Source organism: Crinia signifera, chromosome 6, assembly GCF_055691185.1.
Source record: "Crinia signifera chromosome 6, ASM5569118v1, whole genome shotgun sequence".
Lineage (NCBI taxonomy): Eukaryota > Metazoa > Chordata > Amphibia > Anura > Myobatrachidae > Crinia > Crinia signifera.
In genome coordinates, this window is record NC_139222.1 from 115,831,284 (window position 1) to 116,379,733 (window position 548,450).

Consider the following 548,450-nt stretch of genomic DNA (forward strand, 5'->3'; position numbering starts at 1 on the left):
AAATTGGCATAAATATATACTTTTTCTTGGTGATTTTTACAAAATCTATTGTTTTGGAGGATTTAGTATCACTCCTTATCCCTCTGGTGATTCTATGGTTCTCATCAGACTGGAGGAATGACACTGCTCTAGTCTTATTGGCAATTATATCCTTTAAAGGAAACCTTATCTTGTATAACCCAAACTCAAGAATTCAATATTGGGGTTACTTATAAAAAAATACCCTCTCCACGTTTTGGATTTCTAATATAAATATAAGTAAACCTTTTTTCGATGGAAGATACGTTTTTGTTCCCCTGATGAAGTCATTATTGATGAAATGCGTTGGGTTTTTGCTATGTACCCTTGATTGAGGATCAACTTTTATATTCTGTACCAACATCCGAAGAAACAAATAAATACGCCCTTTGGAAGAACAACGTCTTTGTTTACTTCACTGAAAATTGTGGACTTTCTTACTTGAATTTTATTGTTTAAATTATATATTATAGGTGCCATACCACTATTGGGTTGTGTATATATATATATATATATATATATATATATGTACTTATGATTTCTTGTTTACTTAAAGGCACATGTCACTTTGTTCAGTTTTTTTCAGTTTTTTCCTGTAACCATGGTAACCGGCACGACATGATGAAGTCATCAGTGGGCGCGTCTGTTCAGGCTGGCTAACCCGTGGGTGTTTCACGTGTGATCTGGTGGGGTTATAAGGTATGTTCATTTATCACTATTGTTGTTCCTGATGAAGATGTGACTTTAATACATCGAAAACGTTTGGACATTTACCTGCGTTGTGTTATCCTTTCTATTTGCTGAGTGCCGCCGTGCACTACCTACTATTTACTGACCCAGTTGGGTTATTTTGGAAGGCACCAGCAGACACCTATCCATTTACCAGGTGTGCTGCCTACTAGCATATATATATATATATATATATATATATATATATATATATATATATATATATATATATATATATATATATATAGCAATGTAGGGTACAATACTCCAATGAGGGCACTCACCACAGTCTCAAGATGACTTGTTTCAATAAGGGTACTTTACCACTTTGTACAGCATGTAGTCTATGTTTCGGCCACCAGGTGGCCTTTCTCAGGACAAGACATCAATAGGCATCCACACAGTTCCAGAGTCAGAATACCCTTATTAAACAAGTCATTTTGAGACTGTGGTGAGTGCCCTCATTGGAGTATCGTACCCTACATTGTGGCACCTTAGGGGAGTACCCCAATAAAGGAACACGGAAGGTCTTGAGTGCGGAGTCCACTATATATATATATATATATATATATATATATATATATATATATGTCAGATCTTTATATATATATATTTATTTATTTATTTATCCAGTGGCATAACTATAAATTTTGCTCCCCCTGCCAAAAAGTTTGTGGTGCCCCCCCCCCCTCCAGGCTCCTCTCCAGCATGTTTCCCCAGCGTGTGACGTGATGACGTCACACACATAACGGAGAAGCTGAAGCAGGGTAGAGGAAGAGAGACCAGCAGACACTGATGCTTCCCTTGGCTCCAACACATCCCAGGCCGCCCTAGCACGCCCATCCGCCTACCATCCTGTACACAGTAGCCAATAGTCGGCTCTATGTATAGTCAATTGAATCAGTGGGGGAATTTATCATCTCTGCCATGGCCCCACCTGCGCTGCGGCTGACTCGCCTCCAATGCTCAGTCAGTGGGCAGCGGCAGGCAGCAGCATGTCAGTGCGTCGAGCGGGTGCCGGCGCCCACACAGACCCTGCTGCTGCTTGCTCCCCCAAGCAGCTGCTGGGGCTGCCTTACAGTAGTTACGCCATAGGGCGCCGAGTAACACTATTGTGGGTATATTGGGATTGGTGAGCCCCACTAGTAGGGGGCCTAGTGTTACTGCCTTTGGATATCACACCTAGCGCGGCCTGAGAAATTTTGTTGGTTATATATATATATATATATATATATATATATATATATATATATATATATATGAATCTAGAGAACACGGGAAGCTGCCGATTACTGAACTGAAGTGCATATATATATATATATATATTTTTTTTTTTTTTTTCATACTATACACAAAATGCGTATAAAATATATTTCAAGGTCATGCAGTTGAAGCATTCTTTAACTTAAAACAACCTGAAAGCTGCTTAATCAAAGTAGTAATGCCCCTCAGGTGCTGAAAGGGAGGGGGTTGTTCTAGACTAGAAAGACATGTTTTTAACTTACTAGCCTCTGTAATATAGTGCTGACAATACAGATTGTTCTGAGTTGTGTGTCAAATATAGACTATTATTACTAGAGATGAGAGGGTTTGGATTGAGGGAATCCGAGCACACCTGAACACCACCAATCCGAGCCCACTCCCCAGCCTGTTCGGGAATTCCTGACCAGGATCGGAGCGTGTGTTTCCAGAGCTCGTGAGATCCCGCTGTTGGATCTTGCATGATCTGAACCCTATAAAGTGGCAGGCGGGCGGTTGCCATCTTCACTCCGGTCTTAGGGGTTATTCTGTTTGGTACGGTGAAACGTACGTACGGTCTGTCACACCGTGCGTTTTCCGTACGCTCACGGTGAGCGTAAGTCCGCCCACAGAACAGCCGCACACGGACGGTCAAAAACACGACAATGGAGAGTGGCGTTCACTTGAGAGTATGCCACCGTGCAAGGACAGATCTCCCTCTTAGCCACCGATACCTGGCGTACATCAGAGCGTACGCCACAGTGCACGGACGGATCTCGTCCGTTTTCCCACCGATACCTTCCGTATATATCTGAGCGTACGCCACATGCAAACATGTTTTAATATTGTTCAAAATAAGACTTTAGAGTGTGATAGGCAGATGTTGGGATCCTTTGTTAAAAATATGTGATTGCAATAATGTTCTTGGTGGCATCTTACATACAGAGTGTGCTACATAAAGTTCATAGCAGATATGAAAGTGCATAATGTATGTTCTTGGGGAAATAAATACAGATTGCGTGCAAAATAGTGGCCATGGCCTTAGGACATTGCTCCACCATTGCAAGTAGAAATTGAGTCCAAAAACATCCTTGTTGCTCTTAGACGTGGTTTATGTGTCTTTTTCATAATAAAAAACTGGTATGTTTGTGTTACAGTGAAAAAGTTGACACATGTCGACTCCTGTGAATTGAGTGTCCTGCTTTTTAAAGTAGAAAAAAACACTTTCTGAATGGGATTAGATGATTATAAAATAACTACCTGGACATATTTAACCAGGTATTAGAATGAATATTAGCTAAAATTAAACCAACCTTTACATGTTGAGAAGTGTAGAAAGATATGCTTCCAATGTGTTTGAGGGCTGTGTGTGGCTTGCAGGTAGTGAAATAATGGTTTTCACTTAATAGCCTGCAGCATTGCTTATTACAATCAGGTGTATGTGTTTGACTAGTAATCAGCATTAATTAGCAGACCCAGGCGTCCGCTCTCATGCGGTATCTCTAGGGGTGGTCTGGAGCACTCTTTGGCATCCGCCTGTTTTTGGGCCAAAATGCACGGTGCATTCGCCGATCGAGGCGGTTGTGGCACCATGCATTTTGTGTGCACACCCCCGTGTACGCCCATGTTTACGCCCAGTTTTCCTCATTATTCCGGCCGCTCCCATAAAAACGCCCACATGCCGCCCACAATGACCGTGACAGTTTTTTTCACACGGAGAGACCCGTCCGTGAGCGGTGTGAGGTCGCCGCACATGCGCATTGTGAAAGTTACAATGCGAATTTCGCAGCCTTGCAAGTCAATCAGAATAAGGCCCTAAGTCCAGTGGCACTGACATTAAGTTCCAGTGGTACAGCCGACAGCTGTATAACTTGTGACAGTACAGTGTACACTGTATTAAAAAAAATAAAGATGTGTTTTTCTGATTTTTTTTCTGTCGCTGCTGTGTGTGTGTGTGTAAGGGTACACTACTCTCCTGTGCAGCCTGCATAATATTTTTCAAATAAAGGGGTTATTTTATTATTAATCCTTTTAATTTTTTCTGTTACCGGTACTTCCGTGTGTATAATGCTGCTTTCAGACCGCATAACTGGCTTTGACCCTGTATTTGGAAACGTTTCCAAAAACGGGTCTGCCAGATAAAACCCCTTTCACACCGCAGCACTTAAACGGTATATTACCGTTTAAGTGCCGATTTTTTGACACTGGCAGACCCGTTTTTGGAAACTTTCCAAATACAGGGTCAAAGCCAGTGCAGCCTTCAGCCCTCCCCTCCGTGCAGCTCCCCCCCCCCCCTCGCGTGTCGACCGAGAGCATGTCGACGCCCCCCGCGCATGTCGACGCCCCCCGCGCATGTCGACGCCCCCCGCGCGTGTCGACGCCCCCCCACCCCGCGTGTCGGCGCCCCCCCCCCCCGTGTCGACTTACCCCGTGCCGGTACCTCCGTTGTGGACTGCAGCTCAGTATGCTCGGAAAGCACTTATGAAAAAAGTGTCTTCCAGAAAATGGCTGCCCCATAGGAAACCCTGTTTAAAAAAACTGTCTTCCGTATGGGGGGCAGCCATTTTCTGAAAGACACTTTTTTCATAAGTGCTTTCCGAGCATACTGAGCTGCAGTGCCGGGAACCACAACGGAGATACCGGCACGGGGTAAGTCGACACGGGGGGGGCGCCGACACGCGCGGGGGGGTCGACACGCGGGGGGCGTCGACACGCGCGCGGGGGGTGTCGACACGCGCGGGGGGGGGCTCCAGTGCTGTGAATACTTAATGAGCGCTCATTAAGTATTCACTGTGCTAAATTTAGGACCCAGCTCATTGGCTGGGTCCTAAATACCGTTTCTGAGCCGATTTTTGCGCTAAAATACCGGTTCAGAAACGGGTAGGACCCTGCATTTTAACCGGTTAGAAAAAACGGCATTTTCTAACCGGTTAAGTGGGACTGGACCTTTCAGACCGCACACATTACCGTTTTAAAACGGTAAAAAAACGGCAATTTACCGTTTTAAAAGTGCGGTCTGAAAGGGGCATAAGGGTAAACTACTCTCCTTTGCAGGCCACATAATATTGTTCAAATAAAGGGGTTATTAATAATCCCTTTAATTGTTTCTGTCCCTGCCGTGTGTGTGGTTTAGGGGTACACTACACTCCTGTGCCACCAGCATAATATTTTTCAAAGTAGAAGACAAGAGAGGTTTTGTTGGTCGCACAAGACACAATTGGGTGGACCCCCTAGAGTAGGTTATTGTATTTCAGTATACTGAATAACTTTTATGGGGGTGTGCTACCATTAGACATATGGGATTTGCAGAATCAAAAAGAAGAAAAGAAATGTCCTTTGTAGGTGCACCAGAAAGGGGAATAAAACTTAACCTTTATTATTTATTTATCTAAGAACTGCGAGATAAAATTTAAACATGTAACAACAAACAAGGGTGGGGTTCACACAATTTTAAAACCAAGGTGGTGGGCAGATGTTGCAGGAGCTTTATTCAAATGATTTGTGTTTCAAGAACAGTGTGTTCCCGGTCTGTACAGAAGAAAAAGTCTGTTCTGACAGGCCAGGGTACTTTTATGAGAGCGGGTTACATGAAAACCTCTTTAATATTAGGCTCTCATTGACGCTTGCTCATATAATAAATGAGTGGACCTATAGCCTGGGGGTGGCATTGGATACGGATCAGCACACACTGCAATAATTGGACAGTGTGTGTGTAACAGATCACTGTTAACTCCAATAAAGGAGGATCCTTTGAACGCTGCAACCCCCTTAGGATTAGTGTGCTGGGACGGTGCAGCTTGCCCACAACCGTCTGGTATAGGTTGCCTTTAGTGCATGGGTACACTATCAAGCGTGGAAACACTCTGTAATTTGATAGTGCAGACTCCCAGTGGCAGAAATTGTATCGCTGCACCGCCTAAGTATCTGGTAGCACAAGTCCAGTGGAGCCGCCTCCAATTGGACTGACACACTCAAACGTGAGCGCCTTAAAAAAGGCTGTAGCGTCAGTTCACTGTCTAAGTACAGAATCAAAATACATCAATATGAAAAATAATAAAGACTACAAACATCTGCCCACGCACCGCTAGATGTTTGTAGTCTTTATTATTATTTTTAATATTGATGTATTTTGATTCTGTACTTAGACAGTGAACTGACGCTACAGCCTTTTTCGCCTAACTTGCTGGAAAACACAAAGTTGCTGAAGTTCGTTTGGAAGCTCAGAGCAGATCTCAGTGCTGCCCAAATCATCCATTGCTCCTTGGCTATATGTATTTAAATACCCATCAACCAATAATGTAAAATCAGCTAACATGGCATCCAACATTGCTAGGCGCAGAACCAAGAGGTGTAAGACTTCCAGAACTAATACTTTCAGCAAATGTGGAGATATTGGATGATCAAGCCATATATTGGGGTTATCCTTTATTAAAGTTTGCTTGTAAGTCAGGAATGAAACTTGTGAAGACGGCATGTTGTGATGTCTAGTCAAACATTCCTTAACCCCTTCCCGACAATTGACGTACATTTACGTCATGGTCGGGAAGTACTTCCCGACACATGGCGTAAATGTACGTCATGGCATTTAACTGTCACCGCGTCTATAGACGCGGTGACAGTTTCAACATGTCTGCTGTCCCTGACAGCAGACATGTCCGTGCATGCCCAGGGGGGGCTGCGATGCCGCCCCCCCGTCGGCGATCGCTGTGATTGGCTGTTCAGTGTGAACAGCCAATTACAGCGTTTTCTGTGTCACCGGCGAATAACGTTCGCCGGTGACACGCGATCGGAGGTGATTGGTGCTGTAAAGTACAGCACCAATCACCGCGGGGTGTAAGGGTGACACTGGTGTCACCCCACCTCACCCCGCCCGCCCCCAAAGGCCGTGATTGGTCCGTCGGACCGACGGACCAATCACAGCCATGGAGGGGGGTTTAAACTAACGGTGACTGCACTGCAGACGCCATTCCGGTCTGGAATTGCGTGCAGTGCGGTCACCGTGCCAATCTGCCGCGATATACTGACCAGAACCTTGCAAAATACTTACCTGATCCTTGCAAATATCTTGGCTGCTTCATCTGTGCTTGTAGTGTGCTGGATGCTTCCTGGATCCTGTTACTTGTGACTTCCTGTGAACTTGTGCTGCTGCAGTGTAATAGCGTTAGTTAGATAGAGAGAGATAGAGAGAGATAGTGTCAGATAGTGTCAGAGAGTGCTGTATTTTGTGCTGCTGCAGTGTGATATAGGCCCTTATTCTGAATCGTGCGGTACGGCCCGCGTGCGGCCGTACCGCCGATGTTTTCAGTCTGCACATGCGCAGAGGTCAATCTGCGCATGTGCAGCCCAATTCGCCGCAGACGTAGTTCGTCCGCCGCAAAGGGGGCGTATAGGGGCGTGAGGGGCTTCATACCCTCATTTCCCTATGCATACGCCCCGCGTTTCATGGGCGTTCCCATGCAAACGCGGGGCGTATGCATGCTAATGAGGGTATGACGCCAGTGATGGGGGCGGGAAGCTGACGTCGCCGGATGTCAGCTCTCAGCCCCCATACAAGCTATCACACGGACGATTGTCCGTGTGGTCTCAGCTTGCGGGACCTGGTGGGGCGTGCGGCCCTGCCTTCGATGGTCGCCGACCATCGAATGCAGGGGGCAGCTCCCACCATGGTGGAGGCGTACGCCCCACCATTTTCTTGCGGATCGCCAGCCGTCCGTGTACGGACGGCCGTGGCGATCCGTATCGTGGGCGGGGATTGGTTTGTGCGGCCGGAGCACCGTGTGCGGCTCCGGCCGCACAGATCTGAATAAGGGCCATAGTTATAGAGAGAGAGATAGAGAGAGATAGAGAGAGATAGAGAGAGATAGAGAGAGATAGAGAGAGATAGAGAGAGAGAGATAGAGAGGCCTAGTGACAGAGAGTGCTATATTTTGTGCTGCTGCAGTGTGATAGTTATAGATAGATAGAGAGAGATAGAGAGAGATAGAGAGAGATAGAGATAGTGACAGATTGTGCTATATATTTTTTATATAACTGACTGCTGCCCCCCCTTTTGTGCTGATCAGTATAAATTAACTGATCAGCAACTTTTTGGGGGCGCAGGGTATTTTTATATATATATATACCTGTCACTGCTGCTGCTGCAGTGTCATAGAGTGTTAGATAGTGAGAGATAGAGAGATAGAGAGAGATAGCGACAGAGAGTGATAGAGAGTGCTACATTTTGTGTCTGCTGCCCCCGCCTTTTGTGCTGATCACTATATCTGAGGTGATCAGCAACTTTTTAGGGGTGCAGAGGGTTTTTTTTTTTTTTATATATATATACCTGCCAGTTGCACTGTCAGTTGCACCTGCTGCCCCTCACTGGTAATCAGTGTCGCATCACTGATCACCTTTTTTTTTTTTTGTGTGTGCTGTGGGGTCTTTTTTTAATTTTTTTTTTTACACACACTGTGATTTTGTGGGTGTCCTGTGGCCGCTGTGCGCGGATCAGTGACGTACATCACTGATCATCTTTTTCGGCACAGGGTTGATCTATTTTTTTTTTTTTTTTTGATCAAATTCCTGTTGCCTTTCAGCGCTGTTCAGTGACGGACGTTACTGACCAACATCTGTGCTCAATTTTTGGCGCAGGACTTTTTTTTTTTTTTTAACCCCTTCAATTTTTTTTTTTAACCCCTTCAATTTTTTTTTTTTTTTAACCCCTCCATTTTTTTTTTTTGTATAAAGTATTTTTTTTTTCTGCACACTACATACACACTACACACTACATACCCCCCGGGTTGAAATAAAGTTTGTACCCCCCCCTACACTATACACGTGTTGAAACATTTCACTACCAGTAACACAAAAATAAAAATGGCATCCCAAATGTCATCCCAAATGTCATCCCAGTCATCCAGAAGAATGTATTCAGCGGAGGAGGCATATGCCCTGCTTGCTTCTGACTCTGACACAGCCAGTGATGCAAGCGGGGAATTTGAAGGATTCGCCTTAAGCTCCTCTTCCTCCTCTGGTGATGAGGGACCCCCTCAAAGACGCCCCCGTAGAGCAGCTGAGACCCCCCCCCCAATAATTGATCTCGTATGGACCCCACCACCAGACAATTTTGAGCCCCAGGTTCCTGAGTTTTTGGCCATGCCAGGAATCCAATTTGATTCCACAGGTCTCAGAGAAATTGACTTTTTCAAATTATTTTTCTCTGATGATTTTATAAATTTAATGGTGGACCAAACTAATTTATATGCCCAGCAGTTTATTGCTCAAAACCCCACGTCATCATTTGCTAGGTGGACCCCTGTAGATGCAGTAGAGATGATGACGTTTTGGGGTCTGGTGTTTCATATGGGCATAGTAAAAAAGCCAGAAATTAGGCAATATTGGAGTACAGATGTTCTGTACAGCACCCCATTTTACCGTATGGCCATGCCCCGGGCTCGATTTGAGACGATCCTTAAATTTTTGCATTACAACGATAATGCACAGTGCCCACCCAGAGATGATCCCACCTTTGACCGGCTATTCAAAGTCAGGCCGGTCATTGATCATTTCAGTGCCAAATTTGAAGAGATGTACATCCCAGATAAATTCATTTGCATAGACGAGTCCCTTATACATTTTAAAGGAAGGGTTAAATTCCGCCAGTACCTTCCCAGTAAGAGGGCAAGGTATGGCATAAAAATGTATAAGTTGTGTGAAAGCACCTCAGGGTACACCCACAGGTTTAGGGTATATGAAGGGAAGGATTCAAGAATTGAACCGCCAGAATGCCCCCCCTCCCTCGTAGGTGTTAGTGGAAAAATTGTCTGGGATTTAGTGCACCCCTTCCTGGATAAAGGTTATCACCTCTATGTGGATAACTTTTACACCAGCATCCCCCTGTTTAAGGCCCTTGGTTCAAGAGGTACAGCAGCTTGCTGTACTGTGCGCAAGAACCAAAGAGGCCTCCCAAAAACGCACATTGCCCAAGTAATGAGAAGGGGTGAAAGCAGGGGAATATGCACCGAAAATATGTTGTTGGTCAAATATAAGGACAAGAGGGATGTCCTTATACTGACAACAATTCACGGAGACAGTACCACCTCCGTCCCTGTACGAGGTACCAGTACCCACACCTCAAAACCTAATTGTATCCTGGATTACAATAGGTACATGGGCGGAGTGGATCTTTCAGATCAGGTACTGAAGCCGTACAGTGCCCTGCGGAAAACAAAAATCTGGTACAAGAAGCTGGCCGTGTATATCATCCAGATGGCACTGTATAACGCTTACGTGCTATTCCGTTCTACCGGCCAGAGGGGGACATTTATGCACTTTCAAGAGGAAGTCATAAAGGGCCTAATATTTGGGAACCAGCAGGCTGAGGGCCCCAGTACTTCTAGTACTGGCCCCCGTATTGTACCAGGGCAGCATTTTCCTGATGAAATCCCCTCCACTGGAAAAAAGGGCAGGACACAAAAAAGGTGCAAAGTTTGCTATAAAAAGGGAATAAGAAAGCAAACTATTTTCCAGTGTGACACTTGCCCCGACAAACCCGGCCTATGTATAAAGGAGTGTTTTAAAATATACCACACATCTATGGATTATTAGGTTCATAATTTCACCGTGCTTCGGGGGTCTTGCTAATGCCACATACCACCCACCATTCATTCCACCATAATCTGAGCCGCAAAATCCAAAAATCACTCCTTCCCTTCTGAGTCCTGCCATGCACCCAACTGGTATTTTTTGGTCACATGTGAGGCATTGCCGTACTCGGGAGAAATTGGGGCACAGATTTTGGGGTGCTTTTTCTCCTTCATACCTTCTGAAAATGAAAAATTTTGAGCCAGAACTGCATTTTTGTGTAAAAAAATGTAATTTTTCATTTTCACTGCCCACTTGTATCAAAATTGGTGAAACCCCTGGGGGTTTGAAATGTACACTATACCCCTAGATGAATTCCCTGAGGGGTGTAGTTTGCAAAATGGGGTCACTTGTGGGGGGGTTCCACTGTATTGGTGCTTTGGGGGTCTTGCTAATGCGACATAGCACCCACCATCATTCCACCAGAATTTGTGCTGCAAAATCCAAATATCACTCCTTCCCTTCTGAGTCCTGCAACTTTTTGGTCACACATGAGGCATTGCCGTACTCGGGAGAAATTGGGGCACAGATTTTGGGGTGCTTTTTCTCCTTCATACCTTCTGAAAATGAAAAAATTTGAGCCAGAACTGCATTTTTGTGTAAAAAAATGTAATTTTTCATTTTCACTGCCCACTTGTATCAAAATTGGTGAAACCCCTGGGGGTTTGAAATGTACACTATACCCCTAGATGAATTCCCTGAGGGGTGTAGTTTGCAAAATGGGGTCACTTGTGGGGAGGTTCCACTGTATTGGTGCTTTGGGGGTCTTGCTAATGCGACATAGCACCCACCATCTTTCCACCAGAATTTGTGCTGCAAAATCCAAATATCACTCCTTCCCTTCTGAGTCCTGCAACTTTTTGGTCACACATGAGGCATTGCCGTACTCGGGAGAAATTGGGGCACAGATTTTGGGGTGCTTTTTCTCCTTCATACCTTCTGAAAATGAAAAATTTTGAGCCAGAACTGCATTTTTGTGTAAAAAAATGTAATTTTTCATTTTCACTGCCCACTTGTATCAAAATTGGTGAAACCCCTGGGGGTTTGAAATGTACACTATACCCCTAGATGAATTCCCTGAGGGGTGTAGTTTGCAAAATGGGGTCACTTGTGGGGGGGTTCCACTGTATTGGTGCAACATAGCACCCACCATTCATTCCACCAGAATCTGTGCTGCAAAATCCAAAAATCACTCCTTCCCTTCTGAGTCCTGCCATGCACCCAACTGGTATTTTTTGGTCACATGTGAGGCATTGCCGTACTCGGGAGAAATTGGGGCACAGATTTTGGGGTGCTTTTTCTCCTTCATACCTTCTGAAAATGAAAAATTTTGAGCCAGAACTGCATTTTTGTGTAAAAAAATGTAATTTTTCATTTTCACTGCCCACTTGTATCAAAATTGGTGAAACCCCTGGGGGTTTGAAATGTACACTATACCCCTAGATGAATTCCCTGAGGGGTGTAGTTTGCAAAATGGGGTCACTTGTGGGGGGGTTTCACTGTATTGGTGCAACATAGCACCCACCATTCATTCCACCAGAATCTGTGCTGCAAAATCCAAAAATCACTCCTTCCCTTCTGAGTCCTGCCATGCACCCAACTGGTATTTTTTGGTCACATGTGAGGCATTGCCGTACTCGGGAGAAATTGGGGCACAGATTTTGGGGTGCTTTTTCTCCTTCATACCTTCTGAAAATGAAAAATTTTGAGCCAGAACTGCATTTTTGTGTAAAAAAATGTAATTTTTCATTTTCACTGCCCACTTGTATCAAAATTGGTGAAACCCCTGGGGGTTTGAAATGTACACTATACCCCTAGATGAATTCCCTGAGGGGTGTAGTTTGCAAAATGGGGTCACTTGTGGGGGGGTTCCACTGTATTGGTGCTTTGGGGGTCTTGCTAATGCGACATAGCACCCACCAAAATTCCAACAGAATCTGAGCTGCAAAATCCAAAAATCACTCCTTCCCTTCTGAGTCCTGCCATGCACCCAACTGGTATTTTTTGGTCACATGTGAGGCATTGCCGTACTCGGGAGAAATTGGGGCACAGATTTTGGGGTGCTTTTTCTCCTTCATACCTTCTGAAAATGAAAAATTTTGAGCCAGAACTGCATTTTTGTGTAAAAAATGTAATTTTTCATTTTCACTGCCCACTTGTATCAAAATTGGTGAAACCCCTGGGGGTTTGAAATGTACACTATACCCCTAGATGAATTCCCTGAGGGGTGTAGTTTGCAAAATGGGGTCACTTGTGGGGGGATTCCACTGTATTGGTGCTTGGGGGGTCTTGCTAATGCGACATAGCACCCACCAAAATTCCACCAGAATCTGAGCCGCAAAATCCAAAAATCACTCCTTCCGTTCTGAGTCCTGCCATGCACCCAACTGGTATTTTTTGGTCACATGTGAGGCATTGCCGTACTCGGGAGAAATTGGGGCACAGATTTTGGGGTGCTTTTTCTCCTTCATACCTTCTGAAAATGAAAAATTTTGAGCCAGAACTGCATTTTTGTGTACAAAAATGTAATTTTTCATTTTCACTGCCCACTTGTATCAAAATTGGTGAAACCCCTGGGGGTTTGAAATGTACACTATACCCCTAGATGAATTCCCTGAGGGGTGTAGTTTGCAAAATGGGGTCACTTGTGGGGGGGGTTCCACTGTATTGGTGCTTTGGGGGTCTTGCTAATGCGACATAGCACCCACCAAAATTCCACCAGAATCTGAGCTGCAAAATCCAAAAATCACTCCTTCCCTTCTGAGTCCTGCCATGCACCCAACTGGTATTTTTTGGTCACATGTGAGGCATTGCCGTACTCGGGAGAAATTGGGGCACAGATTTTGGGGTGCTTTTTCTCCTTCATACCTTCTGAAAATGAAAAATTTTGAGCCAGAACTGCATTTTTGTGTAAAAAATGTAATTTTTCATTTTCACTGCCCACTTGTATCAAAATTGGTGAAACCCCTGGGGGTTTGAAATGTACACTATACCCCTAGATGAATTCCCTGAGGGGTGTAGTTTGCAAAATGGGGTCACTTGTGGGGGGGTTCCACTGTATTGGTGCTTGGGGGGTCTTGCTAATGCGACATAGCACACACCAAAATTCCACCAGAATCTGAGCCGCAAAATCCAAAAATCACTCCTTCCGTTCTGAGTCCTGCCATGCACCCAACTGGTATTTTTTGGTCACATGTGAGGCATTGCCGTACTCGGGAGAAATTGGGGCACATATTTTGGGGTGCTTTTTCTCCTTCATACCTTCTGAAAATGAAAAATTTTGAGCCAGAACTGCATTTTTGTGTAAAAAAATGTAATTTTTCATTTTCACTGCCCACTTGTATCAAAATTGGTGAAACCCCTGGGGGTTTGAAATGTACACTATACCCCTAGATGAATTCCCTGAGGGGTGTACTTTGCAAAATGGGGTGACTTGTGGGGGGGTTCCACTGTATTGGTGCAACATAGCACCCACCATTCATTCCACCAGAATCTGTGCTGCAAAATCCAAAAATCACTCCTTCCCTTCTGAGTCCTGCCATGCACCCAACTGGTATTTTTTGGTCACATGTGAGGCATTGCCGTACTCGGGAGAAATTGGGGCACAGATTTTGGGGTGCTTTGTCTCCTTCATACCTTCTGAAAATGACAAATTTGGAGCCAGAACTGCATTTTTGTGTAAAAAAATGTAATTTTTCATTTTCACTGCCCACTTGTATCAAAATTGGTGAAACCCCTGGGGGTTTGAAATGTACACTATACCCCTAGATGAATTCCCTGAGGGGTGTAGTTTGCAAAATGGGGTCACTTGTGGGGGGGTTCCTAACTTTTAGCATCTTATGGTGCCTAGAAACCTACATGGTGCCTAAAAAATAATCTCATAAAAAGGAGGCTCCAAAATCAAGTAGGTGCTCCTTCTATTATGAAGCCTGTGGTTTGGTCACCGTGCACACTAGGGCCACATATAGGATATTTATGAAAACAAAAGAATTGGGGGAATCAATTTTCAGTCACATTTCTCTAGTAAAATGTACTGTGTTCCTTAGAAAAATGTATTAAAATTGCAAATCTGCAAAAAAAAAGAAATTTTGAAATTTCACCTACACTTTGTTTTAATTCCTGTGAAACACCTAAAGGGTTAACAAACTTCAAAAATGCTGTTTTGAATACTGTGAGGGGTGCAGTTTTTGAAATGGCATCATTTATGGGGGTGTCTCACATACAAGTCCCTCAAAGTCACATCAGAACTGAACTGGTCCCTAAAAAAATCAGTGTTTGAAATTTTCTTGAAAATTTGAGAATTTGCTATTCATATTGTAAGCCTCCTAGTGTCCCAAAAAATTAAAAGGAAGTTGAAATAATGATGTCAACATAAAGTAGACATATGGTCTTTGTTAGTTATTAACTATTTTGAGTGGTATGATTATTTGTCTCACAAGCAGAAAATTTAACATTTTGCAAATTGCTAAATTTTCCATTTTTTTACGACATTTTGGTATTTTTCACAAAAAAACACAGACTGCATCGACCCAAATTTACCACTACCTTGAAGTACAATGTGTCACGAAAAAACAATCTCAAAATCACTGGGATAAGTAAAAGCAAAAAAAAGTTATCCCCACTTAAGTGAGACATGTCAGATTTGAAAAAAAGGGCTCTGTCAGGAACGCAAAAACTGGCTCTGTCAGGAAGGGGTTAAGTGAACACGTATGATTAGGAAGGAAGCCGCCGGTTTCCATGAAGAACAGGTATACATCTCCTACCTGTGTATCAAAGATATTGCTAAGAAGCACCCCATATTGGTGGGACAAGACATCCCCCAGCCAGCGACAATCATGGACCACCTTCAGAATGCTTTTGCCTTCAAGCACCATTTGTAACCCGTTTCTAATAACTCCAGGCCCCAAGAGAAGGACATTAAAAAAGATAAACACATCTTTTCATAGCCACCTACAGCCAGTACAACTTTCCATGGCGACACAATTTCAGTCCCACTGCACCTAATCTCAGGAGCAACTGCAAACAACCGCACCCTCCTAAAGACATTTATCACAAATCCCCAAGGAGAGTCAAATGGTGTTGGTGGTTGCGATGCCGGACCTTCCCATCATGCCAGACCTTCACATGACTATGGTGGACAAATACTTTGGTGACAGCATCCAAGTAGACATGTCAGACAGTCCTTACCTGTACTGGAAGGGAAAAAAAGGCAGTTTGGAAGCCCCATGTAAAAACTGGCTCTATTTTACCTGAGTTGTCCACCCTCCAGTGTGTACTCCGAACAGGGCCGGACTGGCCATCTGGCACTTCTGGCAAATGCCAGAAGGGCCGATGGCCTTGTGGGACGATTTTTTACAGCTAGATTTCTGTTGGGACGGAGCTTACCCGGGGTGGAGCTTACCCAATCTGATGGACAGCAGGGGCAGACGCTGCAGCAGATGACGTGGCTGCAAGAAGAAGGAAGTGTCCACAGGGGAGGAGACCGGAAGAGGTGAAGTGCACGTACGGTGAGGGAGAAGCAGCCCAGCACGTGAGCGGTGGCACGGAGGAGACGGAGACTGCGGGGATCAAGTGCGGCACCTGTGAAGCAGCAGTGAGCGGCGGCAAAGAGTAGCCGGCAGCATCACCACACCAGCGGCGGCTGGCGGCACTGAATGCGGCAATGCCAACCCGCACCCACACTAGTGCATCCTGCAGGAGGCGGGACCGAGGCCAAGAGACCCCAGCGATACCCGGACGGAGAAAGGGACCAGCCTGAGCGGGGAGCCAGAACTGGCTGGAGCCAGCAGCTGCCACAGGTACTCGGGGCCAAGGACGCTGCACTGACACATGCCAGCTGCCCTACATCAGCGGCCATTTGACCTTTACCCCCATCCTCAGGCCACCTAAGCAGTTAAGGCTACTGAACTGCCAGCTGCCCTACACCAGCAGTCATTTGACCTTCACCCCCATCCCCAGATTACATAAGCAGATAAGACCTGTGCGCCTGAGCGCCATTTTGGGTATTACGGTGTGTAGTATAATGTGTAATACCATGCCCCTTTGAGATGCCACGCCTTCTTTTCATTAGGCCACACCCATGTTGATGCACCGCAGATGGGCCTGTGTGCTCAAAATGCCAGGGCCGATTTTTGGTCCCAGTCCGGCCCTGACTCCGAACCTGGTCAGTGAGCGACGTAGAAGGTTGCTTCCACAAAATGTGGAGAAAATGATGTTCATCAAAATGAATGATCAATTCTTGAACGAAGACCAGCAATTGCCTCCAGAGACTACAGAGGGATCTGTGATTGTGGAGTCAAGCGGGGTGGAATTGATAATCTGTGAGGATGAGGAAGTACTTACTTAAGTGGGTGAGGAGAGAAAGGGATTGGGAGACCCGCACCATAAATTTAATGGTAATAGTTTATATTGTTTTGTGGGTGGAAAAACTTTCAGCCTGCCAGGAGTTTTATACAAATACAATTCCTGACCTGCTAGGGTGCAGCCCCCTGATTTAATATTAACACACTTGAAACAAAGAGAAAGAAAAGAAATCAGTTTGGACGGGACGCACTCCTCACCCACAATGTCTGTTTTTGACTCTTTATAAAAACATACCTACAATTAGGTGTATACTTTATTGGTGTATATTTACACATTGACCTAACCGGTCATCATTTATTTTCGAGGTTCTCAATTTTATTAATTGTATGCAACCTTTATATATATGTTCCCTTTGCAAGGGATAATAAGTAGCGAAATTATTAAAAACAAAGTAAAGATATAGAAGAAGAAAGGGTTTAATAAAGATTTAAAAGTATCTCTGTAATCTGTTTGTTGCTGTATTTAGTTTGCTTAGTTTGTTGCAAATGTATCCAAATCTGTATTTACTTTATAATAAAGTGAATTTCCAAGTCTGCTGTGTTTCTTGTTTAGATTCGATTTTTACATTCCTCCTTTGACCCTTTAGTTATCCAATGAATATTACATTTTTTTGACATAAAGGGTCAAAGGAGGAATGTAAAAATCGAATCTAAACAAGAAACACAGCAGACTTGGAAATTCACTTTATTATAAAGTAAATACAGATTTGGATACATTTGCAACAAACTAAGCAAACTCAATACAGCAACAAACAGATCACGGAGATACTTTTAAATCTTTATTAAACCCTTTCTTCTTCTATATCTTTACTTTGTTTTTAATAATTTCGCTACTTATTATCCCTTGCAAAGGGAACATATATATAAAGGTTGCATACAATTAATAAAATTGAGAACCTCGAAAATAAATGATGACCGGTTAGGTCAATGTGTAAATATACACCAATAAAGTATACACCTAATTGTAGGTATGTTTTTATAAAGAGTCAAAAACAGACATTGTGGGTGAGGAGTGCGTCCCGTCCAAACTGATTTATTTTCTTTCTCTTTGTTTCAAGTGTGTTAAGTGGGTGAGGAATCAGAGGATGAGGACGACATCTTGCCTCTATAGAGCCAGTTTGAGCAGGGAGAGGTGACTTGCTTCTTTGTTTGTGGGGGCCCACACAGACCAATAATTTCAGCCACAGTCGTGTGGCAGACCCTGTCGCTGAAATGATTGGTTTATTAAAGTGTGCATGTCCTAATTAGCGCAACATATGGGTGAATGGGAGGGCCCAAGGACAATTCCATCTTGAACCTCTTTTTTATTATTTCATTATGTGTTTTTTGAGGCCTCATTTTTCAAACTGCCATCTGTGATGATTCACGTGTTTGTGCCCCATATTAGCATAGTTATCCAGCTACCTCGGTGCAATCTTTTGCCCTAAAAACTATATTGTGAGGTGTTCAGAATGGACTGGAAATTAGGAGCAAAAAAAAAAAAAACAATAAAAAATTTTTTTTGCGATTTTAGTGATTTTTTGGGTTTTTTTGGCAAAAAAAATACAGATCCAAAACCCGAAACACTAAAACACTGCCCGAGATAGACCCAAAACGCGTTTCACGAAATACGAAAGGTGCCCGGTGCACTTCCCTAATTATTACTACTTTATAGTTTGGTTTTGCGTGTGATAAAACCATTTGGATGCAGTAGCCTACTGATATTCACAAAGTTTCAGCCATTAATATATTTTGACTGTAAAGTATCATCTGTGACACTGTAAATTTTGCCAATCACCTACCACCATGAGACATACAGATGACCAGCAATGGGGACACTAACACATCAAACTACTGACATAAAACCCTCAAATAACAAAGAAAGACAAAGAAAACAACAAAATATTGGTGACCTACTGTACGAGGCATGAATACATAACAAAAAAAAAATTATATATATATATATATATATATATATACACACACACCATATATACTCGAGTATAAGCCTACTTTTTCAGAACATTTTTTATGCTGAAAAAGCCCCCCTCGGCTTATACTCGAGTGAGGGTCCCGCTTGAGTCAATAAGTTTTCCCAGGTTTTTTGTTGTAAAATTAGGTGCCTCGGCTTATATTCGGGTCGACTTATACTCGAGTATATACGGTATATATATATATATATATATATATGACAAAGTTGGATTGAGAGTCCTGGGGGGACCCCCAAAGAAACAGGCGGCACTCGATTGGCTGGATATGTAGAATCCAATTTTTATGTGCAAGTTTCAAACAAATACAAGCATATTGCCAACATTTCAAAGCCGGTGCGGCTTTATCATCAGGGCTTGTGCAGAGAGAAAGTGCATATAGTGCACAAGCCCTGATGATAAAGCCGCACCGGCTTTGAAACGTTGGCAATATGCTTGTATTTGTTTGAAACTTGCACATAAAAATTGGATTCTACATATCCAGCCAATCGAGTGCCACCTGTTTCTTTGGGGGTCCCCCCAGGACTCTCAATCCAACTCTGTCATTTATATGTTATCCACCTTGGCGCATTCCCCAGTAAAGAGAGTGCCAGTCAACCTATATATATATATATATATATATATATATATATATATATATATATATAGACTGCTTTGTGCCGGGCACACCACCAAAAGGAGGTTGCTTGTCGGGTGCCTTCGTCAATGGTGCATGTAGATGGGAGAAGGACGCAGCACTCCAGACGGATTCTTCAAACAGCAAACAATTTTATTGTGCTCAGCAACGTTTCAATACAAATGTGTATTATCTTCAGGCTCTGAAGATAATACACATTTGTATTGAAACGTTGCTGAGCACAATAAAATTGTTTGCTGTTTGAAGAATCCGTCTGGAGTGCTGCGTCCTTCTCCCGTCTATATATATATATATATATATATGGTACTTATGTAGTATCTGGGCTGCCGATTTTGTGATTGTATGCCTTACCTTAAGGCATACAATCAGATGCGATGCGATTCGATGCGATGCGATTCGATGCGATTTTGCATAGGATTCAATGTTAAGAAGGTCCTGTTCATTTCCCCACTATCCAAGTGGGCATAGAGTTGATTTTATATAGCGTGGCGAGCGCAGCGAGCCACCGAGCCCGAAGCGTGGCGAGCGAAGCGAGCCCCGCGAGGGGACGCATATTTCTTAAAAAGTATTCTCAGACCATTTTAACATTGAATCCTATGGAAAAATCTTGACCATCGCATCGCATACGATTTGGTCGCATGCGATGCGATACGATGCGATCCGATCCGATTTCTAAATCGGAAGCCCAGATACTACATAAGTACCATATATATATATATATATATATATATATATATATACAGTATATATATAAAATGTCCAGTATGGAGCGGCACTTCCTCAACTGCATCAAACAAATGGTGGTGCCATCCAATGAACCCACAGGGGACCAATACATCCGACAGACGGCGGCACTCAGCAATAGAAACGGACACAGAATAGCAGCTTTTGCCAACGTTTCGAACCTCTTTTATTGGGTTCTTCCTCAGGACACAAAGACAGTTACACAATGAAAAACATTTATACATACCCCCAAGTGCTCCCCTTCAATCAGATGCTGCGTTTCACGCGGCAAAAACGCCGGCGCCATGACGTCAGCAACGTGGACGCTCCTAATGCGCGTCATCACGGCGTGGTCACTATGCACGGCGACTGCCCGAGGCAGCTGTTGTTAGGAGGCCGTCACCTAGCAACCTCCAAATCAGCCCGGCCACATCCCAGCGTCATCACTCGGAAGCTAGAGACGCCAATATAGCGCGTCATAGCAACGCGATAAACGCTCGGTCTGTAAGCCGGAAAAAACCTGGGGTTGCCACAGCGACGGTTATAAACAAAAGTCACATACTATCGCTGTAGCAATAGAGAATACAATAAATATCTCAAGGCTGCCCCTGAAACTGAATGCATATATCTTAGCACACGTGAATAATGCACCAGCAGTGTAAATAATAAACAAAAAATACATACAGATTACATGAGTGAACAAAAAATACAACATAAACCATAAGAATAATACCAAGAACCAAAAGAGAATAAATGAAAAAATATAAAAATACAAGGATAAAAAGAGAGATAGAGTAGATGCAGTTCTACATCCTAATATGGGCCCTTATTCTGATCGGTGCGGCCGGATCCGAATATGCGGCCAGGACCGTGCGTGCGAAACCCCGCCTTCCATACGGATCGCCAACTCCGTCCGTACGCGGTAAGAAGCTGTCCGAACGGACCGCACGTGTATTTTTCACGGAATACGCCTCCTCCATCTCAGGGAACTTCCCCCAACATTCGATGGTCGCAGACCATCGAATGCAGGACCGAGTGCTCCACCAGCTCCCGCAACTTCAGACCACACGGACATTTCTCCGTGCAAAAGCAGGGATCTGGGCGGGCAGCTGACATCCGGCGATGTCATATGTCCGCCCCCTACACGTGCGTCACGGCCACATTACCATACGTACGCCCAGCGTTTGCATGGGAACGCCCATGAAACGCAGGGCGTATGCATATGGTAATGAGCCCAAATAGCCCTTCACGCCCCTCTCCACCCCCTGTTCGGAGTGTTCTCATTTCATGCGGGATTTGGCCGTACGCCCCGCTCGCACATGCACAGAGACGCCTCTGCACATGCGCAGTCACAAAACATCGGCGGGACGAACGCACGCGGATATTACCGCACCAACCAGAATAAGGGCCATAGTCAAAACATGATATTATAAATGGAGAGCTGAAGACAGCCTTTACCTGGAAAACATTAATCTTATAAATAGAACCTGAAATAATCCGTTCACAAAAAACAATGCAAACCCTTGCTTTCATTAAGCCCTTTGGGGGACAAAGTGCCGAGCCGGTGTATCCACCGAGCTTCGCACTGCAAAAGTTTTTTTGCTCGGTTACCACCACGCATTGAAGCAGGTATATGATCAATGATCGTATACCGCATCATGGGGATGGTATGTCGTGCCTCCAAGAAGTGCCTCGCCACTGGCTGGTCACTAGAACCTTTTTCCAGGGCGAGCTTGATGGAGGAACGATGCCCAGCCATGCATTCACGCAGGGTGCATTGAGTTTTGCCAATATAATGTAAAGAGCAAGGACACATAATCATGTACACTATGTATTTAGTCGTGCAAGTGACACGATGTTTAATCTGCATTCTGGCACCACTAGAAGGGTGGCTGAAAGTGTCTCCAACTATGAGGGCCCTACAGGTTGCACAACCCAAACATTTAAAACAACCCGGCTTAGCGGACAGAAATTGTTCACTGCCAGCCTGTTTCAGCCTGGAAATGTCGGTCTTCATGACCATATCACGCACACTCCTGCCACGAGTGTAGCATGGCATGATCAAGGTATCAGACAGACCCAAGGCTGGATCCATCTGTACCAGTGGCCACAATCTTTTGGTGGTAGTATTTACAATAGAGCTGGCTGAATTAAAATGATTTACCCAAGGTAACCTTTTCTTATTAGTAGATCGATGTTGGTATTCAAGTAATGATTGTCTGGACCTAGACATGGCTTTGCACTTCGCTTCAGACAATACTTTGTGTGAATAACCCCTCAACTCGAATTTAGAAAACATCTGGTCAATATGTTCCAGTGCCGTCTCGTCTGTACTGCAAATACGTCTAGCCCGCAAGAATTGCGAGTACGGCAAACTGAATTTCATGGATGTTGGATGGCAGCTAGTGGCGTGTAGGACCGTGTTCCTATCAGTGGGCTTGGTATAGACCGAAGTCTCAATCACGCCATCATTGATGGTCAATGCCACGTCCAGAAAGCTGACACTAGCCACATCAGCATTTTTGTCACTATGGGGGCATGGCCAGCAGTGGGTGAGCTGCTGGCTATGCCCCCAGCTCCTCTGTCTCTCTAAATAGACACTGTGCGCATGTGCATAGCATTTATTCTCCGCTGCTCTGCTGGCAGGAAAGGGGGACTCCCAACTGTCCACCACACCGTGGGACACTACCATCCCCGGGCGGGGCGGTCCCAAGGAAATCGTGACAGTTGAGAGGTATGGTTACTTGACTTACTGACATATCATCTTATGGATATGTACCAGTCTGGCCGGTGATACTCGCTAAGCAGAGGATGCAGTGCGGGCAGAAGAGGCGCTCTCCCTGTTCTGCATCCCCTGCTGTCCACGGTGGCTGTTGCTGTGCCGGTGCCGTTGAGAGGGGGGGGCGGTACTTTTTACCCGGGCCCAGTTCTGAAGTAGAGGCCCCCTTCCCCGCTGCAGAGATCCGACAGAGGGAGTAGAGAGAACAGGCTGTCGCAGCAGAACAGCCTCTCTCCCCCTCTCAGCAAACACTACTTTGTGCCGTGTGCTGAGTGGGGGAGAGAGGCAGCTGCAGCAGCAACCTGTCCTCCGGCACACAGTCTGCACCCCTTGCAAATGTATTTTATTTTTAAGATTTTTTTACAGGGGAGTTCATTTCTGATTAATTCAATGAGTTCATTTCTGATTAATTCAATGTTATCTTTATTGAAAAAAATAGTGCTTTTCTTTCAAAAATAAGGAAATTAGTGACCCCAAACTTTTGAACGGTAGTGTAGCTCTGCCCCTCCAATCATAACTCCGATGCTTTTTCAGAACTGGTTGCACCTACGGCACGGCATGTCCTGCAATACTATGATTAAAAGTAGGAAGGTATGATTAATGCAGTAGCTGTGCAAATAGCAAAAGGAACAGTTCTGCAATCAATTTCAGGATAAACATCAGGATATTGCTGGCAAAACCTTAAATTCAAAGATGACTGCAAAGCTCCATCTTCTGGTTGAAATGGGAAATGTTGGTAACTGATGGAAATTCTCACAAAGCCATCCGTACATCCAGCAGGACATGAGCAAATGTTTGACAATGCTTTAGTCTGAACAAATATGAAAATTCAACCAATATGTTAAGTAAAGTCCACTGCATTAATAAATACAAATACTCTATATTCACTTTGTATGCTAAAATTGACGAGGTATTAAGACCCATACATACTAGAATTAAAAAACCCTGATCATGTACTGAATCTTGGTCAGGGTTGCCGACTTGCACAAGATCCTCTCCGGGAGAAGCCCGGAGAGGAATCTTTCATTACGAGTTCGGGGGTGGGGCTTAACGGTGACGTCATTAAGCCCCGCCCCCATTACGGCAAGTAGCCGAAATATCTGATCTCCATGGAGGGGGGGGGGCTAAAATGACACGATTGTGCCATTTTAGCTCCGTCCCCTCCTCTGAGACCCTCGGATTGCGGCATTTAAATGCCGCGATCGGGGGGGGGCTCAGTGGGGGTCCCCCTGATTCTGGGAGGGTTGTCCACCCTTCCGGGGACCGGGAGGGGGGACCCGATTTTCGGGAGACTACCGCAAATTCCGGGAGGGTCGGCAACCCTGATCTTGGTGTGGTACTGGATGGCGGCTTGACACTTAAACATCAGATATAAGCCACAATCAAATCCTCATTCTTTCATCTGAGGAACATAACCAGAATCAAACACTTATTCCCCCTGAAGATCTGCCAAAAGTCATACATACATTTGTAGCATCTTGTTTGGTTTATTATAATGCCCTCTACCTTGGTCTCCCAGCAAAAGAACTGCACCAATTACAGCTGGTACAAAACACAGCTGCCAGTCTGTTTACTAACCAACCACATTCTAGCCACATTACTCCCATTCTCTACTCCCTTCACTGGCTGCCCATAAAATGGCAAATCATTTTCAAGATCAACTTACTGAGTTTCAAAGCCCTACATGACCATGGCCCAAGGTACCTGAAGCAGCTTCTGATTCCATGCTGTCCCACCCGATTACTGCGATCTGTAGATGAAGGACTTTTAGCAGTTCCTAGGATCTCCCGTAATTCATCTGGGGGTCGAGCTTTTAGCCATGCAGCTCCGACTTTATGGAACTCACTTTCCTACACAGTTCGAGGGGGGGGGGGGGGGGGGCATGAGGAGTTAGTTGAAAGCCATTGATATTGCATCAGTGTCAGACTCCCCCACCTAGCAGGATAAGTAGTCATCACACTCTCTTTATTTTAAACATAATATACATAGCATGCATACATACAGTGGCATAAGTTCACCCCAGTTGCCCTGAGGCAAGATAAATATTGCTGCCCCCCCATGTGTGTGAGTATGTATGTGTGTTATGTATGTTATGTTTAAAATAAAGAGAGTGTAATGTCTATGGTCCTACTAGGAGGGGAAGTCAGCTACAGAAGCGATATTGAAGGCTTTCAATGAACTGATTTAAATTTGCTGGGGAGGAGAGGTGCCCCCTTGGGAGCAGGAGCCCGGCAGCAGATTACTCCATTACCTCCCAGAGTTACGCCTCTGCATACATACATACATACATACATACATACATACATACATACATACATGCATACATATATTTATATAAGGTGGTGTGTTGTATTATCTGCCAGCTTGGACAAACTTACGCCACTGCTACTATGGGCATTACACCTCCTTTATTTTTCAGCGTGCACTTTCGGCACCCGTTGTCTCTTTGTAAAGTATGGGAGGGTGAAAATGTATCATGTCCAAGGGGGTGCCGAACACCCTAGCGCTGGAACCGAAGCCCCATACATTACACTCTATACAACTTTTTAAAAGATATCTCGGTACTTCCTCAACTTACGCTTACGCTACGGAATGTACGTAACGTGCAGCGAGCCGCAAGGGTTATTTTCAGGGTCCACACCACCCTCCTGTGTCCACACCACCATCTATTATCTTTAGTAAAGTTGTGGTGAGCAAAGAAAGCCACCATCCACGCACCCAAAGCGTGGCGAGCCCACCAGTGGACAATCGTGATTCAAGTAGCGGCTAAAGTAACAGTACCAATATCTCTACTTTCACATAAATAAAATATTATTTTTTCATTTATATCCTACATACTGTACAACAAATAATAATCTAGCATGATAACCGGTGGCCGTCCGAGTGTGTTCTTATATGGCCAATATTATATGGTAAAAAGACGTCTAAAGCTTTTCTTAAGTACTAAAGGGACACAATTTAAATGTTATATATCTTATCTATCTAAAATGTCTTTTTTTCTCGATTGTGTATGTCCTGTAATGAATTCATCTCGGCATTAATGTACAGAAGGAAAGTAGCAATTGCCGAGGCTTCTTCCATCACTCAGTACTAGAAACCGAGCAGGGAGAGGGCGGGGCAGTGGCCTGGGCACGTGACGGCCGTTGCTGTGTTGCTAGGTGACGGCAGACGCTGTTAGTAACATTTGGGACAACACTCACCTGTGCTGCACGTCCGCTGCTGCTGTGATGGCGGAGGAGGCGGCTGAGGACCAGGCCCCACGCAGCTCTTTCGTTACCTACATGGCCGAGGGGGAGCAGCTCTACCAGCGGGGGGAGTACAGTAAATCCAAGGAGAGCTTCAGCAATGTGAGAAAGGGCATAGTGCAAGCAGGAGGCGCAGGTTAGGAGAAGGCCCAGGCTCTTGTGGAACTGTAAGTTCCAGCATACCTATGCGATGGTTGCTTCCAGTCACACAACAGCTGCATATACATTGGATGAGATAGTCCTGATATCCTGTGTTATGAGTATAAGATGTATATTGGGGTCTTGCTCTATAGCAGAGATTACTAGTGCAATCCTAAAGCAGCAGGTATATGGGTACTGTATTTTGCTGGTGCAACTGGTGCATGCTTAATCATTTCTATGTGTGGTAGGGTGGGTATCTTTAAAAGAACAGAAAATGTCAAAACCATATTGTACTTTTTGTGGTTGTTAGAAAACATGTTGCAGTAACATTAGCATATACAGCAGCTGGATTTAAAAGGGACTATTACATTCAACAGGTACAGTATGTAATGGGCTCAGAGTTCAGTGAGATTGCTACATTTAAAACAGCATTCAATTAAAAGTCTGGTCTTATAGCAGAGTGTTGCTTTGACTAGCAGCAATCTTGAAATCCTGGAATGCATTGAAATCTCATTGAGGGTTATTCTGGTTCACTCCTGGCAAATTCCTTCTTAAATGGACAAAACCATGTGCACTGCAGGTAGGGCAGATGTAAAATGTGCAGAGAGAATTAGATTTGAGCGAGTTATTTTGTTTCTGAAAATACTGACTGCTTTATTTTTACACTGCAATATAGATCTCCCTTTGAAGTAAATCCCCACCCAAATCTAACTCTCTCTTCACAAGTAACATCTACCCCCACATGGTTTTGTCCATTTGAGAAGGAATTTGCCAGAAGGAGTGAAGCAAAATAACCCCCATTGTCTTTAAATGTCTAATAAAAGGAAACCATTCCTTTAATAAGCACCATACTGTATACTATGTTTTAGCCGATTATCTTGAAGTCCCAGACATGTAAATATGAATTGGAAGTAAACTCCCCCTAAAAAAGACTACTTTGGTCCTAATTATTTTCCCTTTTAATTTCATTTGTATGAACTTAACCTGCAATAGAAATTCATCTTAAAAATGGAATTTAAACACCAGTGGGTAAGCAGCTTTAGATATTGTAGTAATGTATGTATGGCTATCAGACGTTCTCCAGCTGTATTTCCAATTTCTTCACTTAGGATCCTCAATAGTTTGGGATTCGTTTTTAAAAAGAATAGCCAAAAAATCAAGATGGTATCGGGATTCACAGATTGCTCAAAACTGAGCCTATGTTCACTCTTTTGATCTACAATTAACATATTATCTATAATGGCATAGCTGGGCAGTCGTGTGCATATAGAATTACATGAATAATGCATTTAATTAATCTCTCTCCTACTTCAAAGGCTCTTGATTTACAACCAACAGAGAAACACTGCTTAGTAGCACGATCCAAATGTTTCTTAAAACTCGGAGACCCAGTATCAGCACTGAGCGATGCAGAGGCTTCTCTACAGGAAGATAAAGACTTCTTCAGGGTAACTTTCCAAATTCTTTTAATTTGATTTACCATGTTGTCAAAGTAGTTTCTTCTTTTAGTAATCTAATTCACAGCTTCTGTGCCTTTTGTCTAAAATCAAGGTTGATATTCAATACACTGTGGTAATTTACCTAATGGATAATAGATTTGGCCTGGGCTTTCCTATTAGCCCTGATACATTGCACATATCAAGAACTATGCTTCAGGTGCCACATATTATGCCATAAGCTTCCATCAGAACCATGATAACACATGGAATCGGGAATTTGTATCCAGGATCCCGTGTGTCAATGTACAATGATGGGACACTTTTCTCCCGGAACAGTCGGTTATATGTTGTGGATCTTAAAGACCGTGATATGCAGTCAACCCAGTGCTTGGGAGGTGCCAGGTCCTCTCAGTGAGGCAGATTTGATAGCTGCCTCCCCTTGTGTTTTTTCCCCCCTCAGTATTATTGGTCACAATGCGTTCCTCCCAGTCAATGCCCAGGTGCACACATTTCCAGTACATTTCTGATACCTTGTGTCTCCCATTCCCATCTGCTCCAGTGTGTGTACACATAGAGGGGAATTCAGTTAGCTTAAACCCCGTTGCTAATTGAAGCACTGAACCGATTCAATTAACAGGGTTTGCCCCGCTTTGCAGAGTTTCCAGAGGTGGACTGAACACAGCAAGGAAAAATAAGCATAAAAGCAGTCATTCATAAGTTAACGCGTCTCTAGGTTTCCAAGCGTGAATCCTGATTTATTAATGTGCAAGAGAAGGGGTTTTAAATGTAAAAGGCTTTTCGCTGCAAATTAATTGCAGGGTAATTGAATACACCCCCACAGTGAAACACATGCGCCATATTTAAAAAAAAAAATGATTTCGACTTTAGGCATGTCAATCTTTTGTCTGTGTCGTTCTAAGGCCTGTTGACCAAATGTATGTCGGCCTTAATAGTGTCAACCTAACAACCGAATACCCTTTCAAATAATTGAACTCCTCTTTCCTACTCACAGGGTCTTTACCAGAAAGCAGAAGCACTCTATGCCATGGGAGACTTTGAATTTGCCCTTGTATATTACCATAGAGGGTACAAGCTACGTCCTGAACTCCAGATGTTTCGCTTGGGTATACAGAAGGCCCAGGAAGCCATAGAAAATTCAGTTGGAAGTGAGTATAGCTGTCTTGTACTTTTTTAAATATATTTTTGCCTGTTACAATAAGGCTGCCTTTAAGCACTAGCACAGCCAGGGCCGCCAGCAAGGGGGACTGCTAGAACTGGACCGCATCTGGTGGAACTTTTGATGGTACATTCAGTGCATTGCACTAGGGCCACCTCATGCCTCTGCCTGTCATTAGCCATGGTAAATATACCGCCCTAATTTTCTTTTAATATATCCTTAAATAATGACTGGTACTTATGTAGTAGCCAGGCACCCAATTTGCATACGTACGCTTACTTAGGGAAATTGCATCGCATGTGCCTTTTTATGGGCGATGAGATTTTCCTATGTAATTTATTCACTGCATTGCATCGCACCTCCCGCAAAATCGCATGCGATCACATGCGATTTTATAGGGTGCGATGCCATTACATTACATATACACTTCTATGAGATACAATGAGGTTTGAGGCACCCCCCCCCCCCCCCCACTATCCACGCCAACCTGAACTGTGGCGAGTGGCAGCGGAACGCATCCTCCAACCTTTTCATACCCCTACTATCCACGTCGGCGTGGAGTTGATTTTATATAGTGTGGCGAGCCCGAAGCGTGGCGAGCGCACGCGGATTCCTTTTTACATGTATTCCGCGTCCCCTCGCGGGGCTCGCTGCACTCGCCACGCTTCGGGCTTGGTGGCTCGCTGTGCTTGCCACACTATATAGCATCAACTCCACGCCGACGTGGTTAGTGGGGTATGAAAAGGTCGGGGGGGCTCTCTGTGCTCGCCACACTTCGGGGAGGGGTGCTTCAAACCTCATTGTATGTCATACGAGTGTATATGTAATGTAATGGCATCGCACCCTATACGCATGCGATTTTGTGGAACGTGCGATGCGATTCCCCGGGGCCAAGAGAGCAGTGAAAAAATTACATAGGAAAATCGCATCGCACGGCCCATAAATAGGCCCATGCGATGCAATGCGATTTTCTTACGCTGAATAGCCCACTAAGCAAATTGCTTAGTGGGCGCCCGGCTACTACATAAGTACCTAATGACTGAGGTTGGATATTGCTTGTACTTTCATATATTTATTTCAAAGGGAATCTAATTGTTTGTGTGTGAATATAACAGTCTGTTTATTTTCCTAATGTAGCTCCAACTTCCGTGAAACTAGAACACAAAGAGGGAATGGAGTTTCTCAGCAAACAAGAAGAGGTGATTGATACATAAGGGAACTTGGATCATTTTTTGGGTATTACCCTTTTTTGCGACCACATGCACAGAGATGGTTGCTTGGAAAATTTGCCTCTGGGCCTGCTAAGCAGAAAATACTGAATTCTTGTCTCTGCACCACTTTACGTGTATATGAAAATTACTATGGGAAACACATAATTCAAGATGGCTAAATTAGAGACTGCATGAAAAATAGCTGCAGATAGCCAAAATAATCCCATAAAATGCTACAGTTATATAAATGGGAAAGGTTAAGTAAGGAAACTATTGGCCCACTAAAAAATAAGCAGGGTACCCTGGTAATAGAAGGAAAAGCGAAAGCAAAATTATTAAATAAATTTTTTGCTTCGGTATTTACAAGGGAAGAATCTTCAGAGGATCTCCCACCGATTAAATACTCAGCTCTTGATTGCTCCCAGACTGTGGCCCTTATTCAGATCTGATGGCAGTACAAATTTGTTCTCAAACTGGGCAACACCATGTGCACTGCAGGTGGGGCAGATGTAACATGTGCAGAGAGAGTTAGATTTTTGTGAGTTATTTTGTTTCTGTGCAGGGTTGAGTTATTGTTTCTGTGTACACTGGCTGCATTATTTTTACATTGCAGGTTAGATTTCAGTTTCAACACACCCCACACAAATGTAACTCTCTCTGCACATGTTACATCTGCCCCACCTGTAATGCACATGGCTTTGCCCATTTTGAGAACAAATTTGTACTGTGATCAGATCTGAATAAGGGCCTGTACGTTTGAGTGAGGAAATAGTCAAAAATAGATTACAGAACCTAAATAGTAATAAATCTCCTGGACCGGATGAAATACACCCTAGGATACTAAAATAATTGAGTTCTGTCATAGCACTACAAATATATCTGATATTTGATAAATCAGTAAACTCAGGGAAGGTACCAAGTGACTTGAGCATAGCTAACGTAGTACCAATATGGGTAACAAAAGGTAGCAAAACTAACCTTGATAATTAAAGACCAGTCAGCCTTACATCCATTGTGTGGAAAATATTAGAAAGAATAATAAGAGATAGTATCCAAAATTTCTTAGAACAGGAAAAGGTGATAAGTAAGGAGCAGCATGGGTTCATAAAAAATAGATCATGTAAGTCTAATTTAATTAGTTTCTATGAGGAAGGCAGTAGGGGACTTAGGGAAATCTGTTGATGTAATACTGTACTTCTTGATTTCCCTAAGGATTTTGACACAGTGCCTCATAAAAGGTTATTAGTAAAACTAGGTAACTTAGGGTTAGGAGATAAAATTTGTAAAAACTGGTTGCAAAATTGGGGACAGAGAGTGGAGGTAAATGGCATACATTCCAGCTGGGGTAAGGTCCAAATTGGGGTCTAATAAGGTTCAATATTGGGACCCACCTTGTTTGATTATTCATTAATGATATAGGTAGCGGCATAGTGAGTAAGATTGCAATATTTGTGGACAAGACAAAATTGAGTACGGAAATTAACTCAGGAGAGGATGTGGATACGCTACAAAGTGACTTAATTAAACTGTAAAGGTGGGCAGAAAGGTGGAAAATGCGGCTTAACATTGATAAATGTAAAGTAATTCACTATGGAAGCAAAAATGAATGAGGTACTTATAGGCTAAATGGAGTTATTATATGGAATTCTGCTGTATAAAAAGACTTGGGGGGTCATCATAGACGAAATATTGGGTAATAGTGCACACTGCTCAAGTGCAGCAGCTAAAGCAAACGGGACACTGGCATGCATTAAAAGGAATGGATTTAAGGGACACAAAAATGACCGACACATGTTTTTTGAGTTTTCACATGTTTTATTCAACATTTACTAGATTTATTATCGACTTGTACATTTATTGTGAAAACGTAATAGTCTGTGGTGAGCAAAAGCGTGCCAGCGAGGGTGTACATTTGTACTGAAGGCATAAAAAAGACAAGTATGGCCCCCAAAAAAACATGTTTTACCATTTGTATCTGTTGACCTTTTGTAATGCATGTCAACAATATGAAGGTCTACCTAGACATTGCCATTCTATTAATCCCTACTCTTAGAAATTACCTGTCATTTTTTGTTTTGCTAATTACCTTTGCAATGCAGTAAACCACTTCAATTGAACTCCTTATGTTGGACACAGAGCAAGAAAGCGAAACAAACAATACCAGCAAAGTCATCCAAAAAAGCCCCCAAACAGCAGAAAAAGGCAGACCCATCAAAAAGTCAGAAGACTGCACGCCAGCTGTTGGGAGAGATCTACAATGACATGGAGTATCTGGAGAGCCTGTTAAAGGATGAAGGTATAGCACCCATTGTAAGAAAGCTGTGTATTGCTATATTTGTATAATATAAATGAAACTATTTACAGTGCCTATGAAGTGCATTGGAATGAATGCAGACCATGCACTCCACTCCGGACCTCTTTAAGAGATGGATCAGGTTGCACAGCAGCTGCGTCTTTAGACGAAAATATGCGAAAGCAGCAGGAGGCACCCTGAGTAATTAGATACCTCCTGCATGCTTGTGTGATCCGCTGCTGTGACTGAAGTTGTGGCATTTGATCACTTGTGTGAACATTGACCATCCGAATAATCCTCAGGTTGCACATGATGGCAGGGCTGTTAACTCTACTGGGGCCAGGATATCTACATCAGAAGACGCAGCCAGGACCTGGCCTTGCCGATCCCAGAATGTTCCTGTTAAACATTAACATTGACTGCAGAGATTTAGGCTTTTGGAGAAGATCACAGGAAAACCTTTAGTTGTCTAGGACCCCCCTTTGGCTGCCTGTGGTAGAAGATGCTGATTACTGGAGCCTCAGCTGCTTCACTGATTCTGCTATCTCAGTCATTACTCTGTTACGGGCAGCATTTTGCGTCTTTAAAGTTGTGGCCCACGAATCACAGAATTTTATGGCATGGGGCGGGCCAAATTATGTCAGCCTTGTCCCCGCCCCTCCTGACGTGTTGCCTCTCTGGAAGTGAAAATAAAAGTAGGCAAGTATGGTGTCAGGACAAAGGATCCTAGCTCTGTAGTGTTTCTGAATACCTAAAGAGACTTCACTTCACCGTTGTTTCACTTCACCACCGTATCTGTGTTTTTTTTTATTGTTATAAATTGGATTTACGTGTGGGACTTCTATCATTATATATTGTATCTTTTTCTTTCTTTTTCTGCAACATAAGCTTTAAAGTGTTTGACTTAAACCAAAATTAAGATTTTTTTAATTTTGGTGTTCTGTGATTTCAAACCCAGGCCCCTTAGGAAGCATTACCATTTTGTTAAATACTGTATTAATAAACTGTGTGCAGGTGAGAGTCATAGCTCACCCTGGGGTACTCTGGCTGGTGGCAGTAACCGCGTTGAAATTACTGCATGTGCTGAGGTATTAAGTAAAGATGTCACAGGCAGTGATTCACAGATTGGTGCATTGGCAAAAAAAAACGACATCCGTGTGGTTGGGAATACATTTTGTAAATACCACTGAGGCAGAAACATATGTGAAACATCATCTATGTCACAGGTCTTCAACCTGTGGCCCTCCAGATGTTGTGGAACTACATGTCCCAGCATGCCCTGACAGTTTTGGCATGCTCTTATACGAAAAAATGTGGCAATGCATGTTGGAACATGTAGTCTCACAACATCTGGGGGCCATAGGTTGAAGACCCATGATCTATGTAATGTAATATGTAGATCAGTGGTGTAACTACAAAATTTCCACTAAACCCCCCCCCCCCACACACACATACACACACACACCTGCTGCGTCTGTAACCAGGACTCTCAGATCTACTTGTCTGCAGTCCCGCCCAGTGCTCCTCCTGCTAATGAAAACTGTCTGCTGTAAGGGGCAGCCATTTTGTGGGGGAGATTTTTCATTTGCAGAAGGCAGGAGGAACGCCAGGACCGCAGACCAGTAGATCTGTGGGCAAGTGGAGACGAAAGGTAGATTCCAGCAGGCGGCAGCAGCAATAGCCCCCGCAGAGCCCCGGCGCCCACACTTTCTCTGTGCCTCCCCACCACCGTGGGGTTTGTGGGACTATTGTTACGCCACTGATGTAGATGCTATTCTAATATCTGTTAAAAATTAAATGCAAGACTAAATTATGTGCTAGACCGGTGGTTCCCAAACCTTTTTGAATCACAGCACCCTAGAGCATCCAAGAATATGATTTCAAATTCGAGCTACTTCTCACCATTTGTTTGGTTGGATGTACACACAAGTTGATGTGCACATCACTAGCGAGGTCATCTGGATTTAGTGTGCATCAAGACTGACCACAGAAGCATGCATATTGCGAATACACACTGACACTGAGCAATGTCAGCAAATCAGCCCTGTATCACTCCAGTGATCTAAGTACAAGCTTAAGAGACAATGGGGCAGATGTCGCGCCGCTATAATACTTCCTGCTTCGCCTCATTAGCGAGGCGAAGCAGGAGGGGAGACCTACAAGATGTATTAGCGCTCCCCCGCTTCGGCGGACAAGATGTTATCTCCCCCCTCAGCGATGTCCCCTCCTGGAGAGAGCACATCAGTTTACACGGATGTGCTGACTCCTGTCCCCCGGCTGGCTGCCCAGACCTAACAGTAGGGACAACGCTGTCCCTGCTGTTTAGATAGGGCTTCGCCAGCCTGCTGCTCGAGAAGCCAAAAGCAGCAGCGGGTGGAACGGTCAGCGATGCGGACTGTTCATACATTCGGCCTGCTATCATTTAGATAGCAGCTCCGATATGGACAGGGTCATACATGGGGGAGAAGCAGTATAGTGCACATAACATGCGTTGATACCCCTTCTCCCCCATAACGACCCTTCATACATCTGCCCCAATGATCCCTAGGTAACACCTTTCTTGTTTTGTATTTTCCCATATTATATGTTTATGTGAGTCTATGTGTAAAGTAGCGATGCCCTGAAGTGGTCCAGCCAGACAAGCCCAAGAGGGCCCCGCACCCAGACAATTACCCCAAGAAAACTGACTGCTGTAAAGTATTAGGACTTACTTGAAATTATGCCTTGATCACAGTTGTGCAGTCATTGCTAGTCCCTGCGTAGAAACATTTGAGGGTGGTGGTTGAGGGGTGCTAATCTAGGGAGAAGCAATATCAGGCTTCAGGTGTGTAAGAATACACAATATAGACTATATAGGAAGAGGGGGGCCCTAGACTGCTCACCCTGTAATGAGAGGTGCTACCTTGCTGAGATTTTTAGTTATATGCAGAAGAAGAGGGGGTTTGCAGGTGCACTTCAAGAACAGTCTCAGTGTTGAGATACAAACCAGACTGTTGTAGAAACACCACAGCAAAGAGTGACACACCAGGCAGTAAGGAGGAACTGCAAGGATTTTTCAAGGAGTAGGGTGCTAGAATGAAGACTATCATATATAGTGTATATATGATAGTATGAGTTACACTAAGTAGACACAACGGACTTTCAGGTGTATCTCCTGATCTTTTATATGGTAGTAACAGCTTGATTCTATCGCCATGTAAACAGGTCTGGTAAAAGGAAACACTCATAGCGGGTTAAAGCTACAGGACCTTATCATCAGTGCCATCACCTACCTGGACACCCGTACTGAATTCTGGAGACAGCAGAAGCCTATCTATGCCCGGGAGAGGGATCGCAAAATTATGCAGCAGAAATGGAACCGGGAGCGCAGCAAACTTTCTGATCCCAATCAAAAACTCCTTAAGAGCATGGAAGAGATTGATCTGTGTATGTACATGTATTTAGCCTGAGGAAGAGAGAGGCTTGTATTTATATATGATATGTATTTATCATTGGACAGGGAACATGCTGACTTATTCTCCATGGAGTACACAAGTACTGGACAGCTCTATTTTACCACTGCAAATCAAAGGTCAGCTAGGATTTCCCTTTACTTATCCCCATCTAAATCTGACTACACATTGTTACATTTACCTCCCTCCTTGTAGCTCAACATTGTTATGCCAAAATGCAAAATTCCACCTTCCCTCTGAATTTAGTAGGGCATAGGTATGACTTGCACCCAGTGTACGCAATTCTGCAATTGTCACCTTTCTTAGGCTACTGTATTTGTCATCCACGGAGGATACAACTGATCACAAATCTAGTACATAATTAGGGTATATGACCAGTAATAAATTACATGTTTTACAGTGTGACTGTCTGCTTCATCATCAGAATAGGGGCCAGGTGCACTAAGCTTCAGAAGTGATTAACAGCCAGCCAATCAGCTCCTACCTGCCATGTCACATATTGTGTTTGAAAAATGTCAGGAAGGATTCTGATTGGCTGGTTGTTTCTCACTCTCCATTTTATCACTTTTAAAGTTTAGTGCATTTGGCCCCTCGTGATGATTTTAGATGGAAGCTTTATGATAACATGCTATAAGAAAACCGCTATACTGCTTTGGAAATATATGCCTTTTTGCAGAGTTTTCTTGTGTACTATTTGGCTGTTGTGAAGTGGGGCTGTACCTAAATGTCTGACGAGGAAGGGGTGGCTTCTCTGTACACCATGGCTTAGTGATTCATGTTTGCTTTTTAATATTCCTGCTCCCAGTACTTTCTAAGGGGAATGCACAGGGGAGTTATCGAAAGGCCAAACAAGTACTGAAGAACATCCAAAGCTCAAACATGCCAAATAAGCAGGAGATTATGTGTAACCTGTACAGCTGCATAGGGAATGCTCAGATGGACATGGGACAGATGGAGGAGGCTCTACAAAGTCACAGAATGGACCTCAAAATTGCAAATGAAAAGTATGTTGATTAATATTACTATCAGAAACACAATTCTCTAGTTACATGTTACTGCTAGTCTTATGGGGCCTACACATGTAGCGATTAAGGGGTATTTTTGAAGCGATCTCACATCTCACTAGATTGCTTAGTAAATGCCCCTGCATTGTTCCGTCTGTAGGGGGATAGCGATAGCAATGCACGTCCACGCGCATCGCTATTGCCTCAGCGATTTAATATCCAGCACACTGGATAAATCTAGTTAATCGCCGGGATCAGGGCCAGTGTTCTCATGGAGAACACTGGCCCTGACCGATCTCCGAGTGATCTAGCATCGCTCAGAACGCTCATCGTTACGTGTGTAGGCCCCATTAGTCTACTCTATAGAATGTTTTGAATTTTTTATATGTGGTATAAAATGCTACTATGTTAATTTAATCTGAATCAGTTGTGGACTTTCCAGTGAGTCTGGTGTGATAATAATAATATCCTACAATTAAATGTTTTGTTTGTTTTTTAAAGTGACTTAACTGATGCAAAATCGAGAGCACTGGATAATATAGGGCGAGTCTACGCACGCATTGGGAAGTTTAAGGAAGCCGTAGCAGTGTAAGTATTGGCAGAATACAGTTGCAATTCTGGAAAGTGGATTTAAACAAGACATGTATTTGTTATTTAATGCTTCACATGTACCAAAAAAAAAGATGTACATGGGTGTGCTACAATTAAACAGAATGGGCATGAAACATTTACAGTGATAAATAGAGATCTAGTGGCAATGTCCATATGGGCCATGATGTCGTAGATGTCTCCATCTCATGATAATTACGCTATTATAACAGTTTATTCCAAAATAGGTATATAAAATTACTCAATAACTACTGCCTTTGCTTGTTTCAAGATAAGCCAAGGGCACCATGATCCATCAATGGAAGGAAACCATCAAACACAAAGGGATCTAAGGCAAGGGTGTATAGGAAAGTGAGAACAGTGACATATTTGTTTAGTCCAGGGATGGGGAACCTTTGGCCCTCCAGCTGTTGCTGAACTACACATCCCAGCATGCACTGCTACCGTTTTTCTTTGTGGCCATGCTAAAACTTTTGTAAAGCATTTTGGGATGTGTAGTTCAACAACAGCTGGAGTGCCGAAGGTTCCCCACCCCTGGTTTAGTCGATTGTTTCCCGAACGCTGTCCTAAAGACACCCTAACCGTATAGGTGCCATGGAAGGACTCCAGAGAGTTCATTAAAGAAAAAAATGGAAGTCCTCTGTAAGGACGGAGGAATCTTATGGATCCCTAACTGTAAAAGTGCTTTCCTGTTCACCACTGCCAGAAATGGGTGATATTTTTTTGTCTTGCCTGGGTCCCCTATATAACCCATCATTTGTTACTGTAATGAATCAGAGGTTATCAGGCAGTCAGTAGATACAAGCTGGCAGGTACTAGGTGCCTAATACCTGGTGTAGAAGATCTTACACAACTATCCAGGTGCAAACTAAGGTAAAGTTCATGGTTAAGATCACTTGCCTTAACAATTATTATTATTTAAACTTTTATATATCTATACGGTTGTAGATGGGAAGAGAAGATCTCTTTGGCCACATCAAACCTTGAGAAGACCTGGCTGTTCCATGAAATTGGGAGATGCTACTTGGAGCTAGAATTGTTCAAAGAAGCCAGAGACTACGGGGTTAAATCTCAGCAGGAGGCAGAAGAAGCCGGGGATGTGGAATGGCAGCTCAATGCTAGTGTCCTTCTGGCACAGGCACAAGGTCATTACTTTCCCACTATTTAGAAAGCGTACATATCTTTAATATTAACAAACTTGTAGGGGTAAATTCAGCAAAGCTTCTAAAAAGGAAAAGGGGATGTTACCCATAGCAACCAATCAGATTCTGTCTATCATTTCTCTATTACATCCTAGAAATCAACAGAATCTGATTGGCTGTTATCGGCAACATCGCCATTTTTTAGTTTCTAGAACCTGCAATATAAAGTGAAGGAAAAGCCTTGCCCTTGAGTGTCAAAGAGGACTTACTGGAGGTGATTCAGTTGTTTATTGCGCTCGATCTTCCATAGGAGTATATGATCACCATGGCATCGCACTACCTGGCTCTCCGTAGTTCATCATCACAAAATCAACCAAAATGACATGTAAATCTATAGTACACTAAATAAACATGCTGCACGCCTGTGTGGGTATATAGGTATGGTATATCAGTCAAAGATGGTTGAACATATTGCTACTCTATATGAATTCACAGTGGCCGCGCTAAACAAACCAGGGAGAACTACCATTATTAGTGTTCATTCTAGCACCCTACTTCTTTCAAAACCTGTGCAGTTCCTCCTCCGTGCCTGGTGTTTTGCTCTCTGTTGTGGTGCTTCTAGCACGGTGTGGTCTGTATTTCAGCACTGATATGCAGACCATATCTGTGCTAGAAGCACCATATCAGATAGCGACACCCCAGGCAGGGATGGTTTTGAAAGATGCAGCGGTTGGAATGAAAACTAGTTTGGAGATGTTCTTATATGGAATTGATCCTTTTGTTTTTCAGTGAAACTAAAAGATTATGAATCTGCTATTCTAAACTTTGAGAAAGCATTAGAAAGGGCAAGAATGGTAAACAACAATGAAGCAGAGGAAGCCATCATTACTGTGAGTAGATTTGATCACAATAATTACCTAGTTCACCAAACTGCTGGTGCCTTATGGAAAGGACGAGCTTGAATGAGTAGTCACTCCACATAGAGATTGGTATTGGGAACCAGGCAAATGTATGACTTGTATTTTTAGAAGTATGAAAAGTTGGATACATTTCCTTGTTCATAGATTGTCCTATAGCAAGATGTGAGATGACCATGTGATACCCTGAGGCAGGTGCATGCCACTGTCCATTAGCACCACAGCTGATCACAATATATCATGCAGTGATCCATCATGTTTCCATAGTATTGTGACAAATATGTATGATTATGAATGGGAAACATCTGAAGCGTGACTTCACCCAACACTTGCCTGTGGGTCCCTGTGATGATCAACTTCATGCTCATTCTGCAGTCACCGCCTGGACAGACACCCTGCTGAATTGTATGCAAACTCGGGTTTGAACAGCTGCCTTCTTAGAAGGGAATTTACTAAAATGGGAGTTCTATTTCACATGGGATGTTGCTATGGGAGACAAGTCACATACTATCTATTATCTTCTAGAAGGTGCTAAATAAATAATAAGTAGATTCGGATGTTTTGCCCATAGCAACATCCCATGTGAAAAAGAACTCCAATCTTAGTAAGTTTCCCTCTTAGTATATGTTGTTCTATCTCTTATCCTTGCTGTTTGTTTTACCATACTCCACCCCACTTACTACATATGTCTCATCAGGAGTGTCACTTACCCCATTGACAATTGGTGCAGTTTTGAAAAATGTATATGTAAAAAAGGGGTGTGGTTTCCTGTGAGGGATGTGACTTTGGCTTCATGCCCCGACCCCCATTTATCTGCACTATGGGGGTCCCAGAGATACAGTCTGCCCTCAAAAACCAGTCTGTCTGCACTTCCTGGCTCCGATACTGTGACAGGAGCTGGGTGCTGTACGTAATGTTACAGTGTAGAACCTGCTTCCTATTCCTGAGCAGGAGCTAGAGTAGGACATCAGAGACAGCCTGCACTTTGGACCCAATCCCTGTTCCTTTTCTACTAAAGCCTTCTCCTACTTTTTCTACCCCCTCAAATTATCCCTCTTCTCTAAAATCCCCCATTCTCACAAACTCCTTCCTTGACTTTGTCTCCCTAACTCCCTCCCTATTCTCCCTCCTTCCCTTTTACTTCCAAGCTTCTTGGGCATGTTGTTTCACCTTATTTATCTTCACTTTTGTTAACAAATTTCATTCTGGATTTCTTTATCTTTCTTTGGAAACAGCAGTTCCGTATTTAAAAAAATTGATCCCTGACCCATCCATCTTCTCCCTTACAAATTCTCCATAACATCAGCTTATGTTACCCTGTCCTTCCTAATTTACCTACCCCCAAATTGCTCCTTTTTCTGTATCTACTCCTGTCTCATCTTTTCCCCTTTTTCTCGTCCCTCTACTCATCTTCCTCTCTACGTCTTTGGTGATTTTGTCCGCTTCCTTTGCACTGCCACGTCTAGAATTTTACACGTACTGCTCCTGACACATAGAACACATTCCCATATATCCAAGGGTGCCTATATATAGATGACCTCTTCATTCAAGCTGATCATCCTCCTCATTACTTTTTGATTTTTCTATCATATGTACTCCCCACTTAGTTCTGCTCTATATGTGCCTACCCCTTCTCTAGGCTATAAGCTCACTGGAGCAATGCCCTCCTTGTGTTTTCCTCGCTAGCACTGTCTCACTGTTCCTCAAACACCTAGCTAAGTAAAAGCTGGTTCCAATAAAGAACAAGGTCACATGTGACCTTCTTATCACTGAAGTTCTGCCTTGTCAGTAGCTGGATCTGCAATTTGGTTGTGTTCATACTATGTCAGTTTGTTGTTGTTTGGTCATCTATAGGTTTGTACTCTCAAATTATTTATTATTCGACAATGTCTGTACATTGCTGTGCTCTGCTCACCCCTGATGTACGATGTTGTAGATCATTTGTGGTACCTTAGAAAACGACATTTATCTGCATCACATGCTGTTTCATTTTTTACCTTGATCTATAGGCCCTTGAAGATGCAAAAAGAGGATCTGAAGAACAGGTTAAATCAGACCATAGTGAAAGTGAAGATAACACAGCAGGTAGGATTCCAAATACACCATTCAGCTATATCTGCTGCTTTACGTTTAAAATGTACCTGTATTTGTTTGTAAGTCTAATGTGTAGAGGGATATCTGGTGCAGTGTAGTATACGTAGCCATGTATTGCCAAGTATAGATATTTACTGCTCTCACTGGTTCCCCCGCCCCACCAGTGCAGTGCCTGGTTCTACTGAATGATGATGTCCGGTGCTTTACTGAATTAGAATGTATCACTCTGATCTACCACACATTATTATGGGCCAAACTTTATTCATGTGCTCTTTGTTTTTCAGAAGGACATGTATGGAGTGGAGATGAGAGTCATGAGAGACACAGCCCCGATATCTCTGCGTGACATCATGTCTGCAGGGTGATAATTCATTTATTAAATGTGAAGGTTGCCATTACACATTGTCCTGAAAAGACTTTGCAGTAATTTTCTTATTAGTAAATAATGTGTAAATAAAATGTTTCCAGCTGTTTTTATTATTATTATTATTATTATTATTATTATTATGTTATTATTATGTTATTATTATTATTATTATTATTATTTTAATACATTTTATTTTTTTATATGATTTTTGAACATCTAATGAAGGCTGCTAATGTATATAATAGGGATATTCAACTAATAGCAAAAATGCAGCAGGGCATCCTGTGTGTAGTTCCTCAGCAGCTGGGAGATGGCAATTGTCCATGTGTGTGTGTGTGTGTGTGTGTGTGTGTGTGTGTGTGTGTGTGTGTGTGTTTTACTGAACATACAGTCAAAAATGAGGGCACTCGCCAATCCAGTAGAGAATAAGGTAACAAATGTCCAATAAATAAAAAATAAAAAAAAATTAGGCTTATCTGTCCACAGGGGCGGATCCAGGATAAAATGACAGGGGGGGCACCATGATAAAAGAGGGTTTAGGTGGGGGAGGGGCGGTGTTAGTGGTGCCAGTGTACATGCTAAGAGAGCGGCAGAGAGAGGATGGGAATGTGATTAAAAATAGGCCCTGGCATTTAAAGTACGCAGGCCCACCATGGCGAAAAAAAGTGAAGGATGTAGTTGTGCGCGCGCCGAAGGCGCGCTCCGGAAAAGGGTGTGTGGCCACTCAACAGGGGGCGTGTCCTTGAGTGTAGTGTACAACACCATATACAACTTCTACACATTATGCAACAAAATACTAGACCCCATTATACTTGCCCCTTACACATGATGCCAAATGGAATGAGCCAAAATTCACATAATGCCACAGAGATTAAGCCAAAATTCACAATACGCTTCATAATCAGGGACATTGTCCACCAAAGGCGTGCACTAAACATTTACACCATAATGTCCAATACACGTTAAGTTACACGCCATTATGTCCATTATGTATTATGCCAAACACCATAATGCCTATTAAAAATTATGCTACATAAGTGCTGCTTATCTACATGCTCATTACCAAGGGTTCCATGCTCATTGCCAGAGTTCCATGCTCATTGCCATATGGGATTACATGCTCATTGCCAAGGGGGAAAACATGCTCGCGGTAAATGGGGGACAGGCTCCGCCAGGCAGAAGTGATAGCCACTGACAGTGGCAGAGCCTGGCTGTATTCAGAGCACTGCAGGTCCCAGCTATTTGAAATAATACCCCTTTCACACCAGAAAATGCCTTTACACCAGCCTAGTCCCTGCATTTTCTGGTGTGAGAGGGAGAGAAACCCCCCCCCCTTTAACCAGTTTTCTCATTTAACCGGCTATATCTTCGGAACCAACTGACCCATTTACATGAGACAAGTATCATATTGAAGAACTTTTGAGTGGGCTTTGAATGATTTTGGTCCAGTGAAACTGGAACGTTTGGTTCCAGAGTAATCTGCCCTCAAAGAACATGAACAGCCATGAAATTACATTTCAAAAATAAAAAAATCGGTTTACACGCAATATCTCTGGAACAGATTGACCGATATGGACCAGACTGGTATCATATTGAAGGCCCAGCGATTTGAAATTGAATGAGATCAACCACAAGCTTCTGTGATGCCAGAAGGGGAACTGGCAGCCCTCGGAACCAGGTGGGGGTCAGAATTGAAGGGTCCCATATTATCCTATGGGGAAAAAACGTTACAGCTTTGCCAGGCGATATCTCCGGTTCCCGGGGGGCTAGAGACACGGGGCTGGGCTCGTTGGAAAGCCCTGGTCCTCAGCTACAAAATAAATGACAGGGGGGGCACGTGCCCAGGTGCCCCCCCCCCTGAATCCGCCACTGTCTGTCCATAAGGAAGCCGTAAGTTGTTAAACAATGATTTATGTCTCAGGTTGGAGACTTTATCAAGGGAATGTTAATAGAGGGACAGTGGAACATATTTATACCTAACTATTGATTAGAATGGAGACCAGATGTGGCCCTAAAAGACCGGAAATGCCACATTTACTGTATATAATTAAGAAATCACTTAGTGATTATGCCCTGTATCTACCTATTTAGTGAATGTTTTTAAAAATAAATAACAGCAGGAACTTGACCTTAACAGGACTCTCGCTATAAATGATTGGAATTACATAGCGAATTTATGCTTTAAAATTTCTAAATGTATTTCCCACTCTGAGATGCATTTCAAACTTTGTAAACGTGCCTATTTCACGCCTGACAGATTACATAAAATATGGCCTACATCATCATTGCCTATTACACATTATACCACACACAGTAATGTCCATTATACATTATGCCACACATGATGATGCCCCTTACACAATATGCAGCACACTGTAATACCCATTACACATTATGCCGCACACCATAATACCCATATGACATAATGACACACATTATGCTACACATAATGCCCCAAGTACTCCTGCACATGCCCACAGTGGTATCGCTGCTTATATAAAATGCCCACAGTTGCCGACAGTAGTAGCACTGTTTATACATAATGGCCACACCAATTGCCGAAAGTAGTAGCACTGCTGATACATAAGCCCACACCAGTTGGTGACAGTAGTAGCGCTGCTTATACATGATTCCCACAGTAACTGACGGTAGTAGCGATGCCTTATACGTATGCCCACACCAGTTGCTGACATTAATAGCGTTGTCTATACATACAGTATTCCCACACCAGTTGCCGACAGTAATAGTGTTGCCGATACATATGCCCACTCCAGTTGCCAACGTCAGTAGCGCTGCCTAAACATATGCCCACACCAGTTGCCAAAGGCAGTAGCGCTGCCTGTACATATGCTCACACCTGTTGCTGACAGTAGTAGTGCTGCCTTTACATATGCCCACACCAGTTGATAATGGTAGTAGCGCTGCCTATACATATGCACATACCAGTTGCCAATGCAAGTAGCGCTGCCTGTACATATGCCCACACCAGTTGCCGATACAAGTAGCGCAGCCTATACATATGCCCACAACAGTTGCTGACAGTAATAGCGCTGCCTATACATACGCCCACACAAGTTGCTGACAGTAGTGCTGCCAATACATATGCCCACACCAGTTGCCGAAGGCAGTAGCACTGCCTGTACATATTCCCACACCAGTTGTCAACGGCGGTAGTGCTGCCTGTACATATGCCCACACCAGTTACCGACAGTAGTAGCGCTGCCTCGTCTGCTTTCTTTTTCATCAGTCAAGCTCTGCCCTTCTGTTCTGTGTAGCCACACCCGCACCACAACCTTTCCGTCCCTGCCGATGACCAGGTGATTTAAAGAGCCTGAGGGAGCTCTGTGCTGTCGGTGCTGCTGCCTGTCATGTATGTATGACAGGCGCAGCAGCAGCCGGCCCGGCAGCCACAGACGACAGCAGGGGATGCAAGGCTGGGACAGCGCCTCTCCTGCCCGGCGCCTACCTGCCTTGCATCCTCTGCTGAGCGGGTAGCACCGGCCCTGTTTGGATGCCTTGATATGTACCACTATTTGTTAACTTCCACCTTGATTGTTTTGCTTGACCAATGTTATATACATTTTTTGTATTTTGCAGCCTTATGCTGCCAACACATGGTTCAAAAAAAGCATGAGATATGCTAAAGCAGCGCGCGCTTTGAACTAGATGCGATGCAATCTAGTCCAAAAAGTACATGCTGCATATACTTTTTGTACCTTGCGATATGATGTATGCTGGAGCACGCATCCCAAGGTAAAATAGCACTGTGTGTGTGGGCACCTTTTACAATAAATTATTTTGAAAAAAAAAAATTAATAACAGCAGTGGACCGCATGCGACATGCATATCGTCACTTCCGACCTGTGGTAGAATGCAGGTGAAGTTTGTCATATAACTTCCGCCCTCTTCATAGTCAATAGCGGAGTGTCTATAGCGGATGGCGCATCACTTTCATATTTATTAAGGGATTTGGATATATTTTTGTTGATAAAGTACACATCCACCAGAGGGTGCCAGAGACACACTCAAAAACCAATAGACCTTCTATTAATGCAGTGACATAGGTAACATGTTCAGTGCTCAATTGCTTGTCAACTTCTATACAAAACTCCTTGCAATGCCCAGGTCAACGCATATGCAAATCTGACTAGATCCCTATCAAAGGGCATAAATGTAAATATATAGAATCCAAAAGACTGGCACTCAGGTCTTGTAGGTGGATGCCCCAGAGTACTGGCTCCGGTGCCCTCTGGCAAGAGGGGATGAGGCCTCAGCAGTATTAGAACAGGGAATAAGCGGCACTCGGAGACTTCAAGGATGGTGAAATAAAGAGGATATTTAATCCATGTGCAAAGAAAACGTTTCGGAGCTCGGGGGCCCTGTCGTCAGTTCAGGGAAAGCACATATATATATGATGCGCATAGGCGTGCGCACGGGGGGTTTCTGGAGGTGCACAGGCACCTCCTAATGACGCCACCGCCGCCTCCTTCCCCTTTGAGTGCTGGCCGGATCCTGCCTGCCACCCCCTCCGCCCAGCAGCTGCAAATGTTCCTCCAGCAGCATGAGCGCCTTCCCCCTCTGCCTGGCAACTTTAGCTCCGTCCGACCGTCCCTCCTCCGCCCAGCACCTCCATCCCCCAGCCACCCGGCAATGGCAGCTTCCCCTCACCGTCCGTCAGCGGGAGCTCTGCCCGCCCGGCGCCTCTTTCTCTCCCCTGCCCGGCTCCCCCCCCTGTCAGCGGTAGCCACAGTTTCACCCTGAGGGGGTGTCCATTTATGTTTCCTTGGTGGCTGCTCCTCTATGCAGCCACTGGGTGGGGGGTCCAGCCATGCTGATCATTCAGCTCTTATAGGCAGCAGGACAGACACTGGGCAGCTGCTGCTTGGTCCCCACACCCTGCGGCAGTGGAAGCTAGGTCTCCCCTCCCTCCGCAAGTTCCAGGCAGCTCCTGTGATAGCTTTATGGGGCCATTATATGTGTGGCAGTATGGGGCATTATATGTGTGGCAATACGGGGCATTATGCATGTGGCACTACAGAGGGCATTATGCATGTGGCACTACAGGGGCATTATGTGTGTGGCACTACAGGGGCATTATGTGTGTGGCACTATTGGGGAACTGTGTGTGGCACTAAAGGGTCAGCATTATCTGTGTGGCACTACAGGGGCATTATGTGTGTGGCACTATGGGTGGCAGTGTGTATGTGGCACTATTGGGGAATTGTGTGTGGCACTAAAGAGTCAGCACTATGTGTGTGGCTCTACAGGGGGCATTATGCGTGTGACACTATGGTTGGCATTGTGAATGTAACACTATGGGGGGGGGGGCATTATGTATATAGAATTAAGGGGGGCATTATATGTAGGCAACACGCATGTAATCCCCCAGACAATGAGAATGGGCATTATGGTGTGTGACATAATGTGTAATGAGCAATATGGTGTGTGGTATAATATGTATACACCATATACGTGTGGTATAATGTGTAATAGGTATTTTGGTGTGTGGCATAATGTGCAATGGACAATACAGCATGTGGCATAATGTGTAATAGGCAATTCGGTGTGAGGCGTAATATGTAATTGGCATTACAGTGTGTGGCGTAATTGGCATTACAGTGTGGGCCATAATAGGTAATTGGCATTACGGTGTGTAGCCTAATATGTAATTGGCATTACGGTGTGAGGTGTAATGGGCATCACAATGTGAGGCGCAACGTGTAATGGGCATTACTGTGTGTGGCATAACGTGTTTGGGCATTAGAGCATGTGGTATACTATGTAATGGTTGTGTGACGAGTAATAGGCCTTACAGTGTACATTATTGGTGCATGCCTTCGGTGCGCACTGTCCCTAATTTACAAAAATTTGTCACGCCCTGGCGTAATGGGCATTACGGTGTGTGGTATTATGTGTGATGGGCATTACTGTGTGTAGTATTATGTGTGATGGGCATTATGGTGTGTGGCATTATGTGGAATAGGCATTGTGTGTGACGGGCATTATGTGTAATTGCCATTACAGTGTGTGGCATTATGCGTAATGAGCATTACAGTTTATATTTTTGCAGTGTGCCTGTGGCGCGCACTGTACCTGTACCTGATATGTGTAGGGGGGAATGATTCATTCTGGAGTGCATATACATAAATAAGTCACCTTCTATTTAGTTTTCATTTATGCCAAATAGGCGGTGATGGACACGCCCCTCCAATGGTGCACCTCCTAAGAAAATGGGCTGCGCACGCCTATGATGATGTGGTCAATATGCCGGCACTTTGTGAGAGAAATAGTGTGCCGAGCGTAGCCCCCCCCCCTTGTCGGGATTCCGGCACCGGTATTTTGACTGCCGGGATTCCGACCGACGGCATATCATACCGGACATATATATATATATATATATATATATATACATATATATATATATATATACACAAACAGTTGTAGAAGGCACTCTGGAGATTTTACAATCCTGCACGGCGGCAGTCAATGATGCAACAAAAGTCAGAAAACACTGGTCAAGTGTGTCAACGTTTTGGGCATTCACCCTTTATCAAGACATAACAGAATAAACAGAACATACTAACATAACCATCACCAGCACGGCACCCGGCAAACAGCAGATGACGTCATCCTGACTGGTGTGTCGGGGAATTCGTGGTCACCGGGGGGCGTGTCCAATGTAACCAGTGTGCGGGTAACCAGGGAAACGCACGGCGCCGTGTAATGTGCTCCTGTCAAAACAGTGTGCGCTCTGGCTGCGAGTGATACATGGAAAGAGAACGGAGCCTGAGGGGGGTCCGCCTAATGACTCACTGATGATGTTTGCTGCGGAGGCTGGGGGATGCAAAGCAAAACATAATTAAACAGAGGCATGACTCTAACATCCAAATCATATAGACCGTGATACTAACCAACGGAGAGACAGGTTACCCCAAGTGAGCTGTGTGTGAAAGCAGACGGAGTGTGGTGCGGGCAAACAGTGACAGAACATGGTGTGAAATAAACATAAAGTAAATAAGTGGAAATGTGTGTGTGGAAACTATTGTGCCCTTGGGAAGAGTGAATGCAAGGTGGAGAAAGGGACCCTGACCTTCTTTCTCCACCTTGCATTCACGCTTCCCAAGGGCTCAATAGTTTCCACACACACGGGACTTATATAGAGATCCGGTCTTGCGAGAATCCGACATGGGATGATGACGTTTCAGCATAGTTTTGGACTCTGAAAATGTCCTCGTATCCGGCCTCGGATCAGCTCATCTCTACACAGAACAAATAAATGTAAGATCTTGCAGCCATTTTCACTTTACTAGGATGCGGGTGGGAGAAGGGAGGTCCATCAACTCGTCTGGGGTACTACCTGAGCAATTAGGAGTTTCCCTGACCTTTCTCTAAATTAAAGCAAGTATGCTTGATGTTTGTAATAGAAGCCAATTGGAGCAACTTTCCCCCGCCCCCATTAAAGAAAAAGAACGCTGCTAGTACATTGATGCAATGAATGCCTGTGGTTGTGCTCACTCCATTGCAGCCTTTTCTCCACATGTCCCCTTGTGTTATCCAATTGTCCCCAGTGTCTAACTGACATTCTCTCTCCACAGCAACATGTTCACTACTGAACATCACTGCCCCACATGCCCCCTATATGCTAGTTCATTGTACATACTACATTAATGCACTACATTTCCCATTTATATGCTACACTACTTCACTGAACTACATCCCTTTATACACTGCACTACATGACTACACTGCATAGCCCCCCCCCCCCCATTATGCTGCACTACATCAGCAGGATTAATGTGTGTGTATGTGTGTGTGGGGGGGGGGGGGGCGGGGTGGGTCGCAGTTGGTATGTACTCTGGACCCCTACTAGGTCCACCCTATGTCTTAATCTTTTTGCAGTCCAAATTGTTTCCAATTCAAACAGTCTGGTTTAAATGTTTCAATTAATTGTCTTTTTTTTTTTCATTAGAAAGGGTCTGCATTGAATGTTGAATGATGTTGATGTTCTTATTTTAAAGTGGCTCACCATTGGATTTTCTTCATTAGAGTTAACACAAGTAACTGGTCATTCTGCAATGGGATCCTTCATGGGTGGCAGTCCAGCAGTATTTTTGTTTTCTAAAGACTTGTGGATGCTACATGGATCAAAGAGGACATGACCTCTTCAGTTTGTTAGTAATACATTTATGAAAGATATGTAGTGTATAGACCCCATGGTGACATACATCAGCTAATAGGACAACACTGGAAACACAGCAGATCAACTCCAGTACTGTAAACTGTAAACACTCAACCACCGGGTACCTGTCAGCAGTTCTATTTTTCAGCAGGAACCAGCAGGAACTCAGTTCCTGAACCTCTAATTAAATATTAGTAGGGAGAAGAAAAAAAGACCTTTTCTACAGCAAAAATGTTCATCCCTTAATACAGTGGTTGCCAACCTTTTTTCTTTCCCATACCCCTTGATTAGACTTTTAGAGTACTTCCTCCTCTCAATTTGAAATATCCACAGTAGTTACAAGTGGAGTGGAAGTGAGTGGTATGCGATACTATGCGTGTCCTTATATTAAGTAGTGTGTGGTCAGGAATCAGGTCCCTCTGTGTCAGGCCGCTGGCTGTGTTCTGTCTCTGAGGTTCCTGCTAACGCCGCTAGGATTAATGCCGCTGCTTCCTCCACCCGTGTCATTGCTTGGTAGATGATCGCTGATGTCTGAGGGCAGCACGGGTAGCTCGGGTAGCTCCCATTGAATTGATGGTCAGGCAAAAACGCGACAAGACGCTGATGACGCTGCAGATGGAAACGGAAGTGACACAACATGGTTAATTTCCATGGTAAAAGGAGACTTCTTCTGCCATCAGGAGACATTTTCCACTTCTTCCGCCATTACCAATATCATTTACAGGTACCCCCAACTGGTCTTTAGTGTACCCCCAGGGGTAAAAATACCCCAGGTTGGGAACCACTGCCTTAATGGTACTTACTCATCTTTGCGGCCACCAATATGCTAGTTACGTTAGCCATTATTCTGAAACTTTCACAACACCATCCTGTGTCCACGCCACCATCCTGAGTCTACGCCATCACCTATTACCTTTAGTAAAGCTGTGGCAAGCGAAGCGAGCCCGAAGCGTGGCGTGCAAAGCAAACCCGAAGCGTGGCGAGCAAAGTGAGAACGTGAGGGAATGATTACACTATGGGGACTATGTAAAAACCGGACCCGGACTACAAACCGGACCGCCAGACAGGACATCAAAATCTGCAGTCCGGAGCTTGTAGGGTCTGGTCCGGGGGGTGTCTTGCCCGGGGGAATCCCTGTGATAGTTATCACCAGGGACATGGGGGAGGGGAGATTACAGCCTCCCCGTGTGGTCCGGACCGTCCGGTTTTTGCTACATGCCCGGACCATACAGGGAGGCTTTATTCTACCCCTCCTCCTCTACCTGGTGACAGGTGTCACAGGCAGCCCCCCGGACAGGACATCCCCGGACAGGACACCCCCCGGACCGGACGCTACAAGCTCCAAAATGCAGACTTTGATGTCTGGTCCGGCGGTCCGGGGGTTTTTGTCCTGGTCCGGTTTTCACCCATACCCTACACTATGTAAGTTCCGTAGAGTAAGCGGTGGCTGAAACGATGAGGAAGTACCCCCTAAATAGACTAGAATTCTATCCAGCTATTTGCTTTTTAAGAATCAGAAAGAGCTGTCAGTAACGATATACACTGTGCAATCCTATATATGATGCACTGGTGTCTTGTCTGTCATCTGTGTGTAAAGCTACTATAAAGCTACCATTGTGTAACCGGTACAATACAGTAATACAAGCGACATGGTATTAGAGAGAAGGTGGCAGAGAGATGAGGCTGGTATAGTGGAAGGGAAGGCTGGGGCGGGGCTGAGGGTATGCTGGGGGCGTGTCCGAGGGAGGGGCAGCAGCATCAACACAAATGTGTTCCCGGGCCTGCACCATCCCGCAGCGTCTGCACTCTATTGTGTCACACTCTCTCTTCCCATCGCTCCAGCTCTACTACAGTCAAGGCGCCCGCCTCTCTTACAAGGTAAGAGCTCCCTGGAGCGGAAAGACCATCTTACCCTGTGCATGCATCGCTGTCAGCCTGCAGCTGCTGCCCAGCCTATAGGGCACTGCTACAGGCAGAGATAGGAAGTGGTGAGAGGCAGCAGCCGTGTTCTGCTGTCTGTGTGTTTAGCGGAGGTGACAGGTGGGTCCCAATGCCTGTGGATTAGGGTGGGCAGATACACGTGTGTTGGAGTGTGTATTTGGGAGCAGTGAGAGGTGTGTGTGTGTGTGTGTGTTGTACACGTCTTGATGTATATGTAATTAGAGGAGGCAACAGGTAATTGAACTGTGGTACATAGATTCAGCTTTACAGCTAAACGATGGTAGAACGTGTGTGTCAGGAAGAGCTGATAATACCTTTCTGGTTTGACAATGTGATGAGGTGACAGTAACCTGTCTGATGACAGGTGGGTGTCCTGATGTCTGTATATAAGGACGGAGGAGGTGACCGGTATGTGTCCTAGGAGCAGATGTGCCAAGCCTTGGAGAGCTATAAAGTTGAGATAAACTATTAGCCATCCATCTCTTAACTTATGTTTCCAACACAGCCTGTAACATGGCAGTAACTTTATCACTCTCCAATTCTTACAACAGATCTCCCTTAATGCGTATAAGGAAGAGGTGCGTGTGTGTGTGTATGTATGTATGTATGTATGTATATATATATTTTTTAATAACTTTTTGTTAGTAGTTTTGTTTTCCCTTTACAATAATTTAGTAAAATTACTCTACTCTACAGAAAACATTGTCAGGGTGCAATTACAATTTTTGGAAAAATCTTGTGATGGACTCTGGTTCCTTGCTCCATGGTGGAAGGCAAAATGTTAATTTTCCTGACAATAGTCTGCTTGTTGCTGAGTGTAGATGTCAGTGGGAAGCAGTGAATGGTATTGACTGTTATGGTCTCACCAGTTACTCTTTTGTTTTGTCGTTTAGGGAGGGGGCACTAGTTGGGTCACCAGACTGAACAATGGACACATTTGCAAACAAAACTGAGTACATTCCTCTGTTTGAAAGTGTACAAAACTTAATGAACTGTGTACACAAAGTGTAACATGCAATCATTCCCTTATATACTATCTTAATTTATATATTTTGGGGGGGGGGGGGGGGGGGGAATAACATTTATGTATTTCAATAAATGTTGATTATATTTTTGAGTGGAATAAACAACTTTACCATATTTGCTCTTTTGATTAGAGACTTGCTTAGATAGGACTCCTCACAAGATAAGTTTCTAAAGTTTATGGGGTCAATCCTATTACCTGTGAAGGGGACAAGTTGCCGTCGCTGCAGTGTGTCACCACTGGCGCTGCAAATTGCCTCCCTTGCTGCCTGATCTCATCCTGGACTTACAGATTGTATGCCCGCCCTATGAGGCGGTCAATAAAAATCAGTGAGTATGCCTGCACCCAGCGTCACTTACTTGCACAATGATGAACTCTCTGGTAATTGGATTCACCATTAAATGTAATTAAGTGGCATTTAATTAATAACAACTCATCTCTTGGATTTTTTAGGTTGGATCGATTCCCAACAGATCCAAGGCAGATACAGTCAAGACTTTACATCACAAGATGTCATCACAAGCCTCAAAGGATCACCAGGAGGGTCAGAAGCCACCACTGTTAGTAGATGACCACACTGTGGCTACTGTTAGAGAATCTAGAATCTTAGTTCTCTTGAGGGGTCTTCCCGGCAGTGGAAAATCTACCCTAGCAAAAGATATTGAAAATAAATATAAGGAATCCTCTCATCTTATTTCTGCTGACCAGCATAATATCAAGCCAGCGGTGAGGAGCTCTGGTGGAGATTACGGTCAACTGGATGATGAGCTAACAAATTGCTTAAACAGACGTGAGGCCAGTCTGGTCATCCTTGATGATACTCACCATGATCGCGAAAGGCTTGATAAATTGTTTGATTTGGCCAATGATTACCTATTCACTGTAGTTGTCTTAGAACCAAAGACACCATGGAAATTGGACTGTGCACAACTGAAAGATCGGAACCACTGGAAGTTATCTCTCGAGGAGCTTAAGAACCTGAGACCTACACTGGAGAAGGACCTCCTTCCTCTGTACTTTGGATGGTTCTTGGCAAAGCGAGATGAGGATTCCCTAAGAAAGACCAGCCATGATTTTCTGGAGCAGCTACAAAACCTAAAGGCTTTTAAGAAGCGTTTACAAGCATGTAGGTGTTACCCATGGTTTGGTTGTTAGGTTATGTTGTGATTAATGAAATCTATTCAAAATAACCATTTTGTCCATATGTAACAGGAGATTATATCTCTGATTATTTTTAAAACACACAAGGGGAGATGTTTTACAGAGGGAAACGTCCCAACAAATCAGATTGTCTAGCACAGCCTGTAAATAGTAGCTAGAAGCTGATTGGTAATTTCTCTTTAATGCTTAATACTGTGCTACCTCCCACAGTTAGAGGCTGGAGCATACAACTTAAATATGCATTCTAGTTTGAGTTAACAACTTTAAAAACTAATCTGTTGTGTATATATATATATATATATATATTCTGGAGTCGCTACCGATGTAGCCACTCCCATCATAGCTCCGATGCAGGCTCGCATGCATGTTCTAGTTACACCAGCTAATGCCCACACCGCAATGGAGCCACTGTGAGTGGCTACATCTGTACCTCTTTTGTAACCACATATTCCAAATATCTCATAAGTGGCAACTGTTGTTTAAATCTTTTACTGCCATTATATAGTTTGGTCATTTAACCCTTTGAGTGCCAGCATCTCTGTGAGAAATACACAAAATATCCACAAAAAATGCCAGCATCGCTCACATTTGTTATATAAATTCATATAAAAAAGTGTACATTTCCTTTATAAAGGTAAACATAATGAAGAATATAAATGTTCGCTTGCCAATTTTCACACCTATTTTGACATTCCCTTGGCACTCAAAGGGTTAATAAAAAGCATTTTTTTTTTTGGTGTAAATGTAGTTTTTTTCAAAGATACAGCTCTTGACAGATATTAACCCATGTCTTTTGTTTTTAGGATATTTGGAACATATAAGCAAAATATTTGTAGAAAAATTCTGATCTCTGAATTATTATTTTGACATGTTCTGTTATTTTAAAATTACTGTTTTATATGGTCACTATCGATACAACCACTGATATTACACTGAAGCTTGTGGCAATACCATATAAAAAAAATAGTTTCCACTTTAGATTAAAATGTTATTTTCTTTGCAGGATCCTTTATATCATGGTATATGTTTTGGTATAATTTCTACTCTTTTTTTCAACTAATTTTCATTAATTGCTTAGAATGTTTTTATTTTTTAACCAATTACACACCTAATAACACCCCCCCCCCCCCCCCCCCCCCCCCCCAAAAAAATTCAATAGATAACCATTCACTTTAATTGATTATTGTTAATCTAGTAAACCCATTTCAGTTTGAATTCCATGACCCTGGTAAGAATTTGTACAAGGCAGAGTCCATGTTCCTTTTAATTTCCAGTGCTGGGTGTGCGACAAAGGGTCGACAACCATTAGGCAGACATGCAAAAAGGTCGACATTCAAATAGGTCAACAGTCAAAAGGTCGACATGGGGTTTCTCACTGTTTTTATTACCCGAATGTCGCCATGGACACAGGTTAAAGTGCACCGCTGTGCTCGCCATGCTTCGGGCTATTTTATTCTCCCACCACACCCTAGTGGATGGTAGGGCATGAAATACCGCCTGTCGCAACATGTCTGCTCAAAAAAATATATCCCATGTCGACCTTTTGACTGTCGACCTAATGCTTGTGTCGACACTACGATTGTCAACCTTTATGTTGTCTACCCGTTGTCCGGATACCCCAGTGCTAGTCTTCTACTTTCTGGCACTTGTGTAGTTTCACGACGCCAGCATGGCCACGCGCTACTTTCAGGTCGGCGCTCGCCACACTTTCTAAAATAAACTCCATGCCAACGTGGATAGTTCATACCCCCACTATCCACGTTGGCATGGAGTTGATTTTAGATAGCACAGCGAGCCACCGAGCTCGTAGCGTGGGCGAGCCCCGCAAGGGGACACGGACACACGGCCATGCTGGCGCCATGAAACTACACCAGTACCTACTTTCTTCCTTGGAATAACTTCTTTCAGACCTAAGCTGGGTCGTCTATCCAGATTTCAAGTCCCCTGATGATAAGGGTCATGAACCCAACACTGTAAACCCGGGTAGACCCTTTTAGACATAAGCTGCAAAAAGCCGGGTTTTAGGCTTAGGCCTGTATATACCAAGCAAGGCAAAATGTCATTTTTATTTGTTTTTTTGTATAAATCTGTTGGTGTTTTTTTTTTTTTTTCTTTGTTTGTTTGTGTGACTGTAAGTGTAATTGAACCGTACCTCATATTTGTATTAGTTGTGCTTTCATTTGTTGTTGTTGTTGTTGTGTGTGTGTGTGTGTGTGTGTGTGTGTGTGTGTGTTTTTATTTTTTTTTTCTCAATTTCCTTATGGAACAAAAACAAACATCTAAAGTTAAATATTTTATCCTAGTGTATAATTTTTATTATTTCTCACTCCCTTTCAGTTGGTTGTGAAGACAAACATAAGTTGGATCTCTTGAAGTATTTTACCAAAACTCCCAATATCCTACACTGCACGGCCAAGTTTTGTGATTATGGGAAGGCTGCGGGAGCGGAAGAATATGCACACCAAGAGGTGAGGGGATGTTCCAGATTAAAACAAACAAACCATTCTATAAACTATAAAGGCAATGTGTGACATTACCATACATACAACTAGTTAGTTGATTTGGGTGTGGGTTGTTAGGTCGACAGGCAGCAATGTCAACATGGGCAAGGTCGGCAGTCAAAAGGTCGACATGGTTTGTTTGTTTTACCCGAATGTCGACATGGACACAATGCTTTGGGCACGATGCCTCGCTACGCTCAGCACACTAGTTTATTCTCCCACCACACCCTAGTGGATGGTAGGGCATGAAATACCACCTGTCGGCTCAAAAAACAGTGAAAAATCCCATGTCGGCCTTTTGACTTTTGACCTAGACCCCTGTCGACCTAGTGGTGTCACCCAATGCTTGACAACCTAGTTGCTGTAGACCTAGAGACCGCTGATTTGGCTTAAACTGGGTACACATTTGACCCCGCAAATGATGTGTAATCCTCAGCGATTTCCCTTATACGCCCTGGTACTCCGTGACAAACAATAAAGTGCATACACACTAAACAATGTTTTAAACTATATCATTCAGTGGCCACATTAAGGAGTATAGCTGTCGTTGACAATATAGTAAGGATATTCCTGCATGTACAGACAACAGGGGGTCGTTAATGACCAGTGAGAGCCCACACCGGAAATGATATACTGTGGGCACACACTAGATGATATGATTGAAAATATCGTTAGTGATATCTTTATTGTGCACACCGTTTGTAAAGCTGGGTACACCTTAGATAATTTTACAATCCGTTTTGTAGATTTCTCTTACGTTTGTCCCATCTAGTCTTAAATAATTTAGTAAATCGAGCAATAAAAAGTAAGTACTGCAACGCACCACACAGCTGAATTGATGTATATAATCTTGAGCTATTTAGGTGACTGTGGATGTTTAGGTGCATACACACTGGATGTTTTTGCCCAACGTGTATGCAGAGCGACTACGTAAAAAATCGCTGGGATGAAAACGCACACGCACATTTTCATACTTTTTTCATAGGGGGTGGACGACTTTTCAAAGCAGGACACTATGAAAAGCCGTGGCGGGCAGCCATGATGTGGGAGGGCACATCAACGCTCCTCGCCGAGTCATACACACTTGGTTCAACATCAAAACATCAAAAGTGAGCTGCTTTCAGCTCAAAATCATCCTGTGTGTTTGGGCCTTTAGTATCCCAGATTAAGAAGAAATGAAACTTAATTCACTTTCATTTTCTCCTGCAGTCTAGCTGCAGATAATCATAGTTTCGTACTTTTCAATATTGTAAACAAGGGAGTTAGGACCTCGGTAAAAAGGGTGCGTAGCTTCACGTGAGTGATGCAGTTTGCTATCACTGTGGGGGCATTCCCAGCACTCTGAGCTGCTGTACTTGCCCCCAGTCTCTCTCTGTCTCATGAATTACGTACAGCAAATATTCACCACTGCTGCAAGTAACGGGGCCTCCCAACTGCCCCCCAACTTCCCCCAACAGGGAGATACTGCTGTTGATGGATGGGAATGTCGTACAAAAATCGAGACCGTTGGGGGTTTATTTAGCTCCCTTCTAGCGGATGGGCTGTTCTGAGATGGGGACAAAGCAAAAAAACAACTTTTTCCTTGGACAAAGGAGGTCATTCTGGTTTACTCTCGGGGACCGATGGTGAAGGCCTGCGCATTTGCATGTTCGCTTATACACATGTGCAGGCCTTCTGTGCGGGTGCCCTTGGATAGTCTCCGAGGTGCTCGCAGCGGGGTGGGCCTACAGGAGGTCCCATTCACGGGGCTGATTGGTTGGTACTTTACTGTGGTCAACTTGATCTCTCTCCAAGTCTTACATAGAGGGTCCATAAGGGTTAGCCTGTAGACAGTGCACTCTAACCTATAAATCCCTTGTTAAATTTTGGAATCTATGGGTTTCCCTCAGTGCATGGCAACAGCTCCCACGGTTCCTACAGTGGCTTGTGGGCACTGGGAGTCTTCCGGCGGGGGGGACGAGGACAATATTGCAGCAGCGAGCCTTACCTCAATTACTTGAGACCTCTTTCATCTGCACCTAGAACATTGCACAAAACACACCAAAAAATACTAATTCCCTATAATAGTGTTGTATTTTATGATTCAAAACTCGAATGATAAGATATTGGATCCCTTCTGCTCCTGCGGCAGCTGCATCGCCCATAGGTTTCTATGGGGGATGCATTGCTGCCCGATTGTATCCATATTGGGCAGCATCGGGTCCCAGGGATTCTAACCATGCGCGCACAGATTCCCCAGCACCCGGCTGAGCGTATATCAGGGACGGGCTGTTTTGGACCTATATTCCTGTGATCGGATCACATATTACAATGTGATCCTGGGCGGTAATAACTTGTACAGATTGAATTTTGTATGCAATACTTTTTACATGGGGCCAGGGGCGTAACTACCATAGGTGCAAGGGGTGCAGCTGCTATGGGGCCCAGAGCAGAAGGGGGCCCATCTTTGCTGTCAAACTAATATGTTTTGCATACATTTATCACCATCAGTTGCTATATAGGGGGCCCTTACAAACTTTTGCTATGGGGCCTACGAATATCTAGTTACGCCTCTGCATGGGGCCCTATGACAGACAAGTAAACTGACATTTTTAATAGAAAAAATCCTTCAGCAATGACGGGTAGGTACTGCTAGTATGCGTATAAATTAATTTATTTCACAGTTTCAAATTGCGCAACCATATTAAACAATTTCTATTACATATCAAGTCCTGAGATTGCTCGCAGCACTGAGACCTTGGCCTTTTATTGCAGACATGGTGCTGTGTGTGAAGTATTTATGTTCACATGTGTTTGTTCCCTCAGTCTAAAGCCATATTAGTAGGTTAATTATTTTCCCGTGTGTGGGTTTTGTGCACCAGTTTTAGAGAAGTAGATTGTAAGCTCCAGTGGAGCAAGGACTGGTGTGTCATGTGCTGCCTCCTATGCAAGTCCTGTAAAAATAAAGAATGGTAGTAATTGACAGAATGACTGACTATACAGTGGTTATTCACTGAATGTGTCAATGTGCATCACAGCACCCGATAAGGTATTTGTTTTTATGTATTGCACTGTATTGGTGGAAGCTGATTGGTTAGCAGGGCCGCCAAGAGAAATCCTGGGCCCCGGTACAACAATTTCGTGGGGCCCCCACGGACGGAGCTCCCCGCACACTCTGCGGACCCTTGTTATGCCACTGCTTCCAAGGTGGATACAGGGACAAAAATTTACACCGTAATGCCTATTACACATGTCACACACACACATTACATATTAAACCACACGCCATAATGCTCATTACATGTTATGCCACACACCATAGTGGGCAGTAAACATTATGCCATACACCGTAATACCTATTACATATTTTACCACATGCCATAATGCCCATTACATATTATTCCTCACAACGTAATCGCCGATTATGCCACACACCAATGTCTATTACATATAATACCACACACATTATGCCACATACTGTAAGTTCCGCTTACCTAAATGCTCATTGCTATGGGCTTCATGCTTGATGCCAGGGGTTAACATGCTCTACCAGGGGTTAACATGCTTGTTGCCATGGGATTACATTCTCTGCCTGGAGTTACATGCTCTGCCAGGGGTTAACATTATCTGCCAGAGATTAACAGGCTCTGCCAGGGGTTACATACTCTGCCAGGGGTTACATTCTCTGCCAGGTGTTACATGCTTGTTGCCATGGGTTTACATGCTCTGCCAGGGGTTAACATTCTCTGTCAGAGTTTAACATGCTCTCTGCCATGGGATTAATCTGCACTGCCATTGGTTGCATGCTCTGCCAGGGGTTAACATGCTTGTTGCCCTGGATTTTCATGTCCTGCCATGTGTTACATGCTTTCCAGGGGTTATAGTACATGCTCTGCCAGGAGTTACATGCTGACTTCCATTGAGTTGCTGGATCTCAGCCCCAGCAGCATGCAGGGAGGCAGCAGACACAGAGCAACCAGCCACCCACCTTCCACGTTGGAACACAGTGACCAGGACATGGTTGGGGAACCAGGTCTGGGACTGCTGGGCTGGAGACATGGCACTGGCACCTGCTGCTGCTGCTGGCAGCTGGGATGGGAATGTGGGGAGTGGGGCGGGCTGGATTCTGCAGAGTGGGTGGTACTCCCGAGGGAGGTGGCCTCTCTCTGTGCCGGCACACAGGGACTACCTACCCTAAGTGTCCTCCTGACGCCGAGCCATGGTAAGCTCCAAGTCACATGGATGGCTTTCAGCAGGCCCTGTAGTCGGAGAGCAGAAGGACCTCTGTGATGCTTCTGCCCCCACGTCCGCCCACATCCGCACTCCCAATGCCGATGATGAAAAGCTGACTCTGGCACACTTAGACCCAGTGCACTCGCCGCCAAATTTTAAAAAAAATCTGTGTCCAGACCGGGGCCCCCTTACAGATCCGGGCCCGGGTAAATTGTACCTGCTCCCCCCCTCTCTCGGCACCCCTGTTGGTTAGGACGTGTTTAAAGCAGGGCTGGGCAACGCCGGCCCTCCAGATGTTGATGAACTACACATCCCAGCATGCCTTGCATCAGTTTCAGCATGGCCACATAGCAAAACTAATGCTAAGCATCCTGGGATGTGTAGTTCATTAACATCTGGAGGACCGGTGCTGCCCAGCCCTGTGTTAAAGTATTTATTGCGATGTGTGTCTCCTATGTAGTGTCTGGCTAACTCTTTTAGTGTTTCTTTTCTCTAGGCTGTAAAGAAGTCCTATGCAAAAGGTTACACACTCCATATCACAGCCCTATTTGTCACCCCGAAGACAGCAGGAGCACAAGTAGAACTCACAGAAGACCAGCTTCTACTATGGCCTGCAGATGCTGAGAAAGAAGTGATGCCTAAGGATACCTTTCCCCGGGGAAGCCGTGCCCATATCACTCTGGGTACTGCTGCTGAAGTGCAGGATGTTCAAACTGGCATTGACCTTCTGGAGTTTATAAAATTGCAGCAGAGTGGGAAAGAGGGGGAGCATGGGGGAGACTTTACCGGCGCAGTCGGTGGCAAAGTCTCTTACTATGATAATGGTATGTGGATGCTTAACCTGACCAGAAAGATTGAGGTGAAATCCATCTTTTCAGGGTACTATGGTAAACCAGGAGTCAGCGTCCCGTTACGGGGTGGCAAAAAGGGCCTTTTACATAACTGTCAAATTGTGTAACAAAGTAAGCACTAAAAATAAAATGATTTGGTCCAGACAGCTTTTAAACAAACAACTTTTGCACTGTAACTTTTCCAAGTGCCACTTAATGTTTAATATTTTGTAGTAATTTATAAGCTAATACTGTGAAAATGAAGGTACAGCACTGTATGATGAGATAAGGGTATCATATAAAGGGGCTTTCATACTTATTGCTGCCTTCCACAGTATTACATTTGTTATAGTCTGTAATAAGTAGCTCTGTATAGGCTATATAATTAGTGTTCTTTTTCCCAAATCAGAGCAACAGTGTACTCCTATGTGCACTTTAAATAAAGATATATTAATTTTGATTTGTAAAACTGATGGCAGCGTCCATAATATTACACCAACTCCAATGTATCTTTTCTGAATAATAAGTGACCATACGGCAGTTCTCTGACCTTTTATCTATGCAATTATTTACAGACAACATATGTCCTGCTTATTCTACTTTATGGTCCATAAAATAAAATGGTTCTAGTTCTAGGAAGGTATGGGATTATTTTAAGGATTAAAAATAACCTAAATGCGTGTAAGGTCAATATAAAAATGTATTTGAATTCAGGTTATTCTAAATGGAAAATATGTAAAAAGAGACCAAACATCTGCGTTAATTCCCTTTTCTCCTGCGCATACAGAGCTCTACTCTTCGAATTTACAATGACACACTTGCAGCCCATCTGAATTGTGTTCCCCTAAATAAGGATTTATTTCCCCCTTAAAATCTCTGTCATTTGATTCTTCAGTTGCATGTAACAAATATTTTTCATTACCAAGCAACGTGGCCCACAAAGATGGGTGTGGGTTATTAGGTAGACCATTATTGGTTGACGGTGAAGAGGTCGACAGAGGAAAAAGTGAAGTTTTTAGTGTCTGTTGACATCTGCGACGTGCACCCCAAATTAGTGTAATGCATACCCTTACTTGGCACATTTTACCGTTCCCACTGTAGTCCTCGTGGATTGTAAATTATGAACAAATCATGAATCCATTACAAAAATTGTAAAAAGTTCATGTCATCGTTTTCACATGTAGAAATATTACTTGTGTAGACACTTTATCAATGTCAACAATGGGCATGTCGACCTTTTGACCACACTGCCTTTTTTGCCTGTTGATAAATTGTGGTCAGCCTATTGAATTTCGACCGAACAACCTGAACCACACAAAGATAAAAAAAAAAATGTCTATGTTATATATTTTTTTATTTTCTATTAATGTTATTTAGGGATGGTCAGGAATGCAGTTACATTTAAAATAGTTTTTTTTAACATATAAATTGACAAGGCACACATTTAACAATGTAAAATTGCTTGTAGCTGCCCAGTTTAGATTGGATGGGATGATTGGTGGACAGTGTCTAGGCTGATCGTCAATAAATCTATGCCATATGGGTGACATGGTCAAAAGGTCGACATGGTAAAATAGTTGGCATGTCATTATTCGACATGTGAAAGGTCAACATATTTTATTATTATTATTTTTTTCATGCTTGACCATCGACATGGGCGATAAAGTGGGCAGAGCACAGCGGTACATGTGCTGAAATATTCAAAAGGGCACAAACACAAAATGTTGACTTTCCATGTGTCAACCTTATCCTTGTGTCAACCTTTTGTCTGTATGGATTTTGTGCCTGTTGACCTTTTAGGGTCAACCTAATAACTATCAACCCTATGATCCACACCCATTTAGAATAACTGTCTTTTTATGTACAAAAAGTTTGTCATTTTCTTTTTTAGTGTGTACAATAAGTCACACATAGTACATATAATGATGTAATTGCTAAATGCCTTAATTTAAACCACTTTCATTATATAAACGGGGAACATCTAATGGTCGGCATGCAACCACTTTAAAGGAGGAATTTGAGTCTCGCTATATAAATTAAAAAGAAAATAGTTTCCAACTCCAGCAAAGTTATTGAATTGGGATGTTATGCTTATGAAAGGTAAGAAGAGCACCGCAACTTGTTCCTGTCACCTCTTGCTTAGGCATCAGTGAGCAGAAGCTCTGCCATACAGTATAACTGCGCTTGAAAATCAGACCTGACCCACAACTTGCCACAGTAGGGACAGTGTGTGCATTTCTAGAGGTGAAAATGTCCTCTCTACGTATCTGTAATATTCTGCAAAGTCAATATTCTCTCATTGCTTAATTGGTTTATCCAGACAATTTTTTTTCTTTAAAATTAAATGAGTTGTTCATGGTTTGTGTGATATTGAGACCACCTGTACGTGTGATGTTATTTTCATTGCTGTCACCATAAACGTCCTTGTGTTATTGTCTCTGCAAACACAGACAAGCAGACTGTATTTTGTTGCAAATACACATACACTAGAATATTATGTTGCTTTAACATTATTAGTTTTATTTTATTTACAGGTGTTTAATGAGTATCCATTGTGTGATATTCATTAATCACATGTAATCTACCCACACGAGTGAAAATTTTAATTAATTTGATTCAGTTTAACAAAAGTTGTGTTCATAGGTGAATATTTGACTACTCACTGCTTCTCCTGGGAAATATGAACCCATAAAAACAGACGTAATCATATTTTATACTTAGCCAACCGTAATATCATCCCTTACTTCACCCGGGGCTAATGTAAACAGCAGTCATGTGTCATTGTTCAAATGACAACTTTGGGTGCAACTACTGTATTCACAACCTGTTATAACTGTCTGACCATTGTAAAGCCTTGTATATCCTATGTATCTTGATATTGGTTGTCTCAAGTTCACACTAGGAGTAATGATTGGGATTAGAAGTTGTTGTTGTTATTATTATTGATTAATTACAACAGGTGTTCCTGCTTTCTCTGCATAATCCCACTCCTCTCTATAAGCAAATTTTAATTTAGGTACAATGTATGGTCCGCAAGAGGTGAGGTGATGTACCTGAAATGACAAAATATCTAGTGGCAGAAAACATAGGATTATTATTGGGAACATATTAAGAGACCTTTACCACATGATTGGTTTAGTACGGGTGTCTACTAATCTGTACACACACTGTGTAAATGCAGTACATCAGCTCCTGAATACAGCATATCAGGGGGTGTTATCAAATCTCCGAGAGAGTACCAACCAACCAGCTCACAACAGTCATTTTTCAAACACATCCTGGTTGGCTGGTAATTTCTCTCTCTCTCTCTCTCTCTCTATCCATCCACCTTTTCACTATCCAAGCATTGATAAATCTACCCCACAGAAGATAATCCCTGTGACAGCTAGGTGCAACTACCTGCACTGGAGGTTTAAAGAAAAAACCCATACTTTGTTTTTACCCAGTAATTCTCTAATATTAATATCAATATTTGTTTGGTATAAAGAGATTTTCTTTGTTATACATCATTCATTTTTCACATTTGACTAAGTATGTCATACATTTTCTTTTAAAAACGACATGCAATATTGGCATAACTGCAACCAAAATGTATAGTAAAAATAAAATCCAACTATACATTCCAGACTATGAAATGCTGTGGAGCACTATGATATGTAATGATAACTGGAATAATGTGGTATTCTCTTTTCTTTTTTGGGGTTTCAGTGAACATATTCTTTATAGGAGTATTTTATAGGAGATTCCCTAGCCATACAGTAAAATCACCTGACATTCCCTGGGGCTATTCTTGATATTGCAGGCGAATGGTGGCATGATATACGTACTTCTCATTAGTACATAGTGATATAAAATCTTTTTTTTTTGGGATGGGAACTTTTTTACCGCCTTACTAGTTCAAATATTTCTGGTTTCCACACAGGCTACCATTCTTTTTACCCTTTTAATATATAATGTAGGAAAAGGTATATTTGTACCAACTACCATCTGTTCTTTTCAGTGCAGGGCAAAGTGATCTAGATGTGCCTACATATAACCATTTTGTGGACTGGACTGAAAGGAATGAGAATACAGCTCATCAGTTTAGTAGGAGCTATGAGTCACATGATGCCTCAAAATCATCACAAGTTCTTACTTAAGGGATAGGCTGCTTATACTTAGTGCCTTTTATAAGATCATTGGTTAATTCCTGTCTCATAACTTCTTACTGCTAATTGTACTCAATGCCAAACAAAAACAAGTGAAATGACTAAACATGTCTTAAATATGTTACCAAAATCTTTAATAAAATAAAACAAGTAAACAAGAATGTTGACTATTGTGTCAGGAAAATGTTGTGTGCTGGATGTTTGCAAAAACAGGATGATAGAAACATTACAAATTGACTCAACACTACTTCATCCTCTTGGAGGGATATTCAATTAGGTGTGCCGGACCTATTCAATTAGCAGAGGTTACCTGGTTGGACTGAACTTCACAGGTTCATGGGCAGTTTATGCAGAAACCGGGTTTCTGCATGTTTACCCCGATTTTGGGCGTGGGAAAAAGGCTATATAATTGAATAGTCCTCCGCATTGCAGGAATTTTAGGCGGCCATGTTGATGTGCTAGTATATTGTACACATCCCAAACAATTATGTTTCTAGATACGCATTAGTTGTCAAAGATGTAGCACACACACACACACACACAAAAAAAAGAGCAAGAGTTGACATACTGTAGAACATCAAATATAGACTTACTTTCTTTAGCTTTATGCCAATTTAAATGCATACCAGTGTGCTAGGTATAACCTAAGCGGGGATGAATTGGGTAATTCAGTCTTCAAAAAGGATCTAGGGAGTCCAAATAGACAACAAACTGGGGTGTAATGCTCAATGTAATATAGCAACAAAAAAGGCCAACAAATTTCTTGCATGTATTAAAAGGGGCATGGAAACTAGGGACTCAAAAGTAATTATGCCTCTGTACAAATCATTGGTTAGACCGCACCTTGAATACGCAGTGCAGTTCTGGGCCCGCACTATGAAAAGGACATCATAGAATTAGAAAAAATCCAAAGAAGAGCAACAAAGCTTATTAGGGGAATGGAGAATTTAAGCGACGAGGAAAGATTAAACAATTTGGGACTATTTACACTAGAGAAGAGACGTTTAAGGGGGGTATGCTCAACATTTATAAATATATTAGGGGCAAATATAAGGAACCTAGGATGCGAGGGCACGAGTTTAGATTGGAAGAAAAAAGTTTTGTTCATCTAGAAGAAAAAAATTCTTTACAGTCAGAGCAGTCAAACTTTGGAACTCTCTTCCTGTAGAAGTGGTGTCGGCAGGCACTATAAATAAATTTAAAATAAGGTTGGATAAACATTAATTGGTTAAAAACATCCATGGGTACGAATAAGTAACATAATCTGTCTTTAAAATATCAGAACATACTATACAACAAGGGATAAGCTACTATCAACATAGGTTGAACTAGATGGATGTAAGTCTTTATTCAGCCTCACCTACTATGTAACATATTATATATATATATATATATTATATATATATATATATAAAAAGAAAGTGGGGTTTCAGAGGGCGCTAATATATCACAACAATTTTGATAAAAATGGTATTTATTACAACCTCAGTAAAAATTGTCATAAAAAGCACCTCTTAGAGTGTAATGTTTACACATAAACAATGAAAATAAAACTCTGGTGAGACATTATGAGTCGCAATTGGAACGATGACACTGGTGGTATAGTCAATTCAGAATGGAAGGCCCAACGCGTTTCGTCATATTCATGACTTCATCAGGGGCAGTGAAACAATTGAAACGACTATAATATTCAGAAATAAGTATCAAGTATCCAGAGTGAATTTCGATATAAAAAATGAAATTTCGATGAATAAACGATACTGGGCTCAAATGAGATTCACTCTGGTGGATTCATGCGGTGTACATCTCTTCACAGAACTCCAATATTGTACGGGCTATTTTCTCATTTGAGCCCAGTATCGTTTATTGCTGGAGAAAATCAAAACCCATCGGCTCTTATTGAATAATCGTGCCATCATTCTGGCTAATTGCTGAGAAATTCACTCTGGATACTTGATACTTATTTCTGAATATTATAGTCGTTTCAATTGTTTCACTGCCCCTGATGAAGTCATGAATATGACGAAACGCGTTGGGCCTTCCATTCTGAATTGACTATACCACCAGTGTCATCGTTCCAATTGCGACTCATAATGTCTCACCAGAGTTTTATTTTCATTGTTTATGTGTAAACATTACACCCTAAGAGGTGCTTTTTATGACAATTTTTACTGAGGTTGTAATAAATACCATTTTTATCAAAATTGTTGTGATATATTAGCGCCCTCTGAAACCCCACTTTCTTTTTTAATTTCTATTCCCTGGATCTTACCTAACAGAAGATCCCTCAGAGGTGCTGCTCCATAGTTCTAGAGCGCAGAAAGGGGACCCCCCATATCTTGTGTGTGTGTGTGTGTGTGTATATATATATATATATATATATATATATTGAAGTAGTTTACAAGATATGTCATCAGTCATCTCCAGAACATCCTTGTCTACCTCAAAGACGTAAAAACAGAAAACACCTAAATCACAAAGCATTTATGCAAATATTAGGTTGCTATAAACTTAAATGATAGTTCATGGCCCTGAATCTGGTTGATAATATTAAGAAATAAAAGTATGCAGTTTGCTAAAAGTGAAATGTATGTGCTGTTCTTTACACAAGGATTTGTACAACTTCTAGTCGTGGCCCAGCAGCCTGATAACAGAGAGCTCAGACTGCTGTGAGCAGGAAGTACAGCAGCTTGCACACGTAGGCAGTGCCATCTCTGTAGGAGTGCAAAGGTGTTTCCACTTAGCCACATACAGGATTTCCACCATGTAACCATTAGGCTGAAAACACAAAGTCAGTCAGGCTCATCTGGTCACATTGCACAGAGGAAACATTTAAAAATAACTTAATCATGACTTTCCACTGAAGTATTAAACAAAATCTTCTGGTCAAAAATATCAAATGAGTAGCAGTTATTTCGGTACTTGTGTAGTTTCACGGCGCCGTGCGTCTGAGTCCCCTTGCGGGGCTCGGTGGCTCGCTACGCTCGCCACGCTATTTAAAATCAACTCCATGCCAACATGGATAGTGGAGGTATGAACTATCCATGTTGGCATGGAGTTAAGTTACTTTTTTTAACATAGTTTGTGGTGAGCGTAGAACCCGGAAGTAACACGGCGCCATGCTGGCGCCGTGAAACTACACAAGTACCGTTATTTCTCCTGAACCAGGATCACTATTTTGACCAGAAATGCAACAGATATGTTTAAGTACTACACAAATAATGAGCAAGATAATTGTAAAGGTGCATACACATGGTGAGATTTTGGCTCTGTACGATTTTGACTCCCCAGAGCCCTGAAACCACCTATATTAATCTCTGATTCACTTTAAAATGAAGAGCCTCATAATTAATTGAAAGCGGTCAGCATTATGCTCAACATCTACTTATATAAACAGGCAATATGATCATCAGGGTACTTATGTATTATCTGGGCTCCCATGTTAAATGCACCCCATTTTTTCATACCCCTACTATCCAACTACGCATGGAGTTGATTTTATATAGCGTGGCGAGCGCAGCGAGCCACCGTGCCCGAAGCGTGGGGAGTGCAGCGACCCCGCGAGGGGACGAGGTCTCATAACAAAAACGGGAGCCCAGATATTACATAAGTACCGTCATCAGTATTCTGAGTGAGCTCAGCTCGGCAACAATAGAATATGGGATGCAGTTAGAATCCCGACTGCCGAAATCCCGTCACTTTTTCCCTCTTAGGGTGTCCACGACACCCATAGAGGAAGAATAAATTAGTGTGCCGAGTGTAGCGATGCACCGGGCCTGCAAGGGGGGGGGGGGATGCACGCCCCCCCCCCCCCCGCTTGTCGGGATTTCATACCAATCTCTAGAATATATAGAGGATCAACACTTTACAAACCCCATTGCCTCAGGTGTTTAGAGGCGAGTCACTTAAATGGGGTTCATATTTTTGTGCGTATGTGGGTAGAGGGAGAACGCTGCAGCTTTTTTGGGCCAATCCAGGCAAAGGTGATGATTCCAATCTCTCCACCTGAGGAAACCTCTTTTGCCAGTCAATGGAGAACATGGCAAGACATAGTTTGAGTACCAGGAAGGACAGGCCGCAGGTGGAGAAGAATCATGGAGCTGCCTGAGCAAGGGTGAGGGGGGCGCAGCTCATCAATGACATTAGCACCGCCTGCAGCATCTATTGATGTGGTTGTTAGGGTGGACTTTTCGGTTAGAATTACTGTGCAAAGCCATGGTGGAGGAACTAGCCCCACTTACCATTACAGGTGGAGGAACTCTGTTCCACCCATCTGCCCCAATGTAACCCCTGCTTTATACAATATAAATAATTGTATATTAGAATAAAGGTCTAGCTATAAGAGGGTTTAATTGTGTGTGTGTGTGGTGGGATGAACATCCAAAATTGGTGGCAGCCATCTTGGATATATTTCCCTTTGCGATATATTAGGTGACTCCATACAGCGCTTTCCTTTATGAGTATTTGGCCTTCCTCTCACTATAGCTGCCGGAAGTATCTCCTACCCTACTGTCCTCATGGATCAATATATGGCATCTCCATTAATGGGGAAACAGGTAGTATTCATTCCCTGCTATTACATTCTCCAGTACAATTTGTTTTGGCATCCCTGACACATGCTGGAATTGTTAAAGCTTGCTGCAGGGAAGAGCAAACATATTTTAAAAGGAAAGGAATCTTCTTAGAGGTTACAGGATTCTGAAAGATCCACCAATCACAGGTTATTCCTGTGCGACCTATTTTCTAGATAATCAATTTTTGCCTAGAACTGGTTACTGGACATGTCCAGATCAGCCCTCTGCAGCATGAAAATGATCAGCAATCTAATGTTCATAACCTGCGGCTACATCAGATATAAAACAGAATAGCCTGTTGTAATGGCGTCATAGTTTCTCTACTAGCTTTAACAATTTCAGCAAAATGACAGGGATGCCAAAACCAGTTGTACTGGAGCATATAATATCAGGGAATGATCATCGCCTTATTGCGAATAACCAGTGACTGGTGGATCTTCCAGAAACCTGCATAAACCTCTAAGGCAGTGGTTCCCAAACTGTGTGCCGCGGCTCCCTGGGGTGCCTCGGGACACATGCAGGGGTGCCGCGGGTTGGTGGTCCAGGACCAACTCAAATTATTAATGGTTAATTATTTATGAGCAAAACCAGTGCTGGTGGCTGCCAATCATAGAATGTGTACAAACAGAAGCAAATCCTGCCCTTTACCACATAACTGCCGCTAAGAATCGCATATAAACCCAATCTACTTAATTTTTTTGGGACTTAGGGGTGCCGTGAAAAAAATTCTGATTCTCTAGGGTGCCGTGAATCAAAAAAGATTGGGAACCCCTGCTCTAAGGAGATTCCTTTCCTTAGAAAACAGATTTTTCAGTTTCACTTTCTCTTCAGCAAGGTCACCTCTATCTGCTGTGAACAGTACATATAGTCAGACACACATAAATACACTTACCTGCCAGAGGGATATGGTCACTAGGTCAACATGGGTTAGGTCAACACAGTCATTAGGTTGACATGGGAAAGGCCAACAGTCAAAAGTTTGACATGGGGTTTTTTCATTTATTTGAGCCGATAGGCCGACAGGCGGTATTTCATGCCTTACCATCCACTAGGGCAGTGGTAGTAAACTCCAGTCCTCGAGAGCCACCAAGAGTTCACATTTTCAAGACAACCCAGCTGCTGCACAGGTGCACTCATTACTCACTGACATTTTAAAAGATCCACAGGTGGAGATGATTACTTCACTTGTGATTCTGTGAGGAGCTCTGGAAAACATTAACGGTTGGTAGCTCATGAGGACTGGAGTTGGCTACCCCAGCACTAGGGCATGGTGGGAGAATAAAAGTGTGCTTAGCGTAGCATGGCACCATGCCCAAAGAGTGGCAAGTGCAGCGAGCCATGCGAGGGGACGCGGTGCACCTTTTCAGTGTCCATGTCAACTGTGTCAACATTCGGGCCAAAAAAATAAATGAAAACCCTTCCACCCTTCAACTAGGTCGACCTAGTTGATGTCTATCCAATGATCCATACCCCTGCCACTCCAGAGGCTGTAGATGAGAAGCCCATTTCTGCATGTGAAGCGGCACACAGAAATTATGACTGTACCACGTCTGCTCAATTGTGGAGGGGAGAGCAGCAGATGCTACTCCCACGTACAGAAAGATATTAGCACCTGGAAAGTAGCCTGACACGCAGGTCTGTGCTCTCACTGCAGGGAACCACCATGTGCAACCAGGAAAGATGGCACCGCCCTCCAAGACAGTTGAACCCTCTCGAAGCACAAGAACATACACTATCTCTGGGTCCTGGAGAGCTGTGGGGGTTCCCAGCTGTGCACACCCCTCCCCATTCTAGCTGCCGCACGGCAAGCCGAATAAAGCTCCCAGTCGCCACATGCACTCTCACTGTGCTGCTATAAGTGGCATACAGTGCCTAACTAGTAATAAATCCAAAAACTTACAAATAAAAAAGTAAAAAATGATTCAGCTACAATAAAAAGGACTGCACAGCAGCCCCTAAAAACATGCCCTACTCCATGAGGCACATACAGATGACGAATTCTGGGGTTACAGGAATTTACAGCTCATGTGCCAACTCCTCCTCAAACAGGATTTGGTGCCTAATTGGTCACTAATATTTGTAAAATGATAACGATTAAATCTGTTCAATTCTCCACAGGTGGATCCCATATATCAGGAGGTTCTCAAACTATTCTGCTCTGGGACCCAGTCGGACAATAAAAAGGTATTACAGGACCCCAACAAGTTACCACAGAATGGCTGCCACGTGTGTGTGTGTGTGTGTGTGGGGGGGGGGGGGTCAGAGAGCCGCACATACATGGCAGCATTGTGGATGAACAAAACAGAAGTGACCACTAATGCAATCACTTAATTCATTACACAATTGCAGAGAGGAGTTTCTTTTAGGGCCTGTGTCCTGCATGTGTTTAATATATTGATGCAAATGTTAAAGCTTATACCAGCTGTGAGGGCTTTGGGGATGGCAGGGAGGCAGTGAATGAGAGGGAGAGACAGAAGATTGCAGAAAGAGGCAGTGAGATACTAGGAAGACAGTGATTGACAGGGAAAGGTGGAGGATAGCAGGAAGACTTCCTGATGACTCCTCAGATCTCTAAGCCAGTGGTCCAAAGAGTCTCAAGTAACAGACAATTCAAATGATTTTGGATCACTGACAGATTACAGAAGTCAACAACCTGTCAGCAACATGGAGTGGTGACATCATGCTGAAATGGTGGCAACCCACTTCAGAGTAAGTACCCACAGTTTGAGAACTGCTGCAATATTTGATTTGAGATCGGTTTATCAGCTCAAAACTAAAAGTGATGGGTAGAAAATCTGAGAAGGCACTGGTGTCCCTGCCAGATTGGAAGCATTAATCATTGAATGACTATCGATACCATAAACCTGTGTGTGTGTGTGACCATGGCTGTATCTGCATACAAAATGCTACGCTACATTGTTTTCCTAGAAAATACTAGAACGTTCCTTTTTGTATGCAGATAGAGGCGTGGTTGCACGCAGAATATAGGCATGCCACATATCTGCATGTAAGACTTATTTACATAATGAAGCTAATCGCACACATTTTCTGCAAATAAAAACAAATTGCTAATGGAGTTCCACAGGACCTGTCCGCTTACTCACGCCAGGCATCTCACGCTGTCAGTGGTTCTCAACCTCAGTCCTCAGGACCCCCACACAGTTCATTTTTTCCAGGTCACCTGTGCATTTTTATAATGTGACAGTTGGCAGCAGCCACTGGTGACCTAGAAAACGTGCACTGTGTGGGGGTCCTGAGGACCGAGGTTGAGAACCACTGCGCTAAGTGGTGTATTGAGGCAGGATGTTTAAGGACACATCTGTACATACACAAGTTTTTGTAAACTAAAAACACATAGGCAGAGCGGTGGTTTTATATGGTTTTATTGAAATCCTTCATATTTACAATGGTTACTTTGCATTGAAGGGAACTTTAATGGACAACATTACAAGTTTTTATGGCATCAACTGCATTTACTTGCTTGTTTTTCCTTTCTTTTTGCACTGAATTTTTAATTCGACTTTCCAGATTGTAATCCGCATCTACTACACCACTGCGTCCAATAAATGGCATCTGGATGTACAAGGAATACTGCATGTTTTTTTGTTGTTGTTGCAGCCAATCTAGTTACATGGTTTCATTTATACAGATGACACAAAAAAAAAAAAAAAAAGATCTTAGCCAGATAAAATAGTAAAGAATCCAGTCTGATCATCAATTCTTGCCATGCCCAGTATAAAATGTTCCAACAGGGCAACAAGTCCATTAGACTAAATAGTACAGGAGTTGTGGGAAACCGGTACATAGCAAACCATGTATAGAATTGTTCAACACACACAACATTTGTTTTCCAGTGATCCCACTGCGATCTGCTCGGTTGGGGAGTTGCAATAATTAAAAGTGCTGCTACGTTGTACTGTGTTTCCAGATTTGATGGACTAAGGAGATTAGGCCACATGTGTGTGAGTGCGGATACCTGTCTCCGGGGCATGCATGGTTCTGAAGCGTGAGAGAACGGATCTCTGTCATACAGAAACTTCCAGAGAATTGAGTGTGTTGTTCCAGAAAAGACTTTCAGGGTGCAGGAACAGAATACTGAATTTCCCTTCCATATAAAACACCCCACACAAGTTTATGTCCCAGCAGCAACAAATGTTATAACCAAGATGTGACAGGATCTTACATTTAATTTCATACTTTCCTTCATGCCGTGTTCAGAATTTCCTTTACACATGAGCACACGGAGAGTTATTTGAACCGAAAGGGAGTCGAAATATAAAAAAACAAACAAAAGAAAACACATTCTCTAATAAACAGAGACATAAAGATGCTGTTTAAATAATGTCCTTATTCTGGGTTAAAACACTTGAACAGAGATGGGAGATGAAGAGGGAAGGAGGGGCATAGGATGTCGGGCCAATGGAGCTGCAGGCAGGAGTGTGGGTTTGTTACCCAAATTGGAAGAAAAAATTTCCCGGGCCAGAAGCTGAAAAACAAAAATGTAGTTAGTGCAAACTGTAGAAGCTGTGGCAGACATTCCAACTCCACGTTCAATACACAGAGAACCGTATTTGTTTGTTTTCTTAATTTGCAAGATTTATAAGAACCATTAAACATAGCCAAGGTTTTTTTTTTCTCCACACTACCTTCTGCTTTGTGCAGTCATAACAAAAGATTACACAATATCTCAATAACCCTGCAAAAAACAAATGTATTAGTGCTCAAAAGAAAAATCTTTCTATAATGGATAAAACCATGTTGCATTGCAGATGGGGTTCCTTTAGATTTGGGAGTTATTTTGTTTCTGGCTGCTTTATTTTTACATTTAGATGTCAGTTTGATCACACCCCACCCAAATGTAACTCTCTGCACATGTTACATTTGCCCCACCTGCCCCACCTGCAGTGCACATGGTTTTGCCCATTTAAGATTTTGGTACTTGTTTCCTAGCACGGCCACAAATCTTGGCCATCGGGGGTAATTAGAGTGGCCTGCGACGCGACCGACGCGACGCCCCCGATTTTTCTATTGAAATGCATTGAAAAATCGGGTCGGTCGCGTCGTGTGCACCTAAAAATGCTTAAATGGTCCAGACGCGATGCCCCCGATTTCCCCATAGGGAACAATGTTAAATGCCTCAATTTACCCGCGATGACCACGATTTCCCATAGGAAACAATGTTAAATGGATGAATTTACCCAAATCAGCATAGGAACAATAGTAAATGGGCCAAAAACACCCCTGAACATTGAAATGTCCCCCCAAAAGGAGTTGACGCCACCCCGCCATCAACGTGAACCCGAAGCGTGGCGAGCGGAGCGAGCCCGCGAGGGGCGGCGGTACGCGTCCTCCGATCTTTTCATGCCCTACTATCCACTAGGGCGTGGAGTGAGAATAGAATAGTGTGGCGAGCGCAGCGAGCCACCGAGCCCGAAGCGTGGCGAGCCCCGCGAGGGGACGCGGATACCTTCACAGGGCTTCGCCATGGACACCCGGGAAGCCCGCGAGGGGACGCGTATAACTGTGAAGGTATCCGCGTGCGCTCGCCACGCTTCGGGCTCGGTGGCTCGCTGCGCTCGCCACACTATTCTATTCTCACTCCACGCCCTAGTGGATAGTAGGGCATGAAAAGGTCGGAGGACGCGTACCGCCGCCGCTCGCCACGCTTCGGGTTGACGTTGATGGCGGGGTGGCGTCAACTACTTTTGGGGGGACATTTCAATGTTCAGGGGTGTTTTTGGCCCATTTACTATTGTTCCTATGATAATTTGGCTAAATTGAGCCATTTCACATTGTTTCCTATGGGAAATCGTGGTCATCGCGGGTAAATTGAGGCATTTAACATTGTTCTCTATGGGGAAATCGCGGGCATTTTACCCGATTTTACCCCCGATGACCGCGATTATGATCGTTGTGGCCGTGCTAGGAAACAAGTACCAAGATTTTCTAGTCATACATTTGTTGCTAAATGTATACATGGATGCAAATACTCATGATATGTAATATGACTGCTCGTGAAAGATAGTGTGCAGATAGCGCAGACCTATGCAAAGCCATCCTCAACGCCGCTCATCTGCTGGTATTACAGCAGATGAGCGGCTTTCCTGGCGATTATGCGGGAGTGTGCAGCAGTGCTCATAGCTAAGGCATACACAGCTTTGAGCTGAAAGCTGTTCAAACAGGCTGTTGGGAGCAGCTTTCAGCTTACATGATCTTATATGATCAAAACGAGATATTAGAGGGGGCAATCATCCACCAACATTATCAGTATTGAAAAAAGGAATTTTTCATGCCAATTCATTCACTGGTCTACCTGTATTTTTAGACCCACCGTCATAGGATATTAAAGATTTTATATTACGCATACTTGTTAAGGATGATAACAGATGTGCTGTAAGATCATTGTAGAAATTCTTTGTGATATGCCACTGAGGAAGTCGTAAAGACGATACATGTTGGGTGTTTAAGAACAACTGTACTTAATATGGAATTTGTAATCAACTGACATCTATGAAAATCTGTCATTTTAAATAAGTATATATTAAAATGTACATTATATAAGCTTTGTGCTGGCTTTGAATTGACCATTTTATATTATTCTGTTAATCAGAGTGGCATAATTCAGTTCACATTTGTGCCCTCTAATATCTCGTTTTGATCAGATTACTCTTTTTGCCTGTCACTAACCACAAGAGGTTTAGTGGAGGTGCTGCAATATACAGTGTAACGAAAAAGAAAACTAATAATTGAATTGAATCTCAAAATAATGTCACAATATATTTCACATGAACCTGAAAGCCACTCAATACTACATTTTCAGTAGACTTTGTCCTGCGGATTCGGCAGAGCTGCATTACAGAATAAAGCAAAGGATTTGACTGCAGAAAAGGAAAATGTGGCTCTTCTCATGTAAATGGCTCTAGTGCCGTGTGTGTGTGTGTGAAGCAATGTAATCAGTCCTAACCAGCTCTGCTTGTCACCAGATGTCCCCGTGTTCTATGGCTGCATGATGCTCCTTTCATAGACAAGAACTGCAAGAGCACAGATACAGGCAGAGCACAGCATGTGTATTGTCCATATAATGGTGTCAAGGGATGGGAATCACTGGCTCAAACAGCTGCACATTACATGATGTACAGTGTCTGTATTGCTTCACTAATGTATACTGAATGCCCATACATAACACACAATACTAGCAATTCACAATGAAACAGGAGATACATTTAAAAATGGCTCATTCAAATGATTTCTGTCAGACCTAGCAGTGAGAAAATGGGGGCCACAATAAAATTGGGGCCAATCAGATGCCCATGTGGTTCATTCTCTAAGACGTTTGAATTTAAATTCTGTACATTCACTTTGCATTTTGTCAATTGTTAAATAAAAAAAGAAAAGAACAATTCTACTGTTGTCACAGTACTGTATGCCCCGTTAATATACACAAAACATCACTTTAATGACCCTAGCTAGGCAGCAATTTCGCTCCACTCCCCTGCGTGAAAAATGAAAACTCACTTCTTTGGGGGGGAATGCTGTTTGAAGGCAAAGGGTGGACAGACGAAATATTGATTTGCTTTAGATTTATCTTACGTTCATTTACTTTAAATGTTGTTAATTGATAAAAATAAACTATTAACATTTCTATTTTTGAACGCATTATTAGTGTGTGTATGTATCTCCTTACCAAATATATATTAATCTATGAAATAAGCACATACCAACTCCTTTATAAAAACTACTTAGTCAATTATATCTAACATTTAAGAATAGGTTACCGTATATACTCGAGTATAAGTCGACCCGAATATAAGCCGAGGCACCTTATTTTACAACAAAAAACTGGGGAAACTTTTGACTCAAGTGGGACCCTCACTCGAGTGTAAGCCGAGGGGGGCTTTTTCAGCATTAAAAATGTTCTGAAAAAGTAGGCTTATACTCGAGTATATATGGTATCTCGACAAATAATTTGTCACATGGATAGCGCTTTAGTCCAGCCGATAAGGTTTTTACCCTTTTTGGAATTCACCGTTGATAGAGCTTCAAAATAGTGATCAATGCATTAGACTGAGTAACGCATTTTCAGCACTAACTACTTTTTCTACAGGTCCCACAAGCCCTGTAAGCGGAATCTTTTTTTCAGAACTATACAGAGTACTACCAGTGGGTCCTAAAATCACCTGATTCAGTGAAATCAGATGTGGATTCGCCTACGGCAGCACATCAGCAGCTTTTTAAATGCAACATATTACAGACAATCTGTGGTGAGTAATAATGTCTTTTTTTTTTTTTTTTTTAAAGTGGCTTAATGATCGACCTTTTCAATAAATGTACAGATCAAAACCACTTGTGCGCAATTATTCTCCTGCAAGCTTGAGGTCACTACTGCTGCAGCCGACCAATCAGTTGCCATCGGAAATTTTTGGGGAATTCACAGATATATATATATATATTTTTTTTTTTAAGTCAGTGCATGATGGGAAAAAAACCTCAGGAGTGGAACAATGGAGGTGGCAGCATACTCAAACAATGAGCTGATGCAAATACAAGTATGCCAAAAAAGTAAAGAATTTTTTTGATCCATAAACTTCGGTCATAAAATTTTTTTTTTTTTTTTTTTTTTTTAAAAACACCTCACCTTCGAAGCTGAAACCTCCCGGACTACTGAAGAATGCCTTAAATATATTATTGGCATCAAAATCTGGAGAGAAATTGGAAGAGAATACTATAATTAATAAAGCGTAAAAATTAATATTTTCTAATAAGGAAAGGTTATTGCAATAAGGCTTTTTAGATCAGTCGGTACAAACATCTATATCCCTTTTATAATTATAGCTCAGAGAAATGTAACAACAAAAACAAACTGACTATGTTGGGATCAAAGAGTAAACAAAAACAATGTAAAGCTTTCATGAAGCATAAGCCTCATAATGTCATATATGAAAGCTGGCCAACACTGACCTCCCATGTTCATTCCATCCTCCTCTAAGTCCTGCCCACTATCGTAGCGAGCTTTCTTTTTTGGATCGGACAAGATTGTAAAGGCCTCGCCCACCTCTTTGAATTTCTTTTCCTCCTCTTTCTGAACCTCTGTTGTAGCAGCACTGTGTCTGTCTGAAAGGGAATAAACACAGTGCCAGAGTAAGCAGAAGTGTCCCCTGGTAGGACAAATGTCTGGAAGTTATATAAATACATACATGAATGAAAACACAGTATGGGTGCAACCATGGTTACCTCCCCTAAAGACAGGAGGATAAACGATGGTCTTCATAAGTCAGATGCTTGCCCAACCTTTATAGAGCAACAGCAACTTTGAGAGAGGGATTGCAAATAAGTGTTTAAAAGCAGACATGTCTAAACTATGGTCCTCCAGCTGTTGTGAAACTACAAGTCCCATCATGCCTTGCCACAGTTTTGCTAACAAGGAATGCTGGATTGTGTGGTTTCACAGCAGCTAGAGGGCCGTAGTTTTGACATGCCTGGTTAAAAGTGTCACTCAGCTGTAGTGTTCACAGACAATTCATGTCTACTACAGGAGCAGGCCCCTACTGACCTACTTTAGTGCATGTTTCACATGTGCTATGCACAGTAGCTGTGTCGTTACCTGGATGGTGCATTAATGCTCGTTTCCTGTAAGCTTTCTTGATCTCATCTTCTGATGCGTTCTTGTCCACCCCTAGAATCTTGTAGTAATCTTTCCGTTTGCTCTTCTTTAATTCCAGCTGTGCATTCTTAAGCAACTGCTTGTGTTCTGGTAAGAAAAGGGTGTCCAGTGGGATGCATTATGAAAGCTCCTTTGTATTCCCATACACTATTGTTTACTGACAAATGTGAGGGCTCTCCTTGGTACAGTGGCACGCCATCTGCCATGCCCTCCCTCGCCACATATAATGACACACAAACAAACACTGAGTTATGTATTCGACAAATACTGGGACAGAGCCCAGACCACTAGCTTAGTGAAAATATGCACTTAAAATAGCAGACCCCATGAAAACCAAAGTTTACTTGTAGGTCAGCATGTATGAACAGTTTTTCATTAGCCAAAAACAAAAAGCAGTTTCCCAAGTCATATAAGAAAAAGTAAATTTAGTTGTTTGTAAGTATTTGTAGGTTTCTAAGGAGTCCATAAAATTCAGTAAGCATACACATTGTAACCGGTAATAAAAGGAAATCTTACCTTTTGTGTTTTCTGTCTGATAAACCTTTTCATAATCCCGTACTGCTTCTTCATACTGCTCTGTGTCTGTATAACTGGGAGGAACAGAGTAACAATACTCATGATTTGAAGACCTTGTTTGTGTCTCATGGTTTTATGGAACACCTTACAATATGCTATGCCTGAAATGTAGTGTAGTACTAATCAACATGATCAGCATTCGCATTAGAACACAGTTAGTCAGTCGGTCCTCAGGACCCCACACAGTATATGTTTCAAGTGAAATAATTAGCTCCATCTGTGGATCTTTTAAAATGTGTAATGGTGTATATCGTCAACATCGGAAGGCAAAAAGTACCGTGTGTACACACCATAAGTCAGTAATGAGTGCACCCGTCGGGTGACTTGGAAAACTTGAACTGTATGGGGTCCTGAGGACCAAGTTTGAGAACCACTGCATTAGAAAAATACCACACAAAGTCTACACTAGTCAAGGGGTGGGGTCAATCCAATTATGTGGGAGATGGCTTGTACGACTCAAATTCGCACTGCAAGTTACATCTGCAATCCAATTAAAAAGTTGCATCACCTTTTCAGAGGAAATTAGCTTTTTTTTTGTGTGCACACCCCTAAGGGTAGAAAACATTGGTTTTAAAGTAAAATAAATATCTGGAATTACTTCAGAATCCCTTGGACCCAGAGTCCAAAATCGCACTTTAAAAAAAAAAAAATTTAGCCGTGAATTCGCATATTTAATAAAATGCGAATTTGCAGCAAAAAAGCGCGTTATGGTGCGATTTTTAGTCATGAAAATTTGCGAATTTGAGGAAATGTGCGATTTTGTGTACAAAAATGTACACAAATGCCACCTCCTGAGCATAACCAGCCCCGGGCTCATTGAGCTGGACCTGGTCCCAAAAATAAGGGGGACAAAAAGTGTAGGGGTCCCCCGTATTTCTGAAACCAGCCCGGGGTCCCGTATCCAATCCTGGTTCCAAAAATACAGGGGACAAAAAAAACTGGGGATCCCCGTATTTTGAAACAAACACCGGGCTCCAACAGCCTGCGGTGTCATGCCACACCCGGGGGACACTTTTTGCATAAAGTCCCCCGGCCGTATCATGCTAACAGTGGCTGGTCAGCGCTGGACAGGATACCTCCCTCCCCCCCCCAGGCTTCACCCGTCAAGGTCTGAAGCCTGGGGCTGTCACCTGTGTCCGTGGATACCGGCCTGATATGGTAAAATCACACACAAAAAACCCATTGCTTTTTTACAGGTGAACTACAAGTCCCAGCAGGTCTCCCCCGCATACTGGGACTTAGCGAACACAAGTCCGGGGCATTAATGGGCCCACTGGGACTTTTAGTCCACCTGAAAAAAAGAATGTTCAAAAAAACAGTACAAGTATATTACACACAGACACACCAGGCTCCAGCGCTGACTCAGTCCTCCACTGCAGGCTCACCCCGCACTGACAGCAGGGTGAGCCGGCTTCTCTGTCCCTGCTGACAGCTTCTATAGCGCTGTCACAGCGCTATAGAAGCTGTTAGCGTGGTTGGCTCTACACGTCTCTATGGAGACGCTTTCAGCCAAATCAGGGCATAGCTCCATGATTGGCTGAAAGAGTCTCCATTGGAACCAGGTCTGGCTACGATTTAGGAAGGGGGAACCGCCATTTAAAAAAAAATAAAAAAATTTACTTTTACACATATTTTAACACAGAACCATGCACAGAGTTCTATGATCTGTGCATGGGTCTCAAATTTGCCTGGTCTATTTTTTTTTGTGATTTTTAGTAACTACCAAAAATCTCATCCCATTAATGTGAGTTGTATACTTTATAATGGGAAAACATCTGTCCGATTTCTTCAGTAATAGCACCCTATAAAATGTGCGAATTGCGGGAAAAGTGCGATTGTGCAGTTGTTTTTGTGATTTTATATTTTAAAACTCACAAATTCGGACCCTATTAAATTTCAGCCCAGGTATTCAGAATTGGAAGTTTTCAATCAATTACATGTAATTTTTAGAGAAACTAACAGTAAACCGTCTCTAATTACCACCAAAAAGTTGTTGTTTTTTTCAGGTGCACACCAAATTTTAATTATGTATTTATTTCAATAGAAAATGGCTTTTTTTTATTTGGCCCCAAATTACCACAAAAATATCATTGAGATGAATGTGTTCAGCTAGATGTTCATGATCAATTTAGGGCTATATTCAACTAGGTGGGCCAGTTTTTTGACCTATGGTCCTTATTGGGCTATCCAATTATAAAAAAAAATAGTTTTTGAATGACAATACATAGGATCCAGGATATGTTTATCTTATGTTATTACTGCCCCGAGGGCTGCTTTTGGGGGGGGGGGATTAGACTTTGGGTACCTGAGGCAACTGAAGCATAATACTATATAAACGTAGGAGCAAATTGAATAGTCCCAGCTACAGCAAATTACCGTAGCTAATTGAAAACCCCTAAAATGGAGAATGGAAATAAGTGATTGGCTTGAGGTCTCCTGCTGTGACTTATGTATTTGCACTTACAATTGAACAGCAGAAATGATTGCTTTGCTATTTGTCAGCAGTCATTTAAGTGAGGTCTGTTTTTATTGTTTGCAAAGCAAACATTGCAGAAAGTCAGTGCACAGTGCCATACACACATACTGCAATACAAATATGATAAGGTCTCTTACCATTGTGCCCTCCGTAAGTATGCCTTGATGTACGTTTCATCCAGTTTTACCGCATTTGTACAATCCTCTATGGCCTCATCCAGTTTTTTGAGCTGTGCAAATCAATAATGATATCACATCAATTAACTTATCAGAGAACAAGTGAGTATGAATAATATCTGGGGGGGGGGGGGGGCAACATACTAAAGATGAAATAAGACCTGTGTTTTCTTTGCATAAAAAATGGATAACCGGCCATAACTTCTGTATACAGATTGTACGTACCTTTGCATTGACAGTGCCACGATTACAGTATAATTTGGCATTTGTTTTGATATTGTTGGGGTCTATGCTGAGTGCTTCGGAGTACAGTCTGTAGGCCAGTTCATAATTACACTCTTTAAATGCTTGGTTGCCTTCTTCCTTTTTGGCTTTTAAAGCCTTTGCATTCTGAAAGACAATAACGAGCTGGTTGAGTTGATAATTTGAACACACACACCTGGAAGACTCTTGATAACCTTGTTCCTTAACATCTGCTTTTAAAGCATGTTTGAAACCCCTCATTTTTCAGTTTGTCAGAGGGAGGCAGGAAATAAAGAAAGAAAAAATACTGGAAATTACATAAAAATTGTATATACCTAAACAGTAGTTTAAGATTTAACACAGAAAAACATTGAGACGGAGTCGTATTAGCACAGAATTACAGCAATGGAGTAACACACAGCAGCTACACAATTGCTCTTCAGCAGGTGTACCAGAATTAACAATGAAACCAGATACTTTCTTCCAAACTGGCCGGTATGTAGCGCTTCTTGGACACTTGGGGGGAAATTTACTAAGATGAGAGGGTTTTTTTCACATGGGAAGTTGCTATGGGCAACCAATCAGATACTAGCTATTATGATCTAGAAGGTGCGAAATAAGAAGATTCTGATTGGCTGCCCATAGCAACATCCCATGTGAAATAAAACTCTTAGTAAATTTCCCACCTTAGAATTGCTCTGTCCCGTTGCATTTCAATTTCGGTGCTTCCCAAACTAATGTCTAAATAGTTAGTCACACCAGGTGCTCATCACAAACTATGTCCTACTGAAATGGATTTTGCTCATCTCTAATATTAATATATGTGTATAATATGGCATAATGCAGTAAAGCAGGTAATGTTCTCCCAGCATCTGCCAAACCCAGACTGGCCCACCTGACTGCAGGCCAGAGAAGTGTGTTTTGTCACCCCACAGAAAAAGTCTCCACAGTCCAGTGCTATACACCCCTCCATCAGATGCTTGCCATTGTTCTTGGTGATGTGAGGCTTCTATGCAACTGCTCACACATGGAAACCCATTCCATTAAGCTTCTGCTGCACAGCTTTTCTGCATACATTAATGTCAGTGGAATTTCGGAACTCTTCAGCTATGGAATCAGCAAAGAGTTGGCAACCTTTACGCACCATGTGCCTAAAAAAGTTGTTGACCCCAGCTCGGATTTTATGTGGTCTGCTTTGTGGCCGAGTTGCAGTTGTTTCTAAATGCTTTCACTTTCTAATAAGATCCCTTACAGTTGACTGTGGAATATCCAGCAGTGAAGAAAATTCACCAATCATCACACGTTTGTAAATGAAGACTGCATGGCTAGATGCTTCATTTTATAGACCGTTGGCAATGGGTTTAATTGAAAGACCTGATTTCAATAATAACCGGTGTGGCCAAATACTTTTATCCCTATACTGTATGTTTTACTTATTTTTTTTTACTTTTACAAGCACACAAATAAAAAAAACACACTTATGTAGTTCTAAGCAGATGATCAGAATGTATATTTTCTAATCCTCCAGACTGTATTTATAATAGGTGTTTGTAAAACTTAGTAACTTCCAATAAAACACATACCCTGCAGGCTAAACGAGCTTTCTGGTGATCTGGGAACATTTTTAAGGCCTGCACAAAGAACTGTACAGCTTTCTCGATACAGTCTTCATAATACAGACAGAGTCCACGCACATACAGTGCGTCAGCATTTGTAGAGTCCAACCGTAAGAGGTCACTGAAATGAAAAAAAAAAAAAGATGGAACATACAATTTAAGGTAGACAAGAATTAGAGTGCAGAGGTCATGGAGCTTTAAAATATAACATTTATGGGTCAATCCAATTACTCATGAATGGGCGAAAGAGTTGGCGTTGTATCTGCATGTAACCATTGGCAGCGCAATTCACCTCCCTTGAGGTGCAAGCTCGGACTTGTAGACTTTTGTATGCAGCCCTGTGGGGTGACCGTACGTGAAATGGGACTGTAGGCAGATAGAAATACATTTTTAAATGTATACAGACTTATTTTTAGAATACAATCTGCTTGGGAAGAGGTCTACATGCCAGTCATCATGGTTTTTGTTTTTTCATAGTTTTTGGTTAAGTTTTTATATTTTACAGAAATTAGGTGAAGGAGGCGCAAAGCACCAAGTCCAACCACTCAGTCACAACTAGGGAAGCCAATGCCGGGGAATTATTTCAATCCAGAGATTTGGGATTGAGAAATGCTCAATACTGGGATTGGCTTTCCGATTTGTGACCAAGTGTTTGCCGGGAGCCGGGTGGATGGGCTGTGTGTCCGGGAGCCGGGCAGGATGCAACAGAATGGGGAGGGAGGGATGGGCAGTGCACCAGAATCAAGGCGGGCTGTGCGGCCTGCGCAGCGTGACATCTGACCTCATCATGCTGCACAGAGCCGCACTGTCGGGGATGGGAGAAGCCAGGCAGCATCTGAGCAGGATTGAAATCCCAGAGTTTTGGGGAGCCAAATCCCATTGGCCAATCTAGTCACAACCCAGCCACCAGGAAGCATACACAATACAGTGCATACAGTGGGGGAGCCCTGCATACCCAGGGCTCCCCCACTGTATGCAGTCAGCTGCCCAATCTACAGCTAGGGACAGCCACACATTCAGTTGCCTCCTGCAAGACTCCAAACGTGGGACAGTACATGATCTTACCAGTAAGATATGGAGCAGGCTATACCCTTGCGGAATGTTAGAGCCAGCATCTCTCTGGACGGGATGCAGTTAGTATCCCGGCAATCGGAATCACAACGCTTTGTCTCTCTATGGGTGTCGTTGTGCCGAGTGTAGCGAGGCACCAGGCCCGCAAGGAGGGGGGGGGGGGGGCGATCCACGTCCCCCACTTGTCGGGATTCTGGCTTCGGGATTTTGACCGCCGTGATATCATACCGATCCCGTCTGGACACATTAATAAATGCTGCACATGAGCCGTTGGTTATTTTGGAATGGTTAGTGTGAGGCATCAGTAGAGGCTAGGGTGTAATGGCACAGACAGACATTCGTGGCCGCAGCTGGACAACATTGCACTATGAAGAGGTCCCTAAGGACACTGTGGTGGCCCCTGACCTCAGCAGCCTGAGCATTTATGTTTAATGTGCCCCCAATAACAAACAGCCTCAAATTGCCTCTCTTGTTCTAGACTGGATCAATAAAAAAAAAAAAAAAAAGTGATAAAAAAGAAAAGCTATCCAGTTTAATAAAAAGAAACTTCTCATCGATCAGTACCCTGCCCCCAAAAAATCCTAGAATGACCACTATTTCTTTTTCGTATACCTTAAGCATTGTTACTATTTGGTCATTAAATTCCACTTAAAAAAAGTGACCCATTTGTTGTCTTAACACCATCACAAGCTAAATAGTTTGGTTTTGAAGAGGTTGCATTAATGGAACACTGAAGAATGTTTGGATTATGAGCTAATTTAAGTTTAATTAAAGCTTAGCTGCCATTTTGGAGACATACATGGATGGCATATTTGAGATATTAATTATTTGACCAAACCCACATTTTTATGGTGGGCTCATGGTTCGCAAATACTCTCTTTACCGAGTGTTACCAGCTTTTGAGCACCAGGGACGACTCCATTTTTGTGTAAGGCTGCATCCCCTGGGACACGCTGTGCCCGGATCAGCACATGTGTTATTTATGTGTATTGGGAGCGGAGGGATCTGTGTTTGCCCCTCAGTTGTGATGCGGCAGAAGTGAGAGCATGACTTACAGCTGCGTCACACCAGCCGATCACCACCGACGGGGCAGACTGCAGAAAGCAGGGAGGAGGAGGTGGAGGCCGGCATATGTGCCATGCCGAGGGTAATGGGAGAGGAGGTGACTGGCGTATGTGCCATGTGGGAGGGAGAGGAGGCCATAGAGTTGTAGGTAAGAGGCACTTATGTAGCAGAATATATAATAGGCATTACCGTGTGGTATATGTATTGGGCATTGCTTTGCATAATGAGTAACGGACATTATGGTGTGCGTAATCCTGGCGCAGTATGTCCAAGTGGCTCTAGCTGGTGCAGTGTGTAAAAGTGGCACTATTGTATGGTGTAATGAGAATTGGTACTATTATGTCGCCATGCCCCCTTCCCCGCAAAGCCATGCCCTAAATTTTTGGCGCACAAGATTATGTATTTTCTAGTATATATGCGTATCTTGCTTTGAGTGGGCCAATTAATACTTCCCCCATACCACAACTACTACATTGAGGGGCTCCCAAATCTATGTTTGCTTACAAAAAAAATATATGCTCGGGCCAGCCCTCGGCTCAGGGTATATGCCATGTGGGGGAGAGAAGGCTTCTGTATGTACCATGCTGGGGGGAAGGGGAGGCTTTATTCCATTGGGACCCAGAAAAGATCAGGTAGGACCCCAATTTTTGTAGGCGAGGCATCCCAGGGACCCACTTTTTTAGCAGTTTTCGCAATCACTGGGGTTCAGGTAAATGCTGATAAAAAGCCTATGACTTTTGGTCGCTAAGATGAACTACAGTCAACTGAACAAGTCTAGCTTTCATAAGGAGGCGATCATTCCTTATCGGGTCATTTTATTTTGCCCTACCATGACACGCAGCTGTAAACAATAGAAATACTGTGATGATTGTAATTAAAAGTTAAACTCTACAGCTTTAGGCAACTGGACAAAAACCCACACATGAACTGGCAGTAATAAAAAGTACAATTTATATTTCCTTAAGCACTAATAAAAAAGTATTGACACTACCTGGCAACGGATTGGGCATCTGGGTAGCGGCCAAGTAGCGCCAAACATTCTGCTTTAAGAATTTTGAAGCGGTGACAGGCGGGGGCCAGCTCTAAGGCTCGATCCATGCAAAACACAACCTGCCACAAGACATAACAATAAGCAGACAACCAGGGTGCAGCTAGGCTTTCAAACGGTCTCCCAATAATTCTACTTCTCCATATTTATAATTACGTCAGCAAGTTCTAGACTGCAAAGCAAAACTATTTATACGGTGCTGTAAAATTTCTAGCTATACATGGTTTCAAGTAACCATATTTATCAAAGCTGCCACTATATAAAACAGAAAGAGCACTCTATAAAGAATGGGGTTCCGGGGTTTCTGTGTTCCAGTAGGAGCCCCAGACCAGCGCTATCATTTCAGATTTGCTGTGCACATTATAGCAGATTGGACAGAGATCAACACTTTTCTGGTTACTCATCACCATCCATTCACAGTTGAAGCGAGTGCATTGCTTAATAGCAGCACATCTACATACACCATCTGAAAAGCTGGCTATTTAGAGCTAAAAGCTGCCAAACTACCAACTATGGTGCAATAGTCATTGGAGAGTGACATTTGATTTAGTTTCTGATATAGCACAGCATATTCCGTTGCGCTTTATTAAAAATAATCAAGGCTTAAAAAAACAAACAAAAAAAAACCAAGTTCTGAAGCTCATATTTAGTAAGACCCTGGGTAGTCTATTTACACTGCCAGTGGCATAAATAGCTTATATATTAAAGTGCCATACAAAAAAGGACGAGTGCTACAATATGTTCTATATCAGAGATCAAGATTTCTAAAGCCTATGGTTAGTATTTTTCTCCAAGAAGAAATACTCTAACCTTCCTGAAATCCCGTTTCTCAAAGTCAGCTTCGGCAATCCTCTCATATTCTAGGACAGCGGCTGCGTTCTTTAACTAAAAGGAAATATTAGTTTAATGGGAGCATGGTAATGGCCTCTCATGTATAAAAAAACAAATAGACAAACAAAAGAATTTCGCGAAAGAAATAAAAACAGGATATTTCTTACTCCCTGTTAAATCCATTTATCCAATTACACTGGAATAGACCTTACAGGGGTTAAAGAATGTGTAGTAACTAGGTGATAGCACTTTTTTTAGCAGTGTCAGATCTTCCCCATCTATACCCCTCCACAAGCCAGTTTTATGCCCCCCAATACACAGAGTGATCAACTCTATGCGTTTTGAACTAGATTACATCACATGTAGTTCAAAACGCATTTGATGGGTTAAAGCACTGTGCGTTTTAACTAGATGCAATGCAATCTAGTTCAATAACCCCCTTTTTCAGATGACACCATTTCTCTCTGCCACCATCTTTAGAACAACTGTGGGGGTAGATAAAAACAGAAATCTATATGAATCCTTGATTGATTAGATCCATCGCACAAGCTTACTGGCAGGTTTCTATCCAGACCTCCTGAAAAGCTTGCAGGCATGCTCCCACCCTGGGATCCCCCGGTGAGAAGGAAACCCATCATGCACTGCTTTGGGCTGGACTTAGGGTCCTAATGGGAGGCGGATGCGGTGGCTCTGCCATGTCCTCTGAAGTGCCGAGAAAGGGATGATTCACCTCTGGAGAGCCTTGAATGCACTCTGAATCCTGGAAAGGACCAAAAGGATGGACCAGAAAAGGAACGTCAAAGAGCTGGAGCAGCAGATGGGAAAAATGTGGATTTACCTCCAGTCGCCTGGGATATCCACTTGTCCAATTCTGGCCCCAAAAGTACATTACTTGCAAAGGGTAAAGCCTCCACCGCCTTTTTGGATTCTGCATCTGCCTGCTACTAGCGAAGCCAGAGCCCTACGAGCTGATATAGTCAGTGCAGAGAATCTAGACGCCAGTGTACACACATCTTGAGGATTCCCCTAAATATGCCACGATTCCTGGTTATGTTGTGCTAAGGAAATAATCTCTTCAGCCAGTTTACCGGACTGAAGGCCCTCAGTTATCCGAGATGCCCAAGACTCAATAGCCTTGTTCACCCAACAACCAACCATAGCTAGTCGCTGTGAAACCAGTGAAATAGATTTTAAAGTATTTTCTAACGATCGGTCAGAAACTTCTTTTAAAGCAAGTGGCTTCTGGCACTTGGAGTTCTGTCCTTTTGGATAAACGGGACACAGAAGAATCCACTGAAGGTGGAATCTCAATTTCAAAAGGGTTATGTTGCCAAAAGGCGATGGGGCATCTGAAAATGTTTTATCAGGCCAAATTTAGAATATGATCTGACTCCTAGGTCTGTAAAAACAGCTGCTGATTTTTGCTTCTTTAGCAAAAAACAACTGCTTGGACCTAACTGGTTCTTACTTCTGTGACATTCGGGACCTGACGTAAAGCCATGATTAACACTTCAACACCGAAGGAGTCGATTCCGGCTCCACTGTGAAAACATCCTCATCAGATTCTGATGCATCTGACAGTCTGACATCCAAGCACTGAAGGCAGTACCTTTTCTTAACTAAATGAGAGGCCACTGCAGGGGTAGGTGGTACAGCAGATTTAGACAGACTAGCCACTGGCCTAGACATCACCTGGGACCAGGCCAGTCCAGGGTCAGGTATAGAGGCTGCTGGGCTGGAAGATTCACTCTGTTTACGAGGGGTTTGGTATGTGCCTCGGTCAGTGTAAATCCCGACTGCCGGTGCTCCGTCAGGGGGGCGAGCGCAAAGAAGCCCCTTGCGGGCTCGCTACGCTCGCCACAGGTTTTATTCTCCCTCTATGGGGGTCGTGGACCCTGTCAGAGCACCGGCAGTCGGGATCCCGATGTCGAGATACTGACTGTTGGGATCCCCACTGTCGGTGCGTCAACCGTCACCCGTTTACGAGAGGCTTCCAGCTCTGCAGACAAACTACACATCACCATAGTGAGCCAATATGCCCATGCAGGTGTGTCTCGGCTTAAAAACTGTCTGCATTAGGAGTGTCTCTCCCCCTCCCCCGAGAATAAAAATTGCACAATTCCAATTCGTATCGTAAACTAAGCATATATAAGACATTATGGGGTATATTCAATGCTGCCGGAGAGGGGGTTTGTATGGAGAGGATGGCTTGTTTTGGTGAGGATCGACAAAAACAAGCCAACCTTGCCATCTATCCCCCTAGTCAGCCAATCCCTGTATTTAATGTTCCGGGGAAATCCTCGCCGCCGATACCCTCGGAACAGTGAGGTTCACAGCAAATGCAGCAAGCCTACTGCATTTTGTGGCAAGCCCCACCGTTTTGACAGCCACACTTGGCGTTTCCACCTTGCTGAAAAGAACCAGCAAGATGGAAACAGCGAGTGAAGGGGAAGCCGTTGAATACTCTGATGGCGAGCTATTGAATATACCCCTATGACTGAGCCCAAAGAGTCCATTGGCTCCTTAATTGTACACTATTTTGTCCATCCCTGTTAATTCTATGTAGTGGATCAGAAATAATTCCATGTGATCTTCATACTCAATTTTACACACCACTTCATGGTATCTCTTACCTCCTGCCGCGTAAGCTCGTTATTTGGCTCTAGTTCCATCACCTTTTGGAAACTGCGTGTGGCAGCCATAGCATTTCCCAGAGTCAAGTGACATTTTCCCTCACGTTGATGACCCTAACAGATGTGCAGAACAAGAGAACAGTTTTGAGATTACACACACACACACACACACACAAGAACCCAAAACACCGGCAGCATTCAGACATTTCAAATCTGTTGATTGTAGGATCCTTCACCAGGGGTACAATATTATCCTACAGACAGATCGGAAATGCTGGAATATATGTTCATGTCTATACTGGATATATTAATACGAGTTCTGCCGGCGTTTAGACATTTATTTACCACAAATGAAGCACACTCCCAACGACCAGTGCGGACTAATCCATAATTATTGAGACTTGTTATTTACATGCTACTGAGATTTTATTCTAATGTGAAATTTTATATGTTGTACTTAAATGAAAACATACTACATAATGAAAGGCTTTGGGTCACATTTCTTGGGTGCCTTTGGAATTTGCCTTAATTGGAAAAACAATTGAAGATCTGTGTCGGGAAACCAAAGTAAGAATTGAGAATCTCTCTCTAAAGTGTAGAACGGATCTCTATTTCCACATCTACTCAGGTAATTTATATAGAATTGCCATTTCTTATATTGGTCTGAGTTGGTTTTAATCTATAGAGAACCCTCTGTGTTTATGTACCGTATATACTTGAGTATAAGTCGACCCGAATATAAGCCGAGGCACCTAATTTTACCACAAAAAAACTGGGAAAACTTATTGACCCGAGTATAAGCCTAGGGTGGGAAATGCTACTGGTACATTTCCCTGTATAATAATACCAGGAAACAACAGGCGGCTCCCCCTGCCTAATAGCAGGACACCACAGGCGGCTCCCCCTGCCTAATAACAGGACACCACAGACGGCTCCCCCTGCCTAATAGCAGGACACCACAGGCGGCTCCCCCTGCCTAATAGCAGGACACCACAGGCGGCTCCCCCTGCCTAATAGCAGGACACCACAGGCGGCTCCCCCTGCCTAATAGCAGGACACCACAGGCGGCTCCCCCTGCCTAATTGCAGGACACCACAGGCGGCTCCCCCTGCCTAATAGCAGGACACCACAGGCGGCTCCCCCCTGCCTAATAGCAGGACACCACAGGCGGCTCCCCCTGCCTAATAGCAGGACACCACAGGCGGCTCCCCCTGCCTAATAGCAGGACACCACAGGCGGCTCCCCCTGCCTAATAGCAGGACACCACAGGCTGCTCCCCCCTGCTCCACCACAGGCTGCTCCCCCTGCTCACCCCTGGGACACCACAGGCTGCTCCCCCCGCCTAATAGCAGGACACCACAGGCTGCTCCCCCTGCTCACCCCTGGGACACCACAGGCTGCTCCCCCTGCTCACCCCTGGGACACCACAGGCTGCTCCCCCTGCTCACCCCTGGGACACCACAGGCTGCTCCCCCTGCTCACCCCTGGGACACCACAGGCTGCTCCCCCTGCCTAATAGCAGGACACCACAGGTGGCTCCCCCTGCCTAATAGCAGGACACCACAGGCTGCTCCCCCTGCTCACCCCTGGGACACCACAGGCTGATCCCCCTGCAAGGGACACCACACACGGAGGGGGGAGGGAGCAGCTGCCGCTTACCTCCTCCAGGGGGTTTGGGGTGCGCCACTGACTGTCCCCTTCCACTTCGCTGCCCGGCTCCACTTTGAACAAAGGCGCGGCTACGGCAACATGGCCGCCGGCCCCCTGCACTGAGGACATGTATAGTGCAGGAGGCTGGCGGCCATGTTGCCGTAGCCGTGCCTATGTTCAAAGTGGAGCCGGGCAGCGAATTGGATGACTGGACGCAGAACAGAAGCCACTGACTCGAGTATAAGCCGAGTGGGGGCTTTTTTAGCTAAAAAAAAAAGGCTGAAAAACTCGGCTTATACGGTATATATAATATCTTAGAACTAATGGTAGAAAATGGGCATTGGTGCAGATATACATAAAGCACTATGGGCCTTATTGTAGTTCACTCTTTCCGACAAAATCCTTCTTAGATGGACAAAACCATGTGCACTGCAGGGGGGCAGATGTAAAATGTGCAGAGATAATTAGATTTGGGCAAGTTATTTTATTTCTGTGCAGGGTAAATACTGGCTGCTTTATTTCTACACTGCAATATAGATCTCACTTTGAAGAAAAACCCCACCCAAATCTAACTCTCTCTGCACTTGTTATATCTGCCCCACCTGCAGTGCACATGGTTTTGTCCAGCTAAGAAGGATTTTGTCAGAAAGAGTGAACTAGAATAAGTCCCTATGTGCTCAACCACCACTGAAACCAATGCCATCAATGAGCACACCTGCTGGCAGCTCTAATGCATTTCCATAAAGCTGCATCAGCCAAAAAAAAGTATAAAAAAAATCTCCAGGAACTGTACTTAAGGCAGAAAAAGAGTATATGCTACACAGCAGGGGTGGCCAAACCGGTCCTCAAGATCTACCAACTGTGCATGTTTTCCAGGCAATCTGTGGATCTATAGCAGGAATGAATGCAGCATGTTTGAAAATGTGACTGTTAGTATTGACTACAGCTGTGCACCAGCTAGGTGATCTGGAAAACATGGACCGTTGGTAGATCTCGAGGACCAGTTTGGCCACCTCTGCTATACAGGAATGTAAGACATACCTTCATGAATGCGTCATCGAGGCGCACTGCTTGCTGAGCATCCTCCAGTGCCTCCCGAAACTTCCCTAGCATCATCAAGGTGGCTGATCGGTTTCCATAGTAACTGGCAGTCTTAATGGAACAATCTTGAAGAAAAATAAATAATAATTGTTTGGAAATTAAAAGTTTAATCAAATAACAACTTCTATGCATAAAACAGCTACTCATTGAAGACATTACCAATATTCTTTTACTGGTGGAGTAAAATGGAGGGACTAAACGAACAACCAGTAAGCAAGCACACAGACCCAGCTCTGCACAGAGAAACAGAATATTCTTTTTTTTTTTACCATTTGAAGGCTGGATATAGTCAATACACAAATATATTTAAATATATAATGAATCTTCAACTTCACAACAGTCTCCCTCCTGCAGGAAAATCCCTAATTCAAAGAAGTTTTTTTTTTTTTTTTTTTTTATATAACTTCTGCAGAAGATCATTTTTATAGCTGGAGATAAGCTGGGTACAAACCTGGCTGACCTTCCTACCACACATACCAATTATCCTTCCCGATAGGTCCTGCCTGGGCTTTAGGGCTTTACATCTGGGAAGACATTTAAATATCCTCAGCCAGCTAAGAGGTCAGTCACCGCTAGTTTCTGCAGCCATTGTAAGCCGCCCGTACACACAGCCACATGCGCCAACATATCAGATATTGGCTGTGCTGCACAGCCAAGATGATGTCAGAGCAGACATATTGGATGCACACCCACTGACTAGCTTGCAAAAAATTAGCCTTTCACGCAATATATCTGCCAGTGTGTACCCAGCATTAGATGGGAAAATAGCTACATAATACACCATATGGGAGCAACTTCATACAAAAAACGAGTTGAAAGGAAATTGAGAAATGTTTACCAGATGATGGGAGGGAACATTATTCCACCACAAGAATTATGTAATGGTTATATAAGCCTTTTATACTGTAGTTCTACAGCCAGTCACATTAATGATTGTGGGACGTCAATAAATTTGATCAAGTAATAAAAACCCACCAATGACGTACTCTTACCCTTATATAGTCATACAGTTGGTATACAGAATACTGGGAAAATACTACTATTATTTACATTAATAAAATGTATGGCTGCTAGTAATAGTTTTTTTCTCTTTAACCACATAGCTGACATTACAAGGATCTTCAGACATTAAAAAAGGGACTTAATTATTAACTACTCGATAGTACTAAAGGGAATAAACACTGTAGTTGTGAAATACAGATTTACACTAGTTGCCAGCCCACGAAAATGACAGAGCTCCATGGAACTTGCTCACCTACCTCGGCCGTGTTGAGGTACGTAAGTGCCATCTAGTGGCCGTTCGTGCCCCATAGAGGGGAGGAGCAGTGTAAGGCCTTTATTTTATATATATTCCACCATTGGAAAGTAGGCACCAAAAAGACACAAATATAGAAATAAGCCTATCCAAATGTGAAAGCGAAGAACTAAGCGTGTCCATTAGTACCATGTTTCGCTGCACAAAGTATCTATAAATCCTGCACGGAGCAACAATGGAATTGCTCCAATACATTCCCCTGTTACTAAGGTATAATCAAAAGGCCTAAGGAATTACACTACTAGTTTACGGTTCTTGGGCAATTATTAAACTTTACACTTCTAAGACCTTATTACAAAAGAAAAAGAAAAAAAAAAACACACACAAACACACTTCCTGTAATACAACTGCATCCATCCCTCAATTTCAGTAGCAGTGCTACAACTAACAGGCACGTTGAGCATTTCTCTGCATACGTCAGCTGCTCACAGTCAACAAGGCTGTTTTTAGAGTTGATCCATATGGTCAGGAAGCAGCTGGAAGCAATGACTGGTCTGCTGACGTTACACACCAGTGTTGGCTGATAAAAGGTGGGTAAAGTTTTGTCATGGGTGACTCAGATGAATATTTTGGATACACAAATGCATCCCACAGGACTGCTGGGAAGTAATCCAGTAGTGCTTTAGCGGAAATATATTGACCTTAAAATACAAATGTATAACAGATATTGTATGTCTAACAAAGCCATTGCGTCTAGCTTTCCCGTGTCTAAAAATATAAGGAAATGTCTATGAAAGAATAAAATGCTGACATTGGTTTTAATTACTGAACCAATTTTCTGTTTGCAACTGGAATTCTCTGCTGTAAATATTAAGATGAATGAGGTGATTAAGAGAGACCACAAAAATATAAGTCGATGAATAACGGCAGTGAATGCAATCAGTGTTTCAGTTAATTGCCGCTAATAGAGTATTTTTAATCGAGAATATATGTCAACGATTTTCAGTGACTATCCGCAATTTTTTCCCCACACAGAAATGAGGTTATTAAAAATGAGATGTGGAAGATTACTGCAAATAACATTTTTAGCTCGTCAAACCAGCGATTATCTTCCTGGACCATTGGCAGAATTAACAGCCAATAAACAGATTATTGTAGCCGCTTTATTCACTGCATGTCCAAACCAGAAAAACACTACTGTATGTTTAGCTTACCCATTGTCAACACCAAAAAACTGATGTTGAAAAAAGGCGGACAGGAAAATAAAGTCATACCCGTTTCTTCTACAGAACCATAGTAGGATGGAAATGTGTAAACCAAGCTGTATCAGGCCAACTGACCATTCTGCTGCCATAAGGGTTGGGAGACTGCAGAAATCCAATGTTAGACAATCTCGAAAACGGATGGAATCGGGGACTTACCGCTTAGCAGAACAGGGAATTGCTGTGCAGATATGTGGCTTGCATTATTCTCCACGTGTTCTTAAATATTATTAATTGTGATCAGAACCTTGACATTATTTAAGTTTACACATAGTAGTTGCCTAATGTGGTCAATAACCATTATGTATTGTCTGAAAACATGCACCATGAGAGATAGAATATGGCAGCTCTCTGCCAGTAAAAGATACAATACTAAAACTGAAACAGTGACAAATTCCAGTCTCAGTACTTCAGAAGACACAAATAGATGTCCCAAACAAAAATATATCACAACCTTTCCTGAATCAAAAATATATCACAACCCTTCATGACTCAACCAAAGGGGTTTGTGTGTAGTACCTAAAAACAGCGCATACCATTTGATGTGCAGAGAGATTTACAAAGCATTTGTCTTCCAACTTAATCAAGCTAATCTTAGTGTCTGACATGAAGGAAAAAAAAAACTTGTCCAAGGAACCGACTGTTGGAACCAGTGGTCCTGTTATTCGGCCACTGCAGTTACACTGTCAGATAAGGGGTGGCAGGACTAGAATTCCAGTACTGCACCATTTTAGCGATACGTACCTATGGCCTTTGTATAGTAATTGTAAGCTTCATTGTAGTCCTTCTGGGCATAGAATGCATTTCCCTTCTCCTTGTACATCTCTGCTTCCCTGTAAAGATGGGAAACCAGTTAGTAGTTTCCTATTTAGTACAACATTACTGAAAACTACTGAAAGCTGAACAATAGAAATGATAAGTCAGAATAAGGGTCAGAACATGGAAGAAAATGCTTTTTATGATATAGACACGTTTCAGGGCACATTTTTTTTAGAATATAGAAACTGAATTTAAAAAGGCAGAAAAAACCCACGACCCATCTAGTATGCCCTCAAGTTTAAGGGGTGGTATTCAATCTGGGATACCGACTGTCTGAACATCCAGTCAGTCAGAATCCTAGGTCGTTTTAGCTCCATTCGACAGGAACTCGACAGTCGGAATTCAAAGTCTGAGGATTCAACAATCCACGGCCATTTCCGACAAAACAGATCAGATTAGTATTAAAGTTGGATCTGTTTTGCCGGAAACTGCCTTCAATGCTGTCTGAAACTGCAGCATTAAATAGGAAGGGGACGATATTTTGGCTGGCGGAAATAGCAGCCAAGATTGCTAGTTTGGGTGTTCTGGTATTATGGTTGGTTTAGTCACTAAACTTTAGTGGTTTGAGTTAGGCGATTAGGCAGTTCAGGGGTTTGTGTTAGGAGTTCAGGTATAGGGTAGCATACAAAGTGGTCTGTGTTTGTACAAGATGGACTATGAATGATAGGTCTTGTGCATAAATCGGTGTCCAAAAGAACTTCAATGTGCTCACAAATGTGCTTAAATGTTAAATTACCATGGGATAATTAAACTAATATATTGTTCTTTTTGTAGAGTGCCCTTGCAGGCCTCAGGTTTCTTTTGCTGCGTCACTCACCTATAACAACTGTGCCACAAGATTCTCAGCTCTGTGCCCTGACAGTACTAAATAATTTACCCCCAAATCTAAATCCAGTACTTGTTAAAATGCTTAAATGCCATGTCAATGTGAAAATAATATTTACCATCTATCATTTATAAATTCTGAACAGTAAAAGTAATAGAATGGAGGCTGAGAAACTTTAAGTAAATGTTGCCATTCGGCATAAAGAAAATCCTTTTGGGTGTGGCCATAGTGATTTTGTGGTCATCTGTAATGTGCAGTGCACATTGTTTTGCCCATATTGAGAACAATCAGGTCAGGATGGTGAATGCAGTCCGGAATGTGCATCCTGCTATGCTCCAAGGGCATATACTGGGCAGAGGTCCTCGTGGCAAGTCAATGGAATCCATACGCGTTTCGCTCATCCTGTGGCTCTTCTGCAAAGGCTGTGTCAGCCCCCCATCTACAATATTGAGGACTTATTCATGCATGGGTTTATATGTCTTACATTGACATTTGTCTGCGTATTTTTAAATACTGATTATATAATTATCATGTACACACAGTGTCTGAGCATCTTTACCACCCACCCTGCACGACATATTTTTACTTTTGTAGCCCGTGTAACTCAATATCAAAGGTCTTAAATTTGAAATAGACAGACCTCTAAGGGCCTCATTCAGACCTGTTAGAGCTGCTTTTTAGCAAAATGGAGAAAGCCATGCTGCACTGTAGAGGGGCAGATGTAACATGTGCAGAAAGTTAGATTTGGGTGGGGTGTGATCAAAACTATAACCTAAATTGCAGTGTAAGAACAAAGCAGCCAGTATTTACCCTGCAAAGAAACAAAATAAATCCCAGTGATTGGTAGGTAAGAAACTTCATATTTAGTAATTACCATTTTCACTTGCTCATCCTCTGAACCACATTATATAAAAATCTATAAAGATTCAAGATTAACATTTTAAGTGTTTTAAGAACATTCTTTGCCGTACAGACCTTGTTGTGGGGTCTAATCTCTGTATGTATACCATATATTTGCATTGTTTATTATAATGCTTAAAGTACGCCCCCTCTTTTTGTACCACCCGTAGCCACGTCTCGGATTAAGTCGTTCTGACGAAACTCGTTGAGTTGGTTTTATATAAAAAATTACTTGTCTGAACGAAGCCTACAACTCATTTAAAAAATGGACCAAGAGAACTTTTATATAAAATCAGATAGTTATACCATGTTGATGGACTAACTGTACATACATATCTTATTTCGACAGCAGACCAATTACTTTTTCTGTTCATAATATTGGTAATATGGGAATGATGTGAAAAGTACTGTTTGGGTGCCCAAACAGTCAACTTTTGCACATTTCAGAAGACCACATAAGGCTGCGAGCAGAAAGGAGTCCCACTGTGGTTAATAGTGCCCAAAAGGAGTAACAAATGAATTGCTCAGTAGGGGAAAAACAATTGAAATCTATTTTTTGTGTGCCTTAAAGCGCCCTGACCTAGTTGTGTTTAAGCAAGACCAAGTGTAAAATATGCTACCTTATGTAGCATTCATTGTCAATATATGGGAACAGTAACACAAAGTTTAGGTGAAAGGGGAAGCTTAAGGTGCCCATACACTTCTCTGATTTGGCCTGATTTCACCTGATTCCGACGGAAGGGGCTGAGATCCAATCCGATGCATGGTCCCGTGGGCATCGGATCGGAGGTCGGACGGGCTGCACATGACAAATCGGTGCAAGACATAAGGAACTTATTTACTCAGAACATTACAGCACACATGTTGGTCCTTTTAATAGAAAGCATTATAAATATTAACAGGATTATTATGCACAGTGTAATATCCATGTATATGGCTGTGTATTAGGGCTTATTGTAACTAATTAAAGATAAGCATGTTGTAAACCATATGGCACTACGTATAGCATCAAGTGAAAAGAGGAGGTTTTTAGAAATCTCACAGTATGGATGTTACAGCCAGGCATTATTCATTAAGGAAGCTGAGGTACAATGTAACATGGTGTCTTTCAGGAGGTATCATGTGATCCTGTGCTATCATCCTGAGCGTGCCAACCCTCTGAGAACTCCCACCTCCAACAGGAAGCGTGCAGAGATGGTGCAGTGCAGTAGTGAATGAGCCTGGCTGTCTGCTGCAAATCTGTGCTGTTACCTGAAGCAGGAGACGGGATACCTCCACTCTGCATCAGACATAAATAGCCTTACATGTCCAGCTATCCTTTGTAAGAGAATAATGCCTGTGCCTTTATTACGTTACACAAGCTGGCAGACACAGAGTCATAATACAGAGAGACAGGTCGAAACAGTTAAATCAAACACTGTTCTAGAAAACACACCTTAGTCAGTAACAAATGGGGAAATGAAATAAACTTAAAATGAGTACAACTATACCAGAATGTAAAGAGCAGGAGCTGGTGATGTGTGATATCATGGTGGAATGTATTGTGGACAGTATGGGCCTAATTCTGGATGACTCGGTAAGCTGCAAAGATCACAGCTTACAGAGTGCCCGCCTCATTGTATCCCCTCGCAACCATACGAGGATGTGCGTTATTAACACACATCCTCGCGCATGTGCCCGCACCAGGAGAAATCATTCCATGGTTATCTAAGGAACATGGAATGATTTCTCCTGTGCTCACAAATATAAGTCAGTAGAGACTATGCGCGCGCGCGCGCACACACACACACACACACACACACACACTAAAAAGTAGGACAGAGCATAAGCATTTTAGGGGAGTAATTCCATTTTAGAATTAGGACCACAGAAACGTTCCAAAGAACAGCGGCAAATCCATCTTTCTTGCATTATAGTATATAGCAGTTACAGCTGGATACAGTATGTTGGACACAGCTTGGGTTTCCCAAAGTCTGCTTTCATAGACTAGGTTTTAAGGCACAAGTCTAGATTGTTAAATTAAATTGACTGAGTGCTTGTGCTCAAGTATGGGTATCCTTCAAACCTGGACTGCAATGGTGGTGTTTGGGCAACTCTGCGCCAAAAGGATCTGAGCAATATTTTTTTTTTCTTTTTAGGGGAGTTTTTTTCTCTTTTACAAAATAAAAGATGGACAAAAAAGAAAATGGTCGAGTCTTGCCTCCAAACTTGACCCATACCAAGAGGGACACAAGGCTCCACTTACCTATTAATTTATGATTGCCCCTGACTCACACGAAGCAGGAATGCTGTTTAATCCCAAACAGCAAACCCAAAATAATAAAGTAAACGGCAGAATAATTCTCTGGAGTTCCAGGAGTGTGCATCCTCTCCTGAGGGCACATTTTTTCTAAACTGGCTTGTGGGTGGGGACATAGAGGGGAGGAGCCAGTACACCCTGCTGAAGATTTGATGCCTTTTTCCTGCGGAGGACCCTCTATTCCCATCGTACTGAGACCCCAGTATCCCATATGGATGATAGAGAAATATGGTTAACAATATTGTTCAGTGTTTACCTGTCAACACCACCAGTGTGTACACACCTTTATGGATACAAGATACCACTCCTTCTGTTTCCCATTTTAGCTCATGGGGGTTTATTTATTGTTTGCTAGTATGAAGTGCTATACAGCGGACATGGTTTAGGTAACATTCGGTCGCAGTCTCTTTACTGTGAGAGCCACATTGAAGGCAATAAAAGAAGGTGCAACTAGAAAGAGAAAAAAAAAACCTGACCATTATTTTATTTGCTTTTAAAAATTGGAAATGTCGCCGTACTCTTACTAGTAGTGTAGGAAATATATGCAACGTCTTCCTATAATGTAGGCTATACGGTATATAGAAGGTGTCTATACGGTATATAGAAGGTGTGTCTATTAAATTCCAGGACTGTACAAGTAGTAAATGAATGAAAATGTGTAGGAACGCATCATCATGCGGATGTGATAGCGTAACCAAGAGTACTACAAAGCTGTTTTGCATCGGTTAGTTAAACGACTACACCGTGTGCAATCAAATATGGATAAAGGCAGCTGGCTCCTACTGCACGACAACGCGAGGCCCCACTGTGCTCTCAATGTGAAACGCTTTTTGGCAAAACATGACATCGTAGATTTTTCACCTCCTGACCTTTACTTGTTCCCAAAACTTAAGACTGCTCTGAAAGGGCATTGATTTCAGGACGTAGAGGACAAAGAAAAACGTAACCGCTCAACTTCGAAGCATATCTTCAGGAGGACTACGAAGCGTGATTCCAGAATTTGTACCGCCGTTCACAAAAGTATGTGAGTGCCGGAGGTGATTATTTTGAGGACTATTAAATGTATGTTTGTTTTTTATTATTCATCCCGTTGTATTAGCCCTAGTCCTGGAATTTAACACACCTTGTATAAAATCTGCTGCTGATGTTCAGGCATAATCTAAAGTGGCTTTAAGAAACTCATAGTTAATAGATATAATTTTCACATCTTTGTTGTTGTGTGCATTGAATGTTTTCTTTATGAAATGTGTTCTCATGCACAGACTAACATTCTTTTTATTCATGTAATAACAGGTATATTTACATAAATTATCCCAGTGCCGTTTATTGATTATTTTTTAATTGGGCTGACTACCCTATAGAGCAGCAGAGGTAACTGACTGTTTCTCACATTCGCTTCCTAGTTTTGTTATTGACCTAATAGACATCTGCATGTGTGCTAGCATAAGGGTGGTGGGAAACGGTGGCACACAGTGGTGACTCTGGCATATAATGGGCATTAGGAGGTCTCTGATGCAGTAAAAAATTGGCATGAGGGGGTCTTTGATGCCATATAAAGAGGCTATATAAAGGGGCATTAGGGGGCTCTGGATTGCCAAATATGGGCATGAAGGGACTCCGAGCATGCATAGCAGCATGAAGTGACCATGGGCTGGAAAATAAAGGTGCATGAGGGGGCTCTTATTTGAATAGTAAGAAAATGTGATGACATTTTAAACAAAATAACAGGGTGTGAATGGAAAAGCCTCAAGCATCAAGTTAGACAATCAATAGGACAACATTGAAAAGGTCACTAGGAAATGTCGACATTGACAAAAGGACGACATTAAAATGTTGAACATTAGCTTTTGTGTCCATGTCAACACGGACCCCAAATTAGTGCAGTGCGTACCCTCGCTTCATTCCGCTGGGCACACTTTACCATTCCCAATCACAGTTGAGTCCTGTTGGACCAGATTTTTTGCAGGGAGGGAGGAAGCAGAATCTGGTCACCAGAGCCCGACCACAGTGTCCCCCTTTTGCAGTGTCATCATGTCTATCATGAATATCTGTCACTGGAGGAAATTACATTTTTATTTATGCAGCAATTATGACTAGGTGCCCAATGAAGCAATTAAATTGGTACTTGTGTAATAACTGGGTGCCCGAATTAGAGATAGGGCCGGAAAAAATCGCATCGAATGCAACCAAATCGCATGCGATGCAATGGATGCGATTTTCCATAGGGTTCAATGTTAAAATGGTCCTGTTCATTTCCCCACTATCCAAGTGGGCATAGAGTAGATTTTATATAGCATGGTGAGCGCAGCGAGCCACCGAGCCCGAAGCATGGCGAGCGCAGCAAGCCCCGCGAGGGGACACTGAATACATTTTAAGTAATCCGCGTGCGCTCGCCGCGCTATACAAAATCAACTCTATGCCCACTTGGATAGTGGGGAAATGAACAGGACCATTTTAACATTGAACCCTATGGAAAAATCGCATCTATCGCATCGCATGCGATTTGGTCGCGATGCGATCAACGCGATTTTACAGCAAAATCGCGTGGCATCGCATCTGATTGTATGCCTTAAGTTAAGGCATACAATAAAAGAATCGGGCGTCCAGATATTACACAAGCACCATTAAATTGTTTACGGGGGGACCAATAATTATCGTGCTTGTTGCCTTAAAAACATAGTTTAGCTATACAAAATGGTAAAGCCCCATCTCAAACAGGTGTCTTTCCCATGGCCCTGCAGCCGCACCTCTGCTCTCCAGGACACCGTGCGCTGAGCACCCACCTCTTCTTGCTGCTGTAGGAGCCTGGCTTCCAGCATGCAACTCCTGGCAAAGGGAATGTTACCCCCTGGCAAAGGGCATGTTACCCATAGCAATGAGCATGTAGGTAAGCGGCACTTATGTGACATAATATGTACTAAGCATTACAGTGTGGCTTAATGTGTATGCCGGTGTTTTGTAGAATGTGTTATGGGCATTACGGTGTGTGGCATAACGTGTAACGGCATTATGGCATTTGGAATAAAATGTAATGGGTGTGACATGTGTAATAGGCATTACATCAATTTTTGGCACTGCCCCTATTTTTAGTTTGTCTGGCTCCAACACTTTCATCCTGGCACCTAGATTTAAAAAAAAAAAAATTGTCATGCCCTGTATTACCAATGTCAACCAATCAACCAGCTACCAAATAACTTACCTTATTGCAAAAAACAAAAGAGGAACATTAGTCTTCTCAAAAGACTTCACTATTCAATTGTTTGCCGACTGGGCAAAAGTTCCTTCTGAGGTGGCAAGCAGAAATCTGCAATAAGATGGCTATATGTTCATGCTAACCAGCACTTGGCAAAGGTGTAGCTACTTTACGCATCTAAACCCAGTGCATTTGGACATGAGCAACGTGATATGCAAGTCTTGTTAAAGTGCCAGAATAATTGAATAGGAAAAATTTGGCACCACTTTATTGCGGATGTTGTTAATACAATTTGGAAACAGGAGACCACAAATGACCATAGCAGCTGAAGGGTGAGAGTAAAGTACGAAGCTGAATTATAAGGTGGGCAAGGCCATGTAACAGGAGCCACACATCAATACAGAACAGTTTTTGATGCTAGGTTACCCTTTAAGGGTAAGAGCAGTGAAATGACTGGACCAGAGTAATAAACCCAACAACTCCTGGAACTTAAAGTGCTTGGTATTTAATACTAAGACTCCTTTTACTAGAATGGTCCCTTGGTGTGGCTGGATCTATGTATTGCTGCTGTTCAAATACATAATAAGCAAAGCAAAAATACACCGACTGTCCGGGATTGGTTTTATTATATGAATATCTTATTTAAAAAAAAAAAAAAAAAAAGGTATCCAGACATCAATAGTTGAAAGGGTTACCACTGGCAGCAATTCAATGCTGCTGTATGGGCACGCATACTCAGAGCTGGCGAGCAGAAATTGCGAAAAGTGCCGACATGACGTTATGAACAGCACTTTAGCCGGATTAAGATGTTTTTGTGGCTAAAGCTGGCACTTATGGATCAGCAATAAACAACAGGCACCCAAACAATCGTATACTGCACCATCTAAAGTGATCGGGGGGGGGGGGGGGGTCCTGATTCAATTAGTTGCCAACTGAATCTGCCCCAGAGTGAAACGCTTCAGAGCTGGTTTGGGAGCATGTACCTCCTATATACTTGTCTCTACTGTGTTTTTGCTATGAATGCAATTTTCACCTGCTGTTCTTTTCTCCATATACTTCAAAAGTGGTTGTTATAGGCCAGGGTTTAAGCCAGCTTAGATAGCCAGAGTGATATTTAGACCAATTGCGAAAGATCTTATTGTTTGTTAACACTGTTATGGTATGCACACACGTATCGATTTACTTTCAATTCGATTTGCTTTCGATTTCGCCTACTAAACCCCCTTTCGATTCGGCCTTTGCTTTTACATTCGATCTGCACTTTTGCATTCAATATCGAATTTGACTTACATTCAAGGCACAGTGTACACATTTGAGTAAAGCCCTGTACACACACATCGATTTGCTTTTGATTCGATGTTAGATTCAATTTTCTATTAGATATCGAATTTTATATACATTCATGGTACATTGTACACATTCGATTTACTAGATCGAATTAGATATTTCCTTGGCTGCACAGTAGATTTTTCTGTTCGATTTCTGTTCTAGAGAAAACGGGAGCGCACATCGAATGCATCTCAAAAACCATTTGATTTGATTTTGATTCTAAAAGCAAAATCAAATCGAAAATCTGTCAAAATCTAAGCGTGTGTGCACCCCTTTACAGATTACATATATACAAATAAGCAAAACAAGGACATCCAGTTCAAGACAGTATAGGACAAGTACAGTATACATAACATGCTAATTAAGGCCCATACACACTGGGCGACTGAGCTGAAAGTCGCTCAAAACAGGAGGTTTGTATGGTGTGTGTATGGCCCGGCGATGAGCGCTGCTGCACGCTCCCGCAACATCGCCAGGAAAGCTGTTCATCTGCTGGTTATACCAGCAGATGAGCGGCTTTGCATAGCGCTGAGCTATGCAACGCCGTCCCTGGGCAGGGGGAAAGCCGCTCAGTGTGTATGCACTGAGAGGCTTTCCCCCCAGCGATGATAGCGATCATCGTTGTCCAAACACGCTGGGCATAGTGTTTATGGACCTCAAAGCAAATGCTTCGAAAGCTAGTAGATGTAATTTCACCTGCTGCCAAAAGATAGTGTTTCCAAGCCACGGGGACACTTAAACACACACACATATATATATATATATATATATATATATATATATATATATATATATATACATACATACATACATACGATCTGCACTAGCAGGCATTACTGAGTGAGATAAGAATTAGGGAAGCAGAAAACGAAGGGATTTGAGAAAAGGAAGGGCACACGAGGGAAAAGGGCCTTTTCGTGAGAGTTCCAATTCTAAACGGGATACACACACACACATATATATATATATATATATATATATATATATATATATATATATATATATATATATATATATATATATATATATATATATATACACATACATACACACACACACATTTTCAATAGTTGGGTACAAGAAATAGACAAGGTGAGGAGTGTACTATAATTGTGACAGCTAGATCAAATAAAAATTATTTCAGAAACTATTTTTCTACAGACACCTTTAAATTTTGAATTCTATTCATTTTTGTTTTCACACTTTGGTTAAGAACTAGTGGGGCAGATGGTGAAGAGATAAAGTGGCGATAAAGTAGAAGGTGATAAAGCACCAGACAGGCAGATGGTCAACAAGTATTTTTTTTTTTTTTTTAGGAGTCTAGTTCTGGACACTGTTTAAGTGTACGGCAGCCCCTCACTACACAATGCTTAGGGCACAGTGCCTACCTACACTCGGGCACACTATTCTATTCTCCCTCCATGCCCTAGTGGATGGTAGGGCATGAACTACCGCGAGGGGGGGGTGGGGGAGAGGAAATGAAAAACCCTGTGTCGACCTTCTGCATTGTCAACCTGCTGCCGGTCGACCTTTCTTGTGCCGACTCAACGACCGCATCCGTATAGGACAGTCTTGACAACTTCAGTTTTCAGTGGACGTCTTTCTCTTATTAATGACATTACCAAAATGCTTTCCCGTTCTCTCCTAATATTTTGCATTGATTGTGGCTACGTTCTCAGCACCAATCTATCCCTGCTCTAATCCTTCTGAATGGCACAACAAGAATGATCTCCTCTGGCACGAATCTACAATTCCCAGGACTAGTTCTTAACCTTGAGAATTCAATTGAAACTATTCACAATACAGCAACACTCCCCTATCAAAGATTTTTGGCATACTGTGCCGCATGGCCTTCTAGATCTGCACCTTGCCTTCTCTGAAACCATCCATGCTACTTGCTTGACCAATCTTCAATATCAAGAACTGACTCCTCTGTACAGGATTTTATAGCACCACCTGACACTAGTCCTTCTGCTCACTACTAGCTACCTTCATATTCCTCTAGCACAGGGGTAACCAACCCTGATCCTCGAGAACTATCAAAACATAAACTGGTGGTAGATCTGTAGGACCAGTTTGGCTACCGTAGCTCGAGCACCTATAATGTGAGCATTACCCCCTTGTTGTTAGAGGGTAATGCTGAGACTCAGCATCTCACGTCTGTCCCTCCTCTGACAACCGGGAAGTTTGGTGGGTTGTATATACTGTATAACTTTATATGATAATTATTATTTTCTTTATATAGGGCTGTTTCTCCAATTAGAACTCGGCACTTACCATCATAGGCCCAAGGTTTTGTTTTTTTGTTTTGTTTATAATAATGCTCACAGAATTCAGTATTGTCATTGTCAGCAGAATAAAGATTATCCCCAGTAACAGGACCCCCTGGGCTGACGTGATGACATCGGGACAATATTTAGCAATTACCACAATCATGTCAACCTCAAGCTCTAGGAACAATGTATACCTTTTTTTATTTGCAGACATGGTTGTCAGCATAACAACATAATTATCCCACTCTCATAACAGCCCTGCAGTAATATACCCCTATCATTGCTGCGTAACAGAGGCGAGCATGGCAGGGGGGCAGGAGGGCACAGGGCTGCCAGCAGCCACTGGGAAGTGTCACATCGTGGGTGAGAGGATTCAGTCAGGCCTCATCAGCATAACACACCATCCCCCCTCTCTCTCGCTGGATGACCCCACCACACGTGATCAACCCCAACAGCTGCTGCCGCTGTTCCCCAGAATATACACCACCAATATCCTACATACCTCTCCAACTCATCCGCGCTTCTCTCCGGTTCCACCGGCGCCATCATCACATCGCAGTCCACGGTTGCCGCCATCTTACCACCGGCTTACAAGGGAAGGAGAAAGAGACGCGACTTCCGGGTCCTCCGAGCCATCAGAAGTGCCAGATAATGAATGCAACCCAACAGCTACCATAGAGGCGAGACTCGGCAGGCCGAAAGACGCCCCGGAATTGCACATTCGGCCATCTTGGTAAAGGGCATCGTGCGTCATCCGATTCCGTTAAAGACCGGAAGTTGTGTTGCCATGGTGGTGTTAGTTAGATGGGTGGTTCTCTGGAGTGATGACTCCGGAACATAGCTCAGTAGTTGATGTATGGCTATGACAGCTAACGAGCCGTCTCTCTATTCGCTAAGTGAATTACCATTTGTTAATAATTTTAGAATAATTCTCCGGTATGCTTTCTACCAAATGATGTCAACAAATCTATCACAGGGTTGCCTTTCCTGACCCTCCTCTCCTTCAGGGAGAAAATGCTCTGTTCCTGGATTCCCTGGTAATGTATGATTGCCGGCACCTGTGGTGAGCTAGGTATTGATAAGAAAGTTGTTTCACCACAGGTGATGGCAATCATACATTACCAGGGAAGTCCAGGAACAAAGCATTTTCTCCCTGAAGGAGAGGGTCAGGTAGGCAACCATGATCTATCACTGTGTGCCAACAACTCCATAGCTGGGGTCTCACTACAATTGGGCATACAATACAAATATCTGGCCTGGATGTTTGGAAAGCCAATCTGGCGATGGATGAATAAACATCTGCTCATAATGGGTGGGATTCTCTAATAACCCTGGCCGCACATCACAGGCATTCAAATTCTTAATAATCGCATATGCAGTAACATATGCGATTATTAATACAAAGGCGATGGTCGGCCATTTGCAGCAAGTCCCCCCTCCCTCCCTGAACCCTTACCCGGCTGTGAGGGCTCCGCCTCCTCCTCCCTGCACCCGGAAGCGGTGCAGGAAGGAGGAGGTCACTGGCTGCAGGAGGGGGGTTGGGCGGAGTTTGACACGAAGGGAAGCCCATAGGCTTCCATGGGGTTACGCCATCTAGAACTGGCATAACCCACCGCAGCAAAGTCCCGGTGGTGGGGCTTTGCTGCATATGAGAATGCGGTACAAACCCTGAAAACTGGGTTTTTACAGCATTTTTTTTCGAGCATCTCGCCCAAAGGGTGAGATATACTAAGCCTAGAAAAGTGGAAAAGTATACCAGCTGTGGCGGTGGCATAGACACCACTGCACCCAGATCCCTCAGGCTGAGGTAACTTGTATGTCGCTGGTGGCGGCGTGGGCAAATACATGATCAAAAAGGAGGGGGGGGGGGGGTTTGGGGGTCAGGCTAGCCTCCATATAAAGCAAGTTTGTAGGTTTTCGCAGGGCCCTGACAATTTGCACACACTGGCCCTTATTCAGATCTGATCACAGTACAAATTTGTTCTCAAAATGGGCAAAACCATGTGCAGATGTAACATGTGCAGATAGAGTTACATTTTGGTGGGGTGTGTTGAAACTGAAATCTAAATTGCAGTATAAAAATATGCAGCCAGTAATATACCCTGCACAGAAACAAAATAACTCTCCCTCTACATGTTACATCTGCCCCACCTGCAGTGCACATGGTTTTGCCCATTTTGAGAACAAATTTGTACTGTGATCTGAATAAGGACCACTATGTGCCAAAAGGGAGTTAACGTTCTGAGGACTGGAGGCTTAATTTGTTGCCAAATAAATTCCTTAATCTGGATATAATAAATAAAATAGAGAACATAGGGATTTTTTATTTGAAAATCAGAGCTGGTCTAAGCGGACTAATGGTTCCTCAGTCCAGCTACATATGCATTATCAAAATCACCCTTTTAGTTGGGATAAATGTTTTTACTTCATGGTTTTTTTTTTTTTTGTGTTTAATTAAGAAAAAGAAAAAGAAAAGCATACATGGTATAGACATAATAATAAACAAAAAAACAATAGCATACATGATATAGACATAATAATCAAATAATCAAACAAATAACCTCACTGCCAGTACATTATAGTAATACATGTACTGGCAGGTGGTGGTAAAAGTTTAGTAAGAAATCCCCTTTTCATAAACAAGTGTAGTACATTGAACAATCATACCCATATATAGCCCCATTTTATTCTAAAACGGTGCAGAGCCATTGGAAAGAGTTAATATGTTGTTAACCTCACCACATGTTCTTTAGTAAAGAACATGTGGTGAGGTCAAACATGTTCTTTAGTAAGGGATGGTAGTGTTAATCAATAAGGGATGGCATTCAGACGGTTAGTAATCCGACATCATAATCCCGAATAGAACCTGTGGTGAGCCCGCAAGGATCTTTCTTGCTCTCGCCCCCCTGTCAGAGTACCGGCTTTTGGTATTGTGATGTTGGTATACTGACCGTCGGAATCCCGACTGTCGTCCCGCCATACCACACCCCGTTAGGGATGCATTTCTCACAATTATGAGATTAACTTCCAGGGAGGAATGCAGTTAAAGTCAGCAATTATGCTCTGACATTGCCTTCCTGGATTTCCCCCCTGGAACCATCCCTCTTGTTATATGCCTCTGAAGGCTATACTCTACATATCATCTCTACTTCACCTCCACATTGTGTTCTATCTTTCTTTTGTGTTACTGAAGGTAAGGTCTCCATGCTACTTACACTTCCTTTTCAACCTATACCATCAATCCAATTGTCTCCCATCTCCTCCAAATTCTCTGCACGAATAGTCATCTGTACCTTACTCACTGTTTTATCACAACCTAACTTTTTACTTTATGGCCATCCCTGCCTGCATCTTTCCCCTGTATTCAGCCTAGAATGTTGTGGTGAGACTGTTCCTGCCAATACTGTTGTATTACTAGACTGGCTCTCCATGTCCTCTAGAATTGAAGTCTTCATAGCCCTCACCAACTTCTTAATATATATTCAACCTCATCACAAGATGCCATCCTGTTCTGATCTGCCTCTGACCTACATTTCTCCACCTCTTTAATTGCCACCTTTGACTGTTACGTCTCCCTTGATGGTTCCCAATATGCAGAGCCAGCCCTAGGCATAGGCAAACTAGGCAAATGCCTAGGGCGTTTGGAATGCCTAGGGGCGCCAGAAGCTTCTGCTGATTAAAATGATATGCAGCATGCCTATATTCTGTGTGTGAGTAAGGCTGTATCTGCATATGAATTAGTGTATAAATCACTGTAACATAGAAATCCGTATGCGGGTACAGCCACAGTCGCACACAGTATATATTCATGCCACATATCATTTTAATAATCGGAAGCTTCTTGTGTGTCCTGGTCACATAACAATTCAAATAAGAAGAATTTTCAGCAAAAAAGGCACCTAACGTTAGCAGAACTGGCCAGGAGCTGCATGGCCTATTGAGGCAAGATGTATGAGGAAACACCTGTATCTAAGCAGAGGCAGAGGTTACAGTCTTAGCGGCTGTGCGAGTGCTGTCTGCGGGTGGGTTGGTTGTGCAATAGCATTTAGCATATGTGTAAGGGGCATTATGTGTGTCATCTATAAATGCATTAATAATGTGCGACATATGTGTAACAAGCATTATGTGTCTCATGTGTATAAGGGCATTAATAATGTGCAACATATGTGTAATGGGCATTATGTGTGTCCTGTGTATAAGGGTATTAATAATGTGCAACATATGTGTAAGGGGCATTATGTGTGTTATTATGTGTATGAAGGGCATTAACCCCTTCCTGACAGAGCCAGTTTTTGCGTTCCTGACAGAGCCCTTTTTTTCAAATCTGACATGTCTCACTTAAGTGGGGATAACTTTTTTTTGCTTTTACTTATCCCAGTGATTTTGAGATTGTTTTTTCGTGACACATTGTACTTCAAATTAGTGGTAAATTTGGGTCGATACAGTCTGTGTTTTTTTGTGAAAAATACCAAAATGTCGTGAAAAAATGGAAAATTTAGCAATTTGCAAAATGTTAAATTTTCTGCTTGTGAGACAAATAATCATACCACTCAAAATAGTTAATAACTAACATAGACCATATGTCTACTTTATGTTGACATCATTATTTCAACTTCCTTTTCATTTTTTTGGACACTAGGAGGCTTACAATATGAATAGCAAATTCTCAAATTTTCAAGAAAATTTCAAACACTGATTTTTTTAGGGACCAGTTCAGTTCTGATGTGACTTTGAGGGACTTGTATGTGAGACACCCCCATAAATGATACCATTTCAAAAACTGCACCCCTCACAGTATTCAAAACAGCATTTTGGAAGTTTGTTAACCCTTTAGGTGTTTCACAGGAATTAAAACAAAGTGTAGGTGAAATTTCAAATTTTCATTTTTTTTGCAGATTTGCAATTTTAATACATTTTTCTAAGGAACACAGTACATTTTACTAGAGAAATGTGACTAAAAATTGATTCCCCCAATTCTTTTGTTTTCATAAATATCCTATATGTGGCCCTAGTGTGCACGTTGACCAAACCACAGGCTTCATAATAGAAGGAGCACCTACTTGATTTTGGAGCCTCCTTTTTATGAGATTATTTTTTAGGCACCATGTAGGTTTCTAGGCACCATAAGATGCTAAAAGTTAGGAACCCCCCCACAAGTGACCCCATTTTGCAAACTACACCCCTCAGGGAATTCATCTAGGGGTATAGTGTACATTTCAAACCCCCAGGGGTTTCACCAATTGTGGTACAACTGGGCAGTGAAAATGAAAAATTAAATTTTTTACACAAAAATGCAGTTCTGGCTCAAAATTTTTCATTTTCAGAAGGTATGAAGGAGAAAAAGCACCCCAAAATCTGTGCCCCAATTTCTCCCGAGTACGGCAATGCCTCACATGTGACCAAAAAATACCATTTGGGTGCATGGCAGGACTCAGAAAGGAAGGAGTGATTTTTGGATTTTGCAGCTCAGATTCTGGTGGAATGTTGGTGGGTGCTATGTTGCATTAGCAAGACCCCCCAAGCACCAATACAGTGGAACCCCCCCACAAGTGACCCCATTTTGCAAACTACACCCCTCAGGGAATTCATCTAGGGGTATAGTGTACATTTCAAACCCCCAGGGGTTTCACCAATTTTGATACAACTGGGCAGTGAAAATGAAAAATTACATTTTTTTACACAAAAATGCAGTTCTGGCTCAAAATTTTTCATTTTCACAAGGAATGAAGGAGACAAAGCACCCCAAAATCTATGCCCCAATTTCTCCCGAGTATGGCAATGCCTCATATGTGACCAAAAAATACCAGTTGGGTGCATGGCAGGACTCAGAAGGGAAGGAGTGATTTTTGGTGGTGGAATGTTGGTGGGTGCTATGTCGCATTAGCAAGACCCCCAAAGCACCAATACAGTGGAACCCCCCCACAAGTGACCCCATTTTGCAAACTACACCCCTCAGGGAATTCATCTAGGGGTATAGTGTACATTTCAAACCCCCAGGGGTTTCACCAATTTTGATACAACTGGGCAGTGAAAATGAAAAATTACATTTTTTTACACAAAAATGCAGTTCTGGCTCAAAATTTTTCATTTTCAGAAGGTATGAAGGAGAAAAAGCACCCCAAAATCTGTGCCCCAATTTCTCCCGAGTACGGCAATGCCTCACATGTGACCAAAAAATACCAGTTGGGCGCATGGCAGGACTCAGAAGGGAAGGAGTGATTTGGGGATTTTGCAGCTCAGATTCTGGTGGAATTTTGGTGGGTGCTATGTCGCATTAGCAAGACCCCCCAAGCACCAATACAGTGGAACCCCCCCACAAGTGACCCCATTTAGCAAACTACACCCCTCAGGGAATTCATCTAGGGGTATAGTGTACATTTCAAACCCCCAGGGGTTTCACCAATTTTGATACAACTGGTGAGTGAAAATGAAAAATTACATTTTTTTACACAAAAATGCAGTTCTGGCTCAAAATTTTTCATTTTCAGAAGGTATGAAGGAGAAAAAGCACCCCAAAATCTGTGCCCCAATTTCTCCCGAGTACGGCAATGCCTCACATGTGACCAAAAAATACCATTTGGGTGCATGGCAGGACTCAGAAAGGAAGGAGTGATTTTTGGATTTTGCAGCTCAGATTCTGGTGGAATGTTGGTGGGTGCTATGTTGCATTAGCAAGACCCCCCAAGCACCAATACAGTGGAACCCCCCCACAAGTGACCCCATTTTGCAAACTACACCCCTCAGGGAATTCATCTAGGGGTATAGTGTACATTTCAAACCCCCAGGGGTTTCACCAATTTTGATACAACTGGGCAGTGAAAATGAAAAATTACATTTTTTTACACAAAAATGCAGTTCTGGCTCAAAATTTTTCATTTTCACAAGGAATGAAGGAGACAAAGCACCCCAAAATCTGTGCCCCAATTTCTCCCGAGTATGGCAATGCCTCATATGTGACCAAAAAATACCAGTTGGGTGCATGGCAGGACTCAGAAGGGAAGGAGTGATTTTTGGTGGTGGAATGTTGGTGGGTGCTATGTCGCATTAGCAAGACCCCCAAAGCACCAATACAGTGGAACCCCCCCACAAGTGACCCCATTTTGCAAACTACACCCCTCAGGGAATTCATCTGTGGGTATAGTGTACATTTCAAACCCCCAGGGGTTTCACCAATTTTGATACAACTGGGCAGTGAAAATGAAAAATTACATTTTTTTACACAAAAATGCAGTTCTGGCTCAAAATTTTTCATTTTCAGAAGGTATGAAGGAGAAAAAGCACCCCAAAATCTGTGCCCCAATTTCTCCCGAGTACGGCAATGCCTCACATGTGACCAAAAAATACCAGTTGGGTGCATGGCAGGACTCAGAAGGGAAGGAGTGATTTTTGGATTTTGCAGCTCAGATTCTGGTGGAATTTTGGTGGGTGCTATGTCGCATTAGCAAGACCCCCCAAGCACCAATACAGTGGAACCCCCCCACAAGTGACCCCATTTTGCAAACTACACCCCTCAGGGAATTTATCTAGGGGTATAGTGTACATTTCAAACCCCCAGGGGTTTCACCAATTTTGATACAACTGGTGAGTGAAAATGAAAAATTACATTTTTTACACAAAAATGCAGTTCTGGCTCAAAATTTTTCATTTTCACAAGGAATGAAGGAGACAAAGCACCCCAAAATCTGTGCCCCAATTTCTCCCGAGTACGGCAATGCCTCACATGTGACCAAAAAATACCATTTGGGTGCATGGCAGGACTCAGAAAGGAAGGAGTGATTTTTGGATTTTGCTGCTCAGATTCTGGTGGAATGTTGGTGGGTGCTATGTTGCATTAGCAAGACCCCCCAAGCACCAATACAGTGGAACCCCCCCACAAGTGACCCCATTTTGCAAACTACACCCCTCAGGGAATTCATCTAGGGGTATAGTGTACATTTCAAACCCCCAGGGGTTTCACCAATTTTGATACAACTGGGCAGTGAAAATGAAAAATTACATTTTTTTACACAAAAATGCAGTTCTGGCTCAAAATTTTTCATTTTCACAAGGAATGAAGGAGACAAAGCACCCCAAAATCTGTGCCCCAATTTCTCCCGAGTATGGCAATGCCTCATATGTGACCAAAAAATACCAGTTGGGTGCATGGCAGGACTCAGAAGGGAAGGAGTGATTTTTGGTGGTGGAATGTTGGTGGGTGCTATGTCGCATTAGCAAGACCCCCAAAGCACCAATACAGTGGAAGCCCCCCACAAGTGACCCCATTTTGCAAACTACACCCCTCAGGGAATTCATCTAGGGGTATAGTGTACATTTCAAACCCCCAGGGGTTTCACCAATTTTGATACAACTGGGCAGTGAAAATGAAAAATTACATTTTTTTACACAAAAATGCAGTTCTGGCTCAAAATTTTTCATTTTCAGAAGGTATGAAGGAGAAAAAGCACCCCAAAATCTGTGCCCCAATTTCTCCCGAGTACGGCAATGACTCATGTGTGACCAAAAAGTGTCAGGACTCAGAAGGGAAGGAGTGATATTTGGATTTTGCAGCACAAATTCTGGTGGAATGTTGGTGGGTGCTATGTCGCATTAGCAAGACCCCCCAAGCACCAATACAGTGGAACCCCCCCACAAGTGACCCCATTTTGCAAACTACACCCCTCAGGGAATTCATCTAGGGGTATAGTGTACATTTCAAACCCCCAGGGGTTTCACCAATTTTGATACAACTGGTGAGTGAAAATGAAAAATTACATTTTTTTACACAAAATTGCAGTTCTGGCTCAAAATTTTTCATTTTCAGAAGGTATGAAGGAGAAAAAGCACCCCAAAATCTGTGCCCCAATTTCTCCCGAGTACGGCAATGCCTCATGTGTGACCAAAAAGTGTCAGGACTCAGAAGGGAAGGAGTGATATTTGGATTTTGCAGCACAAATTCTGGTGGAATGTTGGTGGGTGCTATGTCGCATTAGCAAGACCCCCCAAGCACCAATACAGTGGAACCCCCCCACAAGTGACCCCATTTTGCAAACTACACCCCTCAGGGAATTCATCTAGGGGTATAGTGTACATTTCAAACCCCCAGGGGTTTCACCAATTTTGATACAACTGGGCAGTGAAAATGAAAAATTACATTTTTTTACACAAAAATGCAGTTCTGGCTCAAAATTTTTCATTTTCAGAAGGTATGAAGGAGAAAAAGCACCCCAAAATCTGTGCCCCAATTTCTCCCGAGTACGGCAATGCCTCACATGTGACCAAAAAATACCAGTTGGGTGCATGGCAGGACTCAGAAGGGAAGGAGTGATTTTTGGATTTTGCGGCTCAGATTCTGGTGGAATGAATGGTGGGTGCTATGTGGCATTAGCAAGACCCCCGAAGCACGGTGAAATGATGAACCTAAAAATCCATAGATGTGTGGTATATTTTAAAACACTCCTTTATACATAGGCCGAGTTTGTCGGGGCAAGTGTCACACTGGAAAATAGTTTGCTTTCTTATTCCCTTTTTATAGCAAACTTTGCACCTTTTTTGTGTCCTGCCCTTTTTTCCAGTGGAGGGGATTTCATCAGGAAAATGCTGCCCTGGTACAATACGGGGGCCAGTACTAGAAGTACTGGGGCCCTCTGCCTGCTGGTTCCCAAATACTAGGCCCTTTATGACTTCCTCTTGAAAGTGCATAAATGTCCCCCTCTGGCCGGTAGAACGGAATAGCACGTAAGCGTTATACAGTGCCATCTGGATGATATACACGGCCAGCTTCTTGTACCAGATTTTTGTTTTCCGCAGGGCACTGTACGGCTTCAGTACCTGATCTGAAAGATCCACTCCGCCCATGTACCTATTGTAATCCAGGATACAATTAGGTTTGGAGGTGTGGGTACTGGTACCTCGTACAGGGACGGAGGTGGTACTGTCTCCGTGAATTGTTGTCAGTATAAGGACATCCCTCTTGTCCTTATATTTGACCAACAACATATTTTCGGTGCATATTCCCCTGCTTTCACCCCTTCTCATTACTTGGGCAATGTGCGTTTTTGGGAGGCCTCTTTGGTTCTTGCGCACAGTACCGCAAGCTGCTGTACCTCTTGAACCAAGGGCCTTAAACAGGGGGATGCTGGTGTAAAAGTTATCCACATAGAGGTGATAACCTTTATCCAGGAAGGGGTGCACTAAATCCCAGACAATTTTTCCACTAACACCTACGAGGGAGGGGGGGCATTCTGGCGGTTCAATTCTTGAATCCTTCCCTTCATATACCCTAAACCTGTGGGTGTACCCTGAGGTGCTTTCACACAGCTTATACATTTTTATGCCATACCTTGCCCTCTTACTGGGAAGGTACTGGCGGAATTTAACCCTTCCTTTAAAATGTATAAGGGACTCGTCTATGCAAATGAATTTATCTGGGATGTACATCTCTTCAAATTTGGCACTGAAATGATCAATGACCGGCCTGACTTTGAATAGCCGGTCAAAGGTGGGATCATCTCTGGGTGGGCACTGTGCATTATCGTTGTAATGCAAAAATTTAAGGATCGTCTCAAATCGAGCCCGGGGCATGGCCATACGGTAAAATGGGGTGCTGTACAGAACATCTGTACTCCAATATTGCCTAATTTCTGGCTTTTTTACTATGCCCATATGAAACACCAGACCCCAAAACGTCATCATCTCTACTGCATCTACAGGGGTCCACCTAGCAAATGATGACGTGGGGTTTTGAGCAATAAACTGCTGGGCATATAAATTAGTTTGGTCCACAATTAAATTTATAAAATCATCAGAGAAAAATAATTTGAAAAAGTCAATTTCTCTGAGACCTGTGGAATCAAATTGGATTCCTGGCATGGCCAAAAACTCAGGAACCTGGGGCTCAAAATTGTCTGGTGGTGGGGTCCATACGAGATCAATTATTGGGGGGGGGGGTCTCAGCTGCTCTACGGGGGCGTCTTTGAGGGGGTCCCTCATCACTAGAGGAGGAAGATGAGGTTAAGATGAATCCTTCAAATTCCCCGCTTGCCTCACTGGCTGTGTCAGAATCAGAGGCAAGCATGGCATATGCCTCCTCCGCTGAATACATTCTTCTGGATGACTGGGATGACATTTGGGATGACATTTGGGATGCCATTTTTATTTTTGTGTTACTGGTAGTGAAATGTTTCAACACGTGTATAGTGTAGGGGGGGGTACAAACTTTATTTCAACCCGGGGGGTATGTAGTGTGTAGTGTGTATGTAGTGCAGAAAAAAAAAAAAATACTTTATACAGGAATTTGAACCCCAAAAAAAAAAAATTGAAGGGGTTAAAAAAAAAAAAAAAAAAGGTCCTGCGCCAAAAATTGAGCACAGATGTTGGTCAGTAACGTCCGTCACTGAACAGCGCTCAAAGGCAACAGGAATTTGATCAAAAAAAAAAAAAATAGATCAACCCTGTGCCGAAAAAGCTGATCAGTGATGTACGTCACTGATCAGCGCACAGTGGCCACAGGACACCCACAAAATCACAGTGTGTGTAAAAAAAAAATTAAAAAAAGACCCACAGCAGCCTCAAAAAAGGTGATCAGTGATGCAACACTGATTACCAGTGACGGGCAGCAGGTGCACAACCTTTGGTGCAACTGACAGTGCAACTGGCAGCAACCGACAGGTATATATAAAAAAATAAAACCTCTGCGCCCCCAAAAAGTTGCTGATCACCTCAGATATAGTGATCAGCACAAAAGGCGGGGGTAGCAGACACAAAATATACACTCTCTATCACTCTCTGTCACTATCTCTCTCTATCTCTCACTATCTCTCACTATCTATCACTATCTATCACTATCTATCACACTGCAGCAGCAGCACTGACAGTTATATGTATAAAAAAAAAACCTGCACCCCCAAAAAGGGGGGGTAGCAGACACAAAATATACACTCTCTATCACTCTCTGTCACTATCTCTCTCTATCTCTCTATCTCTCACTATCTATCACTATGACACTGCAGCAGCAGCACTGACAGTTATATATATATAAAAAAAAAACCTGCACCCCCAAAAAGGGGGGGTAGCAGACACAAATCTCTCTATCTCTCACTATCTATCACTATCTATCACTATCTCTCACTATCTATCACTATCTATCACTATGACACTGCAGCAGCAGCAGTGACAGTTATTTATATATAAAAAAACCCTGCACCCCCAAAAAGGGGGGGTAGCAGACACAAAATATAGCTCTCTCTGTCACTATCTCTCTATCTCTCTCTATCTCTCTCTCTATCTCTCTATCTCTCTATCACACTGCAGCAGCAGCAGGAAGTCCCAAGAAGTCAGATCCAGGAAGCGTCCAGCACGCTACAAGCAGTGATCAAGTGATCAGGTAAGGTATTTGCAAGGATCAGGTAAGTATTAGCAAGGATCAGGTCAGTATCACGGCAGATAGGCACGGTGACCGCTCTGCACGCTATTCCAGACCGGAATGGCGTCTGCAGCGCAGTCACCGGTAGTTTAAATGTCGCGCCTTGGCTGTGATTGGTCCGTGGGTCCCACGGACCAATCACAGCCTTGGGGGCAGGTGGGGTGAGGGTGGGGTGAGGTGTCATCGTCACCGATGACCCCCTCATGCCCCCTGACGCCCGGCGGTGATTGACACCTGTGTTACCGAGCGTCCAATTCGCTGGTAACACAGGAAAACGCTGTGAATGGCTGTTCACACTGAACAGCCAATCACAGCGATCGCCGACGGGGGGGGCGACATCGCAGCCCCCCCTGGGCATGCAGGGACATGTCTGCTGTCAGGGACAGCAGACATCGTCCCTCTGTCACTGCGTCTCGAGACGCAGTGACAGTTTAAAGTCATGACGTACATTTATGCCATGTGTCGGGAAGTACATCCCGGCCATGACGTAAATGTACGTCAAATGTCGGGAAGGGGTTAATAAAGGTTGGCAAAATGTGTAAGGGGCATTATGTTTATAAGGACATTAATAATGTGTGTCATGTGTGTGGTATTATCAGGGGTGCCGAGAGAAAGGGGTAGGGGGGCCAAAGTCTGATGGAAGGGTCCAGTGGGAGCCCCGGGCCCCCTCCCCTTAAGTGGCAGCTGCAGCTCTTTTCCTCTGCCCAGCGCACACTGCTTTGTGCTTGGTTGCAGTGTGGCCATGGAGGTGCTTAAAATACAATATTTTCTCAGGATTTTTTTCTAAGGGTATAATGTGAATAATGTGAGGAGTAATTTATATAAAGTAAAGTGGTACTACTGTGTGATGTAACATGAATAAGGGACACCATCGCATGATATAATGGGAAAAAAGTTGCACTACTGTGTGGCATAATTTGACTTGGGGGTACTATTGTGTAGCCATGCCCCTTCCCAGCAAGAACACATTGCACTGTTTCTATTTAAAATATTATGGGTAGCAGCACCAAAATGATGACTGCTATGATGAGGGTTGATGGTGCTGGGAAAGGGGAGCAGGGTCAGAGGTGGAACTAGTGACGGTGCAAGGGGGCACCAGACAAAATCTTGCCTAGGGCATCATTTAGGCTAGGGCCGGCTCTGCCAATATGGACTGCATCTAAAAAATATGGGTAAATTTACTAAGCATCAGTTTGGGTTTTTGGGGGATATTCTGCTGGTTTTGCAACGAAACCATTTGCTAAAGGCAGTAATGACAGAAACCAGTCCAAATGACTGACTATGGGGGGGTCGCCATTCCTGGATTCCCACTGTGGGGACATCCCCACAGTCTGAATCCTGGCCATTTACGACAGCTTCCGACAGTACATAGTCAGTCGGTATTCAATGTACCGACCGCCGAGATTCGGAAAGTCTGTAAATTGTCAAAATTGTCGAAAACCGAATTGTCGAAAAACGGACGCTGATTGTTGGAAAATGCCCTTGAATTTAACAATCCGCAGCAGTTTCCGACAAAATAGATTACAGTTTAATAGAAAATAAGTCAGATTTGAAAGCCTTTAATGCTGTAGGTTATGGCAGCATTGAATAGGCGATTGCCGATATTTCCCCCGGAATACATTGACACAGATTGAATTCCCCTAGACATCATTATCATAGGTACCAATGTAGTAGTATTATGTTGTGGAGATGACAATCTGTATCTTCTAGGCGTAATATGAAAATCCAGCACAGAAAATGTTACAGCTCACCAGAAAGCTTTTATTACAAACATAAAATATAACATCGGCTGGATATGTATAATGAACGACATCACAGCGTATGCAGTATCTTGTCCCGCCTGTAGGTGACGCTGTGACATTCCTGTTCTCATGTACTGTCCTCGCTTCCTCAGTGATTGCACCTCCCCGGGCTGGGCAGGAAGAGGAAGGAGGAAGCCTCCGTCTGTAGCACAGGTACCGGGTCGCTGCTGTCAGATATGCGTAGTATTATATTGGTATTATTAATGCTGCTATAGGGTGCGTAAAAGAGGATCTGTTATTGCTGCAGGTCACTGGTAGATGCGGTACACCTTGCTGCTGCTGCAGCCGTGATCTGCTCTGTGGGAATTCTAGGCATAAAGTGACTTTGTTACGCGCTACATTTTTTTTCTTTTGTAATGAACAACTCCATAACAATGCTTTTCTGCATAGTGTATATAGAGTACGCCTCATATGTCATATCGATATCATTATAATTAATTTGTAAGTAAGTAAAATGAAAGTAAAGATGTCCCTTCCTAAATAAATGCCTTGATACATGACTTAGTGGAGTAATAGTTGTAGCTATTGTTGTGGATACATATGGCTTGGAAACCAGCACACTGCTAGTTCCTGCTTCAGGGCATTTGGTGACCCCAGTCACTGTTCTAGTTAGATGTGAAAAGTGACCATGTGTATACTGACTTAAGCTGGGTACACATTGAGTGATTTATATGGGGACTTTCAGTCAAACAACAAATATATTGTAAGCTTGTTGGTGGATGTGTATTTACATCATTCACAGACATATTGCATCAGCCCTGCAGATATAATGCGCATCAGGCTGTGTATGTACACTTGCTGCAGTATCTGTTGGTGACTGACATCTTTGGGCCGACGATTGGTAAGTGGGTGATGCACATAGTCGTCAGATAGGTCCAGGTGTGTACCCAACAGTGTACCAGATGTATTCAGCCTCAAGAAGAGATAACGTGGAAGGAGATAAAGCAGCAGCCAATCAACTCCCAACTGTCATTGTCAAACACAGTTCATTGGCTGGTGCGTTCTCTCCTTTCACTTTATCTCCAGTTTATCTCTTCTCCAGGATTAATACATCTGCCCCCGTGTCTGGTGCAGTGTGCATGTGTAGTGTCAGCTTTCTTTCAAGAGATCTTTCTCAAATGTAAAAGACCCTTCTAACTCACAGAGACAGTGTTTGTGGCTATCATTACCCCTGTGAGCTAACTTTAGGACATAGCGGAGGTTTTGCATGCAAAATGATATATCTGTCATAATGGAAGCACTCCCGCGATTATTATTGCATCTTCTTTTTTTTTCTCAATTTCGATATTTTGTAGAATTTTTCGATTAGAACAATTGTTTTCCTTTTAATACAGTATAATGGCTAATGGTTCTGCTTCTTTGTTATTTTCTACAGCTTTATGTCTATAGGGCTAAAGAGAACAAATCACCCTCAAGCGCAGCTGCTTATATGCTTAAACACCTTCTTTATAAAGGGGTCACCACCCCTCGGTAACAAGGGCCCTTATTCTGCTTGGTGCGGCCGGAGCCGCATATGCGGCTCCGACCGTGCAGGCGAATCCCCGCCTCCCATACGGATCGCCACGGCCGTCCGTACGCGGACATGTGGCGGTCCGCATGAAAATGGCGGGGGATACGCCTCCACCATCTTGGAGCAGCCCCCTGCATTCGATGGTCGCCGACCATCGAAGGCAGGGCCGCACTCTCCACCAGCTCCCGCAACCATAGACCTCACGGACACTTGTCCGTGTGAAAGCATGTATGGGGGCGGGCAGCTGACATCCGGCGATGTCAGATGCCCGCCCCCAACACATGCGTCACAGCCTCATTACCATGCGTACGCCCCGCGTTTGCATGGGAACGCCCATGAAACGCGGGGCGTATGCATAGGGAAATGAGGCTAAGTAGCCCCTCACGCCCCTATCCACCCCCTTTGCGGCGGTAAAAAAAATTGTGCGGCGATTTCGCCTGCACATGCGCAGAGTGCCCACATGCGCAGAGCGAAAACATCGGCGGAACGGCCGCAAGCGGCCGTTACCGCTTAGATCAGAATAAGGGCCAAAGTGATGTGGGTAGGAATAGATGAACACACCAAAGTGCTACCAATGAATAAACATAATCCCAATAACTCCCCTTGTTATTGGTTGTAGTTAGTAGATCAATCTCCAAGGTGTTTTCTGTGGTCAGTGTCAAGCCAGCGTCCTCATAAAGATGGTGGTATGAAAAATAATGGAATATACACAATGGTGTAATACAGGTATGTTTACAACTGCAGTTCACACAACTTTGTACCTCAACTCACGTGAGTTGGGGAATGTTTCTCTATTGATGTAAAGATAACTTTATGGGCACTAATTCACTCATGGACGTGAGTACAGTACGACCATATTAATATATTGGGAGAAAGGGTGAAGGAGCCCCTAGACTGAACCCTAGAATTGTACCTAAAGTTGTGTAAACTGCTGTTGTAGACGTACTACACCTGGGGTAGCCAACCCTAGTCCTCGAGAGCTACCAACAGTGCATGTTTTGCAGGTTTTGTCACAGAATCACAAGTGAGCTAATTAGCTCCATCTGTGTATCTTTTAAAATGTGTCAATGATAAATTAGTGCAGCTGTGCAGCAGCTAGGTTGTCTGGAAAATGTGAACTGTTGGTAGCTCTCGAGGGCTAGGGTTGGCTACCACTGTACTACACCATTGTGTATATTCCCTTCTTTTTCATACCACCATCTCAAAGCTAACTACAACCAATAGCAAGGGAAGTTAATGTGAGATACAGACCAGACTGCTAGACACACCACAGCAGACAACACCCCAGTCAGGAAAAAAGGAACAGTACAGGTGAACTGAAAGGTTCTAGAATGAACACATTGAGACATTGGGGGTATGCAATAAGCCGTGGTAATTTTACAGATGCTAATGGATTCACCAGGGGCTATCCTATTAACGCAAATGCAGCACTTATCCCACAATGCCTGCTGTACTGCTAGCCTGTCTGGCAGCCTAACTTTCCACATCTTTCCTGCCCTGGTGCCTGCCTTTCCCCAACTGATTTGTGCAGACCTGCCGCTCATATCAAAATGTAAATAAGCAGCCCTCAGAGTGGAGATTAACTTGTTATCACAAGAAAACAGGAAATTTTTCTCCTGTAAAAAGGCTCTAATTGGATCGAAAGAAAGTTTTGTTTGTTTTTCAGGAGAAAAATTATAGCGACTAATCGGATATCCCCCAAAAGCTGATGATAGAATGAAGTTGGCTAAAAGAAAGGTGGACCAGAAAAGTTTGATAACCAAACAACCCCAGCCATTTTCAGGCTGTGTACGATTATCATTAAGGTCCTTTCCCTGGCTGACAATGTCCAAACCAATGTTTTACTCATATGTTTTGCAAAATGATTGTGCAGAACATAAGCTCAAACAAGCAGGGCCCGCTTCCCTCATGTGCTTTTTCTTTTCTTACTTGATTCTATATTTAATGGCACCAAATCCTGCATTTTTCTGACCCCGATACTTATTTCAGTGTCGCCTGCTGATGCAGCCATGTTTATGTACCCTGTACTTGTCCTACTGTACTCAACTGTAAGACTAATTTCACGCTGTCTGGGATTGACTGGCACGGCAAACTCCTGTACAGCGTTTTTAAGTGCTGAGATTGTAATGAATACTACAGCCGATCGTGACCTTTCACACAGCCCGGCCCTTGTGTAGCAGCGGGATCTATCCAATGAAAAGGCCTGCTGCCTGGCCATGCTAACATGTTAGTGTGTGTGAGTGTGTGTGTGAAAGAAAGTGTGTGCTGTTTGTAGCTATCCCCTGCCCCCCACCTTGACATTATAGCTAATCCCACCCCCAAATTCACCCAGCACCCAGTCACTGAACAGTGTACAGTAGTGGTGTATTCATATTAGCTATTCCACAACTGTTCCATGCATAAAGCAGTAGGGAGAATTAATTTTAGAAGCATGGCAGAAATAGATTTTGATATTGAGAGGCTTATTAACTTAGTTGACATAGTGAGTTTAATATTTCCACATCATCTTTTCTCAAGTTTAATGGGTGGACCCAATAAACATGTAGTGTTCATTCTATCACCCGCTATCTTTGAAAACCCATGCAGTTCCTCTTCCCTGCCTGGGGTTTCGCTGTCTGCTTTAGTGCTTCTAGCACAGTGTGGTCTGTATATCAGCACTGATATGCAAACCAGACCAGTGCTAGAAACACCACAGCAGACAGCGACACCCCAGGCAGGGAACAGGAACTGCATGGGTTTTCAAAGATAGCGGGTGCTAGCATGAACACTAAACATGGTTATGGTCTGATCTCAACGGTGACAATATAAGAACCATATTGCAATAATATGTTTGTGATCCAGCGGCTTTCCCCGGCGATCGCTGTGCCGGGAAGTCAGCGCCGGGGAGATCAGCGTTGATCTCCCCAGCCCCGTGCTGCTGCTCCCTCCCTCCTCCCATCAAAGTAATAGCAGCAGCGTCTGCTGCTGCTGCGCTCCCCCTCCGCCCCGTAGCAGTGTCTCCTTTTCATCGCTGATGAAAAGGAGACACTGAGCAATATGATTGGTGGGGATATATTGCTAGCAATATATCCCCAGCAATCATATTACCCCGTGTGTTCACAGCATTAAACTGGTTGTATAGACATTCTTCATAGTGCCTGCATCCAATCAAATCTAGAATGAAGCACTACAGTAAAAACAACAACAGGTGTCTGTGGCGCTAGGGAATAATGTAGTGTGTACTGGGCAGTGCAACCTCTGCTGCCACCGTGCTGGAGGGTTGCCAACCTCCACAATTTACCACAAAAAAAACAAGTAGCATGGGGCACTGAAGGGAAACACTAAGATAACTGTTGAAATCAATTACATTTTGTAACATTTATTGGGTACACAAAACACAAATTCAAATGATACTGTGCATGTGCACAATAGTAAATCAGAGTAAGGATGTACATAAAATAAAAACAAAAAAACATAAAGAAAAAATAAAAATAAGGTGATAAACAACAAATTAAATATAGAAAACAAAATAACAGCACTTAAATGTCAGCCTAAAATAGGCACATAACACTGTAAACAAAGATTTAAGATATGACCTGAACTGGCGCACTGCTGCCGGGAGGTCTGTACTTTTCCCTGGTTATCACCCAATAACCCACTAATTCACACAATACACAAACAATGGGAATTTCCAAGTCTCTGGCGCAAAAGATATTACAACTCTTCAAGTGTCTTCACAATTTTCAACGTTTTTTTTCCTCAAAAAAGATAAAGAAAGGAGGAATCAATAATGTTTTTCTAACCACAATGTCAGTATCACAGTATATAAGGAAATTGCATAGATGGGCGTACCCCAACTCACGGTAAGTTGGGTGATGTACAGATACGTAGCGGTTTCTTTATCCTCAAGGTTTTTTTTCTTTCTTCTCCTTTTTCTTTTCTTTTCTGCAATATACCTTCTTTTTTCGGAATTATTCTCCACTCAGTGAGGTGATGTATGAAAAAGATGGGGAGTCCGGGTTAGTATATAAGCCGGAAGAATTGTATAACACCCCGTGTGGTTAGAAGAGGAAATGTGATCGTACCTTACTCACCAGAAAGTGGAGCAAGATACTCCTATAAAGGTATCTTTTCTTAATGTGACTGAATACAGTAAATGGTGCGTACCGCACTTACGTGAAGAACTGGTGAGTATATGCCCGTAGCGTGTTCTTGTCTTGATCCTGATATCGTTGTTGAGACAGGTATTTTTTTCTCCGAAGTGATGTGATTAAAGTGAAGAAGAAAAGGTGTTAGTGTCTCAATAATTATAAATGCCAACTATACCTCTATGAACAGGTAAGTATAAAGTGGATGGGGGGTACTAGAAGCGTACCGTGACTCACACTGTGATGTGTGGGAGAATTCACATAAAGGTATCTTTTTAAAGAGGGAAAGATTTCTCCACCTTTAGTGTTGATATATATCAGTGGGTAGAAGGGATGCGTACCAGAAACTTACACCAGTGTAAGCCTTGAACCACCTATAAAGGTTTCTTTTATTTCTCCCCGGATAGTGATCCGTGTGGAATGGTAAATAACAAAACCAATAGCAATAAGTGGTGCGTACCGCACTTACTGAGGAAATGGTTGGTATATGCCCGTAGCGTGTTCTTGCCCTGGTTCCGATGCTGATGTCGGAACCGATGTTTCTCTCACCGCGGATTTAATTGTGAAAAAAATATATATATAAAGATATAATTAGGGCCAAGAAAATAATAATTTCAAACAATGCCCCTATGGGGGACTGGTGAGTACGGAGTGCCTTTAAGAATTGATGAAGGTACTGATAGCGTACCGTGACTCACACTGTGGTATATCAATAAATTCCCAAAAAGGTATCTTTACACCATCTATAGTGCTCATATAAACCGAAGGATTGAAGATGTGCATACCCAAACTTACACGAGTGTAAGTGATAAACCACCTATAATGGTTTCTTTTGTCCAGAGGAATGATCCATATATAGCGACAGTATCCAAGATAGATGATTTTCTTAGTAAAAAAGTTCTTTATTATACAATAGCAAAAATCAATAAAAATCCTCCATCCCAACAATGGAAGGATATACAAAAGTCAAAATGATCCCAAAACAGTATCCACAATAGAAAAAAAAAATTAAAAAATAGAAAAAAAAAAATTTGAAAAAAATTATGAAGATAAAAATACATACAGTACATCCGAAGTGCATCCAGAAAAAAAGAGAGGTGATGGCTGCTCACTCTCCACAGAACTCGCCGACGCGTTTCGGTGTCAAAGGACACCTTTTTCAAGACCTCAAGGTCTTGAAAAAGGTGTCCTTTGACACCGAAACGCGTCGGCGAGTTCTGTGGAGAGTGAGCAGCCATCACCTCTCTTTTTTTCTGGATGCACTTCGGATGTACTGTATGTATTTTTATCTTCATAATTTATTTCAAATTTTTTTTTTTCTATTTTTTAATTTTTTTTTTCTATTGTGGATACTGTTTTGGGATCATTTTGACTTTTGTATATCCTTCCATTGTTGGGATGGAGGATTTTTATTGATTTTTGCTATTGTATAATAAAGAACTTTTTTACTAAGAAAATCATCTATCTTGGATACTGTCGCTATATATGGATCATCCCTCTGGACAAAAGAAACCATTATAGGTGGTTTATCACTTACACTCGTGTAAGTTTGGGTACGCACATCTTCAATCCTTCGGTTTATATGAGCACTATAGATGGTGTAAAGATACCTTTTTGGGAATTTATTGATATACCACAGTGTGAGTCACGGTACGCTATCAGTACCTTCATCAATTCTTAAAGGCACTCCGTACTCACCAGTCCCCCATAGGGGCATTGTTTGAATTTATTATTTTCTTGGCCCTAATTATATCTTTATATATATATTTTTTTTCACAATTAAATCCGCGGTGAGAGAAACATCGGTTCCGACATCAGCATCGGAACCAGGGCAAGAACACGCTACGGGCATATACCAACCATTTCCTCAGTAAGTGCGGTACGCACCACTTATTGCTATTGGTTTTGTTATTTACCATTCCACACGGATCACTATCCGGGGAGAAATAAAAGAAACCTTTATAGGTGGTTCAAGGCTTACACTGGTGTAAGTTTCTGGTACGCATCCCTTCTACCCACTGATATATATCAACACTAAAGGTGGAGAAATCTTTCCCTCTTTAAAAAGATACCTTTATGTGAATTCTCCCACACATCACAGTGTGAGTCACGGTACGCTTCTAGTACCCCCCATCCACTTTATACTTACCTGTTCATAGAGGTATAGTTGGCATTTATAATTATTGAGACACTAACACCTTTTCTTCTTCACTTTAATCACATCACTTCGGAGAAAAAAATACCTGTCTCAACAACGATATCAGGATCAAGACAAGAACACGCTACGGGCATATACTCACCAGTTCTTCACGTAAGTGCGGTACGCACCATTTACTGTATTCAGTCACATTAAGAAAAGATACCTTTATAGGAGTATCTTGCTCCACTTTCTGGTGAGTAAGGTACGATCACATTTCCTCTTCTAACCACACGGGGTGTTATACAATTCTTCCGGCTTATATACTAACCCGGACTCCCCATCTTTTTCATACATCACCTCACTGAGTGGAGAATAATTCCGAAAAAAGAAGGTATATTGCAGAAAAGAAAAAGGAGAAGAAAGAAAGAAAAAAAACCTTGAGGATAAAGAAACCGCTACGTATCTGTACATCACCCAACTTACCGTGAGTTGGGGTACGCCCATCTATGCAATTTCCTTATATACTGTGATACTGACATTGTGGTTAGAAAAACATTATAGATTCCTCCTTTCTTTATCTTTTTTGAGGAAAAAAAACGTTGAAAATTGTGAAGACACTTGAAGGCACATAACACTGTCCATAAATTATTAGTGCAACTACCCACGTCCGGGTTTTAATATTATGTCCTTATGCACGTATTTAATTCCAGCTAAGGATATCCTTTATGGTGATAAAAGCTCAGATTTTGCTATGATAAGCACATCCAGCATTCAGTAATTATGGACAATGTGCCCGGCAATCTTTAAAGGACAATGTGCCCGGCAATCTTTAACGGACAATGTCAGCAATAAATTGTTTATTACCGGTCCTTGGGCTGAATAGTCACCGCTTCGTGGAGGGTCTTTAAAGTGGACCTTAGCAACCAGAGACGCCACTTGAGTGATGCAATGCGGCTACAGTGTGGGTAACACTGCGCGTAAGTGCTTCTCTCCGGTATTAGCGTGTAGGGGATCTGGCCTCAATAACTCCCGGTGGCGTGGTGTGACAGCACTTGGGGGAACTCTGCCACTGTTCCAGGCGTGCTTTGGTGTAGATATCACACACGGTCACTTTGCGGTGTTAATGAACCGGGTGGCCAGCTTCCAAATCAGACTCCTAGAATGAAGCACTGCCTCATTTTCTTGGAGATTATGGTGACAGACACATGAGGGAATTGCTATACAATCAAAAATCAGGCGCAAACTATAAATTAAAATCAATTGCTATTATGTAAATATTTAGATATTTAAGTGGTAAGATTGCACTTTGTATGCTGCTCCCAACAAAAATCAACAGAATAGAGTAACAATATAATAATATTTAATGAGAGCGCATAATGAAAATTTTTTACATATTTATTAAGGTAAAAATATTAGGTACTTAAAACTGCATATACAGAATTTATACTAAAAAATAGGCATCAATCCCTTATATTAATGAGGTAATGGGGGAAATTTACTAAAGGAAATTTGTAAAAAAATAGGTGTATTTGTATTTAGAAATACACTTATTTTTGACATTTACTATCCCGAAAATACGGCAATTCGTAGTTGTATTGATGTGCTATCAATACGAATACAAATTGCCGTATTTTCGGGATAGTAAATGTCAAAAATAAGTGTATTTCTGGATACAAATACACCTATTTTTTACAAATTTCCTTTAGTAAATTTCCCCCAATATCTCAAGACTAATGTCCCAAGACTGAGAATTTCTCAGTATAGTCTCTTATCGAGTAAGGGATGAAAGATATAAATATCCAGAATTATTAATCTCACCACTCCATACGTTGGGGCATGAATGTTCTTGTAGTTCCACAAGGCTCTGGAGCTTGCCTGGTAATTAAAGTGGTGGCTAGGTTGGAAGTTCCCAAGGGGGAGTCTGCAATCTGCGGTCCTCGGACAGTATAGATGTAAAAGTACGTCACGTAGGAGAAGATGGTATGCCGCCTGCAGTTTGGGAACTCTCAGCATCACGTTTCAGTTACCTGACGGGCGCTGGAAATCACAACTGCCGTGTTGGTATGGTGTTGGCTAGGTTGGATGGGTCCCCCAGGGGGGGGGGAAGCTGCAATCTGCGGTCCTCAACCGGTGCAATAGATGTTGCCTGCGCCAGGAGGAGAATGTCGGCCGCCTGCAGTGGGGAACCCTCAGCACCTCGCGTCAGTTGTTTGGCGGGTGCTGTCAATCCTAACCTGCAATTAAAGTCCTTGTAGGAATGGGTTAACAAAGTTCGGGTTAACCTTGGAGTGGTGGCGTGGATTAGTCTGGATGCCCGGGTAACATATAGCTCATTCCTTGACGCGTTTCTCCGTCATGGGTCTCGGACGGTTTCCTCAGAAGGTGTGTGAGCTAGTATCATCTCTCTGTTTAAAAAGCAACCTTATCCAATAGAGGTGGAGTGTTTCTTAGTATACACCTGTGACTTCATTAACGTTTGATTATGTCTTCAGGTGTGACTTCAGATGTATTGGACCAATTTAGGTCTCTTATTTCTCTAATAGCCATTGTAAATTATTTTCAACATTTCATTGGTATATAGCAAAGTTTTTAGCTAATAGATTTCAATCAATATAGCTACATCTCTACACATTATTTAACAATTTCTAAAAAACTTGGCATCACTGAACGTAGTATTTTTTTATTATTTCTGTTGTAATGGTGTTTCATCAATTAGAAACAAATCAATTCTTATGTAGCCTTATGTTGGCTCAGCGACAGAGAGCCGGACTCACAAAAGGCACACAGACTCCTTCCGTGGTTCGAACACGTCACTGGACATTATTAATTTTTATCTTTAACATTTTAATTTTTGTTTTTATTATTAAGTAATGAATATTGTCTTTTGATTTGTGCAACAAGAAACTATTTGAAGAGACAGCTACCGCTAGACAGACCTCTGTTTTACTGTTCGGACAATATAGAACCAAAAATTCGGTAACATTATTAAGAAGACAAAAATCAATTAATTCGTCGTGCTTCTATGTAGAAGCATACATATATTTTCTACATTGTTATCCATATTATAGGTTTAATTACAACTAAATTTATGTCATTCTTCTTCAATATACGGATATTTGTAGTGTTAATAAAAAAGAAAATAATCAGTATAAAGAGAATACGATAGAATAATACTATTATGAATGTTGATCTAGTTGATAGCAGTACTTAGACTATTAATTTTAATACATTAAATAAAATATAAATACATAGAAGCAAAAATTATATAAAGAATTTTTTTATAAAAATATATTAAAAAGAATATATATATAGTAATACTAATATACATAAATAGGACTAAACATATATATGGCCGACAGTAAACAGATGTTTTGTTTAAAGGTATGACTACGGTCCTCCTAGATGTTATTCATATTCCATTTAATTCAATATTATCATTCAAACCAGCAGGGAATAAGGTTCCCAATGAGAAAATCCAAAAGGCCTCTCTAGTACATAATCTATTGAAACGATCCCCTCCCCTACAAGTGGGTTCAATTTGTTCTATCCCTTGGATCGTAAGGACTCTAGGATTGTTGTCATGTTCTACCTTGACATGTCGTGATAAGGAATGATTATGGGCTCCCCTAATGATGTTTCTCCTATGTTCGAGGAACCTGGTGTTTAGGGTACGGGTGGTACGTCCCACATATTGAACCCCACATTTGCAAGTAATCAAGTAGATCACGTATGTGGAGGTACAGTTGATGTAATTTTTTATTTCATAAGTTTTGCCTGATACCGTAGACAAAATTTTTTTTCTAGAGTTAATATATGTACATGTTATACATTTATGTCTACCACATTGATAACATCCCTTATAGTTCACTTTCTTTTTGGGTTGGTCCTTTTCTGCACTTTCAAAATGACTAGGGGATAAAATGTCCTTAACCCCTTCCTGACAGAGCCAGTTTTTGCGTTCCTGACAGAGCCATTTTTTTCAAATCTGACATGTTTCACTTAAGTGGGGATAACTTTTTTTTGCTTTTACTTATCCCAGTGATTTTGAGATTGTTTTCTCGTGACACATTGTACTTCAAGTTAGTGGTAAATTTGGGTCGATACAGTCTGTGTTTTTTTGTGAAAAATACCAAAATGTCGTGAAAAAATGGAAAATTTTGCAATTTGCAAAATGTCACATTTTCTGCTTGTGAGACAAATAAACATACCACTCAAAATAGTTAATAACTAACAAAGACCATATGTCTACTTTATGTTGCAATCATTATTTCAACCTCCTTTTCATTTTTTTGGACACTAGGAGGCTTCAAATATGAATAGCAAATTCTCAAATTTTCAAGAAAATTTCAAACTCTGATTTTTTTAGGGACCAGGTCAGTTATGATGTGACTTTGAGTGACTTGTATGTGAGACACCCCCATAAATGATGCCATTTCAAAAACTGCACCCCTCACAGTATTCAAAACAGCATTTTGGAAGTTTGTTAACCCTTTAGGTGTTTCACAGGAATTAAAAGAAAGTGTAGGTGAAATTTCAAAATTTCATTTTTTTTGCAGATTTGCAATTTTAATACATTTTTCTAAGGAACACAGTAGATTTTACTAGAGAAATGTGACTAAAAATTGATTCCCCCAATTCTTTGGTTTTCATAAATATCCTATATGTGGCCCTAGTGTGCACGGTGACCAAACCACAGGCTTCATAATAGAAGGAGCACCTACTTGATTTTGGAGCCTCCTTTTTATGAGATTATTTTTTAGGCACAATGTAGGTTTCTAGGCACCATAAGATGCTAAAAGTTAGGTACCCCCCCACAAGTGACCCCATTTTGCAAACTACACCCTTCAGGGAATTCATCTAGGGGTATAGTGTACATTTCAAACCCCCAGGGGTTTCACCAATTGTGGTACAACTGGGCAGTGAAAATGAAAAAAATTAATTTTTCATTTTCACAGCTCAGTTGTATCAAAATTGGTGAAACCCCGGGGGGTTTGAAATGTACACTATACCCATTGATGAATTCCCTGAAGGGTGTAGTTTGCAAAATGGGGTCACTTGTGGGGGGGTTCCACTGTATGGGTGTTTCGGGGGTCATTCAACCAGAATCTGTGCTGCAAAATCCAAAAATCACTCCTTCCCTTCTGAGTCCTGCCATGCACCCAACTGGTATTTTTTGGTCACACATGAGGCATTGCCGTACTCGGGAGAAATTGGGGCACAGATTTTGGGGTGCTTTGTCTCCTTCATTCCTTGTGAAAATGAAAAATTTTGAGCCAGATCTGCATTTTTGTGTAAAAAAATGTAATTTTTTACAGAAAAATGCAGTTCTGGCTCAAAATTTTTTATTTTCACAAGGAATGAAGGAGACAAAGCACCCCAAAATCTGTGCCCCAATTTCTCTCGAGTACGGCAATGCCTCATGTGTGACCAAAAAATACCAGTTGGGTGCATGGCAGGACTCAGAAGGGAAGGAGTGATTTTTGGTGGTGGAATGAATGGTGGGTGCTATGTCGCATTAGCAAGACCCCCGAAGCACCAATACAGTGGAACCCCCCCACAAGTGACCCCATTTTAGTCACCAGCTTTGGGAGGGGGGCTGGCGCTGCGGCTGGCGGGGGGTGGGAGGGGTGCTGGCGCTGCGGCAGCCGGGTGGGTGGGAGGGAGGGGGGCTGCCGGGTGGGAGGGGGGGGGGGGCTGGCGATCGGTGGTAATCGGTGCGGTATATACACACACACACACACACACACACATATATATATATATATATATATATATATATGTGTGTGTGTGTGTGTGTGTGTGTATATATATATATATATATACATATATATACATATATATATATACACACACACATATATATATATATATATATATATATATATATATGTGTGTGTGTATATATATATATATATATTTTTTTTTCAGTGCATATATTTAATTTTTAACTTTTTCTGCAGCTTGATGATGCTGCTGCTGCGGGGGGGAGGGGGGAGGAGGGCAGCGCTGCGTGCGCTCCAGACGCTCCGGGGGAGCCGGGGGAGCTGCTGCTGCTGCCGGGTGAGTGCCCGGCGGGTTCGAGGGGGGGCTGCACATCGGTGGTGATCGGTGCTGTACTTGACAGCACCGATCACCACCGATCCCTGTGTTACCGAGCGGCTTAGCCGCCGGTAACACAGGAAACGCTGTGAATGGCTGTTCAGATTTGAACAGCCAATCACAGCGATCGCCGACCGGGGGGGGCACCCCTGCCCCCCCTGGGCGGCGAGGGGGGATGTCTGCTGTCAGGGACAGCAGACATCACCTAACTGTCACTGCGTCTCTAGACGCAGTGACAGTTAGAAGTCATGACGTACATGTACGTCAAATGTCGGGAAGTACTTCCCGACCATGACGTACATGTACGTCAAATGTCGGGAAGGGGTTAAGTGTTCTATTTCTTTTGAATATGACTCTAGGTTGTTCCTCAAGATGGGGTGCTAGAATATTGTCACACATCAATATCCTATAATTATTCTGAATTATTTGTCTTATTTGGTTGGAGTTACTGTTGAATTTAGATATAAAGAGAGGTGGTTTCTGAGTTTCTGTTTTTAATTTTGTTTTGGTGTTCAGGAGAGTGGATCTTTCTATATTCATTGATTTCATCTCTGCTTTTTCTATAGTCCATTCAGGATATCCCAATTCTCAGAATCTTTCTCCTAGTTCTTCAGTTTGTTTTTTGAAAGAGGTTATTTCGGTACAATTCCTACGTATTCTACAGTATTGATTTGATGGGATATTGTTCAACCATGGTTTGTAGTGGCAACTCTGATAGTTCAGATAGTTGCCACTATCTACTTCTTTTTTAAAAGTTGTAGTAATTATTTTATTGTTTTGTATTTCTATGGTTATATCCAAGAAATTTATACTGTGTGAATCATATGTAGAAGTGAATTTCAAACCAAATGTGTTGTGATTAAGTGATTCAAGAAATTGATCTGCTAATAAAGTGCCACCCCTCCAAACAAAAAATAAATCATCAATGTACCGTCCATAGCACACCAGGTTCGCCCCATATGGGCCGTTCCAGATGTATTCTTCTTCGAAGCGGCCCATATATAAGTTGGCAAAACTGGGGGCGAACCTGGTGCCCATGGCGGTACCAAGTGACTGTAAATAATAACCACCATTAAATGTGAAATAATTGTGTGTCAGGATAAAACGAATGGAGTCCAAAATAAATTGTTTCCTTTTTTCTTGCAAATTTACCACTGTGTCCAGATATGTCTGTACAGCTGTTATTCCTTGTTCGTGAGGTATGTTAGAGTACAATGACTCAACATCACATGTCATTAAGATGTATTCTGGACTCCATTCGATATCCATAATTAAATTCAAAAAATGAGTGGTGTCTTTAATGTGAGAGGGGAGTGCAGTAACTAAATCTTGAAGGTGTGAATCTACAAATGAAGATAAATTAGTGGTAAGTGACCCAATACCTGAAATGATAGGACGACCAGGGGGTGAGGTGATGGACTTGTGTATCTTAGGGAGATGATAATAAGTGGCTATTTTAGGGTATGGAATGAATATATAGTTATATTCTTTCTTGGATATAGCTTCTTCTTTAACAGCTCTATCAAAGAAGATTTTGATTTCCTTACAATATTCAGGTGTTGGATCCCTCCTTAGGGATTGATAAAATTTTGTATTATTTAGCTGACGGTAAGCTTCTGTACAGTAATCTTCTACATTTTGTATTACAATGCCGCCGCCTTTGTCGGCGGCTTTAATTATAATCGATCTATCATTTTTTAATGCTCTTAATGCTATATATTCATTGGGGTGTAAATTGCTTTTATTGCTTTTTTTGGGATGGTTAGAATTTTTTGAATTGGTTTCCTCACAGAGCTGACTGAAATCTTTAAGAGTAAGGGAATAAAATGCCTCAATACATCCTCCTTTAAATTGCATCGGATAAAATTCAGATTTCCTCTGTAATGTTCTCTCTCTATTATAGTTTTCATATTCAAATATTTTCAAGTATTCAGAATTGTTTTCTTTTTCTAATTCTTCTAATAGCCTAATTATGTCCATATCTGTTTGGTCTAATGTGGTCTGTATCTCAATGTCTATTTGATTTTTCTGAAATTTTTGGGTTTTATTGGTAAAATATCTTGTACGGCATAAATCGCGAGTATATCTATTTAATTCTACAAATAAATCAAAAATGTCTGGTTTTTTTGATGGCACAAATTTAAGGCCTTTAGAGATCACAGCCTTCTCTGTTTCGCTTAATGTTCTACTGGACAAATTAAAGACTCCCTTTTCTCTTATTCTCTTCTTAAACTTTTGCTTTGACTTTTTTCTCCCTCCTCTGGATCCCCTATATCTCGTTCTTTCCTTTTTGGGGTATCTTGACTTAAAATTTGATACCGATTCTGGGTTTTCCAGACGGGATATAATCCTCTCTCTAAAAAAGGGCCATTATTTTCTTGTAAGGGAGATTCTTGTGTTCTTTGAATTGAACTTACATAATTAGTGTTTTTAGGTCTTGCTCCCTTGCTGAAATACTCCATCTGTTGAGATGCAGTGTCTCCATTTATATTTGGACCATGTCCTAGTTGTTTCTCTAATTTAGGGTTTGCTCCAGACATATATTTATTATGAATTCTTCTAGGGGTGCTGGTTGTTCTTTTTTTGGTATCTTTTTTAAGGACTAGATTTCTTCCTCTATGCGGTGAGAAATTTTTGTTTGGGGGGTTCACTATATTTTGTGTTCCTCTGTTGTAGGACCGTACTTGATTATTTCTATAATCATAATTATCCCTTGCTAATTTATTATTTTTGAATTTAATCAATGAATATTCAAACTCTTCTATTTTTCTGTTTAGTAAAATGAGGGAATTGGTAGTGCATTATTAGTGTTCATTCTAGCACCCGCTATCTTTTAAAACCCATGCAGTTCCTCTTCCCTGCCTGGGGTGTCGCTGTCTGCTGTAGTGCTTTTAGCACAGTGTGGTCTGTATATCAGCACTGATATGCAAACCAGACCTGTGCTAGAAACACCACAATAGACAGCAACACCCCAGGCAGGGAACAGGAACTGCATGGGTTTTCAAAGATAGCGGGTGCTAGAATGAACACTACATTATAAATGCGTGGTTTAATGTGATTCAAATTTACATCATATAGTACTTGGAAATTTTAAGATATGAATTCCGTTAGTATAAGGATTTTTGGTGTAAAGATCTCTTATTGTATATTTTCTAAGTAAGGTTGTGTAACATTTCACCTTTCTGTGATTTTATGTCTATAGCGTTCCAGTGAGATGGGGAAAAGCTGCAAGGTTGTATTGTGTGGGCAGCAAACAGTAGGTAAAACCTCCATCTTGGAGCAGTTGTTGTATGGAAATCACGTGGTTGGTAAGTTCAGTCAGAAGCTGCTGCAATATCACCTATGTGAGATACATGTATATTATACTAGTAAGAGAATTAAACATTACAATTACATGTGATACAAAAATTACACATAGAGTGTCCTTTTCTACTGTGGCTTCAGTCACACCAATTACCCTGTCTCCCCGGCTTTCTGGGGACAGGACCACGAAAACACACAGGTTTCACTGAACCTATGTCTTATCGCATGAAATATATATATATATATATTTTTTTGTAGGCAACCTAATAGAATAGCGGCTAGCCTGTAAAAAAGAAAATATCAGTGAAACTTACATTTTTCGCATCCAATGATTTTTAATACCCACCATACATTTACTTATAAGCAGTGACAGAAATAACCGGAAAATATTCAAACATGCTATACTGTAGCCCAGTGGTTCCCAAACTGTGTGTCGTGGTTCCTTGGGGTGCCTCGGAGTACTTGCATGGGTGCCTTGAGGTGTTTTCGAGGAAACCTCACAGCTAATTGTATAAGCTTTGTGTTGTTGTTTTTTTTAGTTAATTTATTTCATGGAATGTTTGCTAATTATCAAATGTTTGTTGTTTAATGCTATACACTTTCCCTATCCTGAAGGGACAGACATGATAGAGACTCAGGAGGACATTTACATTGGGTCCATTGAGACAGACCGTGGTGTACGAGAGCAGGTTCGTTTTTATGATACACGAGGCCTGAGGGATGGAACAGAGCTCCCCAAACACTGCTTCTCAGGCACAGATGGATATGTGCTAGTGTACAGTGTGGACAATAAAGAATCATTTAAACGCGTAGAGGCTTTGAAGAAGGAGATTGACAGGTCCAAGGATAAGAAGGAGGTGTGTGTGTGTATATATGTGTGTGTGTGTGTGTGTGTATATATAGTAATGTGTACTCGTGTACACATTCCCTTTGAGTGGAAAGAGAATTTGTCAAAATAGGTTTAAAAATTGGCAAGCAAACATTTCTATTCATTATAATGACCTGTAATGTTTATATACAGTAGAAAATATAATTTTTGAGCAACAATTTTTATTTGCATTTATATAACAAATGTGAGTGACGCTGGCATTTTTAGCAGATATTTAGCACATCTCTCACAGATGTTGGCACACAAAAGGTTAATGCAAATTATCTAAATTGAAAAAACTAATTGCCAATTTGCCAACAAATAACATTTTTGAAAGAAAAAAAAAAGAAAAACAGCTTATATGACCTTTACATTAATGGAAAATGATATACAGGTAAACACCATAAAAAGTAATGCCCCCTCCTTAAGTGAAACCTTATGTACAAATGGTGTATCTTATAGGGACCAACCCACGTGGAGGTGATTACAGTCCCCAAACTTCTACACATGGGAGTTAGATGCTAGATAAGGGTTAGATGCTAGAACAATAGATTCCCCAATGCTTCTGCAGATGTTTGAGTTTTAGATACAAGCGCAGTGTTTCCCAACTACAATCCTCAAAGCACAGTCCAGGTTTTAATGCTATCCATGGTTGAGCACAGATGGTTAAATAAAAATAACAGTTACTGATTAAGTCACCTGTGCTCAGGTAGCGTTATTTCTAAGCTAGATACCCACTATAAGAGTATCTTTCCTATCTGACTGGTTGAATAAAAATCTGGTAATTTCTATACATTTTCCTGCTTTTCAGAGTAAATGGTTGATTGCAGTTTGTTCCCAGGTTCTCATTCCAATCAGGCAGATTGGGAAGATAATCTTATAGTGTGTATCCACCTCTGTACTGTTAGTGTTTCTTGAGAGCCATAGTTGGGAACCCCTCACAGTTATTTAAACACTATACTCTACAAAGAAGACTCAAGCATGGTTTATAACTTTGCTATACCTTCTTTGGAACGAGATTGAGAATGTAGTACACTGACATAATACCGACATTGGTAGAGTATATAAAGTTACAATGTGCAATATATTGGCTCCTGTGGAATCATGATAATGTATACATTTTGCATGCTAAAAGAGTTTTTTTTGCTTTTGTTTTGAGTGACGTTATTATTCTGATTAGTGCGACCACTTTAAGTCGAGATACGTTTCGAGATGAGTGGGCAAAAAAGTGGAAGATTCAATGTGACAAATGCAAGGTCACGCACCTTGGGAGACATAACCAGTGTGCTAGTTATAACCTAAGCGGGGATGAATTGGGGAATTCAGTACTCGAAAAGGATCTAGGAGTCCAAATAGACAACAAACTAGGGCATGGGTTTTCAAACTGTGGCCCTCCAGATGTTGTGTAACTACATGTCCCAGCATGCCCTGATAGTTTTGGCATGCTCTTATAGGAAAAAATGTGGCAATGCATGTTGGAACATGTAGTTTCACAACATCTGGAGGGCCACAGTTTGAAGACCCATGAACTAGGGTGTAGTGCTCAATGTAATATTGCAACAAAAAAGGCCAACAAAACTCTAGCATGTATTAAAAGGGGCATGGAAACTAGGGATTCAAAAGTAATTATGCCTCTGTACAAATCATTGGTTAGACTGCACCTCGAATACGGAGTACAGTTCTGGGCCCCACACTATAAAAAGGACATAATAGAATTAGAAAAAATCCAAAGAAGAGCAACAAAGCTTATTAGGGGAATGGAGAATTTAAGCTACGAGGAGAGATTAAGCAATCTGGGACTATTTACTCTAGAGAAGAGACGTTTAAGGGGGGACATGCTCAATATGTATAAATACATTAGGGGCCAATATAAGGAACTGTCAAACACCCTTTTTTTCTGCTAGACAGGAATCTAGGACGAGAGGGAACGAGTTTAGATTAGAAGAAAAAAGATTTTGTTCATCTAGAAGAAAATATTTCTTTACAGTCAGAACAGTTAAACTTTGGAACTCTCTTCCTGGAGAAGTGGTGGCGGCAGACACTATAAATACGTTTAAAATAAGGTTGGATAAACATTTATTGGTTAAAAACATCAACGGGTACGAATAAGTAACATAATCTGTCTTTAAAATATCAGAACATACTATACAAGGGATTAGCTACTATAAACATAGATTGAACTAGATGGACGAAAGTCTTTATTCAGCCTCACCTACTATCTAACTATGTTTCTGAAATGTATGGAGCTTAGTGGATACCCAGAGTGCTGTAGCTTGTTATGCGATGTTTCCAAATAAATGATAACTATATTTATTTATACAACACAAGGATGTTCTGGGTTTTTTTCAGTTCCAAATTCTAGTATGGGGAGTTATTTCTCTGTGTCTTTTTAAGGTCACCATTGTTGTTTTGGGGAACAAATGTGACCTTCAAGAGCAAAGACGCGTGGATCATGATGCAGCTCAGCAGTGGGCCAAGAGCGAGAAGGTGAAATTGTGGGAGGTGTCAGTCAGCGAGAGACGTTCCCTGATTGAGCCTTTTGTGTTCCTGGCAAGCAAAATGACTCAGCCCCAGAACAAGTCGGCCTTCCCACTAAGCCGGCGGAACAAGGGCAGTGGCTCACTGGACAGCTAGAGTTGGAGGAGTGAATGTTACACCGAGGGCTAAGCATATTCTCACTGCATGAAGCACTCACACACTTCCAGGCTTTCCCCTCCTCTACTGGAGCTTTACATAAACGACTTGCTGGTTAGTTACCTCATCCAGAGCACAGACCTGCGCAAACAGATACTGCTATTTCTTTTGTTGCACTGAACACCCTAAAATGGATCTTTTCCTTTGAAGGAGTGAATTTGAAATGTCCCCCTTTGAATGCTTACTGTATTAGTAGACCTCTTTTCAATGTAGTCTCATATTGTACATTTTATATGTTTTTTTATTATTATTTTAAATAATATTTCATGTATTTAAACAAAATGGTAGGTTTTATATACAAAAAAAATAAAATAAATGTAAGGTGGCTTATGTAATATCCTGGGAGATGAAAGCTGTGCGGGAGCTACCAACCAACCTGGTGTAAAGGTGCAGTCATTTACTAACCAACCTGATTTTGCCTTGTAGATGCCATTTTAGAAATGTGGGCAAATAAGTCGTCAGAACTTCCACACAGCCTGCAGCATCTAGCAGGCTATTGCATAAGCCACCAAAAGTAAAAAATGGGTTAAAAGACCCATTGTTTGAGTAGGCCATGTGGTTTCTTCATATACTATTTGGTTTTTATTAAAAATACAATGCTTCTTATCTTGTTTGTTTGTCAGTTCAGTCGTGACTTCATAAATGTCTATTTAGAGAATACAGGGCCAGTACGTTACGCAGGTTGTGAAGAACACTAGCAGCCAATCAGATTTGCATTTTTTAGGTCTGGCTTGTATGAGATGGATTAAAGCCAGGAGTTATACCTGTTTGTGATAGTATACCTGTGCTGCTTTAAATATATTAATAAAGATGGCCAGTAGGTTTCATGCAGACACTTATGAGATGTACTTACAAACGTCAATCCTATTATTTTCGCACATAATACATAGGGAAGTATACTGTAGCTATCCACGTTAAAGGTGTCCCATATCCATAGAACTGGTAATTGTTAAGGGACCAGGAGTGAAACTGTATAATTAGCTCAATGATTTGCCAGCCCATTTCATAACATTATTTAACATATTATTGTATTTGCAGATAAATCCCAGAAACCTTTCATATTTGGGAATAATAAGCCTACATTCTAATTTTTTATTGAAATATTTGTGATTTTGTATTTGAATGTTGTTTATTATAAATATAATCGATATTAATGCATTGATACATTTGCATTTACTAAAGAACATTTACCCTATTAGCTACAACCAGAGTCAACATTTTAATTCTCTCTTGTGTAACCTGAACACATTTTTTTTGTCCTATTTTATTTGGAATTGCCCCTTTTAAAATGTACTACACAGCTTTGCTGTATAACATAATGTTTGTATTTTGTTTAGCATTAGTACTACTTACCCCATTATTTGTATTGTTGCACAACAACAAAAGCCATTCACACTTGTATTCAAAGTACTAACAATGCATATAAGACAGTTAGGGGTAAATTCACTAAGATGGGAGTTATATCGTATAGTAAATGTACCCCATAGCTTCCAAGGCACTTAAGATTGTCATCTAACGTCTTTTAATGTGATATAACAAGTATTTATACTTGCAGGTGTCACACAGTGCAACTGAAAAGTGCCCTGACTGAGAGATGTATAGATGATATAGCATTAACTGACCATCTACTTTGTATTATATGGAAATCATACCTGCACTGATTTGTTAATGTTGTTTCTTTATGTATCTTAAATTGCAGTTATTTTGTGTATACTGTATGTGCATTCATAAAGCAATCATTCCACATGCTGGATAGTTTGTCATCTTTTATTTTAGACAGGTTATTTTAACATATGTGTTTTTAAAACTTCGATTTATTGTTTCGATTACCAATATTCAGTTATCGGAAATTTTTTAATCATTTTTAAATCCTTTGGACGGGTCTTCACCTTACACATCTGATCACAAGATAACATACCAGGATAAACTAGCAGCAAATGGTGTTTTATGTAGAAGTGCCTAGAACAACCAATTATATCTGAGATATTTATCAAGTACATTCTATATCACTTCTTGTGATAAAAGCAGTGTGGGCCATACATGAAGGGTGAAGGTCACCACTGTTGTGTGAGAACACTCCAATAGCTTGCTAGTAACAGTTGAAATAATACTTGAACCTGCTTCACACTGTACTCATTGCCAGTACATTTAGGTGTTTCTTCTCTGTTCTCAAGCAACTTCACAAGTTGAAGCTGGAAATTAGCAGTCTATAGCCAGAACAGCAAGCAGAAATACAGAGGGGATGCTTTATCATACATGTTAGTGGCAAGTAGGTTTTGCAGCAGACTACTAATATACAGGGATTAGACAGTGCTGGGATCTGACAGACAGGGGTACATTTACCAAGAATCAAATTTAAAATAGATTAAAACAATTAACTTCATTTATTACATGTGCAATGTAGACACCTAAACACAACATTGATCGATTAGTCAGGGCTGGTAGTAGACAAAATGAATCTGGGGATAGGCCAAAATAAAGGTCTAGAGAATCCTGTAAAATAACAAATAAATATGGCGGATTTTTGATATGTGCGTAAAGTAGAGGGTGGGTACACTACACATGTACGGAAAACTAGAGGGTGGGTGCACTACACATGTACGGAACCCATTCTGCATAATGGTTTTCAGGCCAACACTAGCTGGGTTTTTTTTTGGGGGGGGGGGGGGGAGGGGGAGGGGGACTACAGTCTACAAAAGAAGAGCAAGGCCTCATTTTGTAGGCAGGTGGAGCCCAGACTGCAGACTCCCTGGAGTTGGCAGGGAAGTTCCAGTAGGCAGACTAATCTTCAGCAATGGTATCTGAATCAGATGCATGCAGGAGGCATGTTTTACCCACAGCCACCTCCTGCATTAAGGTGCCCATGCACAATGCGATGCTCGCATGCGATTTGAACTTCAAGACACTTTGAACTTCAAAACTATATATACTTTTTATAACTACTATTTCTATAATAGATATGGATGTATTTTTTACAGAGCAGTTTTAAACAACTTAAAAACAGTGGAAAAACATTTAGAAAAATAAGCAGACTGCAATACAGCGATGTAACCCTAACCCTTGCAGCTGTACACCCGTTCTCCTATGTGTCTCAGTGGCAAAAGTCATTGCTCACTGCAGGGTAACTTGGTGACGTACACAGAGAACATTTTCAACATTGATGCGGTCCTTCAGGCTGCAGGGCAGAGGAAGAGAGACAGCTGGTTGGTTGCGCCTACTCATCCCTCCTCAAGGCAAAACTGACTCACACTGATAAAATAGTAAATAAATCTGAGGGCAGCACTTAGCCATGCAGCCAAACGTCTAATGCAGAACTGATGTTAGTATGTGTAAACTCCTGTAGAAAATCCTCTAAACCAGGGTTATCAACTCCAATCCTTGGTTTGTTATAGGCAATTGTTTGTGGATCTCAATAATAACCATATTATGTCTTTAAATGTGGCCATTTATAAATAAAACATGGTTTTAATTGTAATGTATGACTGTCACAATTTAAAGGGATACACTTACTCACCTACTGTTTTTATAGGCTTACCATTCTATTTTGCTTGGTCAGTAATTATTCCACCTTCCTACCTACGTACACACACACACAGTTCAAATCATGAACTGCTGGGAACGCTTGACACTCGCTGATCTTAAGAGTGACCGTTAATGTCATTTATGCTGTGTTACTGCCAGTGTGAACAACATGGCTTTTACCCGGCATTTTAATGCCAGGGACTGCAGCGCTGGATCTCATTCTCACTGCTAAGGAAAAATTCCAGGGGGAGCAGTTCTACCCGGTAATTTTTCCTTTTAACATGGTGTTTTTTTTTTTTTTTTTACACAGTGCGAACGGGTCAAACTGTGTCTGCATACCCAGGTTTCCAACCCAGGTAAAAAGCAGGGTTGGAGACCCTGGGAATTTCGATACGGGTTGAACCGTGAACACTGAAAAAAAAAATAGGCAAATTACCGGGTTGACATGCTAGACCTGGGAATTTGCCTAGCAGTGAGAATGGGGTATAAATTAATGTTTTCTAACAGCCTTATGACTTTACATACTTGCTGAACTCATCTGTGGCTTCTAATATCCATATAATTCACAGTAAGGAATACATTATCCCAAAATACAAGTGACATCTTAGACATAAACATAAATCAGACAACTTGTATCCTCTGCAAAGTAACAGAATACCAAGGTTTTCTTATGAAATATTTATTTTATTTATATCTTTAATTTGTTTGGGTACATCCAAAAATATTCAATAAACAGTCACCTAAGTTGGGAAGGAGAGGAAAAGAAATAGGTCTTTCAAAATGCATTGCTGTAGATTGTGACAGCCGATCTACATAACCATTTATAGTTACAAATATCATAAAGTACATAGTGGAGCTACCAGATACTGGAGAAGATGACATCATAGCTCCACTTGTCCTTAAACGCGACTTCACCGTCGTCACCTGACAGCCATTACTGTCCTTACAGTAGTCTTACATTGCGATTGATACAAATGACCTATATTTCTTGGAAGAATTTATTACCCAACTGATAGTAAAGTTTATAGATCAGGGACTTATTGTGCTTCTGTAATACAACCTCATTTACTAATGAAACTACACAAAACTAAAGTGCCCAGCAGGGTATGGGGTTACCACTTGGCTCATGGAGAGGTTTTGAGGTTTGACATAAGCACAGGGGAAGATCTACCTTCAGATTAAGACAGTCAACAGCTTCAGTTTCAAAGTTGATTGCATATACATGAAACATATGTGGTATAAATAAAATTGATAACCATGCCTCACTAAAAATTTCATTGCTGGGCCACCTCAAGCAACAATGGAAACATTTACAATGTACAACTTTTCGGCATTTATCAAAATATTTTGACATATATCTGATGCTCTGAGACACTGAATTATGCACGACTGAGTTTTTTAACCCCTTTGTCAGTGCAGTCACACTATAAAGGTGCACCACTTTGGAAGTTACCATGTACAGTTAGGTTCTGGATTTTGCCTTGTTCTTTTAAAGCAGGGATGGGAGACCTTCGGCGCTCCAGTTGTTGTTGAACTACACATCCCAGCATGCCCTGCAACTATTTTAGTATGGCCAAATAGCAAAACTGTAGCAGGGCATTCTGGGACATGCCATTCAACAACAGCTAGAGGGCCGAAGGTTCCCCATCCCTGTTTTAAAGCATAATCAGACCTGTTTGTATTCAAGGATTATGGAAAAAGAAGCAATTTTACCACCTTATACCAATGTTGTACAACTCCCTTTTTTCCTTGTTCCCTTACAGGCCTTAAAACTATCCTGGATTGCTAGATTGAGTCGTGTCTCACTTAAAGTATGTCAGTTTCCCAAACTTCGTTATTACAGTACAGGTTTTAAAGGATGCTTGAGTTCAGGGTTGTGGTATGTGCTTCCGACAGTGGGGATCCCGACAGTCAGTATGCCGACGTCGGTATCCTGACTGCCAGTGCTCCCACAGGGGGGTGAGTGCAAAGAAGCCCTTTGCAGGCTTGCCATGCTGCGGGCACGGTGGCTCACTGCGCTCGCCACAGGTTATATTCTCCCTCTATGGGGGTCGTGGGCCGCCACAAGGTAGAATAGCCCCTGTGAGTCGGGATCCCGATGTCGGGATACTGACTGTCGGAGCGTCATCCGGCACCCGAGTTCAGATGATTAAATCATACTGAGGTGCTAATTAAGTCACCTGTGATCAAGCATGTATAACCTTAAAACCTAGACTAATGGCAGAGTTTGGGAAACTGACACAATGTACTGTATATTCAGGAATCCTTTGTGTTGAACCAATATTTAGGACAATATAATTAAATTAAAACATTACAGCCAATTAATTAATTGGGAACCAAATATATATTTTATATAAACACAGGTAAGGATTAGGGTAGAGGCCCCAGAAATTTGGATCCAGGTAGACCCTGCCATGCAGAGAAAGAACCTGGGATGACAGAGGCTTACCCTGGCAAATTCCTGGGTCAAAAAAGTGGACAAAAATACTCTACCATCCAACAAGCTCCTAGCTATCATTTTACTGGTACCCTATCTCCATCCATGTTATCTCTCCAAGGTGTAGTACATAGGAGTCTGCATAGCTTATTCTCAGCATTCATATGGTATGTTTCTGTATTTACCAATGGTCCCTAATTTGCAGGGATGATCAGTACCAAATGTTAAAGATTTGTCCCTAGAAATGTTCCTATGTTTCACCAATGATCGTCTGCATATCATATTTTCTTTCATGTTATGCTGGCCATACTCTCTAAACCAACTTTCATCAAACCATCCAACTAGTTGGTTGGTTGGTTGAACTGGAAATCTGCTATTGTATGGGAGCAAATGACAATCAGAAATTTGCTCACAAACCCAGGAAACTGGACAAAAACATTCAGTCAAACAGAGATAATTACAGATCCTTTGTCCATTTCCAGATCTTTGGAACAAATTACTGAATTCTATATTACATTTGCTCCCATCCAGTTCCAGATTTGTATTCCATCCAGTGTATGTGTATGGCCAGTATTAGATGTGCATGTTAATACTAAGGGAACCACTTGAAACGTTTATATCCCTCATGCCGAATCATTTGTCAAGTACTGAAGCCTGTTTTGTACCTGTCAGTCACTCCAAGCACACCTCCCTGGGTAGATGCTGGGACGTTCATATCTCCATAGAATCTGAGAAAGGTCACAAGGAAGGCAGCTTACCTGGACTTAGTACTCTGCCTATTTCATGGGGATGGGGGAGAGGAATTACTCATTACTAGAGGTCATCCCATGATATAAAGTTTGTTTATTGGCCTTTCCATCATTGTGGTTAAACCAAACTACTCCAGTTTGAGAACATATTACTGAATGACAGTACGCAGTCAAGGGATACCTGCATAATTAACAGGTATCATATAATAAGAATAGATGGTAAGAATTATACTATTTTAATTTAAAATGCAAAACAAAAAATGGAATCTACTGTTGCTCTCAATGATCATGACATGGATGGGATCTTAGTGTTTTTAAGTCCACTAAAATAGTTTAATGCGATAAACTGGCTCAACAGCAAGTGCCCATGGAAAGGATTTTTAATTGCTGGGAACAAAGCTCTGTATTTATTAATACATTTAATTTCATCACTAACACAGAGACCCTAAAAAACACGCCAATTCTTTAACACGCCTGCTCTCAACCAGGGGCTTCATTACAGAATCTAAAGTTTCCCATGACAATGGTTGGATATGGGAAGCTCTTATTTAAGCAGATTTTCTGGCTATGGTAAAACAGAACATGTGTAATATATTATAACCTTTCCAACAGTTAACACAACAATTTTACTCTTTGTGATTTGCCACCCAAAAGTATCATAGTACAAAGTGCTGATGCATAGCCTTGGTTACAACATTCTACAATCTTATATTTCACCCTCTTAGACATTTTGAAAGCTTTACATTTCCCTAGTGCATACTTATTAGTCAACATTTTATATTGCACACATCGATGGCCCCGGAACTGCAAGGTGTCCTGCAAAATAACAGCACCCATAAATATCCACCTGTACTCGTTCAAATATATTGTAAGTTCTATGCCGCTAGCTGTATAACAGCTTTAGGTGCCACAAAAGTGTGACTTGTGTTATAAAATCTTTTCCCCCAGTCTCTGAATGCAGATGACTGATGCACAGTATAGTAGCAGAAACCTACTGTAACTGCCAAAAATAGTTGTGCTGATACATGCAATTCTGGAAATATATATAGCGCTTCCTGTCGCCAATCCATTTTCCCAGCTAAAATACATCCTTAGCTTGACTTAAACATGACCCCTGAGACTCGAATCGTTCAAAGGTTTTATATCATCTAGGTGGAGTTGTCTGTTTTTGTTATTCTTGAATTCAACATGGACACAAGTTTATTCAATACTGACTGCTGTGTTGTGTCACAGTCAATCACAATGTAATGAAACATGCATAGGAGGAGGATTTTAATGGAAAGCCCAAAATAAAGGCACAAAAGAGGAAGTAATGTAGTTAGCGGAAGACATGAACAAGCCAATGAATAAAAGTCAGCCAATCGGGATAAATCTCTCTACAAAGTGACGTTAACCACATTGATGTAGAAATTCTGAGGACAGAGAAAACCAAGCTGGTAATATTCAAGTGCTCCAGTGATATACAGCCTAAGGGCGAGATGTATTAAGCTGAAAATGCGGTAAAACCCCTGTTTTACTGCATTTTCATATGTACCAAAACCCGGCCGCACCGTTACTGCCGGGCAGGGTTTCGCCACCTTTGGGTGGCAATAACTTATTTGGTCTTTGGTCTTCTTTTCGCTGCCCGCCTCCTCGCCGATCCCACTCTCCCCCGCCCCCTGGCTTACCTTCCTGATGCAGGTCCTCCTGGACCCTGGAAGGTAAACCCCTCCTCCCCATAGCAAGGCAGCCGGATGTCCTTACGGCTGCAGGGGGAGGAGGAGGCGCCGTGGACAGCCACGCTGAGCTGTCCTGGCGTGAGGGGAGCAGTAGGCGGCTGGGAGGTGACGGAGACCTCCCGCACACCACAGTACAGGTATCGTGGGGGGCCTCCGTCACCGCACCGCGATGCCAGCCGCATATGTTAGTACATATGCGCTGGCATCGCGGCGGCCAGGCGGCAATGTATATGAATACATCCCACCCTAAGCACCTAAACCAGGCATGGCCAAACTGCGGCCCTCCAGCTGTTGTGCAACTACACATCCCAGCATGCCTTGCTTTAGCATTCCCTAATAGCAAAACTGTGGCAAGGCATGATGGGACTTGTATTTTCACAACAGCTGGGGGGCCCTATTTTGGCCATGCCTGATCAAATGAAAGAGCTGTTATTAATTTTTTCTAAAGCTTGGTAAAAGCTACAGCTGGATTCATGGCATATGACTGAGCCTCAGTAATGCACCAAGATCTGCTTATAAGTTTCTAATGACCGAGAATGGCTCTTTTGTACGAAATTCCCTCTGTTTCTATATTGACCAATATATATTTATATATATATATATATATATATATATATATATATATATATATATATATACAGTATATTTATATAGAGAGAACCTGTATAAAAATATGAATGATTTGGCTCCATAAGCTCTTATACTATTAGAATTCTGATAGAGTTATTGGTGTCTGGTAAAGTATATATTAATATAAAGTGTTTCTGAACATTATCTGATGTCAGTGCACACGTCCGTGAAAGCATTAAATCACAATTATTTTTAAGACAAGTAAACAAAATATAAGTATCATCTTTGGAGATTTGCAATGTTGTGGATATTGTAATACACGGCAACAATGTAAAGATAAATAAAGATAAACCTAGCTGCACACACAGGAGCGGCTGCGATGGGATATAGCAACATTTGTCATCTGGTAAACGTGGCCACAAAATTCCCTTAGTGCTGCTCACTTAAATCAGATCAGATAGTCATTATTATTATTATTGAAAAATATCTGATCTGATTTTAAGTGAGCACCACTTTTTTTGACCACGGCAACTATGTAGTTTGGGGACCGTATAACACAGAGGAATAAGATTTGGGGCAGATGTATTAAGTCTGCTGAACAGATAAATTTGTGATAACGCTCCGGCCAATCAGTTATGTTTGAAAAATGACAGTTAGGAGTTGAGTGGCTGGTGCGTTATCACCTTCTACTTTATCTTTTCACCAGGCTTAATAGATCTGCCTCATTGTTATGATTGTAGCATGCTCTTATAAAAGGCAATGTCGCACTATGGAGCTGATGAAGAGTTGGACACTAGTCGGCCATTCATTCTGCTGTATTCCCTGCACCATTAGGGGTCTTTATTCTGAGCCTTTGATGGAGATATGGTGGACAGAAATAAAGTAGCTTAAAAAGGAAAGAAAAAACCCAAAGAATTTGAAGGAGGCAATTCAGCTGTTTGAATTTAGCTCCCATCTAAAATGACCATGAGCTAATTCAATTGTTTGAGTGACCAGCCCAGAGGCTGCACTTACTGCAGATTTCTGTTGGCACCATCTAGAGATGCGAGCAGACATCCGTGTAAAGTAGGGATTTAGGGCTAGTAGCATGGGAGAAGCTGCTTAATGCAGCTAAACCTGTGCATTAGGGTGCAAGAAAGGGAGCATCACAGTAATTAATTAGATCCCATGCACTAAACAGTATACGGTCGTATAATCGACCACACTTAGGTTGACAGTCATTAAGTCAACATGGTTGAAAGTCGTCACGTGTCTAGGTCAACATGGGACAATGTCGACATGGGTTTAGGTCGACATAGCGTTAGGTTAACATGGCTTAGGTCGACAGGTTGCGACACAGTTTTTTGAGCCGACATGTCCCGACAGGTGGCATTTCATGTCCAACCATCCACTAGGGCATGGTGGGAAAATAAAATAGTGTGCCCAAAGCATAGCAAACGAAGCGAGTGATGCGAGGGGCTGCGGTTGACTTCCTACTGTGTCCATGTCGACTGTGTCGACATTCGGGTAGAAAAACAGTGAAAAAATCCATGTCAATCTCGCGACCTGTCGACCTAACGCTATGTCGACCTAAACCCATATCGACCTTGTCCCATTTCGACCTAGCCACCTGTCGACCTTGCATGTCGATCCAACGGTGAATAGAGTAACAAAGGTGTTCTCACTGTAAACTGTGTTGCAATGACAATAATCCATTACTGATGAATGGCATTACAATCCAGCATAGTAGGTGATGCTTTCAGTGTAATTAGCATAGATGTCCAACATGCTTTAGCACATAACTATTTATTACATTACCGCAGTGGATGCAGACATAGTATCGCAAGGGAATCTCAAATTGTTAAATGTTCTATGGCAGGGAAAAGCAATGCAAGGCATGCCAACTGTTGTGGCACTACATATTCCAGCATGCCCTGCAACAGACTAGCTGTTAGGATATGCTAGCACTGTGGCAAGGTATACTGGAATGCATAGTTCCACAGCAGCTGAAGTACCACAGGTTGCCTACTTACTTGGCATATTTAACTTAACTTGGTACCTCATGTTGAACCAACCCACGCAGTAACAATATCCATACAGCTTTGACTGGCTCTATTGAAGCATTTAGCTCATCAGGATCACTGTGTTGTCACCAGTTAAATACACTGATTATATTTATTTCCCATGGAAAAATAGAGAAGGCATATGTAGCTAATTCTGCTTTGGTGCCCTAATGCAGCCATTATTCCCATGCTGAACAGGTATTTCATTACAAACAACACACTGGCTGCTCACACCAACCTTCTGTACTGAACCCACGAGTGCTGCTCACACCAACCTTCTGTATTGAAACCACACTGGCTGATCCCACCAACCTCCAGTACATAACCAACACTGGCTGATCCCACCAACCTCCAGTACATAACCCACACTGGCTGATCCCACCAACCTCCAGTACTTAACCCACAATGGCTCCAGTACTTAACCCACACTGGCTGATCCCACCAACCTCCAGTACTTAACCCACACTGGCTGATCCCACCAACCTCCAGTACTTAACCCACACTGGCTGATCCCTCCAACCTTCTGTACTGAATCCACACTGGCTACTCACACTAACCTTCTGTACTGAACCCACACTGGCTGATCCCACCAACCTTCTGTACTGAACCCACACTGGCTGATCCCACAAACATTCTGTGCTGATCACATTCACCTTCTGTACTGAACCCACACTGGCTGCTTACAGTGACCTTCTGTACGGAACCCACACTGGCTGATCACGCCAACCTTCTGTATGGAAGCCACTGCTTGTTTCATGTGACAACACCTTTGTTATACCCATTTTACTCAGAGTAAAGAAATGTTATAGAATGTCCTACAGCTATGGGATTATGGGAAAATACCAGAGTGTAGGCTTGTGCTTGATTATAATGAAATGCCGTGATATCAATTTAGAACTGTGCCACAGTCATCTTGGTCATATTCATGTTCCTCAGTTCTATGTGACATTACTGCCATATTATTTGTTAACATCATTACCACTTGCTCCAAAATAACATTATTGCTATTTTTATCACTATCACTTTTATGACAGAACAGTGAGATTCTAGAGAACTTCTTCCTTATAATAGTTTCCTAGCCCGAGTGCAATGGAAGATAAGTGAACCACTCTCTGTGCCACCATCTATAGAAGCGACTATGGCTGTCCATCCTTGTCTGTTGACTTTATGGCTTAGGAGAGCTAACTCCAATGTCCAAGATGGTAGATGTACTTTGGGTCATGAGCTAAGCAACAATGATATATAATTTGATTCCCCTAGGGGAGGCAGCGTTGCGATTACAGCTTCATCTTTGTAATGTTCTCCTTGTAGTCCTGAATGGGATGCCAGGCTAGTATGGAGCAAACATAATGGGCGTTGGAGAAGGCCGCAGAGCAGGAGGTGCACCTCGGAAAAAAGCTGGTCCCATCAGCGGAGTCTGGAAGAGGGCAGCAGCTGTGGCTGGACGTAAAGTAAGAGGACTCGGAAGAGTGCAGATAGTTGTTGGTGTAAGGGTGTTTGGAAGAAACCGAGCAGCCAGAGTCTTAGTCAGATGCTTATGTAGAGCCAATCTGGTCTGTGAACATATAAAAGTATAATCATATCAAGTGAAGAATAAAAGAAACATGAAAGAATAACTAATGATTAGCTATGTCATCATCCCAATGCTCATATGTATAATAGTATTATGTACATGCCAAAAATGTTCATACACGGATAATGCTGATGTTTAACATAAGATGTTCAGCCAGAGAACCTAACAATAAGGTCTGTTTTACATCTCAGTAACCGCATTCCGGAGATGCTCGCACTACAGGCAGGCAGTGACGATATACCTTTGGCCTGTACACACTCACCGCTAATGCAGCGTTCTTTTGTAACTTGCTGAATGGACTGTATTTAGGCTTCGGAGGTTTCCCAGCCAACCTGTCTTTGTGCCGTCTGCTGTTCATGTGCTGAAAAATTCAAGAGAGTTATTGTACCACCACTGATGCACAATGCTTGGTATAACAACTATGGATATACTTACATATTACATAGAATAGCAGAAGATTCAAGAACGCAAATAGTTAAAACTCATCAAGTTTGCGTAACAAAAATATGCAAAAATGAAACAGCACAGCAAGATGGAGAATATGTTAACAATTTATAAATTATTATTATTATTATTAGATTTATTATTATAACTAACAGTTTCTTATATAGCACAGCATATTCTGTCACATGTGACAATTTGAACAGCAGTGATAGATCAGACTGGGCAATAACAGACATACATAGAGGTAGGAAGGCCCTGCTCACAATCTTACAATGATAGGGAAATAGGCATTGATAGGCAAGGAAAGATGCGCTTTGTTGCATGATGATCCAGTCAGATTGCAAAGGTTCTTGGTATGAAATGGTCACATGACAATGTTGGCTTGGGGCCAGGAAAATGTGAAATGAATAAAGACAAAATCTGGGAGATTATATGTGGACTGTATAGAGATGATGTAATTGGGTAGGGAAGCTTATAAAAGAGGTGAGTTTTCAGTGAACACTTGAATGGTTTGGAGACTAGAGGAAAGTCTTATTGTGTGTGGGAGAGCATTGAACAGAGCGTACAGTCCGAAGAATGTCTTGAATGGAAGCGAATAATGAGTATGGATGAGAGATGCAGATCTTGTGTAGACCAGAGAGGTCAGGTTTGGAGATATTTTGATATAAGATAAAGGGCGGGATGCTCTAAACCAGAAATGCGATTATGCAGTCAAACCCCCGTTATCGGGTTTTGACAGCATTTCTGTATTCTCTAACCAACCCAACCAGTTTGGTTAATATCATTGTGTGTAAGTAAAAGTTTTTTTTATATTAAATACAGTAGAAAACAGATAACCAATGAAGGGACTGCACAGCAACCCAGGTATAAGATACTGGTCAGATACCACAGAGGCTTGGCTGACCATTAGCGAGTGTATGACTGAAGCCCTTAGTACACTCACCTGTTTGAGCTGAGTTTCAGAGTTGACATGTATCTCACATACTGGGCAATGATAAGCTTTGCTTTGGACACCAATGCTTGTCTTGTTGCCAATCCTTTTGGGTTTGCGGTTAGCACGGTTCAGCACTTTACCCCTGCTCTTCCTCGGATGAGTGCTCTGTCCATCAAGGATGGATTTATGCTTTGCACCTGTAAAATAGCAATATAATACACAGCTCATAACTCCAAAACCAGGGCTGGGCAACACCGGCCCTCCAGATGTTGATGAACTACACATCCCAGGATGCTTTGCATTAGTTTTGCTATGTGGCCATGCTGAAACTGATGCAAGGCATGCTGGGATGTGTAGTTCATCAACATCTGGAGGACCGGTGTTGCCCAGCCCTATCCAAAACTATAATACGGACTATAATAAAATGAAGGTTATCTCTGGCATCCTTGTTGAACTTAAAGCAGATGACAGGTGTTGGACTTCTAAGATGCCACCTCCACACTTTCACCTGATGTTCCGGAAAGTTGGTATTGGTGTATAAGTTGGGGGGAGAGCAGTTATCTGAAGTTTTGTCTAGGGTGTCATAAAAACAGCCTGACCCTAGCCTTAGCACTATGGGCCCAATTCAGACCTGCATGCTGGGCTGTGAGGGCTCTGAGCACAGGGATCAGGTAAACGCTGCCATGCACGATTGAAATCCCGCCCATCCTGTCCCTAAAATAGTCGCAGGGTAACACTGTGTACGGACAGATGGCTCGCGCATGCGCACAGCGTACCGTGCCCATAGGCGGTCGCTGATAATCGTATGCATACAGGTCCGAATCAAGATTTATGTTACAATTCCCATTAAATATGAAGTTGATATTTTATTCCACAACACAATTTTGATAAAAAAAATTGGAGGATAACCCTTCTTATATCGCAGTAACCTATTTCAAAACTGCTCTCCTCATTATTATTCACCTTAGTAAGATCTGGAAGTCATTTGCACATAGTTCATGAATTGTGTACATAAATAGCACGATGTCCTGTGCTCAGGGCACCCGAGAGGTATGCCGGGCCCCGGTAAAAATGTTGGGGTGTGGCCTAATCACAGGGGCATGGTCACCTCCCATGATTAGGCCACCCCCCCAAAAGGTTTAGGTGGTGAAAACACACTTTAAAGTTGAGGGGGAGTGTTATTGTCACCCCCTCCCCTCTGCAGCAGCAGCACATACCTACAGCTTGTGCTGTGCTGACAACAGGCTCAGCATGAGCTCTCATGCTGTCAGTGAGATGCTCATGCTGAGCCTGCTGTCAGCACAGCACATGCTGTAGGTGTGTGCTGCCTGGGAGGGATGGAGGGGGAAGGGGCGGACCAGGGCCCCCGCTGAACTCCTCCAGCAAGCCCGGGCCTGGGTAATTAGTACCCACCCCCACCCCCCTCTTGGCAGCCCTGCCTGTGATCATACCGTGCTGTAAGTCATGTGACAGTTGTGGTAGCAGCACCATTACTTACCAGCATTATGAGCCTCCAGTTGAGAAGTTGAGTTCACTGTGACTTTGCAGGTGGAACAATACAAGTGCTCTCTATTTTTACGGTCCTTCTCACTGTCCTCTACACAAGTGACCTCCGGACTTTTTTCCGGGCTGCATGGTGCATCTGGAGCCAGGGACCCTGTGTCCAGTATTTCAGTGAAGCTGTCTGAAGCTTCTATAGAGGCACATTCCTCCTCCGGGTCAGCACTGGAAGGCTCAGGGGTTGGTGTGCGTGGACTGGCTTCTGTGTGCATGTCACTGAGGCCAGCAATTCCATTATGTACCTCTGTAGCTACAAAAAGGGAGACACCGTTATAATTTGGTCACTGTACTGTGGCTGTACTATGGCACAGGAAATTGTAACCAGAAAATGAAAACCACCGATACATTCGTAGCTATCTACTTTTTAAGCAATGATAAATAGCCTTGGTTCTTGTTACCTACACTATTGGATTCATTATTATGCTGCCCACTTTGTGTACCCATGATATGACATTTATTTATTTATTAATTAACATTTTCTTATATAGCGCAGCATATTCCATTGCGCTTTACAAAAGGAGACAGTGATACAACAAACAGGGTATTTACAGACAGTCAAAAGGTAGGAGGGCCCTGCTAGCAAGCTTACAATCTATAGGGAAATAGGCATTGATACATAAGGATAGATACTGTGGGGTAGAATTATTAAGCTCGGTGAAGTGATAAACCATCTGGTTTTTATCACCGGCCAATCAGCTCCTAACTGTGAAGTTACAGGCTTGGTTTGAAAAATGACAGGTAGGAGCTGATTGGCCGGTGATAAAAACCAGACACTTTATCACTTCACCGAGCTTAATAAATCTACCCCTGTATTCTTTATTGCATCGATTCCACCAGAATGCAAGGTTCTGTGACTGGTTCTGGAATTTGATAAGCTTGCCTGAAGAGATGAGTTTTCAGGGAACGCTTATAGGTTTGAGTGTTGAGTGGGTGCAGCCTGAAGAAAGTCCTGCAATCGGGAATGGGAGTGAGTAATGAGTGACGCAGATCTTGTGAGGAGCGTAGAGGTCGGGTTGGAAGATATTTTGAGAGAAGAGATGTATGTTGGTGTAGTTTGGTTTATGGCTTTGTGTGTAGGTAAAATAATTTTGTATTGAGTACGGTAGAATACAGGTAACCAATGAAGTGACTGACAGAGTAGCTTTGCAGACGATGAACATCTGGCTAGGAAGATTAGCCTCACAGCTGCATTCAGGATGGACTGTAGTTGTGAGAGTCTGTATTGGGGAAGGCCAAGAAGGAGACTATTGTATAATCAATGCGTGAGATGATGAGAGCATGGATTAGAGTTTCTGCAGTGTCTTGTGTAATGTAAGGGTGAATTTTGAATATATTTTTTAGGTGCGTTTTTAGGTGCGTGCGGCATGATTTTGAGAGGTAGGAGTGATTGTCATATTCTCTACAGCAATAGATGTAGACATCATCAAGCCCCACCCCAGGACTGCAAATCCTGCAATTTGCGGGTCTTCAAGGAGGGCGTGGGGCTAAATGGTGCGATTTGCATCTTTAGTCCCACCCCTCCCCACCAAAAAGTAATTTACCTCTGCAGCCAGGGAGATTCGGCGGGTGCCTGACCAGATATTTTATGATTTGTAGCCACTAGCCTTGGTTTTGCCTTTTAGTTTGACCATAAATTATTTGATTTGGTCTTAGCTCACCAAATAATGCACCCCTGCAAGTGCTCTGAAGCACCCCAGGGTGCCACAGCACTGAGGGGTAAATGTATGATGCTTGGGAAAGTGGTGCTGTTCCCCTAATCAATCAGCTAAAATATGTAAATAGGCAGTTAGGAGCTGATTGGCTGGAGCATAGTCACCTTGCATATAATGTTCTTTATGGGGATGGATACCACTTCTCCAAGCATCATACATTTACTCCACAGTCTGGTCACCACTGCTCTAATGGTTAGCAAAACCTTTGTGGAAGCTGGCCACATCCCCTCTGAAGACTGTCCATACCCCTAAATATGGGCACCTAAAATAAAAGTCCCAGGTGTGTCCTTCATGCCCTAGTCTGACATGGAGTGTAGAATGCAGACTGTTTTTGCTAACAGTTTAGCAAAATTAAGATCAAGACAGGCTGTGTTATTAATGACAAAATCTTCAAAGTGTATTGTCAGAGACATACACACTTTCTGATGGTGATAGGGATGTGGGCCATTCCGCAGCATAGCCTTCAATTGTGATGTCCTCTGTAAGCTAGCATGTACAGACAACGGAGGATATCGCAAGTGAGGGCCATGCCGCGGAATGGCCCCTGCCAGCATCAGAAAGTGTGTATGCACTTGCTGATATTAGCTCACCTGCTGCGATGTTGTATACACAGGGCCGTTTCTAGACAATTTAGCTCCCAGGGCAAAGAAATAAAAATGCGCCCCCCCGCCGCGCGCGTCGAAATAGGGTGTGTGGTTTATTTGTCGAAAGGGGCGTGGCTTAATATAAGGGGCTTGGTCTAGCAGGACAACAATTACCTTACATCTCACTTTTGCGACCTGCATGACCAGACATTGATTACCGCAGGAATTGTCATTGTCCTCCCGCACTTAAGTTGGCCAGCTGAAGGCCAAACAGTGACCTAGTACACCTCACAGATCAAGGCCAATGACAGCCTACTTAAATCATTATACACTATTTATCTGTGATTCCAATAACACATTACGCAGCACACTGTGATGACAATTACACCTTATGTCGCACACCATGACGACAATTACACATTATGTCGCACATCATGATGCCCATTAGACCCCACACTGTGATGCCCGTTACACTCCACACTGTGATGGCAATTACGCAATACTCCCCACACCGTAACGCATATTACACATTCGGTACTTGTGTAATATCTGGGCGCCCGATTTTTTTCATTGTATTGCATCGCATCGCATGCAATATAGTGGCATACAATTCATGCGATGTGATTTTTCATTGTAAAGACCCAATTTTTAATTGAATAGTCACCCATGGGTGATTTCATACCCCCACTATCCAACTACGCATGGAGTTGCTCTTATATAGTGTGGCGAGCGCAGCGAGCCACCGAGCCGGAAGCGTGGCGAGTGCAGCGAGCCCCGCGAGGGGACGCAGAATACATGTAAAGTAATCCGCGTCCGCTCGCCACACTACAGTATATAAAATCAACTCCATGCGTAGTTGGATAGTGGGGGTATGAAATCACCCATGGGTGACTATACAATTAAAAATCGGGTCTTTACAATGAAAAATCGCATCGCATCACATGCCTTAAGTAGTGGCATGCAATGAAAAAAATTGGGCGCCCAGATAATACACAAGTACCACACATTCTGCCCCACGCACCGCTGCCGCCATTTACTAATATGCCCCCACAGTGCCATATATATATGCCCCCACAGTGGCAGATACGCACCCACATTGCCACACATATGCCCCCACAGTGACAGCTATGCACCCACAGTGCCACACATATGCCCCCACAGTGCCAAATATGCCCCCACAGTGCCACAGATATGCCCCCGCAGTACCACACATATATGCCCCCACAGTGACAAATATTCCCCCAGTGCCACAGATATGCCCCCACAGTGGCAGATTTGCCCTCACAGTGCCACACGTATGCCCACAGTGACAGCTATGCACCCACAGTGCCAAATTTGCCCCCACAGTGCCACAGATATGCCCCCACAGTGCCATACATATATGCACCCACAGTGCCAAATATGCCCCCAGTGCCACAGATATGCCCCCAGTGCCATACATATATGCCCCCACAGTGGCAGATATGCCCCCACAGTGCCACACATATATGCCCCCACAGTGCCAAACATATGCCCCCACAGTGCCATACATATATGCCGCCACAGTGGCAGATATGCCCCCACAGTGCAACACATATATGCCCCCACAGTGCCACAGATACGCCCCTACAGTGCCACACATATGCCTGGACAACTCACTGTCTGTGCCTCAGCCGCTGCTGCGCTGCTGCTGCGTTGCTGCTGCTGCGTTGCTGCTGCTGCTGATTTCCTGGGGAGTGGGGACTCGGAGGGGAGGGGAGCGGAGCGCACATCACGCGCCTCGCCTTCACAGCCTGAGCCGTCAGCCATTCATACTTTCATAGCTCGCGGGCTGGCTCCTGATTGGCTGCCGCCCGCGAGCTCTGATTGGCTGAGTGACAGCCAAGTGAGCGAGGGGAAGGAGAGACGCGATGCGCTCCCCTCCCCTCCCCATGGAAATGAAACAGCTGTGGCGACGCGGACGGGGAGAGGGGTCAAAGGCGGCGCTGGGGGGAGCTGCCAGGCGCCCCGGCTGTTTAACAGAGGCTGACAAGCCGTGCGGCGCCCCGGGCTGCTGCACGGCTTGTCCGCCTCTAAAAACGGCCCTGTGTATACACATTGCATAGTATGTATTTAAAATTAGGGTCCCCCTGTCTTAAGTACCCCAGCCCCCCAAAGCCTTAAACCAGCTCTGGATTAGCCCCAAAAGCAGTCAGTGAGATCTACTGTACTTGTTGAAGAAAAGACACTGATACGTGTCAGAGCCTGTCCATGTATGTGTTTTATCATTTCCATATAAAGGGCCATGAGAAATCTTATTTAATATGCATGTAGCCATAGGGATCATTGTGCTTTATAACCAGTGCAGGGAATGCCACTGATGATTCCATTTCAATGTATATATCTCTGGTTTCTTTCTTTTTTATATCCCCACAAAGTAACAGCTGCATAATGTGGGCAAGGTGAAATCAGGGAGATTGTTAGACTTTACAGGGAGACAGGGAGATTGCTAATAACTCAGGAAGTCTCCTACAGAATGCAGGAGGGTAGGCAACTATGAGCTAAATGACATGTCCTAACCCCTTTGCACAACAAAAAATACCTAAACAGTCTTACCCCTTTGCGTGCCAACATTGCTGTGAGAGATCCTCAAAATAATATCTATAAATGCCAGCGTCGCTCACAGCGACTGTCCATTTAGTTTAAATAAATACAAATATAGCCAAGTCAATTAATTCAGGTTGCGCCCAAAATAAGAACCGCCGCTGTGAGCAACATGGACATTTTGCGGATCTCTCACAGCAACATTGGTACTGAAAGGGTTAAAAGAGAATTACTAAGGTACCAATAATGTAATAAACACTGACAGATTACAACAAACACATAAAAAAACAGGGTAAAATGGAACTGACGCGTGAATGCAACTCAATTATTATACAACTGAATCATTATTGTTGTAATGTTTCTATAAATACTGCAGATTGTGAATAATGCTTGTGGAAGAAATGTCTTTCTCGTACACAGCAAATATATATGAACAGCAGAGGTCCTGCTATACACAGCATGTGAATATCAGTAAGATGCCTGCAGCCCCGTTCCCTTGCACAGTGGTCTGATTCAGCTGGAACATTTGCCAGCTTTGTTAGTGTCAGTACAACATGGAGCCCAAAATTTAAATTTCTGTTATTTCCTCCAAGCCTATTTTTTATGCACGTGGACACAATAGGGACTAGATCCCCGCTGGGACAATCAAGCAATTATCTCTACCACCAAGTTCAAAAGCAATTAACAAATGCTTCTTCAGGCTTATCTCCTTCCCCCAATGTGGGATATGTTAACATCCATGACGGACATCAAAGAGGATTCTCTCATATTAACGTTCAGCTTGATTTTTCAGGCCGGATGTATGAGTGAGAGGGAAAATCAGGTTATGTGAAGATCTGGCGATTGGGTTTACTCTAACTATTAAATATATACGATAGGGCGGAGTGAAAAAAATTGAAATTGAGATATTCAAAATCAGCTAGTGTGGAAAAGTTGTGACTTGACCTGAATAAGAAACGTGCAAAAGCGTTTTGATCTGAGTCAACATCTTCTGTTCTGGCAAGAGACCTAAAGTTTAATTTTTTAGGTGAACATAATGAAACCTATGAAGAAGCTCCGGTCTAGTTAAAATTATGTCAGGATGTCTTAGAGTGGTTCATTAATATAGAGAGAGTACGAGCTTGTCCTAGTGCAAAGTGACTGACTTTGGCGGGAGAAAAAATCCCTGATAATTGACCCATTTTCATGGTCAGAATTGTGAATATTGTGTGTCTTCTCTTGAATGTGTTTATAATAGAAGAAGCACAAATACTCTAAATGGAATTTCAGTGACACTGTGTGAAATATAACACTGCATAATGGCCCTTAATCAGACCTGATCGCTGTACAAATTTGTTCTCAAAATGGGCAAAAATGCTGCACTGCAGGTGGGGCAGATGTAACATGTGCAAAGAGAGTTTGGTTTGTGTGAGTTATTTTGTTTCTGTGCAGGGTAAATACTGGCTGCATTATTTTTACACTGCAATTTAGATTTCAGTTTCAACACAGCCCACCCAAATTTAACTCTCATAGAAACATAGACTTTGATGGCAGATGAGAACCACTTGGCCCATCTAGTCTGCCCCTTTTTTAAACATGTTACCTCAAACCATATTTGATCCTTATTTTTTTGTAAGGATATCAATATGCCTATCCCAAGCATGTTTAGATTGTACTACTGTATTTGCCTCTACCACCTCTGATCGGAGGCTATTCCACTTATCTACTACTCTTTCTGTGAAGTAATTCTTCCTCAAATTTCCCCTGAATCTTCCTCCCTCTAGTTTCAGTGCTCCTCTTCCTGTGAAGAATGTCTCCCACCTGTACCTTGTTAAAGCCCTTGATATATTTGAAAGTTTCTATTATGTCCCCCCTTTCCCTTCTCTGCTCCAAAGTATACATATTAAGATCTTTCAGTCTTTCCTGGTACGTTTTGTGATGTAGGCCATGCACCATTTTAGTTGCCCTTCTTTGTACAGTCTCTAATGTATTTATATCCTTTTGGAGATATGGCCTCTAGAACTGAACACAGTACTCTAGATGAGGTCGTACCAATGACCTATACAGTGGCATTATTACTTCTTTCTACTGCTGATACCTCCTCCCTATGCAACCAAGCATCTGACTTGCCTTCTTCTTTGTTTTGTTACATTGCCTACCTGCCTTTAAGTCCCATGAAATAGTGACACCTAGATTCCTCTCTTCCTCAGTAGTTTCCATTATAGTGCCATTTATACTATATTTAGGCTTTTGGATTTTTTGAGTGCATGATTTTGCATTTTTTGGCATTAAACTGTAGTTGCCATGCTCTTGACCATTCCTCTAATCTACCTAGATCATCAATCATTTGTTTTACCCCTCCTGGTGTGTCTACCCTGTTGCATACCTTTGTGTCATCTGCAAAAAGGCACATTTTACCCTCAATTCCACTCTTTGTTTTAAGAGTTTTTCCATCAATTTCCCTACTACTGATGTAAGGCTCGCTGGTAAATAGTTGCTAACCTCTTCCTTTCTTCCACTTTTGTGCAGTGGGACTACATTAGCTGTTTTCCAGTCCTCTGGGATTACTCCAGTAGCTAGTGACTGGTTGAATAATTCTGGTATTGGTTTTACCAGGTCCCCTTTAAGCTCTTTTAGTATCCTTGGATGTATCCCATCTGGCCCCATTGATTTATCCACTTTCAGTTTTGAGAGTTCTGTGAGGACTTTCTCCTCTGTAAATGTACTTGTTTCACCCTCAGTTTTCTGAATATACTTAACTGTGGCCCTTTCCCCTCTCTTCCAGCAGTGAATACTGAGCAGAAATAATTATTAATATGATCAGCTATTACATTGTCCCCCTCAAGAAGACTTCCACTCTCTGTCTTATTATTCCACTTTTTGATGTTCTCCTTCCACTTCTATACCTAAAAAAAGTTTTCTCCCATTTACCCACTGATTGGGCCATTTTCTGTTCAGCCTGTGCTTTTGCGCTCTCTCGGTACATGTTACATCTGCCCCACCTGTATTTTTTTGCCCATTTAGAGAACAAATTTGTAGTGTGATCAGGTTTGAATAAGGGCCAAAAGGCAGTGATACAACAGTTTACAGAAAAGCCTCATTACTTCTTCACTAGTAATGTCCTACCAACCTTCTATATAACAGGACAATAGCACATATGGAGTAAAGCTGATTATATTTTTTGCAACCTTATATGAATTTAGGAATGTTTTGTGATAGTAATGCCAATCAAGTATAAAAAACCCATGCACTGTTACTGAAATAAAAAAAAAACATACTATTTAGCATTTTTTGGAGCACTGTAAGTGCGGTGTGTTGTCTTATCAATAACAGTGTCTAGTTGTTAAGGCCCCCATACACTATGCGATTTGGGCACGATTTCACCCGATTCGGATGAATCGGGCTGTGAAATCGGCCCAAATCACACTTGCAGACACCCCGTCCGATCCGATGCGCGGTCCCGTGCGCATCGGATCGGGGTCGGGAGGTCGGACGGGCTGCACATAAGATTTGCTAAATCTTATGTGCAGCCCAGCCCCGGAGCCGTGCGGGGGATGACAGCGGGCGGGGGATACCGGCTATAGAGAGCCAAGCAGGGGGAGGCTGCATAGGGAGCCGGGCAGGAGGAGGGTGACAGCGGGAGCAGCGCGCTGGGCAGGGAGGATGACGCTGGCTGCCGGGCAGCGGCGGGAGCCGGGAGGAACACACTAACTTGAAAAAAAAAGAGAGGTCTCAGCCAATCAATGGCTTGCTAGTCATTCTGTATGGGCTTTTTTTTCTTTCAAGTTATCTGTGTTCCTCCCGGCTCCTGCCGCTGCCCGGCAGCCAGCGTCATCCTCCCTGCCCGGCGCGCTGCTCCCGCTATCACCCTCCTCCTGCCCGGCTTTGCAGCCTCCTCCTGCTCGGCTCTCTATTAGCCGGCATCCCCCGCCCGCTGATGACTACCCCGCACGGCTCCCTCCTCCTGCAGCTCCCCGGGGACCGCATATGATAAATCCATGCAATTTATCATATGCAAACCTTGGCACATCAAGTGCCTAATCGTGTGTCCCCCTCCCGGCGAGCTGCAGGGTGAAATCAGGTCCGACTTGTCCTTAGGACAAGTCGGACGGGCCTTTAGATCTTGCTAATTCCATCCCAGTAAGGTGGTAATTGGATTAATGCTGGTCTCTTTGCAGTGCATGTACAAAGACAGACAATCCTGTGTACATAAATAAGAAATAACTGTTGCAGTCTGTTATTGAAAAACTAACTGTTACAATAAGTATTACAAGTAACAGTGTAAACTGTCTAATGTATCATTTTACATATCACTTCTGTTTATTGACAGAAAAACAGTTTTGCATCCCCTATGCTGGGAACATGAATGGGCTGCATTACAGCATATAATTATGCCAAACATAAGCCAATATATTAACAGTTAAATACGTTGAAGTGTATTATGATGTAATAAACTAATGTTTAGAAAAGTAAAATCAATTGTTTCAATAATAACATGTTTCAAAGATGTTGCACATACAGTATTGTTTTCTTATTTTTGTGTTGTGTTTTGAGTTGTTTTATACAAACCAATTGTGATTTATATCCGCTAATATTAGACTGTTAAATTGGGTCAATAGGCACATAAAAAGGAAATAAAGTATTGCTGATCAATCCTGCCTAGTAATTAACACAGTGATTGGCATATCATATAATGATTAACATAACTCATATAATGATTAACCTGTTATTTTTGAATCAATGTTCTTGATTTTATTTTTCTAAACATTAGACGTATTTGTTTATTACATCATAATACACTTCAATGTATTTAACTGTTAATATATTGGCTTATCTTTGGCATAATTATATGCTGTAATGCAGCCAAATCATGTTCCCAGCATAGGGGATGCAAAACTGTGTTTCAGACCAAATTATGTTTAAAATAAACTGCCACAAGTAAAGACAATAAAGTGTTTATTGTTAGGTTACTACACCTAAAGAACAGAGTGTAATGCATTGTATACTGAACTTACTGTAGCATTCAGTAAAGAGTTTGTTGGACATTAGAAGACACAGGTGTGCATTATTCAATTAAGGGCAAACAAAAGGTATTTACCAAGATTTTTTGCCCAAAGTTTTTTTTCCTGGTCACTTCAATTACAGAGCATCCTCTCCCCCCCAAAAAAAACGTTCAGGAGAAAACACACAATGTTCACAATTGTGACCGTGAAAATGGGTCAATTATCAGGGATTTTTTCTCACGCCAAAGTCAGTCACTTTGGGCCTTATTCTGGTTCACTCTTTCTGACAAAATCCTTCATAAGGAGCCCATACACGGTCCATTGTGGACCGGCTCCATTCTGTACTATGCGATGCGCGCTCCCGCGCATCACATAGTATGGTACAAAAAGTATGTGCTGCACATACTTTTTGTACTAGGTAAACATCGTATCGGATCGCATTGCATGCACAATGCATGCACAATGGATGCGATCCGATACGATGTGTGCTGTTTAAGCACAGAACGGATCCGATGAACGGACTGTGTATGGGGGGCTTTAGATGGACAAAACCATGTGCATTGCAGGGGGGCAGATGTAACATGTGCAGAGAGAATTACTGTAGATTTGGGTGCATTATTTTCTTTCTGTGCAGGGTAAATACTGCAATATAGATCTCACTTTGAAGTAAAACCCCACCCAAATCTTATTCTCCTTGCACAAGTTACATCTGCTCCACCTGCAGTGCACATGGGGGTTTATTCTAGTTCATTCTTTCTGACAAAATCCTTCTTAGATGGACAAAACCATGTGCACTGCAGGGGGGCAGATGTAACATGTGCAGATAGAATTAGATTTGGGTGAGTTATTTTGTTTCTGTGCAGGGAAAATACTGACTGCTTTATTTTACACTGCAATATAGATCTCACTTTGAAGAAAAACCCCACCCAAATCTAATTCTCTCTGCACAAGTTACATCTGCCCCACCCGCAGTGCACATGGTTTTGTCCAGCTAAGAAGGATTTTGTCAGAATGAGTGAACTAGAATAAGTGCTAGGACAAGCTCATACTCTTTTTTACTATGCTAAAGTATATTAATGAACCACTGTAAGACATCCTGACATAATTTTAAATAGATCAGAGCATCTTCATAGGTTTCGTTATTTTCACCTAAAAAGTGAAACTTTAGGCCTCTTGCCAGAACAGAAGATGTTGACTCTAAATGCTTTTGCACGTTTCTTATTCAGGTCAAGTCACAACTTTTCCACACTAGCCGATTTTGAATTTCTCAATTTCAATTTTTTCACTCCGCCCTAATATACAATACTCAACAATTCTTTAGTAAAGCAGTACTATTAAATATATTATTGCATATATTGTTTAATCTTGAGTAGGCATTCTTCCTATTATTTATCAGATTGCTATTGCAAATAAAGTTAACTATTTAAGACCATCTTTTAGTGCAATATTTTTTCTCACAAATATTAATAAGAAAAAAACAGTAGTTTTTCATGATTTTTGTCCGATGACAGAGCTTTGTAGTTCAAAGAATATAATGGAGCAGGGATGGCTCTACCATACTGGCATTTTACAACACAGGTTTACATGAGTACTTACTTTAGTATTAAAGATACTAAAGTAAGTACTAGTACTACAGATACATTAGTGTTCATTTTTATGAACGGCAAGCTTAGCCGTATTCGGCCTTACTAATGAATACACCATCAATAGAACTTGGCCAGAAATGGCCATAGAGTTCTATCAGAACACCTAATTTACAATAATTTGTAAGGCTGAATTCAGCCACGAATTCAGCTAAAAACCCTAATGGAAAATGTGACACATTTTTCACCCGTATTTGATGAAGCATGCACAGATCAATCAGATTCATGCGATGATTCTCTGTGTAAAATTAAAAAAAAAAAAAAATACATTAAAACAAAAAGGCATGGGGGTCACCGCCCTTCCCCTCTTTGAGCCAGTCCTGGTTTCTGAAATACAGCGGACATAATTTATAAGGTCCCCCCATATGTCATAAACCAGTACTGGGCTCTGATTATAAAAAATATGGATGGGCTCCAAGAGCCATCAGAATAATAAGGTGGCAGCCGGGGACCACTTGTTAAATAGTCCTGCGACAAAAGCATTACTCCTGTGGCTTGTAAGTCCTGGCCGGGACCCTGGGGAAGTGGGAACCCCCCAATAAAGGCCACCTATCGGCGATGGGTGCTATGTTGATAGTCCAAAAAATGTGTAAAAAGTAAGAAAAATTAAGTATTGGGTTCTGCTGTGGAAAAACAAGTCCCAGAAAGTCTAGCCGTGAGGCGGAGCAACAGCACGTCATCAGGGGTGGGGGAGGAGACAGCGCTTGGAGCTGTCTCCTCCCATATAGTGTGAATGGGACCCGGGTTGCTCGACAATTAGGCCACATTTGTGTAAGCGTAGCTGCTACTGTGCGTATTATGTATGTATGCAGCGCTACTACTGTGTGGATTATATGTAAGCGACACAACTACTTCGGCCATTATGTGTGTGACACTACTACTGTGAGCATTATGTGTGTAAGCACCACTACTAATGTGGGCACTGTGTGTGTAAGCAAAGCTACAATTGTGGCATTATGTATAAGGGGCTGTACGATTGTGCACATTATGTATAAGGGGCATGGGGGCAGATGTATTAAACCTTAACAAGAGATAAATGCAAGGGTGATAAAGAGAGATAAACGTCCAGCCAATCACCTGCTAACTGCCATGTTACAGGCTGTGTTTGAAAAAAGTCAGTTAGCAGGTGATTGGCTGGACGTTTATCTCTCCTTATCACCCTTGCATTTATCTCTTGTTAAGGCTTAATACATCTGCCCCATAATGTTTAAGTGGCACTACTACAATATGCATTATGTGTGTAGCAATGCTACTACTGTGGGCATTATATGTGTATGTAATGTTACTTCTGTTGGCATTATATGTGTAAGCAAAGCTACTACTGTGGCCATTATGTATAATGGGCACCACTACTGGGGGCATTATGTGTGTAAGCAGCACTACTACTGTGGGAAAAATATGTAAGGGGCACAACTATGTCGCGTGACATGAATAACGCTGTGTGGTATAATTTGACTAAAATAGTGCTACTGTGTGGCATAATTTGAAATGGGGTACTATTATGTGGCCACGATTCTCTCTTTCCTTCACCATAGGCAAATTTAGGGGGTGGTCCGGGGGTGCACAGGACCACCCATTAGCCCATTTTGTAGCTGAGGGATGGGGCTTTCCAACGAGCCCAGCCCCGTGTCTCTAGCCCCCTGGGAACCAGAGATACTGCCAGGCAAATCTGGAACGTTTTCCCTATAGGATAACATGGGACCCGCTAATTCCGACCCCCACCCAGTTCAACGGCTGCCAGTTCCCCCTTCGGCATCACTGAAGCTCGAGGTTGATCTCATTCGAACCCAAATCGCTGGGCCTTCAATCTGATACCAGGCTGGATCCATATGGGTTAATTGGTTCCAGGGATATTGAGGTTGAACCATTTTTTTCATGACTGTTTATGTTCTTTGAGGGCAGATTTCTGAGGAACCAAACAGCCCAGTTTCACGGGACCAAAATCATTCGAAGTCAACTCAAAAGTTCTTCAATATGATACTGGTCTCATGTAAATTGGTCTGTTGGTTCCGAAGATATAGCTGGTTGGTTAAAGGGGGGTAGGGAGAGGGGAGTGGTTGTCTCTCCCCCTCACACCAGAAAATGCAGGGACTAGGCTTGTTTATAAGGGGTCAGCCTGGAAATGTCCCTGCATGATCCTGGGACCATATTCCCGGGTAAATCCCAGCATTTTCTGTTGTGAAAGGGGTATTATTTCAAACAGCCGTGACCTGCAGTGCTCTGAATACAGCAGGGCAGCCCCCTGCTCTCTGCCCAGCTGTCAATGACTGTCACCCCTGCAGCTTCCGCTCCAATTCTTCTCCCCGCTTTCACCTCAGCCCGCCCCCCCCTTTAATCATGTGGTGTCGGCACCCGGCGTGCTCCCCCGACGTCACGCACAACAACAGTGCGCACAATATGTATAATGGGTATTACGGAGTTTGCTAAAATGTGTAATGGGCATTACTGTGTAAGGTCTAAAGTGTAATACCACACACCCTTTTGTGATGCCATGCCTCCTTCCCAAGAGGCCACGCCCCTTTTTGCCGCGCGGCTACGCCGTGCAAAGGTCCCCCTTCTGTTAGGTCTACATCTAGGACCACCCATTACCATAATTATAGATTCGCCTATGGTTGTCACTGCTTCTTTAATAGACATTTAGATACTATAGCTATACATAGATCGTTACCAATTAATACACAAAGCATCTTACGTTGAAGTTGAGAGTCTGTGTTTCTTTTGGTGTCCACTGGGGGCAATGATGCCCTATCCCGACTTCCGTGCCTTCTCTGCTTGTGTCGTGCACTGTCTAAAGCTCTTAGCTTCCGTGCATGCTTGTGACCCTTGTAATGAGCTTCAGCTTGGTTCTGTGATACAGAAGATCAGAGAGAATTTGTGATTATGGATTACTTCTGGTTTGTAGAACAGTTTTAGAGAACCCTTTCAAATTGTGACATAACGTTGTATAGACAAATAAAAGTGTCTTACAAAACATAGCAGATAAGAACCACTTGATCCATCTAGTTTGCCCATCTACACATACACACTATAGTTGTTTTTTTGTTGGGAGCCAATTCACCTACTAGTATATTTTTGGATTTGGAGTGCCCAGAGGAAACCCATGCAAGCATGGAAAGAAAATACAAATGCCATACAGTAAGGTGATAAGTTAATCACTACTTTACAGTATTATGAGCCCCAGCAAATACCATGGAGTCATGCTGAGAGGCTTCTGGGTAGTGGTTTGTAAACATGACATGATCAACAAACAACATAAAGCAATTGCAAATAATACTCTACAGATGAAATAATGGGGGAAATTTACTAAAGGAAATTTGTAAAAAAAAAATAGGTGTATTTGTATTCAGAAATACACTTATTTTTGACATTTACTATCCCGAAAATATGGCAATTCGTAGTCGTATTGATGTGCTATTGCCGTATTTTCGGGATAGTAAATGTCAAAAATAAGTGTATTTCTGGATACAAATACACCTATTTTTTACAAATTTCCTTTAGTAAATTTCCCCCAATATGTCTGCATAATGCTGATATTGACTTAGCTGCCAATATACACAATTGTGGAGGCTTGTTTCTGGGCAGGTGCGTCTAAACACTGTACACGTCAATGTACATCAGACCAACTTTCCTCCAACCATCCAACTAGTTTGTTGGATGGAATAAAAACCTGGTACTGGATAGGAGCAAATGTAATTTGTAATTTTTGTAATTAAGTTATTTGTTTCCCAAATCAGAAAAGGGACAACAACTGTCACTCAGACAATGGCCCTTATTCTGGTTGGTGCGGTCGAGCCGCATATGCGGCTCCGACCGCACCAGACGAATCCCCGCCCACCCTACGGATCGCCACGGCCGTCCGTACACGGACGGCTGGCGATCCGCATAAAAATGGTGGAGGCGTACGCCTCCACCATGGTGGGAGCTGCCCCCTGCATTCGATGGTCGTCGACCATCGAAGGCAGGTCCGCACGCCGCGGCAGCTCCCGCAAGCTGAGACCACACGGACAATCGTCCGTGTGGTAGCTTGTATGGGGGCTGAAAGCTGACATCCGGCGACGTCAGCTTTCCGCCCCCATGAGTTGCGTCATGGCCTCATTACCATGCGTACGCCCCGCGTTTGCATGGGAACGCCCATGAAACGCGGGGCGTACACATAGGGAAATGAGGGCATGATGCCTCTCACGCCCCTATACGCCCCCTTTGCGGCGGACGAAATACGTCTGCGGCGAAGGGGGCTGCACATGCGCAGATTGACCTCTGCGCATGTGCAGTGTAAAAACATCGGCGGTACGGCCGCACGCGGGCCGTACCGCACGAACAAGAATAAGGGCCATTGTACTGTAGTTGGACCTATTTTATTTAAACAATTTCACTGAATGTTTTTGACTAGATGCACTGGAGATTTTGACTAAGCAATTTTGTCTAACTAATGATAGTCTATGACCTAGTCAAAATTGCCTTGCATGCACAGTCTATCTATGCTAAGAGATACTGACTAAAGCATTGGTATCTAAGCAAGAGAAAAACTGGTAGATTTTGGCTTACCTTTTAGGAGATTTTGATTATCTAGTCAAAATCACCTGCGGCGTACACACGGAGAGATTTCGGCTAATGGACAATTTTGACTAAGCAAATTTGGAAGAGATTTTGGCTAGATGCACTAGAGATTTTGACTAAGCGATTTTGTCTAAGCAATGATAGTCTATGATCAAGTCAAAATTGTCTTGCCTGCACAGTCAATCTATACTAAGCAATTTCTGCTAGACAATATTGACTAAGCAGGGGAAAAATAGGGAGATTTTGGCTAACCTTCTAGGAGATTTTGCCTATCTAGTCAAAATCTCCTGTTAAAAGTTCTCCGTGTGTGCACCCAACCGTGTATACACCCCGAGATATAGCAGCTGGAGATAGTCAGCTGCCATCCCCAGTCACAGCCATTGTGTACAGGCAAATATACTGTGCAGTATCGCGTCAAAATGTACTTGCCTGCACAATCTATTTAGACAGGCGATAGACACACCGCGGGGCTGCGCATCGCTTTACCCTGCAGTGAACACATTGAGCGATTCTGTGTAATCTTCTAGGCGATTTTGACTATCTATTATAAACCGCCTGGCCAAATCGCGCATGTGTACATGGCTTAAGGCCATGTTTGTGAAGCCTACTTAAGATGACGTGTGCTTTGTAGGGTGTGGTGTGATATGTTGTCATTCATGTTGTCGACATTGATCATGTAAACAGTAATGAACTGTCAACATTTTAGACATGTTGTCCTCATGATGTCATCGCATCAGAACAGAACAGTTGTGTTAGACTACATTGATGCTGCCCAGCTTCCAGCATGAAATGCCCATTGAACAGAAACATAAACCTGGCCAGGTTCCACATCACTCAGAATAGGATGTACAGAAATATGTACGTTTGCATCTGCGCTGTAAGTCACAATTTGTGAAATATAACCAACTCAGTCAGCACATATATGTCGCACAGATATTTATCAGAACAAGGATATATTATCCATATTAAAGTGGGAGAGGGAAAATAAAACAAAATAATAGTAAACAAATACAAGACCACATTGTTTTGGTTGTCTTTTCTTCGTGAAGAATAATAAAAAGCAGCAGGTCTAATCTTACACCAGCTTTGACCACAAGATCCTATAGGCAAAAGTCTTTGTCAGACTGGTGCTTCAGCAAATGCTGTCTCACAAGCTGGAGATAAGATGTGGGGGCCACACATCCACGCAGAGATGTTGTAACATTTTCAACTACTGCAGAATATCCACAAAGGGAGGTGGGGGGATTACACAGAGAGGAGGCTGGAGGAGATTTGTACACTGCATGGGGGGCTCCAGGCTGGCAGCCGGTCTATTTGCATTCAGAGGACATTACTGTAGGGATAATGAGGTGCATACTGATGGCAAGCCTGCAAAATGCTGATAAGAGGCAGCCACAATAAGCCTCTGCTCAGCAGAGACTGACAATGCAGTACAGCACACACAGCCTGGCAGTCCTGTCCTCTGCAGCATGCCTTGTTTAACCCATGACAGCAGACCTCATCCAACTATGGATGGTTACATGCACAATTTTCAAGTCAAGATGCCAGTAGATTAATTTTAGGTTAGATGAACTTTATATCATATTAATCATAACAAAATTCAATGGTTATTAACAGATAGAAATCATTTAGGCACAGTTGGGAAGTAATATAAAATCTACTCCAATCAATACAATATAAAGTACAGTACTTGTGTAATAGCAAGGCGCCCCTTACGTAGTCAGCGTAGCGTCCCTGTCAGAGTCAGCGTAGTGTTCCCGCGGCCAGCGTAGTCAGCGTTCCTGTCAGATTCAGCGTAGTGTTCCCGCAGCCAGAGTAGTCAGCGTCCCTGTCAGATTCAGCATAGTGTTCCCGCAGCCAGCGTAGTCAGCGTTCCTGTCGGATTCAGCGTAGTGTTCCCGCGGCCAGTGTAGTCAGCGTCCCTGTAAGATTCAGCGTAGTGTCCCTGTCAGATTCAGCGTAGTGTTCCCGGGGCCAGCGTAGTCAGCGTCCCTGTCAGATTCAGCGTAGTGTTCCTGCGGCCAGCGTAGTCAGCATCCCTGTCAGATTCAGCGTAGTGTTCCCGCAGGCAGCGTAAAGTCAGTCTCTTTTTTCAACAGCACCATTTGCTGACACTCACACAAACCTGTCTTAATGGCCACCCAATGCGCTTGAGTATAAAGGAGTGTATGTGGCGCTGCCACATTAAAACCTGCCGAAAGAAGGTAAGTCTCCATGCGGCACATTGGTTTCAAGGCTGTCATATCCCATTTCTTGCCCTTCTTCATTTTATATTTTCATGGGCAGAGGAGCTTACAAGCATTTCTTTTTGTGAGAGACAACTAAAGGCCTTCGATGTAGTGGAGTGGCCGTACCTGTGGGAGGTGTTAAAGGCTTTCGGAATTGGACCCAGGTTTCTGAAGTGGTTGCAACTTATGTATGCCGAACCGCAGGCCCGGGTCTCGGTTAAAGGATGGACGTCAACTTCTTTTTCTTTGACAAGAGGGACAAGACAGGGTTGTCCTCTGTCACCAGTCTTGTTCGCTCTGGCTATCGAGCCCCTGGCCTGCGTCATAAGAGCCCAGTTTAGGAACCATGGTCTGCGAGTGGGGGACGAGAGAGAAATTATCTCATTATACGCGGACGACTTATTGATCTATCTGGCAGATTATATCCCAGATTTACCGCGAATCTTGGAAGTAATTAATGAATTTGGGGATCACTCCGGGATTCATATCAATTGGAGTAAGTCGCACGTCCTCTCAGTCGCGGGGAATGGCACTCCTTCCACAGATCTGCCGGCTCCTCTCCAATGGGTCGAATCATTTAAATATCTAGGTGTTTGGATCTCTAGGGATCCAGGGGACTTTATTTCCCTGAATATCGACCCTCTGGTTGATCAGCTGGTAAAAAAATGTAAAACCTGGAGCCGTCTCCCTTTGACAGTGCTGGGGCGTGTGAATCTACTAAAGATGGTTATGTTACCTAAAATTTTGTACATTATTCAGCATTCACCGATCCTACTCCCAAAGCCAATCTTCCGAAAGATTAGCAGTATTATGTTCTCATTTATCTGGAATAATGCAAGGCATAAAGTTCAGTCTAAAGTATTAATGCGAAGCAGAGAGCAGGGAGGATTGGGCGCGCCAGATATGAGGAGATATTATATTGCAGCGCAGTTAGCTCAAATGAAGGCGTGGGTAACTCAGGATCAAGGGAACAAGATGGTTAAGGCACTGGTAGAGGTATCTACACCTGGGGTGGATCCATTAACAAGACTACTACAGGGCTACACTCGAATAAAAGATCCTCCCTTGGTCGTGCAGGCGATTAGGATATGGAAGGAGGCGGGGGGAATTGAAGGAGAGAAGGGGTTAGACCCAGAATACCCCTTGGCAGATGCTCGGAAAACCACAGATAATCTGCAGCTGGCCGCAACATGGGGTCAATATGCAATACGACATCTGAGCCAAGTATATGTTGACGGTGTACTGAAGTCCTTTGTGCAATTAAGGGAGGAGTTCAGGGTACCCCAAACATACTTCTTCCGGTACCTGCAATTGCGGAGCCTGCTGCAGGAACGATTCCATAACGTCCCACTAGTGTTTTCTGAAACCCCTATCAAAAAAGCAATTAGGAAGGGAGGTCGGGAATGTTCCACCTCTAGGCTGTACGACCATTTGGGGCAGACCACTTCGGATAATTATCTGGGTGCTTTGAGAGTGAAGTGGGAGGTGGATCTGGGTCAGCTGGAAGATGAGGAATGGCAAATGGCGGTCTCAATTTTCAAAGTTACCAACGCCATTAGGGTCCAGCAAGTGTCCTTTTACGTATTGCACCGTGCGTATTTGACGACCTCTCGCTTGGTGAAGTACAATGGTCTATCCTCTACTATATGTCCAAGGTGTAAAATATCTGAAGGCACATTTGTCCATTTGATGTGGGAGTGCCAATTAGTTGCAGAGTTTTGGGGTAAAGTAGAGAACATAATAACTGAAACGGGGATTCCGGGGGAGGTAATTACTATAAAATGCTGCTTATTGAATGTGATAACTGACAGGAGAATTGGAACTTCTGATAGGGCTTATATTCAAGGGCTGATTGCAATAGCAAAAGTGCAAGTGGCTAGAACATGGATGGCTCCGCACGGCCCAGGCATACATCAATGGATAGAAAGTGTAAATTTTTTAGTTGACCAAGAAAAGCACCTCTACCAGAAAAGAAATGCTCCTGCAAAGCACCATAAGATATGGGACAGATGGCTAGCTTCAAGATACTGGAAATACAGGGGTTGTTAGGCCCTGGGGGGCCAGATGGGGGTGGGAGTAGGGACGAGTATAATACAAAAACGGGGAGAAATTATCTGTAACACGAGGAGGTCTAGGCACAAAGTTTAAACGTCGCGTTTATGATCACTATTATATTTGTTATAAAAACTGCTTATTTTTTATTCATATATTTTTTTATTTTTTTTTTCTTTTCACTTTTTTTTTTTTTTTTTTTTTCCTTCTCTTTTCATATGATGTGAAGCACTGCAATTGAGAATAGAGCACAAGGAATGAATATGTTTAAATGAATATGTAATGATTAAGCACTAAGAATAAGAGTATTTCACAAGCAAGTATATGTAAATAACTAAAACACTTATGTTTAAGGCACTTCAAATAATGTAATGAGGGTGATTTATCCCTCCCCTTCTCACTCCCCAAATAGAAGCTAGCAAGGATACTTACTGCTCAAGCATGGGTGACCATTGGTCTCGTAGATAATAGATACAACAAGTAAATAAGTCCCACAAGCCTATGTTGGTGCATCAAAGTCGGTCTGTTTTTCTTGGTAAATATAACCAACTTTGGTGGAGGACGCCAAAACAATTCCCCCCTGTCCACAATCTATCACTCTCCTCCAAATGTGTACGCTAACTGCAATAATGCTAGATGTATTTTCAGCGAACATAACCATCTCAGGTCAAGGTTGTAATGAACAAGTCTCCTCTGCCCCTAACTAACTATTCACTCCTTTAATCAACTGATTATTTAACTATACCCTAGCCGCATATGGAAAAGAGTAATAGAGCCCTCGGTTTTTTGTCTCCAGACCTCTAAAGTGAATATGTAGTATACTGTATGGTTTCTTTTTTTTTTTTTTTTCTCCTTCTTTGTCTTAAATTTTTAATGATACCCATCCATTGAGAGTATGTTTATGATTGAATGGATCGGTTTTCTTGTACTTGGTTAAATGGAAATTTAATAAAGAGTATATATAAAAAAAAAGTTGTTGAACAAAACCACTGTGTTGTATAATAATGTGATGCGTGAGGCCTGCATCCTGGATTTAATGTCGAAGCCCCAACGCCGGATTGGCGGTCCGGGCCAAATAGTGGAGGTGGACGAGAGTCTCTTTGTCCAGAGAAAAAGTCATGTCGGACGCATCCTGCCTCAAGAGTGGTTGTTTGAAAGCATATCCTGAGACACTAGTGTTTTGTAACGCCTGTGGCCAGACGTGACACCAGCACCCTGATGTCTGCCATCAACAAGTATATAGAACCGGGTACGACTATATATTCCGATTGCTGGCGTGCATACAACACTGAACAGCTTGAGCAGGAAGGGTACCAACATGCACTTGTAAACCACCGGTATAATTTCGTGGACCCGGAGACTGGGGTTCATACCCAAAACATCGAACGGCTTTGGGGATCTTGCAAGTGCGCGCAAAAATATGGACTCATTTCTTCAGGAATATATTTGGCGCAAAACTCTCAGCGCAGAAAACCCTTTCCAGTGGAATCTATATGCCCTAACTCTGCTCCCAACGGCCAACAAAGCAGCCGACACAAATCCAGACACAGCTGCATTTGCCGTGAATGCAGAAACTGAAGAATAACTGTTTTATTATTTTCTTTGTCATGTTATTTGATATTATTGTACTTTGTTGTGTTTTTTTCTTCTTTATTATTCACTGAAATCCAGTTAACAGTTAACACATGTCATCATTACTGTCTCAGATGTATGATATGGCAGGTGTGAATGTTTTCTTAAAACACCCCCACTATCCTGGCCGAAGCATGGTGAGCGCACGCGTTACGGGTCCTCCCGACTTGTTCAACCCCCACTATCCACGTTGGTGTGGAGTTGATTTTATAAGCGAGCCCCGTGAGGGGACAGTGAATACATGTAAAGTAATCCACGTCCTCTCGTTGCGCTCGCCACACTTTATACAAATCAATTCCACGCCGACATGGATAGTGGGGGTAACGTGTCTGCCCGCCACGCTTTGGCACGGCGTGGATAGTGGGGGTTTAAAAAGGAGGCATTTGCCAGTATGTAACATGTAGCACTGTCAAATGCCTCCTTTACTGTGCATGAGACGCACTTGCACCCGCATCCCCCCTTTGTGCACGAGACGTACGTGCTACCAAACCCCCTAACCCTGTCTCCCTGAAGCGGACACGGGCAGGGTTGCCGTACCCTGCCGCAATAATTAATGAGACGCAGGAGCGCCAGACACTCCTGTGTCTCAGACAGATGGAGCGCTTCTGCGCCGGCGCCAGCATGATCCCCTCTCCACCGGCGTCCGCCAGCGTAGGGGATCTGGCGGTTACCGATGCTGTGTGAGAAGCACTCACTAGGCTTGCCGGGACAGAGCTGCAGCTCCTGGGGATAGTACGGTGACTAGCTGCCTGACGGGGACACTGCGCTGACTACGCAGGGCTGCCGCAGAGTCACTACGTTGACTACGCTAGGCAGCGATTAGGCTACGCTGACAACGTAGCTTAGCCTATGCTGAAAACATAGCTTAGTCAGGCGCCATGCTATTACGCAAGTACCTAAAGTACACATTCCACTGCAGCTACATAGAGGGTCACACTGCACTGCTGCAGCACACATGCAGAGCAACACCACATTGCACTGGCACACACAGAGGTTTACACCACACTGCATCAGCCAACACAGATTTACAGTGCACCTTGGATATAGATCAAATTACAGTGCACATCACAAAGGCGTAAACTCATCCCAGTTGCAAGTTATTCTTTTAAAAATAATGTGACATTGGGCAGTGGATCCGGGTCAGACTCACAAGATTCTGAAGCATGAATCAGCAGGCGCCTCCATTACCTCTGGAAGTTACGACCCTGGCACATCAGATAAAGTAAAGGATACAGTGTGCATCTTATACAGTGCAGGATACAGTGTGCATCCGATACTGTGCAGGGTACAGTGCAAGATACTGTACAGTGTGGAACAGATGCACTGTCATTTACATTTACAAGGGCAAGTCAAATACAGTTCGCGTCAGACAGTGCAAAATATAGTGTGGTTTGGAAAAAGTGCAGATTGGATAAAGTATTTGTACTTACAGGATACAGTAAGGGTTATATACAGTGCAGATTACATATAGTTTAGAATACAGTGTAGGTTAGATACAATATGGGATGGATACAGTGTGGGTCGGATACAGTGCAGTATACAGTACTGACTGGATACAATGCAGGGTAAATACAGTGTGGGTGAGATACAGTGGCGGATATAGAGCCGGTTGGATACATTATGGGACGGGGCGTAACTAGATATTCGTAGGCCCCATAGCAAAAGTTTGTAAGGGCCCCCTATTTAGCAATTGATGGTGATAAATGTATGTAAAACATATTACTTAGACAGTAAAGGTGGGCTCCCTTCAGCTCTGGGCCCCATAGCAGCTGCACCCCTTGCACCAATGGTAGTTACGCCCTTGTTATGTGATATAGAGCCTGTTGGGTACATTATGGGATACAGAGAAGGTTGGATACAGTGTGGGATATAGTGTTGTTTGGTTACAGTGTAGGTTGTCTACAGTATGGTTCGGAAAGGTCAATAGTACACTTACTGTGGGGTGCTAGCAGTGCAGGGATGCTGGAGGTGTCCTCAGAGCGAGGTGCCGGCAGTACAGGTGTGCAAGTGGTGTACTCAGTTAAAGGGTGGCGAAGGTGTCCTCAGTTCGAGGGAGACAGCGATGTGGGCAGTGCAGGAGTGCTGACGGTGCTGGGATTGCGGGGTGGCGGCTGTGGCGACAGTGAAAGGGTGCCATCAATGGAGTGCTGGTGAACTCGGTAGCACGGGGGTTACTCAGTGCAAGGGGGGAGGGTGGTCCTATCCTGCTGCTGCCTTCTATTGCTACTGTTGAGAGAGAGTCCATCGCAGAGGAGCAGAGAAGCGGTGGGTGGGCTGAAGCATGCCATGCCAGGGGAAGCATTACACTAATTGGCAGTCCATGTCTACATATGTCAACACAGACATAAAAAAATGAAAAATGAGAGTTAAACTTTTCATGTGTCGGACATTTTCATGTCGACCTTTGTATCCATGTCACACTAGGTTGAACTATAGTTGTTGACCTACTGATTAATAGGACACTGTTGTCCTAATTATCCACACCCATACAATTAGTAAAACATTTTTCGGTACTTATGTATTATCTGGGCTCCCATGTTAAATGCACCCCATTTTTTCATACCCTTACTCTCCAACTACGCATGGAGTTGATTTTATATAGTGTGGCGAGCGCAGCGAGCCACCGTGCCCGAAGCAAGGCGAGCGCAGCGAGCCCTGCGAGGGGACGCGGTCTCATAAGAAAAATGGGAGCCCAGATATTACATAAGTACCCATTTTTCCCCTACGGTCAACTTTTTAGAGACTTATAAGAACTCATGCTAAATGTGTAAACAAATATCTCCAACGTGCATTTGGCCTCATACTTAATCCTTGACTGTTCTGTTTACCAATGGTAAATTAATCCAACCGTTGGGGGCTACGGAATATAACATTTATTCCTTGTAATGTTAGCTTTCTCTGCCCTCTGAAACACAGCCCATTGCGATAATAGGGTCAATTCATCAAAGTCAGGTTAGCAAGTGAGGAAATTTGCATGTTGATTCTCTTTTCCTTTGCACTCATTATCCATGGGATCAGAGCGTGTGCTACATTGCTACATTAAAATAGTTCCCATACAAAACATTACAAACATGTACAAGGTGCTTTATATATATACAGAACTCAGTATGGATATGATAGAATTGTGTTCTGCATGTGATAAATAACTACATTTCCAAGGATACAGTTTCCAGGGGTAAATCTTTGAAGCTTGGAACTGACCCTAGGGGCATTAGTTAACTCTGCTACTGCTAACAGTAGATATGACTGCCACACCATCATCAGTATATGTATAGGTACTGTAATGGTGTGGCACTGGCAGGCAAAAAGATTATTATTTAAATGAATAAAAGAAAATCGGTAAATATTGTCTTGCCACTTTTCTTCTTCATATATGTATGATGTGTCTGCACATTCTAGTCCACTTTACTAATCTAGATAGGTAACATCCTGGTATTCTGTAACAGTTCTGTATTGGTTAACCTTCAGAGCTGGTTGTTTCTTTTCCTACTTGTAACAATGGTACAGAGAACAGGAGTACATGCCACAGGGAAGAAAAGACACCGCTTCTCTCTGTGGGAGAGGTAGCCTGCAGACACACATCAAATCAGCATGTTGATTGGAGACCACAGGGTGCAAGTGTTCATACTGGGACAGGAGGAAATGTTGCCAACCACAGCTCTGAGCACATCACCGAACATGGCGAATCTGATGCTGCAGAAGTGTCTGCATTCTGCAAGTAAATCCCTTCCTGCAGCACTGACACTTGTTTGGATGATATGTTACTTATGTGCTTAATAAAATGACATACGTCTCAGCTGAATCAGTCTCTATTTAATATTATAAAGCCCAAAATAAAATAATGCTGAAAGTAAATATCATCATTAGAAGAAAAAAAAATGACCTGCAAATGGAGCATGCACACGGAACATCAAAATAACAACTTAGACATTGACTCACAGCCACTGTTGGCTGTGTGGCAACTAGCGTATTTGAGTGGGCGCAAAAAAAGGGGGAAACTTCCAGCGAGAATCCTGTAACATCAGCATCAAATGCACCTGGGAAATGTAGGGTGACATTTAATAGGATGATATATTCAGAAAGTGAGAGATTTAGTAAGAAAACGCCAGTTTTATTAAAGCGCCAATCATTTACTTTGCAAAATCAAACGGGTTTTGCAGTGTAATGACTGCCAAAATAATAGTTGAACTGGTGACGGTGGCTGTACACTGGCTCGGGCATCTCTAGCAGCACATTTGAGAACATGTCATGGCACACTAGAGTGTTGTGGCACAGTGATTGAAAAGCACTTGTGTAGCTCGAAACAGGGTCGTGGGACAATACATTTTTTATAGATATGATTGCTGGCACCACACCTAATGCTGTTGGTACCCCAAGATGTATGTGAACATAAAGTTACTACAAGGTTTGCCACAAAATGTATAGGTGAGTTAATTAGTACCTGCATAACTTTGATTTAGCCATCTGTGCTTAAAGCATGGATATCGGTAAACCTGTTAGGGCGACTTGGAAAACCATAGAGTGCTCACCAATTTTAGTTTATGGAGACCTGAGCGCTTACCTTAATGTAATAGTGACAGTAAGGGGGAAATTTACAAAAGGAAATTTGTAAAAAATAGGTGTATTTGTATCCAGAAATACACTTATTTTTGACATTTACTATCCCGAAAATATGGCAATTTGTATTCGTATTGATAGCACATCAACACGAATACGAATTGCCGTATTTTCGGGATAGTAAATGTCAAAAATAAGTGTATTTCTGGATACAAATACACCTATTTTTACACCTATTTTTTACAAATTTCGGTACTTGTGGATTATCATGGCTCCCATCGCATGCCATATATAGTGGCATGCGATGGGATGTGATTTTTGCCGGTTTTACCGGGTTTTTCATAATCGCATGCGTTTTTAACAGAAATGCATCCAAATGCATTGAAATTAGTATCAAACATGTTCAATGGTCCCCAAATGTCATTTTTGAGGCTGTACCACCCCCACAATCAACGTGAACCTGAAGCGCAGCGAGCCCGCGAGGGGCGGCGGTACGCGTCCTACGACCTTTTCATACCCCCACTATCCACGTCGGCGTGGAGTTGAGAATAGAAAGTGTGGCGAGCGCAGCGAGCCTGAAGCGTGGCGAGTGCAGCGAGCCCCGCGAGGGTACGCGGACACCTGTGAAGCCCGCGGGGCTCGCTGCGCTCGCCATGCTTCGGGCTCGGTGGCTCACTGTGCTCGCCACACTTTCTATTCTCAACTCCACGCCACGATTTTTTCCCGTGTGATGGCCATCGTGGGAGCCGTGATACTCCACAAGTACCCAAATTTCCTTTAGTAAATTTCCCCTTAAGTGTCTGTCCCTGGTAAATTAAACAATGAGGAGTAGAGAGATTTTAGATTTAAAAAATAATAATAAATAATTTTGTTAAACTCTGCTGGAATGCCACTTTGTCTGTTTGTTGGCCTTTTCATAGGAACCCTTAACCCTTTGAATTTGTCAAAATAGGTGTGAATCAGTGGAGTAACTATAGCCCCGCAGCCCCCGCGGTGGCGGGGAGGCGCTGAGGGACTGTGGGCGCCGATCTGCGGGGCTATAGTTACAACTTACTACCTAGCCCTCCCACCCACCCAAGTAAACTTACACACCCCCTTACCCCTCCGCATGCCGCCGCATTCAGGGTCCCGGCCACAGCGCAGATCTTGTCCTGGCTCCGTCTCCTCCTGCAGTTGTAATGAAATATAACTATCAGAAAATGTCTGCCCCCATACAGTAAACAGTTTTTTGGGATGCTAGAGGAGGCGCGGGCCTCCTCTAGGATCCTTAAAAACTGTCTGCTGTTAGGGGGCAGCCATTTTGTGATGGTCATTATAGAACTGCAGGAGGAGACGGAGCCAGGAGAAGATCTGCGTTGTGGCCGGGACCCTGAATGCGGCGGCAGCATGCGGAGGGGTAAGGGGGGTGTTTAACTTCACTTGGGAAGGTGGGTGGGAGGGCTAAGGGAAGGGGGGGGGGGCAAAAATTCTACTTACGCCACTGGTCATAATGACCTGTAATGTATACTTTATATAGGAAATATAGGGTGAAATTTAATAGGATGAGAAATATAGAAAGTGAGAGATTTGGTAAGAAAACTCCAGATTTATTAAAGCGGCAATCATGTACACTGCAAAATCAAACTGGTTTTGCAGTGTAAATGATTGCCGCTTTAAAAAAACCTGGAGATTTCTTAACAAATCTCTCACTTTCTAAATCTCCCTTCCCTTTAAATTTCCCCTGTAGTCTTGACTGGGTGCTTTGATGTAGGGCTGTTGCATTAACGACAGAAGGGAGTGAAGCAATTGAATAAAGTAAACCTTATTTAATGAAGATACTGCGGTACAGAATATGAATGATGACACAATAATAAAACTGTAGTTTCTGATAAATGATAAAGTCAATAAAATACAATACTTATGGAAGAGCTTTGGAGATGATTGGTAATTGAATAATTGAATAACTGCAAGATTAGATGATTGAGCATTTGGAAGAAAGATTGGATGATTGATTGAAGAATTGGATGATTGGATGATGATTGGATTAGGATTGGATGAGTGGTTGAAGAATTGGATGATTGGATGAGGATTGGATGATTGGTTCAAGAATTGGATGATTGGATGAGGATTGGATGATTGGAAAAAGGATTGGATGGTTGAAGAAGAATTGGATGATGAAGAAGGATTAGATGATGAAGTCCGATGAAGTCCGAATGAATCTGTGCTGAGTAGGATCGTGGCTGCAGAACCAGGGATGACCACAGAGAATAACCGTCAGGAATGAGGGAGAAGATATTACCCCTTTGGGGGTTAACCTTGTCCTATCCGTATAGGCGGCAGCAGGTTCCGTGATGATATGGTACAGGCAGTGAAACGATCAGCAGGAGACTTGAAGAAGACTTCACCGAAGGCACAAGAACTGTAGTAGCAACTACAGACAGCCAGGGAGGATCAATGATGCGTGCGGGTAAACATCATTGTACTGACTGCCGGTCTTGCCCGGCAAGTCAGTATTTGAAGGGTGAGCTGCGCGGTGATTGCTTGCCACTTGACCTCACTGAATGGAGCCGCGCAGCATAGGCTGAAGGATCCCAAAAGATGGCCGCCGCCAGCGATGGTGACGGAAACCAGCCTGCGGTGATTGTGGCGGAGGCGCTGCAGCCGGCGTGTCCAGCCAGAGGCCTGACCTGACACGGATCCATCATGCCGGCTCATGTCTCACGCTACCCAGAGCCCGCCTGGCACAGGAGCAAACACCACCGCTGTCAGCATGCACTCCACCAGCATGGGAACCAGCAACGGAGGTGAGCGCCAGGGCAGGAGATGACCTGTCAGAGGTCTTGGGGCTAGGGACAGCACAGAGGGATCGGGTAAGTGGCATGGTGGTCGTGACAAATGATGGAAAAATCACAGGTAGACTGCCATCATAGGGATGAGCCTGTGGGGGCACTGTGCAGGTTATTTCCCTAACACAAGGGTACATTTACTAAGATGGGAATTCTATTGAAGATAGGATGTTGCTCACGAGGGGCAAGATTCTCTAATATTCGCCGCTCAGCTCTGCCCCCCTTCGCATACATAATTATCGCATATGCAGTAACATATGCGATAATTATAGCAAAGGACAGCTCTTTTGCATTAAGAGCTGTCCTTTACCGTGAGAGTCGCCGGGTCCCAGCAGGTCCTGGCGGCTCCCCCCTCCCTCCCACACCCAGCGCTGCTGCTGCGCCGGGCCCTCCTCCTCCCTGCACCCGGAAGAGGATCAGTGCAGGGAGGAGGTCACAGGTCCGGGCAGCACAGCTCTGTGCTGCCCGGACACAGGTGAGGGGGCGATGCGGGGTGGCGGGGGTCCTTGCGGGGCGGCGGTGGGTTAAAAGCCCATTGGCTTCTATGGGGCATCGCCAGATTTTTCTGGCGATGCCTTCCGCCGCAGGGGGCATCGCCAGAATCTCCCCCTACCTTATTTATTTATTTACAGTTTCTTATATAGCGCAGCAGATTCCGTTGCGCTTTACAATAGTAGACAGTGATAAAACAAACTGGGTAACAACAGACATTGGAGGTGGGAGGGCCCTGCTGCAAGCATACAATCTATAGAAAGAGAATCTCCCCCCTCCTTATTTATGTAGCACCTGCTAGATAATAGATAGAATCTGATTGATTGCTATACCGACATCCCATCTTAGTCCAGCTCCCCACCCGTATGGAGGGTTACACCTCACTCCGGCCGCGTGTGAAAGCCCCTATCCCTTCAGGTAAGAGGGTTATACTGTACCTACTGGATAATTGTAGGTTCCAATAAAGCTTTCAAGGCTACATGAAGAATATTAACTGTGTAGTGAGCTGCTGTATACTGTATATGTACATGCTCAGGTCATTTTCAGGTTCAAATGATCACAAATCTATTAAATAATGTCCCACTGTCCTAGATTAGGGGATCAATAATTTACCATACAATGAATGCAATTGTTCCCTAATATATTAATATATAAAATAATACGATAAAGCCCTGTACACACTATCGGCACCTCCAATATAAACATATCAGTGGTGATACCACTGGGGCTGACCCCCCCCCCCATGCACAGACAAAAAGGGGAGGGGGGGTACCTTCTAAGTAATATAATTTAAGAAATGTTGTAGTGCTCACGTAGTGGGAAAATTAAGATGGAACTTCTATTTCACATGGGATGCTGCTGTGGGCAACCAATCAGAATCTACTTCTTAATTATGTAGAACCTTCTGGAAGATAATCAATAGTATCAGATTGGTTGCCCATAGCTGGGGTAATCTGTCTGAGCTGAGCAGGCTTTTATCCAGTGTTTTGATCATCCACTTTTTTGTGCTGGACAATGGGAAACCCCGTATTAGAGGTACATTTACTGGGAGTTCAATTGAAGATGGGATGCTGCCCTTAGCAACCAATCAGAATCTACTTCTTATTTATTTAGCACCTTCTAGAAGATAATATATAGAATCTGATTGGTTGCTATGGACAACATCCCATATTCAATAGAACTCCCATCTTAGTAACTGTACCACTTAGTGTATACTAACCTGACCACAGGTATGTAATACTTAGTAATAGTGCAGACAAAGAAGCAGATTCGCTCTGTTACAAATGTGTTTTCTACAGTGAATAAGCCCTACTGCTTGCATCCCAACAGTCCCAATATTTGGAGACAGTCCTGCTTTTCAGACACTATTCCGCCTTTCTACCCAATAGGCGCAGTATAGCGCGGGAAGGGGTTAAGAGTTGGGTGGTGAATAGATGCACATGTGTGTAGCATCTATTTCGTGGGTTTGGGGATGAAAAATGGGGACGTGGCTCACTTGTACAGTATTTCCCCTAGTCCATGACTATGTTCAAGTGAATGCTCCCTGGTCGAGTTCTGTCCACTGGGCCTGCCACAAGTGTAGCACCTTATGCAATGTAGAATAGCTTTCAAAGGAGGCACAAGAAACAAATAAAGCTTTGCTTTGAAGAAGACATCCCCCCCCCCCCCCCCAAATAAAATAAATAAATAAATTATTAATTCTTACCAGGGAGTTGAACCTGAGGTGACAAATATTGCAAGATATAAAAGGTTTCCTCTTTGGAGGAGATGGCCCACCAAAGGTGTGGTTTATAACAGCTTTCTGCACTGGGTCCATCTGCAAAGGGAGATATTTCAAAGTTTGGAATGACAACCAATCAGTGTTCTAATGCTACAGCTTTTAAGGATTGCGTTTTATGATTCACTTATCTTTATGAAGCAGCTGCTCAACTACACCCCACTCTCTTCATCTTTGACTCCTAACTCTTCAATGATAATATAGATTTTTTTTTTGCAACTTTAATTATAAAAAAAATCACTTATCGACTCAATTAAACAAATTATCACAGGGACAACTCCACGGAATCAGAGAAAGAAAATCTAGTCATTGTGCTTGTGTGAATGGCTTCTGTGTGCCCAGACCAGTGCTGGGCACACAGAAAAAAGAAATAAATAGGTTAAAAAAAAGAAATGAAAACATGTATCCTACATAATAAAAGTCTAAATCCACCCCTCACATCTATGGGAGGAATTCAAGTGTTTTTCACACCGGTGCCCAATGATGCCCAATGGAGCATTAATGTTCTGTGGTTCTGTCATGTTGACAGGCTAAGAAGCACCCGTGATGTGCTGCTGATAGTCCGATTCCGATTGATCTTATCTGCTGCACATTAAATGACAAGGATCCGTTCCGATGTGCACAGGAACACGCATCCAAAGCTCACACTAAAGAGCATTAGCAGACACCGAGATAAGGAGACTGCTGTTACACACACAGGAGGTTAATCTGGTCCCTTTGCTTCCATGCACGTTTGCACAGGGGAGCGATGTTTAGCGACTGTGCATGCGTATAAAGTTTTATGTGCATGTGCAGCCGCTTTGTGTGAGTGAGCACGGCGAATTGATTACAGTAGTGCGGGTGAGGGGAGTGGGGCAGCGGGACGTGGTCGCACCCATAGGAACGCCCAGCGTTTCAGGGCATTCCCATGGAAATTTGCCCGTGATGCAGGTGCGGGGGACGGGCAGCTGATGTCAGCAGATATCAGCTGCACAGCCTCTTCCTATACAGGGACGCCGCAGATCTAAGACACCAGAGAGGTGTCTTATGTGTGTAAGCGCTAAAGAAATCATTGAATGGTTGGCGTGCAAGGTGGGGGGGGGGGGGGGGGGGCGGATGTTTGTGTGGGCAGTGTTTAGATGACCTGCAAAGCTGCGAATTTTGCTGTTTTAGAGGTCAATCAGAATAACCTCCACCGTGTTCTCGGCTGCATGGGACTGAAAGGGGTTGCTGACAGAAGAGGATTTCCACAAGGCAACCTACAGCCCCGCACATCCCAATGGTCCATAAAGATATTCAAATGCCGATTCTGTGGGTGCTCAAGGGCCCGAGCACCCACGGAAATTGATAAGCACCCACGGGCCTGATTCCCGCTGCTGGGCCACTATCTTAACTTGCTAATTTGCGGCTGCAGCACCCACATCACCGGACCCGCCACCTGGGAAACAGTATGTATTCTGTCCGTGGAGTACCTGCACTGTGGGGGCATTTATGTACCTGCACTGTGGGGGCATTTATATATATGGAACTCTGTTGCCGTAATTTGAATATTGGAGAACACTGTGATCCATAATATAAATTGGTATTATTTTGTGGCCACACCCCTTCCCCATGAAGCAACTCCTCTAGAACTATACCTAGCCAGGGTCAATAAGCGTGCAGGAAAGATCTTGGCGGACAAGCTACACCCTGGCCACAACCTGTTTGAACCCCTTCCGTCAGGCAGACGTTTTAGGTCCATCCCAGCAAAGACGACAAGAACTACAAAAGGCTTCTTCCCAATAGCTGTCCACCAACTAAACCGTATTGAACGTACCAAATACTAAATACTAACTCGAACTGTTCTAGATACTTGTGAAATGTATGTGATGTATGTTTATGCCTCTCTTCCCACCCCCTTTGTGTTCCCTGATTGATGCTGCACTGTTACCACAAAAAATTCCAAGCATACGCAAGTATACCTGGCCAATAAAGATGATTTGGATTCTGATTCTCTATATTTTTGGCTTGAGCACCCACCAGCAAAAACATAAATCGGCACCTATGTCACAGGGACCTGCCTACACTCCCAAGGTCCTTTTTGTGTTCTTTGATTGGATTTCATCCACTGTATAGAAACAAGGGATAGATGGATGTGCCCTCCAATGGCGCTAATGCTGCAGCTGACCAAATGTCCCTTAATGTGAAGGTACGTTCCTCTTCTCCGAGTATATAATGGCAGATATATACAAGCAAATACCATACGTTCCTCTGATAGAGTGAACGATCCTCTTCTCCGTATGATAGGTTATATGGGATCCACATAGATGGCAGATCTGTCGAATATAGGTCTAAGAGCAATCCTCCACAATCGTGAGATAGACCATACCAGAGCGTGTGTCCCCAAAAACAAAATGGATAGGTATATATAGTGTAAAACCTTTTATTAAACAAATAATAAAAATCAAGCTGGAAGATGAATTAAACTAAATGGCATATTACCATGGATGGTGGAGAACCTGATAGTATAATCTAAGTTCTCAAATAGGCGTAAGTATACAGTGGTGATACCCGGGATGATTACCACTGCTTCCTTAATGCACACAGTAAATCCAAATGTCCAATGCACCTCCAGAGAAGAATCCAAAATAAGAACTCCACTGTATGTGGGCAGTCAGTTCACTTAAAATATGCATATGGATTGTTTGAGGAGGGCTCCAAACCGGTATCTTGTCTAGGACCCCACGGGTCTAAATCTGCCTCTTTCTGACAGTTTTGCCCAGATTGTGACTGCAGAAAATAACTGTCCTGGCACATTACTGGCTGGCACCCTGACTGCAGTAAATAGTCAGGGAGTATTGATTTCTTATGCGGGCAGCATATTATTGGGAATTATTTTTCTAAATTAACTTTTACTTTAGATTACTTTATAATGATAATGATTTATTTAGAGAAAATAATAGGTACTTTAATGAAAGTCTCATGACATCATTAACATGCAAAGACTACATAAATGTCTGATTATAGCGTTGTTGTGCATTTATATTCTGCACAAACATAATATGACTAAGTCTGTGATGTATTTGACGTTGTGGTTGAGGGTAAGTTGGATTCCCATTAATCATCAAACATTGTCATGCAGCTCACTCCTCTAACCAGAATTTGGGTCCCTGATAACACCTCTCACCCTTCCAGCTTAATGCCTAGAAGACAGATGCACCTGTCTCCTTGGCTAAATAGTTTCGCAAAGAAATACGATCGGCCTTAAAACGCAGCCTCTCTCCTGACAGTCATCCTAGAGATAAGATAATCTTGCTAAGCCTCAGGCCAGGAGCGAGGACAATGCTGGTATTATAGATTGGGGAAAGTCATCTACCAAAGACTCGATTCTGTGTCTATTTTTTCCCTACACCTAATAGAAGACTATATCTACAGAAATTATTTTTGTCCACCAGGCTTACAGATATGTACTGTCTGGTGACTTCTAAAATGCAAACCTACCTACCTTTTGACTGTCTGTAAATATCCTGTTTGTTGTATCACTGTCTCCTTTGTAAAGCGCAACGGAATATGCTGCACTATATAAGAAACTGTTAAATAAATAATGTGTGCAACCTTCTCATCCTTTCTGATGGAATAATGTACTTCTATTATTGTGCAAATTGAAGAACTGCCCGTACACCAACTTATTTGGTATACTGACCATACAGGTTGATGCCGAATTTGTCCTCACCGTCTGAGGCTAGTTTACTTCTGTTAGCGTAATGTAAGCCACTTTGTAATGTGGAGCCCATGTCCCGTACTCAGGCTGTACATGCATCCCCTTACACTTGGAGATGAATAACAGGAAAGGGAAGCAGAAACTACTATTGTCACCTAATTGCAAATGGAAGCAGCTGATCATTTCTTATGCCTATAAACTGTTTGTGTAAGCTTATCTGGTTATACGTCTGAGCATACACCTTGCACATATGTGACACAGCACTTTATGCCCAAAACAGAGATTCCTATGACTCAGCATATGGGTGTTAATAATACAACATATTTACATACAGATTGTGCTTATATATTTAAGCCATAGTTGCCTACCCTCCTGCATTCTACAGGAGACTCCCTGAAATAGCGGCACTCTTCTCTCTCCCTGATTAGTCTAGCAATCTCCCTCATTTCACCTAGCCCACATTGGGCCTTATTCTAGTTTACTCTTTCTGACAAAATCCTTCTTAGATGGACAAAACCATGTGCACTGCAGGTGGGGCAGATGTAACTTGTGCAGAGAGAATTAGATTTGGGTGGGGTTTTACTTCAAAGTGAGATCTATATTGCAGTAAATAAAGCAGCCAGTATTTACCCTGCACAGAAACAAAATAACTCACCAAATCTGATGCCCCTTTCCCACTGCAGCCTTAAAACGGCATATTGCCGATTTTTGAGGGGAAAATACCGTTTAAGGCTGCAGTGGGAAAGCGCCAGAGTTGAAATACCGTTTAAAGTTAAACGGTATTTCAACCCGTTTTCCAAGCAGGGTTTTACACGGTAATCTACCGTTTAAGAGGCAATGGGAATGCATCTTAAACGGTAGAGATGATGGCTGATTTTTTCAGCCATCATCTCCGTGTGTGTGCGCTGCCGGGCTGAAAGATTAACCACTTTCAGCCCGGCGGTACGCCCCGCTGCCACCCCCCGCCCCTCCTATTATACTCACTTGTCCACACTGCCCCGCTGTGTCCGGCTGGCTGCTGCTGCGGCTGGATGCCGTTAGCGACGCTGGTCCGGCCACATGCCCCGCCTCCCTCCGTCCTGCTCCACACGGAGCAGCACTGGCCACCAATGTTTTATTTTGTAAGCCAGCGATATATAGATTGCTGGCATGTGCCAGCAATCTATATATTTCTGGAACCACTGGGCACCAATGACAAACCTAAGCCAGTAATATATAGATTGCTGGCACATGCCAGCAATCTATATATTTCTGGAACCACTGGGCACCAATGACAAACCTAAGCCAGTAATATATAGATTGCTGGCACATGCCAGCAATCTATATATTTCTGGAACCACTGGGCACCAATGACAAACCTAAGCCAGTAATATATAGATTGCTGGCACATGCCAGCAATCTATATATTTCTGGAACCACTGGGCACCAATGACAATCGTAAGCCATGATATATAGATTGCTGGCATATGCCAGCAATCTATATATTTCTGGAACCACTGGGCACCAATGAGAATCCTAAGCCAGTAATAAATAGATTGCTGGCACATGTCAGCAATCTATTTATTACAGGCACCACTGGGCACCAATGATTTAGTTATTAGGCAGTAATATATACATAGCTGGCACTGGCCAGCAATGTATATATTACTGTCCACCATGGGTTAAATTGAGCCGACACATAGCACAAATGTCGACGGCTGCGGAATTTGTACGCACCACTGGCCCCTCCCCCACCTTTTATTATGTGAAAACAACTGTGGGTGTGCACCTTTTTAACCCTGAAAAGCCCATTAAAGTCACAGGCACTCATTTGTGCTGTAAAAACGTTTTGAAGAGCTAAAACGTTTTACCTGCAATGGGAATGGTACTTAAATGGCATTTAAAACTGTAATCTGCTGCAGTGGGAATGCTAAATACCATTTAAGATTACCTGTAACTTAAAACGGGTCTGCAGTGGGAAAGCAGCATAATTCTCTCTGCACATTTTACATCTGCCCCCCCCCCTGCAGTGCACATGGTTTTGTCCATCTAAGAAGGATTTGTCGGAAAGAGTGAACTGGAATATTGACACGTCACATGTGACCAAAATTATCATAATGGGCTTGGTTAGGGCATATTTATAGCAAACATTTTAGTCACCCTTTTATCTATTTAAAAAAAAAAACAACGGCGTGGGGTTCTCCCCCACAGCCGTAACCAGCACCAGGCTGAAAGAGCCGGGGCTGGTATTAAAAAATCAGGAAATCCGACATCCGAATAGGGCTTCACTGATTTTTTAAAACCAGCCCCAGGCTTCAGGTCCTGGGCTGGTTCCCAAAATACGGGGGACAAAATGACTAGGGGTCCCCCGTATTTTAAGAACCAGCCCCAGGCCAAACCAGCCAGCAGGGTAATGCCACAGCCGGGGGACACCTATTATATAAGGTCTCGCGGCCAAAGCATTCAGCCCTCTGACCGGTCAGCCTGGCCAGGGGTCCTGGGGAAGTGGGGACCCCCCCAATAAAGGGTTCCCCCCCCCCTCCAGGACTTACCTGACCAGGCTGAAACCTGCTGCTGTCCCCGGTGGCCCTGTGCGGTAGCCACCGGGCTGATTCAGTGTAAAAAAAATAGATTTAAAAACTATTGTTTTAAACTGTGGAACTATGAGTCCCAGCAAGCCTCCCCCGCAAGCTGGGACTTGGAGAACCACAAGTCCCAGCCTGCAGGGCATTAAAGGGCCTGCTGGGTCTTGTAGTTCCACAGTAAAAAAATAGTTAAATAAATACACACTGACACATTAGAAAAATAAAAGTTTAATACATACATTACACAAACACACTGATACTTACCTATCTTGAGCCTGTCGGTAGGTCCCAGGGTCCGGTCCAGTGGTTTGGTTCCGGGGCTGGTCCGGGTCCGGGGCTCCAGGGCTGAATAGTCCGGGGTCCAGGATCCGTAGTAATCCAAAGGGGTACCTGGGGAAGGAAATCCTACTCACCTGCTCCTCTGGCGACCACCCCGGCATCTTCTGTTCAAGTCTCGCTGCTCCCGGCTGCTGGTACCTGGTACATGGGCGTTCCAGCTTTGGAAGTATAGTCACATGGATGGCAGCATATCGTTCGAACGTGCGTACACAATGCACTTTTGTACCGATATGGGGCCGTCCTGTCGGATGAAAATTGAACAGCAAAGAACCGTCGACCGACCGAGTATGGATGGTCAAGACAGTTTTTTTGCCGTTTATCGCTCGTACGGGACAGCGTACACACATATACAATTGAACGGCCGTCCAACCCAGAACGGAAGAACTGCCCGACAATTGTATATATGTGTACCCAGCTTAAGAGCTGTAGTTGAAATACAAGAAGAGTGCTGTGAGAACAGGAGGGAGGAGGGCCCTGCTCTAAGGAGCTTACAATCTAGAGGGAAGGGGAGACAGACAGGTGACATGAGGTGCAGATAAGGAGACCTGAGGCAAGAAGTGAGCATAGCAGGGATGGCCAGGACATGAGGCAGCAGGTAAAGAGAATGGACAAAGTAGTCCTCTCTCTCCTATCCTCCTCTTCCCCCTCCACCTGCACCCTCCCTTTAGCAAGTATACATGTAGTAACTCCTCCTAACTGCTTTGGGGATCATCTACATTTGGATATAAGTAATTTAAAAGATTCCTCTCAGATGTAGCAGTGCACACCCACACTTCTAGGGGCCGCGTTCACAATCTATTTTCTCAATCTTTCCATATATGAAACTAGGCACGCCCTTTGGGTGGAGCATAACATGCCCCCTCAATGGGGCGCTGTGCTAAATTCTACTACCAACTATAATCTCCCTGAACTTAGTTTTCAAAATTAGGCAAGTATGATTTAAGCCCCATACCATACACACTAATATTTTCCTATACAGATACCCTAAGTCTCTTATATGAATTATATAACATCTCTACCCCCTATTCATGTAGTATTTTTTTTATGTTGACCTATTCAAATTAGGTATATATACCCAGCACTTGAGCAGACAGCTACCTACCTTTGATAAGCAATAAGTCATTTTTGTTCAAAGCGAGTCACTGAGTTACCCAAAAGAACTGGATCTTTTCACAGAACACTCATTGATCCCCGCTCTCTTTAGTGAGTCACTTTGCCCATCTCTAATAACGGTTATTATCACCAGCATTGGGCCGACCACACAGACATAAGCGGATGCTGTACAGTGTACCATCTATTCCAGGGCGGTAACTGCCTTTCTGCACTTTACTTCCTTCAGTGTTTTAGGGTATCTATAGGAACGGACTCTCCAGGACACTTACACTACTTCTGGTTGTAGACATTTTATCTGTTTTATTTATAGACCATCCAATCTTTTTATGTATGTTCGGCACTAAGAGAAGTTTAATAATAATGCCTTCATGTGAACACCATACAAGTCACTGCCCAGCTGCCATCATGGGCTCATAGGGAGCTAGTGTTGACAGTATACTGTAGCAGCAGGATACCCAAGCAGCTTGCTCCCTGTGACCTCTCATCTATAAATCCAATTTGTGGCCTATGTGTTCTCCAAGCAGTCCCCCGAGCAACAAGCCCTTGAACATGGGAACACTAGGGCTGACACTGGGACCATGGGCCTTATTCTAGTTCACTCTTTCTGACAAAATCCTTCTTAGATGGACAAAACTATGTGCACTGCAGGTGAGGCAGATGTTACTTGTGCAGAGAGAATTAGGTTTGGGTGGGGTTTTACTTCAAAGTGAGATCTATATTGCAGTGTAAAAATAAAGCAGTCAGTATTTTCCCTGCACAGAAACAAAAAAACTCACCCAAATCTAATTCTCTCTGCACATTTTACATCTGCCCCCCTGCAGTGCACAGAAAGAGTGAACTAGAATAAGGCCCCATGTGAGAGAGGGAGAAACAGCAGCCGCTGCACACCAATGATGATTAGCAGATGACAGAAGGAGGAGGAGCCAGTGGACAGATCTGGACCCACTAATGTCACATAGGGGTAGACTCATATGTTCAGGATACAAACACAGCACTGGAGCAGTAAAGACCAGTGCTGCCAAAATAATAGTTGAACTGGTGACGGTGGCTGTACACTGGCTCGGGCATCTCTAGCAGCACATTTGAGAACCTGTCATGGCACACTAGAGTGTTGTGGCAGTGGCACAGTGATTGAAATGCACTTGTGTAGCTCGAAACAGGGTCACGGGACAATGGATACTTTATGGATATGGTTGCTGGCACCACACCTAATGCTGTCTCTGCCATTGTAACATTATTATGAATAAACAACAGCAATCTGGTACCCCAAGATGTATGTGAACATTCAGTTGCTACGTTTGCCACAAGATGTATAGGTGAGTTAATTAGTACATGCTTAACCATCTGTGCTAAAGCATGGATATCTGTAAACCTGTTAGGGCGACATGGGAATTGAGTTCGGAAACCATAGAGTGCTCACCAATTTTAGTTTATGGTGACCTGAGCGCTTACCTTAATGTAATGGTGACAGAAAGCGTCTGTCCCTGGTAAATTAAACAATGAGTAGTAGAGTGATTTTGTTAATCTCTGCTGGAATGCCACTTTGTCTGTTTGTTGGCCTTTTCATAGGAACCCTTAACCCTTTGAGTGCCAAGTGAATTTGGCAAAATAGGTGTGAATATCGCCAAGCAAACATTTTTATTCATCATAATGACCTGTAATGATTACTATATATATAGGGGGAAATTTATTAAGATGTGAAATACACTTCACAGGTCATGTTGCTATGGGTAACCAATCACATCCTGTCTACTATCTTCTAGAGGGTGGTAAATAAATAAGAAATAGCTTCTGATTGGTTGCCCATAGCAACATGACCTGTGAAGTGTATTTCACATCTTAGTATATTTCACCCATAATCTTTTATTACACAACATATTTTTGTTTGAATTTATATAACAAATGTGAGTGATGCTGTGATGCTGGCATTTGTATTGTATATTATGCACATCTTTCATAGAGAAGTTAGCACTCACAGGGTTAAAAAGGTCAGCACATGGCTGAAATGTGCACCTACTGTACTACTTCAATAAAAATTCAGTGGCACAATGTAACAATTACCATGGAAAAAAACCAAACACTCAGAGTGGCAGGAGGCTGAACACTTATCTAAAAAAAGTAAAAATTATACCAGTTCCCAGAGCCACATACCCCACTAAAGGCAGCCACAGCGCCTGGACACTGGCTACTCTATCACTGCATCAGTCTCCTCAAATGTTTGTGCTGTCTAGCATAGACAGCATAGCAGACAGAATGATTTTGTAACCTGGCGTGAAGCAATGCGCAGAATCAAAAGAATGATAAGCAGCTCAAATGGGTCCTGGAGACCATCTATCTCCCAATATAGTAGCACAAAAATCCAAGAATGGACCGTCACTAGCGCTGGGTGCAAATACAAACACTAATCTCCTAGTGTGGATGACACGGGAGATAAGTGTTGCAATATGATCCTCACTCGGTAGTAGAGTCTGACCGATTTGAATGATCACCTCCCTGGACGTATGTAGCAGACAGACACTTACTTTAAAGTTCTGTCTCGCGTTCACATAGCGGGTACTTTGTCAGGGAAATAACCTTCAAATATGCGTCTGTGTGTCAAATTGAAACAGCACTTACTTTTCAATTCAGTCTCGCGTGCATGTAGCAGGTACTTGAATGGACCAGGTAGTCACTCGAGTAGGGGTAACACACTTTATTCCACACGATTAAAAAACACAAGAAGGTAGCGGGACACAGGTACACGTCAGGAAGCGCAGATAGTCCGGCGGGTTCGCGCTGCAGACGCAGCCGCTGTAGGCGCTTCTAAACGATCCTGGTTCCCTTCTGTACAAACGCTGCTGTGTGGAGCAGGTGAGATGGCGTCAACGCGTTTCAGAACCGGAGTTCCTTTCTCAAGATAAGCCATCGATGGTTCTTAGATCCTTTTAACAGGTAACCTCTGGATCACATGATTATCAATCCTCCAATCGGAACCTGAATAGCCCGGCTAGCATAATATACATTTGTGCCACAACTTTCGCTAACTGTCAGCATGCAAAACTGCCTGGGCAATAGTTAAAAGGTAATACAAAGGATTTTACAATACATAGCATACAAAATATGATATACAATATATAAAATATACATAAAATATATAAAACAGTGAATTATTTTAAAACTACCATATAAAATAGCATATAAAATCTACAATACTACTAAACCCCCTTGAGGTGAATTTTTTAGACCTCACTATTTATATAGAAGGTGGTAACATAAAAACTAAAAACTTCATAAAACCCACGGACTGTAATTCGTATATAGGGTTTGACAGCAACCACCATCACAACTGGATACGCAGCATCCCTAACAGTCAGTTTCAACGGCTAAGGAGAAACTGTAGCGTACTGATGCTGACGTATTCAGACTTCAAGCCAAGCATATGGAACAGAATTTTAGAGAGAAAGGCTATGAACCCAGAGCCATCAATGAAGCCCTGGAAAGGTGCAACAATATAGACAGAAAAGAAATGTTGCAAAGTAAAAGGCCTCCCACACAAGGCAATAATGAAGTACTCTTCATCTCAAAATTCTCTTCCCAGCATCGTGTGGTTGAACACATTAACAACAAGCATTGGGGGATTCTCATCAGAGATCCCGCCCTAAAACAACATCTGGGCAAAAAGCCCCGCTTCGTGTATAGAAGAGTGGATAATCTGAAGAGTTTGCTTGTTAAGAGTGCTATCCCCATCGATAGAAGACCATCTAGAATAACTTCCAAGGGCTTCTATCGATGTGGACAATGCATTATGTGCAAATTATGCCATACCACCAGCAAGATTACCAGTTACAAGTCCAATACCACTAACAAGTCGTACGATATTAAAGACTTTATTACTTGCGGTTCTAATAACTTAGTATACCTTTTAGAATGTCAATGTGGCTGCCAGTATGTAGGCCGCACCAGCCGGATGCTGAAGGAAAGGCTTGCCGAACACAGCCGTAACATAAAAAAGGGTTACGAGCTTCACAGCCTATCTATGCACTTTAAAGAAAAACACGCATGCAACATCAAATATTTGAAATCATTTTGCGGCATAAAATTGTGCAATAAAAACTGGAGAACCCGCAATGTAGAGAGTGACCTCGCCAGACTCGAAATGAGAACCATCTTCGAATTCAAAACACTGGCACCTAGGGGTCTAAATCTTGATTTCGAATATAAATGTTTTTTTTAATAAACATTGATGCTGCTATACATATTGTGCACTTTAAAGTATTGATGCTGCTATTATGCACTTTAACCATTATGTCCTGTATAGGTGTATTCTGCCCTCACTAATCCCTGCTTTTTTCTCATTTTCTTATCTCCCCATGCCCGGCTTTTATATTGTGGAGAGGGATTAGTAGTATTGTAGATTTTATATGCTATTTTATATGGTAGTTTTAAAATAATTCACTGTTTTATATATTTTATGTATATTTTATATATTGTATATCATATTTTGTATGCTATGTATTGTAAAATCCTTTGTATTACCTTTTAACTATTGCCCAGGCAGTTTTGCATGCTGACAGTTAGCGAAAGTTGTGGCACAAATGTATATTATGCTAGCCGGGCTATTCAGGTTCCGATTGGAGGATTGATAATCATGTGATCCAGAGGTTACCTGTTAAAAGGATCTAAGAACCATCGATGGCTTATCTTGAGAAAGGAACTCCGGTTCCGAAACGCGTTGACGCCATCTCACCTGCTCCACACAGCAGCGTTTGTACAGAAGGGAACCAGGATCGTTTAGAAGCGCCTACAGCGGCTGCGTCTGCAGCGCGAACCCGCCGGACTATCTGCGCTTCCTGAGGTGTACCTGTGTCCCGCTACCTTCTTGTGTTTTTAATCGCGTGGAATAAAGTGTGTTACCCCTACTCGAGTGACTACCTGGTCCATTCAAGTACCTGCTACATGCACGCGAGACTGAATTGAAAAGTAAGTGCTGTTTTAATTTGACACACAGACGCATATTTGAAGGTTATTTCCCTGACAAAGTACCCGCTATGTGAACGCGAGACAGAACTTTAAAGTAAGTGTCTGTCTGCTACATACGTCCAGGGAGGTGATCATTCAAATCGGTCAGACTCTACTACCGAGTGAGGATCATATTGCAACACTTATCTCCCGTGTCATCCACACTAGGAGATTAGTGTTTGTATTTGCACCCAGCGCTAGTGACGGTCCATTCTTGGATTTTTGTGCTACTATATTGGGAGATAGATGGTCTCCAGGACCCATTTGAGCTGCTTATCATTCTTTTGATTCTGTGCATTGCTTCACGCCAGGTTACAAAATCATTCTGTCTGCTAGCATTGTATCTTCCATCTTTCTTTGTAACCGGCTGTGACCAACAAAAATATGTTTAAACACAGACTGATACGCACGGAATGTGCTAACAATCTGTTTGATTTTGATTCAGACAATGTCATTATTTTAGATGAGAGTCTTGATAGTGGCATGTATAAAATGGAAAAGCTCTTGATAAAAGAGGGAAAATTATGGTGGGAGACCGCCACCTTGGAACAGTACTTGAAAGACAATATTATACCTAGAGGTCTTAGAGTCGATAAACTTCCCTCTTTTACAACAGAGTCTGAGGACTTCAAAATAGAATGGTCAAAAATTCTCAACCATTGCTCTAATTCTTTAATGAGACTGATTATTAAAGAAAAAAACAAATCCCTTAAGAAATTGGGGGAAGATATAGATAATTTACATACACTCATTAAACCTTATGAGAAATCAGAGGATTTCAAAACTTTAGAAAAATCTATGGCCATTAAAATAGAAAAGAATGAAAAAGAATTGAGAAACAAAAAACATAAAAAATATCAGAGGGACCAGAACGACTATAAAACAGGTAACGAATATAAATGGAAAACATCTAAAGATATCATCTTAGAAGCAGTCCCCAAAAAAATAGATCCACCCAAATTCACCAAAATCAGACCTGTTTTTTCAAATCCACCGGGCACCCCTGTCCGCAATAAAAGATTTATTCACAGACAACAAAACATGCAGAGTGCAGAGGAAGCACCCCCCCGCTATACTCCCTACAGAAGAGATAACCAACATCGGCCAAATATTAATACCCATTATACAGAATCCCGTAATCCATCAAGGGCCAACTGGAGGAGGAATAGGGGGGAGGATAGACACCCCACTTATCCAGTAGGAAATGAGGTTCCCCATTATAATGAAAGAGAGAACCGTTTTTTAGAAAGGCGACGACCACTAAACCAGCACAGATAAATGTATCATTGTATAAAAGGGGTAAACGGGGAGGCCGGTTCTTGGGCATGTCAAAGAAAAAAAGAAACAAACTTAAACTAAGCGAGACCCCAAGCCCCGAGGGAGTAGAGCAGATCATCACTGACGAAACTGCGACTCTCCCTAAGACTAAAATATTCAACCTTAGTGACTACACCCTTACTTCGGAAGAGCAGAGTGTGCTGGAAAAAGGTTTAAAATTCTCACCATCTAGTCGGGCTAATGAGTTTGATGTGTTTATCGACCTTCAACGCTTCATTAGAAAACTTACACTAAAAAAGTTTTTCGATGAACAACCATCGATAGAAATTTCATCGCCGCAACCAGAGGGGGTGAAGATTTTTAGAAAAAAATCCACCTTTTTTCCCCGCCATAAAAAAGGTTCACATATTGATGTCTTTGAAAAATTGGTGAGAGAGGATTTGGAACACACTTCGTTCAAATCCATTAAAGCACCCAACCTCACCAAAATACAACGAGATGCTCTTATTTCCTTAAAAAACAATCAACAAATTGTAATAAAACCCTCCGACAAAGGCGGCGGGATAGTCATCTTAAACAGAGACGATTACCATCTGGAAATAATGCGCCAATTAACAGATAAAGACACCTATAAAAAGCTTCGTAGTGACCCCACAGCCATTATGCAGAAAAAAATGGAGGTTTTCATTAATCTGTACACCACCGAACAAGTGATCACAGAAAAAGAAGCTGGTTTTCTGTTTGTAGACAATCCATCCACCCCGGTACTTTATGTACTACCTAAAGTACACAAGTCCATCACCAAACCCCCGGGAAGGCCGATAGTCGCTAGCATAGGGTCGGTTACCTCCAATTTATCGAGTTTTCTGGACAATAGGATACAACCCATGGTAAAAACTACTAGATCTTATGCAAAAGATACTATTTCTGTCATTAATAAAATCGATGGAGTGATATGGGAACCTAACTATCGGTTGGTTACAGCCGATGTTAGGGCACTGTATACAATTATACAGCATAAGGATGGCCTAGCGGCCATGCGATATCATTTGGACAACAACGGAGTGGTTGAAAAAGAAAAGAATTTCATTTTGGACGGTATCAATCTAGTACTTAACAACAACTTTTTTTGGTACGCAGGGGACTATTACCTGCAAGTAGCAGGGACGGCGATGGGTGCCAAGCTGGCACCGGGGTATGCCAATCTGTTCCTGGCACATTGGGAAGACCAAAGTGTATGGACAGGGCACCCCTGGGAAGCCAGCTTGGCACTCTGGACCCGTTATATCGACGACGTCCTGTTTATTTGGGGCGGAGACGATGAATCACTGGGTGCATTTTGTTCCCACCTGAATAGCAACAACTTGAACATTGAGCTTACATTCACCATCAGCCCCCTTGAGGTGAATTTTTTAGACCTCACTATTTATATAGAAGGTGGTAACATAAAAACTAAAAACTTCATAAAACCCACGGACTGTAATTCGTATATAGGGTTTGACAGCAACCACCATCACAACTGGATACGCAGCATCCCTAACAGTCAGTTTCAACGGCTAAGGAGAAACTGTAGCGATGCTGACGTATTCAGACTTCAAGCCAAGCATATGGAACAGAATTTTAGAGAGAAAGGCTATGAACCCAGAGCCATCAATGAAGCCCTGGAAAGGTGCAACAATATAGACAGAAAAGAAATGTTGCAAAGTAAAAGGCCTACCACACAAGGCAATAATGAAGTACTCTTCATCTCAAAATTCTCTTCCCAGCATCGTGTGGTTGAACACATTATCAACAAGCATTGGGGGATTCTCATCAGAGATCCCGCCCTAAAACAACATCTGGGCAAAAAGCCCCGCTTCGTGTATAGAAGAGCGGATAATCTGAAGAGTTTGCTTGTTAAGAGTGCTATCCCCATCGATAGAAGACCATCTAGAATAACTTCCAAGGGCTTCTATCGATGTGGACAATGCATTATGTGCAAATTATGCCATACCACCAGCAAGATTACCAGTTACAAGTCCAATACCACTAACAAGTCGTACGATATTAAAGACTTTATTACTTGCGGTTCTAATAACTTAGTATACCTTTTAGAATGTCAATGTGGCTGCCAGTATGTAGGCCGCACCAGCCGGATGCTGAAGGAAAGGCTTGCCGAACACAGCCGTAACATAAAAAAGGGTTACGAGCTTCACAGCCTATCTATGCACTTTAAAGAAAAACACGCATGCAACATCAAATATTTGAAATCATTTTGCGGCATAAAATTGTGCAATAAAAACTGGAGAACCCGCAATGTAGAGAGTGACCTCGCCAGACTCGAAATGAGAACCATCTTCGAATTAAAAACACTGGCACCTAGGGGTCTAAATCTTGATTTTCGAATATAAATGGTTTTTTTAATAAACATTGATGCTGCTATACATATTGTGCACTTTAACCCCTTCCTGACAGAGCCAGTTTTTGCGTTCCTGACAGAGCCCTTTTTTTCAAATCTGACATGTCTCACTTAAGTGGGGATAACTTTTTTTTGCTTTTACTTATCCCAGTGATTTTGAGATTCTTTTTTCGTGACACATTGTACTTCAAATTAGTGGTAAATTTGGGTCGATACAGTCTGTGTTTTTTTGTGAAAAATACCAAAATGTCGTGAAAAAATGGAAAATTTAGCAATTTGCAAAATGTTAAATTTTCTTCTTGTGAGACAAATAATCATACCACTCAAAATAGTTAATAACTAACATAGACCATATGTCTACTTTATGTTGACATCATTATTTCAACTTCCTTTTCATTTTTTTGGACACTAGGAGGCTTACAATATGAATAGCAAATTCTCAAATTTTCAAGAAAATTTCAAACACTGATTTTTTTAGGGACCAGTTCAGTTCTGATGTGACTTTGAGGGACTTGTATGTGAGACACCCCCATAAATGATACCATTTCAAAAACTGCACCCCTCACAGTATTCAAAACAGCATTTTGGAAGTTTGTTAACCCTTTAGGTGTTTCACAGGAATTAAAACAAAGTGTAGGTGAAATTTCAAAATTTCATTTTTTTTGCAGATTTGCAATTTTAATACATTTTTCTAAGGAACACAGTACATTTTACTAGAGAAATGTGACTAAAAATTGATTCCCCCAATTCTTTTGTTTTCATAAATATCCTATATGTGGCCCTAGTGTGCACGTTGACCAAACCACAGGCTTCATAATAGAAGGAGCACCTACTTGATTTTGGAGCCTCCTTTTTATGAGATTATTTTTTAGGCACCATGTAGGTTTCTAGGCACCATAAGATGCTAAAAGTTAGGAACCCCCCCACAAGTGACCCCATTTTGCAAACTACACCCCTCAGGGAATTCATCTAGGGGTATAGTGTACATTTCAAACCCCCAGGGGTTTCACCAATTGTGGTACAACTGGGCAGTGAAAATGAAAAATTAAATTTTTTACACAAAAATGCAGTTCTGGCTCAAAATTTTTCATTTTCAGAAGGTATGAAGGAGAAAAAGCACCCCAAAATCTGTGCCCCAATTTCTCCCGAGTACGGCAATGCCTCACATGTGACCAAAAAATACCATTTGGGTGCATGGCAGGACTCAGAAAGGAAGGAGTGATTTTGGGATTTTGCAGCTCAGATTCTGGTGGAATGTTGGTGGGTGCTATGTCGCATTAGCAAGACCCCCCAAGCACCAATACAGTGGAACCCCCCCACAAGTGACCCCATTTTGCAAACTACACCCCTCAGGGAATTCATCTAGGGGTATAGTGTACATTTCAAACCCCCAGGGGTTTCACCAATTTTGATACAACTGGGCAGTGAAAATGAAAAATTACATTTTTTTACACAAAAATGCAGTTCTGGCTCAAAATTTTTCATTTTCACAAGGAATGAAGGAGACAAAGCACCCCAAAATCTGTGCCCCAATTTCTCCCGAGTATGGCAATGCCTCATATGTGACCAAAAAATACCAGTTGGGTGCATGGCAGGACTCAGAAGGGAAGGAGTGATTTTTGGTGGTGGAATGTTGGTGGGTGCTATGTCGCATTTGCAAGACCCCCCAAGCACCAATACAGTGGAACCCCCCCACAAGTGACCCCATTTTGCAAACTACACCCCTCAGGGAATTCATCTAGGGGTATAGTGTACCTTTCAAACCCCCAGGGGTTTCACCAATTTTGATACAACTGGGCAGTGAAAATGAAAAATTAAATTTTTTTACACAAAAATGCAGTTCTGGCTCAAAATTTTTCATTTTCAGAAGGTATGAAGGAGACAAAGCACCCCAAAATCTGTGCCCCAATTTCTCCCGAGTACGGCAATGCCTCACATGTGACCAAAAAATACCATTTGGGTGCATGGCAGGACTCAGAAAGGAAGGAGTGATTTTTGGATTTTGCAGCTCAGATTCTGGTGGAATGTTGGTGGGTGCTATGTTGCATTAGCAAGACCCCCCAAGCACCAATACAGTGGAACCCCCCCACAAGTGACCCCATTTTGCAAACTACACCCCTCAGGGAATTCATCTAGGGGTATAGTGTACATTTCAAACCCCCAGGGGTTTCACCAATTTTGATACAACTGGGCAGTGAAAATGAAAAATTACATTTTTTTACACAAAAATGCAGTTCTGGCTCAAAATTTTTCATTTTCACAAGGAATGAAGGAGACAAAGCACCCCAAAATCTGTGCCCCAATTTCTCCCGAGTATGGCAATGCCTCATATGTGACCAAAAAATACCAGTTGGGTGCATGGCAGGACTCAGAAGGGAAGGAGTGATTTTTGGTGGTGGAATGTTGGTGGGTGCTATGTCGCATTAGCAAGACCCCCAAAGCACCAATACAGTGGAACCCCCCCACAAGTGACCCCATTTTGCAAACTACACCCCTCAGGGAATTCATCTAGGGGTATAGTGTACATTTCAAACCCCCAGGGGTTTCACCAATTTTGATACAACTGGTGAGTGAAAATGAAAAATTACATTTTTTTACACAAAAATGCAGTTCTGGCTCAAAATTTTTCATTTTCAGAAGGTATGAAGGAGAAAACGCACCCCAAAATCTGTGCCCCAATTTCTCCCGAGTACGGCAATGCCTCATGTGTGACCAAAAAGTGTCAGGACTCAGAAGGGAAGGAGTGATATTTGGATTTTGCAGCACAAATTCTGGTGGAATGTTGGTGGGTGCTATGTCGCATTAGCAAGACCCCCCAAGCACCAATACAGTGGAACCCCCCCACAAGTGACCCCATTTTGCAAACTACACCCCTCAGGGAATTCATCTAGGGGTATAGTGTACATTTCAAACCCCCAGGGGTTTCACCAATTTTGATACAACTGGGCAGTGAAAATGAAAAATTACATTTTTTTTACACAAAAATGCATTTCTGGCTCAAAATTTTTCATTTTCAGAAGGTATGAAGGAGAAAAAGCACCCCAAAATCTGTGCCCCAATTTCTCCCGAGTACGGCAATGCCTCATGTGTGACCAAAAAGTGTCAGGACTCAGAAGGGAAGGAGTGATATTTGGATTTTGCAGCACAAATTCTGGTGGAATGTTGGTGGGTGCTATGTCGCATTAGCAAGACCCCCCAAGCACCAATACAGTGGAACCCCCCCACAAGTGACCCCATTTTGCAAACTACACCCCTCAGGGAATTCATCTAGGGGTATAGTGTACATTTCAAACCCCCAGGGGTTTCACCAATTTTGATACAACTGGGCAGTGAAAATGAAAAATTACATTTTTTTACACAAAAATGCAGTTCTGGCTCAAAATTTTTCATTTTCAGAAGGTATGAAGGAGAAAAAGCACCCCAAAATCTGTGCCCCAATTTCTCCCGAGTACGGCAATGCCTCACATGTGACCAAAAAATACCAGTTGGGTGCATGGCAGGACTCAGAAGGGAAGGAGTGATTTTTGGATTTTGCGGCTCAGATTCTGGTGGAATGAATGGTGGGTGCTATGTGGCATTAGCAAGACCCCCGAAGCACGGTGAAATGATGAACCTAAAAATCCATAGATGTGTGGTATATTTTAAAACACTCCTTTATACATAGGCCGGGTTTGTCGGGGCAAGTGTCACACTGGAAAATAGTTTGCTTTCTTATTCCCTTTTTATAGCAAACTTTGCACCTTTTTTGTGTCCTGCCCTTTTTTCCAGTGGAGGGGATTTCATCAGGAAAATGCTGCCCTGGTACAATACGGGGGCCAGTACTAGAAGTACTGGGGCCCTCTGCCTGCTGGTTCCCAAATACTAGGCCCTTTATGACTTCCTCTTGAAAGTGCATAAATGTCCCCCTCTGGCCGGTAGAACGGAATAGCACGTAAGCGTTATACAGTGCCATCTGGATGATATACACGGCCAGCTTCTTGTACCAGATTTTTGTTTTCCGCAGGGCACTGTACGGCTTCAGTACCTGATTTGAAAGATCCACTCCGCCCATGTACCTATTGTAATCCAGGATACAATTAGGTTTGGAGGTGTGGGTACTGGTACCTCGTACAGGGACGGAGGTGGTACTGTCTCCGTGAATTGTTGTCAGTATAAGGACATCCCTCTTGTCCTTATATTTGACCAACAACATATTTTCGGTGCATATTCCCCTGCTTTCACCCCTTCTCATTACTTGGGCAATGTGCGTTTTTGGGAGGCCTCTTTGGTTCTTGCGCACAGTACCGCAAGCTGCTGTACCTCTTGAACCAAGGGCCTTAAACAGGGGGATGCTGGTGTAAAAGTTATCCACATAGAGGTGATAACCTTTATCCAGGAAGGGGTGCACTAAATCCCAGACAATTTTTCCACTAACACCTACGAGGGAGGGGGGGCATTCTGGCGGTTCAATTCTTGAATCCTTCCCTTCATATACCCTAAACCTGTGGGTGTACCCTGAGGTGCTTTCACACAGCTTATACATTTTTATGCCATACCTTGCCCTCTTACTGGGAAGGTACTGGCGGAATTTAACCCTTCCTTTAAAATGTATAAGGGACTCGTCTATGCAAATGAATTTATCTGGGATGTACATCTCTTCAAATTTGGCACTGAAATGATCAATGACCGGCCTGACTTTGAATAGCCGGTCAAAGGTGGGATCATCTCTGGGTGGGCACTGTGCATTATCGTTGTAATGCAAAAATTTAAGGATCGTCTCAAATCGAGCCCGGGGCATGGCCATACGGTAAAATGGGGTGCTGTACAGAACATCTGTACTCCAATATTGCCTAATTTCTGGCTTTTTTACTATGCCCATATGAAACACCAGACCCCAAAACGTCATCATCTCTACTGCATCTACAGGGGTCCACCTAGCAAATGATGACGTGGGGTTTTGAGCAATAAACTGCTGGGCATATAAATTAGTTTGGTCCACAATTAAATTTATAAAATCATCAGAGAAAAATAATTTGAAAAAGTCAATTTCTCTGAGACCTGTGGAATCAAATTGGATTCCTGGCATGGCCAAAAACTCAGGAACCTGGGGCTCAAAATTGTCTGGTGGTGGGGTCCATACGAGATCAATTATTGGGGGGGGGGGGTCTCAGCTGCTCTACGGGGGCGTCTTTGAGGGGGTCCCTCATCACTAGAGGAGGAAGATGAGGTTAAGATGAATCCTTCAAATTCCCCGCTTGCCTCACTGGCTGTGTCAGAATCAGAGGCAAGCATGGCATATGCCTCCTCCGCTGAATACATTCTTCTGGATGACTGGGATGACATTTGGGATGACATTTGGGATGCCATTTTTATTTTTGTGTTACTGGTAGTGAAATGTTTCAACACGTGTATAGTGTAGGGGGGGGGTACAAACTTTATTTCAACCCGGGGGGTATGTAGTGTGTAGTGTGTATGTAGTGTAGAAAAAAAAAAAATACTTTATACAGGAATTTGAACCCAATTGAAAAAAAAAAAAATTGAAGGGGTTAAAAAAAAAAAAAAAAGGCCCTGCGCCAAAAATTGAGCACAGATGTTGGTCAGTAACGTCCGTCACTGAACAGCGCTCAAAGGCAACAGGAATTTGATCAAAAAAAAAAAAATAGATCAACCCTGTGCCGAAAAAGATGATCAGTGATGTACGTCACTGATCAGCGCACAGTGGCCACAGGACACCCACAAAATCACAGTGTGTGTAAAAAAAAAAAATTAAAAAAAGACCCACAGCAGCCTCAAAAAAAAAAAAAGGTGATCAGTGATGCAACACTGATTACCAGTGAGGGGCAGCAGGTGCACAACCTTTGGTGCAACTGACAGTGCAACTGGCAGCAACTGACAGGTATATATAAAAAAAAAAAAACCTCTGCGCCCCCAAAAAGTTGCTGATCACCTCAGATATAGTGATCAGCACAAAAGGCGGGGGTAGCAGACACAAAATATACACTCTCTATCACTCTCTGTCACTATCTCTCTCTATCTCTCTCTATCTCTCACTATCTATCACTATCTATCACTATCTATCACTATCTATCACTATCTATCACACTGCAGCAGCAGCACTGACAGTTATATGTATAAAAAAAAACCTGCACCCCCAAAAAAGGGGGGTAGCAGACACAAAATATACACTCTCTATCACTCTCTGTCACTATCTCTCTCTATCTCTCTATCTCTCACTATCTATCACTATCTATCACTATGACACTGCAGCAGCAGCACTGACAGTTATATATATAAAAAAAAAACCTGCACCCCCAAAAAGGGGGGGTAGCAGACACAAATCTCTCTATCTATCACTATCTATCACTATCTATCACTATCTCTCACTATCTATCACTATGACACTGCAGCAGCAGCAGTGACAGTTATTTATATATAAAAAAACCCTGCACCCCCAAAAAGGGGGGGTAGCAGACACACAATATAGCTCTCTCTGTCACTATCTCTCTATCTCTCTCTATCTCTCTCTCTCTATCTCTCTATCTCTCTATCACACTGCAGCAGCAGCAGGAAGTCTCAGGAAGTCAGATCCAGGAAGCGTCCAGCACGCTACAAGCAGTGATCAAGTGATCAGGTAAGGTATTTGCAAGGATCAGGTAAGTATTAGCAAGGATCAGGTCAGTATCACGGCAGATAGGCACGGTGACCGCTCTGCACGCTATTCCAGACCGGAATGGCGTCTGCAGCGCAGTCACCGGTAGTTTAAATGTCGCGCCTTGGCTGTGATTGGTCCGTGGGTCCCACGGACCAATCACAGCCTTGGGGGCAGGTGGGGTGAGGGTGGGGTGATGTGTCATCGTCACCGATGACCCCCTCATGCCCCCTGACGCCCGGCGGTGATTGACACCTGTGTTACCGAGCGTCCGATTCGCTGGTAACACAGGAAAACGTGCAGGGACATGTCTGCTGTCAGGGACAGCAGACATCGTCCCTCTGTCACTGCGTCTCGAGACGCAGTGACAGTTTAAAGTCATGACGTACATTTATGCCATGTGTCGGGAAGTACATCCCGGCCATGACGTAAATGTACGTCAAATGTCGGGAAGGGGTTAAAGTATTGATGCTGCTATTATGCACTTTAACCATTATGTCCTGTATAGGTGTATTCTGCCCTCACTAATCCCTGCTTTTTTCTCATTTTCTTATCTCCCCATGCCCGGCTTTTATATTGTGGAGAGGGATTAGTAGTATTGTAGATTTTATATGCTATTTTATATGGTAGTTTTAAAATAATTCACTGTTTTATATATTTTATGTATATTTTATATATTGTATATCATATTTTGTATGCTATGTATTGTAAAATCCTTTGTATTACCTTTTAACTATTGCCCAGGCAGTTTTGCATGCTGACAGTTAGCGAAAGTTGTGGCACAAATGTATATTATGCTAGCCGGGCTATTCAGGTTCCGATTGGAGGATTGATAATCATGTGATCCAGAGGTTACCTGTTAAAAGGATCTAAGAACCATCGATGGCTTATCTTGAGAAAGGAACTCCGGTTCCGAAACGCGTTGACGCCATCTCACCTGCTTCACACAGCAGCGTTTGTACAGAAGGGAACCAGGATCGTTTAGAAGTGCCTACAGCGGCTGCGTCTGCAGCGCGAACCCGCCGGACTATCTGCGCTTCCTGACGTGTACCTGTGTCCCGCTACCTTCTTGTGTTTTTAATCGTGTGGAATAAAGTGTGTTACCCCTACTCGAGTGACTACCTGGTCCATTCAAGTACCTGCTACATGCACGCGAGACTGAATTGAAAAGTAAGTGCTGTTTCAATTTGACACACAGACGCATATTTGAAGGTTATTTCCCTGACAAAGTACCCGCTATGTGAACGCGAGACAGAACTTTAAAGTAAGTGTCTGTCTGCTACATACGTCCAGGGAGGTGATCATTCAAATCGGTCAGACTCTACTACCGAGTGAGGATCATATTGCAACACTTATCTCCCGTGTCATCCACACTAGGAGATTAGTGTTTGTATTTGCACCCAGCGCTAGTGACGGTCCATTCTTGGATTTTTGTGCTAGCATAGACAGCATACTCTTAGGGGTTTATTTACTAAGATGGGCGTTCTATTGAAGATGGTATGTTGCTATGGGTAACCAATCATAGTCTAACTATTATGTTCTATAAGGTGCTGAAAAAATAAGAAGTAGATTCTGATTGGTTGCTATGGGCATATCCCATCTTCAATAGAACGCCCATCTTAGTAAATAAATTCTTCACAGTTCAGGGAACTTCCCTGCTGTCAGCCATTATCAAGCAGCACTATAAGATACAGGTGCTGTCCAATCAGTACTTCTCTACATTGTCATTGTGCCGATACTACCCAACATTCCATGGTAAACTACACTCAAACACCAATCACAGCAGCACCATATAAAATCATACTATACACCAAGTACCTATATTTGTAATTGTGCTATCTGGGGATATTCCAGCACAGATTAACAATACTGAATGTACTGCATTATATACCTGACCCCAATCTGCATCATGTTTCCCACACTATGCTGTATTAATGCAGTTGATTCCAACCCATTACAATTTTCCGTAATAAATAACACAGATCATACTGACCCTCTCCATGCGGGAGAAAATGCTCTGTTTCTGGACTTCCCTGGTAATGTATGATTGCCATCACCTGTGGGGAGCTAGGTAACGGTGTTTCACCACAGGTGATGGCAATCATACATTACCAGGGAAGTCCAGGAGCAGGGCATTTTCTCCCGCGTGGAGAGGGTTAAGGTGCATACACACTGTACAATTTTTTTGACCAATTTGGTTGAAAGACATTTCCATTGAACCCAGTGTCCTGGACGAAAGATGTTGACAAAAGATATTGTCAACAAACAAACGATGAATGATGATGCGCATACCCGCCAGTTGTTCATCAAGATTGTTCGTCAACTGTGCATGCAGCTCAATTTGAATATCTTTCAAAAAAAGGGTATAAACTGTAGCTAGATCTATCTTCTTTCGTCTGTCGTCAATATCTTTAGTCCAGGACACTGGGTTCAATGGAAATGTCTTTCAACCAAATTGGTCAAAAAAATTGTACAGTGTGTATGCACCCTTAGGTAGGCAAGTATGACACAGATGCTTTAACATCCACTGCAGACATTCATTTTATATATCAGTATAATCTTTCCCGAATTTTCTAAAGTTCTACAATGGAGTGGAACGGATTGTTAATATTGTCTCCAGTGAGTGCCGTCATAATTATAAATATACTCACCGCATTAAAGTTGGGAAAGAGGCTAAGCGCATTGATCCTGAATGTTAGAAGGTGTTTGATGTCCAAATGTGTCTGAATTGGTCTGCTCGGGATTCCTAGAGATGCCAACAATGGACCAGCAGGCGTGGGAGCACCTAGAACACAAGTTGATACATTTACTTACAAAAAATGCCAGTATTCTAATTTATTTTTACCTTATCATAATAATAAACTGATATCAACAGTGAAGTTACAGGCTGTGACATTTATAAAAGCAACAGTCTAATAAAGCTTAAATAAAATGGGTCATAAAATCCCCATTAGGCTATAAATGAAATAAATCAGACACATATCATTCACTAACAGAGAAATCAGTGCAAATCTAAATATAAAATGATTTGTAATAAATGTATAGATAATAGATTTATTAAACCACCATGCATGTATTCACTGGGATGCATTACAAGGATTAAAGTCAAATCAATAATACAAAAAATACTTCAGATTGGCGCTTAAAGACTGAATAATAATATTTATATACGTGTAAAATCAGCCTGGTATTGTCTTCTGATAATTTATGAAGAGGAATCTTGGCCCAGAACCTTTTACCACTGCAGTGTTCGAAAAAAGTCAGGACTGTTGCAGGCGACCATTTTATCTGATGATATCCAGTGGAACAATACAGTCCAAATTTGTACAATAAGCATCTGGCTGCTTGGAAATAAAGGATGTATAGTCTCCAGGCCCAGTGTAGAGTTTTTCAGATAGTGTATTCCTTTGTGGTTTTGGCTTCAGAACCTTTCAGGTGGCTACAGCCTCAGGGAAAGGGATAGAGACATAAATGGTCTCAGGTTGCAGAGATCATGGTTCCGTAACAGGCTGTGCTTTGCTGGTCCTAGACCTAAACCATTAGCAGAGTAGAACGGGAAACCACAAATCTAAACATCTTGATGAGAAGGTTACCCATGCCTGCCCAGGTTCCAACACACACCATGTACTGGAAGCACTGGACCTGTAGAGCCACTGCAGCTGGAGAGTACCTTACAAGTCAAGTACTTAGTTATGATGTCAAAGGTTAGTGATTATACATAACGATTCACAATCCAAAATTCATTGTATTATATGATACTTGTAAGCTCTCTGTATTGTACTATGCTCACTATGAAGTTCATTAGTACTCTACTGTGGTCAAGGTATTGTGTGACTTTGACTTCGATGTACAATGAACTGTGTTGTGGTTACTGAGATGGTGTATAATAGTCACTGAGATGCTTACAGTACAGAGGTCAACCACATAAGTGCCAGATTATTGGAAAGGGGGAACGATGACAACAACACAGATTATTTAAACTGCTGAAGTCTATTTGTTACCCATAACCAAGTTTTTATTTTCTTGTTTGGATGGATGCAGCTATCATTGAAAATTTAGCCCTAACTGAGTTCTTGCCCAAACTGGATAATCTCCGGTTTCATAGGATCAAGAGCCCCGGAAACACTGCCATCCTCCGAATAGATAATCTCTGGTTTCTCCTCACCACACTCCTGGACACTGACACTGCCCGTTAAATTACGGCTCTGGAGGTGAACATACACAGTATTCAAGCTCTCTGGGCCGTACGGTCTTTATTTGTGATTATATACTATTTACCATTGGTTAACTCCTAGGAGTCCAGATAAAAGGACCTTTATAACAGCCGAAAACTCCAAAATCCTTGTGTATGATGACATTAGAATCCACACCCCTGATGAAGTCGTTTTGACGAAACACATTGAGTTTCTAGTTCATTTCCATCAAGCACTGACTGTATAATGAGTGTTGTAATTTTGCACTGTTTTAGAATTTGTTTTAAACTTTGATTAAATATATTATATGAAAATTGTGTGAAATTGTTCAACTGAGAAGTGGTGGAGGTATACCATAGAGCACTCTCTATTCCTTGCATATCTTCTTTCCCATTCCTCTACCAACAGAGAGGACATATAGAGCTGCTGCCACCATATTTAGCGCAAATAAAGGTCATTGTTTTCATACGTATATATAAGATGTCCTGGCACTCTTACTATGTACAGACAGCAGCCGTCGGTGCCTTCCCAGTAACTAGATAAACGATTATTATTATTATCATTTTATTTATTAAGCGCCACAAGTGTTTCACAGTGCCGTATAAACGATGATACAATCAGAGGGCTCAGCACTTGAAATAGTAAACTCACTCATTTTAATACATCAATAATCATATACTGTAATTAATGGATTGATCAATGCACTTAAGTTTGAACCCACTGTCAAGGGACCCCATTTAACTGCAAGTCCTACTCCATTCTATGAACTAAACCCCCATTATTTATTTGCGTATTAAGATGAGTTTACAATGGTTAGTGCTGAGTCCTCTGTTTATTTATTTAAGTAATGTGATCACAGGCCACTGCACCCCAACTTGGGAATGGTGAATGCAGGTGTGCATCAGGAGTGCAGTGGTATGTATGTTTATCTATCTATCTATCTATCTATTACAAGAGGAGAGAGACATGGAGGTGGGTGGTACTCAGAGGACTTTTACGTTTATATAAACACGCAGTCACAGGTAGGTGCATCCAACATTTCAGTTTTAATAACATTCATTAAAGACAAAAGAAGGGTACTAAAACAAACAAAAAAAGCTGTAACCTAGTGCAATGTAATTGTGACTAAAAGACTACATAGTTTACTGTACAGTATAGTCAAGAGTTTTTAAAAACATAGAACTTCCACACTGCAAAGATATTATTAATGGTTCATCTATCATAGAAATAAAATGTATGGCACATCACAGGGCCAGCTTAACAACATTGAAGGCCCCAGGCAAAGCATGCATTTGGGGCCTTCAAACACAAAAATAAAATAGCATGCCCTTCCTGTGATCCTGCTCCATCTCTGCACTTACTTCCATACAGTGAATGGATGTCAGCACTCTGATTGGTGGATAGCTACTGCCATCCACCAATCAGAATGCTGATAGCCATTTATTATCTGGCTGCAGGATGGGAAGCAGGAAGAGTATGCTGCCTGGTCGCTGTGATGGGGTGTATTTCGCAATCAGAGCAACCAAGCAGTATTCTCTACTGCCCCTAAACAAGCTCAGGAAGCAGATGCCCACCACCCAATCCACCCAAACTCAAAGGCCCCTAGAATCAACCTTCTCAACATGATTTTTACTAAATTTACCAAGGTTTTAATTATAACTCAGGAGAAAAAGGCGTAACTACCATAGGTTCAAGGATTGCAGCTGCTATGGGGCCCAGAGCGGAAGAGGGCCCATCTTTATTGTCTATAATCAGGGGTTCCCAAACTGTGTGCCGCGGCTCCATGGTATATATCTCCTGTTTTAATTGCAGAATCAGAACTCACCACCAATGTATGGGGATGTTGAAATCTTTTCTATTTATCACAAGTTTTGACGCCTGAGTTTTTGAGATGGGGTTTGCACACTCTTCCTACTGAAAGAGGATCCACGGTGCGAAGAGCGATCCATTAAAAAACATACAGCTCTCATAGTAGCACTGCTGAGACAGAACCTGGCAGAAAAACTTTTTCCACAGTTACTAGCAGTGAAAGTAAAGTTTTATTATTCGCTGGTTACGGGAGAAGCTGTCGCAAATTGTGGTGGATAGCATACAAGTAGTGGCGGTTTTTACCTATGAGATATAGGACTGCAGCACTCCAGGTAAAAATCCGTCACTGTAGTGAAGCCAGATGCACAGCACTGGCTTCACTGTGACTGGCAGTGACATGCATCCACAGAATACTAGGATCCGCACAACCACACTTTATTTAGCAATGGCCACTTTCCTATCCAACAAGTCTGCCTATCAAAAATTAAGGATGTCTAAGAGGATCTTGTTGTACTTAATGCAGGTGGCTGCTGCAGAATTTCTAAAACCTCACTTCCATACTTTCCCTTGAGGCATACTTCCCTACTTTGCTGCCCCTGCTCCTTGTACTCTTTTGTGGGTGGCAAAGGGGGGCCTCCAGGGAAAGTAGAGGACTTGCCCATCTTCTCAAGGTGAGGCTGGGAGAACCATCCAATTTTTTTGGAGCCTCCCTGCCTAAGGGGATGGAAAGTGGGTATTGGTGATAGTACGGGGGAGGGGGGGGGGGGGGGTGCAGTAAGTTGAAGTTTTGCCTAGGGTGCTGTGAAACCTTACACCGGCCCTGGGTCTAGGTACTCTCCCTTTTATTTTAATTCTTTCTATTAATTCAAGTCTGACACACTTCATCATCACAAATTGTTCTGACACTTTTATATTGTTTAAATATTTTTCAAATGTAAAATAATGATTCAACATAGATGGGAGGGATATTGCTTCTTTTTTTTTGCCATAAAAAAAGAGCTTTCCGCAGCCTGGCAGTGATAAAGTGACCTCTTTGTGGCGAAATGGTACTATTGAAATCCTTATCAGCATCCCCAAACTGCTTCTAACTACAGGCACAGAAACTGCAGCAAGCCCTCTCAAGCGTGGTATTGTTCAAATTAATTCACAAATCCCCCCGAGGGGAAATCTGGGAGCCGTTTAAAGAAAGAAAGACTAAGTTAGATATATATTTATGGAGAGAGAAAAAAATCAAGTAGCAAAATCAAATGGAGTAACAGTGGAGAATCCTCCGAGGGCACTGAAGTTTCGGCCAGACTTACGGAGGCCAGAGGGCGGTTAATGGTTACAGATGGGTGGGTGCATTCTGTCTGGTGCCTTGTATTTATAGCTAATTTGGTGATAGATGTATAGATCAACCTATAAACCTGCAGTGACATTACACAAAGGAAATGCAAGTCATATAAATATAAAGATTAATAGCTAAAACATCAGCTGCTGCAATTCCTATTGGTAAATACATTGCAAAAGTGAAGATATATACACACACACATACTGTAATATATATATATATATGTGTTTTGATTTACACTGTAAACAATGCTTGTCATTATGTCATAACTTCATGTCAGTTTAGAAAATCTAAATACCAATTTTAAAGTCTAGGCATAATAACAAATGTGCGTCCCACCCATCTGCCGAATGCATCCTGCTAAAATGAATTTGGTATGTCCTAACACGGGAGTGATATGAAATCCCGGTGGTCGGAATCCCGGAGCTCAAAATCCCGATGCCGGATTCCAGACCGCCGAAATCCCGACAAGGGGGTGACGTGGAACGCCCCCCCCCCCCTTGCGTGCTCGCTGCGCTCGCCACGCAGCTGGCCCGGTGCCTTGCTACGCACGGCACACTAATTTATTCTCCCTCTATGGGTGTCGTAGACACCCACGGATGGAGAAAGTGTTGGGATTTCGGCGGTCGGGATTCCAGCGTTGGGATTTTGAATGCCGGGATTCCGACCGCCGGGACTTCAACTGCATCCCCTAAGACGATCATTCACAGACCATGTGCTAAATGGTGAAATACATGAAAGCCACCCCTGGAAATCCTACACTTTTATGCACAGTTTCTGAAACCCCTTTCACTCCAAACTCATAATCCAAGATATCAAGTGTTGCAACCCAGGCTGTGGTGTGAAAGGGTCTACACCCGAGTTGTGTTACCTTGCAATCCGACCTTGGTAGCTACAAAGGAATAACATGAAACTAACCCTTATAGCTTGCAGTGTGAACAGTTTGACCCAAGTCATCTGACATAGGTCATGTTAAATGTATATGCCAAGATGGATCACCAGCACTTAGAAATTTTGTAATATCTGAACAGTGGAAGAGGGAAGATCCAGCAGGCTCTGGTGTGTGTCACTCAGGGCTTAAAGTGAGGGGGAACTGGGTGGAACTGAGTTCCACCACCTCTAACGGTAAGGTGGAACATTTTAACCTCCACATTGGCCCTGCACAGTAATTCTCACATCAAAGCTTTCTAGTTTGCAGAAGGATACCAAATACCCTACCACTGGCCCTGTCTCTGCCTAATGGGGGGAGGGGAGGGGGGTAATTAGGTGGCATAGATAAATGAGTTCCCCCACCTCTGCATGACCACTTTATGCCCTGGTGTCACTGGATTCAAGTCACTGTGGTACTGCTTGAAACCGTATTCAAAAACTCAGGTTGGACCCAGGTTTTTTGTTGTGAAAAGGTTGTTATACTTCCACTGGGGGAGGTATTATATGGAGCTTCATGAAGGTTATAGGAGAGATGAACAATTACAGAATAAAATGTAGTGGCAAGGAAGATAACTAGTAACTGACTGAACTGAGTCATGCATACACAATCACAAGTTGGTCCTCATTGCACTTGGTGGGGCTGATTCTCACAACAGCTTTATTTCTACATAGCAAGTTTATTTGTTTGGACACACCCTTCTCAAATACAAACCTCCCTGTCCTTCTTCAAGTGCAACATGGTTTTACCAAGGTGCAAAGTCAAATAGGCCTACTCTTCTGGAAACACTCTGCCCGAACCTTATTAAACTACGTAGGAAGGATCAAGAGATAATCAATGACATTTACTGGTCTGTGGGAAGGGACGGTGCCAAAATGACGCAATTAGGGCTTCTCCAGGGATGGAGAACTCCACTGTAGGTAGGAATATGCAAAGTTACTTATTCTTTTATACCTTTGCTCCAGACTCAGAATCGGCCCTAATGTGTGAAAACCTGCAGCTATGCATACATAGACACATCATCACTTGGTCATTTGTTGGACATGATTCCCACTGCAGTTTCAATATACGTTCAGTGACAGTAACCATTGTGACGCATGTGCAGCGTTTTCATTCCGTCCTAGTACTTGAACCAAAAACCACTCACATTGCACTGCAGTCAGACACTTTATGCATGGAGCTATTTGTTCTACATAGGTACCTTGTGTCAGCCGCCGCCGTCCCGGATCCTCTCTGACAGCTGACGGATCCGGGACGGGCGGCGAGTACGGAGCGCCGGGGGAGCATCTGGGTCATTGCCTAGCAGCGCCCCGAGCTTCAGGCTCTGTAGTTCCGTCTGCTACGCGTCGGGGCGTTGCTAGGCAACGTCCCCGAACTTCCTCCCGGCGTGCGGCGTCAGCGTGGCTGACGTCAGCACTTTCTGGGGCGCCAGTTTTGAATAAATAGCCGGCGTCTGCTGGGAACAGACGCCGGTTATAGCTTAGGTGACCCTGCTGGTATCCTGAGTGTTCCTGGTCCTGGTATCGTCCTCAGCTTTGCCGAGTGCCGTGATCCTTTCCCTGCTGCAGCTAAGTCTCTGCCGGAGTATTCCCATTTGTGTTATAACTGTTACTTTCCATCTTGAGAGCATTGTTGCCGTTTTTGTCTTGTTGTATATTCCACCTTTTGGGCATTGTTGCCTTCTTTTCTGTGATTGCATACCATCATCTTAGCATTGTTGCTATTATTACGCTTATCCTATTGTTAGCATTGTCACTTGTTTATGTTATACCACCTTCACGTATTGTTACGTCCAGTCAGTACATTCCTGGTCCCATCACGTGCGATAGCATTAGTCATCTCCCTAGGTTGTTTCTCCCTGGGGTGTCCGGGGGCTCCTTGCCGTGTGTGGCCTTAGCTAGTCATCCCCTTGCTCTCTCCTAGCCTTGGCGGGCGTGTTGTCTCCTCGTAAGACCAGGTGGCATCGGGGTTGGAGCCGGATTAACTGGCTCCTTCGAACGCAGCTATTAGTGGTGAAGCTTAGTTTCTGCACACGTTCGCCAACCCTAGTTTGAGGCAACGGAGGTAGGGGTGGCAAGGTTACCCTCGGACCCTAACACCTTGGTAATTCCAAATACTGGTTGTAATTCCAAGATGGCGCTTTGTAACACAAACAACAAGACTGGAAGCAGTTCACCCTAAGGAAGTTGTCATCTGGGGCTTGCGCAGTTGTGATTAGTCATAATTATGCCATAAAAGTGGGAATATATAATTCTTCAATTTCATAAAGACTCCTTTATCCCCATGATAAATTCCTAAATGTAAAAACATGTTGGAATACTTTAAGACACATACCTTATATGGATGAGAACCTCCAGATTTGGTCTATTCAGATAACACGGTTTTTCACATACTTGTTTATTCAGTTAAATACAGATAGTGGTAGATGCTCAAATTAGTTCAGTAAAACATGCCACATGGAGTAGTCTGGAGTTGCTCCAAGGTAGGTAGCTCTTAGTTCAGTAAGGAGCCGTTATCATGTGGCTCCTTGCTGACTAATTGTAGACCCAATTTAGGGTAGTGGTGTGGGGTGCGGTGCCCCTGGACTGGTTGGGCTGGGTGGCTTTAGTGCGGCATGCCCTTACATTCTATTAACACTTTTCCCTCACTCACTATCTCTCTTATTTTAATTACATTTCATTTATCTCTCTCTTTATGTATAGCTTCGGCTTCCTATCACTAATTATTGACACTTAGTATCTCACTGGCATGCTGCGCTGGGCCTCCTAGCTTATGATAGTTTTTGGGGTGCCACAACCTGCACCTAGATATAGCGCTAGGGACCCCCAATATACAGAGAAGCCTTGACGCGGCTTGGGGGCATGTCATACACCTACGCAGGTATATGTAACCAATATCTCTGAATTCTTTTATCATGTAGTGTTCAAGATTGGTTGCTAAAACTATTCAGTGTGCCGAGGGAACCAATGTCTTATTCAGTTAAATGTAAGATCCTCTTTGTTTTTTTTTTTTTATTATTATGACATCAATGATATATATACCATACTTCCCTACTTTATTTCCACCTCCTCCTGGAGCAGTCTGCGCAGCAAGGAGTTAAGGGAAATGGCTAAGTAGGAAGGTAGGCTGACCTGGGGTGTGGCTCCATGAACACATCATCATGGCCAGGGGTGCAAGTATGGCGGTACGGGGTGGTACGGCGTACCGGTAAAAGATATACAGTATTGCTGGTACCCCGTACTGCCATAACAAGTAACCTCCTGAAGTGATGAATGCGCATATGTAAGTGGCGTGGCCTCCACCGCCCCGCCACACCGGATTGCCTTCGAAGTGGAGCGCATTGCGCGTCTTCCCCTCCCTGTGTCACTGTGACTGGGCTGTCGCCTGTCAGCCAATCAGAGCTCGCTGGCTGGCAGCCAATCAGTCTCTCCTTCCCCGGCTTCACTGACTGACCCGGAGCCAGCCAATCATATCTCGCGGACTGGCTCCGGGTCAGACACTGAAGCTGGGGCAGGAGAGACGCTAGATGCGCTCCCCTCCCCAGGGAAGCAGGAAGCGGCGGGGGACTGGAGGGGTGAGAGGACCGGACTGGACACAGCCAGCACTGCAGGAGGGTGAGTTGTGCTACTTACTTCTGGAACTGTGGGGGCATTTATGTGTGGCACTGTGGGGAGCATATCTGGCACTGGGGGAATATGTGTAGCACTGGGGGGGCATATATGTGGCACTATTGGGGCATATATAGCACTGGGGGCAAATGTGTGGGCATATAATGTCTGGCACTGGGTGCATATGTGTGGCACTGTGGGGGCATATATAGCACTGGGGGCATATGATATTTGGCACTGGGGGCATATGTGGGGGAATATCTGGCACTGGGGGCATGTGAGATCTGGCACTGGCGGCATGTGTGTGGCACTGTGGGGGCATATTAGTAATGGGCATCAGTTGTGCGGTGCAATGAGCATTATGATGTGGGGCATAATGTGTAACGGGCATTATGGCATAGGTCATATGTATTGGGTGTGTGACGCGTAACAGGCATTGCTGTGTAAATTTTGGCCGTGTACCTTAGGTGTGCAATATTCCAGCCACTCCCCCTAGTATCATATGACCACGCTCATTTTTCGGTGCTTGGCACAGTACCATTAAGTAGTTTTTTCTGCTTGCATCACTGATCGTGGCTCCACTCCCGGCCATTCTTGGGAGGGAAGCAAGCATGGTGTATATCCCTATGAAGGGATGACAGCGTTTCAGCATTAATCTGGAGGCCCATAATGATACCAATTGTAAGAGCTTCAGAAGTTTGATGTTTCAATCTGGTATGCTACCTTTGTTAAACTACTTTTTTTTGCTTATTGTTGTGTACTTTTACATATGCATATGTATGAAAGTTTGGAGAGTTATATAAGTGGAGAGGGGAGGTTGTAGTAGTCTGCAGACTACAGTGTCCAGGAAGCGCTGAGTGAGCGTCGGACACTGCGGACAATGGCGGCTGAATTTGATAATTCAAAAGATAGGCTGGACGCTGATTGGCTGAGAGAGCAAGCCAATCAAATTCTGCCGCCGCTGTCCGTAGTGTCCGACGCTCACTCAGTGATTCCAGGATACTGCGGACTACCAACAAGCTCCCAGCCGCCAGCACTGCCAGATCCTTGCTGCGGCACTGACCCTTATCCCGCTGTGGCGCTGCTCGCCACCCGCTGCTGCAGCTCCCAGGGGAGATATGTCTGCACAGTGCTGGGCGGGTGTATAGGGTAACTGCAGCCCGGAGTGTCCTCACCTGCTCCCCGGCTCATCTGCCACCAGCCACTGCCGTCTTTACAATTAGGGTGGGTCCCCCAATTGGAGAACACTTGGGCCCCAGGGCAACTGCCCATTATGCCCAATGGGAAAGATGGCACTGAGTACGGGTCGATGATGATGGGCGCAAAATGGCATCAACTGTCAATGATTTACAGTAGAATGCTGTTTGAGGGCAGCAACATTTCTCCAAAATGTAAATGTGACCCCTGATGAAAAACTGGCAGGAGGCCAGTTGAAATAGCGGTCTGTTCTGTTGCTGACATGTTTGTTTATTACCACATGTAGGGCGGGATGTTGTAAAATTCGCCGCCCCCCTTCGCCGGACATCTCATTATTAATAATGGCATATGCTGTTATTAACGCAAGCGACAGCTCTTGCGATAAGAGCTGTCCCTTGCGATGCGGTGCCAGCACTGGACTTCCGGGTCTGTGACCCGGGAGTCCATCTGCGCATGAGTAGACCCCGGCGCCGGCCGCAGGGCACGCTGGGAGGGATCCGTGACGGATCCCTCAAACAGCGCTGCGGTAAGAAGCCCATAGGCTTCTGCAGGGAATCGCCAGCTTTTGCTGGCGGTTCCCTCCGCAGCGCTGTCTCTGCGGAGGGACAGTACAGCATACAGAAATGCGGTAAAAACCCCGATAATGGGGTTTTTACTGCATTCCTGTGATAGAGAATCGCCCCCATAACCTCCTAAAATACACGTTTGCTGGTTTGCATTATTTCTATGAATCCTGCAGCTCATATTGGGCCTTATTCTAGTTCACTCTTTCTGACAAAATCCTTCTTAGATGGACAAAACCATGTGCACTGCAGGGGGGCAGATGTAAAATGTGCAGAGGGAATCAGATTTGGGTGAGTTATTTTGTTTTTGTGCAGGGTAAATACTGGCTGCTTTATTTTTACACTGCAATATAGATCTCACATTGAAGTAAAACCCCACCCAAATCTAATTCTCTCTGCACAAGTAACATCTGCCCCCTGCAGTGCACATGGTTTTGTCCATCTAAGAAGGATTTTGTCAGAAAGAGTGAACTAGAATAAGGCCCAATGTGCTTAATATACCTGAGCAGAGGCATGTCTTCTCAATTGCAGAGGAGGGAAGAGGCCAGATTCTTTGTCAGGGGATGGATATTTCCTGGCCTCTTGGTAAGTATTTTGCAGCTTGGTTGTGCGACTCCCCATGGGTCACGTAGATGGCTGATGGTGGCACATAAGATCAGATGGGTCCTTGGAAGCAGTTTGGATCAGCAATGAAGCAGGAGGCCCACTTCTACATTACAATATTAGTGCTGTCGCTGCTACTTCTATGTAAGAACGGATTTTTTGAGTTTCGCATTGGATTTTAGGATAGTTACTTACTATGCATATAAGTTACCAAGTACCAACAACATTTTATTTACATAGATACGACACTATGGTTGAATCACAATTACTGTGTTGGTGGTGCATCCATAGTCAGTGTAACATGACCATTTGTCTTGAGAGAGAAGAGAGAAACACTATTTGCTGGGGCACTCTGATATATACAATCACTTTTTTAATAATAAAAAATTACTTTAATTAATACAGTTTAAAAAAATTGTAAACTTTTTTTTGTAAAAACAGACACACAATATTTAGTTTAAAACTATAGTGATCCATTTGTGCTGTTGCAGTGTCAGGTAGTGCACAGCCACACATTCCTGAGACACCATCCATCCTGCCTCAGATTAGGGATATATGCAAGTACCCTATATACCAGGGCTGGGCAACACCGGCCCTCCAGATGTTAGTGAACTACACATCCCAGGATGCTTTGCATTAGTTTTGCTATGTGGCCATGCTGAAACTGATGCAAGGCATGCTGGGATGTGTAGTTCATCAACATCTGGAGGGCCGGTGTTGCCCAGCCCTGCTATATACTATTGCTACTTTATTTCATATAAATAAGGATTTTTTTTTTAAAAATTATAGTTTGTCCTTCAACCTTTGCTTTTGTCAAAGAATTCTCCTTTTGCAGCAATTACATCATTGCAGACCTTGGCATTCTAACTGTTAATTTGTTGAAAATTCACCCCACACTTCTGGAGCACCTCCCACAAGTTGGATTGGCTTGTAGGGCACTTCTTGTGTACCATACGGCCAAGCTGCTTCCACAACAGCTCAATAGGTTTGAGATCTGGTGACTGTGCTGGCCACTCCATTACAGACAGAATACCAGCTGCCTGCTTCTTCCCTAAATAATTCTTACATAATTTGGAGGTGTGCTTTGGGTCATTGTCCTGTTGTGAGGATGAAACTGGCTCCAATCAAGCACTCTCCACAAGGTCTGGCATGGCATTGCAAAATGGAGTGATAGCCTTCCTTATTCAAAATCCCTTTTACCGTGTACAAATCTCCCACTTTACCAGCACTAAAACAGCCCCAGGCCATCACATTACCTCCACCATGATTGACATATGGCGTCAGGCACTCTTCCAGCATCTTTTCACTTGTTCTGCATCTCACAAATGTTCTTCAGTGTGATCCAAACACCTCAACTTTTGATTCATTTGTCCATAACACTTTTTTCCAATCTTCCTCTGTCCAATGTCTGTGTTCTTTTGCCCACATTAAACTTTTCCTTGTATTGGCCAGTCTCAGATAAGGCATTTTCTTAGCCACTTTGCATAGAAGGACAGCATCCCGGAGTCACCTCTTCACTGTAGATGTTGACACTGGCATTTAATGAAGCTGCCAGTTGACCTGTGAGGCATCTATTTCTCAAACTAGAGACTCTAATGTACTTGTCTTCTTGCTCAGTTGTGCATCGGGGCCTCCAACTTCTCTTTCTTTTCTGGTTAGAATCTGTTTTATGCTGTTCACTGAAGAGAGTAGTACACACCGTTGTAGAAAATGTTCAGTTTCTTAGCATTTTCTAAATTTTCTGCCTTCATTTCGAAGAACAGACTGTCACATTTCACATTAAAATTCTCTTTTTCTGGCCATTTTTAGAGTACAGTATAATCAAACTCACAAATGGGATGCTCCAGATACTCAACTAGCTCTAAGGAAGGCCAGTTTTAGAGCTTCTCTAACGAGCAAACCCATTTTAATCTGTGCCAACATAATTGCACAAGGGTTTTCTAATCATCCATAAGTCTTCTAACGCCAAAAGCAAACACAATGTACCATTAGAACACTGTGGAGTGATGGTTGCTGGAAATGGGCCTCTATACACCTATATAGATATTCCTTTAAAAACCAGATGTTTGCAGCTAGTATAGTCATTTACCACATTAACAACGTAAAGAGTTATTTCTGATGAATTTAATGTTATCTTCATTGAAAAAAAAGTGATGGACTCTCATTGGGGCACTGCTGATGTGACACTGCTCTGGTATATGATAATACCAGTGCCAATCAGCAGCTTGTATTCTAAAAGCAGATTCTAGTCTCTGTAACTTCTATTTGGCACAATACTTTTGCTACCCATACACTAGGGCAATATTGCATACAATACTTCGATCACATCTGTGTGATAAATCAAAGGATTGTCTGCACATCCAATTGTTCCCTGACGCGATGCATGGGCCCGCTGGACGCATAATGCATTAATAGATGATATGTGCTGCACATAATATTTATCGAAATTGCATAAGCGATCGCATGTTGCTTAAATGCAATCGGTGGGCGGGGGGGGGGGGGCAGAGGGAGCTCTTTTGGCGGTGTCAGTTTGGGAAAAGGGGGCTGGAGGGAGCACTGGCGGTTGCCGTCGGAGTAGGGTAGTGCTGTAAAGGAGAGCTAGTGGGCAGCGGGGGGCGGTGGCGGAATTTGAATAAACCGTTTAAAACACTGGGCAGCCCTCTGATAGGCTGAGATAGCTCAAATTCTGCCACGGCGCTGTCCCCCGCTGACATTATGACTTACACTACTTCACCGCCTGCCCTCTTCCAGCACCTGATGTAGTGCATCGCAGATGGCATGCGACATCGCATTGCAATGTCGCATGGAATCCGATAGCGTAAGTGCATGGGCACCATTAGTAAGGATCTCTGACACAAAGATTTCTGTCCAATCTGTCTGGTGGGAAAAAAAATCTGGGGTACTCTTTACCTAGAACGGCGCCCATCGTATGCACTAAAAAACGGGTGCGATGCGATGCCCGCGATGGCAGCGATTTCCCATAGGGATCAATGTTAAAAGTCAGATTGGACGCGATTTTAGTGTTAAATGCCTCAATGCCCGCGATTTTTCCATAGGAAACAATGTTAAATGGGCCACAGAGCCCTAATAGTCCCCCTGAAGTGTGAAATGGCCCCCACAATTTTTAACGCCACCCCACGATCAACGTCAACCCGAAGTGTGGCGAGCGCAGCGAGCCCGCGAGGGGCGGCGGTACGCGTCCTCCGACCTTTTCATACCCCCACTATCCACGTCGGCGTGGAGTTGAGAATAGAATAGTGTGGCGAGCGCAGCGAGCCACCGAGCCCGAAGCGTGGCGAGCGCAGCGAGCCCCGCGAGGGGACGCGGATACCTGTGAAGCCCGCGAAGGGACGCGTTTACCTGTGAAGGTATCCGCGTGCGCTCGCCATGCTTCGGGCTCGCTGCGCTCGCCACACTATTCTATTCTCAACTCCACGCCGACGTGGATAGTGGGGGTATGAAAAGGTCGGAGGACGCGTACCGCTGCGCTCGCCACGCTTCGGGTTCACGTTGATCGTGGGGTGGTGTTAAAAATTGGGGGGGCCATTTAAGACTTCAGGGGGACTATTAGGGCTCTGTGGCCCATTTAACATTGTTTCCTATGTAAAAATCGCGGGCATTGAGGCATTTAACATTAAAATCGCGTCCAATCTGAGTTTTAACATTGATCCCTATGGGAAAATCGTGATTTTTTACCCCCGACGCCCGCGATGCTAATTGCGGGCGCCGTTCTAGGTAAAGAGTACCAAATCTGGAAATGTACATGAGCGAATTACAAATCAGCAATTGCCCCCAAATGCTGAAAAACAGATAAATACAATAGCTTGAAAAAAAATTTGTATCGGATTGATTTAAACAGGACGGACAATTGTAAATTTTTGCTTCCATATTATTGGACAGATTAATCTCCAGCTGTGTTCACAGTCTCAATAAAACAGAGATGCGCGCAGTAGTAGCGGAGCCAGAACGGTACCAACTGCACAAACTCCTGCCCGTTACAGAGTAATTCTCAGCTGAATTATAGCACAACGTTCCTATATTATCTACCATTCTCATACCAGAACTCTCATTGGGATACTTCCATTTCATCACTGCACTGGCAATTAACCAACAGTGAGGAATAGAAGCTTCTCACCAAATGCAGATTCTGAGCTCTATGCTACCCTTTCAGTTTGGGCATAATAATCACCAAGGCTCTCTCACTGTCCGTGTTCACTGTTTCTCAGGGCAGCAGAAACCTTGAACACTGAATTTCTCTTTACAACTACACTTTCTCTCCTATGAGTTACAGCTTCGGCACAGGAGACTGCAAATTATAATGAGCAGGATACATTAAAACGTCTGGGGATTGATACAGTGCTTAAATAAATATATATAGAAAGAACATAGGACATAACCATTTATGATACTTGCTTCAAAAGGAGAATTTTACTCCATAAACCAGTGGTTCCCAAACTGTGTGCCGTGGCTCCCTGGGGTGCCTCAGGACACTTGCAGGGGTGCCCCAGGTTGGTGGTCCAGGACCAATTCAAATTATTTATGGTTAATTTTTTATGGGCAAAACCAGAGCTGGTGGCTGCCAATCATAAAATGTGTACAGACAGATGCTAATCCTGCCCTTTACCACATAACTGACCCTAAGGGTCGCATATAAACCCAATCTAATTCATTTTTTGGAGGCCTAGGGGTGCCGTGAAAAAACTCTGATACTCTAGGGTGCCGTGATTCAAAAAAGATTGGGAACCCCTGCCATAAACCTTCGCACACTTTGTAGCTAATTGAAATTTAGGACTATTTTCACCTATCACTGTTCAGCAAGTACCCTAAATCGTTTTCATAGGTGTGACCCTGGTGGTAACCAATACCTACTTTCATCAAGAGGGCTGGTCCTGGCCCATTGATCCAATGGATTATTTGACACTCATGGTATAAATCGCTATATATGATGAAAGTGTTACCGCCTCTTTTGTTTTAAAATATAAATATTGTGTCTGTATATGCAATCACTTTTTTTAATAAAATAACTTTTGGTACTTATGTAGTATCTGGGCGCCCGATTTAGAAATCGGGTCGGATCGGGCACATCGCATCGCATCGCATGCGACCAAATCGGATGCGATGCGATTCGATGGACCCGATTTTTCCATAGGGTTCAATGTTAAAATGGTCCGAGTCCATTTTAACATAGAAATCAATGGGAAAAAGGGGTCCTTTTCATACCCCTACTATCCAAGTGGGCATGGAGTTGGATATAAACCTGTCCGAGCCCGAAGCGTGGCGAGCGTAGCGAGCCCCGCGAGGGGACACAAAATACCATTCGCTCGCCACGCTTCGGGCTCGGTGGCTCGCTACAGGTTTATATCCAACTCCATGCCCACTTGGATAGTAGGGGTATGAAAAGGACCCATTTTTCCCATTGAATTCTATGTTAAAATGGACTCAGACCATTTTAACATTGAATCCTATGGAAAAATCGGGTCATCGCATCGCATGCGATATGGTCGTATGCGATGCGATGCGATATCGTATCGCATCGCATCTGATTGTATGCCTTAACTTAAGGCATACAATCAAAAAATCGGGCGCCCAGATACTACATAAGTACCTAACTTTTCATTAATAGTTATTTTTATTATTAAAAAAGTGATCTTTTATATGAGTGCCCCAGCAAAGTATCTCTCTCTCTCATAACAATTGATTACTTCTATGTTAGCAGCAGCTCCAACCTCATCTGAATGAGGGTCTATTCCTGTATATCAAAATGTAGTCTTTAGAGCTCCCCAGTCTTAAGTGCCCCAGGCCTCCCAAAGCCTTTATCTAGCTCTGGCGAAACATTCACAAGTTTGCAAGGGTCAGTTATTCTTTCTGTCTGATCGGCGATTTTTTGATGGCAACAGCTTTTTCTCTAACTATCTAGTAGTGATCCAGGTAGAATTAGGCCCAGTGTACAGATAGGATAAATGTAAGTACGTTTGTAAAACATCCTTATTGTCTTCTTAAAACACTACTTAAAAACTAAATAAAATGCATTTTTTATTTATTTTTACATACAAAAGCAATAAAAAACATGCATCAAAACAGCTATGCTGTGATAACATTCAGATTTTCTTTGGAAGAAATCAACACAGGCTTATAAAAAAACACCATAATGGTTTTGTAGAAGCAGAGAAGAGACACTGGCAGCTATTCAGCAGAGATACGGCGTTACATTGCACAGCACAGTTTTTGCTTACTTGGAAAAAAACAAAATGGCCATACATAATTTAGCAACACAAATGGTGGAATATGCATATAGTCCAAGCGGATGATGAGACATAGGTCCTTACTCGCAAAGGCAAATTCCTTCTCAAATGGACAAAACCATGTGCACTGCAGGTGGGGCAGATGTAACTTGTGCAGAGAGAATTCGATTTGGGTGGGATTTTACTTCAAAGTGAGATCTATATTGCAGTGTAAAAATAAAGCAGAAAGTATTTACCCTGCACAGAAACAATAACTGAAAAATAACTCACCCAAATCTAAATCTCTCTGCACATGTTACATCTGCCCCCCTGCAGTGCACATGGGTTTGTGCATTTGAGAAGGAATTTGCCTTTGCGAGTGAACCAGAATAAGGGTCATGTGTTTCAATGAAATCTACATAGTATAAAGGAGGAATACACCAGTATTTTACCTATACAAAATGTATAGTGAATGCCAGGATAAGAAGTGTTATAGTAAACTATAAATATTCATTAAGATAACAATACTGTTTAATTCAGAGTGTGGAATGTATGGTAAATACAACAAAATAGTGCACATACCTTTCCTTAATTTGTGGTACCTAATCACGGTTGCTGAATGTACCTCAAAGTAAGAAGAAACTTCCCATTTATGTCAGTCCTGAATGTGATTGGCAGCTGCACTGACCACACTGGGCTGAATCTACATAATGGGCTAAATATTTCTAGCTTAACACATTGGAGCAAAGAAGATTTCAAATAAAACCTGGAATCTTCAAATGTGCCAGGGTAAAATACAATGTTTAATATTACACTGAATTTTCACAGCAGCTCTGTTCATTTATTAGGCTGAAAAGGGGTAAAGCAGATAACATATGGGGTAGAAGTTTCTAGCTCAGTAATAGGGATACCTGTATTAGTATGCTTTCATTTGTAATCACGGATATACCTGTTGTTCAAAATGAAATGTTATTGTTCTAAAAAATAAAATACATGGGTAAAATATAATCTTTAACCTATTCACTGCCAAGTTCATGAGGTACCTAGGAGAAAGGAAATACTCATCACAAAGCACCTGTATTACTGCCTGGTACTTGTTTCCTAGCACGGCGCCCAAGATTTCCATCTTATGTGATCGCATGCCATATAGCCGCATACAATGCATGCAATGGTATACAATTTTTTATTGTACAACCACCGTGATGGGTCCTTACAATGTTAAATCTCCCCCCATTGTCAACGCCACCCCCAGGATCAACGCCAACCTGAATCGTAGCAAGCGCATCGAGCCCGCGAGGACACAATAATGAGCGCAATCGATCTTTCTGATGTATGGCCAGCTTAAGGCTTATGACCAAGCAGGGAGCTGTGCATATCGCTGCCCAGTTTGAAAACACCTCCCAATGGAACTGCCTGTAGTGTATGTGACTGACAAGTAGGACTTCCAATAGGAAGTCACTGCTAGTCACAGTGAAGTCAGTGTGGTGAGAGACAACATCTGGCTTCACTGACACTGAACTGAGGTGGTGGATTTTACAGCTCATAGATAAAATGAGCCACTGATATTGTTCCTTAATAGATATTGTTTCAGGGTCAGACAATACACCTCTACACTAGAGCTCTACTTAAAGTTAAGTTATACCAACAAATGTGCAATAATAAAATAACGGAAAATGCATTTTAACAAAGTATGTGTTATAAGAATTTAAAAGTGTTCTCTATTTTTTCTGCTATTGTGATACCTACAGGAAAAGATTGTCTTCTATTATAGATTTATAAAGAAACTAACAGCATGTTTAGAAAGTACAAAGCTATTAAAAAGTCTATGATGTTAGTTCATTGCCAGCCTCAAAAAATGCCAAATCCTGCTCAGCAATGAGGTCACATAAATCATTTGAATTTTATACACTGGAGTACTGTATATAACCAACCCTGTGCAACACACCTTCTCTACGAGAATCAAAGCTCAATCCCTGTCAGACAGGGGCAAATCATAGCCAATAAAGCAAAACATTTCAAGTTTTTTTGGGATCATCAAATCAGTAGCATCTGGATAACCTGTGTAACTCACACTTATTCACAAGTTCTCCGGGGAAAACATTGAGTAATGCTGCAGGGAGCTTAAATGCTAGTTTGGGCAAGGGAAGACTTAAAAGGATAACATTTTATCTGGGGAAAATTCATTGAAAGAGGTACATGCCATGTAGAGAGAATATGAATTCACTAGGAATCTGGCACACATACTGTCTTATGCAGTTCCATTTTAATCACCTGTATTATGGTTGCTACCGGCAGGGGAGACACTTTGTTGGAGAGAGGACTGTGGGGTAGATTTATTAAGCTCGGTGAAGTGATAAACTGTCTGGTTTTTATCACCGACCAATCAGCTCCTACCTCTCATTTTTCAAACCAAGCCTGTAACTTCACAGGTAGGAGCTGATTGGCCGGTGATAAAAACCAGACACTTTATCACTTCATCGAGCTTAATAAATCTGCCCCTGTGTCCTCTTTCACACTGTGGTGTGCCTTAAATGAAATGGCTTTCTGCTGCCATATCTGTGGCCTAAACCAATAACATTTGAGCATACAGCCTATGGAAACCTTGGAACCGGTCATACCACAGAGGTTAAAAGTGTCTCTTTGATTTAACTGTGAATCTTCAGCCTGATTACAGAATGTAGCTTTCACAAATAAGGCTGCTTCTGCTATGGGTTACACATTAAGCAATTGCATTTTAATAAAATATATAGAAGTAGGCATTCATTAGCCAGTAAATAGTCCTCAGAAATCTATTAAAAAACAAAAAAATCTTAAAGGAATGTTCCAATATCACGTTACAGATGTAGAAAACATTATAGTGACATTTTATGCATCACATGTCATTACTTCAAATTGGATAGCGAATGGTAGAACAAGACTTTTGTCATGCGAAAGTAACTGCATAAAAAATTATATTTTATGCTGTAGAATCTACGTCAATCTAAAATCATAACACACCAGTCATAATAATGAATACATAAAAAAACTATGCCACAAATTGTAATAAGTGTAAAGGTGCGTAGTACAAGATGTACTTATAATGGAAGACTGTTTTGGACCTTTATCATATGATTATACCAAATCTATACTGTAGGAAACACTCTGTACTAATTACCTAATTCCAAAACACTTTGGCAAGAACAGTATGACAAAACTAAATACAAGCAAATAAAATAATAAAGTGGTCTTTATACAAATTCAAAGCAATATGGGTACTTCCTCATCTTTGCGGCCACCGCTTCCGCCAGTTCTGTTAGCCGCTATGCCAGTTACGTTAGCCGCTACTTAACTGGGAGCCCACGCCACCATCTATTACCTTCAGTAAAGTTGATGTCATTCAAAAGTAGGCCATACAAAAAGAAGCAGACTTTGTCCAGAAAGCCATATATGATCTAATCGACCACATGCTGGACAGCCCAGTTCTGGAATGCTGGTCAGTGTTACCAATACAATCATCTAAGCTACTTTTTTTTGTTTATTAACATATAAAAATTGGTTTATATTTTTAGAACCTCCCACCTGGAACAGTATTTCTTCATTTCCCACAACTAGTATACTATAACACTGAAACACAAAACATTAGAACCCTGTGTTTCCAGTAACTAGTATAACCTAATTAATTGTGAATACTACTACTACTTTATGCATGATGAGTTTCACATACAAAAGACTGTGGTTCCCTTGTATTCTCATAGTAGTCAACTGCTCTAGGAAAGTCCATCTCGTTAAGTGCTGGGCCATCAATGGCAATTTTTAAAACATCGCAGAGATCACCCACCATTCTTCCTGGCCAGAGACTATGCTTCCACAGCTCCTTGGCATGACTGATTTTTTCAAAGAGTGCAAATCCAAGTGGCATGACTAAAGCGACAGCTGCTAAAACAGTGAAGTCAGGAAAAAGCTCATGCATCTCAGAGTTTGTGTGAACCAGCTTTACACATAGATCTCGAAAAGTCAGGTGGCTAAGGCTAAATACTATACGTTTAAAGAGAGCAAAGTCATTCGATGCTCGATCTGGAACAAGAACATCTGAGAAATACTGCAGCAGGTGCCGCAGTTCTACCTCACCGTAGGCCCCAATATCATCCAGGGAGGATGGGTAACACTTAGGATTAAAAAGAACTGAAAACGAGCTTACTACTTTGAGCACATTGCCAGGAAAACGGTCTTGCAAGCTTTTGCATACATTTTCAAGACAAGCTTCCTTTATATTCTCAAAGTCTTTCAACTGAAGTTTGGAACAGTCAACCAACTCTACCCCTTTGTAATAGAACCTGCTTTCATTGTCCTCATCAGGATGCTCATTCAACTCATTGAGGAACTCTTGAAAGTTCTGCCCATTTGTCGACTTTTGAGCCTGCAGGGTGGCCTGTGAAGCAGTTACTATTGGATACACCATGGATATGTCTAGATCCTCAATCTGAAAGAACTGGTTAAGTTTCTGGAAGATGGGAAGTATATCGAGAAGCACCTTTGTAAAAGCCACAAACCAGAACTTTTTTAGCTCTAGGCATAGTCCATTAGCTATAGGAGACTTTGCAGATTCACTTTCAAGTAAAAGAACTAGTGTTGGCCAAGAAGAGTCAATGGTTTCAACAGCTGGTAAGATACATGTCCAATGAATTGTTCCTGGACAATTTAAATCTATGCCACAGATGTTGAGAACATTATGCAAGCTATGGCTTTCCCCATTTTTATTGCCATACAGTCTAAACACAGCATCCATTACACTTTCATATTTCCTTGCATAATCAACACTTATAATACTTTCAGCTGGCAGCAAAGACCGTCTGTGTGAAATACAGTGAAGCTCTGTTACAAATGGACAAAAAGATTTCTGCTTCTCTCCCACACCATTTTGTCTGTCTGTCATCAACGATGAACCATCTGAACTTAACCAAGCTACTTTTTTTGTTGGGACATGAAAGTCGTTCAACGTCTCCATCAGTTTGTCTATCACAGAGTTGGCATCCCCTGAACATAACTCAAACCTGCCCAGGAATGTGATGTACAGTTGTCCATCACAAGGTGAAATAGATGTTGTGAACACAACAAGACTTCGGTGTTCTGTTATATCCACGGTCTCATCAACTACCAGCCCAATGAACGGGGATTCTTTCAGTCTCTTTCGATCTTCACTGTGCAGTACTTTAACAATGGCTGCCTGAATTGATCAAAGACAAGAGTAAATCAATCCTTTCATTTTTCATGAAAAAGTCAAACAAATGAATGATATATTATCAGCAATATACAGAGGAATTTTAGAACTACAAAAAGAGGAATCTTGAAACTTGTTTCTGGAAAAAGTGACACACTTTTAAGGCTGGGTGAAGCATTGCATCATAATGCTGCATAAATTCATATGCTATTAATGCAAGTTTATGACTTGCGCAGAGAGATTTAGCTTTGGGTGAGTTCTTTTGTTTCTGTGCAGGGAAAATACTGACTGCTTTATTTTTACACTGCAATATGGATCTCACTTTGAAGAAAAACCCCACCCAAATCTAATTCTCTCTGCACATGTTACATCTGCCCCACCTGCAGTGCACATGGTTTTGTCCAGCTAAGATGGAATTCGCCTCTAAGAGTGAACTAGAATAAGGCCCTATGTACAGAATAAGCAATCCATGCAAAATTGCATCACTCATTTTTAAAACCTCTTCTATCACATAAAGGGCCTGATTCAGACCTGTTTGCTAGGTTGCGTATATTCGCAGCCTAGCAGACAGGTTAGTGCCGCCAGGCCAAACGCCCACCCGCCCGATGCCCGCACCCCCTCGCTACATGTGAGGGGATGTGTAGTAGAACACATCCCCTTGTGAGGCCGAAGAGGAGAGAGAAATCATTTGATGATCGCCGGTAATAAAGGTCAGTCTGAACCGACTTTAATTGGCGCCAGAGATTGCCGAAAAAGGGGTGGCCACTGGCGTCATGTGACATCAGCAGCCCGCACGGAGCAGGCATCAATCCGCCTGCACTCCCAGGGGGAACACCAAACATTTTCATTAGGAAGCCCATAAAACGCTGGGCATTCCCCTGCTGTCGGCCCCTACCCATGCGATGGCCTCAGTGAGTGTGATACTTGCCAATGGCATTCGCACAGAGGGTCTGCACATGCGCATATTTGCACATTGGAAATGGGGCCAAATTTGGCCCCAACTGATGGGATCGGACGTAGATCCAAAGTGAGGTCTCCCAGAATTCCTGAAGACACCCCCATTCCAGATATTGCGAATATGTGACTCGTATTAACAAAAACTGCTCTGAAAAAAAAATGTTATACCCAATACCTTTTTCTTTGCTTGTTATAGAAAAACATATTGAAAATAACAGGTTTTCTTCCCCTGACAACAAATCTGCAATCTACTTGACCTATTTAATATCACACGGGCAGTAGAAAAACACGGAGACTCAGACCATCACTCTGTATCTGTCTTTCCCATTACTAGTGGTGCAAATCTGTAGCCTGCTGCCATAATTTACTGGGCTCAGAAAATGCCTCATGGCATCCATACAATTCCATTTCATTTCCATGAAAAGACGAACCGTGAGTACTTGAGGAGGGGAGGTTTTGTGCAATGGCTTGAGGTGGATCGGAGAGTCGGACACTGATTAATTGCAAGCTGTGGCCACTCTGATGCAATTTTTTCAAAGACAAATCACCAAAACCCAGTGACCTTGATTTTTCGTTTCAAATGTAAATTTCCCTACCTTTAAAACAGGATCTCTTGTGTAAAGATAAGTATTTTTAAATATTTGAATACAGATCAAAATATACTAATAATTCAGAATGTAAGGAAATTCTTATGGTACTTGTGTAGTTTCACGGCGCCAGTATGGCGCCGTGCGTCTGAGTCCCCTTGCGGGGCTCGCTTCGCTCGCCCACGCTGCGGGCTTGGTGGCTCGCTACGCTCGCCACACTATTTAAAATTAACTCCATGCCAACATGGATAGTGGGGATATGAACTATCCATGTTGGCATGGAGTGAAGTTACTTTTTTTAACATAGTTTGTGGCGAGCGTAGAACCCGAAAGTAGCACGGCGCCATGAAACTACACAAGTACCATTCTTATTTGTTGGCTTACATTTTATGTTCGAATTAGAATATTCCTCCACAAAAATGACTGCGGTTTCTTCCCTATATATTTTAATTGTATACCCACCCTGATGGGTAATGACTATGTTAAATGCCCCCCATTGTTAACGCCACCCCACTATCAACGCCAACCCGAAGCGTGGTGAGCCACAATATACAAAGTCAACTCCACGCCGACGTGGATAGTGGGGGTATGAAAAGGTCGGAGGACGCGCACCGCCTGCGCTCGCCACGCTTCGGGTTGGCGTTGATAGTGGGGTGGCGTTGACAATGGGGAGGCATTTCACATAATCATTACCCATCAGGGTGGGTGTACAATCAAAAATCGGGTCTGGGAGGGGGGGGGGGCATTTAACATAGGGATCAGGCATCTGGGTGCCTGTACAATTAAAAATCGGGTCCAATTGCGTCACATCGATGTGATAGCATGCGATGCAACACGATTTTTTGGTTGTACAATGCCCTACGATGGAAAATGTGGGCGCCGTGATAATACACAAGTACCCAATTTTTCTTTGACACTATTTTTTGACATTATTTTTTGTAAATCTACTAAAGGACACTGCAGGGAGTCACTAAAGGCATGGAAAGGAAGCATAATTTAGGAAGATTTTGTCATGATATGGGAACTTTTACATACATGCAGGGAACTCACAAGATGCACAATCATATTGTATATTATATTTGCCCTTTAAAATATTGTATTTGACTGATAATAAATTCCACAGCCTGCATTTTTGTGGTCCTATAGAGTATCCATAGGGAGCTCAATTATTAGCTGCAGGCTGTGATAAATCGCAGACAGGAATTTTGTTTAATTTATAATGGCAGGAACCTACTTAAAAATAAAAAGGCTTGTAGTAACAAGGGGCAGATGTATTAAGCCTTAACAAGAGATAAATGCAAGGATGATAAAAATAGATAAATGTCCAGCCAATCACATCGTAACTGCCATGTTGTGTTTGAAAAAAGTCAGTAAGGAGCTGATTGGCTGGATGTTTATCACTCTATTACCCTTACATTTATCTCTTGTTAAGGCTTAATACATCTGCCCCAAGGTGTGAACAGTACAAACCTACAATTTCCAGAGGAAACCTTTACCGCAATCTAGGCTATTAAAATGACACATCTGATTGGATGGTTGCTATGCTAAATTTTGACTGCATTGTAACAAATTACAGTGAAACCAAAGAATGCCTATGTATTTGTATTTAAAAACAATAACCTTAATTTGCACTAAATTTGTATAATTGTCAAGTTTGTATTTTTAGAATAAGCCATAAATGATTAACCTATATATCTATTTTGTAATGACACGACCTTCCAGATAGGACATGAGAAGTGTAGGTGAGCTGTAGAGGTCCCAATTATAGATCATTGCTGTGACTACTTAATACATGAAATCATGGGAGTCAAGCATAGGGACCCTCAGTAAAGAATGCTTCAAGGGAAAAAGTGCAATTAAAAATATACACGTTATATAGGAGCAATTTTACAATAAGTGGCCGTAATAAGTGATCACAAGGGCCTAAAGAGGATTAATAGTCAGCTTTCCCATGATTACTGGTTTGTCTAACAAAGGAGCCGATTCAGGATCACTCGTAGAGAGCCAAATTGGGCCCCTGCCCCGATGATCGAGGTTTGCACATTCGCATTTCTGCAACTGCGAACAGCTTCGGCAAGTTACAAACTCGCCGGGCCATTCGCTGCGGGAAGGGAGTGCCATGGGCGGACATAGGGCCGGAATGCCCAGCGTTTTATGGGCGTCCCCCTTAAAATGGTTGGCGTTGCCCTGGGAACGCAGGCAGGCGATGCCTGCCAGGGGCCGGCGGCTGACGTCACAGGACATCAGCCGTCCAACCCGTCTTCGCACTAGAGCTTGCAAATAAAATTCAGTTCAGACTGACTTATTTGGGAAGGCCGGAGAAACCATGATTTCCCATCCCATCGCATGTTACCGAGGTGGAAGGGGGGCTGACGTTTGGTGTTAAGCCGCTTGCTAAGCAGCGAGCAACCGCTGCTTAATGAGCGGTGTTGAATTAGGCCCAAAATGTAAAAAGAGAATATGTATGTTCTGATGATCTGTCAAAGAACAGATGTGTAAAGGCCACACTTGTTGCAGAACAATGATGCTTTTATACAGTAACAAGGTACACGGAGCAATCACTCCAAATGTTCTTTCTTAACATGTTCTGCATCAACTGTGTCCTTCTGAGAAACATAAATCCCTTTCCTAAGTTTCTCCTGGCCTCTTCATTTTTCTTTATTCTGCATTTTTCTTAGATTGACTTTTGACTGTCAATACAAGTCTGTGTAGACTGTACACACCTGCATTTGTCTTACACTGCTTGGGTGGTAATACTCATTTTGCTCAGAAGATAACAACGCTTCACACAGATTAAATTTCTGCAGTTCCAGCAGTGAAGACAGTTTCCCACTGGAAATACCATCCTTGGCCATGCTGTAAACAGTCGTCAGTATAGCGACCTTAGATGGATCCATCTCAGCTTTGATGACTGACTTTATTTCTTGATGAAACTGTAATTCCATGGCCAGCTGCTCACTGTTAACCGTGAGTGCCTGTCTATGAGCACCAGAGGTCACATGACGTAAAAGTGCGTGCCGCTGAAAATTATCGGTCCCCACGGTGAAGGCATTCTCAGCCTTGCCGTGCTTGTTCTTCACAAGAGCCTGTCGGCACTCCATACAAAACATCAGCTTGCGCTCGTAGTCAAACTCCAGCCAGGTGAACTCTTCCTTCCAATGCTCATTGAAATACCTCTTACATTTCTTATTGGAATTTGAAGTCTCCCCTGCTGGCTTTTTTCCTGGAGTCACCATGCTCCCAACACTGCCCATGCTGAAATCAAACATTAGGGGCGGGTTGAAGTTTTCCATTCTGCATTAAACAGAGCAATGCACTCTAATGCAGCATCAGTGATAAGACTGGTGGATGAAAGAAACAAGGGGAAAGATATTAGGGATCAAAAATAGCCCGGTCTCCCACACCAAGCTTTGACGGACATTCTGGTGTACAGTACTTCTGTCATAGGGACACCAACTGCAGATAAACAAACACAGCAATAAACTGCGGAATAGACACTTTTATAGCACACACTATATATAGGTATATTCTCACACAAGGTGAAAAAATGTTCAGCACACCAATTTATGAAAGAATGAAAAAAGCTTTTATAAGCAAAAGACTCGAATAATAGCACATGGCAACATACTGAGCTAAAACATTTTCCAAAAAGTGGGAAGGTTACTTATCATGGTCCAAGTGCATCAATGAAACTGCATATTCTATTCTATAGGACACCCATCACCACTTCCAAGCAGGATACCCGACAGCCTGTTTCGGTGGTGCTACCACCTTCTTCAAGGGTATCACACTATATATATATATATTCTCTGTAAAGCGCTGCGGAATATGTGCGCTATATAAGAAACTGTAAATAAATAAATAAATATATACACTATAGCTGGTCAGTTATTAAGCTTAGTTACTCGGTTTATGAACAGATGGAATTACAAGTTTTCTATATTTTACTCCCAATTTCTAATTGCAGAAAACATCTACCACTGCAGAAGACCAGCACTGAAATGGCTGAATACAAATAAAATGTATATCTCAAATGCAGTATACGGTTTGCAATATATTCAGATGCTGTTGAAAATGTTAAACTTATTTACTACTACTACTATTTTATATATATCAGCTGCTAAGATGTGACCAACCTAGAATTAAAGCAAGAGTGGGATTTGCTTATAACTGTAGCAATTAATGTTATTAATAGAGTGTAATTTACTTTTATGCCTGAATACTTTTGGCGAAAGTAATGAAGGGTAAGGTGAGGAGCCTTGCAAGGGAGAAAGAAATGATGCATTGCCTATGGAAACATAAATTGGAGTTGTGTATAGTTAGATACCAACAGTTTTTGTTGCCATGCATCATTTTATGAAACATTATTTACTGCACTATAGATCTCCTTTTGTAGAATACTGCATAATAATGCATTAGTAACCATCACCATATTACATACCTATGCTGTTTGTTTTTAAATAGAATAAAAACAATTTAAGTTTAAAAAGTTTCTGTAACAAAAAAGCACTTATAATGTTATGTCTAAATAGACAATTCATTATGAGCACCAGATCATTATAAGTAAAAAGGGTTGAAATAGGTCAATAGAAGGTTAAAAGCAGAAGTTCAGCAAAGAAGGGAGCACAATCACATACTGTATACATACCCTGTGCAAATGATGATGGAGCTTATATTAACTTTCCAGGCTGCACCAAAATATCCCTGCACACTCCCCTATCCTCCTCCTCCCCCCTGTGCCTGCTTTTTGTTTTCAGACACACAAAGACGAGATGGCTCCATGCATTCCTCCTCCTCCCTGTCACTGCTGCTGCACTGCTCTGCCCTGACTCCGGAGGCTGCGGCTGATAACCCCAAGGCCACTGGCAGCACAGGGACATTCCCTAATTAGTGACTAGTGGTGCATTCAGCTCTGGGAAAACAATGCTTTGCAGGCAGCTGCTGAGACATGGGAGCAGCCATGATGTGTGTGCCTGGCTTGGGGCCAATGCGTGTGTGTGTGTGTGTGCGTGTGTTACTCTGCTGCAATGTCAGTGCTGCCCCCTAGTGTCCGGAGATGTGAATATTTTCCCTGTCTCATTTCCTTATAAAGACGTACAGTACTGTATGTGTATCATAGTATGCTGCCAGGGCGGTTACTTTATAGTGGATAGACAATGTCTAAAATAAATCAACAGTCAGTAGGTCAGCTACTGGTCGACAGTGATTAGGCCGACATCTGAAAATGGTTGACAGTCTATAGGTCAACATTGCCAGAAGGTCGACACAAGCTTAAGGCATACATGCCTTAAGGGCCCCATACATCAGCAATTAATTGTGACAATTTTCAGATATGGAGATGATTGCCACAATTAATTTTAGATGTGTGGGCTCCCCCTTTTGGCAATCCCAATCAAAATCGCCAATCGATTGCTTAATCAGGTTTTTAAACATGTTTAATAATCTGGTATTATCTGCAGATCTTTTTTATATGTGTGGGCATTCGCAATTCGTCGTCTTCATCTATTTACATTATGAACAGCTGAAATGACAATCGATTGGGGCAATTTCCAGATATGAAGATGCAATCTTTAGATGGAAAAATCTGCCGATCACTGAAATAAATCTGTAATGTGTGGGCAAAGTCAGATAGATTGTAGAATCCATTGTGATTGCTGATGTATGGGGCCCATTACGCCTACTTTTGAAAACTAGTTTCAGGGAGATTAGGGGGGGTGGGGGGGGGCGTATCTGGTAGCGCTGTCTTTACCTGCTGCTCTAGACGGAATTTTGGGAGACCTAAAAAAAAAGCAAAATTGGACAAGAAGAGGGTTTGAGCAGTGCTGGGTTTCACTGAAAGAATCACACTGTAAAATTTAACAATTTATTGTGTACACATATACCTGTATGATATAAAACAATGTAAAATAAGGAAATAAAAAATGAAAAATAAAAAATAATGGAAATGATTAAAAAGGGTCAAGGTTGCAACCAATTATTCCTGCATGTTAGAGGGAAATGGAGAATTTCTCCGCAATACAGTATATCTGGTCTCCGAGAAGGCATTTGGGATCTCCAATGGTTTAGTGGTGGAGATAGTTCATCACATAGATGTAGCATATGGACGATTATCGCAGTGGATAAGGAGGTATAGACGGTAAAAGAGTTACCCAGCTTGGTGAATTGGTTACCCCGACGAGTCAAAGGGCGTGTCTAGTTCCATATATGGAGAGAGTATGAAAAGAGATTGTGAACGTGGCACCTAGAAGTGTGGGTGTGTAATTTAAAATGATTTATATCCAAATGTAGATGAGCCCCAAAGCAGTTGGTACAAGTTATTATACATGGTAAAGTGATGCTGATGATTTAATGTAAATGTATCTGTCTCTCATTCCTTTTTTCCCCCAAAAAAATTTCACAGTGTAATATGGGATAGGTGACATGAGGGAGATTGGTAGACTAATGAGGGAGAGAGGGAGATTGCTGCTATGTCAGGGATTCTACTGCAGAATGCAAGAGGGTAGGCAACTATGGCTTAAGGTCAATATGGCCATGGTCAACACTCAGAAGGTTGACATGAGTTCTCATGATTTTAGTTGCCTATGTCGACATATGTCAACATGGACACCGTATAAGTGTACCGTTGTACTCGCCATGCTTTGGGCACTATTATATTCTCACTCTATGCCCACTTGTATAATAAAGTATGAACCAAGTCAGTCGACACCAAAAAAAACAAACTGAAAAACTTATGTCCACCATTCCAGGTGTCGACCTAGTCACTGTTGACCATTAGTGGTCGACCTAGACATTGTCGATTCAGGGACCGCATACACCAAGGCATGGTATTGCAGGGTCCTTGTGAAATGTAGCTGTATATAAGGCAGTCTGCAAAACTGTCAGGATTTTCCATAAATCATAATAATTGCAATTCAGGATGTGCCAGCGCTAAAGTACAATTGTGCAAGGGGGCAGCTGAACCGGAGTAGTCCAGTACTCCTGGGTAGATACAAAGAAGGTTGGATGGTTCTGCGCTCTCCCTCTTGGTGTGTGTGCGAGGTAAAAAATGGCTATTAAACAGTATGGTTGGTAAAAAGAAAGAAATGTTTTATTACTAAAATAAATGAAGTATGCACGTGGATATGGGGGGGGGGGGGGGTATTGGTGTGTGTGGAGACACACCGGTGGGGGTGTAAGGAGTTGTATAATCACTCCAAAAGTCAGTGAAAGAGCTCTCACTTGGTAATGTCTGCTGCTCGCTGATAATATGACAGGGGTGGATGGGGGACTGGCTGCCTGTAAAAAAGCAGGAAACCACAATATGCCTTAGGATGATGAGCGTACAAAGTCTCATTAAATGCAAGTCTCTGTGAAAAAATATAGTCTGGAAAAATAATTGTGATGCTGCTGGGGTCAAGGTGAGTACGTGATGTCACCGGGGGCTGGCGTCCCTAACCCGTCCGGTGGTGCACAGCGTACTTACCCGATACCCTGTACCGTGGTGGATCAGTCCCTCGCCGTTCCGTTGATGTTCACTTCACCGGCGCCCGCGCTGCTAGCGGGTGCGTCGGCCGTAATTCCACACTGCTCACCTCGCGTCGCCGTCACTTCCGGGTTTGGCTGGGGAGCGTCAGCCCGGAGTGACAGGGGGGTGGGAGCTGTGTGCGCTCGACTCCCTGGCTGGGTTGGGGAGGAGACTTCTGTGTAGACGATCGGTGGATGTGTGGAAGGTGTCCAACGCGTTTCAGCCGCCTATCGGCCTTTTTCAAGGATGTCATGTAGCAATTAGTGTCCGGTTTATAAGGGGAAGTATGACCCTCCCCTAAATGTTCTCATTGGATGAATGTCTTGTCACTCATGTTGTCATAGTTATCCATGGGTGCTATCATTAAATGCATGCTGCAGGTAGAGTAGAAGGAACCCAAAGGAGAGTTGCCTTCATGTATGTGCATATAGGTTACAACAATTGTCCAATAAAGTTAGTATGGGGAAGGTATGCAACAGGATACAATAAACGTAGGGTCTGTTTACAGCAGGTTGCCATTATGGAAGTCTATGTTTAAACCATCGGGGTCTTGCTAAATATTATTCTGTATACATCAATTACATTGTATTATGCAGCTCTTTACAGAGAATGTCTAATTGCTCACGGTTTGTGGTCATTAGGTCGACAGGCAGAAGGTTGACACATAAGGGGACTAGTTACACTGACACGGTGTCCAGGTCGACCATGTTGACATAGACACAAAAAAAGTAAAATTATTGACATTGTCCCAAGTCAACCATTTCCATGTTGACCTTTTGCTTGTGTCTAGCTTTTGACCACGCCAACCTGTGTGGACCTCCTGCCTGCAGACCAATAGTTGTTGACCTTTTGACTGTTGACCTAGACACTGTGATCCTACTTATCCACTGATTGCTCATTGCAGTCACTGCCCCAGTGGCGCGTACAGTGTATATTCTCCATCACATTCACACAAATACACTAGGGTCCATTTTGTGCTATGTAACCTATCAGTAAATTATTATACTTTAGAAAGACCCCTGAGCACTAACATGGAGACTTGAACATCACATAGCAGTACCCTAGTTAGAACTTAAGCCATGGCCCAGGGATAAAATCTCAGTTTGGGGGATATATGTAAAGAGCAAGACACTGTATTAATGTATTTGTGATAAATTAGATAATCCTACAATGGGGATGTATTTGTCATCCAGATAATCAGGATGCCAGCAGTCAGAATACCGCCATCGGAATCCTGGCACTGCTCAAAGGGCCTAATTCACTACTGGTCGCATACAATATCAGTAGCGCAGTTTAGCGATTATTCCAACTATGTGCAGAAAGTATCCTGCGATTTCACCTCTAAAAATGCAAACATCTCTGCCTGACACACAGAGGTGTTCACGGGAAGGGATGGAGGAGGAAGCAGCTGGCACTTGGGAGTGTAACAGCCATTTCCTGGGAGTGGCAAGCATAGGTGTGCGTAGCACATTTCATTAGGGGGTGCACCGTCCCATTGGGTGTGCCTAACATGCCCATTGGGTGTCTAACACCGCCAATAAGGCGTGTCTACCATCTATTGGCACTCACTACAATATAAAAGTCTCTCAGTCGCACCGTAATCTCCTAATCTTCTAATTACTCTGTGTAACAGTGCATGCAATTAAAGTCAAAAACATATATGGATGATGCAAGTATTTAGAGCTATGACAATGGTCTAGTACAATTACCAATGCAAAACACACATAATTGATTGATGGGCTCTTCTTTTAATGGAATACAGTTCTAGGGTTAGGCACTAGTGGGGAGGGTTAGGCTGTGGGAGGGTAAGGTTACGATATGTACAATATGCAAATTCGCAGCCTTGCGAATCAAACAGAATAACCCCCCATGTTTTAAGCACAAATAAAATATATTTGTGTGTATTTCATGTGTTTGTACCACATAAATGCAAGATACCTCAAGGTACAGCATTGAAATATAAAAATATTCGGAAATGCGGAATAATCCGTTATCCAAAAGACTTCTGGTCCCGAGCATTTTGAATAAGGTATACTCAACCTGTATATGTATACATCTGTAGTGCAGTATTATATTTACAAATGTGGCAAGTAACTTGAAAAATATATTTATTTTTAAATTATATATTATTATGATTATTATTATTATTATTATTATTAATAATAATAAAAAAATTATTTGCCCAAGAAAAAAATATGATTAAAAAAAATGTCATAAGAAATTATTGATAGATAAATTGCATTATACCGCCGATTATCGTAGTACAATCCTTAATAAATTCAGTTATACAGCACGGCCAATTTAATAAAGTAAATTCCTGCAGTACATACTGTACATCCCAAACAAAGTGACATGAGCTAGGAGCTAACCGTTTTGCTGGAAGGCTTTGATTAAACTGGAAGCTGACCTCAATATGGCGAGAGAGATTTGTCTCCAACAGCCTGGGGACTAGAGATGACATTTGAAATAACCTACTGCTGTGTGTTATCAAAGCAAGAATAGTCAATAACAAATTAACAGACTTAAGAAATTCCTCAAGTAACAACATTTAGCTGTGAAGCTGAGTCTTAAAGCAGAAGGCAGCCAGATAACGATGTGTGGACCTCTCTGGCTTTGAAAGGGTGAAGAGACGCAGAGGGCCTGAAGCCATGGACTTCCTCCATCCTGCGATGGGTCAACATGGGAGCTGTAACACAAGGTGACAGAGCCTGAGAGAGCAGAGAAGTGGAGCGGTGTGGAAGGGTTTGGGTAATGTGCACTCAGAATGGATTATCTGAAGATCACTGACAGACCACATCAGCAGTGACATTTGCTAGAGGAAACCACAATTTTAGACCTTGACAAAAGAAAGACTCCTCATGCATTTAAATAGTTTCACCTACAGTATACTCTTCCTACATACACTAGAGGCAGCCATGTAATGAGCTAATCTAATTATCATAAACATGCAACTGATCCATGTATTAGGAACAAGTGACATCACTGAGGTAATAAGAAACAAGGGACTCAGAATTAGGGGCAAATCCATAATAAGATTCTATATCTGTATGTGGACAAGCCATATTCATAAGTAGCTCATGTGCTGTACCAGGGTTGGGAGCGGATCGGTTCCTGGTTTTATAACTGCAGAAAATGATTTTCCTAGGTAGATTACCTACACAGGGCGGTATTCAATACGGGATTCCGACTTTCGGAACCCTGGGCTGTTTTCACCAGCTTGAAAGGTATTCGACAGGCGGAATTCAGTGTTCTGCCTGTCGAATGCCGTAGACGGCGTGTTGGCGAAAACGGCCGTGGATTGTCGAAAAACGCCTGTGAATTCGACAATCCACATCTGTTTTCGAGAAAACAAATCAGACTGGTTTAAAAGTCAGATCTGTTTTGTCGAATTCCTCCTTCAATGCTGTCAGAAATGGCAGCATTGAATAGGCGGTGGGTGCCATTTCCCCTGTTGGAAATATCTCCCGGGATGAATACCCCCCATAGTGCCTTAGTGACACCTTCCTACTGAACTGATAGATTAAATAATGGTTCAGTTCAAAACATGTTGCTACTATCATGTATTGGCGACGGATACACGTAAATGTATAGTTATTTCTAATTTCAGCATTAAGGGGGTTATTCGGATTCACTCGGAAAGTCACAATTACTCTCTAATGGACAAAACCATATGCACTGCAAGTGGGCTGATGTAGCATGTGCAGAGAGTTACATTTGGGTGTTTTATTGTTTCTGTGCAGGGTAAATATTGGCTGCTTTATCTTTACACTGCAACTGCACATGTTACATCAGTCCCACCTGCAGTGCATATGGTTTTGTCCATTAGAGAGTGATTGTGCCTTTCCGAGTGAATCAGAATAACCCCTTAAGTCTACAATTTGAGAAATGAACTTCAAATTTAAAGGTCCCCGTCCTCCACTCCAACCCAAGTTAACAATATGCCACACAGCAGTGGGTGGCAGCAGTGAGCCCCTTATTCCACAAATGCCTTGTGCAATGCACCAATGGTAGTTCTGCCTCTGAGATATTTAAATTATTATATGTAGATCTGTTTATCAAATATCTATCATCTATATATATGTCTAGTGTCCGTGGGTCTCGGAAATACTGCCATCTACTGGCAGAGAGTGAAACTACATTCTTTCACACAAATGCACACAGAAGGTAGCAATCAAGCTTTCAAAGCTTTTGCTTTGAGTGGCTTACTAGTGGATAATATGAATACACCCACATCAAAGCTCATGGTTCTATTCTACTGATTTGTGCAGAAAAATAAAACAAAAGTTAAAACAATCAGTAGTTTGTGACAGTGCTTCAATTGCTTTCTGGATTGCATATATTCAGTGACAATGACAAAAACCTGTGACAATTCCAGCTTTTGTACACAAAAATCAACACAAGCTTGTTAACAATACCTTAAAATTGTTGGTTTCCTCAATTTTACTACATTTTCAGTGCATAGTCTGTGATATTCGGGAACACAGTGCACACTGACAGGCGTGTGGGTATATTGTAGTTGGATAATCATAAAATGTGTCATGCTTTGCCTCATTACAATTCACGCTTTTCCAGAAAGCAGTTGTACGTTAAGAAAAGCCATTAATAAAAACAATTAGCCAAATGTGACAGTATGGTTTGCAATTTCCTTGTGATCAGGATCTAAGGAAACCTTCTGGAGAGGTTACTGAAGTAATGGGACAACCCTTCACAGCTTAAAAAAAGAAACCCATCAGAGCACGAAAATAGTAATAATGAGCAAGAGATTTACACATCAGCAGAGACCTCATTTTAAAGTGGACACATCACCTACAAAAAGGAAGGCAGCCATTTTATGAGCTGAATCAATAGTCTAGGTGTCACTGGTTCCCAATAAATTCATAAGCTACCTCTACTAAATAGATTCAATGGATGCAGTTTAACCATTCGGAGCAATTGAAGAGTTATTCACACTACTGGCAAGGAAAGGGTTGTAGGCAAGCAGGCACAGTATAGGTCATATTCGCTGTGCAGACCTATGAGAACATTTCAGATGTTGTTGATTGATAGGTTAATTTGTTAAAGTCTCATAGTCATAACAATCACATTAAATTGTCAAAGAGCAGCAGCATAGATTCGGAGTAAAAGGGGTCATTGTGATTGTGCACATGTCAAAATATGGACTAAACCTATATTTTCCATGCTTAAATTTACATATTAATGTCTTATATCACAATGTATAATGCATTATGCTACAATTCAACCCGAGGCTGAATGTTCAGTGTGCTGTGGTGTTTTTCTTTGTTGTCTTTTTTTATTGTTATTATTTGGACAAGTTTTCAATGTTTAGATTTATTCTTCATTGCACTCCTTAGGTGCCCATACACTAGTGTGATTTGAGCCGATTTCTCCCGATCCCAATTGATCGGGCTAAGAAATGCGCTCAAATCGGATGTGTTTGGCATCCCCTTTGGGTCAGATGTGCAGTCCCATGCGCATCGTACCTGAGCCTCCGACTCAGCCCCCTTCCAGGTGGCGGGGTATGGGGTCGCATACAATAGATTGCATGTGCAAGGAAGGTCCCGGGCAGCTCAGGGGGAGCCAGATAACCATGTACTGCATAACCCTTGTCTGTCAATCTGTGCAGAAGGTTGGCATCTCACAGTCGGCATTGTGAACATATGCAGAATAAACAATGGCACCAGTGCACCAAAATGGGAATACATCAAAGCCACAAATATTTCCTTCAGGAATTGTCCTCAGTTCCTATAGTTCATTTGATAGGGTTGTATCTCTTCCACGTATTGACACCTGGGTTCACCCTGGTCCAAAAATGGACCTTTCCTAGGCCTGGATTGATCCTGTGTCAGTAGGATGTAATTCTAGTCAGGCGCTTTTGTTCACCACGTCTCCTTACTTATGTAGGCCCAATAGCATGTTTCTCCAAAAAATAAAATGAAAAGGAACTCATGGTGCATACCAGTTTAAAATGTTCTAGTATGCAAATAACCCAAATACAATATAACCACGAACCGGAAGGGGCCCTCTCCTAGGCCTGACTTGTTCGTATCCTTTAAACAAGAAACAGGCAGATCTCCTTCCTCATTCCTTGGTTAGAGGAGAGGAGAAGAAAGGGTGGGTGCAAAAATTTCATAGTGTAAAATCTTAAACACTTTATTTAAAACAACATAACATAATAAAACAGAAAAAAATTCTTAGTACCTTCTGTTGCCTTATATTATAAGGCATTAGTGATCGTATATAGGTGGTGGAGGTTCATACCCAGGTAACACCAAATATTGGTCAGCACACACATCGAATATACTGGTTCCTTCCCACACGGTTGTAAAAACAGACTCCTGTACCAACAAGGTATTTTGGCTACCTCAGAGACTTCCTCAGGGTGTACCCTGTAAGTATTTGTGGTTTTGGTGTATTCCCATTTAGGCGTGCTAGTGCCATTGTTTATTTATTCTGCATTCTTTTATTGTGGTAGTGGGTGATTATCACAGGCATTTAGCTGCACCTATTTTTTAAAGTGCAAGAGCCCAACAATTTTTATTTCAACATTGTGAACATGTCAACTTAATAAATGTTGACATTGTAAATGTCAACACTATATACAGAAGCCACATCCGCATGTACATACGCAAAAAAATAGATGCAGTATTATTTTTTGTATGTTTATGCACAGTCCAGAGGGTTTACTGTACATAACAATTGCCAATTTAACAAACGTAAACACAACATATTTAGATTTCCAAGCCTACAGTGGAAGCAGCCATTTTTTAGGCTTTAATACCAATCCTCAAACCTGTTTTAGCTATATCACACTCAGTAGAGCATACTCATCACCAGGTGCAGATTGGGAACTAAGGGGGTTATTCTGGTTCTCTCCTTCTGGCAAATTCCTTCTCAAATGGACATAACCATGTGCACTGCAGGTGGGGCAGATGTAACTTGTGCAGAGAGAGTTAGATTTGGGTGGGGTTTTACTTTAAAGTGAGATCTATATTGCAGTGTAAAAATAAAGCAGCCAGTATTTACCCTGCACAGAAACAAAATAACTCACCCAAATCGAATTCTCTCTGCACATGTTACATCTGCCCCACCTGCACATGGTTTTGTCCATTTAAGAAGGAATTTGCCAGAAGGAGTGAACCAGAATAATCCCTTAAAAGTGGCCCTGGAAAAATTTCTAGAAGTGGCCTCACATGGGAAGCACCATATCACACGTAAGCGGAACCAACACAAAATAGACGGGATTAATACCTCATTACACCTATGTGGAAGCCATTGGTTTCTATATGCTTGGCAGTCTAGTGGTCCCCAGACCTTTAAGCCGCTTTGACAAACCCCCAACCTCTACATTTAAAATAATATCTCAATCCCCCACAGAGACTGAACACCCCAAAACCGCCATTAAACAAACAACTTGTAACCATATTCTCCTGAATATCACAAATATCCCCTCCCCCAGTGGAGCCTATAAACACTCCAGAAATAGTTACACCCCAGATAGCACCCACTCATGTCCATTTAACAGGTGTCACAATGGATATAGATGGGTGCCCAACATAGATAAGTATTTGCAGTGTTGGGTTCTCTGCTCTGTGAACTGGCAAAGGTTGGTTGTATAGGAGACACAAGGGGGATTGGACCACAGGTGCGTCAGCCTACTGGGAATCTGCATTGTAAGGTCTATGGCCAATCCGATCCTGTTCATCAATAACTATAAGTGCTGCCCGTTCACTCTGAACTATGCAATTAACTACGCCACCACATTTACTGCATCATATTGCATACCCGCCATTATTAAACCATGCAGGGGGTACGGTATTTTTGGATTGTGGGAGGAATCCTGAGTACCCGGAGTAAACCCACGCCAGCACGGGGAGAATATACAAACTCCGCACAGTGGGAATTGAACCCATCACCTCAGTGCTGTGAGGCGGTAATGCTAACCATGGCACCACTACTCTAAGGTATGATGTCTTGAATCATGGAACTGTGAATGAATCACGCAATTCATAGAGAATTGAGCCAGGATGTCCCCACCATTTCACTAATAAATGGGTGTGATACGGGAGAGGAACCTGCTCACTCACAAGTCTGTGATAAATTTGGTAGTCTCTTAGACAGGGCCATCTGAATGGGTATGGGTCCTAGGGCTGACAGAAGTGCATCTTTCATGTTTAGGGAAGAGAGCTAGCGGCACAAGGAATCTGCCAGGTTCTGCTTTGTGTGCACGGCAGATTGAGCTGGCCAGGCAATAGATGTGGGTAAATATGGGACCAGCTCAGCCAAGGGCACAATGGTATCAGCCCAATGGCAAACTGCTCCAGCGTCCCAGTGGGCCAATCCACCCCAGGTTGGTGTCAGCACTCTGATCGGTGGATAGTTCCTGCTATCCACCAATCAGCATGCTGACAGCCATTCACTGCCCGGCTGCAGTCTGGGAGGCAGCCAGACCTCACCACATCCAGCCCCTGCTCAAAGCTCCTAGAATTGTGAGGCCCAGTGTGCCTATACATTAAGATGGCCCTGCTCCTAGACATTTTGGAAATGTAGGCAAGAATGGGTTTAGAACACTCACTTGCCTACATTTGAACAGACTTATTAAAAGTAGAATATATAAACATAGACCAAGGGAGTTTTTTTTATAAAAGCACCCCCCCCCCCCCCCGCCCAATCTGTGATAAAGTAGATCATTTAAAATTCTGCATATCACTGCAATTTCCATGATAACATTGCAACACGCGTTCCCGTCAACCACTACAAGTAATGGAAACAGGCCCCAGCGTTTTAGGAGAGGTGCTCTGTCTGAAACAGCATAGGGTTGCTGAGAGCTCATCTGGTGTACATCTGATGTTCCCAATGTTTCTGCTCATGAATGGTGGATGTGAGACACCGGCAGTGTCTGTGTCTGTGCACAATAGGGTGGCTCAGTCACTTTCTCAAGTAGGCTGTGATTGTAACTTATGCTGCGCATTCAACTGAGGGTCCACTATCCCCTAAGTATTAACTTACAGCTTTGCCAGGCACTGGCCAGGCGCATTTGTGCATGTGCGAGTCAGCTCGCGGGTTTTCATACAGCAGAATGGAGAGCTAGATCCGGAAATGATGATAATCTTCAATAATTATTGGCAAACACCTGTACAGTGATAGTACATTTAAATAACAAAGAAGTTAGCTTATTTTATTCACACACCAATAAACACTTGCCTGGTATTCCCGTAGTTTCTGGGAACAGCTTTGCAATATACTGTAATAAATGATTCTTCACAATCAAAAACTGATTTACATGGCCGTGCAGGGAGAGTGCTTTTGAATGACTGCTTACGGTATAAGCTGAGTGCCAGCTCTGCTGGTCGGCTATTATATGGGCTTCCACTAAGTAGAGTGTGGGCTGTGCAACCTCTAATTATGTACAATTTATTTAAATGGTGTATCACACTAATGTATGAATGTCTGGTAAATACAAAGGGAGAAGTCATTGTGTGTTCACGTGTATGCAAACATGAGTATATGTTTATAAATATGTAGCACATGGTTATATACATATTAAAGTGTGTTATGGTTATGCTGCATGTACTGTATTTGGAGAATACAACATATCAGCTCACAGAGAATAATGGAATTTATGGGAGTTAACTGAATTTTCTACATTAATCCACCATAAAATCTGTATGGCACATTATAGCTGATGTGACTACTCTTTATACATTAATGGTATTAATCTATAGTAACTTCAAGTAAAGCATATAAGGACTTTCCTGTATTTACTCCAAAATACAGTACATGCATGTATGTACTGTATGTATGTATGTATGTATGTATGTATGTATGTATGTATGTATGTGTGTATGTATTAGTTATCATTTATATATTTATTACATTGTATAAAAATCCTAAACCTGCAATAAACAAATATGAATTATTTAACTGAGGAGCAATTTATGAATTATAGTGGATCTTCCATTAACACTTTAATTACTGGGACATTATTCGGCATCTGGCACAATGCACATTACCAAACATGTTCATATACATTTTTTTTTTAATAAATGGTTTAGGGAAACACAGGCAACTCTTTATGCTGTGAGCATAATTTTGTTGTACTGACATTTCTGCTCCATTAGAACGACTCTTCTTATTCTTTGTTTGACAAAGCACCTATTGCAAAATATCATATTTATTTTATCTACAGATCATCAGCTTTTACCATAAATTTGTGTGCAGTACAAAAACATGCCATCCAATTAGGAAAGTGCAGCTAAACACAGACACACTGTGATGGCAGACTTGCAGGTAACCCCCCACATGTGATCTGTGTGATCCTGCATGTCCCAGGTATAGGAGCTATGCCTCCAAACATACATAAATATGTAGCCACAATGTTACAGTTAAATTCACTAAACCATCAAACTCTTATGAGGCAACTCAAGCATTAGTCCATATGGTCATGAATGCAAACTAAAAATAAAATAAATGATGTCATTTATGAGCCAATCTGAGTTACTGTGGTACAGAAGCCTGCATAAAAAAAACAATGAAAAATACATATATGATGGTTAAATATACGAACAGACAGAATTTGACACCTAAAACATAAAATTAATTAATGAAAATACATTAACTTTTTTTTACAAAACCACAAATTGTCTAGTGTTGCCTATGATAACTGATGGTGTCCGGGTTGTAAGGTACTGTAACCGACGGTGTCAGGGTTGTGAGTTACTGTAGGTGTCAGGGCTGTAAGGTACTGTAACTGAGGGTGTCAGTCAGGTTTGTAACGTAATGTAACTTAGGGTGTCAGGTTTGTAAGGTACTGCAACTGAGGCTGTCAGTGTTGTAAGGTACTGTAACTGAGGGTGTCAGTGTTGTAAGGTACTGTAACTGAGGGTGTCAGTGTTGTAAGGTACTGTAACTGAGGGTGTCAGGAATGAAAGGTACTGTAATAGAGGGTGTCAATGTTGTAAGGTACTGTAACTGAGGGTGCCGGTGTTGTAAGGTACTGTAACTGAGGGGACAGGGAGGAAAGGTACTGCTTATGAGTATTGCTGTAGGTACTGTAACTGAGGGTGTCAGTGTTGTAAGGTACTGTAACTGAGGGGGTCAGGGATGAATGGTACTGTAACTGAGGGTGTCATTGTTGTAAGGTACTGTAACTGAGGGTGCCGGTGTTGTAAGATACTGTAACTGAGGGGTCAGGGATGAAAGGTACTGCATATGAGTATTGCTGTAGGTACTGTAACTGAGGGTGTCAGGGCTATAAGGTGAGGGTATCAGGTTGTAAGGTACTATAACTGATGATGCCAATTTGTAAGTTAATGTAAAGCAGCAATTTGGAGATTATATGGTCCAAATAGGCTCCATTACAATAACATATCTAATTACCTTTACAGATATTTCAAATAGTATCAATAATTGAATTATATTGTAAGTAATTAATTTAACCATACTATAAAAACCCATCAAGTCCTCAGACTAGAAAGGGAAGAAATTGGGATGCTCTTCTCTCTCTGCCCTTGAGAAGCTACTATGTCCTTTAAAAAAAATTCAATAAGATTGCATGCTCCCTATAGCTACAAATCAAGTAATGAAAATATCTTCATCTCAAAGCTGACTAGTACCGGTAATTCATGTAAATAGATATATCTTTATATATACATTATGAAAGGAACATTCATGACCTCATAATACCCCAACAAGCAGAGAAATGGCAAAACCTTTTCCCAAGCTGTGTCAGACAGTCCTAAGTACCCCTTATTTTTGTTTTATTTGGGCACACGTCTTACTTCAGGAAGATAAAAAGGACAAATTCTAGTATGTGTTTGCACAATATAAATATATACAGTCACAGTATTCCGTCCAATACTAACAGCCTACACTTCTTGCCTTTATTGGTGCAGAATACTTCATACATGTACCTTTCACCTCATGAATATTCTGTCATGTGATAAGTAAGGTACCCACAGACTACAACACCATAAGTCACCTTGGAACATCTGGCTCATACGTGAGCCCTGGTGATGCAGACAAGGATAACTCCATTAGCCACCACCCATACAATAATAAATGGACATAAAGAGAATATCTCTCTTAATAAATTGGGAACACATTGATCATCTTGTTGACGGACTCCTTGGGGTGTATTTGCCTCACCCCACTATTACAGCTGCCTCAACAACCTTTAGCCTTCACACAGACCTTTCAAACCACCTGTCTTTATTCAGACATTTTGAAAAAACATACCTCTATTTCTGCTCTCATTGCAAATCCCCATCCATTATCGGAAGATGCACCAAGGTCACACGCCTGATATTCCACCAACCCTCTATACACACATAGGAAGACTCTTTGTTGAGCTAGTGGCAACCATCAACATTATGGACACATAATAAATTCCACAAAATATAAAAAAGCCAGATCCTCCAAGCGTTTAGGTATAGCAATATTTACAGCTCCTTATTCATTTTGTCATCTCTTTCTCCAACCTTCCAAATATCCACACTGGCAGTAAGCGCCCTGATATCACCTTGGTAGCACAGACAATGGCTATCACCCATTTATACACCAACAGTGAGAATACATTGCAAACACCAAAGTTGCGTCCACTTACCCAAAAGCATTCTTGATTACGTCTTGTTGTTTTGTCTTCCCCCGAAATCGCTATCAGATCTTGCAGAGCGGCTGTATTCGCACGCAGATCCTTCTGACTGCCTCAGATAGAGAGGCGACTGGCCTCCAATTCGTTCACCTTCCCAAATGATACACTTATACCTCAATTAAAAGCTTAATGCTCTACTGATCTCTGCCCGGAGGAGGTAAACAAGCGGCACTCTCTCCAAAGCCACTGGCCCTCGCTTTAACCCAATCACCAAGCACAGATGCAGAAATTACCCAGTGTAGCCTCTCCCAGCTGAGAGCTCTGCAAACCAAAAGATACTGTATTAACATACAAATCGGATGGGAGGTCTAAGGGGGGTGGTGGTGTAGAGGGAGAGAGAGAATACAGAGTGTACTTCTCATCTCCTCTTGCAGTGAGGGCATGCCAGCTCTAACTCATACATTTCCCTGGCACACTTTAGAATCTGGGTTACCACTATGCATCGCTCTGTGGCCATGCAGGAGTCTGGGAAGAGGAGACGCAAAAGGTGAGATACTGTAACCTCAGTTCCACACTGTAAGCTCTTCAGATCAGGGGCTGTTAGATAGATCTTTGTCTCATTGTGTCTGACTTATGTGATTTCATTTATTTTGTGTTGAATTCGTGCCTTCCTTCCTAAATGTGCTACACAAAGCACACACACACATCTATCAAATGTTGTGCAAACATACAGTTAAATGGAAGGAGAGTGTTTCAGGCATATAGCTGTTTGAAGTCTGATAAGATCCAATTATCCCAGTCGGTCTAGCTTTTCGTTATCAATTGGAAAAGCGCAGGATTTATCTGATTATCATAATACGGAGTACAGATTGGTTTTGACATATTTTACATATTCTAGCCTCTGCCACTTCTGCTGGATGATCAGTCCTGATATCTACTACTCATTCTATCCTATGGAATCAAACAAACCCGCTGATATTGAGGGTGCCATTTGAGATTACAATGTAAAATCATGTTAAGCGATTCCTCTGTATACAAATGATGTATATATTTTAAACGTAAAATATACAAATATATGTCACACAGTCCTGGCAGCAAAAGCAGACACGGCTCTTGCATTAAAACAATGTATAGCAGAACACTTTGGGACAGAAGGAAGTAGACTGACTGCACAGTCGCAGATACAAAGGGATACAGACATTAGAGTACTAACAAATACAAGCGCACATGGATAGTAAGAAAGAGTTTGTTAATAAGAAATGTTCTTTTAAAATAAAAAATAGCACTGATAAGAGACAAAAGTTGCATTCACCTCTCCGGGATTATTCTGCGCCTACATAATGGGCTGGGTTCCAAAATGTCCTTGTAGTAATATTTATAAGACAATACACATTTGCAAGAAATGTACGCTTTGTCACTTACATAAAATAATGTTTTCCAATAGGGATTCAAAACCATAAAAAAGTACAATTATTTTCAATATAATAGCAATAAAGTAGCCACATATACATTGTTCCTTTTCTTATAAAAGAAAAAAAAATGTACATCTGTCGAAATCATTCTTTCAATAAATAATTGTAATAGCCTTCATCACCCCTACTGAGAGGCAATTCAGCCTACCCCCTATTCTCTCTGTACACTTGTACTTTCGATCTCTACCTCCTAATCTCACATCACCTCTGTCTGTTAAATGGAATTTTTAAAATAAAAATACAGCCATTAATAAAATGTGTCAGGGATAAACAGAAGCTGAAGGAAAACTGGGAGAAGAGTGATAACAATTACATTGTCATTTGGCGGGGATAATGTGTTTTTTCTAGAGTGTAGAAAATCAATAATGTGCAGCTGTACCAAAGAGCTTGCAATCCATTGTATGTAATAAATCATTAAATGCTGCATTTAATATCTACAGGGCTCATGTTAGATCAAATATGCCTTCCATACCATAGTCACAGATTTTAGGGGTTTTAGATACTGTATTTACTTTTGTATTGTGATCCATTGCAAAGATTTATTTCCATACTCACACAGCATTTACACAATAGAAAAATAATAATTGATTTACCTTGTCCATGATGGAACATTCAGTTACTTCACACATATAACCCAGGTTGCAACCACGTAGTGTTCTACGGAGAATTCTGACATCACTTGCAAAACTCATCTAAGAAAAGAAGCACCCAGGTGCCAAGTACACCCATAGGAAACCCTTTAGACTGACTCCATTCCATGCATGTTACCCTCATTTTAATAACAATGGTCCTTTTCACATGCCCCTGTCCCAGTAGACTTCTGTGGGGTCACCTTGCAAAACATCATGATCATCCCATTATATGCCTGACTTGTTTTCACAGGATCCTATTCACTAAGGAACAATGGACATTACAGATCATTAAATACTATTAAAGTGAATTAATAGACTCAAATGGATTTCACAGCATGATGAGTAAACCCGTAAGATTGAAGGGTATGTCAAAGCTAGAACCAGAGCCTGCCGAATGTATTTGCACATTTTTACAGAAATAATATAGCTATTTTTTTATTCACTTTTTAACATGAATAATATGTTAACACTTTCCATGTTCATTTTCCTTAAAAAAACAGAATTTATTATGTATCCCAAATTGCACATGTGCCTACAGCCACCACCTGGACACTACGATTTTACTAAATTGAACATAGAAATTTTGAGAAAAATGGGCACTAAAATGGATTACAGGCTAGAAAACAAAACTCATAGGGAAAAACATAAAACACAGTTTATCTATTGGATACTGAAACCCGGAGACAGACAAGATTAATGAAACAAAATAAAATCAATAAAAAAATGAAACAAATTAAAAAATAAAACACTAAATATAAATGCACACTATGTAAAAATACAACAGTAAGCAACAAAAATATAGAGTGAAAATAAAAATCCAGGAAAACCAACATAATAGTTGTCATATATTATATTAATAATAATAATAACAACAACAACCATCACAATAATAATGAAGTCACTTATTCTGGGACTAATTAAGAGTAAAACACAGAGGGGGAAATGTAATAGGATGAGAAATTCAGAAGGTGAGAGATTTGGTAAGAAATCTCCAGTTTTTTTTTTTTTGTTCAAAGCAGCAATCATTTACACTGCAAAACCAGTTTGATTTTGAAGTGTAAATGATTGCCGCTTTAAAAAAAAACCCTAGAGATTTTTTACCAAATCTCTCACTATCAGAATCTCGATCCTATTAAATTTCACCACAAGTCGGCCATAATTGGTCCATGATTGCATACATTAAATGTTATCCCACCATGTCTGTAATGTTTTGGGGGTGTGTTGCTTGGCTATAATGTCAATTTCCGGTCCCACATTCAGAAATCTGACAGGGGTAAAATGCTAGAAGATAAAGGTAATGTACTAGTGTGATATATGATATTTAAAAAATATATATATATTTACATGTTTCTTGTATTATTTCAAATGTATTTATTTAACGTTTGCATGGTTGTTGCACTGTAGAATTCTGAATAATCAAGTTGTATTACATTGAGATACTCTCCCCCTATATCTACTGTTGAAGGTGAGGTGGACTACAGTACTTCACATCCAAACATTGGTCTGGCTGCCACATGGGTGCTGCCACATTGGCTTATTGAGTATCAACACTTGTACACAAAAGGCAAACATAATATGATGCACTCATATAATTATTTCTTAGTATACATATTAATCTTTTATACATTTATATAAAATGGATATGCCATCTCCATTTATTTAAAGTAAAAGCAAAACGTAACAAAAAAACTAAAATAATAATTAGGCCCTATAGTGAAATTGTGAAGAAAAAAATAAAGGGTTTAAAAATAACACAAGTTACCTTGGTATAAATGACAATATATTTAAAGCATTCTTGGTAACTTCCACTCAATATTGTCAAAACCCATAACAGGACATATGATGACATACTGTATAGCCTACTACAGGTCTTTGTATAAAATGGATTAGTACTATATCCCGGCGGTCGGAATCCCGGCATTCAAAATCCCGACGCTGGAATCCCGACTGCCGAAATCCCGACAAGGGGGGGACGTGGATCGCCACCCCCTTGAGGGCTTGCTGTGCTCGCCACGCAGTGAGCCCGGTGCCACGCTACGCTCGGGATACTAATTTATTCTCCCTCTATGGGTGGTGACCCCCCAAATCCTGGCGCTGCTGGCGGTAGTAAGATGAGCTGCATTCCCCCCTCCCTCCCCCAGCACTGCTGACAGCTATGAGTTGACCTGGAGTCCGTCCACCGCAGCGCTGCTGAGGGCCATAAACTGAACTGGAGTCCAACCACCCCCAGTGCTGCTTACAGCAGTAAGCTGACCTTGGGTCAGCCCACCCCAGCGCTGCTGAAGGTAGTAAGCTGACCTGAAATCCGCCCACCTCCGGCGCTGCTGACGGCCACAAACTGACCTGAAGACAGTCCACCCCAGTGCTGCTGATGGCCATAAACTGAACTGAAGTCCACCCACCCCCTGCACTGCTGGCGGCGGTAAGCTGGCTTGGTGTCACCCCACCCCCAGCACTGCTGGCGGTAGTAAACTGAACTGGAAACTTCTATGGAAGCAAAATGCGGTTTAAAGGATAATGTAGCATTTCAACAAATGGATCAGCCTGCCTGGATATACTGGGATCTACGCCTTTAAGAACAAGCAGTAATAGATGAAGTGATATCCAGATCTTGGGCGCTCCCCTTCTAGACAAAAAAAAACATCTGGTTGCTGCAGAAACTACAACTAACTGAGCTGACAGATCACCTGAAAATGCAATTTTTTGTCCAAAACTGGAGTCCGCCCACCTGCGCTGCCAGACTGGAGATGCCTGCGTCCCACTGCCACATCCCCTCCCTGCAGCAGTATGTGTATTAGATGGTAGTATAAATACCAACAAGCTTGTATATTCCAATGCAAGGATGTACACCATAATTATACTAGCATTTAGCACAAAGCCACAGACTTAGATGAACCCGACTTCTAAGTTTTATACTAAGAAATAATTACTTGAGAGCCTCAACAAAAATTCCTTTTGGTCTTTTTATGTATAATAGGATGATGCCCTCCTTCCACATGCACATGTAATGGGCAGGGCCGCTGAGAGGTACGGCGGGCCCTGGTCAAATTGCGGGGACGTGGCCTAATCACGGAAGGTGTGGTCACCTCCCGTGATTAGGCCACGCCCCCAAGATGTTTAGGAGGGATGAAATAAACACTCTAAAGTCGAGGGGGGAGTGTTATTGTCACCCCTCAGCAGCAGCACACACCTACCTACAGCATGTGCTGTGCTGACAGCAGGCTTAGTAAGAGCTCTCACGCTATCAGTGAGACACTCATGCTGAGCCTGCTGTCAGCACAGCACATGCTGGAGAGGTGTGTGCTGCCGCCGCTGCTGCCCGGGAGGAACGGAGGGGGAAGGGGGGGGGGGGGGTTGGACCAGGGGCCCCACCAGGCCCCTCCGGCAAGCCCGGGCCCAGGTAATTAGCACCTGCTCCCCCTCCCTCTTGGCAGCCATGTTGATAGGTGGTGTGTGCCCAAAGGATAGGAAAAAGTACTTGTATCAGCCCAGCAAACTAGACAAAGCCCCTAGACAAGGAGTGTCAAAATCGATCCTCAAGATCTACCAACGGTCCACGTTTTTCAATTCACCGAGCAGGTGCACAGCTGTAGTCATTACGAACTGTCAGATTTTCAAACCTGCTGCATTCATTCCTATATAGATCCACACGTTGCCTGAAAAACATGAACTGTTGGTAGATCTTGAGGACAGGATTGGCCACCCCTGGACCAACCAGTTTATATGTATGTAAGGTAACATTAATTGCTGCATATTCTCTCTTTCTCTCTCTCTCTCTCTCCCTCTCTCTCAATGTCTGGATCTCATATAACCACATGTGCATCCATGTTGTACAGAGAACCTTTTGCTCATACAGTATCTGGGATATGATTGTAGGGCATGTGGAAACCATAAGCATTATTCGTTTTCTACAGCAATACCGGAAAAGACATACAGGCAAAATTACTATTTAGCACTGGGAAATTCGCAGGCTTGCATGAGATGGGATTTTACCCTGGTTGGGCGGAAAATACCTGATCGCAGGGCTATGCATTTTAGCAGAGCAGCGATCAGGTCTGAATACCCCCCAGCAGCCTGCTACAGAGAAGAGGGGATAGTGGACATGTTTAGTTTTGGATAAACACTTATTTCATGCATTCTACTGAGGCAAGCTTAGAATTTCTAGAGGGGGTTTACAAATGCTTGATGTTAGAGTGGCTGTGGCCAGCACATGATGGGTGCATAATTAGCACTTATGCTATAGTCTGCCTCATACAAAGCACAGTTTATGTAATACACCAGACATACAGGGCCAGCGATTACAGCAAGCAGTTAGAGGCAGCAATAAGGTCAGGCTGCCTGGCTGAATGTTATTGGTTTTCTAGATGTGGGCACCATTCTGTAATCCAATTTTCCTATCTGCCAATCGCTGGAGCAATACCAGAAGTTTGAGTTGTAGCAGAGACATCTAGGCATCTTTTGGAGCTCCTGTTCCATTGAGACCTATATACACTAGATAAGAATTTAAAATAATTATTTAAAAAAACAAAAACCTCTATTGTGAACATTCAATATCATATACAGTGCTCGCTCCCTCACCGTTTACAAAAAAAAGTCATGATGACAGAAACAAAAACATATTTACCTGGCCATCGGCACAGCAGGGCTCTTATTCAAATGAGCATGCTGTGCCGCCCCACAAGTCTAGTGGGACCTAGTACACATTTTCCTATCTCATGGAAAGAGGCCTATCTCTTCTTGCCGGAAGCTACTTCCTGTTCTGTTTGGTGTGGCCCTCTGATTGAGAGCAGATCCACACATAGGAAGTAATTCTGGTTCATACTCTGCATTGCGAATTTGCAAAGGGGAGCGATAGTGAAGGCCTGAGCATGCACGGTAGTCGCCGACCCTCAAATGGTTTCTGGCCCGCACCCAAGGCTGAGAATGAATGTTTAGCAAAACATCCATTCACTGTGGGCTGGGACATTCGCCATGCGAGGGGGGGGGGGGGGCAGATGTTTGTTTGGTCGGCATTTGGTTAAATCACAAAGCTGCGAAATTCACAGCTTTGCAAATCAACCAGAATAACCTCCATAGAGCATACTTGGTAGAGCTGCAGCAGCTTAGCATATGTGATCCTCAGGGCCGTCTTAGTGTATGGGCTTGAAGGGCAGTTGCCCAAGGGCCCCAAAACGCTAGGGGACCAAAGCCTACTACTCCCGTTGGCAACACCTGCCCCTGCCAATCGCACCCTGTGTACCACTACACCGGGTTGGGGCACCCACCACCCTGACAGTGGTCGGTGCCACAGATGACCGCCCCGCAGTCTGCGGGAAGCCTGCAGAGCAGTACTGGGAGGGGATGGCAACTGCACCAATCACCTGCAGCAGGAGTTGGGATCCCTTATCCACCTCTCTGTGTAGAGAGCAGGCTACATTGCAGCAATGTGATCTCCGGTTCCCGCTCTTCTCCTGAGTCCTGGTTCCAATGACGCTACTGAGTGACAGTCTGACAGGCAGGTGGCAGCCCCTAACTTAAGTAAGTGCCTATCAATTGAATTATATAGTAAACAGTCCAAAAGTAATGGCACTCAAGAGGCATATGCAGTAGATACAAATAAGATTGTAGTATCCTACTATTACCTGTATGATAATACTATCTTATCCTGCTGCTTATGCCTTTGGAGTGCCATTACATTTGGAATGTTTATATGGTTTCTGATTGGGCACCTGAGATAGTTGTATCTTTATTATATTGATTGCCGGCTGAATTGGAGGACTATATACAGTGACGGACTGGGCCGCCAAATCGGCCCTGGCATTTGTGCATCCACCACACATGTGCACGCTGCCTCTTCCGGCTTGCAGGATAAAAGGGGAATAGCAGCGTGTGATGCCTCCCTCTCTCCTGGACCTCAGCTGCGCACAGAGAGAGCCGCCGGACCCGACACAAGTCCAGCGGCTTTCTCTGTGCGCTGGTCGGAAGGCTGAACCTCCACCTTACACAAAGAAATCAGACCACCTGGCCATCTGTCCCTCTGGCATTTGCCAGAAGTGCCAGGTGGCCAGTCTGGCCCTGACAATATATATATATTCAATACCAGGAGATCTCCAGATGGAAGCACAGCAGCGGCAACACGGTTTATCCATGGTGCCGCTGCTGTGCTTCCATCTGGAGATCTCCTAGTATTGTGTATTAATCCTTGCAGTCGTGCACACAGTCTGCTGAATACCTATTGGATTACCGGACCTATCTGGGACTATATATATATATATATATATATATATATATATATATATATATATATATATATATATATATATAATGTACACACACATTGCATTATGTGTTGCATTACTATGTATTGTTTACCGTAACTATGCCCATGCTCCCTGGTCATTATATTTGATTGTTGTTGTTTACACATACCATTTTGTATGCGTTTTTAGTATTGTGCATTGACACTCTCGCACTTATGCCCGCACACCACCAGATATGTGTATCAACATATACCTATGTCGGATTTCTATATGGGATGCGGTCAATTTGCCGGCGTTCAGAATCCCGACACTGGAATCCCGACTGCCGAAATCCCGAAACTTTCTCCCTCCGTGGGTGTCCACGACACCCATAGAGGGAGAATGAAATAGCGTGCCGAGCGTAGCGAGGCACCGGGCCCGCTGCGTGGCGAGCGCAGCGAGCCCGCAAGGGGGGGCGATCCACGTCCCCCCCATGTCGGGATTTCGGCGGTCGGGATTCCAGTGTCGGGATTCCGACCGCCGGGATCCCGACCGCCGGGATTACGTATTGGATCCTTCTATATAGTGCGTTTGGCATATATTTTCTTTGTTTGGCGTTGATGCGATGTGCCATTATGTACATACTTCATTTCCCTTTTGCTGTTATGTTATTTGCATTTTTCGCCGTTTTAAAAAAATGTTCATGTCTGTTTATGTACACAGGTTGCCGGGCAACCTGGCCTGCCGGAGGACGTTGCAGATGTTGTAACGTAATCAGTGAGCATTGCAGAACGCATGTTGCCTGGAGGTGACGTAGATGATCCCGGAAACCGGCGGCAGGGGTCCCGGAACTCGGTGGGGATATAAGGTTAGTTTCATTTGTATTCTTATTAATCTTGATAAAGGTGAAATAAACTGAAACGTTGATTTGCATACCTTGCTGTGCATCATTGTCCACTTGAAGTCCTGTGGAGTGCCGCTCCCCCCTGGCTGGATTATTTGTATTTGTGCCCCTGTGCACATGAGAAGGCACCTGGGCAACTACTGTTTGAATTATTTGGAGTGCTGGGTCATATCGTCCATATATATATATATCTGTGCTTACTCTCAACTGACGACGGAGCCTGCGAGCTCCGAAACGTTTTGTTACCTGCACATGGAATAAATATTCCTATTGGATTTCACCACTTCCTACAGTCTCTGAGTGCCGCTTACTCCCGCTATATATATATATATATATATATATATATGCATACCCTCCAACATGACCCATTCCATTAGGTACAAAATGCTCTGTTCCTGGACTTCCCTGCCAGTGGCAGTTACAGATGTGAGCCTGCAGCACAGTCCAATATTCAAAAAGGGGAGCCACACCAGCTGCCATCCCAAACAACACTGAGAGTTGATGTGACCCCCCCTCTTTGAATATTGGACTGTGCTGTAGGCTCACATCTGTAACTGTCACTGGCAGGGAAGTCCAGGAACAGAGCATTTTGTACCTAATGGGATGGGTCATGTTGGAGGGTATGTATATATATATATATATATATATATATATATATATATATATATATTATATATATATATATATATATATATATATATATATATAGACAGCAGGGTCCCCGGCGTTTAATAGACAGCAGGGTCCCCGACGTTTAACAGGGACGCACACGGCACTGCAGCATATCAAGCAGATAAACGTTGGGGACCCTGCTGTCTATTTATCTTCACAAAGGCACGCAGCTACACTGAACCGCTGGGAGATAGTGCCGGTCCATTGGAATATATATATATATATATATATAATATATATATATAGACAGCAGGGTCCCCAATGGACCGGCACTATCTCACATATATATATATATATATATATATATATATATTACATAAATTTTCTTTGATGGTGGCACTCTGGACTTTGTAAATGAATACAATTCAGACCACTCGGGTTATCTGCAACGTTTCAACGCTTTATTGCTTTTTTATCAAGCCATAGGTCATCTACACACAGACCAGGTATAAATACCTCAATCATAACCCATATCCGATATCTGCTTCACCTGGAGACAATCCCTCCTATTCCAGGGTCGAACATTGTGAATTAAGTATTAAATTACAGCATGTCCATAATTAATACAAATTACATACACTTTAAAAAAAATTCATAGAAAAAGCAAAACCAACATACAACATAAATATTTGCAACAAGCAAGATTAACGATTGTGTACCACGGATTATAGAACTACGTACACACTATACAATCAATACAATCTCATTCTATTCTTGGAACTGACTTGCAATAAATACTGCACCAAATTAATGTCTATTTGTTACTAATATAAGCATCAAGTGATCACAATACTTTTAAAGGAAACATTATAATCCTACCATTTCGTTTAACCCTTTTGGTGTCAACGTATCAAATTTTATTATCCATTTGGATTCTGATTGCAAAAGTTTCCTAGATCTGTCTCCCCCTCAAATTGGAGGGGGGACATGATCTATTATCTTGTCCCACAAGACAGCTAGGTTGTGTTTAGCAATCGCAAAGTGTCTGGCTATCGGTTGTTCACTGGTGCCAGACACTAACGTTGCCTTTATTGCTGACCGATGCTGTCCCATTCTTTCATTAAAAGTGCAATCGGTCTTGCCGACATACACAAGGGAACACGAGCATGTGATTGTATACACAACAAAGCGCAGGCTACACGTTACATGAAGTCTAATGTTAAACTTTTGACCAGACCGAGGGTGGCAAAATAAATTGCCAGTTTGCAAATATCGACATGTCACACAGGCCCTTATTCTGGTTGGTGCGGATATGTCCGCGTGCGTTCGTTCCGCCGATGTTTTGTGTTTGCGCATGTGCAGAGGCATATCTGCGCATGTGCTAAAGGGACATTCATCCAAATTCCGCATGAATTGTTTACACTACGAACAGGGGGAGGAGAGGGGCGTGAAGGGCTGTTTGGCCTTATTAACATATGCATACGCCCCGCGTTTCATGGGCGTTCCCATGAAAACGCTGGGCGTACGTATGGTAATGCGGCCGTGACGCACATGTAGGGGGCGGACATATGACATTGCCGGATGTCAGCTGCCTGCCCAGATCCCTGCTTTTGCACGGAGAAATGCCCGAGTGGTCTGAGCTCGCGGGAGCTGCCTGACCACTGGGTCCTGCATTCGATGGTCTGCGACCATCGAATGATGGGGGAGGTTCCCAGAGATGGAGGAGGTGTATACATGAGAAATCCACTCGTGCTCGCACGGTCCTGGCCGCATATTCGGCTCCGGCCGCACAGACCAGAATAAGGCCACCTATTTCCCAAAAACATTCTATTTTGTTTCTTATTCATCTCAGTTATATCAGTCTTAACCAGCAGGTCTTTTAGATTCCTGCTTCTACGGTAACAGGTCATTAACGATGTCCCTTTAAGGGGGCCCAACTCTGTGTCAGTCGATATCATATGGGTGGTGTTTGAGGTATTTATACCTGGTCTGTGTGTATTTGACCTGAAGCTTGATAAAAATGCAATAAAGCGTTGAAACGTTGCAGATAACCCGAGTGATCTGAATTTTATTCATTTACAAAGTCCGGAGTGCCACCATCAAAGAGACTATACATTTGCTTCAGCGTGACTGCTGGAGCATACGGGAGGCACCTGGCTACATATATGTAGGTAGGGGCCCGGAACATCAGGACTGTTGTCTAGCTTACTCTGGCTGCCTGTCGCAGAGCAGCTTGCAAGGCCAAAGAGACCACGCAACGTGTGTGTGCGTGTGTGGGTGACCAAGAGTGTTCTGCACTCAGATCACAGATGCATGGAAAAGGCCTCTAGTTGCTACAGACACCTCCTGCGGCTGTGCAATCTCAACCACACCGGAATTGGACCGCAAGCTTTCAAACATAAATGACTCAAAATAGCAAAGCAGAAAACAAGTAAGCAATAATTATCATACTTTGTAACATCAAACACGGAGCTCTTTGGATCATATTGGCATTGTATCCAGATAGCTGAGTAGGAATTGCCACTTATAACCATATGCAGTAACACTTGTACTGCTGTAAAGTGCCCACTTCCCATCAAACCAACAGTCGTAGAAATCAACCGTTTATTGCAGTAGCACATTGATTATCACGTATTTGTTAATTTACAGAATGTCTTAATTTCCTGAACTGACCTTTTTTTTTTACAGAAATTATGGTAATTGTAGTTCCACAGAGCTCACAGCTATCAGATAGAAGACATCACAACATTCTAAAGTAGCTTGTTCTCAGTCCAATGACAGTGGCATCCTCTCTTCAAGGGCTCCCAACCTTTTTGTTCTAACAAGACTGTCCCAGCGGCATAGGTGAATCTAGAACTATGGCAATGGGTGGTCCCAGATCCAAATACTTTTATACAAAATACCTTTGCGCAATGAAAGTGGGGCGTGGCCTCACAGAAAGGAGGCGTGCCATCACAAATAGGGGAGTAGTAATACACATTAGACCACACACCGTAATGCCCATTACACATTTTAGCAAACTCCGTAATACCCATTACACATAAGCCACATGCCATAATGCCAATTACACATAAGGCCACACACCATAATGCCCATTACACATTGTGCCACACATCATGATGCCCATTACATACTCTATAGAAGGAGGTTGGGTGATCCGCACCATAAGTCAAATATTCATATTTTTATTTTATGTATTATTTTCTTTCTGGGTAGAGAGATACTCGCCTACCAAGAATTTTTTCAAAATATATAGTTCCTGGTTTGCAAGGGTGCCGCCCCCTGATTTGTCAATTAAGCAGTGTAAACAAGAGAGGAAGAAAAGAAATCAGTTTGGAGTGGGGCGCACTCCTTACCCAGAATGTCTCTTATTGGACTTTTTCATAAAAACGTACCTAATATTAGGTGTATACTTTATTGGTGTGTATTTAACACGTTAGCCTATCCGGCCATCACTTTTATTTATATTACGGGTTTTCAACTGTATTAGTTGTATTGTACAGTTGAAAACCCGTAATATAAATAAAAGTGATGGCCGGATAGGCTAACGTGTTAAAAATACACACCAATAAAGTATACACCTAATATTAGGTACGTTTTTATGAAAAAGTCCAATAAGAGACATTCTGGGTAAGGAGTGCGCCCCACTCCAAACTGATTTCTTTTCTTCCTCTCTTGTTTACACTGCCATTACATACTCTATAACAAACCGTAATGGCCATTTACGCTTACCTACATGCTCATTGCTAGAGGGTTCTTGCTTGATGCCAGGGGCTTCAAGCTCGATGCCAAGGGCTTCATGCTCGATGCCAAGGGGGCTCCATGCTTGTTGTCAAGGGGGAATTAAATTGCTTTTTGCAAGAGGGGAGTGAAATTGCTTGTTGCCAAGGGGGGGGGGGATTGCATGTTGCCAAGGGGGAGGGAATTGCTCATTGCCAAGGGGGAGTGACACCGGGCGCACACAATTTAAGAAAATGACAGCTGGGCAGAAAGTGTGTGCAGACCTGCCAGTGGGAGTAACATATCGTTGGATAGGATGCTGGCAGTTAAAATGCCAAGGCTAGAATCCAGACTCATGGCCAGCAGATCGGTGCTTGAATACCAACATTGCTGGAGATGCAGTCTCTGCTGGCATCCAAAAATATGCTGAGGCGGGTTTAGGGTTATGCCACAAGGGGAGAGGGGGTTAGCTTTAGGCTCTAGGGGGTGCTGTCTTGGTTAGGGTGCAATAAGGAGGATTAGGCACTGAAAAAGGGGGGTTGAGGATAGGCTACAAAAGGTATCACTACAGTTAGTGTCACCCAGGGACAGATGCATTAAGCTTCAAAAGTGATAAAATGGAGAGTGATAAACAGCCAGCCAATCAGCTCCTGCCTGCCATGTCACAGACTGTGTTTGAAAAATGTCAGGCAGGAGTTGATGGGCTGGCTGTTTATCACTCTCCATTTTATCAATTTTGAAGCTTGATACATCTGACCCCCAGTGCGGTAACTCACAGTCTCACCACTCCCCACTACGGACCCCCTCCATTACCACACCACATGGAATCCTTAGTGATGTTTTTGTAGTCATTTTTTTTAATTATAACTCCTTTCATATATATATCAATGAATGTAAATAGCAATAGTAGTGATATAAATAGATATAAAAAAAACCCAACATTATGGCTTTATTCTCAGCCTGGCATTATCTGTCCTATAAGGCCGATAATTGCGCAGTGTGTATGCAGAAACAGGGCCTGATGGTTGGTCTACAACCTGTTTTCCAGCCTGAGAGCTCAATTATCTGACAGTATGTTTTCGGAGACACTAATGGTGTGTACACATGGTACTTTTTGCCTTCCGATGTTGACGATATAGTCAACATCGGATCGGAATCGGATACAGATCGCAAGGGTTTTAACCCTTCAGATCCCGATCCGATTCCGATGCGCGTTCACGTATCGCAAGGCAGAAAGTCTTGTCTGCCATGACTATATAGTGCAGATGTGCACTATATAGTCAGACTTGTATGCAAATCGGATGTGCCTTTAGATACTATCCACGATCCGATCTGATCGAATCGTGGATAGTATCTTAAGGCACATCTGACCGTGTGTACACACCATAAGGGATAAGCTACTATAAACATAGGTTGAACTAGATGGACGCAAGTCTTTATTCTGCCTCACCTACTATGTAACTATGTAACTACAGTATATTTGAGAAGTGATTTGGAATCAAAAGGTTTGCTTGGAATGATACACTGTATGCAAGGCATGTCCAAACTATGGCCCTCCAGCTGTTGTGAAACTACAAGTCCCATCATGCCTCACCACAGTATTGATATTAGGGAACTATGGCAAGGCATGCTGGGATGTTTCAAAACAGCTGGAGGGCCACAGTTTGGACATGCCTGGTGTATCTGGAAAAAGCTGTTTTCAGTCAGTCTAGTTAGGATTGTTGGGTAAAATCCTATAGTGGTTAGCCAGCAAAACTGTTCTAGAATATCTGTGAGACTTCCCAAATCAGATGATGTGATTCCTGGTGATTTGTGTTATCAATACTCCGGCCCCCTGTTTGAAGTTGCAAAGCGCAGTATGATAGAGTGAGAGACAGAGGCGCCATGATACCACACCTCCTATGGAAGCGCAGTGTTTCCACATTCTAAATAGCCTCCCATGAAAATTAAAATAAAATTTTCAGTTTTAAACGAAAATATTGTTTAAAAGCTAATGATACTTTTATTGTTTATTATCATGACTAAATTCCACACAGTGCGTAACAAATATTTTTGGCACAATAAATGATCTGTTATCATCATTATGAATAAGCAGCACATATAAACAATGTTTCATGAATAAGTCATAACAATAAAAAAAATGATAAATGTGTGTTTATTCATGTTAGAAGCCTGGCAAATTGGGGAGATTGTGCAGCGACTACCAAGGCTGGATCTGACCACAGCAAGGTGGATGAAGCTGCAGATGGATGAACATGGTTATCTTTGAAAGGCATCCATGTGCTAAGAACTATGATGTTGATGGAGCTGTCCTACGTGATTGTCCACAGGGGAGCTATCTGCACTCATATGCCCAAGAGAGATCTATTGACTGCTCCCTGTGCTTTCTCAGATTTCATTTTCAATTAGCCACAAGGCAATCTCACTGTGAAACAATGCTAATGTTGTTTAAGCCTACTCGGCTAAAATCGATGCAGCTGTCAGTGATGCTACGGCTGAGGAGCGAGGCAAGACCCTCAAAAAGAAATATGTGTTTCTCTGCCATTTATGGAACCCCTATACAACTCTGTAATGACATTTTAAAATCAAAAACAAAAAAAAACCCAAACAATTACTTTAATCTCCCTATTTGGAGCCAAACTTGACTTTTTAGGGGTATTTGCCATTACTGTATATTTTATTGTTATTATTATTATTATTATTATTATTATTATTGTTGTTGTTATTATTATTAATACTGTCTATAAAGTTGTTTTATGTTTATTAATACTTATAATGCTATATCCGTTTTGCTGAATGTCTGTAACATGGGACTATTACTGGTGCCTGTCCTTGTGTTTCCCTCCTATATCCCTATATATTGCTTGCAGCAGGGCCCTCCTACCTCTAAGTCTGTCTGTCTGTTACCCAGTTTGTTTTATCACTGTCTACTATTGTAAAGCGCAATGGAATCTGCTGCGCTATATAAGAAACTGTAAATAAATAAATAAACATGTACATTGTAAAATAAAATGCTATTATTTATTTATATAAGTTTCGATTCAAGGATGTACGCTAATGCAATTACAAGTTCCTAGGCTAGGCTAATTAGCAAGTGAATCTGACACCCAGAACTGAAAATAGACGCATCCATTTGCAAGCTGGCGGGGACCGCGCGGAGACTGCTTAGCGAGCAGATCTGAATCAGGCCCCTTATCCGAGAATGTGTAATCATTCATATCATGCCTGCCAAGGTAGAGCTATCTACTGATAAATTATCTGGATCACAGCTATGGGTATGCATGATCCAGTGGAACTGGGTTTCCAGTCACACTTTAAAAACATAACAAAGATAGATTAGAAAAATGACTGAAAACCAAATAGGAATGAAAAAAAGTATACTTCAAATATAACAAAGCAGGACATTAATACATACTTTTGATTTCACCTCTGTGAGATTACAGAATGGAAGTTTAAGTAGCAAGTGTGGTGGATGTGGTGATTCATATTTGTGATATTTGGGTGAAAATGTCCACATTTCAAAGACTTCTGTAATCATGCACATGACATAATTTACTAACATACTACCCTCCCAGAATGGCCGGGAGGATCCCGAAAATAGGGCCCCCCTCCCAGCCCCCGGGGAAGGTGGGCAAGTCTCTTGCATCCCCTGGCAGCCTTCCCCATTGAAACGAAAAAAGGATTTCACAGGTCAGCATTGAGGGGGCAGGGCCTAAATGACACGGACAGTGTAATTTTGTACACTTTTTAGTCCCGCCCCCAATCAGCGGACCCGTGAATTGCAGGGTTTGAGTGTTATAAGGGCGGGGCTTGGAGACACGAGTAGTGTCTAGTCCAAGGATCCTCAAACTATTTTGCTCTGGGACCCCAATAGATAATAAAAATAATGATAGGACCCCAGCAAGTTACTGCATAAGGTCATCACATCACATGTGTAGTCAGCAGACAGCACATACATGGCAGCTTTTTGGAGGCACAAAATCATGTGTTGAGTCTAAAATAACAGACAATTCAACAGATATTTCAGACTCCTTGAATCACTGACTGAGATTAGAAAAGTCATCAGCCTGAGATGGTCGGGACCCACAGTTTGAGAACCACTGGTCTAGTCTGTTCTCCCGGAAAGGAATTCTCTCTGGCCATTCTCTCTGTTTGAGTGCACACTGAAGGCTTGCTCATTATGGCCCTCATTTTTATGTGTATGGAGTAGCGGCTCATGCAGTAAAGTACCGCTGTCCAGTACTTTACGCATATGTTGAACCCATACTGCGCATGTGCAGTGATGGTTGGATCAGTGTCAGCTTCCATTTCTCCCATTGCTGGTGTGTTGATGCTGTTTCAGGGAAGGGAAGAGGTAGAGGACGGAGATTTCCTTGCCTCTTGGTAGTTATTGTGCAGTCATGCAGTGGCCAATGGTGCTTGGGAAGATCCGATACTGTGTGCTTGGACGCAATTAAGATCAGTAATGTGGCAGGAGGGGTGGAACTACTGCCAATGTCCTCCCATCACTGATGATAAAAGCAGTGCAGGGGCATTAGAAAAAAAAGTTTTATTGTTTTTCTGGTTGTTTTAAATTAAAATATTACTTATTTCATTTTTATCAGACATCCAGTTCCATTGCACATGCAATACCAGCATACACATGCTAAGTGGCTCCCGGCAATGCCCTGGTGGTAATAGAACAATAGTACTGTAAAGCTGTTTATGCACTGACAAGACAATGTGTAAATGATGCCGCGATCATTCTGATGGATAAAGGATATAGGGCCTGATTCACATTGGCTCTGATGGTGGGGGGCATTTTTGCACAAGTGCAGACCCCCTGTGCGAAGTCAAGTATCACACTTGCCGAGGCGTTCGCATGTGTAGGGGAGTGAGGGGAGCGGCCAGAGGGCAGCCACTGTGTTATGGGTGTCCCACACGTGTGGCATTCCCTGCTCTGGGCAGGCCGCTAACGCCCGCCCTGTCTCTGGTGATCAGCAGCTGTAATAAAAATCAGTTGAGACTCACTTTTATTACCAAAGGCAGGAAAAATCATTCGATGGCGAGTGACCATCGAATGATTTCTCCTGCTAGCGGCCACATTTGAAAGTGAATCTCTTCGCATGCTAGCATGGGGATATATCAGGGTTGCCGACCCTCCCGGAATTTGCGGGAGTCTCCTGAAAATCGGGTCCTTCCTCCCGGCCCCCGGAAGGGTGGGCAACCCTCCCGGAATCAGGGGGACCCCCACTGAGCATTTATATGCCGCAATCCGCGGGTCTCAGGGGAGGGGGCGGAGCTAAAACGGCTCAATCGTGTCGTTTTAGCCCCGCCCCCTCCATGGAGATCAGTTATTTTGCCTATTTGTCGTGATGGGGTGGGGCTTAATGACGTCACAGTTAAGCCCCGCCCCCAAAACTCGTAGTGCAAGATTCCTCTCCGGGCTTCTCCCGGAGAGGATTTTTTAAAAGTCGGCAACCCTGGGATATATGCAGTGTGGACGGGTGTGGGGTGGCCATTTGGCGGAGCAGCATTAAGGTGCTTGCTAGCAAGCCAGTGTGAATCAGGCCCATAGTGCGCACACACTGTGAACAAATGACCGAAGGATATATTGTGCTTCGTTTGGTAGTTTGATCATTAACGATATATATTTAAACTGTTGACGATCTGCAGCTGTCGTGACGCTTCCTCCTGACTCACTTTTACACTGTGTTTCATACAGGCTTTACAGTTTTAACTGTAAATGAAGGCTAGTGTGTTAAATCTTAGACAATTGTCCGTTCCATGATAAAATGACTACCCACATCATGACACAGTTGATATCACGGATCAGCTTTTCAGAAGACATGCTTATATTGCTTTTGATTTACTGTCTCCACACATAAGATAGCTTCCCAAACCAACAGCAAATCAAGATGACAGGTCTCTCCAGATGAACAGAAATGCCCACCCCATTCAGATACTACACAGCCTGCACATTTATCTTTACCTGTATTAACATCTTTACCAATATCTATTGTCTGTCTATCATACTCTGACGTCTATAAGACAAAATAAGTCATCATGTATTGGGAGTACAGTCCGGACTAAGGGGATGAAGCTAGTCCAGCAGATAACTGCAAAACAAATGGAAATGGTTAACCCTCTGTGGGAGATGTTCAAAATATCTGCTAAAAACGCCAGCATCGCTCACGTATAAATTCAAATGAAAAATGCTGTGTAAAAGAAGATATTTCCTTTATAAGGAAAACATTACAGGTGAATACAAATGTTTGCTTGCCAATTTTCACACCTACTGTATTTTGACAAATTCACTTGGCTCTCAAAGGGTTATCTATACTTTATAGCAATTTGATTACATTAGTGTTTTTGGTACTTGTGTATTATCTGGGCTCCCATCGCATCAAATCGCATCGCATCGCATACCACTAATTAAGGTATGCGATGGGACCCGATTTCCGGGCGCACAGACCCGCACAGTGTGCGATAAAATATCGCATTGCATACCATTACAAATGGCATGTGATGCGATATTAAATTGTACAGGCACCCTGATGGGTGATTACTATGTAAAATGCACCCCCATTGTTAACGCCACCCCCACTATCAACGCCCACCCGAAGCGTGGCGTGCACAGCGAGTCTGCGGGGGGCGGCGGTACGCGTCCTCCGACCTTTTCATACCCCCACTATCCACGTCGGTGTGCAGTTGACTTTAGATAGTGTGGCGAGCGCAGCGAGCCACCGAGCCCGAACCATGGCGACCGCAGCGAGCCCCCGAGGGGACCCGGATTACTTCACATGTAATCCGGGTCCCCTCGCCATGCTTCGGGCTCAGTGACTCGCCGACGTGGATAGTGGGGTATGAAAAGGTTGGAGGACGCGTACCGCCGTCCCCCGCGGGCTCGCTGTGCTCACCACGCTTCGGGTGGGCGTTGATAGTGGGGGTGGCGTTAACAATGGAGGTGCATTTTACATAGTAATCACCCATCAGGGTGCCTGTACAATTAAAAATCGGGTCCAATTTGGTCGCATCGCATGCAATTGGATCACATGTGATGCGTTGCGATCAAAACTATGTTGTACGATGGAAATCTTGGGCGCCCAGATAATACACAAGTACCGTTTTTCCCCCCTAAAAGGACATGTTCTAGAAAAATCCTGTGCATTCCATAATTATGTATGTACAGTAGTATAGCTCTGACATCTCAGGCACACTTATTAGAGGAGATTTAATATCCAGTGGTTTCGCTGCTGCACACGAGCAGCCAGACTCAAATTGCAGCCTATTGGCTGAGCAGTGTATGAGGCTGGTGGGTTGTATATCTATGTGTGTAGTCGAGTTCACAGAACATTAACTCATTTGGCATCGGGGGATCTTTGTGAGTGATCCATTTCATCCAGTGTGCATTTTTAGTAAAAACAAAACTTTGGGCACCCTATTATTTTGTACAGTATAATGGCACTGCTAAATGGTTAATGGGGGCAACATTCAAAGGGCACACTTGTTGCAGTACAAGTGTCAGTATTTAATTGCATCCATGGGTATGCTGCAGCTCATAGTTCTGAAAGTACCAGCATGCAAGAGAAATCATGGGACTTCATGCCGGCAGATGTATCACCCTTGCCTCACATACTTGCCTACTTTTGAAAACTAGTTTCAGGGAGATTATATTTGGTAATAGAATTTTGCAAAGCGCTCCATTAAGGGGATGTGTCATGCTCCTCCCATAGGGCGTGTCTAGTTCCATATATGGTGAGATTGTGAAAAAGATTGTGAACATGGCACCTAGAAGCGTGGGTGTGTACTGCTACATCTGAGAGGAATCTTTTATAATTACATATCCAAATGTAGATGAGCCCCAAAGCAGTTAGTAAGAGCTACTATAAATGCTGGGAAATGGTGCTGATGGTTCAATGTAAATGTATCTGTCTCTCATTCCTTTTTTCCCAAAAAATGTAACAGTGTTATGTGGGCTAGGTGAAATGAGGGAGATTGCTAGACTAATGAAGGGGAGAGGGAGATTGCTGTTATTTCAGGGAGTCTCCTGCAGAATGCAGGAGGGTAGGCAGCTATGCCCTAATACCCATGGGTTATTTTTAATGAAAGAGACCCAGCACTACTCAGCATTACACCAGTTATCATCACGGATTCAGTACTGAATCCCGGCGGTCGGGATCCCGGCGTTCAGAATCCCGACGCCAGAATCCCGACAGCCGAAATGCCGACAAGGGGGGGGGACGCGGATCACCGGGCCCGGTGCCTCGCTACGCTCGGCACACTTATTTATTCTCCCTCCAGGGGTGTCGTGGACACCCACGGAGGTAGAATGTGTCGGGATTTCGGCGGTCGGGATTCCGGCGTCGGGATTCTGAACGCCGGGATCCCGACCGCCGGGATTTTAACTGCATCCCATCATCACATGTGGGGACCAAAGGGCAGGGCGCAATGTAGTGTAGCACATTCTTATAGGCAATATAGTTCAAACTGCATATTATTTCAGTAATGCCAGGGGTTTTAGTCTTTTAGCATTTTTTTAATTGTTATGCTCAGATATGGTGTTTAGCCTTTAGTATATCTCACATTTACAAACTGCACATCAAAGCACCTAAAATAATTGTGATTTTGCAAAACCAGCCTTTAGTAATTCTGTACCCATGACCACATAATTGTGTGACACGGCATACAGAATACAATATCACAGTCTGCGCGACTATGTGTCCTGTGGTGATGAAAGACGTCTCCGTTGATTTACAGAAAATTGTTTTCTTATATACTGTAGGTTGCCTCCTGAAAATGTTCACCAATATAACGCACTAACATTAGTGTCACTGAGAGGTAAATGAAAGGAGGTCATCTTCACCATGATTTCAAGTTCACCAAACTATTACTGTATGTCCCATGGCTTGCTCACTTTGTTATATTTCTCCTTTGCCAAATACAAATCTAACATGATCAATTTAATTATTTTATGTAATAATAAATTAGCTCAATTGCATATTCTATAGATAAAACTCTCACTATTGTACATGGAGAACCATAGTAAGAAAAGTGCACTGGGATCTATTACTATTATTATTAAATGTAATCCTGGCAACCAGACCCAGAATAGAGTTTTTAACCCTTTGAGTGCCAACATCTGTGAGAGATGTTCAAAATATCCGCTAAAAATGCCAGCTTCGCTCAAATTTGTTATATAAATGCAAAGAAATACGGTTTTGTATTTCCTATAAACATTACAGGTCATTATAATAAATAAAAATGTTTGCTTGGCAATTTTCACACCTATTTTGAAAAATTCACTCGGCACTCAAAGGGTTAAAGCACCCAATGTTCCGTCACTGCACTTGTCGAGAAAGGCACAGGTTTACATGTGGCAGTTAGAAAATCATTGATTTTATTAGGTCAAACTACAGTAAGCTGATTAAATATCCGATTAGATATATATATAGCAGTTGTGGACAATGACAAGAGAAGGGTTGGAAGAGAGGAAAAAATAAACTGCGACCTGAAATCAGTAACTGTTATTTAATAAAAGAGAAGCCACTAGCAGCTAATTTGAGACCAGGACAAGCAGCTTGATTGAGAATCAGATGCATTAATTTCAAGTCACAGAGTAGTGAGGCATATTCACATTAATTACGTATTAAGATGGTGGCAGAAAAGCTGAGAACATTACAACAATCTGGAATGAATGCACAGAGAGGTATTATACAATGCTTGGAATAAACATAGAGCAGAATCAATGTTATGTGCAGATAAGCTTTGTTGCTTATACTATCTTGTAGACTGGATACATATGTATGACTGGCAGTCAGGATGCCGGCAGTCAAAATACAGACGCCAGCATATTGAAGGAGAGAATCACAATAGGGGGTAGCAGTGGTGTAACTATAGCGCCGCAGACCCCGCGGTAGCGGTGAGGCACTGAGATAATCCGGGCGCGGGGCTATTGTTACGCCGTTGCCAGGATCTGTCGCCTCTCTGGCCTTGACCACAGATTTACTTTTCTGCGGTCCCAGCTCTCCTCCTGGCTCCTGCTATTGAAAATGGACCTTCAATGGACCTTCAAAAAATGTCTGCCCCCATACAGCAGACAATTTTTGAGGATGCTAGAGGAGGCGGCGGCCTCCCAGTAGTGCCTAAAGCTAATGTCCCCTAACGTGTCCGGTACACTCATCAATTGGGATGCTGGCTGTTGGTATTCTGGCGTCGGCATAGTTCCAGTGCCATTGTTTTGACAACAGTCGGGATGCTGGCGTTGTTATATTAAACACCGGCATCCTGACATCCTGTTGTGAACAGGCCTGTATTTTTAACAAGGCCTAAGCTGAAACTAGAGATAAGCGCAACCGGATTTTGGGAATCCGGACACCCCTGAACACCCCCCTATCTGAATGTGTTCACGAGCCTGTTCGGGGTTTCCCGATCAGACTCGAAGTGCACCTTTCCGGCGCCCGCGAGTTCTCGCTGTCGGATCTCGCGAGATCCGAACAACGTCACTATATGTATATAAGGACAGCCAGGCAGGCACCATGTTCACTCCAGTCTAGGAGATTGAACAGTGTGCACGTCTGGCTGTCTTCCCTGGTGCCCACCCACGTGCTCACTCTCCCAGCCCACTGTGCAACCTGCATGGTGTAGTAGTTTTAACTACTACACTGCTGATACTAATAGTGGTGTAGTACTTTTAATTACTAGACTGCTGTCTGCTGATAGTGACAAGTTCAACCTGCGTAGTGTAGTAGTTCTACACTGCTGATAGTGACCACCTGCTGAGTCGGACTGTGTTAGTGTAGTGTAGTGTAGTGTAGTGTGGTGGTACACTGACAGAGTCTGTGCTGTGCTGTGTATTATATATTTATCCCTGTAGTCTGTGCCTGTGCCTCCTATAGATTGATTTACCTGTCCTCCAGTCCCACTCCCAGTTTATACCACCGCATTCCTTAATAATACAATCCTTTTCAATTTTTTCTGTGTCTGCTTCTGTGTGACTAAGCTGGAACAGGGTACTACAAGTCTCACCTCACCTGTACAGGCCACACGTCAGTGCAAACAGCAAAATATCATTTTTATTTTAGAATAAAGGGGATAATAAATATACTGACTTATTAATAATCCTTTAAAAAATTTCTATGTCTGCTGCTGTGTGACTGTTAGCTGGGAGAGGGTACTACAGGTCTCTCCTCACCTGCGTGCACACCGGTGCTGCAAAAAAATCGGTGCTGCAAAATAATCAATCTCCTTTTTTTGGACAATAAGGGTTACTGACTTAAGTAAGTCTCGCCTAACTTGATGGAAAACACAAAGTTGCTGAATTTCTTTTGGAAGCTCTGAGCAGATCTCAGTGCTGCCCAAATCATCCGCTGCTCCTTGACTATATGTATTTAAATACCTATCACCCAATGATGCAAAATCAGCTAACATGTGCATGTCCTATTTCTGCAACATAAGGGTGGGTGGGCGGGCCCAAGGACAATTCCATCTTGCATCACTATTCATTAATCCCACTGCTGAGAGTCAATAATATGTAAGATAAGTGGAATCGTCTTGAATTGCATACAACTGTTTGCACTCCACTTCTTGCTTTGGCAATGTATTGCGAGACGGTTGGTAATAATCACAGAGCTCAGCAATCCCACTGATGACAGTCAAATCCAGCTTCCTCGGTGCATTCATTGGCTTGTCTTTTCCACCCGGTAAGAAACCCTTGGCCATTCACAATGTATTCGTGTATTGCTTCCTCTCACCTAACTTGCTGGAAAACAGAAAGCTGCTAATGTGTAGACTTTGCTTGTAAGTCAGCTTGTAAGTCTCGCCTAACTTGCTGGAGAACACAAAGTTTCTGAATTTCATTTGGAAGCTTGAAACAGATCTCAGTGCGGCCCAAATCATCCACTGCTCCTTGGCTATACGTATTTAAATACCCATCAACCAATAATGTAAAATCAGCCAACATGGTATCCAACAGAGATAGGCGCAGAGCCAAGTGGTGTAAGACTTCCAGAGCCAATTCTTTCAGCAAATTTTTAGACATTGGACGATCAAGCCATATATCGGGGGTTATCCTTTATTAAAGTTTGCTTGTAAGTCAGGAATGAAACTTGTGAAGACAGCATGTTGTGATGTCTAGTCAAACATTCCTTAAGTGAACACGTACGATTAGGAGGGAAGCCCCCGGTTTCCATGAAGAACAGGTATACATCTCCTACCTGTGTATCAAAGACATTGCAGAACCACCCCATATTGGTGCACTCTAGGTCCCCTAACTGAAGTTATTCTATTAAGATGTATTTATTTGTTCATTTTCTCATTATTAATATTTTTTTTATGATTTTTTCTGCTGTGCACAAATTCATTTTTAAAATTTTAAAAACATTTTTTTTAAACGTGAGCCTTTAAAAAGACCTATAATCTAGATATTGCTGCGGTAGAAAGAATTTTTGCAAGGTCCCTGCGATTTTATAAGGTTGATTAGACTTTCTTTTATTTCATGACTGCACGGTATAGCTATCATTATACACACTGAACAGTATATAATCGTTGCCTTAAAAACCTTTGATTTAGCGCTTTGAACGCTTTACAATACAATCATGTCTAACTCATGTATCTATAGGGATGTTTAAAGGCTACATAGTTTCAATTGTGGAACACTGAGGCGAAGTGATAAAATTTTGTTAGAAAATCTGCTGAAAGTGACACAATGTTGCAGTATGAATGAGTACTATAACCTGATTGGTGATGCTGTTCCATATGATCTTTTCATATCTGCAGGGCATTGTTATTATCATACACACTGAATAGCATATAATATTACCAGGGCACTGTTAATATTAACAGCCACAAGGAGAGGACCGAGATAAATGTGGATAACATTTGCACATCTGTATATATGTATATAGAATTGGTGTAAATACTTTGTTTGTTGGTATATTAAGAATTTGTTTTTGACCAATGATTAGACACTTATCACTACTTAATTGAGTGAAATACCCACAACATCTATGGTGTATTGTTGATAGGGTTACATGATGGTCAATTTTCTCTATCTATCGATATAACATCGATAATTATCAAACAGACAAATATACACTAATCAGATATACCAGTATCTGACTAATCAACCTTATAAAATCGCAGGGACCTTGCAAAAATTCTTTCTACACAGCAATATGTAGATTATAGGTCTTTTTAACCCCTTCCTGACAGAGCCAGTTTTTGCGTTCCTGACAGAGCCCTTTTTTTCAAATCTGACATGTCTCACTTAAGTGGGGATAACTTTTTTTTGCTTTTACTTATCCCAGTGATTTTGAGATTGTTTTTTCGTGACACATTGTACTTCAAATTAGTGGTAAATTTAGGTCGATACAGTCTGTGTTTTTTTGTGAAAAATACCAAAATGTCGTGAAAAAATGGAAAATTTTGCAATTTGCAAAATGTTAAATTTTCTGCTTGTGAGACAAATAATCATACCACTCAAAATAGTTAATAACTAACATAGACCATATGTCTACTTCATGTTTCCATCATTATTTCAACTTCCTTTTAATTTTTTTGGACACTAGGAGGCTTACAATATGAATAGCAAATTCTCAAATTTTCAAGAAAATTTCAAACACTGATTTTTTTAGGGACCAGTTCAGTTCTGATGTGACTTTGAGGGACTTGTATGTGAGACACCCCCATAAATGATACCATTTCAAAAACTGCACCCCTCACAGTATTCAAAACAGCATTTTGGAAGTTTGTTAACCCTTTAGGTGTTTCACAGGAATTAAAACAAAGTGTAGGTGGAATTTCAAAATTTCATTTTTTTTGCAGATTTGCAATTTTAATACATTTTTCTAAGGAACACAGTACATTTTACTAGAGAAATGTGACTAAAAATTGATTCCCCCAATTCTTTTGTTTTCATAAATATCCTATATGTGGCCCTAGTGTGCACGTTGACCAAACCACAGGCTTCATAATAGAAGGAGCACCTACTTGATTTTGGAGCCTCCTTTTTATGAGATTATTTTTTAGGCACCATGTAGGTTTCTAGGCACCATAAGATGCTAAAAGTTAGGAACCCCCCCACAAGTGACCCCATTTTGCAAACTACACCCCTCAGGGAATTCATCTAGGGGTATAGTGTACATTTCAAACCCCCAGGGGTTTCACCAATTGTGGTACAACTGGGCAGTGAAAATGAAAAATTATTTTTTTTACACAAAAATGCAGTTCTGGCTCCAAATTTGTCATTTTCAGAAGGTATGAAGGAGACAAAGCACCCCAAAATCTGTGCCCCAATTTCTCCCGAGTACGGCAATGCCTCACATGTGACCAAAAAATACCAGTTGGGTGCATGGCAGGACTCAGAAGGGAAGGAGTGATTTTTGGATTTTGCAGCACAGATTTTGGTGGAATGAATGGTGGGTGCTATGTTGCACCAATACAGTGGAACCCCCCCACAAGTCACCCCATTTTGCAAAGTACACCCCTCAGGGAATTCATCTAGAGGTATAGTGTACATTTCAAACCCCCAGGGGTTTCACCAATTTTGATACAAGTGGGCAGTGAAAATGAAAAATTACATTTTTTTACACAAAAATGCAGTTCTGGCTCAAAATTTTTCATTTTCAGAAGGTATGAAGGAGAAAAAGCACCCCAAAATATGTGCCCCAATTTCTCCCGAGTACGGCAATGCCTCACATGTGACCAAAAAATACCAGTTGGGTGCATGGCAGGACTCAGAAGGGAAGGAGTGATTTTTGGATTTTGCAGCTCAGATTCTGGTGGAATTTTGGTGGGTGCTATGTCGCATTAGCAAGACCCCCCAAGCACCAATACAGTGGAACCCCCCCACAAGTGACCCCATTTTGCAAACTACACCCCTCAGGGAATTCATCTAGGGGTATAGTGTACATTTCAAACCCCCAGGGGTTTCACCAATTTTGATACAAGTGGGCAGTGAAAATGAAAAATTACATTTTTTACACAAAAATGCAGTTCTGGCTCAAAATTTTTCATTTTCAGAAGGTATGAAGGAGAAAAAGCACCCCAAAATATGTGCCCCAATTTCTCCCGAGTACGGCAATGCCTCACATGTGACCAAAAAATACCAGTTGGGTGCATGGCAGGACTCAGAAGGGAAGGAGTGATTTTTGGATTTTGCAGCTCAGATTCTGGTGGAATTTTGGTGGGTGCTATGTCGCATTAGCAAGACCCCCCAAGCACCAATACAGTGGAACCCCCCCACAAGTGACCCCATTTTGCAAACTACACCCCTCAGGGAATTCATCTAGGGGTATAGTGTACATTTCAAACCCCCAGGGGTTTCACCAATTTTGATACAAGTGGGCAGTGAAAATGAAAAATTACATTTTTTTACACAAAAATGCAGTTCTGGCTCAAAATTTTTCATTTTCAGAAGGTATGAAGGAGAAAAAGCACCCCAAAATCTGTGCCCCAATTTCTCCCGAGTACGGCAATGCCTCACATGTGACCAAAAAATACCATTTGGGTGCATGGCAGGACTCAGAAGGGAAGGAGTGATTTTTGGATTTTGCAGCTCAGATTCTGGTGGAATTTTGGTGGGTGCTATGTCGCATTAGCAAGACCCCCCAAGCACCAATACAGTGGAACCCCCCCACAAGTGACCCCATTTTGCAAACTACACCCCTCAGGGAATTCATCTAGGGGTATAGTGTACATTTCAAACCCCCAGGGGTTTCACCAATTTTGATACAAGTGGGCAGTGAAAATGAAAAATTACATTTTTTACACAAAAATGCAGTTCTGGCTCAAAATTTTTCATTTTCAGAAGGTATGAAGGAGAAAAAGCACCCCAAAATCTGTGCCCCAATTTCTCCCGAGTACGGCAATGCCTCACATGTGACCAAAAAATACCAGTTGGGTGCATGGCAGGACTCAGAAGGGAAGGAGTGATTTTTGGATTTTGCAGCACAGATTTTGGTGGAATGAATGGTGGGTGCTATGTTGCACCAATACAGTGGAACCCCCCCACAAGTCACCCCATTTTGCAAAGTACACCCCTCAGGGAATTCATCTAGGGGTATAGTGTACATTTCAAACCCCCAGGGGTTTCACCAATTTTGATACAAGTGGGCAGTGAAAATGAAAAATTACATTTTTTTACACAAAAATGCAGTTCTGGCTCAAAATTTTTCATTTTCAGAAGGAATGAAGGAGACAAAGCACCCCAAAATCTGTGCCCCAATTTCTCCCGAGTACGGCAATGCCTCATGTGTGACCAAAAAGTGGCAGGACTCAGAAGGGAAGGAGTGATATTTGGATTTTGCAGCACAAATTCTGGTGGAATGATGGTGGGTGCTATGTCGCATTAGCAAGACCCCCAAAGCACCAATACAGTGGAACCCCCCCACAAGTGACCCCATTTTGCAAACTACACCCCTCAGGGAATTCATCTAGGGGTATAGTGTACATTTCAAACCCCCAGGGGTTTCACCAATTTTGATACAAGTGGGCAGTGAAAATGAAAAATTAAATTTTTTTACACAAAAATGCAGTTCTGGCTCAAAATTTTTCATTTTCAGAAGGTATGAAGGAGAAAAAGCACCCCAAAATCTGTGCCCCAATTTCTCCCGAGTACGGCAATGCCTCACATGTGACCAAAAAATACCAGTTGGGTGCATGGCAGGACTCAGAAGGGAAGGAGTGATTTTTGGATTTTGCGGCTCAGATTCTGGTGGAATGAATGGTGGGTGCTATGTGGCATTAGCAAGACCCCCGAAGCACGGTGAAATTATGAACCTAATAATCCATAGATGTGTGGTATATTTTAAAACACTCCTTTATACATAGGCCGGGTTTGTCGGGGCAAGTGTCACACTGGAAAATAGTTTGCTTTCTTATTCCCTTTTTATAGCAAACTTTGCACCTTTTTTGTGTCCTGCCCTTTTTTCCAGTGGAGGGGATTTCATCAGGAAAATGCTGCCCTGGTACAATACGGGGGCCAGTACTAGAAGTACTGGGGCCCTCTGCCTGCTGGTTCCCAAATATTAGGCCCTTTATGACTTCCTCTTGAAAGTGCATAAATGTCCCCCTCTGGCCGGTAGAACGGAATAGCACGTAAGCGTTATACAGTGCCATCTGGATGATATACACGGCCAGCTTCTTGTACCAGATTTTTGTTTTCCGCAGGGCACTGTACGGCTTCAGTACCTGATCTGAAAGATCAACTCCGCCCATGTACCTATTGTAATCCAGGATACAATTAGGTTTTGAGGTGTGGGTACTGGTACCTCGTACAGGGACGGAGGTGGTACTGTCTCCGTGAATTGTTGTCAGTATAAGGACATCCCTCTTGTCCTTATATTTGACCAACAACATATTTTCGGTGCATATTCCCCTGCTTTCACCCCTTCTCATTACTTGGGCAATGTGCGTTTTTGGGAGGCCTCTTTGGTTCTTGCGCACAGTACCGCAAGCTGCTGTACCTCTTGAACCAAGGGCCTTAAACAGGGGGATGCTGGTGTAAAAGTTATCCACATAGAGGTGATAACCTTTATCCAGGAAGGGGTGCACTAAATCCCAGACAATTTTTCCACTAACACCTACGAGGGAGGGGGGGCGTTCTGGCGGTTCAATTCTTGAATCCTTCCCTTCATATACCCTAAACCTGTGAGTGTACCCTGAGGTGCTTTCACACAGCTTATACATTTTTATGCCATACCTTGCCCTCTTACTGGGAAGGTACTGGCGGAATTTAACCCTTCCTTTAAAATGTATAAGGGACTCGTCTATGCAAATGAATTTATCTGGGATGTACATGTCTTCAAATTTGGCACTGAAATGATCAATGACCGGCCTGACTTTGAATAGCCGGTCAAAGGTGGGATCATCTCTGGGTGGGCACTGTGCATTATCGTTGTAATGCAAAAATTTAAGGATCGTCTCAAATCGAGCCCGGGGCATGGCCATACGGTAAAATGGGGTGCTGTACAGAACATCTGTACTCCAATATTGCCTAATTTCTGGCTTTTTTACTATGCCCATATGAAACACCAGACCCCAAAACGTCATCATCTCTACTGCATCTACAGGGGTCCACCTAGCAAATGATGACGTGGGGTTTTGAGCAATAAACTGCTGGGCATATAAATTTATAAAATCATCAGAGAAAAATAATTTGAAAAAGTCAATTTCTCTGAGACCTGTGGAATCAAATTGGATTCCTGGCATGGCCAAAAACTCAGGAACCTGGGGCTCAAAATTGTCTGGTGGTGGGGTCCATACGAGATCAATTATTGGGGGGGGGGTCTCAGCTGCTCTACGGGGGCGTCTTTGAGGGGGTCCCTCATCACCAGAGGAGGAAGAGGAGCTTAAGGCGAATCCTTCAAATTCCCCGCTTGCATCACTGGCTGTGTCAGAGTCAGAAGCAAGCATGGCATATGCCTCCTCCGCTGAATACATTCTTCTGGATGACTGGGATGACATTTGGGATGACATTTGGGATGCCATTTTTTTTTTTGTGTTACTGGTAGTGAAATGTTTCAACACGTGTATAGTGTAGGGGGGTGTACAAACTTTATTTCAACCCGGGGGGTATGTAGTGTGTAGTGTGTATGTAGTGCAGAAAAAAAAAATACTTTATACAAAAAAAAAAAAATTGAAGGGGTTAAAAAAAAAGAAAAAATTGAAGGGGTTAAAAAAAAAAATTGAAGGGGTTAAAAAAAAAAAAATTGAAGGGGTTAAAAAAAAAAAAAAAAGGTCCTGCGCCAAAAATTGAGCACAGATGTTGGTCAGTAACGTCCGTCACTGAACAGCGCTCAAAGGCAACAGGAATTTGATCAAAAAAAAAAAAAAATAGATCAACCCTGTGCCGAAAAAGATGATCAGTGATGTACGTCACTGATCAGCGCACAGCGGCCACAGGACACCCACAAAATCACAGTGTGTGTAAAAAAAAATTAAAAAAAGACCCCACAGCACACACAAAAAAAAAAAAGGTGATCAGTGATGCGACACTGATTACCAGTGAGGGGCAGCAGGTGCACAACCTTTGGTGCAACTGACAGTGCAACTGGCAGGTATATATATAAAAAAAAAAAAACCTCTGCACCCCCAAAAAGTTGCTGATCAGTTAATTTATACTGATCAGCACAAAAGGGGGGGCAGCAGTCAGTTATATAAAAAATATATAGCACAATCTGTCACTATCTCTATCTCTCTCTCTCTATCTCTCTCTATCTCTCTATCTATAACTATCACACTGCAGCAGCACAAAATATAGCACTCTCTGTCACTAGGCCTCTCTATCTCTCTCTATCTCTCTCTCTATCTCTCTCTATCTCTCTCTATCTCTCTCTATCTCTCTCTATCTCTCTCTATCTCTCTCTATCTCTCTCTCTCTATGTCTCTATCTATAACTATATCACACTGCAGCAGCACAAAATATAGCACTCTCTGACGCTATCTCTCTCTATCTCTCTCTATCTAACTAACGCTATTACACTGCAGCAGCACAAGTTCACAACACAGGAAGTCACAAGTAACAGGATCCAGGAAGCATCCAGCACACTACAAGCAGTGATGAAGCAGGCAAGATCAGGTAAGTATTTGGCAAGGTTCAGGTCAGTATACTGCGGCAGCTAGGCACGGTGACCGCACTGCACGCAATTCCAGACCGGAATGGCGTCTGCAGTGCAGTCACCGTTAGTTTAAACCCCCCTCCATGGCTGTGATTGGTCCGTCGGTCCGACGGACCAATCACGGCCTTTGGGGGCGGGCGGGGTGAGGTGGGGTGACACCAGTGTCACCCTTACACCCCGCGGTGATTGGTGCTGTACTTTACAGCACCAATCACCTCCGATCGCGTGTCACCGGCGAACGTTATTCGCCGGTGACACAGAAAACGCTGTAATTGGCTGTTCACACTGAACAGCCAATCACAGCGATCGCCGACGGGGGGGCGGCATCGCAGCCCCCCCTGGGCATGCACGGACATGTCTGCTGTCAGGGACAGCAGACATGTTGAAACTGTCACCGCGTCTATAGACGCGGTGACAGTTACAAGCCATGACGTACATTTACGCCATGTGTCGGGAAGTACTTCCCGACCATGACGTAAATGTACGTCAATTGTCGGGAAGGGGTTAAAGGCTCACGTTTAAAAAAAAAAAAAATTAATTTGTGCACAGCAGAAAAAATCATAAAAAAAAATTATTAATAATGAGAAAATGAACAAATAAATACATCTTAATAGAATAACTTCAGTTAGGGGACCTAGAGTGCCCCCACCCGAGTTTTTCTTCTTTTTTTTCTTTGAATATGACATTTTATAACTCGGGGGTGCACCACTGAGCATCACACACAAAACCCATGACCTCATAGGGCCAAAGTTGCCAGGTGATGTCAAATATACAACCATTCTAATAATTATAATCAGTTATGTCCCCTAACATATCCAATTAATATAAAAACCGTCTCTGAGTATATAGTGCAGTTCCCCAAAAACACCCTTTGTTTAAAAGGGATGAGACTTCCCCCAGCCAGCGACAGTCATGGACCACATTTAGAATGTTTTTGTTTTCAAGCACCATTTGTAGCCCGTTTCTGAAAACTCCAGGCCCCAAGAGAAGGACATCAAAAAGATAAACACATGTTTTAGCAGCCACCTGCAGCCAGCACAACTTTCCATGGCGACACAAGTTCAGTCCCACTGCACCTAAGCTCAGGACTTTCTGGCTCTGTAGATGTTGATTTGCAGGACCAAGCATAGGCTGAAACTGGTCTATCAAAACATAGTCTGCATCTTCATCCTCAACTGCCCGTTTAATGGCCTGTAGGACACTGTCATGCATCCCATGCGGTGCAGGTAGATCAGGCTCTCTCACTTTTCTGGCAGTTTTCCCAGCATCTTCAACGCTCTCTTGTGATAAGGTTTTATCTCTTTCATTAGCTGTATTTTCTGGCTCTTGACTTGAAGGACCAGACGATTCTTCTTGGTTCCACTTTCAGAATGGTATGCCCAAAGAGGATTTTTGTTCCAGGCACTTCTTTCCCAGTTGCTAAATCCTTAACTTTTCTTAAAGTGATTGTACTTATCGCATCAATACTCATTGGCATGCCCTGAAAGCATCCATTGGTGGTTGTAAATTTGATATTCTTCCCAAGGACCTTCGTTAGGAAGCTGGTATCAGTTACTACGTCCATGTTAAACGTGTATTACAGGCACAGGACCGAGCACAGCACACACCGCTGGCAGCAACTGCAAACAACCGCACCCCCCTAAAGACATTTTATCACAAATCCCCAAGGAGAGTCAAAGGGTGTTGGTGGTTGCGATGCCAAACCTTCCCATCACTGTGGTGGAGGATTACTTTGGTGACAGCCTCAAAGTAGACATGTCAGACAGTCCTTACCTGTACTGGCAGGATAAAAAAGGCGGTTTGGAAGCCCCTGTACAAAGTCATACTGGCTCTATTTTACCTGAGTTGTCCCCCCTCCAGTGTGTACTCTGAACGTTTTTAGTGCAGCGGGGAACCTTGTCAGTGAGCAGTGTAGAAGGTTGCTTCCACAAAACGTGGAGAAGATGATGTTCATGAAAATGAACTGTCTGCTGCTGCAGTGCCACTCCTAGATAAGCAACATGTTTGTGCTGCCCAATTGTGTGGCTTAGCATAGTTATCCAGCTACCTCGGTGCAACCTTTTGACCTAAAAACAATATTGTAAGGTGTTCAGAATAGACTGGAAAGGAGTGGAAATTAATGATATTGAGGTTAATAATAGCATAGGAGCAAAAAAAAAAAAATCTGCATTTTTTTTTTATCGAAACCCAAAACAGGAAACACAAAACACGAAAATAGTGGTCTTTTGGTACAGATCCAGATACAAAACACTGCCCGAGATCCAGATCCAAAACTGTTTCAGAAAAGTGCCCGATGCACATCCCTTGCTGAAACTATTTATATTTGCCTAATATTCAGTGTTTTCTGAAGATCCGAAACAATGAAGTGTGACTACATGTCCATGCAGGTATGGGTCATTAGGTCAAATGAAGATTGACATACATCGGGTCAACCACTGAAGATCGACAGGCCTTAGGTCAACACAGACAAAGGTCGACATGCCTAAGATCCTCAGGGGTTTTATACTAATAATATAATAATATAAACTAATATATTCTCCCTCCAGGCACTAGTGGATGGTAGGGCATGAAACACCGCCTGTCTGTACATGTCAGCTCAAAAAATCCATAAAAACCCCATGTCGTCATTTTTGACTATCAACCTTCCCAATGTTGACCTAATGGTTGTGTCGCCCTTCTGACCCTGTTGACCTTAGGCATGTCGACCCAAGGCCTGTTGACCTTCAGTGGTGGACCCAATGTATGTCGAGCTTAATAGTGTCGACCTAACGACCGTAAACCGTCCATGCCACACTCATACATGTGAATGCCCCACTGGCCCCTTCAGACACATGTACAGTACAAATAAATTGCAGCTGTGTCACATGAGACTCTGAATCAGGCCTAGGGAGGGACATAAACGAGTTACATTATGCATGTGATACATCTGTCACTTATTTTATTTATGCCTAATGCATGAATAAAGGCAAGGACAGCTATTTCGATACGAGATGACTTTGATGCATTCAGACACATCGCAACCCCAGTGGATATCGGGCCACTTTTGTGCATATAAATGCCTGAATCAGGTCCCAAAGGAATGGATCTGTGGACAGAGCCAGCCCTAGGCATAGGCATACTAGGCAGTTGCCTAGGGTGTCGGCCTATGCCTAGGGGCGGCAGCCTCCCAGCCAAATGTCAGCACCACTGGCTCTGAGCTGCGCAACCGGCGCCACAACCGCCAACTCACCTGCCCGCTGTAGCCTGCTGTAGCGTGCTGCACCAGAGCGGGCACTCTGTGATCAGTGCTGCGGCTGCCTGAGGGGCTGCGGTGCTGTACAAAAGAAATAAGCACAGCTGCCCATAAGAAAAATGGTCGCTTGTGAAAAGGAGGGCTGCTGCGCACAGGGCCGGTGCAAGGTTTCTCAGCACCCTAGGCATCTCTTCTGCAAATACTCCCCCCCCCCCCCCCCCACTACCTATCCCCTCAGTTGAAAAATGCAGTGGCAGAGCCATAGAAGATCTACTGTCACCTCTTTCATCATCCCATTAGGCAAATCCAGGGCTTGTACTAAGGGGTTCGGCACCCCTCTGCAAAACCCCCTCACCATAACCCGCCTCACAGTACCCCCGCCTCACAGGACCCCCTCACCCTTACCCTCTCCTCGCAGGACCCCTTCACCCTTACCCTCTTCACAGGACCCGTCACCCTTACCCTCCTCACAGGACCCCCGGCCCTCACCCTTACCATCCTCACAGTGTGCAAACACTTGTCATTTTTCTACAGCAGCAGCATTGAAATCCCTATTGCTTTATTATTACACACCTACTAAAAGCGATATCTGACCTGCTGGTTTGCAGCATTTGCAGTGGAGTCCTGTTGGCTGTGTGCTGGGGCTGGCCTGGCGCCTGTGGTCCCTCCCTGCTGCTCCGATGTTTGTGTGCAGTACAGGCAGCTCTGCAAGTGCGGGCGGGTCGGCGGCGGTGTCCCGGAGGCGGAGGGAACACGCTGCTCGGTGCCAGTGCCGGACGATGCGGCGCGGGCCACCGCGTCAGCATCGCTCCACCTGAGGGAAGGGGGCGGGGGTGGCGAGTGATGCGGCAAGGGCAGTCAGTGTCACTGCGGGGGGGGATTGGGGGAATTCGAGAGTTGCCGCTTACCAACATCCCATCCGGGGGGGGGGGGCACCTGATCCTAACTTCCGCCCCCCAGTGGCCGGCGCCCTAGGCAAATGCCTAAAGCTGCCTAGTGGTGGCGCCGGCCCTGGCTGCGCATGCCCAGCAGCAGCCCCTTCTCCCTTGCAGAATCAGTTTGCCTCCAATCACTACAGTCATGTGGCTCACCACCACACACTCCTCCTCCCAGTACCACTGGAACAGAAAACTTCATGGGTGGACTGTGGCACAGTACAGATCAATATTTATAGTGAGTAAACGCAGCATCCATATTGTATATTTTAACTATTTAAAACAAACATTTGCATGCTCTTTAGTGCTCTTTTAGTGCACCCTAGTGGCTAAACATTATGGTTCTGATTCTGATTCGCACAGGGAAGCAATGTTTAGTGACATTGTTTAATCTTTTATATGCATGTTCAGCCGCTGTTTGCGAGTGGGTATGGAAAATTAATTATTTGCCGGCCGGTAGGCACCTAGCAGTGCGGACAGGGGGCATCTGCTGCCATTTGGGGGAGCTGATGGAATTTGATTTCCTGGCCTCGTAGCTGGATCTGTGGTGGCCAGCTTGCACAACCACGTGGGTCTGGGTCAACCAGTTGCCTTGGTATCGCAAATGACACAATGCTGCCTCCTAGGACGCAGCTTGGATCATAATGCAAGTCGTCTAATTATACCAGATGCCTCCAGCTGCATTAACATATTGGTGCCGGATAAGTAACAGCGTTAGCACCTTAACCACACTTGAATCAGGCCCCTGGAGAATGCCACAATACATTATTAACATCAGACATAGAAGTTTGACCGCATTTTTAGTGTTGATAAGTCCTGCCGTCAATGAGAACACTTTAACCTGTACCACTTTCCAATACAGGCTGAGTTTCTCATATCCAAAATTCTGAAATACTGTACAGAATATTATTAGATACAGAATACAGTGAAACAGAGTTTTGCTTTTTGATGTTTTGACGGTTCAATGTATACAAGCTTTGTCAAAACACAACATTTTTAAAAATACTGTAAAAAATATATTTTCAGGGGTATGTATAAAGAGTATATTAAACATACATTAAATTAGTGTATGTACACCAACTTTTTCATGCACAACATGTTATTGTATAAAATGACCTTAAGATATCTCACTGTTGTGTTTGCTAGATTAGGTTGATATTCATACTTGGCCCCAATAATTTGGGATATGGGAGACTATACCTGTTCACGGATGAGTATGTCAGTATGTCATAAATTCAGTGTCTATCTTTCTCTTTAACAGTTTCTATTAATTAGCTGCCCCTGTAAATGTCTGCCACTGTAGATGGTGCTGTTTATTTGATCAGTGCAGGGAATTATCACCTTCATTTTTAGATGGACTTAAAGCACACTTGCCAACTCTGCCTGATTGTTGCTATTTCAGAGAGTCTTCCTGACAATCTCCCTGACTCCATGAAGAGTCTAGAAATCTCCCTGATTGCACCTACTTATTCTAAAAAAGAAGAGGAAATCAGTGATATATATTTGGAGTTTTTGCACAGCACTATTTGCACTTTCTAAAGACACGTCCAATGAACGGCTTAGAACAAGATATAGGTAAAATATAAGACAAAAGCACAAAGAATAAATGGAATGGCTTAGATTAGTGCAGAGGATAAGGATTCAGAAGCTGCCCGACATGTTTCGTCACAAAAGGACCTCATGTTCCAATGATATCATTGGTTGTAAGCCATACAAGGGGGCCCTTGGTTCCCCCTGTCACTTGCTTCTCTGTGGAATGATATCTATTCTTGGGAGACAGAGGGGCTGGGAGCATGCCAGCACCTCACAGAAATATGGGCATGCCCCTTTATTGACAAAAACAGGTCATGCTCATGGCATACCCTCCAACTGTACCGATTTAGCCGGTACAGTACCGTTTTTAAATGGTCTGTACCGGCTAAATCATAGTGTACCGAATGTACCGGTTTTTGGGATCCCGCGCTGGTGTCAGTGCGTCGGGTGGGCACTGGCGCTGTATCGCCATTGCAGGTCGGGTGGGCACTGGCACAACAAGCTGGGCCACAGAACGGTAACTCCTGCTGCTCCAGTGTTGCCGCCTTCTCCTCCTCCCCCCGCACGCCCGGGACCGGTGCGAGCTTCAGCCGCTGTGCGTGTGCTACGTCGCTTGCTCTGAATGACACCCAGGCCAGTGCAGGAAGGGAAGCGCCGCTCAGTCAGTATAATAGTGTGTACCGGTTAGTTTCTCGTCGTGGAAATGATCCTTCACTGCAGCCAGCCACTCTTCTCCCTGTGCTGCCCGTGCGCACGGCAGCACAGGGAGAAGAGTGGCTGGCTGCAGTGAAGAAGACTGACTGAGCGGCGCTTCCCTTCCTGCACTGGCAGAGCAAGCGACGTAGCACACGCGCGGGGGCTGAAGCTCGCACCGGTCCCGGGCGTGCGGGGGGAGGAGGAGAAGGCAGATGAACTGCACTGCTGGCCACTTGGAGCTGGGGATCCACTATAGTGATGCTGTTATGGAACAGCAGATGGGGAACAGAATATCACATCCGATGCTGGCTGAAAGGGGAGGTCCACAAGCAACAGGACTAGTGACACCATCAGCAGAGGTAACCTGGGTAGTGGGTACATATACATGGGGTTGGGGTGTAGTAGTTGGTGCACACAGTACACATTCAGAAAGGGGACGTGGCTGCACCCTTTTTTTTTTTTTTTTTACCATGACCACGTCCCCTTGTTAATGGCCACGCCCTCTTTCTGAATGTGTACCGATTTCCTATCTTCAAATGTTGGAGGGTATGTCATGGTATTACCACAAGGCCCAGGCCCCCTTTTTGGGAGCATATGGTGGATAGTCCCGCTTATTCTGTTTCAAATGTTGAGAGATATGTATGCAGGTGCCCATACACTAGGGCGACTTCTTCAAGTGGAGAGGTCACATGCGATTTACTGTGAACTGCCCAGCAGCATCGCAGGTGCCATGACTGCATGGGATACACCTCATGCAGTCTTTTGCAAACGATGTATTGTATGCGATCCCACCCAAGCCTACCGGAGGCTTGGCGATATGACATATCTATAGTGCAACACTTCTGATCTTCAGCCTCTGATCCGATGTTTATGGGACCGCACATTGGAAAGGACCTGATGTCAAACACATGCGATATTGCAACTTTTCATCCGAACACTATACCCGATCTGTTGGAATCGTTTGAAAAAAGGGCAAAATTGCCCTACTGTATAGGCACCGTAAGGTACAATGATTCCTATGGCTACATGCTTTATCATATAAGGTTCCTCTCTTGACCACTTATATGAAACCTCTTATAAAACACACAACATGAGTAAGCCCTCAAAAGTATCAGTGTCTTTTCATTAACAAGCAGATCTTACTAACTGCTTTGGGGCTCATCTACATTTGGATGTAAGTCATTTTTGTTACACGCCTCTCAGATGTAGCAGTACATGTCCATGCTTCCAGGCGTCACCTTCACAATCTCCCTGAAATGCTATATCAAAAGTATGAGCTTTACTTGGCTGTTTAATTTAATGTCATGAGGAGAGAATATGCTTTGCTAAAGAATAATAAACATGGAGCTAATGTTTAACTTTGTGCAACATATCTTACATCAGTATGGATGAAATGTCACTGTGTCACTTCTCCACAGACATGGTACACTGAGGTAGATAATGATCCATCTCATGGCATGAGCCATGAGCTTGCTGCAGCAGCCCTGCTGGAGAGGAGCAGAGCATTCTGGGAAGAGCACAGACCTAACCAGATGTCACACATATTTTAGTCTAATGACCTATGACTTTGTTCTGTAGGTTTGACCGTGTTGTCTGTGGACCAAATTCCAAACAAACAAGATTTAGTAAGGAACCACTGATAATGACAATGCCAGAGTGTATGATGGTGTTATTTTACCACCCAGTTCATGCTGTTTCTAGACTTTCTTTCCTACACTGTTCTTTCCTAGTCCTGTCTTTCTATACATTTCCTTGGGTGAAAAATCTATCTATAACCCTGTCTTTGAGCATCAGTCTCATAAAGTCGCTGGACCATGCTAGACAAATGAAGCCTATGAGATTTATCTCGAAGGCCAGCTGTACCCTGTGGTTGGAACTGCCAGGATTTGGCCTTAGGAAATTGAAGTCATAATAGCCATGGGTTTAACCCATTACCTTAAAAAAGCAACCCCATCAAACCTTCACCGCCTTAAAACAAAATGAAAAAATAATAATAATAATAATAATAATAATAATAATAATAATAATATGAAGAATGTAATCGTCTGCCTTAAACATACATATTAGCTCTTTCATACTTCTAGAGACATATTTTGGAGTTCCTCAAGAAAAGCTTTGCTTCTTTAAGCTTCATCTATTGTTGCAACATATACTGTTATTGGTATCTGTACTACTATTGCCTAAGGCCTAAATGGAAGATTATGGAGGTTATTCTGATCGGAGCGGCCAAACGTGCGTACGTTCGCCATTACCGCACGCTAGCCGTACGCGGCCGTTAGGGTTAAGTCCACCCACAAATCAGCCGCTTACGTACGGCCAGAAATACCGTAGAAAGGGAGTGGCGTACAAATGAGCGTACGGCAACGTACGCGGACGGCCCAGCCCTTACACTCCGACAACTGGCGTACAACTGAGCGTACGGCGCCGTTTACGGACGTCTTTCCTCCGTCTTCCCAACGACTTCTTGCGGAGATCTGAGCGTACACCAGCTTGCACGGACGGGTCCCTATTGTTTTCAATGGAAAACTCAGCTTTTGTCACCGCTCGTGAGAGTGAGCGTACGTCCGTGCACGCTGGCATACCCTTCACATATATGGACCTGCAAATCTTGCATCTCAACTACTAATCTGACAATTGATTAATTAATCTATTTGTTATTCAATTATTGTTTTCTATTAACTCAATTGTCTACCTTAATAAAGACCTAATAAAACTACATTTGAACCCACATTACATGTATATTTGTTATGTTCTAATGTGGCATTTTAATCACTATCTATGTGTCCCCATATTGCTGTTACTTTTAAATCAAGTTATGTTGGTGTTTCTGTATATGTACTAAATTATGTCCGTAATTACTTTGTCCAAAATGTGTAACATGTATACCTACCCTGATGTTATGTGTGATGTGCGTATAAAAAGATTCTTACCTTAAATTAAACAAACCTTTAAATGTGGAGAAGTATAGAAACATAAGCTTCCAATGTGTTTGCGTGCTGTATGTGTGGCTTGCAGGTAGTGAAATCATGGTTTGGACTTAATAGACTGCAGCATTGCTTATTACATTCAGGTGTATGTGTTTGAGTAGTAATCAGCGTTAATTAGCAAATTCAGGCGCACGCTGGCATGCGGTATCTGTAGGGGTGGTTTGAGCTGGCGGTTGGCGGCCGCCTGTTTGGTGTCCGAAATGAACGGTGCCTTAGTCGATCGTGCGGTAGTAGCACCGCTCATTTTTGGTGCACACCCCCGTGTACGCCCATATTTACGCCCATTTTCCCTCATTATTTCGGCCGCTCCCATCAACACGCCCCTATGCCGCCCCATTACCCGTACACTCGCGTACAGGTTTTTTCGCACGTTGAGAGCCCGGCCGTAAGCGTTGTGGAGTGTTCGCGCCGGCGCATTAGCGTATCTGCACATGCGCAGTTCATGAAAAACCCCGGGACGTACGCGTACGGCCCGGCCGCTCAAACCAGAATAAGGCCCTATGAAACATGTATATTGCGAGTTGCTTTTTTATCACACGCAGGGCTGGTGCACGGTATTTTGGCACCCTAGGCATAATTTCAGCATACTGCACCCACGAACAACCACACACCAATACCGACTTTCCTGAACCTCAGGTGAAAGTGTGAAGGTGGCATCTTAAAAGTTCAACAACTTCCGTTTGCATTAAGTTAAACAAGGAGATCTCTCTCTTTTGTGTAGTCAGACTCAGGGGTTCTCCTCAAATTCTGGAGCTGCCTAACGCTTTCTAGTGGTAGAGCCAGCCCTGATTCTATGTATTCTTAATTATACCAGATAAAGTGGAATGAATATGGTGTCCCTTAAGGCCCCCATACACTAGAGCTTCCCCGGCTGCTCCCCGGGGGAGCTTGATTAGATTGGCACTTGATGTGCCATTTTTTGCATGTGATAAATCGTCTCGATTTATCACATGTAAAAAACCCGGGGAGCAGGGGGGGGGGGGCTACAGAGGTGGGAGCTGGTGGGAGCAGGGGGGCGGGGGACAGCGTCGGTGCGAGGCGGTAGAGGCAGCAGGGGGGGCTGGGGACGCTGCGGGGGACACGTCTGTGTCCCCCGCTGCTGGGGACGCTGCGGGGGACAGCGTCTGTGCAAGGCGGTAGAGGGAGCAGGGGGGGCTGGGGACGCTGCGGGGGACACAGGCGGCATAGAGCCGGGCAGGGGGAGCCGGCCGGGAGCTGTCAGTAATGAATAAAAAAAAAAAGCCCATACAATGAATGGGCAGCCTGTGATTGGCTGCTGAGCGCACTCTCAGCCAATTGCTGACTGGCTGAGAGAGCGCTCAGCCAATCACAGGCCACCCATTCATTGTATGGGCTTTTTTTTTTTATTCATTACTGACAGCTCCCGGCCGGCTCCCCCTGCCCGGCTCTATGCCGCCTGTGTCCCCCGCAGCGTCCCCAGCCCCCCCTGCTCCCTCCACCGCCGCGCCGCCCCACTAGGTCCCAAGTCGGGTGGTCGGACGTGCAGCAGGTCCGACCACCCGACGCAGATCCGATGCGCACGGGACCGCGCATCGGATCTGAGGGGACATCAAAACTAGCCGATTTTGGTCCGATTTCGGCCAGATCCGACTGATCTGGCTGAAATCTGACCAAAATCGGCTAGTGTATGGGGGCCTTTAGAGAAAAATTGCAAAATACCACAATAAAAAAAATAGAAAGAAATATCTAGCATACAGATCTGCAACCAAATTACCATTTGAATGACCAAAGCTGGCACAAAGGAGGTTCGTGGCTGGGTGGATGGCAGGTGAATTCTGCAAGACTGATCAGATGATTCTATACATACACTAAAAGCTATGATATCAAGGTTGCATTTATAATTAAATACATTTCAAATCCAAAGGATTGGTCATGCAGTGGTTAGCATTACTGCTTCACAGCACCAAGGCTTTGGGTTCAACTCCTACCATGGCCCTAATTGCTTGCATTCGTTTTTCCAGGGTACCTTTTCCTTAAATATATATTAAAATGATATTCCAAATATAACAGTACAGATGTAGCCATCATTGCCACAATGTATATGCACTTACAATTGCATCCCTGCATGCTGCAATGTTCGCAGGGCTACAATTAGTTGCACCCAGTGGCCACCCATAGAAATGAATGGTGTGCATACACTTGCATCTCTTCCACAGACACATCCGGGAATGAATGAGTGTGGCTACATCTGTAGGTTAATTGCACCAGACAAAAAAATATTCCCTTGGGCACTGTATATACAGTGGGGGTTATTCAGATTCAATTGGTCCCCAGCGCGTTCGCACAGGGAACTGATTGTTTGCGACTGCTTATGCGCATAGATTTTATGCACATGTGCAACCACTGAGTGAGAGTGTCCACAGTGCTCGCACACATAAATCTGGGTGTGGGGTGGTGGGCCGGCCAATTTGCATATGGGAAAGCCCAGTGTTTCATGGGCGTTCCCATGAGAAAGCTGGGCGTTTCCATGCAAGTTACCCGGTGCCGCGAATGCAGGGGGCGGGCAGCTGATGTCAGCTGCCCACCCTGTCCACGCACAGGGTGCCTGCAGGTCTGAGACACCATAGAGGTTCTCAGATATGCGACCGCTGAAGAAATCATTTTATGGTCGCCGATGTCCAATCAAGTGATTACTCTCCGGCACCCAAGGATGCGAATGGATGATTATGCAAATCACCCATTTGGTTGCCTGCGGGGGTTCGGGGGGGCGGGGGCTGGGGGTTAGTTGGGTGTGGGCGGCTGTGTGGGCGGAGTAATTTGCAGCCTTGCGAGTCAACCAGAATAAGGGTCAGTATGTGTATATGTGCCAGGGACCATAGAAAATGAGCTCCATTGGAGCAGAGACTGATGAATGACTATTCTGAAAAGCTCTGCAGAATATATAAATAACTGGTACAAAAAAACATCATAAATAAATTCTCAGACATAAGTGTTAATTGCCTATTGAGTTGAGAAATAGAAGACCAAAAGGAATTACATGGTTAATATAGTTCTAGAAACTGCTGATTATGAATGTGCCTTTCACAGTGTACCAGGTCATAGGTTTGCTACCAGCTGACTTGTTATATATGGGTTGGGATCATTTGGTCTACAGCATGATGGTCGACAGTCATTAGGTCGACACCATTAGGTCGGCATGGGTGTAGGTCAACATGGGGAAAGGTCGACATGTTCTAGGTCAAAAGGTCATTAGTTCGACAGGTCATTAGTTCAACAATGTCTAGGTCGACAGTGAAACGGTCGACATAGAGTTTTTCACAGTTTTTTTACCTGAATGTCAACACAGTCGACATGGACACAGTTTAAAGTGCACTGCATCCCCTTGCATCGCTCACAATGCGTCGGGCACACTATTTTATTCTCCCACCATGCCCTAGTGGATGGTAGGGCATGAAATACCGCCTGTCGGCACATGTCGGCTCAAAAAAACAGTGAAAAATCCCATGTCGACATTTTGACTGTCGACATAATGAACTGTTGAACTAAGGACCTGTCGACCTAGAACCATGTCGACCTTTTCCTATGTCGACATAGACCTATGCCGACCTAGACCCATGTCTACTGTGAAAAACTCTATGTCGACCGTTTCACTGTCGACCTAGACATTGTTGAACTAATGACCTGTCGAACTAATGACCTTTTGACCTAGAACATGTCGACCTTTCCCCATGTTGACCTACACCCATGTCGACCTTTCCCATGTCGACCTAATGGTGTCGCCCTAATGACTGTCTACCATCATGCTGTAGACCAAATGACCGCATCCCGTTATATATAGATGTGATTTAATATATAATTAAGAGTTCTATTTATCAATACACAGCTTTTTCGGTACTATGGGCATGATTCTGACCTATTCGCAGGACTTGGAATTTGCAGCCCCGACGATTTTCAAAATAACCATGCATGCTGGCGGATCATAGTGCGCATGCGCGAGCATTCCAGGCACACATAGCCAGTGATGGATTGTCATCGTTGGCTGATTGCAACTTGATTGACAGGTGGACAGTGTTTGTGGGTTGTGCGCTGGTGTATTCTGGGTGTGGATCCACACTGGCTGGGTGGCGTTTACCGAAGATTCGCAGCCCAATGATCAGGTTCGAATCAGGCCCTATGTGTCTTGGAAATTCACAGTTTTTCACTCTATAATTTAATTGATATTTATCAATATTTCTTGTGCTGGAGAGGCGTTGCATTACACCACTGCGGGGACATGTTTTACCTTGTTCAGTATCATCCTTTATATTGATAACATTTTCTTTTGTGTCACGGCAGCAATATTGCATCTGTAGGGCTGAGGGGAGTGGGAAGAAGGGAAGAGACCAGCAACCCCGGGAGAGGGATGATGGAGATTATCTTTCCTACTGATTCATCATTTTATAGTAGGAATGACTGTATAACGCCATCCTGGGATCCCTATGTGTATGTCAACATGCAAAGAAAAGCTGAACTTTCCATAAATGGATTGCAAACATCACAGACCATACATAGCAGATTATCAAGAAATGGGGTGAAATTTAATAGGATGAGATTCAGAAAGGGAGAGATTTGATAAGAAATCTCAGTTTATTTAAAAATCAGCAATCATTTACACCGACAAATCAAACTGTTTTTGCAGTGTAAATGATTGCCGCTTTAAAACAAACTGGAGATGTCTTACCAAATCTTTCACTTTCTGAATCTCTTATCCTATTACATTTCCCCCATTGTTTCTCTGGATAAATGCAGGGTTATTACAAAATAAATAGATTTAACCCCTTCCCGACATTTGACGTACATGTACGTCATGGTCGGGAAGTACTTCCCGACATTTGACGTACATGTACGTCATGACTTCTAACTGTCACTGCGTCTAGAGACGCAGTGACAGTTAGGTGATGTCTGCTGTCCCTGACAGCAGACATCCCCCCTCGCCGCCCAGGGGGGGCAGGGGTGCCCCCCCCGGTCGGCGATCGCTGTGATTGGCTGTTCAAATCTGAACAGCCATTCACAGCGTTTCCTGTGTTACCGGCGGCTAAGCCGCTCGGTAACACAGGGATCGGTGGTGATCGGTGCTGTCAGGTACAGCACCGATCACCACCGATGTGCAGCCCACCCCTCGCACCCGCCGGGCACTCACCCGGCAGCAGCAGCGGCTCCAACGGCTCCCCCGGAGCGTCTGGAGCGCACGCAGCGCTGCCCTCCTCCCCCCTCCCCCCCGCAGCAGCAGCAGCAGCATCAAGCTGCTGAAAATGGTGTATAATAAAATATATGCACTGAAAATATATGTATATATATATATATATATACACATACACACACACATATATATATATATATATATGTGTGTGTGTATATATATGTATATATATAAATATATATATATATATATACATATATACACACACATATATATATATATATATATATATATATATATATATATATGTGTGTGTGTGTGTGTGTGTGTGTGTGTGTGTGTATATACCCCACCGATCGCCAGCCCCCCCCCCCCCTCCCACCCGGCAGCCCCCCTCCCTCCCACCCACCCGGCTGCCGCAGCGCCAGCACCCCTCCCACCCCCCCGCCAGCCGCAGCGCCAGCCCCCCTCCCAAAGCTGGTGACTAAAATGGGGTCACTTGTGGGGGGGTTCCACTGTATTGGTGCTTCGGGGGTCTTGCTAATGCGACATAGCACCCACCATTCATTCCGCCACCAAAAATCACTCCTTCCCTTCTGAGTCCTGCCATGCACCCAACTGGTATTTTTTGGTCACACGTGAGGCATTGCCGTACTCGGGAGAAATTGGGGCACAGATTTTGGGGTGCTTTGTCTCCTTCATTCCTTGTGAAAATAAAAAATTTTGAGCCAGAACTGCATTTTTGTGTAAAAAATTACATTTTTTTACACAAAAATGCAGATCTGGCTCAAAATTTTTCATTTTCACAAGGAATGAAGGAGACAAAGCACCCCAAAATCTGTGCCCCAATTTCTCCCGAGTACGGCAATGCCTCATGTGTGACCAAAAAATACCAGTTGGGTGCATGGCAGGACTCAGAAGGGAAGGAGTGATTTTTGGATTTTGCAGCACAGATTCTGGTTGAATGACCCCCGAAACACCCATACAGTGGAACCCCCCCACAAGTGACCCCATTTTGCAAACTACACCCTTCAGGGAATTCATCAAGGGGTATAGTGTACATTTCAAACCCCCCGGGGTTTCACCAATTTTGATACAACTGAGCTGTGAAAATGAAAAATTAATTTTTTTTATTTTCACTGCCCAGTTGTACCACAATTGGTGAAACCCCTGGGGGTTTGAAATGTACACTATACCCCTAGATGAATTCCCTGAAGGGTGTAGTTTGCAAAATGGGGTCACTTGTGGGGGGGTTCCTAACTTTTAGCATCTTATGGTGCCTAGAAACCTACATGGTGCCTAAAAAATAATCTCATAAAAAGGAGGCTCCAAAATCAAGTAGGTGCTCCTTCTATTATGAAGCCTGTGGTTTGGTCACCGTGCACACTAGGGCCACATATAGGATATTTATGAAAACAAAAGAATTGGGGGAATCAATTTTTAGTCACATTTCTCTAGTAAAATCTACTGTATTCGTTAGAAAAATGTATTAAAATTGAAACTCTGCAAAAAAAATGAAATTTTGAAATTTCACCTACACTTTGTTTTAATTCCTGTGAAACACCTAAAGGGTTAACAAACTTCCAAAATGCTGTTTTGAATACTGTGAGGGGTGCAGTTTTTGAAATGGCATCATTTATGGGGGTGTCTCACATACAAGTCCCTCAAAGTCACATCAGAACTGAACTGGTCCCTAAAAAAATCAGTGTTTGAAATTTTCTTGAAAATTTGAGAATTTGCTATTCATATTTTACGCCTCCTAGTGTCCAAAAAAATGAAAAGGAAGTTGAAATAATGATGGCAACATAAAGTAGACATATGGTCTATGTTAGTTATTAACTATTTTGAGTGGTATGATTATTTGTCTCACAAGCAGAAAATTTAACATTTTGCAAATCGCTAAATTTTCCATTTTTTCACGACATTTTGGTATTTTTCACAAAAAAACACAGACTGTATCGACCCAAATTTACCACTAATTTGAAGTACAATGTGTCACGAAAAAACAATCTCAAAATCACTGGGATAAGTAAAAGCAAAAAAAAGTTATCCCCACTTAAGTGAGACATGTCAGATTTGAAAAAAATGGCTCTGTCAGGAACGCAAAAACTAGCTCTGTCAGGAAGGGGTTAACAATGTATCAAATAACACCTATTTAATATAAAGATACCCACCATACACATTTTCATAGAAAACCTGTGAAAGATTTTACTATGGTACTGTAGGTCAAGGTAACCGAAGTAACTTGATGTATGTCTTGTGACCAGTTAGGAAAGATGGCCACTTATGTTAAGAAGGTGATTTTGGTGGCCAAAATTTAGTACAATGGGTTACGTTACTGCTGTGCATATCATTACTGACCAGACAACCATCTACAATTGGCAGAAGAAATTTGAAACAACTAGATGTTTGTATAAAACTCAAATCCCTGGATGAGAGTATGTATCTAATAAGAAAAGGGGGAAATGTTTGTGCCATTTATCAACACAACCCAGAGAAATCCACAACAAGTGTGAGTCTGGAGTTAGAAATTCCACAACCGATAGAAAAATTTTGGGGAAGCAGCTGCAAATGACTAACTACCAACTACAGTTATTGAAAAGTCTAAGTGACTAGGACATCACCTGATGTGATAACTGTACAGGAATGCATAAACTCTACAAAGAAGAGGGTTTTATTGAGTGTCAACGTGATCTTTGCAAGAAAGGTAAATCCAGAAAGTTAACAAAAAACATTTGCATATGAACTGACATCTAAAATCAACAGTAGAATTCCCAGAAGGTTAATGTCATCTGTTCTAATAGCCTTGATTCAGATTATACTTTATTGCACATCTGCAGGTAAAGGTGCATACACATTGTACAATTTTTTGGACCAATTTCATTGAAAGACATTTCCCTTGAACCCAGTGTCCTGGACAAAAGATATTGACGACAGGTGAAAGACGAAAGATCTACTTACAGTTTATAGGCTCTTTTTTAAAGATACCCAAATTGAGCTGCATGCACAGTTGACGAACAACCTTGATGAACAACTGGCGGGTATGCGCATCATCATTCGTTGTTCGTTGCAAAGGCACTGAAAGATATTTTGACCAATTTCGTTCAGAATGGGCGAAACGAACGAAATTGGTCCAAAAAGTTGGTAAAAAAAATTGGACAGTGTGTATGCACCTTAAGTGGCTGTATTATACCATATAAATGAGATGCAAATGCAGCAGAAGCTGTCTCTAAATATTACTACAGCTATTGCTGATATTCTAATTTGTGTTTGGCTAGAAGTCAGCAAACATGTTGATAACTGCTGTATGTCTCAAAGGGATGCAGTCATTTGGTCTACAGCATGATGGTAGACAGTCATTAGGTCGACACTATTAGGTCAACATGGGAAAAGGTCGACATAGGAAAGGGTTGATATGGTTCTAGGTCAAAAGGTCATTAGTTTGACAGGTCGTTAGTTCAACAGGTAATTAGTACGACAGTGTCTAGCTCGACAGTCAAAAGGTGTACTTGCGGTTTTTCACTGTTTTTTGAGCCGACAGGCCCTACCATCCACTAGGGCAGGGGTCGGGAACCAATGGCTCGCGAGCCAGGTGTGGCTCTTTTGATGATTGCATATGGCTCGCAGACTGCCTGATTTTTTATCCCCTTTCTATGAGGATACGCGGCTGACATCGGGGGAATGGATTGAGCCGTCAGCGCGGCGGCGGGGGGGGGGGGGGATGTGGGTGGAAGAGCTGATACGCCGCAGTGTGTACTGTAGGCTCTTCCAGCTACATCCCACACCCGCCGTGCTGACAGGCTGCCCGCCGCGCTGATAGGCTCCCCACCTCTGCTGACACGTGGGGAATCACTGCGCGCCACACGGGTGCTGGAGGCTTTTGGACACTGACGGTGAGTGTAACTTACAGCAGTAAGTTTGTGCTGGGGCATTCTGTGCACTTCTATTATACTGCTGGGGGCATTATGTGTGGTATACTGCTGGGGGCATTATGTGTGGTATACTGCTGGGGGCATTATGTGTGGTATACTGCTGGGGGCATCGTGTGGTATACTGCTGGGGGCATTATGTGTGGTATATTGCTGGGGGCATTCTGTGCACTTCTATTATACTGCTGGGGGCATTATGTGTGTGTTATACTGCTGGGGGCATTATCTGTGGTATACTGCTGGGGGCATTATGTGTGGTATACTGCTGGGGGCATTATGTGGGGTATACTGCTGGGGGCATTATGTGTGGTATATTGCTGGGGGCATTCTGTGCACTTCTATTATACTGCTGGGGGCATTATGTGTGTGTTATACTGCTGGGGGCATTATCTGTGGTATACTGCTGGGGGCATTATGTGTGTGTTATACTGCTGGGGGCATTATGTGTGGTATACTGCTGGGGGCATTATGTGTGGTATACTGCTGGGGGCATTCTGTGCACTTCTATTATACTGCTGGGGGCATTATGTGTGTGTTATACTGCTGGGGGCATTATGTGTGGTATACTGCTGGGGGCATTATGTGTGGTATACTGCTGGGGGCATTATGTGGGGTATACTGCTGGGGGCATTATGTGTGTTATACTGCTCGCATTAATGGTGAGTATTATAACAACATTATTTAAAAGAATAAATTCAGAGGCGTTTTATACTGACATTTACTTGAATTCACTTTTAAAATATATTATATGGCTCTCACTGAAATAAATTTCCAAATATTTTGCTTTCATGGCTCTCTTAGTCAAAAAGGTTCCTGACCCCTGCACTAGGGCGTGGTGGGAGAATAAAATAGTGCCCGACACATTGCAAGCACAGTGGTGCACTTTAAACTGTGTTGACTGTGTTGACAGTCACGTAAAAAATCAGTGAAAAACCCCATGTCGACCATTTAACTGTTGACCTAGACATTGTCGAACTAATGACCAGTCGAACTAACGACCTGTCGAACTAATGACCTTTTGACCTAGAACCATGTCGACCTTTTCCCATGTCAACCTAGACCTAATGGTGTCGACCATCATCCTGTAGACCAAATGATCCCAACCTGTCTCAAAGAACACCCATAGAACATCCTTAGGTGTATGTAATATACCTCCATGGTTTCGCTACAAAACTGTGTATAGTATATTGTCATTATCATAAATAGTTTATTTTAGAAATTGTTAAAAATGTCTATTTCTTTTGTAATAACCCTGTACATAGACACAAAAATAAGCCCCAGAATAGGGGCTACAGATCGTCAAAGGAATAAAGCCAGTCCCTGCTGGGGATTAAACTTGCGAAGCATGGGAAGGGATAGCTTCCCAATACCTGGAGGAATAGCTTTGCTCAGATCCATATTAGAGTCTACAGATCATTTAAAGCTTGAGAGGACCCATGGGAAAACTAATCCAAGTCATACAGAGAAGCACACTCACCTGTTTTCAAGTAACCCTTAGTTTACCATGAACTCATTTTATATGTGAAGGCTTTGTTATGTTGTTCCTTAGTTGTTTTGGACAATGTTAAACCCTCAGCTTTGGGCTCCTCTGTGTGCAATTGTAACATACTTAATAATTAGTTGTACTGTTTCTTTTCTAGTTTTGAACCCTGCCATGCCCTGCTGTCTTAAGGGACCCCCCCCCCCCCTACCACATACCTCTTCTCCTATCACTCATTGCAAAAACAAAAGAAGAGAGAGAATGTCATACACACTACTGCATATCTTATCAAACCTGAATATGGATATTTGTATTGCTTCTGTATGGGGAGGAATAAAGGTGCCCATACACGTACCAATTACCCAGTACTTTTTGTGCTAAAATAGCATCGCATCCCATGCACAACATATGCACAACGATGCTATTTTAGCACAAAAAGTACCGGGTAATTGGTACATGTATGGGCACCTTTCGTGCGATAATTGACAACAGTATATACAATAATAAAAGGTAATTTATTTAGAGGTAATAAAAGGACAGGGTTGTTATAGTGAAACATAAGAGAGGTGAAGAAGACAAACAAATAGTGCAGGACACACATCACAGACACAGGGTCAGGATAGAGATGACAGGGAGAGGTTTAGGACAGAGGTGACAAGACCAGGACAGATAGAACCAGTACTAGACAGAACAGAGGGGACAGGAGAAAAGGGTGGCAAGGTCATGACAGTGGGAACAGGGAAAGAATAGTAAGGGCAGGACACAGGTGACAGGATCAGGGAAGAGGGGACATGGCAGGAAAGAGGTAACAGGGAGAGTACAGGGCCAGGATAGAAGTGACATAGGTAGTGTACCAGGACTAGACCGGAGGTTTTAGGACAAGTAAATAGATGGAGCATGAGCAGGACAGTCAGAATAGAAGGGGTGGGACATGGATGACAGGGCAAGGACCGAGAGGATAAGGACAGGAAAGAGGGGACAGGATAGAGGAGTGATAGCACCAGAATAGAGGGAACAGGGATACAACAATGGGAACATTTACATGACAATGGGGACAGAATAAATGTGAAAGGACTATGACAGGAGGGGACAGGGCAGGAAATATGCAACAGGATAAAGAGGGCAGGGCAGATGTGACAATGTTAAGGCAGAGGTGACAGGGAGAGGGTTAGGACAGAGGGGAGAGGACCAGGACAGAGTGGAATAATCCCAATTTCCCACCAGGATTGGTTTACAGGCTCTTTTGAGTTTTGGACTTAGTTCAAAATAAACATCTGATATCGCTCACCTCCATAATTTGACAGATTTCCACAGACTCCCAACAATGATTCATCCTCTATCTCTCCTGTTTTTTTATCAATACTTACAAAATTAGACATTTTTTTATACCTCCATCAACTCTTTTCAATCAACACCCGCATGTGCACAGTGTCTATTCCCAGAGGCAGAGGGGCTGGGCACATAGCCAGTTGCTCACAGATCCGCTGGCCATACCCTTACAGCGACAAAAATGGGGGTATGGCTATTAAATTTTAGATGGGGACAGGGCTACAAGTTGGCAGGTATGCTGATGTCAACATATTTTGCAGCTATGTCATCAGGAAAGGCTGTGTGTATGAACAACTCATTAATCACCAGTTCACTGGCTGCAGGGACTAATGTCACAGATACACGGTCTGCAGATAGATGTTCTAGGTGTGTAGACTACCCTCCCTTAGCTACAATGTTTGGGTTTCTCCAAAGAGATGATTAGAATTTGGGATGGATTAAAAAAAAAAAAATCAATATATTTGTTTCTGGAACATACCATGCCGTAGTGCAATCGGTGCAAATAAATATATTTAATTTGTGCATAGGGGTAAATACTGGACAATTTTTTCATGTATAGGTTACATCTTTGGTTACAGAAAAAAAAACACTAAAAAGCCTTGTGCTTCATATAAGCTAGATAATTATTAAATAAAAAGTTTGTGTATGCTGGCAACGCAGGCAAAATATAATTCAGAGAAAGTAATATTCTTTCAAGCCTTGGCACTTTTTCATAATGAATGCTGTCATGGCAAATGTACTGCGATCAATGATGGAGCGGTCTATGGTTAATTTCTTACCAAATCTCAAATTCTATCCCCAGCTGTTGTAATCTACTGTTGTATTAAGTTATCGGTATCATTTCTTTAAAGCACTACAATGGACTAAGACTAATAGGATTGAGGAAACAGATTTTATGGGGATAGTTATTAAAATTTGCAACCAAGAAATGTCAGTAAACTTTAACCTTTTGAGTGCCAACATAGTTAGATAGTTACATAGTAGAAAAGGCTGAATAAAGACTTGAGTCCATCTAGTTCAACCTAGGTTGAACTGTGAGAGATGTGCAAAATATCCACTAAAAATGCCAGCGTCGCTCACATTTGTTATATAAATTCAAATAAAAAAAAAACGTGCTAAAAAAGATTGTATTTCCTATATAAGGTAAACATTACAGGTCATTAGGATGAACAAAAATTCACTTGGTACTCAAAGGGTTAATCCGTTGTCACAGCTTTTCACATAATGGAAAATACAGTATCACAGCAATTTAAGTTTGACAAGATTGCTAAAGCTATCAATTTACTTCCTGGTTCAGATACAGAATCTTCACTGCGAAAGCAGTCACACAAAAGTATCCTACTTTTCCTGATACAACAGTATTGATGCTGTGCAGGCTTCTGGAAATCAGTAAAAAGCTAGTGTCACCTGCTAAGCTATCACCTGCGTTAAAGCTTTGGTGAATAAGATTGAGCCTAAAAGTTATGAAAATTTTGGTAAAACAACAGTAACAGTAAGAATGAAAAAGCTAAATATACAGTATAGGTCCTAAAACTGTAGAAGTTGCCCTTTGGTATTGCTATTTTCTACGAGCTGTAATGCCCTACTTTGTCTGGCTTCTGCTTATTTAGATGTTTCCCTCTAACATTCCGTGCCCCCCATCTCTGGTCACCATCCCCCGTTAATCGGTCTTCCTCACTTCAACACTTTATCTCCACCTCTTTTTTGTGTCCCCAGCTGTCTTTCTCCACAATTGCTACCTTAGTCTTTCTTTTAACATCAATGGCATTGGTGAGAGGGCTCAGAGAGGTCATCCCAACTTTCATTATATTTTAATGTGAGGACAACTTATTTATGAGCATTCAATATTATTATACAGATAAATTAGTGCTTCATGTGTATTGTTAAATATCAAATATTTGGCAATGGTGAGCCTTACTAATATCAATTGTTTCTAATGAAAAAAGGCAATCTAATGAATACTCAATACTTCTACAAAATGGCTGCCCCATGTGTATGGCACAGCTGTGGCATGCATCATCGACGACAGAGAGGTTGAGGTGTTAACAAGGAAGCAAAGATGACCTGTGGCTGGGACCGGGATTGGCGGCAGCGGTGGGGACCACGAGCACAGCAGCGGTGGCAATGATGCGGGTCCCCCTCCTCCACAGAGGTAAGAGCTGCCGCTGATCACTGTGCTTTGTGGCTCATTTCATTCATGGTACCCCTGCATGACACCATGACATGGTACTCTTACCATCTTACTCTCTTTCCCAATTTCACAATAACATTGCTTAAAAAAAATAACAGGAGTAGTACTGTGCAGTTGCATTTTTATATACCGAAGAATCAAAGAATCACATTTTCATTGTATAATCAGCTCCCTTATTAGCCAAGATGATTCTGGAATTATATATTTTTCCTTCCTCTACCTGGGATTTTCCCCCTAAATTCCCTCCAATTAGTCTTGTTTACAAGCTTTGAACTCTGACTACCCCTATTACACCTCTAAAAAGGTTTGATTATTGTTGAAACCCAAAGCTTATTACATCAAATGTGTTCATCCCTAATTAAAAGAATACCTCACAATCTTAACTTGATTTAAAGGTGCCAATACACAATTTAAATTGGCCTAACATCTCAATTGTCAAATTGCCAGATGTCGTCAAATTTGTCCACATACATACTAGTGTGTGGCCAAATATTATGATCCAATTGTATAAGGATGATGACCATTTACTGTACACAGTCAAATATGGATTCTACCATGTTTACCGTCTACCTTGACCAACATCATGGGAAATTAAGTGTAAGACATTACTTTAGTGCCCCCTCCCCCCACCTTTTACCACATAGACATTTCTGTCAATGGAATTTATTTAAAATATGCTAGCATATATGATATCAATTTGGTAATCAGTGATCTTATATTTTTAAACACATTTTAAAAATAGCAATGGCAATGAAATACAACATTGTTACATTGTGTAATGTATCCCCTTTGCCTACATACTGTGAAGGTGTCTGCTTGGGGTCAAAACCATACTACTGACAATGCAGCCAATCAATTCGCTATGAACATGTGTGTTGCATCACTGGAGCATGGAACAATGTATTTGAGAACAACGTACAGATCATCCCAAAAAATGGTACTTGCCAGGGACAGGTACAATTTTGCAGCAGTCACAAAGGACAGTGGGAATGTGTCAAATCTCACCAGATTCAAAACAATGGATGACATGAAAGTAGTTGTATAACAAAATCCAGTAGTGTAAGGACCACTAATTTTTTATCCAGCTAATAACAAATAAGCAATGTCAACAAATCTATAGTAGAAAAGCGTTTTTGTACTACCCACAGGCAGTGCAGTCTGGGACAAATTAGCATAATTACATTTGCATAATACCTCATCCAGAGAAATGAACTGCTCTTTCATGCTTGGCTGCACCAACAGAGTTGGGTAACTAGGCTGTGAGTTCCCATATGGCAGATTACAGAGACAGAGAAGGTTTTCTCCCAGGTGCCACACACAATACAACATGCATCACTATATGCTTCAGAAAAGGCTGACTTCATCTCAGATCTATACGTCAATGTATTTTTTACTGAAATATGCTCATGTCATAGGGTTAATTAAGGCCGGACCAGGAAAATCCAAGCTCAGCATATTTTGCACGTTCTACATCTGGGATTTTAATATGGCCTGAAGAAATATATTCATTTTATTTTTCAAATTCACTCAAGTCTTGTAAAATAAGCAGCTTATGGCAAATAAAAAAAACATATAATAAAAGAATTCTTATCACATATGTTTTAGCAGAATGATGTGTTGTTTTCATGGTAGCAGGGTTAGGTAGCATAAATATACCAGGCTGTGTGGGGCACTCTATCTCACTAGAGGGGGCACAACTATTGCCATCAACTGTGTGGCCAGATTAATAGAAGAGCATGCCTAGAAAACCGGTGGCACCCCCTAACGGCCAGGCAGAGATTAAAAGTTTTGGCTAGAGCAACTAAAAGCCTTATTATCAAAGAGTGAAAAGCCTATAGGGATAAGCAGTTTCCACTCTGTCTTTAACATGAAAGGTTGTCATCTATTTAAGTTTATTCGCAATACCCATCTGTTCCGTTATCGAATTAATGCTATAACAGATTATATATATATTTTTTAAAAGCTTTAATCATCAAACAAACACCCCCCCCCCCAAAAAAAAAAAAAATGGACAAAACACAAATCAGGTCTTACAGATCCATTGTGTGAGCTGGCTGGGCAGACCCAGGGTATTACCCAAGATGGCTGCCTCTCCTAATACCTTGTGAAGGTAGAAAGCACAACCTGTAGAAGTTATTACCCAAAATACCGACACCAATCCTGCATTGTGCCTACTCTGCTCTCTGAGGGGGTTATTCTAACCTGATGGCTTAGCTGTGAAATCACAGGCTGGGCGATAATCGAATGACTGCAGGGGTGCGGCTCATAGTGCTCATGTGGGAGGCCAGTGATAAAAGCCAGTCTTTTTTTAATCGATGGCCATACGTAAGTTGATTGACAGGAAACCGGACGTTTTCTGGGAGTGTCAGGTAAACCGCAGGCATGCCCAAGCGTTTTCAGGGAGGTCAGCTCCAATTCCAATCAGCCGAGTAGGTTCTGGGTTACACACAAAGTGCACGTAGTGGGAAAATCATTAGAGAGTGAGTGAGTTGTGAATAGATTTGCAGCTAATCGCTAATTTGCGATATTTTACCAAGACTTTGCCAGCCTTGCACTGGGCAGGATTTCACACTGGCAGGGTGGCGGTTATCTGATTGCATTAGCAGAGAAGTGATCAGGTCTGAATAACCCCCTTTCCTCTAAAAATCAGCCTATGCAAGGATACTAGTAATGGAAGGGACAGAGATATATAATTTACAGTAAGTAAACAAAGCGTATAAGGAGAGAAGGGTAGGTCACATACACTCTGGAAATGTTTGCTGACCACAGCAATGTTTTGTTTTTCTATGAATGTTCCAACATCTGATCATTTTCAGAATGATCGCTTATGCATACAATTTCAGTGACACTGCAGTGATATTTTTCATTTGCCAGTTCAGCACTTGTCATTAAATCATTCATCTTGAAAAAGATGACAACCATAGCGATTTTACATAAATTGAATCTCAATTAACTATTTAAGTAGTTAAATCCAATACACGGTCATTTCACATTCTTGCATAGCCACAGAACAGTTGAAGCCCTACTGTACAGACTGTATTGGGGCTCATATGTTACATTTTTGGCACATACATTTCTGTTCTTTGATTATACAGTACACAAATAGCTGATCATTTAGTAAAGTCTAACTAACAATAGTAGGAAAATACATCAACTGGCAAAAAATATGGAAAAATTTAAGTTTAAAAGTGGGTGTTAACCTCAATGGCTAAATAGAGGGAGTGTCATTCAAGCTAAATGGAAGTGGGTCAGAACAAGATGGGTTTGGAAAGTATTGCGCTCCTTCACCTTCAGTGACATTAATATGCAATGGAGACCAGCAAATAAGGGGGGGGGGGCAGTATAAGATTAGAGGATGAATTTGGTTACCATACGGAAGTTGAAGTGGGTTTTGTGTAAAACTTTCAATATGGATGGGGAACAATTTGTTTCCAGTGTTGGGCTAAATTTTCTCAAGCCGCAAAGAGAATATGGCCTAAAACATACTTATGGTATTGTTCATAATATGAAGGGCCAGGAGAGAGGGTCAAATTCAATACTTTATTCATTAAAGCAAAAACATCTTTCCAGTAACAATGTATCAGAAGACAAGACCAAAATATGTGATATATGTGGCCAATGTTACCACACTGTGTCCAGCAAAGTTTGGAGCAAGAAGGCCAGAAGCTATGAACAAGGTGAAATATAATATAATATATTATAATATATTATAAATATAATCTGTGAACAAGGAGAAAGGCAGTAAGAAATGTCACAAGATCCCCATTTATTTAAGTTTAAGTTGGGGATCAACTTCAGTCACAATAGAAATCTTAGATAAATGACATGTAGGAGAGGGTATAATGGACGATAGGGCATCCCAGATTTTAAGGGATGCTTGGGTAGATGGGAGTAGATTAGCGGTACTTGGTCTGAGGAATCTCAGAATTTTCAGCGGATCCGAGATTGGAACTGAAGAACTAAAAGAAATGAATGTCCACCCAACCCATCAACATTTCAAAATTTGAGTAGTATTTAAGGGAGGCTAGGGCATGTGGTTCTTGATATAAGGTTAAATCTGGAAGGTTAAACCCTCCTCCGGCTTTTGGTAGCCGCATTTTACAGCAAGCTGTATTGATGGGGGGGGGGGGGGGGGGGGGTTTCCAGGGTTTGAAGACCAAACATATTTAGTTAAAATAGAGGTGCAAGCATGTAGAGCTTTCTTTGGAAAGATATATTATGGGATTGTACGGAATAAGTACATAAATTTAGTTAATAGGGACATTTTAAATGCAGCTAATGAGGCGAAGCGGGAAGTGTTATAGCAGCGCGTTTAGCGCCGCTATAATAAATCTACCCCAAAGTGTCTAGTTTTTATCACCGGCCAATCAGCTCCTAACTATGAAGTTACAGGCTTGGTTTGAAAAATGACAGGTAGGAGCTGATTGGCCGGTGATAAAAACCAGACACTTTTTCACTTCACCGAGCTTAATAAATCTACCCCTGTGTTAGAATAATGGCAGTTATGAGCGGATTGGCTGGTTTTTAAAGACCTATCACGTCGGCTCTACAGCACAGCCGATCTCAACATATCTGGATTTGTACACAGCAACCTTCTGACCGCCAAAACACTGGCTGCAGGGATAGACATCTCAGCTGGATGGGCCAATTGAAATGCCCATTCAGTTGTTTAATATCAAGTGGCCACCAGTTGGCAAATCTGTCAGCATAGTATGTACCTACAATTAAGCTGGGTACACAATTCCCAATATATATCACTTTAAGCGAATAGCCGATACATCGTGAGCAAGTCTACAGGTGTGTACCTCCGATATGTCTGAACACACAACAGGGGTCTGCCAACATGTTAGTAAGGTGTGTACTTAGTTACCTCATTCATCTGGAAACATTAAATGCAGGTGTTACAGTAGTTCAAGTTACAATTTTGCTATCTGTATAATGTTAAGCACATTTCAGTGTTCCTGCTAGGTATAACAGCGCCTCTCCTTCAAAATGCAACATGATCATCATTAACATGAACACCACATTGTAATCATCAAAATGAGCTCTCTTTATATAAATACTAAAACATAGGAGTAATACAGTAGTAATAGTATTCATACAAAACAGTATAAAATAACCAGTTAAATTGAATACATATAATACAAGTGCCTTTAAAAATTCTGCACACAAGAAAGTATAGGAATCAATATCAGAAAGCAGAAAGAATCTGTTTCCTTAAAGTGCAATTGTAGGAACCTGCATCACAAGTCTACATAATAACATATTGTGGGGGGCAATGGTGACCCAGCCCACAGAGATGAAGGCGATGATCACCTTCTACAAGTATGAAACAGCAGAGATGGACACAGAAATAGGTCTAACAACTCCATTCTTTATTTGGGATAGAGTCACTAGGTCTACAAGCATTAGGTCGACACCACTAGGTTGACATGCACAAAGGTGGACATGCATGAAGGTCGACATGAGTTAGGTCGATAGGGTCATTAGGTTGTCATGAGCTGTAAGTCGACATGGGGAATGTAAACAGTCAAAAGGTCGACATGGGGTTTTTCACTTTTTCTTTAGCTGACATGTGCCGACAGACGGTAATTCATGCCCTACCATCCACTAGGGCATGCTGGGAAAATAAAATAGTGTGCTGAGCGTCCCGAAGCATGGCGAGCGCAGCAAGCCACGCGGGGACTCGCAGTGCTACGTTTCAGTGTCCATGTCGATTGTGTCGACATTCGGATTAAAAACACGGAAAACCCCATGTTGACCTTTTGACTGTCGACCTTCCCCATGTCGCCCTAATGCTTGAGTCGACCTAATGACCCTGTTGACCTTCAGTCATGTTGACTTTCCTGCATGTCGACCTAGTGGTGTTGACCTAATGCTTGCCGACCTAGTTGGTGTCTATCCAATGATCCATACCCCCTTTATGAGTAGGAGAACATGAAGTTATTGTCTGTTTCCCATAAGGGTGATCATTATAAAGGGTACAAAATCACTTGTTACAGTATAATTAGAATCTGATATAACAGATATACAGTAGCCTTACCCTGAGAAGTTGCACTCTTGCCCTTATTGACCTGTTTTAGTCGCTTTTGATGGGACTTGCCGTTGTAATGTATTTGAGCTTGCACTGCAGAGTTGAGCTGGATGTTACAGACCTCGCACAGAGTTGGCAGTGTCTTTTCCTGCTTGGACTGCAGTTTTATTCTTGGGCTGTACTCATTCTCACACATAGCAAGCAGGGAGTCTGTGGAGTAAGCAGGACTCAACGGACGCTTCATGACTGCACACAAGAACAGAAGACAATGTTCATTTATTTATTCCATTCTGCAAAGCAATATAACACATACATTTCTTGACCAAGGGCTATAAAATGAGTTGTTAAATTAATTATATGCATACAAACTATCTGTGTGGCGATAACAGTGTTGCTTATTATAGTGAACACAGCAGGAAAAAGGAAAACAATTATAAACTATGGCTGAGGTCTCATTGCAGTCAAAATGAACAGAAAGAACAAGAACAATAACTAAAAAGTAGTGCGTAATAGTTATTAACCCTATGAGTGCCAAGGGAATTTTTCATAATAGGTGTGAAAATTGCCAAGCAAATCTTTTTATTAAACGCTATGAACACCAACATTGCTGTGAGAGATCCGCAAAATAGCTGGTAAGAAAACCAGCGCCGCTCACATCGACTGTTCCTTATTTTGGGTGCAATATACACCTAAACTTCAGTTACCTGACTTGGCTGTATTTATTTCTACAAGAGCGGCTGCAGTGAGCGATGCTGGTGTTTTTAGCAGTTTTTTTGAGGATCGCTCACAGAGGGTTTAGGTTTCCCATGTACACATATTTGCATTAGACTATCCATCACTGTCCTAGGTCTTTCATTATAAAGGCCTGTTTCCACATCAGTTCTCAGACTTCACATTTGTGTGTAATTGGAGCACGGGAGAGATCTTGTTCACTGTAAAAGGCTGCTGTTAAAAATAACACTGTAAAATGAACAAGCAAAAAAAGAAGAAAAAAAAATCGAAAAAAATTATTTAATCAAACAAATAATCTGGCTTCAATAGAGATTGCCATTTTACTAGCTGCACTATTATCCACGAGAATGCAGGTGGGTCTATGGACATCAATGAGCCAGCACAAATACTGTATCTATGGACATCAATGAGCCAGCACATATATCTATGGACATCAATGAGCCATCATAAATATCTATGGACATCAATGAGGCAACGTATGGGTGAGGGTCCATGGATATTGCTGAAACAGCACATGAATCTATGTATATCAATATATGGACATTGTTTAGGCAGCATAGGGATCAATGGACATCAATGAAGTAGTGAAATTGATAAACAACAATATGGCAGCACCTGTAAGCTGCCAGGTATTTGGTCTGTGTTAGTTCATTATTCTTAACTCCTCAAACTCTTAACTCCTGCTTGACCATTTCTGCAGCACCTCTTTTGTCTAGGGCCTGTGGAAGGGGGGGTGAGGCTGGCACTACAACCTGCATGGTGTTCACAGAGAAACTATAACACCTCACTACACATCCCAAACACCCTGGTGAATATTTTCATCACATTACTCTCTCTGACTGGTAAGGATAAACAGGACTTATTTCCCCATTATACAATGTCTGTTTTTACGTCGCTATATATTGTGGTGGAGCCTCAATGATACAATAATGCAACCATGCCCAGGGGCAGGTTGGCCCACCCGGAAACCAGACCATTTCCCAGTGAGCCGGCCCAAAACTCATCAAAAAGGGTCTCACTGGGCTGTGGGCAGTGGCCGCAACACTTTGCACAAATCAAAAATGGCAGCGGGAGGGCTGCTGCGCATGCGCGCACAGAACCTCCCAGGAGGTACAGAAACCCCCGCATTAGCCCTACAGACTCTCGCATTATTAGAATATAATTTTCACTGTATTGCTGGTTTGCATTTCTTAGCACTATTACTAAGATATCAGATTTTTTTTTTTTTTATTGGAAAGCTTATCATTTCCTTCTGTAAAATTGTTGAAATATTACTGTTCTGAGCAATCGTGTTAAGCTTTAAAAAATAGTTTTGGTGTTTGCTTGAGCAATGCAATTTTTACCAATTATGCAATACCTCAAATATGTCACAAGATGGCGTACACATGATAGAACTCAGTCCTTTAACATTGCTACTGCAATTATTGCCTGCTTACAAAAATAGTACAGAGACTATTATGAGGTCAATTTATGAAGGTGAGAAGGGTGGTTCTGTGGCACTTTCAGATGGATTTCCCTATCTTTTTTCAATTTATGATAAAGTTAACACCACAGAAATCTCATATATTTAATTGGATTGAAGATGCAAAGTAAAGCTTTCCATTTTGCCTTTGGATAACCATCTAATAAGCTTTGCTTCATCCATTCTGGGTCAAACTTATGCACGCATTCAGGCCTTTTGTCTGCGCATATGAACATTCTGCAAACAACCCAAGCAGCTTTTGCAAACGTGGGTGACTGTCACTTTAGGGCGTTTGCATGTCCTCCTATGACAACATCAAGACTGCTGATAAACAAGAGAAATCCCTTGCAGTGGAACAATGTTTTCATCAGAGCTCTAAATAGAATTTCAGATTACTAAATTCTAGTGTTTCTAAAATCTATTTAACTGTGATAAGCGGTCACAGAATGTATCCATTTAGCTGCTGTAATTTACTGCAGAAAATGGATTAGCCAGGGCTATCCAATTAGCCCCAATACCTGACATTTATCAGAGATTATGCTTTCAAGTCCCTTAGGCACCCAAAGCATAATCTGCAAAAAGCAGCCCTCAGAGCTGCAGTAATACATGGGACCAGGAGCTTTTCTTGATCCCATGTGTCATTGCCCGAAAATGGGTAATTTTATGACTGAGAAAATGGGCTATAATGGATAGCCCAATAATGACTATTGTGCTAAAATCGCGGTATAGCCTGATTTTTTCTACAGAAAAAGTATTGCATCTAATTGGATACCCCAAGTGAATTCCATGCCAACTGCACATAATTAGATCACCTAAATGTTCTGATAATAGACAACATACTTTTTTTTTTCGGAGGGAGGGTTTATTCATGTAACCCTCCTGGCAATGAGCATGAAACCACCCTGGCAATGTGCATATGTAACCACTGGCAACAAGCATATGTAACCACTGGCTATGAGCATGTAACCCCCATGGCAATGAGCAAATAACCCCCAGTCAAAGAGCAAGTAACCCATGGCAATGAGCAAATAATCCCTGGCAATAAGCAAGAAACCCATTGCAATACAGCAAGAAACAAATGGCAATGAGCAAAAAAAAACCCTGACAACAAACAAACAAACCTCTGGCAATGAGCACATAACCCCTGACAACTAGCAAGTAGGGTGGCCAATCCCGGGATCGGCGGGATCCCGGGATTTGGCCCCCAAAACACCGGGATTTCAATCCCGGGATTGGTTTATCCAATCCCAGGATTTCAGGATTAGACTGCGCATGCGCAGTCTAATGCCGGGCAGCATCTGAGCATCGCTCAGATGCTGCCCGACTTCCCCTGTACCCAGCAGTGCGGCCCTGTGCAGCGTGACGAGGTCATAGGTCACGCTGCACAGGCCGCACAGACAGCTAAGAAGCATCCTGGTTCTGAAGAATGTGCTGGCTCCCGGAGACCCCGCCTACCCACCCGGCTCGCGGAGAACACTCTCCCCCACCCAGCTTGCTCCGATCTGAGACCCCGCCTACCCACCCTGCTCCCGGCGACCCCTCCTGGCTCCATGCCCACCCTCCCGACGACCTCACCCGGCAACATCACCATGCCCATGTAAATAAACATGCGGGGCATTTTTTTTTTTTTTTTAGGGAAGCCAATCCCGGGATCCCGGGAATCCCGGGAATCCCAGGATTGAGCATTTTTCAATCCCGAATCCCGGGATTGAAAAAATTCCCCTGGGATTGGCTTCCCTACTAGCAAGTAACCCTGGTCAATGAACAAGAAACCCCTGGCGTTGAGCATGTATCCCTTGAAATTGAGAAAGAAACCCCTGGCAACAAGCATGTAACCCCTGGATATGAACATGTATGTACAAAAATTAAAATATATGGGAGGGGAGAAAACCTTTTTGGCAGGGGGCACACAATTTCTAATTATGCCACTCTCTGTAACCATGGCTGCAGTTTAGTATAGACTTTAGAATAAGGAGAAAATATCAGAGGGAAGTAACACAGTAATAGGTAGAAAGAGTGGATCATCCATGGTTTACACAATGCTATAGGGAGTTCATTTAATCAACTTGCACTGAATACCAGCCAGTGAAATGACTGACTGAAAAGTCAGTATTACTTAGTTGGTGACAACTTCATCCTTCAGCAAGCTGCACGGTACACAAAGTTCTCTTCTAAATACTTGTTAGTGTCTCTATCACAGCCCAACTTAAATTAGACCTTAGAACTATTTGATAGGCAGATATTTAAAGAATTCTCTTCCAACCATTATCAGACAGAGCAAAGTGCGTTAAAAAAAACCCAAGATTTTATGAAGTTAAATAGTGAAGGATTGCCTTCCAGAACAAATGGCAGCAGGAAGTCTGTTATACACAGCCCAGGAAAAAGTCATGCTGCATATATTACATTATGTAGTAGTGTATTGTGAACCATATTCCTTTACTGCAAAGCACTGTGTAAGAAATAACTTGTAACAAATAGTTTATAAGACATTAGTAAATTCAGGTGATTACTAACGGTGACTAGATAGCAGCACTCACAACCTGTCACTGTGCTTTATTTACATTCTAGTTTTAAACCCATTTATTGCAGGTGCTGCCAGGGTGTGAGGATCTCTTAACTGTGGTGTGTCTCATCCAAGAGGTTCCTGCTGAGGAGAGATGGTTTACTAAAGCAACTACAGAATACAGCACCATTAAACAGCTGATACTGTATATCTCAAATAATTTGCTTAGGTGATCAGAACCAATATATCAGTCAAGACTTCTTTTGTGCCACTGGCAGCACTAACAAATGCCACGTTTTTCTCCAACAGAAAATATCAGTAAAATGGGGTATATACGCAATACTGGGAAGAGGGGGAGATGCTGGTGGTCCAAAGACCAACACCAGCATCCCAATATGGAGGATCAGGGGCTCTGTAACTGCCCTACCCCTCTACCCCTACTTCCATAACCCTATCGATCCCTGCAAGCAGCCTAACTAACCCTACTCGATAATGCCTAACACTAACTCCTGTACCCCAGTGTCTAACCCTAACCCTTTGCAGCGCAGCCTATCCCCCCCTGACCCCCTTATAAGTGCCTAACCATAATAAGCCCACCCCACAGCCTAATACCCCCCCCACACACACACACACACACACAGTCCATCCCTAAGTCCCCCCCTAGTGCCTAAACCCCCCCCCCCCCCCCCCACCCCCTTTGCTTGGGATCATGGCTGTCAGATAGTCAGATTTTCAGCGCTGGTGTTCTGGTGGCACCGGGATTCCCGGTGGTGTTCTGGTGGCCCCCTCATTGGTCGCTGTGCAAAATTCATACTACCAATAGTAATCTCCCTGAAACTAATTTTCAAAAGTAGACAAGTATGTCCTATACCAAATCAACATGTTTGTATTGTATAAGCATTACTCCGTATTACCCAGATTGCTTTGTTTCGAACACTCCAAATTATTTTTTTCTTTAACAATTGTGCATTACATATAGTACCTACAGCGGATTATTTATTCAAACTGAGCAATGTGCACATAATTTTGTGCTGTCACCTATATTAATCTTAGTATATAAATGTAAGGTTCAAGAAATGAAAGCAAAACCTATGTAGTATAATGTGCTACATACGCAGCGGTCAGGAAAAGTAGTTTACAAGGTTTGGTAAGTCTTGCTTTCAGCCTTACATCTGTATTTTTTTTTGCAAGTAATGTTGTTTTTCCTTGGTAATGCAAGTGTGTCAATAGGTAAGAAAGAGAAAATAAACCTTTATTCATACATTGACTGCAAATAAATGAATAGGATTGAAATTATATATACACCCTCTGTATATATATATATATATATATATATATATATTTATTTATTTACAGTTTCTTATATAGTGCAGCAGCAGATTCCGTTGAACTTTACAATTGTAGACAGTGGTAGAACAAACTGGGATACAACAGACAGACTTGGAGGTATGAGGGCCCTGCTGCAAGCTTACAATCTATAGGGCGTGATGTATTAACATACATCACTGCCCTTCGCCGCCCGGTCGCCACGATGCCAGCGCATATGTACTAACATATGCGGCTGGCATTGTGGTGCGGTGACGGAGGCCCCCCGCGATACCTGTACTGTGGTGTTCTGGGGGTCTCCGTCACCTCCCAGACGCCTACTGCTTCCCTCACATCGGGACAGCTCCACGTGGCTGTCCCCGGAGCCCCCTCCTCCCCTCTGCAGCCGGAAGAATGTCCGGCTGCCATGCTAGGGGGAGGAGGGGCTTACCTTTCCGGGGTCCAGGAGGACCTGCAGCAGGAAGGTAAGCTAGGGGGAGGGGAGGGGGAGATGGGGGGTCGGCGAGGCGGCGTGCTTGCGGCGGAGGCGGCGAAAAGAAGCCTATAGGCTTCTATAGGGTATCACCACCTAAAGGTAGCGATACCCTGCCTGGCGGTAACGGTACGGCCGGGTTTTAGTACATATGAAAATGTGGTAAAACAGGTGTTTTACCACATTTTCAGCTTCATACCCATAGGAGGGAAACACAAGGACAGGCACCAGTAATAGCATAGCAGTCCCACCAAGTTACAAGTCTAGAAGAAAAAGCTATATAACACATAAGTACAGGGCATAAAGTGGGCAGAGGTGGGGGAACTCATTTCTCTATGCCACCTAATTACACACCCTCCTCTCCCCCCAATAGGCAGAGATAGGTCTAGTTGTAGAGATTTGGGCATCCCCTTTAAACTAGAATGCTTTTCTGTGAGAATTACTGTGCAGGGTCAATGTTGAACACCCAGTTCCCCCTTAATTTAACCCATGCATAAATGCCTCAGAGGGTTATGCGTGAGGAACTTAAATATGATAGGTACATTCATACAGTATAGCAATAATAGTTTTAAATAATAAGTTAGCATTCACTTAGCAAATTAATAAACACTATTCTTGGTTTTGAAAAAAAGACTCACACAGATCACCTGTGTAAAATGTGGCAGCTGGTGATACACAGTGCTCCTGCTGGGTGACCTGGGAAATGTTACCTGTGTGGGGTCCTTGGGACTGAGTTTGAGAACCACTGTTATAACATATCAATCATATCTTTTTGTATTGCAAATGCATAGTTTTAGTAAAACTATAATTTGGAATATATATATATATATATATATATTCATTTATTAGCAGCATCTGTGCAGTGGAAGTAAACGCTAAGGCTCCTACCTTTACACTCCGGTCCCTTCCCCGTGACTTGCTCCCGAGCTCCCCCTTGCTCTCAGCTACTCTGTGACAGAGGAGAACTGTGATGGAAGAATCTGAGGCATGTAGCACTCAGCACAGCTATCGTAAAAGTCCTGTTAGGTGGAGGAAATAAATCAGCTGTTCTAATGCCTCACCAATATTTTATTATCATGTCTTCTGACGACGTACTGTGTCAGAGGACGGCCGTAGGTGCGACTATTAAGGCAGGCGGGTGATGGGTGCCAACTGGCACTGTTTATAGTGTAGGTGTCTGCCAAGTCATGCCACTGGGTAAGAGACATCAGGCAGCTAAGGGGATTACATTTTTAAAACTACTACAGTGCAAACATAGCAATTAACCCCTTGTATGCTGATGGTATGAGTGCATGGACCAATTAACACACCTAGCCTACAGACTATCTACCAAGGTCAACATAGAAAAGATAGAAAGTAGAAAAGGTCGACAGGTCAAAAGGTCAGCTTGAAAATGGTAAACACAAAACATAATCGACTTTTTTTTGGGGGGTGTAATTTTATATATTTCACTATATCTGAGACAAATTAGGGGATAGGTGTACGCTTGCAGGCTTCACACGCCTCCCTTTGGGCAAGGTGCAAGATTGAGCTTGGCACAAATGACTATTCCCAGTTGTAGGGTGTATGGTAAATGCTGAAAAACTTGAATTTGAAAAAATAAAACCTAAAACTTGTTGGGGGTTATTCAATCTGTGCAGATATTTCCCGACGGGAAATATCGGCACTCACCTTTTCAATGCAGTCCTTAACGACAGCATTGAAGGGTGTCAGATACAACTTTTTAAAAAGTCAGAACTGTTTCGTGGGAAACGGTTGCAGATTGTCAAATTCACACCCGTTTTTTCGACAATCCGCAGCAGTTTTCGCTGCTCCGCAGACTTTCAGACACTGGACAGCCAGAACATTGAGTTCCAAATACTGATGTGCTTTCAGACTGGACAAAAAACGTCCCAGGATTGTGACTGTTGAGATGTTCCGACAGTCGGAATCCCAGATTAAATACCCCTCGTTGTCTTTTTGTGCCTGTTGACATTTTGAACCTGTCGACATTAAGCACTGACTAACTTTTATCCGTCCACCTTTTGCATTTTGAGCATTTAGGGTTGACCTATTGACGGCCTATAATTTTACTGTAGAACTATGAACGATATATACTGAAAAAGATGCCTTAACAAGATTCATTTATATATTAAGGTCCATACACAATAGGCGTTTTTGCCCAGCGTGTATGAATAACGATGATGGGGAAAATTGCTGGGCTTAAAAACACCCAGTGCATACACACACTGAGTGATTTTTCACCCGTTTTAGTGATTTTCCTAAGGGTTGATGGCTTTGCATAGCGGGACGCAGTGTGTATGGGCCTTTATAGTCTTTTCAAGGAAAGTAGAAACCTGCTTTATGCAAACTGAAGGTAAATTGGGCGCACCTTGCTTCAGAGAAGCTTACACATACTAATGCGTATAGTCACCAGTGTGCAGTGTCATGCATCTGGCCATAGGACTGCTACTATGTGTGTACTCGGGTTATTACTAGTCACCATTAGTGCGCTCTTACACGTACCCTGCGCTACATTCAAAAGATACGCTTCCAAGCCGACAAACTATCACTAACCGCTAACTCTTCACAGCCTGCATCTCAATATGCCATCAGTAGCTGTTGTTTATGTGGGAGAGCCCTGCTAAGTATAATTGTGAATGAAATGCATAGAACTGTGTATCCCTTGAACTAATGTGAACCCATTTCCCAGCATACGCTGTGCACATTCCTGTGTAATACTCTCCACAAACAGGTAGACATTTCATTCTGTATCATCCACAATGTGTTTAACTTCATAGGTCAGCAGGTATATGGTCGTTAGGTCGACATGCATTCGGTCTACCACTGAAGGCCGACATTGCTTAGGTCAACCCCTGCAATAGGCCGCCATTAGAGGGGGGGGGCGCCCCCCGCCGCCCATTCAAACCCCCCCAATCCCCCGCAGCCTTACCTTTCACGCTAGTCCCGGCGGCTCCGTTCTTCTGCTGAGGACCACCACAAAATGGCCGCCCCCATACAGCAGATAGTTTCAGAGAACTGTGTGCTATATGGGGGCGGCCATTTTGTGGTGGTCCTCAGCAGAAGAACGGAGGCTCCGGGACCAGCGAAATAGGTAAGCCTGCGGGGGATTGGGGGGAGGTGTAACTATAGCACCGCAGCCCCCAGCACCCCCATATGCACAGCGCCCCCCCGCGGTGGCGGGGGCTGCGGTGCTATAGTTACGCCAGTGGACATGCATAAGGTGGACATGGATGGAAGGTCTGCACAAGCATTAAGGCAACAATGGCTAGGTCAACATTTTTTTGAGCCGACATGTGCCGACAGGTGGTATTTCATGCCCTACCATCCACTATGGGCACAGAGGGAGAATAGAATAGTTTGCCGAGCCTAGCAAGACACCGTGCCTACAGCATGGCGAGCACAGCAAGAAATGTGAGGGGACACAGTGCACAGAAACGGTGTCCCTGTCCTTTCATTGTCGACCTTCCGTTCATGTCGCCCTACTTCAAGTTTGGATCTAAGCCACGCCAACCTTCTGTGATCTACCAAATGCATGTACCTTAGGTTGGTCAACCCGATGACCCATAACCGGTCAGCTAATGTGATTGGGAAAAGAAAGTGTCAAAAACGTGTTCCTATAATAGTGCCACCATTGATATATGCAAGGATAATAAATACCTGCAGAATCCATTATACAAATTAGCACTTACATTACAATTGAGGCCATTTCTTATTGTTGTCAAATGTTAAATATTATCCACTATAGATAATATTAGAACAAAGGGACACTACCTTTTACCCAGCCATTCGGTAATTCCAGGCAGCTTGCAGGGCATATTGGTGGTGGGTAGACATAGCGATCAGATGAATTGTAAAACAATATTAGAATAAGCTCCTGGAAAGTACCCTAAGTACATGGTATATAATTACTGGTATAATAAAGCAGTTATTCTCGATATGTACATTTCCTTCAAAACGCCCAAGATTTATGTAATGACAAATGACTAAAGAAAGTTCCAGCTGTGAGTGAAGTTTAAGCTCTGCCTCCTGAGTGCTTTATGTCCTGCTCCGGGACTATTTACAAGTTGGCCAGAGTATTTATAGCTGTGATCTTATTTATAAAGCATTTATTTCACTGTAAGCTTGCCTAATAAGCTGTAAATAATGAATGAGCTACTACTTGATAAATGAGATTAGACTCTGGGTACGGTGCATACTGTAGATCATAAATAGGTCCCCATGTAATCTATATCTCATTCAAACACATATTAGTACTTTTAGGATTGCAATTAAACAGTGAAGAGCTGAGATGGTGCATTTCCAAAACCATTACACCTTAATTTATGCATTATGATACTGTATGCATTTAGACGTTTAAATTAGAATTGCAGACATATAAATTAAATAGGCCACATATAGTGATTTAAAAACAATATATTCAGCCTCTATACTTTTCTTTATGCTTAAGGACGTACTAAGGGATGTACTAAGACAAAAATGCGGTAAAACCCCCGGTTTACCGCATTTTCAAATGTACTAATCCTCGGCTGCCACGTCACCGCAGAACAGGGTATTGCCACCTTTGGGTGGTGATACCCTGCATAAGCCTATCATAGGCGAATCTAGGGGGTGGTCCGGGGGTGCACCGGGCCACCCATTAGACTGCCCGGCGTCTGTACCTTCAAATATTTAATCACTGACGCGGCCCGTTTTTTACACAAAAACTTGGCCACGGGAGGGCTGCACGCATGCCCGTCCTGAGACTGTCTCTCAAATTGCAGGGCAGTTGGACAGATTACTGCGTTTTTTTTAATGGCCTTAAGAAAAAAGTAATCTGTGTCGTCCCCCCCACTTCCTGGCCCTGTTTTTTTTTTTACTGTATGCTCCCACAGGGTGCATTGGGGTGTGGAAGTGGGGTGGATGGGTTGAGGTAGTGTTGGGAGGGGTTGTGTGACAAAGATGCAGGGAGAAAAAATGTGGGCGTGACTTGCCCTGTTAAACCATGCCCCCAAACAAGGCCACACCCCCTTTTTGCATGCACGGCTAGGCCGCGGGAAATCTATTATGTTTAGTCTGGGACCACCCATTACCATATTTCTACATTTACCTATGAAGCCTATGGGCTTCTATCACCACCTGCTGCCCGCTGTCCGCCGCAGACTCCTACCCCCCTCCCCTGTTCTGTTCCTCTTCCCCCAACACAATGTCACAGCTGGGGATGTCCTTCCGGCTGCAGGGAGGAGGAGGAGACACCCTGGAGGTGAGCAAAGCCCAGGAGGTGACGCAGACCCCTGCACACCACATCACAGATATCGCGGGGCCCCCGTCACCGCACTGCGATGCTAGCCACATATGTTAGTACATATGCTCTAGCATCACGGCGGGGGCGTGGTGAGGGGCGTTGATGTATGTTAATACATCCCGCCCTGGGACTTTATGCTTAAGACCTCACAAGCAGAACCATCTTAAACCTTTTAAACAGTGGTGGCTCCAGAGGAAGGGCTGCAAAATAGAGGAGCAGCATCAACTGCGAGTGAGTCAGTTTGGAATGGCAGTTGGCAGTAGTTGGTGTGGCTTCTCTATTCCTTCTTCCTGAGGGTGCAAGCACTTCCAGCACTGTTATGGGTGCCTGTTGTGATACTAAAGGAGCCCATACACGCTCCAATCCCGGCAGTACGATGTGAGCTTTGAGGTGCTCCCGCGGCACCTCATCGCACAGTACAAAAAGTATCTGCTGTACATACTTTTTGTACTTGCTTTTCATTGCATCGATGTGATGGATGCTACCTTAAGCTTTCAGGACTCATTTGCATAGAACACCTTCTCTTTTCCAGAACTTACTTTAATTGGTACATTGCGGCCACCAAGACTTAAATTCTAAGTGGTGCAACTTTAACATTCTAGGATAGCATATGACACCTCAAGAACTTCCAAGAAAAAAGCATGCCACATCTCCAAGATAGCAAGGACAATCCTCACTAAGGAGTGTCCAGTCTTCAAATAGAGTAAACAAATATTTTCTTAAACATTCCACCCAAACAATGTAAATCTTTGGGTCCTTGTGGAAGGGACAGGGTTAAAATGGCATGAGGAAGGGACAGAGCTAAAATTGGGGCCTAATGACATGCCCATTGGCTCCACCCACGAGGACCCCTGCTGTTTCACCTCTCCAAATTCTACTGGATAGGCATTTAAAAATGTAGGCATGTATGGAGTGTTGCAATATCACTGTTGCAATAAAACAATCCTAATTAAGTATTTTCTAAAAAAAAATATGAGCAGTAACACATCTCATATACATATACAGGTTGACCACCAAATTTCCAGGACTTGATGGTCTGAAACCTCTTCTAATACAGAAACATCAGGTGCAGGGGGATTTAGGCTATGGGAGGGTTTAGAGGCTGCAGGAGGGTTTAAAAGAACAGCGAGAGTAAGAGGGAACCATGCTGCCTGCGGAAGGGGCTGCAACGGAACGGTCAAACAGATGGATCATGGGTGCAAGGTGTGCTGTGGTGGGTGAGACAGGTGTGGATGGGGGGGTGCTGGGGTAGTGCTGGAAACCAGGGGGATTGATTATCGGTGGTCAACCTGTACAAGTAAATGTCTTTCTGCACAATTATCTCCAATAGCTGTTACGAGCTGCAACATCTACCCTACAGGGATATGCCACTGATAGGTGTCTGCAACATCTCCCAGGATGGCCATTGCTAGTTATCTGGATGGCCGCTAAGTATCCTGGGGGCAATCCAGGATCAAGATAGACATCGGCACATCAGCTACACAGAAGTTGTGATTATTGGTTCTATCCCCCTCAGTGCTGCTTATTGTCCACGATTCCTTTTAAAAGGAATTCAGATCAGCATGCCCTGGCAGTTATAATTTGTGCTTTGGTGTAAACTGCTGGTCCATGTTCCATGTGCCCGCATCCTGTGCTCATCCTGTGGATACTCTGGCCATCTGTCAGATTACCGGCCAGTCAGTTACTCTCTGTCTTTGTCTTGCTTGAGTACCCATCCTGTTTCTTGTCTGCACCCATATATTTCTTTGTTCTCAGCCTGCAATTAGTTAATATCTGCCCTTTGGGGTGTGGTATGACTGCCTTACAGTCGGGTTTACGGGGGGGGGGGGGGGGTTAACCCCTACCCAGTATACACTGGGTCTCTGTATACTGCGTCTGCTGAAATCAAGTCTTTCCAGAACACAATTCCAACCTGCTCACATGATAACCCTCAGTCCCCTGGAACCCTGATATATCACCCCTCTTTTAGTGCTCAGACTCTACTGCACTGTGCACTAGAGTGGCACTGCAGTGCCTGGGAGAGAGGAGGGGGCCCAAGCGGAGGGAGCTGTACACGGGTCCTCCTCTCTTAAAGCACCTCTGGTGTGTATGCTAAAATTATAGGAAACACTGGCCACACACTAGACATACCTACTCTGGTAGTGACATACTGTAAGTTAAGGGGTCCCTTATAAATGTTGCTATGGGACACACACAGTTCTACTTAAATCCCTGAGAAGTTCTCATGAAATATATCTACTCAGGAGTGTCCATGAGTCCATTGTTAATACAAATTTAATATATTAGAGTGAGACATATGGGAAGAGTATACAGTATGTTTTATCATAACTTTCCTGTATTAAAAAAAAAAAGATAATAAGGCGTCCTTAAGCTACAGTAACTATTCTCAATTTATCTTTGGAAAAAATGAGGTATAACATATGATGGTTTAAAAAACCTTACACGCTAGTTATATTTTTTAATTGTATCAAATATCAATGCAAATGTGCACTGTGCTGTTCTCTTCAGATACTATTAATTGATTATTACAGCTTAATTTCTTATTGCAGTAATAATAAACTATGGGGGAAATTTACGAAGATGTGTATTCTACTTCACATGTGATGTTGCTTTGGGCAACCAATCAGAATCTACTTATTTATTTAGCACCCTCTAGAACAGGGGTATCAAACACAAGGCCCACGGGCCAAATCCGGCCCACCAGACCTCTTCATGTGGCCCGCGCAGCCGCCGCCAGCCTTCACCTTTTATTCTCGATTTTTTTTTTAAACAAGAAAGCCGCCTCTTCAGCGCATGCGCGGCAGCCTACAAGCCAGAGAACACCTGCCCTCTAGTGCAGTGCCGCCGGTCGGCAACCCCTCCTCCACTCCCACCTGCTGTATAGGAGCCAGAGAGAGGAAAGAGCAGGTCCGTCGTGGTGAATGGTGTTGCTGCTGCTGTGCGCTCCAGGTCACTTACTGCTGAGTGTGCACTGCACAGTGACCGGGAGCACGCTGCCCCCCACTCCTGGATAGATAGTGCGAGGAGCGCTACTCACAGGAGGGAGGGGGAAATGCGCCTGTGTGAGAGCGCAGCTGTGTCCTTGGTGGTGGAGCAGCTCAGACTGGAGTGGACGCATCAGAGCGGGTAAGTGTCAAACTCTCTGCCTATGTGTGTGTGTGTGTGTGCACTGGCACATTGCAGCCCATCATTAATTGCTGTGTCCCATGATAATAAGCAGGACATATGCCCTAAGACTGAGTGCTGCCCCCCTGTGCAGGCAGCGTATGCCCTAATGCACTGCTGTTCACAGCAATAGCAGGAGGGAAATGCTACTGCTGAGTTACAGTGGTATTATTTGGGACATACTTGTATGAAGGACACTATTATGATAATAAAGAGTGGACACATAGTCCTACAGATACAACCGACTCTTTGAGGGTGACCAAACTGCTGATGCGGCCTCCGATGAATTTGAGTTTGACACCCCTGCTCTAGAAGATAGTAGACAGGATCTGATTGGTTGCCCATAGCAACATCACATGTGAAGTAGAATACAGATCTTAGTAAATTTCCCCCTATGAGTAACCAGAATGTATATAAAAAACCCCCACACACAGCAACAGGGGATCTGAAAAAAAAGACTGTTCCTACTAATGTGATCACTTTGGGACCAGTAGCACATGCGATATAGAGTAGAACAAAGGCTGTGATGGATAACACCATGATCATGTCCCAGAACATGGTAAATTTGCCCAAAAAAGCAAACTCCATAAAAAAAATGTTGGGATTGATCCATTAAAAAACTATAGGGACTTCTTTTGCAGACAAGAAATGGGGACCATGCAGATATCTCCAAAATGTTCTGCAGTCCCGTGTGCACTAATTATTAATATTCTTAATGGGTCTTATTAGTTAAGAAATATGGCCCATAATATGAGTAGTCTGTTACCAATGTGGGCACACCTCATTTAGAAGTACTCCATTGCATACAAGCCAGAGGAAACAGCATCCTTGTGGTTCAACATCTGTATTTAAAATTACATGGCAAACTTACATTTAGAGTACAGATCAGGGGCAAACACAGGATTTTCAGAAGGGGGTTTCCAGAGAGGGGCGGAGCAAAGCACGGAGATGGACACTTAGGGCTATTTCGCACGCTCCGGCTCCTGCCGGGCGGCGAAAACCCATACGGCCTGGAAGTCGTGCAGCACACAGTAGTTTATCTTGGAGGGGATGGCCACAGCCCGGCAGCCGTCCCTTCCAGTGGCGGGATCCGGCTGCAACCGTGCGGCCGGGCCGTGGCCGTCCCGTGTGAATGGACACAATGGTGTATATTCACAACTAATGTGTGCGGCATGGCTCCCTGGCCGTGCGGGATTTCACCGTCCGGCAGGAGCCGGAGTGTGTGAAACCGGCCTTAGGTGACCTAGTATATGCCGGGTCAGTTAAAGTATTATAGATAGACCAAATGTATATAAATAATAATAATGTAGTGTAGAGGATGTTTAATACGCAGAGGAGGGGTGTATAGTGGAGTGGGCTTATTATTCATAATTTTCTGTTGAGAGGACAGCTTGCTTGACTGCAATTAAAATCTAGAGAATCCCACCTTCTAAATGGTACTGGGGACTAGGGGATCCGAGTTCAGGAGGCAGAGCAATCCGCCAACGAGAATAGAAAACTACATACCAGGTGTGTGGAGCTGGAGCAGTAACCAGCTGCTGGAAGGCTGATATCTCTGGTTCTGGGACCATTAGAGACAAGCTACTAGTGTCCATCAAAGGGGGAGAGTCCCAGCTTTTAGAAAAAGTCTAAGTCAGATAGAACCTGAAATATCTGACTGGGAAGAGCAATTAACAGGTTGGGTGGGGACCACTCATTTGAAGTCAGATATCTCTAGTTCCCCAGGGCCGATTTCTAAAATTCTTGTACCAATGGAAATAGGGGACCCTCAGCTTTCAGTCTAGGGTACTCAGAAACCCCCATGCATGCACCGCTGCCGGCTGCCCTGCCCGGCGCCTCGGTCCAAACATCACGGACGGGCGTCTAACTCCCTCATCTAAGCTGCTGCTGCTGCTCGTGACGGCTTCCGGGCAGCGCAGCGCAGCACAGCATATTCCGGCAGAACTCCGGGGTCACCTGCCCATGCTACCCTCCTCCCTGGCTACAGCAGCGTCATCAGCCATCCCAAGCGCTGGCTGTAGCCTGGAGGAGGAGAAGGTATTCTGCTGCCGCCCTGGACCCGCTGGATCATTTATCCTTAAGGTGAAGGTGGATTTCTTTTTTTTTTTAATACAGCTAATTGATGATGTTATAAACTTGGGGATTGGTGGGGCCCAGGGGGGTGGTGGGGTCGGGAGAGTGAATCTCTCTGCTGCCACCCTGCTGTGCTCTATATATCTTTATGTGTATATATATTTATTTATTTGCAGCATCTTATATAGCGCAGCAGATTCCGTTACACTGTCTAATATAGCGCAGCAGATTCCGTTATAGTGTCTTATATAGCGCAGCAGTTTCTGTTACAGTGTCTTATATAGCGCAGCAGATTCCGTTACAGTGTCTTATATAGCGCAGCAGATTCCGTTACAGTGTCTTATATAGCGCAGCAGATTCCATTACAGCGTCTTATATAGCGCAGCAGATTCCGTTACAGGTTCTTATATACCGCAGCAGATTCCGTTACAGTGTCTTATATAGCGCAGCAGATTCCGTTACAGCGTCTTATATAGCGCAGCAGATTCCGTTACAGCATCCTATATAGCGCAGCAGATTCCGTTACAGTGTCTTATATAGCGCAGCAGATTCCATTACAGCGTCTTATATAGCGCAGCAGATTCCGTTACAGCGTCTTATATAGCGCAGCAGATTCCGTTACAGCGTCTTATATAGCGCAGCAGATTCCGTTACAGCGTCTTATATAGCGCAGCAGATTCAGTTACAGCGTCTTATATAGCGCGGCAGATTCCGTTACAGTGTCTTATATAGCGCGGCAGATTCCGTTACAGTGTCTTATATAGCGCAGCAGATTCCGTTACAGCGTCTTATATAGCGCAGCAGATTCTATTACAGTGTCTTATATAGCGCAGCAGATTCCGTTACAGTGTCTTATATAGCGCAGCAGATTCCATTACAGCGTCTTATATAGCGCAGCAGATTCTGTTACAGGGTCTTATATAGCGCAGCAGATTCCGTTACAGTGTCTTATATAGTGCAGCAGATTCCGTTACAGCGTCTTATATAGCGCAGCAGATTCTGTTACAGTGTCTTATATAGTGCAGCAGATTCCGTTACAGTGTCTTATATAGGGAAGCAGATTCCGTTACAGTGTCTTATATAGCGCAGCAGATTCCGTTACAGCGTCTTATATAGGGAAGCAGATTCCGTTACAGCGTCTTATATAGGGAAGCAGATTCCGTTACAGTGTCTTATATAGCGCAGTAGATTCCGTTACAATGTCTTATATAGCGCAGCAGATTCCGTTACAGTGTCTTATATAGGGAAGCAGATTCCGTTACAGTGGTTTTTACGTTTTTTCTTTTCAAATGTAACATGCCAACACATGTTAGCCACGCCCCCAATTTATTACCGGGGGGGGGGGGGGGGGGCGCAAAATATGCCCTTGCTCCGGGCACCATGACACCTAGCTAAACCGCTGTGTGTACAGATTAAACATTAAAAAAATCACTATCTTTACCATACAATGACTCTAAAACTTGCACCCTATTTATTAAGATATAAAAAAATTAAGATCTCGAAACATAGTCAAATCTTGTACATCAAAATAATATAGTCTTATGTCTGCACAACCTTACAATACTTGCATATTAATTTTCCTTACCCTCCTATAGGAACTGTAATAAGCCATTAGTTGAATACAAGCACAGTATATTAATATTGAAATGTTCAAACATGCACCTCCTTTTCCTGAAATTGTGATGGGAGGCACATTCCCGTACACAACACACATCGCAATCCCAGAGCAGACTTTGCTGGGAACGCATATGATACATTGTATATAAAAGGACCACATACAATGTATCGTATGCGATCCAGACACCCAGTGAGTTGGCGGGGTATTGCATTCAAGGTACCGCATGCAATACCTCGCCCTAGTGGATGGCGGCATTTACAGTGGAGAAATATAGTGACCAATGACATGAGGATATCAGGGTTAAACAATTTTGTTTTATGGAACTCTTTCTTTGGGATAGGTTAATAAAGTGTGTAATGGATGAGCTATCAAAGGCATCTGCACCCTATGATTGATTCAATTACCAAATGATGTGCCGTGTACCTATCACATGTGGTCAATCAGCTAGTGTCCAACTTATGTGGTTGGCATCTATTTGACCGTCTACTCTTATACTTTACATAGGTAAGAAAATTCCGTTGTATGTATGTATGTATGTATACATACAGTATGCGTGTCAAGCACTATTGATGAGCAGAACTATATATTATAGCCACCGACACATGAGGAAGGCAGTACAGTGGATTAAGTTGATATATTTGTTTGAACAAAAATTAATTAAGGGTACATAATATGCTAATAATAATGACCCAATATGTAATTTCCAGGAAAAAGGGGATGACATATCGTATATATATCTGGCAGCGTGTATGCCCAATTTGTGCACTCTTGCCATCATTAAAGTTGTCTTCTTTGTTGGTCCTGTTGCAAAGTCAACCAGAAGACATCGCTATTGATGCCATATCCATTGTCGTCCCCCTGCATTGGCATGTAGTTGCACTTGCTGTGTGACCTGGAAAACCTGAACTGTTAGGGGCCCCTGAGGACTGAGTTTGGCAACCACTGACATAGACCTGCATCCTGTAAGGTCACACTCATTAATTGGTACTTTATCTCCCCCCAAGCGTTGATACATATGCCCCATTATCAGTAAGGTACCAGACTTCCCATATTACACCAACTCTGTGATCTTTGATTAATGCTATTAAACCACATTATTTCTTTTACAGCATTTTACCTGTCTCTGTAATAATAATGGACACTTGACTTATTCCCTCTTTCCTCTACAGAGCACAATGAGCTAAATTTTAATCTATGCAAATAGCTGAACCAAAGCCCAAAGCTCAAAAACCAATTAAACTAATAAAATGATTGTATTTTTTTTTCCTTTCAAAGCAAGAAATGAATACTTGATTAATACTAACTTGACCGCTGTTCTTTAATAGGAAAATGGCAAGAATTAATTCTACGTCTATAATTTTTCATTCTAGAATTTTTTTATTATGGATTATTCATCAAAATATAGATAATTTTAAAGGTACTATCATACAAACTACTGTATGTATATTTTCCGAAATAAGGAATGGGGATAGTTTGGTTTTAGTCTATTTTGTATACAGTGCATTCAAGTTTGCAATGGGGGCAGCTCATTCAGAAAACCAGTCAAGTAGACATTAACATGATGGGAAAATGTACTAAGATGGGAGTTCTATTGAACCAACCAATCAGATTGTATCTACTATCTTTGGGATGGTGTTGAATAGTTGTCATTGGCCTAATCCCATCTTCAATAGAACTCCCATCTTAAACATTTTTTACTCCAATGTCAGAAACATAAAAACAGTACTTTAATGTCTTTTCACAGAGTGGTGGTGATTCTGGGTTGCACGCGGCTGTGATTACTTGTTTGTCTTACCTTAGTCATTATTATATTGTGTGTCTTACCGTGACAGTATTCTAATATCAGCCACACTGCCGGTATAACAATAATCTCAGGCTTCAGTAACACAGTTTTAATGTGCAAATATCCACACTTCTTTCGCGTCTAAACCTCCTAGCTCCAGGGGGAACGGTGTCCTCTGGCTGGAACCATGCCATGCATATTGACTCAAGATTCTGGATCACAAGTAGCAGAAGCCATTCTTTGAGACAATTAATAGGACTGTCAATCACAATACATTTACGGATATGTTCTGCAAATCAAAACACTGCATACCTCAAAAGTAGAAAATCATAGGGATTTGTTTCCTTTCCAATGTACAGCACACTTCAGAGTGGCTCTCACAGTCTGCATTGGGTAGGGCTGAAGATAAATATGGATCCTTCTGTAGATCCTCTCTACACTATCGGATAAATTAGTGGATGTTATAAATGTGGATGTGATAATACCCACATTCTTATTTACTATATGGTTGATATATATTAAGATGCCTTTGATTCAGTATATAATTAGTGTTTTTTATAAGTTTATTAAACTTGAAAAATATTTGAATAATTTTGAATTGAACAATCTTCCAAGATAATACTACTAATAGCAGCAATCCCTAACCAATGTGTGTTTTTGTATATACTGTATGTGGCTATTTTCTTTTTAGATTTGCACTCACTTTTACTTTATATCAATATTGTTTCAATAGCAGTACTGTAAACTTTAATGTGCAGGGGTATCCACCACACCACTAACCATCTCTTCAGTGAGCCCCATTTATTGTTACGGTCACCAAGACTTCTGTTGGGCCCGCATGCTGATGAGGCATGGCCACTGGAAAGGGCATGACTCTTGCTACATCCATAACTATTGTGTGACAGAATGCACACAGCACAATATCTCTAATTTGAAAGGGGGTTTGCGGGCCTATTCACACCTGTTCATTCAGGTCTGAATATTTCCCCTGTCCCCAATGCGTATGCACATGTTTAGACCCCTGCAGCGAGGACCTTCAGCAAAATGCACCTTTAGAATGCCTGGGCAGATCTGCGTTCACCATGGAATGCTTTTTCCCCTGCTCGCAGCACTGAGTGGACTCACTCGGCGCTGCGAAGGCCATGGGGAGTAGGAGGCCACTGATTAAATGAGCAGCTCTCCAGAAAACGCCATTGGCCCGCTCCCAAATAGCCCGCAGGGTGTCAATCACCCTGGGAGCAGCGAGCGGAGGCTAGCCTTTGGGCAGATGGGTCGCGCATGTGCACTATGTACTGTGCACATGCATGGGCGTGCAGGACTAAATTGGCTCCAAAGTACCAACCAATCAGAGCCTAAATGACATATTAGAGGCTGTGGGCCTGATTCAGAGTTGTTGGCAAATGCAAAATCTTAAATGGGCAAAACCATGTGCACTATAGGTAGGGCAAATGTAACGTGAAAGCTAAAGGTGCCCACACATTACAGCGATTTTTTTGGGACCGATTGGATGATTTTCATATGTAAATCGCTCGCAATCTAGAATGATCAGGATCCGATATGCACTCTCTTGGATCTCTAGCTGCGTCTTCTGATATTACCTGCAGCAGGGTTTAGAAGATGCAGCTAAAGATCTGTGGGTCTCGGGGATTTGGGTGCTTGGGTGTTTTGTTGGTCAGATATTTGGGAGTTGGGGCACTTGGGCACGTTCAGGTTGTGTTCAGGTGCTCAGGAGGTGTTTGGCTGTGTCGGGGCACTCTGGTATTGGGGTGGGTTCAGGCGCTCAGGTAATTTGGGAGTTGGTGCACACTGATGTTCGAGCACTCAGGTATCCATGTACCCTGGACTCTTGGGTATTTGGGCGCTTGTGTGTGTGTGTGCTTATGTATTTGGGAGTTGAGGTGCTTGGAAGCACTCAAGTGTTTGGGCAGTCAGGTTGGGGGGGGGGGGGGGGGTGAGGACTGGAGGAGAGGTAAGCGATGGCCACCACCACTCTTGACTGTACCACACTGACAGGGGAGAGTACATGAACTACAGGAGTTCTGGAGGCTTGGAACCTCTGTACAGTAGAATCATCCCTGCTCATCAGTAGTCTTAGCCAAAACTGAAAGAGACATTCTTTATATAGATTTTCTTTGATGGACTCAGCAATGCCCTCCAGGGGCATGCACCCTTAGGCAGATGCCTAGATCTGCCCAATAGCAGTACTAGCCTCCATTCCAAGGCATTGCTCATGTTAATAACCATCTCATTTTGTGGTAAATTTATTTTACTGTTTAAGATTTTCCCATTTAATTCCCCCTATTTTATATTGTATTGTTTGTTTAGGCAGTTGTAACCATCCATATATAGTACAGTCAACATTTGGGGCAGATGCAATAATCCTTGGAGAGATATAAAATGGAGATCAATAAATTACCACCCAACGGTTTATGACATTATTAAACCATAGCCTAAATTGCATAGGCTGTATTGTGATGATCTATACATGTACAGGCAAGGGAGCACATAGGTAGGGTGGCCAATCCCGGGATCGGAATCGGCGGGATCCAGTGATTTGGCCTCTAAAACGCCTGGATTTCAATCCTGGGATTGACGTTTCCAATCCCGGGATTTCGGGATTAGACTGCGCAGTGCAGCTCTGCGCAGCGTAACAAGGTCCCGCTGCGCAGGCCACACAGTCGCACAGCGTGCTGCCTGCCCTTCCACCCTGACTGCATTACCTGGATTTCGGCTTCCCGACACCCATCTTCACTGCGTGCCCGCCCTCCCACCCACCGGCTCCTGGCTTCGCCCGGCTCCCGGCTACAAAACGCCCACACAGTTTCACCGCCCACCATCCCGGCCGCACCTCACCACACATGTAAGTTAATATGCGGGGCGGCCACGGAGGGTTTTTCTTATTAGGGAAGCTAATCCTGGGATCCCGGGAATCCCGAGATTTCCGGGGAATGTGATGTAGACCATGCACCATTTTAGTTGCCCTTCTTTGTATGTTCTTTAATGTATTTATATAATTCTGGATTGTATCGAGGTGTGGATTGGTATGTCGGCTGTCAATAGGTTGACCAATATTGGTCACTAGTGAAAAGGTAGACACAGGGAAAAAATCCTGTACATATCCTGTTTATTCAACATAAGGGTGGGAGGTTGAACAATTTAATCTTGGGCATTATCTGCTCTTTGGGGCCTAGTTTTTAAAACTGCCATCCTGTCTGTCACTGCAGTGCCAATCCTAGATGTGCTACGTGTTTGTGCCACCCACTTGTGTCGCTTGGTGCAACCTTTTGGCTTAAAAACAATATTGTGAGTTGTGAGGTGTTCAGAAATGAAATGAGAGGAAAGTTATTTTATTGCGGTTAATAATATTATTATTATTAACAGTTTCTTATATAGCGCACACAGATTCTGCAGCGCTTTACAGAGTATTGTTGAACATTCACATCAGTCCCTGCCCCAGTGGAGCTTACAATCTATATTCCCTACCACATGTACACACACACACAGACATTCTAGGTTTAATTTTTTTGGAAGCCAATTGAACTACCTGTATATTTTTGGATTGTTGGAGGAAGCCAGAGTGCCCAGAGTAAACCCATGCAAACACGGGGAGAATATACAAACACCGCACAGTTAGGGCCATGGTGGTAATTGAACCCATGACCTTCGCGCTGTGAGGCAGTAATGCTAACCATTACACCACCTGTGATGCCCCCAATAATAGGGTAGCAACAACAATAAAAACAAAACACATATTCTGACATTTAAGCAGTATTTATGATTTTTTGCCCCCAATCCAGAAACAGAAAAGAAAACCCCAAAAGTGTCTGGTGCACATCCCTAATATTTCAAGATCTAACTTGTACAGCCTCTTCTAATGGATAGTTTGACTGAGCTTCAAAGCAAATGTAAATATAATAAAACAATATTTCAATTATTTGCAAATTATGGTATGTTTAATATACATATATATATAAAATAATGCCTTAAGGTATTAAGCTTACACTGTTTGACAATAGGATTTTATACTGGCTCAGGTTTTACAGATGCCAACAAGTGATTGCCAATATATGTGAAGTAAATACACGCACAAAACACAATGAATACATTTTACAGCATTGACCTTCTCTGGTCCTCACAACGTGCTGACTGTCCTACATGTGATGGCTTATTAAAGATGGGCCATTTTTACAAAATACCACAGGGGCCAGTCGCAGAGTGTGCTAGACAGAAAATGCCTTGCTGAAACGAGATAATCTTGTCTTAAGACACAGACGGCTTATATCATTACGACTCATACGATATTATGGATCCCCCTTGAAACAGAGCTGTGATGCTAAAAGTTATACATGGATTGAGCCTCCTCCTCTGCTCATATCAAGTTTATTTGTGTCCTTCACTTGTCTCTGACTTTTACAGAACTGACTCTTATCATGCTGAAGTGAGGTGATCACAAGCTAACAACGCCCAGACATGTTTGTCAGTGCACCAAGGATAGAAAAGTTGACACAACCTTATAGTAACAAGAATAATCGCACCATGGTATTCATACTTTATCTTGTAATCTTTATCCGACAAAAGTACTCAATGGTGTCTTTTGTATTCCAAAATCCATGTAATTGTATTGCAGATCCACTAATGTTAGGATCATGGTGGCATTCTCATGCTGACATCATGAATGTAAACGTGTCATACCACACCCACATAAGTCCCCCATATAGGGGACTATTCCCAAATATTGCCCCTAAAATAAAGATTTTCGGTACTCTTTACCTAGTACGGCGCCCGTCGCGGGCATCGCGGGTACATTTATGTGTGGCCGCGACGCGACCGACGCGATGCCCGCGATTTCCCATTGAAACCAATGTTAAACATGGAAATCGTGTCGGTCGCGTCGCGGCCGGCCATAAATGTACCCGCGATGCCCGCGACGCGATGCTCCCGATTTCCCATAGGAATCAATGTTAAAAGGCGCGATGGACCCGATTTTACTGTTAAATGGCTCAATCCACCCGATTTGGCCATATGAATCAATGTTAAATGGGCCACAGAGCCCATTAACCCTTAAATGTCCCCCCAAATTTTTAACGCCACCCCACGATCCACGCCAACCCGAAGCGTGGCGAGCGCAGCGAGCCCGCGAGGGGCGGCGGTACGCGTCCTCCGACCTTTTCATGCCCTACTATCCACTACGGCGTGGTGTGAGAATATAATAGTGTGGCGAGCGCAGCGAGCCACCGAGCCCGAAGCGTGGCGAGCGCAGCGAGCCCCGCGAGGGGACGCGGATACCTTCACAGTTATGCGCGTCCCCTCGCGGGCTTCACAGGTGTCCGTGGCGACGCGGACACCTGTGAAGCCCGCGAGGGAACGCGTCTACCTGTGAAGGTATCCGCGTCCCCTCGCGGGGCTCGCTGCGCTCGCCACGCTTCGGGCTCGGTGGCTCGCTGCGCTCGCCACACTATTATATTCTCACACCACGCCCTAGTGGATAGTAGGGCATGAAAAGGTCGGAGGACGCGTACCGCCGCCCCTCGCGGGCTCGCTGCGCTCGCCACGCTTCGGGTTGGCGTGGATCGTGGGGTGGCGTTAAAAATTTGGGGGGACATTTAAGGGTTAATTTGGCCTATTTGGCCCCAAATCGGGTCCATTGAGGCATTTAACAGTAAAATCGCGGTCAATCTGCCGTTTTAACATTGTTCCCTATGGGAAAATCGCGGTGATCGCGGTCATCGCGGGCATCGCGGCCATCCCGATTTACCCGCGATGCCCGCGATGACCGCGATCACCGCGATTTTTACCCCCGACGCCCGCGATTTCAATCGTGGGCGCCGTTCTAGGTAAAGAGTACCAGATTTTCTATCACTGCTTATCAGTGCAACAGAAAATCAGTGTCATACCAAAACCATATACTGGAAAAGTTAAGCGATGATCAAACTCATCAACAATACTGGCAGGCAGGGGTAAGAGGAGACCTACCACTTCACCAGCCAGTCCAGATCCCCTATACGCATTTGTCCAGATCACATCAGACTTCCAAATGCAGAATCTATTAAATAAAAACATAAATAAATGTAAAAAAAATAGTAATATAAATTTGTATAGAAACAGATATATAAAATATAAAATAGAGATATTTAATGTATTTACCATACAACATAATTATTTATTTTAGTAATAAAGCATTATTTCCTTTACTTGCCCTTGCTGAGATGGCACTTGTGACAAGTGGAGAGTGTTGGGGAAGCTATCGCCACAGAAGGCTATTGCTGGCAACACCTAGCAACAGCCGCTAGTGGTAGAGATTGATAAATAGGAAAAAAACATATTTATACCTACAATATATATTGTTACTGGAGATAGGGCTATGGGCCTTATTCTGGTTCGCTCTAAGAGGCAAATTCCTTCTGAAATGGACAAAACCATGTTCACTGCAGGGGGGCAGATGTTACATGTGCAGAGAGAATTAGATTTGGGTGAGTTATTTTGTTTCTGTGCAGGGAAAATACTGACTGCATTATTTCTATACTGCAATATAGATCTCACTTTGAAGTAAAACCCCACCCAAATCTAATTCTCTCTGCACATGTTATATCTGCCCCACCTGCAGTGCCCATGGTTTTGTCCATTGGAGAAGGAATTTGCCTCTAAGAGTGAACCAGAATAAGGCCCTATGTGACGATTAATAAATATGCCCCATGATTCTTCAGTTAGGCATTCCTCCATCAACATCAAATATGTATTACAGATCCACTTTCTGTGATGTCACTGTGAGGTAGATTTATTAAGCTTAGTGAAGTAATAAAGTGGTTGGTACGTTATCACTGGCCAATCAGCTTCTAACTGCCAAGCTACATGTTGGTGTTGAAAACTGCCAGTTGGGAGCTGGCTGGCTGGTGCCAGACACTTTATCACTTCATTGAGTGTAATACATCTGCCACTGAGTGAGCAAGAAACAACAGATTGCCTATCTGACCTAAAACAGATGCAAGTAACAGTGGAATATTGAAATGAGGGATTCCCACTCAAGGATTTTAATTACATTTAATAGTGGGTAGTGAAAAAAAATGGACAACCCCTTTAATATTGCAGCTGTGACGAGTAGTCTTTCAGTTGTGTTGTACAATCTCTTAAATGACTGTACATGTAAACTAGCTGCTACATCAATAATACTTTTAACATCCCACAATGAAACTAGAGACTCTTCCAGCATTAAGAAGCATATTACAAATTGCAGACCTCTGCCAATTAGATGTACTTGCTTGGAAAAAGTTACACTGTACAAGGACAGCAGGCGCAGCCTGATACTTGGTGTCATTTTCCTTGTGGCTTATTATTAAAACAGGCCAATTCCCACCCCATTAGCTCTGATATGAGGAGAAATGTTACACTGAGCATCTCGTTCACACTGCTACCGAGTTTCTGCCACCTGTGAGCTACTCTCATAAAGCAAGCCGAATGGAGAGTGTGACAAGTTGTGTTCACAAGCCAAGAGTTCTTGTCTTGCCAAGTAATGAGCAGCTGCCTCTCTGTGTTTTGTAACTCTATCAGCAGTAATTGCCATGTGCCAGTCTAGCCCAATCTACATAGGGACAAACAATTTTGCCATCTGGATCATTAACTAGTTGAAGAACAATCTTAGCACCATATTGACTTGAAATAAACAGTTGAGGCTATTATTAAACTACTATGAATAGAAATGTGCTAACCACCATTGTTCCTGCTGAACTCTGAAGTATGAAAAACTGGTGGAGAATTTGTTTGGTGTATAACTATAGCTAGTAGTAAAGTTGAACTGTGCAAAGCATCTACCGAGGAACAGACATTACAAGCTATTAAGGAAAATGGGTTTAAAGAACTAAGCTACAGCTGTTAAGAAGGGTTGTTTGAGTATGGCAGCAGCTACATGTAGCAATACATACATTGCATACACTTGAGGGACACTACAAGGTAAATGTATAGAAACACACATGAGGATCCTTGTGCCTCGTCTTGCGCTAAACAACTTTTAATACAATGTTTTTAATCAAAATGCTATGTGACAGGACCGCTTCCCAAGACTGCACTGATTAATTCCATATCTTTCACTTGTACATCTGTCTGCGACTGAGAGGCAAATGTACTAAGCCAGTGGTTCCCAAACTTTCTTGACCAGAGCACCCCAGCATTTGTTCAAGGCACCCCTAGTCAAAATGTTTATCCTGGATACTAAACAAATAAATTGTCCTTAACTGTCACCCTCAGGTTCAAGTCCTGCACCCACCAAGCACAACACAAGTCTCCTCCAGGAGGAGTCGAGCACACACCGCTCCAGCCGCCCTGACACCCCGGGTGAACGCTCGCCAGCAGAACCCGGAAGTGACAGGAGTGACTGTAGTAGCGGTGTGGACCTGCTGCCGGCTGCACCGCGGGAAGTGCGGACCCCGGTGAAGACTGAAGAAGACGCGAGGCAAAGATCTACATCGACGCAGCAGATGCCGGGTATCGGGTAAGTGTCACGGTGGACCACCAGCCCCCGGTACCACTCAACACTTTCCTTGACCACCAGAGACTATTGCACGATCAGAGACAGAGTCCAAGTGCCCTCTCCCACCCCATACCAACCACTGAATCCAACACCACCCATCCCACCCGCCCAACAAGCGGACCCCGTGCATTGCCCAAACACGGAGCCTCTACTTGTCCCCACAAGAACCCAGGTCGTTCACACAAGGGTAGGCTGACACACACCAGTGCCTGCGGAAGACACACCAGTGAGATCTACAGTGCACAGTTGGTCACTGTGACGTCCACCCACAAGTGTGATCACCCCCACCCCTACCCCACCCAGCTTATCCCTTTTGATTATAGACTCAAAATTAATATTGTATCAGTTACAATAAAGAAACTTTCTTTAGTTTCTTCAGTCTCCTAGAACATTTATGATTGGCAAAACCACAAGTCCACACATGATGTACAGACCATAATCACAGAGTGCGCATTTTCTGCCCCAAATATAATACCCTCAGGTTCAGTTATGTGGTGGGGAACATAGCTGTGGTTCTAATTGCCCATACATTTTATAATTGGTAGCCACTGGTTTTTCCTATCACTTTGAGCATACATAATTTATTTTAAACGTGGACCCCAACCCAAGGCACCCCTACATGCATCCCGAGGCACCCCAGGGTACCTAGGCACACCGTTTGGGAACCACTGTACTAAGCCTTGGAAAATAATAAAGTGGAAACAGATAAAAGTCAGGATGTACTAAAGGAAAACTATAGTAAAAACATAATTTTCTGTTTTTTTAAACACAGTTTTATATGCACTAAGCCTGTATGCCAGGGCTTCGGTGCGAAAGGTAATGCCAGCTAAAACTGGCACCACCCTATAGATGCCTATACAGGTTACTCCCGGTATCCCCCACAGCAATCCAGATCCGTCTAAAAATGCGCCAACGGACTCCCAGGTCATAAACCTGGAAGTTCATTGGCGGTCAGTGATCACAATAGACCGCTCTTATCGGGAGAGCTATCCTTTGCGGTACTAATCACAAATGTCTAGTGTGTATCTGATTAGCACCAGTGCAGTCATTGTGATGTGTGGGGGGGGGGGATCTAAAGCTGGCCATACACCTAAAGATTCTGGGCCCAATCTGGCTGATTGGAACAAAAATCTGGTACCCTATGGGAACAAATGACAATTGACCAGTTGGAAAACTGACAAAAATGTTCATTCAGATATTACCAGATTTTAGTTCCAACCGGCCAAATCTTTAGGTGTATGGCCAGCTTTATTAGTCTAATTTCAATACCTGAGCTCATGCTCCCTTTTCATATATAGATTACACAAGAATTATGGGTGACTTTCCTTCTCAATTATCCCTTGCACCCAACAAGGGAACCCCAATAACTTCTACCCTCCTATCTCAGGCCACAGCTGGCCTTATCTCCCCCTGATGATCTTTGTCTGACAGGAAAATTCACACTGAACTATATCACTCCGCCCCTCTATTCACTAATACCCCTTTTAGACCAAAACGCCGGGTTTGGACCCTGGTTGAAGCCGGGTGCGACCCGGCGTTTAGGGGCATTTACACCGGACGGGCTTAAACGCCCGCACCCCCCTCCCGCCCCTTCCCGGCGCTTGAAGATGACAGCGCGATGTCATCTTCAAGCGCCGATCAACGCCGCCGTACCCGGAACGCTGCTGGGGGCAGCCCAGCACTAAGGTAAGCTGCTAGGCTGCCCCCAGTCCCCGCGCGCACCCCCGCCATTGGACAGGAGGTGAATGGATGCCGCACACAGGCATCCGTTCACCTCCCTCCCCCGCTGCTGTCTGCAGAGTATAGCAGACAGCAGTGCCGGCTGTCAGTGTCAGACTGACAATCCGTCCAACCTGCGGACGCTGCGGTCCAGAGGTTGGACGTTCCCCATTTATGTAAATGGGAGCCGGGTCATCCGACCCGGCGTTCCCATTTACACCGCCCTCTACCCAGGTCCTAGCCGTGTTCTACCCAGGTCAGGACCTGGGTAGAAGTCCCGTGTAAAGGGACACGGCGTTAGGGATTTACACCGCCGAAGATCCGGGTCTGACCCGCCGCTGACCCGGATTTTTCAGCGGTGTAAAAGGGGTATTACAGGTCACCATCCAAATCACTACTGTATTAATCCACCTATTGTCACAGCAGGGTGCTACATATATAAAGCAGAATGCACCAATCAGGATGCAACATAGGGAAACCACCCTGTATTCCTAGCAGGAAACCAGAATCTTTCTTAAGGACCATACCTTTTCCAATAAACTTGGTAATGAAGTTGTTCATATACTCATTTGTAATCAGTCTTTTTTTTCTACAATATATTCTGCATAACCATCAATAATCACTGGTGTGACATTGGTTTAAAAAAAAAAAAAAACAATTTTAAAGATCGGCAAGCATCCAGAATAAATTTATAAAGATTTTTAAATATCCTTATTAATCTACAGCTGAATTTATTTGAAGGCTGACAAAGTTTTTTCTTCTTCAAACATTTACTTTTATTTTCAGTAAGAAACAAGAAAATTCTCACAATGTAACAAGGCACATGCATTCCAATAAAAGGAAAGACTAAAAACATAAAGAAATCTGACTAAGATATTAAACAGTTGAAAAAGTATATATCTACTGTACATTCACTGAATGGCAAAAGCCATTACAAAGGAATCACAACTACAACATAGGAGTAGAAATATCACTATTCGCTCGGCTATCCTGAAACATAAAATTTTACGCAATTCCTGAAACATCAAATTTTTGTTCAAGTTTTTGTTAATGTGTGTAAGTCTGACCATTCCAGAACCCTGCGACAGGGACAGACTGATTGGGGCCGACACTGACATTAGAGACCCTTCCTTTAAAACTCCTGGGCATGCTTGCGTTTTTTTCTGACACCCAGAAAAATGGCAGGATACCACCCCCAAACGCTGACTTCCTGTCAGTCAAACTGGAAGTGGATTGTGATCGATTCTTTTGCTATTTTTATCGTTATTTTGGCTCAAGCATGCACGCTATAATCCATACGTATGCGCAGTCATTCCATAATCAAACGTATTGCAGATTTGCACATCAGCAATCAACTTTGAATAACCCCATAGAGCAATAAAATGAAGCATGAAGGCCACATAGGTGTCATTATAGCACAGTGGCGTAACAATAGCCCCGCATACACCGCGGTTGCGGGGAGATGCTGAGTAGGTGTGGGCGCCGGGGGTCTGCGGGGCTATCGATGCTCTGCACTGCCCTGCTGCCTTACCCCGCTGGTGCTGCTTGCCATTGCCGCCGCCGGGTGTGTGGCTGGGATTTGCAGAACTTCTAGTCTGCAGTCCCGGTTCTCCTCCCAGCTGGCTCCTGCAGTGCTAATGAAAAAAAATAACGGTACTTGTGTATTTGCATGGCGCCCAATTTGCATACGTACGCAGGCGTAGTGCAATTGCATTGCATCGCACGGCACTGTTTCGTGCCGTGCGATGCAATCTCACTAGTTAATATGGTACTTGTATATTAGCACAGCGCCCGTTACGCAGTTAGCGTAGCGGTGCTGTCAGAATCAGCGTAGTGTTTGCGCGGGCTGCCTAAATAGCGTAGTCAGTCAGAAGTAGCGTAGTGTTCCCGCTCCCTATCAGATTCAGTCAAAGGTGAAGGAGAAGTGACTGCGTAATGGCTGCAGAACCTGTCACAATGTTCACCTTGCCGCAGAGGAGGAGGCAGTGGTTTTCTTCCAGCAGCACCATTTGCTGCCAGTGACACAAACATGTGTTAATGGACACCCAATGCGCTTAAGTATGAAGGAGTGCAAGTGGCGCTGCCATATTAAAATGTGTCGGAAGAAGGTTAGCCTCCGTGCGGGACATTGGTTCCCGGGTTGCCGGTTACCTTTCCTTATGCTGATACGGTTCATTTATTCATGGGCGGAGGAGCTCACAAGTATCAGTTTCTGTGAGCGACAACTCAAGTTGTCAAATAAAACAACGGTGCTATACAATAACCTGATGCGGGAGGCCTGCACCGTGGTCCTAATGTCACAGCCCCAACACTGTATTGGCGGTCCTGGGAAAATCGTGGAAGTTGACGAGAGCCTCTTTGTACAGAGGAAAAGTCACGTGGGACAGATGCTGCCTCAACAGTGGCTATTTGGAGGCATTTCAAGAGACACCGGTGAGTGCTTTGTTACACCTGTACAAGACATGACGCTAGTACCCTGATGGCCATCATCAATCAATTCATTGAACCGGGGATGACTATCTACTCCAATTGCTGGCGTGCCTATAACACAGAGCAGTTGGAGCAGGCAGGGTACTACCATGTTTGGGTGAACCACAGATATTATTTTGTTGCAGCGAGCCACTGAGCCCGAAGCATGGTGAGCACAGCGAGCCCCGCGAGGTAACGCGGATTACTTTACATGTATTCCATGGCCCTTCGCAGGGCTCGCTGTGCACGCCACGCTTCGGGCTCGGTGGCTCGCTGCGCTCGCCAAACTTTATAAAGTCGACTCCACGCTGACATGGATAGTGGGGGTATGAAAAGGTCGGTAGGACGTGTTCCGCGTCCCCTCGCAGGGCTCGCTGCGCTCACTATGCTTTGGGGTGATGTGGATAGTGGGCGGTGTGCTAAAGCCCATTGCACCACATAGACATGTACACTGGGGGTGTTTTGCTAAATCGCATTGCACGCAAAATCGCGTCAGGGTACAGTGAATAAATTAACTAGTGAGATCACATCGCACAGCACGAAAATGTGCCATGCGATGCAATTTCACTACGCAGAATAGCCCACTAAGCAAATAGCTTAGTGGGCGCCCTGCAAATACACAAGTACCCAAATAACTCACACGAAATGTCCACCCCCTTAACAGCAGACACGTGGGGTGGACATTTTGTGTGAGTTATTTTTTCATTAGCACTGCAGGAGCCAGCCAGGAGGAGAGCCAGGACCACAGACTAGTAGATCTGCGGGTCCTGGCCACCCGACCACACATCAGGTGGCGGCAACAACAAGCAGCGCCAGCGGGGTAAGGCAGGTTTGGGGTGGGGGCTTAATTTTACCGGGGGGGGGGCTGTTGTTATAGTTACCCCACTGGTATAGCACACACTGAGGTCATAATAAAAAAAAATATAGGGTAAGTCAACATAGTAAGCTGTGCCAACAGATCCTCTCTAAGTTTCAACTTTTTTGTAGATAGCTTCATTATGTACTCTTCTTTCAAATCACTGATCCACAGTGGGCGGAATGCAGCAAGCATCACAAAGCAACTTGCAATGCTTGCTGCCAGTCTCTGCATGCATACCATCATCTAGCAATGCTGTATGCATGAAGAATTTGGCAAAGGCAAAGGACAGCACTTGAGATAAGAGCCGTACTTTGCAATGGTAGGACTTCTGGGTTTTGGACCCAGAGCCCTATCTGCTCATGTGTCCAGTGCCGCAGGTGCTGCCTATGGCAGTGGTTCCCAAACTGTGTGCCTAGGCACCCTGGGGTGCCTCAGGACACTTGCAGGGGTGCCTTGGGTTGGTGGACCAGGATCAATTCATATTATGTATGGTCAATGTACCAGGCAAAACCAGTGCTTGTGGCTGCCAATCATAATATAAGTGGACATATAACAGAAACAAATCCTGTCCTTCACCAGATAACTGACATATAAACACAATGCACTTAATTTTTTTTTTTTTCCTGAATTCCTCGATAAGAAGCATTTGGCCTAGGGGTGCCTTGAAAATATTTTGATGCTCTAGGGCGCCATGATTCAAAAACGTTTGGGAACCACTGGCCTATGGGCTTCTATCGCAGGAATCCACGATTGAAGCCCATAGGCTTCTATGGGCAATGCCGATTTGAATATGGCATTGCCCACCGTATTCAAACCCATGTATAAAACAAGCTCTCTGCTTATCACAGCCTGGTCTTGCAGTCCAGGAGGGAGGGAACACCTCCCAATGGGACTGCCTTGTGTGCCTGTGACTGGCAGGCAGGACTTCCAATAGGAAGTCACTGCCAGTCACAATGAAGTCAGTGCAGCCTTGTGGACTTCAGCTGGCTCACTGACACCTGACAGTCCTGCAGCCCATAGATGAAATATGCCACTAGTTATACTTCACATCCTACCTGGATGTCACAATTGCTAGCTAACATAATTTTATATAGAACATTAAGGTTAAAATAAGTATACCTTATATAGCGGCAGACACAGCATATGTGTCCGTTTTCTACAAACAATGACCCTTCTAGTCGCAAAGACTGTTAAGGATGTGAGCAGGTCACATGGTCATCATTATGTTGTTCACCTGGTCAGCATATTGAGGTTAAAAAATCCCATCACGCCTGCATTTTAGCATCTATTTATGATAGCATACTTACTGAGTTGAAAAATTACATTTTGCTATCTATAAATTTATAAAAATAAGCCTAAACAGATGAAAGCCTGGACACAGGCGATGCCAGACTTGACATGCCCGGAGCTAACCAAAGCATTGTGGTGCTCCAGGAAATTATTACCCGCTATACAATACCAAGAAATGTTTCTCAACATTTTCCATAAAGCATATTTTTCCCCCCGCAGACAATTCCTCGCTGGAATGGCCCCCACGGCAACGTGCCCGAGGTGCCAGGCCAGCGAGGCAAACCTATACCATTATTTCTGGGATTGCCCCATAATTAAACTGTTTTGGCTTCAGGTCAGGAAGTTCGCACAGGACCATCTGGTGAACTATGTTCCTTTCACTGATCAATGGGCTATCTTTGGTATACTGCCTGGGGACCAAAGAATAACCAGGGGGTGTGGGCGGCTTTTGGTGATTGTTAGTGCGGTCGCACGCAAGGCCATCCTGCAGACATGGATCGACGCTGTTCCCCCTTCTATGCAGTTATTTAAGACAAAACTGTTCCATGTATTCAACATGGAGTGGATTGAGGGTCTCTTAGATAAAGAACGCCTCACTAAGAAAATATTTGATACATGGGAAAGCTATATAGCTGTGCTCTCACCTGAAATCAGAACAAAACTCCATAACTCATTTAAGGATACCCAGTGGTATCTGATGAGACTTATTTCAGGGGACCCCCCTATAACCATAGACGCCTAAGAGTGAGGTGTTTTTGCCAACTTGATTGACAGCCCTGGGACACCAAGGGCTCATAGATAGGTTATATATATTTGAGGTGAACAAATTACTTAAACACATATTGTGCCTTGCCGAGACCTTTAATTGTGGCGGACAGTGCCTGATAAAAGAGATAATACTGTTCAAAGACTTCTTTTTCGTATGTCCATGTTACCTGTATTGAAATTGCTATTTATACATTCATTCTGTAACATTGTGATTTTCGGTGTTTCAATAAAAAAAAAAAAAAAAAATAAGCCTAAACAATCAGTAGACATACCAGACTAACATATACTATATCAAGTCATATGATAGGCCTATGGGTTTCACACCCTACCGGCATTTCATTATTCTATCCTCCTATACAGATGGAGCGCCCCTGGTACTTGCCCGGGGATCGCCAGCATGCTTATGCTGGCGATCGCCGGCGCAGAGGTGCTCCATCTGTCTAATGTCTGACATTATTTTCATACTACATTTAGGTTAATATTAAAATATATAACATTGTAACATACAGTTGATATGTGATATATTCAACAAAGCAGTGACCTTTCTACCAAAGCCGAGTGACATCACAAAGGATGTAATTCACATGATCAGAATACAGAGGTGAAAAATCATACCCTGCCTGCATTATACCTTGTATTTATAATCTAATCTATTAATTTATTTAGGTTAAATTAATCTTACACTACATCAGGGGTGACCAAACCTGTTCTCAAGTACTACCAACAGTTCATGTGTTTCAGGCAACCTATGGGGCTATAGTAGGAATGAATGCAGCATGTTTGAAACTGTGACCGTTAGCAATGACTACAGCTGTGCACTATATAGGTGATTAGGAAAACATGGAACCTTGGTAGATCTCGACGACTGGTTTGGCCACCCCTGCACGACATGATCAGCAGAGATACAGATGTGCTTGTTAGCATACACCAAGCCTCAAAACACCATACAACCAACTACGAACAGAGCACACGCTGCTGTAGCAGAGTTAATTGGCTCTGGCCCAGAAAACGCAATTACACCTGTAATAGGGGAGAGGACAGATACTGATTGGCCCGCTCCACCTGCAATCAAGCAAGCAATGGCACATTTGAAGCTGCTGCTAGGCCATGAGATGGGACCCACCAGTGAATGCTTATTCTGCATATGGCAGATGCCTGAATCTCATTAGTCTGATCCTGATCCCCCGGCAGTTGTCACCATAGGTGTGGACAGGAGCTGACGTGGAGATGCCAATTTGGGAAATCCCCCCTTTGCCTAGTCACAGACTACATCCTCTACCCTTTGGTCTGAGACATAGACTGCTCTTTCCTGGATGAGTGGGAGAGAGTAGTCCATAATGTGGCGGGTATGCGTCATAGGGTTGACAGTAATTAGGTCGATAGTCAGTAGGTTGACCACTATTGGTCAACGATCAAAAGATCGACACATGGAAAAGGTTGATAAGCAACAGGTCAACATGGAAAGGGTCGACATGAAAAAGTTGGACATAGTTACATAGTAGTTAAGGCTGAAAAAAGTCCATCTAGTTCAACCTAGGTTTATTAGCTTAACCCTTGTTCTATGTAGTGAATACTGATATTTTATTTTAAAGACAGATTGTTATTCTTATGTGTACCCCTGGATGTTTTTAACCAATAAATGTTTGTCCAACCTTATTGTAAATCAACCTTATTCATAGTTTGGTTGCCCTGACTGTGAATTTTTTTTCCTTCTAAGCAAACTAAATCTTTTTTAATCTAAACTCGTGCCCACGTGTCCTTGAGTCCTTCCATGTAGTAAAGAGGGTGCTTGACAGTTCCATATATTGGCCCCTGATATATTTGTACATGTTGAGCATGTCCCCCTTTAAACCCCTTTTGCACCCCAATTTGTTATCTATTTGGACTCCTAGATCCTTTTCGAGTACTGAATTACCCAATGCCTCCCCGCTTAGGTTATAACTAGCACACTGGTTGTGTCTCCCAGGTGCATGACCTTGCATTTATCTACATTGAACCTCCATTTCCACTTGTTTGCCCATTCATCTAGTTTATTAAGATCATTCTGAAGCATGGAGACATGAGGTTTTTATGTATTTTTCTGTGTCAACATAAGTCGACATGGACACCTTATAAGTGTACTGCATCCACTCGCCATGCTTTGGGCATACTATTATATTTTCCCTCTATGTCCACGTGGACATGATAAGAGGGGATGAAGTTATAGGACTTACCACACAGGATTGAGTTGAAAGTGAAATATATGAAATTGGGTGTGAGGAAAAATCTGCATCCACTGCAGCATATCGCTTTATATACAGATTGAACATCATTCGCACCCAAACGTACAGATGTGGCACATGAAATGGAATAGTGCAATTTTAGCAAAGTAGTTTTGTTGCTTCCACTTTTTTTATTTGAGCAGAAATTATACCCAGTTGTCCAGGACTTGGCTTGCCAAGTGGAGGTGTTTGTTACAACTTAAGGTACTTTACAGTGTATGAGGGCACATATGTATTAACAGATATAGTTTATAAATGACATAGCAAGTCACATGATCAGCCTATTGAGGTTATAAATCTTATCCTACCTGCATTTCACCATTGATATTTATCTTTCTTTATTTATCTATCATTGTATTCATACAATATTTAGGGTACAATAAGTATACTTTACATCAACAGTGACATAATCCAGTTTGATATGCATCTATTATTATGCGTCTATCAAGTTAAAATAAGAATCTCAAGCTGGGTACACTCTACATGATGTGTGTCCCCAAAAAGCTCGTTGGTAACAGGACCAGACAATGGAAGTGCGCATAGTCAGTGACATAACGCGTACATATTATACAATTTAAACATTGTTCGAAACGATCAGAATGGGACAAATTCTTCAAAATATTGTCTAGTGTTTGTCCAGCTTTACATTGAGAGGATGGTCAGATCAGCAGGTGATATCTGACCATTTTCAAAAAGCAGTGACTTTTCTACCAAATTTGAGTGACATCACAAAAGTTGTTTATGATTTAAGCAAGTCACATCTTCATCATATTACTAATGGAAAAATCACATCATATCTGCATTTTACCATTGCTATCTACCAAATTATAATCTTTTCTATCCAGGATGACCTTAACAATGGAGCAGATGGGACTTCAGCTCCAGGCCTGCACATATAAATAGGATCATCATGATGGCAGGCTGATCACCCATCTTGCCAAACAGTCGACCATATATCAGAAAAAAAAACGCATTTCTATTTTCCTGTCAAAACTATGCATTTTTCTGCTTTTAAATATAATCTTTCTGCTGTACTTTTTTTTTTTGCAAAATGAAGCAATAGTACTGTGATCAAAGTGCTAAGTTAATTGTTGTTACCCACGGCACTGCATGTTAACCGTTTGTAGGATTATGACCCTGTCAATAATTCAGAGCTAAGCTTAACTGTGGAGCTTTTATCGACAAGAGTGTGGATGTGTTTAGTCATTTAGAATGTTGGTGATGGGCACTTAAGTGAACAGGTCCGATAGGAAGGAGGCTGTGTACTATCACACTGATTGTATATATCCATACTGCTAATGTATGGTTATGTACTTGAAGTTCCCAGGGGGGAGATTAGTTTAAGACAGCCAGTGATGTGTGTCCTGGAAGTTGATGAGCCCATTATTTGTGGTTAAGCACAGAAGTTCTGTGTATGCTAGCATTCAGAGTAATGGCTCATTATAGGATATTCAAAACAGATATAAAAGAAATTGTAAAAGCATGAGTACCTAGTCCAGTGGTTACAGGGGTGCCCTGGTTTGGTGGTCCATGACCCATTGAAATTGTTTCTATTAAATGTAATAGGCAAAACCAGTGCCGGTGGCTACCCATTATAAAATATGTGTACAAACCCCACATTATTAAACCTTAAGATGATATGTAGGGCCTGTCTCAGACCTGATAGCAAGGCTGCAATTTTTGCAGATTTACAAATACATGCTGCACTGCAGGTGGGGCAGATGTAACTTGTGCAGAGAGAGTAATGCTAGGTACCACTGTCCTATTCTTATGAGCCAATGTGCTAGCCACCAAATAGGAAATAAAATGGAACTATATTAATTAAATTTTATATATATATATATATATATATATATATATATATATATATATATATATATATATATATATGTTAACAATCCACTGCCCTGAAACATTACAGTCCAATTACGCCCTGTCAAAAGTTGTGTGCATACCTGCATAGCTAGAAAGTGAAAACTGAATCAAGCTATAAAAGGTATTTCATACATTAATTTCGGTAACTTTGGTATTGGTACTATGAACCAGATTTAGGGGGATTTAATCCCGGGTCATGACTGTCGGTCTGTCCCGACAGCCATGACGCTGGCCCGTTTTCATTTTGCTCGACCGCAAATCAATTGGTGAAAAGGGGACGTATCCGCGGAAACGGCCGTGGATTGTGGAGATCTGGCTGTGATCGCGGAAATTCATGGCAATCCTCAGCAAAACTTTTAGTTTTTAAAGTTGGGCCCGTTCTGTCGATCTGTCTCTTCAATGCTGTCGGGAAAGACAGCATTGAATAGGCGCCCGCTGCTATTTCCCCCCCATCGGAAATAGCGTCTGGGATTGAATACCCCCCTTAGAGTTTAATGCAATTGCATTTAGTTACAGAATTTGCTTTTCAGAATTAGCTATCAGTGCCCAGAATATGTGTTAGTATTTTGAGCTGCATGCAGCTAACACTGAAGTTTTCAGAGGTGGATTAGGAGTGTTTACATGAACTTTCATTAATTGTGTAGAGTTAACTGTACCATTATGAGCAGCACACTTATCCAGGCCGCTAGAGATGCAACTGAAATGTGTTTTTAACTAAGTTGTGTCTACACTTCCTATGCAAGTGCTAGTTATAATCAATATACTGAGGGTTTTTTAGATGCTCTTAAGACTTTAGATTATGTGCATTCACATGTGCACAGGTGCAAAAGAAAACATATATGCAAGTCTAAAAATCATGTTCTAGGTTTAATTAAATGACACCCATAAATAAGCTACAGTGAATTTTATGGCCTGAGTATACATTAGGTCAAATGGGTGCATTAAAAAGCCTGTAAAAGGATGCAGGGTGTATGGCGAAAGAGTGCATGTAATACAATCTGATTCTTATACTGATACTTTTATGATTAGGTAAAAAAAAAAGAACATTTGTGGGTTGTGGAATATTTTGTGTGGCAAGTCTCTTTAGGAAAGTTTATAAATTGTTGTAAATATACGCAATGATGATCACCATCAAGCCTTTTCCGATTTGCTGCTTGATAATTGACCTATCCAGCTGCTTGTTATTAATTAGTTTAGCAGATATATAAAATTAAGTCAATGCCATCTGTTCTCATTACTTAGTTTGCATTTCCAAGGACTACTGCAGGAATGAGGTTACTTATTTAGGAGTATTTATTAAGTAGGGATGAGCGGGTTCGGTTCTCCAAGATCCAAGCCCCTCAAACTTCACGATACGAGCTGGGATCTGAGTCCAGCTCAGGTTTTCCCACCAGACTTGGATCCCAGATCAAAGCAAAATGTCATCATCCCGTTGTTGGATTCTCACGGGTTTTGGATCCTATATAAGTTCCTGCCGATCGCGCTATCTTCACTCCAGCATTGGAGAGGGTAGTAGAAGGAGCTTTGTTAGTGTGTCTGCAGGTGGTGTGGTGCTGCAAACAGCTGTATATAGGTCCAGTGGTTTTGCTGTATATAGGTCCATTGCTTCTGCTAAATATAGGTCCATTGGTGCAGCTGTATATAGGAAGGTCCATTGGTGCTGCTGTATAAAACTCCAGCAGTGCTGCACTGTGCTGCTGTATTAAGTCTAGCGGTGGTGTCCTGTGCAGTTATATAAGTCTAGCGGTGCTGCCCTATGCTGCTGTATGTATGTATGTCCAGTAGAGGTGTCCTGTGCTGTGCTGCTGTATAAGGGCAGCAGTGCTGCCCTGTGCTTCTGTATAAGTCCAGCATTGATGTCCTGTGTTGTTACGGGTGCAGATGTCCTGTGCTGTTAGGGGTGCTGCTGTCCTGTGCTTTACAGGGGTGTTCAGAGCTGCTGGCCTGGGGTGCTGTCCTGTGCTGTGCAGAGCTGCTGTCTTTGGGTGCTGTTCTGGGGCAGTCCTGTGGTTCTCTCCTGTGCTTTTAGGGGTGTTGCTGACCTGTGCTGTACAGGTTTGTACAGAACTGCTGTCCTGGGGTGCTGTCCTGTGCTGTTAGGGGTGATATATCTAAGTCCAGCGGTGCTGCCGTATAAGTTCAGCATTGTTGAATGTTGATACATAAATGGTGGAGGACACAAAATTTAAATATCAGGAATCACTTCCTAGTGCTAAAAGCTGCAGTCTCTAATCATGACATTGACGATGCAAGTCCATCAACGTCCTTTGCTAAGGCCGATGCCAAATGTCATAGAGGCCATGAAAAATAGAATACAATTATTAATAAATTATTATAATGTCAGTTTACAAAAAAATTGGCAATATGCCATTCACAACATGAAGCGGCAAGGAACGGCCTTGGCCTATTTTCATGACTGGTGATTCAGCTTTTCCTGAAGATGAAAGTCTTCCTCACTCTCAAAAAAAAAAAAAAAAATCACAGATATCACAAATCCCCAAGGAGATTCCAAGTGTGTCCATGGTTGCAATGTCTAGGTCTGACCTTCCGAACACTGTACAAGAACAGGAGGCTCCTTCCACCATTTGCATGCACTCTGCAAGTGCTGAGAGGAGCACCGCCAGTCCAGTTGCTGACAATGAGAATGAGAATGTCACTGTAGAAGTACACAGGATGATGAGGATATTGATGTATCTGGCGCTGAGGAGGAAGTTGATGACGAGGCTTCTGATGGTGATGTGGTTTGTTTGAATCAGGCACCTGTGGAGACAGTTGTTGGCTAAGGGATGAAAAAGCCCATTGTCATGCCTGGGCAAAATAACAAAAAAAAAATCCACCTTTTTGGTCTGGAATTATTTTTAACCAAATCAACTGTTTCTCCATATGTAGTCTTTTTAAATGCATAATGAGTAGGGGAAGGAATGCTAACACCTAGGAACATCCATTATACTGTATGTTACCTGCAGCGCATTCATGATAAGTCATTGTCAAGTTCAGAAACTTTGGCTAAGAGCGTAAGCAGTCCAGTGACACCTACATCCCTTTTTCTGTTGTATCCAAGTGCCTACAATCCACACCACCAACTCCCTCATTGACAATTTCGTCCTCGATCAGGATCGGAAGTAGTCCTGCAGCCTACATCACTGGCATCACTGAATCCTAACTGGGATTCCTCCAGAGGATCCTTGAGTGCTACACCTACTGCTGACGCTACTGCTGTTGCTGATGGGAGTCGATCGTCATCCCAGAGTTACAAGACCACTTGTAATACTTTAACTAAGCAATACTGTCCAACAGTCACATCCGATCCTATACACTCACTGTGCTTTCATTATAATGGGGCTGGAAGTCACAGCTGATGCACATGCATACGGCATGCTGCTAAGCGTACACATCACTGTCCCGCTACAGAACACAGCTATATGCTGTAGCAGGACACATATTTCATTTACCAATCAATCAGCTCCTAAATGTCATTTTTCAAACACTGCCTGTAACCTGAAAGTTGGGGCGGATTGGCTGCTACTTTATCTCTCTCCACTTTATGGACTCCAAGGTTAAGTACAACTGCCTCTAATCAATTAGATCCACTGGGGCAGATGTATTAAGCCTGGAGAAGAGATAAACTGGAGATAAAGTGGAGATAACTTGGAAGAGTTAACGCACCAGCCAATCAGCTGTGTTTGAAATATGACAGTTGGGATCTGATTGGCTGGTGCGTTATCTCCTTCCACTGTATCTCCAGTTTATCTCTTCACCAGGCTTAATACATCTGCCCTATTATCTCCAATCAACAATAAAGAGTAAAGGCCCCCATACACTATCCGATTTTGGGACGATTTCATCCGATTTCGACACTTTGTGCCGATAATCGAGTGAAATCGGCCCAAAATCGCAGGTGTGTGATATCTGATCCGATCCGATGCGCGGTCCCGTGCGCATCGGACCGGATCAGGGAGGTCGGACGGTCAGTACATACGATCACGTCCGACCTCCCTGTATGCATATGCCTGCCCACCTGACAGGCATATGCATGCAGACACCGGGGGAGCAGTGGGGCGGGCAGTGGGTCCCTGAGCGCCGGGGAGTGCTGACCTGGCCGGGCGGTGATGTTCATATATATCAGCAGCGCTGCGGGAGTCGGGAGGGGACGTGGTGCCGGGTGCGGATCAGAGAACGGCCGGTCATTTGACAGGTATTTTAAAAATCTAATAGCCGCCATTGCGCGTCCCGTCCCCGCTGCTGCTATTTGTTATCACATGCCCGGCCTGGTCAGCCAGCTGCACTCGCCGCACCCGGCACCCGGCACCACATCCCCTCCCGACTCCCGCAGTGCTGCTGATATATATGAACATCACCGCCCGGCCAGGTCAGCACTCCCCGGCGCTCAGGGACCTGCTGCCCGCCCCACTGCTCCCCCTGATGAGAGCACCGCCGCCCCCTGCCCCTCACCGCCCGCCCCCTGCACCCCCGACGTGATAAATCGCAAGCGATTTATCACATGTCAAATTTGGCTCATCAAGTGCCAAATTGTGTGTGAGCCTCCCGGGGTCCGACTTGTCTTAAGGAAAAGTCGGCCTAATGTATGGGGGCCTTAAGAGTTTGTATTTTACTAACCTCCTCTGCTTTCAATAACACAAATAAAATCGATTGCGTTTAAATAGATTTAAATAAATATTTAAATTACAATATATGTGTAGAATATCTTAAAACAGTGTTTTAATAAACATTTGCAGAAAAATAAAAATGAAACTTTTTTTTCATTATAGGCGAGTGCGTAATAATATAAAAAATGTAGACAAATATCATCCTGGGCTAGCCCGACAGGCAGCTTATGTAACAAGTTCTCCACTGTATGCGCTACTCTGATCTCCTTCATAAGAACCTTTCCTTTCACACTACCAGGGCCTGAGCCAAGAGCTGTATAAGAGAGCTTGTCTTATACCGGGAGAGAGCTATAAAGATGTATTTATGCAGCAAACTCATTTTAGGGATGGTAAACCCAGCTCCTTATAGGTTTCCTTATAATAAAACCTTTTTATTTCTTCCTTGTCAACGTTCACCTCCCTTCTGTGTGTTTATTTTCCTTCAATTAGGCCATTTTTGTCCCAGGGGAGGTTACTCTTTCCGTCTTGTTTTGAACAGGCCTGATGTCAGGCCTCCCATAATTACTTGTCCTATTAAATTAGGGAAGACTTACAAAAATAACAACCAACTTTTATTTGTACTTCAAACGAATTCACCGCAAATACATGAAATGTATACTTATCACTAAGGTGGTGTTTAGGAAGCATTTACATTGGATTCTTCATATGATAACAACATGAAGGAAACAGTCTGTCTACTTATTGCTTTGTTACCTGCAGATGTCTAAGTATAAATAAAAATGGTATAGGCAAAAATGGTTGCTCCTTTGTAAATCTACACTATAAAATGGAATGCTTACAGTATAATAATTCAAACATTAAATGTTAAAACTGTGAAATAAATAACCCCCTTACTCCCATACTTGGACTGACTCCCGCAGTCACAGAGAAACTAACGCTGCTGTCTTCACTACTCAGTTAGTTCCCCAGGATTAGATACTGTTGATTCGGAATGAGTAGAACACATAGTGTACCAATAAAACTGAGTCAGTGTCATGGCATAAATCCAGTCTGTGTTCTCCAGTGTGTCAATTCCTGATGCTACCGGAGGATTTAGGAGTGAGTTCACAGGACCTACAAGAGTCCCGGAAATGTGAACTCTTGGTAGAAAATAAGAGTTGGCTTTACATGTACTTTAATAATAGCACCCATGCTGTATAAATTACATGTGAAGGTTCTAAATTTATAAGCCCCAAGTACTTGAAATATTACAGGTTCATTATAAAGATCAAGCAATCCACTTTTTGATTAACTAATACCAAAGGCTTCATATTATGAAGCAAAACAATATAAATTAAATAACTGAAATGTTTACACTTTGGGTTTTGATAATCCCACAATATAAATTGTGGAGTAGAGAAGGTGTGAGGGGGCTGCTGCGGGATCTAGGCAGAACTGGACTGTGACGGAACCGAGCCAGCACTAGACTGTGAATGAGCCAGATTGGCACTGTGCTGTGAGTAAACTGGACTGGCAGATGGCTGTAATAACAGTGGACTGGCACTGAGCTGAGACACCTCACTCCATAAACCATGGCATCCCCATGGGTGGCAGTTTAGGATGCTGAAACAGCGGAAAAATGGCAGAGCCCCAGACTCCTTTGACTCTTCGTGAACCACAGGGCCTGCTCCAATAAGCAGAAGATGATCTAGAATAGGCTGATCAGATCAGATGTTAAGGCACTCTGTTCAGTATACTGAGCTATGAGCAGTCACATGATTGATCTTAAGGACAACGATCAGTGGTTGCGGCTAGAACCACTTCTGTTTCTTGACTATTCCTATCATGCACTGGGTCCACGTATACCTGGAGGGGAAAAAAACCTGTGGCGAGCGATGCGAGCCACTGTGCCCAAAGTGCTGCGCGCGAAGCAAGCATGCAAGGGTACAATCCTGCTGAAATAACAGAAAAGCCTCTACACCTACATATATCACAGATAACACAAAAAAATGCTGTGAGGGCATCTAACATCTTCATCCATCCACTAACGTCACATCCTCCTCAAGAAACAGAAGTGGATCTAGACAAAACCATTGCCCAATACCCATATGCACTCTAGTAATTGAAGTTCCCACCATATTTTGTAATGTTCACTGATATTGTTTAATGTCCAGTTATGTACCTTGCCACTACATATTTATTCCATGATTTTACTCTCAGGATATTCAGTAACTATTTCTGCTGAACCTTTAAATAAATAAATGCACTTCATACCCTGCTCTAAATTCATTCCATTTCATTATATATACAAATAATTGGAGTAAATAACACAGAAAGTACAGAGTGATAGAGACTTACATTCTATACCTGCCATGCTGACGCTGCAGCAGTGTGCACACAATAGGTGTTGAGGATCTGGGCGCTCTTCACATCCTGCTCTCCAAACACTACACTGACAAGTGATTGAGAAGCCTTTTAGATTAGTCAAAACCGCAGCAAGAGCAGCCCTCTCTGCATATTTTATGGCTATGTATATGAATAAGTAAAGAATGCAGAGTGTATGAGGGGCTGACACAGAGAGCAAATTATATTTGAAGTTTTATTACTTACTCGTTGGCACCATTTCACCTAAAATGATTTGTAAGTTAGGTAATAGATTCACTTTTGTGGTGTTTAACGCTATGGCTGCCGGCTGTGCATTAATGCTTAGAGCTCCCAAGAAGTTAACAAGCCTTTGCTTAGCAAAAGACATCCTTTTATTTACAGCTTCCTAATAAGCCCTCTCAGAAGATTATATGACTGCTTCATTTAAGGGGTCCATATATATGGCAACTGGCAGTGCAAATCCCAGTTCTGCTGTTGCCTAGGCCGGGTGATCTGCAAAAGCAGACATGGTGGACAATCTTGATTCACTAGGTCTGACCCCAAAATGATCAGAATTGCCATGTTAGGAATTTTCAGCATACTGGATTTTTCTGACCCCCACCCGAGATATTGCTGACCTGCATATCAAAATGATCATCAGCATTGAGGAAGAGTATCTTAGATGTATGGCCCGCATTAGTTATAAGTATTCAATTAATCAATTCATTGTGATTCCTTGAACTGTTCCATTTCTAAATGCTTAATTGGCAAGATGGGTGCAATGATTGTCCTTGTAGTATAGACAGATAGAAGTTGGGGGTGCCAGATGACTCATCAGTAGTCAGGATTCCGAGAGTCGTTTCTCCGACATCGGAATCCCAACTATCAGGAGCCCGACTTACTGTACATGGGCTATTTTCCTTAGTGGGGGTCCACGACACACATAGAGGGAACACATAATAGGTGGCATGGTGAGCCCACAATGGGCTTGAATGCGCTCGCCCCCCTGTCACAGTTCCTGACAGTCGGGATTCCGATGTCAGAGAAATGGCCATTGGAATTCCGACTGTCAGTAACTTATACCATACTCCTCCATGGAAAGTTTCTCATTTTACTGAAATGGTAAAATAACATTATTGTGGATGGTGTATACAGGATTGGAGATTCTATTGCATTTCTGCGTAATTATTGCATATAAATAAACCCATCATTTGTGTTTACATTTCCAATATATGAATAGGAGCTGTCAAGTCAATTAAGATATTCTTTAAAGACAGAGATACCATGTAGCCAAGTAAGAAAACTAATTCTGCAAAATAGATCTAAAAATGTATGCACTTGTTTTAGTTACTTACAGAGCCCAATCACTTATGTAAATGACTTAATGAAGTTTGCTTGAAAGGAAACCATAAGGCTGAATAGTTAATATTTCAAAACAATTATGCAATAAGACAGAGCCAGCACTACAATTCCCATAATGCCACACATTTCATACTAAGCTTTTGCACTTCACATACTCATCAATATCTATCAACATATAAAAAAAATCATAATAATTGTAAAAGAAGAAAAAAAAAGGATAACGAGCCTGATCCTGTTCACTCGCAAAGGTAAATTCTCTCTCTAATGGACAAAACCATGTGCACTGCAGGTGGGGCTGATGTAACATGTGCAGAGAGAGTTAGATTTGGGTGTTATTTGGGTTCTATTCAAGGTAAATACTGGCTGCTTTCTTTTTTACACTGCAATATATATCAACATGAAGTAAAAACCCCACCCAAATCTAATTCTCTCTGCACATGTTACATCACCCCCCCCCCCCCCCCCCCCCCCCGTATGACGTATGCGCTTCAGATGCGTGTCACCCGCCGCTTCCTGGTCCGGATTTCAGACGATTTGTACCACTTAGAATTGAGTTATAAGCGTCGTAATTATCATACACAAAAGGGGGCAATACAAATTCCAGATGGTCTCTAATGAGATCATTGCCATATGTCACCCAGCCTTATAACATCGTTCTTCAGTATTATACTGCCACTTCCGGTTGGGTCTCCTCCCCTTTAGTGGGAGAGTCCACCATGATTAAAGCCATTACTATAAATACCAGTACTAGGCACAACTGCTCTCCAGCCTTGAGAAAGACAGTTCACCTGTCGAAACGCGTTGGTGGAGAGGAGCTGTGCAGTCTATCCACCTGTTACCCTGGAAGCACCTGACTGGCAGTGGATGGCCATACTCTGCCATTTCAGGGGGACCTTTGGAGAAAACTCGATATAAAACACCAAGAAGTACCTGTGGAATCCTAAAAAGATACCCCTATGCGATTGCAGAAGTGATCGTACATGTGAGTATGGTACGCACTCATTCTACGTACTCGACCACATATTATGGTGTTTATTGAAGTTTAAAGAAACCCTGATGTGCTTGTACACCCGTTACTCTATGTGAGTGAGGGTACGATATCCCTTTGAGCTACATCAATATTTTTTTGCCATCTAGGCCATTTCTAATAAGAACTAAAACATACATATATGACCCTAATGTATGTCCACATTTCTTCATTTCTTTCATGAGCTACAATTGACGCAAACAAGAAACCAGCGCCTATTCTACATTGGTTCTTTCTTTCTTCTATCACCCCCCCCCCCCTGAAGTGCACATGGTTTCATCCATTAAAGAGAAAATTAGCCTTTGAGAGTGAACCAGGATCAGGGCCAAAGGTTCCTCTGCATTGGGCAATACTGAAAATAAGCAGGAAATATATAAAAGAAAGCCAACAACAAATCACTGCAGCCTGGTAATGTCCCAGAAAACCAGTGATGGTGGCCAACAGTGGAATACTATGTCACTGCAATAAACAGCTTGTCAAATGTGTGCTCTTGTCAGCTTGCCACTGTTGCTATCAAGACAACACTAAAATCTGTCAGGAGTAACAGTGATATTAGTGTCTCACCAGAAGTTCACCCTGTTTCTGAATTCTGTCACTCAGGAATTTGGCCACTCAATCCCCAAGCTAATTATTTAACTATCTCTCCAGTTCTCTGAAACCAGGACATGCATGGGACAGTATATGCACTATTTAAAGTCTGTAGGAATTAGATAGTGAGTCACTGAGGTCATTGTGTATATCAAAGAAACTAGGCTGTTTTAGCCACACCCTGGCCTAGTTTTAAAGGTACCTTTAACAATGTCCTGGTAAAAGTGCCTGCCCGCTCCATTGCTGTATTAATAGATGCTGTGCGCACCCTTTTTCCAAATGACAACCGTCACTGGGTCTCTCTATGGAGACGCCTACATCCAATCAGGGCTGACTTCCTCCGGAGCTGAGCCCTGACTGGTTTAGGGGAGATCCAGTGACGGATGTCATTGGGTTTCCCGTGATGCACGTCGCTGGGATTCCCTCAGGGTTTGGGAGAGGAGCTGGTTATGCAGCTCCTCTCGTCCGAGGGTGCAGGAATGCACCCTTTTTTTGGAACCCTGGACCGTCTACTAGACAAACGGACCGTTCCAGTGGGGGAACCTACATGGTGAGTATAGTGTGATTGAGTGTGTATTTGTGTGTGTGCATTTATGTGAATAAAGTTGTACTTTTCGTGTTGTGCGTGTGCATTTATTTGTACGTTGGTTATGCTGTATGACAACAAGTTGCAATGGGCCCATTAATGCCACATATGATAGGACTTGTGGTTCTCCAAGTCTCAGTATTCTGGGAATGCTTGCTGGGATTTGTAACCCAATGTAATTTTTACAGTCTATTTTTTTACCACGAAAAGCAACAGCCTGCCACCCACCACCCAGGGGTGTCAAAGACAGCCAAGGGTTAAGCCTGGGGGAGGATTCCTTTATTGGGGGGAACCCCACTCCCGCAGGTCCCCCCGACCAGGGCTGACCAGCCAAGGTGTTTATATTTCAGCTGGGGGACCTTGTATAAAAAGTGTCTCCCATCTGTGGCATGGTATGTCTTTTTGTCCCCTGTATTTTTGGAACCAGGATCGGTCCAAGAGCACGATGCTTGTTTCTAAAATACGGGGGGAACCCCATCACTTTTTCTCCCCATATTTGGGAAACCAGGACCTGCTCAATGACTTTCTGTACAGAACCATGTGCACTGATATCACTGATCTGTGCATGGTTCTGTCAAACTCCTCAGCCTGAACCTGGTCTTTTTTTTTTTGTGATTTTTGGTAATGTCTAGGGTGTGATTTGAAATTTTGATGTTTTCTATGAGAAAACATCTGGATGCGATTTTGCATGCGCAATTTTTTGGTCATGACAACATTTTCAGTAAACGTGCGATTTTGCCCCCAAAAATCACCCCTGATATCAAACCCATACGATTTCATTTTTTTTTTTTTAAGGAATATGTGTGCGTCTTCACAACTGCAGCCACTCGGTCTCCTCCTGGGTTTACCAAACTCAATAAGACAAATGGAACAGAAATGGAGGACCCAAAGTGGCGCTGTCTAACAATACACATTATAGACCACAAGGTTTTTATGATTAAGGTCAAGTTGCCAGCTCCATACCGTTTCTTCAAACAATGCATCAGCAACCCAAGTCATGACACTTACCTTTTGACAAGGCCCTATGTTCATATAGCAGTTTCTTTTAAAGAGTTGGTGCAGTCACTCCGACACCAAAACTGTGATATCCTTAATGACACTTCTTTCCTTAATGGGCCTATTTTCACATACATTTGAGGTTACAACTCTTCCTTCCATATAGTCTCCCAGACAAGCCTGTGGTCACCCTTCACCAGAGTCAGTTTTGACTCATCTCTATATGAGGCCCTATGTGCCTCAAAAGGTATCTTTGATTTTCTTCCTTGATGGGACCCAAAAATTCATACCACATGTCCATCAATAAAACCATATTATTTAATCCAGACATAAAAAAGGATACAATGTATCAGCAAAAATAAAAATAAAAAGAAGCAAAGACTTTAAAAACACCCCAATTGCTGGGACAAGCTCCTCTCTCCCGTGACCGTTTCAGAGGCAGAGAAGGTACCAGATGGAAAATTAAGGTAGTCCACAGCAATCAAAGGTGCCCCTCCATTCACCAACATGTTTTGGGCTTCATACCATTATTCAAGGTGTAGAGGGTATGTTAATTCCCCCAGGTATTTATACCTGGAGTACACTGAACATACGATTTTGACACTTTCCACCTGATTTCTATCTCGAATCGGATGAAAAATAACCAAATTGATGCAAAATTGCCCTAGTATATGGGCATCTTTAGGTAAATCACCCATCATGCTGGCTGTAACTCACACTACAGTATTCTCTCACAATTTCAGACCCAGCAGATTTTTTTCTAAAGGTGCCCACAGACGCATCGATCCCGGCGTGCGTTCTGTGCTTAACTAGCACACATAGCATTGCATCGTATGCCTTGTGCATGCGATGTGCATGCGATGCGATAAAAAGCTAGTACAAAAAGTATGTGCAGTACATACTTTTTGTTCTGTGCGATGAGGTGCCGCGGGAGCGCGCACCCCATCGCATAGCATCGCACCGCCGGGATCGGTGCATGTGTGGGCACCTTGACTCTTTGTGCTGGAGGTCTTTGTATCAGACAATCTTAAGTAACAATCTTTTAGGCGATAAGGGACTGGGTCAGTACAGATGGACACTAAAATTCCTTTGAAGGGTTTTAAATGTGAACCCTGTCTTGTAACTTTGTTTGAGATGTATTTTTTGGACTTGCCAGGACTGAGCAGCTAGTTTAAGGCCCTAAAACACTAGTACAATTGGGCCGATTTCATTCGATCCCGATGGATCAGGCCGAGAAATCGGCCCAAATCGGATGTGTTTGACATCCCCTCCGACCCGATGCGCGGTTCCATGTGCAACCGCGCAGATCATCAGCGGCACATCGCGGATGCTTTTTAGCACCTGTGATGTGTTGGGTCTGATTCTGTAGGTGTGTGCCAGCGGTGAAGCATCTACGGCCTCAAGTGCCAAATCGTCAGTGAGCTCTCAGGGATCTCAGGGAAAATTAGGTGCGACTCGTCCTTAGGACAAGTCGTACTAGTGTATGGGGGCCTTTACACAAACATTTATTTAGAACTAGTACGAGATCTCACTTCTTCACTACTGTTGAGGACACACCCGCCCCCTGCTCTGTACATGCGGTTGCTTGAGATGTCAGATTGAGCTGCATATACAGATGACAGATGGGTAATTAAGGACCGGTGAACATATGCATAATTACGATATTACTGGACAATATGCACACAATATCGTTAATACTATCGACCTCGTCAAGATTATTAATGATCTATTTCCCAGTGTGTACACAGCTTTAAAAATAAACAACAAAACAAAAAGAAACAATTCTACGTCCAGATAGGTAACATACAAGATACAGCATGTGCACTTTTTTGTTACACAAAATCACTTTGGGTAATTACGTTTGAGTTTAATATCCACATTTGGTCTAAGGCTGGATAAACTATAAACACAAATATAAATTATAATAGTAAATGATTAGCCTTTCTTCAGACACAGTACGGGGGAATAAACATTTTTTAAATAATTTTAAAAAGTACTGAAAGAGTGAAGTATACAACTAATTTTTACAGTAGTTTGTCAAATGTTGTGTAATGTTGCTAATAATTGTCATATCAAATGATTAGTATCAATGGATAAAAAAACCTAGACAAAATAACTTAGAAATTATGCCTTAGAGCAGGGGTGTCCAAACTTTTTGAGACGAGGGCCAGATTTGGTTTGGTGAAAATGTGGGGGGCCGAACATTCAGCCTGACATTCTTTGAATCATTAATCACATCAGAATGGTCCCCCACTCTGCCCCCATTCACACTATGTCCCCCAGCCCTGCCGCTTTACTGTATTTCCCCCAGCCTGCCCCCATTCACTGTATGTCCCCCAGCCTGCCCCTCCTTCACTGTATGTCCCCCATTCACTGTATGTTCCCCACTCTGCACCCATTCACTCTGTCCCCCAGCCTGCCCCCTTCTCTTAATATCCATCAATGCGTCCATTCATTGTATGTCCCCAAGCCTGACCCTCCTTCACTGTATGACTCCCATTCCCTGTATGACCCTCATTCAATATGTACCCCACTCTGCCCACATTCACTGTATGTCCCCCAGCCTGCCCCTGCTCCCCTTTCTCTGAATGGCCATCATTGCCTCCATTCACTGTATGTCCCCCAGCATGACCCTCCTTTACTGTATGTCCCCCACTCTGCCCCCTCCATTCTCTGTATGTTTCCCAGCCCCTTGTGTGTGCCAGAGGAAGGAGAGGCAAAGCAGGCACTGCAAGGACAGAGATGCTTGGGTTCCTGCTGCTGCCCTCCTCCACTCTGCATGTTACGGGAGCAAGCTTCCCCCTTGCTGCCCCCCTCCCCAAATACTGCTGTCACTGTAATTGTGGAGTAGGGTGATATACGATTGCAGCAGCAGGGGTACAAACACATCTGACTGTGGCGGCTGACACCTCCTCACTGCAGCAGACAGCAAGGTAAAGGTGCGCTTGCCGGGGCTCCACCTTTAGTGTCCTGTGCTTCCCACATCGGATGCTCTGTCTGCTTCCAGCTGGAGGCTGCGGGCCACTTGAAATGACAGTATGGGCCGCAATTGGCCCCCGGGCCTGACTTTGGGCATGCCTGCCTTAGGGAATACATTTGTTTGATCCAACTTCTAGTAATACCAGTATTAACACCAGTTAATAACCAATAACAAACAAAAGTAATTTGATAACCTTTCTAAAAATAGACTCAGAACCTTCTGTCATTAATAAGAGAAAATAATTAGAGCTTCAGAAAAAAGCATAACAAAAGTGAGAATATCAGAGTAAAAAGCCTTGTAGACCCCAGCACAATTTCTTGGTGGCTCCTGCATGCATGTTAATGTAGCACTGTTTTCCAAAGCATTCCTACATATCTCAGTTTCTTTAAAAACTTCCAGAAAGAGTAAAATATGAGATTGCTTCACAAGTACTGATGTATGCTCACTGAACAGAATTATTCCACATGAAGTGCTGAGACTATTACAAGGGCTCTTATAGCTATTCAAGACAAAGAAAGAATGTCACCAGCAAAATTTATTCTGGAATCATTGAGCTTTGTACATTATGTATGTATAATTATTTCACACTGTGATAAATATCATAAAAAAGTCTGGTACAGCCATGGGTTCTAATGTAGCACTGGCACAAGCTGACATCTATACAGGTTGAAAAAAAAAAAACAGTTTGCCAACAAAAAAATTGGGGGGTTTCAACCTTTTTTTTGTTTAAATCATTTTTTTGGCATTAAAGTTTTAATCAAAGATAAAGGCAGGTATTCAATGCTGCCGGCGAGGGGGTTAAACAGCGAGGATTGCAGAAAACCAGCGATCCTCGCTGTTAAACCCCCTCACCAGCCGCTCACCCTATTCAATGTTCTGGGGAAATCCTCGCCGTCACAGGACGGCGAGGATTCCCCCAAACAGCGAGACCCGCGGCTAATGGAGCAAACCCGCTGTATTTAGCCGCGAGTCTCGCTGCTTCTGGAGCCGCATAAGCCAATGCTCCCTCGCTCAAAAAATGGAGTGAGGGGGAATTGGCGTATGAAGGGGGGTGCGTTGAATACTGACAGGGTGAGTGGTGACAGCGAGCAGGAAGCCCTGCTCGTTGTCGCCGCTCACCCATGGCATTGAGTACCTGCCAAAGTGTAATATGGTGTGTTATGATAATGCTGTGAAACATTGCTATGTATTTGAAACTTAGATCAACCATGTTAAAAAGCTTTCTAACATTAAGAGGAATGTTTCCTAAGATGTTCTATTGAAGATGGGATGTTGGCCATAGCAACCCATCAGATTCTATTATCTTCTAGAAGGTGCTAAATAAATATGGCCAACATAAGCAATAGAACTTCCATCTTAGTAAATTTACCCCTAACAATCCAAAGTTATTAGGCTTTGATATGATTTATTTGAACTCTTTCAATAAAACCAATTTTAGACTAAACATAATTAAAAGACGCAAAAGTAATTTTCGGAGAAATGCACAAACACAAAAACCAAAGGAATTACGCATTAGCACTGGATATGTCACTGGCATTAAACATTTTGGATAAAAACACTAGTTTCGATGCCTTTTCAGTTGCCTGTCTGTTTTGAAGCTTCGAATGAACTAAACCAAAAGAAGAAAAAAGTTCTTTCTACACTAGCTGAAGATGATTCAGCAGTCAAAAGTTTTTCAATAATGGGAAATACATTAGGATTAACGAATGTTAATGGAGAAGATTGATGCTTAGCACTTCTTTTATCTGAATCACTACCCTATAGCTATGTTTTGAGTGTTATTTACTGCATTGGTTCAGCTTATTTAGATAAAGACCACAAACAACAAGAATGTGGAATAACACCAGAAATTCCCTTACAATAGTTTTTTTTTTTTAAACCCGTCACAATGTTATGCCAGGTGTGGATCAGTTGGTCACCAGCAAGTTGTTAGACAGTCAATAGGTCGACACCATTAGGTCGACATACATTTACGTGGACATGCAGGAAGGTCGACATGAGTCTAGGTCAACAGGGTCATAAGACCGTCAGGGTCATTCAGTCGACATGGGCAAGGTCGACAGGGTCATTAGGTCGACATGGGTAATGGTTTATTATTATAATTTTTTTTGGTACTTATGTAATATCTGGGCTCCCGCTTTTCTTATGAGACCGTGTCCCCTCGCGGGGCTCGCTGCGCTCGCCAGGCTTCGGGCACGGTGGCTCGCTGCGCTCGCCACACTATATAAAGTCAACTCCGTGCGTAGTTGGATAGTAGGGGTATGAAAAAATGGGGTGCATTTAACATGGGAGCCCAGATAATACATAAGTACCTTATTTTTTTATACCCTTATGTTGACACAGTCAACATAAACACTAAAACATACCACTAAGTCCCATCGCATTGCTCACTGCACTTGCCATGCTTCAGGCACGGGGCCTTGCTACGCTCGGCACACTATTCTATTCTCCCGCCACGCCCTAGTGGATGTTATGGCATGAAATACCGACTGTCAGCACATGTCGGCTCGAAACACAGTAAAAAAAAAACTGTCGACCTAATGACCCTGTTGACCTAATGACCCTGTCGACCTAAAACATGTCGACCTATTGAGCCTGTCCACCTAACCCAGGTCGACCTAAAGTCTTGTTGACCTTAATGCATGTCGACCTAAAGTCATGTCGAACTTAACTCGTGATGACCTACACTCATGTCGACCTATCTGCATGTTGGCCTAGTGGTGTCGACCTAATGCTTGTCTACCTACTTGGTGGTGACCCAAGGACCATATCCCATTATGCCTGTAGTCACACCATATTTTTTTAAAAACTGTGGTTAAAAAAACAACAACAACAACATTTGTTTAAACCAGCCAACCCTGAACCCTGAATCTATGGGCAGTATTCAATGAGAAAAGTTCTCCGTGTTTTGTGGAGAACTTGTGCTTTGTTCGCCTTGGACGGAGCATTTTGCTCTCCAAAAGCGAGCAACCCTATTCAATGTGAAATGTTCTCCGTCTTTCTAAGTGATTTTCGCCGTCTCTCTCCGTGTAGAAATTCTCCATCTTTTGATGGAGAGCTGGAATGTGAACTTTTAAACTAAAAGGTTTTTTTAAGAAATTTTGGTGTCAAAAAATCCGTTTTTTTTTCTGTGAAGGGGCATGTTATTTTTATTCATGTGCTTATAGCACATGAATATATATTTAATTTTAAAAAAAATATTTTTTTTAATTTTTTTTTTTTTACACAGTGCAGCCAGCAGGGGGCCGGAGCGCTCGAGCCGCTCATTAGATATTCATATATTCACTGCACCCGAACGTAACTATGCACAAACGGGGGCAGTGAATACTGGGTCCCCCGCTGGCTATAGGGGGGTGCAGCCTGGGTCCTGGAGAGCCCCGCTCCCCTCCACAGTCCTCTGGAGCAGCCAGGGAGACTTTAATCTCTCTGGCTGCTTCCGGCTCCCTGAAAGCTCCCTGCTCCCTGCAGGGGTTAAGACTCGCCGCGAGTGGCGGCGAGTCTTAACCACATTGAATAGCGGGAGCAGGAGTGGCAGAGAGCCCTCCGGAACACGGAGAGTGCATGGAGAGCGAAATAAAACGCTCTCCATGCACGGAGAACTTTTCATTGAATACTGCCCTATATGTTGTATAATGAAAGGCAAACTAAAAAAAAAAAAAAAGTTTCAGAATTGTTTTTCTTTTTAAATATGTAGACATCATTTTGATATTGACATATAATTGTTTGTACAGACTATTTAAAAATGTAACCAGCTTGTCAGGCCTGACATATATAGCAATCCCCCTCTTATGTGAAACATTATTTTAATCCACTGGTGTGATGTGTGCCTTTAAAATTCTACATTTTGCTCTTATGCCCTAACCGACCTACCCTTGTTCTGGTATAGAATTTGCGGAACAAAGGCATTCATCAGTGGGTGAACTAAGGCTGCGGCAGCCAAAAGCACCAGCCATTATGTGAGCTTGTTTCCCTGGAAGAAATCTAGCCTCTGGACAAGTGAAGAGAGCTGTTATGAGTGACCTTGGAGGAGGAAGTCAGGACTGCCAGGCTTGGTGATCTGAGAACAGTGGCGGATTAAGGGGGGGGCACCCGGATACGTGCCCCCCTTGTCATTTAATTTTGTAGCTGAAGACCAGGGCTTTCAAACGAGCCCCGCCCCGTGTCTCTAGCCCCCCGGGAACCGGAGATATCACCTGGCAAAGCTGTAACGTTTTTTCCCCATAGGATAATATGGGACACGTCAATTCCGACCCCCACCTGGTTCCGACAGCTGCCAGTTCCCCCCCTGGCATCACAGAACCTTGTGGTTGATTTCATTCAATTCCAAATCACTGGGCCTTCAATATGATACCAGGCTGGTCTATATCGGTCAATCGGTTCCAGAGATATCGCGTGTAAACCGATTTATTTATTTTTGAAATGTAATTTCATGGCTGTTCATGTTATTTGAGGGCAGATTACTCTGGAATCAAACGTTCCAGTTTCACGGGACCAAAATCATTCAAAGCCCACTCAAAATTTCTTCAATATGATACTTGTTTGGCATAATACATAATGGACATAATGGCGTGTAACTTAACGTGTAATGGACATTATGGCGTAAATGTTTAATGCGCGCCTTTGGTGGACAATGTCCCTGTTTATGAAGCGTATTGTGAATTTTGGCTTAATCTGTGTGGCATTATATGAATTCTGGCTCAATCCGTGTGGCATTACTGTATGTGAATTTTGGCTCAATCCATGTGGCATTATGTGAATTTTGGCTCATTCCATTTGGCATCATGTGTAAGGGGCAAGTATAATGGGATCTAGTATTTTGTTGCATAATGTGTAGAAGTTGTATATGGTGTTGTACACTAAACACACAAGGACATGCCCCCTGTTGAGTGGCCACATCCCCTTTTCCAGAGCACGCCTTCGGCGGGCGCACTACTACAGCCTTTACTTTTGTCACCATGGTGGACCTGCGTACTGTAAATGCCAGGGCCTATATTGAATCCCATTCTGACCCTTTCTCTGCCGCTCTCTTAGCATGTACACTGGCACCACTAACACCGCCCCTCCCCCACCTAAACCCTCTTTTATCATGGTGCCCCCCCCTGTCATTTTATCCTGGATCCGCCCTGTCTGAGAATGATCAGCACGGACTGGGAGAACCCCATTTTTGTGTATTGCTGTTTTGCTTGAGAATTCTGAAACCAATATCAGCACTAAATGATAGATTGATGTACCACTAATCCAGATAAAATAGATATTTCTTGATGTGACTAATTCATAGCGGCACAACTTTGTTCATAAAGGATACCGAAGGAAAGGCTCACTTGTTTGCCACAAACCATCATTCTGAACATCGCAGGGATTCGCAGGCAAATCTTACATATTTAACAATACAGAGTCACTTCTGCCGCTTATGCAGTTGAAAGATATTACAATTTAAGTTCTTTTAATCTCCAAAAGTTTTTTTCAAATATTTTTGGAATGTTATGCGTTACAATGCAAATTTTACCATAATGTGCTTGCAATGCAAAGTTCTCTCTCTCTCTCTCTCTCTCTCTCTCTCTCTCTCTCTCTCTCTCTCTCTCCCCCTCCCTCCCTCCCTCCCTCCCCTCCCCTCCCCAGGAAAAAGGGCACTCGGGGACTCCAAGTAGGTGAACAAGGGACTGGTTTATTGCTCAGTCATATGGTTGTCAATATCTGACAACCATATGACTGAGCAATAAACCAGTCCCTTGTTTCACCTACTTGGAGTCCCCGAGTGCCCTTTTTCCTGGAATTGTACATTTGGAGCTGCAAAGTTCCCAACTGCAGGCACCGGGGCAAGCTACTTTGGCTCAACCCAAGCCCTGGAGTGCCAGGTTATCTGGATACTATATATATATACATACACATACATATATACACACTGTTTTGAGGTTGTAATTTATAATATACTGTACAAAAAAACTTGATCAAAAAAATTAATTTCTTATACGTTTTGATCAAAACACATAAGGATGAAAAATGGATAGCCTTAAAAGAAATGTGTGATATTTACCATGATGTTTGATACACAAACTAGTGCTGCAAAAAAAAAAAAAACCCAGACATTATTGACCTACAGCAGTGTTTTTCAACCACTGTGCCGTGAGCTGTACACAAGTGTGCCCCCAGATCTAGAGATGCTGAAACCAGTTTACCGCCACCGCCAGTTCAACTATTATTAACTGGTCTTTTCATGTAAAGGGCCAATGTATTTTATTTTTGTTACCTGTGGGGTCCAGTGTGATTGTTTTTTTTGTATATGGGGGGCCAATTGGTTTGTTTTTCTTCCTGTAGGGGTCAATGTGTTTTGCCCTGTGGGGATCTCATGTTGTGCCTTGGCAATTTTAAAATCTTATTTTGTGTGCCGCAAGGTAAAAAGGTTGAAAATCACTGACCTACAGTATAGTGGTCTTTTCTATAACATTACCAGTTACAATTTAAGTCAAAGTAAATGAGACCTATCTGTTAGTCTCACCACTGTAGCAGCTGGTGCAGGCACCAGGACTTTGTAAACCAAGGTTATTTCAGTTCTGGCCATAGGCACAGTTATCAGCGAAACCAAGGTATCATCGGCTCAGTCTGTGTGTGGCCAGTTAAAGGGATTTGCAGGACTACCAGCACACTATTTGCCCGGGAAAGATGATAGGTGATAGTTCCTGCTTCACTAGTGCTGCACTGTTGTTGTTTAGACTGGTTTCAACTTTCATACATCATTTGCTGTTACTGACATTGGCTATTCATTTCATTACATTTTGTCTGTCTAGAGCAATTGATATTAGCATGTACTATAAGTTATGGTACTTATGTAATATCTGGGCTCCCGTTTTTCTTATGAGACCGCGTCCCCTCGCGGGGCTCGCCGCGCTTCGGGCACGGTGGCTCGCTGCGCTCGCCACACTATATAAAATCAACTCCATGCGTAGTTGGATAGTAGGGGTATGAAAAAAATGGGGTGCATTTAACATGGGAGCCCAGATAATACATAAGTACCTAAGTTTTAGTCTATTGTATACTTGCGCAATATCTACATTCAGATAAAAGCAGTGTGGTATGTATATGCAAGGGAGCATTCTCCTAACTTGTCTACTGGAAACTGAATACTGACTGTTGCATAGCAACTTGCCATTTATTCCTCAACAGAGGTTATGACATTGCAGTAGTCAAGTCGTGGGTTCTTCCCATCTCTTCACGTGTTGAAATTGATCTGAGACATCAAAGAGCATCAATAACTGGTTCCTTTTCCAGTCTAATTGGAAATCTCAATATAATACTCTATCAATGATAAGTCGTTACTACCTACATATGACGACTGACTGAGTAACTGTAAGTGTGTTCAGCTACAAAGTAACGTCGGCTGCTATAGGTTTATGACCTCTTTCTTTCTATTTGGGTATTATTCACAACAATATAATCTACCTAACTGACCAGCAGTTGCCTACAAAAAGCGCAACTTGTATTTTTCAAGTGCACAAACCATAACTTAGATTTGAAACCAAAATCATTGGTGATCACGGGCACTTTATAATGAAAAGATAGACAAACCTATTGCACAGCATCTACTGTGCCTAGACTATCAATTGTGAAGTCTCTGCAGCAATGTAACAGACTATGAACCAATAATTGAGGAGGCAACAGTGAATTGTACTACTGTACATAAAAATTGGTCATATTGTCCTTGTTATAGAGGTAACTATCACATGCAGTATCACATGCAGTAACCTCTTGATGTATATGGATGCCTGGGAGGGGTTCTAACCTTCAACAACCCACATATAACACAAGATCTTCAAAGATCTGGGAATAATATATAGTTTTGTAAAGTGTAACAACTCCATATCTCTACAATTGATACATACTGTATGGATAACTGGCAGTCATGATGCCTGTGGTCAATATACCGACACTGTCATCCAGAAGGAGGGTATCCCAACAGGGGTCAGGTCAAGTATTCAACCCCCCCCCGCCCTCCCTAACACTAACTATCCTTCCTTGCAGCCTACCCTTAACCCTTCTACCCCCACAACCTGAGCCTAACCTTCCCTGTTAGTGCCTAAACCTGCACCTCAACCCCCCCCCCAGCCTAACCCTATCCTTCCCCTCCATGCACCCTAACCCTAAGCCCCCCACTAGTGCCTAAACTTAACCCCCCCCCCCTCATCCTTAGCCTGACCCAATCCTGCCCTGCATACTCACTGATCGGAATGCAGTGCTGGTCTGATGGCAGTTGGGAAGCCGGCATCGATATATATTGACCACTGGCATCCTCATCTACTGGGATGCTGACTGCATCCCCTCTACAGGGGGCAGTACCTATTTATTGGTTGCAAATACAAGTACAAGACTATGCGTATTTAGGTCAAATTCACTTGAAAACTAAGTATAGTTGTTTTGCTTTGTTCTGTTCATTTAAAAAGCGGCCATTCTAGAATTCTATGTAGTAAGGGACAAATGTGAAGACTATTATTATCAGTAACTTATACTGTATAGCACTGGCATATTCCATTGCACTTTACAACATTTCTAGGCATGAGTGGGCCTCCTACTACTGTATACCAATCATACTCAGCGATGGACTGGGCCACCGAATCAGCCCTGGCATTTGTGCACCCGCCCAACCTTTGTCCCGAGCGTCGACATGTTTGGCACACGCATGCATGTGCCACGCATGCGTGCGCTGCCTCTCCCGGATTGCAGAAGAGAGGGGAGTAATAGCATGGACTCCAGCAGTGCAGAGAGAGCCACCGGACCCACCGTGAGTCCAGCTGCTCTTTCTGTGTGCCAACCGGGAGGCAGAGCCTCCACCTTGCGGCAAGAAATCAGCCCACCTGGCCATCGGCCCCTCTGGCATCTGCCAGAAGTGCCAGATGGCCAGTCCGTCCCTGATCATACTTATAAGAGAAGGACACCTCTGAGGCCTGGCATGTACAACAACATAAAAACCCACTACTATACTCACTTTTAGATACCAAATTAAGTATAGGAACATTTCTAAGAACCTTTAACTGCTATTACTGTAATTTCAATGCAATTTCGATTCTGATTTATGGGAAACTAAACATTGTAATCTAAAGACTTCAGGGATGTTAGAAAACAGGACAAAGTAATTACATTTTCCATGTGCATTATGTGGGACAGAACTAGAAAGGGCTGATTACCGTTGAATACTATGTAAACCATGTATTGATCAATGGAAAAGTGTCCACAGAGAGATAAATATATTAAAACCTCATATGCTGGAATTTATTTACATCAATGCATTTATGTTGATTGATACATTTTGAAATACTTCTTGAAAAACATTGTCCAATTTGAAATACTACATATTTAAAATATGCATATTTTTAGTTAATCTGAAAAAGTCTGTAACACCAACAACTAATACTACAATTAAATGTCTATAAAATATGTTCTGATATTTTACAAACTAAGAGGTTAACGTTATTAAATATTGGAGAGTGACACAATGTAGATAGATAAAAGGTGAAGATTTATTAATGTTTGGATAAATATAAAGTGCTATAAAGTTACTCAAAGATGCGTCTTCAATGCACTATGATGCACCTAGTGCATATTGGGGCCTTTATTCTAATTCACTGGCAAAGGCAAATTCCTTCTCAAATGGACAAAACCATGTGCACTGCAGGTGGGGCAGATGTAACATGTGCAGATAGAATTAGATTTGGGTGATTTATTTTGTTTCTGTGCAGGGTAAATACTGGCTGATTTATTTTTACACTGCAATATAGATCTCACTGAGAAGTAACACCCCACCCAAATTTAATTCTCTATGCACAAGTTAAATCTGCCCCACCAGCAGTGCACATGGTTTTGTCCATTTGAGAAGGAATTTGCCTTTGCCAGTGAATTAGAATAAGGGCCCAGGCAGTGGCGTAAATACTGTAAGGCAGCCCCAGCTGCCGCTTGGGGGAGCAAGCCACAGTGGGGTCTGTGCGGGCGCGGCACCCGCTTGACACACTGATATGCTGCTGCCCACTGGCTGAGCACCAGAGGCTAGTCAGCTGCAGCGCAGGTACGGCCATGGCGTAGATGACAAATCCCTCCACTGATTCAAGTGACTGTACACAGAGCCAGCTATTGGCTACTGTGTACAGGATGGCCGGGCGGATGGACGTGCTAGGGCGGGCTGGGATGCATCGGAGCCATGGGAATAAGCAGTGTCTACTGGCCTCTCTTCTTCTATCCTGCTACAGCTTCTCCGTTATGCGTGTAATGTCATCACATCACACACTGGGCAAACACACTGGAGAGGAGTCCGTGGGGGGGGGGGCGCCACAATTTTTTGGGCAGGGGGGAGCAAAATTTATAGTTACGCCACTGGCCCAGGTGCCTGCACTGATTAATTTAATATGATACACATGTAAATCTTTGTGCGACTAAGTCCCTGCATATAAAGCGCTATGAAGCATTGGCCTTGGCTTTTTATTCACGACAAGTTCAATTGTATTCAGAGCCAAATTTCCCATTAGGCACGTGAGGCACGTGCCTAGGGGCGGCACATGTTTGGGGGCGGCACTTGGATGCCTGTGATAGTACTGTCAGCCCAAAATGTACCAATAACTGCAAAATATCCACTGTACTGTACTGTATTCCATCTTAAATAGAGTGTAAATGGATAGGACATGCAGATACTGCCCCTATAAACTGTCCTACTTAGTAAACATTATTGTTGTGCCTAGGGGCGCCCTCATCCCTAAATCCGCCCCTGATTGTATTATATATACACACTCAGTTGCATACAAATATAGAAGTGTTGTATATAAGGTTAATCAACAAGGTCTCCTAGCGCGTTCAAGTCACATCACTTTGGGACCAAGATGAATCTTTTGGTAAAGTAGATGCCCATTGCTATCTGTCGTATTAAGGATAGTTACATAAGGGCAAAACTGTATAGGCATTTAGAAGGAGGGATCTCAATTGCCTAAGCACCCTTCTCTACAGCAAACATGCTGATTAATGATATTGAGACAGTTGGCCTTGTTCTGATTTGTAATGTATTGCACAGGAAAGAGGCTGTGCAATACTGTACAAATGGAATACAGTACACATTCAGTTTTAGATGTCTGTATAAAATAGATGGATTCTGCACGTATCTACAATACGCAACATCAGATTACCACTGCGACCAGTGTGACCATTGCTCTGGACTTGTAATGGCCCTCAGCCAGTCTGCATAATCCGAAACTTACTAGGCCTGGCCATTGGCAATGAGACCAGAAAGTCTGTATCTGTCAATGCAGACCTTGGGACAGGCATGTCTACAAAACAAGTTTTGTAGACAAGTATTATTATCCGACCCGTTTGTTGCTTTCTTGTGGTGTAGGAACTCACCAGAGCAAGAAGGCCATGAAGTGGTGGATGAGCATTGCCATCTTATTGCAATATGTTAGAGACTAACAGTCCTTGATTTTAAATAAGTTTGGAATATAATTAGGAGAGTGTGGAGAATGTAAGATTTTTTTTTTTATTTAAATGGTGACAAATACCACTTGCACCACAATAGGCTGAGTGCTGTGGATTAGAGCCAATGAAATACACACACACACACACACACACACACATTTATAGCCAGTTCAAGAGAAATTGTTAACATTGCGTTGTTTATGTGTATTGTATCTTGTTGCATGGCGATGATGATGTCAACACAGGAAAGAATATACATTCAGGCTGGATTAATGGGCACCTTAAGGAACATGTTTCACTTACTGCATAATGCCTCATGCAATCAAAGGACCTTTGAGAACTTGATGACAGATTTCCTGAAATCCAGGCTTCGGCATTCTGATTACAGCCGTAGAGTGTTCTAGTTCATTGGGAGCTGAATAAAACATAAATGATATTGGACTGCAGCATAAAGGTGTCAGGAGTGTAGCACTCTTCCATTCGGTGCTCAAATTACAAATATTCTTCAGTGTTCCAGAACCCGGATGTTCAGCAACAGCTACAAACCACCATGCTGGTCCTATCCCCAGACATGCAGAGTGCTGGAAACCTGTACACAAATGTTGTTTGACTTTCATTATCCAAGTCCCTTAGAGGTTAAGAATTCTTGAATTAAGTATTCAAACTAAGAACATGTAAACATGGAAAATGTGCAGTTTAAAGTTATTAGTCCTTCTTAAGCACTAACATCAAATAGATTTCAATGAGGAGGGGTGCTGAGAGATGACAAAGGTCCCCTGTATATTGCTATTTTCTGTACTGGGGTGGCGATTGCTAACCTGCCTAGAATCCCTGTAAGTTTGGCTGTTGTGCATAAAAGATGCTCTGTGCTGCAGAGTGCGGGCTCAGAGTATAAACAGCTTTCTCACACAGGGCCTCTGTGCTGATCCCTTCCTTGCCTGCTTGCCTTAATCAGGGAAGTGTGGCACAAGCCAGAGTCTATTTTAAATTGCAGTCTTAACTCCTCAGATGCCACAGGAGCCAAACTAGTAAGCAACAATACAGAAAATCCTGCAGTTCTAATACATGTACATCATGCATAGGGGAGCATTTTCCATACACATACAGGGACTGATTTTGAGTCACATGCAAGCCGCCAGTCAATGCAATCCTTAACAAAATTCTTCCCTTGTGTACATCCGTTCGTCTGAGACACCGCACCTTCAACACCTGTGCATGCTATAATGCAGATTGGAGCTTCCTTTTACAACCTTAATCATCAGCCAATAAAGTCGGCATCAGCCCTATGGCAGATGCAGTTTCTCGGTTTGACCGTTGCCTTCTTTGCTTTTGACTGTGAACCCAGTCACTTACATTGACAAGCCAATGACACTATGGTGCTTGCAATGACACGCCCATGACACTATGGTGCTTGCATTGACACACCCATGACACTATGGTACTTGAAATGACACGCCCATGACACTATGGTACTTGCAATGACACACCAATGACACTATGGTGCTTGCATTGACACGCCCCCGATGACAATATGGTGCTTGCAATGACACGCCCATGACACTATGGTACTTGAAATGACACGCCCATGACACTATGGTGCTTGCATTGACACGCCAATGACACTATGGTACTTGCATTGACAAGCCCATAACACTATGGTACTTGCAATGACACTATGGTGGTTGCATTGGCACACCCATGATAATAGCTACCTTCCAGTCACTGTCCAAGAATGCCTTTCACTTTTCCACCACATAGCGAGCAGGTCTGAATTACCCCCAAAGTGATAGATACAGATATAACTATGCTTCCAGTTCAGACTGGCGAGGGTACACATACAAGGCCATTGGCCTGTGTATGAGTCAGTGGGGGCCAACGGATACAGATCCCTTTCTGAACATAATTACATTAGTAGAGCTCATAGGCTAACGGCAACTGAAGATGCAGCCTTCAAAGAAACCTATTGGGGCTGGTTCAGCATTCGGAAATGAAGGTACCATGGCACATATTAGAGATATCCTAAGAAAATTTCTGTCTTCTGAGGATTTCCAGCCATATAACTTTCACAAATATGCCCGATGCATGGTCTTCTATGTTTCCTATTTATGTGTGTAATAAAAAATTCTTACACTAATTGGGGGCCTATGTCAACAGGTCTCGATATTCACAAAAAAAAAAAAAGTGACAAACTCATGCTTTTTTTCATGTGTCCATCTCATGTCAACTTTTTCATGTGTCGACCTTTTGACCATGTCGAACCTTTACCTCCGGGTACTCAGATCTCCCCCAACATGTCAAAGGCATACTGTACCTGCTATTTATCAATAAACACAGCATCCTGGTTAAGGACTCCTAACAGTCACTTTCACATCTGCTGTGCACCTATTGGGACCCTAAGTAGTGTGTGTGTGTGTGTGTGTGTGTGTGTGTGTGTGTGTGTGTGTGTGTGTGTGTGTGTGTGTGTGTCTTTTGGGCATAGTTGGGGATGACTAGCACTGAGCTGTATTGCACCAATTTCTACAAAAGTCCTACAATAATGCCACATCACCTGTCTCCCACCTGCCAAGTCAACTGCAAGGAGGAGGTGCTGATACTCCCTTGTACACACTCTAATTGGCCTAAGAAGTCTGTACTCCTATTTACGTCTATTTTTGTTACATGTGCTAATGACATGGAGCTGGTGGAAAGTAGCACAGAATCTGTTTGCTCAACAGAAATGTCAGCAATGCTGAAATGAGAAACAGATTTATTTTTTTGTCCACAGAGTGAACTAAAATAAGAGAACAATTTTCAACCCTAAAATACTGTGCGATCTCACAAATGCTGTACCTAGTGTTTTCTTGTTTATTTCACATAACATGTCTCAGACCATGGCATTGCATTAACAAATACACATGTATTGTTAACATGGTTTAAAAAAGGGAAGGTCACTTTCTAGATACAATTTCTCATAACACTTGCCAATAAATCCCCTCCGGGACAGTCCCAGTGGGGGCACACTACTCACACTGTCGGGAGGCTGCACCCCGGACCCTCCCCATTATTCCTGAACTGCCTGTATGTATGTATGTATGTACTGTATGTATGCATTGTCTTGCTGGGAGAATCCATCCCCGGCAAGGGATACAAACAGGATGTATGTGATCTGCGATAACACTCAAATACCCTTGGCCATTCAGACACAGGAATCATAGGACCCATACAATGCCAAGAAAATAGCCCCCAAACCATTATATTGCCTCCACCAGATTGAAGTGTTGTGGCAATGCAGTTGGTGTCCATGCTTTTGTGTTGTTTTCTCCATATTTGCACCCTGCCATCTGCATGGTGAAAACACGATTCATCGGACCACATGACCCTTTTCCATTCATCTACTGTCCAATTCTTGTGCTCCTTTGCATACGGAAGATGTCTGCTCTTGTTCAATTCAGACAGAGGCTTTCAAACAGGTCATCGGCTTCCATAGCCTATGCGGTGTAATGTGCGGCGAACAGTTAGTTTAGAGACCTTTGAAGTTGCTCCTTGATTAAGATTCCCCACAATTTTACGTACTGTTGCTCTTCTGTTGGACTGGACAACTATGGCAAGATCGAGCATTCAGATCGAGCATTCAGTAGCCTGTGACGACCACAAGCCTGATGTTGAAACACGGTTTTCTGCTGCTCTCAAACACTTCACAAGTGCAGCCTTTTTGATGATACTGGTTCCGGCATTTCGAGCGCCTACAATCACCCTGCGTTCAAAGTCAGTTAAATCATGTTTTTTGCCCATTTCTTCGCAAGCAACACAGTGCAATGTCGGTTGCGCACCTCCGACCTCGGCTCTGGGGGGTTGAGAAGGAGCTGCCGACAGAATAGTATGAAAGGGATCCCCTCCTCCAGGTAACAGCGGGCTGTTGGCAGCACTCTGTGGGCTGCACAGTGAGGGGTTCAGCCATTAAACTGCAATGTGTGGGGGGGGAGGGGGGAGAGGGGGGGCCACTGTGACATGAGCTTGCTCCGGGTGCCCTGGCTGCACCCTACGACACTGCGTGTTGATCAGATATCCAATTTGACAAGAGTAGTTTGAAAGAATGTTACATACTGATTACTAAATAGTATACAGAATACTAATGGAGATATCATTTGACAGAGCACAGTATTTTTACCACATTAAAAGCATCCTTTTGGTATGTAGAATATAGAAATATAGATCTCCGAATTGGTGAACTGTACCCATCATTACTAGATTTGGTGTGAAATATTGTTTAATTAAATATTGTTTAAACAAAAGTCCAAGAGGCTCTGTACTCACCAAAATAAATAAATAATGAGCCCTCCCGGACCCTTGGAAAGGTGGGGACAGACCCGGCATCCACCTTGGCCGCCAAGATAAATAATGGCAATCATGGTGCTTTACGGAGGGTATAGTACTAAAATGATGCAAATCGTAATATTTTGCAGTATTTTAGCCCGCCGCCTCTCAGTAGAACCGCAAATCGCGATATTTAACTTGAATGAGTGTGGGACTATATGGCACAGAGTCTGTGAATGCCACCCCCCTCCCCAACTAGACATCATCGTCTCGTATCCACGCTTCCTCCGGAGAGGAGTATTAAAAAGTAGGCAAGTAATACAGGTACACCACCGATTTTCCGGCAACCGTTGATCCGGAACCTCTTTTAATCCGGACAATTTAGCTCTGTCCGGATTAAAAGAGTTTAACTGACCTCTTTTAATCCGGACAAGTTTGCTTTGTCCGGATTAAAAGAGGTCCGTTAAACTCTTTTAATCCGGACAGAGCAAAATTATCCGGATTAAAAGAGGTCCATTAAACTCTTTTAATCCGGAACACTTTCTGCGCATGGGCGTAACACGCAATAGGCGCAAGTTAGCTTCTGCGGACACTGCAGGTGACACAGAAAGCATCATGGCGTCTGAGGTGAAATAAAGTGACACAGCGGGCAGCAGTGGGGGTGATATGTCGCCCAAGGTCCCGGCAAGTACCGCACATTGGCGGAACACACATCATGAGCAAGTTCCACTGGATACAGCTTCCAATAACTCTGCAGGTGACACAGCGGGCAGCAGTGGGGGCGATATGTCGTCCAAGGTCCCGGCAAGTACCGCACATGGGCGGAAGAGAAAGCATGTTCAAGTTCCACTGGATACAGCTTCCAATAACTCTGCAGGTGACACAGCGGGCAGCAGTGGGGGCGATATGTCGTCCAAGGTCCCGGCAAGTACCGCACATGAGCGGAAGAGAAAGCATGTTCAAGTGTCACTGGTTACAGCTTCCAAGCACACTGCAGGTGACACAGCAGGCAGCAGTGGGGGTGATATGGCGGCCAAGGTCCCAGCAAGTACCGCACATGGGCGGAAGAGAAAGCATGTTCAAGTGCCACTGGGTACAGCTTCCAAGCACACCGTAGGTGACACAGCAGGCAGCAGTGGGGGTGATATGTCGTCCAAGGCCCAGGCAAGTACCGCACATGGGCGGAAGAGAAAGCATGTTCAAGTGCCACTGGGTACAGCTTCCAAGCACACTGTAGGTGACACAGCAGGCAGCAGTGGGGGTGATATGTCGTCCAAGGCCCAGGCAAGTACCGCACATGGGCGGAAGAGAAAGCATGTTCAAGTGCCACTGGGTACAGCTTCCAAGCACACTGCAGGTGACACAGCAGGCAGCAGTGGGGGTCATATGGCGGCCAAGGTCCCAGCAAGTACCGCACATGGGCGGAACACACAGCATGAGCAAGTGCCACTGGGTACAGCTTCCAAGCACACTGCAGGTGACACAGCAGGCAGCAGTGGGGGTCATATGGCGGCCAAGGTCCCAGCAAGTACCGCACATGGGCAGAAGAGAAAGCATGTTCAAGTGCCACTGGTTACAGCTTCCAAGCACACTGCAGGTGACACAGCAGGCAGCAGTGGGGGTCATATGGCGGCCAAGGTCCCAGCAAGTACCGCACATGGGCAGAAGAGAAAGCATGTTCAAGTGCCACTGGTTACAGCTTCCAAGCACACTGCAGGTGACACAGCAGGCAGCAGTGGGGGTCATATGGCGGCCAAGGTCCCAGCAAGTACCGCACATGGGCGGAACACACAGCATGAGCAAGTGCCACTGGGTACAGCTTCCAAGCACACTGCAGGTGACACAGCAGGCAGCAGTGGGGGTCATATGGCGGCCAAGGTCCCAGCAAGTACCGCACATGGGCGGAACACACAGCATGAGCAAGTGCCACTGGGTACAGCTTCCAAGCACACTGCAGGTGACACAGCAGGCAGCAGTGGGGGTCATATGGCGGCCAAGGTCCCAGCAAGTACCGCACATGGGCAGAAGAGAAAGCATGTTCAAGTGCCACTGGTTACAGCTTCCAAGCACACTGCAGGTGACACAGCAGGCAGCAGTGGGGGTCATATGGCGGCCAAGGTCCCAGCAAGTACCGCACATGGGCAGAACACACAGCATGAGCAAGTGCCACTGGGTACAGCTTCCAAGCACACTGCAGGTGACACAGCAGGCAGCAGTGGGGCTGTTATGGCATCCCCAGACAGTTCAAGTGACAGTAATGCTGCTAGGCCTTCCAAGAACAGTCGTGGTACAGGTATAAAGCGTAAACACAAATCTATATCAGTGCAGGCAAAAGTTGAGATATTACAAAAACTTGACCGTGGTGTGTCAGTGAAGAAGCTGTGTGATACATACAGTCTTGGTTCCTCAACAGTGTATGACATCAAAAAGCAAAGGGAGAAAATATTGCAGTTCTTTGCAGAAAGTGAATCGAAGAAGCAAATGAGCATTCGCAAAACTATGAAAACTGGTAAAAGCACTGAGCATGATCGAGTGTTGCTGGAATGGTTTCGACAACGTCGGAGTGATGGTGTAGACTTGTCGGGCATCATGGTACAGGAACAAGCTAAGTTGTTCCATAAAGCACTAAACCTTGACTATGAGTGTGATTACAGTGAAGGATGGCTGCATAGGTTTAAGACACGTCACGGAATTTCGATGCGTAAAGTGTGTGGAGAAAAACGGTCTGCAGACCATGAAGCAGCTGAAGAGTATGTGGTTGAGTTTGCAAAGCTTGTGTCTGACAAAAACCTCACCCCCCAGCAAGTTTATAATGCGGATGAAACTGCACTTTATTGGAGATGCACTCCTAGGAAAACCTTATCAATGGAGGATGAAGAAGCCCCCACAGGGTTTAAACAATCTAAGGACAGAGTTACTGTCTTAGGCTGCTCCAATGCTGCTGGAACTCACCGATGTAAGCCACTAGTAATCGGAAAAAGTAAATGCCCTAGGGCTTTAAAAGGTGTTAAAGTGTATCCTGTAATTTATCGCGCAAATAAAAATGGATGGATTACTACTGAGTTAATGCTAGAGTGGTTTACAAAGTATTTTGTGGCAGAAGCCAGAGCACACTGCACATCTGTAGGCCTAGCAGAGGACTGCAAAATTCTTCTTCTCCTGGACAACTGTTCAGCTCACCCTAGTGCTGATCTGCTGCGCAAAAATAATGTTTTTACAGCATACTTACCACCAAACTGTACATCGCTTATCCAACCACAAGATCAAGGAATATTGCGCTCTATGAAGGCCAAGTATCGCACACTTTTCATGAAACACATGCTAGATGTGGTGAATTCAGGAAAGCCTATTCAGTCATTTATCAAAGACTTTAACATGAAAGATGTTCTTTGGTTTGTTGCTAGTGCTTGGGAGAATGTAAATTCATTAACACTAAAGAATGGATGGCATAAGTTGTGGCCTGCCATGGTGTTTGAAAATGCACCTGATGAAGATCAAAGTATTGCCTTCACGGGATTTCGTGGAGCACATGATAAAGAATGTGTTCTTGATTTACTTGAATATGCAAAAAGATGTACAGGTACTGGAACTGCTGCCAACGATCTATCAAGTAGGCTGAACGAAGAAAACCTAGCAGAGTGGATGGAGGTTGACATTGAAATACCTGTTGTACGTCACTGTACTGACTCTGAAATAATAGATATGGTTTTGAATCCTGAAAAAATCATTGAAAGTGATGATGGTGGGAGTGAAGAGGATGTAATTGAAATCCCCACTAGTATTGACAAACTGATTGAGATGACAAGTGAGCTAATCAAAGGACTAGAACAACGTAACTTTGTGACAGCACAAGAACTAATGCATTTTCAATTGATGAAAGAAAAACTGTACAGGGAAAGGTCAAAACTTATGAAACAACCTCAACTTGATGTCGTGTTTAAGAAGCTATGTAAGAATGTGCCTCTGAGCAGAACCAGTACTGTAGCATCTCCGATTCCTTCAACTTCTACAACAGGTCCCTGTTCCCCAGGCATCCCAGATGCGACTGTCCCACCTGAAATACTTCAAGTCCAAGATGATGAATAGGTTGGAGGGGGATTTGGACTGTGGGAGGTTTACAGTTAGTTATACGAGTTGGGCTGTGGAAGATTTAGAGTTGGGATGTGGAAGGTTTAGAGGTGGGCTGTGGAAGGTTTAGAGGTGGGCTGTGGGGAAGGTTTACAGAAAGTGTGGAAGGTTTGCAGTAAGTGATAAGAGGTGGGCTGTGGAAGGTTTAGAGGTGGGCTGTGGGGAAGGTTTACAGAAAGTGTGGAAGGTTTGCAGTAAGTGATAAGAGGTGGGCTGTGGAAGGTTTAGAGGTGGGCTGTGGGGAAGGTTTACAGAAAGTGTGGAAGGTTTGCAGTAAGTGATAAGAGGTGGGCTGTGGAAGGTTTAGAGGTGGGCTGTGGAAGGTTTAGAGTTCAGCTGTGGAGGTACGTTCATATGGCGTAGTGGATGTTTGGCTGCAGGGGGGTTACAGTTACTGTCATGCTGTAGGAGGTTTAGAGTACAGGTACTGTACCTGTAGTGACTTTAATTCATACTGCACTTTGGGCCTTATTCAAGTTCACTCTTTCTGACAAAATCCTTCTTAGATGGACAGAACCATGTGCACTGCAGGTGGGGCAGATGTAACATGTGCATAGAGAATTATGTGAGTTATTTTGTTTCTGTGCAGGGAAGATACTGACTGCTTTATTTTTACAATACAATATAGATCTCATATTGAAGTAAAACCTCACCCAAACATAATTCTCTATGCACATGTTACATCTGCCCCACCTGCAGTGCACATGGTTCTGTCCATCTAAGAAGCATTTTGTCAGAAAGAGTGAACTTGAATAAGGCCCTTACTGTGTTTGTTCAAAATGTACCTGATACCTGATTTGGTTGTACAGCACGTACTACACTGTAATAAACAGTTTTGCATACTCTACTGTGTTTATTCATTCATTAATATTATGCTGTTGCATATACTTTACTAATTATTGCTTTAGAAATGTGATGAAGGTGTTAAATCACTAAAAAACTAGTCATCCATGAAACCTTCGATAATCCGGAAAAATCGATAATCCGGAACGGCACTGGAACCGATGATGCCGGAAAATCGGTGGTGTACCTGTATATATGTGTGTGTCTATGTGCGTGTGTATACGCAATCAATTTGCACATGATTTTATCTCCACCTTCTATACAGTAGAACACTTTGTGGTTCTTTTATATATTCGATACTCAAGTGAGTGTAAACAAGGTCCATGGAAAAGACTACATCACTGGAACTTCTGGGAACCTACATTTTTATAAACAAATAAGCCAGTTTCATATTTTGGTATTTGTACACTTGGTCCCTTCTTTCTGTATTTATCTATGTAATCCAAAGGAACATGAGATGGGACACCACATCCCCTTCAGCTTTAAACTGACAGAATAAAATTGTGCACACCAGATAATCATTTCTCAGTATATTCTGCAAACAATTTGTCAACTCTATTGAAAGCTATTCTAAAGAATAGAATCAGACCTCTACATATTAATAGACAGGAACCTACTCTTTTAGTATTTTACTGCTGGCAGGTATGATGTCATAAGCCTGAATGTTGGACTCCTCACTTTTAAAAAGCTCAGTGTTTTGCTGCAGCAAGATACACAGCTGACTGTGCTCCTGCATTGAATCAGTTTCTGGGAATAGACTGTTCACTTCCAACAGAGAATGGGCGTACTATACAGTTACTGTGCTACAGAATGAAAAGAGCTTCTACAAAAAAGGGCTGTGCTTCTGCATGGAATGTACTACTGGGCAATTTTCCTGTGCACACAAGTAGTCAGGACTGTATCACATTGACTTTACATTATGTACAGAAAACATGGTTGCCTACCTGACCCTCTCCATGAGGGAGAAAATGCTCTGTTCGTGGTCTTCCCTGGTAATGTAGGATTGCCATCACCTGTGTGGAGCTGGTTAATTGATAAGAAAAGTGTGTCACCACAGGTGATGGCAATCCTACATTACCAGGGAAGTCCAGGTACAGAGCATTTTCTCCCTCTTGGAGAGGGTCAGGTAGGCAAGTATGACAGAAAATGCACACGATTTTGATCTATTATCCAGAAAACACACACACACTTGTTTCTGCTTAGTAATCATTTGTGCACTCATGTGGTCATGAAGTTATTTCTCCCAAAATCTCTCATTTTCTGATTCTTGTACCCTATTACATTTCGCCCCTGTTATATTGTTATTAATGTGCTAGCATGCATTAGATTGTTCTTATGTATTACATGACATGCCTTTTCCTATGTTTTCAATAAAAAACACATTACAAAAAAATTGTAGAGCATCATGTACCCTAAACAAAATAAGGAAGAAATACTTTGGCAATAATGTTTATTACTGTACCAAAGAAAAACTGGGACTGCCGATTTTGTCAGTCCTGGACCCCACAATTTCTGATGGCAGCCCTGGCTGCAAGTGGCTGATTTGTGCATTTGAGCAGGTATAATAATGATGTTCAGGGCCACAGAATGGTTTCCTAAAATTGCAGTTTAGGAGGGTACTCGGGAATAACTCCAACTTGGTGCAGAATCAGCTACTAGAGGTTTAGTTCCTGGAGCATGGCTATAAAGCCAGGACTGCAGATAAATGCCTCACCAAGGCACAGGAACTGTCCAAAAAGAAGTCGCTAATGAAAGATATTCCAATAGGCATATTTTTGTTGTGCAAAGTGTTACAAAATAAGGATGGTACAAAATCAATGAGGAGGCATTGGCCGCTCCTAAAGACTGACCTTAATCTGAGAAAGATAGGATATAAATTGCCTTAATCAAGTGTATGCAGAGGCCCAAATTTGAAAGACCTCTCTTATAGGACAATTTGGCAACTAGACTAAGTACAGCACAAAGTCCATCGAAAATCTTTTGGTCAACCATTTGACCGTATCCCCAGGGAACTGTAGGGGGTGGACACACAGGGTGCAGAGGACTGTATAGATGTGAGATACAGGGTGCAGGGGACTGTATAGGTGGTGACACACAGCTTGTAGGGGGGTGACACAGGGTGCAGGGTACTGTGGGGGGTGTGACACACAGGGTGCAGGAGACTGTATAGGTGGTGACATGCAGGGTCTGTGGGGAGTGTGATACACAGGGTGCAGGGGACTGAAGGTGCAGGGGACTGAATAGGTGTAACACAGAGTGTAGGGGACTGTATAGGTGATGACACACAGGGTCTGTGGGTGGGTGTGACACGCAGGGTGTAGTGACTGTGGGGGGAAACACATGGTGCAGGGGACTGTAAAGTTGGTGACACACAGGCTCTGTGGGGGGTGTGACACACAGGGTGCAGGGGACTGAATAGGTGGTGAAAAGCAGGGTCTGTGGGGGGGGGGTGACACACAGGGTGCAGGGGACTGAATAGGTGGTGACACACAGGGTGCAGGGGACTGTATAGGTGGTGACACACAAAGTGCAGGGGACTGTAGGGGGGTGAAACGCAGGTGGGACAGTATAGCTGGTGACACATAGGGTGCAGGGGACTATAGGTGGTCTGACACACAGGGTGCAGGGGACTGTAGGTGATCTTACACACAGGCTCTGTGGGGGGGTGCCACACAGGGTGCAGGGGACTGAATAGGTGGTGAAACGCAGGGTCTGTGGGGGGTGACACACAGGGTGCAGGGAACTATAGGAGGTAGGCATACAGGGTGCAGGAGACTGTAGGATGTTTGACACACGGTGCAGGGGACTGTATGGGGTGAAATGCAGGGTCTGTGGGGGTGTGTGATTTTTTTAGTCTAATTCCATGTTTATATCCTGCACCTACAGTCCTCTGCACACTATGTGTTGCTGCCCCCAACTACAGTCACTGCACCCTGTGTGTCACCGATTAAGGTCCCTGTCTGTTGCCCTAATACAGTCCCATATTTAATTGGATTCCCAACGGAATCCCAATCCCAGTAATATATGAAGACAAAAGCATAAAAAAATTGGTATATGTTTATATTTTTCATGTTTTTTTAAGGCAACAAAGTAGTTTGACCTAAATTAAAAGTATAAAAATTCTGTTTGGTAAATAAAAAAATATTTTGCATTTTGCACAAAACAGTTATGTTACAGTATATGAACATTTTCATTAAATATTTTAAAAAATCCAATATTTATTCTTACGGTGATGTTTTACATTTCAGAGTTAAAAAAATAAATGTAAAAAAAAGCTATGAAATTCCATAGACAAAAAACCTTATGGTTTCACATGTTCCATTAAGGCTTCTTACACATGATCTGACTTTTCAGAAACCAGTTGTAACTCTTCCACTCAAACGCCAAAAAGCAATGAAATTCCGATCATTAAGGCTGGCACCTTAATGGACGTGTCTTGCACAATACAGATATGGTAAGCCATCACAGCCTGTGGGTAAGTGCAGATTCAGAACTCTCACAGAGTGAGATTGCTGTCACTCACACAATGGTGGAGCTGCTAATTCACAGATTTGTGTGCTCATTGGAATACACACATGCAGTCTATGCAAAGGTCGAAGCAGAAGACAAAGCTGCTCAGATGAGGTAATAGTGGTGTTGATTAGAGGGAGGAGACAGAGCAGTTTGGATGGGGTTACAGAGATGTGTGGATAGGAGGAAGACTCCGCAACACTGATGGGGGGACAAAGCAACACAGACGGTTGGAAAACAGTGGTGCAGACAGGGGAAGGTAAGACAGAGTGATGCAGTGTGGGAGGGGGGCACAGAGTGCAACAGATAGGGTAAAGAGAATGGTGCAGATTGGGGAAAGACAGTAGCACAGATGGAGGGGAGATAGAGCAGTGTGCATGGTTGTACAGTGCTGTGTGGATGAGGGGAACAGAGCAGCACAGATGGAAAGAAAAAGTGGCATAGATGGGGGGCAGAGCAGCATGGAGGAGTTAAGTATTTCTACCTACCCTTGGGAGTGGCAGCTAGGCCTAATCCTTGGGGTGTTGGCTAGGACTAACACCCCACCACCACCCCACGGGCCATAGCCCTAACAGTGACCTCAATATTTACCTTGTTGGCAATGTCAGCTAAATGAATGGGGTAAGAGTGGTGAGGATAGGGGAAAGATTATGCAGAAGGGAGACAGAGTGGTGAGGATGAGGCGTAAAGATGCAGATAGGTTGAAAACACTGGCATGGATGGGTAGAAAACTGGTGAAGATGGGAGAGAAGACAGTGTGGCAGAGTGATGTTGAAGAGGGAAACACAGAGCAGCGCAATGAGAAGAAAATGGTGGTACGGATAAGGCACAGATGGGGAAAGACAGATGGTGCAGATAAATTAGTACAGACTAGCACAGATGGGAGAACACAGCAGTATGGATTGGCGAAGACAGAGCAGCATGGAAGCGTATAATGGAAGTAAGTGTAGATGCATAGACCGTAGATGGGGTATTATAGTTTAACCAAAATGTTTGAGGGAGTTAAATGTGTATAATAAATTAGATGGATGTATGGAGTGAGAAGGATGTTGGAACAGGATGGGAATGTTGTGGTGCCTGAATGGGATGGATGTGGGCACTGACTGGGATAGGTACACCACATAACTGCTCAGACGATCAGTTGCATAGACTGCATGTGTGTATTCCAATGAGCACACACATCTGTGAATTAGCAGCTCCACCATTGTGTGGGCGACAGCAATCTCACTCTGTGAGAGTGCTGAATCTGCACTTACCCACAGGCTGTGATGGCGTACCATATCTCTATTGCGCAAGGAACACGTCCATTAAGGTGCCAGCGGAAGAGTTACAACAGGTTTCAGAAATGTCAGATCATGTGTAAGAAGCCTTAATGGTACATGTGAAACCATAAGGTTGTTTGTCTATGGAAAATATGTGTGTGTGTGTGTGTGTGTGCGTGCGTGCGTGCGTGTTTTTAATGGAAACTATTTGCACAGAGACCCTTGTTCTGTCCTCGACTTAAACACAAGGTACAGTGTAGACACCACAATTATTTGTTACAGAAGTGTGAGCACAAAGGGTGTAATGTGTAAATATTAAGTGACAAAAAAATAGCTGTCCACTCTCCTGGTGCAAACAATGTTGTGTTTAGACTTAGAGTGACTGCTTACACTATCAGACCATTTACACCACCTTTTAGCATAGAAATATATTGTTGTGCCTCGTTCTGGTGCCAGTAAGCAGTGTTATTTGATACCATTATACTTGAGATGCAGTTTTGCTGGCTGGAAGTTGTGGACTGTAGGTATGTATTTCAGCCTGCAGGTGGAATGCATACCGTTATTTGGAATTGTCTGACTACTATATGAAGATATTTGTGAGGGTGACAACCATCCAGGAGACTTGTCCACTCTTCTCGGGGGCCAAAAGAGCCACCTAATTTGTGGGAGCCTCCCTGCTGATCTGGGAGAGTAGGCACGCTTGACATAGCTGTGCACACTGCTTCTCATGCAGAAAGCTGTGCAGTGTGGAATACTTTTTTTTACCACTTGAAAAATATTTTTTTCTGTACCCTGAAAGCCCAAGTCCCTGCTGTAATTTTTAATAAAATTATTTTTAAACTCTCTTTAGTGGTTGGCTCAAAAAAACTTTTGTCAGGGACATGCATGCAATCAGGTAGGCAGTACTTCCACTGTGTCCACGGTAAGGGGCAGTGCCTCTCCTTGCACAGCCACCACCGCACGTCACTGTCTTTAGTATCCGATTCACAAATGTTGTGCGGTTAGGACACACTGCCCTTCTGTTTGCTGCATATAAAGGGCACGGTGACATGGGCATCACTTATTGTGCTTACTACACTGACTGTACTATACATGGTAAAGAAATCAGTGCAATAGGGAGTGTAAAGGGAAGCCTACTGTATTGTCCAGATTACAGGTTCTCTTTTAAATGATCCGGTTTATCTAGAATTTCTGTGTAAAGAGCCAGCATGTTCCATTGTACTTTACAATAGGGAATAAAACAGCGATAACATAAGACTGCATAATAAAAGACAGAGCAAGACATAAGAGGGTCTTGTGCTTAGCCAGAAGCTTACATTCTACAGGAACACAAAAATGTATTAAACAAGGATAAGTGTCTCCCTTTAATCAAGAGTATAAGCGGCATTTATACAACTCCTCTTATGCACCGCCATCTATTCAGTATGACCTCAAGGTTGAAGATCTTTATCACAATGTTTACTTTCCTCATATTTATCCTGTTTGATTTGATGTTTACAAACCTCATATGTGGTTCTTCGTACACAAGCAGTCGTTTTGACAAACATTTAAAAAAAAAAAAAAATTCTCTCCTTCCGTAACCAAACAGAGAAATGTTTTGCTTCAGGAAATCATCCAAGGGATTCTGACCTTCCTCTGTACACTAGACTTACTGTGCGTGGAGCATCCACTGGATCCCGCAAAGGAAAACCGGTAAAATCCCTGGCTCAAAATGAAAAAGTATCTCTCTATGTCTGCTATGTACTTCAGGACCAATGTGGTTTGTGGCACTCTGGCTTGCTTTTAAGTTTTATGCTTGCTTTGTACATCATAGAGCCGAGAAACACCTAGATCTGTACATATTTACTGGAGGAAAACCTCTGATGGGTTAGAAGAATCAACACTAATGACTAAAGTTTAGGACCTACAACTCCTGCATAGAAGTTAAACAAATATGACAACACATAATATGAGCAGAGATGTAGCTAGGTGACATGGTGCCTGGGGCAAGGGTATGTTTCGGCACCCCTCACCCCCTTAGCCATTTTTCTTCTTATAATAATGCCCCTTACACATTATGCAACACACCACATTATACCACGCACCATAATGCCCATTACACAATATGCCACACAAACCGTAATGCCCATTACACATTATACCAAATGCTGTAATGCTCACTACACATTATACCACAAACTTTAATGCTTAGTACAAATTATTCTACATACGAACCGCTTACCTACATGCTCATTGATAGGAGTAACATGCTGGTTGCCTGGGATTTCTTGCTCGATCCCAGGGGATTACATGCTCCTTGAAAGGGATTTCAAGCTCATTGCCGGTGAAGAGGGTTACATGCTCATTGCCAGGAGGGCAAGTTACATGCTCATTGCTATGGTGAGTTGCTTGTTGCTATGGGGAGTTACATGCTCATTGCCAGGAGGGTTTACAAGCTCATTGCCAGGGTGGAGTTATATGCTTGTTGCCAGGGATGAATTAAATGTTCATTGCCAGGGTGGTCACATGCATCTCCCTGCCGCCAGCATCACCTTTTCTCTGGCAAAGTGGAGAAGGGAGGAGAGGGGGCGGCCTGCATGCCCTCTCTCCTCCCCAGCTCCTGGAGCTTGAGCTCCTCTGGAGCCACCCTCCCTATGCCTCTGATTATGAGATGCAAACAGAGGTGTCCTGGTACATCTTTGCTACAGTCAGTTGCATAACAACAGCCCTGCAGACCCCTGCAGGGAGGCGCTGAGTTAGTGTGGGCGCTGGGGGTCTGTGGGGCTATTGATGCGCTGCACTGCTGCTGGGACCAGCCTGCCTTACGCCTCTGTTTGCTGGCGCTGCTGGGACCCACAGATCTACTTGTCTGCGGTCTTGGCCCCCTTACAGCAGACACTTTTTGAGGCGGCAATCCATGGTAAATTTGCAATTATTTTTACCACAAAAAAAAAACTTTTCACAGCTAATTGAATTCTATCAAACTGAATGGTTCTAAATCTGCACCTCTAACCTCACCAAAGTATAGTTATAGCATAGCAATGCCTGCTTTCTTACTTTTGTGACTTTTGTGAGACATCTTTTGTTGTAACTCTGAGGCTTCCTTTTTGCCATTTCCATTGAAAATATTTTCTATATAATACTTTAACTCTGCATACACCATACCAGTCTATCTCTTTTGCATCTGAAAGACCTACTCTAAATAGATGGTGTAAAGATTACTGACTTACCTCTGAGATATACAGTTGTGCTCATAAGTTTACATACCCTAGCAGAATTTGTGATTTTCTGGCCATTTGTCAGAGAATATAAATGATAACTCACAAACTTTTCTTTCACTTATAGTTAGAGGTTGGGTGAAGCCATTTATTGTCAAACAACTGTGTTTACTCTTTTTAAATCATAATGACAACAGAAACTACCCAAATGACCCTGATCAAAAGTTTACATACCCCAGTTCTTAATACCGTGTATTGCCCGCTTTAACATCAATGACAGCTTGAAGTCTTTTGTGGTAGTTGTGGATGAGGCTCTTTATTTTCTCAGATAGTAAAGCTGCCCATTCTTTTTGGCAAAAAGCCTCCAGTTCCTGTAAATTCTTGGGCTGTCTTGCATGAACTGCAAGTTTGAGATCTCCCCAGAGTGGCTCAATGATATTGACGTCAGGAGACTGAGATGGCCACTCCACTCACTTTATTCTGCTGTAGCCAATGACAGGTCGACTTGGCCTTGTGTTTTGGATCATTGTCATGTTGGAACATCCAAGTACGTCCCATGCGCAATTTCCGGGCTGATGAGTGCAAATTTTTCCTCCAGTATTTTCTGATAACATGCTGCAATCATTTTGCCATAAATTTTGGCCAAGTTTCCAGTGCCTTTGTAGCTCACACATCCCCAAAACATCAGTTATCCCCCGTGTTTCACAGTAGGAATGGTGTACCTTTCATCATAGGCCTTGTTGACTCCTCTCCAAATGTAACGTTTATTGTGGTGGCCAAAAAGGTTAAAATTTGGTAGTAATGGCTCTCTTCTGGCGACTCAACCATGCATCCCATTTTTATTCAAATGCCTCCTTATTGTACATCTTGAAACAACCACACCACTGTTTTTCAGAGAGTCCTGTATTTTAGCTGAAGTTGTTTGTGGATTTTTCTTTGAATCCCAAACAATTTTCCTGGCAGTTGTGGCTGAAATTCTTGTTGGTCTACCTGAACGTGATTTGGTTTCCACAGAATCCCTCATTTTCCACTTCTTAATTAGAGTTTGAACACTGCTGATTGGCATTCTCAATTGCTTGGATATCTTTTTATATCCCTTTCCTGTTTTATACAGTTCAATTACCTTTTCCGGCAGATCCTTTTGCTTTCCCCATGACTCAGAATCCAGCACTGGATGAAAGATGCAAGGGTCTTTCAGGAGACCAGAAACTCACTGACCTTTTATAAACACACACTGATTACAAGCAAACAGATCACAGGTTAGGATAGTTACCTTTAGTTGCCATTTAAACCCTTTTGTGTCAACTTGTGTGCATGTTATGAGGCCAAAATCAAGGGTATGTAAACTTTTGATCAGAATCATTTGGGTAGTTTCTGTTGTCATTATGATTTAAAGAGTAAACACAGTTGTTTGACAATAAATGACTTCACCCAACCACTAACCATGAGTGAATTAATAGTTTGTGAGTTATCATTCATATTCTCTGACAAATGGCAAGAAAATCACAAATTCTGCTAGGGTATGTAAACTTATGAGCACAACTGTATATAGATATACTGTATGATATATTTATTTATTTATCATGTTAATGGAATTCACTAGGCTGGTCAGGGTTATATTATAAGGGTTTATTTAAAAGGGTTAAGTAATGCAATAACAAATTCTCTCTGAATTCTCCAATACACCTTTCCCTCTCTCAGATCACAACCTTATCACCTGCATGCTCTTCTCTAGTCATTCCAACTATAAGACACTATGGGGTAGATTTATCAAACAGCGCTATGGGGCATATGCGCTATCCCCGTGTGCTAAAGCAGGGGATAGCGCTTCCCCTCATCTATCAAACTTTACTTTAATGGTGGCGGTGCGGGACAGGAGGGTTAACGTGTATGCGTTAGTTGCTGCAGAGCTCCGGGCTAATACCTTATTTATGAAGCTTCCCACCGGCCACTCGCTCCTTCTTTGCACTCCATTTCATAGCGCCAGAATTTTCTGGCGAAGCGTGTCTCCTGTGTGCTGTTAGGTGCCGCTTGTTGGTCTCCGGCGGCTTCAGATTAAAACTGCGCATGCGCCTGGTACACAGCATCCCCTGTGAACATTACCCAATGCATGCGCAGTTTTAATCTGAAGCCCCCGGAGACCAACAAGCGGCGGCTAACATGGAAAACTGCGCATTCGCCGGGTACGTATTGCGAGAAAAAGTATCCGGCGCATGCGCAGATAAGACAGGCGGACAGCAGCGCACATACGTTATGGGAGGCAGCGTATCCCCGGCAGCAGGGGTTAACGCACTGCCATTATGAAGCCCACTCTATTGATACATTTGGACGAGTTGCAAGGGAGCTTCACCACGATAAAGTGGTGAAGCGAACCTGTGCCCATAAGGAACCTTAAGGCAATATTGATAAATCTACCCCTGACATCCCTCAATCCACCTCAAGCCCGCAGAAATACATTAGTAATGATATTAATTTTCAAGAACTCTCTTCCTCTCTGCAACAACAGCTTGCTCCTATTTCTTCATTCACTACTCTGAGATGGCGGTATCACACCTAACTCTCTAAACAGCCCTTGATGAAGTGGCTCCAGTATTGAATACCACACCACACTCCACATAGGCCTAGATGCCAGCTGTGGCACTCTAAATTAACAAGACACCTACAAAATCTCTCACGGAAAGTTGAATGTAAATGGCATAAATCTGACCCAAGCTCTCTCTCAAACTACCGTTCCATCTTTCAGCTTCCATGTACCTCCAAACGACTTGAAAGACTTGCCTACACTCACCTCACACACTTTCTTAACTCGCACAACTTATTGGACCCGCTTCAGTCAGGTTTTCATGCCCAACACTCCACAGAGACAGCACTGACTAAAGTTGTAAATGATCTGGTCACTTCCAAGTCTAAGGCCACTATTCACTACTAATTCTTCAAGATCCCTGCTACTTTTGACACTGTAGACCACAAACACTACAATCCCTAGGTCTTAAAGACGCAGCCCTCTTTTGGTTCAAATCTATCTAACTGCTCCTTTAGTGTTTGTTTCTCTGATTCTACCTCCTCTTCACTATCTCTATCAGTTGGAGTACCTCACGTTTCAGTTTTAGGTCCTCCGCTTTTTTCAAGTATACCTCATCTCTTGACATACTCGCCCTCCCCCCCACCACCTCACAGTGTGGGTTTGCCCGCACTGGCTGTGAATGGAGGATTAACATAAACAGCCATTCGCATTTTGCTGGCAACACCCACATCTTTCAATGGTCGACGACCATCAAAAGATGTGGAAGGTGCACACATATAAAAGTGACTTTCAAGTCAAGTACATATGTGCACGCTGGGATGGAAATGGGCAATGTCAGCTGAAACACACACCCCCCCCCCCCGCACCCACGTCATGGCCTCATCACCATGAGAATGCAGGACACTCATGAAACACTGGGCATTCACATATGGTAATGGGGCTGTTCGGCACCCCACGGCCCTCATAGCCCCACCACCCCACCCCTACAGAATGTGTCTGCAGATGCATAGAAATGTGCCTGTGCATGTGCGGATGCACAACATCTGAATGAACCAGAATAACCCCTTAATCTGTCTCAAAATCATGCCACATGCACCAAAAAACATATTCAAAATTCACCCTTACCTTACACAAGACACTGCTAAATCTCTAATCCATGCTCTCATCATCTCATGCATTGATTATTGCAATAGTCTCCTTTTTGACCTTCCTCAATACAAACTCTCACCAATACAGTCCATCATGAATGCAGCTGCGAGGCTAATCTTCCTAGCCAGACGTTCATCGTCTGCAAAGCTACTCTGTCAGTCACTTCATTGGTTACCTGTATTCTACCGTACTCAATACAAAGTTCTTTTACTTACACACAAAGCCATAAACCAAACTACACCAACATACATCTGTTCTCTTATCTCAAAATATCTTCCAACCCGACCTCTACGCTCCTCCCAAGATCTGTGTCTCTCATCCACACTCATTACTTGCTCCCATTCCCAATTGCAGGACTTTCTTCAGGCTGCACCCACTCTGTGGAATGCCCTCCCATGCACAATAAGACTCTCCTCCAGTCTCCCAACCTATAAGCGTTCCCTGAAAACTCACCTCTTCAGGCAAGCTTATCAAATTACACTTAACCTTCATATACCATCACATCCCCATTGTACATTGACACACATATCCTCTCTTTCTTTTTCACATTTTCCATCCTCCTAACCCCTGGCCAAACTGCTGCATCACCATATCATAGAGCACACCAGGAACCTTTGCATTCTTGTGGAATTAATGCAATAAAGAATATCTATCCTTGTGTATCAATGCCTATTTCCTTATAGATTGTAAGCTTGTGAGCAGGGCCCACATACGTTTGACTGTAAATCCCCAGTTTGTTGTAGCACTGTCTCCTATTGCAAGCGCAACGGAATATGCTGCGGTGTATAAGAAACTAGTAATAAATAAATAAATGTACTTGTCCTAATGTGCCTTGTACTGTAATAGGTTATTTGCTTGTGGCGCCATATACATTAATGATAATAATAATAAAAAAACTTGAATCACTCCTTCGGGAGGCATCTTGTGGCCACTGGTGTGCAACACTTGAATTCCCCACATTGGGGTTTACTGTATGTACTAAAATGGTAGTTCTATTGAAGATGGGATGTTGCTATGGGCAACCAATCAGATTCTATTATCTTCTAGAAGGTGATACATAAATAAGAAGTAGATTCTGTTTGGTTGCTATGGGCAACATCCCGTCTTCAATAGAGCTCCCATCTTAGTAAATAAACCCCATAGAGGGTAAGAGCAGTGTTAGCCTGTTATTATATGGGATAGCCAGCAAATCAGATTTTTTGGCATTAGCGATTTGGAAATTAACCCTTTGAGTGCCGACATCTCTGAGAGATGTCCAAAATATCGGCTACAAAAAAAGTGTCAGCTCACATTTGTCATACAAATTCAAATAAAAAATGTGTAAAAAAAAAAAAAAAAAGGAAACATTACAGGTCATTATGACGAATAAAAATGTTTGCTTAGCAGTTTTCACAACTACTGTATTTTGGCAAATTTGCTTGGCACTCATGGGTAGATTCTCTAAGCTTCAAAAGTGATAAAATGGAGAGTGATAAACAGCCAGCCAATCAGCTCCTACCTGCCATGTCACAGACTGTGTTTGAAAAATGTCCGATGGGAGCAGATTGGCTGGCTGTTTATCACTCTCCATTTTATCACTTTTGAAGCTTAGAGAATCTGGCCCTCAAAGGGTTAATCACCACAAGATAAAACAAAAAATCAAATAATATTTAAGATGGTTATGGGTCATAGGGTCGACCACAGGAAGGTTGACATGCATTGGGTCGAACACTGAAGGTCAACAGGGCCTTAGGTCGACACCTGAAAAGGTCGACATAGGCGTATGTTGACACAAGCAATAGTTCGACATGGGAAGCGTTGAAAGTCAAAGGGTCGACATTTGTTTTTCACGTTTGTGTCCCGAATATCGACACCGTCGACATAGACACCGTATTGGTGCACCAGATGCGCTTGCTATGCTCGGCACACTATGTTGACCTTCAGAAGTCGACCCAATTCATGTTGTTCTTAGTTGTAATGACATAACGACCATATACCATTTAAGATACTCTCTTAAATGTATGCAGAAAATAAAAAGTAAATATGGTTTTACAAAGTAATTCTTATTGAATGCCCCACATAGGAGTGTTATTTTTCTTTGTAAAATGATAGTTATACCTGACTCCAGGGAGTACCTACAATCTTAAACAAAAAAAAACGGTACTCTTTACCTAGAACGGCGCCCACGATTGAAATCGCGGGCATCGCGGGTAAAATCGCGGTAATCGCGGGCATCGCGGGTAAATCGCGGGTACATCAAAATCGGGTACCCGCGATTACCGCGATTTTCCCATAGGGAACAATGTTAAAAAGGCAGATTGACCGCGATTTTAGCGTTAAATGCCTCAATGCCCGCGATTTTTACATAGGAAACAATGTTAAATGGGCCACAGAGCCCTAATAGTCCCCCTGAAGTCTTAAATGGCCCCCAAAATTTTTAACGCCACCCCACGATCAACGCGAACCCGAAGCGTGGCGAGCGCAGCGAGCCCGCGAGGGGCGGCGGTACGCGTCCTACGACCTTTTCATGCCCTACTATCCACGTCGGCGTGGAGTTGAGAATAGAATAGTGTGGCGAGCGCAGCGAGCCACCGAGCCCGAAGCGTGGCGAGCGCAGCGAGCCCCGCGAGGGGACGCGGATACCTTCACAGTTATACGCGTCCCCTCGCGGGCTTCACAGGTGTCCGCGTGGCCACGGACACCTGTGAAGCCCGCGAGGGGACGCGTTTACCTGTGAAGGTATCCGCGTCCCCTCGCGGGGCACGCTGCGCTCGCCACGCTGCGCTCGCCACACTATTCTATTCTCAACTCCACGCCGACGTGGATAGTAGGGCATGAAAAGGTCGGAGGACGCGTACCGCCGCCCCTCGCGGGCTCGCTGCGCTCGCCACGCTTCGGGTTGGCGTGGATGGTGTGGTGGCGTAAAAAATTTTGGGGGACATTTAAGGGTTAATGGGCTCTGTGGCCCATTTAACATTGATTTCTATGGCCAAATCGGGTGGATTGAGGCATTTAACACTAAAATCGGGTCCATCGCGGCTTTTAACATTGCTTCCTATGGGAAATCGGGAGCATCGCGTCGCGGGCATCGCGGGTACATTTATGGCCGGCCGCGACGCGACCGACGCGATTTTTCAGGTTTAACATGGTTTTCAATGGGAAAATCGCGGGCATCGCGTCGGTCGCGTCGCGGGCAGGCATAAATGTACCCGCGATGCCCGCGACGGGCGCCGTTCTAGGTAAAGAGTACCAAAAAAACACTTATTTTCGTCAGGTCTTAATTGAGGATTTGGACACTTGCAAATAGTTTCCACCTCATAGATATAATTATTGTATAATCTTGGTGGAGAATCCGGTGTGGGAGCCAACCAAAAATCCCCTAATAAAAAGTAAATAGCAAGGTCATTTGTATTGGATCTCTTAAAATGGAATGACCAAAAGATCAGTAATCTTTATGGTAAATGCAGCCCTTTAAAGAAGTTACGTTTTAAACCACAATATTTAAAATACAGATATGTAAACTGCCTTTAAAAACTGTAATTCAGCAATAATCAATGTACTGCGTTACTGCAGTCCACTCTGTTATTTGCAATATTTTTGTCTTGCACTTTGCAGTTCGGGGAACAGTCTGGGGCCGGCTGACTTTATGCATAGTGCTGCCAAGCCAAGGAAAAAACAATTCAGTACTCTGCATGTTTTATTGATAAGCGAACATTGATAAATTTCAGAGTGCATAATAAGCTTCACGCGTTTAGCAAACAATGACTTAAAAAGGCTGGAAATCAGATGATAAATAGTATAAACAAAAGTAGAAAATATATGTACACACAAGGAATTGAAAAGAGCATTTATTCTCCTAAATATGGAAAACAATGCTGCTAGAGAAAGGCATTGATAAACTTATGATTCCCAGGACCGCCAAGAGGGGGGGGGAGCGGGTACATTTTACCTGGGCCTGGGCCTGCCAGGGGGGCCCGAGTCTGGAAACACACTTTTAAAAAATATAAATATATATTTATTTGGGCTGTGGGTGCACCGGACGCACCGGCTGCGTCTGATGGACTCGGAGAGCAGACCCGGGGTCATCTGCCTCAGGCTGCGGCAATGTGCAGTGCACAATGATCGATCACAATGGTAATTTGCTGGGAGGGGGAGTTTCTGATGCTGTGGAGGTGGCACGGCAGTGGGATTTATTGGAGGTGCTATGGGGGAGGGGCACTGGAGTTGGACGTTAAACGTTCCAGGGGCGGGAGATGTTCTTCTTTTATTTATCCCTGAGTGCTGCAGTTTGTTTGTGACTGGATATAATATATATATATATATATATATATATATATATATATATATATATATATAAAAATATAATTTTTTAATTCAAATCCACCCTCTGATTTAATTAAAGGGGGTTAAGGGGGCTCCAGTAATATTGGTGTACCGGCCCCAAGATTTCTATTGCTATCCCTTACATAGAAATTACCTTCTAGCCAACTTTGTTTCTGTCCCTGCGTCCCCGCCATCTCTGTCTCCACCGCCTGGCCCTTCGTCACCACCGTCTCTGTTAGGGTGACCAACTCATCCCTTTAATCCGGGACACATATTAATTACACAGGTTCTGTGGCTGGCTTTCACCTGGTTTTAAACTGCCACACCTCAAGACTCCATTTCACCTGGTTTTAAACTGCCACAGAACCTGTGTAATTAATATGTGTCCCGGATGAAACAGATTAGTTGGTCACCCTAGTCTCTGTCCCTGCATCCCGCCATCCCGCTCTATCCACCTTTGTCCCTGCCGTCTCTCTCCCGGCATCCCCACCATTCCTCTCACTGTGCCTGAATTTTTTTTCTGTGTGGCATAATGTGAATTTTGGCACAATCCATGTGGACTAATTTGAATTTTGTGTCATTCCGTGTGGCATAATGTGAATTTTGAGACATTCCATGTAAATTTTGACTCATTCTGTGTAGTATAATGTGTAAGGGCAAAGTATAAGGGGTCTACTATTGTGTTGTATAAAGGGTATATGGTGTAGTACACACCCCTATAACCTTTATTGGCTACACCCCTTTTCTGTAGCTCGCCACTCCAGGGGGGCCCCGTAAAGCTGTTGTACCAGGGCCCAGGATTTCTCTTGGCAGCCCTGATGATTCCGCCTATCTAGACACCCCAAATCATGAAATCAAACTTACTAATGCATCCATTAAACCAATTTATGCAACTTTTGTTCAATCTATTCAAAATCAATGTGTCATTTTCCTTGAAATTACATGCATTGATGCTCTATGTGAAGGCATGCCAATAGAGACTCAGAAGGGGGGAAAGGCACCTGATAACAATATGAGGTCAGGAATAGGAAAGCCAGTCCTTGCTGCTTGGAATGGAACTTGCTCAGACCTCAAAACCATGTGCACTGCAGATAGGGCAGATGTAACTTGTGCAGAGAGAATTAGATATTGCAGTGTAAACATAAAGCAGTCAGTATTTTTCCTAAACAGAAACAAAATAACTCACCCAAATCTAATGGGCCCCATACATCAGCAATCACAATTTATGGATTTCCAGATACAGGGATTTTTTGGCCAGGTAAATGGATTTTACAATCTATCTGACTTTGCCCACACATTACAGATTTATTTCAGTGATCGGCAGATTTTTCCATCTGAAGATTGCATCTTCATATCTGGAAATTGCCCAATCGATTGCTTTTCATAATGTAAATAGATGAAGACGACGAATTGGGAATGCCCACACATATAAAAAGATCTGCAGATAATACCAGATTATTAAGCATGTTTAAAAACCTGATTAAGCAATCGATTGGCGATTTTGATTGGGATTGCCAAAAGGGGGTGCCATACAATCGAAGAAGAAGAAGAAAAGAAATTGCACTATGGATGCACACCTAGAAATATAATTTCTGATTTAAAAGGGTTTTATACTTTCTTAAACTCGTTTTTAAGAAATAAGGGGGAGTTTATCCGTGTTCGTTGAATTTATAAGTTCACGGATGATCCCACCTTATTGGTTGTGAAATTGGTAAGAATTTAAAAAGTTTTGGACGCACATAAACAGACACACATATGATGTGATTGGCCAAGTGGCACTTTATAAAGAGTAGAAAGTGTGCATAAAGATTTAAAAAATAGGCCTTGAGTTCTATGTGGTTGTTTTTAGTTCATACACTGCCAAATAAACTCTGTAAAAGGGGGTGCCCACATATCTAATGCTGCTTTCCCACTGCAGACCCGTTTAAGTTTACAGGTAATCTTAAATGGTATTTAGCATTCCCACTGCAGCAGATTACAGTTTCAAATGCCATTTAAGTACCATTCCCATTGCAGGTAAAACGTTTTAGCTCTTCAAAACGTTTTTACAGCACAAATGACACTACACAGGCAACAACCAATCAGTGGAATTGTTGCCTGTTAACAGTAAGGATGCATTCCCATAGCATCATTGGTGCCCAGTGGTGCCTGTAATAAATAGATTGCTGGCATGTGCCAGCAATCTATATATTACTGGCTTATGATTCTCATTGGTGCCCAGTGGTTCCAGAAATATATAGATTGCTGGCATGTGCCAGCAATCTATATATTACTGGCTTACGATTCTCATTGGTGCCCAGTGGATCCAGAAATATATAGATTGCTGGCATGTGCCAGCAATCTATATATTACTGGCTTAGGATTTTCATTGGTGCCCAGTGGATCCAGAAATATATAGATTGCTGATTTTCATTGGTGCCCAGTGGTTCCAGAAATATATAGATTGCTGGCATGTGCCAGCAATCTATATATTACTGGCTTACAAAATCAAACATTGGTGGCCAGTGCTGCTCCGTGTGGAGCAGGACGGAGGGAGGCGGGGCATGTGGCTGGACCCGGCCAGCGTCGCTAACGGCATCCAGCCGGACACAGCGGGGCAGCGCGCCGTGGACAAGTGAGTATGACAGGAGAGGGGAGGGGGGGGGCGGGGGGCGGCAGCGGGGCGTACCGCCGGGCTGAAAGTGGTTAATCTTTCAGCCCGGCAGCGTACACACACGGAGATGATTGCTGAAAAAAATCAGCAATCATCTCTACCGTTTAAAGATGCATTCCCATTGCATCTTAAACGGTAGATTACCGTGCAAAACCCTGCTCTGAAAACGGGTTGAAATACCGTTTAACTTTAAACGGTATTTCAACTCTGGCACTTTCCCACTGCAGCCTTAAACGGTATTTTGCCCTCAAAAATCGGCAAAATACCGTTTTAAGGCTGCAGTGGGAAAGGGGCATAAAATTAATTGGGGCAATCATCTCCATATCTGAAAATTGTCACAATTAATTGCTGATGTATGGGGCCCTTAACTATCTCTGCACCTGTTACATCAGTCCAACCTACAGTGCACATGGTTTTGTCCATTTGAGAAGGAATTTGCCTTTGCAAGTGAACCAGAATAACCCCCTTTGTACTTACTTGTGTCCCTATAAAGACACATTATTGTGGGGCAGTTGATTGTAGGAAAGATTACACCAAGGTCTGGATTCTAACTTTAAAAACTGGTTATCAACATACTGTATTTGAAAAAAATAATTATCATACTCTTTTTGGGAATCTTGATCACCAGACTGCTTACTGACCTGAAGTATGCAGACAATAATGCAACATTTATAAGGGGCACTACTGTGTGACTTAATGTGAAAAAGGTGCACTACAGTGTGTTATAAAGTGCAAGGGGCATTGCTACTGTGTGGCATAGCGTGTATGGAGCACTACTGCTAGGATTTTGGCTTGCAAGGATGGCATATCTGGTGAGACCACACACATTTACTTGGAGTGCACATTTGCATATGTGCCTGTCTCCGCTAACCACACCCTTCCACTATCATGTAAATTTCTTCTAGAACCACCCTTGTTTATATCAATAAAAAAAAAATCGACATTCAATTATTAAGAACAAAAGTTATTATAGATATTTGTCCATGTAAACAGTGGTCTTAATAATATGACATCGGGATGGGGCGTCACACTTTCAGCATAACATTGTGGAATCAGAGCTGTGTGGTCACTGGGCCCATTACAACCCATACGATCTTGACATTTTCACCTTACTGCAAGTGAATTGGATTAACAAGCCTCTTTTTTCCCCCAATCCCTTCTGAGAAATCACCACTTCAGTAAATTGGCTCTGTGCAAAAACTCTCCACACTGTGGTCAGTGTATGTCCGTAAGCAACTCCTGGTTTGTAGACACATTCCCTGGCATGTCCAGGACAACAATCGTCCCCTTTGATAAATGTCCAGGCTTAAAGATTCCAGATTTCTATTTTAATATGGGCCTGTACCCAGCACTAGTTAGCTTTGGCTCTCCTTAACTGGCATCCATACAATTATCATAGCTGAATTCCTTCTGGGGAAAGGAGTGAGATGTGTGTTTAGAGGTGTCTTCCAATAGAATTGTTGGCTGTGTCTTTCACTGGCCTTGCTGGTGGCGTAACTGCAAGGTTGCTCTTTGCTTTCAAATAAAATGGATGAAAAAGTAAGATGTGTCCACGTACATCTTGGTTTTACTGCACCATGTATGGCGCAATATGGCACACCTTGGACTCTGTAAAAGTCACGCTTTGTGATTTTTCAAAAAATTTGCTTTTCTAATCTATTGCTTTATACAAGTTCTACTGCTTCAGAAATTTTTTAGACTCTATCTACTTGCTACATTTGGAAAAACAGCTAAGCCGTGTTTTACATGTTGTGACAAATTGAGAAAAAAAGCCAAGATGTATGTGGACGCATCTGTAGCTCTAACACTGACACGTGAAACAGAACATATTGTATCATTACCTTCCTTACAGGTTTTATTTTGTCTGGTATAAAATGTGTGCAGATCTGTCACAGCATCAAAGATTGGTATAGCAGAAGCGGTAGCGGCAGAAGCCAAGCCAATAGTAATTGATGAGGAGTCTCTGATTTGTGCATACGTGTGAAAACAGCTGACTGTGGTGGGCACATGCCAAGATGGCTCAGATTTGGCACTGGCATCTTAAAAGGACAGCACCGTGACATACATTTACTCACTTGTGCAAGATTGTGGTCTAATACCTTTCCATCAAAAAAAGTTTCTCTCTCTGAAGGTGTGTTCACATGGACCAATGTGGTATGTGGAGCAGCATGGCCCTCGTTCCCACACAGTAGAAATAGACTGTACTGCAAAGTCTATTTATACTTTAGATTCTGATGCAAAGAACCGGGATCGCGATTGGGTGCGGCAAAACACAGTGCCATTTGCACTAACTTGTTATCGATTTTGACTATTTAGCTGAAATCGATAGACCAAATTGCACCATAACTTGTTATAATTAAAAAATATATATATATTTTATTGTTGACAGCTGCCCCTAGGGATTGTACATGCTTGCATTTATTTTAGACTTTCAACACACACTTTTGGGGTAAAATTACTAAGATAAGAGCTCTATTGAAGATGGGATGTTGCCCATAACTACCAATCAGATTCTACTTATTTATTTAGCACCTTCTAGAAGATAATAGATACAATCTGATTGGTTGCTATGGGCAACATCCCATCTTCAATAGAACTCCCATCTTAGTAAATTTACCCCTTTGCGTCAAGTGTTAATGCTCAGAATATGTATATAAATAAGTGGCTTTGAGTAAACATTTTAAATACTCTGTTATAATGTAAAAACAAAGTACAAGGTTTAGTTTAGGCTTTTTAGCAAGCATTATGGACCAGTTCATAGCCTGAGCGATTATCGAATGACGGCGTATGCGTGTGGTACTCAGTGCGCATGCTCGAGCCATCTGTATGAAGACAGCCAGGACCATTTGGGGCCGAATGAGTTTTCTCCTCTGCGAACAGGGGGAAAAAACATTTTTCGGCATTTCACTGCTCGCTGGGCTCCAAAACCTTGCAGCCCAGTGAGCAGGTCTGAATCGGGCCCTATGGTTTTTTTTTGGTACTTGTGTGCTATCACGGCGCCCGAATTTACTACATATGCAAACGTAGTGAAATTGCATCGCATCGCAACGCATGCCATTATGGTATGGCATGTGATGCGATTTTAATGCTTATAATGGCATTTAATGTACTATAGCATTAAATGACATATAATGTCATCTGTTAATTCCCCCCCCCCCCCCCAGTATCGACGTGATCCCGAAGCGTGGGGCGGCGGTACATGTCCGACCGACCTTTTTCATACCCCCACTATCCACGTCGGCGTGGAGTTGATGTTATATAGTGTGGCAAGCGTGGCGAGGGGACGTGTATTATGTTACATGTATTACGCGTCCCCTCGCGGGCCTCACTGCGCTCACCATGCTTCGGGCTCGGTGGGTCGCGAGCCCCGCGAGGGGACGTGTATTATGTTACATGTATTACGCGTCCCCTCGCAGTGAATACATTACATACAGTAGGAAAATCGCATCACATCGCATGCCATACAATATGGCATGCAATGCGATGCGATTTCACTACCCTGAATAGCCCTCTACGCAAATGGAGTAGTGGGCGTCGTGATAATACATAAGTACCTTTTTTTTTTTTTAAAGTTTGCATGTAAAAGTCCTGCACAAAGTAAAAGCCTTTGTGGTATCCAGCTCCTGGGGTACACCTTTAGTGCCTCGGACTTGCATTGGTGGCCAGCGCTGCCTGTATGTGTATGTGTACTGGTGCTGTGCACATTTCCTCAGGAGGTTGCTAAACAACCACCCCACAGCAGCACTCACGACACTGTGCACCTTAGAACCCAGCATCTTCGCCTGTTTCCTGGAGAGCGGGAAATCCAGGATCTGCTGGGGATTGGTAAAGAAGGCACGGGGTGGAGTTAGTGTGGGTGAGTAAGGAGCAATGGAGAGCGAGACATGTCTAGAGAGTGAGGAGCGAGACGCCACACGTGGACCACAGCAAAAACTCCCCTGACAGTAGTGGTGCAGCTCACCAGGAATTTTGCTGCACTTCTTAGGCATGCAAAACCAAATCCCCAAAAGCAGCCCTGCGTTTACAGCAGAATGACTGTCACATGTGTGGTCATCAGACAGCACATGCACAGTAGCAAACAAGTGAATGCGACAGGGAGGCAATGGGTAATGGGGGATGGAAGATGGAGGTAGTAGGTAATGGGAGATGGAAGAGGGTGACAGGAGGATAAAAGAGGGAGGAAGTGGGAGTTTACCTCTTATCTCTAAGCCAGTGATCCAAAGAGTCAACTGATTTTTCAGACTGCTTGGAACACTGGCTGAGAGATTAGGGGAACCATTAGCCTGATGGTCAGCAACATGGAGTCGCGACCCCATGCTGAGATGAGTGAGACCCGATACACTTCAGGGGCCATATTGAATGAATGTTTAACCTTCAAATGGGCCAAATATATTTATTAGTAACACAAATGAACACACTATCAGAAAGAGAATTCTATCTATCTATCTATCTATCTATATATATATATATATACACAAACATTAGATAGATAGATAGATAGATAGATAGATAGGATATCTACATATACATATCTATAGATCTATCTATCTATATATATATATATATATAGGCAAACTACTCCTCACCTCTATGAGCTGAAGTACTACCAGTGACCATTAGAGGCCACTCTACTGACCAAATTACTCCTTTGTGTGCTAAAGAGGTCATAACAATTTTTGCAGGGACACGGATCTGTTTCAAACTTGCTGGATTTGGACAGAGAGAGCTATGAAGACAAAGATTGGAGGTAGGAGCAGATAGGGACTGCGGTGGGCAGGGTCAGATTAACAATGGGCCTGATGGAGCTACAACTCCAGGCCCACTCTCCAAATAGGTCCATTTTGTAGCTGAGGGTCGGGGCTTTCCAACAAGTCTGGCCGCGCGTTGCTAGCCCCACAGGAACCAGAGATATCACCAGGCAAAGCTGGAACGATTTCCCCATAGGATAACATGGTATCCGCTAATTCTGCCCCCCACCCGGTTCCAATTGTTGCCAGTTCCCCCTTCTGGCATCACAGAAGCTTGAGGTTGATCTCAGTCGAACCCAAATTGCTGGGCCAGGCTGATACCAAGCTGGTCCATATGGGTTCATTGGTTCCAGAGATATTGCGGGTAAACTGATTTTTCATTTCTGAAATGTAATTTCATGGCTTTTCATGTTGTTTGAGGGCAGATTTATCTAAAACCAAACGGCCCAGTTTCACGGGACCAAAATTATTCGAAGCCCACTCAAAAGTTCTTCAATATTATACTGGTCTAATGTAAATGGGTCAGTTGGTTCTGGAGTTATAGCCGGTTGGTGCATGATCCTTGGTCCATATTCCCAGGTAAGTCCCTGCATTTTCTGGTGTGAAAGGGGTATTATTTCAAATAGCCAAGACCTGCAGTGCTCTGAATACAGCCAGGCAGCTCTCTGCCCGGCTGTCATTTCTGCCCGGCGGCTGTCCCTCAGTTACTTCGAGCATGTATTCCCCCTTGGCAATGAGCATGGAACCCCTGGCAATGATTATGTAGGTAAGCAGCACTTATGCATACCTCCCAACTTCTTGAAGGACAGAATCGGGACCCTCGTGTGGCGTAGCTGCATGGCGCCCAAAAAGGGGTGTAGTCTATGCAAATAAGGGGTGTATCATATGCAAATGATGTCACGCCGCGTCACACCCCCTTTAGTCCTCTGTATTGCTGAATAGACACTGTGCACAGCACCTATTCCTTCAGACTGGGGGGGGACTCCCAACTGCCCCCCCTGCCCTGGGACACTGCCGGCCCCGGGAGGGGCGTGGGACCATCCCAAAAAAAGGGACGATCCCACAAAAAATGGGACTGTTGGGAGGTATGCTTATGTAGCATAATTTTTAATAGGCATTATGGTATTTGGCATAATACGTATGGACATTATGATGTGTGGTTTAACATGTAATGGGCATTATGGTGTCAATTTTTAATGCGCGCCCTAGGCGCGCAATGCCCCTGTTTATGAAGCATATTGTGCATTATTACTCAATCTGTTTGGTATAGTTTGTATTTTGGCTCAATCCATGTGGCAAAATGTGAATTTTGCCTTAATCTGTGTGGCATAACGTGAATTTGACTCAATCCGTGTGTCATAGTATGAATTTTGGCTCAGTCGGTGTGAATTTTGGCTCATTCCATGTGGCATAATGTGTAAGAGGCAAGTACAGTATAAGGGGTAAGAGGTGTGGTAAACTTAAGTGACCACATAAAAGGTGCTCAACTGTTGTCTACCAAGTTTTGGCTTTCAGTATTTTTTTTATGAATGGCGTGCCGCGTCACCCCGCAAAGTATCTTCTGCATCCTGCAGGTGCACCTTTGGAGGGCACCCGCCAATATATCTCCCTGCATTTTTCCTATGCCAGCTCCCTGCCTTTGGAGGGCATATATAAATAGTTGAAAGTATTTACACAAATAAAGACACACTCATGAACAGACCACCCAACCAGAACACTGGTCACGCCCCTCACATTATTAGGTGCTGGTCACAACCCCTATTATTGCTCATAATAGGCCCTTGATAATTTTCAGCTCCAGGCCCATTTATATCTTAATCTGGCACTGGGGGTGGGGAGTTTGTGGGCTAAAAACTGTCACAGCTCTAAGTGAACATACATTGAAGAAGCAGTCATTTTGAAGGGATTTTAACTAGTATATTATAATGTAGCAGCAGGTTTTTTGTTTTTTCTAAAACTAAAACATTACAAGCTATAGCAAACAAATATAACAGTAATGCAGGACAAACTAAGGGCAGCAAGTGCAGGCTTGGTGTGCCGCCTGTTGCAGTGGCATAAGTTTGTCCCAGTTGCCCGGAGGCAAGATGAATATTGGTGCCCCACACACAATGTTATTCAAAATATATATAATCTGTTATGAAAAATATATTATATACTATATATATATATATATATATATATATATATATATATATATATATATATATATATATATATATATATATATATATATATATATATAGATATACATACAGAGAGAGAGAGGGAGAGAACACATATATATTTCAGAACTCAGCCACAGAAGTGATTTTGATGGCTTTCAATTAATGGTTTTAAACTGGCAGTGGTGGAGAGGTGCCCCCTTGAGAGCAGGAGCCCGGCGGCAGATGACTCCATTGCCTCCCAGAGTTCTGCCTCTGGCCTGTTGCCCATCACTGCTCTAGTATGCACATCACATGGTAGCATCAGAGTAAAGTTCAGACACCACATCCCACATATTGGGGGTTATTCTAGTTCATTCTTTCTGACAAAATCCTTCTTAGATGGACAAAACCATGTGCACTGCAGGTGAGGCAGATGTTACTTGTGCAGAGAGAATTAGATTTGGGTGGGGTTTTTCTTCAAAGTGAGATCTATATTGCAGTGTAAAATCATGCAGTCAGTATTTTCCCTGCACATAAACAAAAAAACTCACCCAAATCTAATTCTCTCTGCACATGTTAAATCTGCCCCCCTGCAGTGCACATGGTTTTGTCCATCTAAGAAGGATTTTGTCAGAAAGAATGAACTAGAATAAACCCCACTGTGAGGCACACTCCATTGTGAGTAGACTACTGGTACACCTTAAAATAGCTGTTAGCAGTCATCTTAATGTTAATCAAGTACTGCAAGTAGTAAAACTGAGCATTCTTTGTGTGCTATCATCCTGTTACAAATTATTCTTATTTTTTTTACTTATTTGATTTTCAGTTTCAATGACTCAAATACAGTATATCTAACATGGTGTACAGAATACACATTTCTCCACAGCTGACTAATCTCGGCTTAACGTCTGATATCTCCATTAAGATGTCAATTATATTTGTTCACTAACATAACATCTATTTCTTCTTCAATAGATGTCCAGTATACTCAGTATACTGGAATAACATCAATCCTAATTTCCAGCAATAGACCTCCCAGGGATTTGTTTTCCACATCTATGCTCCTGCAGAGCCAAGTGTTACTATAGGATGTCCCAGTCTCTGGGAAAAAATGGATGCCAGCCACTACCTGTCCTCTTGGCAGTTACTTTCCTTGGTTAACCAAACTGTCCACTAAAGCAATATTTCTAGTACAGGAGAACCACATAAATCTGATTTAATTACACTAAGGAGTTTCATAAATTACACATAACAGCAGATTATTACTTGCCTGGCATATGTTTATAAGCCCCAATTTCAGCTTTTCCACAGATGCTGGACTTACTCCTTCAGATAGTGTAACATGCTGGCTGTATGAAAAAGGATGTCTCCACAAAATCCAGCCCTTGAATACCTGTCCAAGGGATTACAATACAATATAACAAGATCTGTGTGTCAAGATTTTTAAAATGGGGGTTTAGTGGTATATATACTCCTTCTCATTCATGAGAGGTATGTTGGGTCGACAGTAATAAGGTCGACACTCATTACGTTGACCACTACTGGTCGACACATGAAAAGGTTGACAAACCTTAGGTTGACTTGGTCAAAAGGTCGACATGAGTTTTTCTAAAATTTTGGGCATACTCTTATAACCAAAAACTATGTCCACTTGGATAGTAAACCTTTTCCATGTCGACCTAAGGTATGTCAACCCATGGTCTGTCAACCAAAAGTCATGGCCATCTAAACATATGGGCTTAATTGGCAACTGCCCAAGGGCCCCCTAATTCTAAGGGCCTTCAATTTGCCTCCTGAGCTTTTTGGGAGGCAGTAGAACAGGGGTAATCAAACTATTTTGCTCTGGGACACCATCAGACCATAAAAATAATGACAGGACCCCAGCAAGTGACTGCAGAAGGCCATCACATCACATGTGTAATCAGCAGACAGCACATACATGACAGCATTGTGGAGGCAAAAAATTATGGGTGGAGTCTAAAATAACAGACAATTCAACTGATATTTCAGACTCCTTGAATCACTGACTGAGATTAGAAAAGTCATCAGCCTGATAGTCAGCAACATGGAGTCGTGACCCCATGCTGAGAAGGTCGAGAGCCACTTTGGGGTCAGGACCCACAGTTTGAGAACTGCTGCAGTAGTGATGCTGCCTGGTCACAATGATTGCATAAATAAATCAACTGTTCAAATGCAGTAGCTTACATGAAAGGACTTGTAGCTATTCAGCTACCTAGTAATCCACACTTTATAGGAAATAATATATGGTCCAATGAAGTATTTTATAATGATAATTTTGTAGCAACAATTGAGCATATGTGGTCCTTGGTAATAAAACCATGGACAATACTTTTTTCAAATTGTTAATATTCTGAATACAATGAAGTGCTACAAGAAAGATTACTTGCAATCTCCCAGAAAAAATTATGAGGAACTTTTGTTACTGATTTACATTTTATCAGGAAGGACAGACATTAACAACGTAAAAAATGTAAGAAGATGAATAAAACATGAAGTGATTGTTCAGTCTGATTAAAAAAAAGAAAAATCAGCTGCTGGAATAATTTAATACTCCCTTTTTATACTTTTGCTAAACTGCACTTAAGGGGCATACACACAGGGCAATTCTTTGCAGTTTTCTAAGCAATCTGTCTTGTTCGTTTGGAAATTAAACACAAAATCAGGTGGTCAGCAGATTGCCCGTACATACAGCACAATGCCCCGATATATCAGGCATCGGCTGTGTTCCACAGCCGACACAATATATCTATGAATGACACAGTTTACAGCTATATCAATGGTACACACTGGGCCTTACTCAGATCTGAGCTAAGTACAAATTTGTTCGGAAAATGGGCAAAACCATGTGCATTGCAGGTGGAGCAGATGTAACATGTGCAGAAAGAGTTACATTTGGGTGGGGTGTGCTGAAACTGAAATCTAAATTGCAGTGTAAAAATAATGCAGCTAGTATTTACCCTGCACAGAAACAAAATCAGTCCTACATATCTAATGCCCCTTTCAGACCGCACTTAAAATCCGGTATTTTGCCGATTTTTTACCATTTTAAAACGGTAATCTGTGCGGTCTGAAAGGTGCAGGACCACTTTACCGTTTTACAAAAGCCGTTTTTGTAAAACGGTTAAAATGGAGGGTCCTACCCGTTTCAGACCCGGTATTTTGGCATCAAAATCGGGTCTGAAACGGTATAAGCTGGGTCCTAAATTCAGCGCAGTGAATATTTAATGAGCTCATAAAATATTCATTGCACTGGAGCCCCCCGCCGCCGCCGCCCCCCGCGTGGGTTAACATCCCCGACCCCCCCCCCCTCTCCGTGAAGCCAGTACCTCCTGAGTTTGCAGATCCCGGCAGCCGCAGTACTGTATGGACGGATGCGCTTATGAAAAAAAAGGGACTTTCGGAAAATGGCTGCCCCATAGGAAAACCAGTTTAAAAAAGCTGTCTTTCGTATGGGGGCAGCCATTGTCTTATAAGAAAAGTGACTTTCGGAAAATGGCTGCCCCCATACAAAAGACAGGTTTTCCTATGGGGCATTCATTTTCCGAAAGTCCCTTTTTTTTCATAAGCGCAGCCAGCCGTCCATACTGCCGGGATCCTCAGGAGGTACCGGCTGCACGGGGGGGGGGGGGGGGCGGTTGTTAGTCCTAGGGGGGGTGTTAACCCGCGGGGGGAGGGGTTAACGGGGGGGGGGGGGGTGTTGTGTGTGTTAACCCGTGGGTGGGGGGGGCGCGCTGAAGACTGGCTTTGACCCTGTATTTGGAAAGTTTCCAAAAACGGGTCTGCCAGTGTCCAAAAAACCGCACTTAAACGGTAATATACCGTTTAAGAGATGCGGTGTGAAAGGGGTTTTACCTGGCAGACCCGTTTTTGGAAACTTTTCAAATACAGGGTCAAAGCCAGTTTTGCGGTCTGAAAGCAGCATAACTCTCTCTCTACATGTTACATTTGCCCCACCAGCAGTACACATGGTTTTACCCATTTTCCGAACAAATTTGTACTGAGCTCAGATCTGAATAAGTGATGGTGCATCGGTACATAAGCCGTGTAATAGATATATAGGCCAGTGTGAACGCACTTTATCGAGTCTCTGTGTGAAATACCTGCATGGCTCTTCAGTCACCTGTCCCTGGTAAAAACTGCTTGCATTGTTCTCTTAGAGCATTGGTTCTCATACGTTTTGGAATTGCAGCACCCTCGAGTATCAGAATTTTTTACACAGCACCCCTAGGTCCACTAGTTTCGTATTTACAAATTTAGAAAAAAATGAAGTAAATTGTGTTTATATGTCATCTTTTGGGCCAGTTATTTGATGAGGGACAGGATTTGCTTCTGTTTATCCACATATTTTAAAATTGGCAGCACCTACAACTAGTTTTGCCGGTACTTATGTAATATCTGGGCTCCCGTTTTGCTTATGAGACCGCGTCCGCTCGCCACGCTTCGGGCACGGTGGCTCGCTGCGCTCGCCACACTATATAGAATCAACTCCATGCGTAGTTGGATAGTAGGGGTATGAAAAAATGGGGTGCATTTAACATGGGAACCCAGATCATACATAAGTACCGTTTTGCCTATCAGATTGATTATGAGTAATTTGAATTGGTCTTAGACCATCAATCTGTGGCACCCCTGCAAGTGTACTGAGGCACCACAGGGTTCCAGGGTTTGGAACCACTTTCTTAGAGAGTTATTAGTTTCCTAGTGTATAGTTATTGCCGGATGGCAAGGAATTTATTCTGCTATTTATTTTCTATTTATGCACAATAAAATTATCTGAGGACAATTGCACCAAAGCCACTGCCTTGTGTGATCTCTCATACCCTTTTCACACCAGCCTAAATAATGGAGCAGGGTTGTTCCAGAGTTAAATCCGGGGATCTGGCCGGTGTGAAAGGGGTAGGGGTACTTACCCGGGTTGCCGGTCTTTGGTGCATGCTGTCAGACGGGGATCCACACAGGCGGCGGCGCAGATGACAGGACAGGCGGCGTATATAGATGACACAGCTCTCTGGTGCCGTCACTGCAGCCGGAGAGCTGCTTCATCTGCGCCCGCCACCTGTGTGGATCCCCGGCCTGCACCGAGGACCAGCAGTGAGTGAGTACTCGCCACCATCAAGGGGTGAGTACTCGCTGCCATCAAGCTGCCTGCACGCCTCCTCCCCACCTCCTGACGGCCTCCTCCCTGGCCTTTCTGGCCTGTCTCCTTCCTGCCCCCACAAACCAGTGACTTTTCTGGTGTGAAAGGGGCCAACCTGGGAATGGCCCGGCATGATCCCTGGGCCATATTCCCGGGTGGGTCCCTGCATTTTCTGGTGTGAAAGGGGTATTAGCTCTGCAAATTGACAAATAACCCAAGAGATGGTAAAAAGAGGAAGGTTGTGGACAGCGCTGAATAATGCAACATTGTTAGAAAATATAAAATGTATTTATTCTAAACATCAATGTTACCACACATAATAAGAAAACCTAAAATGTGTTCAACAAACAATTAAAAGCAATATATATGTGCACATATAAACCAATATGTAACCATTTTTGGCATATTGAAATCCTGATCAGGAAAGTAGATGATGTGCTGAGCCGTTTTGGTAAAGGAAGCTGTAAATTGGGGAAATAGTCAGGTGGCCACTCTTTTAGATGATAAAAGGAGAGGGATGGTAAAGTATAATACCCAGATTAAGTTGTTCTAGATCAGTGGTAGCCAACCCTAGCCCTCGAGAGCTACCAACAGTTCACATTTTCCAGACAACCTAGCTGCTGCACAGCTGCAATCATTAATCACTCACACATTTTATAAGATCCAAAGATGGAGCTAATTAGCTCACTTGTGATTCTGTGAGGAGACCTGCAAAACATGCACTGTTGGTAGCTCTCGAGGACTAGGGTTGGCTACCCCAGTTCTAGATAATTGCCCAGCTGGAGACGAACAGTTCTTTAGAAAAGCAGTCCGTCTAGACTAGAGAGTCCTTGTTCTTTATATGCAAAGTCTCCTTGCAAATATCGTGGCACTGTGATGGTGTTAGCTTTCTCCCAGGGTGCTGGTCCAGAGACAATACTGCTTTAGGCTCAATGTGTTCCGGTGTAGTGTACACCTTCTTCAGGGGCTGAAGACTGAAGTAAACCATAAAACAAGACTTTGGGCCTAATGTAATAAGGTGTGAAAATCAGAAAGTGAGAGATTTTGAGGGAGTTTTCCTATTTGTTTAAAGTGGCAATCATTTACACTGAAAAATCAAACTGTTTTTTCAGTGTAAATTGCCACTTTAAAAAAAAAATTGGATAAACTCTCCCAAAATGTCTTTGTTTTTGATTCTCACACCCTATTACATTTGGCCCCTTACTTTGATTATAGTTGAGAAAGCTATGATTGACTATTTTGTGATCTACATCACTAAGGCAGTGTAGTTCATTCATGCATTTTAAAGATTCTGGGCCATAACCACTAAGCTTCAAAAGTGATAAAACAGAGAGTGATAAACAACCAACCAGGCTCCTACCTGACATTTTTTCAAACACAGCCTGTGACATGGCAGATAGGAGCTGATTGGCTAGCTGTTTATTGCTCTCCATTTTATCACTTTTGAAGCTTAGTGCATCTGGCCCTAAATCCTTTGACAAAGTTCATTCTTGACCTAGTGTGTGTGTGTGTGTGTGTGTGTGTGTGTGTGTGTGTGTGTGTGTGTGTGTGTATAGGGGGGGAGGGGAGTCCACCAATCAGATGCTTTCCCATGTAGGTGCATTGATTATCTTTAGCATTTTTATCTTCTTCTAATGCTGCAGAGTTCCTGGACCTATGTTTTTGGTGACTTACTCAGTAAAAGCTGCATGTGTTAGCAGTTTTGCACACTATTACTGTACTTCAGGTGATCTTGCAATTCCAGTTTCCACCTCTCCATGCGCAACTATTTCACTGCAAAATGCTCTGCTCCTTGACTTGCCACTTAATTTACACTACAATCCTCTCAACCGTCCTGATATTAGTAGGACAATCTCACTTTTTGCTGCATTGTCCCACTATCCCAACGTACATCTCTTCACTTATCTCAAAATATCTCCCAAGCCAACCTTTTCCCTCTTCACAAGATCTATGTGTCTCATCCAAAAGCATTATTCGCTCCCATTCACAATTGCAGGACTTTCTTCAGGCTGCACCCACTCTGTGGATTGCCTTCCCATGACCAATAAGACTCTCCTCCAGTCTCCAAACTTTCAAGCGTTCCCTGAAAACTCACCTCTTCAGACTAGTTTATCAAATTCCAAAACCACCCACATAACCGTCATAAAGCTTTCCTACCAAGTTACATCCCCACTGTACAGGACAACTATATCCTCACTATTTTCTTTTACTTTCCCATCCTAATGACACCTGGCCACCATTGCTGTGTGACCATATCCTACAGCCCACCAATAACCTTTATCTGGTAGCCAATCTGGTAGCCCATTATGCAATAGATAACACCTATCTATGTGCATCAATGCCTAATGATACACAATAGATGTAAGCTCGCGAGCAGGGCCTTCCTACCGCTTTCAATGTCTGTAACTACCCACTTTGTTTTATCACTGTTTCCTATTGAAAGTGCAATGGAATTTGTTGCGCTGTACAAAACTGTTATTATTAATAATAATAATAATAATTTGTATCATTATCATCTCAATGTACCACGTTTAGTAATATGTTGGCACTTTATGCATAAAATATAATGAAAATAAATTGAAAAATAAATAGCCTTTAAGAAAATCATTAAAATTCTATGTGCATCCTAAGCCTTTCCTAAAAATAATTCTGGAAGGGTTATGTTTTGCCAAATGCTTTTCATAACTCATTAAAAAAAACACACTACTTCCATTTGTTATATTACTTATGTTATGTTTAATCTGTTCAGCCCTAAGGGTTGCATAAGAGATGCCACTACCAGGTTGCAAGACTGCACTAGTGATAGAGCTGTTGCAGCCGCAGGACCTGTGCCCAGCTTGCAGGAAGCCTACACGATACCACCAGTAGGAAAGGGGTGATGTGTCTTGATTGTTGGGCACTAAATGTTCAAACTCTGAACATTATTAAAAGCTACACCTCTTCATAGTAGCTATTTAATAGAAAATAGGAATGGTGCACTGCTGGGTCAAGGCACAATGACAATATATACCCAAATAGGTGCTGAACAATTGTAACTTAAGGTACTTCCCTTATTAACTTTACCTTCGCCTCTTTCAGGGTTGCATCAAGATATGTCAACCCATACAAAAGAAAATAAAGATAAAAGAATGCAATACATCCCAACATTTTTATTCAATTTTTATAATAGCTAAAATGGGCTGGTATCTCATACCGTAAAGTCAATAAGGGAAGTACCTTTCAACTGTTTTTTTGCATGATTCCTGAATCAACAGTGCACAGTTCCTATTCCCCCCCCCCCCCCTATTTATGTATTAAATGAGACCACCAATGACGTACGGATTCCCAGTGCCATGTTTCCTCTGCTTTAAAAACTTGTGCAGTGTGGTCTGTATTTCAGCATATATATGCAGACCAGACCTGTGGTAGAAGCACGACAGCAGAAAGCCACACTCCAGGCAGAGATGTGGAACTGCACAGGTTTTGAAACATGCAGGGTGCTAGAATGAACACTACCAGTGGCTTTGATGGGGGGACCTGTTTGAATGCTCAGATTTTATAAACCACATCTGGATCCCTGTGACCAGATTTATCCTCACCAATAACAACATAACGGTCCTGATTCTGATTCGGAGGCAGTGGTGACTTGTTGGCGGTTGCACATCTATGACTTTATGCTGATACCAGTGCAAGCCATCCACTTCTGTACATCCATGCTAATAAATGTGCAAGGGCTGAGATGAACCCTTATAACATTTCCAAAGCAGCAGTAGTGCATGGTGCGTCCTTAGATGCCACCATCGGACACTTCATCAAGTCTTGCTCCAGCCCTGTGCCCGGTGCAGATTTTCCCTCTTAGGGCCTTATTCTGGTTGAAACGACGGATGCGTATTTCGGAAGGGCACCGAGTGTTCTTAGCCCCGCCGATTGTACGGATTGCTCACGCTATCCAAATGTGGTAGGACGCCAAGTGAATGGACCACGAGTAGATGTTTCCTGTGAACACCCACTCGCTGGCCTGTGGGAACCTCCCCCATCCTCCGATGCTCGCCGACCATCAAATGATGGACAGAGCGGTCAGGCAGCCACGAGTGCTCCAGACCTCATTTTCTGCATGGAATTCATGCCGGGTTCGGACGTGCGAGGTGTTCGCACATGCGCATAAGTGCCTCTGCACATGCACACACACAAATCATCAGCCGTGTGTCCAGACACGCAGACGTCCAACTCAATCAGAATAAGGGCCTTAGTATGGAATCTAGTGTGAGCAATTTATTGTTTGTGCATGCATTGCAAACACTATTAGTTACACGTCTGTGACAGCTCCAGAAAAAAACATATGAAGGAGCGATTCGCTGCATCTGATTAGCCACCTCCCAGGAATGCACACTACATTTTTCAGTAGAACAGAATCAGACTTAGGCCGGTTTCACACACTCTGGCTCCTGCCGGACGGTGAAATCCCGCATGGCCAGGGAGCCGTGCCGCACACATTAGCTGTGAATGGACACTATTGTGTCCATTCACACGGGACGGCCACGACCCGGCCTCACGGTTGCAGCCGGATCCCGCCACTGGAAGGGACGGCTGCCGGGCTGTGGCCATCCCTTCCATGATTAACTAGTGTGTGCGGCACGGCTCCCTGGCTGTGCGGGATTTCACCGTCCGGCAGGAGCCGGAGTGTGTGAAACCAGCGTTAAAGTATTGTAACCTGATGCTTGCAGCTAATAGTGATCCCAGTAATAATCCCACCTTGTTACTTAGCAGCATTTTGTGGGATCAATCAATATCCATGAGACTACACACTACAATTTAATAAGAATGAATATGAATTTGTACCTTATACTTAAGTAGTGTCAACCGTTCCTGACAAATTAGTGATATGTTGGTTGAACCATTAGATCTTCTACTTTGAGAAGATAACTGCACGTTTCCAAAGATGCAGGGTTCTAGAATGACTACTACACTGGATAATAAGGAAATTACCTCTTAACTTTCATATCCAGCCACGGAATCGGGACATCTGTCAGAATGAACTTAGGTCTACAGTCATTAGGTCTACCCCACTAGGTCGACTGGCAGGAAGGTCGACCTGACTTAAGGTCGACATGGGCCAAGGTCGACATGACTTAAGGTCGACTTTGCATAAAGGTCGACATGAAGAAGGTCGACTGGTCATAAGGTCAACATGGGTTTTTCACTGTTTTTTATCCGAATGTCGACACAGTTGACATGGACACAGTTGGCAATGAGAATCGGACCCTCGCATCGCTCGCGATGCTTCGGGCACACTATTTTATTCTCCCACCACGCCCTAGTGGATGGTAGGGCATGAAATACCGCCTGTCGGCACATGTCGGCTCAAAAAACAGTGAAAAACCCATGTCGACCTTATGACCAGTCGACCTTCCTCATGTCGACCTTTATGCAAATTCGACCTTAAGTCATGTCGACCTTGGCCCATGTCGACCTTAAGTCAGGTCGACCTTCCTGCCAGTCGACCTAGTGGGATAGACCTAATGACTGAAGACCTAAGTTCATTCTAATAGATGACCGCATCCCCCAGCCACAGGGTCTCACTACCTAATGTACATTTGCTTACAAAAACCTACAGTATGGCCATATTGCTTACAGAGTCCACCATCCACCAACGAGTATGGGTCATAGGGTCAACAGTACTAAGGTCAACATGGGCTTAGGTCGACACAATCATTAAAACGACATGGGCAATGACGACAGACAAAAGGTCGATGTGGAGTTTTTCTCTTTTTTTGTCCCGAATGTCGACACAGTCAACACTGACACTGTATCTTTGCAACATGTCTGCCTGCCAGGCTTCGGACACAGTGCCTCGCTGTGCTTGTCACACTATTTTATTCTCCCTCCATGCCCTAGTGCATGGGTCTTCAAACTGTGGCCCTCCAGATGTTGTGGAACTACATGTCCCAGCATGCCCTGACAGTTTTGGCATGCTCTTATAGCAGGGCTGGGCAATTGCGGCCCTCCAGATGTTGATGAACTACACATTCCAGGATGCTTTGCATTAGTTTTGCTATGTGGCCATGCTGAAACTGATGCAAGGCATGCTGGGATGTGTATGTCATCAACATCTGGAGGGCCGTAATTGCCCAGCCCTGTCTTCTAGGAAAAAATGTGGCAATGCATGTTGGAACATGTAGTTTCACAACATCTGGAGGGCCACAGTTTGAAGACCCATGGCCTAGTGGATGGTAGGGTACGAAATACTGCCTGTCGGCACAAAAAAGTGAAAGACATCATGTCGACCTTTAAACTCTTGACCTTGCCTATGTTGACCTAATGCTTGTTTTGACCTAATGACCCTGTCGACCTAAGCCTATGTCGACCTTGGCTCATGTTGACCTTTTTGCTGTTGACCTTTTTGCTGTCGTCCTTATGACCGTCTACCAACCAACTGATCCAAACATTCAGATAGAAAACATCAAAGTGCACAGGATATTAACACTAAACATAAATAGAAGTACACAGGTTTGTGAATTATATACATTTACTTATCAGTAGAAGCCGATTAGCTAGTACTTTACCTATCACAATTTTATCTCTCTCCCACTAAATCATTAAATATAAACCAATTCACATAATTGAAAACATTTTGCCCACGACAATGCCTGAACAGTGTGCATGGCCTCTGGCTTCATGATGATGACGCAATCCTGAGCCATGCCTCCCGTTCTCCTTATAAGGGGCATGCCATCATTCTTACAGCTGTGTGAATGCCCCCAGCCACTCCCGTGAATAGAGCAACGAGTGATAGGGGGTCTCCCGACTACACCCCACCGCAGGGACACTGCTGCCCGCAGGTGGGATATCGGGACAATCCCCCCAAAAAGGGGAAGTCCCATGATGATCGGGACATAGCTTGTTTGAGATAAAATTGTGAGCTACCGTACTAACCAATCAGCTTCTGCATTATATTTCTCAGGCTGCGTTTGAAAAATAAGGAAAAAGTCAGAAGGAAAAATCAGGCACTATGACAGTAGCTGAAATTCTACATGGAAGCAGCTGCTCAAAATGGGGGGGGGGGGGGGTAGTCAATCCCCACCTAGAGAAAAGCACACAACAACAATCACGCACATGCATGTGAGCAGCGCTAAAAGAAAATGGCAAGTGTTTGGTACAAAATTACGATTTTACGATCATTAAATAAAAACATATATAAGAACAATTACAATGGAAATACACAGTAAAAAATAATAATCACGCCACAGGAGGCGGACGGAGTGCGGAGATGGCCCAAGGGGGAGAGAAGGGTGGGGGAGACAATAGGTCACAGGTAAGTGCACTTGTTGACCTTGTTGTTCAATGAGTTCCACTTATTTAAGGTGATGGTAATCCTCACTAGTTGTTACGGCCCTGTGTTTACCGTTGGAGGAAATGGTACATATGCTTCCGCAATAACGTATCCTCTTACTTTGGTGGTCTATGTTGGACCGTAGCCACCAAGGTGGTCCAGGATGCGGTGTCCGCCAAGTGGATGAAGGTAGGAAGTAGGAAAGGGCTTCTGCTCGCATGGAATAATATCCTCCCACTGTAGTGGCTGGGTGGTGGTACACCACTGGAGGGTTCAGGGAGCAGTGTAAACCACAAAGGAACAATTGAAGAAGGGGGAAGTACTTGGTGTCAATGAGTCCACACTGGGCAAGTGGTCCACACTACCGTGTTTCCCCGATAATAAGACACTGTCTTATTTTTTTTTTTCAGTCCAAAAACACCAAAGGGCTTATTTTTGGGGTAGGGCTTATTTTAGCTCCTCAGTCCTTCTTTTAGCTACATCATGCCCCTAAATCTCCTTATACTTTAAACACAACTGCCGCTTTCCTTCTGCATTTTTCAGCCACTCAGCCTTTCCTCCGCCGCCGCTCAGTCACTCCGCTCCCGTCTGTGAACAGACGCCACTAAGTCCTTGAGGTGCGCAGTGACGTTACATGCACAATGCATCCCTGGGACCGCTGATGCGAGCAGAGGCTTCAGCGGTACCAGGGCTGCTACCGTAGCAGCAGCAACCATTTCATGCGGGTGGGTGGGGGGTTTAGCGGAGCTGGGAGTTTAGCACAGGGACTGGGCAAAATGGGGATTAAGCTAGGGCTTATTTTCGGGGTAGGGCTTATTTTGGACCGTTGTCCAGAAATAAGGGTAGGGCTTATTATTGGGGTAGGTCTTATTATCAGGAAAACAGGGTAGTAGGTCCCGGGGGTGAAGATGAGCTGTCCACCAGGACCTACTAGTGTGGACCACTTGCCCAGTGTGGACCATTCCTCCAAAAGTAAACACATGGCCATAACAACTAGTGAGGATTACCATCACCTTAAATAAGTGGAACTCATTGAACAACATTGAACAACAAGGTCACCCATCAAACCGGTAAAGTGCACTTACCTGTGTGTCTCCCCCCACCCTCCTCTCCCCCTTGGGCCATCTCCACACTCCGTCCACCTGCTGTGGCGTGAATATTATTTTTACTGTGTATTTCCATTGTAATTGTTCTTATATATATATGTTTTTATTTAATGATAGTAAAAATCATAATTTTGCACCAAACACTTGCCATTTTATTTTAGCGCTGCTCACATGCCTTGTGCGTGATTGTTGTTGTGTGCGTTTGAAAAATGACAGCTAAGAGCTGATTGGTTGGAATTTTCTCTCTCTAAACTTTGGTGTAATGGTTAGCATTACCGCCCACAGCACTAAGGTCATGAACTAGTTTCCTACAAGGGCCCTAACTGTGAGGAGTTTGTATATTCTCCCTGTACTTGCGTGGGTTTCCTCTGGGTACTCCGGTTTCCCACAATCTAAAAATATACTGGTAGGTTAACTGTCTCCCAACAAAATTAACCCAAGAATGAATGTTTGTAGGTACATGTGATAGGGAATATAGATTGTAAACTGGGGCAGGGACTGATGTGAATGTTCAAGAATATTCTCTGTAAAGTGCTGCAGAATGTTTGTCACTATCTAACAAATATAAATAAAGGGTACTTATGTAGTATCTGGGCTGCCGATTTTTTGATTGTATGCCTTAAGTTAAGGCATACAATCAGATGCGATGCGATATCGCATTGCATCGCATACGACCATGCGATGCGATGCGATGCGATGACCCGATTTTTCCATAGGATTCAATGTTAAAATGGACTGAGTCCATTTTAACATGGAATTCAATGGGAAAAAAGGGTCCTTTTCATACCCCTACTATCCAAGTGGGCATGGAGTTGGATATAAACCTGTGGCGAGCGTAGCGAGCCACCGAGCCCGAAGCGTGGCGAGCGAAGCGAGCCCCGCGAGGGGACGGTATTCTGTGTCCCCTCGCGGGGCTCGCTACGCTCGCCACGCTTCGGGCTCGGTGGCTCGCTACGCTCGCCACAGGTTTATATCCAACTCCATGCCCACTTGGATAGTAGGGGTATGAAAAGGACCCCTTTTCCCATTGAATTCTATGTTAAAATGGACTCAGTCCATTTTAACATTGAATCCTATGGAAAAATCGGGTCCATCGCATCGCATCGCATCGCATCGCATGCGATATGGTCGGGTGCGATGCGATGCGATGGACCCGATTTCAAAATCGGCAGCCCAGTTACTACATAAGTACCGAATAAAGTGCTCAATAAGATTGTGCAAACAACCACCAATGCAATAGGCCTTCACCCAAGGCCCTCAAATTACATGGAAATTCAAACAGAAGAGGGCCTTATTCAGATCTGAGCTCAGTACAAATTTGTTCAGAAAATGGGCAAAACCATGTGCACTGCAGGTGGAGCCGATGTAACATGTATAGAGAGAGTTAGATTTGGGTGGGATGTGCTGAAACTGAAAACTAAATTGCAGTGTAAAAATAATGCAGCCAGTATTTACCCTGCACAGAAACAAAATAACTCACACAAATCGAACTCTCACTATACATTTTACATCTGCTGTTTCAGCACATCCCACTCAAATGTAACTCTCTTTGCAGGTTATATCTGCCCCACCTGCAGTGCACATGGTTTTGCCCATTTTCCAAACAAATTTGTACTGAGCCCAGACCTGAATAAGGCCCAGAGAGTGTATTATGTTTTGCCGTATTTTGATCAATACAGTGGAAAACCTATGCTGATGAATTGATGTAAGATCCTCTAAACCTCTATTTGTTTAACACCAAAGCGCCATTGGTAACACTCTGGGGGAAATTTACTAAGATGATAGTTCTATTTCACATGGGATGTTGCTTTGGGAAAACAATCAGAAGCTACTTCTTATTGAATTAGCACCTTCTAGAACAGTGGTTCTCAACCTCGATCCTCAAGGACCCCCAACAGTGCACATTTTCCATTTCACCTGGCAGGTGCACTCCTTAATCACAGACACATTTTAAAAGACCCACAGGTGGAGCTAATTATTTCACCTCTGATTCTGTGTGGAGACCTGGAAAACGTGCACTGTTGATCCTGAGGACTGAGGTAGAGAACCACTGTTCTAGAAGATAATAGATAGTATCTGATTGGTTGCCCATAGCAAAGTCCCATCTAAAAAAGAACTCCCATCTTAGTACCGTAAATTTCCCCCTCTCTGTTTGAATTTCTATATAAATAACTTATAATAAATAATTATCTTCCAAGATGTCTGTACTCTGGACTTCAAGTACCTCTATTAAGACCTTATTACTTTACAGATCCCTTCACTTAAGTTAAATACAGCTTGCTTACCCCCCACCCTCCTGCATGAGAGCACTGCATCCTTATCCATAGTATTCAGCTCTCTGAAATACACTTCCCTTCTGAACAGCTTCAAATTAATTGCTATCCCTACAATGTAATTCCGCACTACACAAAAATAAAAAGTACCCTCTCTTGTGTGTTTATAAACCACACAAATGGGAGTAGAAAAAAAAAGAAAAATGGTCATAAATGAAGCTATTTGATCAGAAATCTCCTAAAGTGCTAATAAAAATGGTCTGATTTTTTGAATTACTGCCAATATGCATTACTTACATTAAGAAAGGATTCAGACAGAGAGCGGGCTGTTTTCTGACTGAACCTAAATTGAGGGTAATTCATTCTATCAGGAAGAAAGAGCCTCTAGCTGTAATTTGTCCAAGTGTGTAATGCATCACTTGCATTAAGGGAACATATTCTGTAGTAGTGTAAAATATGGCTTAACATCCCAGCTCCTGGCTGGGTCTGCAGCATGGGAGTCATAAATGTTTGGTCTTCAGGGACCAAAAGAAAACATTAGCTTACAAAAAGGTTGGTGTATGCATAGCGCATACTCCCTTTTGAAGTGACAAGGGCTAATTCATGAATGAATGAATGAATGAATGTCAAAAAGAACTTCGATGTAATTCAGAAAATGTTCTTCATCCACTACTTTCCTATAGAAAGTCATCTACTCACAATAGCAGCACCCCATACAGGAGTCTGACATTCTGTCATAGGCATAACTGTACATTTCAAACTTATTTAAGGATAAACAATTTATTAACTGTACCTCAGCTCTGGTACAGTCCTATAATAGTCCTATACTAGCACCCACCTGATAATTGTTACCAATTATTATGGACATATTTTGCAATGTAAAACTCGTTTATAACCAGTGGCACCTGCATTCTTGTGAGATCCATACACACATTCCTCGATAGATAGATTAGATAGATAGATAGATAGATAGATAGATAGATAGATAGATAGATAGATAGATAGATAGATAGATAGAGCATCCATACTTTAAAATGAGAGAGGCATAAGAAGTGCCTAAGATGCTCGGTAACCATATAAATTAAAAGATCACAAATTCCAGGTGACTTCTAATATCCATATTAGCACTAGGACATGCTTTTCTAGGCATTTATAATAGTTCAAAAGTAGTTTCATCTGGCAGCATGCATTCTAACTGATGCATGTAGTCTAAACTCACTGATACAGATATTTTGTATAGGAGTGGATACCTGTATTAAGTAACATTACATGAGTGCACAAAGTATCAGGTCAGCTCAGTATAACTATACGGATAATACATTTGTACATGGTCTAAATGTTATTTTAAACTTGGTTAGTGGGCAGAACATAAAGATGGACGGAACTTGTAATGCTCAGTGTGACGTGCCACTCACCTGCTGCCAGATGCTATGCTGCCCGCAGTCCTCGCTGAGAGTGTCCGCACACAGCCTGCCACCAGCTGCACACCGCCCGGCCCCGTCTGCTCTCACACGGGCAGTGCAGCCTGGGCAGGGGCGCCGGGGGCCGCCTAAAAGGAGGAGACTGGGAGGGGCCGCCGCTCCATCAGCTACCTGAGACCCTCCAGCCGGCAGCCACACACATCCAGAGACTGCTACTGTGTGCTTGGCTTGGAACACTGAGTGCATGCCAAGAATAGCCTATGTGGCTGGTACCCAGGACATAGTGGCACACTTCCTATACAGCACTGCAGCACTCCAGGGGCAGCATTGCCTGCACATAAACACATACAGTATATATCTATCTATATATTATATATAGGTACTCATCAATCGATCAATAAATCAATCGATTAATCGATCGAACAATCGATGATATCATGTAACTGGGGTGACTGACACAATGAATGCAGCTCATCGTAAATAACAGAGCTGGTTACACTGCACCTTTAGGATATATTTGCATCATATTGAACATCAAGGTTAAATGTAAAGTACCTCTGTCACCAATTACTGATCATGCTGGAGTACATACAGTACAGCACAAGTGTTTGCACCTGGTAAGAGTGAAGGCATGGTGGTGCGCCTCATCATCAGTTCAAAAATATATTTATCTATACAATTCCGTGGCATTTTTAAGAGTTTTCATTTCAGTTATGTACACATTATTAGAAATAAATCTTAAAAAGATCTCTGATCTGTATAGATTAATATTAATGTTATTGCCAATGAATTGAGTGGATATAAACATACAAGTATATTGATAAGGATAAGACAACTAAATCGATCATTCCAGTTTGCAGGATACTTCTGGGCTCCATTCTGTCTGCTAACCATATTCTTATTTCCAGTTCCCCAATAACAGCAATCATTTGCATAAGCCACTCGCATTACAGGGGATGCAGCCAATGTATACTGTATGTGTATTAGGAGTATTTTGTTCCAGAACTGCTTATTGGTAAAGGTATCTACCAAATATAACCCCCATTTCTTTGCAGGTGACAGCTGATGATATCACCAGACTTCAGAGTTCAGAGATTAAAACCATTATTAAGAAAAATTATTATAATATATTAACCCTTTGATTGCCAAGTGAATGTTTCCAACTAGGTGTGAAAATTGCCAGGCAAACATTTGTATTCATCATAATGACCTTATTTTTTTTTTTTACGCAACATTTTTTATTTGACTTTGTATTACAAATGTGAGCGACGCTGGCATACTTAGTATATATTTTGCACATCTATCACACAGCTGTTGGCACTCAAAGAGTTAACAAAGGATACTTTACTTCATGATATACTTCCTCCAAAACCAGGTTTTATTTTTCACAAGAACAGGTCTCTCAAAAATATGACGGTTCTGAGTATTCTTAAACCTATAAAGACCTCACCCTGCCAACGCAAGAATACTTTTTGGCTCTGATTAAAGCCAAAGGGTTTTATTAGTATGGGGGGAACAGATGTTTAATGTATATCACATAGACTGAAAGGCCCAATCTACTGTATATCTACAAGGAGAAGCCGTATGAGATTAAGAGCTTCATTAACTGTAATACTCCATATGTAATATACACATTAACTTTAACATGTGCTTTTAAGAACAACTATGTAGGAAAAACAACTAGAAAATTGAAGAGATGTTTGGAGCACCGTATAAATAGTCTGAAGAAACTCCAACCACAAAGTGTAGCAAAACATTTTCATGAAATCTATAATGGTGGTGGTCTAAGACTGATGGGAACAGAATATGTATCATTAGCAAAAAGCGGAGGATATCACTTTAGAAGTTTATGCAAACAAGAAGTTTATTGGATGTTTAAAATGATCTCCATCTATCCTAAGGGACTTAATAAAGCAGTAAAACTAAGGGCCTTATTCTGGTCTGTGCGGCCGGAGCCGAATATGCGGCCAGGACCGTGTGTCCTAAACCCCGCCTTCCGTATGGATCGCTCACTCCGTCCGAATGCGGTAAGCCGTTGACCGCACGGAGCACGAGTGGATTTCTCATGTATACACCTCCTCCATCTCTGGGAACCTCCCCCATCATTCGATGGTCGCATACCATCGAATGCAGGACATAGCGGTCAGGCAGCTCACGCGAGCTCAGACCACTCGGGCATTTCTCCGTGCAAAAGCAGGGATCTGGGCGGGCAGCTGACATCCGGTAATGTCATATGTCCGCCCCCTACACGTGCGTCACGGCCGCATTACCATACGTACGCCCAGCGTTTTCATGGGAACGCCCATGAAACGCAGGGCATATGCATATGTTAATGAGGCCAAACAGCCCTTCATGCCCCTCTCCTCCCCCTGTTCGTAGTGTAAACAATTCATGCGGAATTTGGACGTATGTCCCTTTCGCACATGCGCAGATATGCCTCTGCACATGCGCAGACACAAAACATCGGCGGAACGAACGCACGCGGACATATCCGCACCAACCAGAATAAGGGCCTAAATATGGTTATTTTATTTAACTTTAGAATTGACACAATTTTTCAGATTTATAGCACTCAATGAAGACTCTATGGCTGGAATATCATGGCAGACAATTTTGGTCTGATTTTGTGAAATGCCAAATTTTTCCGCAAATGTTGCACATCTTGCAGTCAACCAATGTATTAGCATCTGAGGGAGGCCGGCAATAAATTTGGATCCAGATGTTTTGCCCATGTTTAAAAACACAACAACTCGGCCAATGTAATAGAGAATGAGGGTCTGATTCAGGTTGGTTGAGACACAGTCCGCCACCAGTCCAAACACCTGCCTCCACGGATTCCCCTGGGTAACATGTGAGGGGATATGTAACGGGAACACATCCCCTCGCATGCCTCAGATAGCAGGAGAAATCACTTGATGGCCCCGACCATCGAATGATTTCTCCTGCCTTTGCAAATAGAAGTACATTTAAACTGACTCTTATTTGCAAACGATATGACGAAGATGGGGCGGACGGCTGATGTCCTGTGATGTCAGCTGCCCGCCCGCCCCAGCAGGCATCGGCCTGTATAACACAGCGTTCCCATGGTCCACCGCCGTCATCGACCACATCCGCCCCTGGCCCTCCCTCCCCACAATGAATGGCCCAAACCGTTCGTTGTCAGGGTATGCACGTGCGCATGCACAGACCCACAAACATCGGAATGGGGCTGAATTTGCCACATTCCGAGTGAACCAGAATCAGGCCCTGAATTTGAAAGCCTCGCACATACTGGCTCTACAAAGCTGTTTTTTTGGGGGGGTTTTCACCATGTGTAGAATCTCAATAACAAGTACACAAACACAATTACAGCACATACAACTAATAAACATGATTCAAATTATTTCTAAATCAGTCAAAAATATACTTTGATCTGTCAAAAGAGATTCCCTTCCAAATGCATATTCACAAAGGAATGTAACGGGTTTCTGCTGATAAAAATGATAAAAAATGATGGGCAGCATTTCTATATTCTGTGTGTTCTTGTGACTGTATGTGCATATGTAATGCTATGCTACAGTGTTTTCTGCCAAACACTTTATCATAATGTGGTATGCAGATACAGCCGTAAGTACATACAGAATATGGGAATGCCGCATATAATTTAGGAGCTCTCTCTTCATCTCTGTCAATGGGAACAGACGTACTAATTGTTATGAGTGGCTGCATACTGCTGATTATAAATGTATTGCTTGGGTGATTTATATATAAATTAGAACACTGCATTATGTGAAAAAAATGTTTTTATTAATTTGTTAAATCTGCGTTTTTACATATCCACGAATTTGTAGTTCTACAATTGATATAAAGTGTTTGTATAAGTGCTGCCATTTCTTCTGATTTTATTATTGTAGTTTATTCTTTTCTTTTACATTCTATATTAGAAGAAATGCATCTGATAATCATAGACACTAATCTTCAGTAATAAAGTTATTCCTACTAAGTGCCAAATGTTTGGATCATTTTTATAATAGGTGCAATTTGCATAGTCTCAGGGGGGCCCACACTGCACCCATTTTTTTTAATACTTACCCTACAGAGTCCAGTGATAAAGGCAGCAGTGCTGCCGAATCGCAAACAAAATGGCCACAGTGCCATTTTGTTGGAGTTCGGAGCATGCACAGTACAGTGTGAGCCTTCTAGTGCTCAGACTCTACTGCGCCTCTGGTCTAGATTGATATCAGATCTATATAGCTGCTTTATCTGTTGTCAGCAGAGCCAGATTAAGGTCTAAATGGGCCTGGAGCTGAATGATCAAGGGCCTATTATGGGCAATAATAGGGGTTGTGGCCAGCACCTAATAATAATGTGGGTGGCGTGACCAATGTTCTGTTTGGGTGGTCTGCTCATGGGTGTGTCTATATTTATGTAAATACTTTCAACTAATTATATATGCCTGGAAAAGGCAGGGGGCTGGCATAAGAAAAATGCAGGGAGATATATTGGCGGGTGCACTCCAAAGGTGCACCCGCAGGACGCTGATGTCCTAAGATACTTGCGGGGTGAGGCGGCACTGCAGTCATAAAAAAATACTGAAAGCCGAAACTTGGTAGACAACATTTCAGCACCTTTTATGTGGCTACCTAAATTTACCACACCATATACCACTTATACAAATCATGCAACACAATAGTAACCCCCTTATACTGTACTTGCCTCTATTACATTATGCCACATGGAAGGAGCCAAAATTCACACAGAGGGCGGGATGTATTAATATACATCGCCGCCCTTCGACTGACAGCCGCCGCGATGCTGCCGCATATGTACTAACATATGCGGCCAGCATCGGGTTGCGGTGACGGAGACCCCCGCGATACCTTTGATGTGGTCTGCGGGGGTCTCAGTCACATCCCGGCAGCTGCCAGTGTCACCCTGCGTCTCCTCCTCCCCCCTGCAGCCGGATGTCCTCCCGGCTGTGACACCTGCATCAGGAGGACGGGAGGGGGGGGGCACGCTTTTGGCAGACGGCGATAGAAGCCCATAGCCGATACCCTGCCAAGCATAAACGGGGCGGACGGGTAATGGTAAATAGGAAAATGCAGTAAAACCCGTTTTACCGCATTTTCCCTTTAGTACATCCCATCCAGAGTGATCCAAAATTCACACTATGGCACATGGATTGAGTCCAAATTCACGTTATGCCACACAGATTAAGGCAAAATTTGCATTTTGCCACATGGATTGAGCCAAAATACACACTATGCCAGGCATGTCCACACAGTGGCCCTCCAGCCAGTGGCGTAACTATAGAGGGTGCAGGGGATGCAGCTGCTACGGGGCCCGGCGGCTTGGGGGGCCCGTAGCAATCCCCTGCACCCTCTGCATTGTTTTGTCACATTTATAAAAATTTACCCCTGCAGCTACCGCAGGCCGGATGCGGAGAGTGGAGGAGGACGCCAGAGGATGACGGATTAGGACCGGAAGCGGCACCGCGCGGCAGACTGACACTCCACTGGTCTGTCAGCCGCACATCCCTAGCGCTGCTACAGCAGCACCAGCAGGCGCCGCCTCGCCTGAGTTCAATTGGAGGCTGTTGCTGAAGGACTTGAGGGGAGCCATCCATCCAGCCAGCCAGAGGAGTGGAGATGAGAGAAGCTACGAGGGAGAGACAGCTGCGCTGCAGGGGGAAGACGGAGGACTAGAGAGAGGCTGCTGCGGGTGGAGCCAGAGAATGCTGCTGCAAGGTAGGCCAGTGTAGAGGAGGGGTCGGGGAGGGTGTCCGGCCTGTAGGAGTGCTGAGGGCTGCTAGTGAGGCTGCAATAATGATAAGTATCTCCTCCAGCAGCTCCATCCATCAAAGCCAGATTCCTACTACAATCTGCAGCCTCTGCAGAAATTGCCTTGTTAATTCCTGTGTAAACTGTAGTGCTCTATTTATCTGTCCCCCATCCTGCAATTGCACCAATCTATGTCTTCCTCCCATCCAAATCTATGTCCCTCTCATCCATCCATCTATGTCCCTCCCATCCATCTGTCTATGCTCCTTCCATCTGCCTGTCTTTCTATCCGTCTATCTGTCTATGGTTCTTTCGTCAGTCCCCCTCCTGTTCCTACTACTTGACCCGTCTACATTTGTATGCTCCTTCCGTCCATCTATGCCCCTGCTAATCTGTCCATCTATGCTCTCTACCATCCGTCTATACACCTTCCATCTGTCTATACACCTTCCGTCTGTCTATGCTCCCTCCCATCCATCCGTCTATGCTCCTTCCATCCATTTATGCTCCCTCCCTTCCATCCATCTATGCTCCTTCCTATCCAGCCATCTATGCCCCTCCCGTCCGTCTATACACCTTCCGTCTGTCTATGCTCCCTCCCATCCATCCGTCTATGCTCCTTCCATCCATCTATGCTCCCTCCCATCCATCCGTCTATGCTCCTTCCATCCATCTATGCTCCTTCCTATCCAGCCATCTATGCTCCTTCCGTCCATCCATGCCCCCTCATATCTGTCTATGTATTCTCCTTCAATCCGTCCGTCTGTCTATGCCCGCCCTTTTTTGTCTGTGTATGCCTCCATATGGTACTCTGTCCATTCATATGTCTGTCCAAGCCTCCCTTGTCTATCTCTCCATCAATGCCTCTACCCCCAGCTCACTATTTCTCCCTCTCTCTTGTTCCTGTATTTTTTGCTCTCTAACACTGTCTCTGTTTCTCTCATTCCATCTGTTTCCATGAAGACACTCTCTTTTACTGTCTCTTACTTGCTCCTCTTTCTCTTGTAATGATAAAGGTTGGGGGGGGGGGGGGCCTTATTAAAATTTTGCTATGGGGCCTGCAAAGTTCTAGTTACGCCTCTGCCTCCAGCTGTTTTGAAACGACACGTCCCAGCATGCCTTGACATATTTTTAGCATTCCCTAATAGCAAAACTGTGGCAATGCATGATGGGACTTGTAGTTTCACAACAGCTGGAGGGCCATAGTTTGGACATGCCTGCACTATACCAAACAGTTTGAGCAATAATGCACAATATGCTTCATAAATAGGGGCATTGGCACACATTAAAAATTTACACCATAATGCCCATTACATATTAAGACACACACCATAATCTACATTATGTATTATGCCAAACACCATAATGCCTATTAAAATTTATGCTACATAAGTGTTGCTTACCTACATGTTCATTGCCAGGGGTTCCATGCTCATTGCCAGGGGTTCCATGCTCATTGCCAGGGGTTCCATGCTCATTGCCATGTAGGATTACATGCTCATTGCCAAGGGGGAATACATGCTCGTGGTAACTGGGGGACAGCCGCCGCCAGGCAGAAATGACAACCATTGACAGCCGGGCAGAGAGCAGGGGGCTGCCCGGCTGTATTCAGAGCACTGCTATTTGAAATAATACCCCTTTCACATCAGAAAATGCAGGGACATACCCGGGAATATGGTCCCAGGATCATGCAGGGACATTCCCGGACTGGCCCCTTTTACACCAGCCTAGTCCCTGCATTTTCTGGTGTGAGGGGGAGAGAAAACCACCCCCGCTCCAGTTTAAAAAACCAGCTATATCTTCGGAACCAACTGACCCATTTACATGTAGGCTTTGAATGTTTTTGGTCCTGTGAAACTGGGCCGTTTGGTTCCAGAGAAATCTGTCCTCAAACAACATGAACAACCATGAAATTACATTTCAGAAATGAAAAACCCATTTGGACCAGGTATCAGATTGAAGGCCCAGTGATTTGAGTTCGACTGAGATCAACCTCGAGCTTCTGTGATGCCGGAGGGGGAACTGGCAGCCATTGGAACCGGGTGGAGGTCGGAATTAGCGTGTCCCATGTTATCCTATGGGGAAAACATTCCACGTTGCCTGTTGGTATCTCTGGTTCCCGGGGAGCTAGCGACGCGGGCTGGGCTCGTTGGAAAGCCCTGGTAATCAGCTACAAAATGGGCTCTGGACACTTCTTTATATTTATATTATCAAACTGGCTAGCCTACTTTTCCCAGAAGGTGTGGACAGGACTAAAGGGCCATACACACGGAGAGACTTGTGCCAGAGATTCAGCATGAGAGATTTCCCTTAAACTGAATCTTTCAGATAATGGGCCCACACACAGAGAGATTAGCGCCAGAGATTCATAATGGAAGATTCAGCTTGTGAGATTTAAAATCTCTCACAGAAAGTGTTTAGGTGACTTCAGGCGAATAAAAAAAATGTTACAATTTAATTAATGGGTTGGAATAAAGCCTGGGGGGGTCATCTCTGTCTATAACATAAAAATAAGTAATGTAATAGAATGATGAGGGGTCCCCCCCCCACGAGCATGACCAGCCACAGGCTCTTGGAGTGGTCCTGGTTCCCAAAATACGGGAGACAAAGTGAGTGGGGTTCTCCTGTATTTTGGAGAAATAATTTGATGGTGAGTAACAATCAAATGATTTCTCCCCTGTAGTCTGCCCGGAAGTAACGGAGTCCAGGCAACAGGGTGGTAAAAATGGTACACCCAACCCGGGCCCGACTGAGCCTTGGGCCCGGGTTGGGTGTACCATTTTTACAACCCTTGCGTCGCTGGCAGGATTAACGCTGCTGCTGCTAAGGGACAGGGAGGGGGGACTGACGACAGTGGCACTGCTGCTGTTAGGGTGCGTTGATGGTATAAAGGAGGACACTGCTGCTGCTAAGGAACAGGCAGGCGGGACTGATGACGGCGGTGCTGCTGCTGTTAGGGTGCGTGGATGGTATAAAGTAGGATGCTGCTGCTAAGGAACGGGCAGGCAGGACTGATGGCGGCACTGCTGCTGCTAAGGGGCGCACGGATGGTATAAAGGACGCTGCGCTGCCGCTGCTAAGAGATGGATGGGCGTGATTGACGTTGGAGGGGCTGCTGCTGCTAAGGGGTGAGGAAACGGCCGCATATTGCTGCAGTCCAGAATTCCTTTCTTCTCTCTCCTAGCCCGGCTGCCCGCTGCCTCCTCCTCTCCCTCTCTCTGCTCACACCACTGGAAACCGCGGATATGTTGGACAGAATTAAGTGGCGCCCTCCAGTGGCCTGCGCTCAGCAGCTGCCTAAAGCTGCCTAGTGGTAGATCCGGCCCTGACGGGACCTCATCAAGCTTGTCCCCTTACACCCCATACTAGTGGAGCTTGGTGCTGGTTCCCAAAATACGAGGGACACCTACTCTGTTTTTGTCCCCCTTATTTTGGGAACCAGGGCCAGCTCAAGGGCCTGGTGCTGGTCTCCAAAATACAGGGGACCCCCACTCACTTTGGCCCCCGTATTTTGGGAACCAGGACAGCTCCAAGAGCCCAGGGCTGGTCATGCTCGCGAGGGGGACCCCATGCCATTTTTTTACATTATTTATTTATATTTCTATTATAGACAAAGAAGATGACACTCTCCCCGGCTTTATTCCAACCCATTATTTAAATTGTAATCTTTATTTATTCTCCTAAAGTCGCCTAAACACTTTCTGTGAGAGATTTTAAATCTCACATGCTGAATCTCCCATTATGAATCTCTGGCACAAGTCTCTGTGTGTAGGGCCCTTTGCTATGTTAGTAGCTATTAACATTTTAAGGCCACATGTGCTCATACCCTCATGTTTTGATTTTGCCAAACCCACCCTCAAATGCCTTGATTTGGTTTTGGATTCCTTGAATGTATAAAACTAGATTAAAATCATGTCATTTATTTATTTCTGTTCCAGCAGTATCATTAACACCAATAATATTAATTTATACGGAATGGAATTATTGGGTCGACTTAAAGATGGTCAACAGTCATTAAGTCGACACCGTTGGGTCAACATACTGCAAGGTCGAGAGATGTCTAGGTTGACAGGTGCTTAGGTCGACACAAAATAACTGCACATCACTAATTTGCAGCATATATACAGTAGGTCACATAAATCTAATATACATGATATCTAATATACATGATAATTACATTATGGTATGCATTATTTATTATTTCACTGTAGTGATAACAGAATTTGCTGATTTTAAGCATTTACAGTACATCAAAGTTTATATCAAAGTTCTATAGAACTATTGCATACACAATATATTATACATAAGTTATCATCACTTGTGTATTTTAAGTACAGTTTGATGCTCTTTATCAGTTCAATTCAAGGACATATTCCTCCTGGGCACCTAGGAGACTTGGGATGAGTGTGTAGGCCTGGATAGCACTGATAACCTGTAAGTGTGCCCTTAGTTATTTAAATACTACAAGCTGGCGAATTCTGTTTCCATCCAGAGTGAAGAGAGATAAGCTCAGCATCACACTCAGCTGCTCCACATCACTTGGAATGTACATGTTGCCAGCCAGATAACACACACTATACATCAAATCCCTTCTTGAAATCATGGACCCACTCAGCAAAGACTCTTTTAGCTATATATTTTTTTCTATTTTCTTTTCTCAGTACAGAGAGCATGGCAAAACTGTGTTGTATGTATTTTACAGAAGAAACAAATACTGTCTGAATTAAACATTAGGATGGAAACCGCAGAATTAATTTGGACAAATAAAGCAGTAAGCGTGGAAAAAGCTTAAGCAGGATATACGGTAGCACAACAATACCGGCAAATTGAAACAAAAAATCCGCATATGCACCACCAATTTAATACAGGACACTTGTTTAGTGTTCTTGGGGTACTTGTGTACTAGCACGGCGCCCATCGCATCGCAGACCATAAGGCATGCGATGGTATGCGATGCGATGCGATGCGATGGTATAAAATTTTAAATTGTATACCATCGAATTGTATGGCATTGTATGCCATTCTATCCCATATACAATGGTATGCGATTTAAAATTGTATAAGCACCCTAATGGGTTTTCCCATGTTAAAAGTGGCCCCTATAAGTTAATTAAACGTGTTGGGTGCTAAATATGTTAAAAGCACCCCCAACGGCACCCCCACTATCAACGGCAACACGAAGCGGGGTGAGCCCACGAGAGGTGGTGGTACGCGTCCTACGACCTTTTCATACCCCCACTATCCACGTAGGCGTGGTGTTGATTTTATAAAGTGTGGCGAGCGCAGCGAGCCACCGAGCCCGAACCGTGGCGAGCGCAGCGAGCCCAGCAAGGGGACGCAGAATACATGTAAAGTAATATGCGTCCGCTCGCCACACTATATGAAATCAACTCCACGCCGACGTGGATAGTGAGGGTATGAAATGGTTGTAGGACGCGTACCGCTGCGCTCGCCACGCTTCGGGTTCACGTTCATAGTGGGGGTGCATTTAACATTGTAAGCCCCCATTAGGGTGCTTATACAATTAAGCATCGTATAGGGGGCTTATACAATTTTAAACCGCATCGGGTGTATGCCATGCGATGCGATTATATGTCATGCGACCAAATATCGTGGGCGCTGTGCTAGTACACAAGTACCGTTCTTTGCAAATAAATGTAACCACAGTTACACTGAGAAATTGTAGTTTTTTTATGATTGGATTAGATTAAATGTGCCCATACACGATACAATTATTGTATGCAATTTGGACTACATCGCATACCATACATTCTGCAACGCAACTTTTTGAGCTGTGCGATGGGATGTGTGTGGGAGCGCACATCTCATCGTATGCGGCAATTGTACTGTGTATGGGCACCTTATGAACATTTATTTAACACATATCCAACACAATTTTATTTATTTATTTAAATTTTAAACATCAGTTCAAAATTTACCTGTGATTGGAACATCAACAGTGATTGGGCTATACAGCAGGCATTGGGGGAGGGAATAAGGAAGCAGGGGCACCGGGAGTCCTTAGGATTCCCTTTTACAACCAAATTATATCCTGGGTTACTTCTGGTTCGATCCGTGGGCTTATTGTAAATGGCCCCTTGAAAACAATCCCAGGTCCTGTGCCCAGGCAATCTAGCCCAAGATTATAAGGGTGGAACCTGCTAAGGTGTACAAAAAAGGGGGTTTGGGGGTTTTCTAATGCACAAATTATTGCAGCTAGGGGGGAACTCTGGCGTGTTTCTCTGTACAACAATACAACAATTCGTATTCCTAAAGATGGAACATTTGTATTTGTATTTACAAATACGAATGTCTACACCATCGATAGGATACGACAGAAATCACCATTCAAAAGAATGGTGGTTTCTGATTTACTAAGCAGCCGTACTGATAATACGGCTGCTTAGTGGTGTAAAACAGGCATGCAAATACGACAGGAAAATAGAACACCATTTTCCTGTTCTATTTGCTTTAAGCCTGCACGGATCAGTCAGATCCGTGCAGGCTTCAGTGTAAAAAAATAGAAAAATTAAATAAATAAAAAAAAAAAACGGCGTGGGGTCCCCCCCACAGCCGAAACCAGCACCAGGCTGACGGAGCCTGGAGCCGGTAATTAAAAATCAGGGAACCCGACAAATAGGGGTTCCCTGATTTTTAACAACCAGCCCCAGGCTCCTGCTCTGGGGCTGGTTCCCAAAATACGGGGGACAAAATGACTAGGGGTCCCCCGTATTTTAAGAACCAGCCCCAGGCAAAACCAGGATAATGCCACAGCCAGGGGGAGACTTTTTATACAAGTCCCCCCGGCCAAAGCATTCATCCCTGTGACCGGTCAGCCTGGCCAGGGGCCCTGGGGGAGTGGGGACCCCCCCAATGAAGGGGTCCCCCCCCTCCAGGACTTACCTGACCAGGCTGAAGCCTGGTACTGTCCCCGATGCCCCTGGGCGGTGGGCATCGGGCTGATTATGGTGTAAAAAAAAAGATTAAACTATTGTTTTCTACTGTGGCACTACAAGTGCCAGCAAGCCTCCCCAGCAAGCTGGGACTTGGAGAACCACAAGTCCCAGCCTGCTGGGCATTAAAGGGCCCGCTGGGTCTTGTAGTGCCACAGTAAAAAAAATAGTTAAATAAAACACACTGACACCCATTTTAAATAAAAGTTTAATACACACATACTGATACTTACCTATCTTGATCCCGTTGGTAGGTCGCTGGCTCCGGTGTCGGCGGCTCCGGTGTCGGCGGCTCCGTGTCCACGTCCTGTCCGAGGATAATCCATGTTGGACCAGTGGAAGGAAATCCTACTCACCCAGGTCCTCCATGGATGGTCTTCTTTCTTCATCTGTCGACATCCAGGTCTTCTGGCAGCTGCTGACGACTTCCAGCAGCTGCTGGCATCTCCCACGACGCTCCCCGGCTTTCAGAGCCGGAGAGATCCTTCCTCTTCGGCGTCTGGGCTCAGAATGAATTCTGGCCAATCAGGAGCCACCTAGCCGCCTAGCGGCCAATCAGGAAAGGTCTTTCGCTGTGCTGCGCTGTGTGCTGTCCAGGATAATCACCTGTCTACAGCCAGAAACAGGGCTTGCAGTCTGATCATTCCATGTGTGCCGGTGAAAGTGGATGGTTCCTACAGCAACATTGTATATGGTCAGACATTGCCGCATCAAACATCAATACTTTAGATACAAAATAATAACAGTGATACAAAAGTAACAATATTACATTTCAGAAGAAACAGTTAAAATTCAGCTGTTCATTTAACCCAGATGGCGCCACCGTCTTCAGACTTCTTTTTGCAATAGAAGTCGACTTCTGTCGCCCCCTCTCCTATTCTCCTCTACCTGGTCAATCATTAAATATTTCAAACTGGGTAGACTATGTTTACAAGACACAAAGTGCTTGGCTACAGGTTGATCAACTGATTTACCACCTTAAGCATTTTTAATCGCACTCCTATGTTGGGCCATTCTTTCTCTAAACTGGCAGATGGTCTTCGCAACATAGTACATGCTACAAGGACAAATAATGCAATACACCACGTATTTACTTGTACAGGTAAGGACTTGTTTGATTTTAATCCTATTACCATTATGTGGATGAACTACATAGTCCTGTGCTAGCAGATGAAGAAATTATTTTATCTTCGACAAATTGTATTTTCTCCAAGTGCTTGGGTGCGCTATGGGTGCGGCGGTCGCACAACGACGTACGCCAATGCGTTTATGTTTAGTGTCGAGGAGAAATTATTTCTTTGTGGTGAACATGCAGTGAACATCGATATGTTCACTCGATTTATCGATGACATTTGCAGCGAGTGGCAGGCGACTAAAAAAATATGTCAGTGGCTTTTTTATTATTCTTTTAAATCGTCTAACATCAAATGAGGGCATGTAACAGCCCCCCTCCCCCCCCCCCCCGCACACACACTCCTCAGCCCCCCTGTATGTAACTTGCTGCTGCTGGGGAGATCAAAGTTGTAATGATACAGATGGTCCCCAATTGTGGTGGTCCTGATGCTCTGATGTTCTGCTCTATAAAGATTTAACATTTAACTAGACATACTGTAGCTACAACACCACTGGCACCCTGAAAAACATTATACCCACCAAAAAATATATATAACATAGAACTCAGGTAATATATAGACATTTTACAGCAGTAAAAAGACCACCACACCCAGGCCCTCCACGTGGACCAAGGCGAGGTAGAAGCAGTACTCAAAATAATAAAACCTAAGAAGGCTGCGGGACCGGATGGTGTCGCCATCCAGTCTTAGGGCCTGTGCAGCTCAACTCACCCCCATCTTCACAACAATATTCAACTCCTCTCTGGACTTGTGCAAGGTTCCTGCCTGCTTCAAACGCTCTATCATCGACCCGGTCCCTAAGAAAGCACCCGCGAAGGACCTAAATGACTTCAGGGCAATTGCACTAACCTCAGTGGCCATGAAAGCATTTGAAAGACTAGTACTGACGCACCTGAGAGAAGTGACAAACTCTCACCTTGACCCCATGCAGTTCGCCTACCGAACAGAAAGGTATGCGGTCAACCTCGGGCTGCACCATATTTTACAACACCTCAACCACCAAGGCACCTATGCGAGAGTCCTATTCTTGGACTTCAGCTCAGCATGTAACACTATCATTCCCGGCAACCTCGGGCTGCACCATATTTTACAACACCTCAACCACCAAGGCACCTATGCGAGAGTCCTATTCTTGGACTTCAGCTCAGCATGTAACACTATCATTCCCGGCATCCTGCAGTTAAAACTCCTCTCCTTAGGAGTCCCAGGATTAACATGCTCATGAATAGTGGACTTTCTAACTGCAAGGGAACAGGTGGTCAAAGCTGGCGCCTTCTCGTCCAGCACACAAACAATCAGTACTGGAGCCCCCCAAGGATGCGTCCTGTCCCCCTGCTCTTCTCTCTCTACACAAATGTTTGCACGTCAGCTGAGCAGTCAGTGAAAATCATCAAATTCGCAGATGACACCACTGTCATCGGCCTAATCAAGGATGGTGACGAGACCGCGTACAGGCGTGCAGTGGAGAAGCTGACACAGTGGTGCAGCAGCAACAACCTCGATCTAAACCCCACCAAAACAGTTGAGATGGTGGTCGACTACAGGAAAAAAACAAATGCACTAGTCCTGCTAACAATAACGCAGTGGTGTCACGGGTTAAATCCTTCAAATTTCTAGGGACAACCATGTCCAGCGACCTAAGATGGGGATTAAACATAACCACAAACATCAAAAAGGCCCAACAGCACCTGTTCTTCCTGAGGCAACTCAGGAAATTCAAAATCCCACAGGAATGTACGTATTCTACACCAACATCGTGGAGTCTGTCTTATGTTCCTCGATCACAATCTGGTACGGTGGCACAAGCGAGAATGACAAACAAAAACTGCAGAGGGTAGTAAAGACTGCAGAAAGGATCACAGGGACCGACTTCCCCCATATAAGGGATCTGTTCTCATCCAGGGTAAGGAAATGTGCTGAGAAGATCGCGAAGGACAAGCTCCATCCCGGTCACAACCTGTTTGACATCCTACCATCCGGAAGACGGTTCAGGTCCATCCCCGTCAAAACGTTCAGATCCGCAAGAAGCTTCTTTCCGTTAGCCGTCCATCACCTGAACAATCCAATCAAAGCGAATGCAATCCCAATATCAACAGCCAAACAACGTGTCCCTACTTGGCGACCTGACCACCATAGTCGTAGCTAGAAATGGAATGCATGTAATGTCTTTATGTAATGTATGTAATGTCTTCTCCCCCCCCCCCCCCTTTTACCCGTTTGATGCTGCACTGTAATCCACAAAAAATTCCTAGTGTGTGCAAGCATACATGGCCAATAAAGTTGATTCTGTTCTATTCTAATATTCTAAAAAACAATTCACAATTTAAGTGATACTTTAAAATACATGTTGCTACCAGCTTGGTATTTTAAATGTCCTCATGCTGTATGTAGCTTCCGCAAAATGTTAAAATACATTTGTACATATGGAAGTGGAGGGTTTATTCTGCTGGGGAAATACTATTAAATATGACATTTCCCTATGCCTGAAGGCAAACCTAACCTTTACTTGTCGGGAAATACACGACTGGCTGCCGGCACATTGTACAGACTAGGGAGAGGAAGAATATAGTTATGTTTGTACACTGCTTGTGCTCAATCTATAGTCAATTCTAAATAGTTTTTTTTTCTACCAAAAAACGTCTCTACATTTGTATAAACAGCCATGTCCACACATAATACTGTTTTGTTTTTTTTCATAATGTATTTGCATGTCGTTATCTCTTTCCACATCTTATGTAGAATTATGTAAACTGAATGTGGCTGTACTGAATGAGCCCAGTCAGCAATGGCCCAGTTATATTGAGCAGTTGCTTTAGAAATTATGAAGGGTTTTACAGAGAATGTCTTTCATATTTGACATGTCTGCCCATTTGGAGTTTACAGTCTAAAGTCTCAACCACACATTAAGGTTAACTTCAAGTGAGGCCAATTAACTTACTGGCATGTAAGATGACACAAGAAGCATCTAAAAGGACAGTCACATGAGCATGAAGAAAACGCAAACGCCACACACAGGCTCCCTGGTTAGAATTGATCCAAAGGCACCAGTGCTGTGCAATGCTTACCACTGTGCTGCCATGGGAGAATGGTCAGTTTTTATCGTAGAAATGATTATTGTTACATTTGTATTACAGATAAAGTGATTGCTATTATATGTCACATAAGATGTAATAGGTTCAAATAAAACAAGTAAGTTCCTTAGTGATGTCACTACAGTATATCCTAATGAATTGATTGATTTATTCAGGATATGGGTAAAAACCAGACCCGGACAAGCCCCCGGACCGTCGGACCAGACATCAAACTCTGCATTCCGGAGCTTGTGGCATCCGGTCCAGGCATGTAGTCCGCAGTCCGGGACCGGTTTTACATAGTCCCATTCATTCATTCTCACAAAATGGCTGCTTCAGATGCATGAATGTGCTTTGCAATTTAACACCATCAAATGTATATACTGTAAACAAAGTGCAACCACATTTTTTCATAGCTGGTATAAAAGGCCACAACATTATCAACTGACAAAAGAAGTTACAAACAATGAGGGTCACTCATGTGTGACTGCACCTGTGCCCATCGCAGCAAAGTAATATGGGAGAATGAGTCCTGAGGGATTGACAGCCTAATACGGGGGAAGGGGCCGACGATGGGCTCCATTTGGAAGATGCCTCAGTTGAGGGGGTGTGAAAATCAGAGATCTCCGTCATAGGACAGAAATATCCAGACATCTGTAATGGGTGCTGCAAGCCGCATGATGGTGTGTGCTTTGATCTGATTCTCCATCCTACGGCATAGGTCAGATAGACACCTACTACTCCAGTAATATACAGAGCTACAGTATGACTGTTAGAAGCTTTGACTGCTCCTGAATTACCCCCTATTTTAACAAAGTAAAGTCTCTTACCCGTAGACCAGCCTTAAACATTTTATCAATACTTCTACAAAAGTTGTATAATGATTGCACATACACATTTACCAAGAGAAAGCCATTGCTTGATCATCATAGCAACAAAAAAAGGTTGTATGTTATGTCCAGTCTACTCATTGCTCAATTCTGTATTATTATTATTATTATTATTATTATTATATCCTTTATCAATACTGTTGGTAAAGGTCAAAAGCCACGTTGGATTCATAATCTCTTAATGGGAAGACTATGGAAAATTGAAGCTACAGAGAAGTAATGAACTGGTGGTCTCGGATCATTACATTGTCAGCACCCTGTAACATTGAACTGTCCCTCATCCTCATGATAATAGATTCACCCATGCAATCAAGCTAATTTAGATAATATTTCTGACTGAAAACCTTCCATTAGTCAGCATTGATGGTTTCCAAACTGTGTGCCGTAGCACTATAGGGTGCCTCGAGACACCCGCAGGGGCAGGACAAATTCTAATTATTTATGGTCAATTTACCAGTAAAAACTACTGTTTGTGGCTTCCATTCATAACATATGTTGGCAGACAGAAGAAATCCTGTCCCTCACCCCATATATGAATCTACGGCTATATAAAACAATTTACTTCATTCAATATTTTTTCCTCATGAAGAAACGGTACTTGTGGAGTATCACGGCTCCCACGACCTTGATCGTATGCTGATCATATGATAAAAAATCGCATCGCATACGATCAAATCGCATGCGATGTGATCGCACCCGATTTTGCACTGAAATGCATCAAAATGCATTGAAATGTGTAGTAAACATGTGAAATGCCCCCAAATGCCATTTTTCATAGTGTACCACCCCAACTATCAACGTCAACCCGAAGCGTGGTGGCGGTACGCGTCCTACGACCTTTTCATACCCCCACTATCCACGTCGACGTGGAGTTGAGAATAGAAAGTGTGGTGAGCGCAGCGAGCCACCGAGCCCGAAGCGTGGCGAGCGCAGCGCGCCCCGCGAGGGGACGCGGATACCTTCACAGCTATACGCGTCCCCTCGCGGGCTTCACAGGTATCCGCGTCCGCTCACCACGCTTCGGGCTCGGTGGCTCGCTGCGCTCGCCACACTTTCTATTCTCAACTCCACGCCGACGTGGATAGTGGGGGTATGAAAAGGTCGTAGGACGCGTACCGCCGCCCCTCGCGGGCTCGCTGCGCTCGCCACGCTTTGGGTTGGCGTTTATATTGGGGGTGGTACACAGTGAAAAATGACAGTTGGAGGCCAATTAACATGTTTCATACTAATTTTAATGCATTTGGATGCATTTAAGATCAAAAACGTATGCCATCGCATCGGATGCCATCGCATACGATTTTTGACCAAAAATGCTGAAAAATCTGTAAAAATCACATCGCATCGTATACCATCGTATGCCACTACATATGGCATACGATGCCATACGATGGGAGCCGTGATACTCCACAAGTACCGAAGAAACTTTTGGTCATGGAATGCCATTTAAATATACTGATATTCTAGGTTGCCATGATTCAAACACCTTTGGGAAGCACTGGTCTATATTATTCATCTATTTTTTTGTCTTGTATACAGGGCCTTTTAGTGTGAATTTAAAGTCAAATATTGAAAGTAAAGCGGGACTGTCTAGTTATTCAGGAAAGTTAAAAAATGCATATATTAATGGACCATTGTGGGATGTACTGTGTATTTGTCAAACAGGATTGAGTGCAATGAGGAAATGGGAGGAGTTTCCTAATAAGTAACTCTTTTTCTTGGGGGGACAAAGACACTCACATACAGATGTGGGTCTGTTGTATAATGGTGGATGAGGGAGGTAAAAAAAAAATAATGAACATAGTGAAGTAAAATATACACAATGAGTGTTGCTTAATAACATGTTATTTTTAAGAAAGCACATTTAATGATGTCTCTTGCTGTAGTCTAACATATGATAAGTACTGTAATAGTTCCATATTTGAGATACAAAACAGCACTTCTGGGAATCATTTATATGTTGTGACTGGTCGTCTGGCTATGTCTGAGCCAGGAAAAGGATCGAATTGACAAGGTAAACAAAAGTGGTACAATGTTATTCTGTGCTGTTTGGGTATGGAAAGTTTTCATAGTGTTACCATTGTTAATAACATGACATCACTGTAACTGCAAATTGTAAGATCGTGGGGAGATAACTAGTCATTTGCATCCAAACTGTAAGCAAGGTAATATAGTAGATTACAATCTATAATTATGCCAATGAATTTTGTATAAGAACTTGTCAGTACTTTACATCCAGTGAGTACACAAAGCATAGCCACAAAAATCATTTATATTATACTGTAAGTTTGTGCGCAGGGTATATACTGTATCCCAGTGCTCAGCAGGCCAACAGTCAGAAGACCTGCAGCAGAATGTCAATGCTTAAATCCCAATGGTAAAGACTACCATAGGTGGAGCATTTTTCAGGTGCGATGCGATGAACATTCCTGCGCACATCACATCACATCGCACAGTACAATAAGTATCTGCCACACATTGCATCGCATCTAGTACAAAAAACACTCTGCTGTAGCACACTGTATGCTTCTTATTTTTGATTGAAAAAGCAGGTCTTTATTGTACATACAGAATGCAAAAAACAGGCGATAACAAATATCACACATATACCCTGTCGCAGCACAGCCAAAACACAGTACACATGCAAACAGTATAGTACATATTATAAAATACAGTACAAGATAAACTCACACTACAGACTATAATATGCACTATGCATTCTAACGGTAACAATTATACAACAGTATGCAAGACTATGAGCGGGGTGTACTAAAAGGAAAATGCGGAAAAACGGGGGTTTTACCGCATTTTCCTATTTACCATTACCCGTCCGCCCCGTTTTCGCATGGCAGGGTATCGCTGCCCACCGTCCACGCACCCCCCAACCCCCCCCCCCCCTCCCGTCCTCCTGATCTCCTCCTCCCCCAGCAGGTGTCACAGCCGGGAGGACATCCGGCTTCAGGGGGGAGGAGGAGACGCAGGGGGACGCTGGCAGCCGCCGGGAGGTGACGGAGGCCCCCTGCAGACCACATCACAGGTATCGCGGTGGTCTCCGTCACTGCAACCCGATGCTGGCCGCATATGTTAGTACATATGCGGCAGCTGCCAGGCGAAGGGCGGCGATGTATATTAATACATCCCGCCCTATGGGTGTGGAGGGTAGGGGGGGTGAGGGAGGGGGAATCACATGCTCAAAGCTTTATTGATCAGACAGACACATATAAGGGGAGGGCAATAAATAGAAAGACATCAACAAAACAACAGACATTGTGAAGTGAGGGGAAAGGGGCCACGGTCCCAAAGTCTTATAAAACAGTCCAAACAAGGGGAAAGGACCATAAGAAAAGGGGGTTTAGTCCTCAAAATAGAATAGTCTCTGAGCAGGCTGTGAACCAGCCTGCGGCAGTCCTGAACGGACATTCTCTCCCTCCGCAGTATGAGACGATTTCTGGCAAACCACAAAGCGTTATTAACACAGTTTATAAGGCGCCAGGCTTCCTGGGTCGCCCCATACGTGTGGGTGCCCGGGAATAGTCCATACAGTACCGAAAGGTACGAAAGACAGTTCCTGGGCACAGAGTCTTTAAATTCAGTCTCAAGGGCATCCAACAACAACTGTGCGTAGGCACAGTCCCAGAAGATGTGCATAGAGGTTTCTTCATGCACAAAGCACCAGGGACAATGTCTATAGCTACACAAGTTTCGAGAGTGCATGAAGGACTGGTGAGGCAAGTCCCCCTGAATGGCCATCCATGACATGTCCTTATGTCTATTTGTGAGCCTTTTGGAGGCCACATACTCCCAGACAAACTTGACAGTTGCTGAAGGGAGCCCAGAAATTGGTTCAATAACGCCTTTGGCTCTGATGAGCTTGTGGAAAGTTTTTGGCACCCACAAGTCAGGTTTCAATCCCTCCAGTTGGTGTTCCCGGTATTTGTGTAGTTTCACGGCGCCAGCATTGCACCGCGCTACTTCCGGGTGTACCCTCGCCACGAAATATGTCCAAAAAAAGTAACTTAACTCCATGCCAACATGGATAGTTCATACCTCCACTATCCATGTTGGCATGGAGTTGATTTTAAATAGCGTGGCGAGCCACTGAGCCCGCAAGGGGACTCAGACGCACGGCGCCATGCTGGCGCCGTGAAACTACACAAGTACCGTGTTCTCTCACAAACTTGGACTCGTCCAGGTAGAATCATGGAGTAGTCCAGTTGTAAGGGATGGAGCTGTCCCACTTGTCCCATTTAAGGGTCCTCCACATTGGTAGGAGGAAGAAGCGGGACATGGAGTTCCCCGCAGAGCCGGCACAATTGTCTATCAAAGTTCTGCGGATACATTTACATGCAAAGAAGGCTCTAAGCATAGTTGGAATGTCTAGAATGCCTTTGCCGCCATTAAGGGGATCTTTGTACATAAACATCCGCTTCACTCTGTCCATTTTGGAGCCCCAGATGAAGTGGAAAACAGCCCGTGTGATAGCCTTGCAGATCGTGGCCAGAGGTGACCAGGCCTGGGCAGTGTACTGAAGAACAGGAAGAATCTCATTCCGCAGCACAAGTGTTTTCCCTTCGATGGTAAGTTCTCTGAGACTCCACAATCCAAGTTTCTGATGCATCGTAGCCAGTCTTTCATCCCAGCACTACAGGGCTGCTCCATCTCCTCCGAACCAGACACCAAGGATCTTGATGAGGTCTGGCTTTACCGTGAATGGAAATGGAGTGGAGGACAACAGGTGCCACTTTCCGAAGAGCATAGCCTCCGACTTCCCATGGTTGACCCTTGCTCCTGAAGCATGGCCGAAGTCTTCGCAGGTCTGGACAAGTGCCGTCACCGATCTCTGGTCTGCGCAGAACATGTACAGCGAACACTTGGCCTCTCGGTGGTCTGGACCCGGTGCGGTGATCCCTCTGATCTCTGGATTTTGTCTGATGGATACAGCGAAGAGCTCTATAACACAAACAAAAAGAAGAGGTGAAAGAGGGCAGCCTTGTCTGACCCCGGACAAGACTGGAAAGGGGTCACTCTTCCAGCCGTTCACCAACACCGAGCTGTGGATATCAAGGTACATCAGGTTAACATAAGAACAGAATAGCTCACAAAGACAAAATTTACACATTACCTTGCCCATCAGCTCATGGGAGACACGGGCAAAGGCCTTTTCCTGATCAAGACTGATCAGGGCCGTGCGCACATTATGGTCTTTCACGTAATGGACCATGTCTCTGAGTAGGGCAAGGCTGCCTGCGATTCTGCGGCCGGGAATGGCGCAGGTTTGGTCTGGATGAACTATCTGCCCAATGACAGCCTTCAGCCGGTTGGCCAGTACCTTTTGGTCCACATTCAGGAGAGAGATGGGCCTCCAATTTTTCAGCTCACATCTCTCCCCCTTCTGCTTATACAAGATCGTGATCATTCCTTCCCTCAGCGAAGGGGGCATTTTGCCCTCCACCACCATCTCCTCCTACAGCTCAAACAGGTCCAGGCCAATGAGATCCCACAGCGCAATGTAAAGCTCTACTGGGAGACCATCACTGCCGGAGTCTTGCCTTACCTAGTATGCTTCTTATACTAGACGCGATGGGATCTAGTACAAAAAGTACAGAAACATTGCTCCGTGTATGGGCACCTTAAGTATTGGGATTAGGGTTAGGTTACGCTGCTTATGGTGACTGTTAGGGTCAGGCTTAGTGGTACGCGGTCATAAGGTCATCAGTCAAAAAGTCAACCACTGTTAGTCAACAGTCAAAATGTCCACACACGGAAAAGGTCAAGGAATTATTTCAAAATGATCAAAAGGTCAACATGAGTTTTTAGTGATTTAAAAAAAAAATTACTTCTTCATACTTTCCCATCCAAGTGGGCCTAGAGGGAGAATATAAAAGTGTACTGAGTGAGGCACCGGGCTCGAAGCATGGTGAGCACAGCAGTATCCATATGGTGTCCATGTCTACATATATTGACATAGTCAAAAAAACATGAAAAAGTCATGCCGACCTTTTCCTATGTCGACTTATTTCATGTCAACCTTTTGACTGTCAACCAATAGTGGTCAGTTGACCTAGATACTGTCAACCTATTGACCTATACCTGGGTTAGGGTTAAAATTTTTAACAGAGTACCTCAGAATTTTGGGCTGCTGCTGCAGGTATTCTGACCGTGCTAATGCTGAGTGCCAAAAATCCTTCCCAACCCTGTACGAGGCCTTCTTATTCAGGACCGGTGCAAGAGTCCTTGGCACCCTAGGCGAAACTTCTAACATCTCGCCCCCCCCCCCCTCCCCCCGTTCCATCCCGTCCCTGTCCCCCCTCCCCCTATTACCTCTTTCCTGGACACTCAAGGAGAGCGTCCAACCAATGCTGCTGGCAGAGAGTCACTGCTCCCTGTTGGTTCTGCCGGCTCCGCTTGCTGACAGCTAACACGCTGTTCCGTGCTGACAGTGTGTCTCAATGAAGGGGCGGGGGGTGGGCGGACACTGTTCAGCGATATCAGTCTGACTCCGTTAAGGGGCGGACACTGTTTAACGCTGTGTCAGTCAGTCTGACTCTAGTGACTGAGGTGAGGGATGTGTGGGCGGGCCGCGGGCGGCTGCTTCTGGATTAACATGCTAGTCACTGATCAGTTACTCTACCGTCCTCCTCCTACCTCCCGGCAACCGTGGAAATGGTCTGGTTTTATAAATGGTGCTGGGGGAAAAATGTCGGACACTCACAGGACCCACGGCGCTGCTTTATTTAAGTGTTAAATAAATAAGTGGCGCCCTCTAGCGGCCAGCGCCCTAGGCAGCTGCATAAAGCTGCCTAGTGGTAGCACCGGCCCTGTTCTTATTCATTTTACTCCCTGTTTTTCCAATAACAGCATTCATACTGGTGATTTACACTAACCGAGAAAGTTAAAGGTATTGCTCTGGAGAACCGTTCTAAGCAATATCTTTTACTGTCTCGGCTATTGTGTACACTCCATATTGTTAACAATGTGAGCTCCCGCCCATCATTGACGACCCCCTCCTGGTCTGAACAGTTCACCCTCTCCCCTTCCAATCAGCAAGTGGATATGCACTTGCCGATGAAGGCGCTGTGCCAGGTCGTGCTGCTACCAATGTCCCGGGTATATATCAGCTACTGATACCATGGTTTTACTGCAAGATTTATGTATGGATTCCCTGGGGTGTTTAAAGCTTAGTACATAACTTAAGGTTGCCTTGGAAGCCTTCAAATTGTTGTCAGGCCTTTAGTGTGTCGTTTTCTTTACAACTGCACACATTAGACCTGCTTTTGAGTCACACACTGCTGCAACCACTTGAGCTTCTTTTTCCAGAGCCACATCTGTGACTTTATGCTAATGCTAATAGACAATTCAGCTGGCCTTTAGTTTAGCCGCAAACCATCAGATGCCCAGCAAGCATAGGGTGGCTCTAACTTGTCTGTGACTTGGGTCTGTGATCAATGGAGTGACCTTTTATGCAATTTTTTGTTTACTCTTAACCCTTTGAGTGCCAAGAGGGAATTTGTCAAAATTGCCAAGCAAACTGGGTTTTCATTATTAACCCTAGGAGTGCCAAAGTTGCTGTGAGAGATCCTCAAAATATCCATTAAAAATGCCAGCGTCCTTCACTTTTTTTGGGTGCAATATTGAATTAAACTTCAATTAATTGACTTGGCTGTATTTGTATTTATTTATACTAAAAGAACAGTCGCTGTGAGCGATGCAGGCATTTTTAGCGGATATTTTGAGGATCGCTTACAGCAACGTTGGCACTCAATGGCAGTATTCAAAGAGAATACTCGGCATGTGCAGCGAATCCTGTTTAGGATTTGCTGCACAGTTGCCGTGTTCCGGAGGGCTGGAGCCTTCGCTGCCAGCCCTCCCTGTCACTGTATTCAATGCCGCAGGGACTCACTGCCCCTGACGGCAATTCGTAACCCCTGCGGCGAGCCGGGGGATGGTGGCAGGCAGGGAGATGGAAGCCTCCCTGCCTGTGCCGGTCACTGTGGGGCAGAAGCAGGGCTCCCGGGGACACAGGCAGGGAGAGCTAGCAGGGGACGTGGGTAGGGCACCGCTTGCACTGATCCCGATCGTGCATATGTAATGATCGGGAGCAGTGAATATATGAATATCTAATGAGCGGCTCTCGGCCCCCTGCTGGCTGTTAAGTGTAAAAAATGTTTTCAATTAAATATATATTCATGTGCTGTAAGCACATGAATAAAAATAGCATGCCCCTTCACATAATAAAATTCCTGATTTTTTTACACCAAATTAAAAAAAAAACCTTTATTTTAAAAGTTCACATTCCACTTCACCATAAAAAGATGGCGATTGCTACACGGTGACACTCAGCAAAAATCACTTAGAAAGCAATTCGCCATCTGATCATTTAATGCACTCACGGCGAATCACATTGAAAAATCACAGAGAATTGTGGTGACTATCAGACGGTGAATTGTCCGTCATTCACTATTCGCCGTTGGCGAATAGTGCACGTTGAATAGGGTGAATCACTTTTTCAGTATAAAGATTCACCTTAGAGCACGAAAATAGCACACATTTGCCATAGAACATGGTATATCAGCCTCATTGAATACTGCCCAAAGGGTTAAAATATAGACTTTTTCTTTTTGGTACATTTTATTAATGCCTATAGAACATGTGTTTGTTAGCATTGCCTATACTTTGCAAAGTGATTACAATTACCATGGAGAACCATATACACTCATCAACATGCAGCAATAATTGTAGTGTTCATATATAAGACTGTTACATATTAGGTTACTGTGATCCTTGTCAAGTGGCACCCAAGCACCTGCAAGATGATGGCATCGCCCCATTGCCAGGATCATTACACAGTGATTGCAATCAGTGCAGTCTCAGAGCCATGATTGACCCTTTCAATAGTTAATCTGGATCCTTGCTGATGTCAGGAAGCCCTAGATATCAATCAGATAGTACAGTGGCAGGTTATGCTGGGGAGCGACAAGCCCTAGATATCACATAGTACAGTGGCAGGTTATGCTGGGGAGTGACAAGCCCTAGATATCACATAGTACAGTAGCAGGTTATGCTGGGGAGCGACAAGCCCTAGATATCACATAGTACAGTAGCAGGTTATGCTGGGGAGCGACAAGCCCTAGATATCACATAGCACACTGGCAGGTTATGCTGGGGAGCGACAAGCTCTAGATATCACATAGTACAGTAGCAGGTTATACTGGGGAGCGACAAGCCCTAGATATCACATAGTACAGTAGCAGGTTATGCTAGGGAGTGACAAGCCCTAGATATCACATAGTACAAAAATTGTACCTTTACCCCCATATGCCAATGCATACACATTGCAAGGCGACTACAGACCGGTACCAGTAGCGTATGCACTAGGTTTATGCTTTAAAACATTTGTTTCATTGGCAGAATATGCTTTTGTTATTAGCATTTAATAAACTTAAATATGTGGCAGAATACAGTATGCTTCAGAATACAGTAGACTTTATTAGAGTGGTTGCCAAACTTTATTGAATCATGGCGCCCAAGAATATTCGTTTTTTTCATGGCACCTCTAAGCCAAAAGTATCTCATTAAAAAAAAGTAAAAAAAAGTAAATTGTGCTTATACAGCTGGAGCCGCGCTAATTCAACCTCTCGGAGTGCCAGATCGCTGTTTGCCGAGACAGGAACACACAAGGGTCTCACACATGCGCATCCCATTGCCGCGAATGGGGCGCACAAGCATCTCACATGCACGCTCCTCTCAATCTCAGGAAACGGCATGCCAAGACAGAATGCTGTGGCATGCCAGGAGGTTGAATAGGGGCGGCTCCATCTGTATATCATCCTAAAGGTGCCCATACACATTACAATTATTGTATACAATATCGCATCTCATCCCATCTCGGTTTTGCGATGAGATGAGATAGTACAAAAAGTATGTGCTGCACATACTTTTTGTACTAGATATCATCTCATCGCAAAACCAAGATACGATGAGATGCGATATTGTATACAATATTGTATCCAATAATTGTAACGTGAATGGGCACCTTTAGGTTCAGTTATGAAGTGAGGGACAGGATTCACTTCTGTTTGTCAGTATATATTATGATTGGGAGCCACAAGCATTAGTTTTGTCTATTACAATAATTTGAATTGTCCTGACCCACCAATTCTGCAAGTGGGTTCAGTAAGATTTCCCAACATTCAAAATACCAAAGGTCAAAATATTGACATGTTCAAAAGGCCAACATTCATTATACCTAGTCAAAATGCTGACATTTAAAATGTCAACATGTCAAAAAGTCAACGTTTTTTTGTGTGTCTATGTCAACACATGTGGACATGAACATGTAAAAGTGTATCAAACTACACCCCAGTGTACAGAAGTGTGTGCTGAGATGAGGAGAACAGCTGCTACAGCTCCTGCTTCCAACTGGGCCCCTCCATCAGAACTGGGCTCGGGTAATTAGTATATGGGGGAAGGGGGTGGGGGATACTAATTACCTGGGTTTTGACCTTTTTGGTACCCCAGTGCCCTTCTGCCCGAGTGAGGCCTCTGTCCTCCCTGAGCTCCACTGTGTAAGTATCTGGGTCACTAGATCTGGGATAACGCTAGCTGCAAGCCAGGTTAACCCGGCAAAAAAACAGGATTTGCAGCAGTGTAAAAATAGGTATGAGTAAAATTAAGTCCAGCATTATGGAACCTTCTCAAATTTAATTCCATTAATGCAGCAGATTTATGCAATAAACCAACATTATTGCATCTATGCTGCAAATATTTGTTTAGCCATGCATGTTTGTGGAGGAAACTGCAATGCTGGGGACACCAATACTTTTTTCTTTAGATGGGTAGTATGGTATGGATAATTCCTACCTGTGAAGTTTCAGAGCAATATGGTAGAAATAATCTAATTTCTATATTTTAAAGGGAACATCCTCTGCACATTAAGATTGTCCAGTTTTTCAAAATGAAATATGTAAATACAGGATCCTTCTAATTGCACTTGTGAGTCATTACATTATACTCCTGATTAATGGAAATGCTGAGATGGGCACTATCACCGTATTATCTCCCAAATCATTATGGAAGAAGAGGGCACAAAATCCACAGGCCCTCCCGATTAAGATTGATTTTAAATTCTTCTAAATTACTTCTTGCAATCAAATCTCTTTTTCATTCCAATGGCTCTACGACATTAACATACTGATCTGTCTCAACCCGGCAGTTATTCTGCTACAGCACTGAGCAGCTGCTGCAATAGTAGTGATAATGATATAAAACCTGTATAGCGATCAACCTTCAAAGTACATGCAGAAAAACCTGGGCTTGGAAGATTCTAACGTGTTTCATAATAACATTAGAAACATCAGTGGTCAACCCTCAGTTTTTCTGACATGTTTTTGTATGAAAAGATGAAAACATGTCGTTATACAGGTTGAGTATCCCTTATCCAAAATACTGGGGACCAGAAGCATTTTGGATAATGGATTATTCTGTATCCCGTAATTTTTTTTTTTATCTTTCAATGAGGTATCTTGGGGACAGGACCCATGTGTGAACACAAAATGTATTTCTGTTGTATAAACACATCAAACACATGAACTACACACACAATTTTTTTTTATTGTGCATGAAACAAGGTTTGTGTACAATCTCAGACACTGAATTGGAATGCCAAGCAATCATTGTCTTGCACATATTTAGTGCCAGTTACATATTATGTCCCCAGCAGTGCCAGATACAGATGGGTCTGGATCATTGGATAGACAGACATTAGATCTACGAGCATGGAGGTCGACATGAATGAAGGTTGACAGGGACATTAGGTTGACACAAGCATTAGGTCGACATGGGGAAGGTTGACAGTCAAAAGGTGGGTTTTTCATATTATTTTGTCCTGAACGTTGACACAGTCGACATTGATATTAAAAAGTGCACCGCTACACTCGCCATGCTTCGGGCACGGTCACTATTTTCTTCTCCCACCATGCCTTAGTGGATGGTAGGGCATGAGATACTGCCTGTTGGCACATATCGTCTCAAAAACAGTGAAAAACCCTATATCGATCTTTTGAATGTTCCCCCTGTCGACCTTACCCAGGTTGACCTTCTGTCATGTCGACCTAGTGACCGTATCCCATACAGATGTCAGCAGTAGTGCTTGTACATTCCGGAAACTATGATTTTCACAATAATTTGAACAACAGATAATCTGGATAAGGGATACTCAACCTCTATAAGCATTCTATATGATATGGGATAGACTTCACAGGCTAAACACTAATCTATGTATGTTTATTAAATGTTTATTTTATACTTCATAGTAAACTCTTCACACTTTTTAGGATTGAAGTAAAAATTAGCTATGGCCATTGGTGGGTTAACCATCGAAGCTCACCATCAGTGGTGCAACCGGTGATTACCATTGGTGGTATTAGGCCATCGACTGTGAGCAATTGTTGTTTTTCACTTTTCACTCGACAATCGTCAGTGGGGAGGTCATGGCAGGCCACCAGAGGTTGGTGATAAGGTCCGTGACCCCAGCAGTGACAAAAAAAAAAAAAAAATGACCTCCCAGTATCGAAAACCATTAAACATCTGCAGCAAAGCATTGCTGTTTGTTCATTACGCATCCCTTTGAGACATTTTAGAGATTGGGAAATAAGCTCTTGCACTCCTCTAGAGGGGTAGAAGTTTGGAGCCATGGCTTCTTCCACGGTGCCCATCTAACACGAGAGAAGACAGACCAATAGACAGGCCTGGATATAAAGCCTGTGCATAAGTTCATTTCAGGTGCACAGATGCAAAATAGATGATGCCCCCCCCCTCTCATTAACCACCCCAGCAGCACCCAGACATACACCTCTCATTCACTGTCAACAGCCCTGCAGCACCCATACACCTCCCCTCATTAATCCTCAGCATCCTAGAAAGACTTGTACCCCCCACCTACCTTCACTGACAACAACCCTACTCAGAAACTCCCCTAATGCAACTCAACACTAGCAGCACTGAAGGGGAATGTCTGCTAAGGTGCTATCTGTGCGGGGTGTTGGCGGTGAATGGGGGATGACACCCCAGCAGCACTTCCCCATTTTAACAGTATTGGGTTGTGTATCCCTTATAATTTTGTGTAAATATGTGGTAAGCAATAGAAATTCGCTTTCATTAAGTCAATACAAATAAGGGAAGAGTTGCAAAAACCTGACTGGTTGTTATAGGCTATTACACTTACAATGTGTAAATCACAGCAATAAATCGCTGAGATTTATAAGTATTTTTATTCTTTCCTGTAACTTTTTTTTTTGCATAAATCAATTACGTGTCTAATAGTGTGTACAGACAGTAAGATTTGGCTTTTGATGTTCCCTATATATAGGGAACATCGGAAGCCATATCGCATGCAAATCGCATGCTTTTTTAGGGCTTGCGAGGCCGATGCGCGCTCCTGTGTGAGCGCAAATCAGCAGCCAGATAGAGAGGGCAGGCAACACTATATAGTGCAGATCTGCACTATATAGTGTAAATTGTGCCCCTCTAGCATGCCGTGAGATGCGAGTCCCGATGCGATCTGATCGTGTCGGTACTCGCATCTCAGGGCAGGATCTGCCGTGTGTACACACCTTAACATTTACTTTATAACTACAGTTCTAAATATGGTTTGTGCAATCATGTCTGTTGTGTACACACGATGAGATTCCCTTGCTATTCAACTTAAGAATCGACTGCTATGCAATCTTTGCTAACTCTGTACTACTTACATACAATTCATACAATCAGCATTAGATTAGTCATTGCTGCCCTGTCTATCTGGGTTTTGATTTGTGCTGTCCCGGGAGCGTGCATCGGGATCGCAAGGTAAAATTCCTGTGCGATCTGCATACGATCTGCATGCGATCTGCATATAGTCAAAATCTAATGTCAAATCTCACTGTGTGTACACAGCATAAGAGTCCGTATTTTTCACATATCTAATGTACCCAGTGATTTACTGTACTGTATTTAATAGCAGCCAATAGGATGATTTATGGAGTGATTTAACTTTGTGTCATTGGTATATAATATAGGAAGGAACCTTACATATTTACCACAATTCATAAAAGCATGGCACCAAGGGTTAACAAATCTTCTCATAAATAAAGTCTAAAAAAGGCTCAATGCAGTTGCATACAGGGATTTGTACTGTGTTCTCCTTAAACATGCTAGGATAGCCAGACGTCATAAGGATACAGCCATGCACGGAACAATGATACATTCACTGAATAAAGTACTTGGCTTAACCTCTCTGCCATTATTGGACAGATGTATTTTGTGCAGCTGAAGCTCCTACAGTCCATTTGTATAGCAAATGGAAAATGCACATACATTTAACACAAAAGCACTTTTTAAACATACGATTTACACAAGTACTGCAGTACATACAAGGCAGAATATATATATATTCGGTACTCTTTACTTAGAAGGGCGCCCACGATTTTGATCGTGGGCATCGTTAGTAAAAAATCTCGGGCATCTCGGGCATTGAATGCACTAAAAAATCGGGTGCGATCAACCGACGAGATGCCCGAGATTTCCCATAGGGAACAATGTTAAATGTCTCAATTGACCCAATTTTCCTGTTCAATGCCTCAATTGACCCGATTTTTCCATAGGAAACAATGTTAAATGGGCCACAGAGGCCAAATAGGCACCCTGAAGTGTATAATGGCCACCCGAATTGTTAACGCCACCCCACGATCAACGTCAACCCGAAGCGTGGCGAGCGCAGCGAGCCCGCGAGGGGCGGCGGTACGCGTCCTACGACCTTTTCATACCCCCACTATCCACGTCGGCGTGGAGTTGAGAATAGAAAGTGTGGTGAGCGCAGCGAGCCACCGAGCCCGAAGCGTGGCGAGCGCACGCGGACAGCTGTGAAGCCCACGAGGGGACGCGGATACCTGTGAAGGTATCCGCTGCGCTCGCCACGCTTTGGGCTCGGTGGCTCGCTGCGCTCGCCACACTTTCTATTCTCAACTCCACGCCGACGTGGATAGTGGGGGTATGAAAAGGTCGTAGGACGTGTACCGCCGCCCCTCGCGGGCTCGCTGCGCTCGCCACGCTTCGGGTTGACGTTGATTGTGGGGTGGCGTTAACAATTCGGGTGGCCATTATTCACTTCAGGGTGCCTATTTGGCCTCTGTGGCCCATTTAACATTGTTTCCTATGGAAAAATTGGGTCAATTGAGGCATTGAACAGGAAAATCGGGTCAATTGAGACATTTAACATTGTTCCCTATGGGAAATCTCGGGCATCTCGTCTGTCGCATCGCACCTGATTTTTTAGTGCATTCAATGCCCGAGATGGCCGCCCTTCTAAGTAAAGAGTACCATATATTCTGCCTTGTATTTCCAAAAGAGGGTAAAACAGCACTTACCAGTCTTCTCATGAAAGTATAAATCCAACGTTTTTTTTCTGGTGGGGACCTTTATCAAGGCAATGGCATTATAAGCAGCAGTAAACAGCAAACCAACAATGGGGTAGGGGTACTGGGACAACCCACTTCAGTTGCTTCAAGTCTATATATTCAAGGCAATAGGACCCAAGTACCTCAGTGTCACAAAAGTTGGGACAATAACTTTCTATTTGGGAATCCAAAGTGAGGTAATCATCATCATCATCATCATCATTTAAGGTTACATGTGCAAGACCTGGGAACCCATCTGGCAGCCACAAGCATATTGGAAGTACAAGGCTGCCATTCAGGGTCAATATAAAATGTGAAAATTTCAACCCTCTGGGTTAATATCGGAGTCAATGTCTCCGGTTCTGGCAAGCACCTCAAAGTTTTAAATTTTTTTGTAAAAAATATATAATAATATTGCGTGTCGAACATTTAAGTTGGCTATATTTGTGCATATATGAACATATTTATTTTTAAAACTTGCTAGATCACAGAGCAGTGTCTTCCAAGTGATAATAGTTCCCTTAGAGTCCTCCCTGTTCTTATAGGCTGTTTATGGGAGATAGACCCTCTGTGGGGTTCCAACAAGAAGCACATTTATTTAGCTATAGTGGATAAAGTTGCAGGTTATTTTTGGCAGAACTCCGGTTCTTGAAAACAAAAGCAGAGAAATTGTTTGACATCTCGGCTTGCAAATGTTCTGTCCTGAGCTTTGTCGTTGTCCTAAAAAAGAAAAAGTACCTCAAGATGAACAATAATTCCTTACAGATTAAGAATAGAAAGAAAAATTTGTATAGGTTCATTAGATACAACTAAAACTTAAAAATAGACAAGAGCAGGAGCTCAGGGGTCAGAAAAAAATGAAATTATCTGAAATTTTCTTTCCTCGAGCTTGTCCGATGATAATCCTGCAGTTTATGGCAGCAAAGATGATGTTTAGCTTCATCTTCAGATCAAGGAAGATGAGGGCAATACATAAACACATGCACGATGGTGCTGGTAAGCAACAGGGTCGCCGACAGGAGGGTGCTGTGGGTACAGCTGTCCCAGGCCCTGCCTCTTTGAGGGCCCGAGACACTCATTATGCAAACTGCACCCAACCCCGTCCAGAGCCGGACCGGATCACTCGCCACAGATTGGATACTACGATCCGCGGCCACGGGAACATTTTGCAGAGCAGGACAGCTGAGCGATGGCTCAGCTGTCCAAAGCAACAGCCTGCGGCTCAGTAACTGGCTGGGCGTGCAGGCTGCACATAAGTAGGAGGCGGGGATCTATCGGTGTGTGGACTCTGGAACCCAATGGACTGGAGTGCTGCTGCTGCCAGGGGAGACAGAGAGAGGAGCATGCAGGCATGTCTCCTAGATCCTACAGCCTGCCAGCATCAAATCAACAGTTAGCTTACAAGCTTTAACCCCTTGAGTGGTGGGTTTTGCTGGGGCAGGACAAACCTACCAGGGCAGGTTTGTCATGCCCCAGCAAAACCCACCACTGATCAGAGGAAGGCCCCCCTCCACTCCGGTGCTAGTACGCCGGAGCTCCCCTGCCACCGCTGCCCCAGCCACCAGTTAGTCATCATATTGACCACACAGGCGGCAGGCTCGGGATGTTCGCGGTGGCTCAGGAGGACTCGGGCGCCTGAACTCCGACTCCCCCCGAGCCGCCCCGAACTAAGGATGGCCATCGGCACATCCCCCCATCGATGGCTTCTAAGGCAGGAATCATCGATGGCTATAAACCATTCTATCATCGGCCATCGATGGTTTCCGCCATTGCTTACCCACGCATGCGCAAAGGAATGCGGCGCTGGGAGGTGCGCATGCGCAGTAGAACTTTTCTGGCAATCAAATCTGGACAGTTTTCTTCTGCGCATGCGCGCTCCTCCCGGTCGCGGCGCCGACCTGGGCCGCTCTCTCTGCTCCTGCTGCCTGCCCTGCAGTGCACATGCGCACACACGGCCACACAACTCCTGCAGCACAGCGAGCTGCTGCCATTCACATCACACGTACACCCCGCTGGGCAGCCAATCATAACAGACCAAGAGACCACTCAGACCTGCGCATCATCATCATTCTAAAGGAAGTGCACAAGTGGTTCCCGCTGGAGGCACCACTGGCGCGCACCTACTACATAGTGGTATGCCCAGAAATGTTGCGGGCATACAGCTCAAGTGGTTAAAGCTTACAGACTCTGTTTTCTGTTTATCATGTTGTACCGGTGGGGTGGGCGTTGGCTGGGGGGGGGGGATTCCAGACTAGAGATCAGTCCCGGGCCACAAAATTTCTAGCGGCAGCCCTGGTAAGCAACAATATCTAGCCAGATGCAAATCAGGCTCTCAAACTCCACACTCTGGTGGCCCAGAGGTATGGCATCCCTGGCAGCGTTTCTGCAGCATTTGCTTCAGCTTTCCTACATCCTCTAAGATGTAGGTCTCATATGTGAAACAGAAAAAAACTGTTGTCATTGGCAAAAGTTAGATGCAAAAAAAGCTATACAAAAGCAGGGTGCCCTAAAAGGTACTTGTGTAGTTTCATGGTGGCACACTACGCTGTCAGCGCAGTGTCCCTGCGGCAGCCCTGCGTAGTCAGCGTAGTGTTGCCATCAGGCAGCGTAGTCACCGTACTGTCCCCGTGAGCTGCAGCTCTGTCTCCGGCATCCCTGGCAAGCCTAGTGAGCACCTCTCACACAACACCGGTAACCGCCAGATCCCCTGCGCTGGCAGACGCCAGCGGAGAGGCGATTATGCGGGCGCCAGTGCAGAGGCGCTCCATCTGCCTGAGACACACGAGCATCTCATATCCTTGTGCGTCTCAGTAATTCTAGCGGTAGGGTACGGCAACTCTGTCCGTGTCCACTTTATGGAGATGGTCAGGGTTAGAGGTTCGGTAGCATGTGCATCTCATGCACAAAGGGGGGGTGCGGGTGCAAGTGCATCTCATGCACAATAAAGGACACATTTGCCAGTGCTCCAGTGTTCCATGTTACATACTGGCAAATGCCTCCATTTGAAACCCACACTGTCTACGTCAGCCTGAAGCGTGGCGAGTGCAGCAAGCCCCGTGAGGGGGGCGCGGTACGCGTCCTCCCAACCTGTTTATACCCCCACAATCCACGTTGGTGTGGAGTTGATTTTATAAAGTGTGGAGAGCGCAGCTTCGGGCTAGGAGGCTCGCTGCGCTCGCCACACTTTATAAGATCAACTCCACGCCAAGGTGGATAGTGGGGGTATGAACAGGTCGGGAGGACGCGTACTGCGTCTGCTCGCCACGCTTAAGGCTGACGTGGATATGGGGGTGTTTCAGGAACACATTCACACCTGTCATGTCAGGCAGGTTAAAAATGGTCAATGGTTCCCAAACAATGTGATAAGCGCTGACACAACGCTGACTGACTGCGCTAACTGCGTAAGCTCCGGTTAGGTGCGAACGTACACACAGTCGCAGACACAAGCTGACTACGCTGACTGTGGGAACACTACACTGATGCTGACAGGGACACTACGCTGACTACATAAGTGCCACCATGAAACTACACAAGTACTTCCTAAAATACTGTATAACATATCGCATTATTCATTTAAGCCTGAATGCTGCCGTATTCCTTTACAGCAGGGGTGGGGAACATTTTTTCTACCAAGGGCCATTTGGATATTTATAAAATCTTTCGGGGGCCATATAAAAATTATCAGCGGCATATATATGTGGGCATTATACGCACGGGCAGCAGCATATACATGTGGGCATTATACACACGGACAGCGGCATATACATGTGGGCATTATACACACGGACAGCGGCATATACATGTGGGCATTATACACACGGACAGCGGCATATACATGTGGGCATTATACACACGGGCAGCGGCATATACATGTGGGTATTATACACAGACACACGGGCAGTGGTATATACATTTGGGCATTATACACACGGACAATGGCATATACTTGTGGGCATTATACACACAGGCAGCGGCATATACATGTGGGCATTATACACACAGGCAGCGGCATATATATGTGGGCATTATACACATGGACAGCGGCATATACATGTGGTCATCATATACATGCGGATATACACATAACAGTTCTGCCCACCACTGCAGAGACACCAGGGCTGGCTAGTTAATGCCCAGCAGTGTGAGGGTGATATGGATGACTGACAGATCCAGGGGTTGTCATTTATTCATAAAAAGTGACAGTGTGGAGGAAGTTACAGTGTCACCCCCAAACAGGTTTATGTGATTATGTCTGATTGTGATAATCCCAACACTTGCGAGAGTCCCTACCGCCCGCAGTGATTGGCGGGCGCGTCTGCATCGATCTCCCCGCTATCTGGGCAGCCGGCCGGCGCATCATCTTCAACGTATTGCTGGAGGGTAAGCAGACATGCATGTAGGCAGGCGGGCAGGGTAAACAGGGTGTGGGGGCCGGAGGTTCCCCACCCCTGCTTTACAGCAATGCTATTCTGAAAGGAAAACATTTGAGCAACACAACCTATAAAGCAATTAGAGTGCCAGGCTACCATTGTCTCATATATATACTGTAGTAGGGATTTTATCAGAGATTTTGCAGGGCTGCAGCCCCCCCCAGGTAAAATCCGCCACTGTGTGGAGCCAGATGCAGTCCGTGAGACTGCACTGGCTTCACTTTGACTAGCAGTGACTTCCTATTGGAAGTCCGACCTGCCAGTCACCCAAGGCGGGGCAGCCCATAAAAAGAGTTTGGGGCATGCGCAGTTATGATGACAATATTGTGCCGGACCCGGGACCCTGAATCTCTCTGAGTCTGTGACTAATGCAGAAGACAGAGTCTGGGGGCCAGCATAAGATGAAGCACCGAAGAAGTTACTGCGTATGTGGCGGTCCCGCTGTGGGGGTCGGGACCAGCAGCGGGGACCAGTGACAGGGATCAGCAGGCAGCGTTAGCAGCAGCAGCAGAGGGATGGGGCAGCTTTGCAGCAGCACACATCCACAACAGAGGTAAGAGCCGCTGCTGGATTTTATTAATGCTAATTAATGTTAATCTCAACCAATGTGAAAGATTACAAGAAATAATAATCCCCTGCAGACTAGATAAATACAAATATAGATATACTGTCCTGAAGTGAGATTGACTGAATATAAACTGTGTGGTAAAGTAGATTTACTATTTATTAAACTATGGGCCTTATTCTGGTTGGTGCGGTCCGTTCCGAATTCTTTCGGACGGCGATTAGTAGCTACCTGCACATGCGTAAGCAACGCAATGTGCATGTGCAACGCAGTGTCTTCGCACTCGTTCTCAGCAATACTATCTACAAATGTGCACCAAACTCCCTCGGGAAATATGGGCGCGGTTTCAAAGTGGGCAAAACTGGGCGTAAAGCTGGGCGTACACGTGGGAGTGCACGAACAGTGGTAGGCGTGCATTCAGACCGGACACCCAGTGCAAGCGAACCAACATGGTAGAAATCTTTGGTGTCAATAAGCAAGTTTCAGTTCTCAGAAGGCAATGGTTCATGCGCTAGGCATTCGGTTCGCCCAATTAGTACGGCCGTACCTTAAACACTCGCAGCTGAGCACAATACAATCCAGTCCTCTAGTCCTTTAGTGATTAATTAAACTCTTTTCACAGGTTCAATTGGAAGCATTGCTGGCTAAATGGCCCATTACAAAATACTAGAATATATGCTGCAAACACAACTGTATTGTTGGTATCTGACCCACATTTACAGTGCAAGCAATGGACATAACTCTGTTAACCAAAGCTAAATGCAAATCTTAAGGTGCCCATACACATACCAATTACCCGGTACTTTTTGTGCTAAAATAGCATCGTTGTGCATATGTTGTGCATGGGATGCGATGCTATTTTAGCACAAAAAATACCGGGTAATTGGTACGTGTATGGGCACCTTTAGACCTTTTAGAATGATTGCATTTGCCTTGCAATTAAAAAATATTATGCATACATAAAACACAGGTAAACAGGGCAACAATGAAGTTTTACAACTTAACATGATGTAAGGGTTAATCTAAAGTGCTAGTAATGTGTTTAAGTGTCATTTAGGAAGTAATTGATTTAATGATATATAAATATATATATGTTATGAGGTACCCTAATTGGATAAATGTGTCATGCTGCTGAAGCATGGCTTCCGAATAGATTACTGAGGTTTGTGCACATACACCAACTTGGTGCGTACGGTCAGATTTCCGTCCGTTCGGACGCAGTAAGACCATGCAGAATCTTTGAGTTCCCACCGCACACGCACGTTTGGATGCAGTCTGAAGACACTCCCTCTTCTTAGAGAGTCCGTCCGAACGGATGTGGACGACCTGTGGGCGTGTGTTCTTAGAATGTCCACACGGCGTGGCGTTCTGTCATTTCCGAAAGAACGCGCATCCCAAAGAACCAACCAGAATAAGGCCCTATGTCGGAAAAGAGCTCGAACGTGACTTCCTGCATAATATTTATTGTAATTCTTTATAATCCAAATTACACTTTACAGATTACAAATACTATTTTTGATTACAATAATATTTATAAATGCTACTATAGTTTACAGATATTGTATAAATACAATCTGATTGTGAAAAATAAAACTAATTATTAAATATATATACATACACATACATACACAGAAGCACAACTATATTTGATGTAATGCTGTCAGTTTCTTGTTTTACCATCTCTCTAGAAATGACCGATGATTCGGATTCTACAGAATGTGACTGAGATTTTTCAGCACACTGTCAGGCTTAATGAACGTGTTACATACACCCTTGGCAGGGAATTGACAATAGCCTCTCTAATTATTACCCTTAACTGTTACATGATTGTGAAGAATTCTCCTTTGCCTCCCCAAACCGCAGACTAGTAATCAGTACACGTTTCTGAGAGCTAGTCCCAAATTGTAAAGGTGACCCGGGATTAGCCGTCAGCTCGATTTTGCTGTTCTTGGCAGAGGCACTTCATAAGCATCTGAAAATAGACTGTGGTAATCTGAAATCGAATGGCACAAAAATCAGCGGCAAAGCTGTGAATTTTTGTCTGGGCCGGAGACAGTTTCTTGATTGCCTTCTCAGCTAAGCTGTCAGCAGGGAAGCCTGGGGGGAGCAGGTTTTGTTAGCAGAAGGCGGCGAGAATAACCCACTCGCTTCGCCGTGCTGTTTATTGCAAGTCACATTCATTTCCAAACCACTCCTGCAATAACTAATTCAAAAACAGATCACCGTACACCATATTCCATAGAGGGAGTAACAGAGGTCAAACTCAGAATGGTGTTCACACTGGGGATAATACTGTATGAAAGAAATTCTGGCTTGCAGATTACCATCCAATATTGTGGCATTATAATAAGTAAAAATATGTTCTGTAAATAGATGTTATGAACATCCACAGTAAAATGGGGATTATACATTTGTGAAACGCTCATTGAATTCACCCAATGTGTTCTAAAATGTGACACCTGCAGTAACATCACCTTCAGGCTAAACTCCAGTCCTAAACTACCCCAAATATGTCATGCTTTGTGCAGCTCTATAATCATGCACAGGTGTTTTAATCTATGTTGCTGGGCCAATAATACTCTTCCACAGACCTGTTGGGGGTATTTAAGGATTGCAATTGAAAGCCATTGACCTAAAGAAGCAGGTAAACGAATTGCATGCAAATCCACTGGAAATGTTGACAGGCCTTATTGGTCTCTGGGAGAGGTTCTGCGGCTGGGAATTTTAAAATACCTGCTAATCCTAATGGTTTAGCATTCTAATCAACCTGGGTAGTATGTTATCCATGGGCGACACAGATTCCGTACGCCACATCACCACTATATTCTAGCGGAAAGTGTGCTTGTGGTACTGGAGGTAGTTGGAGACATTACTCAGTATGTAGACTGTGAACACTCATATACACATCCCCTTGTCTTTTCAGTCCACAGCGGCGTAACTATAGCACCGCAGCCCCCCGCCACTGCGGGGGGGGGGGGGGGGGGGGGGGGGGGCGCTGTGCATGTGGGGGCGCCGGGGGCTGCGGTGCTATAGTTACACCCCCCCCCCCAATCCCCCGCAGACTTACCAATCTCGCTGCTCCCGGCGGCTCCGTTCTTCTGCTGAGGACCACCACAAAATGGCCGCCCCCATATAGCACACAGTTCTCTTAAACTGTCTGCTGAATGGGGCCGGCCATTTTGTGGTGGTCCTCAGCAGAAGAACGGAGCCGCCGGGACCAGCGAGATAGGTAAGGCTGTGGGTGATTGGGGGGGGGGGGTGCTTGGCAGGGCGGCGGTGGGGGGGTCCACATTGCCTTGTAAAAATGTTATACAATTATTTTATTTTTATGTAAATTACAAATAAATGATGATGGTAATCTACTATATAAAAGTTGAAATGTCTGTCTGTCTTTATTATTACGAGTGTATTAAAACAAGGCTGAGGCAAAAAAAATCCATATAAAAATTAATTACGGTTAATTTTTAATTAATTAAAAACCACAATTTTTGCTGTAAGCTCATATGTATGTTCCAGCATAACGCCGGAATGACTGCAGCCATTTACACCAAACACATATTACTTACAATATGGGAACAAACACTGTGGGGGTAACACACCCCTATCACCTCTAGGGGTGAGGCACCAACACAGAGTATTTCAGCAGACAACATAACATAAAATGGCTGGAGCAATTTACAACAAACTTGGTACACATAAGACTTTCTATCTGTGAATAAACACTGTGGGGGTAACACACCCCTAGGGCTGGGGCAGCAGCACAGAGTATTTTAGCATACAGCATAACTCTGGAATGACTGGAGCAATTTACACCATACTTGGTACGGGTTGGGATCATTCGTCAGAATGATTCTAGGTCTACAGTCATTAGGTCGACCCCACTAGGTCGACTGGCAGGAAGGTCGACCTGACTTAAGGTCGACATGGGCCAAGGTCGACATGACTTAAGGTCGAATTTGCATAAAGGTCGACATGAGGAAGGTCGACTGGTCATAAGGTCGACATGGGTTTTTCACTGTTTTTTGATCCGAATGTCGACACAGTCGACATGGACACAGTTGGCAATGAGAATCGGACCCTCGCATCGCTCGCTATGCTTCGGGCACGGTGCCTCGCTGCGCTCGGCACACTATTTTATTCTCCCACCACGCCCTAGTGGATGGTAGGGCATGAAATACCGCCTGTCGGCACATGTCGGCTCAAAAAACAGTGAAAAACCCATGTCGACCTTATGACCAGTCGACCTTCCTCATGTCGACCTTTATGCAAATTCGACCTTAAGTCATGTCGACCTTGGCCCATGTCGACCTTAAGTCAGGTCGACCTTCCTGCCAGTCGACCTAGTGGGGTCGACCTAATGACTGTAGACCTAAATGCATTCTGACGAATGACCGCATCCCCTTGGTACACATATCAATTACAATCTGTGAACAAATATTGTGAGGGTAACACACCCCTAGCACCTAGGGGTGGGGCAGCAGCACAGACTATATCAGGACATGCATGATATCTCAGTAATGACAGGGTTGCATCAGACAGGGACATGATGTGGGGAAGGGAATGGAGATAGCACAAACCCACACACACAGTTATATAGTGGCAGAAGAAGGGACCCTCAGCAGTTTAATATTTAAAATTATTTTTGTAAACAAACATTCTTAAAATCCCGGCCAACGCTGCGTACTCCAGCTAGTAAAATATAAAATAATCAAACTAAACATTTTGGTGTGGGGGTTTTGCTAAGTGCCTTTAATATCCTGCATTAATAATGACCAGATAAGCCATGTACATGATAAAGGCAGACTAAATGCAGGACAATGACATTTTTGTGTATATAGTTCAGTGTGTAAGACCGATAATGAAGTGCTCTCCCATGGATCCTTATCAACCCCCTTTCTTGTCTGTACATGCAGTCACATTTTGGCTATGTCATTTATGACCAGGTGCATATCATTAATAGTTATCATGGGTCCGGTGGCTACTTATCTGGGGTTATGGGGGGTTCAATAACAGCAGGTATTACTTTGAGTGAAATAAGTCCATTTGTGTCCAACTTATTTTAAGGTTCTTTGTTTGAGAGATATGCTGGGTACAATGGCCCCTGGTCCATCAGTCAGTGTGTACCAACAATATGTCTGAACAGACATAGTGCATCGGCTGTGTATATCTAAAGATATATTGGCACATCATGCTGTGTGTATGGCCGATCCACAAACCTACCATACATGCGCTACTGACAAGCCAGAAATGATTGACAGTGCTAATGTGAAGGCACATGGGTGGACATGTGAGTCCACCCTGTCATGACTGATCAGGCAGTGTGTATACGTTTGTGTGTTCCGTCTGCAGATATATCTGCAGATCAATTGCAGATATATCTTTAGGTGTGTACCTAGTCTATGAAATACCTCACAGTTAGGGTGGGTATACACCAGGGGCAGAGATTAACGAAAAACAGACACAAAGGGGAAGAGGCCAATATGTGGCAAATAGGGATAAGGGAGTTCTACAGATGATGGGGAGAAATAGAAATAGATTTGATTCAGTGTATAAGGGGTGCTAGGCTGACAAATTGAGGGAGGGAAAGCAAAAAATGAAAGACAGGCAGTCAGGGATGGGACAGGCAGACGGGGGTGAGAGGGTAGACAGCTGAGACAGAAGGGCAACAAAGATGAGAGAGACAGTTGGGTGGACAGAGATGCGAGAGAAACATATGTGGAATGGAGAAAGAGCTATACATTTGTATGCAAGAGCTCCCAGCTGATGCAGACACATGTGGTGGCCGGTGCACGAAGGGAACGGGTTCCCCTTACCTTGATACTTCAAGGGCGACTCAGGTTCATCCGTTCTTCGGGGGACGGGAGAGAGACACTTCAAGGAAAGGGGACAACGTTCTGCGGTACAACTCAGGTTTATTATAAGATAAAGACGACCTGTGCCCACTGACCCTCACGGCACAGCAACACTTGGGACTTAAGGCACATTAACAAGTAACAACAGTTATGAATAAGAATCTGGCACTATTAGTATTTACCGAATAAGACAATAAAGTGTGACAACCTAATCACACTACACAGGTGCCCACTAGGGCCTACAGACTCCACGTGTTCAAGGTACCGTGACGGGGTTCGGGGTCAAACACCCCCGCTTTGAGGTTACTACTGGGTCAACTAGTTGACACGGCACCATTAACACTGAAGGCTACCTTTGACATATTCACACATTAAACCGTGCATGGTATACCACAACAACAATTATAATAGTAGGTAATTTAACTGGTGCACCAGTGTACCCTCTTAACCGATAAGCTGAGGTGACGTCACCCTTAGTATAGCTCAGTATAATGTCAATCCGGATAATTACCCGGTAAAGCATTGGTCCCTGAGTCTCCTTTAGGGATATTCTTGGGTTTAGCCACAAGGTGGTGCTATCTCCTTCCAACTAGTAGCCTCTATGGGTATGGGTACCCGGCAGCAGAGGGTAACCTACTTTAAAGGCGGCAAAGTCTGGACAGGGTTCCTGACCCCTTTGTAGTCCCTCCTAGGGGAGGTGATGTCCTACTACCACTGGGGACCTGGATCCAGTCCTCCCTGACTCTGGCGGGGAAGTGTGGATAGTTTAGGGCTGAGGTTCCAATGAGGGTGTCCCAGAACTGATGGGGCGCAGTGTGGGCACAGCTGAGCAGGGGAATAGCTGTGTGCGGTGCCGGGCAGGGAGAAAGTACCTGTTTGGCTGGACCCAGTTGCAGGCTCCAGCCCGTCACGTGATCCCACTGCTGGGCTCTGTCCGCGGCGCTGGGGATCTCTGCAGATCCTCTCCTTCCTGCCAGGGAGCGCACTAGTGTGGGCGCCGTAGCGTTGCTGCACTCCGTGGCTCCCAGGGCTAGTGTCGCGGGTGCAGGCTTAGGTTCTCCTCTTCACCGCCGCGATCTCCGTTCCACCGGTGGGGGAATGAGTGACGTGTCAATCAGCGCCTTCTCCGTCTCCTCTCGTCGCGTGTGGGCGGCCGTCACCTGCTCCTCTCTACTGCCGCCCGGTCCTTCCTCCAACTCTGCTGCTTCTGGCGCTGGGGAAGACACAACCCAGCATGCGCCGCACTCCGCTCTCCAGGCGCTTCTCTCCACGTGAGTCCAGCTTCCTCCTTCCTTACCCCACACGCAGGGCTGGCGCTACCCACTCAGCAGAGGATGCAAAGCAGGTAGGCGCCGTGCAGGAGAGGCGCTGTCCCTGCTGTGCATCCTCTGCTGTCCTCCGTGCCTGCTGGCTGCTGCTGCGCCTGTCACACTTCATCACAGGCAGCAGCGCCGGAGGCACAGAGATCCCTCCTTGCTCATTATCAGCTGGTCATCGGCAGGGTCCAAAAGGGGGCGGAGCTATACTAGCGGAGGAGGCGTGGCTACACAAGACAGAAGGGGCGGAGCTACAAGGGAGCAAGGCTGACTGAAGACACCAGGAAACAGGAGAGGATGAGCTGCCAGTGCCACCATTGTAAAGTGTGAGTGTACTAATGTCGGTAACTGATGTGGGCACGTGTGTAGGCAGCACTACTAATGTCGGCAACTGGTGTGGGCACATGTGTAGGCAGCGCTACTAATGTCGGCAACTGGTGTGGGCACGTATATAGGCAGCGCTGCTAATGTCGGCAACTGGTGTGGGCACATGTGTATGCAGCACTACTAATTTCAGCAACTGGTGTGGGTACGTTTGTAGGCAGCACTACTAATGTCGGCAACTGGTGTGGGCACATGTGTAGGCAGCGCTACTAATGTCGTCGACTGGTGTGGGCACGTATATAGGCAGCGCTGCTAATGTCGGCAACTGGTGTGGGCATGCATATAGGCAACGCTACTAATGTCGGCAGCTGATGTGGGCACGTGTATAGGCAGTGCTACTAACGTCGGCAACTAGTGTGGGCATGTGTATAGGCAGCACTAATGTCGGCAACTGGTGTGGGCACGTGTGTAGGCAGTGGTACTAATGTCGGCAACTGGTGTGGGCACGTGTGTAGGCAGCGGTACTACTGTCGGCAGCGGTACTACGGTCGGCAACTGGTGTGGGCACGTGTAGAGGCAGCACTACTAATGTCGGCAACTGGTGTGGGCACGTGTAGAGGCAGCACTACTAATGTCGGCAACTGGTGTAGGCACGTGTAGAGGCAGCGGTACTAATGTCGGCAACTGGTGTAGGCATGTGTACAGGCAGCGCTACTAATGTCGGCAACTGGTGTGGGCATATGGTTACACAGTGCTACTACTGTCGGCAACTGGTGTGGGCACTACGTATAAGCAGAGGTACTACTTTCAGGCAACTGGTGTGGGTATGTGTATAAGCAGAGCAACTACTTTTGGCAACTGGTGTGGGTGTTATGTATAAGCAGAGGTACTACTGTCAGCATCTGGAGTGGGTATATGGTTACGCAGCGCTACTACTGTCGGCAACTGCTGTGGGCACTACTTGTAAGCAGAGCAACTACTTTTCGCAACTGCTGTGGGTGTTATGAATAAGCAACGCTACAAATGTGGGCATATGCAGGAGTACTAGGGGCATTATGTGTAGCATAATTTGTGTCAATGTCATATGGGCATTATAGTGCATGGCATATTATGTAAGGGGAATTACAGTGTGTGGCATAGGGCGGTATTCAATGTGAATACCTGCGAGGTGCAGCGAATCCTTTTTAGGATTCGCTGCACATTCGCCACGTTCCGGAGCCAGCGGGCTCCGGTATTCAACGTGTCAGGGGCTCGCTGCCCCTGACAGGCGAATATGAGCTCCTGCGGCGATTGCCGCAGGGAGCCTGAGGAGGGTGCCAGGCAGAGAGATGGAAGTCTCTCTGCCTGCCCCTGAACGTTTGTGGGGGGCAGGTGGGCTCCCCGGGTGCCAGGCAGCACAGGCTGCCCCACGGGGGTGCCAGCAGGGGGCCGCGTATATTCACTATACCCGATCGTAACATCGGGTGCAGTGAATATATGAATATGTAATGAGCGGCTCGGCTCCGGCGCCCCCTGCTGGCTGCTGTGTAAAATAAAAATAAAAAATAAAAATATTTTTTTTAAAATTAAATATATATTCATGTGCTTACAGCACATGAATAATAGTAGCATGCCCCTCCTCAGAATAAAATTCCTGATTTTTAGACACCAAATGTAAAAAACAAAACACTTTATTTTAGAAGTTCACATTCCACTTCACCATAAAAAGATAGCGATTGCTACTCGGTGAATCATGGCGAAAAAAACCTTGAAATGTATTCGCCATGTGGTCATTGAATAGGGTGATTCACCGTTTTTGTAAAAAATTCGCCAAACAGCACAAATTCGCCATAAAAACATGGCGAATCAGGCTCATTGAATACCGCCCATAATGTGTAATGGGCATTATGGTGTTCTGCATACTGTGCAAGGGGCATCATGATGTGTGGCATTACGAATAATGTGCATTACTGTGTGTGGTTACTATAATGTGTTATGGGCTTTGAGGTGTGAAGCATAATGTGTTATGGGGATTATGGTGTTATTGGTACTTTTATGTGACCACGCCAATTACCCATGAAGCCATGCTTTACAATTTTGCACGCGACTTCGGCGCACACTGTCCCTGTTTTTTCACATGTGGCACCAAAATGGCTAGTTACGGCACCTGAATAAGATTGTGCTACTGTGTAGTGTAATTTGGAGTGGGAGCATTATTGTGTGGCCACACCCCTCCCTTTGTAAAGTTTGGGTGGGCGCAAATTTATAGTTTGCAGGAGGGTGCCGAACCCCCTAGCACCGGCCCTGCCCACACGGGTCCACCTCCTCCTGGCTAACCGCCAATCCTGGGTCACTGTCTCCCCTGTCAATCACTCCTGGGCGCGAAGCCCTAGGAGCATAATTAACCCCTGATGTCCTGTTTTGGGGAACCGTAATTTAGTGGGGCTTTGGGGCACCACACACACACCTCAAAAGAAGCCAGGACATGAAGACAAAAACTCCCCTTTTACACCTCCAAACAGTTACTTTCTGCCAATCATTTCTCTGTGAAATCCTCATTCCGAGCAAGCTTGCAGCATCTCTTTGGCGCATTTGCAGTGCAACTACAGCACATGCGGAGTCTGCAGATAACCGCTCACTTGTGTGAACATCGATCACAGCATTCAACAAACATGAATTATTCCCTATCTGCATATTAAATATTTAATGGGATTTTTACATTATATTTTTTGTTCATTCAGACTTAGCAACATATTATTTTTTTCATAAGTTATTGATATAAATAATGGCTAGTTGGACTGCTCTCCCAGGGCCAGAGAATATCTCGAGGTGGTTGTAAACTTTTATTAATCTTGAGCTCAGCTGCTAATAAAAACAATCCTACAGTTATGGACTCAGTCAGAAACTCCCCCTTTCACACTATTTAAAGAAAAGCTATTCCATATTTTCCAGATGGATTGGTTGGAAGCCTCTCTTAGAAAAGTCCAAGGTTGCTACCGTTTTTGAACTATAGGAAAGTTACATCTCAACTATCCCTGAACCGACAAGGGTATTAATTGCTAAATGTTTTTCATCAACATCCTGGCACCTAACATGAATAATTGCTATCGCTCCTCCAATTTAATGTATGTATTTTACTTTTGGGTTCCGAGAGACGTGTCCTTCACATGTGTTCTGTTATACTTAATGAATAATTCTATCTAATGCTTTGTTGCCATGTACTACTTGATTCATATAATTTTCGATTAATCCTTGTATTTAGCATTATATACTTTGTATGAATTCAGAGCTTTCCAATAAAAAAACTTTTTGAAAAAAATAAAATAATGGCCAGTTAAATTCAAATTCAATAAACTTGGCATAATGCAGATACTAGTAATGCTTCAAGCTCCCCAGAAGCAAACATCTTCACCCATATGTTGCTGCCCTCTAGTGACAAACTTTGCATTTTACTGTAAATGTTGTGTATTTAAAATGAATGAAGCATTCGGCAACATTTATACCCCTTTCACATCGCACTTTTAAAACGGTAAATTGCCGTTTTTTTCCCTTTTTAAAACGTTTAAGCCTGCACTGTGAATGCACCACAGCCGATTTACCGTTTAAAGTTAACTGGCATTTCGAACCGTGTAAAAAGCAGAGTCCTACACGGTTCCTTGCAGTTTTTTGTGCAATGTGAATGTGTACAATGCTATGCATTCACAGTGCAGGCTTAAACGTTTTAAAAAAAGGGAAAAAAAAAACGGCAATTTACCGTTTTAAAAGTGCGATGTGAAAGGGGTATAAACCGGTATTTAAAACGGTAATCTGCGGCAATGTTAAGGCTCTGACCCGTTTTAATTACCGTTTTAAATACCGGTTTTTAAAACGTGTCGGCGATGTGAAAGTGGTATTAGGCTTTTGGTGGATATCCTATTATTATTGTTTATCTATGACAAATCCAAGGTAGATAAAGATTGTTGCATCAGGGGACAGGACACTGAAATAATTACTAGGGTGGCAGAGACCTAGGGTTAGGTACCATTGAAATGAGCATGGAATAAAATATAGGGGTTTATTCAATGCGGCCGGCGAGGGGGTTTATACGGTGAGGATGGCTTGTTTTCAGTGAGGATTGCCGAAAACAAACGCGGTCTAACCCCCTCGACGGCTGTTTGCCCTAATTTATGTTCCGGGGAAATCCTCGCCACTAATGCAGCGGGCACACTGCATATAGCCGCAAGTATCACCATTTTGACGGCTGCACTCACCGTTTACACCCCCTTTTTAGAAACAGCGAGGTGGAAATGCAAGTGCAGGGGGGGGGGGGGGGGGGTGGGTTGAATACTGATGGCGGGTTATGACAGTGAGCAATAGGCACTGATTGCCGTCATATCTCACCAAAACAGCATTGAATACACCACATAGTCTAAAGTTGGGTGCACACTAGCCAACATGCTCCATGTCAGCAGTGTTTTCCCTCCTGGCCAAACAATTCAGTGAATACTCACTGAACGATAGCAGGAACAATATCGTTCAGTGACATCATCTGGCCCTGCTCCGTACAGGCAGTTGTTGATATAGTCAAAATCAAGCTGCGTGTACCGTAACATAGATTGTTAATGACCCACGGGAGCATGCATCATTTATGATATTTAGGCTACACGCCGGAAGATAGTACAAACAATTGATATCACACAGAAAGGTCTTAATGAGTGATATAATTTGTAATATTGGTTAGAGTGCAACCAGCTTTAGAAAGGAAAAAACCTATGAGGGGATAGGTCCCTGCTTCTTAGAGCTTACATTCTAAAAAGGGAGGTACAAAAATACGGTGCTTACATTGCATTGCCATGTGCAAACTGTGTACATAGGCCAAAGCTTAGACCCAATGTTCCTCATCTTTGCGAATAGGCTGAGAAATGTGTATGTACTTGCAAAATGAGTTTGCACCTGTGCTGCTTGGAGTCTTTTTTCCGTAGCCTAGAAAATTGCAATTGAATTTGCATACAAACATGAATTACTACAATATTGAAAAATGGCGTGGTGTTTTTCACTCTGGTGATGACTGTAGGACAGTGGTCAGGGAACTCGGTCCTCATTACCCCACACAGTGCATGTTTTGCTGGTAACCCAGCAGGTGCACAGGTGTACTAATTACTCACAGACACATTTTATAAGGTCCGCAGGTGGAGTTAATTATTTCACTTGTGATGAAACCTGCAAAACATGTACTGCATGGGGTAATGAGGACCGAGTTCCCTGACCACTGCTGTAGGATATCTGGCAGTCAGTAAATATGGTTCTTCTTATAGATCTGGCTTACTATGCTCGGTGGTCTACTTTTTTCTCTATCCCCCTCCCCCCTTCTTCTCTTATACGCATTATTTTGTCTTTCTTTTCTTCAGGTTTTAAGCTCTCCAATTTTTGTCAAATTGCATTTTTTAATATGGTCAGTTTATGTTGTTGAGCCATATTACTGATGACTAGAGACAGGATTATATGCATTTGCATATTTTGCCCATTCTCACTGGTTATTGTATATTTTACCTAAAATCTAGTGATGGTGCATATTTTAGGCCCAGCCCTCTTCCCACCCGCGAGTCACAGCACTGCTTTGCCCTGCTGCTGCTGGACAGGTAGTGGTAGAGTGTGCAGGCTGGGGCAATATGTGCGCAGTGTGGGGAACCATGGACCTTGACACTGCTCAAGGCTGCCAATCCATGTTGAAAAAAGTCAGTCAGGGCGGATGCCATTACAAAGCTCCTGAACATTTGCCTGCCCCTGGTCTGGGACTTTACACCAAGAGACAGACTTCTGCAGCAGAGGAGGCAGGCAGAAGGGTTGTGACATCACGCTGCACGGAGAAAATGCTGTGTCACAGTGAGTATGCAGCGCAGGGAGGAAGCCTTCCTCTGCGCTGCCCTCACACACTATGCTGACATTTGATCCATCGGCGCTGGAGATGAGGTCCGTGCATTTGATGCAAGAAGAGCTTTGGGCGCTGCAGTATGCTGTAGCAGCCAGCATACTGACATCTGCAGATGCTGTGGGCCTATTTTTGAGGTTTATTTGCAACTAATTGTATGCTGATTTTTAAATAAATAAATTAAAAATTACCTTTTTATTATTTAATGTAGCATATTTTAACACATTTCATGCATATTTTAAGTACTTTTCATGCATATTTGCATGCATATTTCAAGCTTTTTTTGTTGCATATAATCTTTACTGATGACTGTTTTGTACTGTTGCTGGACGTCTGCGTACTTCCATTCAGGTTATGTATGTATGTTTGTATATGATGCTATGCTATAAAAAGCATTCTTGTTTTCTTTAAAAAAAAAAAAAAAAAAAGGGATGCTTTCATAGGTTTTTGTTCCTCTGTTGCAAATGTATTCCCCGGAGCTTAGCAGGCACGTAGGGGATTCTGCTTCACATGCCCAGAATCCCTGATAAGTAGCCACAGGAGATCAGTTTTTTGGTATAATAACACATGGGTCCCAATAACAGGTAATTTACTACACTTTAAAAAAAAAAAAAAGCCATAATTGGATACCTATTCGGTTAAAAAGCCTATTATTACCATGCAAAAATTACTTTTGTAATATGATATTCCCATTTGTAATATGATATCCCCATTTGTGTTAATACTACAGATTTGCATAATGTAAACTATTTTTCCAGAAAAGGGGTTGGTAAAAGATTCAGATGCGTTTTCTGACTCCTGGTCAAAAGGTGAGAACAGCTTTCTTTATTTTCTTGTTAAGATTTTTTTTTTGTTTTGTTTGTTTGTTTTGATGTCAGCAAGTTATTGATGCCCCTTTCCCACTGCAGCCTTAAAACGGTATATTGCCGTTTAAGGCTGCAGTAGGAAAGCGCCAGAGTTGAAATACCGTTTAAAGTTAAACGGTATTTCAACCCGTTTTCAAAGCAGTGTTTTAAACGGTAATCTACCGTTTAAGAGGCAATGGGAATGCATCTTAAACGGTAGAGATGATGGCTGATTTTTTCAGCCATCATCTCTGTGTGTGTACGCTGCTGGGCTGAAAGATTAACCACTTTCAGCCCGGCGGTACGCCCCGCTGCCACCCCCAGCCCCCCCTCCCCCCTCCTGTTATACTCACTTGTCCACGCTGCCCCGCTGTGTCCGGCTGGCTGCTGCGGCGGCTGGATGCTGAAGAGCCCTGCTCCCCCGCCTGTCTCACCCTGCCGTTAGCCACGCTGGTCCGGTCCGCCCCGCTGGTCATCTGTGCTTGTCCTCCCAGGTCCGGCCACATGCCCCCCCTCCCTCCGTCCTGCTCCACACGGAGCAGCACTGGCCACCAATGTTTTCTTTTGTAAGCCAGTAATATATAGATTGCTGGCAAATGCCAGCAATCTATATATTACTGGAACCACTGGGCACCAATGACAATCATAAGCCAGTAATATATAGATTGCTGGCACATGCCAGCAATCTATATATTACTGGAACCACTGGGCACCAATGACAATCATAAGCCAGTAATATATAGATTGCTGGCACATGCCAGCAATCTATATATTACTGGAACCACTGGGCACCAATGATTTAGTTATTAGCCAGTAATATATACATAGCTGGCACTGGCCAGCTATGTATATATTACTGTCCACCATGGGTTAAATTGAGCCGACACTGTCATGTATAAAAACATAGCACAAATGTTGACGGCTGCGGGATTTGTACGCACCACTGGCCCCTCCCCCTCCTTTTATTATGAGAAAACAACTGTGGGTGTGTACCTTTTTAACCCTGAAAAGCCCATTAAAGTCACAGGCACTCATTTGTGCTGTAAAAACGTTTTGAAGAGCTAAAAGTTTTACCTGCAATGGGAATGGTACTTAAATGGCATTTAAAACTGTAATCTGCTGCAGTGGGAATGCTAAATACCGTTTAAGATTACCTGTAACTTAAAACGGGTCTGCAGTGGGAAAGCAGCATCAGAAAACAAATTGAAAGCATCAAGCATATTAAGATGTGTTTTGATCAGTTTGTTGCAGATATACAGTAACTAAATGATGTAGGCTTGTCAGCCACACAGGGTAGTATCATATTAATTATTCCCCATGACTGAATCAATGTCTGGCCTAGTCACAGCTGTGATTGACTTTATTGGGCAAGAGATGTAAATGTTTTGAAAAAGTTGTTTAATCGGCCTGACCTTGTCTAGCTCCACAAGGGCCTGTTCGTGCAGTTGCAAGGTGACAGCATAGAATTTCAGTAGATGTCATATTCCACATTTATCAACATATTTAATAATGTCATGAGTTCAATTCCAATTGTAGTACTGTCTGTGTCATAGTTACCTAACCTTCTGCAGGAGCTTTAGGACTGAAACGGGAGGCTCCAGTTTCAGTTATAAAGCTCCTGCTGCCCAGCAATGTACTTCAAATCTCCCTAATTCTGTAAATGCTACTAGGGGTGCATCTAGGTAGTTTCTTTGTGACTTAAAGTAATCATTTTTGCTAGCAATCTTTCTTTAGTTACACATTAATTTAATTAGAGTATATAGTATCCATAATGATTTGGCTAATGCTATAAAAGGTATCGAGAATCGCACATCCAATAAACATTAATAGACCGTCCAGTATTCACAAATAAAATGACATTTAATACACCGAAAACCTACTTCTATGCGTAGGGATTAATTCACACAAAGTGAAATTGCATTTGGAATTTATTGCATAGGCACAGATTTGGAGTAGTCCACAGGAGTACAGGTAAAATACCCAGTGGGCCCTAATGCCTGCTGCTGTCAGTGAGGCGGCAATAGCTAGAAATCATTTGATAGTCGGTGACCATCAAATGATTTGTAGCCTGCACGCAATCTGCAAATGGATGTTTATGCAAAACATCCATTCGCATGTGTGTGGGGAGATCCGCGGTGCGTGCAGCATTTAGAGGACTTGCAAAGCTGCGAATTTCGCAGCTTTGCGGGTCATTCAGAATGAGGGCCTAAGACACAGAGGTAGAAAAGACTATAGGAGTATTGTATTCCACAAGAGCCAAAGTGTACAATATGTCAAAGCCTTTGTGCTATCTTTTGGTAACCATCGCTGTATTATGACATTTAACAATAATAATATTACATAAGGATCATCATAAATTTAATGAAATATTGCAACATAAAACCTTTTTTATTTATTTTCATCTCATGTTTTCTAAAGATGCATTACTATTAGTACCTTAAATATACACAAGTGCATCCAGACTTTATATAAGCAATGAAAAATGATCATGTCTGTTAAGGGCCTATATACACAGGCATATTACTACGTGTGTGGAACATATATAAAAAGATGGACCATTATTCTAATCTGTTCTTGGGTTTGCATATTCACCCAGACATCTAACATGGTTTCCAAACTAAGCATTTTCTATAGAAACAACTCCTATATCCAGAAAGCGAATACATTTTTAAGAACGGTGGTCAGAAGACAGATAGCAGCAGCCCACAGATCAGAATTATTTATTTATTAACCGTTTCTTATATAGCGCACACATATTCCACAGCGCTTTACAGAGAATATTTGAACATTCACATCAGTCCCTGCCTCAGTGGAGCTTACAATCTATATTCCCTGCCACATGTACACGCACACATAGACATTCTAGGGTTAATTTTTGTTGGAAGCCAATAACCTATCTGTATATATATATTTTTGGATTGTGGGAGGAAACTGGAGTACCCGGAGTAAATTGACGCAAGCACGGGGAGAATATACAAACACCGCACAGTTAGAGCCATGGTTGGGATGGAACCCATGACCTCAGCGTTGTGAGGCATTAATGCTAACCATTACACCATCCGTGCTGCCCCAACAGAGGCTAGAGAAGTATACTTACTCTTTTACTACTCCCTTAACCCTCCCTACCTGAGGCCAACCCCCCTCTCTCTCTCCCGATGCGGTCTAACCCTTCCCGTTAGTGCCCAACTCTCCCTTCCTCAGTGCCTAACCCTCCAGTGATGTCGGGATGTTGTGGCCGCAGGATGGGATTCCGGCGCCGGGATTTTGATTGTGGCATGCTAAAAGCATCTGCCAGAAATCTCATCACACACACAAAACAGATGGCAATATCATGTAAAGACTGTGAATATGCGGGTACAGCCCCCAAAGACCACTCTGGGAAGCTTGATACATATTGCAATTCAATCTGCCATTTTGTTTGTCTATCTAAAGATAAAAAACACATAATGGAGAAATGCTTTCAGATCTAGATTTTCTGCCTTTGGGGTCCAGTTCTATAATCCTTCATTTGGTTTCTGGACAGGTATCAACACTTACTAAGATCTACCACCAGTAGCCTTCAAAATATTTTTAAAGACAATAATACATTTAGACTCCGAAAACTGCCCCAGTCCCCAAGTACCGGAATGAAAAACCTTTCTTCCTTTATTTTGGCAAACCATAAAACCAAATCATTGTAATGCAAACCATACAGGTCATATGGTTCATAAACCATAGCCACACATTTGGCCACAATATTGAGTTTCTGACATACGGGGGTAGACCCTTCAGATTTTTTTTCTTTATTATTATTTCTCTGGGATGGGTGGTTTGAGATATACAAATATAAGCTTTCAGTTTTGTTTTATGTAACAGTTACCCTATACAATTTTTAGGTTTAACATTGTTCTAAAAGGTTTCATATTTAGTATTTCAGTCTCCTTTTAACTTCTGATAACTATTAATATTTCATATTACGCTATAAAATAAAATGCTCTGGCTGAGTCATACACTCCCCTAAAATATTTCATGTGTAACATGATACAGTTGTAAAGTGCCATAGAAACTCTAGTATTGCTTGATAGAAAGTCAGACTTTTTAGGACTACACCTGTAACAAGCTGTAGAGGATTCTGGGGATGAATTGTTTAGGTTACAGAGGCCTGCAACATTGGTGTCCATCTCGTTGATATCTAGATGCAAGCTTTCCCCCTGCACTTCCCTTAGAACACAAAGATTTTTCGGGCAAAAAGTTTAAATGAGAATTTGGAAAGTGCACCTTAGTGTTTTTATTTTAACAGATCTTAAACAATACATTGAAACTTTGATTTTTTTATTTATTTCTTTAAAACTTAGTCAAATAGTATAAAACATGTTCTCAAAGCGCCATAATGGAATTTTTGTTTTACAGCTTAATACAATAATTCTGGAAATACTGAAAACAAAAATTTGCGTTCTATGGAAAAGTGGTATGTGATGGAATTTCTTTTTTTTTAGTATGTCTTCTAAAAAAGAGTAACCAAAATCCTATAAAATAAGTTATTTGTTTTCAATTTTTCTATTGCAGGCCTGTACTATTTATATATGATTATAACTTTCAAAAACTCTGCAACTATATTATGATTTGCGTTGTAAAATATAACAATAAACAGAAGCATCTGAGTAACCAAATTGACCCAGAGTTAAAATGCATGGTGTTGCATTGGGATATGTGCCCTTTAGTCTGTCTACCAGATTCTATTAAGACTCTTAAATATTGGACATGCACTCTATAAACAGTACAAAACAATAAAACAAGCTTTGCATATGGGCACATTGATGGCATGCAAGGATATATATTTGTATATTAAGTTCTCCTTTTGGAATTTCTGAAGTTGACAAAGCTGTTTCCAGTACCATCAGACCTTCTTGCAGGATCCAACATATAATTCACACAAAAAATTGGTCCACAAATGTCTGAAGAAGTCTTTTTATAGTAAACAGACCTTGGTTTGGAAAGGACAGTCTATAATATTGGCATGTTAGTATTAGGGCAGTACTCAATGCTTCACCATTTTTTTCCCCGGCGAATCGGGCTGTTTTCACTCCTTGCGGTGAATCTTTTTCACTGAAAATTTTACACATTCGCTAGCAGGGGGCGGGGAGCCGCTCATTACATATTCACTTCACACTGGTCCTGCTCATTACATATGCACGAGCTTGGAACAGTGCAGCAGCTCCCTCCACAGCGCCCCTGCCAGCTCTCCGGGGGGGGGGGGGGGGGCTTGTGCTGCCTGTGTTCCCGGGAGCCCTCCACCCCCTCACACATTCTGGGGAAGGCAGGGAGACTTTCATCTCCCTGCCTGCCGCCGTCCCCTGGCAGGGGTTAAAATTTGCCGTCAGGGGCAGCGAGCTCCTGCAGCGTTGAATAGGGTGAGAGGGAGGGCTGGCAGTGAATGCTCCAGCCCTCCGGAACACGGCGACTGTGCAGTGAATACTAAACAGGGAGAAAAAACTCATTGAATACTGCCCTTAGTCTGTTGGTGACTAAAAACCAAGTCTAATTCAATAAGTCATCCTCCATATCAAAAAGCTGTTCACTATAGTCAATAAAATTAAATCGGTTCAAGCTGAATGGAATGAGTTTCCATTTTTTGTAGTCTTTTCGGAACTCAGGAGTTTGTAACACAAAGTTTTTGATGCCAATGGTGGGAAGAGAGAGTCCTTTGTATATTATTATAAAGCCCCAGTGTTGCTAGAATAGAAAGAACATATTATTGTTATTGTAAAGTGCAGATGGTCAAAAAGGCAAATATGGTGTGCATATTATAGGCCTGCTCTTGTCCTTGAATTTTGAATCTCACACCACTCTGGTTAGTTAATGGTCACTTCTGATCAATACCACTCCCAGCTCCAAGACTCCTTCTGCACTGCCGATTCTGTAGAACTGTTTCTGTCAGCTTATCCATTCTATTATACCAGACCAGTATGCGACGCAGGGATGTGCGTGAGGTAAATGTCTAAAGAGTCCCTGGCTAGTACCAGATTTACGCACAATATAAATATGAGCCCAAGGTTTCATGTGTGCACTATACACAGGAACAGCAGTATATACTGCTGGAAATTTGGGGAGTTTTGATAAGATATGTGTGGAAAAGGTAGCCTCACCTGCCATAGACTTTTTACTCCAGTTTTGACTATAAAAATGATTAGATTCATACAAATAAGACATTTTTAACATATACTTTGTATTTTTTGTATCATATCATTTCTATAGTCAAAACTACAGCATATACGTATGCCAGGAAAGGTTCTGCCTCACCTAACCGCACGCCACTGATGTGATCCCTCCATACTTGCCTACTTTTGAAAACTAGTTTCAGTGAAATTATAGTTGGTAGTAGAATTTTACACAGCGCCGCACTGAGGGCGTGTCTAGTTCCACATATGGAGAGATCGTGAAAAGAGATTGTGAACGTGGCACATAGAAGCGTGGCTGTGTACTACTACATCTGAGAGGATTCTTTCAAAATGCCTTATATATTCAAATGTAGATGAGCTCCAAAGCAGTTAGTAAGAGCTACTATACTTGGTAAAGTGCTGGGAAATGGTGCTGATGATTCAATGTACTGTAAATGTATATCACATCCCCCCCCCCCCAAACAAAATAGGTGAAATGAGGGAGATTACTAGACTAGTGAGGGAGAGAGGGAGAGATTTCCTGCAGAATGCTGGAGGGCAGGCAACTATGAACCCCTCTCACCCTGGGATGCGGTCATTTGGTCTACAGCATGATGGTAGACAGTCATTAGGTCGACACCATTAGGTCAACATGGGAAAAGGTCAACATGGGTCTAGGTCAACATAGGAAAAGGTCCACATGGTTGTAGGTTGACAGGTAATTAGTTCGAAGGTCGTTAGTTCGAGAGGTCATTAGTTCGACAGTGTCTAGGTCGACAGTCAAAAGGTCGACATGGGTTTTTTCACTGTTTTTTGAGCCAACATGTGCCGACAGGCGGTATTTCATGCCCTACCATCCACAAGGGCGTGGCGGGAGAACAAAATAGTGTACCCAATGCATAGCGATGCAGTGCACTTTAAACTGTGTCCATGTCAACTATGTTGACATTCAGGTTAAAAAAACAGTGAAAACCCCATGTCGACCTTTTCACTGTCGACCTAGACATTGTCGAACTAATGACCTGTCGAACTAATGACCTTTCGACCTAGAACCATGTTGACCTTTTCCTATGTCGACCTAATGACTGTCGACCATCATGCTGTAGACCAAATCACCCCAACCAATGTTCCCTCTAATTTCACAAAGGCTTTGTGCGGCAAAAGATTTTGGCTGTGCAACTTTGGAAGGAAATTGAAATTTTGGTACTTGTGTATTTTGGCGGCGCCCATCGCATCGCATACCATAAGGCATGCGATGGTATGCGATGCGACGCGATATTGCACGATATTGTACGGCATACAATTTTAAAATTGTATGACATTGTATATGGCATACAATGCCATACAATGCGATGCGATTAAACATTGTATAAGCACCCTAATGGGTGCTTACAATGTTAAATGCACCCCCACGCCACCCCCCCACTATAAACGTTAAACCCGAAGCGTGGCGAGCGCTGCGAGCCCGCGAGGGGCGGTGGTACGCGTCCTCCGACCTTTTCATACCCCCACTATCCACGTCGGCGTGGAGTTGAGGATAGAAAGTGTGGCGAGCGCAGCGAGCCCCGCGAGGGGACGCGGACACCTGTGAAGCCCGCGAGGGGATGCGTATACCTGTGAAGGTATCCGGGTCCGCTCGCCACGCTTCGGGCACTTTCTATTCTCAACTCCACGCCGACGTGGATAGTGGGGGTATGAAAAGGTTGGAGGACGCGTACCGCTGCGCTCGCCACGCTTCGGGTTCATGTTTATAGTGGGAGGGTGGCGTGGGGGTGCATTTAACATTGGAAGCACCCATTAGGGTGCTTAAAAGCACCCTTTAGGGTGCTTATACAATCTTTCATCGCATAGGGGGCAAAAATCGCATCGCATCGCATGCCATTGGGTGCATGGCATGCGATGCGATGCGATGAAAACATTGCGCGATGGAGATCGGGGGCGCCGCCAAAATACACAAGTACCGAAATTTTTGTACGTCACATATATAACTGGAAAATGACGTTCAGCATTTGTGTTAACTTTACTTCAAAACGATATTAAACATTGATAACACAGCACACAATGTAGTTAATGGGTGAAACACACATTAATTGAGTCCAATACTGCAAGAAGGGACCACTGCTGCTTTGTGCGCTTTGTTGTAATGTCTGTGCGCACGCTCATCGAGTTGTATGCGCACGCACGTGCGCACAGCTTAGAGGGAACGCTGATCCCAACCCCTCATCCCCACAGCCCTTATCCAATACCCTGTTCCCCACTACCTCCACTGCTTCCTCTCCCTTTGAATGAAAGCTGTTATCAACAGGGATCTCCCTCCTACTGTATCATCCTCTTTATTTATGACAATCCTTTTATGTATGAGATTGATAATATGTATATATAATAGTACTGGCTACCTTATTAGTTTGTTATTAATTCTATCCTGCCTGTATTTCTGTTCTGTACTGTTCGTAACTTTATGGTACTTTTTAAATAGATGCTATTAAAAATAAAAACTATTAAATGTTCTGTTGCTGTTCACGTGAAAATGAATCGAGATGCCAACATCCGTATAGTGAATGCCGGCATCCTGACTGCCGGGAAGCTGACTGCATCCCCCTCAAACATCTAATTTATTTCCGAAAAGGAACCGCAGCTTAGTAAGCTGGTAATTTACTTAGTGATTGTCTAATTGATGATATTGGTTAAATAAATGGTATTAAATTAATTGTCGCTATGATACCTCCTCTTCTACTGTGAGTTTTGGCCAGGACCTTCCAGAGATGCACAGGAGCCTGTCAAAGAGCCAGTGGCCTAACTAGATATTGTAAGTCCCATAGCAAAAGTTTGTAAGGGCTGCTATGTACCACCCAATGGTGAAAAATAGTATACAACACATGTAACTATGACAGGGAAGGTGGGCCCCTTGCATAGAGCAATCAGTAAATATCCTACACTACTTATATATCTAATATATTTTTTAAATGTGAGATAGATCAGTGTAGTGTGAGGCTTGGCTGATTTCTTACCTTACAGAAACGGCATCTAATGGATCCTCCAGGTACCCAGTCCTCCATTGTCTTATTAAGTTCAACAGGCCCTGTATAGACTTCATAATAAACTCTAATATGTGAAGGAAAAAAAGGAATTATGATTAAAACCTGCTTTAGCAGAACAAGCAATAGTAGACTGAAGAATTGTATGAGAAAATATAGAATTATGAGATGATAAACATCAGGAAAATGCGTAGATAGGATGATGATATAAAACAAAAGATGTAATGCTACAGAATAATGTTCTAAATGACTAAAATTCTTGTGAAATGTCAAGGCACAGAATCATATATAAGCAGCACTGCACACTGAAATAGTCAGGCTGTTTTGCAATAGCAGACAGGTACAGTAATGACCAATTGCAAGCTGCTTTTGGCCCTACACTACTATTTCCAGTTTGCAGTATTTCGGAGCTGGCATGTGGCTCCCAGTTGAGGTGGACATGGCCCAATTGGAGAAGGATATAGGCATCTCATTGGGATCCATCCGCTTGATACACCAGTAAAAGCCTGACCTGAGCAAGGTTTCTGCATGCTGGGCAAGGGTAGTCAGTCAAAAGCCCATATGCACATAGCAATTTTGTGTGTTGGTGTGTTTTCTAAGCGATCTGTCTAGATTGCTTAGACAATAAGCACAGATTGCTCCATGTGTACACCTTATAGCAATGGCGATGCGCGGTCCCATATGTCACCATTGCCCGCTCAGATAGACAGTGTATTCAGTGTCTTACCTAGTAAGATCACCTAGCAAGTGCATTGCATGGGTGTCAGCGATAAGTACATTGGTAAGCACAAAGCTGTGTACAGGGCTTCATCCAGTGTTTAGAGGACCTACTAGCTTCAGATACAGCATGTCAGTTATGCTGTGGCTGACAGGGGGCTGTGAGCAAAGGCGTAACTAATATCATAGGTGCAGGGAGTGCAACTGCTATGGGGCCCAGTGCTGAAGGGAGGCCTGTCTTTGTTTACAGCGGCCTGTGTAAAACAGAGTTACTGTAAAGTTATTGTGCTTTAGATCTTGCACAAAATATATACTTACTTAAAATTCGGGTTAATATTCACATGATGAGCTTCTTCCACCACTTCAAAATCATTCCCAAAGGCAACTGCAGCAGAACAGTTTCGACAGTCAAAACGGACATCTGCAGGTTGGAATTTCCTCTGATCTTCCAGTTGTTTTTGCTTTATTGCTCGCTGAATGAGAGCATCCATCTGAAGGTCTCTAATCTGTGTCAGAAAGCCAGAATAAATACATATTTGTGTTCTAATGTTCTTGTGTCTCAAAGAAGCCCTTGCTGTGAATCTGCATCCTGGAATAGGAAGCAGTAGTCTAGGAACTGCACCCACCTTTGCCTCGTATTCTCCCTCTGGCATGTTTTGCACATCGGTTATGGCTTTCTTCATTAGGTCTTCTAAAGACTCATTGGTCAGCTCTCTTCTGCTCTCTCTCCCTCCAGACTTGGCAAGGAAGGAATAACAGCTATCCTCCATTCGGGCTCTGCCTCTGGCCTAAAAAACACAGCGCCACAAGTATATACTCACTCCGATATATATTTTTATATAGGTTATATTGGTGCTCAATGATCTGTGGTTATATATGCACAAATGTGGTAAATCCAAAAACATACTTATTAGATTAGAAGCCAATTAACCTACCAGTATGTGTGTCTATATTGTAGGGAATTTGGATTGTAAGCTTCAAGGGCAGGGTCTCTCTAGGCACTCAGTGCTATTTATCAGCAGGAACCAACAGGAACTCAGTTCCTGAACCTCTAAATAAATAAGACATCATCAGGAAAACTATGAGTGCCTTTGTTTTTAAATTCTCTTTCTCTCTCTCGAAATATAGTACTGGGTGCACTGTATATAAATGTTAGAAAATGTATTTCAATAGCTTCTCTGAGTGTTTAATAAGTACCATGGGACTTTATTTTAAAGGTTTGATTTTTATAAACGTATTATACTACAATTATTTTTTTTTTTTTAAATGTTCTTTATTATTCATCATTGTATTATTTATATAATGTCCAAATCTTCAATATTGTCGAAACTAGAACCATGGTCCTCTGAGCAGCATTAACTTCTCTGAGTTGTGCCTTTATTCAATTAGATCAGTGGTTCCCAACCCTGGTCCTCAAGTACCCCCAACAGTGCATGTTTTGCAGGTCTCCACACAGAATCACAAGTGCTATAGATGTACTTGTGCTGTAGATATTTTCAAATGTGCCTGAATAATGAGTGCACCTGCCTGGTGACCTGGAAAACGTGCACTGTTGGGGGTACTTGAGGACCAGGGTTGGGAACCACTGCATTAGATTATAAAAACTATTAATGCCCATACACACTGGGCGATTTGAGCTGAAAGCCGCTAAGTTTTGTCGTTTGAGCTGTTTTCAGCTCAAAAGCCACGCAGTGTGTAAGAAAGAACAGGCAGTGAGTGCTTATGCGCACTCCTGCATAAATCGATGGCAGTCACCATTTGTCTGCTGGTTTTACCAGCAGACTTAAAGGATTTCCATAGCGCCCTGCTATGGAAAGGCAATCACAGCCAAGAGAATCACTGGGCAGGGGAAAAAAATAAAAACCGCTCAGTGTGTATGTACTGAGCAATCTTCAGCCCAACGATTATCGCTGTGCATACACACTGGGCAAAAACGCCCAGTAAGTATGCACTTTCTAGGTAGTTTACAATATGTTGCAGATGCATATTAGGAGTTACATAAACAATTTAGATGGAATGAAAGAGCTATTAATGCTTTTGGTATTAAGCTAGATTTACAGATACTCATGATTTTTGTTTCAGTTACCGTGTAGACCAGGGGTGGCCAACCGGTCAGAGGCAAAGAGCCGAAAAATATCTGTAGTCAAGCTAAAGAGCCAACAACATGCGCGCGCCTTCGACGCGCGTGCCAAAAAGGGGCATGGTCTATTTGGACCCCTTGGGTGGGTGTGATACACATATGCCTCCAATAGTGCAATGCCATATATACATATGCCCCCAATAGTGCCAGATACACATATGCTCCCACGGTGCCAGGTATGCCCCCCACGGTGCTGGGTATGCCACACGGTGCCACAAACTGCTATGCCCCCACAGTGCCAAAAAGCTGGTATGCCCCCACAGTGCCAAAAAGCTGGTATGCCCCCACAGTGCCAAAAAGCTGGTATTCCCCCACAGTGCCACAAACTGCTATGCCCCCACAGTGCCACAAACTGCTATGCCGCCCCAGTGTCATAACTGCTATGCCCCCACAGTGCCACAACCAGGGGCGGGCTGGGCTGGGGGGCAGGGTGACATGTGCCCCCCGGGCCGCTGAATCGTTTTCCGTGCGGGCTGCCATTGTTCTGAGGCTGCTGCTGCAGCCAGACTGACCAGTTTCCGAGTGGTCTCCATAAACATGGCCGCCGGCCTCCTGCACTGAGGACATGTCAAGTGCAGGAGGCCACTACAGAGACTCTGTATGTTCCACCTACTTCCTGCCTGTGCTTTACACTTTCTTCCCTATGCTGCAGCCTGCCTCACTGTCTGGCATCAAGGTAACAGGGAGTGGGACTGTGCAGGCTGAGCAGCCTGTAAGGTTCAGTAATTATACAGGGGGAGCAGCCTGTGGGGGTACAGTTAATATTATAAGTGGGAGCAGCCTGTGGGGGTCCCATTATTAATATACAGGGGGAGCAGCCTGTGGGGGGTCCCATTATTATTATACAAGGGGAGCAGCCTGTGGGGGTACTGTTATTATTATTATTAATAATATAATACAGGGGGAGCAGCCTGTGGGGTCATGTTATACAGGTGGAGCAGCCTGTTGTGTCCTGTTATTAAACAGGGGGAGCAGCCTGTGGGGGTCCTGTTATTATTACACAGGGGGAGCAGCCTGTGGGGGTCCCGTTATTTTTATACAGGGGGAGCAGCCTGTAGGGGTCCCTTTATATACAGGGGGAGTAGCCTGTGGGGGTCCCGTTATTGTTGTTATTATTATTATTATAATAATAATAATAATAATACAGGGGGAGCAGCCTCTGTGGGGTCATATTATACAGGGGGATCAGCCTGTTGTGTCCTGTTATTATAAAGGGGGAGCAGCCTGTGATGTTATTTTATTATACAGGGGGAGCAGCCTGTGGGGGTCCCGTTATTATACAGGGGGAGCAGCCTGTGGGGATCCCGTTATTATTATACAGGGGGAGCAGCCTGTGGGGTCCTGTTATTATACAGCGGGAGCAGCCTGTGGGGGTCCCATTATTATACATGGGGAGCAGCCTGTGGGGATCCCGTCATACAGGGGGAGCAGCCTGTGGGGTCCTGTTATTATACAGCGGGAGCAGCCTGTGGGGGTCCCATTATTATACAGGGGGAGCAGCCTGTGGGGGTCCCGTTATTATTATACAGGGGGAGCAGCCTGTGGGGTCCTGTTATTATACAGGGGGAGCAGCCTGTGGGGGTCCCGTTATTATACAGGGGGAGCAGCCTGTGGGGGTCCCGTTATTATTATACAGGGGGAGCAGCCTGTGGGGTCCTGTTATTATACAGGGGGAGCAGCCTGTGGGGGTCCCGTTATTATACAGGGGGAGCTGCCTGTGGGGGTCCCGTTATTATTATACAGGGGAAGCAGCCTGTGGGGTCCTGTTATTATACAGCGGGAGCAGCCTGTGGGGTCCTGTTATTATACAGGGGTAGAAGTCTGTGGGGTCCTGTTATGATTATAAGACAGGGGGAGCAGCCTGTTGTGTCCTATTATACAGGGGGAGCAGCCTGTTGTGTACTTTTATTATACAGGAGTAGCAGCCTGTGGGGGTCCCATTATTATACAGGAGGAGCAGCCTGTGGGGGTCCCATTATTATACAGGAGGAGCAGCCTGTGGGGGTCCCATTATTATACAGGAAGAGCAGCCTGTGTTGTCCTGTTATTATTATACAGAAGTAGTAGCCTGTGGGGGTACTATTATTATACAGGGGAGCAGCCTCTGTTGTCCTGTTATTATTATAAGACGGGGAGTAGCCTGTGGTGTCCTGATATTATACAGGGGGAGCAGCCTCTGTTGTCCTGTTATTATTATAAGACGGGGAGTAGCCTGTGGTGTCCTGATATTATACAGGGGGAGCAGCCTCTGTTGTCCTGTTATTATTATAAGACGAGGAGTAGCCTGTGGTGTCCTGATATTATACAGGGGGAGCAGCCTCTGTTGTCCTGTTATTATTATAAGACGGGGAGTAGCCTGTGGTGTCCTGATATTATACAGGGGGAACAGCCTCTGTTGTCCTGTTATTATTATAAGACGGGGAGTAGCCTGTGGTGTTCTGATATTATACAGGGGAGCAGCCTGTGGTGTCCTATTATTGTTTTTTTTTTTTATTATTAATACATATTTTTAAACCGCAAAACCTAAATTTAACGATGCGCTGTTACTTATGGGCCAGTGCTCTGGACTGGCCCCCCAGGCTAAATGTTGCCAGCCAGCCCCTGGCCACAACTGCTATGCCCCCACAGTGCCACAAACTGCTATGCCCCCACAGTGCCACAAACTGCTATGCCCCCACAGTACCACAAACTGCTATGCCCCCACAGTGCCACAAACTGCTATGCCCCCACAGCACTCACCATTGTTGCTGCTGCTGCTGGGCGTGGAGAGGACAATCGATTGCATGCACCTAAACTGCCTGAAAACTGCCACTCAAATGAAGCCGGTTGTATGACCAGTCAAATGTCTCCTTCCCCCCCTCACTTTCCTGTGACTGGGCCGTCCACCAATCAAAGCTCGCGGGCCAGCTCCTGATTGGCTTCTGGCCCACGAGCTCTGATTGGCGGATGACCCAGTCACAAGGATGCACAGTGAGGGGTAGGAGAGATAAGCGATGCGCGCTCTCCTCCCCTCAGAAGGAGAAGGGATTCGAGGAACCGGCAGCGGGTGATGGGGACAGGGACAGACGGTGGGCGGCGGGCAGCAGTGGGAGCAGGAGCCGCACAATAGCAGGGGGAGAGCCGCATGCGGCTCTAGAGCCACAGGTTGGCCACCCCTGGTGTAGACCATTGGCATTTCATAAATAAATAATCTGCTTTAGTGGATGTCTTACAGTGACAAAAAGCTTTAAAACTCCTATATTTGTATATGATGTTCACTAATATAGGTAATTTCAATTAGCAGTCTTAACAAGAACACACCTGAACCATTGAAGACTCGTTGGTCATCAGGCTATACCGTACAATAACATTGCACTCTGGGATATCCAGGCCCTCCTCTGCCACGCTGGTTGAGATGAGCAGATTCAGTTTACCCTGACGAAATCGTTCAATGATGCCCAGTTGCTCACTCTGAGAATAGGAAAGAAAGTAAAGTTTACATTTTTTTTTTCAAAAATGCAATAAACTGAAGAAAAATAAATATATAACTCCAATGTGCAAAGCTGGATATTGCCACAGGTCCTTCTTCAAAGTAATATACAGCTAGTGTACCCCCCTGGATAGGAGGAACAACAGGCGGCACTCAGAGGACTTTAAAGTAGAATAAACAGGTGTCTTTTTATTAACCCCTTCATGACAGAGCCAGTTTGTGCCTTCATGACAGAGCCCTTTTTTTCAAATCTGACATGTCTCACTTAAGTGGGGATAACTTTTTTTTGCTTTTACTTATCCCAGTGATTTTGAGATTGTTTTCTCGTGACACATTGTACTTCAAGTTAGTGGTAAATTTTCGTCGATACAGTCTGTGTTTTTTTGTGAAAAATACCAAAATATCGTGAAAAAATGGAAAATTTAGCAATATGCAAAATGTCACATTTTCTGCTTGTGAGACATATAATCATACCACTTAAAATAGTTAATAACTAACAAAGACCATATGTCTACTTTATGTTGCAATCATTATTTCAACCTCCTTTTCATTTTTTTGGACACTAGGAGGCTTCAAATATGACTAGCAAATTCTCAAATTTTCATGAAAATTTCAAACACTGATTTTTTTAGGGACCAGTTCAGTTTTGATGTGACTTTGAGGGACTTGTATGTGAGACACCCCCATAAATGATGCCATTTCAAAAACTGCACCCCTCACAGTATTCAAAACAGCATTTTGGAAGTTTGTTAACCCTTTAGGTGTTTCACAGGAATTAAAACAAAGTGTAGGTGAAATTTCAAAATTTCTTTTTTTTTTGCAGAGTTTCAATTTTAATACATTTTTCTAACGAATACAGTAGATTTTACTAGAGAAATGTGACTAAAAATTGATTCCCCCAATTCTTTTGTTTTCAAAAATATCCTATATGTGGCCCTAGTGCGCACGTTGACCAAACCACAGGCTTCATAATAGAAGGAGCACCTACTTGATTTTGGAGCCTCCTTTTTATGAGATTTTTTTTTAGGCACCATGTAGGTTTCTAGGCACCATAAGTGCTAAAAGTTAGGAACCTCCCCCACAAGTCACCCCATTTTGCAATCTACACCCCTCAGGGAATTCATCTAGGGGTATAGTGTACATTTCAAACCCCCAGGGGTTTCACCAATTTTGGTACAACTGGGATGTGAAAATGGAAAATTACATTTTTTTACACAAACATGCAGTTCTGGCTCAAAATTTTTCATTTTCACAAGGAATGAAGGAGACAAAGCACCCCAAAATCTGTGCCCCAATTTCTCCCGAGTACGGCAATGCCTCACATGTGACCAAAAAATACCAGTTGGGTGCATGGCAGGACTCAGAAGGGAAGGAGTGATTTTTGGATTTTGCAGCACAGATTTTGGTGGAATGAATGGTGGGTGCTATGTTGCACCAATACAGTGGAACCCCCCCACAAGTCACCCCATTTTGCAAAGTACACCCATCAGGGAATTCATCTAGGGGTATAGTGTACATTTCAAACCCCCAGGGGTTTCACCAATTTTGGTACAACTGGGATGTGAAAATGGAAAATTACATTTTTTTACACAAACATGCAGTTCTGGCTCAAAATTTTTCATTTTCACAAGGAATTAAGGAGACAAAGCACCCCAAAATCTGTGCCCCAATTTCTCCCGAGTACGGCAATGCCTCACATGTGACCAAAAAATACCAGTTGGGTGCATGGCAGGACTCAGAAGGGAAGGAGTGATTTTTGGATTTTGCAGCAAAGATTTTGGTGGAATGAATGGTGGGTGCTATGTTGCATTAGCAAGACTCCCAAAGCACCAATACAGTGGAACCCCCCCACAAGTCACCCCATTTTGCAAAGTACACCCCTCAGGGAATTCATCTAGGGGTATAGTGTACATTTCAAACCCCCAGGGGTTTCATCAATTTTGATACAACTGGGCAGTGAAAATGAAAAATTACATTTTTTTACACAAAAATGTACTTCTGGCTCAAAATTTTTCATTTTCACAAGGAATGAAGGAGACAAAGCACCCCAAAATCTGTGCCACCATTTCTCCAGAGTACGGCAATGCCTCACATGTGACAAAAAAATACCAGTTGGGTGCATGGCAGGACTTAGAAGGGAAGGAGTGATTTTTGGATTTTGCAGCTCAGATTCTGGTGGAATTTTGGTGGGTGCTATGTCGCATTAGCAAGACCCCCCAAGCACCAATACAGTGGAACCCCCCCACAAGTGACCCCATTTTGCAAACTACACCCCTCAGGGAATTCATCTAGGGGTATAGTGTACATTTCAAACCCCCAGGGCTTTCACCAATTTTGGTACAACTGGGATGTGAAAATGGAAAATTACATTTTTTTACACAAACATGCAGTTCTGGCTCAAAATTTTTCATTTTCACAAGGAATGAAGGAGACAAAGCACCCCAAAATCTGTGCCCCAATTTCTCCCGAGTACGGCAATGCCTCACATGTGACCAAAAAATACCAGTTGGGTGCATGGCAGGACTCAGAAGGGAAGGAGTGATTTTTGGATTTTGCAGCACAGATTTTGGTGGAATGAATGGTGGGTGCTATGTTGCGCCAATACAGTGGAACCCCCCCACAAGTCACCCCATTTTGCAAAGTACACCCCTCAGGGAATTCATCTAGGGGTATAGTGTACATTTCAAACCCCCAGGGGTTTCACCAATTTTGGTACAACTGGGATGTGAAAATGGAAAATTACATTTTTTTACACAAACATGCAGTTCTGGCTCAAAATTTTTCATTTTCACAAGGAATGAAGGAGACAAAGCACCCCAAAATCTGTGCCCCAATTTCTCCCGAGTACGGCAATGCCTCACATGTGACCAAAAAATACCAGTTGGGTGCATGGCAGGACTCAGAAGGAAAGGAGTGATTTTTGGATTTTGCAGCTCAGATTCTGGTGGAATATTGGGTGGTGCTATGTCGCATTAGCAAGACCCCCCAAGCACCAATACAGTGGAACCCCCCCACAAGTGACCCCATTTTGCAAACTACACCCCTTAGGGAATTCATCTAGGGGTATAGTGTACATTTCAAACCCCCAGGGGTTTCATCAATTTTGATACAACTGGGCAGTGAAAATGAAAAATTACATTTTTTTACACAAAAATGTACTTCTGGCTCAAAATTTTTCATTTTCACAAGGAATGAAGGAGACAAAGCACCCCAAAATCTGTGCCCCCATTTCTCCAGAGTACGGCAATGCCTCACATGTGACAAAAAAATACCAGTTGGGTGCATGGCAGGACTTAGAAGGGAAGGAGTGATTTTTGGATTTTGCAGCTCAGATTCTGGTGGAATTTTGGTGGGTGCTATGTCGCATTAGCAAGACCCCCCAAGCACCAATACAGTGGAACCCCCCCACAAGTGACCCCATTTTGCAAACTACACCCCTCAGGGAATTCATCTAGGGGTATAGTGTACATTTCAAACCCCCAGGGCTTTCACCAATTTTGGTACAACTGGGATGTGAAAATGGAAAATTACATTTTTTTACACAAACATGCAGTTCTGGCTCAAAATTTTTCATTTTCACAAGGAATGAAGGAGACAAAGCACCCCAAAATCTGTGCCCCAATTTCTCCCGAGTACGGCAATGCCTCACATGTGACCAAAAAATACCAGTTGGGTGCATGGCAGGACTCAGAAGGGAAGGAGTGATTTTTGGATTTTGCAGCACAGATTTTGGTGGAATGAATGGTGGGTGCTATGTTGCGCCAATACAGTGGAACCCCCCCACAAGTCACCCCATTTTACAAAGTACACCCCTCAGGGAATTCATCTAGGGGTATAGTGTACATTTCAAACCCCCAGGGGTTTCACCAATTTTGGTACAACTGGGATGTGAAAATGGAAAATTACATTTTTTTACACAAACATGCAGTTCTGGCTCAAAATTTTTCATTTTCACAAGGAATGAAGGAGACAAAGCACCCCAAAATCTGTGCCCCAATTTCTCCCGAGTACGGCAATGCCTCACATGTGACCAAAAAATACCAGTTGGGTGCATGGCAGGACTCAGAAGGGAAGGAGTGATTTTTGGATTTTGCAGCTCAGATTCTGGTGGAATATTGGGTGGTGCTATGTCGCATTAGCAAGACCCCCCAAGCACCAATACAGTGGAACCCCCCCACAAGTGACCCCATTTTGCAAACTACACCCCTTAGGGAATTCATCTAGGGGTATAGTGTACATTTCAAACCCCCAGGGGTTTCATCAATTTTGATACAACTGGGCAGTGAAAATGAAAAATTACATTTTTTTACACAAAAATGTACTTCTGGCTCAAAATTTTTCATTTTCACAAGGAATGAAGGAGACAAAGCACCCCAAAATCTGTGCCCCCATTTCTCCAGAGTACGGCAATGCCTCACATGTGACAAAAAAATACCAGTTGGGTGCATGGCAGGACTTAGAAGGGAAGGAGTGATTTTTGGATTTTGCAGCTCAGATTCTGGTGGAATTTTGGTGGGTGCTATGTCGCATTAGCAAGACCCCCCAAGCACCAATACAGTGGAACCCCCCCACAAGTGACCCCATTTTGCAAACTACACCCCTCAGGGAATTCATCTAGGGGTATAGTGTACATTTCAAACCCCCAGGGGTTTCACCAATTTTGGTACAACTGGGATGTGAAAATGGAAAATTACATTTTTTTACACAAACATGCAGTTCTGGTTTAAAATTTTTCATTTTCACAAGGAATGAAGGAGACAAAGCACCCCAAAATCTGTGCCCCAATTTCTCCCGAGTACGGCAATGCCTCACATGTGACCAAAAAATACCAGTTGGGTGCATGGCAGGACTTAGAAGGGAAGGAGTGATTTTTGGATTTTGCAGCTCAGATTCTGGTGGAATTTTGGTGGGTGCTATGTCGCATTAGCAAGACCCCCCAAGCACCAATACAGTGGAACCCCCCCACAAGTGACCCCATTTTGCAAACTACACCCCTCAGGGAATTCATCTAGGGGTATAGTGTACATTTCAAACCCCCAGGGGTTTCATCAATTTTGGTACAACTGGGCAGTGAAAATGAAAAAAATAAATTTTTTACACAAAAATGTACTTCTGGCTCAAAATTTTTCATTTTCACAAGGAATGAAGGAGACAAAGCACCCCAAAATCTGTGCCCCCATTTCTCCAGAGTACGGCAATGCCTCACATGTGACCAAAAAATACCAGTTGGGTGCATGGCAGGACTCAGAAGGGAAGGAGTGATTTTTGGATTTTGCAGCACAGATTTTGGTGGAATAAATGGTGGGTGCTATGTTGCACCAATACAGTGGAACCCCCCCACAAGTCACCCCATATTGCAAAGTACACCCCTCAGGGAATTCATCTAGGGGTATAGTGTACATTTCAAACCCCCAGGGGTTTCATCAATTTTGGTACAACTGGGCAGTGAAAATGAAAAAAATAAATTTTTTACACAAAAATGTACTTCTGGCTCAAAATTTTTCATTTTCACAAGGAATGAAGGAGACAAAGCACCCCAAAATCTGTGCCCCCATTTCTCCAGAGTACGGCAATGCCTCACATGTGACCAAAAAATACCAGTTGGGTGCATGGCAGGACTCAGAAGGGAAGGAGTGATTTTTGGATTTTGGAGCACAGATTTTGGTGGAATGAATGGTGGGTGCTATGTTGCATTACCAATACAGTGGAACCCCCCCACAAGTGACCCCATTTTGCAAACTACACCCCTCAGGGAATTCATCTAGGGGTATAGTGTACATTTCAAACCCCCAGGGGTTTCATCAATTTTGGTACAACTGGGCAGTGAAAATGAAAAAAATAAATTTTTTACACAAAAATGTACTTCTGGCTCAAAATTTTTCATTTTCACAAGGAATGAAGGAGACAAAGCACCCCAAAATCTGTGCCCCCATTTCTCCAGAGTACGGCAATGCCTCACATGTGACCAAAAAATACCAGTTGGGTGCATGGCAGGACTCAGAAGGGAAGGAGTGATTTTTGGATTTTGGAGCACAGATTTTGGTGGAATGAATGGTGGGTGCTATGTTGCATTACCAATACAGTGGAACCCCCCCACAAGTGACCCCATTTTGCAAACTACACCCATCAGGGAATTCATCTAGGGGTATAGTGTACATTTCAAACCCCCAGGGGTTTCATCAATTTTGGTACAACTGGGCAGTGAAAATGAAAAAAATAAATTTTTTACACAAAAATGTACTTCTGGCTCAAAATTTTTCATTTTCACAAGGAATGAAGGAGACAAAGCACCCCAAAATCTGTGCCCCCATTTCTCCAGAGTACGGCAATGCCTCACATGTGACCAAAAAATACCAGTTGGGTGCATGGCAGGACTCAGAAGGGAATGAGTGATTTTTGGATTTTGCAGCTCAGATTCTGGTGGAATGAATGGTGGGTGCTATGTGGCATTAGCAAGACCCCCGAAGCACGGTGAAATGATGAACCTAATAATCCATAGATGTGTGGTATATTTTGAAACACTCCTTTATACATAGGCCAGGTTTGTCGGGGCAAGTTTCACAGTGGAAAATAGTTTCCTTTCTTATTCCCTTTTTATAGCAAACTTTGCACCTTTTTTGTGTCCTGCCCTTTCTTGCAGTGGAGGGGATTTCGTTGGGAAAATGCTGCCCTGGTACAATACGGGGGCCAGTACTAGAAGTACTGGGGCCCTCTGCCTGCTGATTCCCAAATATTAGGCTCTTTATGACTTCCTCTTGAAAGTGCATAAATGTCCCCCTCTGGCCGGTAGAACGGAATAGCACGTAAGCGTTATACAGTGCCATCTGGATGATATACACGGCCAGCTTCTTGTACCAGATATTTGTTTTCCGCAGGGCACTGTACGGCTTCAGTACCTGATCTGAAAGATCCACTCCGCCCATGTACTTATTGTAATCTAGGATACAATTTGGTTTTGAGGTGTGGGTACTGGTACCTCGTACAGGGATGGAGGTGGTACTGTCTCCATGAATTGTTGTCAGTATAAGGACATCCCTTTTGTCCTTATATTTGACCAACAACATATTTTCGGTGCATATTCCCCTGCTTTCACCCCTTCTCATTACTTGGGCAATGTGCGTTTTGGGGAGGCCTCTTTGGTTCTTGCGCACAGTACCGCAAGCTGCTGTACCTCTTGAACCAAGGGCCTTAAACAGGGGGATGCTGGTGTAAAAGTTATCCACATAGAGGTGATAACCCTTATCCAGGAAGGGGTGCATTAAATCCCAGACAATTTTTCCACTAACACCTACGAGGGAGGGGGGGCATTCTGGTGGTTCAATTCTTGAATCCTTCCCTTCATATACCCTAAACTTGTGGGTGTACCCTGTGGTGCTTTCACACAGCTTATACATTTTTAGGCCATACCTTGCCCTCTTACTGGGAAGGTACTGGCGGAATTTAACCCTTCCTTTAAAATGTATAAGGGACTCGTCGATACTAATACATTTATCAGGGATGTATAGCTCTGCAAATTTGGCACTGAAATGATCAATGACCGGCCTGACTTTGAATAGCCTGTCAAAGGTGGGATCATCTCTGGGTGGGCACTGTGCATTATCGGTGTAATGTATAAATTTATGGATTGCCTCAAAACGAGCCCGGGGCATGGCCATACGGTGAAATGGGGTGCTGTACAGAACATCTGTACTCCAATATTGCCTAATTTGTGGCTTTTTTACTATGCCCATATGTAACACCAGACCCCAAAACGTCATCATCTCTACTGCATCTACAGGGGTCCACCTAGCAAATGATGACGTGGGGTTTTGAGCAATAAACTGCTGGGCATATAAATTAGTTTGGTCCACCATTAAATTTATTAAATCATCAGAGAAAAATAATTTGAAAAAGTCAATTTCTCTGAGACCTGTTGAATCAAATTGGATTCCTGGGATGGCCAAAAACTCAGGAACCTGGGGCTCAAAATTGTCTGGTGGTGGGGTCCATACGAGATCAATTATTGGGGGGGAAGGTCTCAGCTGCTCTACGGGGGCGTCTTTGAGGGGGTCCCTCATCACCAGAGGAGGAAGAAGAGCTTAAGACGAATCCTTCAAATTCCCCGCTTGCCTCACTTGCTGTGTCAGAGTCAGAGGCAAGCATGGCATATGCCTCCTCCACTGAATACATTCTTCTGGATGACTGGGATGACATTTGGGATGACATTTGGGATGCCATTTATATTTTTGTGTTACTGGTAGTGAAATGTTTCAACACGTGTATAGTGTAGGGGGGGGTACAAACTTTATTTCAACCCGGGGGGTATGTAGTGTGTAGTGTGTATGTAGTGCAGAAAAAAAAAAAATACAAAAAAAAAAAAATTGAAGGGTTAAAAAAAAAAAAAAATGGAAGGGGTTAAAAAAAAAAAAATAGATCAACCCTGTGCCGAAAAAGCTGATCAGTGATGTACGTCACTGATCAGCGCACAGTGGCCACAGGACACACACAAAATCACAGTGTGTGTAAAAATTTTTTTTAAAAAAGACCCCACAGCACTCACAAAAAATAAAAAAAGGTGATCAGTGATGCGACACTGATTACCAGTGAGGGGCAGCAGGTGCACAACCTTTGGTGCAACTGACAGTGCAACTGGCAGCAACTGACAGGTATATATAAAAAAAAAAAACCTCTGTACCCCCAAAAAGTTGCTGATCACCTCAGATATAGTGATCAGCACAAAAGGCGGGGGCAGCAGACACAAAATTTAGCACTCTCTATCACTCTCTGTCACTATCTCTCTCTATCTCTCTATCTCTCACTATCTATCACTCTATGACACTGCAGCAGCAGCACTGACAGGTATATATATATAAAAAAAAAACTGCGCCCCCAAAAAGTTGCTGATCAGTTAATTTATACTGATCAGCACAAAAGGGGGGGCAGCAGTCAGTTATATAAAAAATATATAGCACAATCTGTCACTATCTCTCTATCACTCTCTATCTCTCTCTCTCTATCTCTCTCTATCTATCTATAGCTCTATCACACTGCAGCAGCACAAAATATAGCACTAGGCCTCTCTATCTCTCTCTATCTCTCTCTATCTCTTTCAGTTATATAAAAAATATATAGCACAATCTGTCACTATCTCTCTATCTCTCTCTCTCTCTATCTCTCTCTATCTCTCTATCTATAGCTCTATCACACTGCAGCAGCACAAAATATAGCACTAGGCCTCTCTATCTCTCTCTATCTCTCTCTATCTCTCTCTCTCTATCTCTCTATCTAATAACTCGCAGCAGCACAAGATATCACAGGATGTCACAAGATGTCACAAGAATAAGCAATATCTAGGCAGTGATCAGGTAAGTATTTGGATGGGTTCTGGTCAGTAGTGGCGGCAGCTGGGCACGGTGACCGCACTGCACGCTATTCCAGACCGGAATGGCGTCTGCAGTGCAGTCACCGTTAGTTTAAATCCCCCTCCTTGGCTGTGATTGGTCCGTCGGTCCGACGAACCAATCACGGCCTTTGGGGGCGGGCGGGGTGAGGTGGGGTGACACCAGTGTCACCCTTACACCCCGCGGTGATTGGTGCTGTACTTTACAGCACCAATCACCTCCGATCCCGTGTCACCGGCGAACGTTATTCGCCGGTGACACAGAAAACGCTGTGAATGGCTGTTCACACTGAACAGCCAATCACAGCGATCGCCGACGGGGGGGCGGCATCGCAGCCCCCCCTGGGCATGCACGGACATGTCTGCTGTCAGGGACAGCAGACATTGTCCCTCTGTCACTGCGTCTCTAGACGCAGTGACAGTTTTAAGCCATGACGTATATATACGTCAACGGTCGGGAAGTACTTCCCGGCCATGACGTATATATACGTCAAATGTCGTGAAGGGGTTAAATCAACCTTTCAAAGCCCCATGGCTTTTTCCTCAGGATGACAAACCAAAAAAACAAGTGTAAAGTGCTTACGAAGTCGATGACGAAACGCGTTGGGGCGTGGCCTAGCGTCGTCTCTGACCAAGAGTTTCCCATCACCGCTGCAAACAGCTGAGATCACCGCCTAAGAACACCGGCTGAGTGAAACGCTCCATCAACCACTGTGTTGACAGCGTGTCTTTGTGATCTACCTGCGGTGTGTGTGCCGCTATATTTGGTACGTTACCCTCATTGTGTTTCACCCTGCTGTTACCCTTAATAAATCCTTTTAAAAAACGGATTCATGCACTATAGAGCGCTCGCTCTCTTCATTTCTTTTTATATATATATATATATATATATATATATATCAAATAACAGTCATATGTGCAGCGCTACAGTATGCCAGTTTTTAGACATTTTCTGCTAAAAAGGATTTTTGTCTGGCTCTGAATCAATAAATGCAGGTTTCTGAATATGTATACAAAATGTTATGCAAATGTCTGTTAACTACAAATTTGGCAGAGCTAAAGTAAACTTTGGCTAACAAAAAAGTGTACTTGGGCCGCACTTCCCATTACATCAGAATGGTGTATTCAATGCTCCCATTTTGCTTTTTTTTCTGGCGAGGTTTGCTTTTTATGGCGAGAAGGCCAGTCCTCTCTCCAAAAATGTTCCTCTCCCTATTCAATGCTCCCGGTTTGCAAAAAAAACACCCCCAGAGAGCTTTGCCCTTTTTGCCACTTGGTCATCGTCGTTGCTTTCTTATGGGAAATTTCTGTACCTTGCCGTTTGTGTATTCAATGCAAAAATGGAGAACACTGCTAACCATTTTTTTTTTATTATTTGCCTCTCCGTTTTGCTCTCGCATCGTTTTTTTAGGTGAACTAAACTTACTTACTTATAAAAAAAAAAAGTATTTTCTTTTTGGTGTCTGCAAATGTATTTTTTATTATTTGAAGGATCTATATTATTATTATTAGTATTTTTTTTTTAAGTGACACATTCATATATATATATTTTTTTTGTGGTAATTGTTTTCCCCCATGATGCATTTTTTTCTCACTTTATATTCTACCCATGATTCACCTCTTCTTCGTCACTCCTTCGTTTGGAGATACACAGCTGTTCACACAGATTTAGCTGCTTTGGAATAGTTTTTTAAGGTTAATTTGTGTTTTCCTGCATATCTCTGTGATATTTGAACATTGCCTACAAACAGAGTGAATAAATCCTCGTGTGGCATTGGTCAATGCTTGCTGTCAGGGGCGGCGAGCAGCTGACATGTTGAATAGGGTGAACAGGATGCATGGCGAGGGGTAGAAAAATGGAGAATGCACAGCGAACTAAAAAACGGAGAACGCTGTGCTGTACTCGCTGGAGCATTGAATACTGCTAACAAAGTTGAAGCCCAGCTTATATGGTACATCAACTGGTGTGGAGGTTTTCTCTGTTCCTTTCTCTCATAGTTCTAAATACCTGTGTCATGGGTTTGCTCTGATTGCTGTATCCAGCTCCTGTCAACGCTGCAGTCTTTAGATTAAAATCTTTGAGAGAAGCATTGTCAGTAACCCACTTGTGCAGGTAATGGGTGGTTTGTCTCGTACGCGTGAAGATGATCCCACGAAATTTAGTGGACTGGAAATTATCCTTCAAAATGTCCTCCAGCCTCTGCAACTTGGGGTCTTCGTACCTCTTTTTTCCACAAATGTCTAATAGTATGTCGCTGTTATCTGTTGACACAAAGGATTTAAATAAAGAAACCGTTTTGGACTGGAACATGAAGGGCCCATATAGGTGCACTCTATATGAATGTTCAAAAATGTATGTTAAAAGCATGGGATTTGATACTTAGATGGTTGAATGGATAAGATCTTGGTTGCAGGTTAGAAAACAGAGTTGTATTAAATAGAGTGCCTTCACACGAGAGTAATGTTACAAGTGTATCTGTAATTAGATCAATGATTTTCATTGGTGTCAATGCAAATGGTATTGGAGGGAAAGAATGCCTTTTTGTACATGACACAACAGGTTGGACACACCAAGAGGGGTACAGCACATAATTGATGATCTAGTTAGACTGGATGGAATCGTCAAGAACATGTCAATTACAGTTCAATGCCAATAAATGCAAAATCATGCACTTGGGTCTGAAAAATCCTAAGGCTAAATTTAGTATTAAGGGCACTACTGAGGAAGAAAGGGATCTAGGAGTCATTATTTCAGGTGAGCAGGCAGGTAAGCAATGTAACAAAGCAAAGAGGAAGGGAAGTTGAATGCTTGGTTGGATAGGGATCAGAAGCAGAAAGAAGTAATAATGCCACTGTATATTTCATTGGTATAGCCTCATCAAGTACACAGTGTCCAGTTGTGGAGGCCATATCTCAAGAAGGATATAAATACATTAGTAACAGTACAAAGAATGGCAACTAAAATGGTGCATGGTCTACATCATACAGTAGAACTTACCCGGAAAGACAAAAAAAATCAATAGTTTCGAGCAGAGAAAAGAAAGCGGGGACATGATAGAAAGATTCAACTAAGGATTTTAACAAGGTACAGGAGGGAAACATTTTTCAATAAAGATAAGTATTAGAACATGAGAACATGCACTGAAATTGGAGGGGGGGGGGGTACAGTATGTTCAGGGGAAATCTGTGGAAAAAGTAGTAGTAGTACATTTATTTATAAGGCGCCACAAAGTGTCTGCAGCGCCGTATATAGCAAACAAAAAACTAATTACAAGGTAACGTACAGGGTGTGTTGATAAAATACAGCATAAATAGGGGTATAGCTGGTAGAACTAAAATCAGCATCAGTTCAGAAGTAGGTGTCGAAATTGTCGAGGAGACTGAAGATGAAGTAGATGAAGGGAGGAACAGGACAGGAGCACTGGTGAGGTAAAGAGGTAGGGTGAGTACATGAGGAAGGAGGGCCCTACTCATAAGAGTTAACATACTAAAAGGAGGTGGGTGGACGAACGAAAAACAATAGGATAAGTAGGAATGGATGGGAATGGAGGCAGGATAGGAGGATCAAAAGAGGTTAGGAGGAGGGATAGGCTAGTCGAAAAAAGTGGGTTTTGAGGGAGCGCTTCAAGGAGGTAAGGGAATCAGAAAGCCTGATGGGTGGCGGGAGGTTGTTCCAGTGCAGGTGGGCAGCGCGAGAGAAGTCTTGGACACAGGAGTGGGAGGAGGTGATTAGGTGAGAGGTCAGTCGGCGGTCAGCGACGGAGCGAAGAGGACGGGAGGGAGTGTGGATAGAGATCAGTGAAGAGAGGTAAGGAGCGGTGGAGGAGGAGAGAGCCTTGTAGGTGGTGGTCAGGAGTTTAAAGAGAACTCGGAAAGGAATGGGGAGCCAGTGAAGAGATAGACAGAGGGGGGAGGCGGAGGTAGAGCGGTGGGTGAGGAAGATGAGCCTAGCAGCAGAGTTAAGAATGGATTGGAGAGGTGCGAGGCGGGTGAGAGGTAGCCCAGAGAGAAAGATGTTGCAGTAGTCAAGGCGGGAGATGACAAGAGAGTGAATGAGAATTTTGGTCGCGTGAGTGGAGAGGAATGGTCTGATGCACGAGATGTTGCGTAGTTGAAAGCGGCAAGACTGTGAGAGAGCACGAATGTGGGGGGTGAAAGAGAGGGAGGAATCAATGATGACACCGAGGCAGCGCGTTTGGTCGGTGGAGGTGATCTCGGTTTCACCAATGCTGATGGAGATAGTGGGAGAAGAGGGGATGTTCAGGGGATGGAAGATTAGGACTTCAACAATATATGATGAAGCCGCTGACACCTTACAGGAGGCGGAGAAACGCGTCATAGGACTGTATGCTACTCTCACCATCCCCCTCTGGAGCTCCAGAATACGATCCCTAACCTGCCTGCAAAAAAGCAAGTACTGCAACATTGCAACCCAGCACTACACAAACAGTAGCTGGTCAGTCAGCAGCCTGCATAAAACTGGGATCCATCCTCTTCTTGTTTTAAACTGTGTCTGGCCAGACAGTGGACATAAAAAAAACCTTTTTTTTCTTGGGGACAGTTTTTTTCTTTCTCTGTCCCAGGAAAGCATTAATGTCGATGCAAGGTTGTAAATACTCATGTAATGAATACGTGGATCTAGACCACCCTTGGAGATTGTATATTGATAAGCTAAAGGCTGTTTTTATAAAAGTACAAATCAGTTATTAATACTATATTTGTTTTAATACTGTTTAGTATCACTGGCCAGTGAAATATATTTGTTTAATAAATTCCTAAACTTTTTATTTTTACATTGTTTCTAGCGCGTGTGTCCATATATATTTTACTTTGTTTATATATGTTCACGTTTCTTTTTTGTTATAACATTATATACACTATACTACTGACTGTTCCATACCATTGAATAACTGGCAGAGGAAGAGATCTGTTGGGTCATCTGAATTTTTGAGATATTTTTCCTCTATGTAAAAGTCATTCAGGAAATCATAGGCATCCTTCATTCTTACAGTGTCATGGATGAAGAGGGCATCATTGTATTTGCGTAGATGCAATGCACACGTCCTTTTCATCCTGTTAGCCTCCACTGCCCCTAAAATACAAGGCCAACAAAGTTCATAAGCAATGGTTCATTTCCAAAACAAAAAAGTAGCACTGAACAGCATGGCACATCAGGTTCAAAACACAAAGAATAATGATAGTGTCTGGGTGGATATTATTGAAACTTGGAGAGAGGTAAAGTACTGCTTATGTCTATTGTTGTTCCATTTTTAAATTAAATCTTTTTTTTTTTTTTTTTATTACAATTGGCCTCTTTCTTCCTCTCTGCTTCCAATGTCCACAGCTTTAGAGAAGCCACCACTGCCTGCATGCTGGTCTTCAGATGAGCATGGAAGGGCTACTGCTGCTACTACTAATTCCTTACTTTGCACCTGACACAGTTTAGTATATTAACGTTATATAGATAGCAACTCTGAAGATAGAAAAGCTTGTGTCATTTTGGAGTAATAAAAAAAAATATTCACCTTCTTTCTCCATCTTTACCACTTTCTGTTCATACATTTGCGTGCCAAATTCTGTGTTAATGGAATCCATTTCACCAAGATACTCATGTATGGCTATCATAAGGTCCTTTAGCTTATTCCCAAAAGGATCCTAGATCAAGGGAATATAGTTTCTTAGTATGAATCCGTAAATATAAAGCACCAGCAGGCTTGATTCTTTGTAGCAAACAAGTATGAATGTGTCCTCATTTGGTGATTTCTAACAAAACTTAGCAGCTATTCTGATTCATGGGAGGCAACTGGGCAGCAAAAGGGTTTTGGAGTTGAGACATTTCCTGCTTGCCTGGGTGTGTGTGTGTCATTATCGAGTGCCAGTTGTGACTTATTCTGAGTCACATGTATGCACAGAGCATGCCGCTCTCTGTTGGATAGCCTACATCTAGTATGGGGTAGGTGTAATGGTGCGCACACACAATGAGATGTGTGTTAGGGCCATTTGAGCCATACAATTTGTGCTATACAATTTGGACTTTACACTGTGTGCGATTTTAACTATACCCGATTTTTGGCTACACTACAATAGTTAATTACAGGGTAATCTAGTTAAAAAATACCTGCCTGTGCATACTTGATTTGCAATATGGACTACACTGTAGCACGGATTGTATGGCAACATAAACACTGATTTGAATTAGACGCGGTTTGAAATTACACATGATAATCGCACAGTGTGGGCACCTTAAGTACTGCAGATATGGCTGTTGAATGGCTAAGGGCAGTGCGGGTGTGCAGGACTCATACAGACGTATATTTGCATATGTCTTTCAATCACTGTGGGCATTTGGAATTTGTGTCCACGGTACATGGTACTGAAAATGCTGACCATAGACAGCTGTATTTTGAAAAATATGGGAAATTGTAGTGTAATTGTAATACACATCTAACATAAAATCTACACTGACTCAGGATCTGTAGAGGTCTCTGTCTATATACGACTAAAGTTTAACCATTGTAATAGGCAGCGATGTGTTGAGATCAATTTGTTTGTTACCTAGAAACAAAAGGATTGTCCCTTCAGGAATTACTTGCGTCAGGACACATACACACATTATGTCAGAAGCCCCTACTATAGCTCTCCCCAACTAGACCATTTATTAGGAGAGAATCGACAATAACATATTTAAAAATATTATATGTCCAGGAGTATAATCATATCTCGTTATATAAGTATAAAGGTAGAGTTCAGGGCCATTTCTAGACAATTTAGCAACAAAACAAAAATGCGCCCCCCCCCCCCCCCAAATACATAACATGAAACATAAGAAATTGTGCGCGCCGAAGGCGATGAAATAGGGGGTGTGGTTTATTTTAAAGGGGTGTGGCTTAAAATAAGGGCGTGGTCTAGCAGCAAAACAATTACTTTACATCTCACTTTTGCAACCTGCATGTCCAGAAATTGGTTACCGCAGGAATTGTCATTGTCCTCCCGCACTTAAGTTGGTGGGCTGAAGGCCACACAGTGACATAAAAATATAAAACCCCACACAGTTACCTAGTACACCTCACAGATCAAGGCCAAACAATGACAGGCTACTTAAATCATTATACACTTTTTTATCCATGATGCCAATTACACATTACGCCGCACGCTGTGATGACAATTACACATTACGCCGCACACTGTGATGACAATTACATATTACGCCGCACACCATGATGGCAAGTACACAATACTCCCCACAACGTAATGCCTATTACACATTATGCCCAATGCGGCGCTGCCGCACAACTGATGCCGTTTACTAATATGCCCCCACAGTGCCAGATATGCCCCCACAGTGACATACATATATGCCCCCACAGTGGCAGATATGCCCCCACAGTGCCACACATATGTCCCCACAGTGCCACACATATATGCTCCCACAGTGACAGCTATGCCCCCACAGTGCCACACATATATGCCCCCACAGTGTCAAATATGCCCCCACAGTGCCACAGATATGCCCCCACAGTGCCAGATATGCCCCCACAGTGCCACACATACTGTATGTCCCCACAGTGCCACACATATATGCCCCACAGTGACACACATATATGCCCCCACAGTGTCAAATATGCCCCCACAGTGCCACAGATATGCACCCACAGTGCCAGATATGCCCCCCCCCCAATGCCAAATATGCCCCCAGTGCCACATATATGCCCCCACAGTACCACATATATGCCCCCACAGTGCCACATATGTGCCCCCCACAGTGCCAAATGTGCCCCCCTCAGTGCCACACATATGCCCCCCTCAGTGCCAGACCTATATGCCCCCACAGTGCCAGAGGATAATATCCCAGCAGCAGCACTACTCACCGTTGCTGCTGCTGGGGAGAGCAGAGTCCGGGTCTCCAAGTCCCGCTGCCGCCGCTGCTGTTTCCCAGGGGAGGAGAGGGGAGCGCATAGCGCGTCTCTCCTTTCCCTTCACTGTGACTGGGCTGTCAGCCAATCATATCTCGCGGGCTGGCTCCTTATTGGCTGCCGGCCCGTGAGCTGATTGGCTAACAGCCCAGTGACACAGCGAGGGGAAGGAGAGATGTATGCGCTCCTCTCCCCTCCAAGTCCAAGAGAGAGATCAACTTGCTGGGGCGGCGGACGGGGGGGGGGGGGGGGCAGCGGCGTGGGGGGAGCTGGCGGGCGCCCCGGCTGCTCAACAGAGGCGGACAAGCCGTGCGGCGCCCCGGGCGGCTGCACGGCTTGTCCGCCTCTAGAAACGGCCCTGGTAGTGTTCCTTGTATTAAGATATCATATTAAAACATACTGATCATATAGATATCACAAATATATATAGCTGTCATAATAATAGTAGAAATAAGCAAATAAAACAAAACAAAAACAGACATCCCTTAAATCAAACCTTCCCAAAAAACCCCACCCTGTATGACCTACCTCAAACTTAGGTATATTTGGTTCCCTGAAAAACCTTGTCCCTATTGCTCCACTAAACTATACCAAACCTAAATACCCCCCTCCTGCCCCAACCACCCAAATGAAGGATAAAATCTATACCAACTGAAGGAGGCAGTAAACTAGGACAAACAGGACTTGTCCACCTGTAGCAGGATACACTATCTTCATCTTGGCAAACCCATACTTTATTATTATTATTATTATTATTATTTTATTTATAAGGCGCCACAAGTGTTTCGCAGCGCCGTACAAAGGAACAATACAGGGAAACAAAACTTGGCATAACATTGAATAAATAACAAAAATACAGTACAAATAAAGAGCGCCACAGATCAATACACATTACAGCTTGGGTACGAGTAGTGAGGACTCAATTAACATACAACTAGAGGCATGAGGCCAATGATGGAGAGGAGTATGCAGACGAAGATGGTCACTGAGTGTTGGAGTAAAGGAGAGCTGTGAGTGAGATGTGAAGAGAAGTGGGCTTTGACAACAGGAGGGAAGAGGGCCCTACTCGGAGGAGCTTACAATCTAGTAAATACCAATTAACCCCTCACATCCCACCTACCCGAATAAAGGATAGTATCTATATGGACTGACAGGAGCTCTGACAACAAAAAATAAATTTGAATAAATTAAATAAATACCGGATAGAGTATGCTCACTTCGTCTCTCTAAACGTAAAAATCATTATAATAGCAGAAGTATAGCGTGGGTAAAACAGTAACAAATTACCCCAAATACAGGAAGAGCAAGCAGAAATTAAAATAAAAAATAATGAGCACAGGAGCAAGAATATTATTCCAGCCAAGCCCTTAACAAAAGGAATAAATGGGATATATGTAAAGGAGGTACATTGGTGAGAAAAATAATAAAAGGGAAAGAGATGAAAAGGGCATGTCAAATTGCAATGTGGCATCTATCGCTAGTCTGGCCAGTGTTCAGGACCAATGTCCAGTCACTTGGGGACACTCAGAGATATATCCAGGAAAATCATTGAGTGGTGCACTGCCACCACTTTCACTGTGTCGTCTGCTGGTTGCTGTGGTCTGATTCCAGCCAGGAATCAGATTGCCTGTGTGTGGCCTTGTTTTATGGGGGACACTGGACAGTGTGGCCTTGTTTTATGAGGGTCGCCAATAAAATAAGGCCACACTGTCCCCCCAACAAGGACACACTGCCCCCCATTGGGGACAGTGTGGCCTTGTTTTTATGGGGGACAGTGTGGCCTGGTGTGATGGGTCCAGGACAGTGTGGGCTGATGTGATGGGGGACATTGTGGGGCTGGTGTGATGGGGGACAGTGTGGGCTGGTGTGAAGGGGGACTGTGTGGGGCTGGTGTGAAGGGGGACAGTGTGGGGCTGGTGTTAGAGATGGGTCATTCGCGAACGAAGTGGGTCTTTTGAAGAGATCCCATAAAAGACTGAGGGAGCCGCCGATCCCAAAAAGGTGATCCGTCGTTCTTTTACTTTCAGTTTCGTTTTTCATTACAATGCATTTGCCGATGCTCAGCACTGCCACCTGTGGCAGCTGAGATGTACTAACTCAGGAGACTGAGTTCAGTGCTGCTACTGCAAGTAAAAGAAAGAATAAGGCTGCTGCTGCTAGAGATGGCCATCGGTGAAGACGTCATCGATGGCGATTCTGCACCCAGCCATCGATCAGTGTTTTACTCGATTATGTATGCTCTTATTTATTCAACTCACTGTTTTAAAAAAAATGGCAATAAATTAGTGTAAAACAAATTATGCTTCGTTATTATCAAATTACCCCTTCTTTCAAAGTGAACCGTTGACCCGTCTAAAAGATACAGATCTTTTCACTGACCGATCTACTGGATCCCAACTCTCGCTATTGACCCGTTTTTGCCCATCTCTAGCTGGTGTGAAGGGGCTCGGAAACCTGTGTGCCCTACTGGGGGGTATCCACACATGTGGGCGGAGCCCATATTCAAATTCACAACAACTAATAACTCAGGCGTGACAAAGAGCAGCTACTCCATGTTTCTCATAGCCACACCCCACCAAACCCACATGTTTACAGCTGGCATAACAATGAGGAGAGCGGCTTGTTAGTAAAATCTTTTCCCTTACTGGTTGCTGCATTATACTTATGTTGTCCTGAGAAAGTAAAACAAAATTACCTCAGTCCTTCCTGGTACAAGGTCATATTGCTTTTTGGGCTGCTTAGCCTTGGCTACAAGGTCATCAATGTGAGTCTTGGGTGACATTATTTTCCAAGTATCAAGATTTGCACAGATCTGGAAAATATAAAAGTGTCAGTAAAAGTAGACATCAAGTGGCTTGCTGGAAGACTATGCCTGTGACTGATTTTATATTTTATCCCACCTGTAAAATGTGGTCTACAGCCTTCTCAAACGTGGACGCTCCACCAGTCCCGGGGGAAGCGGTGAGTCCCAGAATTTGTGGGAGATTTCGATCATCTTTGAACTTTTTTTCAAGGTAAATTTGCATAAGTTTATTATATACTCCGTCTTTGTGAGTGTGATGACACTCATCTATGATTAGTAGGGTGAAATCTGTATGAGAAAATAATAGTAACCATAAACTGTCCATATGCCGTACATTGGTTTCTCTTATATATACAGTGAGTACAAATGGAAAACTGTTGTATCACAGGTATATGTGTGCAAATATGTTGTGACTGTTAAGAAGTAGGTGTGTGTGTTTCATAAGTCATATTACCATTGCTGGTAGGGTTATTCTATAAACAAGACAATCTCACCTGTCAGCTCGACGTGCTTCTCCTCACAGTCACTGTTGATAGCATTTTGCAGGATCTGAGCAGTGCAGATTACGACATCGCTTTTCTTTACTAAGTGTGCAAAAGGCTTCTCTGTGTCCCCAACCATGCTGAGGATCTTATATTTGTCTTGGAGAAAGGGAGTAAACTCTTTGCTGCAGTGTTGCTGTACCAGATGCACCTGGAACAATGAGGAGGCAGGCTTAATGAATCATGATCGCATAACCTACTGATGGTTGTAGCAGTTCTCACGGAGTGGACATTGCCTCCTCCCTATAGTGCAGGGGTCCTCAAACTATTTTGCTCAGGTCCTCATCAAACAATAAAAATAATGACAGGACCCCAGCCAGTGACTGCAGAAGGCCATCACATCACATGTGTAGTCAGCAGATGGCACATACATGGCAGCATTGTGGAGGCACAGAGTGATGGGAGGAGTCTGAAGTAACAGACCAACTAAACAGATTTTTCAGACTCCTTGAATCACTGTCTGAGATTAGAAAAGTCATCAGCCTGATGGTCAGCAACATGGAGTAGCGACCCCATGCTGAGAAGGTCAGGACCCACTTTGGGGTCAGGACCCACAGTTTGAGAACCGCTGCTATAGTATATGGGACCTGGATCACTCAACCAGGGTTACCAGTTTACACTGCCCAGCAACCCAGGTCCAACCCGCGTCAGAATATTAGGTACCCAGGTTATTTGTGCAGTGTGAAAGGGGTATTATAGGAATAACACATTTGTTACGGTTATTTATTTATCCATGTGTGCTATAAAAGAATGTGAAGACTTAAACTTATTTAATCAGAATAAAAAAAAAAAAGGTAGCCAGATTATTAAATAATATGAGTTTAAAAAAGAAGAAATGGAATTTTTAAATGTGGGCAAATAAAACCAAACACTTGTTTCCCTGCCTATCTTGCACTATACAGTTAAAAGCTAATTGGCCATTTTGCATTTAAATGCAATATTCGCGAATGAGCCACACAGTTAGAAAAAAAAAAAATTATTGTAGATCCTCTGATATAAATATTCGGTAAATTACATGAAAAAATCGCATCGCATCGCACATTGCATGTCACTAAAATGGCCCATGCGATGCGATGAGATTTCACTACGCAGAATAGCCCACTATGCAAATAGCTTAGTGGGCGCCGTTCTAGGAAACAAGTACCAAATATTCCCACCATCTGCACTGTCTGACTCAGTGCTCTGTCATTTTTCATGGCCAGCATGTATCATGGTTGTTAGCAGATTGGCTGGTGCGTTCTCATTGTATTCTTATCTCTCTCCATTGCTTAGTAAATAGGTCTATATAGTTACAGCATTGTGGGGTTATGGTTACAGTTCTCCTGCACTACAGAGCCTGTACAAAGACCAGGCTGGGTAATCCATACAGTACCTGCTCCTTCCTAGTGCACCTGTGTCTACACAGATAATAAATTATTATATATGTCCCCAGCACTTCTCTACATTTTTAGACCTGGCTTTCTACCATCAGGCAACATTGTCTATTTACATTACTGAGGGTTACATCACAGCTCCACTATCTGCATTAGATATACATGTATCCCAAGAAAAACTTTTCACTATATGCATACCAGTACATGGTATTAAAGAACTGATTTTTTTTTTACATCTATATAATGTATATTAGGGATTATATTATCTCATTTATCAGTGGGTCTCAACTTCAGTCCTCAGGTACCATCAAGAGGTCAAGCTTTGTGGATTTAATCAATCATGTACAGGTGATTTAATCTATATACTGATGGGTCAGTGATTATCCCACCTGCGTCCACACATATCTACAGAATCCATGACCTGGTGGGGATATATGAGGACTGGAGTAGAGACCCAATGCCATACAGTATATGTAAATGCCAACAAATACAAAAAAATAAACAATGATGCATATTACATGAATCTTTACAATTTTAAATAGTTGACACTAAGAACACTGGATAACAGTTTAATCTGTCTGAAAGAAAAGCTCATTTTACTGGCTGGTGTCAACATACTTAAGAGGACTGCCCTCTGCCCCAATCAGTAGGAACATACAAACCTTGTTTACAATCATAGCAACTTTGGCATTACGCGTCACCTCTAGATGCCTCTTTGCCACATAAACAGCTGCCCTGGTTTTACCAGTTCCTGTCGGAAGCCAGATTATGATGTTCTTGCCCTCCAAAGCTGGGCCAATGACTTCCCATTGGTATTTCCGCAAATCCATCTCTAAAGTGAGCAAATCACAAATTAATATCAAAACATTATTCGCTCAACTGTGCCTAGTATAGGAAGACTATGGGCAGTATTCAATGCTCCCGATTCACCGTTTTGTTTTTTTCCCCGGGGAATCTGGCGGTTTTCACTGAAAATTTGATCCCCCTATTCAATGTTCACTGTTCGCTGAAAGCGAGAAGTGAATGCCGGGCAGTTCTCCGTTTCATGCTCGCTTTAATTTGCTGGTGTATTTCAATGGGGTTTTTACTGTGATTCGCAGAGTTTATTGAATGCTAGGGTTGGAGAACTGCTTTCACCATCATTTTCGCCGTGAATCACTGTTTTGCATTCAACATCTTTTTAAGGTGGACTGGAATGTGTTCTTTCAAAATAAAGGATTTTTCTTTTTTTTTGGCGTAAAAAAACCCAGTAATTTTATTATGTGAAGGGGCATGCTATTTGGATTCATGCGCTTCCAGCACATGAATATATATTTAATTTTTAATTTATTTATTTTTTACACATGACGTCACAGATGGGTGGGGATTCGCTCATAAGATATTCACTGCACCTGGTCCCGCTAATTACATATGCATGGAGGGGCAGTGAGCCCCCGGCACGATGAATAGGGGAAGAGGGGGGCTTGGCAGGAAATGCTCCAGCCCTCCAGAACCTTGCGAATGTGCAGCGAATCCTAAACAGGATTCACTGCACATCGTGAACATTTTTAGTGAATACTGGCCTATATATCTACTTTGTCTCTCTGTACAGACTATGGATACATTTGGTTTTGTATTGGTCACCTATTTACAAATTCACTGAATTCTCTGAACACGCATCGCATCACACACGTACGCCGAAGCGTGTATGGGCACCTCCAGGCTATGCCTGCAATCTATTGATAGTATAAAAATAAATTGGTATGCCCTAAAGTGTTTATAGCCTGAGGGCCATAGCCTGGTTGAAACAGAAAAGAAAACTGAAATACTAAAAAAGTTTACATTTTGGAGGTTATTCGCAAAACTGAAAACATTTCAGAGACATTAAAAAATATTCAGATTGTAATACATAAGTAACTAAACTGGGTCTACACTCAAAAATAAAAATGACAATGAGTCAAGGGGCATACACACATTGAGATGTGCGCTAAGCGTTTTTAATAAGTTATTTGGGGAAGGCGATTTCCCGGTGTCTAGTTCACCCATACACTAAAGCCCCGTACACAAGGGGTGACCCTGATGTTTGTGCTGAGCAACGTGCTGCAGCACAAACACCCAGAACACTGCGATGCTGCCTTGCTGAGCGTTAATGCTGAGCAGGGCTTTGCCTATTTTTATAATAGGCAAAGCCCCGCGATCTGGGGAAAGCCAGTGCAAACACTGGCTTACCCAGCCAGGGTTACAGACACGCGGGGCTGCGCATCGACATAGCAGCAGGGCGTAAACGCGGAGCATGCCATGCTCCTTTTCGAAGCAATCTAATCAGATTGCTTAGGAAAGGGTCTGAAATCGCCCCGTGTGTATGCCACTTATACAGTGATGTGTGCTAAGCAACTTTACTTAAGCAAAAAAAAAGGCAGGATAGTGGTTCATGATGATGTAGATCGCGATCGCTCATTCTGTACACAGAGAAATTTGCAGTCACTTGCTAAGGAATTTTACTAGATTTTGACTGCATGCATTGACTAAATTAGCAGGCGATAGCGACGTGCAGGACTGCGCATCCCCATCACTTGGGGGCATACACATGGAGTGATCTGTACTTACTCTTTAAGTCAGTGGTCAGGGAACTCGGTCCTCACTACCCCACACAGTGCATGTTTTGCTGGTAACCCAGCAGGTGCACAGGTGTAATAATTGCTCACAGACACATTTTATAAGGTCCGCAGGTGGAGTTAATTATTTCACTTGTGATTCTGTAAGGAGACCTGCAAAACATGCACTGTGTGGGGTAATAAGGACCGAGTTCCCTGACCACTGCTTTAAGTGATGTAGTCAGATCGCTTGGAAAAGAGCACTCCGTTTGTATGCCCCTTTAGATTCTCTAGATCGGGGAGATACAATACTGTAGATATACCGTAAAATCTACCTGCCTCTGGGTCGCCTCTGTTGTATTCACCACACTCGTCTCCCAGTATCTCCGTCCTCTGTCTTCTTCGGTATCGCTGCTCTCCTATACTGCTTTAAAGCCTTGGTTTGTTTTGTTTCCTTCTAACAAAATGAAAGCACAGCAATGGTGCCCCTTAGGGGAGTTTGTGAGGTACAACTTCACTACTGGTATGAAAATAATTTTTCTGTCTGTCGCTGCAAGAAAATCCTTCAGAATACCCCTTCCTAAATGTGTCACAGATGAAAACCGAAACTGATAAAAGAGAGTGTTCCTCTTACAAAATGTGAGTCAGGTTATATACAATATGAATTAAACATTAATTCTAGACTTTCAATTTAGGGCTGGAGCCGGTACTATGGCATAGACAGTTTGCATCTTTTTCAAAGCGTGTCCATTTTTATATAATTAGGGGTCCAACACTGGGCTGTAACTGCAAAAGGGCAATTGTGAATTGGGACTAATATGGCAGAGCCAAAACTAAAGTTGCAGATGTAGAATCGGACTAGGTGGTCTAAAATGCACTCTAATGACAAGGATGACAGCATTTGATTAGTCACGCAAGATTAACACACACCCAGTCAAACAAAAGGTGCATACACACTGGGCGATATATCAATGCACTATCAGCCAGTGTGTACGATCGATATATCTGTGAACGGCGACGTTCACAGATATATTGTGTTGGCTGTGCACCACAGGCGATGCCCAATGTATCTAAAGATATATTGGGGCATCGTGCCGTGTATGTACAGGTGAACTGCCAAACCAGCCTCCAGTGATTGACAGCTTAGTAGGCAGGCAAAATGCAAATGCACCCGCCGATTTGTGATGTCAATCCCAACGGATCGGGCAGCTTGTATTGAGAACATGCTGCACGATCCGTCTGTAAATATATCTGCAGACCGATTGTGTACCCAGCTTTAGGCAGATTAATTTGCCAGTGGGAATTTACTAATCAATTGCAAGGAAAAAATGGGACACAGTGTATATATATATATATATATATATATATATACACACACACACACACTCTCTCTGACGGTGGCACTCTGGACTTGTAAGAAGTAAATACAGACCACTTTGGTGTAGCAACGTTTCAACGCTTTATTGCGTTTTTATCAAGCGATAATGCGTTGAAACGTTGCTACACCAAAGTGGTCTGTATTTACTTCTTCCAAGTCCAGAGTACCACCGTCAGAGAGTGTGAAGTGCCCCGGTGTATCAGTCGGAGCATACGGGAGGCACCTGGCAAGAAAAAGCCTACTATTTCAAAATGAGTGCCGACACATGTATGTGTATATATATATATATATTTTTTTTTTTTAAACAACGTCTCCAGAGCATATCGGATTTTTTTTTTTTTTTTATTGCGTAATTTTTTTATTGAAGTTTTGTTATATAGAACAATAAAGAAAAAGGTTAAAAAAAAGTGAGCAATTACATAATCCTCACTATAACAATGTGTAACATACATTACGTCACAGAAGCTAGAGCCATAGGTGAGTCATTCCATCTGTCCCATTTAGCATGGTAATGGTGAAGTGTACCCCGGGAGTGATATGCAAACCTTTCGTGGCCGGAAACCTCATCCATCAGTGTTCGCTAATGATGTATAGAAAGGGGGGGGGGGGGGGGGCACAGCAAACTAGTGATGTGCTACAGATGGGGCTGGCTTCATCTTTGCAAGGCTGGCGTTTAACGCGCGTCCCCTGGGCAACGGAGCCTGCCTCAGGTCCTGGCCAACCCCCTAACCCTGCCCGACTCCATAATGCGGAGACGGGCAGGGTCACGCAGCGTCCCCGTCGAGAGACTGAGACATGCGTGCGTGTGAGACAAGGGGTCTGGCGAGCGCGGGCCAAAGATAAAGCCGGCTCCATGTGTATAATGACCTTAGCTAGAGTGGTGAGACATAGGACATATCTGTAGTGTAGGAGAGTGACTTTCTTCCACGTCAAGTGCAAACATACACAGAGCTGGTGACACAGGGGGAAGAGTTAATTCCGTACGTACAATATTAGCCCACGCCTCCTCCCAAAAGGCAAACACAGCAGGACAGAGCCACAACATATGCCAAAAGCCTGCATCATGACAACCACACCTAGGGCAGTCCGTAGATCTAAGGCCAACTTTATGTAGTACTACAGGTGTGCGATCTGCACAATGCAAAACATACAATATTTGTTGGTATCTAATGCAGGGAGTGGTGTACTTAACCAAACCCAAAATCTGTACCCACTGTGTATCCTCAATATGACCCAAGTCACATTCCCATTTGGTTTTTAAGCTGAGAGGAGGTATGTAAGCTAAGAGTAGCATATATATATATATGGTACTTGTTTGGTTTAAGCTAGGTTTAGAACTAGGTATTTTAGTGGAGATGGTGAGAGAAGCAGTACAGAGCCACCAAATTGCGACTGGACTAATGTCAAAGTTGGAAGTACCTAAAAAATAGTTTATTTGAGACCCCAAACTCCTCACACAACTGCTAAAATGATTTGAGATTGCCATCTATAAATAGTTGTGCAACTGAAGTAAGTCCCACCCTTAGCCAAATATTGTCCTCCGAGGATGATGGTAGATCTTTAAATGCAGCATTTTACCACAATGGAGATTCTCCATCTATACCGTTCCAACCACAAAGAGTGTAATTGTCTCCAAATGGTTAAAGCCTTTAAGAGAAGGGGGAGGGTCTTTAGGGATCGAACTGGACAGGAGAAAGTGCTGAGGGGATATCGAAGGACCCATGTGAACAATAAAAAAGGCAGAGAATGAGGGACCATCTTGGCCCCTGAGCCAGTTAGATATGTGCATTAGTTTGGTTGCAAAATAATACATACAGAGATTAGGCAGACTGAGGCCTCCATCACATTTAGCCCTCATTAAGATCTGGAGAGCCACTCTGGGAGATTCTCCTCCTCTCCCTCCCTTCCCCTTCCCCCCCCCCCCAGATAAACGAGGAGAAAATACTATTTTTCTTAACAAACACCTTTTTGGGGATATAAATAGGAGAGTGTTGTAAGAGATACAAATATTTGGGCAGAACAACCATCTTCAGAAGGTTAATACGGCCAACATTCATAAGGGGGAGTTTCCTCCAAACCCGTACTTTCTTTTGGAGGTCCGCCGTGAATGGGTCTATATTATACTGCACATTTACCGGTCAGGAATAACCTAGACCCCCAGGTACTTAAAACAAAGAGTCCACTGGAGCAGGGATGTACTAGGGAGATTACCAGGAATATTACCAGTTAATAAGGAGGCCAGAAAAAGTACCAAACAGGTTAACTGATTCAAGCATTGCTGCCAGTGTGGGGCCTGCATCTTTTAGAAAGAGGAGCAGGTCATCAACATATAATGCAACAACATCAGTAGTAGTGCCTATGGGAATTCCCCTAATGTTGGGGTTATTACGAATCATGCAGGCCAGCACATCTAATTTTTTATTTAGAGAAGAAAAACAAAAACCCACCGGGACTTGCTCTGGGACTTCGGCTTCGGCCTGCCCACATGGCATTTCGGGCCATAGCCCATCACGCGGATTCAGTATTGAATCCTGGCGTTCAGAATCCCGACGCCGGAATCCCAACAGCTGAAATGCCGACAAGGGGGGGACGTGGATCGCCCCCCCTTGCAGGCCCGGTGCGTCGCTACGCTCGGCACACTAATTTATTCTCCCTCCAGGGGTGTCGTGGACACCCACGGAGGGAGAAAGTGTCGGCATTTCGGCGTCGGGATTCTGAACGCCGGGATCCCGACCGCCGGGATTGTAACGGCATCCCCATCACGCAATAGGCAGACAATAAAAGATAATTTTTTCAAGTCCCGTAGTGACGCCTTGTTTTCATTATTATCTACATCAGAGGAGCTTCCCCACCTGGCACCCAGACCAGTACTGTATATTGCTACACAGCAAAAAGCAAGTAGTGCCAGACCCTTGGCACGAGAGACACACACAAAGAGGGCACCTCATGTGCAATAAGCTTCTTTTTTAATAATAACAATTTATAAGAACCCAGAGGATAGTACTCATCTAAAACACCTTTACCGATTAGGATGCTGAGAATCGGAGTCCTTATTTTGTAAGTTTGCTGAATCGATTTAATGAGGTATTCACACTGGCCTAGGTCATACGATCCGCATCGACTGTGGAATCATCCTTAAGCGGCGTGTCTGCATGATGATCCTCAGTTGTAGATCCTTCCAAAAATAAGGAATGTTTGGTGCCTAAAGCATGTTGCAGAGAAAATGACACCTGTACCAAACCTTGGACAGATTAGGTCTGGCCTTGTTCCCAAGCCGATTACACCGGCTGAGTAAGGACCTGGGTAAAAGGGGGAGCAAATGGAGCCAGTAGCCCAGTCAGGTTCACAGAGAACATTCTCAGTGGCCTTTGGACCAGGGCCCGGCCAAGAGCAGCACTCGCAGAGGCCAGAGTGGTCCTGCTCAGCAATAGTAACATTTTTGTTACAAGTGGTACATGTATAAGTGCACAGTGCTGGAGAGTTTCCCACTCTGCGGCCTCCCTTTTCAGAACCCTTAGAAGACATTTTGCAAACACTGTCTTGTGGCTATTATTTATCTACAAGCCCACTCCTATACACACTGTCATGTAGGGTAGGGTAAAGGAAAGCATTGTACAACAGGCACCAATAGAAATTAGTGACAATATACTGAAACACCTGATAGCCACCACAGGGTGATGTGTAGATATATATCCTCACATCAATAAAATATCAAACTGAAGAAAAAACAAAAACGCATAAAAATATTCAATACAGTTGATAGTACAGTAAACTTTCATACAAGAAATGTGCATTGTGATCTGCCGTCAGCCAGCTCAGTCTGCCAGGAGAAAATGGCCCCTGCAATAGCTGAGGGGGGGGGGGGGGGGAGGAGGAGCGCCATCGGTGGGAACCCAGAGCGAACCATAGCTGAGGGGAGAGGGCAGAGAAACAAGGCTATGTCTGTCCGCCCGACGGTCACTGGGGAGTAGACGCAGCAGCGCAGACAGCCCCCGTTTCAAAAAAAAAAATTAAAAAAAGAAACATTTTAAAGAAATTAGGGCTGAAATAGCCCTTCTCCTAAAGATGGCGCCCTGTTCCTCAGAGCACCAGGGAAAAAAACTGGTCTCTAAGGACAAGAACGTGTGTAGGAGGAGCAGCTACGGGCTGCACTTCCAAAGAAATATATTCTCCTTGGTGCCTGGTTTGGTAATATAATTTACATACTGTATCTACAGTATGGTCCATTTTAATTGTGGATAACAAAAACAATGTTAGTCCGAGATATAGCAACGTAGTGCTGTATATCCCATCACTAACCATGCAGATACTAAATTGCATATGTACCACAATGACTGCTGAGCCCTGCACTTTCGGCGTTTATGACCCCAGGGTCCCTCTGTGCATGCGCATAGGGAAATGGCTGCAACAGGAGATGCTGGGAGGGATCGTATTTGATCCCTCTGATGGCATCAATGCAGAGAAACCTATGGGCTTCCATAGTAACCTGGCATTACCCACTGCACCTATGTGTTGATGTATGAAAAAGTCTGGTAATGTATGGGAACAAGTATTGTTCAGACAAATTGGCTACACTTGTGATTTAACCCCTTTAAAAAAAAAAAATGGAATACTGTATATTATTTTTTTTAGATTTTGAACACAATTGTACCATTTATAGAACACATTTTCTCCTTTCACCATCCACTATTAGAACTCCTACAGGGCTTACATATTACTTTAAACTGGGAAGGGGTCATTCTAGGTCAGTTCACCCAATGAATCAGATTTTCATGATACTTTGTACACTTGATACTACCACAACTGCATTCCATGCCGAATTGATCCCGATGCACACTCCCATTTAATCTATATCAAATAGAAAAATGGATGGTGCAGGCAAGTCTATTATATAGTACAGATCTGTACACTATAGTCAAAATCTACTGCGTTTTGCTTTGCCGTACGATTTGATCCAGATTGATTGAATCAGGATCTAATCACAAGGCAATTGCACCCCTTAATGCAGAGGAGTTATAATGTCCCTTTTCTTTTTAAATTGACCCTTAAAGTATACTTTATAAGGCATTGAAAGAAATATACTGGGATTTTCATTGCCTGTATGAGTATTTTACTATTTAGTTACAATTTTCTTTAGAAATGAAAATAATATGTATAATTTTGCCAGCCAGGGGAGTATTTTATGTTGTATGTATGTATATTGGTTAGTTTGTTCACATTTTATGATCAGCAACCACAAGCACTGGTTTTGCTATTGCATTGACTAGAATTCATTTGAATTGGTCCTGGACCACAAAACTGAGGCACCCCTGCAAGGTTCCCAAGGGTGCCACGGTACACAGTTTGGGAACCGCTGAGTTAATAGCTATGTGGTAGTATCAAGTGTACAAAGTATAATGAAAATCTGAATCGGTGGGTGGCATGCCTGGGTGAATTGACATGGAATGACCCAAAGATAAATGGTGATGAATAAGCAATATGGTCAAAATAGTGGGAAATGAAGGTAGCAGCTAGGAGCTGCAGATCTTGGAATAGCCATCTGTACCTTCTGAATTTTAGGAGCAAGATTGATAGCTCATACAATTAACCATGTATAGGGTTTATTCAAGTGCATACTTTATTTTTATTTGGTACTTATGTAGTATCTGGGCTGCCGATTTCTAAATCGGGTACATCGCATCGCATGCGATGACCCAATTTTTCCATAGGAATCAATGTTAAAATAAACCTGTGGCGAGCGTAGCGAGCCACCGAGCCCGAAGCGTGGCGAGCGTAGCGAGCCCCGCGAGGGGACACAGAATACCGTTCGCTCGCCACGCTTCGGGCTCGGTGGCTCGCCACGCTCGCCACAGGTTTATATCCAACTCCATGCCCACTTGGATAGTAGGGGTATGAAAAGGACCCCTTTTTCCCATTGAATTCCATGTTAAAATGGACTCAGTCCATTTTAACATTGATTCCTATGGAAAAATCGGGTCATCGCATCCGATGGTCGCATGCGATGCGATGCGATATCGCATCGCATCTGATTGTATGCCTTAACTTAAGGCATACAATCAAAAAATCGGCAGCCCAGATACTACATAAGTACCTTTTATTTTTTAAATGAAACATTGTAAACTATTATAACTGGATCTTTCACATATCGGAAAGGTTAAGTACTTTGGACAATATTGCACTGCCAAAATAAGTCTCCTGCCCCGTACTTGTCTTCAGCTCCTTACCTTGACATCCCAAATAGGCCAGTGGCTGTTGAGCTATTACCAGTACTCGTGTATTACTGTATACATCAATATTTATTGTCATTGAACAGAATGGCATTTTTTAACTCACAGTATAAGAACAGAATCAAGTTCATACAAAGACACAGATGCCAAGGAGGTGCAAGGCAAAAATACTGAACAAGCAACAATTCCAATGATGTTCCTCAATGTGCAATGTAAATGGTGAAGAACATACACGTCCCAATGCACAAAGTGCAATGTTTGAGTTGACATTTATAAACACAATCAGTGCCATTAAGCTTGATGCTATGGATCTTATCGGAAAAAAAAAAGTATCCCCCAGTATCAACGCCAACCCGAAGCACGACGAGCGCAGCGGTACGAGTCCTCCGACCTTTTCATACCCCCACTATCCACATGAGTTGATTTTAGATAGTATGGCGAGCCCCACGAGGGGACACGGAATACATTTAAAGTAATACGCGTCCCCTCGCAGGGCTCGCCACGCTTCTGGCTCGGTGGCTCACCACACTATATAAAATCAACTCCATGCCGAAGTGGATACTGGGGGTAGGGAAAGGTCGGAGGACGCATACCGCCGGCACTCGCCACGCTTCGGGTTGGCGTTCAAATGGGGGTGGCATGGGGGTGCATTTAACATTGTAAGCACCCATTAGGGTGTTTATACAATTAAAAATCGTATAGGGGGGCCATTTAACATTGAAAACACCCATTAGGGTGCTTATACAATTTAAAACCTCATCGCATTGCATGCGGCTAGGTGGCATGTGATGCAACGCATAAGATGCCATACGATTGAAAATCGTGGGTGCCGTGCTAGGAAACAAGTACCTATGTATGTATGTAACAATGTAAATTAATCCATAACTGAAACAATTATTACATTTTGAGTTCTACAACATTAGGATGAATGATTCACTGTGTGCCATTTGTCATGGTAGGGGCAGCCATTGTGTGCTAAACCAACATTCATCATACAAATTATTTTACTAGCAACCAATGGCAACAATGATACGACTTCCTATTAAACCGATCGTTCGAATATTTATTCCAGCTTACACATATGCTGCCTGAATGAAGGCACTGGCCCATAGTGAATTGACTGACTTATTACAGGAAAAGAACTACCGGTACTTGAATCCAGGCATTGAGCAGCACCTGCTGTAACAGTGTGAAGTTAATTTTGGACAGGGCGAATGATCATACTAAAGACCACATATGTAAACAGAGCCTGAAAATATACTATTTCCAGTGGCTGATTTGTACAAGTTGCTCTTTAAACTATAGGCCAGGTGAGCAGTGCTGCAGCTATAAAACAAGGGTTGAATGCGGTTACTCTCAACATGTAGACATGCAGAATCAGGGCATCAAAGGCTTCTCTCCTGATTGGCTGAGATCATCCCCATAAATGCCCACTTAAACGTAAGCCATTTTGCAAAATGTAAAAAGTTCTGAGATGACGAGCAAACTGCAGCAACCTAAATTTGTGTATGTATCTGAAGCCCAGAACCTCTTCCTTTGCCCAGTTTATGGCTCACTGGACTGTAATTTACTGGCAAGTTAGTGGTTCTCTTCCATTGTTGCTACAAATACAGCAGTGTGGCAGTACATGAAAGTAAGAACGGACAGGCACAAGGGGAGACTGGACAGTTCAGGTGCCGAGAAACACCAAGATCAGGCCTGAAGCATGCCGCATATTTACATATAACCTATTAAAGGCTTCAGGAGTAAAAATCGTTGGGGGGGGGGGGGGGTGAATTAAAGAGATTCTAAGCTGCATCAAAAGAATAGAGGGGAGAGGGTACCTGTACATAGTACAAATTGGACGAGTTTGCTCAGAACCCCCTGGCAGCTTCCCAGGAGGCTCAGATGCGACCTGGCACTTGATGTGCCATTTTTACATGCAATAAATTGCAACACTTTTGGGCACTTTAAAACATGCCTGGCCATCCATACAGCTGTTATGAAGTCCCAGCACGCACTACCACAATTCTGTTGTTGGGAAATGCTTCAAATCTGGCATGGCATGTTAGGGTGCGTAGTTTCACAACAGCTGGAGTGCCACAGTTTTGCCATGCCTGGATGAACAGTGTTCTTCTGTAGCAAACAAAAAAAACCCCCTAAAAAACAACGGATGTAAAAATGACTGTAGACACACAACTTCGACCCCAGCAAATATTGGTTCATGAGGCCCTTCCAATTAATGAAACTTTATAACACTTGGTTCCCAAACATGTTACGTTTCAGAAGAACAGGTATATTTATTATTCACTGCCATTTTAAGGTGGAGCTAATTATTTCACTTGTGATTCTTGGGCAGACGTATCAAGCTTCAAAAAGTGATAAACAACCAGTCAATCAGCTTCTGTCATTTTTCAAACCCAGTCTGTGGTGTGAATTATGAGCTGATTGGCTGGCTGTTTAACACTCCCCATTTTTTTACTTTTTGAAGAGTGATACATCCGGCCGTCTGTGAGGAGACTGGTACAAAAAAAAAAAAAAAAAAAAGGTACTTATGTAGTATCTGGGCTACCGATTTTGAAATCGGGTCCATCGCATCGCATATGACCATATCGCATGCGATGCGATGGACCCGATTTTTCCATAGGATTCAATGTTAAAATGGACTGAGTCCATTTTAACATGGAATTCAATGGGAAAAGGGGTCCTTTTCATACCCCTACTATCCAAGTGGGCATGGAGTTGGATATAAACCTGTGGCGAGCATAGCGAGCCCCGCGAGGGGACACAGAATACGGTCCCGCAGAATACGGACACAGAATACCGTCTCGCTTCGCTCGCCACGCTTCGGGCTCGGTGGCTCGCCACGCTTCGCTCGTCACGCTTCCAACTCCATGCCCACTTGGATAGTAGGGGTATGAAAAGGAGCCCTTTTTCCCATTGAATTCCATGTTAAAATGGACTCAGTCCATTTTAACATTGATTCCTATGGAAAAATCGGGTCATCGCATCCGAAATCGGCAGCCCAGATACTACATAAGTACCAAAAAAAAAAAAAAAAAAAGGACTTTGTGAAGCCTTGTGGATAGTTTGAGAACCTATGCTTATACAATTGAATTCCACTTTATTTGGCTCTCCTGTACCTTCTAACACAGGGCTGGGCAATTGCGGCCCTCCAGTTGTTGATGAACTACACATCCCAGGATGCTTTGCGTTAGTTTTGCTATGTGGCCATGCTGAAACTGATGCAAGGCATGCTGGGATGTGTAGTTCATCAACATCTGGAGGTCCGCAATTGCCCAGCCCTGATCTAACATATTTCAAGAGATATCTGTACCTCTCTAAATACTTCCATGTTGTTTATGCAAATCTGATAAAGACTGCTCATTCAGCAGTATAGCTGTCCTTGTATTCGCCTTCGGGACAGATGAGAATGCAATGGATTTATCTGGTAAATTTTTCTAATGATCACTAGTCCCTAAAGGATAGATGGCAAATCTCATCAGTTAGGTTAGGGGGTATGCAATGTGGGATCACCCGCCGACAGCAGTGATCGAGGCCCATTTGCAGTCAGATCGACCTCATAACGACAGACGGGATTCAATGTCCCGCCTGCCGATGAGCGCAAAGGGGGCGTGGCTGCAAAAACTGCCGTGGATTGTCGATCTGCGGCCTGGATAGCGACAATCCATGGCCGTTAACGGCAGAACTGGCCCGACAGCTTCTGAAGTCGGGCCGTTCTGCCGTGATCCCGCATCAATGCTGTCATTAATGACAGCATTGAATAGGGAGCCACCGCTATTTCCCCATGTCGGAAATAGCGGCGGCAGATTGCATACCCCCCCTATATATGAAAAAAATAGCTTGACGTTAGAAGTACAGATGGTGGGGTGGGTGGGGGGAAGAGAGGAACAGGGTCTCTTGATCCCAGCTGAACGGGATGTTGTTTTATGACCCCCATATTTTCTATGTAAAGTTAAATAAAAGATAACTGTCCCAGGCAATGGGGTTTTATTTAACATTGCAGTTTTATTTTTCTCCACAGAAGGTAGCAGGTTGGTTGGGCACAGCATATGTGACCCTAAGTATAAGGTTGGTGGGCCTAGTTTGCTTCTTTGGTAGCTTGTCTGATATGCTCAGCCCCATATGTTTATAATTGATGTTCATTAATAAAATCTCCAGCTGTTATGGAACTACACATTCCAGCATGCCCTGCCACCGATTTTATATAATGGATTGCTAAAACTGTGGCAGGGTATGCTGGGACATGTAGTTCCACAACACCTGGGGGGCCATAAAAGTTTGACACCGCTTGAGGTTGATGTCATTTATAATGGTGTGTTAGGTGTCTTGTGACATTCCCTGTGGCAGAATGAATTTTGGCTCATTCCCTGTGGCAGAATGTGAGTATATTTTTTAGTAATCCTTTGAAAATTGTATATAGGACTGTTTTTTTTTTCTTGCGGCCCACACAAGACTTAGACCTTGATTATTCGGCCCAGTTGGGAATTTGAGTTTGACATGCCTCCACTAGAGTATCAAAATTACAATGCTTTAGCGTACAAGCTACAATGCTTTGACGCTGAGCTATCAACAGCGAAAAGTGACGATAAACCACCGTCAGTATTCAACTCACTCCACTTCACTCGCTTTTTCAACCTCGCATGTTCCCTGAGGAGAGGTGGGAAACGCCAATTGTAACCATTAAAAGAGGTGCTTGCCACAAAAAATGCCACGGACTCGCTGCATTTGCAGCGAACATCGCCATTTAAGGGGATCCTTGCCGTCCTCTCACAGCGAGGATTTGTCCCTTACATTGAATACGATGAGGGGGTTTGATGGCGAGGACGGCTTGTTTTCGCGTACAAACCCCCTCACCGGCCACATTGAATACTGCCCTTTATGTACTAAACAAAAATGCCCAAACCATATTTTTTTGTTATAACTTTGGTAAAGTAGCCAAATTATTTGCTGTTATCACTGGGATACACTGGAAACATGCAATGGGTCACAAAGGGTTAACATATACGTACTGCCATAAATGGATTTGTATCTTATAGCCGGCTATAAAAAGGATGTTTAGTCTGCTACTCAAAAACAAAATTCATGTAACTAAAGAATAAAAATAAAGATATTCACCCTGCACCATCAATCTTTCCATAGTAAACATTTTTTGATATAAAAAAAAAAAAAAAAAAAAAAAAAAAAGAAGGACTTTTCACTGTAGATCAGTGGTTCCCAAACTGTGTGCCTAAGCACCCTGGGGTGCAGTGAGGTTCTTAACAGGGGTACCTCAGGTTGGTGGTCCAGGAACAAATGTATGGTCAAATGCCAGGCATAACTCACTGAATACAAGTTGGCTTATATGAAGAGCTGTTCGTAAACATTTACAAATAAGTTTCAGAAGTATAATAAAAAATTAGCCAGCAGCACAGTCAATATATTACAACTTGCGGGAGTGTGCAATAGCTTTTTAATCCTTTCTGCAACAATATAGAGTCTACTGTGAAGCAAGCCTTAAGCTGTGTAGACATTAAATAATATGCATTGTAACAACCATTGTTAACAATATTTTCATGCATATCCTCCAGTGTGTACACACTCTGGCCCTTAAGGTTCCCATACTAGGTACGATACATATCTCATCGCACTTTTTGTACTAGATCTCATCGCAAAACCTATGCAATGCAAACTAGTCCAAATTGTATACAATTGTACTGTGTATGGACACCTATATTAACTCTCTCTATACATGTTAAATCTGCACCGCACATGGTTTTGCCCATTTTGAGATCGCAGTACAAATTTGATCAGATCTGAATAAGGGCCTATAGCCTTAATGATGCCCATTCCTGTGTGTTGTCCTCCATCATCTGTACATGCAGGACAAGAGTAATATCCTCCATCAAGAGCCATACTGCAGCCCAAACAATCTCCCCGCCACCTAATCCGGTTATGCACTTGCCAATACTGGCTACCCTGCCTTGTCCCATCGTTCCTGATATCACGGTGGGCATACATCCTCTAATACAGGCATGGCCAAATTGTGACTCTCCAGCTGTTGTGAAACTACACATCCTAACACGCAAAACTGTGGCAAGTCATGATGGGACTTGTAGTTTAACAACAACTGAAGGGCTA

The 548,450-nt window shown here is 43.3% G+C and overlaps 6 protein-coding genes, 2 long non-coding RNA genes and 1 pseudogene across 27 annotated transcripts; 4 read left to right on the forward strand and 5 right to left on the reverse strand.

The window, feature by feature from the left end:
* Positions 1 to 592: 592 nt before the first annotated feature.
* Positions 593 to 42,259, forward strand: ODAD4 (outer dynein arm docking complex subunit 4). Of its 2 annotated transcripts, none has more exons than XM_083146870.1 (12): positions 593 to 717; positions 27,779 to 27,910; positions 28,914 to 29,067; positions 30,216 to 30,277; positions 32,426 to 32,585; positions 35,787 to 36,008; positions 36,840 to 37,038; positions 37,540 to 37,626; positions 38,596 to 38,792; positions 39,579 to 39,679; positions 41,716 to 41,791; positions 42,085 to 42,259. In XM_083146870.1, the coding sequence occupies exons 3-12, from the start codon at positions 28,947 to 28,949 to the stop codon at positions 42,144 to 42,146; spliced, it is 1,287 nt and encodes a 428-aa protein (XP_083002996.1). In that variant the 5' UTR covers positions 593 to 717; positions 27,779 to 27,910; positions 28,914 to 28,946; the 3' UTR covers positions 42,147 to 42,259. The 2 variants fall into 2 exon arrangements, with proteins under 2 accessions (XP_083002996.1, XP_083002995.1); XM_083146869.1 differs by lacking the exon at positions 593 to 717 and adding an exon at positions 26,247 to 26,423.
* Positions 42,260 to 52,069: 9,810 nt separating this feature from the next.
* Positions 52,070 to 66,324, forward strand: CNP (2',3'-cyclic nucleotide 3' phosphodiesterase). Of its 4 annotated transcripts, none has more exons than XM_083146871.1 (4): positions 52,070 to 52,224; positions 53,765 to 54,437; positions 56,810 to 56,940; positions 61,682 to 66,324. In XM_083146871.1, exons 1-4 carry the CDS (start codon positions 52,114 to 52,116, stop codon positions 62,141 to 62,143), a joined length of 1,377 nt encoding a protein of 458 aa, XP_083002997.1. In that variant the 5' UTR covers positions 52,070 to 52,113; the 3' UTR covers positions 62,144 to 66,324. The 4 variants fall into 4 exon arrangements, with proteins under 4 accessions (XP_083002997.1, XP_083003000.1, XP_083003001.1 ...); XM_083146874.1 differs by lacking the exon at positions 52,070 to 52,224 and adding an exon at positions 52,237 to 52,386; XM_083146875.1 differs by lacking the exon at positions 52,070 to 52,224 and adding an exon at positions 53,420 to 53,640.
* Positions 66,325 to 74,103: 7,779 nt separating this feature from the next.
* DNAJC7 (DnaJ heat shock protein family (Hsp40) member C7) lies at positions 74,104 to 109,735 on the reverse strand. The gene is made up of 14 exons (XM_083146876.1): positions 109,543 to 109,735; positions 98,146 to 98,234; positions 94,825 to 94,949; positions 92,134 to 92,247; positions 89,480 to 89,554; positions 88,613 to 88,731; positions 85,453 to 85,606; positions 83,852 to 84,016; positions 83,588 to 83,679; positions 80,915 to 80,988; positions 80,339 to 80,485; positions 79,696 to 79,848; positions 79,373 to 79,435; positions 74,104 to 75,223 (listed from the first exon to the last, which is right to left on the reverse strand). Exons 1-14 carry the CDS (start codon positions 109,614 to 109,616, stop codon positions 75,186 to 75,188), a joined length of 1,482 nt encoding a protein of 493 aa, XP_083003002.1. The 5' UTR covers positions 109,617 to 109,735; the 3' UTR covers positions 74,104 to 75,185.
* LOC146008022 (uncharacterized) lies at positions 102,554 to 104,455 on the reverse strand. The gene is made up of 2 exons (XR_014444445.1): positions 104,137 to 104,455; positions 102,554 to 102,695 (listed from the first exon to the last, which is right to left on the reverse strand). It is a non-coding gene; the product is annotated as an uncharacterized LOC146008022 (long non-coding RNA).
* Positions 109,736 to 109,752: 17 nt separating the features above from the next.
* On the forward strand, positions 109,753 to 145,731 carry NKIRAS2 (NFKB inhibitor interacting Ras like 2). Of its 5 annotated transcripts, none has more exons than XM_083146878.1 (4): positions 109,753 to 109,773; positions 140,321 to 140,426; positions 141,037 to 141,278; positions 143,684 to 145,731. In XM_083146878.1, exons 2-4 carry the CDS (start codon positions 140,333 to 140,335, stop codon positions 143,921 to 143,923), a joined length of 576 nt encoding a protein of 191 aa, XP_083003004.1. In that variant the 5' UTR covers positions 109,753 to 109,773; positions 140,321 to 140,332; the 3' UTR covers positions 143,924 to 145,731. The 5 variants fall into 5 exon arrangements, with proteins under 5 accessions (XP_083003004.1, XP_083003007.1, XP_083003003.1 ...); XM_083146881.1 differs by lacking the exon at positions 109,753 to 109,773 and adding an exon at positions 123,268 to 123,395 and having other exon boundaries at positions 141,037 to 141,110; XM_083146877.1 differs by lacking the exon at positions 109,753 to 109,773 and adding an exon at positions 123,270 to 123,395.
* A 2,437-nt stretch (positions 145,732 to 148,168) lies between these two features.
* LOC146008023 (uncharacterized protein C17orf113-like) lies at positions 148,169 to 442,358 on the reverse strand. Of its 10 annotated transcripts, none has more exons than XM_083146887.1 (10): positions 442,186 to 442,358; positions 350,452 to 350,521; positions 324,070 to 324,306; positions 216,784 to 216,917; positions 191,064 to 191,174; positions 173,708 to 173,861; positions 159,471 to 159,776; positions 157,982 to 158,169; positions 156,857 to 156,955; positions 148,169 to 156,576 (listed from the first exon to the last, which is right to left on the reverse strand). In XM_083146887.1, exons 3-10 carry the CDS (start codon positions 324,302 to 324,304, stop codon positions 156,352 to 156,354), a joined length of 1,452 nt encoding a protein of 483 aa, XP_083003013.1. In that variant the 5' UTR covers positions 324,305 to 324,306; positions 350,452 to 350,521; positions 442,186 to 442,358; the 3' UTR covers positions 148,169 to 156,351. The 10 variants fall into 10 exon arrangements, with proteins under 10 accessions (XP_083003013.1, XP_083003010.1, XP_083003011.1 ...); XM_083146884.1 differs by having other exon boundaries at positions 159,471 to 159,782; positions 442,186 to 442,353; XM_083146885.1 differs by lacking the exon at positions 350,452 to 350,521 and having other exon boundaries at positions 159,471 to 159,782; positions 442,186 to 442,353.
* LOC146008024 (uncharacterized) lies at positions 261,791 to 277,962 on the forward strand. The gene is made up of 3 exons (XR_014444446.1): positions 261,791 to 261,965; positions 270,464 to 270,608; positions 277,145 to 277,962. It is a non-coding gene; the product is annotated as an uncharacterized LOC146008024 (long non-coding RNA).
* Positions 286,735 to 296,138, reverse strand: LOC146007393 (piRNA biogenesis protein EXD1 pseudogene; annotated as a pseudogene).
* Positions 442,359 to 497,008: 54,650 nt separating the features above from the next.
* DHX58 (DExH-box helicase 58) lies at positions 497,009 to 535,214 on the reverse strand. Of its 3 annotated transcripts, none has more exons than XM_083146894.1 (13): positions 535,065 to 535,214; positions 532,815 to 532,984; positions 530,732 to 530,930; positions 530,335 to 530,525; positions 530,130 to 530,246; positions 525,047 to 525,176; positions 524,422 to 524,613; positions 521,530 to 521,783; positions 509,974 to 510,123; positions 505,160 to 505,321; positions 504,852 to 505,039; positions 503,790 to 503,883; positions 497,009 to 500,356 (listed from the first exon to the last, which is right to left on the reverse strand). In XM_083146894.1, exons 2-13 carry the CDS (start codon positions 532,980 to 532,982, stop codon positions 500,162 to 500,164), a joined length of 2,040 nt encoding a protein of 679 aa, XP_083003020.1. In that variant the 5' UTR covers positions 532,983 to 532,984; positions 535,065 to 535,214; the 3' UTR covers positions 497,009 to 500,161. The 3 variants fall into 3 exon arrangements, with proteins under 3 accessions (XP_083003020.1, XP_083003021.1, XP_083003022.1); XM_083146895.1 differs by having other exon boundaries at positions 535,061 to 535,211; XM_083146896.1 differs by having other exon boundaries at positions 535,076 to 535,202.
* Between the last annotated feature and the right edge of the window lie 13,236 nt (positions 535,215 to 548,450).

Coding starts and splice junctions, on each gene's coding strand:
- LOC146008023 (XM_083146883.1), bottom strand. CDS start 244,618: ATGGAAAACTTCAACCCGCCCCTAATGTTTGATTTCAGCATGGGCAGT. Junction 239,788..244,048: donor GCAGTGTAAGACAAATGCAG/GTGTGTACAGTC, acceptor TGATCAATTCAG/GCAGCCATTGTTAAAGTACT.
- DNAJC7 (XM_083146876.1), bottom strand. CDS start 109,616: ATGGCGGCAACCGTGGACTGCGATGTGATGATGGCGCCGGTGGAACCG. Junction 98,235..109,542: donor AGCGCGGATGAGTTGGAGAG/GTATGTAGGATA, acceptor CCATCTTTACAG/GGAAGCAGAGATGTACAAGG. Junction 83,680..83,851: donor GTGGCACTGTCAATGCAAAG/GTACGTACAATC, acceptor TGATTTGCACAG/CTCAAAAAACTGGATGAGGC.
- CNP (XM_083146871.1), top strand. CDS start 52,114: ATGTGTTCCCGGGCCTGCACCATCCCGCAGCGTCTGCACTCTATTGTG. Junction 52,225..53,764: donor GCGCCCGCCTCTCTTACAAG/GTAAGAGCTCCC, acceptor TGGATTTTTTAG/GTTGGATCGATTCCCAACAG. Junction 56,941..61,681: donor AAGAATATGCACACCAAGAG/GTGAGGGGATGT, acceptor TCTTTTCTCTAG/GCTGTAAAGAAGTCCTATGC.
- DHX58 (XM_083146894.1), bottom strand. CDS start 532,982: ATGGATTTGCGGAAATACCAATGGGAAGTCATTGGCCCAGCTTTGGAG. Junction 530,247..530,334: donor CTGTAGACCACATTTTACAG/GTGGGATAAAAT, acceptor TATATTTTCCAG/ATCTGTGCAAATCTTGATAC. Junction 521,784..524,421: donor CCTCTGCCAGTTATTCAATG/GTATGGAACAGT, acceptor TTGTGTCAACAG/ATAACAGCGACATACTATTA.
- ODAD4 (XM_083146869.1), top strand. CDS start 26,304: ATGGCGGAGGAGGCGGCTGAGGACCAGGCCCCACGCAGCTCTTTCGTT. Junction 36,009..36,839: donor CATGGAAGAGATTGATCTGT/GTATGTACATGT, acceptor TCCTGCTCCCAG/TACTTTCTAAGGGGAATGCA. Junction 41,792..42,084: donor AAGTGAAGATAACACAGCAG/GTAGGATTCCAA, acceptor TTTGTTTTTCAG/AAGGACATGTATGGAGTGGA.
- NKIRAS2 (XM_083146877.1), top strand. CDS start 123,312: ATGTACTGTCCTCGCTTCCTCAGTGATTGCACCTCCCCGGGCTGGGCA. Junction 123,396..140,320: donor AGCCTCCGTCTGTAGCACAG/GTACCGGGTCGC, acceptor TTATGTCTATAG/CGTTCCAGTGAGATGGGGAA. Junction 141,279..143,683: donor GGTCCAAGGATAAGAAGGAG/GTGTGTGTGTGT, acceptor TGTCTTTTTAAG/GTCACCATTGTTGTTTTGGG.